The sequence below is a fragment of the Anomaloglossus baeobatrachus genome, chromosome 12 (genome assembly GCF_048569485.1).
Source record: "Anomaloglossus baeobatrachus isolate aAnoBae1 chromosome 12, aAnoBae1.hap1, whole genome shotgun sequence".
NCBI lineage: Eukaryota > Metazoa > Chordata > Amphibia > Anura > Aromobatidae > Anomaloglossus > Anomaloglossus baeobatrachus.
In genome coordinates, this window is record NC_134364.1 from 34,184,319 (window position 1) to 34,639,318 (window position 455,000).

Below are 455,000 nucleotides of genomic sequence, written 5' to 3' on the forward strand. Positions count from 1 at the left end.
TCGGGTGAGACTGATTGGAAGGACTTTGCACCATAACAGGTTAAGTGCTGCTCCTATTTTTTTGCATTATATATATATCTATATCTATCTATCTATCTATCTATCTATCTATCTATCTATCTATATATATATATATATATATATATATATATATATATATATATATATATGCAGCAGTTAAATAAAATAGTAAAATAGATCAGCAGCTCAATATATCACTTCGATTAATCGAAATATTGCTGATAAAATATGTTACAACCTGTGTGTTTCATTTGCCTGGTCACCTAAGTGCTCATCATCATATGTGATTGACATAATTTACATCGGTTTTTATAAATTAATTTGTTAATGACAACATCCACACGAATGTTAGGATTTTAATAAGTACAATTCAAATTGTCTTTGCATGTTTTGAAATGATAAAACAAACATAAAAAGTGTTACTACCAATAATGAAATATGCTCTTCTTATGATATTGCATATGAACTAGTATTCTATTTGCTTTCATAAAGAAACTTCCCATGGGAATAAGGGTGATCTAAATTTGGTAGGAAAAAAAAAAAGGTTTAACACTTGATTGTTTGTTGACTCAGGTGAAATAAAGAGTTGACACAAAGGCTGACGTTTCAGACACATCCACAATAGCAGTATCATGCAGCACAGGACAGTGTGTCCTCTGTGTAGTATTAACACTTTGTGCACCTTTAATTAGTGTTCAACCTGCAAAACTCTGGCATGGATAATAGAATTGTGCCTGCCCTGTAATATACCTTTCTCTCCGGGGAGACAATGCACCACAGAGGAGAAGAATCTGATGGTGATCTTAAGAATAAGCATTTTAAATCAGAAAAGCCTGCAGAAGCCCTAGTTAAATGTTAACTGGATAACATCATAAATCCCTTAACCCATTCTCTCCTTACTTTCTCAAGGAGTAAGAATAATTTTTGTTTAGATAAATATCCCATGCTGCCTATTTATAAGCACATGCTACATATGATAATGTATTGGTCAATGGTGTATATTGGGCTGGATTAATAATAATCTGACATACTGGGTAACCCAGGGGCCTGCAAGACATGGTGGAGCCTTCTGTGCTCATCTGTCAGCACAGAAGTTCTGAACAAAAAGGTGGCAAGTGAAGAGGAGCAGCCCTGACAGCTAATGGGTTAATGCAAGCAGATCTTGGAAATACTTAAGTATTTTTATGAGAACTAGGGGTTATAAGACAAACAGAGCTTCTGTGGCGGATCTCTGAGCTAAAGTCATACACGGCCAGAACAGTGGAAAGAAGAGCGTGTATATACATATATGTATGTATATATATATATATATATATATATATATCACACACACACACACTCACACACGCACACATATATGTATACTGTGTGTGTATATATATGTATATATATATACACATATATACACAGTATATATATATATATATATAAAATACATATACAGTATATATATTATATATATATATATATATATATATATATATATATATATATATATAGACACACAAACGTTACATATACACACATATATTCATTAAATATACACATCAATATATATATATACATGCACACATACACAAACACATAAATATTATATATATGCACACACACACACACACATATATATTAATTAAATACACACATCAGATACACAATATACATTACACAGAATACACACATTATATACACAAACACACACATTGCCAATGTATGTAAAGCGCTGTGGAATTAATAGCGCTATATAAATGAATAAAATGATTATTATTATTATTAAACATACACACACACACACACGTATATACATCCATATATATATATATATATACAGACCCACACATTATATACATATATATATATATATATATATTCACGCCAAAATATATATTTACACACACACATTATTTATATTATATATATATATATATATATATATACACACACACACATATATTTATTTATATATTTATAACATGCATATTTGTTATATATCATATGTTAATATATATTTATGAATCATAATGAAAATATAATAATAACTAATAATATAGCGATATAGAGACAAGAGAACTGATATTGTCTCTAAATCAAGTATATTGCCTGGAAATAGCACCATTGCTATTTTATTTTATAATGCAACTGAATCTGATCATATTTGATGACGTCACTGATGCAAAAAATAATAAATGAACCAAGCATTTTTACAATTCTAGTGATGGGCGAATAGTAACTATTTGTCTTCGGATTATTTGTAACAAATCCCAAAGTGCTATTCTGGTATTCAACATGAATAATGAACCTAATGCATGTCAATGGGGAAATTGAGCATTTTTCTTGCCGTGACAAATACCGTAATAGTACTCGGTATTCGGTAAGCATTATCCGAACACGAATAGTTACCATTCACCATCACTACATAATTTTACTTCCAAATTTTGTTCTGAGACTGGATCACAATGTTACATAAAATCAGTACCTGTGCCTGTCTGGTGCGAAAACTGTTGGTTGGACAGGTGGAACAATTTCATTGCAAACAATGGGATCAGTTGCTCCATTCGTTTCCATCCGGCGTTGTAGCTAAGCGCCGGATGGAAACGATGACATAGCACTGGACATATGTACAAGGGGCCTTAGATGCAATAACTTCTTACTACCTACTTACAGATCTGCTGACAATAATTCAATTGTAAATATTTATCCTTAAGGGTAAGTTCACACACAAGGGGAAGTGAACACGTTCCGCAGCAAATTGTGTTGATCTTGCTGAAGATTACATCGCGGATAGGCTCGCCTTCACTGGTGATTCTGGCATACCGCAGCGTTTTGTGGTCCCATGTTACAGGGCAGCCTCTGATTGGCTGGAGCTTGGCTAGGAGAAATCCCCAGAGGAGCAGAATATCATTATTTATCTTATTTATTTATTTTTCACAATTCTTTACCTGTTGTTGTTGCAGGGGTTCAGCAGCAGATCCGCAGAAACACATCACAGTAATGTTTGTTTGTTTTTTTTTTATTCTGGATTTAAGTTGAAAATCCACTAAAATATCACTAAATATGCAAGAAAAATTGCCGGGATTAAAAAAAAAATAAAAATATATATATATATATATATATATATATATATATAAAAAATAATAAAAAAATAAAATAAATAGATCTGCAAATCAGGTCAATTTATATCCTGAAAATAAAACCAATGATTTTCTAACGGTTGCACTTTCCTAGAACTGTATTCTGCTATGGATTTTCTATCCCAAAATCCAGATGGAAAAGCCACAATTCTTTTTATTATGTGTGAACAACTCATCCCATTCTAAAAATAATCAGATTTTAATAAATATTTTCCCCTTTACAACAGGGAAGGGGTGATGGGGAGGATCAATAAAAAACATCTTAGTGCAGATATTTAATTGTGTGGCTTTGTCTGCATAGATTTGTCTTTATTAGATGCCTCCAGTGTGAGGACGATCATATTGGCAGCTCCTGGTTTTATTCATATACATGGAAGCATAGATATAAAAATGTTTTCTAAAAGTTTCGATCATTGAATATTTTCAGTATTTAGGCCAACATAGTTGTCTTCAATATGTGCAGTATTATCAAACAAATCCAGTTCACTGTGGGATTTTATAATGGATAATGCAGGTTTTGTATTGAATTCCCCATGTAGCATTCCCTGCTGAAGTGTCCATGTGTTAGCAGCTGGACAGCCATAGATACGGTCATACCAATCTGTAATAAGTCAAAAGAAATAAACACAAACACCTAAAAAATCCTTTATTTGAAATTAAAAAACAAAAAGCCCCCTCTTTCACCACTTTATTTACCCCATAATCACACCCCTGCAGGTCCGACGTAATCCACACAAGGTCCCACGATGATTCAACTCTGCTACATCTGAAGATTACAGCGAACGGCCATAGAACACGACTGCCCGCTGTGAGCTCCAGGGAATGAGTGAGCCGCGTGATCAGCGGTCACTTCACTAGGGTGATTTCCGGTCACAGTTGTGACTGTAAATAGCCTGAATGAGATCACTACTGAACGTGCGGCTCATTCATTCTCTGTAAAATGGACCCACAGACCAGGTCTGTGATTGGTTGCAGTCAGATGCGACACAGGGTGGGGGTGCGTCTGACTGCAACCCATTACAGATGAAAGCAGTGAATATGGAATGAAGGTAATGAGCAGCCTGGGAAGTGAAGGAGCCGTGGGAGTGTACAGCCGCACCGGTGATTCGGTAAATATAGTGCGCCTGGTCCAATCCCTCTATCCTGTCCACCATTTTTAAGTGCCGGCCAGATACCCTGGATCAATTCCGGGCTGGAACCGAGTTTTTTATTAACCCAGTTAGACCTGACAATTCAGGGTATCTGCGATTTCACCTGTCACTAGGTTGAAAACCATAGCAAAACCGCTGAAAAGAATTGACATGTTCATTCTTTGCATAACGCACAGGAGGTGATTCACAAAACCGTCAGGAAAAAATCCTGGAGGTGTTTGTGTGTGTGCATGAGATTTCAGAAATGTCAGACTGTAAAAAGCAGCGTTTTATTAGCATGGATATACATAAAACCAAGGCAAATCTGCAGCTAAAATACACTGCAAAAACGCCCAGTGTGAACATAGCCTAAGTGTAACATCCTTTCAGGATCTTATTTACACACTCGTTTCCATTCTAAACTCCCAGTTCTTTCCAGCCAATGAAGATGAAATTAGTTTGGATTTGCACAATATTAATATGAATGATACTATACATACAGTATGTGTGTGTGTGTGTGTGTGTGATGTGATACATTTTGACTAGTGACGTACAGTACAGACCAAAAGTTTGGACACACCTTCTCATTCAAAGAGTTTTCTTTATTTTCAGGACTCTGAAAATTGTAGATTCACATTGAAGGCATCAAAACTATGAACTAAAACATATGGAATGAAATACTTAAAGTGTGAAACAACTGAAAATATGTCTTATATTCTAGGTTCTTCACAGTAGCCACCTTTTGCTTTGATTACTGCTTTGCACACTCTTGGCATTCTCTTGATGAGCTTCAAGAGGTAGTCACCGGAAATGGTTTTCCAACAGTCTTGAAGGAGTTCCCAGAGATGCTTAGCACTTGTTGGCCCTTTTGCCTTCACTCTGCGGTCCAGCTCACCCCAAACCATCTCGATTGGGTTCAGGTCTGGTGACTGTGGAGGCCAGGTCATCTGGCGTAGCACCCCATCACTCTCCTTCTTAGTCAAATAGCCCTTACACAGCCTGGAGGTGTGTTTGGGGTCATTGTCCTGTTGAAAAATAAATGATAGTCCAACTAAACACAAACCGGATGGAATAGCACACCGCTGCAAGATGCTGTGGTAGCCATGCTGGTTCAGTATGCCTTCAATTTTGAATAAATCCCCAACAGTGTCACCAGCAAAGCCCCCCCACACCATCACACCTCCTCCTCCATGCTTCACGGTGAGAACCAGCCATGTAGAGTCCATCCGTTCACCTTTTCTACAAAGACACGGTGGTTGGATCTAAAGATCTCAAATTTGGACTCATCAGACCAAAGCACAGATTTCCACTGGTCTAATGTCTATTCCTTGTGTTCTTTAGCCCAAACAAGTCTCTTCTGCTTGTTGCCTGTCCTTAGCAGTGGTTTCCTAGCAGCTATTTTACCATGAAGGCCTGCTGCACAAAGTCTCCTCTTAATGGTTGTTCTAGAGATGAGATGGTGTGTCCAAACTTTTGGTCTGTACTGTAACTTGATGCTCATGTGCACCAATGCAAAGACTCTAACCGGACCCCACTTATTACATATCTTTAATAATATGGTTTAGTTGTTTTTTTTTTCATATAGGCCAAAAGGACCTTTAGGCCCCCTAGTCTCCAGGGCCCAGATGCATTTGCAACCCCTGCACGTATGATAGTTACATCCCTGACTGTGATGTGTATTGGCAGCATTAGGGTACCTTCACACTTAGCGATGCAGCAGCGATCCGACCAGCGATCTGACCTGGTCAGGATCGCTGCTGCATCGCTACATGGTCGCTGGTGAGCTGTCAAACAGGCAGATCTCACCAGCGACCAGTGAACAGCCCCCAGCCAGCAGCGACGTGCAAGCGACGTTGCGCTTGCACGGAGCCGCCGTCTGGAAGCTGCGGAGACTGGTAACTAAGGTAAACATCGGGTATGGTTACCCGATGTTTACATTAGTTACCAGTGTGAGCAGGGAGCAGGGAGCCGCGCACACTAAGCGCTGGCTCCTTGCTCTCCTAGCTACAGTACACATCGGGTTAATTAACCCGATGTGTAATGCAGCTACATGTGCAGAGAGCAGGGAGCCACGCACACTGAGCGCTGGCTCCTTGCTCTCCTAGCTGCTGTACACATCGGGTTAATTAACCCGATGTGTACAGCAGCTACATGTGCAGAGAGCCGGAGCCGGCAGCACAGGCAGCGTGAGAGCTGCGGAGGCTGGTAACTAAGGTAAATATCGGGTAACCACCTTGGTTACCCGATGTTTATCTTGGATACAGCTTACCTCAGCTGTCAGACGCCGGCTCCTGCTCCCTGCTCGCTTCATTTGTCGCTCTCTTGCTGTCACACACAGCGATCTGTGTGTCACAGCAGGAGAGCGGCTTTGAAGAAAACGAACCAGGGCTGTGTGTAACGAGCAGCGATCTCGCAGCAGGGGCCAGATCGCTGCTCAGTGTCACACACAGCGAGATCGCTAATGATGTCACTGCTGCGTCACAAAAAGCGTGACTCAGCAGCGATCTCGGCAGCGAGCTCGCTGTGTGTGAAGCACCCCTTAGTATAGTATGGTATATGTGTTTTTTTTTGGGATAGATTTATTAGATTCCTTTGAGATGGTCCAATCGCATGTGTCTGAGATAAGATAAGACTATGTGGAACCTCACTATGGAGAGGGACCTTGGAGAATAGAGGTAATCTTAAGTTTAGCTCTGTGGTAAATGCTAGTGCCATATAAGTGTCGCGGGCGGAGGAGGGGACGCCGCGCTCTCCCACTGCTCGGAGTCGGCTGCTGCGGCCTGCTGCTGCCGTTGCTCGGTGGCTCGAGTGATGGGCCGGATCCCGGGAACTCGAGCGGCGCTCCTCGCCCGTGAGTGAAAAGGGGAATTGGTGTTTTGGGATAGTTTATTGTCCGTGACGCCACCCACGGTTGTGGTGATTTGTTAACACCACCGCTGCTCTGTATGGGAAGCCCGGGAGTGATGGTACGGAGCAGCCAGTTGTTGTGTTGCCCCTCCGTGGGTAGGGGTTAGTGATCCCGGGGCCCAGTGATGGGGTGTTGGATGGTGGACAGGCGGGCTATGGGGCCTGTGGAGGTGCAGGGGCACGGGGACAGCGCTGTGCCGCACGGCACGGTGGTACTCACTCAGCCCAATGAAGCACACAGAGTCTCTGCTGAAACAAACGGCTGGTCCCACAGGCGGCTGCGGTGTTTTTCCCCTGACCCCAGGTTGTTAGTGAAAGTCCTTTCCTTCGCCTCCGTGCACACTCTTCCTGCTCTCCGGTTTCCAGCTGGCTCCCCGATTCAGTACCGGGGGGCCACCGCCCAGCCCCGGCTACCTGCGGTTCCACCAACTGGCTCCCCGGCTCCCTGCAGACGGCCACTACCGTCTGCCTGACTTTCTGCACAGGGGCCCTAGGCTCCAACCTAGGCCCCAATCTGCGTCTGCCTCTCTGCAGACTTCCTCTCTCCTTCACTCCTGAACTTCTCTGGACTTGTTTCCTGCCTAAGGCCAGCTCACTCCAGGGTGGGCGTCTCCATTTCCTGACTCCGCCCACCTGGTGTGTCAGTCTGAGCCCGAGGCAGAAAGCAGGTCACTTTGGGGATGTCTGCTGTGAACTGCTGGGGGTGGGGGTGTGTGTGGTGTTGTGACCTGTGACCCCTGGCTTGCCCAGGGCGTCACATTCCCCCTTAGCAAAATGCAGACCGTCCTCGGGCTGCCCGTCCATCACCGGTTTTATTTTTTCTTTTAAACTGCAGAAGATAAGGAAAAAAAAAACAATACAAGGAGACTAACATCATCCCACAACGGGGGGCATATCAAACATTAAACACTTTTAATAACGGCAACGGGTCCTTCAGTCACCCACCCAAATAACCTAGCCTTGGTGATGCCCCTAGGAAGTGGGCAGCACCCCTTGACCCTAGTCCAGGAACGGCTCTAGATTGGTCAACGGGACCGGTACTTCGCTGCCGTTGCGGCCGGGCGGACTGCCGGAGCCGTCTTCATCTCCGTTGCGGCCGTCGGACTGCCGGGGCCGGTGGCAGGGCGCTGACAAACGTGAGGCCTGGGGACCCCAGGTCTGGGTCCTCCCCCACAGACGCTGCGGGCTCCGCTACCGGTAACAGGGGTAACGGGTCGGTGCATCACTGCGACGGCCTCTTCCAGGAACCAAATGCTGGCAGAGTCCTGGCGTCCCTGCTTCCACAGCCGCGGTTCACATGCGGCCGGACGCCATCCCGTCCCCCTTAGCCTCTTTTTAGCACTTCTTTCTTCAGGGGGCGGGGCTCCACTTTCGCGCCTTTCCTGCTCGGGGAAGACGCTCGAGCGGGAAATTTTCGCGCCCAAGATGGCGGTTTTACAAAATTTTCGGCCGAACACCTCCGGCGGTCACAAGGCGCACCTCTACCCAACGGCAGAGCGGTAAGATCCTGTTCGTGACGCCAAGTTGTCGCGGGCGGAGGAGGGGACGCCGCGCTCTCCCACTGCTCGGGTCCGGCTGCCGCTGCGGCTGCTGCTGCCGCTGCTCGGTGGCTCAAGCGATGGGCCGGATCCCGGGGACTCGAGCGGCGCTCCTCGCCCGTGAGTGAAAAGGGGAATTGGTGTTTTCGGATAGTTTATTGTCCGTGACGCCACCCACGGTTGTGGTGATTTGTTAACACCACCGCTGCTCTGTATGGGAAGCCCGGGAGTGATGGTATGGAGCAGCCAGTTGTTGTGTTGCCCCTCCGTGGGTAGGGGTTGGTGATCCCGGGGCCCAGTGATGGGGTGTTGGATGGTGGACAGGCGGGCTATGGGGCCTGTGGAGCTGCAGGGGCGCGGGGACAGCGCTGTGCTGCACGGCATGGTGGTACTCACTCAGCCCAATGAAGCACACAGAGTCTCTGCTGAAACAAACGGCTGGATGGACGGGTCCCACAGGCGGCTGCGGTGTTTTTCCCCTGACCCCAGGTTGTTAGTGAAAGTCCTTTCCTTCGCCTCCGTGCACACTCTTCCTGCTCTCCGGTTTCCAGCTGGCTCCCCGATTCAGTACCGGGGGGCCACCGCCCAGCCCCGGCTACCTGTGGTTCCACCAACTGGCTCCTCGGCTCCCTGCAGACGGCCACTACCGTCTGCCTGACTTTCTGCACAGGGGCCCTAGGCTCCAACCTAGGCCCCAATCTGCGTCTGCCTCTCTGCAGACTTCCTCTCTCCTTCACTCCTGAACTTCTCTCTGGGCTTGTTTCCTGCCTCAGGCCAGCTCACTCCAGGGTGGGCGTCCCCATCTCCTCACTCCGCCCACCTGGTGTGTCAGTCTGAGGCAGAAAGCAGGTCACTTTGGGGATGTCTGCTGTGAACTGCTGGGGGTGGGGGTGTGTGTGTGTTGTTACCTGTGTCCCCTGGCTTGTCCAGGGCGACACATAAGCAATGGGGAAAGAAAAGCAAATAAACTATATTGTATATATACATTATCATGCTGCATACATATATTATTAGCTTTTTTTAGAGCCTCCTAGGATACATCTTAAGGCCCGTTACACGCAACGACGAATGTAACAATATATCGCCGGGGTCACAGATTCTGTGACGCACATCCAGCATCGTTAGCGACGTCGTTGCGTGTAACAGCTCCGAGCGAGTGTTAACGATGGAAAATACTCACCTTATCGTCCATCGTTGACACGTCGTTCCTTTTCAAAAAATCGTTGATTGTTGCAGGTTATTCATCGTTCCCGAGGCAGCACACATCGCTACGTGTGACACCGCAGGAACGACAAATAACAGCTTACCTGCGGCCGCCGGGAATGCGGAAGGAAGGAGGTGGGCGGGATTTAATGTCCCGCTCATCTCCGCCCCTCCGCTTCTATTGGGCGGCCGCTTAGTGACGCCAAACGAACCGCCCCCGGCAACAGCGACGTCACTAGGCAGGTAAATCCCGTGTGATGGGTCCTAACGATGTTGTGCACCACGGGCAGCGATTTGCCCGTGGCGCTCATCCGACAGGGGCGTGTACGCTCGCAAGCGATATCGCTGCGTGTAATGGGGCCTTTAGGCTGAATTCACATGTCCACTAATCATCCTTAGAACAGATCCAGCAGCGATCCGTTGGCAACAAAAGTTCTGCATACACAACTTTCTTGTCCGTTTTGAAAAAAATGATTTTTGAAAGATCTGTTTTTTTAACATCGGACTTTATGGAAAATGGATCAGTGGATTAACCATCAGCATTTCTTTCATTTGTAAAGGATCCGTTTTTTGCTTACTGGATCAGTTATAAATGTAAGCCTGTGTTCACATGTCATGTAGTCATCCGTTAGAATGAATCCTGCAGAGATCCGTTGGGAAATCAATTTCTGCCAAATGCGTTATTTTAATATGGGAGTCTATGGAGAACAAATCAGTTAAAGGATTGCTATTTATCTAACATTTGTATCGGATCCGGTAAGAAAATAACAGATTCTTTACAAATGCAAGTGTAATGAATGGTTAAATAGACATCCATTAATGGATCCGTTGTCCATAGACTCCAATGTTAAAAATGGATCTGGCTGACATCTGTTATTTAACAAAGAACACAAAAAGTTAGGTTTGCAGAAATGTTTTGCCTATGGATTGCTGCTGGATGCGTTCTAATGGATGACTACAGGACATGTGAACTCAGTCTTACAAGTAGTGATGAGCGGGCACTACCATGCTTGGGTGCTTGTAACAAGCAGGTTGGACACTCAGATGGGCATGATTTGAGTACCGAGAATAATGGAAGTCAATGGGGAACTCCTGCATTTTTCCAGGAAGTAACCTAAGCATGGTAGTGCCCGCTCATTACTAATTACGAGTACCCAGCACCTGAGCATGGTAGTGCTCGCTCACCACTAGTTACGAGTACAGAGCACCCGAGCATGGTAGTGCTCGCTCATCACTAGTTACGAGTACTGAGCACCTGAGCATGGTAGTGCCCGCTCATTACTAATTACGAGTACCCAGCACCTGAGCATGGTAGTGCCAGCCCACCACTAGTTACGAGTACCGAGCACCTGAGCATGGTAGTGCTCGCTCACCACTAGTTACGAGTACAGAGCACCCGAGCATGGTAGTGCTCGCTCATCACTAGTTACGAGTACTGAGCACCTGAGCATAGTAGTGTTCGCTCATCACTAGTTACGAGTACTGAGCACCCGAGCATGGTAGTGCCCACTCATCACTAGTTACGAGTACAGAGCACCCGAGCATGGTAATGCCCGCTCATCACTAGTTACGAGTACTGAGCACCCGAGCATGGTAGTGCCCGCTCATCACTAGTTACGAGTACTGAGCACCTGAGCATAGTAGTGTTCGCTCATCACTAGTTACGAGTACTGAGCACTCGAGCATGGTAGTGCCCGCTCATCGCTAGTTACCAGTATCGAGCACCCGAGCATGGTAGTGCCCGCTCATCACTAGTTACGAGTACTGAGCACCTGAGCATAGTAGTGTTCGCTCATCACTAGTTACGAGTACTGAGCACTCGAGCATGGTAGTGCCCGCTCATCGCTAGTTACCAGTATCGAGCACCCGAGCATGGTAGTGCCCGCTCATCACTAGTTACAAGTACTGAGCACCTGAGCATGGTAGTGCCCGCTCATCACTAGTTACGAGTACTGAGCCCCCGAGCATGGTAGTGCTCACTCATCACTAGTTACCAATACCGAGCACCCGAGCATGGTAGTGCCCGCTCATCACTAGTTACCAATACCGAGCACCCGAGTATGGTAGTGCCCGCTCATCACTAGTTACGAGTACTGAGCACCCGAGCATGGTAGTGCCCGCTCATCACTAGTTACGAGTACTGAACACCTGAGCATGGTAGTGCCCCGCTCATCACTAGATACAAGTACAGAGCACCTGAGCATGGTAGTGCCCGCTCATCACTAGTTACGAGTACTGAGCACCCGAGCATGGTAGTGCTCGCTCATCACTAGTTACGAGTACTGAGCACCTGAGCATGGTAGTGCCCGCTCATCACTAGTTACGAGTACTGAGCACCTGAGCATGGTAGTGCCCGCTCATCACTAGATACAAGTACAGAGCACCTGAGCATGGTAGTGCCCGCTCATCACTAGTTACGAGTACTGAGCACCTGAGCATGGTAGTGTCCGCTCATCACTAGTTACGAGTACTGAGCACCTGAGCATGGTAGTGTCCGCTCATCACTAGTTACGAGTACTGAGCACCTGAGCATGGTAGTGCCCGCTCATCACTAGATACAAGTACAGAGCACCTGAGCATGGTAGTGCCCGCTCATCACTAGTTACGAGTACTGAGCACCTGAGCATGGTAGTGCCCGCTCATCACTAGTTACAAGCTTTATACGCTATGTGCGTTTTAGACTTAATGTTCAATTTATTCTGTCAATGTTATTCCCTGACATACTGAGTGTTGCATATTGTACGCAGTGCTTTAACCCTTTTAATTCCAGGTATTATTGGCAGCAGGTTCTTGTCCCCAGCAAGTTCTTGTTTCCAGTGCATCCATTATTGGGTGGAAAGTTCACAATTCTGGACATTCCAATACTTTACTACCACCGCCACCGTCACGTATCGAAAAGGTCACTCTGTTCCACACAGGAGAGCAAACAAAATGGAAGTGGGCATTAGAATAGAACAGGGTTAAATACTCCAGATAAATGCAGCCAAAAGAAACGCAGAATGTAAATAATGGGAAGTAATTGGGGGGGCTGGAATGTGAGCAAACCAGTGTCCCCAAGGCTAGAGTAAACTGCAATGCAAAACAATGCAAACAAGCCCCTCAAACAATGCTGACAGTTATCGAACTGCTGGCTCAGAGGTTACAAGATCCTGAGGTTATTTCCCCCCTTCAGCTGTAATATAATTGAAGAACTGTTGACTCTTGGAGAAATCTTTGTGTGAGCATAAAATATCTGCAAAGTCCCAGCGCCTCCTGCTGATCAGCATCCAGTGCTTTTCTTTATTTTGCTTTTTTTTTTTTTTAAATAATCTATAATGGACTAAATCTATCTGTGAATCATATTTACTTCCAAAGGATTGAATCTGATGTTAAAATGGATTATTCTGCATGTTTTCCATCTTTTCCAGTATTCATGTGCACTCTATGATGAAGCCTATAGTCTGAAAGTTTTGCATGTACATTATACCTTTTGACTCGTGCATGGAACAGTGTTCTTCTTGACGTAAAAAAAATGTTTAAAAGAACGGAGAGTCCTCAGTGGTTGATACCTTTTAATGGGTAACTGAAAAGATGGTAATAATTGCAAGCTTTCCAGACTACTCAGGTGTCTTCATCAGGCATGGTATAACACAAAATCTGAAGTCACATATTTATACACAACAGGACATAGAATAGTGCAGTAAAAAAACAAAAAACAAAAAAAAAACAAGTTATATAAAACAGAACTCTCTCTATGGCAGGGGGCAAACTGTTGTGGCCATAAATATTGCTGCAGTTCAGTGTGAAAGTTTTATTGTCCTCTGATAAGGGTCTGGTCCAGGGCTGTGACACGCTCGGATGGTCAGAGGAGCACATCTTTTAACTGATGTAAAAAGACATGAATCCATGAGACACATTCATTCCTGCTCTGAATGTATCAAAGGTCATCATAAGTTTGTACTCCCATAGTCTCCTATCTCTCTGGGACTTGAAGTTTCCTTTCAATACCAGCAATTTCATGTCCATCATGCTGTGGTCTGGGTTACAAAAATGTTTGGCCACAGGTAGATCCATCCTTTCTTCTCTAATTGTGTGGCGGTGAGAATTCATCCTTGTCCTGAGCTGTTGTCCGGTCTCCCCTACATACAGATCCCCAGTTGGACATTTGGTACATATAATTAAGTACACCCCATTGGTTGTGGTGCAGCTGAAGGCACCTGGGATCTTGTAGTCCTGATGTGATCTGGGAATCTTTATCTTGTCCGTTGTCAATATTAATGGACAGGTCTTACATTTTTTCTGGTTGCAGGGAAATGTTCCTGGTGTTGGAGAGGACAGGGAGCTTCTGACAATGATGCTTCTTAGATTTGGGGGCTGTCTAAAACACAGAAATGGGGGGTCTGGAAAAATAGATTTTAACTGGGCATCTTTTTGCAGTAATGGTTGTAGTTTCCGTGCAGCTCCTCTTAACACCTCCAGATGTGGATTGTAGGCGACTACAAGAGGGACGCGATTGTTCTCTTCTTTAGTGTTATAATGTAGAAGATGGTTTCTTGATATTCTGGTGGCTCTTGTAATCTGGTTTTCAATTGTTCTTGGGTGGTAGCCTTGATTCAGAAAGGTCTTTCTGAGGCCCTCAAGGTGATTGTCTCTATCTGTACTGTTGGAACATCTCCAATTGTACCTGATAGCCTGGCTGTAGAGTTTTTTATGTGTTTTGGATGAAAACTGTCCCATTTCAGGTATGTTGGACGGTCAATTGGCTTCTTGTACAGGGATGTCTCTAGTTCATTGTTCCGTAGTTTAATGATGGTGTCCAAGAAGTTGATTTCCGTGCAGGAGTAGTTGCGTGTTAGGTTGATGGTGGGATGAAACTGATTAAATTGTTCATGGAAGGTCTTCAGCTGCTCCTCAGACTCTGTCCAGATGATTAAAATGTCGTCAATGTAACGGTAGTAGGCCAGAGGCCTGATAGGACAAGAGGATAAAAAGTCACTCTCAAGCTTGGCCATGAAAAGATTTGCATATTGTGGTGCCATTTTGCTTCCCATTGCAGTCCCAGTCTCCTGTAGATATATGTCATTGTCAAATGCAAAGTAATTATGGGTGAGGATGAATTTTGTAAGCTTCACCACAGAATTGGCATCAGTTCCTGTATTTTCCAGGAAAATTTTGCAAGCATTTAATCCATCCTGAAGTGGAATATTCCCTTATCAAAGGACAATAAAACTTTCACACTAAACTGCAGCAAAATTTATGGCCACAACAGTTTGCCCCCCTGCCATAGAGATAGTTCTGTTTTATATAACTTGTTTTTTTTTTTTGACTGCACTATTCTAAGTCCTGTTGTGTATAAATATGTGACTCTTCAGATTTTGTGTTATACCATGCCTGATGAAGAGACCTGAGTAGTCTGGAAAGCTGCTGTTATTACCATCTTTTCAGTTAGCCATTAAAAGGTATCAACCACTGAGGACTCTCAGTTCTTTTAAACAATTTTTTTATCTCTACTGGCTAACACGGTACAAAGATATATTCTTCTTGACGTAGACATACTGTATGGCAGCACTGTCCCCCTCGCCCTTCCCAACCACATCTTTCCCATGCTTGGTGATGGGCTCTGCAGCCTTGCCATGTGTGCCATGCAATGATGCAGTCCTCATCCCTCCAGCCAAGTCCTAGTTTTACCCTCGAAAGGTGGCGATTGTTGCACCTCTTACCACATTTAATCCTAATTTACATCCATAGCAATGTAATTTAGGAGTTGTATAGCATAATTTATATTTTATGTTTTGAAAGGAATTAGACACCAGATTTTTGCTATGTAATCCAGATTTTTGCTATGTAATCTAAGAGCAGAGACCCTGATTCCAGCTATATGTCACTTGCTGTCATTTTGTTACAATCACTCTTTTCTCGGTTGCAGATCTCTAAATGCTGAGCCCTGTATAACCTATCCCCACCACTGATTGGCAGCTTTCTGTGTACACTGTGCATTGACAAAAAGCTGCTAATCAGTTGTAGGGGCAGGGTTAGACACAACAGCTGAATAGGAGGAACATGACACTTAGGGTACCGTCTCACTAAACGACGTACCAGCGATTCCGACCACGATACGACCTGTCAGGATCGCTGGTGCGTTGCTACATGGTCGCTGGTGAGCTGTCAATCAGGCAGATCTCACCAGTAACCAGCCACCAGCGACTCTTGTAACGATGCTGCGCTTGGTAACCAGGGTAAATATCGGGTAACTAAGCAAAGCGCTTTGCTTGGTTACTCGATATTTACCCTGGTTACCAGCGTACACCGCTAGCACTGGCTCCCTGCACACGTAACCAGGGTACACATCGGGTTACTAAGCAAAGCGCTTTGCTTAGTTACCCGATATTTACCCTGGCTACGTGTGCAGGGAGCCAGCTCTAAGCGGTGTTCGCTGGTAACCAGGGTAAATATCGGGTAACTAAGCAAAGGTAACTTTGCTTAGTTACCCGATATTTACCCTGGTTACCAGCGTACGCTGCTTACACAGAGTCAGTGCTCGTTGGTCTCCTGCAGTCAAACACGCCGATGTGTGCTGCACAGCGGGAGACCAACGAGCAAAAAATGAACCAGAACAGTGTGTAACGATCAGCGATTTCACAGCAGGGGCCAGGTCGCTGCTCAGTGTCACACACAGCGAGATCGCTGATGAGGTCACTGGTACGTCACAAAAACCGTGACTCAGCAGCGATCTCGCTATGTTAGAAGTACCCCTTAGTCCTGTAGTGATAGTCTACTGCTAGTAATCTAAGAGCAGATACCCTGATTCCAGCGATATGTCACTTGCTGTCATTTTAATACAGTCACTCTTTCCTCTGTTGCAGATCTCAAAATGCTAAGACCTGTATAACCAGCCTCCACCACTGATTGGCAGCTTTCTGTGTACGCTGTGCATCGACAGAAAGCTGCTAATCAGTAGTAGGGGCAGGGATAGACACAACAGTTGAATAGAAGGCACAAGACGCCTAGTGCTGCAGTGATAATCTCATCCTAATAAAACACACTGCTGGAATCAGGCTCTCAGCCCCTACATCATGCTGCTCTCAGATAACATAACAAAAAAGGAACAAAAAGAGGAATATAATTTCCTCCAAAAATTCAGCAATTCTTAGCATACTATTAGTTACATCTATACTATTGGACTAGGTGGGCTGCCCAGCACTATATAAGTGCACTAAACAGGAACGGAGACCCCAGTTTACAAGGCTGCAATTAAAGGGCCTGGCTGCATCCTGTATAAAAATAAAATGTGCAGAATAATATGAGGTATTAGATGATATTTTGGCCAGAATATAGATGCCCACAACCGACGTCAAGGGTCCTCATGTTTGTGGGTCCCTACACTGATTATATAACAACAAAAGAGGAATATAATTTTCTCCAAAAATTCAGCAATTACTTACAGCAACAAGAGGGCAGCAGCTTTAACCTGCCCAGGCCAAAGGATCTACTGCACTGACAAGATGCAGAAAAGCCTCCAATATAGATGGAGGCATCACAGATTATTCTGCACATTATATTTTTATACAGAATGCAGGCAGGCCCTTTAATGTAGGCCTTGCAAACTGGGGTCTCCATTCTTGTGTGGTGCACATATATAGTGCTCGGCAGCCCGCCTAGTCTAATAGTATACTGTATGGGGGTAATTAATAGGCTGCTAGCCAGATACTGTGCACCTACATGTGCGAATGGCGCCCTATACAATTCATCTGTGTGCAATTTTATCATCCAGCAATGGCCCCCTCCATGAATTGGAAGTGTGTGAGTGATTGGCTACTTTTGCACCTGTGATGCCTCCACCTTATTGGGGGTCTTGCTGCATCCTGTTAGTGCATTAGATCCTTTGGCCTGTGCAGGTTAAAACTGGTGCCCTTTTGTTGCTGTAATTAATCTCAGATTACATAGCAAAAACCTGCTAACAAATTCCTTTAGGCCCTGTGCGCACGCTGCGGATTTACCGCAGATTTTGCAGCGGATTTGCCGCAGAATTGCTGCAGAAAATGTGTCTAACATTGCTGCAGTCATTCCACCAGCAAAACCTATGGGTTTTAAAAAATGCTGTGCGCACACTGCATTCTTTTATACCCGCTGATTTACCGCTGCGGAATTAATGAGCATGTCACTTTTTTTCCGCAGGTACCTGCGGTTTTTGCATAGATAATGGTAAAAATCCGCAGGGACCAACCTGTGGAAAATCCGCAGCAAACCGCGGTAAAACTGCATGCGGATTTCGCTGCGTTTTTTTACCGCGGGTGTGGGATTCTTTAAGAGGGTCCGAATTTTTCTTAAGAAAAAGGCACTTTCTAGTGCGCACATGTACCGCCCCCATGCCAGCGGCCGAGCAGCTCGGATCCGGAGCCGTGGTGGCTCGAGGGGTCTCCGGACTCGGGGGGTTCGCGCGGACACTCAAATTAAAAGAAGAGGGGGAGTATGTACAAGGGGATTAGGAAGTTCGTGATGCCACCCACGGTGCGTGGTAATGTGAGGGACCACCGCTGCTGTTGGGGAGCCCGGTGACGATGGTGTAGCAGCAGGATCTTTAACCCCTCCGTGGGTAGGGGGTTTGTGTCCCAGGGCTCGTTGGATGATTGTTGTTTGGGGTGCCATTGGGGATAGGAAAAGGGTTTTTCAGTGTACTCAGTCCTGGAATAACAACACTGACAGCTTGTAAACCATAATTCTGAGCACCACTGCAGCTTTGAGGGAGCACGCTTACGTCCGTGCCCTTGGTGTTGCTGTTAGCCTGTGGCCCTTTTCTTGGCACTTTTGTCTCTATTTGGACCCTTAAGTGTAAAACTCTTCGGGTCCCACTCACCAGTATGGCTAACGGAGTGAGCTTGCTCTCAGGGTTCACGCGTAGGATTTCTTTGCACTGTAGTGGGAAAGTCCTATCCCATCGGTGCGCTAGTACCCTGATTTTGGAGCAGGTTGGGGATGAATCTTGAAGCTTCACCCCCATCGGGAAAAATTACCAGAACGCGTGAAGCTACTTTCCGGCCTAGGGTCCACGTACCCCGTCGTGCCCTCGCCCCTGCCCGGTGATAGCTCAAGGCCGCCGGCTGCCCTCCTTGGCAGTCCGTGCCCCTTGATACAATCCCCTGCGACCGGGGTTCCAGCTCCTACCGGACCTAGACCAACGTCTGCCACCTAGTAACTACAGGAGCCCTGCTCCAGGCCGGTGACCTCTCCCTCTTAGAGAGTCACCTCTGCCTCCTTTCTCCTTCCTCTGCTGGTTCACTTCTCCTCCTTACTTGCTCCACTGTCACTTTCTCACTCTCCCCTACCAACCCCCCAAGTGGGCGGCCATATTCCCTTCAGGCCCCCAAATGGTGTGTCTGGTGGGTACAGTGTAAAGTGTTCCTAGGATTTTGATTGGCTCAGCTGTTAGCAACACCAAAGGACCAGGATCCGTAACTAAGGAGGAGTGGATACTGTGCAGATGGGCAGATTTCACAATACCCTGTGACGACCTGATAGGCCAGGGCGTCACACACATAGTCTAAAGCAGTTATTTAGTCCATTTGTGACCTCTTCTCTTCAATAGGAGCTGATCTTCAGTATCCAGCAGTGCCACTAGTTGTGCTCTTCAGTATCCAGAAGTGCCACTAGTTGTGCTCTTCAATATCCAGCAGTGCCACTAGTTGTGCTCTTCAGTATCCAGCAGTGCCACTAGTTGTGCTCTTCAGTATCCAGCAGTGTCACTAGTTGTGCTCTTCAGTATCCAGCAGTGCCACTAGTTGTGCACACAGACCTGTGGCTTTCCTCTCTGTACAGTTCTTATAACCGGCTGTATTGGGGGTGCTGAGTGTTGGTCCACCAACGTTTATATATTGATGGACATCTCCTTTAAGGCACAACACTTTGTAATTCTTTTATTTAGGCATTGTTAGTTGTACACTGCACTACAGCACATCCTATGGCAAAAGTGGTGCCAAAAGAGGATACCAAACAGTACCTTTCCCCAACATAAAGCCAACCTTGGATTGGGTAAACAGACCAGAATATTTCCAATAGAAAGCAGGGTTTACACACTGCGATCTCGCTAGCGAGATCGCAAGCGATCGTACCCGCCCCTGTCGGATGTGCGATACGGGCAAATAGCTGCCCGTTGCGCACAACCTCGCTTACCCCGTCACACGGACTTACCTGCCCTGCGACGTTGCTCTGGCCCGCGAACCGCCTCCTTTCTAAGGGGGCGGATCGTGCGGCGTCACAGCGACGTCACACGGCAGGCGTCCAATAGAAGCGGAGGGGCGGAGATGAGCGGGACGTAACATCCCGCCCCCCTCCTTCCTTCCGCATTGCCGGTGGAGGCAGATAAGGAGATGTTCCTCGCTTCTGCGGTGTCACACATAGTGATGTGTGCTGCTGTAGGAACGAGGAACAACATCGCTAATAAGCAGAAAACGATTTTTTGTTTCAGGACGACCTCTCAAAAGCAAACGATTTTGACCGCTTTTGTGATCGTTTAAGGTCACTCATAAGTGTCACACACTGCGATATCGTTAATGAAGCCGGGTATGCGTCACTAACAGCGTGACCCCGACGATAAATCATTAACGATATCACAGCGTGTAAAGCACCCTTAAGTCTTCGCTTTTTTTTTATTTAACAAAATTTAGTTCTCACTTATCATAAACTTGTTACAAACAGTATTAAACGTTTTGCCGCATCTTCTTGAAAAGAGAAACGAAAAGTGTATCCGCACCGTCGCATTTACAATCGTGAAATTTTGCACAGACACCTCATGTGACCCAGGTAATGTCGTAGACTATGTTTTGACAGGAAAATTTAACCCCGCGCTTTACAGTTACTCTCCAAAAAACATGCCTCCATTAAAGTAAATGGAGCCTGGAACTACAGGTTATTAGTAGTAGCTGTGATTGGTTGCTATAGGAACAAAAGACATTCATAGTATAAAAAGCTTATATGTGAGGTAATAAGATGTCGGTGGGGAGGACGGATAGAGAGACAGACAGGGAAAGAGACAGACAGAGGCAGACGTGGAAAGAGGCAGACGTGGAAAAAGGCAGACGTGGAAAGAGGCAGACGTGGAAAGAGGCAGACGTGGAAAGAGGCAGACAGACATGCAGATAGAGACAGAGACAGGCAGACAGGGAAGGAGGAGACAGCCAGAGAGACAGACAAAGATAGATGGGGAAAGACACAGACCTTGATGGAGACAGCCGGGGAAAGAGGCAGAGCAATAGAGACAGACAGGAAAAGCCACAGACAAAGAGATGGGGAGACAGACTGGGAAAGAGACAGACCTGGGAAAGAGACAGACCTAGAAAGAGACAGATGGGGAAAGAAACAGAGAGATAGAGACAGACAAAAAAAGAGACAGACAGAGACAGGCAGACGGGGAAAGAGACAGACGGGGAAAGAGACAGACGGGGAAAGAGACAGACGGGGAAAAAGTCTTCGCTTTTATCAATGATCATGATCCATACTTTACCATTATTTTTAAGTAATTGCAAAAAAAAGTGAAAACGTGCTATTATTTAAACTCTATTAAAGCTTTCCCATAAGTAATGTTAATGGTAGCATGAATTCATCAGTGCTTGTATTTATAATGTCTATATAAACATATGAATTTTTATAACATTTTTGTTTGTGACCCGGTGTCTAGTCAAGAGGCTAATGATCTCCAGAAACAGCATCAATGTTCTTGTACGGCTATACCAGTCTACATCTGCAAAAGTGCACATAGTTACACATGAAAGGCCATTGATTAGTAGCCAGCGTGGTAATATTTGCAGTGGCTTACATTGGGAAAGGGGAGCATTTTTTGCAAAGTGTAATTTGGATATGCTTACAAATACAAAGTCCAGAAGTAAAATTTCAAATTTCAGGGTCAGAATATTCTAATGAAATGATGGATTAAGAAGCAGAATTTATATCGGTATTTATTGTTTTTAAAAAGGGCATATAAACTAACTTTTACCCAAATATGCTAGTAAGGAAATATGTACTGCAAGAGTAGCCAATGCAAATGCTATTGGGCCCGAGAAGAAAGTAGTTCGTTTTTGTTTTGGCCCGGGCCGTTCTGCAATTTGAGGATGGAACTGACACTATACAGAATTCACATTAGTGAAGGATGAGGGAATCAGACCACTGAGGATAGAGCATCCTTCTCCCTGAAGAGATCACAGGGTGAATAGATACATAGATTTCAGATATTACGGGTGCAAAAAAAATTAATTAAATATTTTTTTACTGATACAGTCATATGAAAAAGTTTGGGCACCCCTAGTTTAGAAAATGCTCCTTTAATTACAAAAATATACATTATGGTGAATCTTGGAGGGTAAGCGATTTGTACAGTCGTATGAAAAAGTTTGGGCACCCCTATTAATGTTAACCTTTTTTCTTTATAACAATTTGGGTTTTTGCAACAGCTATTTCAGTTTCATATATCTAATAACTGATGGACTGAGTAATATTTCTGGATTGAAATGAGGTTTATTGTACTTACAGAACATGTGCACTCCGCATTTAAACAAAATTTGATCCGTGCAAAAGTATGGGCACCTCAACATAAAAGTGACATTAATATTTTGTTGATCCTCCTTTTGCAAAAATTACAGCCTCTAGTCGCTTCCTGTAGCTCTTAATGAGTTCCTGGATCCTGGATGAAGGTACATTTGACCATTCCTGTTTACAAAACAATTCCAGTGCAGTTAAGTTTGATGGTCGCCGAGCATGGACAGCACGCTTCAAATCATCCCACAGATTTTCAATGATATTCAGGTCTGGGAACTGGGATGGCCAATCCAAAACATTGTAATTGTTCCTCTGCATGAATGCCTGAGTAGATTTGGAGCGGTGTTTTGGATCATTGTCTTGCTGAAATATCCATCCCCTGTGTAACTTCAACTTCGTCATTGATTCTTGCACATTATTATCAAGAATCTGCTGATACTGAGACGAATCCATGCGACCCTCAACTTTAACAAGGTTCCCGGTGCCGGCATTGGCCACACAGCCCCAATGCATGATGGAACCTCCACCAAATTTTACTGTGGGTAGCAAGTGCTTTTCTTGGAATGCCGTGTTTTTTTGCCTCCATGCATAACGCCTTTTTGTATGACCAAACAACTCAATCTTTGTTTCATCAGTCCACGGGACCTTCTTCCAAAATGTAACTGGCTTGTCCAAATGTGCTTTTGCATACCTCAGGCGACTCTGTTTGTGGCGTGCTTGCAGAAACGGCTTCTTTCGCATCACTCTCCCATACAGCTTCTCCTTGTGCAACGTGCGCTGTATTGTTGACCGATGCACAGTGACACCATCTGCAGCAAGATGATGCTGCAGGTCTTTGGAGGTGGTCTGTGGATTGTCCTTGACTGTTCTCACCATTCTTCTTCTCTGCCTTTCTGATATTTTTCTTGGCCTGCCACTACTGGGCTTAACAAGAACTGTACCTGTGTTCTTCCATTTCCTTACTATGTTCCTCACAGTGGAAACTGACAGTTTAAATCTCTGAGACAACTTTTTGTATCCTTCCCCTGAACAACTATGTTGAATAATCTTTGTTTTCAGATCATTTGAGAATTGTTTTGAGGAGCCCATGATGCCACTCTTCATAGGAGATTCAAACAGGAGAACAACTTGCAAGTGGCCACCTTAAATACCTTTTCTCATGATTGGATACACCTGCCTATGAAGTTCAAAGCTCAATGAGGTTACAAAACCAATTTAGTGCTTTAGTAAGTCAGTAAAAAGAAGTTAGGAGTGTTCAAATCAAGAAATTGATAAGGGTGCCCATACTTTTGCACCGGTCAAATTTGAGTTTAAATGCAAATTGCACATTTTCTGTTAGTACAATAAACCTCATTTCAATCCAGAAATATTACTCAGTCCATCAGTTATTAGATATATGAAACTGAAATAGCTGTTGCAAAAACCCAAATTGTTATAAAGAAAAAAGGTTAACATTAATAGGGGTGCCCAAACTTTTTCATATGACTGTATCTAATTGGAATGTTGCATTTTGCAATAATCTGATCAGAGGGGGTCTCACTCCTGTGACCCCCAGTAATCAGCTGTAATTTACCCAGATCTGACAGACGTTCCCCAATGTGTTATGTAAGAACTTCATTTTCAGGAATGACCATGTTGTGGGCGAGGGACAGACCATGGCAGGGGGGCTGTTCGAGACGCTCGGATCCGGGGTCGTGGCGGTGGCTCAAGTGGCAGCCGGACCAGAGCTCGTGCAGCCGTCCGTCGCCCACAAGTAAAAAAGGGGGTTATTTACAGGGGAGAGTTTTTGTCAGTGACGCCACCCATGGGTTGCGGTGATTGTTGGTGACACCGCCGCTGCCAGGTAGGGGAGGTTTTGAATAAAATCACACAGAGTCCAGATAGTAAACCAACTGCCAGTAACCGGTAGCCTCCGGAGGGGTGTGCTCGGGTCCCGCATACCGGTGGACAGAACAGGGGCCCTTCCTCCTGCACTTTAGGTTGGTGTCTTGTGTGTTGACTAGTCTGCATGAAATGGGGAAGTCCACTCCCGGTGACTTTTCTGTGGGAGCTGTGGCCCGCGAGAACTGACCCATGCGATTTTAACAGGCACTTGCAAATGCCCTATCCCCACGTTGGGCTTCCATCTCGCTCTATCTGGGCTGTTAGTGGGACAAGACTTGGAATCTTGTTCCCTGCTGGTTAATTGGAAAGGTGTTTGCAGCTGTCCTTGCCCTAGGGTCGCCCTAGGGTCCAGGCACCCCGACTGTGCACGGCCTCCGGACCGGATTCCCGCTGTCGGCACCTGCAGGCTACAACCCTGCCCCGGTCCACTTAAGGTCTCCCGCGACCGGATTTGCGTCGCCTGTGGCCCTGCTCTGCCGTCTGCCACCTAGTCAGCTTAGGTAGCCCAGGAGCTACAACCCCCGACTACCACTTCACTCCTCTCCTTTCCACTGTCCAAACTAGACTGTCGTGTTCCCTCCCCTTTACACCTCAGAACCCCTAGGTGGGGGTCACCATCTGCCTGGCCCCGCCCACTGGTGTGTCCCTATTGTCCTTGGGGGGGTGACTAGGCTTTGTGGCTGGTGTATGTACCTGTGTGGGGTTGTGTTGGAAGGCCAAGGAGGAGAGAGTCCTGCATCTGGAAGATGGATGCAGTCTCCTGTGACAACCTGATTTTGTCAGGGCGTCACAACCAGATAAAAGCAGATTCTAGAGATGGCATATCTGCCTGACATTTACACTTTTTTATCTCAAGAATATCCAGAATCTTCTAAAGTTCCAGTTCTTCAGAGGATGTAGCAAGGTGAATTCAGAAGTGAGTTGAGCGGTTCTTATGCAGCACAGACAGGTGGCGCTGGGGCAGCAGGGCGATCAAGTTGGGACCGTGGTGGCAGAAGTGGAACAATGGTAACTGGAGTAGCAGAGAAATTTCAATGCCGTGGAACTGATGTGGCATAGGTGAGTTGTAGTGGTGGTTCAAAGCAGTGTCATAATGTCTATGGGATAGCGGAGAACTGGGGCTCTTGAGCTGTCCCTCAAGTTATGGGACCCTATGCTATTCCTAATCTCAGGGATACTCCTGATGGTGGAGAGGTCTGAGTCTCATTCCTGGTCCTGCTCTTCCCCAAGGGTGAGACAGGTCAGAAGTGTGATAAAACTCACAGATAAAGACTAACAAGGGAAAACAAAAACTGTGTCACACAGCACGCACACACAAAGGTAAAGACAATAAGAGATTCAGGAGGAACTATAAGAGCAAGAAAAGAAGATACAAAACAACAGGAGTAAACTACACAAGCACACCAAGCAAAAACCACAACATTCGCCAGCAAATTTGGAACACCACACCTCACAGACCAACAAAGACAAACTGTAGCTGGCATGGGTGGGAGGATTCCACCAGCATAAATGGGAGGGGAGTAGATGTGATAGGCCTCCCCACAACATGTGATCAAACTATCAAGCAAAATAGCAGAGATTAACTCTTGGAAGCCTGCCTATCAGCACACAGCAAGTTGACGCCCGAGTCTGCTTATGTTGATCACAGAAACCAGAGAAATCATCGGATGAAGTGTTAGAATCTGCAATCTGAATAGAGGCCAACGCCGCCATGACAGTCAGCACAGTTTGTGCAGAACTCCCTGTGACATGAAGGGAGGCTAGCAAAATGATGTGCTGTAGTATAGCAGAGGCTTGTCAACAAAATGAGTACATTGTAGTATAACTGGTGCAATTATGTAGCAGAGTTGAATAAGTGGTGTAATAGAGCTGAGCAAGCAACTGAGTTAAATGTGGCAGAGCAGCACAGTGATGTAGCAGAGATGAGTTTGTACAGAGTCCAATGTGGCAGAACATCACAAATATGTTGCAGGGCGCAGAGTAGCAGCATGAACGACTACTACTCTGGAAGAGAGATGTCACAGAAGAGCATTGGGATGCTGCAGAGAAGTAGGAGGACTAGACAGCAGAAGATGAAGGATGCTGCACCCAGTACTGGATCAAGAAAAATTAACATCGGGTTTTTGCATTATGCTTCATGGATTGTCATCAGAGTCCCAACAAAACATGGTATTTAGAAAACAGATCTAGGGGGTAAACTTGCAGAGGATCTGTCACTAGTTAAAGGGAACTTGTCACCAGTTTTTCAGCCTATAAACTGCGGCCACCACCACTAGGCTCTTATATACAGCATTCTAACATGCTGTATATAAGAGCTCAGGCCACTGTGACAGCATAAAAAACACTTTATAATACTTACCTAGAAAGTCGCTCCTGTGCACAACAGTCAGATGGGTGGCGCTGTTCTCCGGGACCGACGCCTCCTTTTTCGGCCATCTTGGTCTTCCTCCTTCTGAAGCCTGTGTGCATGACGCGTCCTACTTTATATACACAGGCCGGTATTGAGGTTCTGCGCAGGCGCACTTTGATATGCCCCGAGCAAGGCAGATCAAAGTATTGTAGTGTGCCTGCGCGGGAACGGCGAGTGTGTATGACATATGATGCTTCATGCACACAGGCTTCAGAAGGAGGAAGAACAAGATGGTCCAAAGAGGAAGCGCCGGCACCAGAGAACGAAGACGCCCATCTGACCCAAATCCACCACAGCGCGACCGTTAGATGAGTATTATAAAGTGTTTTTTATACTCTACATAGCGGCCTGGGCTCTTATATACAGCATGTTAGAATGCTGTATATAAGAGCCCGATGGGGGTGGCTGCAGCTTATAGGCCGAAAAACTGGTGACAGGTTCCCTTTAAATACCTTTCAAAAATCCCTGATCTCCCCTTATTTTTGTTGAAATGTATTGCTTTGGAGTGCAGACTGTGATATCTCTGCTTATAGAGACCCACCAAATGTATGGAGGAAGGTGTTGTGGTCAGATGAGACCAAAATTTAACTTTGTAGCCACCAAGGTAAACAATATATCTGGCGCCAAACACCACAACTCATCACCCCAAGAACAACTAGGCGTTTGTTCATAACCTTCTTTTGGGGCATGCACTTTGGCAACTCCTTCCTAGACACTGCCAATCATTGCCCCGCAGCTGATCTAACAGTCTCACACATTGGCGACCTGTGATTGGCAGCGTCTGGAAGGAAGGGGTAAAAGCGCATGCCACCAAGGAGACTGAAGAAACTCCCAGTTGCACTACAAGCAGAGATATCACATACTGTGCTCCAAAAGCAACAAACAAATATCTTTACAAAGGGTATTAGGTCTCCCAACAAAATACTGTAATGCTACCACCAGGGGGCGCAGGTGTGACACCTTGGCCTATCAGGTCTTCACAGGGTATTGTGCAATCTGCCCTTCAGCACAGTATCCACCCTCCTTGGTTATGGGTCCTGGTCCTTTGGTGTTGCAAACAGTTAAAGTCAATCAAAACCCTAGGAACACTTTGCACTGAACCTACCAGACACACCATTGGGGGGCCTGAAGGGAATAGGGCCGCCCACATGGGGGGTTGGTAAGGGGAGAGTGGAAAAGTGACAGTTGAGCTGTGGAGCTGTGAAGTGTTGGAGGGAGGAGAATGGAGTCGAGAGGAGCAGGGCTCCTGTGTACTAGGTGGCAGACGTTGGTCTGGGCCTGGTAGGAGCTGGAACCCCGGTCGCAGGGGATAGGGTCAAGGGGCACGGACTGCCGAGGAGGGCGGCCGGCAGCCTTGAGCTATCACCGGGCAGGGGTCAGGGTACGACGGGGTATGTGGACCCCAGGCTGGGAAGTAGCTTCACGCAGCCCGGCAATTTACTTCAAGTGTCATCCCCAACCCGCTTCAAAATCGGGGTACTATCGCACCGATGGGATAGGACTTTCCCAAAACAGTCCAAAGAAATCCTACGCGTGAACTCTGAGAGAAAGCTCACTCCGTTAGTCACACGGGTGAGCGGGACCCGACAAGTTTTAGGCTTTACGATCCAACAGAGAAAACACAAGTGCCATGCCAGGAGAGGGCTATGGACCAACAGCAACACCAAGGGCACGGACCCAAGCGTGCTCCCTCCCAGCTGCAGTGGTGCTCGGAACGTTGGTTTACAAGCTGTCGGGGTGGTTATTTCAGGACTGCGTGAGTACACTGCAAATCCCTCTCCTACATCCCAATGGCACCCCTACATCACCATCACCAGGCTCTAGGGGCAAACACCCCCTACCCACGGAGGGGTTAAAACACCGAGCTGCCATCCCATTGCCACTGGGCCCCCATCAACAGCAGCGGTGGTACCTCAACTTACCACGCACCTTGGGTGGTGACACGAACTTTCCTAATCCCGTGTATATACTCCCTTACCCTCCCTTTTTAATTTGAGTGTCTGCGCGGGACCCCCGGGTCCGGAGACCCCTCGAGCCACCGCGGCTCTGGATCCAAGCGGCTCGGCTGCTGCTACGGGGGCGGTACACAGGAGAGATGTAGAGCTCCTAGATGTCATGTGGCGTCTGCCCACTAGATGTCACCTGTACCTAGACAGGGAGGTATCAGAATGGTTGTACAAGCTGAGAGTCAGAGTCGGGAGGTCACGTCAGTGCAAAGGAGGAAGAGAAGCCAAAGTTACATGGAAGCCTAAAGTCGGTGGGAGGTAACGTCAGGTATAGATGGGGAGCAAAACCATAGTCATAGAGCAAGCCGAGGTCAGAAGCCAAAGGGGAACGTAATTATAAAAGGGGGGAAAGCAGGACTGAGGAAACCAGACAAATGGAGGGTCAGAAAGTCAGGGAGCAGAGACAAAACTGACGGAGCGGTAGACAGGGAGAGGAGTTGGGGTAGTGGGACGAGGATCAGAACAAACTCACGGGAACCAGAAGCCGCATTGCAGAGCAGGAACCATCACTGGCGAACTTCCGGTGGAAACCGCCCAAAGATAAAGCAAGGCGATTACCAGAACGAGGCACCAAACAAGCCCCGTCCACCGGAAAAGGCCCATGGAATACAAACAACCGAGCAATGGATAAAACCAAATGGCTCTGAAAGGAGCAGAGCCAAAGGTGAATCGTGACAAATACATTAAACAGTAAATTTACTCAGGGCAGCTAATTGTAAGATACTAAATTGCTGGCTGTGCTTCGGTTCATCAGAGCAAAAAGAAATGACTAAGCTGTACTTATTATAGGGTGGTCGTAGATCTATTTATCTGATGGCACTAAAAATCCTTTATACTTTTCCTACACATCCAATCCATATACATTGGGGGAGGTTACAAGGTTAAAAGTCAGAAGAGCCATATATAAAACTTACAGTAGTTTAGAAAATGCTCCTTTAATTACAAAAATATACATTTTGGTGAATCTTGGAGGGTAAGTGATTTGTACAGTCATATGAAAAAGTTTGGTCACCCCTATTAATGTTAACCTTTTTTCTTTATAACAATTTGGGTTTTTGCAGCAGCTATTTCAGTGTCATATATCTAATAACTGATGGACGAAGTAATATTTCTGGATTGAAATGAGGTTTATTGTACTAACAGAAAATGTGCAATCCGCATTTAAACTAAATTTGACAGGTGCAGAAGTATGGGTACCTCAACATAAAAGTGACATTAATATTTTGTAGATCCTCCTTTTGCAAAAATAACAGCCTCTAGTCGCTTTCTGTAGCTTTTAATGAGTTTCTGGATGAAGGTATATTTGATCATTCCTGTTTACAAAACAATTCCAGTTCAGTTAAGTTTGATGGTCGCCGAGCATGGACAGCCGCTTCAAATCATCCCACAGATTTTCAATGATATTCAGGTCTGGGGACTGGGATGATCATTCTAGAACATTGTAATTGTTCCTCTGCATGAATGCCTGAGTAGATTTGAAGCGGTGTTTTGGATCATTGTCTTGCTGAATATCCATCCCCTGCGTAACTTCAACTTCGTTACTGATTCTTGCACATTATTGTCAAGAGTCTGCTGATACTGAGTTGAATCCATGCGACCTTCAGCTTTAACAAGATTCCCGGTGCCGGCATTGGCCACACAGCCCCAATGCATGATGGAACCTCCACCAAATTTTACTGTGGGTAGCAAGTGCTTTTCTTGGAATGCCGTGTTTTTTTGCCTCCATGCATAATGCCTTTTTGTATGACAAAACAACTCAATCTTTGTTTCATCAGTCCACAGGACCTTCTTCCAAAATGTAACTGGCTTGTACAAATGTGCTTTTGCATACCTCAGGCGACTCTGTTTGTGGCGTGCTTGCAGAAACGGCTTCTTTCGCATCACTCTCCTATACAGCTTCTCCTTGTGCAAAGTGTGCTGTATTGTTGACCGATGCACAGTGACACCATCTGCAGCAAGATGATGCTGCAGGTCTTTGGAGGTGGTCTGTGGATTGTCCTTGACTGTTCTCACCATTCTTCTTCTCTGCCTTTCTGATATTTTTCTTGGCCTGCCACTTCTGGGCTTAACAAGAACTGTACCTGTGTTCTTCCATTTCCTTACTATGTTCCTCACAGTGGAAACTGACAGTTTAAATCTCTGAGACAACTTTTTGTATCCTTCCCCTGAACAACTATGTTGAATAATCTTTGTTTTGAGATCATTTGAGAGTTGTTTTGAGGAGCCCATGATGCCACTCTTCATAGGAGATTCAAATAGGAGAACAACTTGCAAGTGGCCACCTTAAATACCTCTTCTCATGATTGGATACACCTGCCTATGAAGTTCAAAGCTCAATGAGGTTACAAAACCAATTTAGTGCTTCAGTAAGTCAGTATAAAGTAGTTAGGAGTGTTTAAGACAAGAAATTGATAAGGGTGCCCATACTTATGCACCTGTCACATTTAGTTTAAATGCAGATTGCACATTTTCTGTTAGTACAATAAACCTCATTTCAATCCAGAAATATTACTCAGTCCATCAGTTATTAGATATATGAAACTGAAATAGCTGTTGCAAAAACCCAAATTGTTATAAAGATAAAAGGTTGTAATAGGGGTGCCCAAACTTTTTCATATGACTGTATACTTGCTGTCACGTGCTGACTAGACTCGGCTGGTTTCTCTCAATACGAGAATTTACCAATTATTATATTGGTTTATTACTATTTCTGGCTTCTATTTTGTTGGCTATATAGTTCTCATTGTGCGCAATGTTGTGTAAAGGAACATTGCCACCACCGATGCTGATGTAGTACCTGGTAATCCAAATAGAAGTCAATGGGAAATGCAAGCATTTTTGGGGAAAATCTTCCAAAAAAAATGCTTGTTTCCCACTGACTTCCATTATAATCGGTACACGAGTAGAGCCCATCTGAGCGTCCGACTGTTTGTAACAAGTACGAGGCACCGTAGCACGGTAGCGGTCGTTCATCACTAATCACCCCTAAATAGTCTAAGTTGGGAAGTGAAATGAGAAAAATATATGTAAAAATGAAATTTATGGGGTAAAATAAATAAAATTGCTATGTGCATATGTATTCACCCTTTGGCTATTAGGCTGCAAGCAATTACCTTCACAAGTCACATGCTTAGTGAAAGGAAGTCTACGTGTGTAATCTAAGTATACCAAGGTCTGAGTATATACACACACCATTTCTGAAATTTCACAGAGGCTGCAACACCATTAAGCAAGTGGCCCCATTAATCAAACACCATGAAGACCAAGGAGGTCTCCAAACTAGTCAGAGATAAAGTTTTTGAGAAGAACAAGACAGCGCTGGATTCTAAAAAATATCCCGATCTCTGATGATTAACTGGAGCATCATCAAAACCGTTATCATCAAATGGAAAAAACATAATACCACAACAAACCCAACAAGGGAGGGCCGCCCAACAAAACTCTCAGCCCAGGCAAGGAGGTCATAAATGAGAGAAGCAGCACAGAGACCAAAAGTAACCCTGAAAGAGTGTACCGCAATAAGCCGTACACTCTATAGAGCCGTCCTTTATGGAAGAGTGGCCATAAGAAAGCCTTTACTTACAGCCAAAAATTGGAAGGCTTATTTTGCATTTGCCAAAAAATATGTGGGAGACTCTCCAAATGTATGGAGGAAGGTACTACGGTCAAATGAGACCAAAGTTTAACTTTTTGTCCACCAAGGTAAATGCTATATCTGGCATCAAACCAACACAGCTCATCTCCCCAAGAACGCCATCCCCACAGTGAAACACGGTGCTGGCAGCATCAGGCTGTGAGGAAGTTTTTCCACAGCAGGGACAGGGAAAATGGTTCAAGTCGAGAGAAACATGAACTGGTGCAAAATGCTGGGATAGTCTGAGCAAACCCTGTTTGTCAGTGATTTGAGACTGGGACGTATATTCCCCTTCCAAAAAGACAATGACCCAAAGCTACTGCTAAAGCAACACTCAAGTGGTTTAAGAAGAAATGTCTAAATGTATTGGAGCGACCGAGTCACAGCCCTGACCTTAATCCAATTGAGAATATGTGGTCCGACTTTGTTGTTCACCAGAGGAAACCATCTAACTTGAAGGAACTGGAGCAGTTTTGTCTTGAGGAATGGGAAAAAATCCCAGTGGCAAAATGTGGAAAGCTCACAGAGACGTAGGGGTACTTTACACGTTGCAACATCGTTACCGATATATCGTCAGGGTCACGTCGTTAGTGACGCACATCCGGCGCCGGTAACGACATCGATGCGATGGGGCGGGTGATATCGCGCTCGACATCGCTAGCCGATGCTAGCGATGTCGCAACGTGTAAAGTATCCCTAAAAACGACTTGTAGCTGTAATTGTCACAAAAGGAGGCTTTACAAAGTAACAACTTTAGGGGAGTGAATAGATATGCACACTGAAGTCTTCAGTTACTTTGTCCTATTTGTTGTTTGCTTTACAATAAAAATAACAAATATTCACAGTTGTAGGCATAATCTGTACATGAACTGATACAAACCCTAAAAAAATAACAAAAAAAACAAGAAGAAACAGTGAAATTCCAGCTAGTGAGGTAGCAAAACACGAATAATGCCAAGGGCGTGAATACTTTTGCAAGGCACTGTATATATTACACGGTAGTTTATATGTACCCTAAAGCAGTTTTAAAAAATACGATACAATTTGTAGCATATAACATACAGCTTCTTTCAGCCACGTTAAGTGAGAAAAAAAAGTTATGTCTGCTGAAAAGCAGAAAGGCAAAAACAAAAAAAAGAAAATTGTCCGGTCAAAAAGGCGCTTTCAGGCCTGGTCATTAAGGGGTTAAAGGCAATGTATACCTTTGCACATATTTTTTAATAGTTCATTTGTTTCCTAAATGCATTGTTAAGCAATTTTGTAGAATATTCTAAAATGTTGCTGCTGCATAGTGCCTATAGTCCTTTATCTAGATGAGTGCTGTTCAAAAATATTGCAAATCTATCAGAGCTCCAGCTCCTGGTTCAGACAAAAAAAAAAAAAAAGGACTGTACATGGATGACAAGTGAGAAAATAATCATACAAGTTTTGTAGATGAAATTTTAATAATTTTTTTATACGCTCGTGAACTTTGTCTAAAGCTGGCGGCACACGCGTCGATATGTCGTGCGATCGCATCCGCCCCCATCGTTTGTGCGTCACGGGCAATTTGTTGCCCGTGTCGCACAAAGTTGTTACCCCCTGTCACACGTACTTACCTCCCGAACGACCTCGCTGTGGACGGCGAAAATCTTCTTCCTGAAGGGGGAGGGACGTTCAGCGTCACAGCGACGTCACACAGCGTCCGCCCAATAGAAGCGGAGGGGCGGAGATGAGCGGGACGTAACATCCCGCCCACCTCCTTCCTTCCGCATTGCCGGCCGCCGCAGGTAAGCTGCAGTTCGTCGTTCCCGAGGTGTCACACGGAGCGATGTGTGCTGTCTCGGGAACGATGAACAACCGGCGCGCAGAAGGAGGAACGAGTTTATGAAAATGAGCGACATGTCAACGAGCAATGATAAGGTATTTTTGCTTGTCAACAGTCGCTCGTAGTTGTCACACGCTACAATATGTCAGATGATGCCGGATGTGCGTCACGGAATCCGTGACCCCGACGACATATCGCCCGATATATCGTAGCGTGTGACGGGGCCTTTAGGCCTCTTTCACACATCAGTTTTTTGCTGTCAGGAACAATCCGGTTTGTGAATGATGCAACGCATCCGTCGCAGATTGTGACAAAACTGGTGCGACAGATCCGGTTGTACCACTTTTTTTCTGACCAGAAATGAATTTACATCTCATCTGAGCATGCTCAGTTAAAAAAAACGGATCCGTCGGTGGAATGCGTTTTTTGCCACATTACGACAGATCTGGCGTCCATAGGCTTTCATTATACAATTCGCCGCACGGGGCTGGATCCGACACGGTGCGTTTTTTTTGCCGGTTACAAAAGCATTCCATTGTGCGTCCTTTCCGGCAGCTGGACAAGTAAATTTCGCCAGATCCGGCGCATGCCGGATGAAATGCGAGGCCATGTGGTATAATCCGGCGCTAATACAGGTCTATGAGAAAAAAAACGGATCCGGCGGCAACAGACACCGGATCTGTTTTTTCTACAAATTGCAGAATTGTGCCTGATAGCAAAAAACTGATGTGTGAAAGAAGCCTTAAGTCCACTTTATACGCTGCGGCATCGCCAGCGATGTCGCTAACGATCACACCCGCCCCCGTAGTTTGTGCGTCACGGGCAAATCGCTGCCCGTGGCGAACAATATCGCTAGTACGTGTCACACGCACATACCTTCCTAACGACGTTGCTGTGGCCGGCGTACAAACTTTTTTTTAAGGGGCCGGTTCGTGCAGCGTCACAGCGACGTCACACAGCAGGCAACCAATAGAAGTGGAGGGGCGGAGAGCAGCCGCATTAACGTCACTCCCACCTCGTTGTCGGAGGACGCAGGAACGCTGTTGTTCGTCGTTCCCGGGGTGTCACAAGTAGCAATGTGTGCTGCCTCAGGAACGACGAACAACCTGCGTCCAGAACAAGGAACGACATTTGGGAAATGAACGACGTGTCAACGATCAACAATTAGGTGAGTATTTCTGATCGTTAACACTCGCTCATAGGTGTCACACGCAACAACGTCGCTAACGACGCCGGATGTGCGTCTCGAATTCCGTGACCCCAACGACATATTTTTAGCGATATCGTTGCGTGTAAAGCCCCCTTTAGATGTAGTATAAGGAAGGAGAAGGGGAATGTATACAGATTTCAATAATATGGAGAGGGGGTAAAGCATCTATAATCCCAGGGAGGACAGAAGAAAATAAAGTCATAGGAAAAGAGAAAAGCAGATTCAGAGCAAACAAGTTCAGAAGAAGACATGCTTATTGGAGCTAATGAAAGCAGCATCCTGGATTTAAACAGGGCTCATACTCAGCCTATATTACTGGGAGGGATACTCCGACAACAGAAAAATCTGAAATTTGGATGAGGCTGCAAACATCATATCTGCAGGTCTGAAAATTAAAGGAGAAATAAAGATTGGAGACTGAAACTTAGTGCTATTTTCATTCAAGTTGCTTTGTTGGCTGTGCAACATGCAGCAGTCCATGGTGTGGTTATTGTGCTGTGCAGAAATTTCCTGATTGTCTGTTTACTTCCTCCCTCTTACGTTATTTTCCCCAGTGCATGTTTAGCGGCTTCTTTATGTTTGATTGCTGTGTGCGAGTTTTAGTTTTTTCCCCTGTCCGTGTTTAGTTGTGGGGGTTTGTGACTACGGTCTCGGCTCACCCCTTGGGTGGAGGAGGGGGAGGTAAGTTACATCAGGGCTTGGCCAGGAGTTAGGATCGAGCTGGTGACTCAGCCCTTGCAACCATCAAGTGTATCTCTGAGTGAGCTAAGGGACAGCGTAGGGTCCCCAGTCTGAGGGTCAGCCTAGGTGTCCCAGTCCTGTCAATAGTTCCCCGTGACAGGGAAATTTCGACAACAGTCACAAACTTGGAGGTGTCAGCAGGATGGAGAGCTTGTTTAGGTTGGGAATAGATGGGAATGGTGCTGGAAATGCGAGAAGTGAAATATGTCTGTTGTAAATTCTATGGACGAGTTGTGGATGGAACAATACATTTTCATGATAGTCTTTCATGATGGTCTGGAATACGTGGAAAAAAACAAAGTGTGAATGACTCTAATCAGAAAGGATGTTACCTATGAGTTATTATGTCTAATATATAAAGCTGAATGTGTGTATGTATGTGTGTGTGTATGTCCGGGATTGGCATCTGCACCGTCGCAGCTACAGCCACAAAATTTTGCACACTCACACGTCTGGACCCCGAGCGCATCATAGGCTATGTTTTGAGGGGAAATTTTAACCCCGCGCTTTACAGTTATTCGCCAAAAAGCCTGCCTCAATTAAAGCGAATGAAGCTGGGAGCCACAGTACAGCCATAACTTCAGAAGAATGCGCAGCCACGCCCTTATATGGAATGTTGGCGTGTCACAATGCAGCCAGGGAAAGAGACAGGGTAAAAAACAGACATAGACAGGGCAAGAGATAGACACAAAGAGACAGACACAGACAAAGAGACAGACTGACAGGGAAAGAGACAGACAGGGAAAGAGAGAGAAAGGTTAAGAGACAGACACAGACAGGTAAAGAGACAGACACAGACAAAGAGACAGAGACAGACACAGGGAAACAGACAGGTGGAAAGAGAGGGAAAGAGACAGACAGGGTAAGAGACAGACAAAGAGACAGACACAGGGAAAGCCACAGAGGGAAAGAGACAGACAGGGAAAGAGAGGGAAAGAGACAGAAAGGGAAAGAGACAGAGATAGACAAAGAGGGAAAGAGATTGAGACAGACGGAGAAAGAGACAGACAGTCAGAGACAGACAGGGAAAGAGACAGACAGACAAAGAGATAGAGAGAGAGAGACAGAGAGATATATACAGAGGGGGAGACAGACAGAGAATGGGAGAGAAACAGAGAGACAGTTACTATCCCGGGAATGTTAATACATTCTATTTTGTTAACAACAGTTATTTACCCGGGCGAAGCCGGGTAGTACAGCTAGTACTGTATATAACTGTACTGCTCTGTGATGAATCCCCAACTATGCCACTGCTCCCAAAAATAGGTGTGAACCTGTAACGTCTGTCTGAGGCCACAGACTTAAAAAGGCTACCTCAGACAGACTTGGCACAAGTCACTGCGTTTATTAGAATCCAGAAAAACCCTGACACTCTTTAACCCCTATACAAGGATCTGGATTTACAACAGGGTCCAGTGGATTGATAAATGCGGAAGGGCTGCCCTTCGGAGGTGCGAACCAACCAGAGGCAGGAATAATCGCCAGGGTCTAACCTGGGAGGTCACATAAAGGACAAAATCAGGATCTGTAGGAGTAGTCAGGTCAAAACCAAGAGAGCAATAAGGTATAAAATAATCAGGCAGGAGAAGCGTCAATAAACAAGCCAAAGTCAAATCAGGAAAACACCAATACTGGACAGGAGAAACAAACACATACCAAACCAGGGAAGCACAAGCTATATCTGGCATCTTTCAGCAGTACACTGGAAGCTTTAGGAGGGTGTGGTGTCTTCTAATAGTCTGAAGCCAGAAGCTGATGACTACAGCTGGACAGCACACACACCCATTTTGTTAGACTGGAGAGTACTGCAGGTCCCAGCAACTCTAACCTTAGTGCATGGACCGAGCTAGCGTTGTCTAAAAATTCTGGCCTGACTTATCTATCACCAGCACTACCTACAGAGTGAATATGGCAACGCCTGACGGCAGGAGCAGGCAAGTACAGAAACCGCACAAGGACAGAAACCAACAGCAAGGACTCCAGCAGCTCCTTCCACCTCCAGGCCAAGCATCAAAATGAGATTTGAGAATAACCGACACCCTCTGCTGGGAGCAGAGGGTATATAAAAGGGACTGGCCCCAAACCGTAAACACCTGACCAGGAGTCAGAAGATGCCTGCAAGAAAAACTTATATTAACTCTTGCCACACCCAAAGAAAGGAAACACGTTAATACAGTTAGGTCCAGAAATATTTGGACAGTGACACAAGTTTTGTTATTTTAGCTGTTTACAAAAACATGTTCAGAAATACAATTATATATATAATATGGGCTGAAAGTGCACACTCCCAGCTGCAATATGAGAGTTTTCACATCCAAATCGGAGAAAGGGTTTAGGAATCATAGCTCTGTAATGCATAGCCTCCTCTTTTTCAAGGGACCAAAAGTAATTGGACAAGGGACTATAAGGGCTGCAATTAACTCTGAAGGCGTCTCCCTCGTTAACCTGTAATCAATGAAGTAGTTAAAAGGTCTGGGGTTGATTACAGGTGTGTGGTTTTGCATTTGGAAGCTGTTGCTGTGACCAGACATGCGGTCTATGGAAATCTCAATTGAGGTAAAGCAGAACATCCTGAGGCTGAAAAAAAAAGAAAAAAATCCATCAGAGAGATAGCAGACATGCTTGCAGTGGCAAAATCAACAGTCGGGTACATTCTGAGAAAAAAGGAATTGACTGGTGAGCTTGGGAACTCAAAAAGGCCTGGGCGTCCACGGATGACAACAGTGGTGGATGATCGCCGCATACTTTCTTTGGTAAAGAAGAACCCGTTCACAACATCAACTGAAGTCCAGAACACTCTCAGTGAAGTAGGTGTATCTGTCTCTAAGTCAACAGTAAAGAGAAGACTCCATGAAAGTAAATACAAAGGGTTCACATCTAGATGCAAACCATTCATCAATTCCAAAAATAGACAGGCCAGAGTTAAATTTGCTGAAAAACACCTCATGAAGCCAGCTCAGTTCTGGAAAAGTATTCTATGGACAGATGAGACCAAGATCAACCTGTACCAGAATGATGGGAAGAAAAAAGTTTGGAGAAGAAAGGGAACGGCACATGATCCAAGGCACACCACATCCTCTGTAAAACATGGTGGAGGCAACGTGATGGCATGGGCATGCATGGCTTTCAATGGCACTGGGTCACTTGTGTTTATTGATGACATAACAGCAGACAAGAGTAGCCGGATGAATTCTGAAGTGTACCGGGATATACTTTCAGCCCAGATTCAGCCAAATGCCGCAAAGTTGATTGGACGGCGCTTCATAGTACAGATGGACAATGACCCCAAGCATACAGCCAAAGCTACCCAGGAGTTCATGAGTGCAAAAAAGTGGAACATTCTGCAATGGCCAAGTCAATCACCAGATCTTAACCCAATTGAGCATGCATTTCACTTGCTCAAATCCAGACTTAAGACGGAAAGACCCACAAACAAGCAAGACCTGAAGGCTGCGGCTGTAAAGGCCTGGCAAAGCATTAAGAAGGAGGAAACCCAGCGTTTGGTGATGTCCATGGGTTCCAGACTTAAGGCAGTGATTACCTCCAAAGGATTCGCAACAAAATATTGAAAATAAAAATATTTTGTTTGGGTTTGGTTTATTTGTCCAATTACTTTTGACCTCCTAAAATGTGGAGTGTTTGTAAAGAAATGTGTACAATTCCTACAATTTCTATCAGATATTTTTGTTCAAACCTTCAAATTAAACGTTACAATCTGCACTTGAATTCTGTTGTAGAGGTTTCATTTCAAATCCAATGTGGAGGCATGCAGAGCCCAACTCGCGAAAATTGTGTCACTGTCCAAATATTTCTGGACCTAACTGTATGTAGTCTAGTAGACTCTACTCCTTATCTTGTCAAGAGTCAGCCATGACAGGCCCCGAACGATCATCTATTCTGTTCTTCTTTTCCGGATAAAGAGTTATCCAGGATTTTGGTTATTTTTTTCTTATGGGGTTAAGCACTTACAGGCAGGTCGTTCCTAACTACTTGCTTGTTGACCTCTCTGAGCCAGTAAAGATCATCTCTCGGTAGAACAGGTAGGTAGTTAGCAACTACCTGCCTGTAAGTTCTTAGCCACCTAGGAAAAAAAATAACCGAAGTCCCTTTAAGGATCAAATAAGAAAAAACTCAATAATTATAATTTTCAGCTAAGGATAAAACGATCTCTGAGTGTTCCTTTTGTCATATACTGACATCATTGACGGATGAAGTATACCAATAAACATTTTTATTCCAGGGCCCTAAAGAAAGTTTTTTGAGCTGAAACTTGCTGACTTCTAAAAATCCCATGTGACCTTACCCTTTATGTGACTTCGGCCCACGTCCCCTCTAATTCCACCAAAAAGTAACAGATATGGAGTTGAATGAGGTGGAGGGTCTACTTCAGCAATAAGTAAGGGCTGCCTTTCTACAAAAGGGTTCATGGCCAGGTCTCCACCAGGTGAGATCAGATAAGACTCAAATGGCTTTTAGTCTCTCTGAACATCTGTTTAATTGCTGACAGGAGACACATTTTATTGAGCCCAGAGATTTACTAGAAACCTGTTCAATGTGTAATAAAGTAACAAACAAGGGAATTTTCATGTTGTTCTCTTTTCAGACGTTTTATGGGAGATTGACATAATTGCTGTTTCGAGTGACCTCCTACAATTGAGAATGTGATTGGTATCACTGCCATGACATCATTTTGGATAAAATTGCATCCGTATCCATGCTCCATGATAAAATTCACATTGTGTGAGTCATTCAACTTTGTTATCACCTTTGCTTTCCCGCTTACTATAAAGTCCCCATTACTGTATGTGAAAACACGACATTATAAAAGCTTTCTAGCTTTTGTCCAAAGTCTATTGACTGCATTCATCATAGAGTTGAGGAGCCGATAGCTCGGAAAATGGACAGTAACCAATGACCAAGTTGTACAATTACCCATCCAGATGACAGAGATTCAATCTTTGTATAGATACTATATGTTACACAGACTTTTGCATGAATTTCGCCAACTGTCATTGTGGCGTTAAGGCCGCTTTACACACTACGATTTATCTGACGATATGTCGTCGAGGTCACGGTTTCGTGACGCACTTCCGTCATCGTTAGCGGCGTCGTTGCGTGTGACACCTACGTGCGACTCCGAACGATCGCAAATAGGGTGAAAATCGTTGATCGTTGACACGTCGTTCAGTTTCAAAATATTGTTCGTCGTTTGGAACTCAGCAGACATATTGCTACGTTTGACACCCTGCCAACGACGAACAACATCCACACGACCGCCTTGGTCAAACAATATATATCGCTGAACGATGTAGCGTCATTTGTGAGATGTGTACGTGTGACCGCTACAAAACGACCTATGAGCGATCTCGGCAAATTGTAACAACAATCTGGGCGTGTCACATCACTAACGAGATCGCTAGCGATATCGTTGTGTGTAAAGCAGCCTTTAAGCCTGCTTTACATGTTGCAATTTCGCATACAATATCGCATACGATTTGCAACGCCCCCATCGTATGTGTGGCACGTTCAATTTGTTGAACGTGCCGCACAAACGATTAACCCCCGTCACATGTACTTACCTTCCATACGACCTCGATGTGGGCGGCGAACGTCCACTTCCTGGAGTGGGAGGGACGTTCGGCACGTCACGGGGCAGCCGGCCAATAGAAGCGGAGGGGCGGAGCTGAGCGGGACGTAAACATCCCGCCCACCTCCTTCCTTCCGCATTGTTTGCTGGGAGCCGCAGGACGTAGGTAAGCTCTGTTCATCGTTCCTGGGGTGTCACACACTACGATGTGCGCTACCCCGGGTACGATGAACAACCTAACGTAAGTTCTAAAGGTACGATTTTATGCGATGAACGTTTTAATGTTCAATCGCAATCGCACGTACCTGTCACACACTGCAATGTACTTACAATGCCAGATGTGCGTCACTTACGACGTGACCCCGCCGAGACATTGTAAGATACATTGCAGCGTATAAAGCAGGCTTAAGGCTCTATTCATTGCAGATTCTGATGTGGGCTGATTCATAGGTAGGCTAGCAAGAGTTAACTTCTACAAGCCTGCTTAATAGGCTCTTTTGATCACGTGATTAACCCAATCACATCTGCATGTCAACTATTTAAAGTGAACCTGTCAGGTGCAATATGCACCGAGCACCATGAGCAGTTCTGGGTGCATATGGCTAATCCTTGCCTAACTGTCCCTGTATCTAGTAGCATAGATAGAGAAATCTTTAAAAAAGGTATTTCTAAAGATCCCATATGATATGCTAATGAGTGCGGGGACTAGTTACAAGGGAGTTATTTCCCTTGGCTAATCGGCCCCCTTAGCATGTTAGTACGCCCCTGTGTGAGTGCTAACATGTTAATGAAAGGACAGCGTCAGAGGATGGTTACGCTCACCTCTCTGCTGCCATCACATCCGAGTCCTGGATTTCGGCTCAGTGTGCATGATCCCGGACTTTCGGTCATGGGCAGCCCGAAGCTGGGTGTACACGTCATGGCTTCAAACCCATGTAGTGCGCATGACCGAAAGTCCGAGATCATGTGCACTGAGCTGAAATCCAGGATTCGGACACGATGGCAGCAGAGAGGTGAGCGCGACCATGCCTGTGATGATGTGCATTCATTAGCATGTTAGCACACTCACAGGAGCATACTAACATACTAAGGGGGCCGACTAGCCAAGGGAAATAACGCCAGTAGGGCAGCAAAGGGGGGGGCGCGGAGGGGGTGGTGCGCCCCGTGCAGCACGTGTCAGGGGGGCAGCATTTTGGGAGTAAAAAATAAAAAGCTTATAGAAAAGGGCCATCCACAGCTGCATTCCTGAACATCTTTAATGACCCATGACGTGCTGGGTACGTCATGGTGACATGGTACTTAACGACCCATGACGTCATGGCGAAATCGCGGCCCCGGTGGCTGCGATCGGTGTGAAAAAACCTTAGATTCGGGGAGGAGGGGACCTCTGCCTGACCTCAGGAGGGGTGGTGTCTGCCCCCCGGACCTACGGAGGCTGTGATTGGCTGACGAACGCCGCTCAGCCAATCACAGCCACTGTGATGTTTCAGCCATTGAAAATGGCTGAAACATTGAAATCCAGCCATAATCAGTGCAGCTATAGCACTGATCACTTGCTGAAGCTGGGTGAACTTTGTTTTACCCGCCCCCAGCTCTGATTGGAGAGAAAGGTCACAAGGCCGATCTCTCAAATCAGAGCTGGGGGCGGGTAAAACAAAGTTCACCCAGCTCCAGCCAGTGATCAGTGCTATAGCTGCACTGATCATGGCTGGATTTCAATCACTTTGGATCTGGGGATGGTGACCTGTAGGTGACCACTCCCCTCAGCTTCACTCCATGCGTGAAAGCTGAGGAGAGTGATCCCTGCAAGTGCCATTTGGTAAGTGCCCCCGATTTACCGCTGCGCCTGATCAGCCTCCGCAGCAGCGGCAGCAGCAGTAGTAGTCACCACCCCCGATCCACCGCCGCTGCTGCCTCCGATCTGCCACCGCCCTCCTCCATCTGCTGCCCCCCCTCCATCCGCCACCGCTCTCCCCATCAGCCGCTGCCCACCTTCATCCGCCAACACTCTCCCCATCAGCCGCTGCCCGCCTTCATCCGCCACCGCTCTGCCCATCAGCCGCTGCCCCCCTTCATCCGCCACCAATCTCCCCATCAGCCGCTGCCCCCTCCATATGCCAGTGCTCTCCCCATCAGCTGCTGCCCCCTCCCCAACTTGCTGCCCACTCTTTCCCACCCTCCTGCATATGCTGCCCCCTCCCACACCTCTCACCCTTCTCCATCTGCTGTGATCCTGCTGTCTAGATCCATCCTGTAAGGTAGCTATCCCCAATCTCACCTACCACCCTCCCTCCCCCCCCCCTCGCCAACGGGGGGGGCAAATTTGCGGACCGCCCCGGGCGGCAAAAGCATTTGCTATGCCACTGAATAACGCCCTTGCGTCTAGTCCCTGCGCTCATTAACATATACGGGATCTTTAGAAATACTTTTTCTAAAGATCTCTTTATGTATGCTACTATAGGCTGAGACTGCTAGGCATGGATTAGCAATATGCACCCAGAACTGCTCGTGGTTCTGGGTACATATTGTACCTGACAGGTTCCCTTTTAAGCAAGATGAAATCTTCTACCCAAAGGTTATACTGTGTTAGTCTGTGTGGTTTGGTGTCCTAGACGATCTGGAAAATGTTGCTTTTTGCCGGGCATGGTTGTAGAGTTTACCCGTTGTCTTGTTGTCTCCTCCCTACCCTTGTTTTACTCATCTTTTATTGTCTTATACCTCTGTGAGCGGGTGCTGTGTGACAGAGTTTAGGTTTCCCCTATTTATCTATTTTTGTGGGTTTAATCTCACTCCTGTCCAGTCCCCCCTGTGGGAGGGGGAGGAGGTATCAGATCAGGGCTGCTCAGGAGCAGGGGCAGGAAGGATACTGAGGTATCCCTATCTTTAGGGTTATCCCTGAGACTGTGTGACAGAGTTTTGGTTTCCCCTGTCTGTCCATTTTTGTGGGTTCAATCTCACTCTTATCCCAAGTCGCCCCTGGGGGAGGAGGTATTAGATTAGGGCTGCTCAGGAGCAGGGCCAGGAAGAAGACTCAGGCATCCCCACCTTTAGGGGTTTACCTGAGACTAGGGATAGCATAGGGCCTCTAGCCCGAGGGTCAGTGTGCTGCCCCCGTGCTCAGCAGCCTGCCGCTACTCGGGTCCGGGCTCTCCGATGGGTGGTTCAAGGGTCTCCGAACCCGGGGGTCTCTGCGGACACTCCGAATGAAAAGGGGGTTTTGGATTTGGGGACGTATATGTACGGGCTGAGCCGTAGTAAGTTTGTGATGCCACTCACGGTGTGTGGTGAGGTTGGACACCACCGCTGCAGTTACGGGGCACCCGGGGGAGATGTTGTGCTGCAAGTTGTTAACCCCTCCGTGGGCAGGGATGGTAGCCCCGGGACCCATTGGGTTGTTGGTGCAGGGGGATGGGCGACCGCAGGGTGCTGGTGTACTCACTATGAAAGAACACACGAGTCTCTGGTAAACCAAGGTTATGGTGGTCGGTGCCCGCAGCCGGCTGCGTTCTGGTCCCCCACCCGGCTGGTGGTCTCTGTCTTTTTCCTGCACCTTTTTAGTACTGGACTACCTGTGCTTGCAACTCCAGGAGTCCGCTCCCGGCTGGATGTGTCCTAAGGAGCCTTTGCCCGCAGACAGTGGCCCGTGGGATTTCTGAGCCTTGGCGGTGGCCTGTTATCCCCCTCGGTGGGCTGTTGTCTTCTATTAGGGACTTTGGGTGGGACAGGACCTCTAGTCCTGGCCTCAATCGGTTAATTAGCTGATTCTAGTTGCATCTGTTCTCAGCTTCAGAAAGTTTTGGGTTGGCCTGCAAGTTCTCGGCCGTGTCTTTGTTTTAAAAATATGAACATTTTCAAACTGGAACATAAAAGGCATACTGTTCCAACGGGGAACTGAACTGTTGGTAGCCGGGAACCACTACCTCAATCTTCTCATAAATGCGGGCATGCACATCCACAACTCCTGCTCAGGAGCCAGGCCCACTTGGGTGCCCTCGGCTACGACCGGCCTCTCATACTGCCGTGGGCCCCACCGATCAGTGGCCTGCTCCGCCTCTCTGCAGGTGTAAACCGGCTGCTCCACAGCCGGGATGGGGTACTTGGGAGCGGCCGGCACCGTGGCCAGGGTAGTCATCGTGACAATATATTGAGATAATATGTTATAAAAATCATGTTACTAATTTTATGTAAAAAGTAAAAAAAAAGGATAATCCTTGAAAATTAACAATCTGATACATTAAGAAGACTATATCTCAACCAGCTGTAGAAGGGTTTGTGCACATAATTTTTTTTTTTTACGTGGGCAAAAATGTCTGTTTTTCAAACGGAAGATGCTCCTTTTCTCTGTAGTTTTGTAAACCTGAAACTTGTTAGGGTTTCTCAGTTGTCTCCTGAGCGTTTTTTGACGTTTTTGTCTGACAGCAATATTTTTTTTTTAGCATTTCTCCTCATTTTTTTGATGCTATTTGTACTGCTGTTTTACGAACTTTTTTTTTTTATAAACGACATTTAACAATGAAGAAACTGCTGGCGGATTTTAGAACCAAAATGTGGAGAAAATGCTCAAAAATGCCTGAGCATCTCTTGACCCTTCCAAAAGATTTGTTGGGTCAGTTCTTTTTTTAAACCAATGGGTCAGTTCTTTTTAAAAACCTTTGTAAATTTGAAGACAGTTAAAAGATGCTGAAAAGCCTGAATCTATCAACAGCAAGTGTTTTTTTTTCACATAGAAATGAATATGCTCATTTTTAGAATAGTTTGGTATCGCTTTTTCAGGCAGTATTCAGAGCTCGAACAGTTGCACTGCAAATGTAAAAATAAGTTGCTGTGCATTTTGGTGTCACTTCATATAACTGCTTCAGACCTCAAAAATGCTGTGAATTGGCGATCAGAAGTGACCATTCCGTTTTTCTGGCAGCTTCTGCTTTGAAGTTGCCACTATGTTACATATGGAATTAAAAAAAAACAAATGCCAACAGCAAAGCCAACTTAAAAAAGATGTCCAGAAAACATCAGAAAAGAACCTTAAAGCGCAACAATCACCAGGATTTTCCTATATAAACTAAAGCCAGTGCTATACTGGCGCTATCATGCTGATTCTATACATACCTTTAGTTGTCAGATTGGATGTATAGTTTTTCAAATATAGGCAAGTAAAGTTACAGAAATGTACAGCTTTTTGATTGGCAGCAGCTGCCGAATAGCTAATATGTGGGCCGGGTTTTGCTATCTATTCCTGCCCCTGTCTGTAGCCTTGTGTATTGGCCAATGCATATGAGGTTACTGGGTTCACATGCATTGGCCAATAGTTATAAATATCTCTTGTTTTCAAATATTCCTATAGCAGTAGTGCAATGCCAGAGTTCCCTTATTCATTGTTAGCATTCTAGAGTGCAGCTGTATGTGTTTTGTAGTTATATTGTGTTTTCAGTTAGCACCTGTTCACACCTGTTGGATGTGCAGGTCAGTCTTTTTTGATATATTTGTTGTGCAAATATTCCTAAAGGTCTTTTGCAGTCACAAGGGGGTTCTGATTTGCCTCTCTTGCAATCCTACGAGTAGCTCTCACAGAAATTTTTCTTGGTCTTCCATACCTTCTCTTGATCTCCACTGTTTCTGATAACTGACATTTCTTACTTACATTTCGAACTGAGGAAAGGGCAACTTGAAAATGCTTTGCTATCTTCTTATAGCTTTTTCCACCATTTTTATTTTCAGAGTGCTAGGCAGCTGCTTAAAAGCACCAATGGCTGTTGTTTTTTGGCACAAGATTAGAGGAGGCTGGGTTTTTATAAAGCTGTGAAATCTGCATCACCTGGTCTTTGCTAACAATGATTGTGAACAAGACATAACCCTAACAGGATAATTAAGGTGTGAAACCTTGGTCAAAGTTATCTGAGCACACAAGTCTCCAAGGGTGCCTAAACTTTTGCATCTGCCCATTTTTGTTTTCATAATTTTTTCAAATGTAAAAGATATAAGAATATATATGTTTTTTGCCTAAAATACAAAGGAAATGTGTTATCTTTAACTCTCTGCTTTTAATAGATCATTTCATCTTTAACTTACTTAACTGTTCACAATAACAGTAATTTTGACCAAGAGTGCCCAAACGTTTGCATGCCACTGTACATATAAATCTCACATTAATGTAATGTCACACACGGACCTGTGGAAGGTCCGGCTCACGGCAAAACACACAACAAACAAGGGGTTCACCACAATAAACAACGACTACACCGAAGACACTATAACCATGTTGGACCCTGGTGCTGGGGAAGGGAATGATGGGATACCTCCTGCACTCACCTGTGGCTGTGCCCTAATCTCCCAACCAGTGCCTATACAGGTTCTGCACCTGTCGCCAAGCAGGATACTTGAAGCCCTGAAAGACACTGTAATGACCCTGGCTAGTGAGCTGGCAGGTAAGGATCGCTAGTCCAAAAACTGCACACTTACAACAAGAGGGGAAGGTACGACAGACAGGGGAAACTACAAAGGATAAAGGCCAACTTCATGGCTGAAGTCAGACACTAGGACTGCAGCCTATATCACTTAACACAACAAAGGCTCCAGCAGCCCCTTCCACCTCGAGGCCTAGCTTTAGAATGCATCAGAATAACTGGCGCCCTCTACTGGGAGATGAGACCATATATAGGGAAAGGGAGTGGTCACCAATGGGAAGCACCTGAGGCCTGAAGCCAGAAGTTGTTGAGAAGTAAAACTAACATTAATCCTTCCAGCACCAAAGGAAAGGGAAATACGTTTAATGTGAGGAGTCTCAGATGGCAAAGAGTGACTCTGGCCCAGATCCTGTCACAGGTTTCTATAAGCAGAGAGACGGCCGTGACTTGTAATCCCCATGCAATGCTTGGGCATTACAAGTTAGCGGAGCATGTGGTCACTGGGTCTTATATTGACCCGATGACGTTATGCGGCCAGCCATTCTCAGTGATGCCAATAGCCAAAATGGCTGTGGCATTACCATTATTGGCAAGCAATTGTTGCATGTTTAGTGGCTGAATATCAGTAGGGAGGGCAATCAACCATAGAGCCCAAATAACCAGATATTCGAATAAGTACCGAGCATCTTGGGCACACGGATACTCTATTGAATATCGACCAGTGCCGAGCATGCTCGCCCATCAATACTAATCACATCTGGTTTACAGTGCCTCAGTAGGATCAAAAGTCCTATAAGACATAGAAAACACAATAGAAAACAGCAATATGAAAGGGTTTTCCAGTTTTCAGAAAAAGAGATCCCTAATTATTCCAGTCATCAAATAACAAAGCCAGATAGTATACACCCTTCCTTGTTCTAGCACAAACTCCCCATGGCAGCTCCAGTCTCTGTGTTTTGGCTGCAGTGATGAAGATATATGAGCTCAGTGATTGGGTGCAGTGGTGATAGGAGCTGTCAATGTGATGTCACTGCTGCAGCCAAATCATAGCGACCAGAGCAGTGGTAGGGAGCGTGGGGGGTGGGGTAATTCCTCTTGTCATGACTCACTCATGGTTCTGGTCCTGCAGAGCCACTGTGTTTGTTTTCCTGCTGTCGGTATCCTCCGGGGGTTAGGTCTTTTATGTTCTACGTCATTTCAGTGGTCACGCTGGTTTATCTTGGAGTTGTTTCTCTCGAAACGCTGCCCGTAATAGTTCTTGCTTTACACTTTGCACTTCTGAGTGTGACACCCTGGCAAAACCAGGAAGTCACACATCAGGCCCCCGCATAACACCTTCCCTCACCTAGGTCACATACAGGCACACCAGTGGGCGGGACCAGGCGGTTAGGAAACGTCCACCTAGGGGTCTAGACAGCCCGGGGCGGGAAAACAAACATATGAAGTTGTAGTTCAAGTTGAGAGGAGTGGAGGCTGGAGCTAGGTGTAGCTCCAGCGGAGAAGTTCAAGTTGAACGGTGCCAGGGTTGGAGCCCTGGTACCTTGGCTAGGTGGCAGATGGTGGTCTCCGTCAGCAGGAGACGGGAAGATGGCTCGGCAGATCCGAGGTGGACCGGGATAGGGTTGGAGCCCGCCAGTACCGACACTGGAGACCCGACCGGAAACCGTGCACAGAGGGGGTACTCGGACCCTGAAGCCAGGACCGGAACCACCCACAGAGAGGGATAGGGCAACCGCTAGGGCCCATACATCCCACGGGTCAGCGTCAGCGGGCACGGCTCCTCAGGCACACAGAAAGCCGGGAGTGGACTCCCTTGTTCCAAACCGGGAAGTCTAAACACACAACTAGTGCAGAGGAAAAGACGGAGACCACCAGCCCGGGTGGGGGACCAGAGTACAACTGGCCGCGGCGGCCGCCACCAGCACCTTGGTTTACCAAAAGACTCGTGTGATTTTTTTGATTGTGAGTAACCAAGCATCCCCTGGTCCATCCGGGCGCACAAGTCCCTGCCATCGCCATACCCTGCACAGAGACCCTGGGCCCCGGGGCATCCATCCCTACCCACGGAGGGGTTAACATCCGGCTGCCTCTACATCTTCCCCGGGTATCCCACAACAGCAGCGGTGGTGTCCCACTTCACCACACACCGTGGGTGGCGTCACGAACCGAATACGGCCAAGGCCGTACAACTACGTCCACCTTTTCATTCGGCATGTCCGCGTGACCCCAGGGTCCGGAGGATTCCTCGAGCCACACAGCGGGTCCGGATCCGAGCAGCACGGCTGTTGCGGGCGTGGGGGCGGCACATGAGTTTGTTCTGATCTTGTCCCGCTACTCAGTACTCCTTCCTCTGACCTCCGTCCGTCTCGTCTGACTTCCCTGTCTACCTACCTGCTCTCCGCTTGATATTCCCTCTCCGCTCCCTCCTCTGTACTTACTTATTCTTTCGGCTTCTAACCCTGGTTTGTGCTCTGACTTCGGCTCTGCTTTCCTTTGGCCCAGTGCCCACGCTGCGTATTTTGACGCGCATTTTGACGCAGATTTTCAGAAATCTGCATGTCCATTGTGAACCCAGCAAAGTCTATGAGAATTCAGAAGTGCTGTGCCCACGTTGAGTATTTTTCCCTTGCGTATTTGTTGCAGATTTCTTTTTTTCTGCACCAAATATGCAAGGGAAAAATAAGCAATGTGGGCACAGTGCTCCTGAATTCTCATAGACTTTGCTGGCTTCAAAACGGACATGCAGATTTTTGAAAATACGCATAAAAACTACACAGTGTGGGCACTGGGCCTTAGGCTCTTGACGTGACCTCTTGGCTTTACGACCCTCGGCTCTCACCTGACTCCGGCTTCGCTTGCTTCTCTGTACAGATGTGACATCCCGGCACCGACTTTCGGCTTACCAACCATTCTATTACATCCCCGCACTGGTGCTAGTGACCTCTACTGGGCTAACGCTAAACTGCACTCAGGACCACCCCTTCCTCCCTGAGTTCCTGCATTCCCTAGCGGTAGCATCACACCTCTCTTGTTAGTTTACATTGCTAGAGAAGTTTGCGGTTAATTTTTTTAAAAAGTGGAAAACCCCTTTTATAGCACCTCTTTTGCATTAGGGTCCAGGAATTTGAAATTATGCCTCCGATACTCTTTTACAAATGACATGAATATTAACTTCTTTCATTAAGTAAAGGATACATTGTAGCTTCTCCAAAATAAGATATTGATTTAAGTCTGATGATGCCAGCAGCCTGCAGATTTCTGAAAAATGACAGACTTTTACCTTCTCGGACCTCTCCTTATACTATAAATGGTACTTCAAGGAGAGGCTCAGTCTGTTTATAATTTTAAATCTTGCTACCCAATTTTAAAAGCCCGGCTTGGCTGAAGTAGTTCTGTTTATTTGCAGCCAGGTGGAAACACTAAACCTGATCCTGTCATTTCATAATGTTTCCCTGTGCCTACTGCATATAAGAATACAATGATCCTATTCAATATCTAAAGAGCCAGAAATCATAAAAATAATATTTCTCATCAGTCTGCAAATTCCTCTTCTACGTAGTGACTCTAATCATCCTACAAGTCGTCCAGGTGGGGAGATCTTCCTAACGCAAACGTCTTATTTTTTTTCCTGCATCTGTAATAGAGGACTTTCTTTAGAGGATTCCTTCAGATACTCCGATGAAAGCGGAGCCAAATAAAATCGTGAAAACTGAATGTCCCCTGAAGAAATATTCTGCTACCTGAACGTATTTTTGGCTGCGCCTGATTATAGGTTAGTTCTGATGAATTAGGGCCACTGCAGATACTGAACCCGACATTACTTAGAGCTGTCCGAGGAGGGGAGGGGAAGGGGGAACCAATTCAGGAACGGATTGAACATTGCTAACTGATGATAATCAGGCTCAATTTCTAAAATTATATTGCAAGTAAGGAGGTCTTCGGAGAACACAAGTAGTCTCTTGTCCATAGGATAGGTGACGACTTGTTGATCAGTTGAGGTCTGACCACTTGACTCCACACGATCATGCTGAATGGGGGAATTTTATTTCACCGTAAGTCCAGATTCAGAAGACAGTATGCAAAAAAAATCTATTTTTCATCCAAAAAAAAGAAGTTTTTGCATCTCTATTGCGTTCCGGATGTCCATTTTTCAAATCTGTCTTGCATTCGTAAGTCCATTTTTTAACATCCGTGTGTATCTGTATTTCTGTTTTGTACACACGCTTGGCTGTGTAATGTTCGGTGCAAAGGAGGATCCACGGGACCGCGCACCAGACTCCCTAGGGAGACTACCAGGAGTGAACCCCTATACAGGGGCTGTCTGGCGGCCACCCAAGAGGGCCTAGATGCACAGCAGCTGGGACAAGACAGGAATATGGGTTAGCGTCCTTAAGATGTCCGTGCAGGATAGGGAGGCTGGTCCAATGGTAGGTGTAGGCTGAAGAAAATTAGGATGGATGAGTGGAACCGGGTACAGGTGCCGACTGGTGGTAACCGATGGAGTTCGGGATCAGCGAGGGTGCAGACTGATGATACCGGGTGGAGTCAAGGACCGGCGACGGGTACAGGCTGGTGGAAGATGATGGGATCCACTGCAGATTGTCACCGGGGAATCTCCTGGAAAACCGGAGGCCTGGACACACTCAAGCTGGCAGTTGGGATCTGTAGGCAGAGACAGGGTTAACCTGGGAATGAGACACAGAGTGACCTGAACACCTAGCGTAAGAGATAAGGCTACTAGTATATATTGAACAGGCAGTGCCCATATGGAAAAGGAAGTCTTATACAGTTAAGTCCAGAAATATTTGGACAGTGACACAAGTTTTGTTATTTTAGCTGTTTACAAAAACATGTTCAGAAATACAATTATATATATAATATGGGCTGAAAGTGCACACTCCCAGCTGCAATATGAGATTTTTCACATCCAAATCGGAGAAAGGGTTTAGGAATCATAGCTCTGTAATGCATAGCCTCCTCTTTTTCAAGGGACCAAAAGTAATTGGACAAGGGACTCTAAAGGCTGCAATTAACTCTGAAGGCGTCTCCCTCGTTAACCTGTAATCAATGAAGTAGTTAAAAGGTCTGGGTTTGATTACAGGTGTGTGGTTTTGCATTTGGAAGCTGTTGCTGTGACCAGACAACATGCGGTCTAAGGAACTCTCAATTGAGGTGAAGCAGAACATCCTGAGGCTGAAAAAAAAAGAAAAAATCCATCAGAGAGATAGCAGACATGCTTGGAGTAGCAAAATCAACAGTCGGGTACATTCTGAGAAAAAAGGAATTGACTGGTGAGCTTGGGAACTTAAAAAGGCCTGGGCGTCCACAGATGACAACAGTGGTGGATGATCGCCGCATACTTTCTTTGGTGAAGAAGAACCCGTTCACAACATCAACTGAAGTCCAGAACACTCTCAGTGAAGTAGGTGTATCTGTCTTTAAGTCAACTGTAAAGAGAAGACTCCATGAAAGTAAATACAAAGGGTTCACATCTAGATGCAAACCATTCATCAATTCCAAAAATAGACAGGCCAGAGTTAAATTTGCTGAAAAACACCTCATGAAGCCAGCTCAGTTCTGGAAAAGTATTCTATGGACAGATGAGACAAAGATCAACCTGTACCAGACTGATGGGAAGAAAAAAGTTTGGAGAAGAAAGGGAAGGGCACATGATCCAAGGCACACCACATCCTCTGTAAAACATGGTGGAGGCAAAATGATGGCATGGGCATGAATGGCTTTCAATGGCACTGGGTCACTTGTGTTTATTGATGACATAACAGCAGACAAGAGTAGCCGGATGAATTCTGAAGTGTACCGAGATATACTTTCAGCCCAGATTCAGCCAAATGACACAAAGTTGATCGGACGGCGCTTCATAGTACAGATGGACAATGACCCCAAGCATACAGCCAAAGCTACCCAGGAGTTCATGAGTGCAAAAAAGTGGAACATTCTGCAATGGCCAAGTCAATCACCAGATCTCAACAAATAGGAATAACGTTTGGAACACCATTCTAAGTCCGAACTGGGTGCAAAAACCTAAAAAAACATCACTATGGGGAGATAAGGTATGCACACCAGTGACTATGTAAGGGGAATACATGAAATAGCAGAAACTGCTGTGTGAATACTGACTTGAAAAATCCAATAGCTATATGCAAGAGTGAATATGTGAAAAATGGAATCTGCATTACTGCCATGAACATATGAATCAAGAGAAATTTAGCTACTGAATTGATCAATGCAATAGAGCCCCAACACTACGCCAAAGTATTTCTCTACGTTGGGGTCCCTAGCTTGTGTGTGTCCTCTCATGCAGTTAAAAAACCTACCGTGTATGGGAAGCTGAGACCCAGGCTATTTATGCGTATGATATGGATTGGCAATAGGTGTGGTTGGGGAGGGTTCACAAACGAAAAAATACTAACAAATAGAATGGTGTTCCAAACGTTATTCCTATTTGTTAGTATTTTTTCGCATAAATAGCCTGGGTCTCAGCTTCCCATACACGGTAGGTTTTTTAACTGCATGAGAGGACACACACAAGCTAGGTGTAACGCCTGGTCCCACCAGACCCCGGGGGGGAGCTCTCCCTCACATCTGCCCAGTCCCAGCATGGCTCCCACATGCACTCCTGCCCCCACTCCCAGGCAGAGAAGGCCTTCCACTTACCGGCCCCAGGGCTCTGCAGACGTTGCTCCCACCCACTCCAAGGCCTGCTGCAATTTCCTCCTCACACAGAATTGCTGTAGGTGATTCTAGGCTGCGTGCGAGGCCACGCCCCCTTTCTTAAAGTGGCATGCCCCAAATCCTGGAAGTGATCTCAGAGGTCACCTGCTGCCTAATAGGTATTTAAGTTCACTTCCCCCGGCAGCAGGCGCCCGAGCAACGCCTCTATTAGTGCATTGCCAGTGTCCTAATCTGTCTATGCTATTGTTTATGATCCGTACGTTTGTTACCCGATTCTAATCCTGTGTCTCACCGTAGTGCCATCTATACCATTCCGGCTGTGGACGTCACCACCTATTCCTACCGTGGACGTCACCGTGCCATACCTGCCGTGGACACTATCTGTACCGTACCGGCTGTGGACGTCACCACCCATTCCTACCGTGGACGTCACCGTGCCATACCTGCCGTGGACACTATCTGTACCGTACCGGCTGTGGACGTCACCACCCATTCCTACCGTGGACGTCACCGTGCCATACCTGCCGTGGACACTATCTGTACCGTACCGGCTGTGGACGTCACCTGCTGTGAAACATCTCCGGTGCCACTTCCGTGTTCCGCCTGCCGCGGACATCGTACCCGAGCCACGCCTGGCCGTACAGAGACTCCTACCTCCGGTCCCTGGCTGCCGTGCATTTAGGCCTTCTGGGGAGGCGCCGCACAGTCCCTGTATAGGGGTTCGCTGCTGGCCGTCTTCTCAGGGGAGTCCGGTGCACGGTCCAGTGGGTCCACCTCCGGACGTTCGCCGCTCCTCGGTGAGCGTAACAGTTTGCTCGGGCCATGGACTCCGCTGGGATCACGGTTAACCCGCTGAATGACCTGCAACAGGAGCTCTCCCGCCAACGTGAGACCCAAGCAAGGTTCGTGGCTTACATAAAGTCTGTGGAATCCCGTCTGGCATCCATGCAAACCTCCGTATCCTCCGACAGCTCCCAGTTGAGTGAACTACTGCAGGAACTGTCCCGCCAGCATGAGGCCCAGAGACGCATGGCTGAAGATATGGCGGCCGTGGATTCTCGTCTAAATGCCCTGCAGAATCCGGCCTCCTCTACAACTCCCGACTCTGCAGGATTATCGACATACATGTCTCCTTCTCGCCTGGCCTCCCCACCCATGTATGGAGGGGATCCCCGTTTGTGTCGCGGTTTCTTAAACCAGTGCTCCCTGCACTTTGAGCTGTCGCCGCTGCAGCAAGCGACCGATCGCTCGAAAATCGCATTTATCATGTCTCATCTGACTGGTCAGGCTCTGGCTTGGATGAATCCGCTCTGGGAAAAGAATGACCCGACCGTCCAAGTCCTGTCCGTCTTTCTGACCACCTTTCGTAAGGTGTTCGATGAGCCAGGCCGTCTCTCATCTACTGCCTCTTCACTCATGAGAATCCACCAGGGGAATCTCACTGTGGGACAGTATGCAATCGAGTTCCGCACTCTGTCCTCCGAGCTCAAGTGGAACAATGACGCCTTGGTAGCTGCCTTTTGGGAAGGGTTATCCGGAAAAATCAAGGATGAACTGACCGGCCGGGATGTACCTACCACCCTGGAAGAGCTGATCTCTCTGGCTACCCGTATTGATCTCCGCTTCCAAGAGCGTGCCAGAGAGGTCACCCGGACAAGAAGAACCCCGCGCCTTGCGCCCACCTTCCAAAGGCCGATGTCACTTCCCTCCACCAGGCCTACTGCTCCGCACAAGCCCATGGAGGTCGACCGCGTCACTGAGTCCAGACTGCGACAGAGGAATCGGAGAATGGCAGGAGAGTGCTTTTACTGCGGAAGTGCCAAACATCTGATTCAGGACTGTCCAGTAAAGCCGGGAAACTACAGAGCCTAGGGTCCATCGGAGAGGCCACCCTAGGTCACGCCAAGTCCTCTCCTTTTCTCCAGGTGCCCGTATCCCTGTCCTGCGGCTCCATCCGGTTGTCAGTACATGCGTTCCTGGATTCTGGCTCCGCCGGGAACTTTATCCAGCAGTCCGTGGTGGATCTACACCAGATTCCCGTCCGATGTCTTGCTACCCCCATCAGTCTGTCTTCCGTGGATGGAAAACCGCTTTCCGAACCCATCCGGTTCATCACAGAGAACTGTACAATGCAAGTGGGGTTGCTACACTCTGAGACAATCGCCTTCCATGTGCTCCCTGGCATGGCACATGCTCTTCTTCTGGGAATACCCTGGCTTCGGTCACACAAGCCTGTGCTCGACTGGGATTCCGGAGACATCCTGCAATGGGGTGCTTCTTGCCACAATCACTGCCTGACACCAGTGCATCCTCCGCACCCACCAGTCAAACCGGTCAACCTTCCCGGGTTACCTCCCGCCTACTGGTCCTTTTCCGATGTCTTTGACAAAAAGGAAGCTGAGACGTTGCCGCCACACAGACCCTACGATTGTCCCATCGACCTGCTCCCAGGTACAACCCCTCCTCGTGGGCGCATCTACCCACTGTCGCGAGAAGAGACCCAAGCCATGTCTGACTATATAAAGGAGAATTTAGCACGAGGCTTCATCCGAAAATCCTCCTCTCCCGCCGGAGCGGGATTCTTCTTTGTGGGAAAAAAGGATGGGGGTCTACGGCCCTGCATTGACTACCGCGGATTGAATAAGATCACGGTGAAAAACAGGTATCCGCTACCCCTTATACCGGAACTGTTTGACCGTTTCCGAGGTGCCAAGATCTTTTCCAAACTAGATCTCCGGGGTGCGTACAATCTGGTTCGCATTCGGTCGGGAGACGAATGGAAGACCGCGTTCAACACTCGTGATGGGCACTATGAATACCGAGTGATGCCCTTCGGGCTCAGTAACGCACCGGCGGTCTTCCAGGAATTTGTGAACGACGTCTTCCGTGATCTTCTCTACACCTGCGTAGTTGTGTATTTAGATGACATCCTTATCTTCTCTCCGGACTTGCATACCCATCGAAGACATGTCCGTCTTGTCCTGCGGAGATTGAGAGAGAATCGCCTTTACGCCAAACTCGAGAAATGCCTGTTTGAGCAGACCTCGTTACCCTTCCTTGGCCATATAGTCTCGGATACCGGCCTGAAGATGGATCCTGACAAGGTTTCAGCCGTACTGAAATGGCCCCGTCCGGAAGGGTTGAAGGCTATCCAGCGATTCCTGGGATTCGCCAACTATTACCGGCAATTCATTCCACATTTCTCATCTCTGGTGCGCCCCATATCCTCTCTCACTCGCAAAGGGGAGAACCCGAAGAAATGGACACCGGAAGCTGAAGAATCGTTCCTGTCCCTTAAACGTGCCTTTGCTTCTGCTCCAGCCTTACACAGACCCGACATTAACCAGCCGTTTATCCTTGAGGTAGATGCCTCCTCATCCGGAGCCGGTGCGGTCCTTACACAGAAAACGTCAGAGGGTAAGACAGTAACCTGCGGCTTCTTTTCTAAGGCTTTCTCCCCAGCAGAACGAAACTACTCAATCGGAGACCGTGAGTTGCTGGCAGTCAAGCTGGCTCTGGAGGAATGGCGATACCTGCTGGAAGGGTCATTGCATCCAGTTACCATCTATACTGACCACAAGAATCTGGCATATCTTCAGACAGCCCGCAGGCTAAACCCCCGACAGGCCCGATGGTCATTATTCTTTGCCCGCTTTGATTTCGTTCTGCATTTCCGTCCAGCCGAGAAGAACCTGAAAGCCGATGCGCTGTCTCGATCATTCCTGTCAGAGGATCAGGAGGATGAACCTCGACACATCATTGAACCTTCCAAACTAATGGCGGCTCCAGTCGGCATGCATCACCTTCCTCCCGGTAAGACGTTTGTTGCTGAGGTCGATAGAGAACGTGTACTCCGGTGGGGACACTCTTCCAGAATAGCAGGTCACGTGGGTCAAAAGAAATCTCTGCAATTGATATCCCGATATTACTGGTGGCCAGGGGTACGTCAAGACGTCCAGGACTTTTGTTCATCCTGTTCCTCCTGTGCCCGGAACAAGGTCCCGAAGACCCTTCCGGCGGGCCCTTTGCTTCCTTTACCTGTACCATCCGCTCCATGGCAACATATCGGCATGGATTTCATCACGGACCTGCCAAAATCGTCTGGCTGCACTGTCATCTGGGTGGTAGTGGACCGGTTCTCCAAGATGGCCCACTTCACACCACTCTCCGGGCTACCATTCGCTCCGGTTCTTGCTGACTTCTTCATCCAACACATATTCCGGCTTCATGGCTTGCCTCTCCATATCGTGTCCGACAGAGGGGTCCAGTTCACCGCTCGGTTCTGGAGAGCAGTCTGCAAGATGATTGATGTGGAATTGGACTTTTCCTCTGCCTACCACCCTCAGTCCAATGGGCAAGTGGAGCGCATTAACCAAATCCTGACTAACTATCTCCGCCACTTCGTGGACGAACACCACAGCGACTGGGTCAAACTGCTTCCGTGGGCCGAGTTCTCCTATAACAACCATGACAGTGAGTCCTCTGCTAAATCTCCGTTCCAGGTGGTGTATGGACAGCGACCCAAAGTGCCGTGTCCTGTGACAAGTTCCTCAGGCAACCCTGCAGCTGATGACCTCGTGAGGTCCTTCTCCGCCGTCTGGGCTGAGACCAAGTCAGCTCTGGAACGGTCCTCTGTCCGCATGAAGAAACACGCTGACAAGAAACGTCTGGATGTTCCTTTCTTCCGACCCGGAGATAAAGTCTGGCTCTCGTCCAAGTATGTCCGCCTGAAACAGCCGTCTTACAAGCTGGGTCCCCGCTTCATTGGTCCCTTTGAAGTGCTCCGACGGATCAATGAGGTGTCCTACAAGTTGAAGCTGCCGTCGACACTTCGCATCCCGAACTCCTTCCATGTGTCCCTCCTCAAGCCGGTGGTCCTGAGTCGTTTCCATGGTGATCCTGGGGTCTCGCCTCCTCCTGTTGGTGATGATGACATCTATGAGGTAAAAGCCATCCTTGCGGCTAAGGAGGTCCGAGGTAAAACCTATTATCTGGTGGACTGGAAGGGGTTCGGTCCTGAGGAGAGGACGTGGGTACCTGCGGAGGACGTGGATGCTCCTCGTCTCCTCCGGAGCTTCCTGAGGAGGAGGGGGCTTCAGGGGGGGGTACTGTAACGCCTGGTCCCACCAGACCCCGGGGGGGGAGCTCTCCCTCACATCTGCCCAGTCCCAGCATGGCTCCCACATGCACTCCTGCCCCCACTCCCAGGCAGAGAAGGCCTTCCACTTACCGGCCCCAGGGCTCTACAGACGTTGCTCCCACTCCAAGGCCTGCTGCAATTTCCTCCTCACACAGAATTACTGTAGGTGATTCTAGGCTGCGTGCGAGGCCACGCCCCCTTTCTTAAAGTGGCATGCCCCAAATCCTGGAAGTGATCTCAGAGGTCACCTGCTACCTAATAGGTATTTAAGTTCACTTCCCCCGGCAGCAGGCGCCCGAGCAACGCCTCTATTAGTGCATTGCCAGTGTCCTAATCTGTCTATGCTATTGTTTATGATCCGTACGTTTGTTACCTGATTCTAATCCTGTGTCTCACCGTAGTGCCATCTATACCATTCCGGCTGTGGACGTCACCACCTATTCCTACCGTGGACGTCACCGTGCCATACCTGCCGTGGACACTATCTGTACCGTACCGGCTGTGGACGTCACCACCCATTCCTACCGTGGACGTCACCGTGCCATACCTGCCGTGGACACTATCTGTACCGTACCGGCTGTGGACGTCACCACCCATTCCTACCGTGGACGTCACCGTGCCATACCTGCCGTGGACACTATCTGTACCGTACCGGCTGTGGACGTCACCTGCTGTGAAACATCTCCGGTGCCACTTCCGTGTTCCGCCTGCCGCGGACATCGTACCCGAGCCACGCCTGGCCGTACAGAGACTCCTACCTCCGGTCCCTGGCTGCCGTGCATTTAGGCCTTCTGGGGAGGCGCCGCACAGTCCCTGTATAGGGGTTCGCTGCTGGCCGTCTTCTCAGGGGAGTCCGGTGCACGGTCCAGTGGGTCCACCTCCGGACGTTCGCCGCTCCTCGGTGAGCGTAACACTAGGGACCCCAACGTAGAGAAATACTTTGGCGTAGTGTTGGGGCTCTATTGCATTGATCAATTCAGTAGCTAAATTTCTCTTGATTCATATGTTCATGGCAGTAATGCAGATTCCATTTTTCACATATTCACTCTTGCATATAGCTATTGGATTTTTCAAGTCAGTATTCACACAGCAGTTTCTGCTATTTCATGTATTCCCCTTACATAGTCACTGGTGTGCATACCTTATCTCCCCATAATCACCAGATCTTAACCCAATTGAGCATGCATTTCACTTGCTCAAATCCAGACTTAAGACGGAAAGACCCACAAACAAGCAAGACCTGAAGGCTGCGGCTGTAAAGGCCTGGCAAAGCATTAAGAAGGAGGACACCCAGCGTTTGGTGATGTCCATGGGTTCCAGACTTAAGGCAGTGATTGCCTCCAAAGGATTTGCAACAAAATATTGAAAATAAAAATATTTTGTTTGGGTTTGGTTTATTTGTCCAATTACTTTTGACCTCCTAAAATGTGGAGTGTTTGTAAAGAAATGTGTACAATTCCTACAATTTCTATCAGATATTTTTGTTCAAACCTTCAAATTAAACGTTACAATCTGCACTTGAATTCTGTTGTAGAGGTTTCATTTCAAATCCAATGTGGTGGCATGCAGAGGCCAACTCGCGAAAATTGTGTCACTGTCCAAATATTTCTGGACCTAACTGTATACCCAGTACCTGTTATCAGCCATATCCTGTTTCAGAGATGCTGGCCCTTTAAAAGGTGAGAGAGCGCGCCCTGGTGCGCATGTGCGAGGCTCGGGAGCCGGAGATCAGTACAGGATGCAAAGGAGGAGACGCAGGAGAGCCGGAGGCAGAGTCCCGGGTTTCAGCGGGACCGAGGAGCAGTAAGCATGGAGGAGGCTGAGGAGGGGGAGCGGGAGCAGCGGCCGCGGTCAGAGCGCATGGGGACTGGGTGGGTGAGTGAGGAGCGGCGCTGTGAAGAGCGGCGCCGTGGCCCCGAGAGCGTGACAGGCTGTCACGAGGAATCAGAAGAGGGACCTCTAAGCTGACTCTGAAACTACTCAATGCTATCCCTTATCCCAGAGGTAGGCTTGATGGTAGCTAGGTCTGGGCCACCAGCGTGACCCTAACTCCTATTTTAGCCCTGATCTTTCACCCCCTCTCCCACACCCCAGGAGAGGGCCCAGACCAGCGAAGAACACCCCAAAGATAAACACAAATGGGAAAGTACCAAAACTCATGCACACTGCAATCACACACGAGGGAGAGACAATACAAACCCAGGAAGAAATAAAACACAGGGAGGAAATAAACTAACAACGTAGGATAACCCACACTTTTCACCTGTGCCTCTGTGCCCACTGCACAGTCTGCATGTTTTTATTCTGCTACAATAAAATCAAGTTTTATTTCTACAAAATCTCTATGATGCTGGATTTTTTCCTTTGCTGATAAACTAACATATATAATATATAATATATCCACACCACTCAGGCACACAACAGCTCACCTGGCTCTGGAGCACTACAATAAGGACAGATATCGCAGGAGCAGTGCTGAGCTATATTCGGCGACAAGCAACTGGATGCACAATCTTATAAAGAGTGATGGTGGCTGTGAATGGTCATTAGCAGCCTGAGCTCCTAGCAGAAGTTCACAAGCCAGCAGGAATTAACTCCTGCTGGACTGAAGAGCAGTGACGCAAAATAGACCCGATGCTCAAGTCAGGCTGTACAACTAAGATATATCAGGCTGCTTATCAGACTCTGTGGTGTGATCAGAATCAGACGCTGCCATGATACCCAGAGAGTGCAAAGCAGAACACCGCATGATAATGGCATACAATTTTACATAACCAATATAGTAAATATTAAAGGGGTGGTTCACCCATATTCATTATTGACCACAACGATATGTTGAGAAACAAGGTTTCTCTCAAATACCATCTTTGGCTGCATCCCTCCTGCTTGCGCGCTGCTCTGCAGTGAAGGAGAGGCCAGGGAGATGCTGGGCTGTAACGATTGGTGAAACTGCATCCACAGTCCAGTGACTCACGGAGACTGGGGCCGGCCGTGGAGATGTCAGGTGAGCAGGAAGTTGACGTGACCTCACCGGATCCCTGAGGTCACAGAGCCTGGTGGGTCAGGCGATGGGAAAGAGCAGACCTCAATAGCGCCGATCACAAGCACTATTGGCAACACAAGGTATTGAGAGAAACCCTGTTTCTCAACATAAGATCGTTTATAGTTTACTATGTTAAAGGGCTTTTCCAAGAATGTAATAAAATGGTCCCCATCATATAATTCAAGGGGCAGCCCATCATACTCATGTCACGATGTGCTGCAGTCTGAAAAAACACAGCTCCTAAGACCTGTGTCTCAACTAACAGAGGAGCTGTATTGTAAGCACATATAGCAGTGAGCTGCTGGAGGAGGCCTGTGACAGGAGAAGAAATAAATATTTTTGGCTGACTGACCACAAATGATTTTTTTCTCCAGCCTCAGTCCCCTATGTCCAGTCAGCCAGTAGAAGATTAATTTCTTCTCCTCTCACATCTCTTTTCTGGCATATGCACTTTCAGCTTACCGTATGATACAGCTCCTCTGTCAGTTGAGATAGGTTGTTTTTTTTTTCTCTATGACCTGTCTTGCATCTTTTTAGCTCAAAAGGTTGCACTTTTCACAAAATGGTGCATAGGGCGGCACGGTGGCTCAGTGGTTAGCACTGTACGGTGGCTCAGTGGTTAGCACTGCAGTCTTGCAGCGCTGGGGTCCTGGGTTCAAATCCCAAAAAGGACACCATCTGCAAGGACAAGGAGTTTGTATGTTCTCCCCGTGTTTGCGTGGGTTTCCTCCTGCACTCCAAAAACATACTGATAGAGAACTTAGATTGTAAGCCCCAATGGGGACAGTGCTGCAAATGTATGTAAAGCACTGTGGAATTAATAGCGCTATATAAATGAATACAATTATTATTATTATAGCTTGCACCAAAATACCTGGCGCACATAAAGTCATTCCTTGGGGGATTGGAGTACACTTGTGCCAAGTTTTGTGGCTTTTAAAAATTTGCAATTAATGAATTAGCTGAAAAGATCAGGTTATAAAGCCCTGGCCCTAATATCAAATATAAAAAAGTGAACACACAAAAAATAGACTTTAAAAAATGCACAAAATAGAAAGAATTACGAACAAATTAGAAACAGGCAAAACAGGTCAAAAATACACAAAAAATAGGTGGAAGTGCAGGAATGAATCTGGTCCAAGGAGCAAACAAAATACATGAAAAACGTGGGCGGTTTGAAGGATTTGGGTGAAAAAAATGTCAACGAATATCACAAGACTAAAAAAAAAGAAAAGTGACTTGAAAAATAAAAACAGAAATGATGAACTGAGCCTTTGATGGCTTCACATGAAGTGATGTCATGATTTCCATGAGCCAATGTGGCGTCTGCCCGGGACCACATACTCAGGATGGCTGTCCACTCAGCAGGATCCTGAAGGCCCCGAAACCCTTTAACCCCTGTACAGGGATCTGGAATTACTACAGGGCCCCGGAGATCACTACCTGTGAAAGGCTGCAATCCAGAGAAGAATGGTCATTAGGCAGGGTCAAAACCAGGGGGTACAAAATTGACAGGCAAGGGAGTAGTCAGCAAAGGTCAAACCAGAGATGGCAGCGAAGTATAAAAACAGCAGCAGGAGAGTAGTCAGGGAGCAGGTAGAGGTCAAAACACAGGGATCGATAATACAGGACAGGGTACGAACTAGGGCCGCAGCAGTAATACTACAAAGGCTATATCTGGTAGCGACCAGCAGACTGGAGGAATAAGGCCGGCTTCACACATCCGGCTTTTCTCCAGTTTGTCGGATACGGCGCACTCCCATACAGTGTATACAGTACAATGGCCGCGCGACAAGCTCCAGTCACGTGCTGTCATGTGACCAGAGCATGTGACCCGGACGTTGCACTGCGGCCATTGTACTGTATACACTGTACGGGAGCGCGCCTGATCCGACAAAGTAAAGAAAATCCGAATGTGTGAAACCGGCTTAAGAAGGGTGTGATGCCTTTCCATTGGCCGTGGCTGAAAGGTAGTAACTTCAGGTGGAAGATACACGACACTACAGTCAGCCAGTGGTACTGCAGGTCCTAGTGAAACCAGCTTAGTGGATGGACGGAGCCTGCACCCACCACTGGTACTGACTCCTCTCCTATCACCAGCACGGTCCACAGCAGAAATACGGTGGCTCCTGGTGATCGAAGCAGAAGTCACAGGAGCGGACTCCGGTGGAGACATGACAGCTGGCATCATAGCCATATTCATGAAATATTGCGCATGCGCGCGGGCCTTATCAGCAGCGTCAGTGTGCCTCTCAAGCTGGGGGTGTGCAAATGCGTAAGATTTCCAGGCACTGCAATGACCCTGGCTCCTGGAAATGATGTCATCACTACCACAAGGGCATGATAACATTGAAAGAAGGTCGATTAGACTGGGGAAACTTCGCTCCTTTGACCAATTTAAGGCCCTAATTTTCAAATGAAAAATAGAGGTAATAAATGCTTTTTTACACATTGTCTTTAGAGAATGGTGTTATACACGGATGGTTAGAAAGAGAATTTTGATGTGCAAATGTGAATGCTGCTGGCTTGGAGGGCACAGGGGACGGGATAGGTTCCCTTTACGACCAAGGACGTATCAGTTCGTCCTTGGTTGTGTCGCGGTAATCCCCGCACATGTCTGCTGATTTGAACAGCAGATATGTGCTGCTAACAGGCGCGGGTGGATCTGTGATCCACCCGCGCCGGCTTGCCACTTAGATCGCGCTGTCAAAATTTAAATAGCTGTGGCGGGGATTGCACTGTTCCCCGCCGCCATCTGAGGCCCTGTGACGTGATGACAGGAAGCAGATGGTTGCCATGGTAGCAACAGGTCAAGTGATGACCCCTGTCATTATCAGGACGTAGTTCCTGTAAGAGCCGACAGTGCTGGCTCACACAGGAATACTGCATTTCTGCTGATCAGAGCTGTGCAGCTCTGATCAACAGAAATACACAAGCGATTGGAGTGCTGATCCATAAATTCCCTAGGGGGACTAGTAAAATAAATAAAAAATGTAAAAAAAAAAAAACCATTTAAAATATATGAAAAAAATTAAAAAACCCCTAAAAGTTCAAATCACCCGCCATTGAAAATAAAAATTAAAAAAACTAAAAAATATACACATATTTGGTATTGCCGTGTTCAGACATGCCTGATCTATAAAAATATAAAACCAATTCATCTGATCAATACACGGCGTGGCGAGAAAAAAATTACAAAAGATAAAAATGATGGTTTTTGGTTGCTGCAATTTTTTTTAAAAATGCAACAACAGAAGATCAAAATGTCGCATCCGCACAAAAATGGTAAAATTAAAGATGTCACCTCAAGATGCAAAAAACAAGCCGTCACTGAGCCCCAGATCCCGAAAAGTGAGAAGCTATGGGTCGAAATGGCAGAAAACAAGCAATTTTTTGGGGGGCAAACTTCTGAATTTTTTTAACCCCTTATATAACAGTAAACCTATACATGTTTGGTGTCTACGAACTCGCACCGACCTCAGGCATCACACCCACACATCAGGTTTAGCATATGGTGAACACGGTGAATAAAATATCTCAAAAACTATAATGTGATCGCATTTTTTTTTGTAATTTCACCGCACTTGGAATTTTTTTGCTGTTTTCCAGTACACTGTATGGTAAAACTCATGGTTTCATTCAAAAGTACAAGTCGTGCCGCAAAAAACAAGCCCTGATATGGCAAGATTGATGGAAAAATAAAAAAGGTACGGCTCTCGGAAGAAGGGGAGAAACAAAGCGAAAACGAAAAACGGACAATCGCTTGTGGGTGAAGGGGTTAAAAAAAATGGCGACAAATTCCTCACACAAACAGCTCAGTGGATTTCTCGTAGATCTTAATATGGCAGCTGCAGCCTGTGGCGGGGCATCACCGGCCAGGACACGCAGCTCGGCTTTCGGTTTGTTCCCCCAGTCCCCGGTTCTTCCCGCCGCTAGTTCCCAGCATGCTCTCCGTCCTCCCGTGTGATCCGGCAATCTGCAGTTCCACTGTCAGCCGCGGGGCGGAGCAGTGAGCACGGGCAGGACTTGTGGGCGGGGCTCTGGAAAGTTCCTTCTCGTTGCTATGCGGAGAAGTTTGGGGCCGGACTATCGGGCGTTGCTAGGTAACGGCTCCGCTTTTTTTCCCGGCAGCGTGTGACCCGCAATACCGGAACCGGAGAGACAGGTGGGTGCGGGAGCGAACTGAACCGCATGTGAACCGTGCCATATATGTGCACGGAGGCGAGCGTGCGAACGGCAAGCTGTCTGTACAGTAACGTGCCGGCCGCGACCCGTCCCCTCCTCTCTGTGCGGATGTCACCGGCAACATGAGGGTTCAGCAATACCAAATATTGGGGTGCAGTAAGGAGAGTGTCATGATGTTATTGGGGTGCACTATGGACGGAGACACAGTGGTGTGATATTGGGGTGCACTATGGACAGGGACACAGTGGTGTGATATTGGGGTGCACTATGGACAGGGACACAGTGGTGTGATATTGGGGTGCACTATGGACGGAGACACAGTGGTGTGATATTGGGGTGCACTATAGATGGGGACACAGTGGTGTGATATTGGGGTGCACTATAGATGGGGACACAGTGGTGTGATATTGGGGTGCACTATAGATGGGGACACAGTGGTGTGATAGTGGGGGTGCACTATGGACAGGGACACAGTGGTGTGATAGTGGGGGTGCACTATGGACAGGGACACAGTGGTATGATATTGGGGTGCCCGATGGATAGGGACACAGTGGTGTGATATTGGGGTGCACTATGGACGGGGACACAGTGGTGTGATATTGGGGTGCACTATGGACGGGGACACAGTGGTGGGATATTGGGGTGCATTATGGAAGGGGACACAGTGGTGTGATATGAGGGTGCACTATGGAAGGGGACACAGTGGTGTGATATGGGGGTGCACTATGGACGAGGACACAGTGGTGTGATAGTGGGGGTGCACTATGGACAAGGACACAGTGGTGTGATATTGGGGTGCCCGATGGATAGGGACACAGTGGTGTGATATTGGGGTGCACTATAGATGGGGACACAGTGGTGTGATAGTGGGGGTGCACTATGGACAGGGACACAGTGGTGTGATAGTGGGGGTGCACTATGGACAGGGACACAGTGGTGTGATATTGGGGTGCACTATGGACAGGGACACAGTGGTGTGATAGTGGGGGTGCACTATGGACAGGGACACAGTGGTGTGATATTGGGGTGCACTATGGACAGGGACACAGTGGTGTGATAGTGGGGGTGCACTATGGATAGGGACACAGTGGTGTGATATTGGGGTGCACTATGGATAGGGACACAGTGGTGTGATATTGGGGTGCACTATGGACAGGGACACAGTGGTGTGATAGTGGGGGTGCACTATGGACGGGGACACAGTGGTGTGATATTGGGGTGCACTATGGACGGGGACACAGTGGTGTGATATTGGGGTGCACTATGGACAGGGACACAGTCGTGTGATAGTGGGGGTGTACTATGGATAGGGACACAGTGGTGTGATATTGGGGTGCACTATGGATAGGGACACAGTGGTGTCATATTGGGGTGCACTAACGGATGGGGACATAGTGGTGTGATATTGGGGTGCACTATGGACGGGGACACAGTGGTGGGATATTGGGGTGCATTATGGACGGGGACACAGTGGTGTGATATTGGGGTGCACTATGGATAGGGACACAGTGGTGTGATATTGGGGTGCACTAACGGATGGGGACATAGTGGTGTGATATTGGGGTGCACTATGGACGGGGACACAGTGGTGGGATATTGGGGTGCATTATGGACGGGGACACAGTGGTGTGATATTGGGGTGCACTATGGATAGGGACACAGTGGTGGGATATTGGGGTGCACTATGGATAGGGACACAGTGGTGGGATATTGGGGTGCACTAAGGATGGGGAGTGTCATGATGTGATATTGGGGTGCACTATGGACAGGGGCACAGTGGTATGATATGGTGGTGCACTATGGACGGGGACACAGTGGTGTGATATTGGGGTGCACTATGGACGGGAACACTGGTGTGATATGGGGGTGCACTATGGAAGGGGACACAGTGGCGTGATATAGGGGTGCACTTTGGACGGGGACACAGTGGTGTGATATTGGGGTGCACGATGGATAGGGACACAGTGGTGTGATATTGGGGTGCACTATAGATAGGGACACAGTGGTGTGATATTGGGGTGCTCTATGGACGGGGACACAGTGGTGTGATATGGGGGTGCACTATGGACGAGGACACAGTGGTGTGATATGGGGGTGCACTATGGACGAGGACACAGTGGTGTGATATGGGGGTGCACTATGGACGGGGACACAGTGGTGTGATATGGGGGTGCACTATGGACGGGGACACAGTGGTATGATATTGGAGTGCACTATGTATAGGGACACAGTGGTGTGATATTGGGGTGCACTAACGGATGGGGACATAGTGGTGTGATATGGGGGTGCACTATGGACAGGGACACAGTGGTGTGATATGGTGGTGCACTATGGACGGGGACACAGTGGTATGATATTGGGGTGCACTATGAACGAGGACACAGAAGGTATGATATTGGGGTGCACTATGGATAGGGACACAGTGGTGTGATATTGGGGTGCACTAACGGATGGGGACATAGTGGTGTGATATTGGGGTGCACTATGGACAGGGACACAGTGGTGTGATATTGGGGTGCTCTATGGACAGGGGCACAGTGGTGTGATATTGGGGTGCACTAACGGATGGGGACATAGTGGTGTGATATTGGGGTGCATTATGGACGGGGACACAGTGGTGTGATATTGGGGTGCACTATGGATAGGGACACAGTGGTGTGATATTGGGGTGCACTAACGGATGGGGACATAGTGGTGTGATATTGGGGTGCACTATGGACGGGGACACAGTGGTGGGATATTGGGGTGCATTATGGACGGGGACACAGTGGTGGGATATTGGGGTGCACTAAGGATGGGGAGTGTCATGATGTGATATTGGGGTGCACTATGGACAGGGACACAGTGGTATGATATGGTGGTGCACTATGGACGGGGACACAGTGGTGTGATATTGGGGTGCACTATGGATAGGGACACAGTGGTGTGATATTGGGGTGCACTATGGATAGGGACACAGTGGTGTGATATTGGGGTGCACTATGGACGGGGACACAGTGGTGTGATATTGGGGTGCACTATGGACAGGGACATAGTGGTGTGATATTGGGGTGCACTATGGATAGGGACACAGTGGTGGGATATTGGGGTGCACCAAGGATGGGGACATAGTGGTGTGATATTGGGGTGCACTATGGACGGGGACACTGGTGGGATATTGGGTTACACTATGGACGGGGACACAGTGGTGTGATATTGGGGTGCACTATGGACAGGGACACAGTGGTGTGATATAGGGGTGCACTAAGGATGGGGACACAGTGGTATGATATTGGGGTGCACTATGGACGAGGACACAGTGGTATGATATTGGGGTGCACTAAGGATGGGGACACTAGTATGATATTGAGATGCACTATGGACGGGAACACTGGTGTGATATGGGGGTGCACTATGGAAGGGGACACAGTGGTGTGATATTGGGGGTGCACTATGGAAGGGGACACAGTGGTGTGATATAGGGGTGCACTTTGGACGGGGACACATTGATGTGATATTGTGGTGCACTATGGACGAGGACACAGTGGTGTGATATGGGGGTGCACTATGGACATGGATACTTTGGTGTGATATGGGGGTGCTCTATGGACAGGGACACAGTGGTGTGATATTGAGGGTGCACTATGGAAGGGGATAGTGGTGTGATATTGAGGGTGCACTATGGACGGGGACACAGTGGTGTGATATTGAGGGTGCACTATGGAAGGGGATAGTGGTGTGATATTGGAGTTCACTATGGACGGGGACAGAGTGGTATGATATGGGGGTGCACTATGGACGGGGACACAGTGGTGTGATATTGGGGTGCACTATGGACGGGGACACAGTGGTGTGATATTGGGGTGCACTATGGACGGGGACACAGTGGTGTGATATTGGGGTGCACTATGGACGGGGACACAGTGGTGTGATATTGGGGTGTACTATGGACAGGGACACAGTGGTGTGATATTGGGGTGCACTATGGACGGGGACACAGTGGTGTGATATTGGGGTGCACTATGGACGGGGACACAGTGGTGTGATATTGGGGTGCACTATGGACGGGGACACAGTGGTGTGATATTGGGGTGCACTATGGACGGGGACACAGTGGTGTGATATTGGGGTGCACTATGGACAGGGACACAGTGGTGTGATATTGGGGTGCACTATGGACGGGGACATAGTGGTGTGATATTGGGGTGCACTATGGACGGGGACACAGTGGTGTGCTGCCATCCCTGTGTGCTGCATGTTTATCATTACCCTATAGACTTGTACTGACCCATGTCCCTGTGTGTTTTACATGGTCACACAGTCCACGAGACACACAATCCTGTGAATCGCACCTTGGCGTTTGTATCCATTATTTTCACAATGCATATGGCGTGTGAATGAGGCCTAACACGGCGATGTACAAAGACGATTATACCGAGAATTGCTGCATTTAATAATTTTCCTTTTGAAACTGGATTTTTACGAGACGTGTCTATTAGTGTTTTCGGCTTCTACATATGCAGTGCGCCCCATTCTGCAATCTGTTCTCCCTCACCGGTGAAGCATAACATTGCTAGAGGGAAACTGATGACCCCCCACATAGTTTCCTATGGGATCCGTCCTGAGTCTGGAGTCTGGTGGTACTGGACAAACAAATGAGAAAAAAAAATTTGGCACCACGTAAGGCCGAGTTCACATGTCCAGTAATGATTCGTTAGAACGGATCCAGCAGCAATCCGCTGGAAAAAAAACGTGCAGACGCAATGCTAAAAAAAACTATTTCAACTGGATCCGTTTTTTTTTAAATGTTGAAGTCTATGACAATTTGATCCATTATTCAGCCTTCTATTTTTCCTCCATTTGTAAAGGATCCGTTTTGTGCTTCCTGGATCAGTTTCAAATGGAACAAAACGGATGGCTTAAGGCCGCTTTACACGCAGCGATATCGCTAGCGAGCGTACCCGCCCCCGTCGGTTGTGCGTCACGGGCAAATTGCTGCCCGTGGTGCACAAAATCGCTCGGACCCGTCACACATACTTACCTGCCTAGCGACATCGCTGTGACCGGCGTACCGCCTTCTTTCTAAGGGGGCGGTTCGTTCGGCGTCACAGCAACATCACTAAGCGGCCGCCCAATCAAAGCGGAGGGGCAGAGATGAGTGGGTCGTAACATCCCGCCCACCTCCTTCCTTCCTCATTGCGGCCGGGAGGCAGGTAAGGTGAGGTTCCTCGTGCCTGTGGTGTCACATGGAGCGATATGTTCTGCCGCAAGAGCGACGAACGACATCGTTACTGCAGCAGCAACGATAATCGAGATTAGGGGGGCATGTCACCGTTTAGAGATTTCGCACATTTTTGCGACAATTCAAAATCGCTCATAGGTGTCACACGCAGCGACATCGCTAACGCGGCCGGATGTGCAGCACAAATTCCGTGACCCCAACAACATCGCTTTAGTGATGTCGTAGCGTGTAAAGTGGCCTTTAGGCGGCTTTCACACTGCGTTTTTTTTTAACAGGCCTCATGAACGTTTTTTTGCTGCAAAAGCGGATCCTGTTTTTGCAAAGAGAAACGCATGTGTTATTTTACAGGATCCTGTCACTTGAAGTTTATGGGCGGTCATTGGAGTCATGTGATCGGGAGCGAGGGGAACTGAACGTGACAGACTGGGAATTCAGACGCAGCTGGGGCAAAAGAGTGGAGAGAGGAGGGAGAGAAGAGAGGAAAGAGGCGAAAAGAGGAGAGAGGAGAGGAGAGAGAAGAGAGAGAAAAGAGGAGAGAGGGGAGAGCGGAGATGCGACAGGAGGAGAGAGAGAGGAGAGAGGAGAAGAGAGCGGAGAGGCGAGAGGAGGAGAGAGAAAAGAGGAGGAGAGAGAGGAGGAGACAGGAGAGAGGAGAAGATAGGCAAGAGAGGAGATGAGAGAGCAGAAAGAAGAGAGGAGAAAGCAGAGAGGAGAGGGGAGAGGGGAGAGAGGAGAAGAGAGCGGAGAGGCGAGAGGAGGAGAGAGAAAAGAGGAGAGAGTGGAGGAGACAGGAGAGAGGAGAAGATAGACAAGAGAGGAGAGGAGAGAGCAGAAAGGAGAGAGGAGAGAAGAAAGGAGAGTGGGAGAGGAGAGAGAGGAGGAAAGAGCGAAAGAGAGGAGAGAGAAAAGAGGAGAGAGACTGATCACGCCAGGCTGGTTTCTGGCCAAGCAGGATCCTGTCTATCAGCATGCCAGCGTTCACATGCGTTTGCGTGCAGTATAGTCAGGATCCAGCAATTTGCAATATTTGGACGCAGTTTTGAAAAAAGTTAAAAAACTGCAAGTCGCTGGATCCTGACTACACCGCACGCTAACGCATGTGAACGCATGTTGACGCGATTCCATTGCAAATGCATTGAAATGAAAACGCATTTACACTGGATCCATTTTTGCGTTACAAAAATGTTCAGGACGCATGTTAAAAAAACATAGTGTGAAAGCCGCCTAAAAAGTTGTCTGCATATTGCATATGGATTGCTGCTGGATCTGCTCTTACGGATGATTACTGGACATGTGAACTAAATTGACAGAAGATTAGTTGCTCTCAATCAAGGCCAGGGTCACACCACATTATAGATTGGACGAGTGCTATCCGATTTTTTTTATTTTTTTTTATCGGGCAGTGCTGATAAATGTTTTTTTTTCTCATACCCATTCGGCATGCTGTGATTCTACACGTAAATTGGACGAGACTTGTCCATTCAATTCTACGGGTGCATGGAAGTCACCGGGTGACAGCTGAGTGCAGTCCGATTTTCGCAGACTCAGAATGGAGAAGATGGAGAAATTTTGTTTCCGTTCTTCTCTTCACTGTGCGCTACAACTCTATCCTCCGAGAGAATGGGATCACACTACACTGATCGGAGTGTCATTCTTTCTAATGAGACAATGTAACCTGAGGCCGGGTTCAGACAGATGTATATTACAGTTTCTATACGCAACAGCCTCCTACAGTGCCTTGCGAAAGTATTTGCCCCCCTTGATTTTTTTTCCAACCTTTTCCCACATTTCAGGCTTCAAACATAAAGATAAAAAATGTTAATGTTCTAGTGAAGAATCAACAACAAGTGGGACACAATTGTGAAGTTGAATGAAATTTATTGCTTATTTTAAACTTTTATAAAAAACTAATAAACTGAAAATTGGGGCGTGCAATATTATTCAGCCCCTTTAAGTTAATGCTTTGTAGCGCCACCTTTTGCTGCGATTACAGCTGCAGGCGCTTGGGGCATGTGTCTATCAGTTTTGCACATCGAGAGACTGAAATTCTCGCCCATTCTTCCTTTGCAAACAGCCGGAGCTGAGTGAGGTTGGATGGAGGCGTTTGTGAACAGCAGTTTTCAGCTCTTTCCACAGATTCTCGATTGGGTTCAGGTCTGGACTGTGACTTGGCCATTCTAACACCTGGATACGTTTATTTGTGAACCATTCCATTGTAGATTTTCTTTATGTTTTGGACCATCGTCTTGTTGGAAGACAAATCTCCGTCCCAGTCTCAGGTCTTTTGCAGACTCCAACAGGTTTTCTTCAAGAATGGTCCTGTATTTGGCTCCATCCATCATCACATCAATTTTAACCATCCTCCTTGTCCCTGCTGTAGAAAAGCAGGCCCAAACCATGATGCTAACAAAAAACAAAAAGGACCTAGCGTCACCTTCACAGGTGCTCAGGAAAAAATATATGTAGAGTTAAAGTAGCCCTGGCACACCGTTTATTTCCCAATAATAATGAAGGAAATGAAAGTCTCTTTTGTATTTTTATTGAAGAAGATGATACAGATGCAGAAAGTCCGCCTATGACAACGTTTCGGCCTTCATTATGGCCTTCATCTGGTCGGACAGACTGACTGGACAAGTTAGGGTTCCCAGAGGGACGAAGAAAAATTACAATACTGGTAGGGATGGTAGGTAAAGGGAATGCGTGAATCATCTATTTGTGGATAGACTTGTAAACCTTATAGGATGATTGCGGAGTCCCGTCAATATTTCAGTTTATACTTTATGAGCATATTCTATGATGCAGAAATCACACTTCGCTCTATACGAGCGTATGACAAATCCGTGCATGTGTGGCCGGATGTATACACATTCTTTAGACAGGGCTGCTGTGTTGCAGATGGCTATCCAAGGAAATATGTGTATATAAGAGCTTGGTTTTAGTTCTTAGTTCATCTCTATGTAGTAGGGACGAAGGGTAATGGTGCCACAAGTTACATATTGCATAAGATCCGGGGTACTATGTCTAAGACTTAGTTCATATGCACAGGGCAGAAAGAATGAAAAAATGGAGTCCACAGGTGCCTGGTAGCAGGGGCTCTATGCCTCAGAAATCCGGTTTGTCTAGTTACCAGTAGGGCTTGGGGATACAGCGGAGGCAGGTAAGGAAATCAATGGGTGTGAGGACCGCTTGCGTGCCCTGTGCGTCCGGTGAGGTGGGAAGCCCCACCTCACCGGACGCACAGGGCACGCAAGCGGTCCTCACACCCATTGATTTCCTTACCTGCCTCTCCGCTGTATCCCCAAGTCCTACTGGTAACTAGACAAACCGGATTTCTGAGGCATAGAGCCCCTGCTACCAGGCACCTGTGGACTCCATTTTTTCATTCTTTCTGCCCTGTGCATATGAACTAAGTCTTAGACATAGTACCCCGGATCTTATGCAATATGTAACTTGTGGCACCATTACCCTTCGTCCCTACTACATAGAGATGAACTAAGAACTAAAACCAAGCTCTTATATACACATATTTCCTTGGATAGCCATCTGCAACACAGCAGCCCTGTCTAAAGAATGTGTATACATCCGGCCACACATGCACGGATTTGTCATACGCTCGTATAGAGCGAAGTGTGATTTCTGCATCATAGAATATGCTCATAAAGTATAAACTGAAATATTGACGGGACTCCGCAATCATCCTATAAGGTTTACAAGTCTATCCACAAATAGATGATTCACGCATTCCCTTTACCTACCATCCCTACCAGTATTGTAATTTTTCTTCGTCCCTCTGGGAACCCTAACTTGTCCAGTCAGTCTGTCCGACCAGATGAAGGCCATAATGAAGGCCGAAACGTTGTCATAGGCGGACTTTCTGCATCTGTATCATCTTCTTCAATAAAAATACAAAAGAGACTTTCATTTCCTTCATTATTATTGGGAAATAAACGGTGTGCCAGGGCTACTTTAACTCTCCAAACCATGATGCTGCCACCACCATGTTTGACAGTGGGGATGGTGTGTTCAGGGTGAGGAGCTGTGTTGCTTTTACGCCAAACATATCGTTTGGCATTGTGCCCAAAAAGTTTGATTTTGGTTTCATCTGACCAGAGCACCTTCTTCCACATGTTTGGTGTCTCCCAGGTGGCTTGTGGCAAACGGTAAACAACACTTTTTATGGATATCTTTGAGAAATGGCTTTCTTCTTGCCGCTCTTCCATAAAGGCCAGATTTGTGCAGTGTACGACTGATTGTTGTCCTATGGACAGACTCTCCCACCTCAGCTGTAGATCTCTGCAGTTCATCCAGAGTGATCATGGGCCTCTTGGCTGCATCTCTGATCAGTCTTCTCCTTGTTTGAGATGAAAGTTTGGATGGACGGCCGGGTCTTGATAGATTTGCAGTGGTATGATACTCCTTCCATTTCAATATGATTGCTTGCACAGTGCTACTTGGGATGTGTAAAGTTGTGGAAATTGTTTTGTAACCAAATCCGGCTTTAAACTTCTCCTCAACAGTATCACGGACCTGGCTGTTGTGTTCCTTGGTCTTCATGATGCTCTCTGCGCTTTACACAGAACACTGAGACTATCACAGAGCAGGGGCATTTATAGGGAGACTTGATTACACACAGGGGCTTATATTTATCATCATCAGTTATTTAGGACAACATTGGATCATTCAGAGATCCTCAATGAACTTCTGGAGTGAGTTTGCTGCACTGAAAGTAAAGGGGATGAATAATATTGCACGCCCCAATTTTCAGTTTATTAATTTTTACAAAAGTTTAAAATAAGCAATAAATTTCATTCAACTTCACAATTGTGTCCACTTGTTGATTCTTCACCATTAAATGTAATTTTTTTATCTTTATGCTTGAAGCCTGAAATGTGGGAAAAGGTTGATAAATTCAAGGGGGCCGAATACTTTCGCAAGGCACTGTATGTACCTACAACCTGTACATTTGGGTTACGAGACCTGTGAAATGCGCCTGACAGAACCCGGCTGAAGGGAAACTAAATAACTCCTAACTGCACGATTTGTTTGTTTGTTTCTTTCACTTGACAAATAAAGACTGCATATAACGTTTACATGGATTCCTGACATAGAAATCTGATATATATGAACACAGCAAAAATTGCTGCTGTCAGGGCAAGCAAAGGTTTGTATATTTTTTTTCTTTTTATTTAGGCTGTGTGCTCATGCTGCGTTTTTGCTGCTTTTTTTCATGTGTGTTTTTTTTTTTCTTGCAGATTTTGATTAAAACCCGAAGGAAAAACACATCCCAGCAAAGTCTATGAGAATCGTGACTTGCTGTGCACATTTTTTCCTTGCAGATTTTGGTGCAGAAAAAAGTCTGCCTTAGGCCCTGTGCGCACTAGAAAATGGAATTTTCTTAAGAAAATTCCGCAGGGTCTGAAAGATTACCGCACCCGCGGTAAAAAAAACCGCGGCAAACCGCATGCGGTTTACCGCGGTTTTAGCGCGGGTTGGTACATGTGTTTTAATGCATTCAATGAAATAAAGCACATAGAAGTAAATGACTTTTTTTTTTTTTTCAGAGATAGATAGCAGATAGATAGATAGAGGGAGGACAGACCACTGCAGTTCTCCCGAGCAGTAGTGTGTTCACATTACCGGCCGTGAGAAATGACCCGTGGTTACCTCTGCTGTCTCGTTGCGAGGCTGCATTCAGTAGTGTGTCAGTCACGGCTGGATGCAAGCATCGTGGGACCTCCGTGGATTACGCCGGAGCTGTGTGTTTGGGAGGGGTTAATAAAGGGGGGAAAGAGGGGCTTTTTTGTGTTTTATTTAAAATAAAGGATTTTTCGGTGTGTGTTTTATTCACTTTACTTATGGGTTAATCATGTTGCGAGGCTGCATTCAGTAGTGTGTCAGTCACGGCTGGATGCAAGCATCGTGGGACCTCCGTGGATTACGCCGGAGCTGTGTGTTTGGGAGGGGTTAATAAAGGGGGGAAAGAGGGGCTTTTTTGTGTTTTATTTAAAATAAAGGATTTTTCGGTGTGTGTTTTATTCACTTTACTTATGGGTTAATCATGTAAGCTGTCTCATAGACGCTGCCATGATCAAGCCTGGACTTAGTGGCGGCGATCCGCTGTCATTAACTCGTTATTACCACAAATTGCCACCGCATCACGGCAATCGGGAAGAGCCGGGGACACTCCGGGACTGCCGCATAATGGATGCCACAGTCCCGGGGCAGCTGCGGGCTGATATTCTCGGCTGCGGGAGGGGGGGGGCATTAACCCTGTCCCTCGCCCTCTCCAGCCTGAGAATACCGGGCCGCCGCTGTGTTTACCGCGGCTGGACGGTAAAAATACAGCGGAGCACACGTTTTTTTTTTTTGTAATATGTACGTTTGAGTTCTATGTGCATTCTATATGTCTGTGATGTGTGTGAGTGTGATCTGTGTGTGTGTATTCTATATGTGTGTGATGTGTGTGTGATGTGTGTATTTTGTCTGTGTCTGATGTGTGAGTGTGATGTGTGTATTCTATGTCTGTGATGTGTGTTCTATGTCTGTGTCTGTGTGTGAGTGTGATGTGTGTGTGTGTTCTATGTCTGTGTCTGTGATGTGAGTGTGATGTGTCTGTGATGTGTGTTCTGTGTCTGTGTGTGAGTGTGAGGTGTGTGTGTTCTGTGTCTGTGATGTGAGTGTGATGTGTGTGTATTCTATATGTCTAACACACTATGAAGAAAAAGACATGGATCGCACATCCCAAAAATACAATGATCTAAAGCCGCTAGGCAAATAATTAAATAGAACATGAGGTTCTTTTGTTACCATTCTGATCAGATTGTATTAAGCCCACTGCCACGTCACGGCAAACCTCTTGAGTGGGTCCCTAACCTGAACCTTTTTGTGCGGCACTGTGCACTGACCACCGCCGCAGCGACAAAGCGCCAGCAGGGCGGGTGACCTGGTGCCTCACAGCACCCATGCTGCAAGGCGAAGCCCCCAAGGCTCCAGGCCGCGCCGCCCCACCGACACCACACCACCACAACAGCAGCCACCACACAGCACCAGCACACAGTGAGAGGAGCTGTACACTCACCTCCCACTGGCTCCCATATGTGGACTGGGAGCAAAAAGAAGGCTGACTCCTCAGCCTAGCGGCTTTAGATCATTGCATTTTTGGGATGTGCGATCCATGTCTTTTTCTTCATAGTGTGTTATTCTATATGTCTGATACAAGTAAAATATATCTTTGGACCGTGTTAGCCAGTAGAGATAAAAAAAATTGTTTAAAAGAACAGAAAGTCCTCAGTGGTATCAGGTAAAAAGTATCAACCACTGAGGACTTTCTTTTCTATATGTCTGTGATGTGAGTGTGATGTGTGTGTTCTATGTCTATGTCTGTGATGTGAGTGTGATGTGTGTGTGTTCTATGTCTGTGATGTGAGTGTGATGTGTGTGTGTTCTATGTCTATGTCTGTGATGTGAGTGTGATGTGTGTGTGTTCTATGTCTATGTCTGTGATGTGAGTGTGATGTGTGTGTGTTCTATATGTCTGTGATGTGAGTGTGATGTGTGTGTATTCTATATGTCTGTGATGTGATGTGATGTGTGTGTGTTCTATGTCGGTGTCCGTGATGTGATGTGTGTGTGTTCTATGTCTGTGTCCGTGATGTGAGTGTGGTGTGTGTGTTCTATGTCTGTGTCCGTGATGTGATGTGTGTGTGTTCTATGTCTGTGAGTGTGATGTGTGTGTATTCTATATGTCTGTGATGTGAGTGTGATGTGTATGTGTTCTATGTCTGTCTGTGATGTGAGTGTGATGTGAGTGTGATGTGTGTTTATTCTATATGTCTGTGATGTGAGTGTGATGTGTGTGTGTTCTATGTCTGTGTCTATGATGTGAGTGTGATGTGTGTGTGTTCTATGTCTGTGTCTATGATGTGAGTGTGATGTGTGTGTGTTCTATGTCTGTGTCTATGATGTGAGTGTGATGTGTGTGTGTTCTATGTCTGTGTCTATGATGTGAGTGTGATGTGTGTGTGTTCTATGTCTGTGTCCGTGATGTGAGTGTGATGTGTGTGTGTGTTCTATGTCTGTGTCTGTGTGTGAGTGTGATGTGTGTGTATTCTATGTCTGTATCCGTGATGTGAGTGTGATGTGTGTGTTTTCTATGTCTGTGTGTGAGTGTGATGTGTGTGTATTCTATATGTCTGTCTGTGATGAGAGTGTAATGTGTGTGTATTCTATATGTCTGTGATGTGAGTGTGATGTGTGTGTTCTATGTCTGTATCCGTGATGTGAGTGTGATGTGTGTGTTCTATGTCTGTGTCTGTGATGTGTGTGTGTATTCTATATGTCTGTGATGTGTGTGTATTCTATATGTCTGTGATGTGAGTGTGATGTGTGTGTATTCTATATGTCTGTGATGTGAGTGTGATGTGTGTGTGTTCTATGTCTGTGTCCGTGATGTGAGTGTGATGTGTGTGTGTGTGTGTGTTCTATGTCTGTGTCCGTGATGTGAGTGTGATGTGTGTGTATTCTATATGTCTGTGATGTGAGTGTGATGTGAGTGTGTTCTATGTCTGTATCCGTGATGTGAGTGTGATGTGTGTGTATTCTATATGTCTGTCTGTGATGAGAGTGTAATGTGTGTGTATTCTATATGTCTGTGATGTGAGTGTGATGTGTGTGTTCTATGTCTGTGATGTGAGTGTGATGTGTGTGTTCTATGTCTGTGTCTGATGTGAGTGTGATGTGTGTGTATTCTATATGTCTGTGATGTGAGTGTAATGTGTGTGTATTCTATATGTCTGTCTGTGATGTGAGTGTGATGTGTGTTTATTCTATATGTCTGTCTGTGATGTGAGTGTGATGTGTGTGTGTTCTATGTCTGTCTGTGATGTGAGTGTGATGTGTGTTTATTCTATATGTCTGTCTGTGATGTGAGTGTGATGTGTGTGTGTTCTATGTCTGTCTGTGATGAGAGTGTGATGTGTGTGTATTCTATATGTCTGTGATGTGAGTGTGATGTGAGTGTGTTCTATGTCTGTATCCGTGATGTGAGTGTGATGTGAGTGTGATGTGTGTGTATTCTATATGTCTGTGATGTGAGTGTGATGTGAGTGTGTTCTATGTCTGTATCCGTGATGTGAGTGTGATGTGAGTGTGATGTGTGTGTATTCTATATGTCTGTGTGTGTGTGATCTGTGTGTGTTTACTCTCTGCTCCGCTTCCTCTTCCTGTTATAATGACATCACTTCCCTGCAAAACCGCAGGGCAGCGATGAACATTATGTCCCGAAACCGGCGAAATACCGCAGGGAATAACGCAGGAAAACGCAGTGAACCGCACAGAACTTGCTACCTGCTTATTCCCTGGGGGATTTCACGATTACATTACAGTCAATGGAGTGAAATCCCGCAGCTACCTGCGGAAAAGAAGTGACATGCAATTGATTTTGCTGTGGGAATCCCGCAGCAAAACATGCAGCTGTCAAAATCCGCATCGTGCGCACAGCATTTTTTTCCCCCATAGATTTTGCTGGTGAATCACTGCAGAGATGTTATGAACATTTTCTGCAGCAAAACATGCAGGAAATCCGCGGGAAAAAACGGCAAGTGCGCACAGGGCCTTATGTCAGTTCTTTCTGTGATTTTTCATGTATGTGTCTGATATACTGTAATCCACTACGGTGCTCAAGCTCGATCACTCGCACTCCGAGCTCTGCCACTTCGCCTCACACACCATGCATCTGGCATGCATCAAATGACAGCAAACAGCTCAGTAAGTGACACATCGCTGGAATCAAGGTCTCTGTCTCTACATTATGCTGCTCTCAGATGGGGAAGCAAAAACCGGGTGACAGATTCCCTTTCAGAAGACATGAACATTTAAGGAGTTCAAATAGTGGACAATCCCTTTTAATGAGTTATTATTCCATGAAAGCATTTTTTCTAGGGCTGGGAGAAGGCACTTAAATCGCATGGGATCTGCACATCTCTGTATCAATAAAGTTTTGTCAAAACCAAATACCATTAAGTATCAAAAACAAAGCAGTTTGTTTTAAAGGGAACCTGTCACCTGAAAAATGATATTAACCTGCAGATATAGGGTTAATCTGCAAGTTAAAGGGAACCTGTCACCAGATTTGGGGCCTATAAGCTGCGGCCACCACCAGTGGTCTCTTATATACAGTATGTTAGAATGCTGTATAGAAGAGCCCAGACCGCTGTGTAGAACATAAAAATCATACTCATCTAAACGGTCGCTGCGGTGCAGACTGGTCTGATGGGTGTCTCCTTTCTCCGGGTGCGGCACCTCCTCTTTCGGCCATCTTTGTCTCCTTCTTCTCAAGCCTGGGTGCATGATGCGTCCTACGTCATCCACACTCGCCGGCATTGAGATCCTGCGCAGACACACTTTGATCTGCCTGAGCATGGCAGATCAAAGTACTGTAGTGTGCCTGCACAGGACCTCAATGCTGGCTAGTGTGGATGATTTAGGACGCGTCTTGCACCCCGGCTTCAGAAGAAGGAGACAAAGATGGCCGAAACAGGAGGCACTGCACCCGGAGAACGGAGACACCCATCCAACCCAACTCCACTGCAGTGATCATTTAGGTGAGTATTTTAAAGTCATTTTACTGTTCTACATAGCAGCCTGGCCTCTTATATACAGTATGTTAGAATGCTGTATATAAGAGCCCGGTGGCGGCCGCAGTGTATAGGCACCAAATCTGGTGACAGGTTCCCTTTAATTAATGGTGTATGTAACTTGCCCTGTGCCTGCACATTGAACCCTGGTGCCGGGAAGAAATTAACTTTACTCCTCCCAGCAGCATTGTGCTCCCCGCAAATGGAGCGGCGCAGGTTCAGTCACCGCTCTCAGCAGCTGTAACCGCTCCCCGCACTGACTGACAGCTGGCACAGCATTACAGGAGGCTTTCAGTCAGTGTGGGGTACGCTGTTACAGTCGCGCTCTCCATACTCAGAGCAGCGACTGAACTCGGGCCAGCGCCTCCCCTGTTGTTAGAAGCTGAATGCTGCTGGGGGGAATAAAGTTTTTTTTCCTCCCAGCACCGGCACTAGGCAGGTTCCTAATGCTGTTAACCTGCAGATTAACCCCATATAATAGTGATTTTCATGTGACAGGATCCATTCAAGGTATATGCACACGCTGCAGAAAATTTCTGCACCTAAAAACTGCACCTTGTGGCAGGAAAACGCATCTTGTGGCCGAGAAACGCAAAAAAACGCATGTGGTTTTTGGTGCGTTTTGTGTGCCATGCAGTTTTTTTTAGCGTATTCAATGGCTGCAAGGGTTAAAAAATGCAGAACAAAAGCAGACAAGGAATTGACACGCTGCTTCTTTATACTGCATCCAAAACTGCAAGGAAAAAAGAAGCAACATGTGCACAGCATTTCTGAATTTCCATAGACTTTGCTGGGAGAATGAGAGACATGTTTTAGGCAACAACTGCACCAACAAAATACAGCAAAAAATGCAGCGTACGTACACAGCCCCAAAACCACAGCATCAAAAATATGATAAAAAAGCATGTAAAAAAACGCACTGAAAAACCCAATGAAAAAAATGCAGGTTACCTAATTTACCAAATGGGTGCAGAAATTATGTAACATCAACAACTCCCCTAAAACTCATCATGAAATTGTGTTTTAGGTTTACCCGCCCTATAATCTAATATATAAAGCTAAGTGTATGTATTGTGTATGTGTATGTCCGCTAAAGGAATCCGCACCGTCGCATTTACAATCATGAAATTTTGCACAGACACCCCATGTGACTCAGGAAACGTCATAGACTATGTTTTGATGGGAAAATTTAACCCTGCGCTTTACAGTTAAGGCTACTTTACACACTGCGATATCGGTCCCGATATCGCTAGTGTGGGTACCCGCCCCCATCTGTTGCGCGACACGGGCATATCGCTGCCCGTGCCGCACAACATCGCCCACAGCCGTCACACATACTTACCTGTCCGGCGACGTCGCTGTGACCGGCGAACCGCCTCCTTTCTAAGGGGGCGGTCCGTGCGGCGTCACAGCGACGTCACTGAAACGTCACTGAACCGCCGCCCAATAGCAGCGGAGGGGCGGAGATGAGCGGGACGTAACATCCCGCCCACCTCCTTCCTTCCGCATAGCGGCCGGGCGGCAGGTAAGGGGAGCTTCCTCGTTCCTGCGGCGTCACACGCAGCGATGTGTGCTGCCGCAGGAACGAGGAACAACCTCGTTACTGCTGCAGTAACGAGATTTGAGAATGGACCCCCGTGTCGCCGATTAGCGATTTTGCACGTTTTTGCAACGATGCAAAATTGCTTATCGGTGTCACACGCAACGGCATCGCTAATGCGGCCGGATGTGCGTCACGAATTCCGTGCTCCCAACGACTCCGCATTAGCGATGTCGTAGCGTGTAAAGCCCGCTTTACTCTCCAAAAAACCTGCCTACATTAAAGTCAATGGAGCTGGAAGCCACAGGTTATTAATAGCAGCTGTGAGTGGTTGCTATAGGAACGAAAGACATTCATAGTATAAGACGCTTATGTGTGAGGTACTATGATATTGGTGGAGAGACGGATAAAGACGGATAAAGAGACAGACACAGACGGAAAGAGACAGGCACAGACATACAGGGAAAGGGAGAGAAAGAGCCTGGGAAAGAGACAGACAAGGAAAGAGACCCAGATAAAGACAGGCAGACAGGGAAAGAGACAGACAGGCAGCAAAAGAGATAGAGAGACACATGGGGAACGAGACAGACAGACAGACAGGGAAAGACGGGGAAAGAGACATACGGGGACAGGGAAAAATGGGGAAAGAGACAGACGAGGAAAGAGACAGATTGAGACAGGGAAAGACTGGGAAAGAGACAGACGGGGACAGGGAAAAATGGGGGAAAGAGACAGACAAGGAAAGAGACACAGATAAAGACAGACTGGCAGACAGGGAAAGGGACAGACAGCAAAAGAGACAGACAGAGAGACAGACAAAGACAGCTTGGGAACGAGACATCCGGGGAACGAGACTGACAGACACAGAGATAGAGGAAAGACTGGCAGAGAGACAGACACCCAGAGACAGACACCCAGAGACAGACACCCAGAGACTGGGAGAGAGACAGTTCCTATCCCGGGCAACGCCGGGTACTACAGCTAGTACATAGTATATATATATATATATCATTGTAGCAGGTAATTAGTTATTTTTTTATAGGATACTATTCTGGGCTTGAAATTCACAGTTCTTGGGCTATTGTGCAGAGAAGATATCCACAGATATACGCAGCAATGCTTTATATCCTCCATAAATCATATTTCCAAAGCCAGCCCACATAAGGGATAAGGCAGGTAAAATAATTCACAAACAGTGAAATAAGATTGACCTGCTAAATTGAGAAATCTGTGACTGGAATTAATGTGTGATGAATAGGATTATCCCATCAGGGCAAGTTTCTTGGAGATGATCAGCAGTAACTGCAAGGAAAATTAGATTTAACAGTGCATTAAATTGCGTATTTAGGAAGCATCGACCACTAGATTATTTCCAAATACCGAGTCATGCTTCTGAAAATGAAAAGCGGTGCCGGTGGAAAAAAAAGCTAATGCTCTTGTTAATTTATTATACAGGCAACCACAGAAGAGATGTCAGACAGAAGGGGCCATTTGCATTTTAGACTCAATTATGCAGAGGAGCTGAGAATCAAGAAAGAGCTGGAAAGATTGCTTAAGCCCCCTCATAGGCCTATCAGACATGATATAGTGGAACTCAGGCCCAAAAGCGCCTCACCCCTATCTCTGACGCAGGACCCTTCTATCCCCCAGTCAAATCCATTTAATTCTCCCTCACGTCCAAGATCTGGGGTTGGAAAGAAGTCATCTTCAGCTGCCTGTCAATCTGCACCAACGTCGGCTGTATCAAAAAGAGAGGCTGTTTCTAAAACCACAGAGACACAGCTCGATGATGATAAAGTCTATGTGTTACCAAAAGATACCACTTGTACGTCTAGGGATATTACCCAAGTACCAAAAGATCAGGCACAGCATGTACGTAAAGAGGTCCTGGGGCCTGACCACGATGTGCCGAGGCCTGCCATTGCGTCTTTGGTTGGGACAACCAAACCTATTATGGTTTTCACACGACCAGAACCACCATCAAAGCCAAGATCTTACATGCCCCAGGAGTCGATCAAGCTCCATGTAGCTAAGAAACCTAGAGTCATCGAGAAAAAGGTGACAAAAAGACAAAAAGTCACACCAACATCTTCTTGCAATATGAAGAAAGTTGTTGGAAGGTCACCTAAAGACAATGATGATGATGATGATGATAGCACCTCTTCAAGTTCTGATTCGCAGGATAGCAGTGACTCCGAGAAAAGAATCAAACCGAATAAGAAAAAAAAGAAAAGGCATTTAAAGAAATACCAGATCTTGGCTACATCTGAGAAAGTTCAAGGTGGTAGTGATGACCCTACAAGGTCTTCATCTCCTATCGCTGATGAGTTATCCCACGTGGTGGAACCGTCTTCCACTGACTCAATCGTTGACCAAAACAACACAAAAGAGGTGATAGAAAAGACAAATATAAGTGTGCTGTCTCCTACTAAGACTACAGCAAGGTCGGTAGATGAAATAATAGCCTCGCTGAGGTCACCTCAGACTTTCACAGCAACAGACATGATGATAAAACAGTTAATGGAGAGTGTGTTAGGACTGGACTATAACGTAGCATGTGTGGTAAGTCTTCCATTCTTAGATCTTGTTAACTCATGTAGTTCTTTGTGTAATCTTAAAAATCCCATGGTCATTAAAGGGATCATTCATGACTTTTATTTTGTTTTAGAAATGGGTTAAAGGGGTGGTTCACTACTCTGCAATAGTGGCCACATCCCTTTAAAACTGATAGGGAAGGCTTTTTCTAAATACTTTGTTCAGCCAATTCTGCCTCTGACGGCGCTATTGCGGTCCACTCATCCACATGAAGTGACCCCCTGGCCTTTGTGACCGCTGAGATCCGGTGATGTCATGTCAACTTCCAGTTGGCCTGTGGGCGGCATTTGACCGCTCGTCGCAGCCCAGCGTCACAGCGCAGAATGTCTCCTTCACTGCAGAGCGCCACAAGCAAGAGCGATGCTGGGCTGTGACGAGCAGTGAAACTCCGCCCACAGCCCAGTCACTCAGGGAGACTGGGTCCACCGCGGTGATGTCAAGTCAACTGGAAGTTGACCTGACATCACTGAATCCCGGGGGTCACTTCATGGGGATGAGTGGACTGCAATAGCACCACTCACAGGCAGCATTGGCTGAACAAAGTATTTAGAAAAAGCCTACACTATTAGTTTTACAGAAATGTGGCCATTATTGCAGAGTAGTGAACCACCCCTTTAAGAACTTACCGGCTAACTACCTGCCTGTTCTGCCTTTCATTGATCTGTTCCAGTTCAGAACAGTCACGGACCCCTTGTGCCAGCAGTTCTTCTGCTTCTGGTAACATCACTCTCCTGTCGTCGGGGCGTCACTGTCAATGCTATGCTAATGGACAGCTTGCTCACCGGTGCCTAACTATGGGGAACCGGCTGTCAATCAGCATGATGTCTCAGCAATGACGCCCTGTCGACAGAGCAGCTTGGAAGAGAAAGAGCTGCTCTGTTGACGTGACGTCAAATTAAGTGTTTCTAGCTCCATTGCAAAAAGCCAAAAGTCCACGATAACTTGTTAAGCACATAACTTGTAATACAATAAAAAAAAAAACACAACAAAAAAAGCACATACTAAAAATACGACACAACAAAACTATAGAAAATAGGGCATGACAGATACATGTAAAACTAAGAGGACAACTCATTCTCATTTAATTTTGGCCCCATTAAAATAAAAAAAAGCTTATACTCACTTCCGGTGCCAGTCCCATTCCAGCGGTGTCGGCGCTCGCGGTCCCAGGGTCACGTGAGGTTTTGACATCACATGAACCCCGTACCCAATCACCGCTGACATCCCTCTACCCGCCTTCAGATGGTTGAGTATTTAGCAGGAGCGAGAGATGTGGCTCACTTCCTGTTGATTGGTGTCACATCCAAAGGTGAAGCCGCTGACGCCGGAAGTGAGTATAAGCTTTTTTTTTTATTTTAATGAAGCCAAACATAGGAAATGAGAATGGGTTGTCCTAAAGGCCCATTTACACACAGCGACATCGCTATCGATATCGCTGCCGATCGCACCCGCCCCCGTAGTTTGTGAGTCACCTGCAAATCGCTGCCCGTGGCACACAAAATTGTTAGTCCCCGTCACACATACCTGCCTAGCGACGTCGCCGTGGCCGGCGAACCACCTCTTTTCTAAGGGGGTGGTTCATGCGACGTCACATGGCAGGTGCCCAATAGAAGCGGAGGGGCGGAGAGCAGCCGAAGGAAAGACACGCCCGCCTCATTGCCGGAGGACACAGGTACGATGTTGTTCCTCGTTCCTGGGGTGTCACATGTAGCGATGTGTGCTGCCTCAGGAACGACAAACAACCTGCGTCCTGCAACAGCAATGATATTATGAAAATGAACGACGTGTCAATGATCAACAATTAGGTGAGTATTTTTGATCGTTAGCGGTCGCTCGTACGTTTCACATGCAACAACGTCGCTAACAAGGCCGGATGTGCATCACGAATTCCGTGACCCCATGACATCTCGTTAGCGATGTCGTTGCGTGTAAATGGGCCTTTATAGTAGAAACCCCTTTACAGGTTAATTTATATGCACTAATTTTAGCTCTTTGATGAACTGTGGTTGACTTTGTGTAAAGTAATTGGCTCTCGTTTTACTGTTCATACAGTTAAAACTGCCAATAACTGATGAGAACAGAGCAATCATTAATCTGATCCTTCTGTCTCTATTCTGCAATATGTTATTGGCAGCACAGTGTCATGCCTCTTGGGACTCAATCCGGTGACCTTTTGCTGTGTGGTCAGTTTCCTTGCTTGCTGAGATCGGTTTCTGTTCTGCTGATTGTTCTTTTATCCTTGCTTCTTCTTTGGTTTGCTGTTAGTCAGGTGTTCTCACTTTTCTATCTTGTCTCTGTCCTATCACATCCCGAGTAAAGGGGGCTTTACACGCTGAGACATCGCTAATGCGGAGTCGTTGTGGTCACGGAATTTGTGACGCACATCCGGCCGCATTAGCGATGTTACAATGTGTGTGACATTGATGAGCGATTTTGGATCGTTGCAAAAACGTGCAAAATCGCTCATCGGTGACATGGGGGTCCATTCTCGATTATCGTTACTGCAGCAGTAACGATGTAGTTCGCCGCTCCTGCGGCAGCACACATCGCTATGTGTGACGCCGCAGGAACGAGGAACCTCTCCTTACCTGCCTCCCGGCCGCTATGAGGAAGGAAGGAGGTGGGCGGGATGTTCCGGCCACTCATCTCCGCCCCTCCGCTTCTATTGGGCGGCCGCTCAGTGACGTTGCTGTGACGTCGCACGGACCGCCATCTTAGAAAGGAGGCGGTTCGCCGGTCACAGCGACGTCGCCGGGCAGGTAAGTATGTGTGACGGGTCTGCGCGATGTTGTGCGGCACGGGCAGCGATTTGCCCGTGTCGCACAACAGATGGGGGCAGGTACCCACGCTAGCGATATCGGGACCAATATCGCAGCGTGTAAAGTAGCCTTAAGGCTGCTCATACTCTTTTCACCAGCCTTCTCTGCTGGTTAGGGGGATGGTTGTTTGGATTCCTAGCTCTTCAGTTAAGTGTTTCTTGCTGAATTATCTTTATTGCTTTACGCGGCGGTTTGTTTGTGAGTTTCCCTTCCCAGTGTTCTTTCCATTCTTTTACATGTTGCATTGGGGGGGGGTGTCACATATTCCGTAGTCTTTTGGGTTTCTTCCGTTTTCCTCTATCTTCCCTCTATCACTGTGTGAACACGTTCTAAGCCCTGTGTCTCACCCTCTGCTTGTGTGCACTTCCATTATGGTTATTGTTTTATGTTACACTTTGTTTATAGCTTAGGGGTACTTCACACACAGCGAGATCGCTACTGAGATCGCTGCTGAGTCACGTTTTTTGTGACCTCATTAGCGATCTCGCTGTGTGTGACACTGAGCAGCGATCTGGCCCCTGCTGTGAGATCGCTGCTCGTTACACACAGCCCTGGTTCGTTTTTTTATTGTTGCTCTCCCGCTGATAAGCACACATCGCTGTGTGTGACAGCGAGAGAGCAACAATCCTGAATGTGCAAGGAGCAGGAGCCGGCGTCTGACAGCCTGCGGTAAGCTGTAACTAAGGTAAACATCGGGTAACCAAGGTGGTTACCCGATATTTACCTTTGTTACCAGCCTCCGCAGCTCTCACGCTGCCAGTGCCGGCTCCTGCTCCCTGCACACGCTAAGCGGTGTGCGCTGGTAACTAAGGTAAACATCGGGTAACCATACCCGATGTTAGCCTTAGTTACCAGTGTCCGCAGCTTCCAGACGCCGGCTCCGTGCAAGCGCAGCGTCGCTTGCATGTCGCTGCTGGCTGGGGGCTGGTCACTGGTCGCTGGTGAGATCTGCCTGTTTGACAGCTCACCAGCGACCATGTAGCGATGCAGCAGCGATCCTGACCAGGTCAGATCGCTGGTCGGATCGCTGCTGCATCGCTAAAGTGTAAAGGTACCCTTAGGGTGCAGTTAAAGACACTCAGGGTCAGCCATCGATGAGTGGGGGTGCCATTGTGTGATGTCAGAGTGCCAGGTGAACACATATTTAAGATTATAGTAATGCCGACAAAACCCCCACCTACCCTCGGCTAAACCCCGCCCACTTACAAGTGACCAATTAGATTGTTGAGTAGGCGGAGTTTAGCCACTAGTGGGTGGAGTTTTAGTGGCGAAAAGCGCAGTTTAGATATATTAGTGTGTCTCATTGGTGATCCGGCTCCTGTCAGTCACAGAAAGGAGCCGGATCTTTGTGTCGGATCGTTCACGACCGACACATTTCTAGTGGATTGCAGTGTTCACACCTGTCTTGTTTGTCCATCCCCATGTGAGTGATAGGGTTCAGTCACAACACACATCTATTTATACCTTGTGGATGTGCTGCCGTTAATAAACATTTTTTTTTATATCCGACACTCCCCACCCAGCTGCTGATCATCAGTATTCTCTTGGTGCTTATATACCCCTTCCTTTCTTGGACTGGTGCTGGTGATATTATTCAGTTTAGTCAAGCTGAGGTTGCAAGCAGGTCTAAAAAAATTTGCTGAACCTCTAACAGACTCATCTGTGGATACGTAGTTCATGCATTTTCCCCTGTGTGTCCTCCTTGTGTCTTCTATAGTGGTTAGTGGGGTTGATGCAGAGCTCATCCCATCTGTTCCCCATTTAGGCTCCAGCACTAGGAATAACAAGGGTCAGGTATCCGGCTCGGCGCATAGGTGCGGAACCTATCTAGGGTGATGAGGAATCACAGGGACCAGCGGTAGGTTTGGTCAGGGGTAACCATCTTCCCCATCCCTAGACACAGGGTTTCCCTTCCCTTAGTACTACCCTGTACCTAGTGTGACACCATCTTCATTTAGTTAATTCAGATATCAGTATGTTTATGGAGTGTGATGAGAAATACTAGCACCCATACTCTACTTTTAGGGTATGGCCCCCACAATGTGGGCAAAGACTACGTCTGCAAGAACTGGCAAATGATCGCTCAAGTTTGTAGGCCACAGAAGTGGGCCATATCGCATAAGCGGATGGACTGTAGATGAAGAAACCACACAGACCATTAACATTGTAATCAGTAGCTTATTGTTTCAGGAAAGTACAGAAGAAAAAACTGACGAAGAAGAGACAGAGACACCGCAGCCACAGCTGGGAAGTACAGAAGCATCACTTGTGGAAGGTCAACATCCCGAACAGGTACAGAAGACAGTAGCACGTACATTTGAGTGGCACTCAGCAATAATAAGTAGAGCGGTCAAAGGATTATTGCAAAACACAATAGATGAATGGTGGCACTCGCCAATGCGAAAAGGTTCAGCAAACCTGATCCCAAAAGCATTAAAATACGCCGAGAAGGCATCTTCAGTGCTAGGAATATTGGCTTTAATCCTACAATCAACTCATAGTATTTTCAAAAAAATTCCAAGAAAATGATTCTCCAAGTGGATTCAATATCAATTTTATTATATTTGTATTTTTTATTTTTATATTTTTTGGATACACAAAGTGCAAAAAGTGCAGCATAAAAACACCATACAATCGGGTAAACAGAAAAACAGGACAGTGCGACCCAAGTAACAGGCTATAATCAAAGATTCGTATACTGAGCTTATATGCAGCATACACAGGGCAATAAGTATACATATGGCGGTACCCAAGGATATGTAACCACGGATTAAAGTGCTTATTTATAGTGCTATTAGTCAAATGACATATTTCATATTATTGCACCTCAGTCATATAGTACATATCATACTCTGTGCAATATAACATACAAAAGGGCATCAGTCTGAATACAGCAAATATGCATGTAGCTAGTATAAAGATATTGCACAGTTCCCATGTAAATATAAATACATATAACGGCACCCAGGGGCATATGAACATGGATAAAAGTGCTTATTTACAGTGCTGTTAGTCCAAGGACATATTTCATATTATTGCACTTCCATCATAATGCACATACCCCACCATATGCAACATAACACATGTACAAAGAGTTACTTAAGGTATGATGAAAAAATATTAATGATAACACACGTAATTGCTCATAATTAAAGTGTGGGGAATTTAACCCCTCGAACCACCACCTTAAATCAAAGAGCCAGGCCTCAGGTCGCACTGCCCCGCACCCCAACGCGTTTCGCCGGAGCTTCGTCCGGAGGTGCAGGGGCAGTGAAGACCGGTTCCATAAATACCTTGTCCCTAATGTGCTAATTGATGCAGAGTTGAAGCAGAAATTGAGTAAAGAAGCATGGAATGCATTTGACAAGGATCTTGCAACTGAACTTGATCTGTGGGAAACGGATATTAAACAAAAAAAGATGAGTAAGTACCAACGTGATCTGGCAGATTATCAAAATGGCACGGTCTTTAAATGGTACCACCAAAAACGTAATTTTACAAGATCAACATCCAGGTCAACGATACCCTCTACATCCGGATCGGTTTCCTCCAATGAAGGAAATTCAGCCCCCAAGATGAGTGAACGGAGGATTGATGAAGAATATCCAACTAGGGGAGGAGTGACCACTCGGAATTCTGCCAGGAGGCGACAGAAACAGAATAATTGGAGAAGGGAGGATTACCATCAGAAAGACAAATTGAAGGTAATCAATTTAACGGATAAAATACTAACACATGAACAGACGCAGGTTTTGGAGCTGGGTTTGTCCTTTGCTCCAGTGGCAAACTTTGATTTGTTCACTGGAATCAAGGACATACAACTTTTTGGCAGGAAATTAATGTTTAAGAAGTACTTTGCCAGGAAGAATACTGACATGCTGTCTGAATTTTCTAGGGAAGAACGGGAGGCCATAGAGATCCTTGAGTCACTGTTAGCTGAACAGGAATCTGGCCAGATAGAGAATTTCCCCTCATTCATCAAGAAAAAATCGGATGCCTTTCCCCCTTTGTCCGCTTGTCCGGCAATTGACATGTTTGTTAAAATGGTGGTCCAGGAATTTAGGAGGTTGCCGTCTAGGCGTTCACATGACAACTTGAACAAAAAACAGAGAATTGCACTAAGGGAACTGAGACAGATGAAGGACGTTGTCATAAAGCAGGCGGACAAAGGGGGAAATATAGTGATCTGGTCCACTGAGGCCTATGAGAAGGAAGCTTTTAAACAGCTTAATAATAAATTGTGTTACAGTCGAATGGATACAAATCCTACCTATAAATTTCAGAAGGAATTAGAGGAGATTATATTAACAGCTGTTGATAATAATGTCATTCCTAAATCTGTGGCAGAAGGCCTTTTACTAGAACTACCGGTCACTCCCACTATCTATTTCCTTCCCAAAATTCACAAAGACCCCCTACAACCACCTGGGAGACCGATAGTGTCAGGCAATAGGAGCTTATGTGAGCCTGTGTGCCAGTTCCTGGACCATTACCTTAAGCCCTTTGTCTGCACGTTGCCTTCGCATATCCGGGACTCAACTGAGTTTCTTAACAGGATATATGACATCAGGATGGGTGAAAATATGCTGATGGTAACGGCTGACGTACAGTCATTATATACATCAATAGCACATGAGGCAGGTATCTCGGCAGTTGAATTCTATTTGAGATCCTCTAACATGGACAACCAAATGGTGGACCTCCTTTTGCAATTACTCAGATTTGTTTTAACACACAACTATTTTTTGTTCAAGGACCGCTACTACCTCCAGGAGAGGGGTACTGCAATGGGGGCGTCTTGTGCGCCCTCTTTCTTTTTCGCTCCTAATTGGGAGACCCAGACAGTGGGTGTATAGCTACTGCCTCTGGAGGCCGCACAAAGAACTACACTTAAAAGTGTAAGGCCCCTCCCCTTCTGGCTATACACCCTCCCGTAGGAGTACAGATTCCTCAGTTTTAGCTTTGTGCGCAAGGAGGTCAGACACGCACGCATAGCTCCATTGTTTTTAGTCAGCAGCAGCTGCTGACTATGTCGGATGGAAGAAAAGAGGGTCTATATAGACTCCCAGCATGCTCCCTTCTCACCCCACTTATGTCGGAGGTGTTTGTAAGGTTGAGGTACCCATTGCGGGTACGGCGGCAGGAGCCCACATGCTGATTCCTTCCCCATCCCTTTTTACAGGGCTCTGGGTGAAGTGGGATTTACCGGTCTCCAGGCACAGAGACCGTGCTCCATCTACAGCCCCTGGAGAAGATGCTGGATGGAGCGGAGTACATCAGGGACATGGCCCTGCTTCCTCAAGGTACTCTGTGTCCCCGTGTATCTGGCGCTCACACCGCAGCATGCTGGGTGTTGTAGTGCGCCGGGGGACATCAGCGCTGCGGCGCCTGTGCCATGGCCTCATTCAGCTCTGCTGAAGCAGGCACATTTATGGGAATAGGCCGCGCCGGCCGCTGGGACTGCGGCGCGGCTGGCACTTGTAGTGCGCCGGGGACTTCAGCGCGGCCTGCGCTTTTACGGCGGCCGCGCTGATAACTACAGTCCCCGGCTTTTGCGGCCTGCTTCCTTTCGTTCCCGCCCCCAGACCTGCCAGTCAGGAGAGGGGCGGGACGCTGCCCACGTCTAGAACTCGGGCGCCGGCCGCTCGAACAGCGGCGCGGCTGGCACTTGCGGTGCGCCGGGGACTTCAGCGCGGCCCGCGCTTTTACGGCGGCCGCGCTGATAACTCGAGTCCCCGGCTTTTGCGGCCTGCTTTCGTTCGTTCCCGCCCACAGACCTGCCAGTCAGGAGAGGGGCGGGACGCTGGCCAGTGCATCAGCGCTGAGGGCTGGAGTCGTTTTTACATACTCCAGCCCTCACAGTCAGCACAGAGGGGACACTGTTCCCGCACTTTTGTTTGGGAACTCCCACGGACCGCCCCTCTCCACAGAAGCCGGCAGCCATTCTTGCTGACACGCTGAGCTGCAGAGGGGAGCCGGGGAGACCCAGACAAGGCATTCTGCAGCCTCTTACCCGCTGTTCAGCGGGCGGTAAGCAGCCCTCAGGGCTCACCCCCTCTTGTGCTCGTAGTATTCTTAGTATTTTGTTTCTACAAATACTTTGTACTGCATAGCGCTGGTCGCCCTTTGGCTATAGACTCTCTCACATGCAGAGAGCCAGCAGCATGTCGCCTGTAAAACGCAAGGGTGCCAAGGCACAGACATTGTATGCTTCCTGCACCGCATGTGGGACTTTTCTACCGGCAGGCTCCACGGACCCCCATTGTGTGCAGTGCTCGGCCCCTGCGGCGCTTGCACAGTCGGGACCTCTGCTGGACGTGTCCCAGGGTGTACCACCTGTGAATGCTGTCCAGGTGACAGGAACTGAGTTTGCAGCTTTTGCTGACAGAATGTCTCTCACTATGTCACAAATTCTTGACACATTGCGAGCTAGGCCTGTACTTCAGACCACGGACACTGTGCATGTATTGCCCCCTGGTCCCCCTCAGCTCCTAGCTCCGGGACGGGCATCTACACCTCAGGGTGAAGACTCTGACTCGGACGATGGCCCCGGGCAGCCTAAGCGGGCTCGTTATGACGGGCCCTCACATTCATCTCAATGGTCTGGATCCCAGCGGGATGAATCTATGGGTGATGAGGCGGACTTAACTGATCAGGATTCTGATCCAGGGACCGCTCTCAATCTAGATACACCAGATGGTGACGCAATAGTTAATGATCTTATATTTAACATCAATAAGATGTTGAATATTTCCCCACCAGCTCCTCCTGTAGAGGAGTCAGCTTCGCAGCACGAGAGAATCCATTTCAGATACCCTAAGCGTACATTAAGCACTTTTCTGGACCACGCTGACTTCAGAGACGCAATCCAGAAACCCCACGCTTATCCTGAAAGGCGTTTTCCTAAACGACTTAAAGATACACGCTACCCTTTTCCCTCTGAAGTGGTCAAGGGTTGGACCCAGTGTCCAAAAGTGGATCCTCCAATTTCCAGGCTTGCAGCCAGATCCTTGGTTGCTGTTGAAGATGGAGCGGCACTTAAAGATGCCACTGACAGGCAGATGGAGCTCTGGCTGAAATCCATCTATGAAGCGATTGGAGCGTCATTAGCGCCTTCTTTTGCGGCCGTATGGGCACTCCAAGCTATCACGGCCGGGCTTGCGCGAGTCGACTCAGTCACACGTGCATTTGCCCCGCAGGTAGCACCATTGACCTCGCAAATGGCGGCATTCGCGTCGTACGCGATTAATGCTGTTCTTGACGCTACAAGCCGCACGGCAGTGGCGTCAGCCAACTCAGTTGTTTTGCGTAGGGCTCTGTGGTTGAGACATTGGAAGGCAGATTCTCATTCCAAGAAGTGCTTAACCAATTTGCCTTTTTCTCGTGACCGATTGTTTGGAGAGCGTTTGGATGAAATCATCAAACACTCCAAGGGTAAGGACTCTTCCTTACCGCAACACAGACAAAACAAGCCCCAACAGAGGAGGGGTCAGTCTGGTTATCGGTCCTTTCGAGGACAGGGCAGGTCCCAATTCGCCTCGTCAAAAAAGACTCAAAAGGACCAGAGACGTTCAAATTCTTGGAGGTCTCAGTCACGCCCAAAAAGACCAGCCGGAGGAACCGTTGCCAAAACGACGTCCTCCTGACTTGCGGTCTCCGATGCCCACACCCGCGGTCGGTGGGAGGCTGTCCCACTTTGGCGACATTTGGCTAGCAAATGTCAAAGACCGTTGGGTGAGAGATATTCTATCTCACGGGTACAGGATAGAGTTCAGTTCTCGTCCGCCAACTCGTTTCTTCAGAACTTCTCCACCACCAGACCGAGCCGATGCTCTGTTGCAGGCGGTGGCCGCTCTAAAGGCGGAAGGAGTGGTGACCTCCGTCCCTCTTCAGGAACAGGGTCACGGTTTTTACTCCAATCTGTTTGTGGTCCCAAAAAAGGACGGATCGTATCGTCCCGTCCTGGATCTGAAGTTGCTCAACAGACACGTAAAAGTCAGGAGGTTCCGGATGGAATCCCTACGCTCCGTCATAGCCTCAATGTCTCAGGGAGATTTTCTAGCATCAATAGACATCAAAGATGCGTATCTCCACGTGCCGATTGCACCAGAGCATCAGCGTTTCCTACGTTTCATCATACACGACGAGCACCTACAGTTCGTAGCGTTACCCTTCGGTCTGGCAACAGCCCCCCGGGTCTTCACCAAAGTCATGGCAGCAGTAGTAGCTGTTCTGCACTCGCAGGGTCACTCGGTCATCCCGTACCTAGACGACCTGCTTATAAAGGCATCCTCTCAAGAAGCATGCCAACACAGTCTGAAGGTGGCGCTAGACACTCTCCAGACTTTCGGGTGGATTATCAACTTTCCAAAGTCTCATCTAACCCCGACCCAATCTCTGACTTATCTTGGCATGGAGTTTCATACTCTATCAGCGATAGTGAGGCTTCCACTGGACAAGCAGTGCTCGCTACGGACTGGAGTGCAATCTCTCCTTCAGAGCCAGTCGCACTCACTGAGGCGCCTCATGCATTTCCTAGGAAAGATGGTAGCAGCAATGGAGGCAGTCCCGTTCGCGCAGTTTCATCTGCGCCCTCTCCAATGGGACATTCTGCGCCAATGGGATGGGAAATCGACGTCCCTCGACAGGACTGTCTCCCTCTCTCAGACTGCCAAGGACTCTCTACGTTGGTGGCTTCTCCCCAACTCATTGTCACAGGGAAAGTCGTTCCTTCCCCCGTCCTGGGCAGTGGTCACGACAGATGCGAGCCTATCAGGGTGGGGAGCGGTGTTTCTCCACCACAGGGCTCAGGGGACGTGGACTCAGGAAGAGTCCACCTTGCAGATCAATGTTCTGGAAATCAGAGCAATCTATCTTGCCCTGCGAGCCTTCCAACAATGGCTGGAAGGCAAGCAGATTCGGATTCAGTCGGACAATTCCACGGCGGTGGCGTACATCAACCACCAAGGGGGAACACGCAGTCGCCAAGCTTTTCAAGAAGTCCAGCGGATTTTGACGTGGGTGGAAAGCAGAGCGTCCACCATATCTGCAGTTCACATCCCAGGCGTGGAAAACTGGGAAGCAGACTTTCTCAGTCGCCAGGGCATGGACGCAGGAGAATGGTCCCTTCACCCGGACGTGTTTCAACAGATCTGTTGCCGCTGGGGGTCGCCGGACGTCGATCTGATGGCGTCACGGCACAACAACAAGGTCCCAGTTTTCATGGCACGGTCTCACGATCACCGAGCGCTGGCGGCAGACGCCTTGGTTCAGGATTGGTCGCAATTCCGACTCCCCTATGTGTTCCCACCTCTAGCATTGTTACCCAGAGTTCTCCGGAAAATCAAGTCCGACTGCCAGCGAGCCATACTCGTCGCTCCAAATTGGCCAAGAAGGTCGTGGTACCCGGATCTGTGGCATCTCACGGTAGGCCAACCGTGGGCACTACCAGACCGTCCAGATCTGCTGTCTCAAGGGCCGTTTTTCCATCTGAATTCTGCGGCCCTGAACCTGACTGTGTGGCCATTGAGTCCTGGATCCTAGCGGCCTCAGGTTTATCTCAGGGAGTTGTTGCCACAATGAGACAGGCTAGAAAACCATCCTCAGCTAAGATCTATCACAGGACGTGGAAGATATTCTTAGCGTGGTGCTTGGCTCAAGGGTTTTCTCCCTGGCCATTTGCATTGCCAATTTTTCTTTCCTTCCTGCAGTCTGGGTTGGAAAAAGGTTTGTCCCTTAGCTCGCTTAAGGGTCAAGTCTCCGCGTTATCCGTATTCTTTCAGAAGCGCTTGGCACAGCTTTCTAAAGTACGCACGTTTCTCCAAGGAGTTTGTCATATCGTTCCTCCTTACAGACGGCCATTGGAACCCTGGGATCTGAACAAGGTTCTCCTTGCTCTTCAAAAGCCGCCTTTCGAGCCTTTGAAAGAGGTTCCCCTTTCTCGGCTTTCACAAAAGGTAGTTTTTCTTGTAGCGGTCACGTCTCTTCGAAGAGTGTCCGAGCTGGCGGCGTTATCTTGCAAATCTCCCTTCCTGGTATTTCACCAAGACAAGGTAGTACTGCGTCCAATTCCAGAGTTTTCTCCCAAGGTGGTTTCTTCCTTTCATCTCAATCAGGATATCACTTTGCCATCTTTGTGTCCGCATCCAGTTCACCAATTTGAAAAGGGTTTACATCTGTTGGACCTGGTGAGAGCACTCAGGATTTACATTTCTCGCACGGCGCCTCTACGCCGTTCGGATGCGCTCTTTGTCCTAGTCGCTGGTCAGCATAAGGGATCGCAAGCTTCCAAATCCACCCTGGCGCGGTGGATCAAGGAACCAATTCTTCACACATACCGTTCTGCTGGGCTTCAGATTCCATCTGGACTGAAGGCCCATTCTACCAGAGCCGTTGGTGCGTCCTGGGCGTTGAGGCATCAGGCTACGGCTCAGCAAGTGTGCCAGGCGGCTACCTGGTCGAGTCTGCACACGTTTACCAAACACTATCAAGTGCATACCTATGCTTCGGCAGACGCCAGCCTAGGTAGACAGGTCCTTCAGGCGGCGGTGGCCCACCTGTAGGAAGAGGCTGTATGACAGCCCGTTCATGTGGTATCTTTTTACCCACCCAGGGACTGCTTTTGAACGTCCCACTGTCTGGGTCTCCCAATTAGGAGCGAAAAAGAAGAAGGGAATTTTGTTTACTTACCGTAAATTCCTTTTCTTCTAGCTCCAATTGGGAGACCCAGCACCCGCCCTATCTGTTTTTAGGGTTTCGTTTTTTCGGGTGCACATGTTGTTCACGTTGTTTCTTAAGTTCTCCGATCTAGTTATCGGATTGAATTTGTTTTTGAAACTGTTATTGGCTTTCCTCCTTCTTGCTTTGGTACTAAAACTGAGGAATCTGTACTCCTACGGGAGGGTGTATAGCCAGAAGGGGAGGGGCCTTACACTTTTAAGTGTAGTTCTTTGTGCGGCCTCCAGAGGCAGTAGCTATACACCCACTGTCTGGGTCTCCCAATTGGAGCTAGAAGAAAAGGAATTTACGGTAAGTAAACAAAATTCCCTTCTTTGCAAACCTTTTCCTGGGTTGGTGGGAGCGGTCCATCCAATTTTCATCTGAATTTTCTGGTACAGTCCATCTATGGTTAAGGTTTATAGATGATGTATTTTTTATTTGGGAGAGGGGGGTCCACCATTTGGAGAGGTTCATGGAGAATTTAAATAACAATGAGGATAACATAAAATTTACTTATGTTTTCAGTAACACAAGTATCGACTATCTTGATGTCAGGATCTCCAAGGATGATAATGGGAATTTAACAACTGATATTCACCGTAAAGAAACCGCTGTAAATGCACTGTTGAGCGCGAAGTCTTCTCACCCAGCACAAACGATTAGGGCCATTCCAACAGGTCAGTTTATGAGGGCTAAACGTATATGCTCCTCTAATGAACTGTTTGAAGTGCAAGCATCTGATCTAAAAAAACGTTTTCACTCTCGTCACTATAGAACGGAAGTGATAGAGGATGGATACCTACGGGCACAAAAAAGCACGAGAGAACAACTTTTGAGACCAACGCAAAGAGGGCAGGACAACAAGGTGAGATATATAACTCCTTACCATGCTCAATGGCGGGAAATGTCAACCATCTTGGAGAAGTACTGGCCTATTTTGTTGTCCGATGGTGATTTGGCTACAGTACTGACCCCCAGACCAGCTATTACCCCGAAGCGCTCTAAAACGATTAGGGACCTAATAGTGCGAAGCCACTACATACCATCTCCTCAGAAATATTTTCTTGGTGTTGATAGAGGCCCCAGATGGGGGTGTTATTCATGTGGGGACTGTAGTGCTTGTACGCAGGTGGAGAGGAGTTTTGAATTTTATGATTCTTCAAGAACAAAGACATATAAAATTCTACATTTCATAAATTGTCGGTCCTCGGGCATTGTTTATTGGGCAGTTTGCCCCTGTGGCCTGATATACGTCGGTTTGACGTCAAGGGAATTCAGGACTAGGATCTTGGAGCACATTCGGGATATTAAGGGCGCTGCCAAGCTTAAGAAAGATGAAGATATTGACATGTTGAAGAATATCCCTAAACATTTTAGAGAAAAGCATAACTGCAACTGGAGATTGTTAAAATTTAGGGGAATTGATAAAGTTCATCTTGGAGCAAGAGGGGGTGATCTTAAAAATAACTTGGCTCAGAAGGAAATCCGCTGGATCACCATCTTAGATACGATTAAACCTAAAGGGCTCAATGATACGGTGAGCTTTAGGCCCTTTTTGAAATACAGGTAGTTCACGACTTTTGTGGATGTTAGGCCAATACTGTACTGCATACCTCAGCCCGAGTGTTTTTAATCTCTGTTTTTAACTGGTTTTAATTTTGTATTTTTGTAGAATTGAATTACTGGTTCCCAACCTACAATAATCCGAATTTGCTGTTGTGGATCAAATCTGGAGGGCCTGGAGAGCGAATAATATACTGAGATTTACAGTAATGAAGTATATTTATGTTAAACATAACTTACGTTATGGCTGCTATGTATTATATCCGTCAAACATTACTTGTGGTGTGGTTGTCATGCATTAAGTGCTGGTTAAAACATAGCAAGATCCTGTATATATTAATCTACACTACGAGCGCCTGCCCTGTTGCTTGCCCATACTTAAAATGGCATCCGGATCCTCTGTGCTCAGCGAACGCGCGCGCGGTGTCCAGGTTACGGCCCCCTTCTGTTTCGTGCCCGGCGTCCAATGGTTGCCCGGTCCCATGCGCATGCGTGGGATGGACTTCCGGGACGCCGGCCGCGTCACTGAATGCGGAAGTGACTGGACGGCGTGCGCCATCACTGCTGAAGGCACATTAGGGACAAGGTATTTATGGAACCGGTCTTCACTGCCCCTGCACCTCCGGACGAAGCTCCGGCGAAACGCGTTGGGGTGCGGGGCAGTGCGACCTGAGGCCTGGCTCTTTGATTTAAGGTGGTGGTTCGAGGGGTTAAATTCCCCACACTTTAATTATGAGCAATTACGTGTGTTATCATTAATATTTTTTCATCATACCTTAAGTAACTCTTTGTACATGTGTTATGTTGCATATGGTGGGGTATGTGCATTATGATGGAAGTGCAATAATATGAAATATGTCCTTGGACTAACAGCACTGTAAATAAGCACTTTTATCCATGTTCATATGCCCCTGGGTGCCGTTATATGTATTTATGTTTACATGGGAACTGTGCAATATCTTTATACTAGCTACATGCATATTTGCTGTATTCAGACTGATGCCCTTTTGTATGTTATATTGCACAGAGTATGATATGTACTATATGACTGAGGTGCAATAATATGAAATATGTCATTTGACTAATAGCACTATAAATAAGCACTTTAATCCGTGGTTACATATCCTTGGGTACCGCCATATGTATACTTATTGCCCTGTGTATGCTGCATATAAGCTCAGTATACGAATCTTTGATTATAGCCTGTTACTTGGGTCGCACTGTCCTGTTTTTCTGTTTACCCGATTGTATGGTGTTTTTATGCTGCACTTTTTGCACTTTGTGTATCCAAAAAATATAAAAATAAAAAATACAAATATAATAAAATTGATATTTAATCCACTTGGAGAATAATTTTCTTGGAATTTTTTTGAAAATACTATGAGTTGATTGTAGGATTAATGTAAGGTTTGGGAACCATAGTATAGAAATAATAATGCTATAAAGACAGTATGGATCTACTAATTCTAATTCTGAGGTCTAGGAATATTGGCTGTATACTAATGCTTTTGGAATAAAGTTTGCCGAATTCTAACTTATTGGTGAGTGCCGCAATTCATCTCTTTTTACTTTATTTTCCCAATCACAATCTTCTATTAAATCTAATATATAAAGCTGAGTGTGTGTGTGTGTGTGTGTGTGTGTGTGTGTGTCCGCTAAAGGAATCCGCACCGTCGCATTTACAATCACGAAATTTTGCACAGACACTCCATGTGACTCAGGGAATGTCATAGACTATGTTTGGGCGAGAAAATTTAACCCCGCGCTTTACAGTTACTCTCCAAAAATCCTGCCTCCATTAAACTGAATGGAGGTGGGAGCTATAGGTTATTAATAGCAACTGTCAGTGGTTGCTATAGGAACAAAATAAACAGTTAGTATAAGAAGCTTATGTGTGAGGTAATAAGATGTCGGTGGGGAGACGGATAGAGAGACAGACAGAAAGAGACAGACAGATATAGACACAGACAGAGACAGACGGGGAAAGAGACAGAGAGATAGAAACAGACAGAGAGATGGGGAAAGAGACAGACCTGGAAAGAGACAGACCTGGAAAGAGACAGACCTGGAAAGAGACAGACCTGGAAAGAGACAGACCTGGAAAGAGACAGACCGGGAAAGAGACAGACCGGGAAAGAGACAGACCGGGAAAGAGACAGACAGCTAGAGAAACAGACTGACAGCGACACACAGACAGAGACTGGGAGAGAGACAGATGCTATCCCGGGCAACGCCTGGATACTACAGCTAGTATAAAATAGAAAGCTTGCCAACTTCACAGTATCCACTTTTTTAGTCTAATTTCCTAAAGTGTCAGGAAACAATACGTGTACATGGCCACAATGAGTAGAGTCCAGACATGTTTTTTTTTTTATATTGAAGCATCTAATGAGCGTGTGCAAAAGTTATTGTGAAAGGAGAGGGAGCTGTGACATTGGCTATTGGGATTTGTGGTAAGGTGTATTATTAGTCATTGTAATCCTGTCTCTGATGATAAGGAGCCTGCTGAAAACTGTTCCTGAAAGGACCGTAAGTATAAACGTAAGATTTACACAAAAAAAATTTGTCTCCTTTGTCTGACTTGGCAAATAGTTGCGTTCCGCAAAACATAAGAAGTCTGAAGCATCTTTTCTTAGAGCTCTGTGTTCCTCTGTCTTTCCTCCTAGAAATTGATGGGTAAATTGACAACCGGGTGTTACCTTAATCTATCAGATATTTATAAGCTATGCTATGAATATGGCATAGATGTCTAAAACTGGAATAACCTTGAAAAAATAAGGTTTTTTTTTTACTCAAAAACATATAGTTGGATTAGAATTTTATTTCAGGTTGCATTCCAACTTCAAAAGTATGGCTGCTCTGTGATTTTGGCCATGATCTTACATTTTAGGAAAGTTTCTTTCTGTCTTATAAACTTGACAACATGCAGTAATACATACTAAATATGTTCCTCCTTCCGTCACACCTTACTCATGATGGCCCATATCTTCTATATTACATTCAGCCGAATCTCCAGGGTCCTGAGGCACATGTCTCCCTGACTGATGACGACAAGCTTTCCACTCCTTCTCTGGGTAAAGATGAGGAAGCACCAAGTCACCAAGGACTCATGTCAGCTAAGGAGGAATCCGTAACATCAATGAAGGTGGACGAAATGACAGAAGACGCCAAAGAAATCCTCACATCCTCTGCTCAGGTACACATAGCTCCTCGCTCATACAGATTACATCTAAAGACAACAGTCAACATATTGGATCAATGTGGGGGCAGCCCAGGATCATTTAAATTGTCTATCAACCAGCAGATCAGGAGAAAAGCTGCTGCCAGAGGAGTCTGACTCAGGATTGTCCATGTGAGGCCATTATTCTGTATGGAGGGCTATGTGGGGCACATTATTCTGTTTGGAGGGCTATGTGGAGCACATTATTCTGTATGGAGGGCTATGTGGGGCCATTATTCTGTATGGAGGGCTATGTGGGGTCCATTATTCTGTATGGAGAGCTATGTGGAGCACATTATTCTGTATGGAGGGCTATGTGGGGCCCATTATTCTGTATGGAGGGCTATGTGGAGCACATTATTCTGTATGGAGGGCTATGTGGGACCCATTATTCTGTATGGAGGACTATGTGGGGCACATTATTCTGTTTGGAGGGCTATGTGGAGCACATTATTCTGTATGGAGGGCTATGTGGGGTCCATTATTCTGTATGGAGGGCTATGTGGGGCCCATTATTCTGTATGGAAGACTGTGTGGGGTCCATTATTCTGTATGGAGGGCTATGTGAGGCCCATTATTCTGTATGGAGGGCTATGTGAGGCCATTATTCTGTATGGAGGGCTATGTGGGGTCCATTATTCTGTATGGAGGGCTATGTGAGGCCATTATTCTGTATGGAGGGCTATGTGAGGCCCATTATTCTGTATGGAGGGCTATGTGAGGCCATTATTCTGTATGGAGGGCTATGTGGGGTCCATTATTCTGTATGGAGGGCTATGTGAGGCCCATTATTCTGTATGGAGGGCTATGTGAGGCCATTATTCTGTATGGAGAACTGTGTGGGGTCCATTATTCTGTATGGAGGGCTATGTGGGGTCCATTATTCTGTATGGAGGGCTATGTGAGGCCATTATTCTGTATGGAGGGCTATGTGGGGTCCATTATTCTGTATGGAGGGCTATGTGAGGCCCATTATTCTGTATGGAGGGCTATGTGGGGCCATTATTCTGTATGGAGGGCTATGTGGGGCCCATTATTCTGTATGGAGGGCTATGTGAGGCCCATTATTCTGTATGGAGGGCTATGTGGGGCCATTATTCTGTATGGAGGGCTATGTGGGGTCCATTATTCTGTATGGAGGGCTATGTGAGGCCCATTATTCTGTATGGAGGGCTATGTGGGGCCATTATTCTGTATGGAGGGCTATGTGGGGCCCATTACTCTGTATGGAGGGCTATGTGGGGCCCATTATTCTGTATGAAGGGCTATGTGGGGTCCATTATTCTGTATGGAGGGCTATGTGGGGCACATTATTCTGTATGGAGGGCTATGTGGGGCCATTATTCTGTATGGAGGGCTATGTGGGGTCCATTATTCTGTATGGAGGGCTATGTGGGCCCATTATTCTGTATGGAGGGCTATATGGGGCCCATTATTCTGTATGGAGGGCTATGTGGGCCCATTATTCTGTATGGAGGGCTATGTGGGGCCCATTATTCTGTATGGAGGGCTATGTGGGGCCCATTATTCTGTATGGAGGGCTATGTGGGGCCCATTATTCTGTATGGAGGGCTATGTGGGGCTCATTATTCTGTATGGAGGGCTATATAGGGCCAATTATTCTGTATGGAGGGCTATGTGGGGCCATTATTCTGTATTGAGGGCTATGTGGAGCCATTATTCTGTATGGAGGGCTATGTGGAGCCCATTATTCTGTATGGAGGGCTATGTGGGGTCCATTATTCTGTATGGAGGACTATGTGGGGCCATTATTCTGTATGGAGGGCTATGTGGAGCCCATTATTCTGTATGGAGGGCTATGTGGGGCCTATTATTCTGTATGGAGGGCTATGTGGGCCCATTATTCTGTATGGAGGGCTATGTGGGGCCCATTATTCTGTATGGAGGGCTATGTGGGCCCATTATTCTGTATGGAGGGCTATGTGGGGCCCATTATTCTGTATGGAGGGCTATGTGGGGCCCATTATTCTGTATGGAGGGCTATGTGGGGTCCATTATTCTGTATGGAGGACTATGTGGGGCCATTATTCTGTATGGAGGGCTATGTGGAGCCCATTATTCTGTATGGAGGGCTATGTGGGGCCCATTATTCTGTATGGAGGGCTATGTGGAGCCCATTATTCTGTATGGAGGGCTATGTGGGGCCCATTAGTCTGTATGGAGGACTATGTGGGGCCCATTATTCTGTATGGAGGGCTATGTGGGGCCATTATTCTGTATGGAGGGCTATGTGAGGCCCATTATTCTGTATGGAAGGCTATGTGAGGCCCATTATTCTGTATGGAAGGCTATGTGGGGCCATTATTCTGTATGGAGGGTTATGTTGAGCCCATTATTCTGTATGGAGGGCTATGTGGGGCCCATTATTCTGTATGGAGGGCTATGTGGAGCCCATTATTCTGTATGGAGGGCTATGTGGGGCCCATTTTTCTGTATGGAGGACTATGTGGGGCCCATTATTCTGTATGGAGGGCTATGTGGGGTCCATTATTCTGTATGGAGGGCTATGGGGGCCCATTATTCTGTATGGAGGACTATGTGGGGCTCATTATTCTGTATGGAGGACTATGTGGGGCCCATTATTCTGTATGGAGGGCTATGTGGGGTCCATTATTCTGTATGGAGGGCTATGTGGGGCCCATTATTCTGTATGGAGGACTATGTGGGGCTCATTATTCTGTATGGAGGGCTATGTGGGGCCCATTAGTCTGTATGGAGGGCTGTGTGGGGCTCATTATTCTGTATGGAGGGCTATGTGGGGCCATTATTCTGTATGGAGGGCTATGTGGGGCCATTATTCTGTATGGAGGGCTATGTGGAGCCCATTATTCTGTATGGAGGGCTATGTGGGGCCCATTATTCTGTATGGAGGGCTATGTGGAGCCCATTATTCTGTATGGAGGGCTATGTGGGGCCCATTATTCTGTATGGAGGACTATGTGGGGCCCATTATTCTGTATGGAGGGCTATGTGGGATCCATTATTCTGTATGGAGGGCTATGGGGGCCCATTATTCTGTATGGAGGACTATGTGGGGCTCATTATTCTGTATGGAGGGCTATGTGGGGCCCATTATTCTGTATGGAGGGCTATGTGGGGCCCATTATTCTGTATGGAGGGCTATGTGGGGAGCATTATTCTGTATGGAGGACGTCGATATTCTTATCTACTTGTTTAACAGACTGCTAACTAGTGTAGGTGTAAATCTTTAGTATGGAGCATAGATGTGCTTGAAGCAGAGCTACAGATGGCATGGTTAGGGCACTGAGCTTCCGCAGATTTCAGATCAGATGATGCCAGTGCTGGTTTTGTAATGCATGAGTAATATGTATAGGTAGTCCCCATGCGTGTGATTTTTGTAAGTCTTCTTGTGCAGACTATGAACCTTACCGGTTCCATTGTATCCCAGATAAGTGCAGTATTTGCAATGCTGGAACTGAGGGTCTGTTGCTTTTGTGAGCGGTGGCGACTCCCTGGCTGTGCTCGGAGGGAGGGGCAGCGGTGACAAATCACCAGGCGTTGACAGGACAACTGTTTGTATTTTTGCTGATTGGAAAAATTCTTGTTTTCCCTTTTTTTTAAACCCCTGAAACGTTTATCTTTTTCTTGTTTTTCTTCAGATCTCTTTCTCCGACATCATTCACCCAACAGAAGATGCAGCGCCGCTGACGAGACCCGAGACAGCAAAGACTTGCCCTAATGCAACTCTTCTTGCCACCTGGAAGCCGAGAACAAAGTAATTTTTTGGAGTCTGTGTTAAGGACTAAGGGATACATACTAAGGCTACCGCATATGCGCACATATTCTTTTAATCTAATATATAAAGCTGAATGTGTGTATGTATGTGTGTGTATGTGTGTGTATGTGTGTGTATATCCGGGATTGGCATCTGCACCGTCGCAGCTACAGCCACAAAATTTTGCACACTCACACATCTGGACCCCGAGAGCGTCATAGGCTATGTTGTGAGGCGAAATTTTAACCCCGCGCGTTCCAATTTACCAATCAATTTTGCCCCTATATACATAATGAGGGAAAAAGTGAAACGAAAAGTGTATCCGCACCGTCACATTTACAATCACAAAATTTTGCACAGACACCTCATGTGACCCAGGGAATGTCGTAGACTATGTTTTGACAGGAAAATTTAACCGCTTTACAGTTACTCTCCAAAAAACATGCCTCCGTTAAAGTAAATGGAGCCTGGAACAACTGGTTATTAGTAGGAGCTGTGATTGGTTGCTATTGGAACAAAAGACATTCATAGTATAAGAAGCTGACAGACAGAGAGACATAGAGACAGACAGACAGAGAGACGGGGAAAGAGACAGACGGGGAAAGAGACAGACGGGGAAAGAGACAGACGGGGAAAGAGACAGACTGAGCACATTACATGGCCAATTTAGTTAAATCTGTGTGGAATATCTGTGGTGTTGAAATATATGTTGTGAAATGCTTCTATTAGCTTAGTTTTTGCCTTTTAATAATTACATTTCTATCTATTTGTTTTGTGTTTTTTGTGTGCAGAATAAATTTTTGTTAATACATTCTATTTTGTTAACAGCAGTTATTAACCCGGGCAAAGCCGGGTAGTACAGCTAGTCTAATATATAAAACTCAGTGTATGTATGTGTGTATGTCCGCTAAAGGAATTCGCACCGTCGCATTTACAATCACGAAATTTTGCACAGACGCCTCATGTGACCCAGGGAACGTCATAGACTATGTTTTGACGGGAAAATTTTATCCCGCGCTTTACAGTTACTCTACAAAATCCTTAATTTAAACTGAATGGAGGTGGGAGCTACTGGCTATTAATAGCAACTGTCAGTGGTTGCTATAGGAACAAAATAAACTGTTAGTATAAGAAGCTTATGTGTGAGGTAATATGATGTCGGTGGTGAGACGGATAGAGAGAGACAGACGAGGCAAGGAGACAGACGGGGCAAGGAGACAGACGGGGCAAGGAGACAGACGGGGCAAGGAGACAGACGGGGCAAGGAGACAGACGGGGCAAGGAGACAGACGGGGCAGGGAGACAGACGGGGCAGGGAGACAGACGGGGCAGGCAGACAGACGGGGCAGGGAGACAGACGGGGCAGGGAGACAGACGGGGCAGGGAGACAGACGGGGCAGGGAGACAGACGGGGCAAGGAGACAGACGGGGCAAGGAGACAGACGGGGCAAGGAGACAGACGGGGCAAGGAGACAGACGGGGCAAGGAGACAGACGGGGCAAGGAGACAGACGGGGCAAGGAGACAGACGGGGCAAGGAGACAGACAAAGACAGACGGGGCAAGGAGACAGACAAAGACAGATAGGGAAAGAGACAGACAAAGACAGATAGGGAAAGAGACAGACAAAGACAGATAGGGAAAGAGACAGACAAAGACAGATAGGGAAAGAGATAGACAAAGACAGATAGGGAAAGAGACAGACAAAGACAGATAGGGAAAGAGACAGACAAAGACAGATAGGGAAAGAGACAGACAAAGACAGATAGGGAAAGAGACAGACAAAGACAGATAGGGAAAGAGACAGACGGGGAAAGAGAGAGACGGGGAAAGAGAGAGACAGACAGACACACATATAGAGACAGACACAGAGATGGAGACAGACTGATACAAATACAGACAGAGACATAAGGGTGCTTTACACGCTGCGACATCGCTAGCGATCTCGTTAGCGATGTGACACGCCAGATCGCAGATAAGATTTGCCGAGATCGCACATAGGTCATTTTTGTAGCGCCGGTCACATGTATGATCTCGGCAAATCGTATGTGCGATCTGGCGTGTTACATTGCTAATGAGATCGCTAGCGATGTCGCAGCGTGTAAAGCACCCTATAGACACAGACAGACAAAGAAAGACACAGACAGAGAGACAGACAGACAGCGACACACAGACAGAGACTGGGAGAGAGACAGTTACTATCCCGGGCAACGCCGGGTACTACAGCTAGTTCCCTATAAAAGCAACATGGCCCGGAATTTTGTTAAGTTTTAGATCTCATTCCTACTAGAATAAATGCTAAAAGAATTGGAGAAAATGCTACGCAAATTTTGAGCACTTTATTGTATTTTGTATACATATGTCATACCTGGAAATGCACATGCCTTAAAAGGTTTATAAGATGACAGAAGCTAAAACACCTGAGCCGGGAAATTATAGGCCGGTAAGTTTAACCTCTACGGTTGGTAAAATCCTTGAGGGTTTCTTGAGAGATGCTATACTGCAGTATCTCAAGAAAAATAACCTTATGACAGAGTATCAACATGGGTTTATGAGGGATCGATCCTGTCAAACTAATTTGATCAGCTTCTATGAAGAGGTAAGTTCAAGCCTGGACCAGGGAAATGCAGTGGATGTTGTGTATATGGACTTTTCAAAAGCTTTTGATACGGTGCCACACAAAAGGTTGGTACATAAAATGAGAATAATGGGGATAGGGGAAAATATGTGTAACTGGGTTAAAAACTGGCTCAGTGATAGGAAACAAAGGGTGGTTATTAATGGTACGTACTCGGACTGGGTCTCAGTTCATAGTGGGGTACCACAGGGGTCAGTATTGGGCCCGCTTCTTTTCAACATATTTATAAATGACCTTGTTGGGGGCATGCGGAGTAGAATTTCAATATTTGCAGATGATACTAAACTCTGCAGGGTAATCAATACAGAGGAGGATAATTTTATATTACAGGGAGATTTATGTAAATTGGAGGATTGGGCTGAGAAGTGGCAATTGAAGTTTAATGTAGATAAATGTAAGGTCATGCACTTGGGTAGAGGAAATAACATTTATGATTATGTACTTAATTGTAGAACACTGGGTAAAACAGACACAGAAAAAGACTTGGGTGTATGGGTGGATGGTAAACTTCACTTTAGTGGACAGTGTCAGGCAGCTGCTGCCAGGGCTAATAAAATAATGGGATGTATTAAAAGAGGTATAAGTGTTCATGAAAAAAATATAGTTCTACCTCTGTACAAGTCACTAGTGCGACCGCACGTAGAATACTGTGTACAATTCTGGTCACCGATATATAAGAAGGACATAGCTGAACTGGAGAGGGTGCAAAGAAGAGCGACCAAGATTATTAGAGGAATGGGTGGGCTGCAATACCAAGACAGGTTATTAAACTTGGGGTTATTTAGTCTGGAAAAACGAAGGCTTAGGGGAGATCTAATCACAATGTATAAATATATGAGGGGACAGTACAGAGACCTTTCCAAAGATCTTTTTACACCTAGGCCTGCGACTGGAACACGTGGGCATCCGCTACGTCTTGAGGAAAGAAGGTTTAATCATAATCACAGACGAGGATTCTTTACTGTACGAGCAGTGAGACTATGGAATTCTCTGCCGCATGATGTTGTAATGAGTGATTCACTACTAACATTTAAGCAGAGCCTGGATGCCTTTCTTGAAAAATTTAATATAACCAGTTATGTATATTAGATTTTATGACAGGGTATTGATCCAGGGAACTAGTCTGATTGCCGGATGTGGAGTCAGGAAGGAAATTTTTTCCCCATTGGAACTTGTTTGCCACATTGGGGTTTTTTGCCTTCCTCTGGATCAACATGTTAGGCTACGGGTTGAACTAGATGGACTTAGAGTCTCCCTTCAACCTTAAAACTATGATGATACCTTGGGGCAGATTTACTTTTGTGAGTTTGCCTTGAGTTTGATGGATTTTTGCTCGGATCTGCACATTTTTAGACTGTCTAATCTAGGTTTATGCTGTCTAAATATTAGACCGGATTAATACATCTGTAGCATTTAATCAATAGAAAATCACATTTTCTCATTCACTTTCAGCTAACATCTGGATAATGGGTTATTGTACTGAAGAAAAGCACCGACTGTGTGTAAGCAGCTTACGCTGGTAACCAGGGTAAATATCGGGTAACTAAGCAAAGCGCTTTGCTTAGTAACCCGATGTGTACCCTAGCTACGTATACAGGGAGCCATCATGGGCAGCCTGTGAGCGCTGTACGCTGGTAACTAAGGTAAGTATCGGGTAACCAAGCAAAGCGCTTTGCTTAGTTACCCGATATTTACCCTGGTTACCAAGCGCAGCATCGTTACACGAGTTGCTGGTGGCTGGTCGCTGGTGAATTCTGCCTGATTGACAGCTCACCAGCGACCATGTAGCGATGCACCAACGATCCCTCCAAGGTCAGATCGCTGGTGGGATCGTTGGTACGTTGCTACATGTGACCCCAGCCTTATTCGTATTTGTTTTAAGTTAGCTTTTTTGCCAGGAACAACACTGAGACTTATATTCTATGTCGAACTCATAAATACAGGCACTTGGCAAAAAATGAAAATAAAAAAACTTACCGTATATTTACATTTTTCTCACCCCCATCAACCCTAATGTTCTCATGTGATTATTTGCCCGGTCACCTCTACTCTTTTCAAAAGTGAAGAAGAAGAATATACCGAATCCGTATTTTTTGACCTTTTATAAATTCATGCACTTCTTCCACCATTTCATTTCAAGACGGCTTCATAAGAAGAGGCATGATTTTCTAAAGCAATCACCTTGGCATTTTGGTGACCCCATACATGCCCTTACTTATCTACAGCGTCTTCACCTAGGCCAGATTATGTATGAGAAAAGATAGCAGTGCAAGACAAAAAAACCTCCTACCCTTCAATAAATACTGTCGGATTATCAATGGCTCAGAAATGCACTGACGTTCTCTCCCTCTCCAGTCCTCACAAAGCAGAAAAATATTTTTTTTTCGCCGTGCATTAGGCAGAAATTGGCCACACACAGAGCTCCCGACACTCCTCTGTCTCCCGAAATAAAGAATGATAAATAGCTGGGCTAAAGAGACACGAGGCTAGAAAAACACGCACCTTTTTACCTGCAACACTCCAAAAACAACTCATTTCTGCTGATAGACTTTTGGAAATGTTTGCCGATGAGGAAAGTTCCTGGGGCGGCTGTCAGGACGGTGGTGCCAAACATTGGCTTTCTTGAGTTTTCATTGAGAGAAAGGGCTGAGGTGACAGAGTGACATCATGTAGAGGTCAGCTACATGTTTTGTAGGGTTGTAAAAGCTCTAGACAATAGTGAAATGCTTTAGGAGCTGTAGAGTTTTAGTATTGTGTTTATTTTTGTGCAAAGGACCTAGTGTTTTACTGCTCAGCTTTCTACGTAAAGTGGTGGACTAAGAGATAATGAGCTTGTGAAATCCCCCCCCCCCCCAAAAAAAATAAAAAAAAATAACAATTGCATGTCCTAAAGAGTACAGCGCGAAAGTTTAGTTTTATAACTGAGCATTAACTTTGCTGCTGTTATGAGAAAGGGTTTGGAACCATTTTCCAGGGGTGTAAAGGCCGCTTTACACGCAGCAACATCGCTAGCGATCGCACCCGCCCCCTCGTGCGTGCGTCACGGGCAAATCGCTGCCCGTGGCGAACAATATCACTAGTGCGCGTCACATGCACATACCTTCCTAACGACGTCGCTGTGGCCGGCGAACAACCTCTTTATTAAGAGGGAGGTTCGTGCGGCGTCACAGCGACGCCACACACCGGGCCACCAATAAAAGCGGAGGGGGCGAGAGAGCGGCCGCATTAACGTCACTCCCACTTCATTGCTGGAGGACGCAGGAACGCTGTTGTTCGTCGTTCCCGGGGTGTCACACATAGCGATGTGTGCTGCCTCAGGAATGACGAACAACCAGCGTCCTAAAAGATCAACGATAGTTGGGAAATGAACGACGTGTCAACGATCAACGATTTTTGCTTTTTTTTAAATCGTTAGTGGTCGTTCGTAGGTGTCACACGCAACGATGTCGCTAACGACGCCGGATGTGCGTCACGAATTCCGTGATCCCAACGATATCTCGTTAGCGATGTCCTTGCGTGTAATGGGGCCTTAACATTTGTAGCTGCAGAAGGTACGACTGTGATCATGCCCCTGACACCAGCGTCTTTTTCAATTGGATGTGCGTTCGATGACACACATTCAGCTGAAATGTATTGTGGTGCAAAATAGTTAGCTTCCTGCATCACAATACACCCTGCCGGCTAATCAGAGGCCGGCAGCTGACATTGGCACTGCTGTCACCGTCACAAACGGCGCATGAGAGTGATGTACTGCACTGTGGAAGGCAAGTCAAAGTCAGGATGGGGGATAGTATACCAGGAAGTGGCACATTATTATATGATGGAGGACATTATATCAGGAAGGGGCCCAGGGTAAGAAACATTATATCAGGAAGGGGGCAAGATGGCAACATTATTATACAATGGGGCCCAGAATGGTGGACATTATTATATGATGTGGTCCAAGATGGGGGACAATATATCAGGAAGGGGCCAAGGGTAAGGAACATTATATCAGGAAGGGGGCAAGATGGCAACATTATTATACAATGGGGCCCAGAATGGTGGACATTATTATATGATGTGGTCCAAGATGGGGGACATTATTTCAGGAAGGGGCCCAGGGTAAGGAACATTATATCAGGAAGGGGGCAAGATGGCAATATTATTATACAATGGGACCCAGAATGGTGGACATTATTATATGATGTGGTCCAAGATGGGGGACAATATATCAGGAAGGGGCCAAGGGTAAGGAACATTATATCATGAAGGGAGCAAGATGGGGACATTATTATCTAATGGGGTCCAGGATAGGGGACATGTATATCAGGAAGGGGCCCAGAATGAGGAACATTATATCAGGTAGGGGCAGGTTGGGAGACATTTCGCCCGTGCCACCCCCATACTCTGGAATGCTCTGCCACAACACATCAGACTCTCGCCTACCTTGACAAGCTTCAGAAGGAACCTGAAGACCCATCTCTTCCGACAAGCCTACAACCTGCCGTAACCCTCAGTGTGATACAACGCCACACAATTAGCTCTACCCTCACTTACTGTATCCTCACCTATCCCTTGTAGACTGTGAGCCCTCGCGGGCAGGGACCTCTGTCCTCCTATACCTGTCTGTGTCTTGTACTGTTTATGATTATTGTACTTGTCCCTATTATGTATACCCCTTTCACATGTAAAGCGCCATGGAATTGATGGCGCTATAATAATAATAAATAATAATAAAAATAATAATAATAATATTGTACAATGGGTCCAGGATGGGGACATTATAACAGGAAGGGGCCCAGGATGAGGAACATTATATCAGGTAGGGGCAGGATGGGGGACATTATTATTCAATAGGTCCAGGATAGGGGACATTATATCAGGAAGGTGCCCACGATAAGGAACATTATATCAGGAAGGAGGCAGGATGGAGGATATTATTATAGGAATGGTCATCACTACATGGGGGGTGAACACCTATGTCTTTATAGGATGTATACTGTTACAAAGGCCCATAAATTTTGCATCCATCTCTAGTTATGCCACTGCTATCCTCAATAATCCTGCGGCACCAGTGGGTGCTCCAAGGTATGACTACAATTTTATTTTATGCATTCTTTTGAACGGTCTCTCCTAGCTTTTCTGTACATGATGGTATATGACATATGTATTGTAGGTTAGCTTGATTTATTACTGAACTGGCCATCTGGTGGCAAAGATCACAGTTTTACAGAATATGGTTCTTAACACAAAATATGTGATGACATTTATAACTGTACTTGATTTTCATGTGCAAAAAAACTATTAAGCAGACAGTTATGTTATGGGTCTTTCCAGTTTGAGATGTGTTGTAACCAATCTGTCATTTTTACATCTCATGTTCGAATTTGAGAGCAATCATTTAATTCGAATTCTCTTTACTCTCCAGATTTGGTGACCATCAGACTATCCATCACCTCTGCACAATGTCGCCCAGCCATGTCTTACCAGGCTACCTACAAATGTCATCACGGGTGCAGCACACAGTGGACAGAAAAGGCCATAATATTCAGTCCAATATAATTGATGCCAAACATGACTCCTTGCCAAGAGGCTGGGAAGAAGATTTGGGGTAATGTCTTCAATATCTTAATGTTAGTAATAAGTTATATTTGTCATGCGGTCTTCTTCTTCTTTCCTGCTGGCTTGTGAATTGCTGGTAGGAGCTCAGGCTGCTAATGACCATTCACAGCCGCCTTCACTCTTTATAAGGTACTGGATCTAGTTTCTTGTCGCCGAATATAGCTCAGCTTCGCTGTAGCGATACCGGTCCTTTCGTGGTGATCCAGAGCCTGGTGATCTGTTGTGCGTTTTCCTGTGCGATGCGGAAATGTTTCTTTTGGTAGTTTATTTCCTCCCTGTGTTTTTTATTTCTTCCTGGGCACATATTGTATCCCCTGTGACTGACCACTATGTGTATGAGTTTGGGTTTTTTCCGCTTTCTGTAGTATTTGTGGGGTTTGCTACTCTGGTCCCGGCCCTATCCTAGGGTGGGTGAGAGGGGGTGTTTGATCAGGGTTCGGACAGTAGTTAGGGTTATGCTGGTGGTCCAGACCTTGCTACCATTAAGCGTACCTCTGAGATGAAGGATAGCGCAGGGTCCTTAGTCTGAGGGCCAACTTAGAGTTGCTTGCTTCAATTACCTTGACACTCCCGTGACAATATCTGATTTTACTATGCTTTTGTTAACATCATTTTTTTAATTCTAAAGGAGAATGTAAAGCACCACTACAGCGTTTTTTAATTACATCACTATAGTGGCGCTTTAAACCTAAGCCCCCTTAGCTCTGTCTTATACTCACCTTCCACCACCTTCATGCTTTCTCTGTCGTTTCATTGGGGGACACAGGACCATGGGTTATGCTGCTGTCACTAGGAGGCTGACACTAAGTAAACAGAAAAAGTTAGCTCCTCCCCAGCAGTATAACCCCTGAGCCGGAGGCGGGCTCAATCAGTTTTTTGCTTAGTGTCGTAGGAGGCTGATGTGGGCCGTCTGGGCCCCCTTCAGCCACTTGATTTTTTGCGTTATTTTTTTTTTCATTTTTTCTCGGCGACGCTCGTCGCTCTCATCTGTGGTAATTTTCTTTTTCTGCAGGTATCTTTTCTCTACCTCAGCTCTCGCAGCCCGTGTGGGTACCGCTCCCCTAGGTCGCAGAGGCTTGAGTTGTCGGGCCCTCTCCCCCGTCCAATTCCACGGTACCACTCCCCGGTTGGCACGCGGGGCTGAATTTTTCTGGGCACCCCTATTCACCCTGCGGTACCACCCCAAAGGGTCGCAAGGGGCATACAGCAGGGACTGGACCTCCGCAGCGCATCTGGAGTTTTTGGATGGGGCCCGCAACGCTGCTACATTTAGGGGCTTCCACCCCAATGGCGTCCAACTCCCTGCCTTCTTCAGCCTGCTTCCAGGTGCCCGCAGCCATTCCTTCGCTGAGCGGAGCACACAGGAGCATGTGCAGAGTCTCAGCCTGCACACTGGACAGCGCGCCGCGGATCAGGTAGGACCCCTACCTTCCCCCCCCCTCGGACGGCTGCAGAAATTGAGGCCCCGGTCTGGGCCTACTCGCCGGACTCCCCCGCTGCGTCCGTGGAGCTCCCTGCCGGCTCCGAGGTCGGGCGGCCCCGCATCGCTGCTGCGCCGCCGCCGCTTGCGGCCGGGTCCGCCGGCGCTGCCCCTGTACCTTTTAACAGCGCCTCCTGAGGTTGGCTCCGCCGGCGCTGCATCTGTCCGCAATGGCACCTCCGCTCGGCCACTGTCCTCGGTCCCCCAGGCCCCGTCCTCGGCGTGCCCAGGCCGCATCCCGCACGGCGCGCCGAGGATCCTCTCCGCCGCCGCCTGCGGTCGGGTCCGCCGGCGCGGCCTCTGCCCGCGACGGTCCCTCTGCTTGGGCCCCGTCCTCGGCGTGCCCAGGCCGCATCCCGCACGGCGCGCCGAGGATCCTCCCCGCCACCGCCTGCGGCCGGGTCCGCCGGCGCGGCCTCTGCCCGCGACGGTGCCTCTGCTTGGGCCCCGTCCTCGGCGTGCCCAGGCCGCATCCCGCACAGCGCGCCGAGGATCCTCTCCGCCGCCGCTGCGGCCGGGTCCGCCGGCGCGGCCTCTGTCCGCCCCGGCACCTCCAAAATTTAGTCCCCGGCTTCGGCCCTGTCCTCGGCGTCCCCAGGCCCGCCTCCCGCACGGCGCTATTGGACGCCGGCCTCTCCGTTCCCGCCCTCGGCCGTGCTCCAGGCATCACTTGGGGGGTGGGGGATATTTTTTTCCCGCTCACAGCGTCCATTTTAAATAAAGAGAGAAAGAAAAAAAAAAAGAGAATGGGAATTTATTCCAGACTACTAGTCTGGGTTTACTGAGGCCTCAGCGTCACCTTATTTTTCCGGGGGAGAGACTAAAACACACTTTTCTTAGTGGATATTTTTTATTTTAGGTCGATTTTTATTAAAAATTTTACATACATGAGTTTTTTGCACCTTAACTCCTACAGTACTTTCGGGCACTTGTTTTGCTTCACCTTTTTTATATCGCGCTCCCAGCTCGAGTTTTTAGTTTAGTCCCCTCCGGCGGGTTAATGCCCTGTCTCAGGTCATAGATCCCCTCGCCGCCGGCCCTCGGCTTCGCGCGCATGCGCTGCGTCCCCGGCCAATACTCGGTTATACCTTCCATAGGTCTAGCGCAATCCCCTTGGGGAGGTGAGTCTCGTACCAGGGACCTTTCCTATGCTAGAAGCGGACCCGACAGGTCTCGTCTTTTGTGGCCCCCCTGTTTTTCCACCTTATTCCCCAGGTCCAGACTGCTTTTTCTCCGGCAGTCTTCCGACCTCTCGGGTGATGGCCCAGGCTTTCCACCTCTGCTGGACTCCGAGCAGGACCTGGATGTTTTGGCGCATGTCTAAAGGCCTGCTGGAATTGGTGAGTCAGGCCGTAAGGCTACGGACAGCCCCCTTATCTCCATGCACGCAGGTCCCCCTTAAGTCATTTGGAGCGGACCCTGCTCAGACGACATCCAGAGCTTGCTGAGTTACCGCGTGCTCACAGTCAACTGCCATACACGAAGTTTACCAGCGGTAAGTCTAGTCATCGTCTTTATTCCCTTCTACAAAAAGGGGTCTCGGTGAGAATGGGCAGGCCACACTGGAGTCGCTGAGTGATCACAGACAACAACCAGACACGGCGTTTACCTGCGGTAAGTCGTGTTATTGTCATTATCATTCCCCCAGAGGGCTCTTGAGAGAGGGGGCATGGCACCTTGCAGACAGGAAGGTGCGGGCCCCTGCGGGTTTTCAGTGGACATCCAGTTCGCCGTGTGACTGCGTGAGCACGGATATTCCTCGGACACAATTTTTACCAGCGGTAAGTCCCTTATATTGTCTTACCCCTTCTCGTAGAGGGCTCCGTGATGAAGGGGCACGCTACCCTGTACTTCACCCGCCTGGGTTCCTCCTGGCTTCTCGTCCCTATCGTGACGCTCCGCAGGGCCTCCACGGTCACTCTACGCAGAGGTCCGCGCTCCACCTATGCCGATCCAGGACTGGTTATCAGCTTCTGTGAGTACCCTCTCTTTACAAAATCTGGTGTCTCCCCGCTACACGGCCTGAGCCTCTAACATCAGGGTACCTACCCGTCGAGAGCTCTGACTCGGGATCAGGAACGCAGATTCGACGTCTAGGAAGTCGCTGACTTCCTTTCCGGCTCTCGGGATCGCCCTTTCGGAGATAGGCGAGTCCAGTTTATCCCCTAGGCTACGTCAGGGTAGACTGGCTACGTAAGGGAAGGGTACATCCTTTTCCCGGCATCGGCTCTGATGCACCAGGACTCGTTCCCTCACGTTAGGTTCGTCAGGAAACCTTTATCCCTACAACAGCCATCTCCGCTTTGCGTGGCTGCGGACCGTCCCAGCTTTCTAAGAGTGCTTGCAGGGATCACGATCCCTACGCATTCCCAGGCTCTCTCTGCCCAGGAACGACCGGGAGACCCAGAGTCTCCCTTCAAGTACCCTCGCCTTGAGGTTTAGACCATCATCATCACTTTTCGCTACTAGGGTAGCTGAGCTACAGGAAGGAGTCCTCCCAGACCCGGCCCGGTCCATCACTCCTCAGGCACGGTATTCGAGCCGTTCAAGGGTTGCTACTCCTCACGCAGGAGCAGTTTCCCTCCTGGCATAGGGTCCTGCGGCTCTTTGCCTCCCGCTCCCGTTTTTTCCCTTCGGTTTTTTGCTATGCGAGTCCTCGACAGCCTGTGGCGGTGTTAGCGATGGTGCACATACCAGATTTCATCCCGGACTCTCCAACGGAACACACTGAAGAGCGGGGACAGGAAGGCTCCGTCTTCGAGGGTGACCGGCCAATTTCCTCCTAGATGACCAATCTTCCCAATCATCCCTGGGAAGATTCCCTTTCCTCCTCTGGAGCTTGTTATCAACCGTCACCAGTCTCCCGTACTAGAGTATGCTACCACACCATTCCTCGGCACGGTCCCGAGGGACACCCCTGGAGTGTCGTCTCCCCTTCAGCTTCCGGACTCGGAGCCATTCGGTTAGCCCGGTTACAATTTCTTCTCTGGGTTGTATTGTCCAGTCAGGTTCCAGTCGGACCATGCCACAGCAGTGATGCGCATCTTCCACCAGGAAGACGCAAAGAGCTTCATGGCAAGTGAAGAGGCCAAGAGGTTCTTGCTCTGGGACGGGCTCTTTCATTCGCCAATCTCGGCAGCACATCCCGAGCGTGGACGTTTGGGCGGCCGATTTCCGCGGTACGATAGGTCTCGCGTAGGTAAAGGACTCCAACAGGGATATCAACAGCCAGATCTCTGGCGAAGGAAGACCTACAGTCGTGACTTTTTGGCCTTCCGATCCAACTCTCAAGTCCATGGTGCGTCGAGTACGCCACCTGCTCTGGACTAGAGGACGACGCCCAAGCCCGGTCGTGTTGCTTGTTCAGGCTCTCGTGCATCTTCCCGCTGCGTTCCATGTTCTCGAGGGTTCTCAAGAAGGACCTAGGCAGGCGATAGCTCGGGAGTGGCCCAGGCGAGCATAGCTTCGCATAACTTACTCATCTCCTCGCAGATGCCCCGTGGCTCCTTCCAGACCGCCAGATTCTTCCGTGTCGGGGCCCCTCTAGTCTACCAGGACTCAGGAGTCCCAGGTTCCATGGCCTCACCAGTGGATCCCGGGTGCTGGCTCGGTCAGGTCTGTGAACAAGATGATGGCAGACATTGAGGAGGGCATGGAATCCAGTTCCCTCGAAGATTTATTTCCACGTGGAAAGAGCTCCCCCGGTGGTGTGAGGACCGCATCTTCAGAGACTTTTCACTTTCCGTCAATCAGGGCCTTCGCTCAGAGAAACGTCCATCTGGCTCGGCGTTTTTCATCGTTCACTAGAAAAGTGGGACCATAATCCAGTGATGAGTTTGCTCAAGGTACCCCTTTTTTCCCTGCTCCCACCTGTTTTGATAGGTGGGTTCCTTGTGGCCATCTGTTTGTTATCGACGGCATCAGGGCGGACAGCCCTCTCGTAGTCTTTTCTCCCCCTTTTTCCGCTCCGCCAGCAGGATAAGGGGGGGGTTCCAGCCAGAACCCTTCGTTTCTGTCCGAGACACCTCGGCTTTCCTTCCAGAAGAGGTCTTTAGGTTTCGTTTTTGTCGGTTCTAGGCTCCCCTCTCAGCCTGAAAGAGGCATAGTTCGTTCTAGGGCTGGTACGAGCCCTCATTCTTTCGTGTCGGCAGGACACCATTTTTTTGTCGGTTACACCGACTGTCAGTCCATCCTTCCGCCCTTTCCCAAGAAGCATAGGCCGGCGCAAAGGGCCTGAATATCACATGGATCCTTTCCTCCATATGTGAAGACTATCGCATGAAGGTCGGACTTCCGCCGCGGTCTACCGAGCAAGGGGCACCCTTGCACGATTGGGCTCCGGACGTCGGTCAACCAGGTCCTCTGGTCCACCACCCGATCTAGTCGGCGTACCTTTGCTAGTTTCTAACAGGTTCTCACTCAAGCTTCGGCAGAGGCCAGTCTTGGTGCAAGGTTTGCGGGTGGCAGTGGCACACCTGTAACAACGTAGGCGCTTGTAGGTCCGGGTCAGCCCGGCAAGGGGAAGCGACTTCCTTCCTATCTCCGGTGATGGTTTTCTTCCCACCCAGGGACTGCTTTTGGACGTCCCATGGTCCTGTGTCCCCCAATGAAACGACAGAGAAAGTAGGATTTTTGTGTACTCACCGTAAAATCTCTTTCTCTTAGTCTTCATTGGGGGACACAGCACCCACCCTGCTTGTGTTTTTCGTTATATATGACATGCCTGTTTCCCCAGTGCCCACATTCCCAGGTCACTGGTCACACGACTGTTCGTCATAGTTTTTTACCTTGTTTTTATCCAGGATTGCTTGGCTCTCCTCCTACTGCTTGTGCACTAAACTGATTGAGCCCGCCTCCGGCTCAGGGGTTATACTGCTGGGGAGGAGCTAACTTTTTCTGTTTACTTAGTGTCAGCCTCCTAGTGACAGCAGCATAACCCATGGTCCTGTGTCCCCCAATGAAGACTAAGAGAAAGAGATTTTACGGTGAGTACACAAAAATCCTACTTTTGCAGCGGCACTCCGGTCACTGTACGCTGAAAAGTGACTAGCCGGCAGCTCCAGTCACTCTTCAAAACATTTGTATGAGAATCTTGTTCTGGGCTTATACAGATACATTGAGCGCCTGTGACGTAATTTGTGATTTTCGGCCAGTCAGAAGCTACAGGCACAAGATGGCGCTGCGGGACCTGAGCGGAGCCGAAAAAGTATGAAAATGCTGGAAGGTGACTATAAGACAGAGAGCATGGGGCTTACATTTAAAGCGCCACTACATCAGTGAATAAAAAAACAAAACGCTGTAATGGTGCTTTAAAGGTTAATCCCATATTTTTTAGAGGAACTCACCACTCCCTGTCTCCTGACCTCCTCTCATCAGGGAGATAAGTGATCCTGATTGATCGACATTTCACGTTAGTAGCATCAGAAGCACCGCTGGCCTAAACATGTAGGACTTGTTGCCCAGGCACTCCCTAAGGGGAGGAAGTACCTTAAATAGCTGCAGCCTCTCAGATGACCTGAGAGGCACTTCCGGGTAAAGGGCACACTGGCCCTTTAAGAAAGGGGGTGTGGCTGCTCGTGATCCCCTAGGGCAGAAACAGGAAGCCTACGATGAGCATGCAGCTGTTACGTCACCACCGGAGTCTGCTCCAGCGACTTCTGCTCCGATCGCCAGGCGACGCTGTGTTCCTGCCGTGGATGGTGCGGGTGATGGGAGAGGAGACGATGCCAGCGGCAACGTTGGGCGCAGGCTCCGATCATCCAATGGGCTGGGTTATCTTGGGATCTGCAGTACCACTGGCTGACTGTGGGTGGCGTGTGTCTTCCAGCTGAAGTTGCCAGCGTTCAGCTACAGCCAATGGGAAGACACCACACCCTTCTTAGTTCCCCTCCTGTCTGCTCACCTCTGCCAGAGATAGTTCTGATTTCCTGGCTCCTGATCCGCCCTATTCTGTTTTGTGATTTCTGTGTGCTGACTTCTGCGTGTTTTTGACTACCCATCTGCCTGCTGTTTTTGTACCTCGCTGCCTGATCCGGATTTGACCTCTGCTACGTTTTCTGATTACGTCCTTGTCTGCCGATTCTGTCCCTGTTCTGCTACTCCTGGTTTGACCCTGCCTGACGACTACTCTCATCGGACTGCAGCCTTCCACAGGTAGTGATCTCCAGGACTGTGTATAATTCCAAATCCGTGTATAGGGGTTCAAGAGTTTCAGGGTTCTGGGGGTCCTGCTTGGTGAGTGGCTTCCCTCTAGTCTGTCCATTGCATCCCACCTGAGTCTGTTAATCCAGGCAGGCGTTACAGCAGCCTCCGGGAGACAGCAGCATGGGACGTGAACAGAGCGCCCACCGCAGGAGAGACAGACTGGTGAGCGAGCTGACGTCCCCTCTCGGGGAGGGGGTCATGACCATGTGGGAATGCCGGTGTTGGTGTTACAATATGAACCTGTTGAGTTTAGCTCAGGAGACCTTCGACTCCTCCGTACACCGCAGTTCGTACACGTGTTTCACTTATTAAGATATTACATTATGATACGTGTTACCAGACAGTATCCTCCACTGGTGTGTGCAATGTCTGCCGGGATTTACTCTGCTCATCGAGTTGGGGCCCCGGAGGAGAGTAGATTTGTGAGTAATGCTGAAGACAGGTGTAATTGGTTGACCGTCATTATCTTTCCTGTAGGAATGTGGCCTCTCTTAAGAAATCACTTATCCATGACAGTCCCTCCCATTTACACAAAGAGCCCATTACGGGGAGCGCGTGGAGGGGATGCTTGATTCCCAGTATGTCAAGATCTGCCATCCATCGTCAGCGACCTGGCCCCACTTGTCGCCTGTCCAGTGAATGATATGTGTTTACTTTTGCCAGTCACTGTGTCCACCCTGGACCCCTCGGGAGCTCACACAACAAATGTAATGAGTTGAATGAATTTTAACTCCCCTTCTTGTCATCTGTACATTTTCATAGTTCTCCCTACAATGGGCTGATCACAAGGTACTGAAATGCCTGACACCTGAATTGTGTTTTGACCTTTGTCTTTCACTTTTCCAAAATATTAAAGTGGTGGTTTCATATAGGTCATTAATACAATACCCATGATGAGATGTGTCTGGTAAACATGGCCTGGTTTTGTGAAGCCACCAATGACGAGGTGGCCACACAGTCTAAGCATCTATTGTACGTTTATGGCATATCTCTTGGCTATATGTGGACCCCTTTTTTAATGTTCATTACAAAAAATTAGGACCCCCAAAATGTAGATATTGGGATTTTGCCTGCAAGGTCTGAATTTCATCGTCCATGTACGAACCGCAAATTCTGTACCAGCTGTGGGTCTCCTGACCCCAACTCAATAACCTCATATGTGGTGTTCTGTCCATCGGTCTGGACCATGAAACTTGGACTTGTGAAACCGGACTAAAGTGCACTTTACACGCAGCGATATCGCTATCGATATCGCTAGTGAGCGTACCCACCCCCGTCGGTTGTGCGTCACAGGCAAATCGCTGCCCGTGGCGCACAACATCGCTTACACCCGTCACGCATACTTACCTGCCTAGTGACGTCGCTGTGGCCGGCGAACCGCCTCTTTTCTAAGGGGCGGTTTGTGCGGCGTCACAGCGACGTCACTAAGCGGCCGCCCAATAGAAGCGGAGGGGCGGAGATGAGTGTGACGAACATCCATCCCACCCACCTCCTTCCTCATTGCGGCCGCAGGTACGGTGAGGTTCCTCGTTCCTGCGGTGTCACACATAGCGATGTGTGCTGCCGCAGGAACAACGAAAAACCTGCGTCTTGCAACAGCAACGATAATCTGGAAAGGAACGACGTGTCAATGATCAACGATTAGGTAAGTAATTTTGATCGTTAACGGTCGTTCCTGCGTTTCACACGCAACAACGTCGCTAACGAGGCCGGATGTGCGTCACAAATTCCGTGACCCCAACAACATCTCATTAGCGATGTTGTTGCGTGTAAAGCGGCCTTTAGTAGAAGCGTTATGATTTACCTCATCCCCTGTATCAAACATATTGCTTCCATCAGAAATCAAGGGTGAAGGAACCTTGCTATTGCTCCTGTTGTCCATTGATGGAGTCCTCAAGATCTCTATAACTTCTACCAGGGAAGATTTTGGAGCGACTGCACTAAAAATTTAGGGGAACCTTAATTATTTGGATTGAGTGACTTCACCAACATGGACAACCTGAAGAGACACCTTTTCGTCTGAGGGTCACAAGATGGCAGAAAGGGCAAGTTTTAACTCCACTTGTGCTTACAGATCAGCCATAGTGTCTGTGTCCACTGTGTAAACGGCATGAACAATGGTTTCCAATTACAATCCCCAGTGATCCTTGACCTCGCAGGGTTTATTGGTTTCACTATTCAAATAAGGAGCAATACAAATGGCCGACACTTGTTTTCTTATCTACAGGAATTATCTATTGGAATTATCCAAGCTGCCAGAACAACGGTTTCTAGTTACAAACCTCAGTAATCTAGTGATCAATAAAATACCAAGACTAAAAAAGATATTTGCAACAAAGTACTGGTATATACCTGCTGGACTAGGAGATATCTATGTTTTTAGTCTACAATCTGAGAGATATTGGTGGTGGCCATAGACGTACAATAAGGTAGAATTGTCCCACTGGTTATGGTCACCATGAATATGAGTATTTTGCTTGTCAAGGAGCTGATATTCACTAGGGCAGAAAGGATCTGTGGTCGATATCTTGGTTTATTTCATTAATAACAAAAGAAATCGACATTAAATATCCATCCATGACTTGTCCACCATGAACATGTGGGAAATCCACAATAGATTAGGGTATTATCACGGTGAATGGGGAGAGCGCATGGGACAAGGGCTCGTAGACTGGCCCTCAGGGTAGGGGGTCTCTAGCTGTCCCTTATTTCAGAGTTACCTCTGAAGGTGAGGATGTCTGAGCCGCCACCGTGGTCCTACTCCTGACCAGCACTGATTTCCCAGGGGAGGACCGGGACAGTAGTGTCATATCACCAACAGAGATAGACAAACAGGGTAAACCAAAACTCTATCTCACAGCATGCTCACACAAAGGTATAAGGGAATAGGATGAAAATAAGACCCAGGAAAACAGAAAACAAAAATTTCTCCACAAGAACAGCAAGCCGCAAAGCAACACAATCACCAGCAGGACTGGGACACAACAGCACACAGACCAACACAGCATAAGACTATAGTCTGCATGGGAAGACAGATCCAGCCAACTTAAAAAGAATGGGCGTAAATGTGAAAAGTTTCCAACAACATGTGATCCTAGAGGTTAACTTTTGCTAGCCTGACCATTAATGAACACACAGCAGGTTGATGCCCGAGCCTGCCTCTGTAACTCAGAAATACCAGAGAAAGCATACTGTGGAGTGTCAGAATCTGTAGTGACCCTCCATGTGACCGGTATGTGCACACGTTGAGAATTGCAGCAGATATTTCTTTGTGTTGGCAGGAAAAATTCTACAAAAAATGCAGGCTTTTTTGTGTGTGATTTACTTTTGTATATTTCCCATTTATTTGAAGGGGGGAGAAATGGTGAAAGAAATGACATGCTGCCGATATGGAAAAATGCTTTAATGGTTCAAATCTCCAAGGAATAAATAAGCAGCATATGTGTCATGCGGTGTTCAGCTTTGCAGACGCCGGGTGTCCTGGTGTTGTCGGACTGTATTCACACCTTAGAGTCTGACAAACACACTGAGGTCTCTTAGTTGCTTAGCCTGACTTGGGCGTCGGCTGTTTTAATTTCACTGCTCTCCAGTCCTGCAGGAGTTAATTCCTTCTGGCCTTGTGAACTGCTGCTAGGAGCTCAGGCTGCTTTGACCACTCGCAGCCGCCTTCACTCTTTATAAGGTACTGGATCGGATCTGGGTGCTCCTCGCTGAATACAGCTCAGCTTTGCTTCTGCGATATCGGTCACTTTTGTAGTGATCCAGAGCCTGGTGATAGAGTGTGTGCTTTCCTGTATGGTGTGGAAAAGTCCCTGTTGATAGTTTATTTCCTCCTTGTGTTTTATTTGTTCCTTGGCATGTATTGTCTCTCCCTTGTGTCTAATTTGCAGTGTGCATGTGTTTTGGTTCTTCCTCTGTCTGTGGTATTTGTGGGGTTTACTTCTTCAGTCCTGGCCCTCTCCTGGGGTGGGGGAGAGGGAGTGTTAGATCAGGGTGCGAACAGGAGTTAGGGTCATGCTGGCAGTCCAGACCTGGCTACCATCAAGCCTACCTCTGGGATAAGGGATAGCACAGGGACCCTAGTTTTAGGGCCATTTTAGGGGTCCCTGGTCCATTCACCCCATCACCTCTGTGACAATATGCAGGAGATTTTAGATATCCTTCACTTTGCAGGTACTGTAAATGCTGCAATTTTTTTTAAGGGGAAAAAAAACCATGAGAAAAATGCAACGTATGAACATGCACTAACATTATTTGCAGTAAGGCTTTGACAAGATCTCCTCTAAGTGCTGCAAAATATTTCCTACACATAAACAACAGACAACAAACTGTGCCGTTTTTTGGGCTTTCGGTGCTTTTATTTTTTGATCCTTATTTTCCAGACTAAAAGGGTACTTTACACGCTGCGATATTGGTACCAATATCGCTAGCGAGCGTACCCGCCCCCATCGGTTGTGCGTCACGGGCAAATCGCTGCCCGTGGCGCACAACATTGCTAACACCCGTCACACGGACTTACCTTCCCTGGGACGTCGCTCTGGCCGGCGATCCGCCTCCTTACTAAGCGGGCGGTTTGTGCGGCGTCACAGCGACGTCACACGGCAGCCGTCAAATAGCAGAGGAGGGGCGGAGATGAGCGGCTGGAATTTCCCGCCCACCTCCTTCCTTCCTCATTGCCGGTGGACGGAGGTAAGGATGTTCCTCGTTCCTGCGGTGTCACACATAGTGATGTGTGCTGCCGCAGGAGCGACGAACAACATTGTACCTGCAACAGCGGCGATATTTGGAAAAGGAGTGACGGGTTAACGAGCAACGGTTTTTGACGTTTTTGCACTCGTTGATCGTTGCTCCTTGGTGTCACACGCTGCGATGTTGCTACCAGCGCCGGATGTGCGTCACTAACGACGTGACCCCGACGATATATCAGTAGCGATGTCGCAGCGTGTAAAGCACCCTTAAGGCCTCATTCCGACAAATGTTTTTCATGTATGTTTTGTATTCATTATTTAGTACCCGTGAAAGTCTATAAGGCTTCCAACATATCCGTGCTTCCGTGTAAAAAAATAAAAAATACATGTTTGGTATTTACTAGCATCACAGATGAAAAATATAAACACAATTTATGGTTTTGTGAAAATCATATACAGCACATGGATGGCATCAGTGTACAATCCATGATGGGTCCGTGATTAACATTACAAAGGATAGGAGAAGCTTTGTAATTAATTCATATGTGGAGACCATTGATGCAACACCGGTGGTAAAAACTGACCAAATACAGATGGAAATCGGAACCAAAACACTGAGATGAGACCTTCTGTCTGAATGACGCCTTCTGTCGCTGTGACTTATTTTCTCTCTGTCTTATCTCCTACCGAGAAGCAGATGGGAAAATGCTTGAAAAATTGCATTTTTGTATAGAAAAAGGTACAAAAAAAAGAAAAAAGGGCATGTAAATTATGACATTGCTTACAAGGCCCAATAAAAGACACTGCTGCAAACCTACAACGACCTGACAGCCTGGGTCGCACAACAGCAAGTGTAAGTCCTATGAAGAAAATCTTTTTTGTACTTTGCGGTCACCTGGATATTTTATAGCTGCTTTTTGCTGTGAAAAACTGTTAAATCCAAGACTTGTCAAATGCAAGTCACAGTCAACTTACTAAGGGTACTTTCACACTTGCGTTGGACGGCTTCCGTAGCATTGCGCTGTGTGACGGATCCAACGGATGCGTTGCATATAGTGGCACAACGGATGCTACGGATCGTACAAAACAACGGAAAGCTTTTTTTTTTTTTCTTCTTTACAGTTTTACCGGCAGCCGACTATTGTGAACGATCAGCTGATCGCTCTCAATAGCCGGCGACCGGGCGCTCAGCTGAGAGCTCTCACATGCCAGCGGGCGGTCGCTCAGCTGAGCGCTCACATGCCGGCGGGCGGGCGCTCAGCTGAGCGCTCTCACATGCCGGGCATGCCAGCGGCCGCTCAGCTGAGCGCTCTCACATGCTGGGCATGCCGGCGGCCGGTCGCTCAGCTGAGCGATCTCACATGCCGGCGGGCGGGCGCTCAGCTGAACGTTCGGCCACCAAAAGACAAAATAAAGTTTGTGATTTCAAAAAAAAAAAGAGTATGCGCAGTGAGATCCTACGGATTGCGCTGCTCAAAAAAAGTTACATGCTGCGTTTCTTCCGCCCGACGCAGCGTCAAAATAACGACGCTGCGTCATCCAGCGGATGCAATGCTGACACTTGCGTTACAGTGCGTTGTCCATACAAGTTTATGGAGAATAGCGCAGTGCGTTAACGGACTGCGCTATTCTCCATAGTGACGGACTGCGCTGAACGCAAGTGTGAAAGTACCCTTACATTAAAATTCGTAGGGTAAAGTTGGGATTTGCAACCTAAATTCCAACATAATTGTTTTGATGGATGTGGCTCACGTTGCAGTCCTATTGATAGTCATTAGATGTCACATTGTAGTCTTCATGATGTCAGAGCTCTAGCCTAATGCTAGAATTGGTATAAATGCTACTTTTGCTTAAAGGGAATCTGTCAGCAGGTTTTTGCTATTTCAGTTAAGAGTAGCATGATGTAGGCAAAGAGATCCTGAGTTCAATGATGTATCACTTAGATTACTGGCTGCAGCCATTCTGACACAGTGAAAGATTTGAGATTTTGTATGCAGCAGAACTCTCATAGCTGCCCCTGCCCACAACAGGCTTTCGGTGCTCATTTCCGTACACGGAAGATGCTAATCACAGAGGAGACAGAGTCCAACTAGGGCCCCTGAGACCCACTAATGATAAAGATATGAAGCTTAGGGCCCAGTCACAAACAATGACTTACCAGTGATCCCGACAATGATATGACCTGATAAGGATCACTGGTAAGTCACTGGGAGGTCGCTGGTGAGATATCACACAGTCAGGCCTAACCAACGATGCAGTAATGATACAGGTCGCAGTAGCGACCTGTATAATGATCTCGGCGGTCATTGGGACCCTGTCACACAGTGTCAAACACAGCGATGTGTCCTGCCCAGCGGAAGCCCGACGACCAAAAAATGAACCAGAACAGTGTGTAATGATCAGCGATCTCACAGCAGGGGCCAGGTCGCTGCTTAGTGTCACACACAGCGAGATCGCTGATGAGGTCACTGGTAGGTCACAAAACCTGTGACTCAGCAGCGATCTCGCTATGTGAGTAGTACCCTTTAAACTGCTGAGACCCACTAATGATAAAGATAAGAAGCTTAAACTGCTGAGACCCACTAATGATAAAGATAAAGATAAGAGGCTTAAGCTAATATTGCAGGTAAACAAAAAAAAGACATTGTGAGAACAGACACAGGGCTGAAGTTTCTGTTTTAACTCTTGCAGCATGCTGTCTTCAGATACACCTGCTGACAGAGTCCCTTTTAATTTATTTTGTTCTGTTACGGTCACCCAGTGTGAATGAGGCTTTATATGTAAATTATTAGTCCGTATTCATGTCATTGCAGACTTCTTCATGATGGTATTCCAGCCTCTTCACTAAAGTCTCGGGACCAGAAGGACGGTGTTGTTACCCTGCCCCCTCGAAGTCCACAGAGCCTACAGCAGTGGCAGAAGATTGCTGAATATTATGTGGAAGGACCGCGAATGCAGCTTGTTGGAGAACAGGTAACATGGCTTCCAGAATTTAACGAAAAAACAAAGAATGCCAAGAAACCAAAGCATTGATAAGGGACGTTCCCATGTGTGCATTTTGTAACCCTATATTTCTGTTATAAATACATAGGCTTTTGTGAACCCAGGAACTATGAAGATGTTTTGGGCCTCAGCTCCCCCCAAATTCTCAGCTCCTCTGTCACTTTTGCAGGGAACCCTGTTCTCCAAGTATGAGGTAATGATGATAGCGGTATAAATGTATTCACTATAAGTGTACTCGCTTTATATGGCTGCGATCATGCAGACACAACTAGCTTCAAAGTGCAAAAATTGCTGCTACTCCTGCTGGAACCTTGGTCACATTGGACGCTCATTGTAAAATATACCCTCTGGGACACCAGGGAGATTCTGAAACGTGCGTTATTAGCAGGGTGCACAGAATTTTTACGATGATGGGCAACATAACTTCACACATTTATATATTACAGGTCACAAACCTAAACCTCGTTCGGCCGCCCGGCTACTCCTTCTCAGTGAAAGTCTGCTGTCCTGGTGATCAGGCAGAGTGATCCTGTATCGCTCTGCCTGATCCTAGAGGGGACTGTCTAGCTGTATAGTTATGTTCGCCTTGCGCTCATCAATATGATCAATTCTGGAAGAAACAAATAGCTGAACTCTCAGTTACAGACAGGCCATCGCTGGAGCCTGGAGAGCTCAGAATCTCAGCACACCTCGGGTATGCCACATTAACGCTTCTTCACCCTGCGCCAAAAACCTTTACATTAGAAATTTGACTGCTATCGTCCACCAGGTATACAGATATTAATCGCCTCACTGCTCTAGACCACCAGGGATTGTCACTATGCTAGATCTCTAGTGACACTGACATTAACCCTTTCACTGTCCTAGATTTCAATGGATGCTGGCACTAATACCTTACATGCCACAGACCAACAGCCATCCATACATTAGCCCTTTCGCTGCACTTGTCCAATTAGGATAAAAGCATCATTTACTTCACATTGACCCAGACCACATATTACCATTAACTCTTTCACAACCCTAGATCACTGGGGATGCGGATACATACAACGTTACTGTTGTAGTCCATCTGCCTGTATCATCATGCTGGAATACAGACCTTTACCCATACACCATCCTTGTCCATGAGGGATGCGGACTATAACCCACACTTTGTGCCTGTATGCTATGTGTCCCTTTGCTTTATGGGTGCTTACATATTGAGGTAGGGCCGTGTTGCCTTTTCGAGAGGTTGCTGTGCTCAGATCCCTAACGTCCCCACTTACGAGCTACAAAGAACATAACAAACATTGTGTATAGCTCTTGTAATCATATTTCAAAATAAATGAAGACCCCCAGACCTGACCCCCTAAACTAATACAGACTAGACCCTCTTAGCAAATAAAGACAAAATACAGTAAATTAATAGACTCCTCATACCGGTCTCATTAAATAATTACAAGCCCAGTCCTGACCCTATAGTAACACTGACCCCAGATTCCTAATGTGTATGTTCAGCAGCATTTCAATAAGGGCTCATGCAAACCTTTGTCGATTTCTGTCCAATCTCAAACTGTCCGGAGCGTGACCACCTCATACAAAAATATGAAGCTGGCACGCCCCAATCGAGAGAGCTATGGCCAGTCCATGCACTGTGGTCTGAGATTGGACAGAGATCCATGGGCGTCACTTTATCCTGTCCTCCTGATGAAGCTGCTCTACTCTAACTGAGCCGCGAAATGTGCATTGGGGCATCATCTTGAGCACCCTGGGAATGACTTTATAGTAACAGTTATTGTTGTAATTGTAGTGCCCCTGAGCCACTCAGTGCACTACTAGGAACTGCATCCTCACGGGGATGCAGGGCCTACCCCCAGGGACCTGGAACACCAGTGCCAGCAACACCTAGACATACCAAAATCCTATTTACCACTCCACACTAGGGGTAATTGGCTAGTCAGATACAAGGGGATGACCACCTAGAAGGTGGAGGCAGACCAGGGAACTAGACAACCTGGTGGGAGGGGACAGTAGGCAGAACAGAGTAGAGAGTGAAAGAGGAAAGAGGTGCCTCGAGCTGGGTCGTGTAATCGTGTAATCGTGTAGGTCGGGGGCATAGGAGAGTGGTCGCCAGGACAGGTACACCCGAGTACCGCTGGGACCAGAGCACCAACAGGGCACAGGGCCCTAGGTCAGACGACAGTGTCATACAGTCTGGCAAATACCTGCACAGTGAGGGGACCTCCACGGACCTCACTGACCTACAGATCCGGGGGCACCAGCAGTAAAGCAAGGATCAGGGTTTGGAACACAGACCAGCCCTACAGGGTCCACACTGCCCGCCGTATGGACTAGGAGACTGCCACCAAAAAGGGACAGTCAGGCCCCAAACGCTCCATGCTACGGGGACCCAACCAAACTGAGGGTACCAGGGACAGAGCAACCAAGTCATCAACTGGCACTGGAATTACAGGGACCTGAACCAGCCGTCCAAGGGTCAAGAGTGAGTAGAGACTGTTAACTACAACCCCAGTGTGGTCTCCCTTATTACTCCATCATACATCTCCCAGGCTCAGCCCTACCTGTGGAGGTCCTACCACCACAGCTGCCATTACCACCAGCCCTGGGGATAATGTACTCAGCAGCGGCGGTTCCACCATCCTAACCGCAACCCGCAGGTGGCATCACACAAATGATTTTAATCTCCCCTGTAAATACTCCCCTTTAAAAAAGCACCCAGGGCACGGGACCGGGCAACGGCCACGAAAGTGACATTCCCCAATTGTACACTGCCCGGGACCGAGTACCCCATAACCCTGGGCGACACATAATAACTTATTGCTTATTGCTTCCAACAAGCCTACAACCTACAATAGCCCTCAGTCCAGTACACCACTGCGCAACCAGCTCTGTCCTCACCTATTGTACCATCACCCATTCCCTGTAGACTGTGAGCCCTCGTGGGCAGGGTCCTCTCTCCTCCTGTAGACTGTGAGCCCTCGCGGGCAGGGTCCTCTCTCCTCCTGTAGACTGTGAGCCCTCGCGGGCAGGGTCCTCTCTCCTCCTGTATAGACAGTGAGCCCTCGCGGGCAGGGTCCTCTCTCCTCCTGTAGACTGTGAGCCCTCGCGGGCAGGGTCCTCTCTCCTCCTGTAGACTGTGAGCCCTCGCGGGCAGGGTCCTCTCTCCTCCTGTAGACTGTGAGCCCTCGCGGGCAGGGTCCTCTCTCCTCCTGTATAGACAGTGAGCCCTCGCGGGCAGGGTCCTCTCTCCTCCTGTAGACTGTGAGCCCTCGCGGGCAGGGTCCTCTCTCCTCCTGTAGACTGTGAGCCCTCGCGGGCAGGGTCCTCTCTCCTCCTGTATAGACAGTGAGCCCTCGCGGGCAGGGTCCTCTCTCCTGTAGACTGTGAGCCCTCGCGGGCAGGGTCCTCTCTCCTCCTGTAGACTGTGAGCCCTCGCGGGCAGGGTCCTCTCTCCTCCTGTAGACTGTGAGCCCTCGCGGGCAGGGTCCTCTCTCCTCCTATACCAGTCTGTCTTGTACTGTTAATGAGTGTTGTACGTATACCCTCTCTCACTTGTAAAGCGCCATGGAATAAATGGCGCTATAATAATAAATAATAATAATAATATTGTGGGTACGTCTTTCCTTTATTAATATAGTGACATATTGTCCATATTATTTGTTCTTTACGCTACTAATGATTAATGTAGAACACACTGTTGTATTGATGCTATATTGATTGGGAGATTTCATTGCTGTTATTTTTTAAGGACAATCTACCTTTTTAGGCGTACCCATATCCCAGTTCCTCAGTTACACTTACCACCATCCTTATCCTCTGGTTGTTATTGTTTTTTGTTTTTAATAATTGCACTCAGCACTTTGTTTTGTAGAGAGTCACAATAAAATTTATTGATTAAGTATTAACTATCGTCCCTCCAGTCTTTGTTTTAGAAATCCATTAGCGTCTGCATGAGCCCTTAGTGAAATCACTTTTCGATTAGTATTTCACTTTTGTTGCAGTACCATTAATGTCCAGATGATGGCATGACAAGATTAATATTTACCGTAGTTTGCTGGAACCTGGACATGAGAACTTAGCATGATATACTGCAATGTGCTAAATCTCCGAGGTGAAGGTGACGTTTGGCTTCTTAGGCTTTATTCACAACTGCATCCTTATGAAGCCTATGCTCCAGATTCCGTTGTACATGTCTGATAAATGTGCAACATTGTTTTCCATAAAGTGATAAAAACCTGCCGGACCCTATCAAAGGCAATGGGGTCTGTCATTTAATGCATCTGTCTTGAACCAAGCTTAGATGTGGACATATCCATACTGGTTTTTATATACACTTGACATGATCAAAACACATATTATGAGTCCAGTTGTAGGTCTAATCCTTATTTTAATAGAATGGATTTTATAATCCCCATTAACATCAATTTTCAAAATGAGTACACCAGCCCCAACTGGTGTAAGAGATCTATTTAATAATGTACATAGAATACATTGTGAAATCCAGGGAAAGATGGTAACGTTATCTGACATGCCTGCAACTATGTCTGAATATACACCGTGTGCAGAATTATTAGGCAAGTTGTATTTTGGAGGATTTTTTTTTATTATTGATCAACAACTATGTTCTCAATCAACCCAAAAGACTCATAAATATCAAAGCTTATTATTTTTGGAAGTTGGAGTGGTTTTTTTTTAGATTTGGGTATCTTAGGAGGATATCTGTTTTTGCAGGTCACTATTACTGTGCAGAATTATTAGGCAACTAAATAAAAACCTAATATATTCCCCAGTGGTTGATACCTTTTAATGGCTAACTGAAAAGATGGTAATAATTGCAAGCTTTCGAGACTACTCAGGTCTCTTCATCAGGCATGGTATAACACAAAATCATTTTTTTTTTTTTTTTTTTTTTTTTTTTACTGCACTATTCTAAGTCCTGTTGTGTATAAATACGTGACTCTTCAGATTTTGTGTTATACCATGCCTGATGAAGAGACCTGAGTAGTCTCGAAAGCTTGCAATTATTACCATCTTTTCAGTTAGCCATTAAAAGGTATCAACCACTGAGGACTCTCTGTTCTTTTAAACAATTTTTTTATCTCTACTGGCTAACACGGTACAAAGATATATTTTACTTGTAATATATTCCCATCTCACTTGTTTATTTTCACCAGGTAAACCAATATAGCTGCACAAAATTTAGAAATAAACATTTCTGACATGCAAAAACATAACCCCCAAAAAATTAGTGCCCAATATAGCCACCTTTCTTTATGATGACACTCAGCAGCCGACCATCCATAGATTCTGTCATTGCTTGATCTGTTTACGATGAACATTGCGTGCAGCAGCCACCACAGCCTCCAGACACTGCTCCGAGAGGTGCACTGTTTTCCCTCCGTGTAGATCTCCTATTTTATGAGGGACCACAGGTTCTCTATGGGGTTCAGATCAGGTAAACAAGGGGGCCATGTCATTATTTTTTCATCTTTTAGACGCTCCACACTGTGGAGTAGTTGGATGCATGTGATGCAGCATTGTCCTGCATGAAAATCATGTTTTTCTTGAATGATACCGACTTCTTCCTGTACCACTGCTTGAAGAAGTTGTCTTCCAGAAACTAGCAGTAGGTCTGGGAGTTGAGCTTCACTCCATCCTCAACCCAAAAAAGTCCCACAAGTTCCTCTTTGATGATACCATCCTATACCAGTCCCCACCTCCACCTTGCTGGCGTCTGAGTCGGAGTGGAGCTCTCTGCCGTTTACTGATCCAGCCTCTGGCCCATCCATCTGGCCCATCAAGAGTCATTCATTTCATCAGTCCATAAAACCTTTGAAAAATCAGTCTTAAGATATTTCTTGGCCCAGTCTTGACGTTTTATCTTATGTTTCTTGTTCAGATGTGGTGGTTTTTCAGCCTTAATTACCTTGGCCATGTCCCTGAGTATGGCACAACTTGTGCTTTTTGATACTCCAATAACGTTGCAGCTCTGAAATATGGCCAAACTGGTGGCAAATGGCATCTTGGCAGCTTCACGCTTGATATCCCTCAATTCATGGGCAGTGATTTTGCGCCTTTTTTGCCCAACATGCTTCTTGCGACCCTGTTGGCTATTTGCCATGAAACGCTTGATTGTTCGGTGATCACGCTTCAAAAGTTTGGAAATTTCAAGACTGCTGCTTCCCTCTGCAAGACATCTCACAATTTTGGACTTTTCAGAGCCCGTCAAACCTCTCTTCTGACCCATTTTGCCAACGGAAAGGAAGTTGCCTAATAATTAAGCACCCCTTATATAGGGTGTTGATGTCATTACACCGCACCCCTAATCATTACAGATACGCACATCACCTGATTTACTTATTGGTAGTTGGCTCTCAGCCTATACAGCTTGGAGTAGGACAACATGTATAAAAAGTATCATGTGATCAAAATACTCATTTGCCTAATAATTCTGCACACATTGTATTTCACCATTTTCCAGAGCTGCTTGGGTGATCAGGATGGAGGAGAAGATTTTGCGTCAATGCAGGCAGACAGCGAGTCATCGGATGAGGAGGATGTAGATCCTGAAGACCTGGCGAAACTGGTAAAGTCCTGATACTTAGTGGTGTAATCTCATTGCTGAAGGACATGTATGTTTAACCCCTTACTGACATATGACGTACAATTATGTCATATGTTGGCTCCCGACTTTGATGCAGGCTCAGGAACTGAGACAACATCTTTGCGGGCAGATGATGGCTGTATTATTCAGCCATCCTCTACCTCTAATGGGTGGAGTGGAGTTTTGCCCTCGGCTCTTAAACTGTTAAATGCCGCTATCAATCTGTTTACATTGCGCACCCTAGGGGCTCGCTATTCGAACTACCCATCGGCACAATCACTGAACGCCAATGGGTTGCCATTAGAGGCAAGAGTGTACAGAAGATTAATGACCGTACTCCTGAGAAAGCCATTCTGTGACAGGCACTCATAGGAGTCTGATTTTTTGCTATATACAGCAATGCTGGGGTATTGCTGTATATAGCACAAGTGCTCAGATGATCGCAGGTTCAAGCCCCTTAAGGGGACTAAGAAATGCAATAGAAAATTAAAAAATGTTTTAAAGAAAAAAAGATATCTAAAAGTTTGAATCGCCTCTCTTTTCCCCCATAAAAAATGAAGAAATAATTATAATAATAATATATACATTGGTGGTGGTATTGCCAAATTTGTTAAAGTCCGATCTGTCAAAATATAAAATGAATTAACCCAATCTATAAATTCTGTAATGAGAATATTGTCTCTGGGAGCAAAAAATCAAGCCCTCACACAGTTCCATCGAATGAAAATTAAAAACGGAAAATGATGATGCAAGCCTGTGTTTTATTTTTAAAATATCCCATTTTTTTTTCAGCACTTACAAACCCCCCCCCAAAACCTAGTGTCATACTAGATGTGGGGAAGTATCAGGGAAGGGAAACCCTGTGTTTACGGAGAGGAAAGATGGTGACCCCTGACCAAACCTACCGCTGGTCCCTGGGGTCCCTCACCACCCTAGATAGGTTCCGCTCCTATGCGCCGAGCCGGATACCTGACCCTAGGTATCCCTAGTGTTGGGCCCTAAATAGGGAATGGGTGGGATGAGCTCTTCGTCAACCTCATTTACTATAGACAACACAAGGGGGACACACAGGGGGAAAATGCATGAACTACTTATCCACAGATGACTCGAGTAGAAGTTCAGCAAAGTTTTCAGCAATAAGGGAACAGATGGGATGAACTCTTCAGCAACCCCACTAAATACTATAGAAGACATGGGGAGGAAATGCATGAACTACTTATCTACAGGTGACTCAGGTAGGAGTTCAGCAACGTTTTCAGCTATAATACCTTAGAGAAGCACAAGCCACCTGCTTGCACCCAGAGCTTAAAAGAACTGAAAAATATCACCAGCACCAGCCCAAGGAAGGAAGGGGTATATAAGCACCAAGAGAATACTGATGATCAGCAACCGGGTGGAAGTCGAGCTCCTGCTGGGTCCAAAAGGGGGAGAGATGAATCCAGCAGGAAAGCTGCCTATACCAATGAATACTGACAGCAGGAACAATGGAAGGTCAGGAAGCATTCTGTGCAGCCAAACGCTGTGACCTTCTATGGCCAGAAACCATAAAGAAACCAAAATAAGAAAAAAAAACCCCAAAAGACAATTACCGAATTGCACTGTTTTTCTACTATTTCTTTGGAATTTTTTCCAGTAAATCATATTATAAGATGGACGGTGTTGTTCAGTCGTCCGTTCACTTGTAGAACCTCATATGTTTATGTTGTAATATCATATAACATCCAGAACTAGGGCCCAGTCCTCCATTTTTATAAGAATTTTTTTTTACTGCTTTTGTCTTTTATAGGACAAAATTTTATCCCAGAGATACAAGTCGTTGCCCGATATCCACGAATCATCTTCTGGATCTTTGAAAGTAAGTGCATGTGTTCATAGCCAATGGCTTCTGGTACCGTTCACATTTGTCTTTGTTTATATAAAAGGCAACAATAAGGTACTTGTATATATGGATGGCGGGATAGATCGGTATTTTTTATCACTGTGTCACCCAGTTGCATGAACTTGCAACTTACAGATCTTACTCCAGCTGGGATTGGAGTAGGATTAATGTTAGGGTGCACACAGAGGTGCACACCATTCATCCGCACTCCTGATTCATGAAGAAGTGTGCGCCTCTGCATCAATCAGGAGTGTCTAACTCCACCATGACCCCTCATCAAGACCGGACTCATCACCCTTGGTGTTGGCGTATACTTGGCTTGAGCAGCAGCGCCGTTTCTGCCATGTCGGTGCCGCTATTACTGTAGGTAACATCACATTGTTGCCTCCTGTGATGGTTGCAGCAGTCAGGTGACACAACAAAATCACGTAGCCCACCGGAAATAGTGGTATTGACACCACAGGAATAGAAGGTGAGGCAGTATAGTTTTTTATTTTCTATAGAGCCCTGAAGTGATGAATCAGTTGTTTTTCAGTAGTGGACATCCCCTTTAAGAACACCCATACACGTAACCAAGAGCTCACTTTAATTTATTTTTGCCTATTGTAATTTAACAGAAATGTGTGTGAAGATGCATCGTAGGTCCGTGTATGGCTCCTGACTGTTAGCCAGGTGTGTTGTGAATGTCAGTAATGCTTTTTCTGCTGTGAGGCTCCTTCTTGTGGCCAGGAATGGTTTGGACAGAGACCAGGTGTGTTGAGCAATGGGCGTTTCCACTGCTAACTCTCTGTCTATTTAAACCCTGGTCTGCTAGCAGGCTATGCCGGATGTCCGTTGTTCTTTGTTCACCGGCCTGCTTCATCCTGCTCCACACCACATCTACCCCAGATAAGTGCTTGGCTCTTTATTTGTTGTTTGGTTCTTTTTGCACTTATCTGGGCTTGTCACTTACTGTGGTTATTGTTAGTTTATTTGCATGCAGGGATCTTCCCTCTCAGTTGCTTAGCTGGGAAGCTCCCTGCAGCTATGTTTGGAGTATTGTTCCTATAAGTCCATGTGTTTGTTGCTTCTTGAATTTGTAATGGTTCCTGTTTTCTGTTCATTGGTATGACAAGAGCGCCTGGTATAGGACGGAGTGCAGATCGTGCGATCTGAGGGCTTTTTGTACTATCAGGTTTTTGGATTTTTGCAGGGTTTTTCTCTGGCCACCATCAGTCCCTTTCCTATCCTGTCCTATTTAGTCAGTAGGGCCTCACCTTTTGCTAATCCTATCATCCATCTGTGTATTGTATTTTCCTATGTCACCGTAGTCTTTGAATGTGGGTGGCTTGCTACTCTTTATTTTCTGAGGCAGAGAGTTATTCATCCTTCCTTCCTTTAGGATAGCTAGTTCTCCGGCTGGGTTCGCGGTGCATAGGATTTTAGTTCACCCCTCAGCTACTTCCAGTGTTGATGGTTAGTAAGGGGATGGAAGCCAGATTAGTTGCCAATGCTCTTGTCACCTTTTTTGCCAATGATCTATTGTGATCTTCCATGGTTCCGGATCATAACAGACGTCGCTAACGAGGCCAGATGTGCGTCACGAATTTCGTGACCCCAACGACATCTCGTTAGCTATGTCGTTGCGTGTAAAGCCTCCTTAAGGCCACAAACAGGAAATTCTGCCCATCACCATGTAAAATGGATAGGGCCTCTAACCTTGTCCTCTACTTTTTTACCTCTTCTCAGTTTATTTTTAAAAAAATCTAAACTTTGTGGTCAGAAATTAGCTGAGTGGAGCCCAGAAAAAGAAAGATTAAGAATTGCAAAACTTTCCCAGCAAAACAAGCTGCCCATGGCTATGTCCACATGGCATATTTTTGCTGAGTTTTCGAAGCAGAAATTGAACGGAAATTCAAAGTTTTTGAGGAGTTTTGAGATTTGGAGGAGCATTTGGTGAGTTCTGCTCAGTTTCCTGCAAAAACATAGCGTAACAATGCTCAGTTATCTCATTCTCAGTTAACTTATTCTTCAGCCAACATGTCACCATGGTTTCTCAGTATAGGAGACTTGTGTCAGATTTTGGGACCTGAGTCTCATTTTGCCATGCGAGACTCTTAATATTATGCATGGTATTTTTTTACTTTGGTGTATTGGGGGTTAATGTCAGTTTTGCTGTTAGCGGCTCTTTTGCAGTTCTGTTCTTGTGCAGCCGCTCTGTGACAAGCCTATCTGCTTCAAATAATCACATGATCCATAAGCTTTCACTGGTGACAGGATTCCATTGTGTTCAGCCGCCTGGTTGGAAGGAGCTGCTGGTGTACTGACTGCTGCCAAGCTGCCTGCAGCCTAGGAGTCTGGCTGCGACCGTTATGTTGCTTTTGTTATCCTTTTCCCACTGTCTGTCTTTCCTTCCCTTTTTTGTTTATTATTAGTGCAGTGATGAGACTACCTCTCTTGCTGGCCAACTCACTAGTAAGAATGAGTTTAGCGAAAGCAAGGGCCTAGGTATGTGATCGGCGAGAGGTTGAAAGAACCAGTATAGGGAACGCTAGGGAGCGCACGGTATAGCTGCAGGAGATTACTGGAGGTGTCCCATTACCCCTCACATTAGCGCCAGTACCCTCTGTTGTTAAAGTATCCCCGGTGTACCCATGTTGTTTTATGTGTGCTGAACATCCATCCGTCCATGCGCAACTGCTACGCAGGTGTCACGGTTCCGATATGCGGAGCATGTTGTGCTTTGTTATGTTCCGCCATGCTCTCCTGCAGAGCCGGTATTTGCCTGTTTCGTCGCGCAGAGCATTTTGCAGGTTTAATATTCTGCTGTTTGTCTTGAGCTCCTGTGGACGAGTTGTTTCTCAGCACTGGGTCTTACGCTGGTGCTGGGATAGGGCTTACACAGATGCTCCTCATTCTGGGTGATTGCTCTGCTTCATTAGGGAGCATGCTCACAAGGAACGTCGCCAGTTGTATTTCCTGGTTCTGCAGTAAGTGCTCTTGGCTCCCGTTAGTGTACAGTTATCTGATCTTGGCTTCTCGACCGTGGACTGTTGTTGACTCTTCTCTGCCTGTCCCCCTGACTTTGTCATTACCTCCTAGCTTCTGAACCTTGGACCATCTCCTGACCACGTCTCCGCCTGCTCTCTGCATCCTATGAATTCTGATCCCCGGTCTGTATCTTGATCTCGTTTCTGCCTGCTCCCTGTGTCCTGTTGTGTCCTCTAGGTTTCTGATCCCGGCTTGTCTGACTACCTCTCCGTTCACATTGCACGCAAGTAGTATCTAGCGCCACCTTGTGGCTAGCGTCACACTACTCCATATAGTGTTGAGCATCACAGCAGGTGTATCGGGACACATGGCAGTCCACACGTGACACAACAGTAGAAAGTGCAGCACACAGGCAATTTTTAATGAATATCAATTGCAAAACTGATTTTTACCCTAAAATACATGCATTTAAAGCGGTTGTCCCACAAATAATAGATCTTTGAATAATAATTTCTATATTTGGATGTAGAATGCCTGTATACTCTTTTGCATCCTCCCTTGCCCAGGAGATGTGGTATGATCAGACCATGTCCCTGTATGGTCAGACACAGCCATTACACAGTACACAGCAGGAACACATATATACTGTAAGATTATCTCAGCACAGGAACATTTTATATAAACACATCCAATTGTAGAAATTATTATTATTCCAAGATCTATTGATTAAAATTAACTTTTTTTGTGGGAAAACCCCCTTTAAGAAAAAAAAAATGCCTTTGAATTATAATTGTCTGAGCCCTTAAGAGCGGTGTCACTTATACTCTTTGATTATCCTCCCATTTATGATGATTAATTACTACTTAAAGCCTGGTGTTTTCTAATTGTAATGTGTATATTTTATAAAAGGATTTTTGTGTACTCACCGTAAAATCGTTTTCTCTTAGCCATCATTAGCGGACACAGGACCATGGGTGTTATGCTGCCTATCCATAGGAGGACACTAAGTAGATGCAAAAGCATAGCTCCTCCTCTGCAGTATACACCCCCTGGCCGGGCCAGGCAAGCTCAGTTTTAGTACACAAGCAGTAGGAGAAAAAAACAGTAAAAACTTACCCCAACAGAGGAACATGAGAAAAAAAGAGTCATAACCAAATAAGGTACTGAGAGAACCAAGGCCCAACAGGGCAACAGGGTGGGTGCTGTGTCCCCCAATGATGGCTAAGAGAAAACGATTTTACAGTGAGTACACAAAAATCCGTTTTTCTCTGACGCCTCACTGGGGGACACAGGACCATGGGACGTCCTAAAGCAGTCCATGGGTGGGAAACATAAAAGAAGACAACACAACCCAAGGACTAGGAACCAGTCCCGGACAGCCTGGAGCGCCTACTGAGAGAGGTGCTCTACTGCCGTTTGCAGAATTTTCCTACCCAGATTTGCCTCAGCTGAAGCCTGGGTATGGACTCTGTAATGCTTTGAAAACGTGTGTAGGCTAGACCAGGTCGCAGCCTTACACACCTGTTCCACTGAAGCCTGATGCCGAATGGCCCACGAAGCGCCAACTGCTCGCGTGGAATGAGCCCGCAGCCCACTAGGAATGGGTTTGAGTTGCAAGCGGTAGACTTCCTGGATCGCAGAATGACGAACAAGGAGTCCGTTTTCCTAAAGGGGGCTGTCCTGGATATGTAATATCTGAGAGCTCTGACGAGGTCTAACGAATGCAGAGACCTTTCCACCCTATGAACTGGGTGTGGACAAAAGGAAGGCAGGACAATGTCTTCGTTCAAATGAAACTGGGTAAGAACCTTTGGAAGGAAATCCGGGAGAGGGCGCAGAACCACCTTGTCCTGGTGAAAGATCAGAAAAAACTTGCGTCAAGAGAGTGCTGCCAGCTCCGAAACCCGTTTGATGGACGTAATTGCCACTAAGAATGCTACCTTCCAGGACGGAAGAGCAAGGGAGGATTCCTTGAGAGGTTCAAAGGGAGACCTCTGGAGACCGTCCAGAATGAGGTTGAGGTCCCATGGTTCCAGCGGCCGTTTGTACGGGGGAACTAGATGGGAAACGCCCTGGAGGAAGGTCTTGACTTGCGGTTTTTGAGCCAGGCGGCATTGGTAGAAGATTGAGAGCGCTGAGACCTGCCCTTTAAGGGAACTGAGAGCCAACCCCGCTTGCAAGCCAGACTGTAAAAAATCGAGAATTCTGGGGATGGCCAGAGGCATAGGCTGGACGTTAGTTTCCCTCAACCATGAAAGCAAGATTTTCCACGTACGGTGGTAAATGCGGGATGAAGCAGGCTTTCGGGCGCTGATCATGGTGGCAATAACCGCGGGGGAGAATCCCGCTCTTGTTAATATCCAGGTCTCAATGGCTATGCCGTCCGCTTCAGGGCTCTTGAGTTCTGATGGGAAATGGGCCCTTGGGTCAGCAAGTCTGGGATGTCTGGAAGGCGCCACGGTGCATCTGTGAGGATTTGTACTTATTCGGCGTACCAGGCGCGCCTGGGCCAGTCCGGTGCTATCAGTATCACCGGGACTCCCTCTGCCTTGATCTTCCTGATTACCCGCGGCAGCAGGGGTAGAGGTGGAAATATTTAAGGCAGGCGGAAGTGGTGCCAGGAGCAGACTTGAGCATCCGCGTCGATGGACTGCGGGTCGCGTGACCTGGCTATGAACGCGGGTACCTTTGCATTCAACCTTGAGGCCATTAGATCCACGTCTGGTGTGCCCCAGCGAGTGCAGATGTGTAGAAACACATCTGGGTGGAGGGACCTTGGCGACTCAGAAAGTCTGCTGCCCAGTTCTCTACCCCCGGTATGTGTACCGCTAATATCACTGATCCCGTCGATTCGGCCCAGCTGAGGATCTTGTGGGCCTCGAGATAAGCTGCTTTGCTGCAGGTGCCCCCCTGCCGATTGATATAGGCTACAGCTGTCGCATTGTCCGATTGGACTCGAATCTGACGACCCGCTAGCAGAGGGCTGAACGCTCTGAGTGCGAGGAAGATCGCGCGGAGTTCCAGGATGTTGATGGGAAGGAAAGACTCCTGGGGCATCCAACGTCCTTGAGCAGTGTGGTGCCGGTACACTGCTTCCCAGCCTAGGAGGCTGGCGTCCGTGGTCAGGACCAGCCAGTTCACTTGGAGACAAGATCTCCCCTTCGATAGGGATGAGGACCGAAGCCAGCAGCGGAGTGCGTACCTGACTGAAGACGTCAGGTGAAGATGTCTGTCCAGGGAGAAGGGGCTCTTGTCCCAGGCCGCTAGAAGGGCTAGCTGCAGTGGGCGGAGGTGCAGTTGAGCAAAGGGTACTGCTTCCATAGCCGCCACCATCCTGCCGAGCACTTTCATGCTGAATCGAATGGCGCGAGACGGAGGACGTAGAAGGCAGCGCACCGCTCGTTGAAGAGCGAACGCCTTGTCCTGAGGGAGAAGGATCAAGCCCCGACGGGTGCCCAGGGACATGCCCAGGAAGGTGATAGATCGTGATGGGATCGGGGATGATTTGTCCAGATTCACTAGCCACGCTAAGCGGGATAGGGTGTCCACAGTGATCTGTACGCTGGTTGAGCAGTCGCGGAAGGAGGGGGCCTTGATGAGGAGGTCGTCCAAGTAAGGGAGAACGACTACTTCCCTGGCGTGAAGGACGCTCATGGCGGCCGCCATGACTTTGGTGAAGACCCTTGGTGCGGTGGCAAGGCCGAAGGGTAGAGCTACGAATTGAAAGTGGGAGTCCTGAATTGCGAAGCGGAGGAACTTTTGGTGATCTGGGGCGATGGGTATGTGCAGGTATGCGTCCTTGATGTCTATGGAGGCGAGGAATTCCCCTTCGACCATGGATGCAATAATGGACCTTAGGGACTCCATTCTGAATCTCCGTACGTGCACATGTTTGTTTAGGTGTTTGAGGTCCAGGATGGGTCGAAGGTACCCATCCTTTTTAAGGGACCACAAAGACTTTGGAATAAAAAACCCCGAACTTCTCGTCGTCTGGGACAGGTATTATCACTCCTGCTGTTTGGAGCGAGTGGATTGCTGAGAAAAAAGCTTCGCGTTGTTTTCGAGTCTTTAGGGGGTTTGAGAGAAAGAACCGACTCGGGGGTCGGGTCCGAAATTCTATGTGGTAACCGGAAGACACAAGGTCTCGCACCCATTTGTCGTCTGAGCCGGCAGCCCAGATGTGTTGAAAGAGCCGCAGTCGACCTCCTACAATGAGTGTGTCTTCCAGGGCGCCAAAGGAGTCATGAGGGGAGAAAACGTCGTGGCCGAGTCTCCCTAGTCCTGGACTGTTTCGGTCTAGGCTGCCATGACGAAGTGGGTTTCGGGGAGAGCTGGGAAGGTCGGTCCCTGCATAGTCCGCGGCTGGTGGCGGGGACAGCACGGGATGTCGACCAACCAAATGAGTTCCGAAAGGATCGGAACGAGGACTGTGGACGTCTGGTGAAGGACGTCCTGGACTTCAGCTGGGGGAGGGAGGTACTCTTTCCTCCCGTGGCGTCAGAAATGAGCTTGTCCAGACGTTCGCCAAACAATCGGTCTGGAAAAAAAGGAAGGCCCGTGAGAGACTTCTTGGAGGCAGAGTCCGCTCGCCATTGTCGGAGCCAGAGAGCTCTACGGATGGCTATGGTATTTGAGGCGGCAAACGCTGCGCAGGTAGCAGCGTCCATGGAGGCCTGGATGAGGTACTCCGCCGCAGCGGCAATTTGAGCTGTTACCTCTGTGAAGGTCTGAGTGAACTGGGATTCCTCAAGCGAAGTGTTAAGGGATTCTGCCCAGACCGAGATCGCTTTTGCGACCCACACAGAGGCAAAGGAGGGCGAGAGGGAGAAACTCGCAGCCTCAAAAGCAGAGCGGGCGAGGTGCTCCACCTGTCTGTCGGGTCCTTGATGGAAGAACCATCGGGTAAAGACAGGAGCGTCTTTGTGGTAAGGCGGGAGACCGGGGGGTCGACCGAGGGCGGATCGGCCCAGCCTTTAGGGGCAGGTGAGGCAAAAGGGTACCGGGACTCCATGAGTTTTCGGTTACCGAAGCGCCTGTCAGGCTTCTCCCTTTGCTTTGTGAGGATATCCTGAAACTCTGGGTGATCAGCGAAAACCTTTTGGGGTTTCCTTGCCCTCTTAAAGGAGACCGCATGGTCAGTGGTAGTGGATGGGGAATCCTCCACATGCAGAGTTTGGTTGATTGCTGCTATAAGGGAGTCTATTGCAGTTTGATCATCTGGGGGTGATGAAACCAAGGAATCCTCCTGGTACAAACAGCATTTTCCTGCAACTGGTGAAGCATGTGCCCGGATTACCTCAGAAGGATCCTCCATAGGGGTATCCTCAGGCTGCGTTCCATCCAGGGACCCAGAAGGGTGTGGAGGACGACATTGCATAGCCAGAACCAGCTCTACGAAGATCTCGCACGCTTCCCTAGGGGGGTGGGGGGGGCTTATTGTGGCCGTGGGGGGCGGGGCTTAGCGCTAAAAGAGCGGGAAGATGAGTCAGTGTGCCCCCCCCTACTGTGGGTAGTAAAAAACGGCGGGAAGGGAGCTTCTGAGTTTTACTCCCTCTCCCTACAGTCAGCACACAGCTCTTCAGCGGTGGTTATCAGGTGGTTATCAGCCGGCTTTTGCTGGAGCAAATAAACAAAGCAGATAATACACAGGTGAGTCCCTGAGCCCTGGGTCCTCCCCCTGCCACCAGGAAATTATCTGCAAGACTTTCTGCAAACAGCAGAACTTCCCCCTCCTCCAGCCAGCAAGCTAGAGAAAGTTAACACTGTGTGTGCAGGATCCTTGCTCCTTGCACATAATAAATACTGTAAATGGCCTGGAAGCCTTCCCTGCAGCGTCTTTTCTCCCTTTGTCTGGGAAACCAGTCAGGGGGGATCTCACCTTAAAACACTGCTTTCCAGGCAGTGAAAATAGCAGAGCCAGCTTGCTGTGTCGGTGTCATTTTCAACTCAGAGCCTGCAGAGAGGGGCTGAGGAATCAGTGCCATCTTCATCTCAGAGCCTGCGGAGAGGGGCTGAGGAATTATTGCCATCTTCATCTCAGAGCCTGCAGAGAGGGGCTGAGGAATTGGGCTATAGGGCACAGGCCTCTACCCTGGGCTTTGGAAAATCGGTGTCTGTGGAACCCGCCATCCAGGATCCAGCGTCGTGGGAGGGGGTACGTGTAGGCAACACTTCACGTTCCCGCCCGTTGATGGTAGTGGGAGATCGGTCCCAAAAGGAAACCGTCGCCCTCAAAAAATAACAAACCTTGAAAGGAAGTGCCTCCTACAGACACTAAGCTAAAACTGGGCTTGCCTGGCCCGGCCAGGGGGTGTATACTGCAGAGGAGGAGCTATGCTTTTGCATCTACTTAGTGTCCTCCTATGGATAGGCAGCATAACACCCATGGTCCTGTGTCCCCCAATGAGGCGTCAGAGAAATATCCTTTTTATGTGTTTTCATGATATTGGTTTATGTAATATTACTTTATATTAATGTTTCTTTAATTGAAGCTGAATATTCTGTGGGCTTTTTTTGTCTAGAAGTCAACCTCTGCTCCGGATCTATCAATCCATAGGGAATGTATGTTTCATCTATCGGCTGATTTTCAGACCAGTATGAAAGAGCTTGACATATGGAAACAGCAGAATGATAAGTCCGCTAAACTTCCTGTAGTTAGTCCTGATGTGCATGGTGAAGTTCGTGAAGAACCAGCGGAATGTGCGGAGCCTTCACCAGACGACACCATAAAGCCGGTCTTAGTTGTGGAGAAGGGTAATGAATTTTTGCCTTCTGGCGCTGGCGTTGTCTGTGCTCACGTTGGAAAACGTGCCATTGCCTTCAAGAAGAAGCCAAAGCAAAAGAAAAGACTCATGGATCCATCAAAGTTAGAAGAAGTTTTACGGAAGCTGAGTCAACCTCCCCGCATTATACAGAGGTAAACCCGAAAATATTACCAGAATCCTGTCACCAGATTTGGCGACTATAAGCTGCAGCCACCACCACTGAGCTCTTATATAGAGCATTCCAGAATACTGTATATAAGTGTCCAGGCTGCTCTGTATAATATAAAAAACACTTATAATACTCACCTAAGGGGCGGTCCGGTCCGATGGAGGTCACTGCTCTCGCGTCCTGCGCCTCCTTTCTCCTGCGATTGCCGTCCTCCTTCTACCCAGCCCAGTATGGATGACGTGTCTTATGTCATTCACAAACGCAGGCATTGCGGTCCTGCAGAGGCACATTTTTATCTGCCCTGCTGAGGGCAGATCAAAGTACTTTAATGTGCAGGTGCGAGGAAAGGTCAAAGACCGCTCATACATGCGCACTACAATATTTGAGCAGGGCAGAGAGAAGTGTGACTGTGCAGGAACTCAATGCTGGCCATTGTGGATGACATAGGACACGTCATGCACACGGGCCTAAGAAGAAGGAGGACGGCAATCGCCGCAGTGATGTTGCGCCGGACCGGATAGCAGCGACACCCATCAGACCAAACAGCCCCTTAGGTGAGTATTATACAAGTTTTTTTTATGTTCTACAGAGCGGCCTGGGCCCTCATATACAGTATTCTGTAATGCTATATATAAAAGATCAGTGGTGGTGGCCACAGCTTATAGTCACCAAAAATGGTGACAGGTTCCCTTTAACCCCTTAACGACCGCGGGCAGTAATATTATGTCCCTGCAGTCATAGTGTTAATCCCCACCAGCTGCCGCGGGCAGCCGGGAAGGATCCGCGCACATGTCAGCTGATTTGTACAGCTGACATGTGCGCCTTGTAGGCACAAGTGGAATCGCTATCCACCCTCACCTGTTAACCCTTAAATGGCGCTGTCAAAATGGCGATAGCGGTAGATCTTTACTCACCGCCTCCACCGGACGTCACGTGACCTGATCACATGGATCCGATGGTTGTCATGGTAGCACAGGGTCATGTGATGACTCCTGTAGCTCACATGCCTCAGGTCCTGTAACAAGCAGCCAAGTACTGCAGGTTACAGGAGATGAGTATTTCTCCCGATCTGAGCGATGCTGCTCTGATTGGGAAAAATGAATGAGAAATCAGACTGCTGATCCTTATAGCCCTTTAGGTGGACTAGTAAAATAAAAAAAAACCTAAAAGTTCAAATCACCCCCTTTCTCCCCATTAAAAATTAAAAAGTTAAAAAAAATAATATATATATATATATATATATATATATATATATATATATATATATTATATTATATATATATATATATATATATATATATATATATATATATATATATATTATACATACACACACACACACTTGGTATTGCCGCGTTCAGAAATGCCCAATCTATCAAAATATAAAATCAATTAATATGATCGGTAAACGGAATTATGGCAAAAAATTCCAAACGCCACAATTACGTTTTTTGGCTGCCGCAAATTTTGTGCAAAATGCAGTAACAGGCGATAAAAACGTTACATCTGCGTAAAAATGGTACCATTAAAAACGTCAACTTGAGACACAAAAAATAAGCCATCACTGAGCCCCATAACCCTGAAAAATGAGAACGCTACGGGTTGGGGAAAATGGCGCAAAAAATTCCCACTTTTTTTAAACGAACTCCAGATTTTATTTTTTAACGCCTTAGATAAAAGTAATCCTATAGATGTTTGGTGTCTACAAACTCGCACCGACCTGAGGCATCACAACAACGCATCAGTTTTACCATATAGTGAACACGGTGAATAAAATATCTCAAAAACAATCTTGCAAACATATGGGTTTTTTTTGCAGTTTTTCCGCATTTGGAATTTCTTTGCCGTTTTCCAGCATACTATATGGCAAAACTTATAGTTCATTTAAAAGTATAACCTGTCCTGCAAAAAACAAGCTCTCATATAGCAAGATTGACAGAAAAATAAAAAAGTTACGGTTCTCGAAAGAGGGGAGCAAAACAAACCCTAGAAAAGCGGAAAACCAGCCGGGGGTGAAGTGGATAAAGAGCTGCTGACGGCTTCACAGTTTATAGCTAGACATGCACTGCATGGTCACTGCTATAATGCATATTATTAAACCTATCAATCTCGTCTTCTATAGATCAATCTCCCATGTAAGAACATCAGTCAGACCGAGCCCAGCGAAGCCGCAGAGAAGCAGGAGCCTTCCCCAACTGCTAGACTTTCCTTACTTCTTGAAGTCACAAGGTGGCATCCGGTCTGGTCAAGATGTTCGTGAGTGGGTGAGAGACATCTGGAATCACTGGTTCGATGAGGTGTTTCCACCAAGTCTGGCGTCCATTGAGGATGAGCATAAGCACGTTGATATGACCGGTGTCATTCCCACTGATCAAGATGCCAAGGAGGAAATATTATGGGCTGTAGACCTGGAGTCAATACCCCCTCTTCTGGTGGAAGATCCAACTGCATCAGTACAAGACGTAATGGGAGAGATTTCCGATTTGACTGATCTAATAGAACAACAGAGGAAACCTTCTGTATTTCACTACTGTAGAAGAGGGGCACTCAGCAGAAAGATTGGGAATTTAACACTGGCACTTCAAGATTTAGACTTGGTAAGAATATAGAAAAAGACGGAAGATGGGCCCAAGGAACGCCAGTCCGACGTCTCATATTGAATTATTTGTTTTTTGTATTACAGTAGCAATCTCATCTGAGACATTTATGGCATGTTCATAGGATGTCCCTTAGGTGTGGTCTCCTCTTCAGGGACTCTGCACAGTGAGGAATGGATATGTAACAAAAAGAAGACTCTGTAGTGCTAAGATACAGTATGTGGAACAATGAATATGGGAATATAGACATGCAGTACTGCTATGAAAAAACATGGAAAAAATTGAGATACTTCGCACACAAAAATGGCCAGATTTTATGTGAGCCCAACAGCCAGCGGCAAGGCGACCTCATTTTTGTTGGGTCCCTATCAAACTAATACCTCTTTGGGTTAAAAAAAAATCCCTACAATTAATGGGCGGAGAGGAACCTGCACATGGAGAATTAAAAATGCCTGAGGCTGAAGAGCAGGAGTGCTCAAACAGAAGGCATAACCCTGTAATATAAGATTAATTCTCAATTTGCAGGTTCCTGTCCGCCCATAAATTGTAGGGTTTTTTTTAACCCAAAGAGCGGCATTACTTTGACAGGGACCCAACAAAAATGAGGGCACCTTGCCGCTGGCTGTTGGGCTCACATAAAACTGGCCATTTTTGTGTGCTAAATATCTCAAGTTTTACATGTTTTTCATAGCAGTAATGCATGTCTGTATTCCCATATTCATTGTTCCACATATCTTGGCACTACAGAGTGCAGCTGTCTCCTTTTTGTTATTATGTTTCATATTCAGTTTTCTCCTGTTCACATTAGAAAGGCAGGATGTGCCATCAGTCTTTTTCTTAGATTACAGGAATGGATATGTAGCTATGCACGGGTGACTTTTGCCATTCATTTCTAAGGGAGTTGAGAAAACTGCCGAGCCAGCATGGCGTTACCCTAGCATTAGTCGTTGACTTACTTTCATTCTTCCTTTTTAATTTTATTAAGAACCACTATAGTCTCAGAAGATTATCCATTTCTTTCCGCCTCCAACTGGTCTTTGGCTGTAAGGCAGCTTGCTGTAGCAGGAGCCCTGCCCCATTATATTGCAGACCCCATTTCCTTAGCCAGACCCACCTGCCCATCTTTCTGCTAAAAATGTATGGACAAAGTCAACATCCAGGTTCTCTGCAAAGGTTTTTACAAGACTTTTAGTTTAAAGGGAACCTGTCACTAGAATTTTCGCTATGAAACTAAAAGAATCCCCTTCTGCAGCTCGTGGGCTGCATTCTAGAAAGGTTCATCTGGACCCCTTTCACACCTAAATAGCAACTTTATAAAATACTACCTTTTGGTATGTTAATGAGCTTTGCTGGCCCTGTGGGTGGGCTGTATTTCGTCCGTTATTCCCCCTCCTGCCACTGTTCGCCGTCCCCCAGTTTCGATTGACATAGATGAGGCCGCCGCCCTCATGTTACTCAGTGCTCCTGAAGTCTCGCGCATGCGCAGTGGCACTATCGCGGGACTGAGCACTGTTTTCAAATCGCGAGCGCTGGTGATGTTATTGCGCAGGCGCGAGATTATGGGCGGGTACTTGGATGACGCTGATGATGACATTCAGAGCGTCGCCCCTAATCTCGCGCCTGCGCAATAACATCACCGGCGCTCGCGATTTGAACTGTGCTCAGTCCCGCAATAGTGCCAATGCGCATGCGCAAGACTTCAGGAGTACTGAGTAACATGAGGGCGGCGGCCTCATCTATGTCAATCAACACTGGGGGACGGCGAACAGCGGCAGAAGGGGGATAACAGGCGCAATACAGCCCGACCCTGTGGCCAGCAAACCTCATTACCATAGCAAAAGGTAAGTTTTTATAAAGTTATTTAGGTGTGAAAGGGGAGCCAGTAGCAAGATGAGCCTTTCTAGAATGCAGCTCAGGAGCTGCAGAAGGGGAGTCTTTTAGTTTCATAGCGAAAATTCTAGTGACAGGTTCCCTTCAAGGATCTTGTAGAAAATCTTTATTTTTTAAGTTTGGTGCCCCTTTAAATGAGACTTCATTGTTTGTGTGTGTATATATATATATATATATATATATATATATATATATATATATATATATATATATATATATATATATATATATATATATATATATATATATATATATATATATATATATATATATATATATAATTTTTTTTTTTTCTCCACAGGTTATAAATCATGAACCACAACTGCTAGATGCATATTGGCACAGACATTTAATTTACCTTCTGCAAGGCAAGACCAGTGAAGCCTTGGATGACCTAAACTTTATTATTAAATATAATAAAACTCATGCAGGTAGGAAATAATAAACCTGCTAAAGAAAACCCCTAGCCCCACAGGTCAGCGTTTAATACCTCGAGGCTCGGGCTGGATAGCACATGGCTGCACCACAATCTGTATTGAACATTGGCTGTTAGTAGGCACCGGGTTTGAACTTCAGAGTGATAATGAATAGTGTATTTTTTGACGTCCTTAAGGTAGGTCTTTATTGTGCGTTGAATGTGTTTCCAAACACTCACAATATTGATGACCTGGTATAGGTGATTAATATGAGATTATGGAGAACGGACACCCAGCACCTTCTCTGATCAGCTTTTTGAAATGCTCCCTTTTACTTCAATAGGAGTAGCCGAGAACATTACACAGTGTGCGGCGCTGTGCCTTGCAGGCTCTGTAACTGTGTACATGTGACGATTGCAGAAGCTGCTGATCAGATGTGGTGATGTCACGCCTCCACCAGAGTCTGCTCCTGCGACTTCTGCCCAAGTCACCAGGCGCCGCAATGCTGGTGATAGGGGAAGAGTCATACCAGTAGCGCTGGTGGGCGCAGTTGCCGCCCATCCGCCAAGCTTGGTCTGGCTTGGACTTGCAGTACCACTGGCTGACTGTAGGGTTGTGTACCTTCCAGCTGAAGTTATCAACTCCCACTCCAGCCAATTGACACCACACCTTTTTTATATTTTCAGTAGTCTGCTGTTCTTTGCCACATATAGCCCTGTGTTTTGCTAGAGCTACACCCTTTACTGTTACTGTGCACACCTTGCTGTTTTGTCCCCTGTTTGACCTCGGCCTGTTTTCCTGACATTCCTCCTGCCTGCTGATTCTGTACCTCGCCTGACAACTCGGTTTTGACCTTGGTTTGTTTTTCCTGATGTTCCTCCTGCCTGCCGATTCTGTACCTCGCCTGACAACTCGGTTTTGACCTTGGTCTGTTTTTCCTGACGTTCCCCCTGTCTGCTGATTCTGTACCTCTGCTGACATCTTGGTTTTGACCTTGGTCTGTTTTCGTGACGTTCCTCCTGCCTGCCAATTCTGTACCTTGCCTGACATCTAAAGGGTGCTTTACACACAACGATATCGCTAACGATATATCGTCGGGGTCACGGTGTTTGTGACGCACATCCTGTGCCGTTAGTGACATCGCAGCGTGTGACACCAAGGAGCGACGATCAACGATCGCAAAAACGTCAAAAATCGTTGATCGTTGACATGTCGCTCCTTTTCATAATATCGTTGCTGTTGCATGCCGCTGGTTGTTCGTCGTTCTTGCGGCACCACACATCGCTGTGTGTGACACCGCAGGAACGATGAACATCTCCTTACCTGCGTCCACCGGCAATGAGGAAGGAAGGAGGTGGGCGGCATGTTCCGGCCGCTCATCTCCGCCCCTTCTCTGCAATTGGGCGCCCGCTTAGTGACGCCACATGAACCGCCCCCTTAGAAAGGAGGCGGTTCGCCGGCAACAGCGACGTCGCTAGACAGGTAAATGTGTGTGACGGGTGTAAGCGCTGTTGTGCGCCACGGGCAGCGATTTTCCCGTGACGCACAACCGACGGAGGCAGGTACGCTCGCTAGCGATATCGATATCGCAACGTGTAAAGTGCCCTTTAGTTTTGACCTCTGTCTGTTTTCCTAACGTTCCTCCTGCCTGCTGATTTGGTACCTTCCTGACATTCTGGTTTTGACCCTGCCTGGCGACTATCCCAGTTTTTGGACTGCTGCCTTTCCATAGGCAGCAAACTCCTGGACCCACAGGGATTAAAGGGTTTCAGGGTACCTCTGGATCTTGCTTAGTGGGCAGATTGCCCTAGTCAGTTTGGGTTAACCATTTTGTGTCTATGGTTCCGGACTGCCGTGACAGGTGTTGAAATCTGACTGTTCTGATATTGATAAACTATATTGGGGTTGAGGCATTAATATCTAAGTCCTACGAAAACCCCTTTAAAGGAAAGTTACAATCAGAAAGACACCTATTGTTTTAAATGTATAAAAAAAAATAATTGTATAGTACATTTCACAATCTGTAATGAAAATAAAAAATAGAAATCTTCCAAATTTCATACTGGCCACTGGGGATTTTTTAGCCTCTAACTTCCTGTAGTTTCAGGAAACAACACATGTATATAGCAACAATGGTCAGACCCTAACACTAGCTTATGGTATTGAAGTGTCAAATCAGTGTGTGCAAAGGTCATTGGAGGACAGCATCTACTGTGATTGGTGGATCCTGCGTTATCAGCTGTGTATAGAGATGTTACCTCTCATTGTAACCCTGTCTCTGATGATAAAGAGACTGCTGAAAACTGTTGCTGAAAAGACAAGAATTATCAGTCTAAAAAAAGCCCCAGTGGCCAATAAGAAAATTGCAAGATTACATTTTTTTTCACATATACAGTCATGGCCGAAAGTGTTGCTACCCTTGAAATTGTTCCAGAAAATGAAGTATTTCTCTCAGAAAATTATTGCAATTACACGTTCAATTCCTTTGTGTGTATTGGAACAACACAAAAGCAGAGAAAAAAAGGCAAATTGGACATAATTTCACACAAATCCCCCCAGACAAAATTGGTCGCACTCAGCTCCACACTCCTGTCTGTGCCGGCAGCAGTGCCACTGGAGTGTGGAGCTGTCACCGTTGTCTGCAGCAACGCTCGTCCTCCTGTCTGCCTGTCAGCTGACCTGTTTGGAGACTAGCGGCACACACAGGGATGACGTCATCGCTGTGCTCACCGCTCTCTACACAGATCAGCCGTCTGGCAGACAGGAGGAGATTGCGGTGCTGCAGGGAAGTGACCGGTGAGTATACCCTAATATTCACTGCACCCCGCGCTGAAGATGATGCGCGGGGGGCAGTGACTATAGCCGCACATGATCCCTCTAGGTTGTAGTTGCCAGGGGTGATCATGCGGGCCGGCTGTTAATTATGCGCACATCCCCCCGCTCATCATCCTGCCCACCTGTCAGCGCTGGCTTCAGCGCTGAGGGATGATGGGCGGGAGGACAGGCGTGCATATGTAATGAGCGGGCCCACGTGTTCACTGCACACGCTGCTACAGCCTGCTCGTGCCCCCGATGACCCGCTCCACCGCAGCACCCTCATTCCCCGCAGCCACATTCAAACTATAAGACGCACCCCCCACTTTCCCCCAACATTTGGGGGAAAAAAAGTGCGCCTTATAGTCCGAAAAATACGGTAAACATGTGTAAGTATAATTTTCCAGGAGAAATACTTCATTTTCTTGAGCAATTTCTATAAAGTTGTGCCATGAGAACCAAAAACATTGCCAAAGTTGGAAAAAGTAAAACCTATTTAAAACAATAGGTGATTTTCTGATGACCGGTTCCTAACGGAGTTGAGATAAGATCCCTGCGTCGCTATATATCAAGTCCGTTGATCTGAGCGGGGCGCATTGTCATACTTTTGTAATGTAGGTTTTCCAGTAATGTATTCCTGAGGTCAGATCTGTTAAAGGAAGAAAAAAAAGTAATGGATTATCAATAAAGCAAGAAAGTCAACCTGGACGGTTTTATGTAAATCAAATGTCTTCATTTCTTCTATATAACTCAGACGCCTACTTGTCTAAAGCCGAGATCTACAAGCAGAAGAAGGACTATACCATGTCTATTGTGAATTACACACAAGCTCTTAAATGTCGACCTGCTGACGATGACATATATTACCGGCGAGCGCAGATGTACGAGGCTCAGGATGAGCCTATAATAGCCATGGATGACTATGCTCAGGTATTAACAACCACTAAAAGCCAAATTCTAGCCAGCTGTGTAATGTTACAGGTTACTGTGGAAAGTATTCTCTACAAGTTTAAAGAGACTACCAAGTTATTGCTCTCCCATCTAAGAGCAGTACACTGTGTGCAGAATTATTAGGCAAATGAGTGTTTTGCTCACATGATACTTTTTATACATGTCGTCCTACTCCAAGCTGTATAGGCTGAGAGCCAACTACCAATTAAGTAAATCAGGTGATGTGCATCTCTGTAATGAGGAGGGGTGCAGTGTAATGACATCAACACCCTATATAAGGTGTGCTTAATTATTAGGCAACTTCCTTTCCTTTGGCAAAATGGGTCAGAAGAGAGATTTAACGGGCTCTGAAAAGTCCAAAATTGTGAGATGTCTTGCAGAGGGATGCAGCAGTCTTGAAATTGCCAAACTTTTGAAGCGTGATCACCGAACAATCAAGTGTTTCATGGCAGATAGCCAACAGGGTCACAAGAAGCGTCTTGGGCAAAAAAGGCGCAAAATAACTGCCCATGAATTGAGGAAAATCAAGCATGAAGCTGCCGAGATGCCATTTGCCACCAGTTTGGCCATATTTCAGAGCTGCAACGTTACTTGAGTATCAAAAAGCACAAGGTGTGCCATACTCAGGGACATGGCCAAGGTCAGGAAGGCTGAAAAACCACCACCTCTGAACAAGAAAAATAAGATAAAACGTCAAGACTGGGCCAAGAAATATCTTAAGACTGATTTTCCAAAGGTTTTATGGACGGATGAAATCAGAGTGACTCTTGATGGGCCAGATGGATGGGCCAGAGGCTGGGTCAGTAAAGGACAGAGAGCTCCACTCCGCCTCAGACGCCAGCAAGGTGGAGGTGGGAACTGGTATGGGCTGGTATCATCAAAGATGAACTTGTGGGACCTTTTCGTGTTGAGGATGGAGTGAAGCTCAACTCCCAGATCTACTGCCAGTTTCTGGAAGACATCTTCTTCAAGCAGTGGTACAGGAAGAAGTCGGTATCGTTCAAGAAAAACATGATTTTCATGCAGGACAATGCTCCATCACATGCATCCAACTACTCCACAGCGTGGCTTGCCAGTAAAGGTCTAAAAGATGAAAAAATAATGACATGGCCCCCTTGTTCACCTGATCTGAACCCCATAGAGAACCTGTGGTCCCTCATAAAATGTGAGATCTACAGGGAGGGAAAACTGCACCTCTGGGAGCAGTGTCTGGAGGCTGTGGTGGCTGCTGCACGCAATGTTCATCGTAAACAGATCAAGCAATGACAGAATCTATGGATGGTCGGCTGCTGAGTGTCATCAGAAAGAAAGGTGGCTATATTGGTCACTAATTTTTTGGGGTTTTGTTTTTGCATGTCAGAAATGTTTATTTCTAAATTTTGTGCAGTTAAATTGGTTTACCTGGTGAAAATAAACAAGTGAGATGGGAATATATTTGGTTTTATTAAGTAGCCTAATAATTCTGCACAGTAATAGTTACCTGCACAAACAGATATCCTCCTAAAACCCGCTTTACACGCTGCAATATATCTTACGATGTGTCGGCGGGGTCACGTCGTAAGTGATGCACATCCGGCATCGTAAGGTATATTGCAGTGTGTGACAGGTACGTGCGATTGCGATTGAACGTTTTCATCGCATACACATCGTACCTTTCTCTAGAATTGAACGTCAGATTGTTTATCGTACCCGAGGCAGCACACATTGCAGTGTGTGACACCCCGGGAACGATGAACAGATCTTACCTGCGTCCTGCGGCTCCCGGACGGTAATGCGGAAGGAAGGAGGTGGGCGGGATGTTTACGTCCAGCTCAGCTCCGCCCCTCCGCTTCTATTGGCCGGCTGACGCGTGACGTCGTTGTGACGCCGAACGTCCCTCCCACTCCAGGAAGTGGACATTCGCCGCCCACATCGAGGTCGTATGGACGGGTAAGTACGTGTGACGGGGGTTACTCGTATGTGCGGCACGTTCAACAAATTGAACGTGCCACACATACGATGGGGGCGTTGCAAATCACATACGATATCGTATGCGAAATTGCAACGTGTAAAGCAGGCTTAAGATAGCCAAATCTAAAAAATATTAAGCTTTGATATTTATGAGTCTTTTGGGTTGATTGAGAACATAGTTGTTGATCAATAATAAAAAAATCCTCTAAAATACAACTTGCCTAATAATTCTGCACACAGTGTATAACAGGGGCTGAGGCACTGATTCCAGCAATGTTTCCCTTACTGGGTTGCTTTATATGATTCTGATACAATCCCTGTTTTATCTGCTGCAGGTCTACCAGTTCACTGCATATTGAGCTCTGTATAAACCTGCCCACACCCCTGATTAGCAAACACACAAAGCTGTCAATAAGTGGTGGTGGTTGGGGTTGGGGGTGGGTTATACAGAGCTCATGAATATGGAGAACTACATGGCAGTAGTGATATTCTGCTGCTGATTAAGACTGTGATCTTTATCAAATCTAAACTAAGCAGCCCAATAAGTGACACATCGCTTGAATCAGGATCTCTGCCGCTACATTATGCTGCTCTCAGATTAGGTGGCAAAATCCTGGTGACAGATTCCCTTTAAGGCAAGGGCTAAACCCTTAACAGTGAGAGAACATGCATTTGGTGCATACCTTACAGATCAGTTTCTTACATATTTTTGTGTGATACAGGTACTAAAGACCTTTTGCCTCCATGCTATGTACAGTGCCTACAAGTAGTATTCAACCCCCTGCAGATTTAGCAGGTTTACACATTCGGAATTAACTTGGCATTGTGACATTTGGACTGTAGATCAGCCTGGAAGTGTGAAATGCAGCAAAAAAGAATGTTATTTCTTTTTTTTTTTTTTAAATTGAGAAACGTTTATTCAGAGGGTCATTTATTATTCAACCCCTCAAACCACCAGAATTCTGTTTGGTTCCCCTAAAGTATTAAGAAGTATTTCAGGCACAAAGAACAATGAGCTTCACATGTTTTGGATTAATTATCTCTTTTTCCAGCCTTTTCTGACTAATTAAGACCCTCCCCAAACTTGTAAACAGCACTCATACATGGTCAACATGGGAAAGACAAAGGAGCATTCCAAGGCCATCAGAGACAAGATCGTGGAGGGTCACAAGGCTGGCAAGGGGTACAAAACCCTTTCCAAGGAGTTGGGCCTACCTGTCTCCAGTGTTGGGAGCATCATCCGGAAGTGGAAGGCTTATGGAACTACTGTTAGCCTTCCACGGCCTGGACAGCCTTTGAAAGTTTCCTCCCGTGCCAAGGCCAGGCTTGTCCGAAGAATCAAGGCTAACCCAAGGACAACAAGGAAGGAGCTCCGGGAAGATCTCATGGCAGTGGGGACATTGGTTTCAGTCAATACCATAAGTAACGTACTCCACCGCAATGGTCTCCGTTCCAGATGAGCCCGTAAGGTACCTTTACTTTCAAAGCGTCATGTCAAGGCTCGTCTACAGTTTGCTCATGATCACTTGGAGGACTCTGAGACAGACTGGTTCAAGGTTCTCTGGTCTGATGAGACCAAGATCGAGATCTTTGGTGCCAACCACACACGTGACGTTTGGAGACTGGATGGCACTGCATACGACCCCAAGAATACCATCCCTACAGTCAAGCATGGTGGTGGCAGCATCATGCTGTGGGGCTGTTTCTCAGCCAAGGGGCCAGGCCATCTGGTCCGCATCCATGGGAAGATGGATAGCACGGCCTACCTGGAGATTTTGGCCAAGAACCTCCGCTCCTCCATCAAGGATCTTAAGATGGGTCGTCATTTCATCTTCCAACAAGACAACGACCCAAAGCATACAGCCAAGAAAACCAAGGCCTGGTTCAAGAGGGAAAAAATCAAGGTGTTGCAGTGGCCTAGTCAGTCTCCTGACCTTAACCCAACTGAAAACTTGTGGAAGGAGCTCAAGATTAAAGTCCACATGAGACACCCATAGAACCTAGATAACTTGGAGAGGATCTGCATGAAGGAGTGGGCCAAGATAACTCCAGAGACCTGTGCCGGCCTGATCAGGTCTTATAAAAGACGATTATTAGCTGTAATTGCAAACAAGGGTTATTCCACAAAATATTAAACCTAGGGGTTGAATAATAATTGACCCACACTTTTATGTTGAAAATGTATTAAAATTTAACTGAGCAACATAACTTGTTGGTTTGTAAGATTTATGCATCTGTTAATAAATCCTGCTCTTGTTTGAAGTTTGCAGGCTCTAACTTATTTGCATCTTATCAAACCTGCTAAATCTGCAGGGGGTTGAAGACTACTTGTAGGCACTGTATATGTCATTTTCATCTCTGTTATGCTTTTCTTTCTATCCTTGCAGAGCTTCCACCATAACCCCAGCCGTACTGACGCTCTCATGAAGCACGGATTGTACTATTTCGAGAACGGCAACTGGAACGTCGCTGTGCAGGATTTCACTGCCATCATCAAACAGGACTTTGACAACGTAGAGGCCAGGTCTGAAACAATCAGTGCTGCCCCCTATATCATTATACAGTTACAATACACAACAAATTACTCTAAATTGTATTAGTCTATACTTATTATCAGAGAGAAGTATTATTTATCGTATTTTTCGTTTTATAAGACGCACTGGATTATAAGACGCACCCCAAATTTAGAGGAGGAAAATAGGAAAAAATAATTTGTAATGCTAACATAAGGGTCCGTCTTATAATCCTAGTGCGTCTTATAATATCTCATCAGGGGGAAGTTGCGGTGGTGGAGGGGCTCAGGAAGGTCACAAGAGGCTGGATTGGCGATGTTGCTGGGTGTGGCGGTTCAGGAGGGTCAGTGGATGGAAGGATGGTGATACTGCGGGCTTGGGGGTGTCACAACGGCAGGCGCCATTGATCTGCCGGCGGACTGCGGGCTCCATTGAATTGTTCGCAGTTGATGAGATTGACTTCAAGAAAAGGGCCACGTGTGCGCAAATGGACCTCCGCAGCCATTTTCTTGAAGCCAATCTTGTCAGTTTGCGCACATGCGCCGCCTCCGCAGCCATTTTCTTAAAGCCAATCTTGTCAGTCTGCGCACACGCGCCGCCTCCGTGGCTAATTTCTTGAGGTCTATCGCGTTAACTGCGGGTGATTCAATGGAGCCCACTGTCAGATCAGTGGCATCTGCCGCATCACCGACCCTCCTGAGCTACTCCCCTGCAGTGACACCCCCTCCACCGAGCCCTCCGTATCGCCAACCCTGCCTCCTGTGACTCCGCTCCACCACCGCCGCCGCTCCAGTAAGCCATATCTGGATTATAAGACGCACCCCCATTTTACCCCCAGTTTTGTTTACACATCTAGCATAAAACCATTATTTCCAATCATTTTTGATGGTGCAGTTGCATTCTTTTGGGTCCTATTATGTCATGTTGCATCTCCTACAGTTTTCTCATCCTTTTGAATAGTAAATGGTTGCCTCATAGCTAGTTATCTAGTCATAATTTGTTTCAGGAATTATATGGCAAAAGTCAAACTCTGCACCCCATTATGTTACTACTTCCCAATACAGACTGCTTGATGTTTTTTTCTCTCATTTGACATTAGGAGTCTTATGTAAATGTCTTCCTATAGGAAAGTACTGTGCAGGGACCCATCACCCAGTAGCAAACTTAGCACTAGAGTTGATGTGAATTGATTTGCAGTCCCTGGTGTATCGGTCACATCAGTAATCGGTCACCTCTAGACTGGAACCTTATGAACCGCCTCTTACCTGACAACATCCGTGACTCTTCTTTGGTCTATGTGACATCATATGCAACAATAACCATGTGCCAGGCCGGCTAATCAAAAGAAGAGCCTCGGGTGCTGTCAGGTAAGAGGCTGCTCATAGGCTCCCATCCAGCGGCCACCGATTTCTGACATGGCTGATGGACCCGATCCGGCAAATCGATTCCCACCAATTCTAGTTAGGACCCATGAGTGTAAAGGCCGCTTTACACGCAACGACATCGCTAACGAGATGTCATTGGGGTCATGGAATTTATGACGCACATCCGGCCTCGTTAGCGACGTCATTGCGTGTGACATGTACGAGCGACCGCTAACGATGTAAAATACTCACCAAATCGTTGACACGTTGTCCATTTCCCAAATATCGTCCCTTGTTCTGGACGCAGGTTGTTAGTCGTTCCTGAGGCAGCACACATCGCTACGTGTGACACCCCGGGAACGACGAACAACACCGTACCAGCGTCCTCCGGCAATGAGGTGGGCGTCACTTCCATGCGGCTGCTCTCCGCCCCTCTGCTTCTATTGGACGCCTGCCGTGTGACGTCGCTGTGACACTGCACGAACCACCCCCTTAGAAAAGAGGCTGTTCGCCGGCCACAGTGACGTCGTTAGGAAGGTAAGTATGTGTGACGGGGACTAACGATATTGTCCGCCACGGGCAGTGATTTGCCCATGACATACAAACAAAGGGGGCGGGTGCAAACGCTAGCGATGTTGCAGCGTGTAAAGCCCCCTTTAGGATGTCTATCTCAGTTAACCCTATAGCAGCAGAGCTGTCTAAAGAGAGAAATATGCATCAGTTCAACCAACTCCAGAAAAGCCATAATGAAAAGCAGTGCACGGAACCTCCATTTTTTTAATTAAATTATTCAATAAACATTGACATTTTTATATCTTATATTTTCCTCATTGCGAGGGCTGTATAGGTTGACCCCATATTCTCAAGCAGAGCTGTCTGCCTCTGAACAAAATACCTTCTGGATAATAAAAAATCTGTAGGACTAAGTAACCTGGTTGTATCCCTTCACTTGATGTCATGCAGAATGTACCGGGGAAGAGCTTACACTAAAATTACCCGCTACAGTGAGGCGGCAGAAGATTTTTCAGCTGTTGTTCATTTGGATCCGAAAAACTGGATGGCTTTTTATTATCGAGGATGCCTGTTGCGTAAATGCTATCCAAAACACGCACTTCAAGACTTGAGCATCTCTGGTAATGAGCTTTTTGTTAACACAAGTTTTTGTTACACAGAGTTTTGCACAAAATTCGCTAACTGTCATGGCATCATTGGGCTCTGTTCACATTGCAGATTCTGACCCTCCGCTTGATGGTCTGGGATCAACACAGGCAGACTTGGATGTCGACCTGATGTGTGTTGATTCATGGGCAGGCTAGCAAGAGTTAATCTCTGCTGGTCTGCTTCCTCCTTTGATCACATGTTGTGGGGAGGCCTATCACATCTGCTCCCCTCCTACTTATGCTGGTTGGATCCTTCCACCCATGCCAGCCATAATTTGTCTATGTTTTTTGGAGCTGGATTTTTCTCTTTTTTTTTTTTTTTCTCTTCGCTGTACGTTGGTCTGTGATGGATGGTGTCCCAGACATTGTGAAGAAAGTTGTGCTTATTGCTTGGTGTGATTGTGGAGTTTACCCTTGTTGTATTGTAGCGTCCTTCGTGCTCTTGCTTTTCCTTCTAAATATCTTTTTGTCTTATCCTGTATGTGTGCACGATGTGAAATAGAGAGTTGGTTTTTCCCTTATCTGTCTTTATTTGTGGATTTCATCTCACTCCTGTCCTGTCCCTCCCTGGGGAGAGGAGAAATTAGATCAGGTGTGGTTAGGAGCAGGGTCAGGAAGGAGACTCAGACGTCTCCACCATCAGGAGTATCCCTGAGATTAAAGATAAGCTAGGGAGGCCCCCATACTAAGGGACAGATTAGGAGCCCTGTAGACACCCCACTATCTACTATATACTAACTATGGAGTCATCATTATAGTTTTTATTAAAAATCTTTCATTTTTACAACATCACGTATCATTAAATGTTACCTAAAAGTGCATCCATCAAATATTTACTTAACATTGTGCATTTGACTTAAAGGAAACCTGTCACCAGATTTGGGGCCTATAAGCTGCGGCCACCACCAGTGAGCTCTTATTCACAGCATTCTAACATGCTGTATATAAGCGCCCAGGCCTCTGTGTAGAACGTAAAAATTACTTTATAATACTTACCTAAACGGTCGCTGCATTGGAGTTGGGTCATATGGGCATCTCCGTTGTTCGGTGCCGACGCCTTCTCTTTTGGCCATCTTTGTCCTCCATCTGAAGCCTGTGTGCATGATGTGTAATACGTCATACACACTCGTTGGTTTCTGCTCAGGGCAGATCAAAGTGCGCCTGCACAGGACCTCAATGCCGGTGTGTGTGAATGACGTAGGATGCGTCATGCACCCCGGCTTCAGAAGAAGGACGACAAAGTTGGCACTGGCACCGGAGAACGGAGACGCCCATCTGACCCAACTCCACCGCAGCGCGACCATTTAGGTGAGTATTATATAGTGATTTTTACGTTCTACACAGCGGTCTGCGCTCTTATATACAGCATGTTAGAATGCTGTATATAAGAGCTCAGTGGTGGTGACCGCAGCTTATAGTCACCAAATCTGGTGACATGTTCCCTTTAATGGCAGGTTGAAAAGGATTAATCAATTAGCTCTTAATTATTTCAGGCTTCCACCACTGTCCACCTTGTTTCTAGACATCAACTCTGCCTCCAACTTAGAAATTATACATTCAAACTATTGACTAATGGCCGGTCAGGTCTTACCTCCATGTTGTTCCTTGTATTTATTTTCCTTAATTTACCCTGTATTCTTTTTCTGTTCTGGCGATGACGTCCACTCTGATCAACACCACCGTCACTATAACTCTCGCGCTACCAATCTTTCTTGATACCATAATGTAGGTTGATAACATTCCTTGATGTTTATTTGTATTCGTGGCAATAATTATTAAAATTGCCTTTTAAGCAAGAGATATTAAAAGAAATGAAAATTACGATATTCCTCCTTGTAATCTGGAAACAGACCGTGATCCCGTCAACATGAGGATAAAATAGCGCAAAGCCATGTCATTTTTATTTTGTAGTCACTCTACTGATCACGCACCTTTGCCCATCACCTGTCTGGTCCGTTGTTTCCTACCAGCCTTTGCAGTCAGAGACAGGTTAGGGAAGGTGAAAAAATTGTAAGGATATTTATGCATAATGATGCTAGTACAGAGTAATGGTGTTGATGTTTAGTTGTTGCACACAATTATTTTTTGAGTGTATAGAGAATATATTGGTCTCTAATTACGTCCTTTCATTATGTCATAGTGCTTCTTCATGATGGATTTGAGAACCTCAGTGCTTTTCTTCACCGTGGAGTTCTCTATACAGACCTGGGCCTGTGGTCGGAGGCGGCATTTGATTTTGAGCACGTCCTTCTCTTGGATAAGTATGTTTCACATGTTACTGTCAGGTTATGTTCACATTTCCGTTGTTTAGGATCAGTCACAATCCGCCACTCTGATAAACAACGCAATCCGTTTAGCGGATTCCGTTGTTCCCATAGACTTGTATGAGTGGAACGACTGACCGTCAGGAATGCAGCATGTAACGTTTTTTTGAGCAGTGAAATCCTTTTGTTTTCACTGCGCATGCTCAGATCTTGTGTTTAATCATTCAAATCAATGTCTCTGTCTCGGCGGCCGAACGATCAGCTGATCGCTCAGCGGCCAGCTTCTGTGAGCGATCAGCTAATCGCCCGGCGGCCGGCTTCTGTGAGCGATCAGGTGATCGCCTGGCGGCCGGCTTCTGTGAGCGATGAGCTGATCAGCCGGCTTCTGTTAGCGATCAGCTGATCGCCCGGCGGCCGGCTTCTGTGAATGATCAGTTGATCGCCCCGGCGGCCGGCTTCTGTGAGCGATCAGCTGATCGCCCGGTGTCCGGCTTCTGTGAGCGATCAGCTGACCGCCTGGCGGCCAGCTTCTGTGAACGATCAGCTGATCGCCCAGCGGCCGGCTTCTGTGAGTGATCAGCTCATCGCCCGGTGGCCGGCTTCTGTGAGCAATCAGCTGATCGCCCGGCGTCTGGCTTCTGTGAGCTTTCAGCTGACTGCCTGGCGGCCAGCTTCTGTGAGCGATCAGCTGATTGCTTGGCGGACGGCTTCTGTAAGCGATCAGCTGATCTCCTGGCGGCCGGCTTCTGTGAATGATCAGCTGATTGCCCGGCGGCTGGCTTCTATGAGCGATCAGCTGATCGCCTGGCGGCCGGCTTCTGTGAGTGATCAGCTGATCGGCCGGCTTCTGTGAGTGATCAGCTGATCGCCCGGCGGCCGGCTATTGTGAACGATTGTTCTCATAACAGCCGGCTGCCGGGAGATCAGCTGATCGCTCTCAAAAGCCGGCCGCCGGGCGATCAGCTGATCGTTCACAATAGCCGGCCACCAACGTTTGAGAGCGATCAGCTGATCTCCCGGCGGTTGGCTCTCTCGTTTTTATACTGAAAGCATTTCACCAACGGAATCCGCTTTCTCCTGACAATTCTTTTCACTCGTTGTACAACGCATCAGTCACAAGCGTCAAGCAACACAGGTGACTGATGCAAAAAAGCGGAAATGTGAACATAGCCTAAGACTGAAGAATACTGTAATAACTTCCAGAGCAGTTATACATAGAAGGTCCAATTCACATAAATGTTCACAACTTACTGATAGAATCTGAGTATAGATCCACACAATATCTTATGGCAAAACTGAACTCCCAAAGGATATGAAGTATTGTCATGGCGCCACAGAGGTAATAGTAGTGGTGGGCAAAGTGAGGGAGGAAGTTTAGGGAGGAAGGAGACAAACTCTGGTGCCATCTATTGGAAGTAGCAATCCTAAAAGTTAAAAGTGACTCTCCAATGAGCTTTATCATATGACTTAGGATTTATGCCAGATCAGAACCTCAATTTGCAGACACGGTGTTTCGGGGTGATTGCCCCTCGTCAATGCAAAGTATGAGATCTGATCTGGCTACATGAGAAGCTATAGTGGGGTCTAAGTGGAAATCTTTTCTCCTTGTTTTTTCTTGTGGAGACCTGACAAACCAGTCTTATAGCTGCAATGTTCCTCTGGGAAATAAATAGTGATGGGGACACAGTGGAGTCACAGACATCGGTAATTAATCTCAAACACTGATACACAATAAAGGTATATCTCTGCAGCACTTCTGGATGTTATGCTGTAACAAAGCAAATGTCAGAAGCTGGGTCTCTAATGCCAACTATTGTAAGTTATACGTTATTGAGGACATATTTCCATAAGACGGCAGCGATGCTGGCTCATTGAAATCATGGTATTACACTCAGAGGGGTGTGATACCACAGAGAGAGAGGGCAGAGTAGTTGGGGCGAAACAACGTCCTTGTGACTAGTCCCAGTGCTTATTAGCATAGGGAAAATGTAAGGTTTAAACCCTTTTTTTATACTTTCACATGTGCACAATATTATAAGACAGGGATGGTTAGGCAGGGATTTTTAGCCCACACATGTTCTTCTTGCTGCTAGGTAAAAATTCATATGGAACCTGACAGGTTCACTTTAATGCACTGCGGATGGTTTTCCAGATCATCAGCTTTAGCAGTCAGTGCTGCGACCGTTCACGTATGGGTCTGTATATCTCTGCGGACTGGCAGGAGACTCTGCGGACTGGCGGGAGACTCTGCGGACTGGCGGGAGGCTCTGCGGACTGGCGGGAGGCTCTGCGGACTGGCGGGAGGCTCTGCGGACTGGCGGGAGACTCTGCGGACTGGCGGGAGACTCTGCAGACTGATGGCAGGCTCTGCAGACTGGCGGGAGACTCTGCAGACTGGCGGGAGACTCTGCAGACTGGCGGGAGACTCTGCAGACTGGCGGGAGACTGCGGACTGGCGGGAGGCTCTGCGGACTGGCGGGAAACTCTGCGGACTGGCGGGAGGCTCTGCGGTCTGGCGGGAAACTCTGCGGACTGGCGGGAGGCTCTGCGGACTGGCGGGAGGCTCTGCGGACTGGCGGGAGACTCTGCGGACTGGCGGGAGACTCTGCGGACTGGCGGGAACTCTGCGGACTGGCGGGAGACTCTGCGGACTGGCGGGAGACTCTGCGGACTGGCGGGAGACTCTGCGGACTGGCGGGAGACTCTGCGGACTGGCGGGAGACTCTGCGGACTGGCGGGAGACTCTGCGGACTGGCGAGAGACTCTGCGGACTGGCGGGAGGCTCTGCGGACTGGCGGGAGATTCTGCGGACTGCTGGGAGACTCTGCGGACTGGCCGGAGAGCCTCTTCCAGCTCACATTGTCTTGCTTTTCTACAGAGCTGTGCCCGTGGCACATTTGAATCTGGGTCTGATTTGCCTACTTCACCAAGGCCAATGTTCTCAAGCAGTGCGCCACTTCTCTGCCGCTATAAAAGTTGACCCCCTCTGGATTCGGGCATATATCTGCAGGGCTCAGGCCTACAGACAGGTATATTTCCATGGGTAGAAATGGTAGAATACACAATAGTTCTTATTACCTAGTGGATCAAAACTAACTTTGCATTTATTCTCGGTCCCACTTCTAACAGATGAAAGATTTGCTCAGTGCCTTGAAGGATATTACACGTGCCATTCACCTGCGCCCCGATTCTCCCGAGCCCTATATAATCAGGTAAGTGGTTTCCAAATAATTTGAGCACATTACACTTTTTCTTTTCTTTCAAGTAGTTCAAAACTCTTTTTACCAGTTTCTTATGCCCCAATGACCTCCCAGTGGTTGTCAGAGGCTTTAATCTGGAGCACCATAAAGAGTTACCATTATTATATATGACACAGTTGCCAATTATGATATACTATATTTCTCCTGTTACGTTGCGAAAGAAAAAAAAATGTAAATGCTAGCAACTTAAAGATGACCTATTGGGTATGAAAAAAATCTAAGAATTTACAGTAGATGAAATTTTAATTGTTTTCTAAAATATATGTATTTAGCAAATCAGAGGATTTCCTTCAGTATTAAGATGATGCAGGTTTTACTTGCATTTCTCCTAAATTCACGAAAAGAGAATCACAAAGGTTTCATCAATCTATTCCAATGGTCAATGAGTCTTCGAAAAGCAAATGTCACACGATGTTTGCTTCTGAGTTAAGGCCCCGTAACATGCAACGACATCGCTAACGAGATGTCGTTGGGGGTCACAGAATTCGTGACGCACATCCGGCCTCGTTAGCGACGTTGTTGCATGTGACACGTACGAACGACCGCTAACGATCCTAAATACTCACCTAATCGTTGATCGTTGACACGTTGTTCAAATCTCAAATATCGTTGCTGGTGCTGGACGCAGGTTGTTCATCGTTCCTAAGGCAGCACACATCACTACATGGAACGACGAACGACACCGTACCTGCGTCCTCCGGCATCGAGGTGGGCGTGACTTTCTGCGGCTGCTCTCCGCCCCTCCGCTTCAATTGGACGGCTGCCATGTGACGTCGCTGTGACTTTTGGATCAAATGTTGTGGGAGACCTATCAAAGTCACTCTATGCCTTTTAAAGATGGAGCCTGTCTTTCCCTGCCGACTATAGCTTTTACTAAACCGGTACGTGTGCTGGTGTATTCCAGTCCTGCTGGTGATTGTATTACTTGGGCTTGGAGTTGTTGTGAAGTACTCCCATGGTCTTGTTTGCTCCCTACTCTTATTTTTCTCCTAAACTCTTTTTGTCTTATACCTCTGTGTGTGTGCCATGAGATAGAGATTTGGTTTCCCCTGTTTGTCTATGCCATGAGATAGAGATTTGGTTTCCCCTGTTTGTCTATGCCATGAGATAAAGATTTGGTTTTCCCTGTTTGTCTATTTGTGTTGGCTTTATCACTCTTGTCCTGGTCTTCTCCATGGGTTGGGGCAAAGAAGGCGGCCCAGATATCTTCACCATCAGAGGTAACTCTGGGAGTAGGAAAGTTAGTCACCTAGCCTGAGGGCCAGTGTACACCCACACCATTACAGCAAATCAGGCAGAAATGTACCTCATCACCGACCAGGAACCTGAACGTTAATACATTTAGAATTATTATTTTTTCTAGGCTATTAATGCATTCATTTGTCTCTGTGTATTATGCAGCAAATATAAAGGTGGACACAGCTGCTTCTAAAGGGTGAATCTGTGTGAAAAGGACATAGCTGATTGTAAAGGATTAATCTGAGTCTCTGACTACACATGGATGTACCCCAGTTGTTGTTTCTAGCCTCCACCTTCTTTTTCGGCTGCTTTCTAATACACCGGAATCTATCTTACATCTCTTCTTACATACATCCAGTGTAAAGATACCAGCACAGATCTGCCCAGTGACATTTCACACCTGTCAAAATAATGACAGAAGAGTGCCTGACATCATTCCCCTTTTTATAGGACCACAGATATTATCACTAAGTTAGACAGTAATTTTTAGCTTTTCGAATTGTATGCACTCCTCAATATTGAAATTGTAACACAAAGAAAGAAGGAAAAAAATCATCACAGGGTTAATTTTATGTAAATGATGTAAACAAATTTTTCAAAACATCACACTTTATTCAGTCTCGAGTATGAGTGCCACGTACAGAAATTTTGTGAGACCTGAAAAAGAGCCAGTAGAGAGCAGAGCAAACCACAACCCAAAATCAAATAGAAACAATGTTTATTAAACAACACACAATAAAAACACCTAAAATAATAGTGTGCAATGCCAACATGAATGCCTCACCTGCATCGTACACAAAAACACATATATACAGTCTACATAGATGCAATATAGCACATACAAGATGTCAGTGGTACATGTGTGTATCCAAGCAGAGGTACTTTAAAGATCTCTCAGGCGCTCCATCGTGGTGAGTTGTACAAATGAGCCCAAAACTGACAAATGGTGCTGGATCCTGTGTAGAAGAGCTCACATACTTTTCCCAGACCGGAGCTGTGATGAGAAAAACAATGTTAGTGAATCACGATAGAGTTGTGGTGGTGGGGACTGACCCCATGCGTATCGCTGCTAAGGGAAGCTTCATCAGGGGAGGCGAAAAGTCAGAAATCTCCACACTTAAGACCTTGTCTGATATCAATGAGATTATCAATGGTTGTCTGAGAACTGTCCTGCCAAACTGCGAGCAAGTCGGGTCAATGTGCAGACGGTAGTAGGACATATAAGACATGCAGGCTGCTCACAGTAGCCCCACTAACATGCAGCCTGGTATTGTCGTGTTGATAAATGATACTTGGGACACTTTGGAGAAATGGCCGTACCTCTAATTCCATGATTAATCCATTGTGTGCTGAAAAAAAATGTATATTATTTCCCAAAAAAACCCCTATGCCTAAAGGCTGCTTTACACCAGACAATCTATCGTGCGATAGATCGTCGGGGTCACGGTTTTTGTGACGCACATCCGGCATCGCTGGCGATGCCGGCCTGTGTGACACCTTCTAGCGACGCAGTATCGCTCACATATCATGAGTCGTGTACTGCTCGCTAGGTTCCATAATATCGTTTAATTTAGTTGACCATCGTTTCCGTGGTAGCACACGCCGCTCCGTGTGACACCACGGGAACGATGAGCAGCTCACCTGCCTCCCGCGGCCGCCGCCGGCTCTATGTGGAAGGAAGGAGGTGGGCGGGATGTTTACGTCCCGCTCATCTCCGCCCCTCCGCTTCTATTGGCCGGCGGCCGTGTGACGTCGCTGTGACGCCGAATGTCCCTCCCACTCCAGGAAGTGGACGTTCGCCGCCCACAGCGAGGTCGCACGAGAGGTAAGTATGTGTGACGGGGGTTACTAACTTTGTGCGACACGGGCAGCGATTTGCCCGTGACGCAAAAAGGACGGGGGCGGGTACGATCGATTGTGAAATCGCACAATCGGTTGTACCGTGTAAAGCAGCCTTAAAACAGAGTTAAACCAAACCATCTTCCTGTCTGAGTATGTGGGAGAGGAGCAGAGAAGGTCACACGGGAGGATGGATATTTTCTAGACCTGCAATTCAAAATAACTACTCAGTGCAGGAATAATGCAGGTGTAACAGCACTTGCAGCATAGATTTTCGGAGAGAAGCAAGTGTGGCGCCCCTGAAGCTTCAGTTGCCACAGGGTATTGCATCTGACTTAAGGTGCAATGCTCATCCCGGGTAAGGAAGAGGTAATCCACTGATTTTCACTTGCACAACACAGCCGGGAAGGGAGTCAGCAGTTACACAACACACACACAGCCAGGTGCTCCCCTGTTGTAACTGGGCTAAAGGTGGTCACCAGTGAGTCATCAGGAAGGTGGGGGCAGAACAGGGGAAGTGAGAGAACACACACACATTCACCTCAGAATAGTCTGAGACTCAGAAGAACACCGTCGCTATAGAGAGTGCTTAAGAGCTTCTATAGCTAGGACCAGGCAGACTGGAAGGAGTAGGAGACGACAGTGGAGGAGCTGACTGACCGGTAGCTTCTGTGGGATGAAGGAGAAACACGGTTGCTGAGGAGACAGCTTCATTGCTCCCTTGAAACCGGCGCTATTCAGGGTGCAGAGCCCTAGGGTGGCACAGACTTCACGTTAGGTCACCACAATCTGCAGGACAGGGGGATTGCATGTCCCTCTGGCCACCACAGTTCCCAGAATACAGTGCCACATAGGGTCCGGGGTCGTGATCTAAGTCAGACCCCAGTACGGACCCGCAGCACCTGCATACGTGACAGGAACTTTAAGGCTATGTGCGCACGTGTGCGTAATTCATGCAGTTACACTGCGCTTTGTAGCGCAGCGTAACTGCATGCGTCCTGCGTCCCCTGCACAATCTATGGAGATTATGCAGGAGATGTGCGCACGTGGCGTCTTAGAGCGCAGCGCTTCGGCTGCTGCCCGAATCGCTGCGTTCTAAGAAGTGACATGTCACTTCTTCCGTGCGCTTTGCCGGCAGCCCCTGCTCTGTCTATGGCAGGAGCTGCAGGCAGAGCGCACGTTCTCGCTGGAACCATGCGCTTCAGAACGCAGCTTTTCAGCTGCGCTCTGCAGAGCGCACACGTGCGCACATAGCCTAACACTACATTGGGGTCTCCAAGCACTTCAGGTCACGGGGATTCACACTAAAAAGCGCAAGGAGTAAGGGCCCACAAACTACCGCACCGGTTCTAACCTCTGAGTTTCCCGGGATTGGCTGGAGTCCTTCGCAGTGGAGACCGGTGCCTCCGGGCAGCCTACGAACTGTAAGTAAAGAGACCTAGAACCGCAGCAGCTGACTCTGCCTCTTAATGCTGGCACCGTCGCCCCCGTGCTTCGGCGCTAATGGCCACAGTCTCCTCCATCACCTCCCCGGGGCCCGCTCCACCTGTGGGGAGCAGAACCACCCTTGCTGCGACACCATCAGCCTTGGAGAACATCACCCGCAGCGGCGGCTAATCCCTGGCCGCGTACCACAGGTGGTGTCACTAGACAAATCCTCCACCATCATCATCCTATACCTGTCCTTCCCTTTTATTGTACGCCTTGGGGCCACGAACCTGGGCAGGCCCATCTGTGACATCCCCAGACCCGACATCACCGGCCCGGCGACGAGTAAAAAGTTAACCCCTTGCCCCGTGGGTGCTACATAAGCAATATAAGCACATTGCAAAGATTTTTAACTTTAAAACTGATCATTATTTAAATATAACAAAAAGTTTAGTTACTCTTTAAGAAAAGTGTTCGATTCTGGTCTCCTTTTACTTTATGACATATTTGGAAGGTGATGAGTCCTCCTTATTCCTACAGCCACTTGCTGGAAAAATTTTTATACTCACCATTACTGGTCAAAATGGATTTCTCAATTCCGTAGGAAATTTATCATATTTAACTGTAATTTAAATGAGAATAATACTGTGAAAAATCCATGTCTCCATGTGCTGAACTATACACCTGAGCTTTATTTTTAATATTATATTATATTTTTTTTCGCAAACAAACTGTTAGTTGTATATGTACGGCTAATATGAAAGGTTTTGCCTGTAGTGTTATGAAAAAATCACTAGGTGGTGACAAAAAACTATTTTTTTTGCATACAGTGGTGTAAAAAGTGTATGCCCCTTCCTGATTTCTTATTCTTTTGCATGTTTGTCACACTTAAATGTTTCAGATCACCAAACAAATTTAAATATCGGACAAAGATAACACAAGTAACACAAAATAGAAGAAATATTGCTCTCCAGTTTAACCTCAAAAGACACATCATATGCCGACTCTTATAAACCAAATACACATATAGAGAAAATTAGAGTCTTTGACGCAACGACTTTTTTTAACCAAAATTACCAAAACATTTTTTATTTCAATATTACACATGTAAAAAAGACACATGCATACACTGTGTGTAGAATTATTAGGCAAATGAGTATTTTGGTCACATGATACTTTTTATACATGTCGTCCTACTCCAGGCTGTATAGGCTGAGAGCCAACTACCAATTAAGTAAATCAGGTAATGTGCATCTCTGTAATAAGTAGGGGTGCGGTGTAATGGCATCAACACCCTATATAAGGTGTGCTTAATTATTAGGCAACTTCCTTTCCTTTGGCAAAATGGGTCAGAAGAGAGACTTGACGGGCTCTGAAAAGTCCAAAATTGTGAGATGTCTTGCAGAGGGATGCAGCAGTCTTGAAATTGCCAAACTTTTGAAGCGTGATCACTGAACAATCAAGTGTTTCATGGCAAATAGCCAACAGGGTCGCAAGAAGCTTATTGGGCAAAAAAGGCGCAAAATAACTGCCCATGAATTGTGGAAAATCAAGCGTGAAGCTGCCAAGATGCCATTTGCCACCAGTTTGGCCATATTTCAGAGCTGCAACGTTACTGGAGTATCAAAAAGCACAAGGTGTGCCACACTCAGGGACATGGCCAAGGTAAGGAAGGCTGAAAACCACCACCTGAACAAGAAACATAAGATAAAACCTCAAGACTGGGCCAAGAAATATCTTAAGACTGATTTTTCAAAGGTTTTATGGACTGATGAAATGAGAGTGACTCTTGATGGGCCAGAGAATGGATCAGTAAAGGGCAGAGAGCTCTACTCCGACTCAGACGCCAGCAAGGTGGAGGTGGGGTACTGGTATGGGCTGTTATCATCAAAGATGAACTTGTGGGACCTTTTCAGGTTGAGGATGGAGTGAAGCTCAACTCCCAGACCTACTGCCAGTTTCTGGAAGACAACTTCTTCAAGCAGTAGTACAGGAAAAAGTCGGTATCATTCAAGAAAAACATGATTTTCATGCAGGACAATGCTCCATCACATGCATCCAACTACTCCACAGCGTGGCTTACCAGTAAAGGTATAAATGATGAAAAAATAATGACATGGCCCCTTTGTTCACCTGATCTGAACCCAATAGAGATCCTGTGGTCCCTCATAATATGTGTGATCTACAGGGAGGGAGAACAGTCCACCTCTCGGAACAGTGTCTGGAGGCTGTGGTGGCTGCTGCACGCAATGTTCATCGTAAACAGATCAAGCAACTGACAGAATCTATGGATGGTCGGCTGCCGAGTGTCATCATAAAGAAAGGTGGCTATATTGGTCACTAATTTTTTGGGGTTTTGTTTTTTGCATGTCAGAAATGTTTATTTCTAAATTTTGTGCAGTTATATTGGTTTACCTGGTGAAAATAAACAAGTGAGATGGGAATATATTTGTTTTTTATTAAGTTGCCTAATAATTCTGCACAGTAATAGTTACCTGCACAAACAGATATCCTCATAAGATAGCCAAATCTAAAAAAAATAACACTCCAACTTCCAAAAATATTAAGCTTTGATATTTATGAGTCTTTTGGGCTGATTGAGAACATCGTTGTTGATCAATAAAAAAAAAAATCCTCTAAAATATAATGTGCCTAATAATTCTGCACACGGTGTATAACATTGTGATCAAATAGACACAGAATAAGGGGAGCCCCGACCCTAGAGACATGCACCACACTGTGTGGTACGGATCTTAATCCTAACAAGGTATATACACTCTTTAAGAATTTAAAGAAGATGGTAAGTAATAGTTTAATCCTCAAGGATTCATAGTTAGCAGGGCCCCAGATGTATAAATAAAGAGTTCACATAATGTAATATATTTAATTGTACCATCTAAATACAACTATTCGTTCAAAAATGCCCAAGTGAGGATCTGATCAATCTCTATTTCACAGTATATAAACGGTACACCCGCAGATATTAATTATCTCCCTGTGCTCATGTATAAAGAAAAAGGCATGAAATGTATAGTGAGGTTTCACTCCACAAGGTTATAACAAAAATTTTTATATAGTAACAGGAATTTAATATATGTGTTCATATGAATCACAATAAGTTATAATCAAATGAGGTTTCGAAGTACTATGCACATGCAGTGTTAGTTATCCGACAATCCCTTATATGTACAGTTTAAATGTCTATGTTCACATATGACAGCAAAACAATACATAAGTAACAAACAGTAACTTCATTAAATAATGGTAATTTGCTGACATAAATTGCTTTACATACACCATGTACACTACTCTCAATCGGATCAACCACCTACATGGAGCAGCAAGCTCAAAGTGTCACTTAGTCGTCCACCTCATACGTGCTCAACAAACAGAGCCACATGTGGTAAGAGAGAGGAACAATGGATATGCATGTCCTAACATAGTAACATTTACCCATAATGAGATAATGTAATACTCCAGCTAGGGCACCCCATGCCCCCGATGCGCATTTCGCACAGCGTCTTCTTCAGGGAAAGGCATAGTATCTGGTTATGCTGCAGCCATTTAAATAGACCGCCCTTAAATTAATGAGCCAATAGGGATGAGACGCCAGCGCATGCTCCATGCTGTCCCGAGCCGCCATGGTCCGCCATTCCTCTCCTGACCGCGCATGTGCACCCGGATTTAACAAAGAAACCAGTAGGCATACGCGGTCGCCAGACAACGGAGACAACCAGGGACACAAGGGAGAACACCGAGCACGCACACATCATCTCCACTGACTCATAGTAATTAACCCCTCTTGTCGGTGTCTAGATGCCTTAACTATTACATCTTCATATGATAAAATGTTACTCCATTTAATGAAAAACAATATTTATGCCAGGATACTGTATCTCTCAAAAATATATCCCATAATCCAAATTAGTCTCAAACTGCCATACAGCACAATTTAACACTATTAACACCTCCTCAACGACACCATTATACACAAAACTTGACAATGCCATTATTATAGTATTACAGTATATATAAATATGCATGAAAGTATACAGGTCAAATTAATTAGCAATATATATACATCTATAAAGTGCATGTGTGCTTTAGGCATATACAGTTATCATAAGGAGGGAGGGGAAAAGTGAAAACATGGGAAGGAGAGAAATATCCTATAATAAATAAATAAAAGAGACATCATAGCATATACAGACCAAATACAGTTCATAATACTTCATGTGGGCACCACAGATGGAGAAAGGAACCTCACAATAATATTTTTATAAGGAAGGTCTTTTTTGAAGGCCATTCTTCGATTTCTTATACGTCTAAATCGATTCATTTATATTTGATTCCACCAATGCATCAGAAGGGTATAAGAGTTTGTACTATGGTGCGGCAAATAAGACGATATGGTAGAATTGAAGATCACTGAATAATACAATTAAAAACTTAAAAACCCAGAACACAAAATGCAGTTTATAAATGACGGTCTTTATTATTAAGGGAAAAAAAATCCAAACCTACAGGGCCTTGTGTAAAAAAGTGATTGCCCCGCTTAAAACATAAATTAACTGTGGTTTATCACATCTTTGGGAAGCGGAGTTCAATTTCCCTAGCCACACCCAGGCCTGATTACTGCCATAACTGTTCTCAATCAAGAAGTCACTTAAATAGGACCTACCTGACAAAGTGAAGTAGACCAAAAGGTCCTCAAAAGCTATACATCATGCCGTGATCTAAAGAAATTGAGGAGCATATGAGAAACAGAGTTATTGAGATCTATCAGTCTGGAAAAGGTTATAAAGCCATTTCTAAAGCTCTTGGGACTCTAGTGAACCACAGTGAAAGCCATTATCCACAAATGGTGAAAACATGGAACAATGTTGAACCTTCCCAGGAGTGGCTGGCGGACCAAAATTGCCCAAAGAGTGAAAGAGGATTCATCAAAGAGGTCATAAAAGACCACATAACAACAACATCCAAAAGAACTTCAGGCCTCACTTGCCTCAGTTAAGCTCAGAGTTCATGACTCCACCATAAGGCGGCTTTCACACTACGTTTTTGTAATATGCGTCCTGAACGTTTTTTTAACGCAAAAACGGATCCAGTGCAAATGTGTTTTCATTTCAATGCATTTGCAATGGACTCGCGTCAACATGCGTTCACATGCGTTTGCGTGCGGTTTAGTCAGGATCCAGCGAGTTGCAGTTTTTAACATTTTTCAAAAACGCTACTTGTAGTGTTTTTGAGCTGCGTCGAAATACTGCAAGTCACTGGATCCTGACTAAACAGCACACAACCGCATGTGAACCGTGGCATGCTGATAAACAGGATCCTGTTTGGCCAGAAACCAGCCTGGCGTGATCACAGTCTCTCTCTCCCCTCTTCTCTTTCCTCTCTTCTCTCTTCTCTCTCCTCTCTTCTCTCTCCTCACTTCTCTCTCCTCTCTCCACTTTTCTCTCTCCTCTCTCCTCTTTTCTCTCCCCTCTCCCTCTCTCCCCTCTCCTCTCCTCTCTTCTCTCTCTCCTCTCTTTGCGTCTCTCCTCTCTTCTCTCTCCTTTCCTCTCATCTCTTTTCTCCTCTCTTCTCTCTGCGCTCTCCTCTCTCCTATTCTCTCTCCTCTCTTCTCCTCTCTCCTCTCTTCTCTCTCCTCTTTCCTCTCTGCTCTCTCCTCTCTCCTCTCCTCTCTTCTCCTCTCTCCTCTCTGCTCTCTCCTCTCCTCTCTCTTCTCCTCCCTCCCCTCTTCTCTCTCCTCTCTTCTCTGTCCTCTCTTCTATCTCCTCTCTTCTCTGTCCTCTCCTCTCTTCTCCTTTCTGCTCTCTTCTCTCTCCTCTCTTCTCCTCTTTCCTCTCTGCTCTCTCCTCTCTGCTCTTTCCTCTCCTCTCTTATCCTCTCTGCTCTCTCCTCTTCTCTCTCCTCTCTTCTCCCTCCCTCCCCTCTTCTCTCTCCTCTCTTCTGTCTCCTCTCTTCTCTCTCCTCTCTTCTCCTCTGTCCTCTCTCTTCTCCTTTCTGCTCTCTTCTCCTCGCTTCTCTTCTCCTCTCTTCACCTCTCTTCTCTCTCTTCTCTTCTCTCCTGTCATCTCTCTCCTCTCTCCTCCTCTCCCCTCTCCTCTCTTTTCCTCTCTCTCCTCTCTCTGCTCTCTCCTCTCTTTTCCTCTCTCTTCTCTCTCCTCTCTTCTCTCTCTCCTCCTCTCCCCTCTCTTTTCCTCTCTCTCCTCTCTCCTCTCTTTTCCTTTTTCTTCTCTCTCCTCTCTTCTCTCTCTCCTCTCTCCTCCTCTCCCCTCTCTTTTCCTCTCTCTCCTCTCTCTGCTCTCTCCTCTCTTTTCCTCTCTCTTCTCTCTCCTCTCTTCTCTCTCTCTCCTCTCTCTTTTGCCCCCAGCTGCGTCTGAATTTCCAGTCTGTCACGTTCAGTTCCCCTCACTCCCGATCACATGATTCCAATGCCCGCCCATAAACCTCAAGTGACAGGGTCCTGTAAAATAACACATGCGTTTCTCTTTGCAAAAACAGGATCCGCTTTTGCAGCGAAAAAACGTTCATGAGGCCTGTTAAAAAAAACGTAGTGTGAAAGCCGCCTAAGAAAGAGACTGAGCAAAAAATGGCCTGCATGGTAGAGCTCAAGACGACAACAACTGATGAGCAAAAAAAACATAAAGGCTTTTCTTAGTTGTGCCAGAAAACATCTTGATGGTCTCCAAGACTTTTGGGAGAATACTCTGTAGACTCACGAGACAAAATTTTAAATTTTTGGAAGGTGTATGCCCCATTACATCTGGCATAGAAGTAACACAGCATTTCAGAAAAGGAACATCATACCAATTGTAAAATATGGTGGTGGGAGTGTGATAATCTGGGGCTGTTTTGCTGCTTCAGGACCTGGAAGACTTGTTGTGGTAAATGGAACAATGAATTCAGCTGTCTACCAAAAAATCCTGTTTGTGACCTTAATCTGAAGCACACTTCAGTTATGTAGCAGGACGATGATCCAAAACACACAAGAAAGTCCACCTATGAATGGCTTAAGAAAAAACAACATTGTAACTTTGGACTGGCCTAGTCATAGTCCGGACCTTAATCCGATTGAGATGCTGTGGACTGACCTTAAAAAGGAGGTTCATGCTCGGCAACCCTCCAATGTGCCTGAATTACAACAAGAATTCTGCAAAGATGAGTAGCAAAAATTCCTCGAGCGTTGTAAAAGAGTCATTTCCAGTTATCCCAAACATTGATTTCAGTTGTTGCTGCTGATGGTGGCCCAACCATCCTGTCCCACTGGATTCAGGATGGTTGTGAGCTATGCGTACACTGATAAAAGCACATATTCCTTGATGAGTGCTTCCATAGTGAGCGGTGGGGTGCTCTCATTGAATATTTTCATAGTAAATTGTATTTTCTTTTTTTTTTTATAACTCCAGCGTTCTCTGCACTAATCGGCAGGGCCACTAACTTTCTCTCCGCATGTGTCGCTGGCGTTACCTGCACTAATCGGCAGAGACGCCAACATACCCTCTACTCTGTTCCTATGTCACCAGCTTCCCTGCCCGCCACTGTTCCCGGCATCCAGGACCTACCCTCTCCACGTTGGTTTCATGGCTGCGCACTCCTCGGTCGTGTGTGCGTACTCCTCGCTTTCTTAAAGGGGCAGTGCACACACGCCTGATGTGTTCTAAGCCTAGTGCTTGGAAGTACCAGATACGACACCTCATGTCTTCTCAGCCTATTACTGGGGAGATCCTGATAATTAAGGCACCCTCCCCTATTGGGAGGGGCCTTTGCAACGTTGTTCTTCAGTAGCCTATGTGCCTTGTTGTTTGATGCCTGTATCCTGTTCGAGAACTGGTGCTCTCTGATTCTGTACCTGAGCATGTTTCAACTGCGTGAACCTGCTACAGTATCCTGGTCCCATCCTTAGCTCCTGTTCTGTTCCTGTTTACTGATTCCAGATCGATGCTCGAGTTTTATTCCGTTCCTATTTTGTTCCTGGTTCCAGCCTGATGCCTGAGTTGTGATTCCTTTCCTGATTCCAGCCCAATGCCTGAGTTCCGATTCCATTCATGTTCCGGTCCGAGTACTTTGTGCCAGCCTGTGTTCCTTAACCTGTGTCCATGTCCTGGTGCCAGCCTGTGATCCTGAATCCGTGTCCGTGCACTGGTGTCAGCCTGTGATCCTGAATCCGTGTCCATGCACTGGTGTCACCCTGTGATCCTGAATCCGTGTCCGTGCACTGGTGTCAGCCTGTGATCCTGAATCAGTGTCCGTATCCTGGTGACAGCATGCGATCCTGAATCAGTGTCCATGCACTGGTGCCAGCCTGTGATCCTGAATCAGTGTCCGTATCCTGGTGTCAGCCTGTATTCCTGATTCAGAATCTGTGTCCTGTACCCGCCTGTGTTCCTGAATCTGTTTCTTTGTCCACGTATACCACCCTGACTGTTATCCTTATTCTGTCCAGGCAGCTGCTCTACTCCATCCAGCCTGTTCCATTCAATGTCCGCTTCTGCGGATCTGGGCACTGCCTGGGAGTGGTACCTAGTGTCTGTCGTCAGCAAAGTCCAACTTCACCTTCAGAGGCTCTAGTGAATACCTGGCAGGCACTTAGTCATGCCCTCCAGGGTAAGCCCGTGTGTCACAGCCGTCTCTCTGCAGTATGAGACTAGTGACAGGTTCTGGATTAGAGTCTCTCATTGCCATGTAAGACTCTCTATATTAAAGTAGTTTATTTTCCTTTGGCGAGCTAAGGGTTAATGTTAGTTTCTCCTTTCCAGTAGCATTCTCATTACCTCTCCTCAGATGCTTCCGGTTTGGGACCATTCCCAGTCCCTATATATACACCCTCTTCTCCCAGTAGAGGGTGCCAGTTATTATGTTGCCTAGTGATTAATGGAAGTCTGGCATACGCTGCAACGCACAACAAACTGAGGGGTACACAGAGGGCTCTAAGGGGTACTTTGCACGCTGCGACATCGCTAGCCGATGCTAGCGATGCCGAGCGCGATAGCCCCCGCCCCCGTTGCACATGCGATATGTAGTGCGAGTTGCCGTAGCGAACATTATCGCTACGGTAGCTTCACACGGACTTACCTGGTGGGTGACGTCGCGGTGACTGCCGAAGAATCCCTCCTTCAAGGGGGAGGTGCGTTCGGCATCACTGCGACGTCACCGCAACGTCACTAAGCGGCCGGCCAATGGCAGCAGAGGTGCGGAGATGAGCGGGATGTAAACATCCCGCCCACCTTCTCCCTTCCGCATAGCCGGTGGACACCGGGTACAGGTAAGGAGATGTTTGTCGCTCCTGCAGCTTCACACACAGCGATGTGTGGAGCTACAGGAACGACAAACAACATCGTACCTGCGGACGCACCGACATTATGAAAATGAACGACGTGACACAGATCACCGATTTTGGACTGTTTCACGCTTGTTCATCTTCTCTCCTAGGCTTTACACGTTGCAACATCGTTACCGGCGCCGGATGTACGTCACTTTCGATGTGACCCCGACGATATCGCAGGTGCGATGTCGCAACGTGCAAATTACCCCTAAGGATGGTGGGCACTAGTGAGGGGAAATATTAGACACCTCCTGCTCTCACCTGCAGCTGTACTCTGCACTCCTAGCCAGTTCCTATACAGGCTCCGCACCTGTCACCGAACAGGATACCTGAGACTATGGCAGACCATGTAACAACCCTGGTTAGTGAGCTGGCAGGTGAGGGATGCTAGTCCCACGGCTGCTCTAATACAACACCAGGGAACGGAAAGACAGACAGTGGATATCAACAAATGACAATCGTCCAACACATGGCTGCAGTCAGAACCAGGACTGCAACCTACTCAGCAACTTGCGATAAGGGCTCCACCAGCTCCTTCCACCTTAAGACACAGCTTCCAAATGGATCAGAATAATCGGCACCCTCTACTGGGATAAGAGAGGGATTGGAGTGACCCCAAATCAGGAGAGGTAATGAGAATGCTGCTGGCAAGGAGAAACTGACATTAGCCCTTAGCTTGCCAAAGGAAAGAAAACCTCATTTAATATAGAGAGGCTTACATGGCAATGAAAGACTAACCTAGAAGCTCACTAGTCTCATACTGAAGAGAGGTCCGCCGTGACACCATGATCCCTGGTCTAGTGGATCCACATCCCAGTCCTGGCTGGATTGATCACTGCCTTAACGCCCTTACTTTTTTTAATATGTTGCTCCCCCACTTCTGGAGCGAGGTGGCACCCTCGGTAGGCTCCTATCCTTCGTCTTGGGCCCTGCATGCACTTTATACCAGTGCTGCTCGGTAACAGTCCCTAAGGCCGTTGCTTCTGTAGGTGTGAGAAAATAGGTCGAAAGAGCAGGAAGCCTTCCCTGTGTATAGATAACAGGAAATGAAGGGTTAAAATCCACACTGCCAATTGGACGAGATGCACAGGTTGTAAAGAAGACAAGTCTAAGTAGTTTATTAGGTCTACGCATTTCGGAGTATAAACTTGTTCTTCAGGATAGAAACTACTATAACTGTAGTAGAATTACAATAGTTTTTATCCTGAAGAAGTTGCTTATTCTTTGAAATGCATAGACCTAATAAACTGCTTGCATTATACTCTATTATGATTCAGGGACCGAGGAGGATCAAAAAATGCAGAATCCCAAATAGTAAGAGTGGCTGGAACCTTAACGGGTTGCAGACCTAATCCTGACACATAATTAGAAGTAGCCGTGGGACGAGCCTACGATAACCTAGTCGTCTCGACACAGCCGGAGAACTAAATATTCTCACAGATATAAATATAAGAAAGCTAATCTGCCTCGGAGCAGCCCCCAAAGATAGATAGATAGCCCCCCCACATGTAAAGGCTATGGTGATATAGAAAAGCACAATACAAAGCCAGAAAAGACAGATTCAGCAAAGGTGAGGCCCAAACTATCTTAATAGAAAAGGATAGGAAGGAGCACTGCTTGCAACTGTAAAAGCCCTAATATATACCAGCACTTCTGTTATGGAAAAATCCTGAGGTCACACAACCTCTCCCCCACTACATCAGCACTCAAATGTTACTGGGATCCAAAAACATACAGATGAGGGACTGAATTAATACCAAGCATGACAAACACAATACCTTGCAGAATCATGGAGCTAAGTATACAGACACTCCCAGCAGGGAATGATCCCATTCCACCAAGAACTCCACACAGACAAAATAGGAATCAAGCATTAGTATTAAGCAGAAAAAAAACAACAAGAAAGTGGAAAACAAACAGCAGAGGTACAAAGACCACTTATCTGAGAGGAGTTCTGACTGTGAGCAGGGCTGGTTACAGAATGTCCTTAACACACATGAGACCATTGTGCACCGGCAAGTAACAAGAGAAAACTACTCAGTTACAGTATATAGTCCCAGTCTGACCCTGATTGCCAGTCTTCTACACAACTGTACCGCCAACACTGACCACAAGTGGGAGCCCCAAACTGGAAAACGTATTCACAACAATACTCACCTGGCTTGTCTTCTTCACATCCTGTGCATCTTGTCCATCGGCAGCACGGATTTTAACCCTTCATCTCCTGTTATCTATTTCCGCAATATGAGGCGCCGCAGCAGCCACATCTTTGAGCGTATTCATGTGAGCACTCAGCAGTTCAGTTGTACTTGAACTTATTGTGCGTCTTTGCCTTAGTGTCTTCCTGTGCTGTGTATGGCAGAGACCATAGAAGCCAGCTTAGATTGTCTCCATCCACCAGCTCAGAGTGGATTGCAAATTAATTAGTGAATCTGCAGAGGGGAAAACTGGTGAAAATGCCTAATATAAGTCTTATAAAGGCCAGAAATAGTGTTAGTCCTCATGTATTTTGAAATGTTACTTGGAAGTATGGTTAACCTTAAAGTGTCTGCAGCAGGAAAATATGCAGTGTACAAGTGATAAAATTGATAGAAATAGGGTTGTTCCTGAATCTGAAAAGTCACCTGACGGGTACGTTTTGAATTGCTGTAACTGTACTTCCCTGTTATCTACTCCACCTTTATCGCCTCTTCGCCAGGCTGACTTTCTACTATTAAAAGGGGGTTATCCTATTGAAACAACCCATTAAAGGGGTTGTCCACTACTCAGACTACACCTTCTCAATCTGAGTGTTTGCCCCTATTAAAATAATAACACTTACACCCACCTCCTGCCTCGGCGGCATTCCAACGGTGTTGGCATTTGCTCTCCCAGGGATCATGGGTGGTTGTTACGTCAAGCGAGCCCTGCACCCAGGTAATCAGTGCTGGCTTTACTGTCCCTGCCTTTGGACATATCAAGCATCAATAGGAAATTAGCGGCCAACTGCAGCTTAATGTATCATCCTTGGGATAGTGCGTGTGTCACATCTGCCCTTGACCACAGACTCAGGATGACTGTCACGGACAGAGTAGGGCTAGCCATCAAGTCAGCAGGATCTGAAGAACCCTGAAACCCTTTAACTCCTGGAGAGGGATCTGGAATTACACAAGGTCCAGGAGATCGCAGCCTATGGATGGCTGCAATCCAGGAAAGAGTGGTCATCAGGCAGGATCCATACCAGAAGGCACAAAATGGGACAAAATCGAGCGTAGTCAGGAAATTAGGCAGTGGTCAAAACCGGAGATGGCAGCGAGGTACAAAAGCGGCAGGCAGGAGAGTAGTCAATGAGCAGGAAGAGGTCAAAACACAGGGATCAATAGTCAGAACAGGAACCAGACAGATGCAGGAATACAAAACGATCTCTGGCAGTGACCAGCAGACAGGAGGGGGAATTAGAAGGGTGTGGTGTCTTCCCATTGTCTGTAGCTGAATGGTGGTAACTTCAGCTGGAAGACACACGCCACCACAGTCAGCCAGTGGTACTGCAGGTCCCAGGGAAGCCCAGCTTAGTGGATGAGCGGAGCCTGCGCCCACCAGCGCCACTGGCACCAAATCCTCTTCTATCACCAGCACAGTCCATGGCGGTAATATAGCGGTGCCTGGTGACCAAAGCAGAAGTCGCAGGAGCGGACTCCGGTGAGGACGTGACAGCGTGCCAACACCGCTGGAACGGCACCGGCACCAGAGGTGAGTAGAAGTGTTATTATTTTACTGGGGGCAAACATACTGATTGAGAAGTGGTTATTCTAGTAGTGAACGACCCCTTTAAAATATTGACTTATTAGGTTAATGGAAGCATTACAAGATGGCAGTGGTATCAGTGGACCCTCCACTTAATGTATGAATATGCCTGTCCCCCTGAGACTCTGCGCAGTCTCCATAACTGTCTTGATATACAATATGCTCTTCAATATTGCTTCAAGGATGAATTATTCTGCTGGACATTAGGTGCAAGTACTGTTCAAGGACAGATATGCTGATATTAAGCAGAATAATAGTCTGATTCGTACATTTTTTGCTTATAATGAGAACCATAGAGTTCTTAAAGGTCACGCTTCATAATGACTCGGCGCTCACGGATAAAGGTCATGTTGGTCATTAGTGATTTACATTGTCTGTCTCCTGCAGGGGACAGTATCTGTATGAGATGAAGAGATATGACCTTGCCAGCTTCTGTATTCATCATACAGCGGAGATGACTCAAGGTAAGGACCCGTCTGTCCTAAATAGCAAAGATTGGTACTGCGGCACATTTCAATAACTTCAGAACTCCAAAAGTAAAAGTCACAGAATGGCTTAAAATTAATTTCATGTCCTCGTATGTCTCCTTGCTCATTTGAAGTACCTCTTATATTGCAATGAGCCTGTATGGGCTCAGGTGCAATTGTAAACTTGGCAGTCCACATTGCCATTACATTGATATGACTGGTATTATAACGAAAGCTCCAGAGACCTCAGTGATCCCACAATCCATAGTTCTGTTCTTTTTTCTTTTTGGTTGTTTAAACTGAGAATTGGCTACAGAATATTGAACATTGATGTAATGCTCACGGCCGGTGTAGGGGCTTCGAGCAGGATTAGCGGATTCACTGGACCACAGGGGGGACCCAGGCTTACCCCTTAGTGGGAGGGGCTTAATTAAGTGCCCGCCACAAGGCAGATGCCAGGTACCGCTCCCAGGGCTGTGACCGGGTCTGTGGCAGCCTTACCCCGAGGACAGGAGATGGACTGGGGTATGGACATAGATGCAGTCAGGTAGAAGTGGAATGACTGAGGCAGACAAGCAGGCGGGTACGTATAGGTATGGTGGATACGGCAGGGACAGATGGGTATGGGAAGGCAGACTCCGGTACAGGTGATGAACACATGGATAATGGGACCTGACAACTAGCTAGACAGACAGGACACTGACTAAAGGCGGCGTCACACGGTACGATATATTGTGCGATCGCATGAGCAATCGCAGCCGCCCCCGTCGGTTGTGCGTCACAGGCAATTAGTTGCCCGTCGCGCACAATGTCGTTAAACCTTGTCACACGTACTTGCCTCTCTAACGACGTCGCTGTGGTCGGCAAACATCCTCTTCCTGAAGGGGGAGCGACGTTTGCTGTCACAGCGACGTCACACAGCGGCCGCCCAATAGAAGTGGAAGGGCGGAGATGAGCAGGACGTAACATCCCGCCCACCTCCTTCTTTCCGCATTGCCGGCGGCCGTAGGTAAGCTTTGTTCGTCGTTCCCGGGGTGTCACACGTAGCGATGTGTGCTGCCTCGGGAACTATGAACAACCTGCGCACAGAAGGCGGAACGACATTATGAAAATGAACGACGTGTCAACGAGCAACGATAAGGTGAGTATTTTTACTCGTTAACAGTCGTTCGGAGGTGTCACACGCTATGACATCTCTAACGATGCCAGATGTGCGTCACAAACTCTGTGACCCTGGCGATATATCGTTAGATATATCGTAGCTTGTAACGGGGCCTTTACTCAAGTTGTTTCGCAGGCACCTCCTCAAATGGGAGGGTACCATAAAAACATGGTGCATCTTGGCCATAGGTTGAGAGAGGCATTGCCTGGAAATAATGCACCGACCTTTTAAGAGGAGGGCTGATGCGCATGTGTAAGCACACTCCCAGGAGACCTGGTCTGCGTGCACAGGCCCCCTGAGGAGAAGGAGGCAGCAGTACACGTGGACAATCGGGGTAGTTTTGGGGAGGACATGACCCGGCCGGCATGGTGAGTAAGTCACCGTCACTCCAGGGATGCCGGCACTACAGTTGTTACCCAGGATGGTAGTTTTTGGGGCTGCAACCTTGCAGCAATCTGTTACTGACAAGGGGAATCAATGCCTATATGCATAGGGATTTTCTTCTCTTACTCAGGTTTTGCTCTATACTCAAAAAAATCTGAAAATGAATCCATGTCTGTGTATATATGTACAAGAAAAACACTACATTACTGAATACATTATTGCTGTATATAGGATCAGAAGATCATTTGATTTCTATAAGCCAAATAGTGGTAAAGTGGAAGGGGGCCATGTCCTTATTGTGTCATCTTTAGGTGTTTGCTGGCAGCCGAGCAGTGGAGTCTTCAGTGCTACGATGTAGCATTGCCTTGCATACAAATCATGGTTTTGTGAAAGATGCAAAACTTTTCCTGTGCGAATGCTTGACAAAGTGTCTTCTAAAAACTGGAAGTAGGTTTCAGAGATGATCCATCTTCAACCCAAAAAGGTCCAACTAACTCATACTTAATAATACTAGCCCAAACCAGGACCCACCTCCATCTTGATGGTGTAGTCGTAGTGAGGCTCTCTGCCCTTTACTGATCCAGCCAGGGTCCATCCATCTGCTCCGTCAGGAGTCTATCATCTCATTAGTCCATAAAACCTGTGAAAAATATGTCTTCTGATATTTCTTGGCCCAGTCTTAACATTTCCCCTTCTGTTTCTTGATCAGTGGTGGTCAGTTTCATGCTCCTCACCTCTAAGCACTGAACACCGTGTACTTCTGGCCTCCAGGCACGTTGCAGTTCTGGAATATGACAGCTCGGGAGGATAATGGCTTCCTGGTCGTTTCACTTTTGATTCTTCTCAAATCTTTGACCGTTAATAAGTGGGTTTATTTCTCACCACATTTTTTCAACCCTGTTGACTATTTGCAAAAAATCTTTTGATGGTTCCGTGATCAATATCTTGGCTGCATTCCTCTGTTAGTCCTGTAACAAATTTTGACTTTAAAGAGTCGGTTAAATCTTTCTTTGGCTTATTTTGCGTGAGGAAAACAAGCTGCCTAATAATTCTGCACACCTTGATAACGGATGTTGTATCCTTAGGCTATGTGCGCACACTGCTTTTTTTTTTGACGCTGGGTTTTTGTGCGTTTTTTGCCGCAAAAGACGCACCCGCGGCAAAAACGCATCTGTAAAAATAAATGTGTTTTTGCCGCGTTTCAGTGCGTTTTTGGTTGCGTTTTGCTGCTTTTTTGATCTCTGCGGCTTTCTGCGTTTTCCAATGCATTGCATGGGTGGAAAACGCAGTAAAATGCAGAAAAGAATTGACATGACCATATTTTTTTTCCAGCTCAAAAACGCAGCAAAAAAAAAAAAAAGTTGTGTGCGGACAGCAAAAATGAAAACTCGTAGGCTTTGCTGGGGAAGCAAAGTCATGCAGTTTTGAGCCCAAAAAACGCACCCGAAAAACGCGCAAAAACGCAGTGTGCGCAGATAGCCTTAAGCTGTACCTCCTTCATTACACAAATACACATCACCTGGTCTGCTTCCTGCATTAAGCATTCAAGTTTATACTGCGCAGAGTTGGAAAATATGCATAAAAAATCATGATCTGCACAAATACTCACTTGCCAACTAATTGGGGATACAGTGTATTATGAATGTTGCCCCACAGACTTCATGTCACATGGCGTTTTGCACAAACTTCGCCGACTGTCATGGTGGCGTCTGTATCACTAATTACGAGGATGTACCAAGCAAACGACAAAAGGGAAACCCTGTGTCTAGGGAAGGGGAAGATAGTGACCCCCTGACGAAACCTACCACTGGTCCCTGGGTCCCTCACCACCCTAGATAGTTTCCGCACCTATGGGCTGAGTCAGATACCTGACCCTAGGTATCCCTAGTGCTGGACCCTAAATAGGGAATGGGTGGGATGAGCTCTTTGTCACCTCACTAAACACTAAAGAAGACACAAGGAGGACACATGGGGAAAATATATTAACTACTTATCCACAGATGATTCACTCAGGAGTTCAGCAGAGTTTTTAGCAACGATACTACAGATGAGTACAGCCACCTGCTTGCAACCAGAGCCAGAATGAACTGAATACTATCACCAGCACCAGTCCAGGGAAGATGGCAGTAATTAAGCACAAGTAGAATGCTAACAATTAGCAGCTGGGTGGAAGGAGGGCTTTGCTGAATCCTAAAGGGTTAGAGATGAAAACCCAGCAGGAAACTACCTAAAGGGGGCTTTACACCCAACGACATCGCTAACGAGATGTCGTTGGGGTCACGGAATTCGTGACGCACATCCGGCCTCGTTAGCGACGTCATTGCCTGTGAAACGCATGAACGACCGTTAACGATCAAAAATACTCCCCTAATCGTTGATAGTTGACGCGTCGTTCTAATCCCAAATATCGTTGCTGTTGCAGGACGCAGGTTGTTCGTCGTTCCTGCGGCAGCACACATCGCTATGTGTGACACCCCAGGAATGACGAACAACACCTTACCTGCGGCCGCCGGCAATGAGGAAGGAAGGAGGTGAGCGGGATGTTATGGCCGCTCATCTCCGCCCTTCCCCTTCTATTGGGCGGCCGCTGAGTGACGCCACTGTGACGCGGCACAAACCCCCCCCCCTTGGAAAGGAGACGATTTGCCGGCCACAGCGACGTCGGTAGGCAGGTAAGTCCGTGTGACGGGTGTTAGCGATGTTGTGCGCCACAAGCAGCGATTTGCCCGTGACGCGCAACCGTCAGGGACGAGTGCTTTCACCAGCGACATCGCTAGTGATGTCGCTGCGTGTAAAGCAGCCTTTATACAATGAATACTAACAGCAGGAACAATGGAACGTCAGGGAGCATTTTGCGCAGCCAGGCGCTGTGACCTTCTATTTCCAGAAACCAGATGACTGTCTGTCACCCATGACAGTCTGGTTCTGTTCACATTGCAGATTCTGACACTCCACCCGATGGTTTCTCAGGTTTCTGGGATCAACACAGGCAGGCCTGGTCATTGACCTGCTGTGTACTGATTCATAGGCAGGATAGCAAGAGTTAATCTGTGCTAGACTGCTTGTTAGGTTCCTTTGATCACATGTGGTGGGGAGGCCAATCACATTTGCTCCCCTTCTTTTTAAGCTGGATGAAATCTTCTACCCCTGCCAGCTATATTTTCTATGTTGGTCTGTGAGGTATGGTGTCCCAAATTCTTTGGCGAAAATTGTGCTATTTGCTTGTTGAGGAAGTTTACCCTTGTTGTTTTGTAGCTTCCTTCCTTCTCTTGCGTTTCCTCCTGAATCTCTTAATGTCTTTACCTTTGTGTGTGCATGCTGTGTGACAGAGTTTTGTTTTTTCCCTTGTCTGTCTGTACCTGTGACTTTCATTACACTCCTGTCCTGTCCCTCCCTGGGGCACGGCTGCTCTAGGAATTTCAGGGCCCCTGACTGGCATAATTTTGGGGCCCCCTTGAGACCACCCCAGCTCCACCTCCATCCCTGCTCCGCCTCCACACCTCACACAAGCTAATAAATGAAGCGTGAAGGGGCCCCCCTTCTGTTGGGGCCCCGGACTAGAGTCCTGTTTGTCCCCCCTGGTGGCGGCCCTGCCTGGGGGAAGGGGGAATCAGATCAGGACTGGTCAGGAGCATGGCCAGGAAGGAGACTCAAGCATCTCCACCATTAGGAGTATCCCTGAGATTAGGGATAACATAACGCCCCCTAGTTTGAGGGACAGATTAGGGGCCCCGTTTCCTTGGTATCCCAGCGTCATCGTGAATCGTGACACTTCAGATACACAACGAGCTACTGAATTCCCGTTTCACTAAGAACATGCAATTTCTTCATCGTTCCTTATGGGAGACCCAGACCATGGGTGTATAGCTTCTGCCTCCGGAGGACACACAAAGTACTACACTCAAACGTGTAGCTTCTCCCTCTTAGCATATACACCCCCTGGTAGCCAGTCCTAGCCTGTTTCAATGCTTTGTGTTCAGGAGGTCACACACACAATGCATTCTCTGATTTTTGATTTTTGATTTTTTGGATTTCAAAGATTTGGAAGAAAAGCGGGTCCAATCTGGACTCCCGTATGTCCCTTCTCACCCCACTGTGTCGGCGGTGCTGTTAAGGTTGACTTTACAAGGCTGGAGCCTTCACATGCCGCGCTCCTTCACCATCCCCTGGGGCTCTGGCTTGAAGTGGGAGCCATCTCGGTTCTCACTGCTTTGCAGGAGACCGGTCTCCATCCGCAGCCCTGTTCAGGATCCTGCCGGACGGAGCGTTTAACCCCCCCCCCAGGGACCTGGCACCTGCGTCTCAAAAGCTAAGTATTGAGACGTTTTTACCACAGAAAGTGGTCGTTCCAGGGGCCCCTTGTACTTTATTTATTGGGGGGAGTGTGTTATGTAACTGTGGTAACATTTCCGGCCAGTTCTGCAGTTTTCACTGGAGAACCGCGCCGATGGTGCCTGCACGCTGGCCGCATGTTTAAATCTAGGCCCCGGCTTCGCCTGAGGCCTAGTTTCGGTTTCACTCCCTCTGCATGTCAGTCATGCAGAGGGACAGTGCGGCTCCGCCCAGCGGCTGTTCAGCACAGGGAGCGGACACTCCTCACTGAGGACAGATTCCCTCCCCTGTATACCTCATTTGCCCGCTCTCAGAGTAGGCCCCGCCCCCTCTCCTCGCTCCGGTCGCCATTTTCTCAGCGTTCTCAATGTGTGCATAGGCACAGAGATACCACATTGTGACAAATGGGGGCCTGGGCTGGGGGACTGGAGGGCACAGAAATGTATGTTAAACGGTCTGGCAAGCCACAACCTCCAGTTGTGCAGCTGCTTATATTCTCTGTTTATATACTCTGCTGGGGGTCATTCTGGAGATGCATTCCCTCACAGAGCCCCCACTTCTGCAGCATGTCTCACATCAGAGCAAGGCTGCAAGGCTGTTCTTAGTACGCACTGCATGTAGACTCGTACTGCCTGTACTGAGCACATAAACACAGTGGTCCCTCAGCCTGGAGGCTCGTCAGTGGCCCCTCCAGCTGCTCCGGTGGTGCTGAGCATGCATTAGCCCCCTTCTTAGGGCGCTTCGGCTGCTACGGCTCGCTCAGCAAAGCTCTCAGAGGACTCTTCATCTCAGACCCCGTCCTCCTAAAATGGAGACGCAGGGTCCCCTGTCCTTCCCCGTCCCGCAGCTCTGATTCACGAGCTGACTCGCTGGACGAGGAGGATGTCTTTACTGGGGGCTCGGACGCTACTTAATGTACCATTGATCGGTCCGAAGGTGATGCAGATGCTAATGATTTGATTGCGTCCATTATATTTGTACTGGACCTCAATCCGCCTGTATCAGGGGAGTATCCCCCTCTGGCAGAAAGGCATCAGTATACCTTAAGAGAACAAGGAGTGTGTTCCTTAACCACTCCAGTTTTCAGCCCACTGTGACAAGCCCAGAGCCTGTCCTGACAGACGCTCCCAAAGCGTGGTTCTGATGACTGTTTCCCCCTTCCACCAGAGGTGGTCAAGGAGTGGGCTTATTCACCAAGGTTGGTCCCTCCGGTGTCTAGTATTTCAGCCCTGATAGTTGTATCAGTGGCTGACGGCACCTCTCTAAGGTTGCCACTGTACATTAATTCTGTACTGGACCTCAATCCGCCAGTATCAGAGGAGCAACCCTCTCTGGCAAAAAGGCACCAGTTTACCTTGCCTAAGAGAACAAGGAGTGTGTTCCTTAACCGCTCCAGTTTTCAGGCCACTGTGACCAAGCCCAGGGTCTGCTCTGGCAAACGCTTCCCAAAGCATGGTTCTGATGACAGTTTTCCCCTTCCACCAGAGGTGGTCAAGGAGTGGGCTCATTCACCAAAGGTGGTCCCTCTGGTGTTTAGACTCTCAGCCCGGACGTTGTATCAGTGGCTGATGGCTCCTCACTTACGGTTTTGCTGTCCGCCAGGTTGTCCTTCTGGCCAAATCTGTATGGAGGCGGCAGGGGCCTCGTTCTCCCCAGCTTTTGCAGCAGTGCGGCTTTCAAAGCCATCTCTGCTTTCTCTTGAGGAGATGCATTCCCTCACAGGGACCCTTTGCCCGAAATGGTTGCCTTAACTTCCAGACTTCAGTCTTTTCATCCTATGCCATGTCCGCCATGCTGGAGACTCTCACCGCACTGCGGTGGCCTCGGCTAATTTCCTCGCTATCCGCAGGCTCCGGTGGCTTCGGAAGCGGAAGGTGGATGCTTCTAAAGAAGTTCCTTGCTGGGCTCCCTTGTGCTGGGACCAGACTATTCGGGAACAACTGGATGAAATTATTAAGGAAGCTCTTGGCGGGAAGAGTTTCTTCCATGCCACAAACCTAAACCAGGAAACCTGTCCAGGGCAGGAATCAGTCGAGGTTTCGTTCTTTTTGTTCCTCCATCTGATCGTTCGCTAAGCCCTCGGCCTCGTCCACTGACTCAGCCAAGGATCGTAAACCCAAATGGCGCACGAGAAGACCGCAGGAGATGCTGCCACTAAGTCAGCCTCCTCCTGGCTATCTAGCCACGCCAGCAACGTCCTTGGTCGGTGGCAGGCTCTCCCACTTTGGCGACGTATGGTTTTAACACGTCTCCGATCAGTGGGTGCGAGATACCATCTCCCAAGGCTACAGGATAGAACTCTATCCAGCCCGCCAAACAGATTTTTTCTGTCAACTCCCCCCTGCTCCAAGGCCGCCGCCTTCTCACAGGCTGTGGCATTCTTGCAGGCCACTGGAGTGATTGTACCGGTTCCCGACTGGGAACGGTTCTGAGATTTCTGCTTAAATCTATTCCTAGTACCCGAGGAGGGCGGTGCCTTCCGACCTGGATCTCAAGCTTCTCAAGCATGTTCAGGTGCGGCAGTTTCGCATAGAGTCTCTGCGATCAATCAATGACCCAAGGAGATTCCCTAGCCTCCATCGACATCAGAGATGCCTATCTGCATGTGCCAATCGCAGTTTCACACCAGCGTTGGCTACGTTTTGCAATCAGAGTGGTCCAATTCGTGGCTCTTCCCTTAGGGTTAGCCACGGCCCCTCGAGTATTCTCAAGGTCGGGGCAGCTGTGATTGCGGTCCTGCACCTCTAGGGGTTGGCAGTGATCCTTTTGTCCTGGACAGCCTTCTGGTCTGGGCTTCATCCAGTGCAGACTGTTAGCGGAGTGCCTCGCTCACTCTCGCCACTCTAACCAATTCGGGTGGTTTGTCATTCTGTCCAAGTCCACTCTGACTTCGACCCAGAAGTTTACATACTCAGGGACGCAATTCGGGACTCTGTCGGCACTTGTGAAGCTGCCCTTAGTCAAACAGCAGTCCCTCCGCTGGCGGTCGACGTCGTTCCATCAGGCACCTAATACAGGTGCTGGATCAGATGGTGGTGTCAATGGAAGCGATTCCTTTGTCCAGTTCCATCTGCGTCCTCTGCGGCTGGATATTTTCCGCTGTTGGAACAAGCGGACTTCCTCCTTCCACGGGGCGGTGGCTTCGCCACAGACCAGGGGCTCGTTTCAGTGGTGGCTTCGTCCCCTCTGTCTCAGGGACGCTACTTCCTGGCTCCGTCCCGGGTGATCCTCACCAAGATGCTAGTCTATCCGGCTGGGGAGCAGTATATCTCCACCATGGAGCGCAGGGCACTTGGACTCTGTCCGAATCAGCCCTCTGGATCAATGTGCTGGAAATCAGAGCTGTGTTTCTAGCTCTCTAAGCCTTTCACCATCTGTTGGCGGCCAGGCACATTCGAGTCCAGTCAGACAACGCTACAGCGTTTGCCTACATCAACCTCCAGGGCGGGACACTCAGCCGCCTGGCAATGTTGGAGGTTCATCGCATTCTTCAGTGGACGGAGGACTTCTAGTCCACCATATCCACAGCCCACATCCCAGACGTGGAAAACTGGGAGGCTGATGGTCTCAGCCGTCAAACCGTGGCTCCACGATCCTCAGGTTTTTGCGGCAGACGCACTAGTTCAAGTTTGGTCCCAGCTTCGTCTGTCTAACGTGTTTCACCCTCTAGTTCTTGCCCAGAGTCCTGCGCAAGATCAGAAAGGAGGGCCGTCGGGTCATTCTCATTACTCCAGACTGACCCAGGCAAGTTTGGTACCCTGACCTGCTCCGTCTGTCCGTAGAGGTGCCATAGCATCTCCCGGACTGTCCAGACCTTCTCTCACGAGGTCCGTTCTTCCCCCAGAACCTGCGGCTCTCAGATTGACGGCGTGGCGTTTGAGTCATGGATCTTGTCGACTTCTGGTATCCCTCCTGAAGTCATCTCCACTCTGACTCGAGCTCGGAAGTATCCTTTGGCCTTTTGGCCTTGCCGACCCTCCTGTCCCTTCTACAGTCCGGTCTGCAGCTAGGACTATCCCTCAATTCCCTTAAGGGACAGGTCTCGGCTCTATCAGTGTTGTGCCAGCGGCGTATCGCCCGGCTGGCCCAGGTGCGCTCCTTCATGCAGGGCGTATCTCACATCATTCCGCCTTACCGGCGGCCCTTGGAGCCCTGGGACCTTGATTCGGTCCTCACGGCTTCCGGAAACCCCCCTTTGAGCCTCTTAGGGAGGTTTCTTAGTTTAGTCTTTCACAGAAGGTGGTCTTTCTAGTGGCCATAACTTCCCTCAAGAGAGTCTCTGTTTTGGCTGCACTCTCTTCGGAGTCCTCCCTTCATCAAGACAAGGTGGTTCTCCGTCCGACTCCGGACTTTCTCCCTAAGGTGGTTGCTTCCACCTTAACCGGGGCATTTTCCCTGCCTTCCTTTTGTCCGGCTCCTGTTCATCCCTTTGAAAGGGCGTTGCATACTCTGGATCTGGTGCGGGCGCTCCGGATCTATGTGTCTCGCACCGCTGTTCTTAGGCGGTGCACCTCTTTTTTGTGCTGACTGCTGGTCAGCGTAAGGGCCTTTTGGCTTTTAAGCCGACCCTGGCTCGTTGGTTTAGGTCGGCCATTTCCGATACCTACCAGGGTACTCAAGTGCCTCTCCCGCCGGGGATCAAGGCACACTTGACCAGGGCTGTCGGTGCCTCTTAGGCTTTCAGGCCCAGGCTACGGCTCAGCAGGTCTGTCAGACTGCCACTTGGACTAGTCTGCATACCTTTTCGAAGCACTACCAAGTGCATGCTCTTGCTTCGGCAGATGCGAGCTTGGGCAGACGCATCCTTTAGGCGGCTGTCGCCCATTTGTGAAGTTAGGTTTCGCCTACTTCTCAGTTTTTCTATTTATTCCCACCCATGGACTGCTTTAGAACGTCCCATGGTCTGGGTCTCCCATAAGGAACGATGAAGAAAAAGAGAATTTTGTTACTTACCGTAAATTCTTTTTCTTATAGTTCCAACATGGGAGACCCAGCACCCTCCCTGTTGCCTGTTGGCAGGTTTCTTGTTCCGTGTGTTATCACGGGCTGTTGTTGTAGACAGAGGTTCCGGTTGTTCCGGGTTTTGCTCTGTCTCTACTTGTGGGTGGATGTCCTCCTTCAGCTTTTGCACTAAACTGGCTAGGACTGGCTACCAGGGGGTGTATATGCTAGGAGGGAGGAGCTACACGTTTGAGTGTAGTACTTTGTGTGTCCTCCGGAGGCAGAAGCTATACACCCATGGTCTGGGTCTCCCATGTCGGAACTATAAGAAAAAGAATTTACGGTAAGTAACAAAATTCTCTTTTTTTTTCTTAACTTGGTGCTGACTGAGTTATATTTTATCAGTAGGACGTGTATTGGTCGGACTGACCCTAAAGGCCCCGTTACACGCAACGACGTATCTAACGATATATCGCCGGGGTCACGGATTCTATGACGCAAATCCGGCAGCGTTAGGGACACCAACGAACGTCCATTAACGATGGAAAATACTCACCAAATCATCCATCGTTGACTCGTCGTTCATTTTCATAAAATCATTGATTGTTGAGGACGCAGGTTGTTTGTCGTTCCCGAGGCAGCACACATCGCTACGTGTGACACCTCGGGAAAGACGAACTACAGCTTACCTGCGGCCGCCGGCAATGAGGAAGGAAGGAGGTGGGCGGGATGTTACGTTACGTCCCGCTCATCTCCGCCCCTCCGCTTCTATTGGGCGGCCGCTTAGTGATGCCGCTGTGACGCCGCACGAACCGCCCCCTTAGAAAGGAGGCGGTTCACCGGCCACAGCGACGTCACTAGGCAGGTAAGTATGTGTGACGGCTCCTAACAATATTGTGCGCCATGGGCAGCGATTTGCCCGTGGTGCACAAACGACGGGGGTGGGTGCTTTCATTGCTGCGTGTAACACCCCCTTAACTGTACTATATATACATCAGTGAACAAAAGCTAATGCTTATAATGAGGGGCGAGTCAGATGTGATTATAGGGCATGTTTTGCGGTGACACCATCAAATATACTTCATGCAGTGTGAAATAATCCCTAGGGACAGGTTACTGCTCCACTAGTCTTTCTAATCATTCCACACGCCATAATGTATCAGATGGCATTGGATTGTTACAGTCCTCATTATGTCACTGTGTGACTGTATTGTGCATTTACGTGCTTCTTTCTAATGATTAATAATAATATCGTCAGTGAGGGACATTTCCAGAGCCAATGTTTCTAGAGTTTATACAGGAACTGAAGTATTTAGGAGAAAATGTGCTAAAACCAAAGCAGAACTCTCCTGTTTTAACCAGCGCCTCTGCTCTGGTGGTCCCCACTGGTCTCCTTCACTTCCCTGCTGCGATGACGTACTTTTATATTTACTGTCCGTATAGGAAAGCATCTCCACTGAGCCCAATGATTGGCTGCAGCAGTCTGGTGATTGTACGTGATGTCATTATTGCCACTAAGTAAACAAAGACCGACACTGACCAGTAATTTAGGAGGAGGACCTAGAACAGGTGAATAAACAGTTCATGTTTTTAGCTGCTAGCAAATTCATTTCAGTTCCCTTGACAGTCCCTCTAATTTAGGCTGGGTTCACATGTCCTGTAAAACGACAAAAAAAGGAGACAGTTGCACTCTGAAATGCCAAAGCATGAAAACCATGTATGTAAGAATATAGACATGCAATACTGCTAAAGGTAATCTAAAAAAAGAAATTAAGATACAGTATTTAGCATAAAAAATGGCCATTTTTGTATACTAAGTGTCTCAATTTTTTTAGATTTCCTATAGCAATAACGCATATCTATATTCTTAGGTGGGCTTTACTCGTTGCTACATCGCTAGCATCGGCTAGCGATGTCGAGCGTGATAGTACCCGCTCCCGTCGTACATGCAATATTGTGTGAGCGCTGCCGTAGCGAACATTATCGCTACGGCAGCTTCACACGCACATTCCTGGTCGGTGACGTTGCGATGACTGCCGAACAATCCCTCCCTCAAGGGGGAAGTGCGTTCGGCGTCACCGAGACGTCACAGCGATGTCACTAAGCGTCTGGCCAATAGAAGCGGAGGGGCGGAGATTAGCGGGACATAACATCCCGCCCACCTCCTTCCTTCCATTCCTGCATTGCCGGTGGACGCAGGTAAGGAAATGTTTGTCGTTCCTGCGGTGTCACATACAACGATGTGTGGTGCTGCAGGAACGACAAACAACATCGGACCGGCAGCAGTAACGATATTATGGAAAGGAGCGACGTGTCACCGATCAACGATTTTTGACGTTTTTGCGATCTGTGATTGTCGCTCCTAGGGTTTACACGCTGCGATGTCGCTACCGGCGCCGGATGTGCGTCACTAACGACGTGACCCCGACGATAGGTAACGATATATGTCGCAACGTGTAAAGCCTGCCTTACATTCATGGTTTTCATGCTTTGGCATTTCAGAATTCAAGCTGTCTCTTTTTTTGCAATTTTATGTCATGTTCAGTTATGCACCTGTTCACACTGCAGTTTTCGGAGTGCCGTCAGTCTTTTTGTCTTCCCATGTCCTGTAGTGATCCATTATCACAAATCAATTAGAGATCCGTTTGCAAAATAAAAAAGTTGTGCAAATACAACTTTTTTGTTCGTTGTTAAATAAAGTATGTCGGCTGCATCCGTTTTTAACATGTGGAGTCTATGGACAACAGACCTGTTAAAGTATTGCTATTTATCGTCCATTTGTAACGGATCCGTTAAGGAAATAACGGATCTGTTACAAATGCAACTACAACGGAGGGCTAAATAGCAATCCATGTCCATAGACTCCCATCAGATTCAGATTACACAGAAAAAAAAACCTGCTGACCGATTCACTTTCTACGAATATTTTTCACACTTGGGCTAAGTTCACATGACTATATAAAAAAAAATTGTCCAAGTTTCATCCAGAAAAAAACATTTTTTTTCTCATCTGTCACCCGGAATGTACTTTTGTTTTTATGAAGCAGCAGATACAATTTTTTTTTTATAAGACCAAATACAGTTATCTGTGTTTCATTACATTTACATTCTAAGGCGGGAAGAGAAGCCGGTGCCGATTGGGCACAACAGGGCTCTTGTAACGTAACAACCTCACGTGAGCCCCGGGAGAGCAAGTGCTGACCCTGCTGGAATGGCATCGGCATCAGAGATAAGTATAATGGTTGTTATTTTACCAGGAGCAAATATAGGGGTTGAGAAGGGGTTTTCTTCTAAAGAGGTTTTCCCATGAACAAAGTGCATTGTAATCAATAGATCTTGGAATATAAAGAAGTTCCAAAATTGGATTTCTTAAAAAAAAAAGTTCCTGTGCGAATTGTGAGATAATCATATAAATGTGCACCTACTAGGTACTGTGTAATGGCTGTGTCTGACCGTACAGGGATATGGTCTGATCATACCACATCTCCTGCGCCAAGGAGGAAGCAAAAGAGTATATAGACAGGACAGCATAGGATTGCAGATACTGCTTTCTGTGAGGTAAAACATTTAACAAAAACAGGCAGTAAATGTTTACCTCACAACATGCAGCTATGAATCTGTGCTATAATGTCCATATACTGTTTTGCTTCCTCCCCGGCCCAGGAGATATGGTATGATCAGACCATGTTCCTGTACAGCCATTACACAGTACATAGCAGGGACTCATTTATAAGATTATATCAGCACAGGAACATTTTTTTTTTTAACACATTCAATTGTGGAACTTATTTTTATTTCAAGATTTATTGATTAAATTGAACTTTGTTTATGAGACAATTGCTATGACCTCCAATACGGTTTTAAAACGAAGTGTTTTAAGGGTACTTTATTCCTTACTGTCATTTAGAATGGCGGTACAGAATAAATGTATAGCGCCCCACCTGAATTGGAAAATATCCTGTGTTTCAGCTACCAAGAGTAGTAGAGACCCTGGAGAACATGATCCAACCCAACAAGGGTAGCAGAGACCCTAGAGAACACGATTCAACACACCGAGGGCAGCATAGACCCTGAAGAACACGATCCAACCCACCGAGGTTAGCAGAGACCCTAGCGAACACGATCCAACCCACTGAGGGTAGCAAAGACCCTGGAGAACATGATCCAACCCACCGAGGTTAGCAGACACCCTGGAGAACACGATCCAACCCACCGAGGATAGCAAAGACCCTAGAGAACACGATCCAACCCACCGAGGTTAGCAAAGACCCTGGAGAACACGATCCAACCACCGAGGTTAGCAGAAACCCTGGAGAATATGGTTCAACCCACCAAGGGTATCAAAGACCCTGGAGAACACGATCCAACCCACCGAGGGTAGCAGACACCCTGGAGAACACGATTCAAACCACTGAGGGTAGCAGAGACCCTGGAGAACACGATCCAACCCACCGATGGTAGCAGAGACCCTGGAGAACACGATCCAAACCACTGAGGGTAGCAGAGACCCTGGAGAACACGATCCAACCCACCGAGGGTAGCAGACACCCTGGAGAACACGATCCAACCCACCGAGGGTAGCAGACACCCTGGAGAACACGATCCATCCCACCAAGGGTAGCAGACACCCTGGAGAACACGATCCATCCCACCGAGGGTAGCAGAGACCCTGGGGAACACGATCCAACCCACCGAGGGTAGCAGAGACCTTGGCAAACATGATCCAACCCACCGAGGGTAGCAGAGACCCTGGAGAACATGATCCAAGCCACCGAGGGTAGCAGAAACCTTGGAGAACACAATCCAGGCCGTTTTTTTTTTTTGGTTCCCAATCATGTTGAAAAAAAAAAGTGACATTGCCTATAAAAATCTTATCTCTCTCATTTGTCATGCTCTAACATGTCAGATGACAGAGAAATGGTGTCTCCAGGTCCCCCTTTACCTTAATCCCATAAAACTCTTTCCCCTGCCCCCTCCTCTTCTTCCCGGTAAAAAATGGTGGGAGCATGCACTGTGCGCCCACCAAAATCTGCTTCCGGCACCCAGCAGCAACTATCAGGAACCGGTCGGTTTTGTAAATTTAGTTTGAAAAATGAGAAATTGCTAATAAACTTTTAACCCTTCTAACTTCTCCCCCAAAACAAAAATTATAAAAAATTATAAAAAATAGTGCCAATGTAAAGTAGAATCACGGATCCGATGATGCGTTCCAGAGTTATTAATTCATTAAGTGACAGTGGGCGGATTTTTAAATTAAGGTCAAATTAGGCTCCGTTGTTATGGACTGTGCTTTATCTGCAAATTTCCATCTAAAATTAAGAATGGAGCCAGCGTGCTTGCCTGGCATTTTACAATTGACTTCTAATAAACAATGTCTGCTAAATAGTATCTCCCACAAAGAATGTGATTGGCACATTTGGCGTCATTTATGTCAGCCCTTCAGATGAGCACAGTTTAGAGAATAAACTATAATTAAGCTGAAGAGACACGGGGCTGTATTTGGTTTAGCTGAGTCATTATATAGTCAGCAACTCCTTAAAGACATGAATCTGTAAGGCGTGCGCTCGCTGTGTTTGTATCCACTGCATCCTGCTATCTAATTTATCAGCGTAATGATTGTGCCGCACTTTTCTTGTGTTACGACACCGCTCATGCCGGGCGATACAATTAGAGCTGACGGATGATGTGTGACCCCAATTGATCCTCTTTGTTGGATCACAGTGGTGAACTTTTTATACAATGGTGCAACGTATGCTACCTTTGTATAAGATTATAATGTCCAACCACTCTTTATAAATGAGATGTCACAACACTAATGGAATTAATGGGATGAAAGTATATAGAAAAGTAACTACAGAGCGGCCATCCTCAGCCGACCTGCAGCACTTGAGTACAACTCATGGCTAAAAAAAATATAATATGCTTTTAACTATAATTGACAGAAAGAGGCAAAACATAGTTTTGGGTTATGTGCTCTTAAAAAGAAATTGTATAAGAACAGGGCTAGTTCACAGGGGTCATAGAAGAACAGTGTCATGGCACAGTAGATCATTTTCAACCAACGTCTGTATGGTCTGCCAATAATCTAAGGCATATGGAGCAGTCCAAGAAACGCCAAATGTCTGCTATGTGGCACAAGGATTGGGCAGGCTGTGTTTTAGCATGCCCAATCCTTTGTAAGTAAGCGGATCTGAAGGTGTCATTATGTCCATAACTATTTATACAAAAAGCTGTACTAGTAGCAAAGTCTATCTTTTTCTTAAAGCCACATATTCAAACCCGTCTGCTGACTCCAACTCAAAAATATTTCAGAAATCCGTACATTCCTTGCCCAAGAATCTGCAAAAACACTAGTCGTGCCCTCATTCTCTCCCACCTGGACTACTGTAACCTCCTGCTCTATGGCCTCCCTTCTAACACTCTTACTCCCCTCTAATCTATCCTAAACTATGCTGCCTGGCTAATTCCCCAGCCTCTCCTCTCTACCAATATCTTTACTGGCTTCCCATTGCCCAAAGACTTTGTTTCAAAACACTAGCCATGACCTACAAACCCATCAACAACCTGTCTCCTTCATACATCTGTGACCTAGTCTCCCGGTACTTATCTGTATGCAGCCTCCGATCCTCACAAGATCTCCTTCTCTACTCCCCACTTATTTCCTCTTCCCACAACCGCATACAAGATTTCTCCCGTGCCTCCCCCATGCTCTGGAACTCTCTACTTCAACATATCAGACTCACCTGAAGACCCACCTATTCAGACAAGCCTACAACCTGCAGTAACCCTCTGTCCACCATAGCGTCGTACGACCCGCTCTCCCCTCACCTGCTGTATCCTTACCCTTCCCTGTAGATTGTGAGCCTTCGCAGGCAGAGTCCTCCCTCCTCCTATACCCTCACCAATCCCCTGTAGATTGAGCCCTCGCAGGCAGGGTCCTCCCTCCTCCTGTACCCTCACCAATCCCCTGTAGATTGAGCCCTCGCAGGCAGGGTCCTCCCTCCTCCAGTACCCTCACCCATCCCCTGTAGACTGTGAGCCCTCGCAGGCAGGGTCCTCCCTCCTCTTGTACCCTCACCCATCCCCTGTAGACTGTGAGCCCTCGCAGGCAGGGTCCTCTCTCCTCTTGTACCCTCACCCCATCCCCTGTAGACTGTGAGCCCTCGCGGGCAGGGTCCTCTCTCCTCTTGTACCCTCACCCCATCCCCTGTAGACTGTGAGCCCTCGCGGGCAGGGTCCTCTCTCCTCTTGTACCCTCACCCCATCCCCTGTAGACTGTGAGCCCTCGCGGGCAGAGTCCTCTCTTCTCTTGTACCCTCACCCCATCCCCTGTAGACTGTGAGCCCTCGTGGGCAGGGTCCTCTCTCCTCTTGTACCCTCACCCCATCCCCTGTAGACTGTGAGCCCTCGCGGGCAGGTTCCTCTTTCCTTCTGTACCAGTCTGTGCCTTGAAATGTTCATGATTATTGTACTTGTCTATGTATACCCCTTCACATGTAAAGCGCCATGGAAATAAATGGTGCTATAATAATAATAAAAGGAAAATTTATTTAGAATTAAACTTACAATTAAAAGCAACTATAAAGAGGTATATATAGATAAGTGATAAAAGAAATACATGCACGTTGACCAAAGTGATAAGTGTTTTACCCAAGTGAGCGTCTTACCCAAGATAGGGAGCAGTATTTATGTCAAAATTCTGGCCCTCAGCCGTGGAGTTATTGTACATGCCCAAACCAAAGAATGTTACACACCAGTATTAATTAAACAATGTATAAACTAGGTATAAACCTCATTACATTTCATGGATAATTATTATGTCTTAAAGGTCTGAGAGGTGTCTAGTTTTTAAGTAAATAGATGTTATCTAGACAACATCCTCTACAGAACATGCTAACAATATCTTCAGGTTTAAGGCCCCTAATATCGAAGGGTTGGACCAACAGTCTAATGTGTATGAAGACGCCAATTGACTGATGTGTGGAAGAGAAGTCGATTGGACATGTCTGATTTCAGACTGCTGATCACATTGTTCTCCTTGAGATAAGACCATGGCTGACGTGTCAAGTCGGCGGCTTTTCCATAGCGCTCCAGGAGTGCTTGACGGAGAGAGTGCTCCTTTCCGTGGATGCAGCGGCGGAGTGGAGTACCTGGGGCCCACCAGGAAAAATCAATCTTGGGGCCCACCAGCACCATGCAGTTACCGTACTATATATAGCAGGGGTGGGATTCAAATTTTTAACAGGTTATCTGTAAACCCCACCCATTTGAAAACCACACCCATTTTGTAACCACACCCATTCTGTTAGCCACACCCATTTTCACGCAATTTCCTCAACCAAAAAATACAAGTAATTTAAAGTAAAATCTCCTTCCCCTTCCTCTCCTGTCCAGCATCAGTTGTTCCAGTCACTGTCAGTCTTATTGTATTAATGATTTTTCTACAGTTTTTAAAAATTATTACTAAAGGAGCCCTGCTAAAATTGGAATGGACGACCTTCCCCATACAGATCCCATCCCATTATGGCCTCTTTCCCCTGCAGATCCCATCCCATTATGGCCTCTTTTCACCTGCAGATCTCATCCCATTATGGCCTCTTTCCCTTGCAGATCCCTTCCCATTATGGCCTCTTTACCCTGCAGATCCCATCCCATTATGGCCTCTTTCCCCTGCAGATCCCATCCCATTATGGCCTCTATCCCCAGCAGGTCCCATCCCATTATGGCCTCTTTCCCCAGCAGATCACATCCCATGTGCTCCTTTTCCCATATAGCTCCTATCTTATGTGGCCCCTCTCCCCATATAGCTGTCATCTTAATGCGGCTCCTCTCCCCATATAGCCACATATAGCTGCCATCTTAATGTGGCCCCTCTCCCCATATAGCCACATATAGCTGCCATCTTATTGTGGCCCCTCTCCCCATATAGCCACATATAGCTCCCATCTTATATGGCCTCTCCCCATATAGCCACATATAGCTCCCATCTTATGTGGCCTCTCCCCATATAGCCACATATAGCTTCCATCTTAATGTGGCCCCTCTCCCCATATAGCCACATATAGCTGCCATCTTATGTGGCCCCTCTCTCTGCATCTTCGGGTCACTGAGCGCTTATCTGCTCCAAGCACCGGTGGCCTCTCCTCTGTCCTCCGTCCTCCTCCGCAGCTCTCTGCACACTAATGGTATGTGCGCACTAAGTGTTTTTTGTGCGTTTTTGGCCGCAGAAAAACGCACAAAAATGCACCCGCGGTAAAAACGCGATGCGTTTTTACGTTTTTGGCTGCGTTTTTGCTCACTGCTTTTTTATGCGTTTTTTATCAGTGAACAATGCCATTAAAGATTGTTGAAAAAAAAGATCTGATGTAATTTCCTTCTTCAATATGTTCTTCATTCTCCACTAGTGTATGCAGGAGAGCAGACAGCTGCAGAACTACAAGGCTCAGCATGCTCCATCCAGGACTGTATGCAGGAGTTTTTTTCCCTCCAAAAAAATGACGTGGGCTTCGCCATATTTTTGTATTCTAGCCAGGTACAGCAGGAGGCAGCTATGGGCTGCACCCAACCCCTAGCTGCCTATTTGTACCCAACTGTGAACCAAAAATATAGGGAAGCCCTTTTTTTTTATTTCATGAATTTCATTAAATAATTAAAAAAAAAATGACGTGGGCTTCGCCATATTTTTGAGTCCAGCCAGGTACAACTAGGCAGCTGGGGATTGGAATCCGCAGTGCAGGGTGCCCAAGCTTTCTGGGCACCCCCTCTGCGAATTGCAGTCCGCAGCCACCCCAGAAAATGGCGCTTTCTTAGAAGTGCCATCTTCTGGCGCTGTATCCAACTCTTCCAGCTGCCCTGATGTCGGGTGGCTCGCTGCGTAATAATGGGGTTAGAGCTAGCTGTATATTATCAGCTGGCCCTAAGCCTGAAATTCATGGTGTCATGCCAATATTAGACATGGCCACCATGAATTTCTAGTAAAGATAAAAAAAAAACACAACACACAGAAAAATATTTTTATTAGAAATAAAACACAACACAATTAGTGACTCCATCTTTATTGAAATAAAGAACCCCCCTCCGCAGTAATCCTGGGTCAGGGTCCCGCGCCGTCCAATCCAGATCCAATATCATCTGATCGTTTGCTGGAAGGCAGAGCGATCAGATGATGTGTCAGGATCAAGGATGTGAATTCCATGACACAGCAGCTGATTGTATAAAGGCCGTTTATACAATCAGCAGATGCATCAATGCAAAAAAAAAAAGAAAAAAACCCCACACACTTCTGTGCAGACTCCTGTCAGACCGATCAATGTAGGACCCGGCGGTAATCAGCTGATAAAGTCTCCTGACGGCATCAGCTAATAGTTTAGCCGTCCGGGTAGTAAAAAGCCGGCGTCACCGCTGTCACTATCACTGTCAGCTGATTCCGTCAAGTGACCGCATCAGGTGATCAGCGCCAGGTCCTCCAGCTATTGGAGGTGTCCCGGCCGTCTGCACACAGCCGGAGCCGCGGTACCGGGAGCGGACATGGCACCGGGAGGCTGCAGACAGGTGAGTATGAGGGGCCCCTGCTCACTCCCCGGGACCCCGCACCCCCCCTCCGGGGCTCCCGTACACCCTTCCCCTGGGCCCCTGCACTCCCACCCCGGGGCCCCTGCTCGCTCTCCAGGCCCCCGCACCCCCCCCCCCGGGGCCCCTGCTCGCTCCCCGGGCCCCCGCACCCACCCTCCGGGGCCCCTGCTTGCTCTCCGGTACCCCGCACCACGCCCCCCCCCGGGGCCCCTTCTCGCTCCCCGGGCCCCCGCACCCTCCCCCGGGGCCCCCGCCTTCTATACTCACGTGCTGCTGCAGCCAGTGGGGTGACGCCGGGTCCGTTCTCCGCAGCGCGCAGCTGCCAGCACCTGCACAGGAAGGAAGCAGTCATCACTCTGAGACTGCTTCCTCCTGCAGTGTCGCTGCGCAGATGAGTCAGAGCCGCGCGGCACTGACAGTGACAGCAGGGAGAGTGGGGAGATCGCTCTCCCTGCTTGCCGCTCCAGAGGAAATGGGATTGTCACTAATCATATCAGCAATGTGCCGATATGATTAGTGAAATTACCGGCCGGGGGGGGGCCTCTCACACACATCCATAAGGGCCCAGGGGGGGTAGGGGGGCGGGGAATAGAGGGCGTGGCCATCAATAGCAGGGGCCCACCGGGGGTTCTCCCGACCTCCTGGTGGGCCAGTCCGCCCTTGCATGGATGTATCGGATGAGATGGCTGCCCGTTGAATGTTTGGACAAAGCCGGTTGCCATCTGATCATTATGGCCACCTTAGCCTTATTTTTTTTACAGCGGAAGCAAAACATGATTTTATAAAACTGGTATATACCAAGTAATATATTGTCACTCCCGTGTTCTTGTACACCTTCTCAGCGCCATCCTTCCTATTCATTGCGTTCACAGCTCTGCTCCCCCTAGTGGCATGTCTTCTTACACTCCAAGCATCCACCTGGCTACAGGGAGGCACAACCAGTCTCTAGAGGATATAGTGGACTTTATATCCACTGTATCCAGCAGAGGTCTGCTTTCTTGACCTATCTCCTGCCAGCAGATGCTATATTAGTCTATTTTTCCCTGCACACTCTGTGTGATCTTAGATCTTGTCAGTTCACTTTCCAATGCTTTGTCAATTTGTGCCTCTCACGTTATTAACCCAGCTTGTTTTCAGTTTATCCCGTCTGACCTTTCCGCTCCTATTCCCAGTTTATAATCTGAAACTGTGCGGCCTGCCCTGACCTCGGATTGCCTTACTATATCTCAGTCTGTGCCCTCTGTGCCTCGTACTCCTGCCTTGACTTGTCAGTCAGCTGCTGCAGGCTCTGGGACTGCCCTGAGAGTGGCACCTGGTGACTACCTGCGGCCCAACCTATCCTCTCCATTCGTGGCCCTAGTGAAGACCAGGTTGTCACTTATTTTCGTCACTCCAGGGCATGGCAGCTTAGGTTACAACCTCTCATTACGACCAATAATCCATGGCTACGAGCACTCATATAGTGACAGTTAGTTGCTAGTGGTTATAACCATGGATACCTAAGCTACTGTAATGCCCTGCACATGAGGTAAGAGGCATAGCTAATCAGGAGAACTAGACTACATTTCTAATTAGAGTTGCATTTTGGGATAGGATCTTGGAGATTGGAATACCCCTTGAAATGTTCTAATGCCTTCTAATGATTGTTATCTCCAGGTTCTTCTCCAGTGCAGCAAGCCCTGGTCCAGTCTTTCCTCCATCAAAACAGCGCTGCCATAGACTGCTTGCTATCTGCTATAAAGGAGAAGCCAATGCCAGCTCTGATAATACTTTTAGGAAAAATTCAGATGAAAGCCAAAAAAAACAAGGTATCCTGCTACATTAAATTTTCCAATGTACAAAAAATACATGATGAACAATACAAAATGATATTGTAGTACCGTGCTATAAAAATACATGATGAACAATACAAAATGATATTGTAGTACCGTGTTATAAAAATACATGATGAACAATACAAAATGATATTGTAGTACCGTGCTATAAAGATACATGAAAAATCCATCTTCCAGAACATCGTGCCTTGGATACATGCGATGTTGTGTCAACATTTTTGAAAGAAAATACAAAATAGATAAGCACAAGTCAAGTCACTAAATCATTGCTCTCCGCATCTTTTACTGTTCAGACACATTTGCATTAAAGGGAACCTGTCACGTCCCTAAATACTATTAACCTGCAGATATAGGATTCATCTGTAGGTTAACAGCATTCTAAACATTGTACCTCTATTAACCTGCAGATTAATCCGATATCGGAAGGTTAATAGCTTTTGGGAACATGACAGATTCCCGTTAAACAATATGAAGCAAGTTTGTGAATCTTGTTGGTTAAAAAGTATTCTACAGCTCCTGTCGTATTTTGTATCTGTCTTCTCCCAGAAAACGAAAGGCCGCTTTACACACTGCGATATCGTGACCGATATCGCTAGCGTGGGTACCCGCCCACATCGGTTGTGCGACACGGGCAAATTGCTGCCCGTGTCGCACAACATCGCCCGGACTTGTCACACGGACTTACCTGACTAGCGACGTCGCTGTGACCGGCGAACCGCCTTCTTTCTAAGGGGGGCTGTCCGTGCAGCGTCACAGCGACGTCACTAAGCGGCCGCCCAATCAAAGCGGAGGGGCGGAGATGAGCGGGCCGAACATCCCGCCCACCTCCTTCCTTCTGCATTGCGGACGGGACGCAGGTATGGTGAGGTTCCTCGTTCCAGCGGTGTCACACGTAGTGATGTGTGCTGCCGCAGGAACGATGAACTACATTGTGCCTTAAGCATTAAGCAGCAACGATATTCGAGAAGGGACCCCCATGTCACCGATGAGCTATTTTGCACGTTTTTCCGACGATGCAAAATCACTCATAGGTGTCACATGCAACAACATCGCTAATGCGGCCGGATGTGCATCACCAATTCCGTGACCCCAACGACATTGCATTAGCGTGGCGTAGCGGGTAAAGCGGCCTTAATGCAAGCATCAACAATAATCATGATAGAAATGACGGTCAGGAGGAGTCCAAGTTGACAATAAACAAATAATTGATATTAGCACACTTAGCCAAGTAAAAGGAAACCAGGTCCAGATGATTTACACCCTAGAGTCCTGAAAGAGATAGCGGAGGAAATAATAGTACGTTTGCCATAATAAGTCATAAGTCATGGGAAACAGGTGAGGTCCCTCTAGATTAGAAAGGGGCAAATGTGCTTCCTATCTACAAAAAGGGGGAAAAGGAAGATCCAGGGAATTACAGGCCAGTAAGGCTATGTTCACACAGGGCATTTTTGGCAAGTATTTTTCCTAACCAAAACCTGATCTTGTGGCAGGAAATCTCCTTTGAGTCATCTGCGTTTTTGGTGCGTTTTTCATGCATTTTTAATGGCGTTTTTGCTGCAGATTTGGTGCAGATTTGCTGCTTTTTTTCTACAAAATGGGTTGTATCAATGAAAAAACGCAGCAAATCTGCAGCAAAGAAGTGACATGCTCATTCTTTAAAAACCTGACCAAAAATGCAGGTATTTGACAAAACAGTCAGGAAAAAAACCTGATGTATGTGTGTGCATGAGATTTCAGAAATCTCATGGACTTTGCTGGGACTGTAAAAAAATCAGCTTTTTATTAGCATGGATTTGTATAAAACCAAGGAAAATCTGCAGCTAAAAAATGCAGCAAAAACTTACCAAAAAAGCCCTGTGTGAACATAGCCTAAGCCTGACCTCTATTGCAGGATAAATATTTGAGCAAATTGTCAAACAACATTTACTAAGATACTTGGATGGGAAGGCAGAGCCAGCATGGCTTTATGACCAATAAATCTTATCAGACCAACCGGTCTTCCTTCTACAACAAAGTCACTGAATGGTTGGACCAGGGGAATGCTGTGGATATAGTATATACCTGGACTTCAGTACGTCATTCGATAAAGTATCACATGACATCCTCCTTGAAAAAATGATCAAAAATATCTCTTAGATGGATTCACAACTGGCTTAATGATCGTGCACCACGAGTGATACTAAATGGATACACATCAACCTGGAGGAAAGTCAAAAGCGGGGCCGCAAGGCTCTGTCCTGGAGCCAGGGCTGTTTAATAGCTTTATAAATGATCTGGATAATGGAATTACTGGGGAATTTATAAAATCCACAGATGATACTAAAATAGGAGGAGTAGCCAACACTAGAGAGGAAAGAGAGCGGATTGAAAAGGATCTAGATACACTCGAACAATGGGCCGAGGAGAACAGAATGGTGTTTAAAGGGAACCAGTCACCACTTTATCAGCCTATAAGCTGCGGCCACCACCGGGCTCTTATATACAGCATTCTAACATGCTGTATATAAGAGCCCGGGCCGGGAGTATAGCATAAAAAACACTTTATAATACTTACCCAACGGTCACACGGTGGGCCTTATGGGCGTCTCCGTGGTCCGGTGCTGGCGCCGCCTCTTTATGCCATCTTTGTCCTCTTTCTGAAGCCTGGGTACATGACGCGGCTACATCATACACTCTCGCCGGTCCTGCGCAGGCGCACTACAATACTTTGATCTGCCCTGCTCAGGACGTGAATGCCGGCAAGTGTGTATGACGTTGGACCCGTCATGCTCCGCGGCTAGAGAAAAAAGAGCACAAAGATGGCCAAAAGAGGCGGCGCCGGCACTGGACAACAGACGCCTATAAGGTCCACCGTGCGACCGTTAGGTAGGTATTATAAAGTGTTTATTATGTTATACCCCCGGCCTGGGCTCTTATATACAGCATGTTAGAATGTTGTATATAAGAGCCCGGTGGTGGTGGCCGCAGCTTATAGCCAAAAAAAGTGGTGACAGGTTCCCTTTAACAGGGGCAAATGCAAAGTCCTACATCTGGTTAAAAGAAATGTAAAAAGCATATATAATATGGGAGGAATAGTACTAGGTGATAGCACCGGGGAAAAAGACTTGGGCATAATAGTAGATCCCAGATTCAATATGAGCCAACAGTGCGGAGCTGCAGCTAAAAAGGCCAACAAAATTCTGGGATGTATAAAGACAAGCATTGAATCTAGATCAAGAAGGGTCATTATTCCCCTATACTCTGCCCTGGTCAGACCCCACCTGGAATACTGTGTACAGTTCTGGGCTCCTCAATTCAAGAAAGACCGATATATTGGAGCAAGTCCAGAGAAGAACAACCAAGATGGTAAGAGGTCTGCAAACCATGTCATATGAAGCCCGGCTAAAAGAACTAGGCATGTTTAGTTTGAAAAATAAAAAGCTGAGAGGAGACTTAATAGCGGTCTACAAATACCTGTAAGGCCTCTTTCACACGTACGTCCCTCCGGTATGTGTTTGGCAGTTTTCTCACGTACCGGAGACACATACACACGTAGACCTATGTCTTCCTATGATTTTGGACACGCGTAAGTATTTTTGAACGGAACGTGTGTCTGTTCTGTACTTACGTGTGTTTCTCACGCCGACATGTCCGTTTTCTCTCTGGCATCACGGGTGTCACACGGAAAGCAAACGTGACACACTTAATGCAAACGGACCACACGGATATGTTCCGTGTGACACGCACCGGAGAAAACACATGTGTCTGTGAGAAGAAAAAAACAAACTTTACTCACCTTCTCCAGCCCCGCTGTCTCTGCCGCTGCTGTCACTTGCTGCCGGCCACTCATTATGCTCATTGAATATTCACTTCACTGCGGCCGGAAGCGGCAGCAGCAGGAAGTCTGCAGGACCGGAGACCGAAGATCAGCACCATGGACAGCGAAGCCAGGGACAGGTGAGTAGAAAGTTCCCGTTCCCCGTATGTTATCACGGATAACACACAGAGAACACACGTAGCCCATAAACACGGGTCACGGAGGGCAAAACGCATCTCTGACACGTTTGTGAAAAACGTGCGTGGTTTTTCACGAACGTGTGAAAGAGGCCTAAGGTAGTCACAGTGCAGAAGGAACTACTGTATTCTCATTAGCACAAGGAAATACAAGAAGTAATCGGAGGAAACTTTAAGGAAGGAGATTCAGATTAGACAGTAGGAAATACGTTCTGACAGTGAGGGCAGTCAGGGAGTGGAACAGGCAACCACGAGAGGTAGTGAGGGCAGTCAGAGAGTGGAACAGGCGACCACAGGAGGTGGTGAGGGCAGTCAGAGAGTGGAACAGGCGACCACAGGATGTGGTGAGGGCAGTCAGAGAGTGGAACAGGCGACCACAGGAGGTGGTGAGGGCAGTCAGAGAGTGGAACAGGCGACCACAGGAGGTGGTGAGGGCAGTCAGAGAGTGGAACAGGCGACCACAGGAGGTGGTGAGGGCAGTCAGAGAGTGGAACAGGCGACCACAGGAGGTGGTGAGGGCAGTCAGAGAGTGGAACAGGCGACCACAGGAGGTAGTGAGGGCAGTCAGAGAGTGGAACAGGCGACCACAGGAGGTGGTGAGCTCTCTATTAATGGAAATCTTCAAGCGGAAACTGGATAAACATAGCTGGGATGATTTAGGAAAACCTCCACTCGCAGGGGGTTGGACCCGATGGCCCTTGAGATCCCTCCCAACTCTATGATTCTAGGGCTGGCTCCAGGATTTCGTGGGTCCTGGGTGCAACAGTCTAAGTGGGCTCCCTTAACACATAACACGATTCATAATTATACTATAGAGGTTGTTGGCTGTTTATATATGTGTGTGTGTGTGTGTATATGTGTGTGTGTGTGTGTGTGTGTATATGTGTGTGTGTGTGTGTGTGTATGTGTGTGTGTGTGTATATATATATATATATATATATATATATGTATATATGTATGTATATATATATATATATATATACAGTTAGGTCCAGAAATATTTGGACAGTGACACAAGTTTTGTTATTTTAGCTGTTTACAAAAACATGTTCAGAAATACAATTATATATATAATATGGGCTGAAAGTGCACACTCCCAGCTGCAATATGAGAGTTTTCACATCCAAATCGGAGAAAGGGTTTAGGAATCATAGCTCTGTAATGCATAGCCTCCTCTTTTTAAAGGGACCAAAAGTAATTGGACAAGGGACTCTAAGGGCTGCAATTAACTCTGAAGGCGTCTCCCTCGTTAACCTGTAATCAATGAAGTAGTTAAATGGTCTGGGGTTGATTACAGGTGTGTGGTTTTGCATTTGGAAGCTGTTGCTGTGACCAGACAACATGCGGCCTAAGGAACTCTCAATTGAGGTGAAGCAGAACATCCTGAGGCTGAAAAAAAGAAAAAATCCATCAGAGAGATAGCAGACATGCTTGGAGTAGCAAAATCAACAGTCGGGTACATTCTGAGAAAAAAGGAATTGACTGGTGAGCTTGGGAACTCAAAAAGGCCTGGGCGTCCACGGATGACAACAGTGGTGGATGATCGCCGCATACTTTCTATTGGTGAAGAAAAACCCATTCACAACATCAACTGAAGTCCAGAACACTCTCAGTGAAGTAGGTGTATCTGTCTCTAAGTCAACAGTAAAGAGAAGACTCCATGAAAGTAAATACAAAGGGTTCACATCTAGATGCAAACCATTCATCAATTCCAAAAATAGACAGGCCAGAGTTAAATTTGCTGAAAAACACCTCATGAAGCCAGCTCAGTTCTGGAAAAGTATTCTATGGACAGATGAGACCAAGATCAACCTGTACCAGAATGATGGGAAGAAAAAAGTTTGGAGAAGAAAGGGAACGGCACATGATCCAAGGCACACCACATCCTCTGTAAAACATGGTGGAGGCAACGTGATGGCATGGGCATGCATGGCTTTCAATGGCACTGGGTCACTTGTGTTTATTGATGACATAACAGCAGACAAGAGTGGCCGGATGAATTCTGAAGTGAACCGGGATATACTTTCAGCCCAGATTCAGCCAAATGCCGCAAAGTTGATCGGACGGCGCTTCATAGTACAGATGGACAATGACCCCAAGCATACAGCCAAAGCTACCCAGGAGTTCATGAGTGCAAAAAAGTGGAACATTCTGCAATGGCCAAGTCAATCACCAGATCTTAACCCAATTGAGCATGCATTTCACTTGCTCAAATCCAGACTTAAGACGGAAAGACCCACAAACAAGCAAGACCTGAAGGCTGCGGCTGTAAAGGCCTGGCAAAGCATTAAGAAGGAGGAAACCCAGTGTTTGGTGATGTCCATGGGTTCCAGACTTAAGGCAGTGATTGCCTCCAAAGGATTCGCAACAAAATATTGAAAATAAAAATATTTGGTTTGGGTTTGGTTTATTTGTCCAATTACTTTTGACCTCCTAAAATGTGGAGTGTTTGTAAAGAAATGTGTACAATTCCTACAATTTCTATCAGATATTTTTGTTCAAACCTTCAAATTAAACGTTACAATCTGCACTTGAATTCTGTTGTAGAGGTTTCATTTCAAATTCAATGTGGTGGCATGCAGAGCCCAACTCGCGAAAATTGTGTCACTGTCCAAATATTTCTGGACCTAACTGTATATATATATATATATATATACACGTATATATATATAATGTCTAATACGATCCCTGTAACTATAATCCCCCTCATGCGCGGTTCCTTCCCCCTGTGCACTCTTCTCTCCTTATGCGCTCTCTCCCCCTCTCCCCTGTGCTTTCTTCTCCCCCTGTCTCCTCTGTGTGCTTTCTCTCCTCTCTGCTCTCTGCTTTCTTATCCCCAAGTGTGATGTTTCCTCCGTGTGCTCTCCCTCTCCTCTGTGCTCTCTTTTCTCCCTCTGTGCGTTGTCTCCCCTGTGCTTTTTCTCCCCCCCCCATGCGGTCTCTCCCCCTGTGCTCTCTCTTCTCCCCCTGTTCGGTCTGTCTCCCTGTGCTCTCTCTTCTCCCCCTGTACGGTCTCTCCCCCATGCTCTCACTTTTCCCCCTGTGTGGTCTCTCGCTTGTGCTGTCTCTTCTACCTCCCCCCTCCCCGCGCTGTGTGATGAGCGCAGTTTACTTACTGCTGAGCGATGTCCTAGTGATGCAGTAGATGAGTGCTGACTGCAGGTGTCAGGTAATGTCGCTGGTCTCTGCTCCTGGCTCATTACTATTCATAAGCCAGGAGCAGTCAGGACGATGTGCAATCACTACATAGTGCAGAGAGAGTGCAGCGCATGGGGGAGGGGCCTGACAAGGGCTGGGGACACTGTCACGCAAGCAGCGCTGATGGTATCCCCAACAGCGAGTGGGCCCCCCGTTTGTCCAGGGCCCCGACACTTGCCTAGATGTGCCGGGTGGTGACGCTGGTCCTGGCTCCTGTGCAGATCTATATATCTCCATAAAGCAAATAAACCCTCCGCTGTGTTATCCTGCATGTCCCCACTACATATAATGTACTAAATGTAGTTTATCAAGTGGTAGGGGAAAAATATCGGGGAAGATCAGACCACAGGGTTGTGTGTAGTCTGTACTTTGTAAATACTGCATAGAAGCTGCAAAGTTTATTGTAGTAGAAGATTTTTAGTGAAATCCATTTGCAGATACTTTAGTTTTTATTCTGAGTTTTGCATACTTGTTAGGTATTGTTATATTATTAGTTTGTTTGTTTTTTGGGGGGTTTATGATTGGTTATGTTACCAACAATGACAGCGAGACTAAAATTCTGCACCTTATTGTAGAAAATCAGAATCTCATCCAATAAACACTATTTTAACTCAAACTCATTGTATAATAAAACCATATTTGTATTTCTTTTTCGCTCTATTGGGAGACCCAGACAATTGGGTGTATAGGCTATGCCTCCGGAGGCCGCACAAAGTACTACACTTAAAAGTGTTAGGCCCCTCCCCTTCTGCCTATACACCCCCCGTGCTCCCACGGGCTCCTCAGTTTTTTGCTTTGTGCGAAGGAGGTCAGACACACACAGCATCAACAGGGCCACGGTTTTTACTCCAACTTGTTTGTGGTCCCAAAGAAGGACGGGTCTTTCCGTCCTGTCCTAGACCTGAAACTTCTCAACAAACACGTAAAGACCAGGCGGTTCCGGATGGAATCCCTTCGCTCCGTCATCGCCTCAATGTCCCAAGGAGATTTCCTTGCATCGATCGATATCAAAGATGCTTATCTCCACGTTCCGATTGCCCCAGAGCACCAGCGCTTCTTGCGCTTCGCCATAGGAAACGAACACCTGCAGTTCGTGGCACTGCCATTCGGCCTGGCAACAGCCCCACGGGTTTTCACCAAGGTTATGGCTACTGTAGTAGCGGTCCTCCATTCTCAAGGTCACTCGGTGATCCCGTACTTGGACGATCTGTTGATCAAGGCACCCTCTCAAGAGGCATGCCAACACAGCCTCGACGCTACCCTGGAGACTCTCCAGAGTTTCGGGTGGATCATCAATTTTCCAAAGTCAAATCTGACACCGGCCCAATCGCTCACATACCTTGGCATGGAGTTTCATACCCTCTCAGCGATAGTGAAGCTTCCGCTGATCAAGCAGCGGTCACTACAGACAGGGGTACAATCTCTCCTTCAAGGCCAGTCACACCCCTTGAGGCGCCTCATGCACTTCCTGGGGAAGATGGTGGCAGCAATGGAAGCAGTCCCTTTCGCGCAGTTTCACCTACGTCCTCTTCAATGGGACATCCTACGCAAATGGGACAGGAAGCCGACGTCCCTCGACAGGACCGTCTCCCTCTCTCAGGCGACCAAAGCTTCCCTTCGGTGGTGGCTTCTTCCCACTTCATTATCGAAGGGGAAATCCTTCCTACCCCCATCCTGGGAAGTAGTCACGACGGACGCAAGTCTGTCAGGGTGGGGAGCGGTTTTTCTCCACCACAGGACTCAGGGTATGTGGTCCCGGCAAGAGTCCTCGCTTCAGATCAATGTTCTGGAAATTCGGGCAGTGTATCTTGCCCTGAAAGCGTTCCAGCAGTGGCTGGAAGGCAAGCAGATCCGAATTCAGTCGGACAATTCCACAGCGGTGGCATACATCAACCACCAAGGCGGCACACGCAGTCGACAAGCCTTCCAGGAAGTCCGGCGGATTTTGATGTGGGTGGAAGCCACGGCCTCCACCATATCCGCAGTTCACATCCCAGGCGTGGAAAACTGGGAAGCAGATTATCTCAGTCGCCAGGGCATGGACGCAGGGGAATGGTCCCTTCACCCGGACGTGTTTCAGGAGATCTGTTGCCGCTGGGGGGTGCCGGACGTCGACCTCATGGCGTCCCGGCACAACAACAAGGTACCAACGTTCATGGCACGGTCTCAAGATCCCAGAGCTCTGGCGGCAGACGCCTTAGTTCAGGATTGGTCGCAGTTTCAGCTCCCTTATGTGTTTCCTCCGCTGGCACTGTTGCCCAGAGTGTTACGCAAGATCAGGGCCGACTGCCGCCGCGCCATTCTCGTCGCTCCAGACTGGCCGAGGAGGTCGTGGTACCCGGATCTGTGGCATCTCACGGTCGGCCAACCGTGGGCACTACCAGACCGACCAGACTTGCTGTCTCAAGGGCCGTTTTTCCATCTGAATTCTGCGGCCCTCAACCTGACTGTGTGGCCATTGAGTCCTGGATCCTAGCGTCTTCAGGGTTATCTCAAGAAGTCATTGCCACTATGAGACAGGCTAGGAAACCAACGTCCGCCAAGATTTATCACAGGACGTGGAAAATTTTCCTGTCGTGGTGCTCTGCTCAGGGTTTTTCTCCCTGGCCATTTGCATTACCTACTTTTCTGTCCTTCCTTCAATCTGGACTGGAAAAGGGCTTGTCGCTCGGTTCCCTTAAGGGACAAGTTTCAGCGCTCTCTGTGTTTTTCCAGAAGCGCCTAGCTAGACTTCCACAGGTACGCACGTTCCTGCAGGGAGTTTGTCACATCGTTCCACCTTACAAGCGGCCGTTAGAACCCTGGGATCTAAACAGGGTGCTGATGGTTCTTCAGAAACCACCATTCGAGCCAATGAGAGATATCTCCCTCTCACGACTTTCGCAGAAAGTGGTTTTTCTAGTAGCAGTCACTTCTCTTCGGAGAGTGTCTGAGCTAGCAGCGTTGTCGTGCAAAGCCCCTTTTCTGGTTTTTCACCAGGACAAGGTGGTTCTACGTCCGGTTCCGGAATTTCTCCCTAAGGTGGTATCCCCCTTTCATCTCAATCAGGATATTTCCTTACCCTCTTTTTATCCTCATCCAGTTCACCAATGTGAAAAGGATTTGCACTTGTTAGATCTGGTGAGAGCACTCAGACTCTACATTTCTCGTACGGCGCCCCTGCGCCGCTCGGATGCACTCTTTGTCCTTGTCGCTGGCCAGCGTAAAGGGTCACAGGCTTCCAAATCAACCCTGGCTCGGTGGATCAAGGAGCCAATTATCGAAGCTTACCGTTCGGCTGGGCTTCCGGTTCCCTCAGGGCTGAAGGCCCATTCTACCAGAGCCGTGGGAGCGTCCTGGGCTTTGAGGCACCAGGCTACGGCTCAACAGGTGTGTCAGGCGGCTACCTGGTCGAGCCTGCACACTTTCACGAAGCACTATCAGGTGCATACCTATGCTGCGGCGGATGCCAGCCTAGGTAGACGAGTCCTTCAGGCGGCGGTTGCCCACCTGTAGGAAAGGGCCGTTTTACGGCTCTCTTACGAGGTATTATTTTACCCACCCAGGGACTGCTTTTGGACGTCCCAATTGTCTGGGTCTCCCAATAGAGCGAAACAGAAGAAGGGAATTTTGTTTACTTACCGTAAATTCCTTTTCTTCTAGCTCTAATTGGGAGACCCAGCACCCGCCCCTGTTTTTTTGTGTACACATGTTGTTCATGTTGAATGGTTTCAGTTCTCCGAGTTTCCTTCGGATTGAAGTTACTTTAAACCAGTTTATAATTATTTTTCCTCCTTCTTGCTTTTGCACCAAAACTGAGGAGCCCGTGGGAGCACGGGGGGTGTATAGGCAGAAGGGGAGGGGCCTAACACTTTTAAGTGTAGTACTTTGTGCGGCCTCCGGAGGCATAGCCTATACACCCAATTGTCTGGGTCTCCCAATTAGAGCTAGAAGAAAAGGAATTTACGGTAAGTAAACAAAATTCCCTTCTTTCTAATAGGACGCAAGTGAGAGCTTCAGACAGGCACTGGATCTACTGGACCCGGCACCCCCCTCTGATAAGGCTGACGTTTTCTACCTGCTGGGCCTGTGCTACATGGAGCAGTTTAAGTTTCTCCAGGTGAGTGGGTGATAAAGCACTTGCTGTGTGTATTTTCTTTCCCTGAAGCCCACCCATACACTTCATAAAGTTGAATGAATACAATGCTCCGTAACACCATACAATAAAGATTGTGGGTATGGATTCTGCCGAATCCAGACTTATAGCACAAACTCAACACCATAGTATTGCAAATAAAGAGGAAAGAGTTTTTATAGTGCAAAATGGTTCAGAATTTTTATTAAGACATGAGGTGAACATCCATAAAAGCACTTAAAAGGTACCCGGACCAGATATCAAATGCAATTCATTAGGAATCCCTGGGTAAATGGGCCATTTACATAATGTAATAGATAAAAATGTTATTAGTCATAGCATATACACCATGTTAGGCAATATCACAAATGGCCTATAACACCAGAGTACCATATACATCAGTATTTAAACCCGGTATACTGGGGGACGCAACTAAGAATCCTCTCCCCTGATGAAGATTTGAATACCTCATAAAGAAACATCGAAACGTACGTTGGGTGTTTTCCTGAGGCTCCTCCCCATGACTGGTTGTTGGTAATGTTTTTTTTCTACCATTTGGGCACTTTGCCTACAACTTTAAATTGTATGTATACTAATATATATATGGGACTCTGGTGTTATAGGCCATTTGTGATATTGCCTAACATGGTGTATATGCTATGACTAATAACATTTTTATCTATTACATTATGTAAATGGCCTATTTACCCAGGGATTCCTAATGAATTGCATTTGATATCCGGTCCGGGTACCTTTTAAGTGCTTTTATGGATGTTCACCTCATGTCTTAATAACAATTCTGAACCATTTTGCACTATAAAAACTCTTTCCTCTTTATTTGCAATACTTCATAAAGTTGACAGCTGGGGCGCAGTTCTCTCGGCTAACTCTCCCCCCATACACAGGAGTGCTCGCTGTGCCCTGCTCTCCTGTTATCTCTGTTTCAGAGCTGCTGTCAGAGACTTTTAACAAAACGGGAGAACAGGAGTATAAAGTACAATAATAGTAATACGTTATTGGCAAATACAGATCACAAACAAACAACACGATAAAACCACCGTGTAGTAAAATCAAGCATTGTGGGGAATGTGACACAAATCAATCAGTACGAAAATCAGTAGAACTAAAAGTGCAGGATGGTTAGGGAGAAGGAAGGTAAATATAGGTGAAATGGAGTACATGTTATAATCCCATAGCACTATCCTTCACCCATATAAGACATGGCACTAATAATTGATTAAAGGAAATAAATATATCAATTAACTAAAATGCCAATTGCATAGCAGCATCCAGGGAAAGTTCCAAGTGGTCACAGTGATTCCCACAAAATGGACTTGTGGACCCCCAACGCACGTTTCGCTAGGGTTTTTTTATGGCTTCATCAGGGAGGAAGAGACTTAGTATAAAAGAAAAAAAGTGGATAGGGAGTCCGATATCGGACATACCAGATCCTTATCTTTCCCGCCATCATCTGTGTATGGAGACTGAGGTTGGATAGCTGCTTATGTCCCACTTTCACTGTGTAACATAATAATAATAGTTATTCACTGTTATAGCTCCATTAATTCCACAGCGCTTTACATACATCAGCAACACTGTCCCCATCGGGGGCTCACAATCAAGTCCCTATCTGTATGTCCTTGTCTGACATCATCTTGGCCTGTCCAAGCATGATGGCAGTCATAGTTTCGCAACAGCTGCATTACCACATTGACGGGTAGCCCTGCAGTGGAATTTGTCTATCTTTTCCAGTATCCGTGCGTTAAGCTCTAGTAAGTTCAGGTGGAACGCCAGCTTGTCAAGTGGATGTTAAACCAAAATGAATATTCACTGCTTCCCTCTCCCATAATCCCTCTTAGCGCCAACATCAGGGGTAGTAATAATTTTCACAGTCATTTACTATTACTGACCTCATGACGAGATATGAGATTATGAGCTTAGGGAGCAGTGAATATTCATTTTGGTTTTCCTATGACTCACTCTGGCGCCGCACTGCCTGGACACCCCCTCCTCCCAGTGCAGGGCATCTGAGAATTAGCTTTTATGTAAAGTTCATTCTTTCATAGTATATGTAAAAATAAAAGTTTACACGTGGTCACTTGTGCCTGCTCAGTTGGCAGATACTTCCCTTTTAGTGCAGTTCACTCGTCAGCTTTACTGTGTAGCCTGGGTCAGTATAAATGAAGCTGCATTGAACTGCTGGTTGCCTAGTAAATACTGCAGGATAAAATGCTAAATATACAAATTTGCTAAATAATGTTGCCAGTGACAAGAGTTTTTCCATATGGTCGTTTTGGGGGTACGTTGGGAACACTATTTCAAGCAGAGTGCTTTCAAGCACATAATGCTGTCACAATGCCCTCATAAATAGTGTAAAGGGTGCTTTACACGCTGCGACATCGCTAACGATATATCGTCGGGGTCACGTCATTAGTGACGCACATCCGGCGCCGGTAGCGACATCGCAGCGTGTGGCACCAAGGAGCGACGATCAACGATCGCAAAAACGTCAAAAATCGTTGATCGTTGACACGTCGCTCCTTTTCATAATATCGTTGGTGGTGCATGCCGCTTGTTGGTCGTTGTTCCTGCGCATTACACATCGCTATGTGTGACACCACAGGAACGACGGACATCTCCTTACCTGCGTCCACTGGCAATGAGGAAGGAAGGAGGTGGGCGGCACGTTCCGGACGCTCATCTCCGCCCCTCCTCTGCTATTGGGCGGCCGCTTAGTGACGTCGCTATGATGCCGAACGACCCGCCCCCTTAAAGGAGAGATTGTTCAATGTCTCCAGCGACGTTGCTAAGCAGGTATGTGCGTGTGACGCTGCCGTAGCGATATTTTTCGCTACGGCAGCGATCACCACAAATCACAGGAAGACGGGGGCGGGTGCTATCGCTCGCGACATCGCTAGCAATCGCTAGCGATGTCGCAGCGTGTAAAGCACCCTTTAGAGAATAGGGATCAATTTTGGCATTACTGATTTTTATTCAATGTACCCCAGGCAGGCCCGTCACTAGACCAACCATGACCATCATCAAATGCCACCACATTGGCAAGTTCACTAATGGGACTCTGGTAGCACAGAATGACTGTTCAAACCCAGCGCAGGCGCTTGTAGCATAATGGTACTGCCAATCATGTAAGTGCACCTCCCCACCTGCTTGTGTTCCTCCTATCTCTACCCCACCCCTCTTCTTTGATTGACAGCTCTGGCTTCATAGAGACAGAGAAGGGCGGAAATAGATGGAGAACAAGCAGGTGGCAAGGTGCATTGAACTGCTTGGCTGCACCATGATGCACCGAGCGCCTGTGCTTGGTTTGAACAGTCCTTTCAACATTACTCGGTGGTGAATGTTTCCACAATCTTCTCCTTTAAAAAAAAATGTTTATTCTTCTAATTTGTGGATCATGTTAATGTGGGTGGATCTGCCAGCTTGTGCTTCATCAGTATTCTGTTCCTTCCATCCTTCAGCACTATGACTGACAGCCCAAACCTTCCTGAAATCTGGATACATCTGCCATGGTCTCCCATATGTATAATGTTTAAAAATGCAATGTTACCCTTAGTGAACGTGATTCTTACAGCAGATGGTGTTATAAACGCTCATTACACCCTTAAAATGCAGCTCGATGACCGGCTCTAGGCTAATGTAGAGCTATGCAGACTACGGCAGCTACTGGGCATGTACAAGAGTTCAGCGGGGAGGAGGACAGGGAAAAGAGCTTTTCGAGCTAGCTAGGTGGGCAGAGATGGCGTTTACACCTTGATTACACTTGGACTCATAAAATCTGACCATATAGAGCTGGACTCATCAAATGCTGAGTGCTTGGAAAAAAATATACCGTAGTTATGCTCAATTTGTAAAGTAAGTACACCAGCCTCATCAGGACTAGGTGCTTTGTTTCATAGGCCTACTCAACAGTCACTGTGTCTCATGTGGCCCCTTGGGAAAATTTGTCAATTAACGCAGCCCTCCAGCATTGTGGGGGGTTTTCAGCACTCTAGTGGCACTTTAAATAAAACACCCTTGTCAATATATACTCACATTCCAATGGCTTCACCTTTTACCGACACCAGGCTGATCTCGCGGTGCCTTCTTGTAACCGTAACGCCTGACTGGAAGCTCCCAATGCATCTCTATGTGAGCCTGAACAAGGCTCTCATAGATTTTTTTTTTAGTTATTTAACTCCGATGCACTCCATGAAACACTGGAGCTGTCAACAGGTCACAAATTCTTCTTCAGTATATGTTTGATAAAGGTCTCTGACCGAAACATCACGTTTACACATCTTTCCATTAGAACCACAATTAAGAACTCACCATTGGCAACATACTCTGAATGCCGGATTCTCTTTTATATGTGTATACGCAGTCGATACTATCAGAGCACTTAGAAACTCCAGGAGTGCCGTATTTCCTTCCTTCGTAAATCACCAGATCAACGGAGATAGAAGGTGAAGCCACTGGAAGGGGAGTATAAGACAGCGGTCAGAGGACTTAAGGGTACTTTACACGCTGTGAGATCGCTAGCGAGCGTACCCGCCCCAGTCGGTTGTGCGACACGGGCAAATTGCTGCCCGTGGCACACAACATCGTCACACAGACTTACCTTCCCTGTGACGTCGCTCTGGCCGGTAAACCGCCTCCTTTCTAAGGGGGAGGTTTGTTCGACGTCACACGGCAGCCGTCCAATAGAAGCAGAGGGGTGGAGATGAGCGGGACGTAACATCCCGCCCACCTCCTTCCTTCCTCATTGCCAGCGGCCGCAGGTAAGGTGATGTTCCTCGTTCCTGCGGTGTCACACATAGCGATGTGTGGTGCCGCAGAAACGACGAACAACATCGTACCTGCAGCAGCAACAACATTAAGGAAAGGAGCAACGTGTCAACAATCATCCATTTTGGACAATTTTGCGATCGTTGATCGTCGCTCCTTGGTGTCACATGCTGCGCTGTCGCTAACGACGCCGGATGTGCGCCACTAACGACGTGACCCCAGCGATATATCGGTAGCGATGTCGCAGCGTGTAAAGCACCCTTTAGATTTAAAGCGCCACTCCAACCATGAAAAAACACTGGAGTGGTGCTTTAATACCCCACTCCTGCATTATATTATTAGATCTTTTAACCATCAGGTTTTGTACAGAACTGCAGGCGATATCCTACGGCTTAAGACGGAAGTGTTTACATTTTTGTGATTTGTGCATGTGTTTTATTCTAGACAATGTGGTCCTAATTCATATTCTAACATATCTCCTATTATCACTGATCTGTACTGCTGGATGTTCATAATATATAATACGGTCTTTTACAAATCCATTCTCTCTGCTGTAATGAAAGCTGCTTATTATTCCAGGCTCTTGAGGCTTTGACCAGTGCCGTGAAGAATCGCTCTGGTTATTGTGATGCCTATTATCAACGAGGACTCTGCCGGATGCGTCTCCAGCAATCAAAGTGTGTACAGGATTTCAATAAAACCCTGGAGATAAACCCAGAACATTTTCAGGTACAGGTCTTGTTCCAAGCTAAAAATCTAACATATTCTCCCGATATAATACATAATGGAAGGGGGAGTTGTTACATTGATTTGTAGGGTTGTTAGTTGGGTTCATGATCCTCAGGAGTGTAATTATAGAAGGTGCAGAGGATGTGGTCACTTCTTGGCCCAGAAGTCTGAAGAGGTCCAAATGATCTCTACCCCATATAATGAGGCTAGTGGCATAAATGAAATTTAAGGATGAGGATCCTATTATTATTATTATTATTATTATTATTTATTATTATTATTATTATTATAGCGCCATTTATTCCATGGCGCTTTACAAGTGAAAGAGGGTATACATACAACAATCATTAACAGTACAAAACAGACTGGTACAGGAGGAGAGAGGACCCTGCCCGCGAGGGCTCACAGTCTACAGGAGGAGAGAGGACCCTGCCCGCGAGGGCTCACAGTCTACAGGAGGAGAGAGGACCCTGCCCGCGAGGGCTCACAGTCTACAGGAGGAGAGAGGACCCTGCCCGCGAGGGCTCACAGTCTACAGGAGGAGAGAGGACCCTGCCCGCGAGGGCTCACAGTCTACAGGAGGAGAGAGAAACCTGCCCGCGAGGGCTCACAGTCTACAGGGAATGGGTGATGGTACAATAGGTGAGGACAGAGCTGGTTGCGCAGTGGTGTACTGGACTGAGGGCTATTGTAGGTTGTAGGCTTGTTGGAAGAGGTGGGTCTTGAGGTTCCTCTTGAAGCTTTCCATGGTAGGGGAGAGTCTGATATGCTGAGGTAGAGCGTTCCAGAGTATGGGGGATGCAAGGGAGAAATCTTGTACGCGATTGTGGGAAGAGCAGATAAGAGAGGAGATTAAATATTAAAGAGTTTGCGACGGGGGCTCAGGAGCATCAAGAAATTAATTTGTGAAGAGCTTAGTTTACTATCTAGTAATATGAATGGAGCACATCCTTAGGAATTGGGAATGTTGTTGTATTTATTTTGTATCCATATGTTGTGCCATGACGTATGTATATGGGTACGGCATGTTTATCCTGTGTTAAGTGCCTGGCTCAGCTGTTCATTCACCCTGCACTCCCTACCATAATAATTTGCTTTTTAATGCAGGCCTATTTGTGCCGAGCAGCTTTTTATGGATTTAGAAAGAGATATTCCAAAGCCATCATGAATTGCAATTCTGCAATCAAAGTACAGCCACGCAGCGTAAGAGCTTATCTCTACAGAGGAGCGTTAAAGTACTACATTAAGGTGAGGCGCGCTATCTCAGGAACATCCTTTTAACTGCTCTAAAAGGCTCTGTAAGTAATTGTTACTCAAGGGGTTCTTATTTCGTCTCTGCAGTTTGCTTGCATGTGTACTATGGGCTTTGTTCTTTAAGAAAATTTGAGCTTTGTTGATCATTGTCAATCAATAGTCTTTTTTTTCTAAAGAACTAAAATTTACATAGTTTCGGTACTGTTATACAAGTATCCCAGGCTGTAGATGCACTGACGAGGGACAAATCACCCCGAAACACCGTGTCTGCAAATTGGGATTCTGATCTGGCATTAAATCCTAAAGGGGGCTTTACACGGTAGCGATATTGCTAGCAATTTCTAGCGATATAGAGCGAGTAAGTTCCCGCCCCTGTCGTGCATGCGATTGTTTGTGATCGCTGCCGCAGCGTCACACGCACTTACCTGGTCAGCGGCGTCGCTGTGACTGCCGAACAATCCCTCCCTCAACGGGGAGGTGCGTTCGGCATCACAGCGACGTCAATCAAAGCGGAGGCGCGGAGCTTAGCGTGATGTAAACATCTCGCCCACCTCTTCCTTCCGCATTGTGGCCGGCAGCAGGTAAGGAGACGTTCCTCGCTCCTGCGGTGTTACACATAGCGATGTGTGCTGCCGCAGGAGCTACGAACCACAACAAAAAACAACCCTTACCGATTTTTGAGTTTGGGACGACCTCTCCATGGTGAACGATTTTCACCATTTTTGGGGTCGCTTAAGGTCGCAGGTACCTGTCACACGCTGCGATATCGTTATTGACGCCGGATGTGTGTCACTAACAACGTGACCCCGACGATAAAAAATTAACGATATCGTAGCGTGTAAAGCCCCCTTAAGTCTTATAAAAAGGCTTGTCTAAAAAGCCACTTTTGACTTTGAGGATTGCTACTCCCAATAGGTGGCGCTAGAGTTAGTCTCCTTCCTCACTGCAGGGACAAATTGAATAATTCCCAGAGGGGCATTGCAGCTAGAAGTCCCTTCACTGTTAGCCAGACTGGTTTGTCAGGTCTCTGTAAGGAGAATAGTCTTCCCCGTGGTCCCCACATAGCTTCTCATAAGCCAGATCATATACCCACACTTTGCACTGACGAAGGGCAATCAACCCGAAACACCGTGTCTGCAAATTGGCATTCTGATCTGGCATTAAGTCCTGAGTCTTATGAAAAGGCTTGTCTATAAAGCCACTTTTGACTTTTAGGATTGCTACTTCCAATAGGTGGCGCTAGAGTTTGTCTCCTTCCTCACTGGAGGGACAATTTGAATAATTCCCAGAGGGGCATTGCACTTATAGAAGTCCCTTCACTGTTAGCTAGACTGGTTTGTCAGGTCTCAATAAGGAGAATAGTCCTCCCCGTGGTCCCCACATAGCTTCTCATAAGCCACATCAGATACCCACACTTTGCTCTGACGAAGGGCAATCACCCCGAAACACCATGTCTGCAAATTGGGATTCTGATCTGGCATTAAATCCTGAAGGACCATTTACACGCCGCGACATTGCTAACGATATATCGTCGGGGTCATGGTGTTTGTGACGCACATCCGGCGTCGTTAGCGACATCGCAGCGTGTGACAGGCAGAAGCGACCTTAAACGATCACAAAAGAGACAAAAAAATCGTTGGTATATGAGAGGTCATTCATTTACCAAAAATCGTTGTCTGGTAAGTAGCGATGTTGTTCCTCATTCCTGCGGCAGCACACATCGCTATGTGTGACACCGCAGGAGCGACAAACATCTCCTTACCTGCGTCCACAGGCAATGAGGAAGGAAGGAGGTGGGCGGCATGTTCCGGCCACTCATCTCCACCCCTCCTCTGCTATTGGACGGCTGCCGTGTGACGTTGCTGTGATGCCGCACGAACCGCCCCCTTAGAAAGAAGGCGGATCGCCGGCCAGAGCGATGTCGCAGGGAAGGTAAGTACGTGTGACGGGTGTTAGCGATCTTGTGCGCCACGGTCAGCGATTTGCCCGTGACGCACAACCGACGGGGGCGTGTATGCTCGCTAGCGATATCGGTACCGTTATCGCAGCGTGTAAAGTACCCTTAAGTCTTATGAAAAGGCTTGTCTAAAAGCCACTTTTGACTTTTAGGATTGCTACTTCCGATAGGTGGCGCTAGAGTTTGTCTCTTTCCTCACTGGAGGCACAATTTGGCTGTAGATGCAAATTCAAAAATCATGCAATCAATGGTACTATTTATTTTGAAAACACATTTCTCTCAAGCGCACTGGTATTAGACATACATATTTTGGGGCTGATTCATTAAAGCTTTGAAAAGTTGCAAAATGTGGAGTTCAGCAGAACGTTGGCGACTATTGATGTTTTCATACCAGTTTTAATCAGCTCCACCAAGACGGATGGAGAGGAGCAAAGCCGGGATGGGGCTTAGCCTTGACCGCTTGTCTAATTTATTATAAGTGAAGGAGGCGCACGCTATCCAGAAGATGTGCCAAATTCATTAAGTGTCATGTGCCCCTTAATGAATTTGATGCGTTATACTCTATCAAGACTAGCTTAGCTTGAGAGTGCAATACTCCAGTCTTGATGAATCCAAACCTTCGTGTTTTTATTTTTACTGTCTTCCGCATTCAATAAAGCCCAAACTATAGGTAGTTGTCATGTCCCCACTGGAGTCCGCTCCTGCAACGACGTCTGCTTCGATCACAAGGTGCCGCCGTATTCCCACCGTGGCCAGTGATAGGAGAGGAGTCAGTATCAGTGGCTATGGTGGGCACAGGTCCACCCATCCACTTAAAAAAAACACCAAAAAGGAGCCAAGACAAATGATATGTGCACACACAGAATGTGGTGAGCCTTCCTCATAAAGATGGCTGCAGCCGAGGTGCAAGATGCTGATGTCACAGCCACTCAACCTCCACACTAGGGGGGAGGGGCGGCTGCTTAGCATAGGACATGCACACTAATAAGGCTTGCACTGGGAGCCCATCATATAATGAGTGAAATGCACAGTGTCTGAACTGTGACCTATAAATGACGCCAGAAACCCAGGTCAGGCGGGCTAAACAGCACTATATAGGTGCATCTCGCACGGATACACGAGACGCACAGTGTCTGAATAGTGGCCTATAAATGACGTACAACACCAGGTCAGGCAGGTCAGTTAGCACTATGAGTACATAACACATGACAGGCTCACCATTTAACCACCTGAATTCAAAAGGTCCACACACATCCTGCAAAAATGGATAAAATGTGCCATACCTCAAATAGTGAGATATTAGTTTATATTTTGGCCCAAAATATGTAAGCTCGCAATCCGTTCGTCAAGGATTCTCACACTTGCGAGTCCCTACTAGAGATGAGCGAACCGGTCGCGGTTCGGCTCGAGGTCGGTTCGCCGAACGGGGGTCCCGTTCGAGTTCGGTTCGTCGAACGTTCGACGAACCGAACTCGAGCCAATAGGCTATAATGGGAGGCAAACACAAACACATAAAAATGCATTATAAATGTACACAAACAGTTAATAAACATTGCCATAACACTTACCGGTCCTCGCGATCCCTTCTGCACTCTGTCTCCTGCCGCTATTCCATCCGATGATCGCTGAATCCTCCCGGTGACGGCACTGCCAGCAGAGAAGCAGGACCTATCGAGACGTCAAAATAGCCATGTGACCAGTCACGTGGCTATTATCTCATTGGCTACAGACTGGTCACATGACTATGACGCGTCATGTAGGACCTGCGAGTGCATCTCTCCGGTACACGGTGCACATATGTGTATCGCCGTGTACCGGCGACATGCTCTAGCACACGGTCGACTCCCTGTTCCGTTAGGGACCGGCTGACACAGCCGGTCATTAACGGAGATCACCGTTGCCATAGCAACGCAGTTAGCGGTGACGTCACCGCTAACCGCAGCTCCGAGAGCACCTTTGCTATGGCAACGCGTCTGTCAGCGTTACCGCTGTTACCGCTGACAGCCAGCACTGATCACTCACGGAGTGAAGGCTGCACGCTGCTTCCCGATTGTAGTGAGGATTGTACTGAGGATGAGGTTCCCCAGCCCCAAGTGATGGGCTGGTGAACCTTATCCTCACTACAATCGTCACTACTACTACACTAGTGAGTATTGTACTGAGGATGAGGTTCCCCAGCCCCAAGTGATGGGCTGGTGAACCTCATCCTCACTACAATCGTCACTACTACTACACTAGAAAGAAAGAAGACAGAAGACCATGGATCGTGGAGGGCTGACAGGGGGTAATAAAGATGGAGTCTCTAATGTGTCTGTGTATTTATTTCTATTAAAGTATTTTTTCTCTGTGTGGTGTCTTTTTTTTAACCCTTTATTGGAGATTCTTAATGGCCGGGTCAAACGTGCCTGACATTAAGAATCTCTGGCTTAATACTGGCTAGTAAAACAAAGCCAGTATTAACTCATGATTACCCAACAAGCCACCCGGCTCCAGGGCTGTTGGAAGAGTTGGATACAGCGCCAGATGATGGCGCTTCTATGAGAGCGCCATTTTCTGGGACGGCTGCGGACTGAAATCCGCAGCAGAGGCGCCCAGAAACCTCGGGCTAACCTGTGCTGCGGATTCCAATCCCCAGCTGCCTAGTTGTACTCGGCTGGACACAAAAATGGGGCGAAGCCCACGTCATTTGTTTTTTAATTATTTCATGAAATAAGTGAAATAATTAAAAAAAAATGGGCTTCCCTATATTTTTGGTTCCCAGCCGGCTACAAATAGGCAACTGGGGGTTGGAGGCAGCCCGTGGCTGCCTGCTGTACCTGGCTAGCATACAAAAATATGGCGAAGCCCACGTCATTTTTTTGGTGGGCAAAAAACTTCTGCATACAGTCCTGGATGGAGTATGCTGAGCCTTGTACTTCTGCAGCTGCTGTCTGCTCTTCTCCATACAGACAGACAGCAGCTGCAGAACTACAAGGCTCAGCATACTCCATCCAGGACTGTATGCAGAAGTTTTTTGCCCCCTGAAAAAATTATGTGGGCTTCGCCATATTTTTGTATGCTAGCCAGGTACAGCAGGCAGGTACGGCTGCCCCCAACCCCCAGTTGTCTATTTGTACCCGGCTGGGAACCAAAAATAAAGGGAAGCCCTTTTTTTATTATTTCATGAATTTCATGAAATAATTAGAAAACAAATGACGTAGGCTTCGACCCATTTTTGTGTCCAGCCAGGTACAACTAGGCAGCTGGGGATTGGAATCCGCAGCACAGGTTGGCCTGAACTTTCTGGGCCCCACTGCTGCGAATTGCAGTCTGCAGCCGCCTCAGAAAATGGCACTTTCATAGAAGCGCCATCTTCTGGCGCTATATCCAACTCTTCAAGCACCTGCCTGCTATACCTGGCTAGCATACAAAAATATGGCGAAGCTCACGTCCTTTTTTTTGTAGTTTTTTGGCAAAAAAAATAAAAAATGCTTCCCTGGATTTTCCATTGCCAGTGAAGGTAACACCAAGCAGTGGGGGTTAGCAGCCAGTAGCTGCTTGGATTACCCTTAGCTAGCAATACAAAAAATGCAGCGGGAGCCCATATATATTTTTTTTAATTATTTATTTAAATAACTAAAAATAAAATGGGCTTCCCTGTATTTTGATTGCTGGACATCACAGTGCTGTAAAAATAAATCTTTAAAAAAATGACGTAGCGCTCCGCGGTATTTTTGATTCTCAGCAGATAAAGCAGACAGCTATGGGTTGCCACCCCCATCTGCCTGCCGTTACCTTGGTTGGCAATCAAAATACAGGGAAGCCCATTAATTTTTTCTATTTAAAAAATAGTTAAAAAAAAAATGACGTTGGGTCCCCCCATTTTTGATAGCCAGCTAGGGTAAAGCAGACGGCTGTAGCCTGAAAACCACAGCTGGCAGCTTTACCGTGGTTGGGGATCCAATGTGGAGGTCCCCTCAGGCTCTTTTTTATAATTATTTTATAAATATTAATAATTACACAATAAAAGTAGGGTCCCCCCCAAATTAGATCACCAGCCAAGGTAAAGCGGACAGCTGTGGTCTGGTATTCTCAGGGTGGGAAGGTCCATAGTTATTGGGCCTTCACAGCCTAAAAATAGCAGGCCGCAGGCACCCCAGACGTGGCGCATCCACTAGATGCGCCAATCCTGGCGCTTCACCCCAGCTCATCCCGTGCCCTGGTGCAGTGGCAAACGGGGTAATAAATCGGGTTGATACTAGCTGTAAAGTCACCTGAGATCAAGCCCAGCAGTTTGTGATGTCATGGCGTCTATTAGATACCCAACATCATAAACTGTCAGTACTAACAAAAAAAAAATCGACAAAAGAAATTTATTTGAAAAAACAGTCCCCAAAACATTTCCACTTTCACCAATTTATTGTAAGAAAAAAAATAAAGGGGTCCCACGATGACTCTGGACCGTCTAGAATATCGGGGGGGGGGGGGGGAGACACTCAGGGAACGTATCCCCCATTTTCTAGGAGTGCGGACCCTTCATGTGAGGAGTGTGGGTGCAATGAATCTGCACTCACTCTCCCCGGGTCCACAGCAGCAGAGTCCATGTCGTAATGGTTGCTACCAAAGCTGCAATGCCCTGCTCATGAGGTAAGGGCATGCCTAATCAGGAGAACTACTGTAGAGGAAGCTCTGCTCACTGGTATATAGGTGCTCAGAGGTAATAATAGATAAAATTAGTGAGTAACCTCGGCACAAAAGTCACAACGGATAGTAATGCAAAATCACTCTTTATTGGTCCGTATTAAGAAAAAATTTTTTTCATAAGCATATATGTTTTTGTCCAAAACAAGTTACAAATGACGTTTCGGCCTCAGCCTTCGTCAGATTGCACTTATCTGCTTGTAATCATGAAAAATGACAATAATCAGTATCACATAAGAGTGAGAGAACAATAACATAAACTCGAACAATGTAGAGGTACAATTGGGATGCAGCAAAAAAATTGCAACACAGCAAGAAATGAAACACATGATACAAATGTCATAATACAGTACAAGGACAATATAGTAATGACAAATATGGGGTCAGAGTAGGCTTAGACAGCTCTGGTACGAAAGAGATGTCAATCATAAAGTAACATGTGCAGTAGGTGTAGAGCTACAGTATGCATGGCAGAGCTAATGGGTAGACTGACTATAGAAAAAGAACGGAGAAAAAGTGGAGAAAAAAGTGGAGTAAAAATGGAGAAAAAGTGGAGAAAAAATGGAGAAAAAAATGGAGAAAAAAATGGAGAAAAAGTGGAGAAAAAGTGGAGGAAAAAGTGGAGAAAAAAATGGAGAAAAAAGTGGAGGAAAAAGTGGAGGAAAAAGTGGAGAAAAAGTGGAGAAAAAGTGGAGAAAAAGTGGAGAAAAAGTGGAGAAAAAGTGGAGAAAAAGTGGAGAAAAAAATGGAGAAAAAGTGGAGATTAAATGGAGAAAAAGTGGAGATTAAATGGAGAAAAAGTGGAGAAAAAGTGGAGAAAAAGTGGAGAAAAAGTGGAGAAAAAAATGGAGAAAAAGTGGAGAAAAAGTGGAGAAAAAGTGGAGAAAAAGTGGAGAAAAAGTGGAGAAAAAGTGGAGAAAAAAAATGGAGAAAAAGTGGAGAAAAAGTGGAGAAAAAGTGGAGCACCCTTTGGTGCTTTTCATGTGGCACTAAGGGGTGCTTAGCTTTGTATTTAGCCAAAAAAATGAAAAAAAAAATGACGTAGGGTTCCCCCTAGTTTTGTAGCCAGCTAGGGTAAAGCAGACGGCTGCAGCCTGCAGACCACAGCTGGCAACCTCACCTTGGCTGGTAATCCAAAACTGAGGGCACCCCACGCTGTTATTTTAAATTAAATAAATAATTAAAAAAAACACGTAGGGGTCCCCCAAAATTGGATCACCAGCCAAGGTAAAGCAGACAGCTGGGGCCTGATATTCTCAGACTAGGGAGGTCCATGGTTATTGGACTCTCCCCAGCCTAAAAATAGCAGGACGCAGCCGCCCCAGAAGTGGCGCATCCATTAGATGCGCCAATCCTGGTGCTTCGTCCCAGCTCATCCTGCGCCCTGGTGCGGTGGCAAACGGGGTAATATATGGGGTTAATACCAGATGTGTAATGTCACCTGGCATCAAGCCCTGGGGTTGGTGAGGTCAGGCGTCTATCAGATACCCGACATCACCAACCCAGTCAGTAATAAAAAAAAAATAGACGACAAACACATTTTTATTTGAAAAAACACTCCCCAAAACATTCCCTCTTTAACCAATTTATTAGAATGAAAAACAAATCCAGGTCTGCTGTAATCCAAGGGGTTCCCATGACGATCCACACTGTCCCAGTCAATGAAGAGCAGGATGTTCCCCATTGGCTGGGAGAGCAATGCAGTGACCTGAGCTAACATCAATGGGTCAGCCCAGGTCACTGCAGGGGATGACAAGTGCTGCTGTCAGCGAGGCACATTACCTGCGCTGATCTCCAGCACACTGACAGCCCCTGTCACTGAGTTCAATGACCGGCGCCTTCACACCAAGTATCGCGAGAGGCCCGTGACGTCACCGCTAGTCAGTCTCGGGTCGGAAGCGAGAGGTGATGTGACAAGCGGCGGCCATGGAGGACAGTGACAGCGCTGAGGTCGGGATGGCGGGACTTCATCACCGCAGGTAAGCCGAGCGGGACCATGTGTGTGTGTGTGTGTGTGTGTGTGTGTGTGTGTGTGTGTGTGTGTGTGTGTGTGTGTGTGTGTGTGTGTGTGTATGTGTACATGCCGCGGGCAGGAGGGGGCGGAGCGAGCTGAGCGGGGAAGTGTGGGCTTCCTGCACGTAACTAGGATAAACATCGGGTTACTAACCAAAGCGCTTTGCTTGGATACCCGATGTGTATCTTGGTTACCAGCTTCTGGCAGGCTGCCAGCGATGGCTCCTGCACACTGTAGCTGTAAAAAGCCCTGCTTTTTGCTGCTAGAACTGTTCTCGAACGTATCTAGAACTATCGAGCTTTTAGCAAAAAGCTCGAGTTCTAGTTCGATCTCGAACAGCCCCAAAATCACTCGAGCCTAGAACTGGAGAACCTCGAACCGCGAACCGCGCTCAACTCTAGTCCCTACACTGAATTAGTTAGAAAAACCACAATGAACTATATCAAAATTCAGGTGGTTAAAGTTTATGTAACAAGACTCTAACAAGAATTCAACCACACGTACAGTACGGACCAAAAGTTTGGACACACCTCATTCAATGAGTTTTCTTTATTTTCATGAATCGTAGATTCACATTGAAGGCATCAAAACTATGAATTAAAACATGTGGAATGAAATACTTAAAGTGTGAAACAACTGAAAATGTGTCTTATATTCTAGGTTCTTCAAAGTAGCCACCTTTTGCTTTGATCACTGCTTTGCACACTCTTGGCATTTTCTTAATGAGCCTCAAGAGGTAGTCACCGGAAATGGTCTTCCAACAGTCTTGAAGGAGTTCCCAGAGATGCTTAGCACTTGTTGATCCTTTTGCCTTCACTCTGCGGTCCAGCTCACCCCAAAACATCTCGATTGGGTTCAGGTCTGGTGACTGTGGAAGCCAGGTCATCTGGCGTAGCACCCCATCACTCTCCTCCTTAGTCAAATAGCCCTTACACAGCCTGGAGATCTGTTTGGGGTCATTGGGGTTGTAAAATAAATGATGGTCCAACTAAACGCAAACCGGATGGAATAGCACACCACTGCAAGATGCTGTGGTAGGCATGCTGGTTCAGTATGCCTTCAATTTTGAATAAATCCCCAACAGTGTCAGCAGCAAAGCACCCCCACACCGTCACACCTCCTCCTCCATGGCTACTTTGAAGAACCTAGAATATAAGGCATATTTTCAGTTGTTTCACACTTTTTTGTTAAGTATTTCATTCCACATGTGTTAATTCATAGTTTTGATACCTTCAATGTGAATCTACAATTTTCAGAGTCATGAAAATAAAGAAAACTCTTTGAATGAGCAGGTGTGTCCAAACTTTTGCTCTGTACTGTACATTTAATGCAAAGACTCAATATTTATAGTGTTATCCCTTATATTTCAAGACATCTGAACTTCACCCTGGCAGCTGGATATCAGTTTCTAGACCAAATCTTGATTGATGACCCATTCTTACCTAATCCGTACTCAGAGTTGACCACAATTCCTGTGTTTTTGTTTGTCCTCCTGCTTTTTGAGGATTGACTTCAGGTTCTGAATGGTATGAGATCTGGGGAGTTTCCTGGCCATGGACCCAAAATGTCAAGTGTTGCTCGCCAAGAGCCACTTAGTTATCACTTTTCCTTTGTGACATGGTCTCCATTATGCTGCAAAAATCATGTTTCATTATTTAATTGTTCATGGAAGGTTGAGGGAAGTTCTTCTTGGAGGATGTTTAGATCCTATTCTTTAATGACAACTTTTTTTTTACTGCCATGAATAGTCACCTCCCAAAAAATAGTAAAGGTGAACAGAAAGTAATATGTGTCTCAAAACTGTACCAGTACAGGCTACAGCTCACTGCAAAAGACAAGCACTTTGTCCCCCAAAAAATGATGGTTCTCTGAAAATGGCAGCACAAAAACAAATTTTATTATTATTGTTTTATTTTACAAAAGCAATAAAAAAAAATCAACACAATCAAAGTGACCACCAGAATAGTTATTTATGCCGCATGATGAATGGTGCACAATTCGAAAAGTAGCAGACTGTCACACAGAGTTTTGCACAAACTTCGCTGACTGTCATGGTGATGTTGGCCACTGTTCAGATTGCAGATTCTGACACTCCACCCGATGGTTTCTCCGGTGTCTGCGATCAACACAGGTAGACTCCAGTGTCGACCTGCTGTGTGCTGATTCATAGGCAGGCTATCAAGAGTTAATCTCTGCTGGTCTGCTTGCTCCTTTGGTTATATGTTGTGTGGAGGCCTATCCCATCTGCAACCCTCCCATTTAAGCTGGTAGAAACCTTCCACCCATGCCAGCTATAGTTTATTTTATGTTGGTCTGTGAGGTGTGGTGTCCCAGACTAATTCGGGCGTCACACGAGACGATCTATCGTGCGATGCATCGTCGGGGTCACGGTTTTCGTGACGCACATCTGGCATCGCTTGTGACGTCGTCCCGTGTGACACCTATGAGCGTCTGTAAACGATCGCAAATCGGTTACGAATTGCGAATCGTGTACAGGTCGCTCATTTTTAAAAAATCGTTTATTCTACTTTGCGCCGATTGTTAATCGTACCCGGGGTAGCACACAGCACACCGGGGACGATGAACACAGCTTACCTGCGTCCCGCGGCTCCCGCCGGTTATGCGAAAGGAAGGAGGTGGGCGGGATGTTTACGTCCCGCTCATCTCCGCCCCTCCGCTTCTATTGGCTGGCCGCTGTGTGACGTCGCTGTGATGCCGAACGTCCCTCCCCCTTCAGGAAGTGGATGTTCGCCGCCCACAGCGAGGTCACTCAGCAGGTAAGTACATGTGACATCGGTTTAACGACTTTGTGCGCCACGGGCAACTAATTGCCCTTGTCGCACAAATGACGGGAGCGGGTGTGATCGCTCGTTCAATCGCACGATAGATTGTACCGTGTGAAGCCCGCATTACTGGTGAACGTTGTGCTCATCGCTTGGTGCGGTTGTGGAGTTTACCTCTGTTTTGTAGCTTCATTCCTGCTCTTTTTTTTTTTTTTATCTGAACCTCTTATTGTCTTTACCTTTGTGTGTACATGTTGTGTGATATAGTATAGGTTTTCCTTTGTCTGTCTTTATCTGTGGGTTTCATCACACTCCTGTCCCGTCCCTCCCGAAGGGGAGAGGGAATCAGCTCAGGACTGGTGAGGAGCAGGACCAGGAAGGAGACTCAGACCTCTCCACCATCAGGAGTATCCTTAAGATTAGGGATAGCATAGGGCAACTAGCTTGAGGGACAGCTTAGTCTTCGTTATCCCATAATCATCATGACACAGAATTGCTGTTTTTTCCATTCCCTACTGGAAAAAAAAAATACATTTTATTTTAATAAATGAAAATTAATAAAAATTAAATTTATCTCAAATGATAGCAATGAAAATTATAACTCATCCTGCAAAAAAACAAGCAATCGTAGCTGTTTGGGCGGGGATTATTGTTACACGCATGGGAACTTTGTGTTCGTTGTGGACAGGCTTCCATTACACCACACATAATCAATGCTTTGTCCATTCCAGGCATATAAATTGGCAATTCAAGACTTAACAAAGGCAGCAGAGTTGGATCCATCTTGCTCCCTTGTGTATTACAACAGAGGCGTTTGCTATCATCAGATCAAGATGTATGAAGAGGTAGGATGATGAGAGCCTGGATTACAGGACCGTTAAGACACATGTTTATTGATAAAAAGCAGCAACCTTAACCCTAAACCCTAACCCTAAACCTTCACATGATATGGCTTTAGATTATCAAGTGATCTTAAAATTAAAGTTTTTGTCTCATGACGGAGAGTTAAGGGTGCTTTATACGCTGCGACCTCGCTAACGAACTCGTTATCGATGCAACACGCCAGATCGCACATACAATTTTTCCGAGATCGCACATGTGACCGGCGCTACAAAAATGACCGATGTGCGATCTCGGCAAATCTTATCTGCGATCTGGCGTGTCACATCGCTAACGAGATCGCTAGCGAGGTCGTAGCATGTAAAGCACCCTTTTTGATAAATCCATAGGATATGCAAAGTACGTCACACATATTGTTGTGTTTTTTTGTATATACACCAGAACATTACTAATATTAATGCCAATGTGCTCATCAACTACTACTACTACTAGTCAGATGCATGGCAATTGAATTTTCTTTTAGTATGCCATAACTGTTAAGGCCCCATTACACGCAACGACATTGCTAACAAGATGTCGCTGGGGTCACGGAATTCGTGACGCACATCCGGCCTCGTTAGCGACGTCGTTGCGTGCGACACCTACGAGCGACCGCTAACGATCCAAAATACTCACCACATCGTTGATCATTGACACGTCATTCATTTTCAATATGTCATTGATTTTCTGGGACGCAGGTTGTTCGTCGTTCCTGAGGCAGCACACATCGCTACGTGTGACACCCCGGGAACGACGAACAACAGCGTACCTGCGTCCTCCAGCAACGAGGTGGGAGTGACGTTTATGCGGCTGCTCTCCGCCCCTCCGCTTCTATTGGGCGGTCGCTGTGTAACGTCGCTGTGACGCCGCACGAACCACCCCCTTAGAAAAGAGGTTTGCTTGCCGGCCACAGCGACGTCTTTAGGCAGGTAAGTATGTGTGACGGGGACTAATGATATTGTGCGCCATGGGCAGCGATTTGCCCATGACGCACAAACGACGGGGGCGATCGTTAGCGATGTCGCAGCGTGTAAAGCAGCCTTAAGTCATTGGAATAATTATTTAAAGTAGCTCTTGCAGGCACCTTTTCATCACCACATCTGGAATGTGATTGGTTGGCAATTGCAAATAGAGCTGCCAGCAGAGGATCTTGATGATTTGCCCAAGTTCTTTTAGCGTGGGAGAACATTGCTTCGACAGCCATTAGTAACCTCATTGATAGCTGTCAAAGAGTATAAAGGGTACTTTACACGCTGCGATATCAGTACCGATATCGCTAGCGAGCGTACCCGCCCCCGTCGGTTGTGCACAACATCGCTAACACCCGTCACATGGACGTACCTTCCCTGCGACGTTACATTTGGCCGGCGATCCGCCTCCTTTCTAAGGGGGTGGTTCGTGCGGCGTCACAGCGATGTCACACGCCAGCCGTCCAATAGAAGAGGAGGGGTGGAGATGAGCGGGATGTAACATCCCGCCCACCTCCTTCCTTCGGCATTGCCGTTGGACGCAGGTAAGGAGATGTCCGTTGTTCCTAAGGTATCACACATAGCGATGTGTGCTGCCGCCGGAACGACGAACAACATCGTACCTGCAGCAGCAGCGATATTAAGGAAAGGAACAACGTGTCAACGATCATCGTTTTTGCGCTCCTTGATCGTCGCTCCTTGGTGTCACACGCTGCGATGTCGCAATCACAGCGCCGCCCATATTCTCGTGCTTGTGACACACGTCACCAGCGATCCTGGCGTGGGCGGCACCTCGTGCGCAGTGGGCGGCGTCCTGATGGATGAAATGGAGCGTGGGGGGGCGGCGTAAATCTGCTGGAGGAACAGCAACGGTCAGCAGAGAGCCCGCCCCCATGGACGATTTACAAAATTTACATAGCAAAAGGTACAAGTTTATAAAGTATTTAATTTGGTTTAAAAGGGGCCACAAAAAGTATAGAAACCTGCTAGAATGCCGCCCACGAGCTGCAGAGGGGGAAACTTTTAGGTTTCAAGCTAAATTTCTGATGACAGGTTCCCTTTAAATTTATTTAGTTGGAAAAAGCAAGTCAATTGTAAACTTGTTTCATGCCATATATCTGCTGTCCTTCTCGTGCTGTTAAAGCTTTTATCTTTCACAATGTACAGCTGCTTTTATTAATCTTACCAGTTACTTATTTAGTGAATTTTCCTCTCTTGTTGTCCTTTTTTCTCCCACAAGACTCTGAATTCTCCATGGTTTAATGTGAGGACCAAAGCCTCGATTTGACACTGAAATATTGCAGATATGAATTCTGCTGCGCAATGAAGACGCTGCAGGATTATAGGAGTCAGAGTGCAGATCATATGGGAATTACCCGAATGGAGTGGATAATTATTAGTGATGAGCGAGCACAGCCATGTTCGCTACTCAAAACAAACATTTTGATCATCGGATGAGCTCAACTCATTTACTGAGTATGATGTAACTCTACCAGGAACTCGAGCATTTTTCTGAAAAATATTCCAGAAAATGCTCAAGTTGCACATTGACTTCCATTATACTCAGTACATGAGTCGCGCCCATGCAAGCGTCCAACTGCTCATTACGAGTACCGAGCACCCGAGCATAGTAGTGCCCGTTCATCACTAGTTAATGTATGGGTATCAAGCACCCGAGCATGGTAGTGCCTGCTCATCACTAGTTAAAGTTACTAGTTAATGGTAGTGCTCACTCATCAATAGTTACGAGACCAAGCACCCGAGCATGGTAGTGCCCGCTCATCACTAGTACCAAGTACCTGAGCATGGTAGTGCCCGCTCATCACTAGTACCAAGTACCTGAGCATGGTAGTGCCCGCTCATTACTAGTACCAAGTACCTGAGCATGGTAGTGCCCGCTCATCACTAGTACCAAGTACCTGAGCATGGTAGTGCCCGCTCATCACTAGTACCAAGTACCTGAGCATGGTAGTGCCCGCTCATCACTAGTACCAAGTACCTGAGCATGGTAGTGCCCGCTCATCACTAGTACCAAGTACCTGAGCATGGTAGTGTCCGCTCATCACTAGTACCAAGTACCTGAGCATGGTAGTGCCCGCTCATCACTAGTACCAAGTACCTGAGCATGGTAGTGTCCGCTCATCACTAGTTAAGAGTACCCGAGCATGGTAGTGCTCGCTCATCACTAGTCAAGAGTACCGAACATGGTAGTGCTCACTCATCACTACTTCCAAGTGCTGAGTATGATAATGCTCACTAATCACTAGTTGCGAGTACCAAGCACCCAAGTATTGTAATGATCAATCATCACTAGTACAGAGCACCTGAGCATGGTAGTGCCCGCTCATCACTAGTTACAAGTATCAAGCACCTGAGCATGGTAGTGCTCGCTCATCACTAGTTACGAGTACAGAGCAGCCGAGCATGGTAGTGCCCGCTCATCACTAGTTACGAGTACAGAGCAGCCGAGCATGGTAGTGCCCGCTCATCACTAGTTACGAGTACAGAGCAGCCGAGCATGGTAGTGCCCGCTCATCACTAGTTACAAGTATCAAGCACCTGAGCATGGTAGTGCTCGCTCATCACTAGTTACGAGTACAGAGCACCCGAGCATGGTAGTGCCCACTCATCACTAGTTACCAGTACAGAGCACCCGAGCATGGTAGTGCCCGCTCATCACTAGTTACAAGTATCAAGCACCTTAGCATGGTAGTGCCCGCTCATCACTAGTTACGAGTACCGAGCACCCGAGCATGGTAGCGCCCGCTCATCACTAGTTACAAGTATCGAGCACCTGAGCATGGTAGTGCTCGCTCATCACTAGTTACGAGTACTGAGCCCCCGAGCATGGTAGTGCCCGCTCATCACTAGTTATGAGTACTGAGCACCCGAGCATGGTAGTGCCTGCTCATCACTAGTTACGAGTAATGAGCCCCCGAGCATGGTAGTGCCCACTCATCACTAGTTACAAGTATCGAGCACCTGAGCATGGTAGCGCCCGCTCATCACTAGTTACAAGTATCGAGCACCCGAGCATGGTAGTGCCCGCTCATCACTAGTTACAAGTATCAAGCACCTGAGCATGGTAGTGCCCGCTCATCACTAGTTACGAGTACCGAGCACCCGAGCATGGTAGCGCCCGCTCATCACTAGTTACAAGTATCGAGCACCTGAGCATGGTAGTGCTCGCTCATCACTAGTTACGAGTACTGAGCCCCCGAGCATGGTAGTGCCCGCTCATCACTAGTTATGAGTACTGAGCACCCGAGCATGGTAGTGCCCGCTCATCACTAGTTACGAGTACTGAGCCCCCGAGCATGGTAGTGCCCACTCATCACTAGTTATGAGTACTGAGCACCCGAGCATGGTAGCGCCCGCTCATCACTAGTTACAAGTATCGAGCACCTGAGCATGGTAGTGCTCGCTCATCACTAGTTACGAGTACTGAGCCCCCGAGCATGGTAGTGCCCGCTCATCACTAGTTACAAGTATCGAGCACCTGATCATGGTAGTGCCCGCTCATCACTAGTTACAAGTATCGAGCACCTGATCATGGTAGTGCTCATTCATCACTAGTTACGAGTACTGAGCATCCGAGCATGGTAGTGCCAACTCATCACTAGTTACCAGTACAGAGCACCCGAGCATGGTAGTGCCCGCTCATCACTAGTTACAAGTATCGAGCACCTGAGCATGGTAGTGCTCGCTCATCACTAGTTACGAGTACTGAGCCCCCGAGCATGGTAGTGCCCGCTCATCACTAGTTACAAGTATCGAGCACCTGATCATGGTAGTGCTCATTCATCACTAGTTACGAGTACTGAGCACCCGAGCATGGTAGTGCCCGCTCATCACTAGTTACGAGTACTGAGCACCTGAGCATGGTAGTGCCCGCTCATCACTAGTTACAAGTATCGAGCACCTGAGCATGGTAGTGCTCGCTCATCACTAGTTACAAGTACTGAGCCCCCGAGCATGGTAGTGCCCGCTCATCACTAGTTACAAGTATCGAGCACCTGAGCATGGTAGTGCCCGCTCATCACTAGTTACAAGTACTGAGCACCTGAGCAAGGTAGTGCCCGCTCATCACTAGTTACAAGTATCGAGCACCTGAGCATGGTAGTGCCCGCTCATCACTAGTTACAAGTATCGAGCACCTGAGCATGGTAGTGCCCGCTCATCACTAGTTACGAGTACAGAGCACCCGAGCATGGTAGTGCCCGCTCATCACTAGTTACGAGTACAGAGCACCCGAGCATGGTAGTGCCCGCTCATCACTAGTTACGAGTACAGAGCACCCGAGCATGGTAGTGCCCGCTCATCACTAGTTACGAGTACAGAGCACCCGAGCATGGTAGTGCCCGCTCATCACTAGTTACGAGTACAGAGCACCCGAGCATGGTAGTGCCCGCTCATCACTAGTTACGAGTACAGAGCACCCGAGCATGGTAGTGCCCGCTCATCACTAGTTATGAGTACTGAGCACCTGAGCATGGTAATGCTCGCTCATCACTAGTTACGAGTACAGAGCACCCGAGCATGGTAGTGTCCGCTCATCACTAGTTACGAGTACAGAGCACCCGAGCATGGTAGTGCTCGCTCATCACTAGTTACGAGTACAGAGCACCCGAGCATGGTAGTGCCCGCTCATCACTAGTTTACTTAACAATATGTACATTACTATTAAATAATTGGCTAACCTTTTTTCTGAGGGTGCCAATTTAAAATGTAACAGATGGCATTGTTTTAGCGATTTTGGGTACAATCTACTCAATCAAAATGACCTCACTTTATGATGCTGGCACAATATGCTGTGAAATATTGTGGCGTCTGTTTCACCTTTACGGTATAATTTTGCAGGCGCTGAAGGATTACAGTATTGTTCTTCTTCTTGGAGGGTGGAAGGAAGTAGATGTGAAGGTTCTCGTGAATCGTGGATTACTGTACCTAGAACTGCATGACTATGCCAATGCACTGGAGGTACTGTATGAAGTCATACATTATTCATGAAGCATACAAAAAAACTCATTGGTGTACCTAATGCACCTAGTTTAGTGACATTTATTGGGATTTTTGGATCAAATATAATGAGTAGATATGGATCAATGCACAACTATTGGCAAGAGTCATTTCTGCTTTCTTTGGTTCTGAATAACTTATGCAAAAATTGTGGAAAAACTACATTATATACTGTCAAAATAGAGAACCATAATGAACAATAAAAATCCCATGTATTTGTTATCTATAGTTCAGTATACTCATATGAGCGCATTACCAGCAGATAACTGCGAGCAGTAAAATGCTAATAAATACAGATAATGACCTTCTCAATGGCCACCAGACTCCGTAAAATAAGACACATCTACATTTTCTTTGTTTCAGACACTGAATGATTGTCAGAATATCTTTAAGTTGTTTTTTGCTTGTTTACACGATTTTTTAAGAAATATTTTTGGCTATGTTTTTTTCCATATAATGATCTTTATTAAAAAAGATTAGTAATCTTGCAGTTTTCACACTGGCCACTGGGGCTTTTGTAGACTCACACTTCTTGTTTTTTTTCTGGAGAAGTTTTCAGCAGGCTCATTATCATCAGAGGCAGGATTACAATGATAGTAACATCTCTATACACAGCTGATAACCCAGAATCCACTGATCACAATATGTGATGTTGCCGCTGACTCTTTGCCTTGACCTTTGTACACACACATTAGATGCTTCAATACAAAACATCGGGTTGGGGTTTGACCAATGTAGCTAATGTACATGTGCTGTTTCCTGAAACAAGGGGAAGATAGAGTTTAAAATGTCCCCAGCAACCAATGGGAAAATTGCAAGTATTCTTTTTAAAGTACCACTCCAGCATATTTTTCTTATTTCCCCTGTGGAGTGGTGCTTTAAATCTAAGTGCCAAGTCTTATACTCACTTACTGCCATCTTTATCTTTTTCAAGCCCCTCTCTCGTTGGTCTCCGGTGATTTGTGACATGCCGGCAGCTCCAGTGTTTCATGGAGCGCGCCATGGGTCACAACCCTCTACATTTCTATGAGAGCCTAAGGCAGGCTTTGCACACTACGACATCACAGCTGCGATGTCGGTGGGGTCAAATCAAAAGTGACGCACATCCGGCGCCGCTGTCGATATCGTAGTGTGTAAATTTTTTTTTATACGATTAAAGAGCGCAAAAGCGTCTAAATCGTACCATCGGTGTAGTGTCCGACATTTCCATAATTTGGGAAGGACCGATGGTACGATGTTGTTCCTCGTTCCTGCGGCAGCACACATCGCTGTGTGAGAAGCCGCAGGAGTGAGGAACATCTCCTACCTGCGTCCTGCGGCTCACGCCGGCTATGCGGAAGAAAAGAGGTGGGCGGGATGTTTACATCCCGCTCATCTCCACCCCTCCGCCGCTATTGGCCGCCTGCCGTGTGACGTTGCTATGACGCCGCCCGACCCGCCCCTTAATAAGGAGGCGGGACGCCGGCCAGAGCGACGGTCGTAGGGCAGGTGAGTGCATGTGAAGCTGCCGTAGCAATAATGTTCGCTACGGCAGCTATCACAAGATATCGCAGCTGCGACGGGGGCGGGGACTATCGCGCTCGGCATCGGAGCATTGGCTTGCGATGTCATAGTGTGCAAAGTGCCCCTTAGTCTGGCTCTCATAGAGATGCACTGAGGTTACGGTCACAAGATGGCGCTGCGAGATCAGAGTGGCGGTAGTAAAAGGTGAAAGTACAGGAAGGTGAGTATATGAGAGGGGGCAGTGGACTTTGTTTTTTCAGTGCTGGAGTGGTGCTTTATATCTACCTGTTTGGAGTAGTGCTTTAATACAGATTGTGATATGTACAAAACCATTGCCAAAAATATTTAAAAATACATTTAACACAGAAACGTGATTTAAACAATGGGTAATTTTCTGATGACAGCTTCCCTTTATAAGATACAGCTGAAGTACCCGGGCGTGTTGCCCGGGATAGTAACTGTCTCTCTTCGAGTTTCTGTCTGTCTCTGTGTGTCTGTCTGTCTGTATCAGTTTCTCTGTATCAGTCTCTCTGTCTGTCTCTCTCTTTCTCTGTCTGTCTCTCTCTGTCTGTCAGTCTCGTTCCCCATCTGTCTCTTTCCAGGTCTGTCTCTTTCCAGGTCTGTCTCTTTCCAGGTCTGTCTCTTTGCCCGGGCTGTCTCTTTGCCCGGGCTGTCTCTTTGCCCGGGCTGTCTCTTTGCCCGGGCTGTCTCTTTGCCCGGGCTGTCTCTTTGCCCGGGCTGTCTCTTTGCCTGGGCTGTCTGTCTCTCTCTCTCTATCCGTCTCTCCACCGACATCTTATTACCTCACACATAAGCTTCTTATACCGACACTTTATTTTGTTCCTATAGCAACCACTGACAGTTGCTATTAATAGCCTGTAGCTCCCACCTCCATTCAGTTTAATGGAGACATGTTTTTTGGAGAATAACGGTAAAGCGCGGGGTTAAATTTTCCTGTGAAAACATAGTCTATGACGTTCCCTGAGTCACATGGGGAGTCTGTGCAAAATTTCGTGATTGTAAATGTGACGCTGCGGATTCCTTTAGTGGACACACACATACACACACACACACACACACAGACACACACACACACACACGTACACTCAGCTTTATATATTAGATATGCCTCAAAGTTTTTTTGCGCATTTTACTCCAGCGGACCCTGGATGAAGACTGGCATCAAAAGTGCTACTGTGGATTTACATCTTAATCTCTTTATATCCTGACACATTACATGCTCTTGCAATACATCTTATCAGTAATTTTTTTCATAGAGCTGCTGTTCTTTGTGGTCAGTCGCCCCTTTTATCGACGTGGCACCTGCCTTGCTCTCCTCCAATGCATGTATTGTGATTTGTGCCATCACTCACATGGGCGGCTGGAGTGCTGTTACTCACAGATCATGCATGGTGCAAACAGCGCTCATCAGGAATAAGCATCAGATGACCTGTAGAGGGAAGAGCAGGTCCATGAGGATCATTGATGAGCGGGCACTACCATATTCAGTACTCGTAACGAGCAGTCGTATGCTCAGATGTGCTCATCTCATGTACCGAGTATAATGGAAGTCAGTAAGGAACTCGAGCATGTTTGAGTTCGCCATTGACTTCCATTATATTCAGGTACTTGAGTCGCGCCCATCTGAGCATCTGACTACTCATTATGAGTACCGAGCATGGTATTGCCCGCTCATCACTAGTTACGAGTACAGAGCACCCGAGCATGGTAGTGCCCGCTCATCACTAGTTACGAGTACTGAGCACCTGAGCATGGTAGTGCCCGCTCATCACTAGTTACGAGTACTGAGCACCTGAGCATGGTAGTGCCCGCTCATCACTAGTTACGAGTACAGAGCACCCGAGCATGGTAGTGCCCGCTCATCACTAGTTAAGAGTACTGAGCACCTGAGCATGGTAGTGCCTGCTCATCATTAGTTACGAGTACTGAGCACCTGAGCATGGTAGTGCCCGCTCATCACTAGTTAAGAGTACTGAGCACCCGAGCATGGTAGTGCCCGCTCATCACTAGTTACGAGTACTGAGCACCCGAGCATGGTAGTGCCCGCTCATCACTAGTTACGAGTACTGAGCACCCGAGCATGGTAGTGCCCGCTCATCACTAGTTAAGAGTACTGAGCACCTGAGCATGGTAGTGCCTGCTCATCATTAGTTACGAGTACTGAGCACCTGAGCATGGTAGTGCCCGCTCATCACTAGTTAAGAGTACTGAGCACCTGAGCATGGTAGTGCCCGCTCATCACTAGTTAAGAGTACTGAGCACCCGAGCATGGTAGTGCCCGCTCATCACTAGTTAAGAGTACTGAGCACCCGAGCATGGTAGTGCCCGCTCATCACTAGTTACAAGTACTGAGCACCCGAGCATGGTAGTGCTCGCTCATCACTAGTTACAAGTACTGAGCACCCGAGCATGGTATTGCCCGCTCATCACTAGTTACAAGTACTGAGCACCCGAGCATGGTAGTGTCCGCTCATCACTAGTTACGAGTACTGAGCACCCGAGCATGGTAGTGCCCGCTCATCACTAGTTACGAGTACAGAGCACCCGAGCATGGTAGTGCCTGCTCATCACTAGTTACGAGTACAGAGCACCCGAGCATGGTAGTGCCCGCTCATCACTAGTTACGAGTACTGAGCACCTGAGCATGGTAGTGCCCGCTCATCACTAGTTACAAGTACTGAGCACCCGAGCATGGTAGTACCCGCTCATCACTAGTTACGAGTACTGAGCACCTGAGCATGGTAGTGCCCGCTCATCACTAGTTACGAGTACTGAGCACCCGAGCATGGTAGTGCCCACTCATCACTAGTTACAAGTACTGAGCACCCGAGCATGGTAGTGCCCGCTCATCACTAGTTACCAGTACAGAGCACCTGAGCATGGTAGTACCCGCTCATCACTAGTTACGAGTACTGAGCACCTGAGCATGGTAGTACCCGCTCATCACTAGTTACGAGTACTGAGCACCTGAGCATGGTAGTGCCCGCTCATCACTAGTTACGAGTACTGAGCACCCGAGCATGGTAGTGCCCGCTCATCACTAGTTACGAGTACTGAGTACCTGAGCATGGTAGTGCCCGCTCATCACTAGTTACGAGTACTGAGTACCTGAGCATGGTAGTGCTCACTCATCACTAGTTACGAGTACAGAGCACCTGAGCATGGTAGTGCCCGCTCATCACTAGTTACGGGTACAGAGCACCAGAGCATGGTAGTGCCCGCTCATCACTAGTTACGAGTACAGAGCACCCAAGCATGGTAGTGCCCACTCATCACTAGTTACGGGTACAGAGCACCCGAGCATGGTAGTGCCCGCTCATCACTAGTTACGAGTACAGAGCACCCAAGCATGGTAGTGCTCACTCATCACTAGTTACGAGTACTGAGCACCTGAGCATGGTAGTGCCCGCTCATCACTAGTTACGAGTATTAAGCACCCGAACATGGTAGTGCCCGCTCATCACTAGTGACTAGTACCAGAGCATGGTAGTGCTCGCTCATCACTAGTTACGAGTATCATGCACCCGAGCATGGCCGTACCCGATCATCACTAGTTACGAGTATCAAGCACCCGAGCATGGTAGTGCCCACTCATCACAAGTTACGAGTACTGAGCACCCGAGCATGGTAGTGCCCGCTCATCACTAGTTACGAGTACTGAGTACCTGAGCATGGTAGTGCTCACTCATCACTAGTTACGAGTACAGAGCACCTGAGCATGGTAGTGCCCGCTCATCACTAGTTACGGGTACAGAGCACCAGAGCATGGTAGTGCCCGCTCATCACTAGTTACGAGTACAGAGCACCCAAGCATGGTAGTGCCCACTCATCACTAGTTACGGGTACAGAGCACCCGAGCATGGTAGTGCCCGCTCATCACTAGTTACGAGTACAGAGCACCCAAGCATGGTAGTGCTCACTCATCACTAGTTACGAGTACTGAGCACCTGAGCATGGTAGTGCCCGCTCATCACTAGTTACGAGTATTAAGCACCCGAACATGGTAGTGCCCGCTCATCACTAGTGACTAGTACCAGAGCATGGTAGTGCTCGCTCATCACTAGTTACGAGTATCATGCACCCGAGCATGGCCGTACCCGATCATCACTAGTTACGAGTATCAAGCACCCGAGCATGGTAGTGCCCACTCATCACAAGTTACGAGTACTGAGCACCCGAGCATGGTAGTGCCCGCTCATCACTAGTTACGAGTACTGAGCACCCGAGCATGGTAGTGCCCGCTCATCACTAGTTACGAGTACTGAGCACCCGAGCATGGTAGTGCCCGCTTATCACTAGTTACGAGTACTGAGCACCCGAGCATGGTAGTGCCTGCTCATCACTAGTTACGAGTACCGACCACCCGAGCATGGTAGTGCCCACTCATCACTAGTTACGATTACTGAGCACCCGAGCATGGTAGTGCCCGCTCATCTCTAGTTACGAGTACTGAGCACCCGAGCATGGTAGTGCCTGCTCATCACTAGTTACAAGTACTGAGCACCCGAGCATGGTAGTGCCCACTCATCACTAGTTACGAGTACTGAGCACCCAAGCATGGTAGTGCCCACTCATCACTAGTTACGAGTACTGAGCCCCCGAGCATGGTAGTGCCCGCTCATCACTAGTTACGAGTACTGAGCACCCGAGCATGGTAGTGCCCGCTCATCACTAGTTACGAGTACTGAGCACCTGAGCATGGTAGTGCCCGCTCATCACTAGTTACGAGTACTGAGCACCCGAGCATGGTAGTGCTCACTCATCACTAGTTACAAGTACTGAGCACCCGAGCATGGTAGTGCCCGCTCATCACTAGTTACGAGTACTGAGCACCTGAGCATGGTAGTGCTCGCTCATCACTAGTTACGAGTACTGAGCACCCGAGCATGGTAGTGCTCACTCATCACTAGTTACAAGTACTGAGCACCCGAGCATGGTAGTGCCCACTCATCACTAGTTACGAGTACTGAGCACCTGAGCATGGTAGTGCTCGCTCATCACTAGTTACGAGTACTGAGCACCTGAGCATGGTAGTGCCCGCTCATCACTAGTTATGAGTACTGAGCACCCGAGCATGGTAGTGCCCGCTCATCACTAGTTACGAGTACTGAGCACCCGAGCATGGTAGTGCCCACTCAACACTAATGAGGATGTGATTAGTTAGACTACAAATATACACAATTCTAAACACACAATCACAAAAACATTAAGAAATAGCGATACAAAAAAAACCCAAAACTTCCTTACAACAGATGACAGCACTATTTTGTCATTGTAAACACTTAGCCTAACATCTACTTTTGTATTGTAACAGGATTTTAAAGCTGTGGTTATAAAGACTCCTGCTGATGAGAAGATCCACCAGGTTGTCGGGAATTGTCATCACAGGTATTTCCCTCCAAACCAAAACGTAGAAGATGAGGAGTAGACAAGTTGGTGCATCACAAATTATTTTTTCGCATTACTGTCCTTTGCTCCTATAGATCCATTTATTTAAGTATCTACAGTTACATGTTGCTGCCTGTGTAGGAAAATACTCCCTGTTCCCCGACTCGCCCCTGAGATTTTTGCTCAGACATTGATTTTTGTGAGATCATCTTGAGGAACCGTGGGATCAGGTCCTAGAATATTATTCAGTGCTGACGTGATTTTTTCTTTAAGGAGTTTCTTGTGTGAAGAACTGAGCTTCTTGACGTAACTTAAGGGTAGAAATGTATAAATAATCTACCGTGCACTAGATACCTATTGATTGATGGTGTCCACGAGAGCTCATGGGATTCATGTGATACGGACGTGGCAAATTACATCTCCGCTCCTGTCACCATTGTTACATTGCTATATTATGGACATAGATCAATTAATTGCTAGCCACCAGCCTTGAAGATTGCAGCAAAACCAGTCTTTTGTCTGTTCAGACCCTCAAAGAGGGCCAGTCATTAAATCAAGATTGGGTAGTTGTACTCTTTTTGTATTCCTGCTGCTCTCTTGAGTATACCCATTTTTTTTCTCTAAAGGGGGTTTTACACGCAGCGACATTGCTAGCGATGGCACCCGCCCCCGTCGTTTGTGCGTCACGGGCAAATAGTGGCACACAATATCGTTAGTCCCCGTCACACACACATACCTTCCTAGCGATGTCGCTGTGGCCGGCGAACAACCTCTTTTCTAAGGGGGCGGTTCATGCAGCATCACAGTGACATCACACGGCAGGCGTCCAATAGAAGCGGAGGGGCGGAGAGCAGCCGCATGAAAGTCATGCCCACCTCGTTGCCGGAGGACGCAGGTACGGTGTTGTTAATCATTCCTGGGGTGTCACACGTAGCGATGTGTGCTGCCTCAGGAACGACGAACAACCTGCGTCCAAAAGCAGCAACGATATTTTGGAAATGGACGACGTGTCAACAATCAATGATTTGGTAAGTATTTTGCATCGTTAGCGGACGCTCGTACATGCCACACGCAACGACGTCGCTAACGAGGCCGGATGTGCGTCACGAATTCCGTGACCCCAACGACATCTCGTTAGTGATGTCGTTGCATGTAACGGGGCCTTAAGGCTACCATACATTCCATGCCATCTGCTGCTAATGTTTCAACTCAAGAGCAAGTGATTCTTTGTCCAGCTTGGGAGCCAAAATGTTTCCATCTGTTAATATGGGCCAATAAACACACCTGTGATGACTGTCACAAGGTGGCGCTAGACACTACTTGTATGCAGTAAATGTAGAAGTAGTCAGACAGGCAGAGATCAAACCAGGAGGGCAGACTGAGACGAGATCAAAATACAAGCCGAAGGTCAGGGTTCCAGGAGAGTACATACAGAATATAGGGAGCAGACGAGGATGTGGTCAGGAGGAAGTCCCAGGTTAAAAGCCAGGAAGTCACAACAGACACAAGGGAGGAGAGGCAGAGACGGGTAAGCAGCAGTCTGGAGTCGAGAGACCAAGATCTGAACACAGAGCACCATGGGAGCCATCAGCACCCTAATGAAGCAGAGCAATCACCGGGAATGAGAAGCATCTGCGAGACCACCTCCCAGGACCAGTGTGAAACCCAGTGCTTGTGAAACAACCAGCAGAGCATTCATCCTGCAAAATGCTCTGCACCATAAGCAGGAGAGCATAGCAGAACGGCACAGAATGTTCTGCACGTCGGAATCGTGACAACACCACTTTTTGCATGGAATTTGCTATTGAGTGCTGAATACTTTTTTGTTTTGTTTTACTTAGGCTGTCGTGTCACACTTTGATAACTGTGCCCATAGATCTTATATAGGAGATAGCTTACTGTCTCTTCTGACCTTCCCTATAAACATGCACTCTTAGCTTGACTGAGCGCGCATGTATTTTTCAATGGCAAAAGTCACGAAAGAAACTTATTTCCCAGAGGAATTACATTGGGTGTTGTAATTAAGCATGCATGATTCATCTCTCACGTAATATTACATGCAGGGGAGGTTTAGGATGCCCCTATACACATTAGGTGTGGGGTACACAACTATTTTTGGCCCATAAGTCACACTTTTACATTGAACCACTCTCTAGGGTTGCATTAAAACTTAAATGTGTATTCCAAACTAACAGCATAAATATAAGATAAGTGATGGGCTCCACTGATCAGATATTTAAGGCTGCTTTACACTCTGCGACATTGCTAGCGATGTCGCTGGTGAAAGCACCCGCCCCCGTCGTTTGTGTGTCACGGGCAAATCGCTGCCCGTGGCGCACGATATCGTTAGTCCCCGTCACACAGACTTACCTGCCTAGCGACGTCGCTGTGGGCGGCAAACGACTTATTTTCTAAGGGGGTGGTTCGTGCGGCGTCACAGCAACGTCACACGGCAGCCGGCCAATAGAAGCGGAGGGGTGGAGAGCAGCCGCATGAATGTGACGCCCACCTCGTTGCTGGAGAATGCAGGTACGATGTTGTTCCTCGTTCCCGGGGTGTCACATGTAGCGATGTGTGCTGCCTCAGGAACGACGAACAACCTGCGTCCAGCACCAGCAACGATATTTGGGATTAGAACGATGTGTCAACGATCAACGATTAGGTGAGTAATTTAGATCGTTAGCGGTCATTCGTACGTTTCACACGCAACTACGTCGCTAACTAGGCCTGATGTGCGTCACGAATTCCGTGTAAATTGCGTGTAAAGCCCGCTTTATGCTGTCAGGTTGGAATATTTTCACTTATACATAGAATATGAGTCTTGTGTTTTTTTGACACTGCAGAGAAAAGTAATGAACCATACATAAGCCCAGCTATCTTCATTGCAGTGCATGAGCGTTACATAAATGGCCATGTGTTTTATATCCCGCATAAACTACAATGGAGAGAGCCACATTCATGCACAGACATGGTTTCCTCTCTTTACTACTAAACATAGAGATGACCCTCCCAAATAGAGGGTTGCCAAAGATATCTGGGTGTTTGCAAAGAATGATGTGTTGTGCATCCATGAATTAGGTTATCTGCAGGCCCACGGGTTCATTAAACATTAATCATTTTTGTAGCCTTTAATAATTAAAGGATTGTTTTCAAAATCTTGTTACTTTTTTCAAGCACACTAAATGCATATATACAGTATTGTTTATATATCAACTAAGCCCAACATAAAGCTTCTTTCTTGTACCCTTGTGTCTTTGTATATCTCTATTTGCCACTATATGGGTGTTGCTATTCTTCTCAATGCTCCGCCCCTGACTCTCCTCTTTGCTCCTGATGAGCCACACTTCTCTAAGTTATCATCAAGCTAATATGAATCTTGAATTCACATGATACCCCTGGGCACTGTCTGCTCTTGTCCAGTATCCTGCTTGACCGATCATATCTTCTGCCATCTACATCAGTATAGCTGCCTGTGTGATTTTGTATCATTGGTAGCTGGTTTCCCCTCAAAGCTCAACTCTTCTGCACTCCTCCACTACGGAGCATGTGATAAGCATAGCTGAGCTACGTTGTGTCTGCTGCTGATAGATTATTGATATGAAACAGTAAATGCTAGTCTGTTGATGCATATAGCAAAGGCTTATCTTCTGCCATATGTTTTTACAGAGTAGCATTTGCAGTTTTCACATGACTGCCTTCCCGGCTGCAGGTAACAAACATAGCTCAATTCTGCCCTAGTTGGAGGGGCATCATTTGTTGAATAATAGGTGTAAAACTGGTCAGATTTACATGTGAGCTATATTGTCACAAATTAATAAATTTGTATGTACTGTATTTTTCAGATTATAAAATGCACGTCTTATAATCCGAACGTTACTTACCTGGGATGGTGAAGAGGGGTCGCAGGAGCTGAGCAGAGCATAATAATGACAATAATAATAGTGCCCAGAGTGGGTGCATGCGCAGATGGTGCTCTTGTCTCAAGATCTCATCTGCGCATGCGCTGCCTCCGGCCCATTGATATCCCAGCAGTGGACTAACGGAAAATTGCAACCGGTGGTGACATGTGCGCGGATGAGATCCTGAGCTGAGAGCTCCATCTGCGCACTCACCGACTCCGGTCGCCATTTCTTTGAAACCCGCACCGCCGACTGTTTCTGGAAGTTGCCTGCCTTCCTGCCCCACAGTGAGCATCTGGGTCACCTGCCGCACTGCCTGCAGCATTGCCCTATTCCACCACTGCCTCCTGTAACCCCGCTTCATTACCGCTACCGCCCGCTTCCAGTAAGACACCACCGGATTGTAAGATGGACTCCATTTTTTTGCCTCTAAATTTGAGGTGCGTCTTATAATCTGGTGCGTCTTTTAAACCAAACAATACTGTACATTATTATAAGATCACATTGTAATTTTGGGAATAAGCCTTTAATTTCACAAATTCTAAATGAGGAACATGCTGTATAAATTTCAACAACTGAAATGTCAGTATCAAGGGAACTCGAGAAGCTGTGTACAGCCCTTTCCTTTTAGAAGTCAGCAGTCTTCTACAATCAGTTGTTTTAGCGTGTGGCCTTCTCAGATTTTTTTTATTTCTTTATCGTTCCTTATGGGAGACCTAAACCATGGGTGTATAGCTACTGCCTCCGGAGGACACACAAAGTACTACACTAAAAGTGTAGCTCCTCCCTCCGAGCATATACACTCCCCGGATGACAAATCCAACCAGTTTCATGCTTTGTGTTCAGGAGGTCACACACACACATGCATCCTCTTTTGATTTTTCTTTTTTTCTAAAGATTTGGAAGAAAAGCGGGTCCACTGGACTCCCGGCATGTCCCTTCTCACCCCCCTGTGCGGCGGTGCTGTTAAGGTTGACTTCAGGGCAGGAGCCCTTCATGCCGCGCTCCTTCACCATCCCTTAGGGGCTCTGGCTTGAAGTTAGAGCCAACACGGTTCTCACTGCCTTGCAGGAGACCGGCCTCCATCCGCAGCCCTTTTGCAGGACCCTGCTGGACGGAGCACTGAACCCCCACCCCACCCAGGGACTGGGCCCTGCGTCTCAAAGCTAAGTATAGAGACGTTATTCAGAGGGTCCTTCTGCAATGTGGGGCACTTTTATTGGGGGGGACAGTGATTTACTTTAATAATGCTGCTTTTTACTGTGTTTCCGGCCGGTTCGACGGTTTTTACTGAGAACCGCGCCGATGATGCCTGATTGTCGGCCGCATGCATAACTCTAGGCCCCGGCTTCAGCCGCGGCCTAGTTTCGTTTCGTTCCCCTGCATGTCAGTCATGCAGGGGGACACTGCAGCGCCGCCCACCGGCCGCTCTGCACAGGGGAGGACACTCCTCTCTGAGGAGATGATTCCCTCCCCTGTACATCTCCTTAGCCCTCCGATTCCCGCTCCTGGCTTAACCCCCCCCCCCCTCACTCTGGCGCCATTTTCTCAGCGTTCTTAGTACACTGGTCGGCGCTGGCTGCACTGCAGAAGGAGTGACTATCTGGCTGGGGGTCCAGGCTTGGAATCCGGAGGGCACACATAATAGCGGTATGGTAAGTCACAACCTCTGGTTGTGCACTTTTATACACTTTCAGGGCATTCTGAAGGAGTTAATTCTTTATTATAGAACCTCCTCCTCAGCAGCATGTCTCACAATAGGAGCAAGGCTCCAAGGCTGTACGCTATATGCACTGCATGCAAGCTCAATTGCTGAACCGAGCACAGACCCACACTGTAATGCCTGTTCTAATGTGGTGGTGCCTCAGCCTGGAGTCCCCCCAGGCTGAACCCCCGGCTTGGGTAGCATCTTTTTCCAATGCTATTTCCCAGTCCTTTGCAGACTCCATTGGACAGTTGTCTCGGACGCTGCTAAGCATGCATCAGCCCCCTTCTCAGGGTGCCTCTGCTGCTCCAGCTCGCTCTGCAGAGCTAACAGAGTCTGTTTCATCTAATCCCAGACCCCGTCCTCCTAAACGGAGACGCAGGGACTCCTCTCCTTCCTCGTCCCACGGCTCTGCCTCACGGGCCGAGTCACAAGGCGAGGAAGATGCCCTTATTGGGGGCTCAGACGCTTCGTCTATGTACCCCATTGATACCGATGGTGATGCAGATGTTAGCGATTTGATAGCGTCCATTAACTCCGTTCTGGACCTTAACCCTCCAGTGTCAGAAGAACAGGCCTCTTTGGTAGAAAAACACCAGTTTATCTCACCTAAGAGAGCAAGGAGTACGTTTTTTTTTAACCACTCCAGCTTTCAGGCCACTGTGACTAAACCCAGGGCCTGTCCTGACAAACGCTTTCTTAAGCGTACTTCTGACTTACTGGGGGCTCGGACGCTCTCCATGTACCCTATTGATCTGTCCGAAAGTGACGCAGATGCTAATGATTTGATTGCGTCCATTATATTTGTACTGGACCTCAGTCCGCCTGTATCAGGGGAGCACCCCTCTTTGGCAGAAAAGCATCAGTATACCTTGCCTAAGAGATCAAGGAGTGTGTTCCTTATCCACTCCAGCATTCAGGTCACTGTGACCAAGCCCAGAGCCTGTCCTGACAGACGCTTCCCAGAGCGTGGTTCTGATGACTGTTTCCCCCTTCCACCAATGGTGGTCAAGGAGTGGGCTCACTCACCAAGGGTGGACCCTCCGGGGTCTAGACTTTCAGCCTGGACAGTTGTATCAGTGGCTGACGGCACCTCTCTGAGGATCCCACTGTCCGCCAGGTTGTCCTTCTGGCCAAATCTATATATGAGGCGGCAGGGGCCTCGTTCTCCCCATCTTTTGCAGCAGTGCGGGCTCTCAAAGCCATCTCTGCTTCTCGGGAGGAGATGCATTCCCTCACCAGGGCCTTTATGCCCGAATTGGTTGCCTTAACTTCCAGGCTTCAGTCTTTTCATCCTATAGCTGGAGACTGTCACCGCACTGCGGTGGCCTCGGCTACTTCCCTTGCTATCCGCAGGTTCCTGTGGCTTCGAGAGTGGAAGGCAGATGCTTCTTAAGAAGTTCCTTGCTGGACTCCCTTTTGCTGGGACCAGTCTATTCGGTGAACAACTGGATGAAATTATTAAGGAAGCTTTTGGCAGGAAGAGTACTTCCATGCCACAACCCAGGAAACCTTCCAGGGCAGGAACCAGTCGAGGTTTCGTTCCTTTCGTTTCCTCTAACTGGTCGTCCTCTAAGCCCTCGGCCTCGTCCACTAACTCAGCCAAGGTCCGTAAACCAACTGGCGCATGAAGCCGCGTCCTAAGTCGGCAGGAGCTGCTGCCACCAGGGCAGCCTCCTCTTGATTATCTGGCCGCGCCAGTAACGTCCTTGGTCGGTGGCAGGCTCTCCCTCTTGGGCGACGTGTGGTTGCAACACGTCTTCGATCAGTGGGTGTGGGTTACCCTCTCCCACGGCTACAGAACAGAATTCTATCCAGCCGCCAAACAGATTTTTTTCTGACAACTCCCCCCTGCTCCAAGGCCGCCGCCTTCTCACAGGCCGTGGCATTCTTGCAGGCCAATGGAGTAATTGTACCAGTTCCCGACTGGGAACGGTTCTGAGATTTCTACACAAATCTCTTCCTAGTCCCCGAAAAGGACGGTGCTTTCCGACCTGGATCTCAAGCTTCTCAACAAGCATGTTCAGGTGCGGCAATTTTGCATGAAATCTCTGCGATCAGTCAATGACCCAAGGAGATTTCTTAGCATCCATCGACATCAGAGATGTCTCTCTGCATGTGCCATTCGCAGTTTCACACCAGCGTTGGCTACGTTTTGTAATCGGAGAGGAACATTTCCAATCGTGGCTCTCCCCTTGGGTTAGCCACGGCCCCTCGTGTATTCACCAGTTGCGGTTCTGCTCCTCCAGGGGTTGGTAGTGATTCCTTACCTGGACGCCCTTCTAGTCAGGGCTTCATCCAGTGCAGACTGTCAGCGGAGTGTCTCGCTCACTCTCGCCACGCTTGCAAGTCCACTCTGACCCCGACCCAGGAACTTACGTACCTAGGGATGCAATTCGGGACTCTGCTGGCACTTGTGAAGCTGCCCTTAGTCAAACAGCAGTCTCTTCATCTGGCGGTTCGCTCTCTGCTGAGGCTCCACCGTCATTCCATCAGGCACCTCATGCAGGTGCTGGGTCAGATGGTGGCGTCAATAGAAGCGGTTCCCCTTGCCAGTTCCATCTGCGTCCCCTGCAGCTGGACATTTTCCGCTGTTGGGACAAGGGACTTCTTCCTTGCACGGGCTGGTGGCTCTGTCGCCACAGACCAGGAGCTCTCTTTAAGTGGTGGCTTCGGCCCCTCTCTCTGTACCAGGGACGCTCCTTTCTGGCCCCGTCATGGGTGATTCTCACCACGGATGCCGGTCTATCCGGCTGGGGAGCAGTGTTTCTCCACCACCGAGCACAGGGCACTTGGACTCCGTCCGAATCAGCCCTCTCGATCAATGTGCTGGAAATCAGGGCTGTAGTCCTAGGACTCGCAGCCGCCTAGCAATGTTGGAAGTTCAACATATCCTTCAGTGGACGGAGGACTCCAAGTCCACCATATCCGCAGTCCACATCCCAGGCGCAGAAAACTGGGAGGCAGATTATCTCAGCCGTCAAACCGTGGACAGCGGCGGGTGAGCCCTGCATCCGGCAGTGTTCCGGTCAATTTAGCAGGCGGGGCACTCCGGAAGTGGATCTAATGGCATCCCGGCACAACAACAAGGTCCCGGTTTACGTGGCTCGCTCCCACGATCCTCAGGCCTTGGCAGCGGACGCGCTGGTTCCAGATTGGTCCCAGTTCCGTCTGGCCTACGTGTTTCCCCCTCTAGCTCTCTTGCCCAGAGTCCTGCGCAAGATCAAAATGGAGGGCCGTCGGGTCGTACTCATCGCCCCAGGCCCAGGCGAGCTTGGTTCCCAAACCTGCTCCGTCTGTTCGTAGAGGTGCTGTGGCATCTCCCGGACCGGCCAGACGTTCTCTCAGAGGGTCCGTTTTCCACAACAATTCTGCGGCTCTCAGATTGACGGCGTGGCTCTTGAGCCCTGAATCCTTACGGCTTCAGGCATTCCTTCCGAGGTCATCTTCACTATGACTCAGGCTCGGAAGTCTTCCTCGGCCAGGATTTACCTCAGGACTTGGAGAATTTTCCTGTCCTGGTGTCGTTCTTCCGGCCATGCTCCTTGGCCGTTTTTTCCTTGCCGACCATCCTGTCCTTTCTACAGTCCGGCCTGCAGCTAGGTCTGTCCCTCATTCCCTCAAGGGACAGGTCTCGGCTCTGTCAGCGTTGTTCCAGCGGCATATCGCCCGACTGGCCCAGGTGCGCACCTTCATGCAGGGCGCATCTCACATCATTCCGCCTTACCGGCGGTCTCTGGATCCCTGAGACCTTACTCTGGTCCTCATGGCCTTACAGAAACCCCCCTTTGAGCCTCTTAGGGAGGTTTCGTTGTTTAGTCTTTCACAGAAAGTGGTCTTTCTGGTGGCCATAATTTCTTTCAGGAGAGTCTCTTATTTGACTGTGCTCTCTTCGGAGTCACCCTTTTTGGTTTTTTTTTCACCAAGACAAGGTGGTTCTCCGTCCAACTCCGGGCCTTCTCCCTAAGGTGGTGTCTCCTTTCCACCTTAACCAGGACATTTCATTGTCTTCCCTTTGTTCGGCCCCTGTGCATCGCTTTGAGAAAGCGTTGCATGCTTTAGATTTGGTGCGGACGCTCCGGATCTATGTGTCACGCACCGCTGTTTCTTAGGCGGTGCACCTCTCTTTGTGTGCTGACCACACGTCAGCGCAAGGGTCTCTCGGCTTCTAAACCGACCCTAGCTCATTGGATAGGTCGGCCATATCCGATGCCTACCAATGTTCTCAGATGCCTCCCCCGCCGGGGATTAAGGCGCACTCGACCAGAGCTGTCGGTGCCTCTTGGGCTACGGCTCAGCAGGTCTGTCAGGCTGCCACTTGGTCTAGTCTGCACACCCTTTCGAAGCACTACCAAGTGCATGCTCATGCTTCGGCAGATGCGAGCTTGGGCAGACGCATCCTTCGGACGGCTGTCGCCCATTTGTGAAGTTAGGTTTCGCCTACTTCTCAGTTTCTGTTTATTTCCCACCCATGGACTGCTTTGAGACGTCCCATGGTTTGGGTCTCCCATAAGGAACGATAAAGAAAAAGAGAATTTTGTTTACTTACCGTAAATTCTTTTTCTTATAGTTCCGACATGGGAGACCCAGCACCCTCCCTGTTGCCTGTTGGCAGCTTTCTTGTTCCGTGTGTTTTCACCGGCTGTTGTAGACAGAAGTTCCGGTTATTCCGGGTTTTACTCTATCTCTACTTATGGGTGGATGTCCTCCTTCAGCTTTGGCACTAAACTGGTTGGATTTGTCATCCGGGGAGTGTATATGCTCGGAGGGAGGAGCTACACTTTTAGTGTAATACTTTGTGTGTCCTCCGGAGGCAGTAGCTATACACCCATGGTTTGGGTCTCCCATGTCGGAACTATAAGAAAAAGAATTTACGGTAAGTAAACAAAATTCTCTTTTTTTTTTTTATTTTACTGTGTGATAAATTGTAATGACTCGTACACTTGTCTTTTACCAGGTTACGGCAGTACGAAGAGGCTGTGCAAGCATTTACTCGAGTGTTACAAATAAACCCTTTGAGTCCGGAGGGCTACGTTGGCCGTGGAAATGCATACATGGAGTATGGGCACAAAGAGGGCACCAGGCGCGCTCGGGCAGACTTTGTGAAGGCTCTTCACCTGAGACCCGCATGTATTGCAGCAAGGATCTGTTTGGGATATAATTTGCAGGTGAGAACTAAATTTCTGTCTATTATGGACCATCATGGATTTCTATAGATGTGGTTCACCTGCAGCTACATATGATATAATACCGTGTTTTTCCGAAAATGAGACAGCTCATCCTTTGTTGCTCCAAAAGATCGACTAGGGCTTCTTTTATGGGATGTCTCTTTTTTTTTTTTTTCCATGAAAAATAATCCACATTTATTCTTGAACAAAAAAAAAATCAACATTTATGCAAATATCATGTCATCACATTCTAGAACATCAACATAACTTTCCAAACCCCGTGAAACATGTTTATCCATCCATCTTTTTATCTACCTATCACAAAAGAGCGGCACAGTGGCTCAGTGGTTAGCACTGCAGTCTTGAAGCGCTGGGATCCTGGGTACAAATCCCACCAAGGACAACATCTGCAAGGAGTTTGTATGTTCTCCCCGTGTTTGCGTGGGTTTCCTCCGGGTTCTCCGGTTTCCTCCCACACGCCAAAAACATACCGTTAGGGAATTTAGATTGTGAGCCCCAATGGGGACAGTGTTCCCAATGTATGTAAAGCGCTATGGAATTAATAGCGCTATATAAATGAATAAATATTATTATTGTTATTATTATTATTATTATTAATAATTATAATAATAATAATAAACAATCTTATTCTCGGAATAGAAATGCTGGGGTCCCTAAGAGGGTGGGAACCCTGAGAAATTACGCAGTTTGACTCCCCCCTAACGCCGACCCTGATTGTAACTAGGGCTTCTTTTTGGAGTAGGGTTTATACTTCAAGCATACTGCAAAAATCCTGTAAAAATCATGCTAGGGCTTATTTTCGGGGTAGGTCTTATTTTTGGGGAAACTGGGTACTAATAGATAAATTCATTACCTAACTCTAATCACTTAATATAGATGTCATTTTTAAATGCTTACTGATCAGGGAAAGAGACAGACAGACGGGGAAAGAGACAGACGGGGAAAGAGACAGACGGGGAAAGAGACAGACGGGGAAAGAGACAGACAAAGAGAGAAAGACAGAAAGTTACTATCCCGCGCAACGCTGGGTACTACAGCTAGTGTGTATATATATATACATATATATATAAATAATCTATATCTATACCTATCTATATATCTATCTATATCTTTAATCTCATATACATATATATCTATATACTGTATAGATAAAATATTTTCTTTCACAAATAGTTTTAAAGGGAACTTCATAAAGCCTCATAATATATTTGTTACACCTCTTGGGCTGAAAACAAAATCATTTGACACTAGAAATGTTCACGATGTTTCTGGTGTAAGTTGCAGTAAATTTACGGATCTTTCCTTGCCCACGGTAATTTGATAAACCCAATTCACTTTTTAGGAAAGGGGCCAGCACAGAATGTAAAATGTCTTTGAATTTTGTACAAATAAGTCTTGTGCTGTTTTAACTACCCTTTTAAAATGTAGTGCCTGATTGATTTGTGTAATCAGAGAGACGATTCACCAAAAAATAGTTCGCGCAGACATTAATTTCTTCAAAATATTGTTATTGAATTTTTGTGGAGGGAGGGAATAACAATACACACGAGTACGGTAATTTAGGCTACTTTCACACATCCGGTTTTTGCTCTGCGGCACAATACGGCGCTCTGCAGAAAAACCGCAACCGTTTTTTGCCGCTGGTTGCGGGTTTTTTTGCATAGAATTACATTAGTGCCGTATTGTGCCGCATGGGCTTGCGTTCGGTCCGGTTTTTGACGCATGCGGCAGATTTAGCCGATGCCGCGGCCGGATGGAACGTTGCCTGCAACGTTTTTTGCTCCGACAAAGAAAAACGCATCGCGCCGCATCCGGCCGCTGCGGCACATTTTTCAATGCATGCCTATGGACGCCGGATGCGGCAAAAAACGCATCCGGCCGCCGCATGCGGTTTCTTACACTGCGCATGCTCAGTAGAGTGCCGCAACCGGGAAAAAAAATCAGACGGGCCGCATGTAAAAACTTATGCAAAGGATGCGGTGTTTTCGCCGCATCCGTTGCATAGGTTTCACAGCCGGATTGAGCCGCACTGCTCAAACCGGATGTGTGAAAGTAGCCTAAGATATAAAGACATTCATTTCAAAACGATAATTGGATGAGTGATGGTGATCTAGGAAAGACTGTTGAAAGGTTTGCAAAGTGGGACATTTAGGCTATGTGCGCACTTACCGGATTTTGCCGCGGATTTTTCGCGGATTTGCTGCATGTTTCGCTGCAGAAAATGTTCATAACATCTCTGCAGTGAATCACCAGCAAATCCTATGGAGAAAAAAAATCCTGTGCGCACTGGGCGGAATTTGACAGCTGCATGTTTTGCTGCGGGAATCCCGCAGCAAAAACAAGTGCATGTCACTTCTTTTCCGCACATCGCTGCGGGATTTCACTCCATTGACTCCAATGTTAATCATGAAATCCCGCAGGGAATAACGCAGGCAGCAAATTCTGTGCGGTTCACTGCGTTTTCCTGCGTTATTCCCTGCGGTATTTCGCGGTTTACCTCCGGTAATGTACATCACTTGCTTGCGGTTTTGCAGGGAAGTGATGTCATTACAGGAAGAGGAAGCCGTGCAGAGTAAACACACACACAGATCACACACACACACATCACAGACACAGAACACATCACAGACATAGAACACATCACAGACATAGAACACATCACAGACATAGAACACATAGACACAGACACATAGAAAGAAAACGGAAATATAGGAAAAAAAAGGAACGTGGGCTCCGCTGCATATTTACCGTCCAGCCGAGGTAAGCACACAGCGGCGGCCCGGTATTCTCAGGCTGGGGAGGGAGAGGGGCAGGGTTAATGTCCCCCGCCTCACTCCCCCTCCCGCAGCCGAGAATATCAGCCGCAGCTGCCCCGGCACTGTCGCATGCATTATGCGGCAATACCGGCGTGTCCTCGGCTCTTCCTGCCGCCGTGTAGCAGTGGCGGCAAGGTAATACAAGGGGTTAATGGTGATGGGGGACCACCGCCATTAACCCCAGGCTTGATCATGGCAGCGTCTATGTGACAGCTGACATGATCAACCCGTAAGTAAAGTGAAAAAACACAGACACCAAAAATCCTTTATTTTAAATAAAACAAACAAGCCTCGTTCACCATTTTATTAACCCCTCCCAAACAAAGCTCCGGCGTAATCCACAGCTCCGGCGTAATCCACAGGTCCTGCACTGCTGACATCCAGCCGCGACTGTCACAGACACAGGCTGAATGCAGCAGACAGCAGAGGTAATTACCGGTCATTTCCCACGGCTGGTAATGTGAACTCACTGCCGACCGTGGGAAATGCAGCGATCTGTCATCTATCTATCCCTCTATCTATTCTTCTGTCTCTTTATCTATCTATCTATCTATCTACTATCTCAGAATTAAATGACTTTTTTTTTTTTCAATGTGCTTTATTGCATTGAATGCAATAAAGCACATCCCAACCCGCACGCGGCAATACCGCGAATAATACCGCGGTAAAACCGCAGCAAACCGCGGCAAACCGCATGCGGTTTTCGGGTGCGGTTTCCCGCGGTTTTTTACCGCGGGTGCGGTAATCTTTGAGAGCATGCGGAATTTTCTCAAGGAAATTTCATTTCCCAGTGCGCACAGAGCCTTAAGTTTTTGTTTTTAGTTTTTGTTTGTTTGTGTGTTTTTGCTTTTTTTTGTTAGTATAGACTTTTCCCTCCAGGTTGTGTATATGCATTTTTTTTAATTATATTTTTCCCTTATCTGTAGCTGCTATGACAACTACAATTACTGGGATAAATCACTCACTATTAGCGCAGCAATCCAGCAGCATAGCGGTGGCTTCAGCAGGAGCCTTATTATCATCAGGGGTATTCTAATGTTGTCAGACACACACAATATCAGGCGTTTGCCTATAAGCCCCTCAATAGTGCAGAAAAATAACATGACCACAGCACTCCATCAAAGTAAAAACAAGGTGTTGATTTTGTCTACCAAATTTTGCATCAACATGATACCTTTTCAAGCAATCAATAGTGGCATGTAATGTGATTTATATTGGATAATAACATCCTGTGATCAATTAAAAGAGGACTGTACTGTCACCAAACTTTGCATAAATACAGAAGAAGAAACTTTGCTTATCCAAAATAACAATGGGCACTCAAAGGGAAGGGGGAAAAAACTGAAGGATATAAATAGTTAACACTGAAATGTGAATATGCATTACTGCCCAGAAAACATGAAACATTTTGGGGAAAAATTCATTTACTTTGCAAATATAAATGGCCAAATTTACTTGAGCCCAGTTACCACGTCAAGGCGTAACTCTCAACTGAGTCCTAATCTAATTTATGCCTCTCTTCATGTCCGAACTGACTTTTTAGATGGGGTAGAAATGAACCTGCAAAAGAAAAGTTCTTCTATTTTGTATTATGGAGTAAAGTCCTTTGTCTATAATATAATAATATTTATTCATTTATATAGTGCTATTAATTCCACAGCGCTTTACATACTTTGGCAACACTGTCCCCATTGGGGATCACAATCTAAATTCCCTATCCGTATGTCTTTGGAGTGTGGGAGGAAACCGGAGAACCTGGAGGAAACCCACGCAAAACGGGGAGAACATACAAACTCCTTGCAGATGGTGTCCTTGGTGGGACTAGAACCCAGGACCCCAGCGCTGCAAGGCTGCAGTGCTAACCACTGAGCCACCGCAAGACTGCAGTGCTAACCACTGAGCCACCGTGCCGCCCGTCTGCGCACTCCTCCCAGTTGCTTCTGGTGTTTTAATTTTTCTTTTGCAGGTTCTTTTCTAGCCCATATGAGAGGTCAGTTTGGACACGAAGAGAGGCAGAAATTAGATTAGGACCCAGTTGAGAGTTATATCTTGGCATGGTAACTGGGCTCAAATAAATTTGGCCATTTATATTTGCAGAGTAACTCACTTTTTCCAAATTTTTTTTTCATGTTTGCTGGGCAGTAATGCATATTCACATTTCGATGTTCACTATTTACATTCTTCTGTTTTTTCCCCTTCCCCTTACTTGAGTGCAACTGTTAGTTTGGATAATATATGTTATGTTCAGTTTGCACCAGTGCAGACTAAAAGTTTGGGAAGAGCCGGCAATTCTTCTATTTTATAATGTAGCTTGTCAGAGAATTATTTTTTTCTCCACTTAGACACTTTTTACTCACTTTTGCCTCCCAAACTTGTCATCTACTCTGAAAGAAACAGTTTAATTCAGTCTTGCTCAAGACCAGGTAACCTCCTAGCACAGTGAGGGGTCAGGTTATGCAGCCAAAGTACATGGCTTGAGCCGCTGAGCTCAGTGATCGGCTGCAGCGGTGATGTGAGCTGTCGATATAACATCACGGTTGCAGCCAAAACACTGGGCAGACAGTTAGGGGTACTTTGCACGTTGCAACATCGCTACTGCGATCTCGTCGAGGTCAAATCAAAAGTGACGCACATCCGGCGCCAGTAACGTGTAAAGCCTAGATGCACCGATAAACGATCGCAAAAGCGTCGTAAATAGGTGATCTGTGTAGTGTCGGTCATTTCCATAATTTCGCTGCAGCGACAGGTACGATGTTGTTCCTCGTTCCTGCAGCAGCACACATCGCTGTGTATGAAGCCGCAGGAGCGAGGAACATCACCTTACCTGCGTCCCGCCTACAATGAGGAAAGAAGCAGGTGGGCGGGATGTTTACGTCCCGCTAATCTCCGCCCCTCCGCTTCTATTGGCCGCCTGCCTTGTGATGTCGCTGTGACATCGCACGACACGCCCCCTTAGAAAGGAGGCGGGTCGCCAGGCAGAGCGACGTCGCAGGGCAGGTAAGTGCGTGTGAAGCTGCCGTAGCGATAATGTTCGCTACGGCAGCTATCACAAGATATCGCATCTGCGACGGAGGCGGGGAGTATCGCGCTCGGCATCGCTACAATCGGCTAGCGATGTCGCAGCGTGCAAAGTACCCCTTAGGCTGGACCTAGGAGAGGGTGTTCATCATCTGATTTTGCTAATTTACATGACTGTAAAACGTTTGGATTCCACCTTTTGAAAAGTGGAAAACCCATTTAAGGGTATGTGCCAAAGATCATGGTGAAGAAGCTTTCTTCATGCAACGTATTTTCGCTGTGTTCTCCCACACAGGAGACTCAAATGTCTCTGCCTGAGAAATTGACATGCTGCAGATATGAAACCCACACTGCATTTAGTTTATGCAACATTAAAAAGCACAGTGGGCAGGAGATTTCTATAAATCCCATTCATTGTGCTTGTACTGTACAACGCAGCATTGTGGACTCAACGAAAACGCACTGTGTCCAGAACGCTAGTAACGCTGATCGTGGGCTTTACTACAAACAGTTCCCTGTATATGCGTCCCTCGTTGTGAGGCACATTGTTTTTTTTTTAAATGGTATTTTGTATGAGCAAGAAAATGTTAAAGTCTTTTGTAAACATGCTATATTTGAGTATATTGACTTTGTACATCTGGCCACAGATAGTACTTGGGCTTTGCCATTTTGATTCATAGTATTCTGACTTGATAAATAAAGCTTTGCTATTCGTCCTGTAGCCTTCACCTTTTTTGTATGAAAAAAAAATATTTGCTTTTCTTAGTTCTTGTGACATTCTCTTCCATGTGGTGCCATTGCTTGACAGCATGACATGAAAAGGGGTTTTCCTGTAGCCTTCACTTTTTTGTATAAAAAGAAAATATTTTCTCTCAGGTCTGCAGACCTTTATTTTCCATGTGGTGGCATTACTGACAGCATGAAATGAAAAGGGGTTTTCCTGTAGCCTTCACTTTTTTTGTGTGAAAAAAATAATTTTTTAGGTCTTGTGACATTTCTCTTCTATGTGGTGCCATTGTAGACAGCATGAGATGAAAATGGGTTTCCTTTGTTAACTAATCCCCTTTTACAGTCACCTGTTTAGGGAATAATTATACATACAGTACAGACCAATCATTTGGACACACCTTCTCATCTCTAGAACAACTGTTAAGAGGAGACTTTGTGCAGCAGGCCTTCATGGTAAAATAGCTGCTAGGAAACCACTGCTAAGGACAGGCAACAAGCAGAAGAGACTTGTGTGGGCTAAAGAACACAAGGAATGGACATTAGACCAGTGGAAATCTGTGCTTTGGTCTGATGAGTCCAAATTTGAGATCTTTGGATCCAACCACCATGTCTTTGTAGATTTGTAGAAAAGGTGAACGGATGGACTCTACATGGCTGGTTCCCGCCGTGAAGCATGGAGGAGGAGGTGTGATGGTGTGGGGGGTGCTTTGCTGGTGACACTGTTGGGATTTATTCAAAATTGAAGGCATACAGAACCAGCATGGGTACCACAGTATCTTGCAGTGGCATGCTATTCCATCCGGTTTGCGTTTAGTTGGACCATCATTTATTTTTCAACCGGACAATGACCCCAAACACACCTCCAGGCTGTGTAAGGGCTATTTGACTAAGAAGGAGAGTGACGGGGTGCTACGCCAGATGACCTGGTCTCCACAGTCACCAGACCTGAACCCAATCGAGATGTTTTGGAGTGAGCTGGACCGCAGAGTGAAGGCAAAAGGGCCAACAAGTGCTAAGCATCTCTGGGAACTCCTTCAAGACTGTTGGAAAACCATTTCCGGTGACTACCTCTTGAAGCTCATGAAGAGAATGCCAAGAGTGTGCAAAGCAGTAATCAAAGCAAAAGGTGGCTACTTTGAAGAACCTAGAATATGACATTTTCAGTTGTTTCACACTTTTTTAAGTATTTCATTCCACATGTTTTAATTCATAGTTTTGATGCCTTCAATGTGAATCTACGATTCGTGAAAATAAAGAAAACTCATTGAATGAGAAGGTGTGTCCAAACTTTTGGTCAGTACTGTACGTGTGGTTGAATTCTTGTTAGAGTCTTGTTCTGTAAACTTTATCTTTGCTAAAGTGTATTTATTTTTGCAACATGGTTTTGAATGACTTGAGTAGGAAAATTACTTTTTGGCTGGAAACATATCTATGCGAGTAAAATCGATCCGACTGGGCTGAAAAAAACTCGGCTAATTTTAGTTCACGTGAGGTGCGAGAGCAACGCAAGTGCAATGCTTTTTCTGAATAAATTATTGATTTTGCTCGCATGTGCGACACGTGTGTGTTGCGTTTGCGATGCTAGTTTCCTGCAACATATTAACTAGATAAAAGTGATTACACATGTGTCAGTTAATTTACCTTTGGGAATGTGATGTCACATTCATCTGTTGAATATTTAATGAGCATAGTTCCTGCCACACTCGCAAATGTGAACGCTGGTTCGTGTGTGTGATCCTTCTTTTAATCCGCTTCCATAGGGAATCATTGAGAAAAATGGTTCGAGAAACTTGCAAAAAAGCAGCATGCTGCGATTTTTTTTCTCAGTCCGATTTGGACTGAGAAAAAAAATCGCAGATGAGAGCTGAATCATTCACTAACATGTGTCCGATTCCAATGCGAGATTTTCTCGCATTGCTCTACTGCGAGAAACTCGCAAGTGAGAATCAGCCCTTATTGGGTGTGTAAAATAACAAATCTGGTTTGCAATCAATGGCCCACATTTTTGGGAGTATTTTGTGTCCTGTTGGGTGTGGGGTGTACTCATTTATACGGAGCACTATATACGGTTCCTAGCATGCTGTGTTTGTGAAAAGAGGCATATGAGGAGAAGGCGTGTGAGGTCTATAGAGTTAAGGCTGTTTTACACGCAGCGACATCGCTAGCGATGTCGCTGGTGAAAGCACCCGCCCCCGTTGTTTGTGCGTCATGGGCAAATCGCTGCCTGTGGCGAACAATATCGCTAGTACCCGTCACACATACTTACCTGCCGAGCGACGTCACTGTGGCCGGCGAACCACCTCCTTTCTAAGGGGGAAGTTCGTGTGGCGTCACAGCGGCGTCACACGGCAGGCATCCAATAGAAGTGGAGGGGCGGAGAGCAGCCGAAGGCAAGACACGCCCACCTCGTTGCCGGAGGATTCAGGTACGTTGTTGTTCGTCATCCATGGGGTGTCACATGTAGCGATGTGTGCTGCCTCAGGAACGACGAACAACCGGCGTTCAAAACCATCGATCAAAACGATCAATGATTAGGTGAGTATTTTTGATCGTTAACACTCGCTCGTAGGTGTCATACGCAACGACGTCACTAACAAGGCCGGATGTGCGTCATGAATTCCGTGACCCCAACAAGATCTCGCAGAGTTTCCACCTCTGTAACAGAGAGTATGGGGTACTTTACACGCTGCGACATCTAGGGATGTCGAGCGTGATAGCACCCGCCCCCGTCGTACGGCCGATATGTGGTGATCGCTGCCGTAGCGAACATTATCGCTACGGCAGCGTCACACGCACATACCTGTTCAGCGACGTCGCTGTGTCCGCTGAACAATCCCTCCCTCAAGGGGGAGGTGCGTTCGGCGTCATAGCGACGTCACCACGACGTCACTAAGCGGCCGCCCAATAGAAGCGGAGGGGCGGAGATGAGCGGGACGTAACATCCCGCGCCCACCTGCTTCCTTCCGCATAGCCGGTGGCGGCAGGTAAGGAGATGTTCGTTGCTCCTGCGGCTTCATACACAGCGACGTGTGCTGCTGCAGGAACGAGGAACAACATCGCTACTCACCAGACAACGATTTTTTGTTATTAAACGACCTCTTCAAAACAAACGATTTTTGTCTTTTTTGCGATCGTTTTAGGTCGCTCCAGCCTGTCACATGCTTCGATGTCGCTAACGGCGCCGGATGTGCGTCACAAACACAGTGACCCCAACGACATCGCTTGAGCGGTGTCGCAGCGTGTAAAGTACCCCTATCACTGACGCTTTCCTCATACGTCAGTGAGGTTTTCCTAATCTGGTCTTTATAGTCTCGCCAACCGGAATAATGTAAGTTATCTCAAAAAGTTGCTGACTTGTTTTTTTTCTTTTCTTCCTGCACCAGGATAGGTCCATACACGCAGAGGTAAATACGGTGCATTCATTATAATCCATTGTAGCAATGTATAATTTAAACCACAGTATGAAGAATAGTACAAGGCAGACTCCTGTTGTTTGCGGCGTGATTAGCTCCAGGGTATCATTTAGATTTAGATTTCCACATCCTATAAACCAGACTTTGCTGCAGAGATTTCATTACACCACATAACAATTGTTGTCAAGCTTTTGTATAGAATCCACGAAGGACGATGGATAAGGGCCATTTGTCTCCTTCTCTGCATAGTATACAATATTACAGATGGCAATGTCTCATAAATTGACTATGAATGCTTGTAGACGCCATTCACTGGCGGGGTAATGTATTTCCTACATTACATGTATAGCCTTGTATTATAAAATATCCCACACTTTTTTTTTTTTCCATTACAATCCATTTTATACTGATGCTAATGGTACAGTTCTCTGTGTTTTCGGTCAGTACCCCAAGTGAAAAAGACTAAAGGGGGCTTTACACGCTGCGACATCGCTAATGCGGAGTCGTTGGGGTCACGGAATTGGTGACGCACATCCGGCCGCATTAGCGATGTTGCTGCGTGTGACACCGATGAGCGATTTTGCATCGTTGCAAAAACGTGCAAAATCGCTAATCGGCGACATGAGGGTCCATTCTCAAAAATCGTTACTGCAGCAGTAACGAGGTTGTTCCTCGTTCCTGCAGCAGCACACATCGCTGCGTGTGACGCCGCAGTAACGAGGAAGCTCTCCTTACCTGCCTCCCAGCCGCTATAAGGAAGGAAGGAGGTGGGCGGGATGTTCCGGCCACTCATCTCCGCCCCTCCGCTTCTATTGGGCGGCCGCTCAGTGACGTCGCTGTGACGCTGCATGGACCGCCCCCCTTTGAAAGGAGGCGGTTCGCCGGTCACAGCGACGTCGCCGGGCAGGTAAGTATGTGTGACGGGTCTGCGCGATGTTGTGCGGCACGGGCAGCGATTTGCCCGTGTCGCACAACAGATGGGGGCGGGTACCCACACTAGCGACATCGGGACCGATATCGCAGCGTGTAAAGTAGCCTTAAAGCAATCTCCTCTTCATCCAGGAATAGCTGACAGTAGGGAACAGTGTATTATATTCAACGGTAAGGTAAATGTAGAAAAGCCTTTCCGACCATCGGATCAATATGATGTGGAAAGCTAGAGGTCTGTTCCTCATATTTATGCCATCCGCGTATGGATATTTATAGGTATCTCAATACCTAGGTATAGATTTTTACTAAAGGGCTTATCTTTTCCTCATGTTTAAAAAAAAATCTATAAGTGGGTCTTCTTCACCTACGAGCGATGATATTTAAAAGAAATATACATTTAACCTATGTGCACACTTTGCATTATTTTTTCGCGTTTTTTCATGCTTTTTTTCCTTGCAGATTTTAATCAATAGTCTATGAGAATCCTGACTTGCTGTGCACACGCTGCTTTTTTTTTTTTCTTGCAGATTTTTTTGCTAAAAAAAAAAGAAGCAGCTTGTCAATTGTTTCTGCGTTTTTTTTCTGCGTTTCTATTATCCTCTGCAATACTTTATCACTACAGGGGATTATAGTGCAACACTTCACACGCCGTACATACAGCATGGTGTGTGAGGCTCTCCGTAGATCAGTAACCTGGGGTCGTCATGGTGACAACTTGGGGTTACCATAGCAGCAATCGGGTCCCTGAGACCGCATTACAGGGACCAGATTGCCAGGGAGAGGTAAGGCTGCTTTCACACTTGCGTTGAATGGCATCCGTTGCTATCCGCCGCCTTGAGGAATTACGGTAACCATTGCAGGAATCAGTTTTCTTCCTCATAGACTTCTATTAGCTACGGATAGCAACGGATGGCCTTGCGTTGCATCCGTCAGGCAACGCTGCGTTGCATCCGCCTGGCGGAAGGAATGCTGCATGTAGCGTTTTTCTGCGCATGGTGGAGTCTCAAAAAACCGCAACCTGCAGGATTCCGTCGGCGTCCGTTGTTTTTATAATGGACGCCTATGGTGGCGGATTCCTTTAGAATCCGTCATTTGACGGATTCCATTAACGCAACCATCTTTACACAACTGCACATGCCCAGATGTGTAAAGTCAAGGAAAAAAACTATAATGGATTGCGTTATTTTTTACGATCCGTAGCATCCGTTGTGTCACTATATGCAACGCATCCGTTGCATCCATCATACAACGCAATGCAACGGATGCCGTTCAACGCAAGTGTGAAAGCACCCTAAGCGATTCCTCTCCCTGCCTCCTGAATGCTGCAATCACTTTGATCGCAGCATTCAGGGGGTTATACTAAGGGAGCGGCACAGGCACTGTTCCGGGCAGTGAGAGCCGGGTCACGGCTGTAATATCAGCCGGAGACCCGGCGGCGTTTGCGGGGGTATAGTGCCTGAACCCCCGCAATTGCCATGGCTAAAACACATAAAAGCCAGAAAAACACGTATGAAAAAACACGTAAATGCAATAAAAAAATTGGCATTTTTTAGCTGCTTTTTTTCCTGCCAAAACATGCGTTTATGTGCAGAATAGAAGCACACAAAAAAGCAACATGGACACATAGCCTTATTAGTATTAAAACCACCTGCCTATCTTTATGTAGGTCCACCATAACAGCTCCGACCAACCTATAGAGGCATGAACACCTCTGAAGGTGTCCTGCTATCAGACCTAAGCAGCAGGTACTTGGGGTTTCTTTGTCGCTCCATTGGGAGACCCAGACAATTGGGTGTATAGCTACTGCCTCCGGAGGCCACACAAAGTATTACACTCAAAAGTGTAAGGCCCCTCCCCTTCTGGCCATACACCCCCAGTGGGATCACTGGCTCACCAGTTTTGTGCTTTGTGCGAAGGAGGTCAGACATCCACGCATAGCTCCACTGTTTAGTCAGCAGCAGCTGCTGACTATGTCGGATGGAAGAAAAGAGGACCCATACTAGGGTCCCCAGCATGCTCCCTTCTCACCTCACTTTCTGTCGGCGGTGTTTGTAAGGTTGAGGTACCCATTGCGGGTACGGAGGCTGGAGCCCACATGCTGCTTTCCTTCCCCATCCCCTCAGGGCTCTGGGTGAAGTGGGATCATATCGGTCTCCAGGCACTGAGACCGTGCTCCATCCACAGCTCCTGGGAATCTGCTGGACATGGAGCGGAGTATCCTCAGGGACATGGCCCTGCTACGTTGAGGTACTCTGTGTCCCTGTGGGGACCGCGCACGGACACACGGCAGCATTGCTGGGTGTGTTAGTGCGCCAGGGACGGCGGCGCTGCCCGCACTAGTGCCATCGCACACTACAGCTTGCTGGGAGTGTTAGTGTATTAGGGGACTACCGCGCTAACCGCCGTTGCCATTTTTATTTCGGGCGCGGCTGGGACTTGTGGTGCGCCGGGGACTTCCGCGCCGACCAAGGCTTATATGCCGGCCGCGCTTATCACTCGAGTCCCCGGCTTGCGCGGCCTAGTCTCACTTCGTTTCCGCCCACAGACCTGCCAGTCAGGGTAGGGGCGTGACGCTGCACAGCACGGCAGCGCTGAGAGCTGGAGTATGCTTTGCATACTCCACCCCTCTCACTGTGTGCACTGTGAAACCGGCAGCGCTGAGAGCTGGAGTATGCTTTGCATACTCCACCCCTCTCACTGTGTACACTGTGAAGCCGGATTCCCGCATTTTCTCAGGCACGCCCACGGCTTCCTCCTCTACAGGACGCCGGCAGCCATTCTTGTCAGTGTTTTCTGTAGCGACAGAAGAGACAAGTTTGGGAATCCCTGGCAGGGATTCGGATAGTCACACAACCGCTGTGACCAGGCGTTAAGCAGCACCTGTGGGGCTGACTCCACTAGTGCCGAAGTGCACATATACATATATGCTTATTCACTATGCATTGCACTGTTTAGCTGCATTTTTGTATATACCCTCCTTGATTGTGCAGAGGACATAACATCATATTGTCTGTGTAAAACAGAGGTGCAGAAGCACATGTTTTCTATGCAGCCGGTACAGCATGTACGGCTATATGGCCGGCAGTGTACATAGACCCCCATTGTATACTACGGAGTCTCTGCTAATCGTCAGGACATGGGGACGGAGCCTGCAGTATTTACTGACAGATCTTCTGAGACTATGGCAATGATACTAGAAGCCTTGCAGTCCAGACAAGTCTCTCAAATCCATGGCCACTGTTCATTCATTATCCATGGTCCCCTTCAGTGGGAACAGCTTTGAGCTCCGAGGGTGTCATGTGCTTCCCAGAGTGACGGCTCTGACACGGACGACAGTCCCAGACAGCCTGAGAGGCTCACTATGAGCGGCCCGCGACTTCATCACACTAGTCAGGGTCCCAGCAAGCGGACTCTCTGTGTGATGTGGCGGAGGTAGCTGCTCAAGATCTAATCCTGAGACCGATCTCAATCTGGATACACCTGATGGTGACGCCATAGTCAATAATCTCATAGCGTCCATCAATAGAATGTTAGTTATTTCTCCCCCAGCTCCTCCGGTGGAAGAGTCAGCTACATAGCAGGAGAAATTCCATTCACGTATCCCAAGCGTAAATTAAATACTTTCCTTGGCCACCCTGACTTTACACAGGCAGTCCAGGAACACCACGCTTATCCAGTTAAGCGCTTCTCCAAACGGCTGAGGATACACGTTATCCCTACCCCCTGACGTGGGCAATGGCTGGACCCAGTGTCCCAAGGGGCATCCTCCAATCTCCAGCTTGCAGCTAGATCCATAGTTGCAGTGGAAGATGGGGCTGCACTTAAAGATGCCACTGACAGACAGAGGGATCTCTGGTCGAAATCCATCTATGAGGCTATCGGCGCGCTGTTAGCTCCAGCATTCGCAGCCGTAGAGGCACTCCAAGCTACTTCAGCTTGTCTTACACAGATGCACACGGTCACACGTACATCTGTTCCGCAAGTGTCATCCTTAACCGCTCAAATGTCTGCATTTGCGTCTTATGCGATTAATGCTGTCCTAGACTCTACGACCCGTACGGCAGTGGCGTCCGCTAACTCCGTGGTTTTTACACAGGGCCTGGGTGTTAACTGAATGGAAGGCAGATTCTGCTTCCAAAAAAGGGCTTAACCAGTGTGCCTTGTTCTGCTGACCGACTGTTTAGTGTGCGTGAGATGTAATCATTAAACAGTTCAAGAGTAAGGATTCTTCCTTGCCTCAGCCCAGACAAAACAAATCCCAACATACCAAGGGACAGTCGGGGTTTTCGGTCTTTTCAAGGCTCGGGCAGGTCCCATTTTCTCCTCGTCCAAAGAGGACTCAAAAGGATCAGAGGAGCTCAGTTTCTTGGCGGGCTCAGTCACGCCCAAAAAAGACAGCCTGAAAACCCGCTTCCAAGAGGCTTCCTCATGACTTGCGGCCTCCTCTCTCCGCATCCTTGGTCGGTAGCAGGCTCTCCCGCCTTGGCGACATTTAGCTGTCACAGGTCAAAGACCGTTGGGTGAGAGACATTCTGTCTCACGGGTACAGGATAGAGTTCAGTTCTCGTCCTCCAACTCAATTCTTCAGAACTTCTCCACCTCCCGACCGAGCCGATGCTCTTCTGCAGGCGGTGGGCACTCTAAAGGCACAACGAGTGGTGACCCCCGTTCCTCTTCAGGAACAAGGTCACGGTTTTTACTCCGAATTATTTGCGGTGCCAAGAAAGGACGAGTATTTTCGTCCGGTTCTGGATCTAACACGGCTCAACCAGCTCGTGAACACCAGGCGGTTCCGGATGTAATCCCCCCGCTCCGTCATCGCCTCAATGTTTCAAGGAAATTTCCTAACATCGATACACGTCAAGGATGCTTATCCCCACGTGCCGATTGATCCAGAGCTCCAGCGTTTCTACGCTTTGTTATAGGACGCGAACACCTTCAGTTCGTAACTCTGCCTTCCGGCTGGCGATAGCCCCACGGGTCTTCGCTAAGGTCATGGCAGCAGTAGTACCAGTCCTGCAATCTCAAGGTCACTCTGTGATCCCGTATTTGGGAGATCTACTTGTCAAGGCACCCTCTTAAGGAACATGCCAACACAGCCGAACGTTGCGCTGGAGACTCTCCAGAGTTCGGGTGGATCATCAACTTTTCAAAGTCAGATCCGACCCCGGGCCAATCACTAACATATCTAGGCATGGAGTTTCATACTCTCTCAGCGATAGTGAAGCTTCCGCTAGACAAACAGCGTTCACTACAGACAAGGCTGCAATCTCTCCTTAGGATCAGTCGCACACATTGAGACGCCGCATGCACTTCTCACGTAAGATGGTAGCAATGGCGGCAGTCCCTTTCGAGCAGTTTCATCTGCGTCCACTACAATGGGACATTCTCCGCCAATGAGACGGGAGGTCGACGCCCATCGACAGAGACGTCTCCCTTTCTCAGGCGGCCAAAGAATCTCTACGGTGGTGGCTTCTTCCCACCTCAGGGTCAGAAAAAAGGTCCTTACTACCCCCATCCTGGGCGGTAGTTACGACAGGCACGAGTCTATCAGAGTGGAGAGCAGTTTTTCTCTACCACAGGGCTCAAGGTACGTGGATTCAGCAAGAGTCCACCCTTCAGATCAATGTTCTGGAAATCAGAGCAGTGTATCTTGTCCTACAAGCCTTCCAGCAGTGGCTGAAAAGCAAGCACATCCGAATTCAGTCGGATATCTCCACAGCGGTGGCATACATCAACCACCACGGAAGAACACGCAGCCGGCAAGCCTTCCAGGAAGCCGGCGGATTCTGACGTGGGTGGAAGACACGGCATCCACCATATCCGCAGTTCACATCCCAGGCGTGGTAAACTAGGAAGCAGACTTCCTCAGTCGCCAGGGTATGGACGCAGGGGAATGATTTCTTCACCCGGACGGGTTTCAGGAGATCTGTCGCCGCTGCGGGATGCCGGACGTCGACATAATGGCGTCACGGCACAACAACATTGTTCCGGCTTCATAGCACAGTCTCACGATCATCGAGCTCTGGCGGCGGACGCCTCAGTTCAACATTGGTCGCAGTCCCGGCTACCTTATGTGTCCCACCTCTGGCATTGTTGTCCAGAGTGCTGCGCAAGATCAAGTCCGACTGTCGCCGCGCCATCCTCGTCGCTCCAGATTGGCCGAGGAGGTCGGGGTTCCCGGATCTGTGGTACCTCACGGCAGGCCAACCGTGGGCACTACCAGACCGACCAGACTTGCTGTTTCAAGGGCCCTTTTTTCCATCTGAACTCTGCGGCCCTGAACATGACGGTGTAGCCATTGAGTCCTGGATCCTAGCGTCTTCAGGATTATCCCAGGAGTGGTTGTCACCATGACGCAGGCCAAGAAGCCAACGTCCGCCAAGATCTACCACAGCTCGTGGAAGATATTCTTATCTTGGTGCTCTGCTCAAGGAGTTTCACCCTGGCCATTTGCATCGCATATTTTTCCTTCCTTCCTACAATCTCGGTTGGAAAATGGTTGGTCGCTCAGCTCCCTTAAAGGACAAGTGTCAGCGCTATCTGTATTTTTTCAGAAACGCCTAGCCGACTTCCGCAGGTACGCACGTTCCTGCAGGGAGTTTGTCTTCTCATCACTCCGTACAAGCGGCCGTTAGAGATCTGGAGTCTGAACAAGGTTCTAATGACTCTCTTGAAGCCGCCTTTCGAGCCTTTGAAAGTTGTTTCCCTTTTCCGTCTTTCACAGAAAGTGGCCTTTCTAGTAGCGGTCACGTCTCTTCAGAGAGTGTCCGAGCTAGCAGCGCTGTCATGCAAATCTCCATTCCTGGTCTTTACCAGGACAAGGGGGTTCGGCGTCCGATTCCGGACTTTCTCCCTAAGGTGGTATCCCACTTTCATCTCAATCAAGATATCACCTTACCTTCTTTGAGTCCTCATCCAGTCCATCAATTTGAAAAGGATTTGCATCTGTTGGATCTGGTGAGAGCACTCAGGATCTACATTCCCGCACGGCGCTCCTGTGCCGCCCGGATGGACCCTTTGTCCTTGTCGCTGGTCAGCGTAAAGGGTCGCAAGCTTCCAAATCCACCCTGACTCGGTGGATCAAGGAACCAATTCTTGAAACCTACCGTTCTGCTAGGCTCCCGGTTCCCTCAGGGCTGAATGCCCATTCTACCAGAGCCGTGGGTGCGTCCTGGGCATTACGGCACCAGGCTACGGCTCAGCAGGTGTGCCAGGCACCTATCTGGTCGAGTCTGCACACTTTTACCAAGCATTATCAGGTGCATACCTACGCTTCGGCAGACGCCAGCCTAGGTAGACAAGTCCTTCAGGCGGCGGTTGCCCACCTGTAGGACAGGGCTGTTTGACGGCCCTATCACGAGGTATTCTTTTACCCACCCAGGGACTGCTTTTGGACATCCCAATTGTCTGGGTCTCCCAATGGAGCGACAAAGAAGAAGGGAATTTTGTTTACTTACCGTAAATTCCTTTTCTTCTAGCTCCAATTGGGAGACCCAGCACCCGCCCTGTTTTCTTAGGGTTTTTTTCGGTACACATGTTGTTCATGTGAATGGTGGCAGTTCTCCGATGTTTCTTCGGATTGAATTGGTCTTTAAACCAGTTATTGGCTTTCCTCCTTCTTGCTTTTGCACTAAACTGGTGAGCCAGTGATCCCACTGGGGGTGTATGGCCAGAAGGGGAGGGGCCTTACACTTTTGAGTGTAATACTTTGTGTGGCCTCCGGAGGCAGTAGCTATACACCCAATTGTCTGGGTCTCCCAATTGGAGCTAGAAGAAAAGGAATTTACGGTAAGTAAACAAAATTCCCTTCTTTATCATCATCATCATAAAGGTAAAATTGCAAAGAGCTTTGAAAAACAACTTTAAAATGTACTTGTTATTAAACATCCTGTCTGTTCTCAACAATGGAGTAATTTTTAATTTTTAGTTCACCTCTTGTTGCCCAGGTTATCGGCCACTGCTACAGGCTACCAGCAGTGGTCGGTCTCTTAGGGAAGGAGCAGAACACATGCAAGCTTTCCTGTAGAGGTTGTAAGCGCTAGATCTGGGTCTGGCAGTCTTTATAGAATCAGACTGTTAAAGCCCCGTTACACGTAACGACATCGATAACGAGATGTCGTTGGGGTCACGAAATTCGTGACGCACATCCGGCCTAATTAGCGACGTCATTGCGTGTGACACCTATGAGCGACCGCTAACGATCCCAAATACTCACCAAATCGTTGATTGTTGACACGTCGTTCATTTTCAAAATATCGTTGCTCGTTCTTGATGCAAGTTGTTCGGCGTTCCTGAGGCAGCACACATCGCTACGTGTGACACCTCGGGAACGAGGAACAGCACCGTACCTGCGTCCTCCGGCAACGAGGTGGGCGTGACTTTCATGCGATTGCTTTCCGCCCCTCCGCTTCTATTGGTGGCCCGCTGTGTGATGTCGCTGTGAATCCGCACGAACCGCCCCCTTAAAAAAGAGGTTGATCGCCAGCCACAGCGACGTCGTTAGGAAGGTAAGTTTGTGTGACGCGTACCTGCGATATTGTTCGCCACTGGCAGCGATTTTGCCCGAGACGCACGAACAACGGGGGTGGGTGCGATCGCTAGCGATGTTGCAGCGTGTAAAGCGGCCTTTAGAGTTGGAATGGATCTCCTGGATCATCTGGTCCAACCCCTTGTTCAAAGAAGGATTCATTAAATTTTCCCGCATAGAATAGAATCCTAGGATGGTAGAGTTGTAAGGGACCTCCCGAGTCATCTGGTCCAACCCACTGCTCAATTCTGCATTCACTAAATCGTCCCACACAGAATAGAATCATAGGATGGTAGAGTTGGAAAGGACTACCTGGGTCATCTGGTCCAACCCCCTGCTTATAGTAGGTTTCACTAATTCGTCCCACACAGAATAGAATCCTAGGATGGTAGAGCTAGAAGGGACCTCCTAGGTTATCTGGTCTTTGGTGTCCCTGTGCTCCTCTGATGCTACAAAGGCAAAGCTGCCTTTGCTTGCCGCACTGGAGAATGCTCAGTTTTAGCTAGTAGGCATGACAATACCACTGGTTTGAACAGTTAGTCAAGCAGGAGTGCAACACCCCTCTGTAAGCAGAAAGATAGGAGCAGAGGAGCAGTGCGTTCCTGGTGAGGAGAATGTTGCAACCCCTTAAGTCCTGTAAATGGTGAGATGAGGCTTCAATGGATCTGGCTTCTTTTTTTCAGCACCTCCTACAGATAGAAGATTGGATTGTGAGCTGGGAAATTTGGATGTCAAATTAAAGGGAATCTGTCAGCAGGTTTTTGGTACCTCATTTGACAGAAACATAATGTAGGCAAATCGATCCTGAATACAAAGGTGTATCACATAGATTATTGGGTGCAGCTGTTCTCACACAATCAAAGAATTGAGTTTTAAGCATGTAGCTGAGCCCAGGGAGCTGTCCCGCCTAAACCAGGCTTTCAATAGAGATTGAGGTGTTAATCACAGCTGGGGGCATGCCACACTGCTCTGCACTTCAGTTTCCAATCCTGCAATGTTAATCACAGGGTAATAAAACCAATAGTTTAAGTAAACATTTGCACACACAAATAAGAGAGGCATAGTTGCTTTTTGGTTTTTTTTTTTACCCCCTAAATCATGTTGTCCGCAGCTTACATAGTAAAAACCTGCTGCCAGATTCCCTTTAACACTTTGAACTCTGTCATGTTGCTCAAACCATTCCTGAACAATGCAGTTTGGTAAGATAAATATTCCAGCTGATAAAGAGGCCAATGCCATTAAAGAATACGACCACCAAAGGGATATAGGTGGAGATATGTGTGAAAGTGTTACAGTATTGCTTCTGTGGTACTGAACTTACATGCTTCCCACTAAGCGTATCCATAAGCTGCTCAACAGTTAATCAGTCCACCACTTTATATCGGCACTGCTGTTTTCTAGTCATCACAAGCCGTTTTTTATTAAAGTTGCTCTGATCCTAAAGGCTCTGTTACACGCAACGACATATCTAACGATATGTCGTCGGGGTCACGGAATTCGTGACATACATCCAGCGATATCGTTGCGTGTAACAGCTAGGAGCAAGTGTTAACGATCAAAAATACTCACCTAATCGTTGATCGTTGACACATCGTTCATTTTCAAAATCTCATTGGTCGTTGTGGCCGTAGGCAGCACACAACGCTACGTGTGACACCCCGGGAATGACGAACAACAGCTTACCTGCGTCCTCCGGCAACGAGGTGGGCGTGTCGATAATGCGGCTGGTCTCCGCCCCTCCGCTTCTATTGGTCGGTTGCTGTGTTACGTCGCTGTGACGGCGCATGAACCTCCCCCTTAACAAAGAGGTTGTTCGCCACCCACAGCGATGTCGCTAGGAAGGTAAGTTGGTGTGACGCATGTTAGCGATATTGTGCGCCACGGGCAGCGATTTGCCCATGACGCACAAACGACGGGGGCGGGTGCGCTCACTAGCGACATCGCTTGTGATATCGTAGCGTGTAAAGTTCCCTTTACACTTAATAATTGTGTCCCTATCAATATAGCATCATCACACAAGCGCCTGGGAATATGTATGATATTTAGCAGCTCTTTCTTCTTCTTCAGGCCCAGGGTCTTCTTCAGAGAGCCTGGAACCAGTTTACCGTGGCCTTGGACATTGATGCAAGAAGTATGCTGGGATTTGAGGGCCGCTCTATTGTAAATTTGCAGATAGGAGACACGTTTGCCGCTCTGCAGGACATGAATGCTGCATTAAAGGTGATCCTGACACACCACAATTTTAATATTGTGTAATATTAACAGAAATGTATCAGTCTTGTGTAATGTTTTTTTTTTTCCGGTGACTGCTTAACTGTTACCACGCTATATTGTGCATATGAGGAGTCAGGAGATTCATAAATATAATCTAAATAACATTAATGATGTAATTCTGTAACTAATTGTCAGAAATCTTCTGCTTTTTAAGGCTCTTCTGTAGCAGATAAATGTTTCTGGAAGAGATAAGTGACGTGCCTCATCTTGCTTCCAGCTATAACTAATGATTGAACATGCTACTTCTTTTAATCATTTCAAGGTTTCCGAACCCTGAAGCAGTTCAGAGAACGCTGCACATGTGCACAGCAATTTCAGGCAGGCACATACCCATAGAAACATTTTTTTACACAGGCAAATTAAACATGGGTGGTTATCACCTATGGATTTATAGTTTTTTGTATGCATTATTTAATGCCATCTAGCCACTCAAATAATAGGTTGACGGAACAGGAGAACATTTGAAGTTTTCATATTGGTGTTTTTGATGATGGCGGAAAATGCCTTAGAACGACAACAAATGCCATGATGAAGTTAGTTTGTGTAGCGCTGGTGTCCCTGCACTACTCTGCCTGCCAACTCACTTCCATGGCCAGGCTGCGCCCTGCCTCGCCTCCTCGCGGTCCTCCACACGGGTCTCTCCTCTTCCCTCCTGCTCCTGGGGCATGTTCATGCTGCACAGATTTCCCGGCAGTGCACTTAGGGCGTTCACGTTCACTCTCTTAAAGAGCCAGTGCATCTATTTCCGAGAGGCACTAGGTACTTAAGGCATACTCCCACTAGGGGAGAGGCCTGAGCAACATGGTCAGTTAGTGCCAATGCCAACAGAGCTGATGCCGGTCTTACTAGCTAGTGTTCAGGTCCAGTTTGTACACTGCTCACTTCCCGTACCTGTGTCTCATAGATGGCAGTATCTGCTGTGCCATCCATACCGGCTGGTATCTGCCATGCCATCTGTACTTGTCCTCGTCTATTGTCCTGTTTTTACCCACAATCCCAGCTGCACCTGTCAGCACTAGAGACTCTGCCGGTCCGTACCTGACCCTAAGGGGCCCTTTGCACACTACGACATTGCAGGTGCGTTGTCGGTGGGGTCAAATCGAAACTGACGCACTTCCGGCGTCGCTCTCCACATCGTAGTGTGTAAATCATTTTAACTACGATTACCGAGCGCAAAAGCGTCGGTATCATATGATCGGTGTAGCGTCGCTCATTTTCATTATTTTGGCTGCTGCGACGGTACGATGTTGTTCCTCGTTCCTGCGGCAGCACACATCGCTGTGTATGAAGTCGCAGGAGCGAGGAACATCTGCTACCTGCGTCCCGTCTGCAATGCGGAAGGAAAGAGTTGGGCGGGATGTTTACGTCCCGCTCATCTCCGCCCCTCAGCTTCTATTGGCCGCCTGCCGTGTGACGTCGCTGTGACGCCAGACGACCCGCCCCCTTAGGAAGGAGGCGGGTCGCCGGCCAAAGAGCGACGTCGCAGGGCAGGTGAGTGCATGTGAAGCTGCCGTAGTGATAATGTTCGCTACGGCAGCTATCACCATGATATCGCAAATGCAACGGGGGCGGGGACTATCGCGCTCGGCATCGCAGCATCGGCTTAGTAGTCGTAGCGTGCAAAGGGCCCCTAAGGGTCAGCTGCCACAGTCCTGAACACTGCCCTGGGTTTGACACCAGTAGGCACTTAGTCAAGCGTCTCCCATGTTAGGGTAAGCCCGGGTTCCCTCTGTGATCCAGTGGGTCCACTCCCACTCGCCGCCTCATCACCTACACTATGCATACCAAACTACTTGACCTGATTTGGCCTGTATCGGATAGCTTCTTTAGGCAGCTTATGTACAAATTTGTGGCATCCATGTGGTCTAACATACACCATCACAATTTATCATGCAGTTAAAGCAAGGATTTGTATACTTTATTAAATTTTAAGGGGTTTACAATAACAGGGGAGGGGGTAATTGAAGTATTTAAAATGCATTCTTAAAAATATTGTTGAAATAACAAAGAAAGGGAAGAGGAAGGGAAGAAAGGGTAGGCTAAAAGTGGATGGCAAGGGGTATTCGAGGGGAAGTGGGAATGGAAGGAGTTAGGGAATATAAAGGGGGAGGAGAAAGGGAAGGAGGAAGACGTTGAGGCAATTTGTTAAGTTTCAAAGTCAAGCAAGATTATAAACTCATATTCATTTAGCACAGTATATAAACACATTCGGAAATAACATATTACATTTATATTATTTAGATAATGTCAAGGAACTAATTCAAAACAAGGTTTGGCATGTATTTCTGGGACCAAAGACACCATCCTATTTTATATCTTTGATAGTTTTTTTCTTTTAACGCAATATTATACTCATATAAATTATGAGCTGAAACCCTGTCCGTAACTTCTGAAATAGATGGGATTCTTTCTTCTCTCCAGTTGGCTGCTAATAAATTCTTAATAACTAAGAAAATGTGACAGACAATGTATCTATACTTTTTCTCATATTCTTCTAACCCTATGGAAAGAATAACCAATTCTGGAGTAAGATTTATATCTTTTGTAGTCAATTGCTTTAAGAGGTCTCTGACTTTCTTCCATAAGGGTTTAAGTAAAGGACATCCCCAGAAAATGTGGATAAAGGATCCATTTTTCCCGCAACCTCTCCAACATAGTGGTGAGTTTTCAGCAGAAAACTTGCACAACTTTAGAGGGGTATAGTACCATCTGGAATACACTTTATAATATGTCTCCTGAAGAGAAGCACAGGTTGCAGTTGCATAAGTTGTTTCCAGAGCTTGTTTCCATGTACTTATAGGGAATTCCTTGTGCAAATCTTTCTCCCAATTATTTAGGTTTAGCTTTTTCTCAAATTCATAATCTTCATTTAGCAAGGAATATATATTACTGGTTTTCCAAATAATTTGGTTTAATGGATTATTCAATAAATTTATTAGGGGTTTAGGAAGCTGAAATCTAGGTTTTTTGTTTGTAAGAAAATTTTCTATACGGTACCAAATTTTTTTCTCTTTATTTGGGATGTTGAATTTAATTTGTATGTTTTTGAAGGGCAAGATTTTGTTATTTTCTATTAGGTCGAGAAAATTGTTTATGTTGTATTGTTTCCATTTTATTATGTTCATTTTGGGAGTCAGAATTTGTATTGTTTCAATTGGGCAAGATTTAATATCCTCCAAAGGCACATTATCTTTCATCAATGTTTTTAATAGGGATTTCCATGCCCATAGTTCTGCTTTACTTGTTTGAAATTTAGTTAATGTTTTTTGTGTGTTTAAAAGTTGGGCCAAAATGATATCTGATTTGGGAATGTTTCGATTATAATGTTTTTCTATATGTACCCAACTATTTTTAAATTCGGTAATTAGACTATTTTGGGTCTGTTTAATGAGACTAGTTAAATAATAAGCGTAAATATTCGGTAAACCTAGGCCTCCATTCCTCTTATGTTTACATAAAATGTTTTGGGAAATTCTAGGTTTCTTATTTTGCCAGATGAATAGTGATAACTGAGATTGTAGTTTCTGGATCCAGTGCTTAGGAATTGTTGTTGTTAAACATCGGAATAGGTATAGAATTTTCCGCAAAATAATAGATTTATATGATATGACCTTTCCCATCCATGAAACTTCAGTCATCTTTAAATTTTTCAATTCATTTTGGATGTTGTTTAATAATGGGGTAATGTTCATAGATACAATTTTTTGGTTGGGTTTGTAATGTATATCCCTAAATATTTCAATTTTTCAGTTTCCCACTTGAAGGCAAATTCCTTCTGAATACAATCTTTTAAATCAGGGTCTATGTTATAACCCAAAATTTGGGACTTAGAATAATTGATTTTATGATGATTTTTGATGAGAAATCATCCAGAATATTAATTGTATTTCTAAGTGACTCTAGTGGGTCGGTCATACTAAGAATTACATCGTCAGCATATAGTGTGATTTTATACTGTTTGTGATTTGTGGAAATACCTTTTATATTTTCTCTTACTCTAATGTTTTCAGCTAGGGGTTCCATCATTAAGGCAAATAATAAAGGAGAGAGTGGGCAGCCCTGTCTGGTTCCATTGCTTATAGAAAAATTACTAGAGAGGAAGTTATTGACGTAGATTTTTGCAGTGGGTTGGGAATAAATTTCTAATATTAATTTTAATATCTGACCATTAAATCCAAATTTTTTCAAGGTTGCTATCATGTAACCCCAAACGGCCAAAGAGCTACGTCGCAGGGCAGGTGAGTGCATGTGAAGCTGCCGTAGCGATAATGTTCGCTACGGCAGCTATCACCATGATATTGCAAATGCGACGGGGGCGGGGACTATCGCGCTCGGCATCGCAGCATCGGCTTAGTAGTCGTAGTGTGCAAAGGGCCCCTAAGGGTCAGCTGCCACAGTCCTGAACACTGCCCTGGGTTTGACACCAGTAGGCACGTAGTCAAGCGTCTCCCATGTTAGGGTAAGCCCGGGTTCCCTCTGTGATCCAGTGGGTCCACTCCCACTCGCCGCCTCATCACCTACACTATGCATACCAAACTACTTGACCTGATTTGGCCTGTATCGGATAGCTTCTTTAGTCAGCTTATGTACAAATTTGTGGCATCCATGTGGTCTAACATACACCATCACAATTTATCATGCAGTTAGAGCAAGGATTTGGGTGGTGGGATTATTGTAGAAATCTAAGGAGCTATATGATAGATTTACTGTTTAATGTTTTGCACCACACAGTGTGAGCTCCGGCTTTCACAAATGTTAGGTGCTTGTAAACTTATTTTACATAAGACATCCAGCTGCCATGATCTGCACAACCACGATATGGAAGATTCAATTAAAAATTGGGACAAACAAAATGAGAGGTCATACAGTGCAGATTAGATAGGAACTACATGCACATAAACTATAACAGATAGAAAAGTGCCATCTGCTTAACATAGCCCCCACTGTGCCTGCAACTATTAGATTCCCCGACACCGCTTCAGTCGAGGCTCAGGACATTAGGCCCAGTCGCTTCATCAACCTGAAATGTCTCAATCTGTGGTTTTGCTAGTAATATTGTCCATCCTCAGTTTGGCAGTATGGAAAGTCCAAACGTCCCTGCCCTTCAACATCCCTCAGAACATGGAACTTCACGTCAATAATCCTGGCACTCTGGACAAACCTTGACCAACAGTGCAAGTGCAGGACATCATTAGGTCTCATGAATAGATTTAATTCCTTCTTTTGCAACTATTAAATGCTTTCGGTTGGGAAGACAAATCTCAGCACACACAAGATTCGTTTATATTGACTATCCTTGCCTTATTATGACAGACATACAGTGTGTCCACCCATATCCTGTCCACCGCCATTAACTTGAGAACGGCGGCAGCTATAGGCATAGAAGTAGTGTCTAGGTGTAGTAAAGTATTCATGCGCTACGCAGTGAAACCACCTATAGCGCCACCTGGTGGAAAACAACGGAGTTAGCATTTTTATCTCGAAAACGGAACGAGATAGAGAAAAAAAGTGAATTAAAAAATTGTAGGGCATCATCAATTCAATACGAATCGACACCTTGCATACAGAAATGCTATGATATGAAACCCATAACCCCCCCAAAACATTGAATGCTGGTCACGCATATGGCGCTCATTTAACTTTGATGCACAAAGTGGCCACCGTCAGCTGCAATGCACATCTGGACTCTGGACAGCAAACTGTATCTTGCTGCACGTTGTGCAATATGGTAGTGACACGTTTGCACAAGCATCTGTGATACGTCGTCGTAGGTCCTGCAATGTTGGTGGAGGGGTCGCATACACCTGCTGTTTGATGTGACCTCACAGAAAGAAGTCCAATGTGATCAGGTCAGGTGAGTGGAGGCCACTCCATGCAGCCACCATACCCAATGACTTGTAGGAAGGTCTCCATGAGGTATCGCTTCACGTCCGCAGCCTTGTGAGTTTTACACGTTCTAATCATAGCATTTCTGTATGGAAGGTGTCGATTCGTCTTGAATTGATGATGCCCTACAATTTTGTAATTCACTTTTTTTCTCTATCTCGTCTTGTTTTCGAGATAAAAATGCTAACTCCGTTGTTTTCCACCAGGTGGCACTATAGGTGGTTTCATTGCGTAGCGCATGGCTACTTTACTATACCTAGACACTACTTCTATGCCTATAGCTGCCGCCGTTCTCAAGTTAATGGCGGCGGACAGGATATGGGTGGACATACTGTATAGGTGGTTTGTCTCCTATTGAGCGTCCTAGTTCTGTATCTGGGTTCAGTTGTATCTGCTCAATAGTGTTTGGGCTTGTGCTGACTTCAACCATTTGCCGAGAAGCAGTCGGATGCCTCCGGTTTCTTTCCTTTTCTCATTTCGAGTGATATCACTTCGTTCTGATTCATTTTAGGTCTTTGCAGTTCCTTTATATTTTTGGGTGACATCTGTGCCATGAGTGGATATAGTCACTGTGCGAATGTTTGCAGGGTCTCACCTGTTACTTTGCCATTATGAGAAGATATGAATACTGATTCATTTTGGCAATGGTTATCATCCGTTTTCCACCAAGGCTAAAGGCCCTGTTATACGCAACGATGTATCTAACGATATATCGCCGGGGTCACGGATCCCGTGACGCACATCCGGCATAGTTAGCGACGTTGTTGCGTGTGACAGCAAGGAACGACCGTTAATGATGGAAAATACTCACCTTATCGTCCATCGTTGACACGTCGTTCCTTTTTAAAAAATCGTTGATTGTTGAGCACGCAGGTTGTTTGTGTGACACCTCGGGAACGACGAACTGCAGCTTACCTGCAGCCGTCGGCAATACGTAAGGAAGGAGGTGGGCGGGATGTTACGTCCCGCTCATCTCCGCCCCTCCGCTTCTATTGGGCGGCCGCTTAGTGACGCCGCAGGACGCCGCATGAACAGCCCCCCCTTAGAAAGGATGCGGTTTGCCGGCAACAGAGACGTTGCTAGGCAGGTAAGTACATGTGACGGCTCCAAACGATTTTGTGCGCCACAGGCAGCGATTTGCCCTTGACGCACAAATGACGGGGGCGGGTGCTTTCACCAGCGATATTGCTAGCGATATTGTTGCGTGTAACACCCCCTTTACACTTTGGGATTGTTGTTACGTCACCACCGGAATCCGCTCCAGCGACTTCTGCTCCGATCACCAGACGACGACGTGTTCCTGCCGTGTATGGTGCTGGTGATGGGAGTGGAGTCGATGCCAGCGGCATCAGTGGGCGCGGGCTCCGATCATCCACTGAGCTGGGTTATCTTGGGATCTGCATTACCACTGGCTGACTGTGGGTGGCGTGTGTCTTCCAGCTGAAGTTGCCAGCGTTCAGCTACAGCCAATGGGAAGACACCACACCCTTCTTAGTTCCCCTCCTGTCTGCTGACCTCTGCCAGAGATAGTTCTGATTTCCTGGCTCCTGATCTACCCTCTTCTGTTGTGTGATTCCTGTGTGCTGACTTCTGCGTGTTTTCTGACTACCCTTCTGCCTACTGTTTTGTACCTCACTGCCCGATCCGGATTTGACCTCTGCTACGTTTTCTGATTACGTACTTGCCTGCCGATTCTGTCCCTGTTCTGCTCTTCCTGGTTTGACCCTGCCTGACGACTACTCTCATCGGACTGCAGCCTTCCACAGGTAGTGATCTCCAGGGCCCTGTGTAATTCCAAATCCCTGTATAGGGGTTAAAGGGTTTCAGGTTTCTGGGGGTCCTGCTGGGTGAGTGGCTTCCCTCTAGTCTGTCCATTACATCCCATTACATCCCATCCCAGCATGAAGAACAGAGCCTGGGGCCGGGACACAATCTATTTATATACAACAAACTTTGCATATAGACCCTTTAATGGTGAAAAATACACATTTACGACTTTTATTATGGTATGCCATAAAACTACTTTATCATGTATGCGGAACTCCTGAACATCCTTTATAATGACCTAAATCTGAAAAAATCGTCAACCATCGTACGCTGCTATATCTCCATCTTTTCCACCACAAATGTGTACCCTATAAAGTGTTCACCTTTACATCTCAGTGCCTTTGCAGCGAGACGTGTGACAAGCGTGTTATGGGCTTGAATTGTAATGCCCTCTTGGTAATGTAATTTGTAAGTGGAAATATTTTCATTCAAGGTGAACTGCCTTGGGGGAAAGCCAAGAGGCGCACAAATGAAAAAAATAATTCTCTAAACCCAGTTTAAGATTTATACAGGACAAACTGTAAGGAAAATTACTTTTCCTGTCACATAAGCCGTAAAATGGTCAAGCTGCATAAATTACCACTTCTGCTGAATATAAACTACAAGGGTCAAATATGCAGAGTCTTTACTAAATACACTTATTAGAATTGCTAAATTCACTCAAGTGAAATGAATGGAGCATAACATTTATTTTACCATCCCAGTATATTAATAGTAGGACAACTATAGATTTTAAAGGGGATCTGCCAGTAGGAACAACCCTCCAAGGACGTCTTTATAGTCTTGTAGGTCATGGAAAGGTGAATACAATGGTAGCTTGATATCTGCAATCTGATTTCGTGTTCCAGAGAAATCAATATTTTTCTTAATATGTAACTGAGATGTTAAGGTCTATGGGGCGGATATAGATGTCCCCGAAAATCTGCCTCCAGAGATTATTTTTAATGAAAGAAGGAGTTACCAGCGTGAGACATGTAGATCAGGAAAGCAGACTGTCGGTCATTACATGTCTCACACTGGTAATGCCTGTCACAGGGTATTTGGCTCTAAACTCGCCGTGTGTCATGGTGGCATCTGACGCGGTTTACACTGCAGAGTCTGACACTATGCCTCCTTTGGTGCTTCTGAGTTAGGCTGGATTCACATTAGCGTATGACATCCGATGCAAGAGCATTAGAGGAGATTTGCTAATAACCCTTGGCTCCCACTTATGGTCGTATCACAGCTGTGGAGAAGAGGGAGAGAGTGATCTTTCCATCTCCTCCACTGTCAGCCTGTGCGTATATTGCACTCGGATGTCATCCGCGTGCAGTCTTCTGTTTCACTCCCACCTATAGACTTGTATGGGTGCGAGTGATGAGAGACTCGCAGACAATCTCAGCATGCTACGATTTTTATCTTGGTCCAATTAGAGCTGAGGAAAAACTCGCAGATCTGAGCTGCAGCATTGTCTTACATGGGGCCGAGTGCAATACGAGATTTTCTCACTGCACTCGTGCGAGTCATACGTCACTGTGATTCTGCTCTTACTCAGACAAGTATGGGTTTTCGAGCAGCTGTGTTCTCATTAGTGATCGGGCTTTCAGGAGTTAATTTCTGCTAGCCTGCTGGTTACCTCTTGGATCACTTGTTGTGGGAGACCCATCACAGTCACTCTCCACCTTTTTAAGATGCAGGAGCCTGTCTTTCCATGCCGACTATAGCTTTAGCTACATCGGTCCGTGTGCTGTTGTATCCCAGGCCTGCTGGTGGTTGTATTGCTTGGTGCTTTGAGTTGTAGTGGAGTAGTTGTAGTAGAGTTCTCTCATCTCATTGTTTCCTCACTGCTCTTATTTTCCTCCTTATCATTTGTTGTCTAATATCTCTGTGTGAGGGTGCTGTGGGATCGAGGTTTGGTTCCCCTCTTTGTCCTTACCTGTGGGTTCTATCACTCCTGTCCCGGCTCTCCCCTGGGGTCAAGTTAGAGGTGGTATTAGATCAGAGCTGTACAGGGGCAGGGCAAGGAAGGCAGCCCAGACATAGTCACCATCAGACGTATCTCTGGGATCAGGGACAGCTAGTGCCCACCTATCCTGAGGGCCAGTTTAGGAGCCCCAGTCCACAGTTATCCCATCACACCCCATGATAATGCCCCTTTTATCTAAAATAAACTCTAGAGGCAGATTCTCAGGAAGATCTATTTAAAGCTCAGAGCTCTTAACAACTCATTTGCATATTAATAAAAATGTGGGTATCCCTGGAATAAAATATTGGATTGCAGATATCAAGGTATCATTTTATTCAGCATCCTGTGACCTGCATGCAAATATAGATGGGTTAGGACGGTTGGTCCTACTGACAGATTCCCTTTAAGGTATTGTACATGAATAAAAAAAACATGGACGCACATGGGTTTTGCTTCACACTAAAGGTCAGCTCAGTTAAAGTTAATAGCGCTGAGCTGCAATACCAAAGCCAACCTTTGGACAGGTGTGGAGCCGTTTATGGAGGAAAGCAGTTATGTTTTTCTAACCCTATAAAACCCCTTCAAGCAGAAATGTCTTATGTTAGTATGGTAAAAAGGTTTTCCATTCACAGTCATGAGATCTGATATTATGATAAGCTATCACTGATCTGCATGGACCCAATAGATGGGACTGCCATCTATCCCATGGAGGGCACTTTTTTGTAGACAGGTAGGGCTCTTTGCAGTCAGCTTTGACTGACCGGTATGTTTCTTTGCATATGTCTGTCTTTTTTTTTAATTTTGCCCATGCTACTGACTCTTTCCTCTATTTTATGTTGCTGTCCCTTATATCTCTACAGCTTGGTGTGACGGCTGAGCTGCTGACAAATCGAGGAGTCATCCACCAGTTCATGGGGAAGTTACCCAATGCAATGCGGGATTACCAGTCAGCGATTGCAGCAAACCCGAAATATTCACTGGCTTACTTCAATGCCGCCAACCTGTTTCTCCATAACCGGCAATTCTCACAAGTAAATCACTCCGTCTGTAGATTACTTATTTTTATTCTTTATTTATTTTAGAACACATAAAAAAAATATTACAGTTAAAGAGATCAATAATATCAGTTCAAGGAAATAAAAGTGAGAAAAATTAGTGCAGTAACGAAGATAAAGGGGAGAAAAAAGGGTGATATGTCGAAGTAATGGAGAGGGGAAGGAGAAATACAAAGGGAGGTGTTACGGGGGGCTGTCTGATAATAACCTAAAGGAGTATCAGACAGTTAGGGTCCACCGTGCAAAGACTCTGCTGCAGACTATGGCAGAGTGCAATACCTCTGTTAACTCACAGAAGGATATAATAAGTAAGTAAAGCAATTCCTCCCTTACTTGGAGGGTGTGTGGAATGATCTCTGTTAATAATCACAGAGAAAAAGGCAATGTGTGCGAAATGGCACCTACCTAGGTCCGCTCTTCTAGTGGTGCAAAAGAGACGAACAGCAGCGTAAGCCGCACAAAGCTCCTACCTCTGTTCGCTCCCCTAGTGTGCGAGGATACGAACAACTGCCAGACGCAGTATAAGGAACGTTACCCTAGCGGCAACGTCCACCTACGAGTCGAACCACAAGGCCCAGCCAGACCATGTGCCTCAGGCACCTGCCTATGTCCGCTCCCCTAAGAGGTAAGGATACGGACAGCAACCGAAGCTGTAAGGTATAAGAACGCTACCCTGCCGGTAGCGCTCACCTAGCATAGACAGAGGAATGCCTAGAGGAACGCGCAGAGAGCGTCTACTCTTATGCATGAACCAAGAGGACTGAGCGCCATGCGGCGTGTGTCAGGGTCTTATATAGACTCTGTGCCTCATCCAAGATGGAGGACACCAGAGCCAATCCGCTGCCAGAACGACAGAAGTGACGTCATGCTGGCCTATCACCGAGCAAGGCATCACAAGCACATGACCAGCGACCAATCGGCATAGAAGGTGTCAGAGACATGTGACCTCGTGTCAGCGATGATGTCACCCGCACATGTGCAATGGCTCCAAGATAGGACTTAGTCTCCGGCGCTCGCACATGTGCAGTAGCAAGAAATCTGGACATAGTCTCCAGTGTTCGCAGCAACCGTAACAGTAGGTCCTTTTTATGGTCTTTTTTTAAAAATCATATATATGCATTAAATTAGTGGATTTGAACTTGTTTAGGCATCAAAACTTTTCCCAAAGAGAATAATGATTAAAGTGGTTGAAAGAAAAGATCATATTTGGAATTTTTGTAGTAATTATCTATTTTGTAATGTAATACTGAAATTTGTTCATTTTCTTTTTTCTTTATTCGAGAAGTTTATCACGTAGCTGACGTTTTTCTGATAAAAGTTATAACTACTCGGCATAGGACTAAAGATGATCATAGTTACAGTCACGCTCGCCACCGGGTGATGGTACAGCGGCAAGCTAGAAAGAGGACCCACTGGACCACAGGGCGACCCTGGGCCTACCCTAACATGGGGTGGAGGACCGGGACTCTGACGGCTGATCCCCAAGACAGGGACAGACACAGGAGCAGGCAAGACACAGTCTCAATTGCAGATGGGGACCACCAGGTAGCTCAAGGCAGACAACACAAGCAGGATGGACAGGAAGGTCTCTAGCACCAACAGGGCATGACAGATAGGCAAAGTCACTAACAAGGTAGAAGACACGGCCAGGGCAGGATGGGTCTCTAGTACCAACAGGGCAGGCAGAGTCCAGGTACAGGCAGGGCAGGACTGGAACAAGGTGCCAACAGGCAGGACAGGCTGGTAGCCAAGTACAGGCAGGACAGGACTGGAACCATGTGCCAAGAGGTAGGACAGGTTGGTAGCCAGGTATGGGCAGGACAGGCTGGACTCAGGTGCCAACAGGCAGGATGGGCTGGGAGCCAGGTATGAGCAGGACAGGCTGAACGCAGGTGCCTACAGGCAGCATGGGTTGGGAACCAGGTACGGGCAGGACTGGCTGGACCCATGTTCTAACAGGCAGGACGAGTTGGAACCTAGGTTCGAGCAGGACATGACTGGAACCAGGTGCCCAACAGGGTGGAACGGGCTGGTAGCTCTTGACGAGTTTAAAGATATGACATATATCAGTGTGGAGTAGGATTCTGGCTAGGTGGGAGCAATGCCTAGTAGACCAGCGATACAAAACAATCACTGATATCCACACTGATGAGGTTAAATCCCCCGAAACAGCTGTCTGTGGATGGATACCTGGCCTTGGTATTTCCCTTGTCATATCTTTAAACTCGTCAAAGAGTTGGATATTGACTAAAAGGGCCACTTAATATGGTGGTTATGGTGGTCTCCTAAAAAGAGCCACTCCTTGGCTAGGTCCTTCCCAGAGGGATATCTGGCTATTTTCTGTGTCGAGACTCCTAACAGAGGTTCCACAGACCTTTTTTGATTTGCTTCTTCCCTAAATAGTTCATGCATAATTTGGAGGTGTGCTTTGGGTCATTGTCCTGTTCTAGGATGAAATTGGCTCCAACCAAGCACTGTCCACAGGGTATGGCATGGCCTTGTCAAATGAAGTGATAGCTTTCCTTATTCAAAATCCCTTTTACCTTGTACAAATCTCCCACTTTACTAGCACCAAAGCAACCCCAGACCGCCACATTACCCCCACCATGCTTGACAGATGGCGTCAGGCACTCTTCCAGCATGTTTTCAGTAGTTTTGCGTCTCAAAAATGTTCTTCTGTGTGATCCAAACACCTCAAACTTTGATTCATCTGTCCATAACACTTTTTTACAAACGTCCTCTGTCCAATGTCTGTGTTCTTTTGCCCATATTAATCTTTTCCTTTTATTAGCCAGTCTCAGATATGGCTTTTTCTTTGCCACTCTGCCCTGAAGGCCAGCATCCTGGAGTCACCTCTTCACTGTAGATGTTGACACTGGCGTTTTGCGGGTACTATTTAATGAAGCTGCCAGTTGAGGACCTGTAAGGCGTTGATTTCTCAAACTAGAGACTCTAATGTACTTGTCTTGTTGCTCAGTTGTGCAGCGCGGCCTCCCACTTCTCTTTCTACTCTGGTTAGAGCCTGTTTGTTCTCTCCTCTGAAGGGAGTAGTGCACACTGTTGTAGGAAATATTCAGCTTCTTGGCAATTTCTTGCATGGAATATCCTTCATTTCTAAGAACAAGAATAGACTGTCGAGTTTCACATGACAGTTTTCTTTTTCTGGACATTTTGAGAGTTTAATGGAACCAACAAATGTAATATTCCAGATTATCAACTAGCTCAAAGGAAGGTCAGTTTTATATCTTCTCTAATCAGCAAAACTGTTTTCAGCTGTGCTAACATACTTGCACAAGGGTTTTCAAGGGATTTCTAAACATCCATTAGCCTTCTAACACCGTTAGCAAACACAATGTACATTTGAACACTGGAGTGGTGGTTGTTGGAAATAGGCCTCTATATACCAATGTAGATATTGCATTAAAAAACAGACATTGGAAGCTAGAATAGTCATTTACAACAATGATTACAGTGTATTTCTGTTTAATTTAATTTAATGTTAGCTTCATTGAAAAAATATGCTTTCCTTTCAAAAATAAGGAAATATCTAAGTGACCCCAAACTTTTGAACTGTAGTGTACTAAACTGAAGCCGTTCTCTGGGTTACAAACCTCCATGTGTATGGGCATGTAAGAACCTGCTACTGAAGAATAAAATCACCTGTGGCTAATGGAGGAGGGGAGCACAGTCAGAGGGCACGACTCCATAAGGCTGCTTTCACATATCCGGTTTATGCCGTCAGGCACAATTCAGCGAAAAAACTGATGCGACGGATCCGGCGAAAAAACTGGTTCCATCGCATACATTTTTTCCATGCGTTCCTTCTGTTTTTTGACGGATCCATTGTGATACTGAGCATGCGCAGTTCAAAAAACGGATCCGGCGCCCCTAGCCTTCCATTATACAACATGCTGGACGGCACCTGATCTGGCGTGGTCCGTTTTTTTGCCGGAAACAAAATAAGTTGCATGCTGCGTCCTTTCCGGCAGCCGAAGAAATTTCGCCGGATCCGGCGGACGCCACATGCAACGCAAGGCCATCCAGCGCTAATAAAAGTCTATGGGGAATTAAGCGGATCTGACGCCGTATCCGTTTTATCCGCAATTCGCCAGATTGTGCCTGACGGCGAAAAACGGATGTGTGAAACTAGCCTAATCTAGACAAAAAAGACTGACGGCACTCCCAAAATGACAGATGACCATAAACATTGTGCCTTAATCTGGGTTACAAACCTCCATGTGTATGGGCAGGTAAGAACCTACTACTGAAGAATTACATCACCTGTGGCTAATGGTGGAGGGGAGCACAGTCAGAGGGCATGACTCCATAAGGCTGCTTTCACATATCCGGTTTATGCCGTCAGGCACAATTCGGCCAAAAAACTGATGCGACGGATCCGGCGAAATAACTGATCCATCGCATCAGTTTTTTTCCATGCGTTCCTTCCATTTTTTGACGGATCCATTGTGATACTGAGCATGCGCAGTTCAAAAAAAACGGATTTGTTGTTGTATTCCGTCATATACCAGATGACGACGAATCCGGCGCCCATAGGCTTCCATTATAAAACATGCCGGACGGCGCTGGATCCTGTGTGGTCCGGTTTTTTGCCGGAGACAAAAAACGTTGCATGCTGCGTCCTTTCCGGCAGCCGGACAAAGAAATTTTGCCGGATCCGGCGGACGCCGCATGCAACGCAAGGCCATCCGGCGCTAATACAAGTCTATGGGGAATAAAACGGATCTGACACCATATCAGTTTTATCCACAATTCGCCGGATTGTGCCTGACGGCGAAAAACGGATGTGTGAAACTAGCCTAATCTAGACAAAAAAGACTGACGGCACTCCCAAAATGACAGATGACCATAAACATTGTGCCAGAGCTACAATGGATGGTTTAGATCAAAACATATTCATGTGTATGAACGGCATAGTTACAGTCCAGACCTAAATCCCATTAAGAATCTGTGACAAGACTTGAAAATTGCTGTTCACAGACGTCTCCATCCAATCTCACTGCTATTTTGCAAAGATGAATGAGCTAACAACTTCAGCCTCTAGATATCCTAAGCTGGTAGAGACATAAGCGAGCATACCTGCCACCGTCGGTTGTGAGTCACGGGCAAATCACTGCCCGTGGCGCACAACATCGCTTACACCCGTCACACTGACTTACCTTCACTGCGACGTCGCTCTGGCCGGCGAACCGCCTCCTTTCTAAGGGGGCGTTTCGTGCGGCGTCACAGCGACGTTACACGGCAGCCGTCCAATAGAAGCTGAGGGGCGGAGATGAGCGGCCGGAACATCCCGCCCACCTCCTTCCTACCTCATTGCTGGTGGACGCAGGTAAGGAGATATTCGTTGTTCCTGTGGTGTCACACACAGCGATGTGTGCTGCCGCAGGAACGACGAACAACCAGCGGCATGCACCACCAACGATATTATAAAAAGGAGCGACGTGTCAATGATCAACGATTTTTGACATTTTTTGCGATAGTTGATCGTCGCTCCTAGGTGTCACACGCTGCGATGTCACTAACGACGCCGGATGTGCGTCACTAACGACGTGACCCCGACGATATATCGTTAGCGATGTCGCAGCGTGTAAAGCACCCTATAGCCCAAAAGACTTGCAGCAGTAATCGCAGAGAAAGATGGTCCTATGAAGTGTTGACTCAGGGGGACTGAATACAAATGTACATCATAATTTTCTTTTCAGATTTATATTTTTAAAATATTTATAAAATACATTTTAACTTTCTGGGTGTAACCAGAAAAAATGTGTAAAAGTTCACAGGGTATGAATATTTTTTCAAGTCACTATACTTTCTGTATAAAGTCATTGCTATTGATATCACTTGAAGTTTTGATGTCTGACGTATAGACCGATCTTCCTTATAATACACCTCTGTTGTTGCATTACAAGGTTACAAAAACCTCTTTCATATGTTATCATACATTTCAGATTTAATTGTGACTTTGCCCACACACATCTGTTTTGTTCAACTTCATTGAGTTATTTGAATAATTTTGTTGCTCATTGTTATTCCCTCTTTTCTCTGCATACTTTACAGGCTAAAGAATACTACTCCCGAGCTATAGAATTCGATCCTGACAATGAATCAGCCGTTCTGAACCGTGGGATCACAAATATGCTCCTACAAGACGTACAAGAAGCACTGGAGGATTTCCATAGGGTCATAGACCTGTGTCCAGTATCTTCTGCGGCATACTTCAATCGGGCTACTCTACATAACACATTGCATGAATACCAACAAGCTGAACGTGACATAACGCAAGGTGCCGTACTCCTCTCCTCTAGCCTTATTAACAAAGCACATTTTATCAGGTTTCAGATAGTGGCTTGATTTCTGACAAGGTCATCATGAGATAAGGAGCCTATTTTGAGACCATACATTATACTATGGTATTGACTCCTTTGTTCCTGGCTTAAGGCCCCGTCACACTAAGCAACATCGCTAGCAACATCGCTGCTAACGAACAACTTTTGTGACGTAGCAGCGATGTTGCTAGCGATGTTGCTAGCGATGTTGCTGTGTGTGACATCCAGCAACAACCTGGCCCCTGCTGTGAGGTCGTTGGTTGTTGCTGAATGTCCTGGGCCATTTTTTAGTTGTTGCTGTCCCGCTGTGAAGCACACATCGCTGTGTGTGACAGCGACAGAGCAACAACTAAATGTGCAGGCAGCAGGAGCCGGCTTCTGCGGAGGCTGGTAACCAATGTAAACATCGGGTAACCAAGAAGCCCTGTCCTTGGTTACCCGATATTTACCTTTGATACCAGCCTCCACCGCTCTCACTGTCAGTGCCGGCTCCTGCTCTGTGCACATGTAGCTGCAGGACACATCGGGTTAATTAACCCCATGTGTGCTGTAGCTAGGAGAGCAGGGAGCCAGCGCTAAGCATTGTGCGCTGCTCCCTGCTCTGTGCAGCTGCACCCTGTACTCTATACCCTATATACAGTCAGGGCCAGAAATATTTGGACAGTGACACAAGTTTTGTTATTTTAGCTGTTTACAAAAACATGTTCAGAAATACAATTCTATATATAATATGGGCTGAAAGTGCACACTCCCAGCTGCAATATGAGAGTTTTCACATCCAAATCGGAGAAAGGGTTTAGGAATCATAGCTCTGTAATGCATAGCCTCCTCTTTTTCAAGGGACCAAAAGTAATTGGACAAGGGACTCTAAGGGCTGCAATTAACTCTGAAGGCGTCTCCCTTGTTAACCTGTAATCAATGAAGTAGTTAAAAGGTCTGGGGTTGATTACAGGTGTGTGGTTTTGCATTTGGAAGCTGTTGCTGTGACCAGACAACATGCGGTCTAAGGAACTCTCAATTGAGGTGAAGCAGAACATCCTGAGGCTGAAAAAAAAGAAAAAATCCATCAGAGAGATAGCAGACATGCTTGGAGTAGCAAAATCAACAGTCGGGTACATTCTGAGAAAAAAGGAATTACAAAGGGTTCACATCTAGATGCAAACTATTCATCAATTCCAAAAATAGACAGGCCAGAGTTAAATTTGCTGAAAAACACCTCATGAAGCCAGCTCAGTTCTGGAAAAGTATTCTATGGACAGATGAGACCAAGATCAACCTGTACCAGAATGATGGGAAGAAAAAAGTTTGGAGAAGAAAGGGAAACGGCACATGATCCAAGGCACACCACATCCTCTGTAAAACATGGTGGAGGCAACGTGATGGCATGGGCATGCATGGCTTTCAATGGCACTGGGTCACTTGTGTTTATTGATGACATAACAGCAGACAAGAGTAGCCGGATGAATTCTGAAGTGTACCGGGATATACTTTCAGCCCAGATTCAGCCAAATGACGCAAAGTTGATTGGACGGCGCTTCATAGTACAGATGGACAATGACCCCAAGCATACAGCCAAAGCTACCCAGGAGTTCATGAGTGCAAAAAAGTGGACCATTCTGCAATGGCCAAGTCAATCACCAGATCTTAACCCAATTGAGCATGCTTTTCACTTGCTCAAATCCAGACTTAAGACGGAAAGACCCACAAACAAGCAAGACCTGAAGGCTGTGGCTGTAAAGGCCTGGCAAAGCATTAAGAAGGAGGAAACCCAGCGTTTGGTGATGTCCATGGGTTCCAGACTTAAGGCAGTGATTGCCTCCAAAGGATTCGCAACAAAATATTGAAAATAAAAAATTTTTTTTTGGGTTTGGTTTATTTGTCCAATTACTTTTGACCTCCTAAAATGTGGAGTGTTTGTAAAGAAATGTGTACAGAGGATAAACTGTGGAAAAGAGAAGCGCAATAGGGTCTTACCCCGGTAGCAACGGGGGAGAGAGAGAGAGAGATATGGTACTACTCACCTATAGGGGTTGTGACAGTCACAACTCCTATAACAGCATGTATGTAGATAATTCCAAGCCACGGCAGTGGTCCCTCGGTTGGCAGATAACAGAGAGTAGTAGATTAGGGTTTTTCAAGCCGCGCCAATGACCAGCCGATATTAGGATAGTAGATTAATGTTGTTATTAATTTTTATTTTTCATTTTTAAAGTTCACCTTCCATTCCTTGGGATAGAAAAAAATGGTTATAAGTGTTTTATCCGGGAAACTTGATGAATACAACATACTACGTCATTGTATTTTTTTAATGTATAGATTCCCGCCGATTTTTTCTAAAAGTGGGTGGATCATGACGTCATCAGTGGGGTATATAGTGCTGTAAGGATTCCCTGTACAGCAGATTTGATGTTTTCTTACCAGTTGGTCCTGAAGAAGGAAGGGGTGCCTTCTGAAACGCGTTGACCTGTATATGGAATAAAAGCAACATTAATCTACTATCCTAATATCGGCTGGTCATTGGCGCGGCTTGAAAAACCCTAATCTACTACTCTCTGTTCTCTGTAAAGAAATGTGTACAATTCCTACAATTTCTATCAGATATTTTTGTTCAAACCTTCAAATTAAACGTTACAATCTGCACTTGAATTCTGTTGTAGAGGTTTCATTTCAAATCCAATGTGGAGGCATGCAGAGCCCAACTCGCGAAAATTGTGTCACTGTCCAAATATTTGTGGACCTAACTGTATGTACCCTGTGCAGCTGCACCCGGTGTGCGCTGCTCCCTGCACATTTAGCTGCAGCACACATCAGGTAATTAACCCGATGTGTGCTGTAACTTGGAGAGCAAGGAGCCAGCGCTAAGCATTGTCCGCTGCTCCCTGCTCTGTGCACATTTAGCTGCAGCACACATCAGGTAATTAACCCGATGTGTGCTGTAACTAGGAGAGCAGGGAGCCAGCGCTCAGTGTGCGCTGCTCCCTGCTCTCTGCACGTGTAGCTGTGTGCGCTGGTAACCAAGGTAAATATCGGGTTGGTTACCCGATATTTACCTTAGTTACCAAGCAAGCGCAGCATCTTCCACGCGGCGCTGGGGGCTGGTCACTGGTTGCTGGTGAGCTCACCAGCAACTCGTGTAGCGACGCTCCAGCAATCCCTGCCAGGTCAGGTTGCTGGTGGGATCGCTGGAGCGTCGCAGTGTGACATCTCACCAGCAACCTCCTAGCAACTTACCAGCGATCCCTATCGTTGTTGGGATCGCTGGTAAGTTGTTTAGTGTGACTGGACCTTTAGACTAAACTACAAGTGTATCTCAAATTAGAACATCAAAAAGTTAATTTCAGTAATTCAATACAAAATGGGAGACGCATATATTATATACGGTCATTACAAACAGAGGGATCTATTCCTATATATTATATAGAGTCATTACACACAGAGGGATCTATTCCTATATATTATATAGAGTCATTACACACAGAGGGATCTATTCCTATATATTATATAGAGTCATTACACACAGAGGGATCTATTCCTATATATTATATATAGTCATTACACACAGAGGGATCTATTTCTATATATTATAGAGTCATTACACACAGAGGGATCTATTCCTATATATTATATATAGTCATGACACACAGAGGAATCTATTCCTATATATTATATAGAGTCATTACACACAGAAGGATCTATTCCTATATATTGTATAAAGTCATTACACACAGAAGGATCTATTCCTATATATTATATAAAGTCATTACACACAGAGGGATCTATTCCTATATATTATATAGAGTCATTACACACAGAGGGTCTATTTCAAGTTTGTGTCTGTTAATGTTGATGATTATGGCTTACAGCCAATGAAAACTCAAAAGTCATTATCTCAGAAAATTAGAATGATTTCCACAAAACACCTGCAAAGCGTTTAAAATGGTCCCTTAGTCTGGTTCAGTAGGCTACACAATCATGGGGAAGACTGCTGACTCTACAGATGTCTAGAAGGCAGTCATTGACACACTCCACAAGGAGGGTAAGCCACAAAAGGTCATTGCTAAAGAAGATGGCTGTTCCCAGAGTGCTATATCCAAGCATATTAATGGAAAGTTGAGTGGAAGGAAAAGTGTGGTAGAAAAAGGTGCCCAAGTAACCAGGATAACCGCAGCCTTGATAGGATTGTTATGAAAACGCTGATCAAAATTTTTGGGCAGATTCACAAGCAGTGGACGTCTGCTGTAGTCAGTGCTTCAAGAGCCACCACACACAGACGTATCCAGGACATGGGCTACAAGTGTCCCATTCCTTGGGTCAAGCCACTCATGACCAATAGACAACACCGGAAGCGTCTTACCTGGGCCAAGGAGAAAAAGAACTGGACTTTTCTCAGTGGTCCAAGGTGTTGTTTTCAGATTAAAGTAAATTTTGCATTTCATTTGGAAATCGCGGTCCCACAGTCTGGAGGAAGAGTGGAGAGGCCACAATCCAAGCTGCTGAGGTCTAGTGTGAAGTCTCCACAATCAGTGATGGTTTGGGAGCCATGTCATCTGCTGGTGTAGCTCCACTGTGTTTTATCAAGACCAAAGTCAGCGCAGCCGTCTACCAGGAAATTTTAGAGCACTTCATGCTTCACTCTGCCGACAAGCTTTTTGGAAACTTCCTTTTCCAGCATGACTTGGCCCCTGTCCACACTGCCAAAAGTACCAATACCTGGTTTACTAACCACAGTATCACTGTGCTTGATTGGCCAGCAAACTCGCCTGACCTAAACCCCATAGAGAATCTATAGGGTATTGTCAAGAGGAAGACGAGAGACACCAGACCCAACAATGCAGACGAGCTGAAGGCTGCTATCAAAGCCACCTGGGCTTCCATAACACCTCAGCAGTGCCACAGGCTGATCGCCTCCATGCCCCGCCACGCCACATTGGCTGTAAGCCATAATCATCAACATTAACAGAAATAAACACTTGAAATAGATCAATGTGTGTGTGTGTATTGACTCTATATAATGTGTTTCCCTTTTTGTATTGAATTACTGAAATACATTTAACTTTTTGATATTTAATTTATTGAGATGCACTTTTATGTAAGAAAGAAAGGAAGAACGATTCCACCATCTTTCCCTTATCTATACTGGGGATTATTCCCATTAGCGGCTGGGACATTAGAAATGGAAAGCAGCTTGGAGTTACATTCCACATATCCTCACTGTCAGGATGCATAGGGCAATTTCTATAGTCTTGTTTTCTGCTCCATAGAAATAATACATGCTGCTATAGGCAATCAGATAGGTAGAACAGTATGTTGTGGAATTGATTCACTTTAAGATATCAAAACTACACTCCAACATTGAAATTGCGGCACCAAGAAAGAGAAGTCATGGAATTATGGAAATCATAGGATGGATAGATAGGTTAATATTATGCAAATTCTGAAAAGGGGAAACAAAATTTTCGAAACATCCCAATTTATTCAGTATTAAGTAGGAGTGCCACACACACAAATGCATGCAATTATAGGATGTTTAGGCCACATATGTTATTTAGAGTAGCATAAAGGCCGTTTTACACACAACAACATCGCTAACGATATATCGCTTGTGTCACGGAATTCGTGATGCACATCTGGCCTCGTTAGCGACGTCGTTGCGTGTAACACCTACGAGCGACCGCTAACGATCCGAAAAATAGTTGATTGTTGACACGTCGTTCCTCATTTTGGATGCAGGTTGTTCATCGTTCCTGAGGCAGTACACATCACTACGTGTAACACCCTGGGAACGATGAACAACAACGTGCCTGCATCCTCCGGCAACAAGGTAGGAATGACGTGAATGCGGCTGCTCTCCGCCCCTCCGCTGGTTGCCTGCTGTGTGACCTTGCTGTGACGCCGCAAAAACCACCCCCTTAAAAAAAGAGGTTGTTCGCCGGCCACAGCGACGTCGCTAGGAAGGTATATGTGACGTGTCCTAGCGATATTGTTCACCATGGGCAGCGATTTGCTCGTGACACACGCACGACGGGGGTGAGTGCGACTGCTAGTGATATCACTAGCGATGTCGCAGCGTGTAAAGCGGCCTTTAGTGTTGGCATATTGAAAAATGGCTCCTGGGTCACGGAGAAATGTCCATACCACTGGTTCCACAATCAAATTAATGTAACACTGTTCCTGGAATGAAGGCTAGAAGGGTTCACCTACATTATGCCACTCCACAATACCCAGGATCATGCTACCATGGCTTGCAGCATTTCCGGACTTGTCTCCCACCGAACACATCTGGGACGTCATTGGCCGACAATTGGAAAGGGAGCTGCCAGCAGAGGATCTTGATGATTTTCCTAAGTGCAGAACATTCATCAGGCAAACCATGAATAAAGCCTGCTTTACACGGTACGATCTATCGTGCAATTTCACAATCGATCGTACCCGCCCCCATCGTTTGTGTGTCACGGGCAATTAGTTGCCCGTGGCGCACAAAGTCGTTAACCCCTGTCACACACACTTACCTGCTGTGCGACCTCGCTGTGGGCGGCGAACATCCTCTTCCTGAAGGGGGAGGGACGTTCGGCATCACGACAACGTCATACAGTGGCCGGCCAATAGAAGCAGAGGGGCAGAGATGAGTGGGACGTAAACATCCCGCCCACCTCCTTTCTTGCGCATAGCCGGCGGGTGCCGCGGGACGGAGGTAAGCTGCTGTTCATCGTTCCCGGGGTGTCACACGGAGCGGCGTGTGCTACCCCGGGAACGATGAGCAACCGGCGTCATTTTAATTAAACGAGATTATGAAACCGAGCGACGAGTACACGACTCACGATTTGTGAGCGATACTGCGTCGCTCGGAGGTGTCACAGAGCTCGACGTCGCAAGCGATGCCGGATGTGCGTCACGAAAACCGTGACCCCGATGATCTATCGCACGATAGCTCGTCTCGTGTAAAGCAGCCTTTAACCCATTTATAGCAGACAAGGTGTGTAGGTTTGTGGATTCCTTCACGGGGCCCTCTTATACCCAATACTGAAGAAATTGAGATGTTTTGAAAAATCTTTTCCCATCATTTGCAGATCATTACCAGGTCTATCCAGCCCCTGTTTTCCATCATTCCACAAGTTTTCCTTCTTGGTGTTGAAATTTCATTAATTAGTAGTGCATTTTAAAAGCAATCTAAAAATGTTTTTGCAGCACAATAGGCCATATTGTAGCTATAGTTCTGGCCATGCAAGTCTGCAGAGATAGGGCTCAACCCTACAGTGTGCGGTATATCTTCACAGCATGCACTTATGTAGCTATGTAGCATACGTCTAATGTTTCTTTGTATATGCTTATGGAATGAGGCTATTTTTTTTACACTTTCTTCTGAAATGTATAACTTGACTTTTCCGCAATGCAATCAAGAGGATCTCACCATGCATTGTTTTTTTACAGCTTTGATTCTTCAACCTGGAGATCCCTTGATGTATAAGTTAAGAGCGGACATAAGAGGAAAGATGGGCCTGGCTACGGAAGCCATTGAGGATTATGAGCAGGCTATCACAATTCTGCAAGAGTCTTCCCAGAGCCAGTGATTCATCAAAGTGGGAAGGCAATGGTGACCTGATCTGCTTATTGTGGAGGCGTTATGTCAGGGCACAGGGGTGGAACGCTACACTTTGGCAAAAGGTTTACTTACAGATTATTATTAATGTTTGGGTTCAGGTCACGTACAGGACCAGAAACAAACTTTATTTAAAATCCGGCTGAACCCACCGAACCGACCTTCCATGGGTTTGCTCATCTCTAGCCCTGAGCCATTAGACCCTGCAGTCATGCCTCATAGCACAAGTATGGACACAGCCTAACCAATGCACTGGCATGGGGGGCTAAATAATTTTGTGAGGGTTTTTTTTATGTTGTTTGTTTTTTTTTTTTTAAATCTTGATAAGTCCCGGAAACCTTGTTTAATGCCTTTTTATCAAAAGTTATTAAAATGTATTTAGTACCATAAAATCCTGTACAGAAAACGTCCACTTTTGTGTATCGAGTCCCCTTTGAAATGTCCATGTAATTACATTTCAGTGCTCTTTTCTATTAAGTAAGTAAAACTTCTGTGGCTCTGTAACTGTTTATGTATGTATCGTTTCTCATGTAAATGCCTGTACTGGTTTATCTTTTCAATTTTTCTGTGTCTACCCAATTTATAGAATTTTCTATTAAAGCCGTTATCCAGCTTATTTTGCTTTTTTTTTATTATTTCACTATTGGGCTACATAGGGGCAGGTAAACAGATAGTGACCACTTACCCACCCTGCTGTCAGCGCCTCTACCCAGGCTCAGAGTGGTCATGTGACCGCTCCTGCTGTGATTTTGCTACTTCCGGTCATTTCATGTCAACAAGGGCTGGACATTGTTGACATGCAAATCAGCCACTGCATGTTGCCACCCTGCTGGGCGGGTACAGTGTGATGAGCCCCGCCCCCTCCCTGTGCGCTGCTATATGTGCCCTGTATGTGCTGCGTAAACTGATCTGCTGTGTGTGTTTCAAATCTGCAGCATGTCAATATCTCTTGTGGGAATGCTGAGTTTTCTGTGCAGATTTTCCCCATAGACATGCATATCGTTGCTGCGTCGTTGGGAAGATCTGACTGTTTGACAGCTCACTAGCGACCCTGTAGTGACGTTCCAGCGATCCTGACCAGGTCGTATCGTGGTCGGAATCGCTGGTACGTCGTTTAGTGTGACGGTACCCTTAATTGTCTTCTGAATGTGGGGCTGAGTCATGTGGGGGATACTTAACCATCCTTTTGTCCTATTGCAGATAAAGCAGAGAGGGGGAGGCTCCTGCTGCAGCCAGTTGTCTTATAGACAGACAGAATAGTAAAGAGAAGACTAGGGACATAGTTGAGTTTCTGGGACAAAGAAAATATTTATTTGTTTATCTGTAATATTAGACAAAATATGGGATGTTGGGAAGAAAAAGATGAGCTTTTACTTTTTTTGTGCATATTCTATATTTGGGTGTCAGTATAGCGTTTCGTCTGTTGAATATTTAGGTGAATTTTCTGTAAGTGGAGTGTTCCTGCATACATCGTGGTAAGCGACGTTATCAACATAGAACAAAATGTTCGATTAGGTATATGGCCACGTCAGAAAATGACGACATAGAAGGAAATTGCAGCTGGGACCATATCTTTCTGTGCCACCTGGAGACATGTAAATCAGGCACTGATCACCTAATGACTTAATTTAGGATGCATAGAAAAAAAATAGTTAAAGCCTGTTTAATTGCAAACTACATGGCATCTCCTAAGAAACTGAACCAAATAAAGGGCACTTTAATATAAAGCTGACTAATTTGCCTGAGTCATTTTTTCCGTTAAACAGTCTGTTTCCAATTCCAGAGGATAATTACAAGAAGCAAATTAGTTTTAAGAACCTCATGGAGAAATGCAGTGGGTTTAAAATAAAATGAGACAGGGACTTAAATACCAGGATATCAGGAGAAGGTAGCCAGATGTTACTGATAATTTATATATCTTATTAGCATTTCCTCTGTAGTCCGGATCCAAGAGAGAAAAACAGTCGGGTATGGATAGGCTTTTAACATAATGAAAGTCTTTGCATAAATCTAACAGTAAGCAAATATAATAATTGATGTTTATAGAGAAATCTATATCTTTATGGCATAATAACTTTTATGATATGTCTAATTGACTTCCTCTTGAAATCCCTAGCCATGGAGTCCCATGCCATAGCCTATAGCACTAATCCCCAACCAATGGCCCAGGAGCCTGAGGTTTCTTGCTCCCCATAGGAGCATTGATCTGTGACCATAAGCACTGGCTACAATAGGAAATCTATACTTATACCATCAATACTGGCACTGTATCTACAGGTCATGCTGCCTTGCTCACTTAAGGGCCCGTCATACGCTACGATATATCTAACGATATGTCGTCGGGGTCACGTCGATAGTGACGCACATCCGGCATCATTTGACATATCGTAGCATGTGACAGCTACGAGCAACTAATCGAACAAAAATACTCACCTTATCGTTGCTCGTTGACACGTCGTTCATTTTCAAAAAAAAAAAAAAAAAATCGATCAATTTCCAGGATGCCGGTTGTTCGCCATTCCCGAGGCAGCACACACCGGGAACGGCGAACACCGCTTACCTGAGTCCCGCCGGCAATGCGGAAGGAAGGAGGTGGGCGGGATGTTACATCCCGCTCATCTCCGCCCCTCCGCTTCTATTGGGCGGTCGCTGTGTGACGTCGTGGGGACTCCGAACGTCCCTCCCCCTTCAGGAAGAGGATGTGCGCCGCCACAGCGAGGTTGTTCGGGAGGTAAGTACGTGTGGTTATCGACTTTGTGCAACAAATTGCCCATGTCGCACAAACGATGGGGGCGGGTGCGATCGCACATGCGATCGCACGACAAATCGTAGCATGTAAAGCGGCCTTTAGCCTAAATACACCCACTATTAAAAGCAGCTATGTACTTGCCAGTTCTTATGCTACACCAATTTCTTCACCTCCGCATATATCACAGCATCTAGCGCTGCCCTGTTCTCTATAAGGATACTGTTGATAAAGGTGTTGTCCCATCTGCCTCAAAGTAAGATATAGATAAATAGGAGAAAAGAAAAAAACTATGTCTCTCACCTCGTGGCTTAGATGTTATTCCTTTATTGCATACCAGACAGAGGATACAGACAAACAAAAAAAAAAAAAAGAAATAGAGCAATGGCCGTTTCATGCTGCCAAAACTTTTGCCCATTTTCTTATACACTGTCTGGTATTGTCATGGTCGTCTCTCTGTTGTAGAGACTAGAGACAGGTTCTGGGCAAGAGTTTCTTTACTTTGAGACTCTGCAGATTAAATGTATTCACTTTCCTTTGGAGAGGAGATATTTAATGTCTGTATTACTTGCCAGCAAGCATTCCATTAGCTTCCCAGGTGTTTCTGGTTTTGACCACTTCCAGTCCCTATATATATCCTCTGCTCCCTGTAGAAGGTGCCGGATATTCTCTGATTCATTTGGATGCTTGGCCTGGAAGTGCAAGGAGCTGGTGGAGCCCTCTCTGCAAGTTGCTGTGTAGGCTGCAGTCTGTTGATATGTTTCCCCGTCTGTCTTTCCTTCCTTTGGTGTGTTATTAGTGCATCGGTGGGACTAGCGTCCCTCTCCTGCCATCTCACTAGCCAGGGCTATTACAGGGTCTGCCAGGAAATCTGGTATCCTGTTCGGCGACAGGTGCAGAACTTGCATATGGACTGGCTAGGAGTGTAGTGTTCAGCTGCAGGTGAGTTAAGGAGGTATCCCATCTCTCCCCTCACTCACTAGCGCTAGGGCCCACCATTGTTAAAGTGTGACCGGTTTACCCCTTGTGTTGTAGGATGTCAAGTCATACGGCATATTTCTGTGTCACTCCACGTGCGCGTGACAGGTATGCAATAAAGGAATAACTGTTTAGCCATAGGATGCGAGCCACAGGTTTTTTATTTCCTCCTATTCACACCTGCATATTTTTTGTTGAGCGCCACTTGTGGCTATGATATAACTTACTCAGGACTTAAACAATGATACCATCTCCATATACTAGGCCAATAATTTAGTTGCAAATATTAGTACTGCCAACTGATAAAAAGAAAAAGAAACCATGCTGTATATTGTAGTTTCTATCCTTGATGTGGGAAAAAGGATGTCAGATCCTTCACCAGAAAGCTAAAAATCAAGGAAGAAGAAAAAATAAAACTGCCTCATCCATGGAGAGATGAATAAAAATTTAATAACTTTATTTAAGGCATATTAAAAACACAAAATAAACTGCAGTATACTCTACTTAAAACCCGACGCGTTTCTGGCGTACTACAACACCCCCCCACCCCCCAAAAACAAAACAAAAAACGCACTTAGTCATTCCTATGACATGCATATTTTTATTTTTAGATAGTGTATGTAAACTTCTAGTTTCAACTGTATATGAATCCTCTTCTTAATAAAGCAGAAGTTGAACATATTACTAATATCTTCCAAGCAGCCAGTCGATAACCTTTAATGTCCTCCCCTGCCTCACACAGCTTATATTTGCTCCTCTGGATTTCATCGTTACTTCCAGTCGGCATTTCAGTATTTAAAGTAATAACCTACTGAAGTGCTCAGTGTCGCAGCTGATTTATTTGTTCAAGATATTACCAGTTCTGCCGGAAATTTCCGATGAGCTACTGTCTAGGAAGGCGGCTTGTAAATTTGATCTTTTAAGGACACAGCTAATTTTGGCATGTTTGCATTCTGACATTTATGGATAATGCATATTACATATTAGTTAGCATATAGATAACATTTTACTTTAATTTTACTGGTAGAGTTGAATGTTTGCAAGACGCTGGTCCAGAGGTCACATCAGTAGTCCATGGCTCATGGACCAGAGCCCTGCAAATCTCCTCCTACCTGCCAGCATCCCATGCCTCTTTTCATTTCATTAGCAAGGGAGGATTGCGATGTCATCCGGTCACTGCCATAATGGCGTAATTGTACTACAGGTTTCAGATATGGTCCCCTTCATTAGGATTATTGCAACCTCCTGCTCTGCGGCCTCCCTTCTAACAGTCTCGCACACCTACAATCTATTCTAAACTATGCTGCCCGGCTCATCCACCTGTCCCCCCGCTACTCCCTGACCTCTCCTCTTGCCAATCCCTTCACTGGCTTCCCATTGCCCAACGACTCCAGTTCAAAACCGTAACCATGACCTACAAAGCCATCCACAATCTGTCTCCTCTCTACATCTGTGACCTACTCTCTTGATACTTACCTGCACGTAACCTTTGATCCTCACAAGATCTCCTTCTCTACTCTCCGCTCATCTCCTCTTCCCACCATCGCATTCAAGATTTCTCGCGTGCCTCCCCCTTACTCTTTAATGCTCTGCCACAACACATCAGACTCTCGCCTACTTTGACAAGCTTCAAAAAGAACCTGAAGACCCATCTCTTCCGACATGCCTACAACCTGCCATAACCCTCAGTCTGATACAGCACCGCACGACCAGCTCTACACTCACCTACTGTATCCTCACCTATCCCTTGTAGACTGTGAGCCCTCGCGGACAGGGACCTCCGTCCTCCTGTACCAGTCTGTGCCTTGTATTGTTTATGATTATTGTACTTGTCTCTATTTTGTATACCCCTTTCACATGTAAAAGCGCCATGGAATAAATGGCGCTATAATAATAAATAAAAATAATAATGGTTGGTTGGAAGATGCTGAGCATTTTTCATAGAGGAATTCCTGAACACAGGTAATGGTCTATTCTAAATCGAAAGTACTCTTCAACGAACTACAGCTGCATAGAGAACCTTTAGGGCTTGGTGGGAGATTAAAGCCCTTGAAAACTACATAAAAACTGAATAGTGTACCTAGGGCCTACGCATGAATATTTCTCACCCAGACTACACAGCTTTCAGCTATTTTCTTGGGAGAAAGAATCTGTAGCCTCCTCGGTGAGGTTTATAAATCTCCTTTTCGAAGAGGAAAAAAAAGAACTTCAGTGACTCCAATAAGAGATTGGATAAATTTAGAACCAGGGAGCTTTAACCCAAATCTGAGCCAGACTTTAGGAGAAGAGACTAAAGTACAATAAAAACCAGGAAGTACAATCAAGTTCTATAGGACTTTAATGAATTTAGGGACCAGAAGGCCTATAATTTAAATACGGTAAATCAGTCTGCATATTATACTAACATTTCTTCTTCAGATCTTTATTGGACACTGAGAAATGGGATACAAGGGGCGGGGTAATTCTAGAGAAAGAATGTGTCCAAAGAGGTGATTCATAAAGCCAAAATGGCAATCTTAGATGGGGAGGTCAATTATTGGGTATGGCATTGGGCAGCACCAGAGAGATGGGTGGAACATCAAACACCCCTACATCATCTATACATTCACAATCATTCTCCTCTTTTTTAGAGAAGAAAACATTGAACATCTACAAACGTAGGAAACACAAATAATGGTATTAGGTAACTCCAGAACTAGTCAGAACATCAACCTCTCCCCTTTTCTCCTAAAGAAGGATATGTTGACAGTACTCCATAGAGGTCTCTCATTTGTGCCTACTATCTCCTTCAATACGTTCAACTGGGTGAAAGACGTCTACCTATTTGGAAGGAAAGTGAAATGTCATGGATTTTTCGACTAACATCCACACTAATTCGAACCTCCCACTACCGGATCCAAGACTTCTTTCGAGCTGCACCAATCTTCTCGAACGCTCTAGCCCAAGAAGTTAGGACGAATCACAACTTACTCATCGTCAGATGCTTCCTAAAAACGCATGTTTTTAGGACGGACTATCACACTCCCTAGCCGAACTAACTTCACATAGTCCCTCCACAACTTCTCAGAACATAACCCCACGTCAAATTCCATGGCACCCAAATGCATCTCAAGGTTCTGGCCAACTGGTCCAGGAAGCCATTATCTATCCCCCATTTCTTTGAGATGGCTGGATTGTTATTGTAAATAAGCACTTGTACCTTGCCCCCCCATCTCATTGTAGATTGTAAGCTCTCACGAGCAAGGTTTCCTTTTCTCCCTCTAAATATTGTATTTTATATAACTGTTACTTGTTTGTATATGATCCTCCTGAATTGTTAAGCGCTGCGGAATATGTTGGCGCTATAGAAATAAAGATTATTATTATTATTATTATTATTATTATTATAAATAATCAAAAAGAACAATGCAAACAATTGGGGAATGATATGGATGATTTTGAGGGGATGGATCTAATAGAGAAGGGTGAATGGAACAGGGGCTTAGACCCTTTTACAGACCTTAAATTGAGCGGTTAAAAATTCTGCCGACTGGGGTCTTGTGTAGTGTAGATATCTTTGTTAAGGTGATAGAGGAATAAAGACAGGTACAAGGTATGAATTCATGGGGAGAGATGGCTGCTCTGGGGGACCTTAAGAAAAACCAAGAAGTAATAATAAATCCCTCAGATATGGGGGCAATTTAGTCATCCTGGATCATGAACAATACAGATCAATGTGCTACGCATTTTTGAAAGGCAGAGGTATGTATGAAATTTTGGTTGGTGAATTTGATTTTATGGTAACCAATAACTCTATGGTGTCTACCTTTTACGCCTTACCTTAGGTCCATAATGGTCTTCACTCCCTGAAAGGCCGATGTGAAGTCAAAATGTGAGCATCTGTCTTGATAAAATATTTTGTTTTGATACTTCCATCCTAGATCAGGGACATGCCTGAGCTAATCATGAAACAGAGGGTATAACTTTGGATGAGAATACATTCTTAGCATCCGTAGATGTGAAATCCTTGTACAATAACATCCCACATGACAAGGCGATTGAGGCGGTACAACATTATTTAAGATCAAGAGCACTATATCTAAACCAGCATAATCCTCTGGTCCTCAGAATTCTCACCTTTATTTTGACTCCCAATTATTTTCTGTTTGATAAGTACTTCCACCAACTCAGGGGCACTGCCGTTTGGAGCTCTTGTGCTCTGGCGCATGCAAATATGTTCCTGGGCTGGTGGGAGGAAACTATTATATTTCGAGATGATGCTCCATGGTGCTTGTCTTTCTCTATTGAGGAAGATTTATAGACAATATGTTCATCTCGTGATCTAAGACTTTGGAGGAATTCATAGATAGTATTATCATCAACGACTTAGGCTTCAGATTTAAGCGTGAAATACACAGCTCACATCTGACTTTTTCAGATATCCTATTTATGGAGGACTATAAAGAGTCTCTTTCCACCAATACCTATAGAAAATCCACCTCTACCAAAAGTCTGTTGAGGTGAGAGTTTACATCCGGTGATCCCCACCACTGAGTCCCTAGTGGTTCCTGCAGGACTTGAAATAGCCCTGACCACAGACTAAACAATGGCAACCCTGGGCTTATGCTGCACCTCATGGTCCTAAAGACCCACAGGATAAAGCAGAGTGCAAATTACCTACTGAAGGGAAGGTATGCTGAAGTAGAAAGTGCTTCGAGTGAGTAAAACAAACAACAAAATACCAGAGAGGGTGAATATTGCCAAAGAATATGCCTACTTACTGACAACAAACATAAGATAGGTGCAGAGTGGAGACTATAAACATCAGAGAGGTATCCTAGCTGGTATTCCACAGAAACTAACAGCAATATGGCTGGACTTAAAAATGAGAATATCACCAGTGGAGATGTGCAAACCCGAGGTTTGGTTTTCAAACCGAACACAGTCTTAAAATAAAAAAAAACAAAAACAAAAAAACAGTTTGGGTTCGGAGTTCAGATAGTTTATGTGAGAACTTCACTCGCGCAAGCAGCATTGTGCTCAGGTACGCTTGGTGCGCAGCCCTGTGCGAGCCACTTGCAGTGTTTGAATGGCTCGCACTGGGGTAACAACAGCGTCATTAGTTTTAGTGTGCAAAAAAATAAATAAATTAAAAAAAATTGTAAAAGCTGCCAACTTTCTCCCAGAACTGATCTGCTTATGGCTGGCTGTATGTGGGCAGAGATTTTGATGGTTATGTGTCTATAAATGTAGTGATTGTGAAGGAAGGCATGGACGCCAAGGCCATACAGGCGCCGTGCTTCTTTGCCAAGGTGACTCCGTGAACGGGTGTGACTTTGGGTGGGGTACGCAACACTTATTGGTGTCTTCAGGTTGGAGCCCATCACCCCGCTCTGATCTTAGTTGTAGACAAAATAGTGACCCACACAACAACAGAGTTCGCTTGGCAACTAAACTTGTTCAGTTTATGCACACAGTTATGACAGACATGGCCTCACTCCTCACAGTTTTGATTCTTCTGTTTCTGGGGTACTCTCTCTTGACCTGTCCCCCGCTATCTTGGAACTCTTCCTCAAGCTGCCAAGTCTGAGTCTCCATTCCTGCTTTCCTTACACCATCTTCTGTTTCTTGGCCCCAACGGCTTCTCTGGTTGCATGACTCTCTAAGCTCGCCAGGGTGAGCCATAGGCTTCAGACCTGACGAGGTTACCTCAGGGTTCCCTCACTGGCCGTGACACTGCAGCCACATCTTCTCTTACTCAAACCCTATTCAGAGCTGGCACCCCGCCAGGCACGCACAACCAGCCAACTCACTTGCCATCTGTCACTCCTCCTCTACCTCGACTTACCCCTGTCCTATATGATATTATTTATATAATCTATTACTGCTCAACATGCTGAATAGATCAAATCAATTTCTGGTGCAACAAGCACAACTGGTAGCAGTTCAGTTTCTGGGTTTACCACACAAACTTCTTGGCCATCTTCACAGTCAGATGGCTTTGGATTTGGTCACCTTAACAGAGATGGCCGAGTGAGCCTCCTGACCAACGCTCACCATGGCTAAGGGGCTCGCTGTCTCCGGGGATCTGGCATGGGACTCTATTGCAGATATGGGGAAACAAGCATCCATCTTCCCGCTAGGGTGGCAGGTTTTTAAAATTAGCATTGCTAGGGCATCAATGGCAGGGAACCCATCGGGCTGCAGCACCTCTCGGAAGGCCCCCTCTACCATCGCGTGTACCAGCACCGTGTACCAAAAAACAGGGGAAACCAAAACTATCACACAGCACGCTCACACAGAGTAATCAGACAAGCGATAAGAGGAAAACTAAATAGGGAGGAAAAAAAGCAGACAACAGAAATAATTCCACTGCATACTAAGCAACACGCAGTAGATCACCAGAGTGGATAACAACAGCACACGGACCAGTTTAGCAAAAAAGCTATAAATCGGCACAGAAAGACAGATTCCACCATCTTAAAAAGGTGGGGAGTACCTGTGATAAATCTCCTGTATCGTGATTCAAAAAGGTGACCAGCAGGCTAGCAGAAATGAACTCCTGCTAGTCCAATGACCAATGAGCACACAGCCGGTCGACATAGAGCCTGCCTGTTCAACTCAGAAGCACCAGAGAAAGTATAGTGTGTAGTGTCAGAGTCTGTACTCTGAACAGCGGCTGATGCAGCCATGACACTCAGCAAGTTTAGAGCAAAATGCGGTGTGACAGCACCACTGAACATGGGGCATTTCTTACTCCCCAGCTTCCAAGTACACAGGGTCCAGCTTTTCATACCGCCTATGATGGGTGGGACTCGCTTCCGTTCTCAGGCCATGTCCTGCCATCTTTGTTTTGACGATCATTTTAGTCCTTTAGTCTTATGCTTCTTCCCTGCATCCTTGTCATGTGAGCTGCTCTATATACCAGTTTTGTGCATGCTGATGATCGGTCTGGCAGGAGGTAATTCCTGCTAGCCTGTGAATTGCTGCTGGGATCACAGGTTACTGAAGATGAATCACAGCCACCTTCGCCCTTTAAAAGATGGTGGATCCTGCTTCTCCATGCCGAATATAGCGAAAGCGATACCGGTCTTGGTGCATGGTTATTCAGCTGCTAGAGCTCTGCTTTATGCTATTGTGGTGTGTAGTGGTGATACCTTTGTCATTGTGTATTTCTTTCCTTTTCTTTATTTCCCACTGTGCACATATTGTCTTTACCTCACTGACTGACTGCTGTGAGTGTGAGTTTTAGTTCCTCCCTGTCTGTCTATTTGGGTGGGGATTTATCACTCCAGTCCAGAGCTGGGGATGGGGGGGATAAGATCAGGGCTTCTCAGGAGTTGGGGTTATGCTGGGAGTCCAGACCTCGTCACCATCAGGCGTACCTCTGGAATGAGGGACAGTTAGGGGCTCCCCTAGCCAGAAAGTCAGTTTAGGAGTCCTGATTCCCAGTCATTTTGTTACTACCATGACAATCCCTTCTTGGAGGGTTGTGTGTTGTGAATGTCAGTTATGCTTTTGCTACTGTGAGGCTTCCTCTTGTGGCCAGGAATGGTTTGGACAGAGACCAGGTGTGTTGAGCAATGGGCGTTTCCATTGCTAACTCTCTGCCTATTTAAACCCTGGTCTGCTAGCAGGCTATGCCGGATGTCAGTTGTTCTTTGTTCACCAGCCTGCTTCATCCTGCTCCAGACCACATTGATGTTAGTTCACCCCTCGGCTACTTCTAGTGTTGATGGTTAGTAAGGAGATGGCGGCCAGATTAGTTGCCAATGCTCTTGTGATCTCTTACCAATGATTTATGGTGGTCTTCCATGGTTCCGGATCATAACAGTACATCCGGCCAACAAATTTAAAGGGTACTCTTAAGAAGGAAATTAAAAAAAAAAAGAAAAGGTCTGCTGAAAGATTTATTTTTATTTTTTTTTTTTTTGTGTTTTTCCTCTTTTTCTTCGGGTTCCGTGGAAGATTTATTTTTTCTAGCATGGATGAATTGGGTGAGCGTGTTGCTCATCTTGATGCTAAGGTTCGTCGTATAGAGTCTTATCTTGCACAGACTCCCCTTGCAGAGCCTAAGATTCCTCTTCTTGAATTTTTTTCGGGAGATAGGTCGAGATTTTTGAGCTTCAAAAATAATTGTAAATTATTTTTTGACCTGTGCCCGAAGTCTTCAGGGAATCCCGTACAGCAGGTCAAGATTGTCATCTCCCTGCTGCGTGGTGACCCTCAGGACTGGGCCTTCTCTTTGGCGTCTGATGATCCGATTCTCAGTGATGTGGACTCCTTTTTTCGGGCCTTGGGTTTATTATATGACAAACCCAATATTGTGGACCAAGCAGAAAAGGCCTTGTCCTTAACTCAGGGTCTGGATTCTGCAGAAGCTATTTGTCAAAAATTTCGAAAGTGGGCGGTCCTTACCAAATGGAATGATGACGCGCTTGCGGCTGTTTTTTGGAAGGGTATTGCTGATACTGTGAAGGATGTAATGATGGGATTCCCCGTCCCTTCTGGTCTTGATGCCTCTATGACCTTAGCCATTCAGATTGATAGGCAGTTACGTGAGCGCAGGAAGATACCTGCTGGTTTTGTGCCTGTGGAACAGCCTTTGGAGCCTATGGAGTGTGATAGGGTCCTTTCTAATGCTAGTCGGCAGGGGTTCAAATTGAAGAATAGACTGTGCTTCTATTGTGGAGACGCTTCTCATAATATCTCTGTCTGCCCTAAACGTGAAAGGAGATTGGCTACTTCTGTTACTGTGGGTTCTTTGCAACCAAAGTTTCTTTTGTCTGTCACATTGATTTGCTCATTGTCTTCATTTTTTGCATTGGCCTTTGTGGACTCAGGGGCAGCGCTCAATTTGATGGATTTTGGGTTTGCTAGGGATTGTGGTTTCCCCATGGTTCCTTTGCAAACTCTTATTCCTTTAAGGGGCATTGATGCTACCCCTTTGGCAGAAAATAAACCCCAATTTTTGACCCAGGTAGCTATGAGAGTTGCACCAGCGCATCAGGAAACTTGTAAATTTTTAGTATTGCATAATCTACAGGATACCTTGGTACTGGGATTTCCGTGGTTGCAGACCCATAATCCAATTCTTGACTGGAGATCCTTGTCGGTAGCTAGTTGGGGTTGTCAAGGTGTGAATCAGGACCTTTCCGTGTCGTCCACGTCTGCTCAGGCAGTTGATGTTCCGGCCTTCTTGTCTGATTTCCGTGATGTGTTTAATGACCAGGAATCTGATTCTCTGCCCCCACACTGGGACTGGGACTGTGCCATTGAGTTGGTGCCGGGTTGTAAATTTCATGAGGGGCGGATTTTCAACTTGTCTGTGCCCGAACATGATGCCATGCGGTCATACATCAGGGAATCATTGGCGAAGGGGACCATTCGGCCCTCTTCTTCTCCTTTGGGTGCTGGCTTTTTCTTTGTTGCCAAGAAAGATGGGTCATTGAGACCTTGTATTGATTACCGTCTTCTTAATAAAATTACGATCAAATATCAGTACCCTTTGCCTCTGATGTCTGATCTTTTTTCTAGAGTGATTTACGAAACTGGATCTTAAGGGTGCGTATAATCTCATCCGTATTAAAGAGGGTGATGAATGGAAGACGGCTTTTAATACTCCTGAGGGGCATTTTGCATACCTAGTGATGCCTTTTGGGCTCACTAATGCCCCCTCCGTCTTGCAGGCCTTCATGAATGATATTTTTCGGGACCTTATTGGTACATTTTTCATTGTCTATTTGGATGACATCTTGATTTTTTCTGATGATTGGGACTCATGTTGGGCAAGTACGGGCTGTTTTTCAGATACTTAAGGATAATGCACTGTACGTTAAGGGGTCTAAGTGCCTCTTTGAGGTGCAAAGGATTTCCTTTTTGGGCTTCATCTTGTCTCCCTCCGCTATCAAAATGGACCCGGTTAAGGTTCAGGCTATTTACGACTGGGTGCAACCGACTTCTCTAAAATCCCTGCAGCAGTTTTTGGGGTTTGCTAATTTTTACCGTAAATTTTTCTGCCATTGTCAAACCTCTGACAGATTTGACCAAGAAGGGAGCTGATGCTGAGCATTGGACCCCAGAGGCGATTGTGGCCTTCCAGGACCTTAAAAGGCGATTCACTTCTGCCCCAGTCCTGCAGCAACCTGATGTGTCTCGCCCATTTCAGGTTGAGATCAATGTCTCAGAGATCGGAGCTGGAGCTGTTCTGTCTCAACGAGACGCTACTTCGGGTAAACTTAAGCCCTGTGCCTTTTTCTCTCGGAAGTTTGCTCCTTCTGAATGGAATTATGATGTGGGAAACCGGGAATTATTGGCTATGAAGTGGGCATTTGAAGAGTGGAGACATTGGTTGGAGCGGGCTAGACATCAAGTTGTGGTGCTTACGGACCACAAGAATCTTACCTATTTGGAATCTGCCAAGAGGTTGAATCCTTGGCAGGCCAGGTGGGCTTTGTTTTTTACCCGGTTTAATTTTGTGGTCTCTTTTTTGCCAGGCACCAAGAATGTTAAGGCTGATGCCCTTTCCAGGAGATTCTGTGCTGACTCTTTGGAGGTTGTCGTGCAGTCTACTATCCTGAATAATGGTGTAGTTCTCTCGGCCATTTCTCCTGATCTGCGGTTGGCACTGGCGGAATTTCAGGGGGATAAACCTGAGAGATGTCCTACGGGGAAACTGTTTGTCCCGGACCAATGGAGAGACCGGGTTGTCTCTGAGGTTCATTGCTCTGTTTTGGCGGGTCATCCTGGCATTTTTGGTACTCGGGATCTTGTGATCCGCTCTTTTTGGTGGCCTTCCCTGTCCCGGGATGTCCGTAGTTTTGTGCAGTCGTGTGGAGTTTGTTCTAGGTCCAAACCCTGTTGTTCACGTTCTAGTGGGCTATTATTGCCTTTGCGGTACCTAAGAGACCTTGGACGCACATGTCTATGGATTTTATTTCAGAGCTTCCCGTCTCTCAGAAAATGACTGTGATTTGGGTGATCTGTGATAGATTCTCCAAGATGGTCCACTTGGTTTCCCTATCTAAGTTGCCATCTTCATCGGAGTTGGTGCCTTTGTTTTTCCAACATGTTGTTCGTTTGCATGGTATTCCCGAAAACATTGTTTCTGACAGAGGGGTGCAGTTTGTATCCAGATTTTGGAGGATTTTTTGTTCCAAATTGGGTGTTCAGCTGTCTTTCTCCTTGGCGTTTCATCCTCAGACCAACGGTCAGACTGAGGGGGCTAACCAGACCCTGGAGACCTATTTACGGTGTTTTGTTTCTGCGGATCAGGATGACTGAGTTTCGTTTTTGCCTTTGGCTGAATTTGACCTTAACAATAGAGCTAGCTCTACCACATTGGTGTCCCCCTTTTTCTGCAATTTTGGGTATCACCTCAGGTTCCTCTCGGGGCAGCTTGAGGCATCTGATTGTCCAGGGGTGGATTTGGTGGTAAATAGAATGCAGCAGATTTGGGGGCAGGTAGTGGATAAATTGTTTCAATCCCAAGAATCTGCCCAGAAATTTGCCAACCGGCGTCGGACTGTTGGTCCCCGGTTTAAAGTGGTGGACATGGTGTGGTTGTCCTCTAAAAATATTCCTATAAGAGTTCCATCTCCTAAATTTAGGCCCAGATTTATTGGACCTTATAAGATTTCAGAGATTATCAACCCTGTATCTTTTCATTTCAATCTTAAATGACACAGGCAGAGTCAATGTCTTCCATAAGTCCTTGTTGAAGAGACATGTGGAGCCAACAGTTCCTGCAGCAGCGCCTCCTGACCCTGTTTTGGTACAAGGGGATCTGGAGTATGAGGTTGAAAAAATTCTGGATTTCTGTCGCAGTAGGCCACAGCTTCAGTGCCTTGTGAAATGGAAGGGTTATGGGCAGGAGGATAACTCTTGGGTTGTGGCTTCTGACATTCATGCGGACAGGTTGGTTCGCGCCTTCCATCATGCTCATCCTGAGCGATCCGTTGGCGTTGGTGAGGGTTCGGTGACCCCTCCTCAAGGTGGGGGTACTGTTGTGAATGTCAGTTATGCTTTTGCTGCTGTGAGTCTCCCTCATGTGGCCAGGAATGGTTTGGACAGAGACCAGGTGTGTTGAGCAATGGGCGTTTCCATTGCTAACTCTCTGCCTATTTAATCCCTGGTCTGCTAGCAGGCTATGCCGGATGTCAGTTCTTTGTTCACCAGCCTGCTTCATCCTGCTCCAGACCACATCTACCCCAAATAAATGCTTGGCTCTTTATTTGTTGTTTGGTTCTTTTTGCTCTTATCTGAGTTTGTCATTTACTGTGGTTGTTTACAGTTTATTTGCATGCAGGGATCTTCCCTCTCAGTTTCTTAGCTGGGAAGCTCCCTGCAGCTATGTTTGGAGTATTGCTCCTTATAGTCCATGTGTTTGTTGCTTCTTGAATTTGTAATGGTTCCTGCTTTCTGTTCATTGGTATGACAAGAGCGCCTGGTATAGGACGGAGTTCAGATCTAGTGATCTGAGGGCCTTTTGTACTATCAGGTTTTTGGATTTTTGCAGGGTTTTTCTCTGACCACCATCAGTCCCTTTCCTATCCTCTCCTATTAAGTCAGTAGGGCCTCACCTTTTGCTAATCCTATCAACTATCTGTGTATTGTGTTTTCCTATATCACCGCAGTCTTTGAATGTGGGGGGCTTGCTATTCTTGTCTATTTTCTGAGGCAGAAAGTTATTCATCTTTCCTTCCTTTAGGATAGCTAGTTCTCCGGCTGGGTTCGCGGTGCACAGGATGTTAGTTCACCCCTCGGCTACTTCTAGTGTTGATGGTTAGTAAGGGGATGGCGGCCAGATTAGTTGCCAATGCTCTTGTCACCTCTTACCAATGATTTATGGTGGTCTTCCATGGTTCCGGATCATAACAGTTGTGCCAGGAACAACCCTGCTCACAGTGTCACTTTAAGGAAGGCATGGACGCTGGGCCGTATGGGCATTGAGCTCATACGTCAAGGAGACTGTGTATGGGTATGCATTAGGGCGGGGTGTCCAACACTTACTGGTTTCATCAAGCTTGTGTCTATCACCCCGCTTCGGTACCCGTCATAGACATAGTAGTAACTCGCGCAACAACAGAGTTCACTTGGCAACCACACTTATTCCGTTTATTATTCACACAGTTTTGACAGACATGGCATCACTCCTCACGATTCTGTTTCTACTTTTTCTAGGGTACTCTCGTGACTTGTCCCCGGCTATGTTGGATCTCTTCCTCAAGCTGCTGGGTCTATGTCACCGTTCCCCCTTTCCTTACTCTGTTGTCTGCTTCTTGGCCTTGACAGATTCTTTGGTCACATGACTCTTTAAGCCCGCTGGGGTGAGCTGTAGGCTCCGAACCTCACGATGTTACCTCAGAACTGGCACACCACGAGGCTCGCACTATCAGCCAACCCACTTGCCATCGGTCATTCCTCCTCTACCTCGACTTAACACTGTCCTATCTGTAATCTAATCCATCACTGCTCCAGCCCGCCTGCTAGGTTGCGCCTGGTGACAAACAGCCCCGATTCTGCTACATTGAGAACCTACCGAGTTAGCGACATTTACATGTAAACATATTTATAACAAGACAATATAATACATTTAATATAAAAACCATCTTTTGCAGTACAGGTAGACAACATATAGCACAAAACAGTGTAGGGACTCGACCACCTCTACACTTGTCTATTTACAAGTACGCTATATGGGTATGGGAATATTGTGTTACTTCCAAAGGGTTACAAGGGCAGCCACTATGGTATTTAATGAGTGATGGACTTCTCACACATCAGTGAATACTGTTACACTGGATATAAGATGAGAGAACTTCTCTGGCTAATAAGGGGTATCGGAACAGTAATTATATTTGCATAATGAACAGACTGAATAGATCAAATCAATTTCTGGCTGACATATATTTCAGCTTAATTCAATCATAATGTTATGTAAATTGTGATCAAAAGGGCATCATCAGTATGTGGAAGAAAGTATGTGGATAAAATAAAAGTATTACTAAAGTTAAAAAAGGAGGTTTTCAGCTGTTTTGATCCCTTAAAACTGCTAACAGCCATAGATCGGTGAGGGGAGAAGCAATTTGAAAATTCCTAGATGGATGTCATTCTATTTGCATGACAGATGAATGTAGCCTTTAATTCCTGCTTGCAAGCATCTTCTGGTCGTTCTCCTTATGTGCAGTGTCCTGGGTTCTTTTTAATTGACTGGTCCTCAACCCCTTCCAATTCAAACCTCAAAACACCAAAAAAAGCTTGTTAAAAATTAACTTTTACTAGATAACATTAAAAGAGAGCACAAAAAAGAAAAAAGACATTAATTGATTAAAAAATTGTATACACACACCATAGAGTACCTAAATAGGTCAGGGGGCAGTAAAGATTAATAGGGAGAATAATAATATTCAATCACACACTAATTATATATATATATATATATATATATACACATATACACACACACACACACACACACACACACACATATACATATACATATATATATATATACACACACACACACACACACACACATATACACACACACACACACACACACTACATGTGTACTGTATATCTCTACATAAGAAAGCTGTTACCAATAGAGCAGGTCAGGAGGCTGGCCAAATTGTCACAGATACAAATATTAACATATAATATAATAATTATTATCAGGCCATCATTATAGCACCAATATGCATAATAAAGATACTTGACATGTTTAACAGCTTTTGAAAAGATATACAGTGAGTATAGACCAATTGCAATTGCTAGGCAGATTTTATATAGATAACCTCAACAACTGGCCCTAATGAGCCCTATAAATCCCTAACTAGCAATGGAGGGAATAACACTGTAAATGTTTCGGGCGCCCTCATTCCCTGTCGGGAAGCCCTAGAGCAGGGGTCTCAAACTCAGCTGGGTGTATGGGCCGCATATAGAAAAAATGAGGGGGGGCCGCATTATTTGCAGGACAAAGTGAACATTTTTAATGAATCCATGTTTTTTTTTCTATACATCTTGGATCACTTTTGTAAACATTTTTCGCTTGTTTATTATAACAAACGTGCACTTTTTTTGTTAAGTTTATATACAGAAAAGCATTTTTAATGTAAATAAAAAAAGTCATGCTTTAGGATTTTTTTTTTTTTTTTTTACATTTTATCACCTTCTTGTAATTGTTTTACAATTAGCAGCATCATATAGTAATCTTAGCCAAAATCTTGTAGTAATGTGCCCATCCGTGTGCCCTGTAGTAAGGTGCTCATCCTTGTGGTATTGTGCCCAGTAATATTGTTCCAATCCTTGTAGTATTGTGCTCATCCTTGTAGTATTGTGCTCTGTAGTATTCTGCCAATTCCCGTAGTATTGTGGCCATCCCTGTAGTATTCAGCCCATCCCTGTAGTTTTGTGGCCATCCCTGTAGTATTCTGGCCATCCCTGTAGTATTTTGCCCATCCCTGTAGTATTCTACCCATCCCTGTAGTATTCTGCCCATCCCTGTAGTATTCTGCCCATCCCTGTAGTATTGTGGCCATCCCTGTAGTATTGTGGCCATCCCTGTAGTATTCTGCCCACCCTTGTAATATTCTGCCCATCCTTGTAGTATTGTGGCCATCCTTGTAGTATTCTGCCCATCCCTGTAGTATTCTGCCCATCCCTGTAGTATTCTGCCCATCCCTGTAGTATTGTGGCCATCCCTGTAGCATTCTGCCCATCCCTGTAGTATTCTGCCCATCCCTGTAGTATTGTGGCCATCCCTGTAGTATTGTGGCCATCCCTGTCGTATTGTGGCCATCCCTGTAGTATTCTGCCCACCCTTGTAGTATTGTGGCCATCCCTGTAATATTCTGCCCATCCTTGTAGTATTGTGGCCATCCCTGTAGTATTGTGGCCATCCCTGTAGTATTGTGGCCATCCCTGTAGTATTGTGGCCATCCCTGTAGTATTGTGGCCATCCCTGTAGTATTCTGCCCATCCCTGTAGTATTGTGGCCATCCCTGTAGTATTCTGCCCACCCTTGTAGTATTGTGGCCATCCCTGTAGTATTCTGCCCACCCTTGTAGTATTGTGGCCATCCCTGTAGTATTCTGCCCACCCTTGTAGTATTGTGGCCATCCCTGTAGTATTCTGCCCATCCTTTAGTAATACGCAAACAAAAAAAAAAAAAAATCTCCTCACCTTTCCTCCGTTCCCTGTGTGCCCACGATCAGTACTTGCAGAGTTTTGGATGCAGCATGCTTCAGCTGCGTCCAAAACCCTGCTATGTATGGTAAAAGCACAGTGGGCATGGGATTTCTAAAAATCCCATGCCCACTGTGCGTGTATGGCCCGCAATGAAAACGGAACTGCGGTGTGGCTTCCAGAGGCCGCAGCATGTGAATTTATGCTGCGGCGTCTGAAGCGTCCTCCCTAGGCAGAGCACAGCGAGGAGACCGCAGCGGCCCGAACCCCTGATCGCAGGCACGGGCAGCTGCGGTCTCCTAAGGAGTAGACTTGAGGCCCCGCTGATCAGGACGCGCTGTGTCCAGCACGCAGCGGGTCCTGAACTTGAGCACGTACCTTACCTGCTTGTCGCGGCCCGTGATAATCGCGGCTCTGTGCTGAGGGTCGGCGCCGGCAGGAACTTCACTGCATTTGAATCCATTTGCGGTGCAGCGCAGAGGAGCTGTGTCTGGACCAATGGCTGCTGCCTGCCAATCAGATGCAAGGAAGTGACGTCGCTGTATGACATCACCTCCTTGCATCTGATTGGCAGACAGCAGCAGCAACTGGGATAGAACTGACAGCTCCTTGCGCGGCACCGCAGATGGATTCAAATGCAGTAAAGTTCCTGCCGGCGCCGACCCTCAGCATAGAGCCGCGATTTGTCACGGGGTCTGCGGGCCGCAACAAACAGCCTCAGGGGCCGCATGCGGCCCGCGGGCCGCGTGTTTGAGACCCCTGCCCTAGAGCAACCTTAAAATGACCCTATCACCAGAAATATTAAAAATACCAGGTACTTTATCTGCACATTTATCTGTCGTATTCAGTGATGTAGCAAGACAACAATCCCATAGCGTCTGTCTAGCAATTGATAATCTGGCCAGCCTCCTGACCTGTTTTATTGGTAACGGCTCTCTTATGTAGGGATATACAGTACATATATACTGTGTATATTATATATGCATGTACTATGTCTTTTTTTGGGCTCTATCTTTTAATCTGATCTATCAAAGGTTAATTTTTAATTTTTTTTTCAGTGTTTTGGAGGTTTAATTTGTTCTATATGCCCTGCTGTAATCTTGCTGCAGCTCTGGTTTTTGTATCCTCAACCCCTTCCCTCTGCCATTTTAGCGTCCATCTGGAAGACCACTAAATCTGACACTTGACAATTCTTGCTCTACATAAAGATGACCTAGGCTATAAGAAGATTACCAACACCCTGAAACTGAGCTGTAGCACGGTGGCCAAGGCCATACAGTGGTTTAACAAGGCAGGGTCTACTCAGAGCAGGCTTCACCATGGTTGACCAAAGAAGTTGCGTTCACATGCTCAGTGCCGTGTCCAGAGGTTGTCTTTTGAAAATATACATATTACATTTTAGAGTTAAAAAAAAGAAGTACAGTGCTTAAAAAGTTAGAAAAGACAGAATAATAAAAACACAAACAGAGGGCAAAATAGTTTTAAAATAAAAGTGATAAAATACAGCTAAATCTTTGGATCCATGAGAGCTTTTGGCGGAGGATAACACCTTGTGAAATATGGACAGAATTGCAGTACTTGTTGCTTCTCTTAGATATTGACAATGATATTCAGTAGATGAGATGTTATAAAGGGGTCTACCAGACCCCTCACCTCTCCCTGTACTGAGGTCAGAGGAGAATGGTTGATTGGATGCGATTACAACTCTGCTTTCTACCTACATTTCCATTCTGGGTCATATTATTTCACAAGAATCTCCTATAAAAACAATATAGCTGTCAATTGGGTTAACTTGATGGGTTAACAAACCACTTGAATCCAGAATTGAATACTTTGAGGATGCAGTTTTATAAAATAAGCACCACAAGTTACTCTGCAAGTTCCTTTGAAGACTATTTTGTGTTGCGTGTGGATGAGATTAAATAAAATGTCATCCACTTTGCTTCCACTGTAATACACTACAGATATTTTTATTCACTTTGATGCTTACACAGATGCAGGATACATTAAAGGGAATGGTAAGTAGTTGTCTAACCACGTTCCCTCCTGTGATAAGCAGCTCACTGTCAGTAGACTATGTATATAGAGATAACAACAAGGTCCTTCATTTTAGACCTCGGTCTGTTGGTTCTCTATTGTATATAGAGAGCCTGGTGAGGTTGGGGCAGCTTACTGAGCTTTGCTTCATGCTATGTCTAAAAATTCTGTGTTACAATTGCTGCACAGAGTGAACTAAGTGATACATCATTGGATTCAGCATCTCTTTTCCTACATTATGCTGCTCTCAGTAACAGATTCCCTTTAAGCCACATAAACTGTTTCTCTCTGGTGGTGATAATACCCAAGGTACATGCCCTGTCCAGAAGGACTTTGAGCTTTTTGGAGAAGATCGGGGTCGGATCAGAGGGGATCTTAAGATAAAATCTGGTGTTATAGAGTTGCCTCTTGGCCTCCCTCAAATACATGCTCACTGGCCACAAAACAACGTTACCCTCTTTGTCGGCTTCCTTAATAATAAAATCGGTGTTACTACGGAGTTGTTGTACAGCCTTTCTCTCAAGGGGGTTAAGATTCTGGCCAGTGCCCGAGTCAGCGGGTAGTCTAGAGATATCAAACTTAACCACCTCAAAAAATGTCTTAATGGCGGGAGCCAAGGACAGCAGTGGCGTGGCTGTGGACTTACGTTTAAGTGGAAAGGGATTCCTGCCCGTAGGATTCTCGTTCTCATGGAGAAGGTCAAATAGATCATAGAAGGTCTGACGGTCTGTTTCGGAAAGATGATCGATGATATCAGGTTTTTTGTACATAGTTTTAAAAACCAGTTCCTACAAAATAAGTACAAATCCTTAGTGAAGGTGAATTTGTCAAGGGTACTCATCGGCACGAAGGTTAAACCCCTCTGTAAAACCGAAATTTCACAGGGGGACAAATTGTAGTCAGACAAATTAATGATTTGTAATGAATCATCTGGAGTGGTATTACCTGTGTCAGGGGTAGAGGAGACATCCATACTAGTACTTGAAGTAGTCGTGATCATAGACGTCTGCGGCTCCTGCTCGGCCGATAGGAGTTCTGGGTTCGAGGTTTGATATTTTTCTTTCTGAGATTTCTTGTGCTTCCTGCCCCTTCTGATCCGGTATCTACGTCGCTGCTCGTATTGGATAAAAAATCCTCGCTGGTTGTAGGATCATTTGTAAGGTTATCACGGGGTACAAAGTTCTTAGAACTGGATGGTGCCCCCCATCTCGAGTTGCCGTGATGTTTCCATTTATAGGCAACCCCTTTCTCAAAATCACTGCGGTCTCTATTAAGTTTGTGTTTCTTCCTTTGTATAACATCATCTTCGTATTTATCTAGGGAATCCTTCATTTGTAGCAAAAAAGGTTGCAACTGTGAAACTTTATCAAATTTATTCAGATCACTTTCCTTATTCTTGATCTCCATTTTGGTATTGGAGAATAGTTCACGATCATGTTCAAGCAACATATTGATTATTATGTGAGAGCATTTGAGAAGACCCTGTTCCCATGTGCTTTTGAAAGGTGCCGTGGGTTCCCAGGCTGGGAAAATTTGGACCCTTAACCCTCGGGGGCAGATGTTCGCACCCAGGTACTCTTCTAAACTCCGAATGTTCCAGTATAGGCCAATCCCTCTTTTATGTAAGGCCAAAAGTTCCTGGGAACATTTCGAAAAATCGGGATCAGATGCAGAATTGGTGCTAATAGAAAATGGGTTATCAACCCCTTGTGCTCGCCAAGAGGCCTCTCTAGCCTCCCACGCCATAGTGGCGCTCAACCAACAAAACAACAATGGCAAGAATAGAAATAACAATCACGCATGAAAATCGTATAAAAACTCAATACTGGCTCATAATTCAGTTAAATAGCCACATGCGGATAAATATCGGGCGTGCTATCCCAAGAACCTGGCATGCCAGAAAAACGACAATAGTAATAAGAAAGTAGGGATGCACAGCCAAGATTAGGACATTGGAGTGCAGCCCTATGTGTGAAGGTACATAATGAATGAAAAGAATAAAAAAGCACACATAATGTGGGCGCACATCAAAACAATCAGAAACTAATGTGCAATGTATTTTTATTGGGTATAACTACACGGTTCTACATTCGGAACCCCTTGGATCTTCTTACCAATTTCTGATGGATTCAAAAGGGATGTTATTTGCATGGACTCATTTTATGGCTCTCATTGCCGTGACTGTTCAATCTTGGATTATTTTCTTCGTGAGGTTACCCACCTCCATATATGGACTCCTCCTTCTAGAATATCTCTGTTGGGTGTAGGATATGTGCTTTTTACTCTGTACTGGAACACCATACTAAGCATTATCTATTTTGGTTGTGTTTACATACCATGACCTCTGCTTTTTCACTTGGAATTTTGCAGTTATACTTGTTTAGTACTGTACAAACCTATTTACGCTGGAATCTCATTTTGTATCTTCTTTTCTAATCCATGGTTATTATGCGCGAGCAATGGACCATTTAATGTGATCTGTATTGATACAAATATCTTATATTATGGTTTACCATCAATTTTCAAATGTGAGTAACTAGCGTTATGTGTATGTATAGGGACGGATTAGAATTGCACGATCTTACATTTGGAACCCCCTAGATCCTCCTATCAATTTTTGATTGATTCAAAAAGGGATTTCATTCGTATGGATTCATTTTACGACTCTCGTCGTCGCAATTGTTTTTTCTTGGATCATATTTTTCGAGGTGATCCACTTCCATATATGGACTTCTTTCTTTAGAATATTTTTTGTGGTTTTAGGATATGTGCCTCTTAGGCTACTTTCACACATCCGGTTTGAGCCGTGCGGCTCAATCCGGCTGTGAAACCTATGCAATAGATGCGGCGAAAACACTGCATTCTTTGCATAAGTTTTTACATGCGGCCGGTCCGTTTTTTTCTGGTTGCGGCACGCTACTGAGCATGCGCAGTGGAAAAAACCGCATGTGGCGTCCGGATGCGTTTTTTTCCGCATCGCGCCGCATCCGGCATCCAAAGGCATGCATTGAAAATGCGCCGCAGTGGCTGGATGCGGCGCGATGCGTTTTTTTTTTGCCGGAGCAAAAAACGTTGCAGGGAACGTTCTATCCGGCCGCCGCATCGGCTAAATCTGCCGCATGCGGCAAAAACCGGACCGAACGCAAGCCCCTGCAGCACAATACAGCACTAATGTAAGTCTATGCAAAAAAACCCCGCAACCGGCGTTACAAAAGCCGGTTGCGGTTTTTCTGCAGAATGCCGTATTGTGCCGCAGAGCAAAATTCGGATGTATGAAAGTAGCCTTAGTCTAATGCAGTCTAATGTTTGAATTTATCCTGGATTCCTTTTCTAAATTCACATCTACTATGTACGAGTATTGGACCATTTAATATTATCCGTATCGGCATAAATACTGTACATTATGGTTTAGCATCAATTTCCAAATGTGCGTAACTAGCATTTGGTGTATGCATAGGGACTATACTGTATTGTAAATGCGTTCGTTTGACCTGTACCTTATAAATCTATTTTCATCTAAGGACAGTGGCAGCGCTCTATTTTGAGTGTCTGCATAATTTGCGGACCCGTCGCCTCTTTGTATATGCACTGCTGTTGCCACATGTGGACCTACTGTCTATATATACATTAGTGTTTTCACACTCAAACTATGTTTGCGTTGCCTGCCTTCCATATTTATTATTATGGCATCAGCATACTACTGTACCCTTTTTCGTCACTAGACATTTAATAGATTATATACTCTCATACATCTGATGTGTGCTTCCATGCTCTCCTTATTGCATGCTTCCAGGCTGCTGTATCGCTCCATTCACGCGATTGTTTGTTATTTGAAGTTGGGAGTGTCTTCCCTTTTGCAGTATCTGCGCATGCGTGATTTTGCATGTTGGTCCTTTACATGCCTTTACTCTACACACGTGATTACTTGCGCTGTTGCGTGGGACGCCTCCTTCTATGCACGGTTCGCGCACGCACTGTGCTGTTTGTTGATGCTCCGCACTTCCTGGTTCTGCACACGTGATCATCGGCATCGTCACGTGGATCTGGAACATACTTACCAACCATCCTTTCCGTCTGCGCATGCGCTACTACGCACATTGAGATTTTACATCTCCTTACAAGGTAAATGCCATGGCTTTCAGCGTGATTGGGGCGGTTGCTACTACTAACGTTCATTGGCAAGTAATCATCTAATTGTTATGTGTATATATATACACGTGTTTTGGGTCATTTTCCTCACCTCCCCTGACGAAGCTGCTAGTCAGCGCAACACATTGGGCTTCCTTTTGGCCTCATCTTACTCCTATATACTTTTTTGCATGCAATTCTTCTGACCACACCGGGCCCGGCTGGTAACTATACTCACACTTGACCCCCACAGTGTTGGAGTGGTCTGTGAGCACATTTTTTGATTCATCCCTACTGCAGCAGCATCTCTTCTTATGTGCTTAGGTATAGGTGCCTTGCATGGGGATTTTCTATTGTCTTGACCCTACAATATTATGATACTACTCATGACCCTTCTGTCTCTCCTTTAACATGCAATTGGGATCTGTATATTGTTGTCCTTTATGGCGACTCTCTTGAGACACGATTGTCATCCTTTAGGGGCTGCTTTTGATATATAGTGTCATCCTATACCATTGTTAGTTTCACCTTGGTTGCTATCTGCCGCACAGCACCATGTGGGTACAATGACGGGCTGGCTTTGCATATTTTTGCTTTAGGCACAGTTCTTGTTCAGGACACATCATTTGCATTATTGTGGTATTTATACCTTTAAGTACTTACTAATACTTTGATGTAATCCACCTGACATTTTGTCTGGCTCTAATTATTATTAATAACCCTCATTTGCATGCACAATATTTTGTTATTTGTTATTTTTTAGATTTCATTGATATAGTCATTACATGTCTATTGGAATCTTTGTCATTTGTCACAATTGGAGTATTTTATATCTTGAGGTCATTCTGTCATCTGTGTATTTTAAAGGTTTTTATATTGTGTGTGCTTTTTCTTTTTTGACCCAATAAAAATACATTGCACATTAGTTTGATTGTTTTGATGTGCGCCCACATTATGTGTGCTTTTTTCTTCTTTTCATTCATAACATTTTTATTTGACACTAGCTGTAGCACCCGGCGTTGCCCGGGATAGTAACTGTTTCTCCTCTGCCAGTCTCTCTCCCTTTCTGTCTGTCTCTCTGATGCCTGTCCATCGCTTTCCCTGTCTCTTTGTCTGTCTTCGTCTGTCTGTCTCTTTCCCCGTGTCTGTCTCTTTCCCTGTGTCTGTCTCTGTCTTTCCCTGTCTCTTTCCCTGTCTGTCTATTTTCCTGTCTCTTTGTCTGTCTCTGTCTGCCTCTTTGTCTGGCTGCATTGTGACACGCCAACATTCCATTTAAGGGCGTGGCTGCGCATTCTTCTGAAGTTCTGGCTGCACTGTGGCTCCCAGCTCCATTGACTTCAATGGAGGCAGGTTTTTTGGCGAATAACTGTAAAGCGCAGGGTTAAACTTTCCCCTCAAAACATAGTCTATGATGCTCCCTGAGTCAAATGGAGTGTCTGTGCAAATTTCGTGATTGTACATGCGACGGTGCGAATTCCTTTAGCGGACATGCACACATACATACATACACACACTCAGCTTTATATATTAGATTAAGTTTGATAAACTTCCACCAATGTACTTTTGGTCAGAATATATAAAATGGAGAACAATTATACATGAATTAATCCACTTGTGTCCTATTAACTCCCAAAATCTTTTACAGTGATACGGAAATTACATTCCCAGAATCGGTCATCTACACCGTTATCTTCCTAGTAAACTCCATTATTGGTAAGTAAACGCTGAATCCTATAGGGAGATGCACTCTTAAGGTTAGGTTTTCTATAGCAGTGACCAGGAATATCCGGTTGATAACTTGCTTTTCTATTTCAGGAGCCGGCATCGTGTACATCCAGTATAGGTTCATGATTATTCAATCTGAGCCATCGGAGAAGCGGTTTATCATCTGCCAGAAAATCCTTCTCATCGCTGGCTGGATAGTGTGCATTGGGAACACGGTTAATGCTGTATATTCGGTTAGTTATCAGGTTTTTTTTTTATAAGGTCTCCAGTAATACTCAGGACTCCAGGTTTGGTGACTGCCTGGAGCCCAGTATATTACATTAGTGGGATCCTGTCGTTATCTATTATCAGATCTCCATGATGACCCTCTTGATGACCGTCATATATTTCTTCTCTTTCTAGGTGAAAACCCATCCTACACCGCACAGGATCGGAGCAGGGCTGGCATTTTTTCTTCTTGCCATTTACAACTTATGCCAGTCTGTATACCTCTACAAGAGATCCTTCAGCAGTTGCTGTATGTGCCACTTTAGACTGGCAGCAGCGTTGGTAACGATTGCATTACTCCTGATATGTATCCTTTTATAGATGAGTCAGTGTGTTTAGGGGTGTAAGGTGCGCTCCCTTGTGCCATGTTTTATCGCACAGTCATGGCAGTATAGGAAGCAATATAATAATAACATTCAGGTACTTTTCTTAACACGTCCTTCCACTTGTTTCAGGTATGTGCACCACCTTCTTCCAGATGTGTAGTGGCCTCTGTTGGACGGTAAGTTTATTCCATGTTTCATTATCTTGTGTAATTCACTTGTGTCCTGTGTAAAGTAAAGTATAACCTCTCGGTGGAAAAGTCATCTTACCGTCTCATCCCATACCAGACAGGTAATAACATCCTCTATCCTCTACCTTCTGCAGATCTTCTTCATGGCAGGCATGATAGGCGAGTGGACGAGATTCGTCGGCCTGATAATGCACCAGCTTACTAATTATACCGATTTCAAGGTGAGTAAATATGCGAGGGCCTTATTTGAGCCCAAAATGTTTCACTTAAAATTCTGTTGCATTAAAAAAATCCAATTTAAAAAAAATAGATGACAGAAATGCCGAAGTTCAATAACGTCTGGTGAGAATTGTCTTTTCTCCTTTTTCTCAGAGTTTGTCTTTAAAGTTCTCCCGAGAAGCTGTCACCATCTGCCTAAGGGAAAAGAGCCAGGCCACCAAACTCCCCGTGTAAAATCGAGGGGAAAGACTTGGGGCTGGAGGAACATAAAGACAACTGGAATCATCTGTGCTGGATCCTAACATCTTCCCGACTTCCAATGAGAAGAAATTTGGAGAATGGCAGGTACCGAAGCGTAATGACTGAATCATCCATCATGGAGAAGATGGACGTCATAACGACCATGTTCCTGGACACAGAGCAGCAGAATGCCACAGCCACTTTAACCGCTGGTGGATGTAAGAACATTTAGAAAATCTGAAGCCGTCTCCACTGGGAAGATAAACATGGCCTTGATGCCACATAACTATGATTCTTTGCTGTAAGAGCAGTGAAGACTATGGAACTCTATGTCACATAATATTGTAATGGTTGAGTCACTACTAAAATTTAAGAGAGGCCTGCATGCCTTTCTTAAAAAATACAACATTACAGGCTATGTGCACTAGATTCTGTGATGGGGCGTTGATCCAGGGAACTATTCTGATTGCCGTATGTGGAGTCGGGAAGGAATTTTTTTCCCTAATGTGGCGCTTACTGTTTGGCCCACGGGGTTTTCACCTTCCTCTGGATCAACATGTTTGGTTACGTTATGGATTGAACTAGATGGACCTAGGTCTTTTTTCAATCTTTGTAACTGTAACTGAATATGGCCAATATTACCAAAGCCCCAGTGCAAAGGACTTGTCTGCATTATATGGTGAACTCTTTACAATGTATTAACCTTGAGAACTAGGAGTTCTTTCCAATAAATATATTTAACCTGATAACTAATGGTTTCTTGATGATTTGCAATTACCATATAAAACAAAAATGTGTTTTACATATAAAAACCATGCTGTAAAAAGCAGTATCACAAAAAGTTCATGGTAAAAACACATAGGGGTTTGCACTTTTTATTCAATGAACAAATAAAAAAGTGTTTAAATATGTAAAGACAAAATAAAAAGGCGTTGCTCCGGTGGGCCTATGGTGATATGTGACCTGCTGGCAGCTCTAGGGTTTCATGGAGCCAGAGGTCACATCTCAACGTAACTCATTGACAGTATCAGTACCAAAAAGGATGAAAACACCTGAGGGTAAGTATAAGACAGCGGAGGGTAAGTAAAAGACTTGGAGCCGAGGAATTAAATTGAAAGCACCACTCCAGGGCTGGAAAAAAAAATGGTGGAGTGCTGCTTTAACACCATCTCTGTATTTGCGGTCGCTGGCCGAGTGGCAAGTGCTTTATCAGATGTACAGTTCATGTCAGAACATTTAACGGTCTGTCGAGTCAAAAAGTTCAGATTCAACAGAGTTATTTTTGTCACATACTGTAACTTGTCAGAGCCGTTTCACCTTGCTGAAAAAAGATAACAGGGTGCCCCAATGTTAAAAAATTAAAAAGTGCCTGGATCATCGCCTCCGCTGTCTTTCTGCAGTAATCGCTCTAGAGTCCTTTTCTCTGTGTCAAGGTTGATTGCTGACACAACCTGATACAAAGTGTTCCCCACAATCACCACTTCTCCCAGTGCCCAGTGATCAAACGTCACAGTCCCAGTGACAGGATCATAAAAAAAAAACATTTGGTGGATGTGGCCTGATATTTATTATACCTCACCTTCCGCACAGGAGATGTATGATCAGACCATGTCCCTCTACGGTCAGACACGGCCATTACACAGTACACAGCAGGGGCACATATACAAGTGCATCTCAATAAATTAGAATATCAAAAAGTTAATTTATTTCAATAATTCAATACAAAAAGGGAAATACATTATGTAGTGTCAGGGTGATCTATTTCAAGTGTTTACTTCTGTTAATGTTGATGATTATGGCTTACAGCCAATGAAAACCCAAAAGTCATTATCTCAAAAATTAGAATAATTAACACAAAACAACTGTAAAGTCTTCCTAAAGGTCCAGTCACACTAAGCAACTTACCAGCGATCCCAACAACGATAGGGATCGCTGGTAAGTTGCTAGGAGGTTGCTGGTGAGATGTCACACTGCGACGCTCCAGCGATCCCACCAGCAACCTGACCTGGCAGGGATCGCTGGAGCGTGGCTACACAAGTTGCTGGTGAGCTCACCAGCAACCAGTGACAAGCCCCCAGCACGCGCGTGGAAGATGCTGCGCTTGGTAACTAAGGTAAATATCGGGTAACCAACCCGATATTTACCTTGGTTACCACCGCACGGAGCTACACGTGCAGAGAGCAGGGAGCAGCGCACACTGAGCGCTGGCTCCTTGCTCTCGTAGTTACAGCACACATCAGGTTAATTACACGATGTGTGCTGCAGCTAAATGTGCACAGAGCAGGGAGCAGCGCACACTGCTTAGCGCTGGCTCCTTGCTCTCCTAGTTACAGCACACATTCGGTTAATTTCCCGATGTGTGCTGCAGCTACATGTGCATACCTCCCAACTTTTAAAGAAGGAAAAGAGGGACAAAGTTTGCGGCGCGCGTAGCGCGCCGCGGCAAATTTTTAGGCCACGCCCCCTAACCACACCCATTTCACAGTCACGCCCATATCCACTCCCCATCCACACCCATTCAGCACAAACACGCAGGCAGCCGGCGGGCCTCCAGCACGGACACGCAGGCAGCCGGCGGGCCTCCAGCACGGACACGCAGGCAGCCGGCGGGCCTCCAGCACGGACACGCAGGCAGCCGGCGGGCCTCCAGCACGGACACGCAGGCAGCCGGCGGGCCTCCAGCACGGACACGCAGGCAGCCACAGTGAGGCGGCCGGTCGCCCGCACAGTGAGGCGGCCGGTCGCCTTCACAGACAGGCGGCCGGCCGCCTTCACAGACAGGCGGCGGGCCGCCCGCACAGAGAGGCGGCCAGCCGCCCGCACAGAGAGGCGGCCGGCTGCCCGCACAATGAGGCGGCGGGCCGCCCGCACAGACAGGCGGCGGGGGGCGCCCGCACAGACAGGCGGCAGGGGGGCGCCCGCACAGACAGGCGGCAGGGGGGCGCCCGCACAGACAGGCGGCAGGGGGGCGCCCGCACAGACAGGCGGCAGGGGGGCGCCCGCACAGACAGGCGGCGGGGGGCGCCCGCACAGACAGGCGGCGGGTGGCGCCCGCACAGACAGGCGGCAGGGGGGCGCCCGCACAGACAGGTGGCGGGCTGACCGCACAGACAGGCGGCCGGCCGACCGCACAGACAGGCGGCCGGCCGACCGCACAGACAGGCTCCGGCCGGGGGTGAGGGGGGAGGGAGGGAAATCAGCGCTGGGGAGATTAGTTTACTGTACCAGCAGCAGCACAGGCAGCGCTCCTCTCTATGCCACGTCTACTAGGATGGTAGGAGGGAAAAGCAGGGAGGCGGAGAGAGAGTGGGTGGGCGGAGCCCGGGAGCCGGCCGTCCCGCCCGTGGCAACGGGACAAACAACGTAAAGCGTGAAAGTCCCGCTGTATCCGGGACGGTTGGGAGGTATGCAGCATGTTAGAATGTGTACATAAGATCCCGCTGGTGGTGGCCGCAGCTTATAGGCCCCAAATCTGGTGACAGGTTCCCTTTAAAGTGAACCTGTCAGGTGCAATATGCACTCAGAGCCAGGAGCAGTTCTGGGCACATATTGCTAATCCCTGCCTAACCGTCCCTGTATACACTAGCATAGATAAAGAGATCAAGAACAAATATTTTTAAAGATCTTATATCTTATGCTAATGAGCGCGGGGACTAGTCCGAAGGGCGTTACTTCACTTGGCTAGTCGGCTCGCATAGCATGTTAGCATGTTATTACGCCCCTGTGTGAGTACTAATACGCTATGTGAGCCGACTAGCCAAGTGAAGTAACGCCCTCGGGACTAGTCCCCGCGCTAATTAGCATAAGATATAAGCTCTTTAAAAATACTTTTTCTATAGATGCCTTTATCTATGCTAGTGTATACAGGGACGGTTAGGCAGGGATTAGCAATATACACCCAGAACTGCTCCTGGCTCTGAGTGCAGATTGCACCTGATAGGTTCCCTTTAAAGGGAAACTGTCACCAGAAATTTAGCAAAAAAAATAAAAGATTCCCCTCTGCAGCTCCTGGGCTGCATTCTGGAAAGGTTCCTGTTGCTATTGTGCCCACTTTGAGACCTAAAAAAATACTTTATGAAGTCTTACCTTTTTGTATGCAAATCTGTTTTTATGGTCACGGGGGCGGGCTGCCTGGCGTCCGTTATTCCCCCTCCTGCCGCTGTACGCCGTCCCCCATTGCTCATTTCCATACATGAGGACGCCTTCCTCATGTAACTGTCCTCCTGAAGTTTTGTGCATGCCCAGTGCCACTCTCGCGGGACTGAGCACTGTGCAAAGTGTGAACGCTTTTGAGGTGATTGCGCAGGCGCGAGATTATGGGCGGCGCTGTGATTGTCATCAGCAGCGTCATCCAAGTACCTGCCCATAATCTTGTGCCCGCGCTTCTCACTCTGCCTCCACCGTTATGCGCAAGCACTGGCCATATGAACCACGTTACCTATTACCATGGGCGCGAGATTATGGGCGGCGCTGTGATTGTCATCAGCAGCGTCATCCAAGTACCCGCCCATAATCTCGTGCAAGCAGTAATAGGTAACATGGTTCATATGGCCAGCGCTTGCGCATAACGGTGGAGTCAGAGGGAAAAGTGCGGGCACGAGATTATGGGCGGGTACTTGGTTAACGCTGTTGATGACAATCACAGCGCCGCCCATAATCTCGTGCCTGCGCAATCACCTGAAAAAGCGTTCACATGCGCAAATCTTCGGGAGGACAGTTACATGAGGAAGGCGTTCTTGTGTATGTAAATGAGCAATGGGGGACTGCGTAAAGCGGCAGGAGGGGGAATAACGGACGCCAGACAGCCCGCCCCCGTGACCATAAAAACACATTTGCATACAAAAAGGTAAGACTTCATAAAGTATTTTTGTAGGTCTCAAAGGGGGCACAATAACAACAGGAACCTTTCTAGAAGCAGCCCAGGAGCTGGAGAGGGGAATCTATTACTTTCATTGTGAAATTTCTGCTGACATGTTCCCTTTAACTGGTAGGGCAGCCAGGATAAAGCAGAGCTGAACCTGTTGGGAAGCTAGGACCCAGCAGCTCCACAGGCAGGAGACCACTGATCGGTAAGCTAATAGAAGCCTGCAGATGTCACTCTGCATAGGTTATTACTGGCCAGTGCTATCTGCAGGAGAGAGAAGTGCTGATTGCACGGTCTCCTCAGCGTCCTGACTCCCCGTGTATCTGCAGCAGTGAGAAGCCGCACAGGGGGAGTCAGAGAACAGCTGCAGAGAAACGCAGGCTCCAGGACTGGGGGGGTCGGCTCTGGGGGAGGGGGGATCGCTCTGCTGCAGGGAGGGGTCGCTCTGCTGCAGGGGGTGATTCATACCTCAACAGCAGTCACAGGAGTAGGTGCGCGGTCGGCTCTGTAATGAATAGAAGGGAGAAACAGCGAGGCGGGGCTACAGTGGGTGGGTGGAGCCCGGGATAAACAGCCTCACGGGCGGGACCCGGGATCAAAGGCTCAGAAGAGGGACTGTCCCGCTGTATCCGGGACGGTTGGGAGGTATGCATGTGCACAGAGCAGGGAGCAGCGCACAATGCTTAGCGCTGGCTCCCTGCTCTCCTAGTTACAGCACACATCGGGTTAATTAACCCGATGTGTCCTGCAGCTACATGTGCACAGAGCAGGAGCCGGCAGCACAGGCAGTGAGAGCGGCGGAGGCTGGTATCAAAGGTAAACATCGGGTAACCAAGGACAGGGCTTCTTGGTTACCCGATGTTTACATTGGATACCAGCCTCCGCAGAAGCCGGCTCCTGCTGCCTGCACATTTAGTTGTTGCTGTCTCGCTGTCACACACAGCGATCTATGCTTCACAGCGGGACAGCAACAACTAAAAAATGGCCCAGGACATTCAGCAACAACCAACGACCTCACAGCAGGGGCCAGGTTGTTGCTGGATGTCACACACAGCAACATCGCTAGCAACGTCACAAAAGTTGTTCGTTAGCAGCGATGTTGCTAGCGATGTTGCTTAGTGTGACGGGGCCTTAAGTGTTCAAAATGGTTCCTTAAGCCCGCTTTACACGCTGCAATATATCTTACAATGTGTCGGCGGGGTCACGTCGTAAGTGACGCACATCCAGCATTGTAAGGTACATTGCAGTGTGTGACAGGTACGTGCGATTGCGATTGAACGGTAAAACGTTCATCGCATACACATCGTACCTTTCTCTAGAATTGCACGTCAGATTGTTCATCGTACCTGGGGTAGCACACATCGCAGCGTGTGACAACCCGGGAATGATGAACAGATCTCACCTGCCTCCTGCGGCTCCCGACCCACAATGCGGAAGGAAGGAGGTGGGCGGGATGTTTACGTACCACTCTGCTCCGCCCCTCTGCTTCTATTGGCCGGCTGCCGCGTGACGTCGATGTGACGCCGAACGTCCCTCCCACTCCAGGAAGTGGATGTTCACCGCCCACATCGAGGTCGTATGGATGGTAAGTACGTGTGACGGGGGTTAATCGCTTGTGCGGCACGTTCAACAAATTGAACGTGCCTCACATACGATGGGGGCGTTGCAAATCGCATACGAAATCGGATGCGAAATTGCAACATGTAAAGCAGGCTTTAGTTTGGTTCAGTAGGCTACACAATCATGGGGAAGACTGCTGACTTGAGAGATGTCCAGTAGGCAGTCATTGACACACTCCACAAGAAGAGTAAGTCACAAAAGGTCATTGATAAAGAAGCTGGCTGTTCACAGAGCGCTGTATCCAAGCATATTAATGGAAAGTTGAGTGGAAGGAAAAAGTGTGGTAGAAAAAAGGTGCACAAGCAACCCAAATAATTGCAGCCTTGATAGAATTGTTAAGAATTGTTAAGAAAAGACCATTCAAAAATTTGGGGGAGATTCACAAGGAGTGGACTGCTGCTGGAGTCAGTGCTTCAAGAGCCACACCACACACAGACACATCCAGGACATGGGCTACAAGTGTCCCATTCCTTGTGTCAGGCCACTCATGACCAATAGACAACGCCAGAAGCGTCTTACCTGGGCCAAGGAGAAAAACAACTGGACTGTTGCTCAGTGTCCAAGGTGTTGTTTTCAGGTGAAAGTAAATTTTGCATTTCATTTGGAAATCGCGGTCCCAGAGTCTGGAGGAAGAGTGGAGAGGCCACAATCCAAGCTGCTTGAGGTCTAGTGTGAAGTCGCCACAATCAGTGATGGTTTGGGGAGCCATGTCAGGTCCACTGTGATTTATAAAGACCAAAGTCAACGCAGCAGTCTACCAGGAAATTTTACAGCATTTCATGCTTCCCTCTGCCAACAAGCTTTTTACAGATAGAAATTTCATTTTCCAGCAGCACTTGGGCACCTGTCCACACTGCCACAAGTTCCAGTACCTGGTTTAATAAAAAACAGTAACACTGTGCTTGATTGGCCAGCAAACTCACCTGACCTGAACCCCATAGAGAATCTATTGGGTATGAAGATGAGAGACAACCAGACCCAATAAAGCTTAAGAGCCGAAGGCGGCTATCAAAGCAACCTGGGCTTCCATAACATACTGTATATATAAGAAGAGATGAAGGCACTCACCGGTTAAAGAAATTCCTACACAGCAAGAATCGGTGAGTGCCTTCATCTCTTCTTATATATATTTACTTGGATATAGCTCTTCTTTGAATGAGCACCTTGGAGCGGCATGGAAGCTTGCCTGGTTACTGGAGCAAACTAGACACCGTTTGTATGGTATCAGTGCAGCAGTATTTTGGAGCAGTGCCCCAGGTTCTTCCTTTTTTGTGGGCTTCCATAACACCTCAGCAGTGCCACAGGCTGTTCGCCTCCATGCCAGACCCCATTGATGCAGTAATTCAATCAAAAAGGAGCCCCGACCAAGTATTGAGGCATTTACTGTACAGACTTTTCAGTAGGCGACAACATTTCTGAGTTTGAAATCATTTTTTTAGTTGGTCTTATATAATATTCTAATTTTCTGAGATAATGACTTTTGGGTTTTCATTGGCTGTAATCCATAATCATCAACATTAACAGAAATACACACTTGAAATAGGTCGCTCTGTGTGTAAAGACTATATAATATATTTGTTTCCCTTTTTGTATTGAATTACTGAAATAAACTTTTTGATGATATTGTAATGTATTGAGAAGTATCTGTGTGTAATATATATATATATATATATATATATATATATGTACCTGTATCTATGTACACAGTATTGTACACAGGGGTTATTGGTGTCCATTATGCTAGTATTTAAATTTCTATCACATCATGTTTTATATGCTTATATCTATTTACAAGACCGAAACGTCTTTGTTACTTGCAGTCTACTGGACTTGCTGCACACGTAAATGTATCTTATTTACGTCAATCTTGGGAGTGCCCAGTTTTGTTTTCTACTATACACAGGTTTGGACCCTACGTGAACACCCCACTTATGTCAGAAGTGCCACGATATTCCATATTGTACTTACGAGTACAGAGCACCCGAGCATGGCAGTGCCCGGTCATCACTAGTTACCAGTACCAAGCACCTGAGCATGGTAGTGCCTGCTCATCACTAGTTACAAGTACTGAGCACCCGAGCATGGTAGTGCCCGCTCATCACTAGTTACAAGTACTGAGCACCCGAGCATGGTAGTGCTCGCTCATCACTAGTTACAAGTACTGAGCACCCGAGCATGGTAGTGCTCGCTCATCACTAGTTACAAGTACTGAGCACCCGAGCATGGTAGTGCCCGCTCATCACTAGTTACGAGTACTGAGCACCCGAGCATGGTAGTGCTCGCTCATCACTAGTTACAAGTACTGAGCACCCGAGCATGGTAGTGCTCGCTCATCACTAGTTACAAGTACTGAGCACCCGAGCATGGTAGTGCTCGCTCATCACTAGTTACAAGTACTGAGCACCCGAGCATGGTAGTGCTCGCTCATCACTAGTTACAAGTACTGAGCACCCGAGCATGGTAGTGCCCGCTCATCACTAGTTACGAGTACTGAGCACCCGAGCATGGTAGTGCTCGCTCATCACTAGTTACAAGTACCGAGCACCCGAGCATGGTAGTGCTCGCTCATCACTAGTTACAAGTACTGAGCACCCGAGCATGGTAGTGCTCGCTCATCACTAGTTACAAGTACTGAGCACCCGAGCATGGTAGTGCCCACTCATTGCTACATTGCTACTGCTCACTATACTAAGAGCATCGGCTGTAATGATACTCCGGCACTGTGACTGTTGGGGTCTGCACTGATGCACTACAGAGCCAGCTGTCAATCACTATCAGGATATGTATTTTTCCTAAACATTCCCTATTTTTATCCAATCCCAGCTAACCCCTTTGAGGTCGCCTATTGCCTGATGCCGTTGTAAGCTGTGTGTAATTCCGGGTCGGCTGTATCATTTTTCTCGGTATGTGGCGGAAAAGCTGCAGGTTGTCACTAAGGATTTTTCCTATCTGTCATTTAGAATGTGAAAATTATCAAACCCCACAGGGATGTTTGCTGGGGAATTTACAATGGCTTCCTCAGAGAGGACTGCTCCTCACCTGTGAACTTTAATATTTTTTCTTCAATTTGAACAAATCTTCACTCACAACTCTTCCATAATAAAAAAAACAACAAAAACATGGATTGAGCATGGTCACCATGAGGCAGTGCCCGGAGTCACCAGTGGGTGCAGGTCACGTGTCCGCCCCGCTGCCGTTGGAGCTGAGGTAATATTTTTTAGCTCTCCATTATTGTGGTGTCGTTGAGAGCAGCAACTCCTGAGCAGGTTATTACGAGAAGCATCCTGCAAAACGGTATAGATGCTGCTAAAAAGAGCGGCTTTATTTATTTTCACCACTATGGTAAACCCGCCTGCTCACACCACACGTCACGTAACCCGCCCGCCAACAGTGACTGGGTGGGACTGGGAACCGGAACACCGCTTTTATGGAGCGACACTACGTCACGTGCCATAACAAGGCCAATCAGGTGCTTCTGTGTGAAGACTGCCCTGTTCCGGCTGCCACGGGAGGACTAGTCTGGACACCAGACCAGGCAATGTGAATCTTTTTACTCAATTCCAATTCTAATCAATAATGAAAAATATATGCGACAGGTAATATCCATGACCTCCATTTTTAGATAAAAATCCTACTGAGTTTATAGTGGAAAAAGAAAAATCACAAACTTATGGCAGAAAAAAAATCAATTACAAAATCCATTTAAAAATATAATTTAGTTGCAGAAGATTGATAGAAAAACACCAAGAAATAGGAGAAATTCAGAAATCTTCATGAGTGATCATTCCCACTACTAAAATCCTATGGTTTAAGATATTTTACTTTAGATTTAAGTAGGTTCAATAACATGTAATGTGGTTAGGAATAATTTAATTTCTATAGCACCACTTTATTCCAGAGCACTTTACAATTCAGATGTAATATGTATAAACTATATAAGACATTAGAAAGCAATACATTATTCAACAATTCAAACAAGAGGAGCCAGGGCTCCACCCACAAGGAAATCCGGTAACACGAAATGTAAAAAAAAGTGCTTTTCGTATTTGGTAATTTGGTCCATCCATCAATATAAAATAGATAGGGGCATCCATATAACACTGCATGAACCAGTCATGAGTCAGTATCTGTTGATGTCCAGATATAAAGTGCTAATAGGTGCATAAAGAGTGAGGAAACATAATTGGAGGGACCAGATTCGAAGGAAAAGTGTCACAATGACTATGAGATAGTGGGGAACCTGGGCTCCTAATCTGTCCCTTAAGCTAGGGAGGGGGTCCTATGCCATCTCTAATCTCAGGGATACTCCTGATGGTGGAGATGCCAGAATCTCCTTGTTGTGTCCCATGAATGGGAACAACGTGTTGTATATAATTCTTGCATTGCATATTTTTCCTCCTATCAGGAAATTCCTTTATTGTTACTAGGTAGATTAGACTGTATGAAGTTTGTCCCTATGTTCCTCCCTTAGTTGGCTTCTGTATAGAATACTCCTCCCTTTCTTCCTCAGTTTAGTCTAGAGAGGAACCATTGCTGAAGACATGTCTACAACCCTGTACAGATTATTGCTTTTCCCCTGCCTTTACTTTGTACTTAATACAAGATTCTAGAAGAAAACTACAGCGTTTCTCCTTGTCTTCCTACAAGTCATCGTTGGGCTGAGTTAAAACTGTTGATGCTTTGAGGAGTGAGTACAATCATACAGTTATCTAAGGGACTGATAATTAGAGCGGTTGGGATTCACAGCTTCTAGGAAGAGACAGAATAGTGAAAAGGACTAGCTGTGACCGGGATTAGTATTCATATATCAGTAAAGAACCTGTTTCCAAGAGTGCTATACTGCATACAATCCAGAGAAAGGATAACCCCAAGGGGCTGACAACAAGCCACTGCATAAAACTTTATAGCAGCTTCATACAGAATGTGTCCTGTAAAGTATTAACCGGTTATCAGCTATAGACCTAGAATCACCCATAAGCTAATTGTAAGTTGGCAAGAGACTCTGCAAATACATTCTGCAAACACAGGCTGCTCCCTAATCAGATTGCAACATTGTATAGGTTTCCCTGACAACCAGTGCAGAGCAGCATTCACCCTTCCTGATGGAGGCAAAGAGAACCCTTTCACTACCTGCTCTAAAAGGAACAAGAGAAAGACATGGACTCACACTTAAATTACAGTGAAAGATCTAAGCGGTTGACCAAACCAACATGGAAGGTTAAAGAGAACCTAGAAACAGCCAGAAGTGAACGGCTTACCCACACAACATTATTGTGGCAAAGAGTGCAAAAACAAGTGACTGTTTTATCTGCGCCCGGTGCTCATGAGCTACCACCAGAGGGAGCCCTTGAACAACTGTACTCAGCATACCGGTCTTACAAAGAGATTTGTAAAAAATATTCCTCTACCCTGCTGAGATCAAATACATCTGAGTCTCAAAAAGAACTACAGGACTTCCAACAGCTTAATGCTGAACGAGACTGCACGGTGCACGACATTGTGAGCGAGACTGAAGCAAAAATGGCGCAAATGTCAGGAGCGGCATCTTACAAATCCAGGTCCGTTAAGAGCTCAAGGTACTTACTTAACTCAGGCTCATCAAGGTACTCAACCCTCAACGAGCAGCTCATAAAAGGCGTGCGCTGAAGCAAAAACAACGAAAGTACAAGCCATCTTTGCCCAGAGAGAAGCAGAAATGAAAGCAGAATCTGCACGCAAGGAAGCAGAGATGAAAGCAGAATCTGCACGCAAGGAAGCAGAGATGAAAGCAGAATCTGCACGCAGAGAAGCAGAGATGAAAACAGAATCTGCACACAGAGAAGCAGAGATGAAAGCAGAATCTGCACGCAGAGAAGCAGAGATTAAAGCAGAATCTGCACGCCGAGAAGCAGAGACAATTGCAGAATCTGCACGCAAGGCAGCAGAAATTGAAGCCCTTCAGAAGGAATGTGAACATGTGGCGGCCATGGCAAGGCTAAAGGTCTTTGAGCAAGCTCTGGGTGGGAGCCAAGAAGGCAGCGCCAGTTTGTGTGATCTCGACACAGAAGACTCACTTAAGCGTACAAGAGATTACGTGCTGAGCCAAGCCGACGAACTACCAACTACCATCAACATTCCCGTCAGCGCTAACTCTTCTCCAGAGCTTCAAGACACTGATCCACCTACAACTTCCAGCCTTCCAGGTCAGTCCAATGCACCTCAGACTTTCAAGCCTGAACCTGCTTCATATTCCAATGCACAGCCACACCCTGCGCATCAGCAACCTCTGTATGCCCATGTCTACATGCAACCTAACATGCCGGCAAGGCGCTACACTCCCAACAACTGTGTAGCTCCGGCCCCGCATACAACAGAGACTGTACACAGCAAACCGGCGGTCGCTGGACTAAACGCCTACACCACTCCGTACTTTCCCATGTTCCCGAACCAAGAAGCTACGAACCATGCAACCAGCACCATACAGTCAGCAAATGTGCCCCCAATGTCGGAAAGATCAGACATATCCGACTTTGCGAGGTACATGATCCGCCGAGAACTCACCAACACCGGTCTCACAAAGTATGATGACCAGCCCGAAAACTACAGAGGGTGGAAGTGTGCCTTCAAAACCGCAACGCGTGACCTCGGCATTACGGCTGCTGAAAAGCTGTACTTGCTAATCAGTTGGCTAGGGCTTCGGTCTACTGAGAGAATCAAGAGACTCAGATCCCTCTACATCAGCGACCCAACAACTGGTCTCGCAACCGCATGGGACAGACTAGAGAAAGGCTTGGCAGTCCTGAAGCAATTGAAGATGCATTGCTGAAACAACTATATGACCATCCCAAAATATCTGGCAAGGATGCTTCAAAGTACCAGGAACTCAGCGACCTGCTGTCCGAGCTCCAACTGGCTAAAACAGACACACACCTACCTGGCCTCAGCTACCTGGACACCACTCGTGGGGTGAAACCCATAGTTGCCAAGTTACCTTACAACGTGCAGGAAAGGTGGACCACGGTAGGAACAAACTATAAAAAAGAGCACCAAGTCTCCTTCCCTCCATTCTCCTAGTTCTGCGAGTTCATCAACGGCATCGCGGAACGTAAGGCAGACCCCAGCTTCACCTGTGAAGAACCCACCGACTCCACTTTACCAGCTCCCAGGAATGAGAGCACTCTTCAAAATGACAGAAAACGTAGGGGCCCAGTATCAGTCAAGAAGACCGATGTTTTACCACCTACACCAACGTCAGCACCAGACAAGGGCAATGAAGGCAGGAAGGCGGAAAATCCGAACTGCCAGTGTCCTATTCACAAACTGCCACGTCCTCTGAAAAATTGCATTGGCTTCAGGAAGAAACCCCTCCAAGAATGAAAGGAACTCTTGAAAAGGTTTGGGGTATGTTTCATGTGTTGTGCCTCTACAGAACACCTTCCCAAGGACTGTAAGGTTACAATAGTGCATGGAGTGTGACAGCACGGATCACGTACAAGCGCTCCACCCATCTCAGCCTGATCCTGCACCTACACCTTCTCCTACCACAAGTCATGGCGGGGAGAGTACAGGCCAAGCTGCAAACCACCTCACAGTATCCTCCTCGTGCACCGAAGTCTGCGGAGAAGATCTCTGGGACAAGTCTGGTGCGAAAATATGCCTAGTAAGGGTATATCCGAAAGGTCACCCAGAAAGGGCCGTGATGGTGTACAGCATCCTGGACAACCAGAGCAACAGGTCACTCGCCAGGTCTGAACTCTTCGACTTGTTCGGCTTAAAAGGAAATGCCTAACCTTACACACTAGGTACTTGCAGCGGCATCTCAGAAGCTTGCGGAAGAAGAGCCAGTGGTCTCGTGGTAACATCTCTTGAAAATTCCGTAGAGATACCTCTACCAACACTCATCGAGTGCAACCAGATACCTGCTAACCAGGAAGAGATTCCGACACCTGAGGCAGCTCTTCACCATCCTCACCTGAGAACTATCGCCAGCAAGATCCCAGCTCTCGATCATAGTGCAAACATCCTGACTCTGCTTGGAAGGGACATCCTCCCGCTACACAAAGTACGCCAACAAATCAACGGGCCACACGACGCGCCATTCGCTCAGCACTACGTCTTAGGCTGGGTGATCATAGGAAACGTCTGCGTAGTCAGAATGAAGAGTCCCAACGTGATCTCGCCCTACAAGACGCACATCCTCCCAAACGGTCGCGGCACTCACTTTCAACCACGTCCGCATCTCTACTGGGTGAAAGAGAGGCTGAGCGACACCAGGTGGCGACAGCAGCCGCCCGACTGTGCGGACGCACATCATCTCTGGGATGACAACTTTGGGTCAACAGTGTTTGAGTCTACAAACGTAGACAACAAGTTGACACCGATGAGAGAAGACAAGGGATTCATAAAGATTATGGATAAAGAGTTCTCTCAAAACGACTCTAACAGTTGGGTAGCCCCATTACCCTTTCGGTCTCCATGGCCAAGGTTGCCAAACAACTCCCAGCAAGCAACCGCAAGGTTCTCCTCTCTAAAACCCATATTGAAAAGACAACCAGAGATGGAGAAACACTTTGTCGAGTTTACGCAAAATATCCTCGACAGAGATCATGCCGAACAGTGGCACCACATTCCCACCGAACAAAACCCAGCTGACCGAGGAACGAGACTCACTGCTACGCCCAAACTCGGCGACAACATGTGGCTGACACCTCCAAGTATCTTATACGAGGAGACCTGCGATAACTACGTCGGCAACATGTACGAGCTGGTGGAACCAGAATCCGACAAGGAAATTAGACCAGTCGTCTCCGCTCGCTACACTTCAGTGACATCAAAACAGAAGTTGAGACCTCATCGCTTCGAGCGCTTCTCAAGTTGGTCATCTGAGGTACGAGCCGTAGCTTGTCATATTCACATCGCTCACTGTTTCTACAAGTCTTCAATGTGCCACAGCTGGCACATGTGCGTGAATCATCCTGGTGTCATCGACAAAGAACATGCCAAACAATTCCGGTCCGACTGTGGAACTAATTTCACAGGGTCTTGTAAGGAACTGCAGCTAAACAACTTCTTGGCTGACAACGGCTGTACCTGGGTGTTCAATCCCCCACACTCCTCACACATGGGTGGATCCTGGGAACGCATGATCGGAATCGCACGAAGAATCCTTGATTCCATGCTACTAAATCACAAACTTCCTCTCACCTAAGAAGTGCTGGTGACCTTCCTCGCAGAGGTATCCGCTATAATAAACGCCAGACCTCTGGTTCCTGTATCATCTGACCCCGTCGCCCCAATGATTCTCACTCCAGCCACACTCCTCACACAGAAAAATTGAGCTGTTTCAGTCCCTCCTGGGGACCTCAACCAAAAGGACATATTCAGACGTCAATGGAAGCAAGTACAACATTTGTCCAATGTGTTCTGGCATCAGTGGAAGACCGAGTATTTGCATCTGCTTTAAAGCCGTCACAAATGGCAGAAGTCATCTCCTAACCTGCAAGTAGGAGACGTTGTCTTGCTGAAAGACAGAGAGGCTCATCGCAATGAGTGGCCAATGGGACTCATCACCAAGGGTGTACTCAGCGACGATAGAAAGACCCGGAAGGTAGAAGTGAAGGTGACAAAGGGCGGTTCAACCTGAATCTTCTTTCGTCCAGTCACCGAACTCGTGCTACTTTTACCGAAGGAGGACGTTACATGAACTAACTTTGTTGTTGGACACTGCCATGGCGGGGAGCGTACCTTTCCTTACCCCTGCTGTACTGAGACACAACTGTCCGTATCCAATTGAACCTTGAACTTTTCCTTTGGACTTAAACTTACCGTTGGATTATTGGGTTGGAGGAAGAGTTGGCATGTTTGCGGCTTCCCCAATCTGAAGATGGGTTTTTTGAACTTGAATTCATTTTCCATTTTTTCTACCCTTACATTGTTACGCAAGGACTATGCGTCATCGACCAAGCATGGACTTCAATTCAGTGCATTACCGTTGCATTTTTTGTGTTTATCTCTTTCTCGTTACAGGTTTCGTGACATCGAGGGACAGGATCGACTCCTTACGTCGTACAAGGACTTGTGAAATCAGATGATTTCAGACGGGGAGTGTTGTGTCCCAATGAATGGGAACAACGTGTTGTATATAATTCTTGCATTGCATATTTTTCCTCCTATCAGGAAATTCCTTTTTTGGTACTAGGTAGATTTAGACTGTATGAAGTTTTTTCCTATGTTCCTCCCTTAGTTGGCTTCTGTATAGAATGCTCCTCCCTTTCTTCCTCAGTTTAGTCTAGAGAAAAACCATTGCTGAAGACATGTCTACAACCCTGCACAGATTATTCCTTTTCACCTGCCTTTACTTTGTACTTAATACAAGATTCTAGAAGAAAACTACAGCGTTTCTCCTTGTCTTCCTACAAGTCATCGTTGGGCTGAGTTAAAACTATCTATTGATGCTTTGAAGAGTGAGTACAATCATACAGTTATCTAAGGGACTGATAATTAGAGCGGTTGGGATTCACAGCTGCTAGGAAGAGACAGAATACTCCTTCCTGGCCCTACTCCTGACCAGTGCTGATCTGATTCACTCTCCAACTCCCCCTAGGGAGGGACAGGAAAGGAGTGTGTTGAAACCCACAGATAAAGACTGCAAGGGGAAACCAAAACTCTGTCAAACAGCACGCACACGCAAAAGGTAAAGACTATAAGATTCAAGAGGAAACACAAGAGAGGTAAACTCTACAACTGCACCAAGCAATGAGCACAACTTTCACCAGACAGTCTGGGACACCACACCTCACAGACCAACATAGAACAAACTGTAGCTGGAATGGGTGGAAGGATTCAACCAGTATAAATATGAGGGAAGCAGATGTGATTGGCCTCCTCACAACATGTGCTCAAAGGAGCAAGCAGACAAGCAAGGGTTAACTATTACTAGACTGCCTATGAATCAGCAAACAGCAGGTCGATGCACGAGTCTGCCTGTGTTGATCCCAGACACCAGAGAAACTAGCGGGTAGTGCATTAGAATCTGCAATCTGACCAGAGACCAATGCCGCCATGACAGTCAGGGAAGTTTGTGCAAAACTCTCTGACAAAACGTTAGGGAAGCAGAACAGGGTTTTGTCATATTAACAAAGTGCTGTAATAAACCAGTCTAAAGAAATGCATTTTTAGAGCACACTTAAAATTGTATATACTGGGATTAAATCGGATTATTTGGGGTAGTGCATCCCAGAGAACTTGTGCAGCACATGAAAAGTCTTGGAGATGACAATGGGTGGTGCAGATTAAGAGGATGTTAATCTTAAATCATTAGCAGAACAGAGGAGAAAGGTAGGGTGATAGACAGATGAGGGAGGAGATGTAGGGTGGTTCAGAACTGTGGAAAGTTTTGTGGGTGTGAGTGAAATGTTTATATTGTATTCTGCAGCTGATGTGTAACCAGTGCAATGACTGGCACAGGGTAGAGGCATTTGTGTAGCGGCTGGACAGAAATATGACTGGCTTCCCCATTCAGGGCGGAAAGGAGAGGGGAGAGTTTAGTAAGCAGGAGACTGATTAGTAGAGTTTCAGTATTCCAGGCAAGAATGAAACTGAGCAACAGTAAGTATTTACAGAGTCAAAGATAAGAAAATGACAGATTCTCAAGATGTTTTACATAAGAAAAAAGGTTGTCCAGTAATGGAGTAATCTATCCGCACACATGCACATCATGCATATACTGGCTGAAGCAAGAAAGCTTTTTAATATATACTATTGACCTGATAAGAGTTGTAATTTTAATGTAAATAGAGAAATGCCTTTTTATGAAGTCCTTGTTATAGATCCCATATCTTACATGAAAGAAAGAAAAAAGATTAAATGTATCAGTACAGTAGCTGTACTGGGGTTACTGAAAATAAAAGCAGAGCTAAATAAATACATAATGGGTATTAGCACAATAAAGCCGTACATTTAATTTATATTTTGTTTGGTTTGCGGGCTGGAGCACCCAAGGCGATGTCAGCACCTAATGTCCAATTGTCATGGCAGCCAGATATTTATGACTTGTGGATTATAAGCCTTTACAGCTTGTGCAAACACAGCCAGGAGTGAGAGGGTTAATCATTGAGCCAGATGGCTAACAACTGAGATAAACCAACTTAGCAACAGGTTCAGTATAACCTTTTACATAACAGCCCGGATAAAACATCTGATGGGGAAAGAAAATGGCTGCAATTGGCAAGTTAAAAAGGGGTATTCCCATATCCCCGTTCTTATCCCAATATGTAGTAGGCATAAGAATAATAATAACTATATTAGTAAATACCTACGATTAAAAATGTAGTATAATTCTTCTGATTCACTATGTCTCTTACCTCATGTGCAGGGCATTGCAGGATCATGGTTACGACCACTAGCAACTAACTATATACGTGGTCCTAATCATGGATTCCTAAGGTCCTGCAATGCCCTGCACAGAAGATAAGTGAATCAGAAGAACTACAGTCATGGCCAAAAGTTTTGAGAATGACACCAAAATTATATTTTCACATGATCTGTTGCCCTCTGGTTTTTAATTGTGTTTGTCTGATGTTTACATCACATACAGAAATATAATTGCAATCATATTATGAGACCAAAAGGTTCTATTGACAGTTAGAATGAGTTAATGCAGCAAGTCAATATTTGCAGTTTGACCCTTCTTCAGGACCTCTGCAATTCTCCCTGGCATGCTCTCAATCAACTTCTGGACCAAATCCTGACTGATAGCTGTCCATTCTTGCATAAGCAATGCTTGTATTTTGCCAGAATTTGTTGGTTTTTGTTTGTCCACCCTTCTCTTGATGATTGCCCACAAGTTCTCAATGGGATTAAGATCTGGGGAGTTTCCAGGCCATGGACTCAAAATCTCTATGTTTTGTTCCATGAGCCATTTAGTAATCACCTTTGCTTTATGGCAAGGTGCTCCATCATGCTGGAAAAGGCATTGTTGGGCGCCAAACTGCTCTTGGACAGTTGGGAGAAGTTGCTCTTGGAAGACATTCTGGTACCATTCTTTATTCATGGCTGTGTTTTTAGGCAAGACTGTGAGTGAGCCGATTCCCTTGGCTGAGAAGCAACCCCACACATGAATCGTTTCAGGATGCTTAACAGTTGGCATGAGACAAGACTGGTGGTAGCACTCACCTCTTCTTCTCCTAATAAGCTGTTTTCCAGATGTCCCAAACAATCGAAAAGGGGATTCATCTGAGAAAATGACTTTACCCCAGTCCTCAGCAGTCCACTCCCTGTACCTTTTGCAGAACATCAGTCGGTCCCTGATGTTTTTTCTGGAGAGAAGTGGCTTCTTTGTTGCCCTCCTTGAAACCAGGCCTTGCTCAAAGAGTCTCCGCCTCACAGTGCGTGCAGAAGCACTCACACCAGCATGCTGCCATTGCTGAGCTAGCTCGCCACTGCTGGTAGTCCGATCCCGCAGCTGAAACAGTTTTAAGATACGGTCCTGGCGTTTGCTGGTCCTTCTTGTGTGCCCTGGAGCCTTTTTGGCAACAATGGAAGCTCTCTCCTTGAAGTTCTTGATGATGCGATAGATTGTTGACTGAGGTGCAATCTTTGTGGCTGCGATACTCTTCCCTGTTAGGCCATTTTTGTGTAGAGCAATGATGGCTGCACGTGTTTCTTTAGAGATAACCATGGTTAACTGAAGAGAAACAATGATACCAAGCACCAGCCTCCTTTTAAACTGTCCAGTGGTGTCATTCTTACTTAATCATGACTGATCGCCAGCCCTGTCCTCATCAACACCCACACCTGTGTTAATGGAACAATCACTAAAACAATGTTAGCTGCTCCTTTTAAGGCAGGAATGCAATGATGTTGAAATGTGTTTTGGGGGTTAAAGTTCATTTTCTTAGCCAATATTGACTTTGCAAGTAATTGCTGTTAAGCTGATCACTCTTTATGACATTCTGGAGTATATGCAAATTGCCATTAGAAAAACTTAAGCAGTAGACTTTGTAAAAATTAATATTTGTAGCATTCTCAAAACTTTTGGCCATGACTGTATACTACGTTTCTAATTAGAGACATTTGCTAATATAATTATTATTACTACATCTACTGCATATTGGGATAGGATCTTGGAGATGGGAATAATCCTTTAATGTAATTTAGTGTCAGATGGCAGAGATGGCTGCCACATAAGTGGTCTTGGGCAATATGCTGTGTTAGAACACATGGAAGTTGTAAGTAGCAGGTGAGCAGCTACACTCTGATAGGCTGAGCCTATCCATGTATCAGATAGTCGGCGACTTATTTGAATAGCTGACCTGTAATACAGTTCTCCTGCATACATATTTGACGCCCCTGCGGTAACCATGGCCCCTGGACAGCACTTGCCGGTGAATTACCAATGGGTGAGCACTATTGACTTTTTTGTACTTTAATGATTTGGTGGCCGTAGTGTTTCCCTGGTATGTGTGGGCTCATTACTCTGCTTACGCTGGGCTGTGGATGTACGGGTCTGCCTATATTAGGTAAACCCTATTACCCTCCCAGTGATTGGGGATCTTTGCCTCCACCCGTGTCTTAACACAGGGACATGTGATTTCAATTTATGTAATCATATAGGACATACCCTATACTCACTTATGCCATCCCTTACGTGGGTCTTGTGGTGTATATACACGAGTGCAGCATTTTGACTCCTATGCTGGTTGACTGTCATCTCATTTTGAACCCATGGGTCTGACCCAAACATCCACAGCATATGTGTGATTGCCCTTACACCTACAGAAATATATTTTATGCCCTAAATCTGCATGCTAGGTATACCCTGCCTTTTGTGCCACTTTTACCATTGTGCTCCGGAACTGTCATATCCGTGGCAATTGCTGCCCTATCTTTTTGCACATTACCTCCCCCTTCTATACTCTGTGTCTATTTTATGAATTATATATATTTAATAAAGTTGTATATTTTATATCTAAAAAATTGGAACATGGCTCAGTTTTTTCTGATTTTCTATATTGCTTGGAGTTTCCATATGTAAGTCTCTATGATGTATCGGATGTATTTGATTACATCACAAAAACAAGGTAACAGCTCGGGTCCGACATGACTGTGCCAGTCATCACACACACACACACACACACACACACACACACACACCAGGACATTCACACTCACTGTACCCGGCTGTGAGACTCACTTAGGCTAGTTTCACACTTGCGTTGAACGGGATCCGTAGCATTGCGTTGTGTGACGCATGCAACGGATGCGTTGCATATAGTGGCACAACGCAATGCTACGGATCGTACAAAATAACGCAATCCGTTGTAGTTTTTTTTCCTTGTCTTTACACATCTGAGCATGCGCAGTTGTGTAAAGACAGCTGCGTTAACGGAATCCGCCACCATAGGCGTCCATTATAAAAATAACGGACGCCTAACGGATTCCTGCAGGTTGCGTTTTTTTGACACTCCGCCAAGCGCAGAAAAACGTTACATGCTGCGTTCCATCCGTCCGACGCAGCGTCAAAATAACGGTGCTGCGTCGTCCAGCGGATGCAACGCAGACACTTGCCTTACAGTGCGTCGTCCATACAACTCTATGGAGAATAGCGCAGCCCGTTAACGGACTGCGCTATTCTCCATAGTGACGGAATGCGCTGAACGCAAGTGTGAAACTAGCCTTAGCCAGATGACAGGCCTGGGCACTGTTAGATGACAGGCAGCCAACTGGGGAGGAAGAGACCAAACCTGGGGGAGGAGAAAGTGACCTGAGGAATGTGGCTAGTTAGTCAAAGAAAGGAAGTGAAGGAGGAAGGATTTGTGAGTTGAGGAGAGGAGTAAAAAGGAAAGGTGTCAAGACAGACTAGAGACTCTTGAGACACATTGCGGATTCTTTGCTACTTGCAAAGACCTGAGTAGAAAGATCAGCCACTCAGAGGAGAAAAGTAGCTGAAGAGTGAGAGAGCAAGCTCCAAGGACAGAGGGACCCTGTGGGGTGGACATCCAGTGCTCACAGTACTTTGCACGCACGGGGTGCAGATTCCAGAACAGACCAGTACTTCAAGCCGTCTGTTAACTCTGCCAGGCGGGTGGGTTTCCAGGACTCATCTGCCACCACTAGCGTCCGAGGCATCAGCAGCAAAGAGGGGACCGGGACATATTCCCTTAAACAGTCCAAGCTGCCTGCGGCAGGACCCAGACACCAGGAAGGCCTCCAAGTGCTCCACGCCAGGGAGGACCCACATACACCAGAGTGCAAAGGTGGAGAGTGGCACCAGGTTGGCAGGCACAGCCATCAGGGACACGGGCGCACCTGGGATCCAGTTCGTCCCCAGGGTGTGAAGCTAGTAAGTAAAGACAATCAAACTGCACTCTGTCTGGACTGCTTCATTGCACTGCGCCTCCACATTAACACTTCACCTACCCCTGTAGAAAAGCCCTGCTAGCGGAGGGCTCCACCATCCATGCTGCCCCCATCCATCATCCCCAGTGGGAACCCGCAGCGGCGGCCCTACTATCCCTGGGCGCAAACCGTGAGTGGCGTAGTCGGACTTCATTTTAATTGTTATTTTCATTTAAAACTGTTTGATGGTGCCCCCGGATCTGGGACTCCTCGAGCCATGGACCGCCCGGATCTGAGCAGCTCGGCTGCCTCAGGGCGCAAAACATACATATCCCGTGGCTACTGTGAGGGAAATTAAAACCTTCTGCAACTCCTACAGTAATTCCAGTGGTTCCAGCAACCGGACCAATCACACCAAGGCATGCATAGTTAAAAGGGAATCTGTTACCAGGTTTTTGATATACTATGAGTATGTAGGCACAGGGATTCTGATTCCAGCGATATATCACTCAATCATTCTTGCTGCAGTTTTGCTAAGAATTAGTTTTATCTGTTGCAGGTCTACCAGTTGTCTGAATCCTGAGCTCTGTATAACCCCACCCACACCACTGATTGACAGCTTTCTGGCACAGTCAAAGGCTAGGATAAAAACAATGAGCAAATCCCCTGCAGTAAGTAAATGGATACGAATAGTACATTTAAATAATAAAGAGTACTTAGTTAACCCTATTTTGTATGGAGAAAAAGTGTTAAAATCTTCCCACCTCAACAAAATGTATCTCTAATGATTCCCCTTCTCCAAATGCCAGCAGGCCTCAATAGATGAGGCAGAGCAAGACCCAGGCCTGACTGTTTTGTACCAGACAGTGGAAAGTTATATAGACGAAATGCAGAGCCCAAAAAGAGGGGCCATGCCACTATATGTATAATCTACAAGTAACAAAAAGTAAACCCCCCCCAAAACGGGATGGCACACCTGTTGGTAAAAGTGTAATATGTAGGTGCATATTCACACTGTGGCCATTAGCAGATAAATGGCACTTAGAGAAGATGAATCACTATAGACATGACCTGCCAGATTGGATACAACTTGACATGGTTGGATGGCTTTGACGCTTTTTTGATCAAAATAGGGTCAACTAAATACACTAGGTTATTTACATGTATTATTAAAATTTACAGTATTTATAGACTATTCTTCAGAGTATTTGCTTATTTGTTTTGATCCTAGATTTTGTTTGTTACTTACCTAGAAGGAACCTTTGGTCTCACTTAGGCATCAGGGCCTTGAGTCAACTACTATACTTGTGTACCGCCCCGCGCTCGGCTGCAGCCGAGCCGCTCGGGTCCGGGCTCATTTGGTGGGTGGCTCGAGCGCCTCCGGACCCGGGGGTCATGTCGCTCTGCAAGGGGTTGTTGGCCATCTCGATGGGGGTGGTTAAGTAGGTGTACGGCCGGAGCAGTGTTTGAGTTTGTGACGCCACCCACGGGACGTGGTGAAGGTGTAGACACCACCGCTGAAGTTACGGGGCGCCCGGGGGAGATGGTCGTGCAGCAAGATGTTAACCCCATCGTGGGCAGGGATGGTGGCCCCGGGACCCGCTTGGGGAGAGTAATGGCTGGGCAGTGCAGGGTGGCGCGCGGCCGGATGGCACTGTTGTACTCACGATTACTGACACACACAAGTCTCTGATGAACAAAGTTGATGGTGGTCGGTGCCCACAGCCAGCTGCATCTTGTCCCCCCACCCAGATTGGTGGTCTTGGCATTTCTCCTGCACCTTGTTATGTTCGTGTAGACTGCCTGTGCCTCAGCAACGGGAGTCCGCTCCCCGGCTGTGTGTCGGTGGAGACCGTTTGCCCACAGGCGCTGGCCTGTGGGATCTCTCTGCCTGTGCGGTGGCTTTCTATCCTCCTCGGTGGGCTGTTGCCTTATTTTGGGTCTTGGGATGGGAAAGGACCTAAAGTCCAGACCTAAATCAGTAAATTCGACGTGGTCCAGTGGCTTCTGGGCCTCGTTCTGGGTCTGAGTACCCCCCTGGTGCTCCGGTTTCCAGTCGGTTCCCCGGTTCGGTACCGGCGGGCCACTACCCTGACCTGGTCCCTTACGGTTCCACCTGGCCGTCTTCCCGGCTCCTGCAGGCCAGGCCACCGCCTGCCTCCTAGCCAAGGTACCAGGGCTATGACCCTGGCACCTGTCAGTTTCTGCTGCAGACCTGTCACCACAGGCCTGCTGAACTCTACTCCTCTTAACTCCACTTCACTTCCCTCACTACTGACTACTCACAACTGACTGACTACTGTTTCTCCTGTCTTAGGCCCTCTGGACTCCTCGGTGGGCGTGGCCAACCACCTGGCTCTGCCCCCTGGTGTGACCATTAAGCCTTGAGGGAGGTGACTAGGTTTTAATGTGGTTGGCTGCTGTTATCTTTTTAGGGGGACAGGTGTTATGCGGGGCCTATCTGTGACTACCTGGCTAGTCCAGGGCGTCACACTTGCATACCGTAAAGTTATTTTTTGTAAAAATTTATGTTGGGGTATGTGCGCATGCTGCAGATTAGGTGCAGAAATTTTCTGCACCAAATAAAACAAAAAAACGCACCTTGTGGCAAAAAAACGCACCAAAAATGCATGCATTTTTGGTGTGTTTTTTTGTGAAATCAATGCCTGGAAGGACTTAACAAAAAAAAACCCAAAAGAACCACACCAACAATTGACATGCTGTAGATTTTTCTGCACACAAAACTTCAAGGAAAAAAAGAAGCAACTTGTGCACAGTACTTCAGGATTCTCATGGTCTTTGCTGGCATAAGGCCCTGTGCGCACGCTGCGGATTTACCGCGGATTTGCCGTGGAACTGCTGCAGAAAATGTGTCTAACATTGCTGCAGTCATTCCCCAGCAAATCCTAGGGGCTTTAAAAAAATGCTGTGCTCACACTGTGGGTTTTTTTATACCTGCGGATTTACCCACGGATTTTCCGCTTCGGAATTAATGTGCATGTCACTTCTTTTCCGCAGGTATCTGCGGTTTTTGCCATAGATAATGGTAAAAATCCGTAGGGACCAACTTGTGGAAAATCCGCAGTAAATCAGTGGTAAATCTGAGGCAAACCGCGGTAAAACTGCATGCGGTAAGTCTAGACATGCAGATTTGGGCAAGAAACTACATGACGACCTGCAGCAAAAAAAGTGCTAATTTGACGCTGAGTCACTTGTCATGAACAAACCATGAGATAGGGGATGTCAAAGAGTTCAAAGTCAAAAGCCAGTAAAGACAAACTGATAAGACAATTGTGGCGCCCTGGACAAGCCAGGTCGTCACAGGTACTGCAACAACACACCCCACACCCCGGCTAGGCACATCAAAGTCAGACAAAAATCCTTGTTGCCTCCCTCCAGGGGCTGATGTCCACACCAGGGGGTGGAGCAAGGTGGTTGGCCACACCCACCGAGGAGTTCACAGTCCTGGAGGCGGGAAAAGGAAGAGAAGAACAGTTTGAGAACAGTTTGAGAGTGGAGAGAGTGAAGTAGTAGTGGAGCAGACTGACCGTGTCCGGGTACGTTGGCCGGGCACATACAGCAAGGTTGGCAGATGGTGGTGACCGTCTGCAGGAGAGGCCGATTGACGTAAACCGTAAGGACCGGGGACGGGCGGTGGCCCGCCGGTACCGGACCGGGGAGCGAAGAGAAGCCAGCACCATTCGGCAGGGCTTACGGACCCCGACCAGGCTTGGAGTCGCCGTAAAACCGGTAAAATCCGTTAGCGAAGGGAACCTCCTGGGTTTCCCAGCAGCAAAGACCCGATTGAAGGCAACCGCTCAAACCGTGAGGGGAAATACAGTCACCGCCAAGGCTACAGTTCCCAGGGCCAGAGCCTGTGGGCAAAAGGGGCTCCCTCAGCATCCATCCAAGCTGGGGAGCGGGTTACCGGTGGGAAGCCATCAGAACCAGAAACATCCTACAGGTGCAGGGAAAGGCAGTCACCACCAACCTACCGGGAGGAAAAGCCACCGCAGCCGTCTGTGGGACCCGTCCATCCAGCCATTTGTTTTACCGGAGACTTTGCATTCATCATTGCCTGAGTGAGTACTACCGTGCCGTGCGGCACCGCGCTGCCCCCGCGACCCTGCACCTCACATTCACCCTCACCGGGCCCCGGGACAACCAACCCCTACCCACGGAGGGGGAAAACAACATCCAAGCTGCTCCCTGTCATCGCTCCCGGGATCCCCGTCCAGAGCAGCGGTGGTGTCACAACCTCACCACAACCGTGGGTGGCGTCACGGACAATACCCTCCAAAACCCCAAAACCTTCCCCCTTTTCACTCACGGGCGAGGAGCGCCGCTCGAGTCCCCGGATCCGGCCCACCGCTCGAACCACCGAGCAGCAAGCAAAGCAGCCCCGAGCCGGACCCTAGCGTGGTGAGCGCAGCATCCCCTCCCCACCCGCGACACAATCGTATAGTCGGAGGCAAAGTCTCGGTCAGGTAACTAAGGTCAGAGTGCATCAAGGCAAAAAGGGATAATCCAAGCAAGTAGTTAAAAAGGTAAATCCAAAGTTGTGCAACAAGGTCAGAATATGAGGATACAGGACAAACACCACTGAGCAAAGCTACAACTGGCAGTGATCTGACCACTGCCAGCCAACTAATCACACTGAATGGGTTACACCGGGAGGAAACCCTGCAGGCCCGGCTGGATAGGGCAGCTGGGTTGTCAATCAGAATACCGACAATCAAGCATCCCTTTACCTTAGATTGGATGACTCAGCTGTCACTCAAAATACTGACAGCTCAGCATGCCCTTGATCCTATAGAGCAGCAATGTTGTCACTCACCGTGAGTGGTGGGATTATGATAGCTAAGGCTTTGCTGATATGTCCTGATCTAATCTGGCAAAGTTTTGAAAGTTCACAAAATACAAGTCTTCTGCAGAACTGGAACAAAAAAAAAAAAGTGCTTGAAAAACATGTATGCTCTCAGTCAGCAGCTTACAGAATTGTGATTGCAGCTGTGGATGCACATAGGCTACAGCAATGGATTTGCATACAATTGTGATCTATCAAACTAACTTTTGTTAATCAATGTCCTCTGCTTCTCCAGTAGGGGAAATGGGATAGTTATAACAATCACAAAATCATAAATGAAGCAAATGGGAAGCAAAAGGTGGTTGTTGCCAACCTAAAAAAAAATAATCTGCATTGCCCTAGGCACATTCCTGTTTGTGAATCTGTTGAGCACAGCTCTGGTGTAATTAATTTCTTACACTGATGTTTAATATGAATGTCTGCATTTTATTAATGTGTCACAGAGAATAAACCGAGATGGCAGCAGGATGCTATGATGAGAAATTATTTATTAATAAGCAACAGATGATTACGGCAAATTCATTTACCAAGGTGATTCACAGCTATGAAGCCATTTCCATCCACCATAATGTTCCTGTAGGCTATTATTCATATAATATGCTGTATCTCAAAGCTACATTGGAGGCAGTCAGCTGTAATATTATAATCCAAAAATGTTTTACAGGAGTCTTGTTATACGTGGGGTCAGTTCAAGTCAGCTTACGGTAAAAGGCAAGAAATGAAAAAAAAAAAAAATAAAAAAAAAAAAATGGTGCACTTTTATCCATGTGTATTGCCATGGTGACGAATATCTGTGTTATGCACATTCAAGTGCACATGTGGTAAATAATGAAAAATACGTTTTTGACCCACCCGGCTCCTTTACAGACTAGAGGTCCCAGCTGTGCAGTCCCTAATGGCCCCTGCACAGACCGAAACCACCCTAACTGGATATCTCAGATGACCACTCGGATCAATTGCTCATTAAGCGGCCATCAAGGCTTCGAAGTACCTCCTTAAGAAATCGCGGGGGAACATGCAGAGTAAAACAAGGTAAACCAAAAATAATAATAAACAAGGAAAAACCACAAATCCAACAGGTTCTAGTTCCCGACAGGGTCCACTTTAATAATATCAAAAGCGGAGAATGGAAAACTGGGGAGGTTTTAATTAGTTATACTAACCGTATGATAGGTGAGACCATATTACATAATACGAGGACACCTATTGGCAGAAAGGCAATGAGCACAACACATGTAAACACAAAGACAAATTGTTCAGAACCCAGACAGCAACCAAACCTAAAGGGGGCTTTACACGCTGCGACATCGCTAATGCGGAGTCGTTGGGGTCACGGAATTTGTGACGCACATCCGGCCGCATTAGCGATGTTGCTGCGTGGGACACCGATGAGCGATTTTGCATTGTTGCAAAAACGTGCAAAATCGCTCATCGGTGACATGGGGGTCCATTCTCGATTATCGTTACTGCAGCAGTAACGATGTAGTTTGTCGCTCCTGCAGCAGCACACCTCGCTCCGTGTGACACCGCAGGAACGAGGAAGCTCTCCTTACCTGCCTCCCGGCCGCTATGAGGAAGGAGGGAGGTGGGCGGGATGTTACGTCCCGCTCATCTCCGCCCCTACGCTGCTATTGGGCGGCCGCTCAGTGACGTCGCTGTGACGCCGCATGGACTGCCCCCTTAGAAAGGAGGCGGTTCGCCGGTCACAGCGACGTCGCCGGGCAGGTAAGTATGTGTGACGGGTCTGGGCGATGTTGTGCGGCACGGGCAACGATTTGCCCGTGTCGCGCAACAGATGGTGGCGGGTACCCACACTAGCAATATCGGGACCGATATCGCAGTGTGTAAAGTAGCCTTTAGGGTGGCTTTACACGCTACGATATCGGTCCCGATATCGCTAGCATGAGACCTGCCCCCATCGTTTGTGCAAGAGGGGCATATCGCTGCCCGTCGCGCACAAAATCGCGCACCCCCGTCACACGTACTACCTGCCCTGCAACGTCGCTGTGACCGGCGTACCGCCTCCTTTCTAAGGGGGGCGGTCCGTTTGGCGTCACAGCGACGTCACTAAGCGGCCGCCCAATGAAAGCGGAGGGGCGGAGATGACCAAAACAAACATCCCGCCCACCTCCTTCCTTCAGCATTCTGGCCGGCGGCAGGTAAGGAAATGTTCCTCGTTTCTGCGCATCACACGTAGCGGTGTGCTGCCGCAGGAATGAGGATCAACTTCGCCCCAGCGACAGCAGCGATAATTGGGAGAGGACCCCCATGTCAACGAGGAGCGATTTTGGACGTGTTTGCAACGATCCAAAATCGCTCCTAGAAGTCACACACAACGAGATCGTTACAGCGGCCGGATGTGCGTCACAAATTCCGTGACCCCAACGAGATCGCTGTAGCGAAATCGTAGCGTGTAAAGCCCGCTTAACTGTGGTCCAGTGGAGAGGGAAATGGACCACAGCACAGGAGGCAGCTGGATCAAATCCAAAGCATGACAATCTGTCACTCTTTTCTTATTCTAGACAACCCCTTTAGGAAACTGCAATATTAAAGGGAACCTGTCAAGTGCAATATGCACCCAGAATCAAAAGTGGTTCTGGGTGCATATTGCCAATCCCTGTCTAGCAGTACCAGCCTATAGTAGCATACATAAAGAGATCTTTAGAAAAAGTATTTCTAAAGGTACTTTATGATATGCTAATGAGGCCAGCGACTAGTTGCAAGGGCGTTACTTCCCTTGGCTAGTTGGCCCCCTTAGCATGTAAGCATGCCCCTGTGGGCGTGCCAATATGCTATGCTAATGAATGCGCAGCGTCACAGGCATGGTCGCACACCTCTGTACTGTCACCAAAGCCGACGCTAGTTTTCATCTCAGTCTGCATGATCAGAAATTCCTTGACTTCCGATCATGCACACTATGAAGCTGGGTGTACGCGTCCTAAGTTCACACTAGTGTAACTGAAAGTCCGGGGACATCTGATCATGCGCATTGACTCTAACCCAGCTTTTTGAGGCGGTGCAACAGACACAGATATTTGTCACTGCCGCTGGGCAGTGGGTATTGAATAGCATGGTAGCACTCCCCTTCTAAGAGGGTGGAATGAGCGCAGGAACTAACTGACTAGTAGTCATGCCGCTGAGGCGTGGAGATATACTGTGGACTTGCCGGACAACCGGGGGACCGGTGGCAGAAGATTATCCGATACAGTAAGAGACCGGAGAGTACATGGGGAAAACAGAACATGGTTCTCTACCCTAAAATTAGAAGTGTTGCAGCTACTAAAAAACAATCTAGCACTCAAATCTACATTACTTGCCTTGGCACCTCCTGTGTGTGTAGCGCCCCTGAAGCCATCAGGGAGCTACAAGGTTCTACATCCTCACCAGGATGCAGGGCCTACCCCCTAGGGCCCCGGAAGACCAATGCCAGTCACACACAAACACTCCAGGTAATCCCAGTTTACCCCAACAATCCCCCATACAATGGTGCAAGGCTAAGGTCGGACCAATGGATGGCCGCCTAGAGATGGAGCCAGTCCAGTCCCCTAGTTGACCAGGTGGGAGGGGCAGACAGGGACAGAGAGTCAGACAGTCGATCAGAGAAGTCAGAGGAGTGAAGGTGGACGTGAGGAGATGCACTGTCAAGAAGTTGACAGTTACCTGGTACCTAGGAGGGTAGTTGCTGTTGGAGTACTCCCGGAACTAGGCACCGACAGGGTACAGGACCCTAGGACAGGCAGAAGCTCCAAGCCGGCCTGTTGACACCTTGCACAGTGAGGGGGACTATCAAGGACCTTGCTGACCCTAAAAATCCAAGACTCAGTAGCAAAGAGAGTCGGGGACAGGACCAGAGACTCCAACATCACAGGGTTCACGCTACCGTCATACGGACAGCAGTGGAAAGAAACACCACCGGATAGGGACCCCCAGTTGCTCTATGCCACAGGGACCCACTAACCAGAGACAGGTGCAGGGGAAGAAGGTACCAGATTACTACACTGGCACTTGGACAAAGGGGACCTGAAGGTGAAACCAGCCGACCTCGGGTGACCAGTTATTACCAGCAAAAGTGAGTAAAACCCCAGTTGCACTGAACAAAACCACAAAGAACTATATAAAAAAAAAATAAAAATAATAGCACTGAACCCTTGTTTGGACTACCTTTTTCCAGCACCCATCATTACACCTACCCTGTGAGGCCCAGCCCTGCATGCGGAGGGCCCAACATCCAGGCTGTCATTAATACCAGCCCCAGTAGTGGACATTGTGCAGTGGCGGTTCCCTCTACATAGCCTCAAACACCGCAAGTGGCGTCACGTGTGAACACTATTCTATTCCCCTGTAAATATTTCCCCTTTACAAAAAAGGCCCATGGCACGGAACCGGGCAACGGCCACTAAAGTGACATTCCCCAGATATACACCGCCGGGGACCGAGTACCCCATAACCCTGGGCGCGACATGTGCGATTCCAAACAGCCAGACACGCTGTCAGACAGGGTGGGGGCGCGATCTGACTACAACCAATCACAGATGCTGGGACTGCCGGTGGGCGGGGAAACCATGCATATGCATGAGCTTAATGAACAGCCCTGGAAGGAGTGTTACAGACGCCTGAAGACTGGTAAGTATTACGCACTTGCTTTATTCTTATTTTCTTTTTTTTTTTTTTTAAATTACCCGGGTGACCATGTCTGGATACTTACCCAGAGTTCTCTGAGAACTCCGGACCCCGGATCTGTGCACGGGTACTAGGTTACCCATGCGGATTCGGACTTTTACAGTCCGGGTTCATCCATCACTATTTTTGACTTTGGCTTAAAATAAAAAAAAATGCATTAAAAACCGCAGGAAGATTAAAATTAAAAAAACAAAACAAAAAAAAAAAAAGTCTGTATGTGAAACTACGCATATAGAGTTTTTGGCGGAGGAAGGGTCTCAATATCTACACCGTGAGGATAACACTCTGTACCCAATGAACCTGTTGATGCAGATAGAAACGGAACAAAGTGTTTTGCACTGGTTCAGAATATAAATAAGGAAATCAGTGATGAAACTGTCTTTCTGATGTGTGCTGGAGGAAGTGAACCGTCCCTGCAGTTACAGGTGTTATGTGAGAGACCAAAACGTACCAGAACCTAGAATGGGAAGTCATTAGCCTAACGGCACAGCGCTGATCTCAACAAACCCGATAAGGTGTACTGTGCCCTGTGTTTACTCATCTCGCCGCTGCCCTTGCACGCACTGCTCTGCAAAGGAAATCATCCAAGAGAGACAGATTACAGAATAAAAAAATGAAAATCTGACCAGCCTGACAATAAAAACAGTAGGAAAGAAGTCAGAAGAGACAGAATAGTGACAGTGACAGCAGTAACAATTATCAGATGATAAGGAGATTAATGGCATTTCACACTGCTGCTGTGCACAACCAGTGCTCTACCATGATGCAGAAAAATCATACTATCAATTTTACATATATAATATTTTAGACATATAAGTTTTAGCCATATATTTCTGGCCTTCTACATTACATTGGAGGATGAGGACAGCCTTGCTGAGGGCAAAATATATCCACAGAAACTCCTTGTTACACAGGGACAAGCGGGGCTCTGCCAGGTATGAGATAACTCCGATAGCACCGTAACACACAGGGTACACAGGGAACATAATTAAACGGTGATCCCTGCACTCCCTACAGTCCCTATATGAGTTCTTCCCTAAACCCCCCCGTCGCTGATCACATGCCTAGGCCCTTGCTTGCCCTGAACTCACCATGGCTAGTGAGAAGGCTGGCAATAGCACTGGTTTAACCACTGCAATAATACTACACAAGGGAAGGCAGAAAAACAGGGGGATAGACACAAAAGGAAAACACTCCAAGTTCGTCCAATGCAGCTAAACACCACATATGCAACAGTCACGATTCGTCAGCTTATTCCATAGACTAGCTCCTTCCAAAGTGGGCGCATAAGAATGACGATTCTATCACCGGCGTCAGATGGTAAGATAAGTGACTCTTTATAGCGAAGGGGAATGATCATAAAAGAGCTGCACCTGGGATTAAAGGCCCAGTCACACACAACGACTTACCAGCGATCCCGAAAACGATGCGACCTGATAGGGATCGCAGGTAAGTCGCTGGGAGGTCGCAGGTGAGATGTCACAGAGTCAGATCTTACCAGCGATGCAGGAACAATACAGGTGGCAGTAGCGACCTGTATAAGGATCTCAGCAGTCACTGTGACCCTGTCACACAGTGTCAAACACAGCGATGTGTCCTGCACAGCAGGACATCACCTTTGAAGAAAATGGCCTGGACCATTCTGCAACGATTAGCGATCTCACAGTAGGGGCCTGATCGCTGGTAAGTGTCACACATAACGAGATCGCTAACGGGATCGCTACTGCGTCACCAAACGGTGACTCAGCTGCGATCTCGCTAGCGATCTCGTTATGTGTGACAGTACCTTTAGGCTACAAAGGACAACCAGATTGGAAACAGTCCTAAACCCCCATAGCACTAAAAGTAGATTTCACTCAAATACAAGAAGTGGATCTGCGAACAATAAGGTGTTATGATGACCTTCTGATCAAAGACTCGCCAGAGGTCTCCCCAGAGCCGGACACACTCATGGCACGCTTGTATTTTGTTTATCTGATTTATTGACTTTTTTTTAACACTTAAAATGATCACTGTAAAAATATCTGTTTTTAAGAAGTTACACAGAGGGATCAAAAGATTTGCTGCCCATAGAAAACTCTGGACTGCAGGATGGTGAAGAGGAAGGGAAAACAGCTGCAGAAAGCGACACACAGATGCTGCATTCTAGAAAGTGTTCTGTATTCACAGCTACTCTGCTCAGTACTGCTGTATCATGTCCTCCATGCTGCTGCTTATGAGGGTATGCTGCACAGAGACGGGGGAACAAGACCTCTTTTCTCTGTATGCCGTGTATGCGAAAACATCATAGATCGCTTTTACCATTTGGTTCCTGGAAAACTGAAATTAGATGTGGAGCAAAAAGGAGAAAATTGGCAACAAATCTCTTTTACAAGTCATATAATAGCAGGATATAGTGGTCTTCATGTATATGCATACAATGGCTTATTCTTAAAGTGCAGGTAGACATGCCACATGTCAACCCTCTGCTCACTTTACATCCCTGCGACTTATAACGCTCAATACGGAGGCTGCTCATAGTTCATAGTGATTTTACAGTAATTATAGTCATCCCAGTATAAAAACAATAATTTTACCAAATAGTTTATTTTTCAGCCAGTTACGGTAGATCTGTGTCTATGATTAATAAAGCTGGAAATTGATGTAATTGGTAGGTCTCATTAGGGTTTACATATTATTGGTTGTTTAAATATGAAAAAGGAGTATAATGGTGATTGTGGGGTGAATAAGACCCTTTACAAATCAAAGGTGTTTGCAGCATCAGGTACTGTATTTATGAAAATAAATTACAATGGACTTGGTATCATATTTTTAGTAAACATGCATAGATGCATGAGTCAATAGCAAATTGGGTTCATTCTTTGAAAAGTCGTGGGGTATGAATCCGTGCACTTATGGTTTAATCTGCATGTGGCTTCAAAATTCAATTTGTCAGCAATGCCACAACTGATTACCAGTATTGAGTGGGCACTACCATGCTTGCGTGCTCGGCACTCGTAATGAGTTGTTGGACGCTCGCAACTCAAGTACCTGGGTATAATGAAAGTCAGTGGGGAACTCAAGCATTTTTCCCGAAGATCTTCCCCATGCTCGAGTTATCCATTGACTTCCAATATACTTCCAATTATTGTCTTTCCTTTACAGATTCCTTGCAACTGGAGAGTCGCTTTCGTCCCTTCACTACCAGTTTCGACTAGGAATTTCCACCATCTCGGGAATCATTAGAGACACTTGCCAAGCCTTGTGGGATTGCCTCCATGAGGATTTCATCCCCCAGCCCACCAGGGACAGATGGCTTGCAGTTGCCGAACAATACTACAACATTTGTCAGTTTCCAAATTGCCTTGGCTCAGTGGACGGCAAACATATAAGAATTGTGAAACCTGCAGCTTCGGGGTCTGAATACTACAATTATAAAAAGTATTTCTCAATTGTCCTAATGGCAATAACGGATGCGGACTACAAATTTATCTCAGTGGACATTGGCGCATATGGGAGATCAAATGACTCTCAGGTCTTTAAAATGTCCCCAATGGGGCGGCGAATCTATGGGAATACTTTTGATTTCCCTCCTGCAAGACCTCTTCCTGGCACATGTGAGCCCCCAATGCCCTTTGTTTTTGTGGCCGACGAAGCCTTTCAACTCTCCCAACATCTATTAAAGCCATATGCAAGCCGTGGATTGACGCAAACACAAAAAATATATAATTACCGATTATCCAGGGCCAGAAGAATGGTGGAATGCTCCTTTGGGATACTAACCAGCAAATGGCGAGTGTTGTTAATGTGGAGCCCCTCCAGTGTTGTGTCGGTGCATTACCTTCAGGGACTCCACGCAGCAGGATCCTGTCACAGGTAGGAAATCTTCTATCTAGGATTGTCGTGACGCCACTCTCAGAATTGCGGTCAGTGGAGACCGCCACTGCAGATTAAGGGATGCCTGGGGCTGATGGTGGGTGCAGTCAGTTGTAATAGCCTCCTGAGAGTGAGGCAAGCCCCAGGGCCCTGTGTAGGTGTGTAGAACCACAAGGCGCAGAATAACTCCACACAAGCAGAATGTCTTTCAGGGGTTTTACTCACAGAAGGTGGCAGAGTGAGTAACCCGGGCGTAGCTGGGATGAACCAGGCTGGAACCAGGTGTCCTTCAGGCTGACTGATGAGGGTGACTACCGACTCGCCTTCCTTAGCCCTTTGCGTTTTGGGGTAACCCCGACTTTTAGTCCCTATGGGGGTCACCCAGGGAAGTTGCTGAAGCCTCTCTCCCCTTCGTTTTGGCCCGTTTGCTTGTAGCCTGGACCAGGACACTCCGGCTGCTTGCCTCCTGTGAACTATGGGCCCTAACTGTGGCGACGTGGCTGCGGACGCTGTAGTGTGGTCTTGGGGGTATGAAGTGCCCCCTCATGCAGGTTTGGCAAGGAAAGGTGGATCTATCCCTGCACTGGGACCTGCTACCCGTTTGGGCCTGGTAACTCCCTAGCAGTCTCCTTACTTCCCACTCCGTTGCTCTCTCTTTAGCTGAAGATGGATTTCGGGTAGCACTACTAGGTGACCGTTCTCCCCCGTCGGTAGTCACTGCGCGGACGCTGTTAGACTGTCACAGCCCCAGGGGTCTGCTCCTGACGTCTGCTCTCCCTGGACTGCAAACTAAACCGGCTCACTCGTGGGACCTGCACTGCTGCTCCTGTCTGAGCTCCACTTCCATGCTCCTCACTCCTCCACACTCTGCTTCAGACTGCTCTTCTCCTCCTCCTTCCTCTTTTCCCTTTTGTGCCTGCCTACGCCACCTAGCAACCAGGCTCTCTACCACACCCCTTGAGTGGAGATGGAGGCTTCACCCCCTCCACTCCTCAAGTGGAGGTGAAGGCTTTGCCCCCTCCTGGGATCCCCAGGGGTCCTCTCAAAGGTACATGTGTGAGACCTGATCACTATGCGCCTGTGTAGTCACACCTCGGTCAGCCTTCTGGATTACCTGTATTGTACTGTCCCCAGCATGGGTGCAGTACTCAGTGGTGCCTGACCAGGTCAGGGGCGCCACATTAACAGCAATTAATTTAAACATTGAAACTGTTGATGAAATAGTGAAAGCATGTGTGGTACTACACAATTTTGTTTTAACAAAGGAACCTTTGTCCTTGGATGACCAGAGTTTGGAATCAACCTCTTTGACTGACTACACCAGTCCTGGATTTAGGAGTAGTGTTGCCTGTTCAACAATCCGTGACAAATATGCTGACTATTTTGTGTCCCCAGAAGGTAGAGTAGATTGGCAAGATCAAATGGTATAAGATTTATCTTTAGTTTTATAAGAAATAAAAATAGTTAAAAATAAATAGTTCCGGTTCCTGTCCTGGCTGAGGTGGAAGCTTAGAGGAGAAGCTCCTGCCACCCCTCACAGAAACCGACTAAAAACAGACCCCCCCGGACGAGCCACCAAACAGAGAGCAGCACAGGAGGTTACCTAAAGCAGACAGCTATGGAACGGTACCTCCTGAGAAGTGCTGGGAGCGGTGAGGCAGCCTGGAGAAGCTTTGATATGGACAGGGGAGAAGATAAGATAATGGCGCCGAGCCTGATGGGGGAGGAGCCTGAACGCATGGTGAGAGACACAGAAAAGCAAACACAGAGCTGGAAGGGGAGAGATAAGGGAGATATGAGCGAGGAGACAGGAGATAAGGAAGATATGAGCAAGGAGTCACAGGAGGACACAGTAGAAGAGAAAACTGTGGAAAAAGAAAGCGCAATAGGGTCTTACCCCAATATATACAGGGTAAAGCAAGGAGTAATACTACTCACCAATTCGGGTTGTGACAGTCACAACACCTATAACAGCATGTAACATAAAGTCCCGGCAGCGGTCCCCACAAGGCAGATAACAGAGAGTAATAGTAGAGATGGGTTTCACAGCTGCGCCAAAGGACTCCCAGATTCTTCTCAGATTAATGTTTCTTTATTACATGCACAGGTCAAGTCTACGCGTTTCAGGAGAACACAACTCCCTTCTTCAGGACAAACCAGCAAAGAATCATCAAATCTGCTGCATGCAGAGTCTATACAGCATTATATACCTCATGGGATGACGTCAGAGCACACCCACAAAAAAAAAAAAAAAAAAAAAAAAAGGCGGGAAAGACATACTTCACAGGTCACAATGATGTAATATGGTATAAACAAATCATAATGCAATAAAATATCAAGGCTCTCTAATAAAACCTAAAACCTATTGAAATTAATTAATTACAAACAAAATAAATAAATTATGTTGGTGTGAAAATGTTTCTAAGTGATTTATTTATGTATAAAACGTATATACATGTATAATGGGGGAAATTGTCAGGGAAGTGTATAGTGTATAGCCAAGAACCCTGTATTAGCGTGAATTTTCCAGTCACAAGTGGACTGGAAACCAAGTGTGGGAGCGTCCAGCAGACCGTGCCACCTGTGATTATATAGATCATATCCATACAGACAATTGTTTGAGGGAATAAAACCTTCCTTAAGAAAAAGCGGGTAGAACAACACAAGTATAGCTAGAAAAACTATTTTATATATAATAAACGGTCTATCTAAGCGGTCCCGTAATGACCGCCCAGAAATCAAAAAAAAAAAAAAAAAAAAGGGGGGGAAAAAACAATGTGTGCCCGTTATGGTGTGAATAATTGTCTATATTCCAATAGAACCGCAAACTAATCTCAACGTGTGTGTGCCACTAAGGGAATAATACACCTTGTAATCTAGGAACAAGGATTGATATGATTATGTGCAGTGCGGGAGGTTATACTAATAAAGGTAAAACCCAAGATAGGGCAGAACATGTAACAGTTCAAATGTACATGTATTCTAAACCATAAAAGAGTCCAACTACGGCTCACGGGTCTTAGATTCATAGATTCAAACAGGTCAGATAGGTTCACTGGGTGAATGGAGTTCAGGACCGTGGGAAAAAACGGGAGTGCGCATGCTTAAGAGAAAGATACAGAGCCAGTGCTCCATCAGACTATAGAAGTAAAGACGGGGTCAATGAAGTTTAAGAGCGTGGGAAAGAAAAACAGTGCGCATGTCCTCGAGGAAGGAATACATAGAAATAACTAAAAAAGGAGACAGAACCGTGAGGATAAAGATGGAGGAGAGGAAGAAATATCTCCCCACTCGTTAGAAAAAAAGGGGGGGAAAACGGGAGCATTACAAAAGCCGGTTCAAACACCTGTGATAATGCGATGGGTGAAAAAGAATAAATTATTCATAGTGACAAATGAGCCGTAATAACATGTATAAGTTTACATATGCATGAAACATGTAAAGGATTATAAATATAAGTGATAGTGTACAGTGTGTAATAACGGGCAAAAAGGTTTGATCCATGACAGGACCATGCACCCATGTAAAATAGGACATGTATGTAAAACAATAATTAAATATAAATATAATAATAATATAATATATAATGCATTTAAGCCAATATCCATATCCTACTATCTTAAAACAATCCAATAAAAAATTCATATATATAATAAAAACAGAATACATTAACACATATAAACGATTAAGAGCCACCAATAATAAATATACGAGACCTGGCATAAATTTATAAAAATTAATATAAAATATATATATAAGGACCTATATTTAAAACCATATATGGGAATTAAATAAAACCACCGGAAACTTATATATATACAAAAAAATAATATATAAAAAAATATATATATATATATATAAATGGGACTGAGACCACACCTTGGTATTAAACCAATAGATATAAGATATGTACAGGAAAATGTCTTTAATAAAATAAATCTGTCACCTCATTAAGCCCAAGGGGTTTTAGAGTATTTAATTTATATATCCAGTATGTCTCTTTTCTTTTCAACAAATCCATACGGTTATGTGCAGATAGGGGTATCTGTTCGATGGGAGTAATCATAAGATTGGATTTCCCACCGTGATATAAAGTGATGTGTCTAGAGAGGCCATGTAACATAAACCCTATTTTCACATTGTGTCTATGAGAGTTTGTGAAGCCCCACAAGTGCAGTGTCGGTGCATTACCTTCAGTGACTCCACGCAGCTGGATCCTGTCACAGGTAGGAGATCTTCTTCTAGGATTGTCGTGACGCCACTCTCAGAATTGCGGTCAGTGGGGACCGCCACTGCAGGTTGAGGGACGCCTGGGGCTGATGGTGGGTGCAGTCAGTTGTAATAGCCTCCTGAGAGTGAGGCAAGCCCCAGGGCCCTGTGTAGGTGTGTAGAACCACAAGGCGCAGAATAACTCCACACAAGCAGAATGTCTTTCAGGGGTTTTACTCACAGAAGGTGGCAGAGTGAGTAACCCGGGCGTAGCTGGGATGAACCAGGCTGGAACCAGGTGTCCTTCAGGCTGACTGATGAGGGTGGCTACCGACTCGCCTTCCTTAGCCCTTCTGTGGTTTGTGGTAACCCCGACTTTTAGTCCCTATGTGGGTCACCCAGGGAAGTAACTGCTCCCCTCGTTTGTTTGCCGTTTGCTTGTCGCCTGGACCAGATCACTCCAGCTGCTTGCCTCCTGTGAACTATGGGCCCTAACTGTGGCTACGTGGCTGCGGTCTTTGGGGTGTTGTGGCGTGGGCTTTGAGGGCCCCACACCGGCAGGTTTAGCAAGGAAAGGTGGATCTATCCCCGCACCGGGATCTGCCGCCCGTTTGGGCCTGGTACTCCCTGACAGTCTCCGTACTTTCCACTACGCGGCTCTCTCTCCAGCTGTGTGTGGGGTTCGGGCAGCACTACCAGGTGACCGTTCTCCCCCGTCGGTAGTCACTGCGCGGACGCTGTTAGACTGCAACAGCTCCAGGGTCTGCTCCTCACGTCTGCTTTCCCTGAGCTGCACACTAAACTGGCTCACTTGAGGGACCTGCACTGCTGCTCCTGTCTCAGCTCCACTTCATGCTCCTCACTCCTCCCCACTCTGCTTCAGACTGTTCTCCTCCTTCTCCCTCTTGTGCCTGCCTACGCCACCTAGCAACCAGGCTCTCTACCACACCCCTCGAGTGGAGATGGAGGCTTCGCCCCTTCCACCCCTCGGGTGGAGGTGGAGGCTTCGCCCCCTCCTGGGATCCCCAGGGGTCCTCTCAAAGGTACATGTGTGAGACCTGATCACTATGCGCCTGTGTAGTCACACCTCGGTCAGCCTTCTGGATTACCTGTGTTGTACTGTCCCCAGCATGGGTGCAGTACTCAGTGGTGCCTGACCAGGTCAGGGGCGCCACAAGTTCAATCTCTTGTGTAATGCCTGTGTCGTTCTCCCAATATATTGTTTTTGACATTCACAATCAATCAGATAAATCACAAAATCTGACTGACAAGTGATACGGGTTCCAATGGAAAAAACCTCCCCTCCCCTAGAGGAACAGAAATCCACCCTTTTGTGCTGTATGGATTTACAACACAAACAGTTACTTGTGAAACATTTGAAAATAATATATGTAGTGTGGGCTTTCAAATGTTTCACAAGAAACTGTTTGTGTTGTAAATCCATACAGCACAAAAGGGTGGATTTCTGTTCCTCTAGGGGAGGGGAGTTTTTTTCCATTGGAACCCGTATCACTTGTCAGTCAGATTTTGTGATTTATCTGATTGATTGTGAATGTCAAAAACAATATATTGGGAGAACGACACAGGCATTACACAAGAGATTGAACTCTCATAGACACAATGTGAAAATAGGGTTTATGTTACATGGCCTCTCTAGACACATCACTTTATATCACGGTGGGAAATCCAATCTTATGATTACTCCCATCGAACAGATACCCCTATCTGCACATAACCGTATGGATTTGTTGAAAAGAAAAGAGACATACTGGATATATAAATTAAATACTCTAAAACCCCTTGGGCTTAATGAGGTGACAGATTTATTTTATTAAAGACATTTTCCTGTACATATCTTATATCTATTGGTTTAATACCAAGGTGTGGTCTCAGTCCCATTTATATATATATATATATTTTTTTATATATTATTTTTTTGTATATATATAAGTTTCCGGTGGTTTTATTTAATTCCCATATATGGTTTTAAATATAGGTCCTTATATATATATTTTATATTAATTTTTATAAATTTATGCCAGGTCTCGTATATTTATTATTGGTGGCTCTTAATCGTTTATATGTGTTAATGTATTCTGTTTTTATTATATATATGAATTTTTTATTGGATTGTTTTAAGATAGTAGGATATGGATATTGGCTTAAATGCATTATATATTATATTATTATTATATTTATATTTAATTATTGTTTTACATACATGTCCTATTTTACATGGGTGCATGGTCCTGTCATGGATCAAACCTTTTTGCCCGTTATTACACACTGTACACTATCACTTATATTTATAATCCTTCACATGTTTCATGCATATGTAAACTTATACATGTTATTACGGCTCATTTGTCACTATGAATAATTTATTCTTTTTCACCCATCGCATTATCACAGGTGTTTGAACCGGCTTTTGTAATGCTCCCGTTTTCCCCCCCTTTTTTTCTAACGAGTGGGGAGATATTTCTTCCTCTCCTCCATCTTTATCCTCACGGTTCTGTCTCCTTTTTTAGTTATTTCTATGTATTCCTTCCTCGAGGACATGCGCACTGTTTTTCTTTCCCACGCTCTTAAACTTCATTGACCCCGTCTTTACTTCTATAGTCTGATGGAGCACTGGCTCTGTATCGTTCTCTTAAGCATGCGCACTCCCGTTTTTTCCCACGGTCCTGAACTCCATTCACCCAGTGAACCTATCTGACCTGTTTGAATCTATGAATCTAAGACCCGTGAGCCGTAGTTGGACTCTTTTATGGTTTAGAATACATGTACATTTGAACTGTTACATGTTCTGCCCTATCTTGGGTTTTACCTTTATTAGTATAACCTCCCGCACTGCACATAATCATATCAATCCTTGTTCCTAGATTACAAGGTGTATTATTCCCTTAGTGGCACACACACGTTGAGATTAGTTTGCGGTTCTATTGGAATATAGACAATTATTCACACCATAACGGGCACACATTGTTTTTTCCACCCCTTTTTTTTTTTTTGATTTCTGGGCGGTCATTACGGGACCGCTTAGATAGACCGTTTATTATATATAAAATAGTTTTTCTAGCTATACTTGTGTTGTTCTACCCGCTTTTTCTTAAGGAAGGTTTTATTCCCTCAAACAATTGTCTGTATGGATATGATCTATATAATCACAGGTGGCACGGTCTGCTGGACGCTCCCACACTTGGTTTCCAGTCCACTTGTGACTGGAAAATTCACGCTAATACAGGGTTCTTGGCTATACACTATACACTTCCCTGACAATTTCCCCCATTATACATGTATATACGTTTTATACATAAATAAATCACTTAGAAACATTTTCACACCAACATAATTTATTTATTTTGTTTGTAATTAATTAATTTCAATAGGTTTTAGGTTTTATTAGAGAGCCTTGATATTTTATTGCATTATGATTTGTTTATACCATATTACATCATTGTGACCTGTGAAGTATGTCTTTCCCGCCTTTTTTTTTTTTTTTTTGTGGGTGTGCTCTGACGTCATCCCATGAGGTATATAATGCTGTATAGACTCTGCATGCAGCAGATTTGATGATTCTTTGCTGGTTTGTCCTGAAGAAGGGAGCTGTGTTCTCCTGAAACGCGTAGACTTGACCTGTGCATGTAATAAAGAAACATTAATCTGAGAAGAATCTGGGAGTCCTTTGGCGCGGCTGTGAAACCCATCTCTACTATTACTCTCTGTTAGGAGGACACAGTAGGAGAGAGGTGGATGCAGGGGACTGATGACAGTGGATCGCAATGGGAGGATGAAGGGGATATGGAGGCAGAGGGGAGAGAGGATGCAGACAAAGCAGGGCAGCTCAGAGACACAGCAGTGTTGGAGGATGAAACTGACAAACAGCACAGGGAGATTAATCCCACTCAGACTCACAGGAAGTCAAATGCAAGAATTCATAGTACCCCTTCCAAAGGAAACAAAAAGCAGCCTACTACACCAACATCACAAGCCTGCAAGTTATTGGGGGATGGAGGTGGTGGCCCAGTCCAGACAAAGAGAACTAAGAAAACAGCACCACCTGCAGGCCAAGACAAGTACACACAAAAGCTTAATGTGGACTATAAAAAACTGGCTGAAGAAGTGACATCACACTTGTCAAAAGAGGTTAAAGTGGCTATTGAGGCAGCCATACAAACATCATTAGCTAATATGCAAAAACAGATAAATGCCCATGCCTCTAGACTGGCAGAATCAGAGCAGAGAATATCTGACTCCGAGGAGACAATACTGGCTATGCAAGCACAAATAGCAGCTCTAGCAAAATCTAATGAATACTTGAAGGATAAAGCGGACGATTTGGAAAACAGATCGAGACGAAACAACCTACGTATAGTCGGGTTGCCAGAGTCTGTGTCGATTGGACAGTTGGATAATATATGCGAGTTGGAGCTACCGCAGGCCCTGGGCATAAAGGCGAAATTCAGAGTTGAAAGAGCCCACAGAGTGGGTCCACTGAGACACCAGGAGGCGAATAAGGGAGAGGGCCAAAACTCAAACAAGAATACCCCGATAAGAGCCAGGCAGGTGATTGTCAAGTACCTTGACTATAAGCATAAGGAGGAAATATTGAGGGCCTTTAGAGAATGAAAGCGTCCACTACAATATCAAGGCAACAGACTGCTAATTTTTGGGGATTATTCAGCGGAAGTATCCAGAAGGAGAAAAGAATTTACCAAAATTTGCTCATTTCTGTACAACAAAAAAGTAAAGTGCCAGCTATTATACCCTGCTACACTGAAAGTTAGAAACCCCAATGGCTCGTTTGTATACTACAAGGACTACAAAGAAGCAGAAAACATTCTCATGGCAGAGCTCAACAAGACTAGGTCAGAAAGGCAAGAAAAAGGAGCTAGTGGAGAAGGGAATAATAGAAGAGGATCCCCCACAAGCTCAGGAAGAGATGTGGGACGTCTTGGGGGACAAAAGCAAGTCGAGACCAGGGAGGAAAGGAGGCCAAGCCCGGGTCGACAGCATAATTCTCGCCTGGAACACAGGAACCAACCCTTGGAGAGAAACCATGATACCTGAACTGGAACTCGCTCATTGTTTTTCCTTTTTTTTTGCCTGTTTTTTTTTTTTTTTCTCTTCCCAAACAGGGAGAGGCGTTGAGGAGGATGCATTACGGAGAGAGGGTTGGGGAGGTGAGAGGAGGAGGGGGAAGGGAGAAAAGAGAGGAAAACATCCCAAAGTCTGGGTCCTCTCCCCCCCCCCTCTCTTTTTTTTTTTTTTTTGTTCTTCTTCTTTCTTTCTCCATCTTCTCTCCCCTTGGTCTTTTTTTCTTTTTCTCCTTTGTCCAGGAACATCATCCAAATTCAAATGAAGTGGGCCTGTTCTGGGCGGACTGATGGCTACCTGGAGTCAGAGATAAGTAGGACTGGAGAATCTTGCTGAGGTTTTGACATACTGTGCTAATTTTTGCATAATTTTCAAAGGCTTATTCAAGTTAGTCCGGGGATAGAACATATATTTTTTGGGGGGAGATTAGGGAGCTACATATTTTGGCTAGGAATAGGGGAGCTCACCAACGTGGCGGGAAGCGCCGTGGATTTCTCGGAAGGGAAAATATGTTTTACAGTTACATGCTTTTTGTTGTATTTGTTATATTTGCAAGGTGGGGAAAGGGAGTGTCGATTTTGTGGTACCAACTGTGATTCTAGTGTCGAACATCTCGTCTTCCTTGATGCAGGGGCCCATAGGGGAGGGAGTAGTAAAAGCAGAATACACAGGTAAACATGATACAGATAACTACGTGGAATGTTAAAGGGCTGAGATCACCTAACAAACGAGCAATGATATTGAGACATCTGAAAAGACTAAAGACAGACATTGCCTTATTACAGGAAACCCACTTGGGGGGGAGGACTTTTTCCGCATGAAGAAACATTGGGTGGGCACCGTTTACGGGGCAGCGGCACAAGGTAGAAAAGCGGGCACTATGATCCTAATAAATAAACAATTCAGTCATGAGGTAGTGGCACATGAGGCAGACGACCATGGAAGGTGGCAGCACTTAACAATCGTTAGTCCAGCGGGTAAACTCAGTATTTATAATGTCTATGGCCCAAATTCACAACAAATCACATTCCATGATGACATAAAGGCCACCATATTAGCAGATGGGGAGGCTAACATTATAGTGGGAGGCGATTTTAACACCGTCCCAGACTCAGCTGAAGATAGGAGGAGGGGCGAGGAGGGGACAGCTAATGTGGGCAGGAGTTTAGACAATAGGGATGTAACATTAGAAGACGTAGGACTGAAAGACATCTGGAGACTAACTCACCCACATGACAGAGAGTATACACACTTCTCTCACCCTCATGATAGCTGGTCACGTATTGATCAGTTCTGGATCTCGCAAGACTTACTGAGTGGAACGCAAGATTGTGTGATAGAGAATATGGTGATCTCTGATCATAGTCCGGTGAGATTGGGCATTAGAGAGAAATTCAGGAGAGGTACAGATATCATATGGAGATTCCCATCGTTCCTTCTCAGGCAAGATAATTTCCATAAGGTGCTACAGGAGTGGTGGGGAGAATTCGCAGAGGACAATAAGGAACATAGAGAGTCCCCAGTGATATTTTGGGAAACGGCAAAAGCGGTCCTAAGGGGCCGCCTGGTGGGGTACGCAGCCATGATCAAACGGAAAACCAATGAGAATTATAATTTCCATAGTGAAGCAGTACGGGTAGCATATACAAATTATGTGACAAATAGATCTCCCATGACAAAAGGCAGATGGCTGGAGGCAAAAGAGGGATTTGACGAATGGGCCAAAAAAAAGGAACAACTATTCTGGTCGCACAAGGAGGTTGACTTACATAGGTTTGGCAACAAGGCGGGAAGGATGTTGGCCAATCTGGCAAGGGGCAGCAGAAAGATGACAGTGATCTCTAAACTGAAAACAAAGGGGGGAGAGGTGACTACGGATCCTAAGGACATTAATAAACTGTTGGGAGATTACTATAGAAAACTATATGGGTCAGGGAATAACGACATGACTGATGAGGCAGAGTGGCTAAGACAAGCCCAAATGCCTAGCTTGACGGAGGAAGATTTGAGTGCCTTAAACGCAGATATCACAGTAGAGGAGGTAACGAGAACAATTGGGGAGCTTAACACCAACAAGGCACCGGGACCTGACGGTTTCAATAGTGAATTCTATAAGGCTCTGAAGGATCTGATCTCGCCGGATCTAACCTCAGTCTTTAATGCTTTCCTGGGAGGGGCGGAAATACCCAAAAATTCCAACATAGCATATATTAAATTACTCCCCAAGGGAACCAAGGACCTGGATGATCCCTCTAGTTATAGACCTATATCGCTCATAAATCAGGATTTAAAAATTATGTCCAAGATCATGGCTAATAGACTGGCCGAGATCTTACCTAGGATCATTACGAATCACCAGGTGGGGTTTATTAAGGGGAGAAATGCCGTTACCAATATCTGAAAGACAATTCTAGTGGTAGACGCGGTTAGACTGGGTCTCACTGAGGGAGGGGCTAGACCTGCCCTAGTTACACTTGACGCAGAAAAAGCGTTTGATAATGTAAATTGGGGGTGGTTAGACAGGGTAATGGAGGCCATAGGGATTGTAGGCAAGATGAGACTTTACATTAGAAACCTTTATGCCAACTCGGGAGCTAGGGTACACACTCCGGGCTTTCTATCAGACGTGTTCCCTTTGATGAAGGGAACAAGACAGGGCTGCCCATTATCTCCTCTTTTATTCAACCTGGCAATCGAGCCGTTGTCAAGAATACTACAGGGACAAAATAGCTTTAAAGGAATCAAGATAAGGGGTTCAGAAGTAAAGACAGCGCTTTTTGCTGATGACATCATACTTTATATGGGGGACCCCGGTGCGGATTTGCCACAGACTCTTGCCTTGATTGAAAAATTTGGCTCATTCTCCGGTTTCAAACTGAACAAAAAAAAATGCGAGATCATGTTCCTAAAGGGGCATCATGGGACAATGGGGGGACAAATAAGGGATGGCTGTCTATGTGGAATTCCTATAGCACAATCTTCAATTAAATACCTGGGAGTGCATATAGGAAGATCGGTGGAAACAATCTATAACTTGAATTATGGACCGCTAATCAGGAAAATTATAGTTCAATTAAAGGGATGGAAAGGTCTGCCACTTCCATTACTGGCAAGATGTCACCTGATAAAAATGATGAGCTTTCCTAGGCTGCTGTATCCCTTCCAGACAATCCCGCTATTGCTAAAACTAAAGGATGTGAATAAGCTCAACTCCGCGTATACAGAATTTCTGTGGAGGGGAAGGAAACCCAGAATAAAGCTGCGTACGCTGATGAAGTCAGCAGAGGAGGGAGGTCTAAACTTTCCAGATGTCCAAGGGTATAATCTTGTATGTATCATGAGGCATGTAATTGATTGGGTGAGAGGAACGAGTAGGCACTCAGATCATGCGATGGAAACTAAATATGCGTCACCGTGGGATCTGACGTCCATTCTGCACTCCCCACTATCCAGGGTTGAAGGGCACATAAGGAACTCTATTATATTCCGAGACACCATGCTAACATGGAAGTCGGTAAGGAAAAAACTGGGGCTCTCATGGAAAGTGTCCAAGTACTTGAACCCCTGGGCATTCCCAAATTTTCCCCTGGGACGAGAAAACAAGCTATTTACTAGATGGAAAGAGAGGGGAGTCAGGAGAATGATAGATGTTATGAATGTGGAGGACAGGAGGTGGATGACAGGTCGGGAAGTGTTGGATAAGTACAACCTTAATAGCTCACATGTCATCCAGTATGAACAATTGAAACATGGAATAATAGGAGACCTTGGTGTGGTTGGAAGAGAGCTGAACAGAAGTTCGATTGATGAGTTACTGGAATGTGATGTAACAAGTATAAATGTCTCTAAAATTTATCGATCGCTAAGGGGGGTGCTTATCTCACGGGAGGATAGTCGGACTTTAAAAGCGTGGGGGAAACAATTGGGAAGGGAAGAAGTGGTGGATGATATACTGAGAGGATGGGTACAAGTGCGGAAACATATTACCAATGAGAGATGGAGAGACACTCAATTCAGAATTCTACATAGGGCCATTATAGGTTTCAACATACCAGGTAGGGATAGGTGGTGTCCTAAGTGTCAAAAAGAAAAAACGGATATGCTGCATGGGCTATGGGAATGTGAGACAATCGCTAGGTTCTGGAACCAAGTCAGACTATTTTCCCAGTCAACATGGGGAATTTTCAGCAAACTAGACTTAATGGTGTGGATTTTCCACTCCTTTGAGGGAGGAGTAGGAGGAGGACCGAGCACGCAGGAAAAGAGGAAATACGCAATAACGCATGACATAGCCATGATAGCTAAGCGTTGCATCTTAAAACACTGGATTCAAAGGGAGGGCCCATCCATAAAGGAGGTTGTGGGCGAACTACACAACCTTCTGAAGTGGGAAAAACTAGAAGCAGAGAGGGATAAAGATGGGTTGACAGCCAAGTTTTTTGTGAGATGGAGACATTTTATTGAAAGCCAATTCACACAGGGAGAAATAATTAACCTGATGGCACCTTTTGTTCACTCGGAGTGGTATATCCTGAGCGATATCCAGGACAGCCTGGGTAAACTGAGAATCACCTAGGAGGGGGCTCTGGCGGGAGGGGGAGACGAGACGGTTGGGAATACCAAGACACGCTAGCAAAATTGAAATCATTCAGGGACGACACAGAGATTTAACGAATTGTATTGCATATGTTATATTATATTTCATTACCTCTGTTTTGGTTTAATGTTACTGTATACTATCTTAAATCGAACAGCAACATGGAACTCCAAATTGGGGTATCACCCACCTCTATGTCACATTTTGTCAGACGAATGTTCTTCTTTTGCAATGATACTTGTTATGTTTTTACAAATTGGAAAAATCAATAAAAAACGTTTTGGAAAAAAAAAATAAATAAAAAAATATCTTGTTTACCTTGGTAATTTTAATCTTTGAATATCTTTAAAAATTTGTAATTTTTACACCGTCAAATTATAACATGTTATGTTTTTGTATTACCTTATTATTAACTGAACTTGCAAAATAATATTCCCCCCAAAAAAAAACAAGAACAAATAAATACATTTCAAATAAAATGTTTTATTTTTTATTACATACATAAATTATAAATTAGTATATCTTGGGCTTGGGGTGGAGATAGTACTGGAGGGGCTGTCAGATGGGAACACATGCACAGTGGGAGTATGGAGGGTGGAAAGTGGTGTTGGTGGTGGTGGTGGGGAAGTAACAGAAGGTGAAGGTGTGGTTGAGAAACCAAGAGGGAAAACAGGAGATGGGATGGGATGTGTTTAGGATTGTGGGGTTGAGTGGAGGGATTGGGAGACAGAAGAGGTGGCGGGTGAATTAGAGGCTTGTGTTGGGGTCATGATGGGTGTGGAAGGCGAGAGGTGGTAGTGGGTAGGAAGTGTAGGGGCAGATGTGGTTGGGAGCTGGTACTGGGCAGCAGGCTGGTACTGGGCAGCAGGCTGGTACTGGGCAGCAGGGGGAGTAGGGACAATGGCTGGAAGGGGGGCAGGTGCTGGACGAGGGGTGGGTGGAGGTGGTTGGGAGGAAACCTGCGCCAGAGCCTGCTGTGTGGCTTGCATTACATGCATCTGCTGGTCAGGAGATAGCTTTTCCATGCGCTCGAGTACGGCTTGAAAAAAACAATGATTGGGTGATTTACTTGCATCTAAATGCAGCCTGTCCAGACGCGTGCACAATTCGTGTGTATTTTTATCCATAGAGGCCTTCATGAAGCTAAAACCAGAACTAGATTGTTCTGCTAATAATTTAATGGCGTTCTGGAAGGCTGCATTTAGATGCAAGAACTCGGGCGCATAGCTCCTATCCTGACCCCTATGACGCTGACGCCCAGAACCCAAAGGTGTTCTACTGAGGGCAGCAGTGTCAGAGGGGTGGGGTAGGGGAAAAGCTATCTCGTCACCAGCAGCTTCAGGTAATGAAGTCTCACCGGAAGCTCCAGCGCAGGTGATGGGACAGATGTAGATGAAAGGGAAGGTTCAGATGGATGGGGTCTGTGCCTGTGTTCCCCAGTGGCGGACTGTTCAGGGATCGCTCCTGACGGGTTCGATGCAGGCTCCCGAGTGCTGCAGACAGTGCTGTTAAAAAGAGGAAAAACAAAACAATAATTAATTTAATTGCTATACATTGGCACTGACTAAAAAAAAAGGCAAAAAAGATCAGACATAAACTATTATACTTTGTACATATTGTGGGGAATATTTACCTTCTGCACACCATAGTTGTCCGGAGGAACGACAACGCTCTAAAGTAACGGTATTTCGATCTGCGTCCTCCGGATCCACTCGGGGCCTGCATCTCTTGATTCAACTCCTTTTTGAAGCGATCCCTGATAGACCGCCACCGCTTCTGAAGTTTGTCACCTGAAAGTGGAAAGCACAAAGTGGTTAGTATACAACACATTACATCCTGCAGCATAACCTACTGAACTGTGAATACTTACGCGCTTTCTTCTGGGCCCGAGAATTGAGCTCCTCCCAACCTTCTATCGCTGCGTGGCATACCTCGTCCCAGAGTCGACGGGTTACGATAGTATCAGCGTGGCGGCGGTCAGCCATGTTCCACAGCGGCTCCCTCTCTCTAACTTCATCGATGAGGAGGTCGATGTTGATACATCCGGCCTCCTCACCGTCAGAATCGGGAGCACGCTGTGATGCCTGTTCAAAGAAAGAAAAAAGAAAAAAAAAAAAAAATTAGACAGCAATTCACACAGACATGAACCAAAAAAAAAAAAAAAAAAAATTTTCGTACACTATGACCACCGCCACCTCGACGACGACCCTGGGACGGTCTTGGAGGAGCTCTATCGTGAGCCCTAGAAGTCGAAGCCTTTAGTGAAGAAAAAAAAAACCCATTATTTACTTATGTGTTTGGTGTGCTGTGGTAAACAATTCCTGTATGAAACTTACACTATGACCGCCCGCTCCGTGTATTTCTCCACCCCTTTCGTCCACTTCTGGCAGCACCTCCTGTGATGTTTCTGCAACCTGTGTAAATTTAGTTTTTTTAAAACTTTTTTTTTTTCTTTTAAAAAAAAAAAACACAAAAAAAAAAAAAAAACATACCTCAGTTTGTGAACAGGAGGGAGGGCTACCAGAAGACGACATCTTTTTTTTTTTACAGGCCTCGCTTCCACAGCAACTGGCTGGACCAGAAGATTCGCTGCCCGCAACACTGCACCTGTAAAAAAAAAATAAAAAATGTACATGTACGCAGCTCAGAACAGTGATCTGTGGACAGTACTGTGGACATTACCTCAGGAACACTGTACTCCCCCAAACGCACACAGGGACAGGACAGAATGCGATGAAACAGCAACTGGCAACTGGCTGGACCACAACAAGATTCGCTGCCCGCAACACTGCACCTGTAAAAAAAAAAAAAATGTCTAAGTACATGTACGCAGCTCAGAAAAGTGATCTGTGGACATTACCTCTTCCCTGGAGCACTGGACTGGAGGACAGCAGAACTTGAAGGCAGGAACGAACAGCAGGAAGTGTGTAGAATGTGCAGAAGACTTTTATATGTTTTGTGATGAAAAAAAAAAAAAAAATTTGCGCATGCTCTGTTTACCAAACCGGATGCGGTGACCGCATCCGGTTTAAACCGCATCGCGCCGGATCCGGCATGCATAGACAATCATTGTATACAATGCCGCATTGTGCCGGATCCGGCAGAATGCGGTTTTTTTAAGGGGCAAAAAAACGTTACATGGAACGTTCTATCCGGCCGCCGCATTTAATTATTTTGCCGCATCCGGAAAAAACCGGATGCACCGCAAAGCCATCAGGTACAATCCGGTTACAATGCAAGTCTATGGGGATAAATCGGATGCGATACCGGATCCGGTTTACCCTTTTTTTTCCGGATTGTTCCTGATGGGAAAAAACTGATGTGTGAAAGTAGCCTAACACTAGTTTGTCCTTTTTTCACGGTTTATCGCTTTCCTTGTATGAACAATTTTTAATTTCAGAATTTTTCTCTCACACACACACAGTCTTGCAAACACATTTACTAACGTGCTAATTACTTTTTACATGCTTTGATTCTTGTTTCACTTCCTTGATAGTCACTATCTCTACCCTGTTTTATTTATTCTTCTTATTATTATATTATTCTCATACTGGTCATCTTAAATCTGTATTATCCAGTGGGGGGTACTATTACCACTATTTCTAAGTATATAGCAGGTGGTACTATTACTGATCTATTTTAAGGGATGCTCATGCGCAGTTGCTTTCGGTAAGACTAATGACCAAATCTGTACCTTTTCTGAAGAAGCTGTAGAGTGAAACGTGCGTCAGGGGGCCTGGTGGTAACTATTTGTGCTCATTTTACTTTAGGCTTCCTTTTTTGTATCTTCACTGTTGTTTCATTAACTCGGCCTCATGTTTGCTGGGTTGATTGGGCATATGATGACAATCATACTTTAAAACTGTATATTACATACAACCAATGCCTGTTGAACTGTTGAACCTCACATCATTGTATTGACCATGTACATTTAACTTACACCCCATTAGGGGGAGACCTTGCTTATTTGCATAGATTTCGTTGGTCTGTCAAATTAATCCCAGGTTTTTACTACTATGGATGAGCTACTTTAGTCTTTTCTCCCACCAGATTTTGTCTCCCAACAGACTGTTTTATATATATTTTTATATATGTGTGTTACCGTTCGTGTGATCTTTTTTTCTGCAGGAATTCTTTTTTTTTTTTTAACCTCATATGTTATATATCTGATAAAGATTTAATGTTTTATATATTCTCTGAAAAGGAGTTTTTTTGTTTGTTTTTTTTTATAATATTTGCTTTGGGTAACCTACTACTGATGCCTATTAATGTGCGTAATGCTTTAGGCCCTGTGCGCACTAGAAAAAGGATTTTTCTCAAGAAATTTCTTGAGTCTGAAAGATTAGCGCAGTTGCATAAAAAAAAAAAAAAATGCACCAATAACACATGTATTTTTACCGCGTTTTTGATGCACTTTTTCCGCAGGTTGGTCCCTGCGGTTTTCCTGCGGGTGGTCCCTGCGTTTTTTTTATTAATTATCTATGGCATAAAACATTCTTTTTCTCAAGAAATTCTGCAGAAAGAATGTTCTTGAGAAAAAAAACGCAGTGTGCGCACAGCTATTTTTCCCCCCCTAGGTTTTGCTGGGGAATGTCTGCAGAAAGGTTACAGCCATTTTCTCAAGAAATTTCTGCAGCAAAAACGCAAAAAAAAACCCCAAAAAAAACCGTGGGTAAAAATGCCGTGTGCGCACAGGACTTTGGTTATCACTAATTTGGGTAGTAAAATGTTTCTGTACCCTTTATATAGTTTAACAATTTTAATAAAGATTCTCATGGAGATACTATGGTGGTCCAAAAAGCAAAATGGCTAGCATGGTTACTGACAAGCGTAATTCAATACTACACCTGTGTCAAGTCATTAAGCAATAAGATATTTTTCGGAAACAATCATAGTATTACCGTAACAGGTCTAGTAGAGAGAGATGAAAATATTATAGTAATGCACCTTAACTCCTAAAATAAGAAAAATTAATTGTTCAGGCAGTGGAGGATCCTGAGATATAAGCTGGTTATACACTTTCAATGGCTATTGACCAAATGTTTCACAATAAAAACTATAATTGCTCCCAAACTCCCCATGTTATGAAGTTAATGAAGAGAAAAAGGATCATGTAGGTTGAAATTTTATATAGTTATTTTATATATATATATATATATATATATATATATATATATATATATATATATATATATATATATATATATATATATATATATAATCTATTTATTATATTATATATCTCCCTTGATATAGGATGACTTTTTGCTGTCTTTGTTTCCCTACATTGTACATTTGGAGCCTGATTTATCATTTGGGAGGGGTGTGGGGGGTTTAAAGTTACTTTTCTTTTTTTCCTTATGGCATTTGTTGTTTATTATGCTAAATTTTTCAAAAATGCGCACATGGTTTACAAATTTAGAGCAAAATAAAAAAAGTCCTCTTTATTTTTGACTTTCTCATTTCTTGCAACCTTTCATTGCAAAAAGTCACATTTAATTAAAAATGTTACAAAATGTTTGCAATATTTCAGGTGTACATAAAATCACTCCAGGGAGGAGATAACTGAAGTTCATTTACGCAAAAAAGTGTAGCAACTTTCTTAAAAAATAGCAATCAGCCAATATCTGGAAACCATAAGCCCAGCCCACAATGGTAAACAAAACCAGCCACCAAGTCACAAGTAGCCAGTTTTTGCACTTTCATTCCTGCTGCTTCCCTGAATATTCTGTTTTGTCTTCTTTTCTTTTTTAAATTCACCATACAGTTCCAGAGATATGGGCCTTAGTAATCAAAAATTTGTATGATCTTTATCAAATGGGCGTGGCTTGCGAGATAATAATGTAGAGCAACCTAAATACACATCCCAAAGAACCCTGTGAGCATCGCCCTCTTAATAATAAACATATCAAGTAGAACTAAATAAAAAGACCCAAATCTTGAGAACCGTATTGTCACACTAGGAATGGGAAAGTACCAAGCGCACGGCGAAAGGGAAGGGAAGCACTGTGTCTAGTGAAAGGGAAGATGGCGACACCTGACCAAACCTACTGCTGGTCCCTGTGGTCCCTCACCACCCTAGATAGGTTCCTCACCTATGCGCCGAGCTGAATACCTGACCCTAGGTATCCCTAGTGCTGGACGATAAATAATGAACGGATGGGATGAGCTCTTCATCAACCCCACTAACCACTATAGACGACACAAGGAGGACACACAGGGGGAAAATGCATGAACTACTTATCATTAGATGACTCAGGAAATTGGTCTCCCAAACCTTAAGCTTTACTACATTGCGTGGCACTTGTCATGGATCGTTGACTGGTGTAGAAACAAATACAATAAGGCCTGCGTTCAGATAGAACAGAGCTTTTCAGATTCCTCATTGTGCACCCCCTCCCTTCGGTTGCCTCGGTTGCCCCTAAAACTCTGAAAACACACCCTACGATTGGGCCCACACTGAAAATGTGCTTGGACCCTTTAGTGTGTAGGGTGCCAATTCCCCCACTTTCTAACTTCACTCCGATTATTAGCCACCCGGGTTTTCGCCCAGGCTTTACTGATCTCGTTTTTAGGCCTTGGAGCAGGGCGGGTTTTGACAGGGTAGCTGGCTGGGATGCAGACACGGTCTGATCTTCACTAGCCGAGCTGAACACGGTTATAGACCCAGTCACATTGGGGAGGTGGAGGTGCGTGCAGCTGAAACATATCCTAAACACTCTCCCCCCTAAGACGCAGTTCGTGTCGGATAGGACCCTTTTTGAATCTATGTGTTGTTAGGTTGACCCAACGGTCACAGCTATTGCCAGCGATGCCCGAATGCAGAGAGGGTACCAGTGACCCCCCTCTGCCCTCCCTTTAGCCTTCAATGAAAACAGGCAGACACCGTTATACACGTAAAGGCTAGGAGACGTGCGGCTCCCAAAAAGAAAACTGTATTATTTTGTTTACATTACAAGGTTATACAGATTTGATTAGGGCGTAACTATGCAGCATACATATTCATTAAAGGCGTGAATTACATATTCCCAGCAAAAGAAATTAACATAATGACTTATACTCCCATAACAAACTGTTGCGTTCTTATTCCCATGACAAGATGTTTGTCAGTCATTTCTAAGTCAAAACATTCTGTGTCCTTGAAGTTGGTCTCACAGTTTATTACGCAAATAAGTCTGGTTCGGTCTTGCCAGGGAGAATGAATTTCTATTATTTTTCTAAGACAGTGAAAAAGGTTAAACTCTTTCCTCACAATCCCCCCTATTGGCGTGATTGATGGACAGGGGGCCATCAAGAAGCTGTGGACTATAGAGCGAGCAGGCTAGTCTCCAGATACTTTCTGAGTCGCGGGTTGCTCAGGGAGTGTCGTCTCACATCCGTCACCCAGGACTGCCTGCATGCCTCTCGATAGGAGTCTCATCATGATACGCCAAGGTGATTTCTAGAGGAAAGAGTAGAGAAGAGAAAAAGGCATATTAGTGATTTCATACGGGTGCTGAATAATCATTGTATCTACATTGCTTCAAGCAGCGGGAAAACAAAGCCATTAGCAACTTGAAGACTACATAAGCAACTACCAAACAGAGTAACACTTGGAACACTGATAGTCTGTTGTAACAGCCTCCCCATTAAAACACTTTGTTTATTGGGACTGGTATGGCTAAGTATGGAATGGAAGAGGCTGTCACAGGTGCGTGTGTACATATCCAGCAGTCTGTGATCTCAAGTTTTTCAGCTAACACTTCATGATGGGTCTCAAATGAATTCTGCCGTGGTGTAGAAGGCCCCAAAAAGGGAGTACACATAGAAATACTTATCAGCGGTATTAGGCCTTCTTGCAGTGGCTGGCATGGACCCATATCGATCTCCCCTCAAGTTTGACGGAGGTTGGAGTGGTCAGCTGGACAGTCAAAGGCCCTTCGAATCGTGGCTCAAGGGTCTTTCTCACGTGCTTCTTTAGGTAGACCCGGTCACCAGGCTTTAGAGAGTGGGTTCCTGGAATGGCATCAGGATCAGGTAGAGAAGAGTAGACCCTTTGGTGGGTTTCAGTTAGTCTCTTCTGCAGGGAAATAACATAAGACGTTAGGCTATCACATTGCAGGTGTAACTCCTGCGGGAAGTAGCATCCTAATCTGGGTGCACTACCAAAGAGTATTTCAAAGGGTGAGAGCCTGTGCTTTCCCTGCGGGGTAGTCCTTATAGAGTAAAGAGCTATGGGGAGACATTCTGTCCATGGTCTACCAGTCTCCTCCACTGCCTTGGCTAGTTTGAGCTTTAGAGTGCCATTTAACCTTTCCACTTTCCCTGATGACTGTGGGTGGTAAGGCGTGTGTAAGGCTGACTGAATGCCTAACAGGGCACAGGTGTTCTGGAAAACTTGTCCAGTGAAATGAGTACCTCGGTCTGACTCTATGACTTCAGGGAGTCCAAACCGAGGCACCAGCTCACAGGCCAATTTCTTTGCTGTAATTCGGGCCGTGGCTGAGCTTACAGGATAGGCCTCTGGCCATCCTGAGAAGAGGTCTACACAGACAAGTACAAACTCGTAGATGCCATGTTTTGGCAACTGTATATAGTGTGGCGCCCCTGACCTGGTCAGGCACCACTGAGTACTGCACCCATGCTGGGGACAGTACAACACAGGTAATCCAGAAGGCTGACCGGGGTGTGGTACACAGGCGCATAGTAATCAGCTCTCACACATGTACCTATGAGAGGACCCCTGGGGATCCCAGGAGGGGGTGAAGCATGAGCATGGCCTCCATCTCCTCTCAAGGGGTGTGGTAAGAGAGTCTGGTTGCTAGGTGGCGTAGGCAAGAACAGGAGAGGAGGGGCAGTGAGTCAGTTAGAGCAGAACTCCATAGGGCTCAGTGAGGAGCAGACCTGTGGGGCTGTTGCTGTCTAACAGCGCCCGCGCAGTGGCTACCGACGGGGGAGAACGGTCAACTAGGAGTGCTACCCGAAATCCATCTTCAGCTAGAGAGAGGGCAACGGAGTGGGAAGTAAGGAGACTGCTAGAGAGTACCAGGCCCAAACGGGCGGCAGATCCCGAAGCGGAGATAGATCCAGCTTTCTTTTGCTAAACCTGCCGGTGTGGGGCTCTCAAAGCCCACGCCACAACACCACAAAAGCCGCAGCCACGTAGCCACAGTTAGGGCCCATAGGTCACAGGAGGCAAGCAGCTGGAGTGGCCTGGTCCAGGCGACAAGCAAACGGCAAACGAAGGGGAGAGAGGCTGCAGCATCTTCCCTGGGTGACCCCCATAGGGACTCAAAGTCGGGGTTACCCCAAACCACCAAGGGCTAAGGAAGGCGAGTTAGTAGTCACCCTCACAAGTCAGCCTGAAGGACACCTGGTTCCCACTTGGTTCATCTCAGCTACGCCCGGGTTACTCACCCTGCCATCAAATGTGAGTAAAGCCCTTGAAAGACAGTTCTGCCTGTGTGAGTCATTCTGCGACTTGTAGTACTATGCATCTACACCGGGCCCTGGGGCTTGCCTCACTCTCAGGAGGCTATTCCAACTAACTGCACACACCATCAGCCCCAGGCGACCCTCAACCTGCAGTGGCGGTCCCTACTGGCCGCAATACTGAGAGTGGCGTCACGACAAGAAGAAGATCTCCTACCTGTGACCAGATCCAGCTACGTGGAGTCCCTGAAGGTAATGCACCGACACAGCGTTTGCGGGGCTTCACATCTGGCGTCACGAACAGGATAAGGACTAGACCTGTTCAGACAGGTGACCATGTGCCTGGGCGGTCCGCTTGAAAAATTGGAAGCGCCGCCATATTGCCACCATGAAAAGCGCGCTGAAAAACAACAGCAGCCCGCGCTGGGAGAAGTTACCGCCCACGAAGAGGTGTGGCTACCCAGAGAGCCCCTGCAGAGTTCTGACCTCGCTTGTGAAGAGAGCGGAAGCGTCCAGAGACGGCGGAGCAGGAGAGAAGCCAGCAGCTTGCTAGAAGAAATGGAGTCCAGACACGGATACCCAGAGCCAGGCTCTGCTGCCTGGTGGTGCCGGGAGCTCGCTATCTTCTGCGACCAGCTGGAGGCCAGGATTGTGCGACGGCTCAGAGAAGAACGCACGGAGCTTCTGGAGATGGCGGCGGCGGTTCGGACCTACGAGGAGGGAGCCGCGCGACGCATGCCAGACCGAGCGGCGACGACTCAGACCCCGATGGTGCCACCGATGGGTGAGTCCAGAGATGCCCCGGCCAGCGCAAGTGCCCCGACCCCTGCTGCCACGCCCGCGGTCCCAGAAGAGGCGCCCGGCGCGGCGCCACCGAACCAGGCCGCAGCCACGCTAGATGCGGCCCGCCAAATCCAGGCCGCCGCAGCCATGCCCCGCCTGGCCCGCAAAGGTCCGACTACCACTGCGATACTGATCCGTGCCGCAGGTGTGACGCTGACCCAGGCTGCCACCCTGCTGAGCCCAGTCCGCCAAGACCCCACCGCAGCAGCGACGCTCGTCCGCGCCGCAAGTGAGATGCTGAACCAGGCCGCAGCCCCGCCAGGTGCGGCCCGTCAAGCCCCGATCACCGCAGCGACGTCCAGCTCAGCCTGCACAGAGCCCTCTGCAACAGCGACGCTGATCCAGGCCGCCGCCATGCCAGGCGCGGCCCGCCAAGACCAGGCCGCCGCAGCGATGCCCTGCCCGGCCCGCCAAGACCAGGCCGCCGCCATGACAGGCGCGGCCCGCCAAGAAAAGCTTACCTCATCATTTTCCCCGGCCTGCAAGGCCAGAGCAGATACCGCTCCCCGGTCTGAGGAAGTCCCTACTAGGAAATCCCTGATAGGTGAAGACTCCGCATACTGGCAGCTGAAGGCTGACCTGGAGGCCAAGTTCCCACAGGAGATGGTGGACAGATACATGCTCCCTCCGCACACCCCTAAGGCAACCCCTGCAGCAACCACGCTGAAGAGTCCACCGCCTGGGCCAGCTGAGGAACACTCATCCCCAGCGCTGCCACAACCAGAGTGCAGCGAAGAACTAAGGGGGAGAGGAGGCCAGGAAGCTGAGGAGCTGACTCCGGAGCCACCAGCAGTGGATCTATACTCAGAGCCGGAGATGCTGCCATATTCCCGCTGGGATGAGGAAGACCTGACACCGTCCGCTGACGAAGATCTGCCCAAAAGTCACACCTGGGAGCTTGCAAGCTGTACCACGCAGAGTTCAGGCCGCAAGACAAGGCGTCGCAACAGAACAACGCTGTCCCCTGCACCGCCATCCCCAGAGCAGAGAGAAGTCACGGCCAGAGACCTACAAGAAAAGAGGTTCCTGAGAAGAGCCCAAGCACAGGTCAGAGGACCCCTTTGTAGAGGAGTTGTGGAGGACTTTAACTTGAAAAGCGGGTACGGCTTTATTGTGGCACCGGGTATGAAAGAGGGCATTTTCGTTAATAGGAGGGATGTGAGAGCCAACTTGCCCAGAGGACACCCTGGCAGAAACTTAAAGATGGGAGACACAGTGCAGTTCACCATGCACCAAGGAGAAAGAGGCTGGTATGCCTTAGATGTAGCACCATGTCCCAAAGAAGAAAGAAAAGACAAGGAACCTACAGATGAGACTACCTCAGACGACGACAAAGAGCAAGAAAGCAGCAGGTGCCGCAGCCCAACAGGCCAAAGCCCTGGTAAAGAGGAGTAGAGAAAAGTAAAGTAAGAAGAGAAGTTACTGTTTTGACCAGTTTTGAAAAGTTTGTTTTGCAACGTTCACGTTTAAGCATGTGCCTGTGGCGCCCCTGACCTGGTCAGGCACCACTGAGTACTGCACCCATGCTGGGGACAGTACAACACAGGTAATCCAGAAGGCTGACCGGGGTGTGGTACACAGGCGCATAGTAATCAGCTCTCACACATGTACCTATGAGAGGACCCCTGGGGATCCCAGGAGGGGGTGAAGCATGAGCATGGCCTCCATCTCCTCTCAAGGGGTGTGGTAAGAGAGTCTGGTTGCTAGGTGGCGTAGGCAAGAACAGGAGAGGAGGGGCAGTGAGTCAGTTAGAGCAGAACTCCATAGGGCTCAGTGAGGAGCAGACCTGTGGGGCTGTTGCGGTCTAACAGCGCCCGCGCAGTGGCTACCGACGGGGGAGAACGGTCAACTAGGAGTGCTACCCGAAATCCATCTTCAGCTAGAGAGAGGGCAACGGAGTGGGAAGTAAGGAGACTGCTAGAGAGTACCAGGCCCAAACGGGCGGCAGATCCCGAAGCGGAGATAGATCCAGCTTTCTTTTGCTAAACCTGCCGGTGTGGGGCTCTCAAAGCCCACGCCACAACACCACAAAAGCCGCAGCCACGTAGCCACAGTTAGGGCCCATAGGTCACAGGAGGCAAGCAGCTGGAGTGGCCTGGTCCAGGCGACAAGCAAACGGCAAACGAAGGGGAGAGAGGCTGCAGCATCTTCCCTGGGTGACCCCCATAGGGACTCAAAGTCGGGGTTACCCCAAACCACCAAGGGCTAAGGAAGGCGAGTTAGTAGTCACCCTCACAAGTCAGCCTGAAGGACACCTGGTTCCCACTTGGTTCATCTCAGCTACGCCCGGGTTACTCACCCTGCCATCAAATGTGAGTAAAGCCCTTGAAAGACAGTTCTGCCTGTGTGAGTCATTCTGCGACTTGTAGTACTATGCATCTACACCGGGCCCTGGGGCTTGCCTCACTCTCAGGAGGCTATTCCAACTAACTGCACACACCATCAGCCCCAGGCGACCCTCAACCTGCAGTGGCGGTCCCTACTGGCCGCAATACTGAGAGTGGCGTCACGACAAGAAGAAGATCTCCTACCTGTGACCAGATCCAGCTACGTGGAGTCCCTGAAGGTAATGCACCGACACAGCGTTTGCGGGGCTTCACAATAGTCTATTTGTACTCTTTGAAATGGGGCAAACGTCTTTGGCATGTGTCTTTGCGGGGTTTTAGTTAGCTGGCCTGGATTGTGTTGTTGACAGATGTGACAAGCTTTTATTCTCTGGGAGGCGTATTGTCTGAAGCCGGGGGCTACCCAATATGGTTGCATCTGGTTCATGATTGAGTTTGTGCTACCCTGTGTGGGGTAGTGGAGTACTTGGAAAATGGCAGGGAACCAACTGCGTGGCAGGACGGGAAGTCCGTTTAGGCGCCAAATCCCCTCCACCTTTTCTGCCCCCTTGGCCAGCCATCCGGCCTTTTCTTCCTCAGAGGTGTTTTCTTGTGTCTCAAAGAGGTTCTGCATTTCTTCCTCCGTCGTTGACACTGTTTCCGTCTCCTTCAAAGGGAGTAAGGCTGCTTGTTTTGCTGTTTGGTCGGCCAAGCGATTTCCCCTTGCCTCGGGTGTTTGAGCCTTGGTGTGGGCAGCAACCTTTATGATTGCTAGCTGTTTTGGTATCAAGGCTACTTCCATTAGTTTCTTCACTGAGGCTCCATGCCTGATGGGATTTCCTGTTGCTGTGAGGAATCCTCTAGTCTGCCAGAGAGTGCCAAAATCGTGCACAATGTCGTGTGCATAGGCTGAGTCCGTGTAGATGTTCGCTGTTCGTTCTTCCAGAAACTCAATTGCCCAAATGAGGGCAAGAAGTTCTGCTTCTTGAGCAGATATGCGTGGAGGTAGCGGTTGTTTGGCTAGGACTGCATATAGAGTCACTACTGCAAATCCGGTGTGGAACTTGCCTGCTTCATCAGCGTATCTGCTACCATCCACAAAAAGTTGAAAGTCTGGATTTGTAAGCGGTGTTGCCTGAATATTGTGCAGGGGCTTTGCCTCATGTTCAATGAGTTCCTGACAATCATGATCAAATAGTGCGCTGGTACGTTTGTCACTCTCTTCTGTCCTATCTTCTGTCCCCCCTTCTAAACTTGTAAAGATCAGCAGATCAGCAAGGTTTAGACTTGTAACTCGAGCAAATGAGATGTTTGGGGGTAGTAACAGCGTGCACTGGAGTCTGACTTGTCTTGCCATGGAGAGATGTTTCAACTGCACTTGATTGAGAACAGCATAAATGTCATGGCTGGTAAGGATGGTAGTCGGGAAATCGAGTGAGATTTCAGATGCTTTCTGCAGTATATTTGAAACTGCTGTAATGGCACGGACACAGGTTGGTGCTGCTCTGGTGACGTTGTCGAGTTGAGAGGAGTAGTACCCGATTATATGATGTTTGTCCGTCTTCTGGGTGAGTACTCCTACGGCAAATCCTTGAAGCTCTGCTACGAACAGATTGAAGGTGAGATCATAGTTTGGTAGTGCCAGAGCAGGTGCATCAATCACTAGTTCCTTGAGCTTTTGAAAGTTTTGTCGAGCTTCTTCTGTGAGGGAGAAAGGAACATTCTTTGTGCAATCATACAGCGGTTGCATGAGTAGCGATGCATTGGGAATCCACTGTCTGCAAAATGATATTAGCCCTAAAAATCCTCTGAATTGTTTGAGATTTCTAGGAATGCTTGCTTTCCTGATAACTTCTTGTCTGTCCGGGCTGAGGTGTTTTTGTCCCGCAGAAAGGCAATGACCCAGGAAAGTGACTCTTGTTTTGCAGAACTGCAATTTATCTCTGCTTGCTTTGCATCCTACTTCTGCCAGAAAGGTAAGAAAACTTATTGAAGCCGTTTTAAATTTTTCTTCACTAGGGCAACACAGTAGTAAATCATCCACGTACTGAAGAAGGACACAGTGCTCAGGGGGTTCCCAGCCCCGAAGTACATTGCTCATTGCCTGAGTATATAGCGTAGGAGAATGTTGCATACCTTGGGGCAGGCGTGTCCATGTATATTGATTTTGCTTGTGCGTGAATGCAAAGAAATCTTGGCATGCTGGGTCCAGTGGTACTGAGAAAAAAGCATTAGCAAGGTCTATGACTGTGTAATGGGTGGATGTAGCCGGCACCTGTGTAAGCAGCGTATGTGGATTTGGTACAACAGGGGTGAGGGGCTCCAGTATTGCGTTCACTGCCCTCAGATCGTGTACCATCCGGTACGTAACTGGATCACCTTTTTTTACTTGTCTCTTCTTAACAGGAAACAGCGGAGTGTTGTAAGGAGACTTAGTAATTCTGAGGGCTCCAGACTTCAACAATTCTTTTATCTGGTAATCTAGGGCAGCTTCCTGTTGAACATTAAGAGGGTATTGTCTCAGCTGCGGTGGTGTAATTCCAGGCTTGACTGAAACCTTTACGGGGGGCACGGGTAGTGTGCCGAGGTCAGTTTTTGATGTGGACCAGAGTTTTGCAGGAACTTGTAGAAGTATTGGATCCGTGTTTACTTCATGTGTAACTTCAGATTCTGGTTGGTCTTCTATCATCTGAAGAGTGCACAGGACTTCTTCTGGGATATCTTCTGGAATTTGCAGGATAGCAGATCCATCTTCATTGTAGACAATCTGAGCTTGCAGTCTTGATAGTAGATCTGCTCCCACTAGGGCATCTCCACCCAGGGGGGACACTAAAAATTTAGACACGAACATGTGTGGTCCCAGTTTCACCTTCAGTGGATGTGTTATTGGGATTATCTGGGCTTGTCCATCAAATCCGGATACTACAGTAGCTTCAGAGGAGATGGATCCTTCAGGCACCAGATTCTTGGGGAGTACGGAGCGAGAGGCTCCCGAGTCCACTAAAGCTCTTATTTCCTTGTTGCCAATGTGAAGGGGGACATGTATAAATGGACCTCTGGCATCCCTATCCCGTGCTGCCGCAAGTCAGGCAGTCTTCTCCTCCTGACTCTCGGGTCGGTTTTGAGTGTCCCTCTTCTTCTTTCTACAGTCTCTGATCACATGTCCTCTGACTCCACAATAGTAGCAGGTCGGTGCCTTCTTTCTTGTACCTTCTGGCTGGCCGTCCACTGCTGCTATGACAACTTTCTTGTTGCTCCTTTTATCCTTTGCGTCGGTTTCTAAGCCACTTGCTTTGTTGACTAGAAGATCTATGTCTTCCATGTTCCTCCATTCTGGGCAGCACGCTTTCAATCTTTCTGCCAGAGGTGCATGTATTCCATCCATGAAGGATCTTACCATCAGGCGACGTATTGCACCCGCTTGTAAGTCCAGCCCTTCATCTGCGAATGACTGCATCAATCTGTAGTAAAATGAGCTGACATTCTCCACAGGACCTTGATGCACTGGTCCCATTGTGCCCTTAGTTCTTTGCTCCTGGGCGCAGAAGAGATTGAGTCTTATCATGAAGTCTTGGCCCGATTCCACATTACGGGTATCGTCCGGAGCATGTCCTGTCAGGTGGGCAGTGAGTTTGGCATACAGTTCGGGAGACATTTTAACTCTACACAAACCTTCCATGTCCAACCAAGTGCTTCTGTAGGAGACCTGTATTTGGTTCAGGTAACGTGAAAAACTGACTGGGTTTCTAGTCGGATCTGGAGCATTTTGCAGAAAAGCCATCTGCTTGGCTGGAGTCCAGGGTACATAGTCTTCATACGTACGGGGAACTGCATCTCTGGGAGCATCTGGGTTCTGTGGATTAACAGGTGGTCTTATCAGGACTCTTCTTTCCACTACGGGATAAAGAGGCACTGGTGCTGTGGCTTGTAGCTTGTGCTGTGGGGCTCCACAGGCTAGGCATTTTTCACTCCAGTCCGGATTTTGTTGGTCACAGTTTGTGCAGGTCCATTCCGGGGATCCTGCTATTTTTGGAGTCGTTCCAGGAGTAGCTGACAGGTACGGAGGAGGCTGCGGATCCTTATTAGCCTTCTTCCCAGTTTCTTCCCATGTGTCTGATTCTTCATGGTATATCCAACCTTGATCGTGGGCTGTTTTTGCCATGTCAGGAAGAGTTCTGATCAGTTTAGTCCATGATTTATCTGCTATCACTCCTGCTCTAGTAGCGGTTATTGTATCCCATTTGTTGGGGTCCAATTGATCCTTCCCCTTCAATCCAAATGTCTTAAAAAAACTTCCTTGGACTGACTGGCTGTTCTTTTGCCATGATAACACGTAATGAGATGTTGCAGGGTGCATCCAGCTCTTCTGTCTTTTGATATTCCTTGCACCATTCTTCTTCTTCTTCTATCTTCTTCAGCTTTTAGACCCTTGAACGTCCTTTGGACTAAACCTACCTATCCTGGAGATACTCAGAGACTGATTCCTTTTGTATTCCTACCTAAGGTGAGGTCTAGAACCACCTTTCCTGGAGATACTCAGAGACTAACTCCTTTTGTATTCCTACTGAAAGGTGGTGTCCTAACTTCAGAGGGGGCTGAGAATGTTGAATGGCGCTGGGTTGCCCTTCTTGTAACAGAGATACACTCTATATCCGATAGCAATGGCAAACAGGGCTATTCCCACTAACACTAGGGCAGTGAATATCACATCCATTGAACAGAGCAGGTACACTATTCCCTTTCAACACTCACTGATGTATGGGATCTATGACAACCAACAAGGACAACAGCACAGAAGTAAAGCGCAGGAGAGCAGACACGCGACACACGGAGAGGCAGAGAAACACAGAGAAACAAGCAAACAACCAAACAAGGCACAGAAAACATCAGCTGGCAAGGCTCTCTCAGAGTTCAGCAGAAACCCGCCAATAACCCAGTATCTACTCACAGTGTACCATTTTGCGCGTTGAGGAGAGGGGAGATCAGATGTGGGGAGCATAAAGAGAAGAATAAGGTTCAACTCTTACCTGGCCAGGTGTTTCTGGTCCCCACGTCTGGTCACCTCCTCCTCGGCTTGGCAAGACAATCCACTGCGTCCTGGGATTACAAACATGGGTCCCTGCTTTTCGGGCGCCAGATAATGTTAGGTTGACCTAACGGTCACAGCTATTGCCAGCGATGCCCGAATGCAGAGAGGGTACCGGTGACCCCCCTCTGCCCTCCCTTTAGCCTTCAATGAAAACAGGCAGACACCGTTATACACGTAAAGGCTAGGAGACGTGCGGCTCCCAAAAAGAAAACTGTATTATTTTGTTTACATTACAAGGTTATACAGATTTGATTAGGGCGTAACTATGCAGCATACATATTCATTAAAGGCGTGACTTACATATTCCCAGCAAAAGAAATTAACATAATGACTTATACTCCCATAACAAACTGTTGCGTTCTTATTCCCATGACAAGATGTTTGTCAGTCATTTCTAAGTCAAAACATTCTGTGTCCTTGAAGTTGGTCTCACAGTTTATTACGCAAATAAGTCTGGTTCGGTCTTGCCAGGGAGAATGAATTTCTATTATTTTTCTAAGACAGTGAAAAAGGTTAAACTCTTTCCTCACAGTGTCTGGCATCGGGACCTATGCGGCATACACTTCCTAGGTCCTACGCTTTGTTGATTTCACTTCCGGACCAGTTGCCTCCACCCTTCATCCTGCAATGGGAAAGTGACTTAGGTGCAAGTTTCACCTCAGAGCAACGAACTAGGATATATGGTTTGGCCCATAAGACGTCTTTTAGCTCGAGACTGCAGGAGGCCAATTGCAAAATCCTAGCATGCTGGTACAGAGTTCTCTCGTTTACACACCGTTTCCCACAGTTGACCCGGTATGTTGGCGGTACAGCGGGACAAAGGGCATTTTCTTACATATTTTCTGGGACTGTAGGGTGTTACAACCCTTCTGGACCAGGGTAAGTCAAATTATTCGCACAGTGATGGAGTATGCGGGAGAAATGGGGCCAGCATTGTACTTACTACAGCACAGTGAGATACTGTTGTCCACGTACAAATGCTTCCTCTTAAGATTTATGATTATGGCGGTGCGCTCATGTGTCCCCCTAAACTGGAGGAGTGTCACCTGCCCATCGGTTGCTCTGTGGATGTCGAGAGACCTTATGCACATGGAGGACTTTACTTCTTTGATTCATGACACCTATGAAAAGTTCTGGGCCACCTGGTATTACTGGATGGACTTTCAACAGGTAGACGAGTATAAGGAGGCACTAAGGTAATTCGGGAGAAGTAATAGTGTGTTGACATCTGGGTGAATTGACGCCCTCACTACACCCTCACCGGACTCCCCTACACCCTTTTTTTTTCTCTCCTTCCCCTTTCTATATCTCCCCATTTCTGATGTCTTCCTCTCTTTTTCTTCTCTTGACTTCTCCTCGCCTCTAATATTGGGCAGGGGTTTCCTTTCTCTTGTAAATGTTTTTTGGTTTATCACTACTTGACTTTCCTATGATGTTTTGCAATTTGTAAGTGATCTTTTTCTTGAACTGTGATTTCCTGTTGTACAAACAATCGTTGTCAAGTTAAATAAAGAATTATAAAAAAAAAAAAAGATGACTCTGGTAGACGTTCAGCAGAGCTTTCTGCAACAATATCACAGAGGAGTACAAGCCACCTGCTTTACACCCATAGCTTGAATAAACTGAAGAATATCACCAGCACCAGTCCAAAGGAAGGAAGGGGTAAATAAGCACAGAGAGAATACTGATGATCAGCAGCTGGGTGGAAGGCGAGCTCCTGTTGGGTCCAAAAGGGAGAGAGATGAATCCAGCAGGAAAGCTGCCCATACCAATGAATACTGACAGCAGGAACAATGGAAAGTCAGGGAGCATATTGTGCAGCCAAACACTGTGACCTTCTATGGCCGAAAGCACATGACTGTCACCCGTGACACAGCCGTAAAACGTATGGCGGGGGAAAAAAAAAAAAAGGAGCAAATTAAAAGAAGAATAAAGCTTAAATGAAAAACAGGTAGAAAAATATACCCATAAAAAAAAAAAAAACAACCAACAGATAGACCTTAAAAATATGCAATAATTGATAGGGTCCTTGGGTGTAAGGGATTGCCATCATCTTGTGCTACTCAATTTTTCCAAGGTTTTTAATTTGAGCATCACATAGTTGAATCCTAAATGCCCTTCGTTCATTTTATGGGGTAAGGTCTAACAGAGATGAACCTGTTGAGTGTAGGTCTCCATCTGAGAAAGTCACCATGTCTGGGCAAAAAGGCTCATGCAATTTGATCACAACGTGCACGATGAACTTCACATTTATACTTATAGCAATAACAATAATTGAATGAAAGGTTTGTAAAAATTTGGGTAAATTTCTTAGCGTTTAATTACACATCTACTGATTGTATGTGTAATTATGAATATGGCACGCACATTAGGTGGTCACCTGGTCCTGTGGTTTCGGGAAGTTTAAATCTAATGTGCATTTACACCCTTTAGATAAATGCCCAGTGTCAGAGGTGGCTAAAGAGAACAAAAGCACTGACTAATAGCACTTCCATGCTCCAGAGGCCGATGTCCTTGCTCCCTACTCTTCTTACCCCTTCTGTCAAATCTCATCCACACAATATCAATAGAAGCTAAACAAATATGTGTTGCTGAAATGTGTAACCAAGCAATAGAGTAATGCAAAATGAAACATCTATTTTGATGGGAGAAATTTGCTGCTTGTGTGTCAGGAAATGAATATCTCAAATAGAGGATAACAAAAGAATAAAATCAGATTTTTCATGAATGAAAAGGTCAGGGAGATGCAGTTTCAGATAGGAATACAGTTCACGCCGGAAATCTATCGCGTGCACTGTTTTAGTAGGGCTTGAGGCTCAAAGTATCATTTTGTATTCTGTGCAAAGACCCAATTCTTCCACTATGCTTCTGTATATGAGGGACCTGTGATTAATGCCACCCGATGTCTGTCAAATATTTCCCGTCTTATGACACTTATCCACATAACTTTTGTAGTATGAACAGTAATATTGTAACATCAGAGCACGTAGAGGGATTTCATTTTTGATCCTTTGACGAATCTAGTACCACTCTAAGGGGTACTTTACACGCTGTGACATTGCTGCTGATATATCGTCGGGGTCACGTCGTTAGTGACGCACATCCGGCGCCAGTAGCGGCATCGCAGTGTGTAACACTAATGAGCGACGATCAACGATCGCAAAATCGTTCCAAAACGGTGATCGTTGACACGTCGTTTATTTTCTTAATATCGCTGCTGCCACCGGTACGATCTTGTTCCTCGTTCCTGCAGCAGCACACATCGCTGTGTGTGACACCGCGGGAGCGACGAACATCTCCTTACCTGCGGCCACCGGAAAAGGAGGAAGGAAGAGGTGGGCGGGATGTTCCAGCCTCTCATCTCCTCCCCTCCTTTTCTATTGGGCGGCGGTTCAGTGACGCTGCTGTGACGCTGAACGAACCGCCACCTTAGAAAGAAGGCGGTTTGCCGGCCAGAGCGTTGTCGCAGAGCAGGTATGTGCGTGTGACGCTGCCGTAGCGATAATGTTCGCTACGGCAGCGATCACCACATATCGGCCGTACGATGGGGGCGGGTGCTATCGCGCTCGACATCTCTAGCCGATGCTAGCGATGTTGCAGCGTGTAAAGCCCGCTTAAGGCTATGCTCACACAGGGCTTTTTTGGCAAGTTTGTGCTGCGTTTTTTTAGCTGCAGATTTGCCTTGGTTTTATGCAAATCCATGCTAATAAAAAGCTGATTTTTACAGTCCCAGCAAAGTCTATGAGATTTCTAAAATCTCATGCACACACACACATAAACACATCAGGTTTTTTTCCTGACTGTTTTGTCAAATACCTGCGTTTTTGGTCAGGTTTTCAAAGAATGAGCATGTCGATTCTTTGCTGCAGATTTGCTGCGTTTTTTTCATTGATACAACCCATTTTGTAGAAAAAAAAAGCAGCAAATCCGCACCAAATCTGCAGGAAAACCGCCACTAAAAAACGAATGAAAAACGCACCAAAAACGCAGGTGACTCAAAAGGAGATTTCCTGCCACAGGATTAGGCTTTGGTTATGGGAAAAAAAAAAAGGACTTACCAAAAAAAGCCCTGTGTGAACATAGCCTAAGAGAACCATCAGCAGGTGGACAAAGACCGCCTAGTTGGTCTTTGTCCACCTGCTGATGTGGCTCAGCAGAGAAGAAAACAGACCACGCGGCAAGAGGTCACTGGATCGAGTTCCGAAACAAAAACATGACAAGTCCTATGCCTTAAATTTATCACATCATATCCTCAGATGCAGCTTGTGCAGAACATGGGTATCTTACCAAGTTATTGTACAATCCACTGAATACATAGATCAGTGTGGCGCCCTGGACTAGCCAGGTCGTCACAAGTAACACACACCCCCACTAGACAGTAACATTAGCCAAACACAAAATCCTTGTTGCCTCCCTCCAGGGTCTGATGTCCACACCGGGTAGGGCGGAGCCAAGCGGTTGGCCCCACCCACTGAGGAGTTCACAGGCCTGGAGACGGGAAAAGCTGACAGTTTAGTCCAGGAGGTGGAAGTGAGAGGAGTAAAGTGGAGAGTGTCTGGGTTTGTGGCCCAGGCACTGACAACAAGGTTGGCAGACGGTGGTGGCCGTCTGCAGGAGTGGTGAATCAACACGGAACCGTAGGACCGGGGACGGGCGGTGGCCCGCCGGTACTGACCGGGGACCGAAGTGAAGCCAGCACACACAGGCAGGGCCATCGGACCCCGACTAAACTTGGAGTCGCCGTCAACAGTCAAATCCAAGTGTGACAGGAACCCCAGGGGTTTCCTAACAGCCAAAGACCCGTTAGAAGGCAACCGTCCGCACCGTGAGGGTATACAGCTACCGCCTAAGGCTAGAGACCCAAGGGCCAGCGCCTGCGGGCAAACGGGCTCCTCCGGCATCCATACACCGGGGAGCGGACTACCGTTGGGGACCCATCGTAGTCAAACAGTACACAAAGGTGCAGGGAAAGACAGCCGCCATCACCTGTCCGGGGAGAGACACTGCAGCCGGCTGCGGGACCCGTCCATTCAGCAGTTTGGTTTACCGAGGACTTTGAGCATCTCTTACTGAGTGAGTGCACCTGTGCCATCCGGCACTGCGCCGCGCTGTCCCTGCAACCCTGCACCTCACCAACCCTGCCTCCCCGTCACACCACCGGGCCTCGGGACCACCGACCCCTACCCACGGAAGGGAAAACAACATCCCAGCTGCTCCCTACCATCGCTCCCGGGATCCCCATCACCAGCAGCGGTGGTGCCCATCTTCACCACAACCCATGGGTGGCGTCACGGACTAAATCCCTCAAACCAACCACCCTTTTCACTCACGGGCGAGGAGCGCTGCTCGAGTCCCCGGATCCGGCCCACCGCTCGAGCCACCGAGCAGCAGTCGCAGCAGCGCCGGACCCGAGCGTTAGCGAGCGCAGCGGCGGCGTCCTCCCTGCCCGCGACATCAGCATCTTGGATTTTCTGTTCAACCTACAAGTCTTTACCATACAGGATTAAAAGCATTGGAAGCCTAGTTTGAATGGAGGGTATCCGATTTTCTCAACGCATGCTGATAATTAGAATGGAAAGCTAGTCTTTAATACTAATTATGACTACTCCACTCAATGAATTAGGTGAATCTTATTAGTTGAGTGCACCTTGCCAGAATTATTACTCCAGTCGGACTCTGGCATAAGGAATGTTGCCATTTTAATTTGTCCGGGTGGGCATTGCCAATCCCCATCCTGCACCAGCTACTACCCAACTTTGGCAGAGCTTCCCGAAACTAGCGCAAAAATGACAAAAGTCGTAATATCATATTGTGCAAACATTTTGCAGCATTTGAGGTTGTTTACTGGTGTAAACCCATGGTGATAATTAGAATGAAAAACAGGTCCAATGGAGTCTATTAAGTCCTGGGATAAAGCATGAATTTCTCATGATCATTCAAATTAAACACTGTAGTCACCTTTGGCAAGAAAAGCATTTTTACCTGCGTTAGGCCGGTTACACACATCAGTTTTTTGGCATCAGGCATGATCCGGTAAAAAAAGTGATGCGACGGATCTGGCGAAAAAAACGGATTGTATCAGTTTTTTCCATCCATTTCTTCAGTTTTTTTGATGGATCCGTTTTGCTACTGAGCATGCTCAGTTAAAAGAAAAGGATCCGGCGGCTGTAATCCGTTTTTTTGCCGTATTACGCCGAATCCGGCGTCCATAGTCTTCCATTATAAAACACGTTGTACGGCGCAGGATCCGGCGCAATACGGTTTTTCGCCGGAGACAAAAAAAGTTCACCTCAACGTTCCATCCGGCCACCGGACAAGCAAATTTTGCCGGATCCAGCGAAAGCCGGATGGAACGCAAGACCATCCGGCGCAATCCAGCGCTAATAGAAGTCTATGGGGGAAAAAAAAAACAAAAAAAAAAAAAAACACATCCGGCGTCAGCCGGATGCCTTTTTTCATATTTCTGCCGGATTGTGCTTGATTACAAAAAACTGATATGTGAAAGCAGCCTTAGTGGTTACCTTTAGTTAATAAAATTGCATTTAGTTTCAGTCTGCAAACTTTTTTCCTTTATTCATTTTCAGACCCCATGCAATGTAGTTTGCAGCCTGATCGAAATATCAGATTTTTTTTTTTTTTTATGGGAGTGTTTTTCCTTTAAGTACATACTGGATGTGAAGTTTGTGTGTATCCAAGGCTCTGTTGTTCTCACTTCAGCACAGTTCCAGTCAGTGGCGTAACTAGAGTTTGATGGGCCCTGGTGCAAACTTTGGACCGGGGTCCCCCTCCATGTACACAACACTTAGGGTACGGGATAATGATGCTGACACTTGGCTTTTACCCTCAGCACCCAGGTTTCCCATGATCTAAAATCCCTCTATCAGCACCCTGCTTTCCCATGCTCTGTCATACATCTTTCCCTTAGCACCCAGCTTTCCCATATCAGAGCATGGGAAAGCTGGGTGCTGAGAGATGTATAGCAGAGCATGGGAAAGCTGGGTGCTGAGAGATGTATAGCAGATCATGGGAAAGCTGGGTGCTGAGAGATGTATAGCAGAGCATGGGAAAGCTGGGTGCTGAGAGATGTATAGCAGAGCATGGGAAAGAGCCCTTTTCCCTCAGCACAAAACATTCCCATCCCATACTTGTATCTTTTTCCTCCCTCATATATAGTTCTCCAAATACTATAATGGCCCCCACATAGCCTTCCATATAGTATAAAGGGTCCCACATAACCCTTTATATATTAGAATGCACCCCCATAGTCCTCCATGTATTATAATGCATTTCCCATAGTTCTCCATATTTTATACTGCACCACAGTCCCCCATGCTTTATAATGCACCCCCACAGACCATGTGTAAGGTAGCCTCCATAGTCCTCAATATATTATAATGTAGCCCCCATAGTCCTATATGTATTATAATGCAGCCCCATAGACCTCCATGTATAATGCGCTGCTATAGTCTATGTATAAGGTGTCCTTCATGTTTATTATGCAGTCCCATAGACCTCCATGTATCATGCAGCCGATGTGAAGCCCCTCCAGTGTTGTGTCGGTGCATTACCTTCAGGGACTCCACGTGGATGGAACAGTCTGGTCACAGGTAGGAAACCTTCTTTTAGGATTGTCGTGACGCCACTCTCAGAATTGCGGTCAGTGGGGACCGCCACTGCAGATTAAGGGATGCCTGGGGCTGATGGTGGGTGCAGTCAGTTGTAATAGCCTCCTGAGAGTGAGGCAAGCCCCAGGGCCCTGTGTAAGTGTGTGGAACCACAAGGCGCAGAATAACTCAACACAAGCAGAATGTCTTTCAGGGGTTTTACTCACTGTTGATGGCAGGGTGAGTAACCCGGGCGTAGCTGGGATGAACCAGGCTGGAACCAGGCGTCCTTCAGGCTGACTTGTGAGGGTGGCTACTGACTCGCCTTCCTTAGCCCTCTGTTGTTTGTGGTAACCCCGACTTGCAGTCCCTATGGGGGTCACCCAGGGAAGTTGCTGCTCCCCTCGTTTCGGCCCGTTTGCTTGTAGCCTGGACCAGGTCACTCCGGCTGCTTGCCTCCTGTGAACTATGGGCCCTCGCTTTGCTACGTGGCTGCGGACTCTGTGGTGTTGTCTTGGGGGTGTAAAGTGCCCCCTCAAGCAGGTTTGGCAAGGGAAAGGTGAATCTATCCCTGCACTGGGACCTGTTACCCCTGCGGGCCTGGTACCTCCCTAGCAGTCCTCTTACTCTCCACTCCGTTGCTCTCTCTGTAGCCTTGTGTGGATTTCGGACGGCACCACTAGGTGACCGTTCTCCCCCGTCAGTAGTCACTGCGCGGACGCTGTTAGACTGCAACAGCTCCAGGGTCTGCTCTTCACGTCTGCTTTCCCTGAGCTGCACACTAAACCGACTCACTGTTCCCTCCTCTCCTGTTCTTGCCTACGTCACCTAGCAACCAGGCTCTCTACCACACCCCTTGAGTGGAGATGGAGGCTTCGCACCGGCTTCGCCCCCTCCTGGGATCCCCAGGGGTCCTCCCAAAGGTACATGTGTGAGACCTGATCACTATGCGCCTGTGTAGTCACACCTCGGTCAGCCTTCTGGATTACCTGTTTTGTACTGTCCCCAGCATGGGTGCAGTACTCAGTGGTGCCTGACCAGGTCAGGGGCGCCACACCAGCACCCCCAGGCCTCCATGTATTATGCAGCCAGTCCCACCAGGGCCTCCATGTGTCATGCAGCCAGCCCCACCAGGTGTCATGCAGCCAGCCCCACCAGGGCCTCCATGTGTAATGCAGCCAGCTTCCCCCGGGCCTATATGTGTCATGCAGCCAGCCCCCCCAGGGCCTCTATGCGTCATGCAGCCAGCCCCCCCAGGGCCTCTATGTGTCATGCAGCCAGCCCCCCTAGGGCCTCCATGTGTCATGCAGCCAGCCCCCCCAGGGCCTCCATGTGTCATGCAGCCAGCCCCCCCAGGGCTTCTATGTGTAATGCAGCCAGCCCCCCCAGGGCCTCCATGTGTCATGCAGCCAGCCCCCAGGGCCTCCATGTGCCATGCAGCCAGCCCCCCCAGGGCCTCCATGTGTCATGCAGCCAGCCCCCCCAGGGCCTCCATGTGTCATGCAGCCAGCCCCCAGGGCTTATATGTGTAATGCAGCCTGCCAGCCAGCCCCACCAGGGCCTCCATGTATCATGCAGGCAGCTTCCCCGGGCCTATATGTGTCATGCAGCCAGCAAAATAAAAAAACAAGTACCTCTCAGCTCCTTCTGACCCCTGCGACTGCGGTAGTTATGCCCCTGCCCCCATATGTCACACACCCTGCTCCCTATACAGCCTGCACCCCCATATCACACACACACCCTGACCCACATATCTCACCCTGCCCATACCCCAACTTACCCCTCTCAAACACTCTGCACCCTTCACATGCTTCTGTCACAGTCTGCAGCCCTCATATCCCACTCACCCTGCAGCCCTTCCCCTCATGTCCCCTCTTTTCTCATTACCACTCATGTGTTCGAAGTATCTTCTCCTGCTTTCTCCCCGGCATCCTGTGTCTCCTCCCACACAGTCACATGGGCGTGACATCATCGCAGGTCCTGGTAGGGATGGTTTCCGTCTGCCGTGCAGGAGCACATCTCCTCTGCAGCAGGTCAGGAACGCCTGGTGGCCTCGCCAGGTCAGGGGCCCCTCTGCCCCCCTGCAGACACTGGGCCCCCCTGACTCACAGGCCGGCCCCCTAACGGTCGCGCAGTCGGCCACTACATAGCGGCACTACACATAGGGGCCCGGCAGCCGGCTCTGCAGAGCGGCTGCCGGGCCCCTATAACCCTGCGGGCCCGGTCGCAGTGGCGACCTCTGCGACCGCGATCGTTACGCCCCTTCCAGTACCAAAGCTCCCAACCATCCTAGATTCAGCGGGACTGTTCCAATATGAGGGCTGTGTCCCGCTGTCCCAGCAGTCAGGGCTTTTGTCCCGGCTACCTCATTGTTGCTCCTCCTCAGGTGGTATGGCCGGCAACTATCTGCAGTGCATAAATTAAATTAACAATTCTCCTTGCCGCTAGTCTCCCCAGAACTTGAACTCATGAACTCTTTGTCCCTAGAAAAGCCACTGCCTACACTGAGAAAGTTGGGAGAATTTGGTAACCTTGACCTGTAGTGCAGGCAAGGAAACCAGAAGTAAGCTATTCAGGCACATAATATCAAGGGTCAAGTTCAAGTACCAAACTGAACTTCTAACTTAAGTTTGGCTGAGCCAACATCTACAGGTCAGTTTATCCCCATTTGTAAGTTTTTTCCCCAAAATCACTCAGCTAGATAAAACAACTTAGTTACTCTGCAACAGAAAAATGTTACCAATAAAAACATCAGTTTGCAATGCAAAAAACAGGAAAACACAGCTCCATCGATGGTAAAAATAAAGAGGTTATGGGTCTCAAATTCGTGACAAAATATGAATTGTTTTCTACAAACTTATGATTTTTTTAACCACTAAAATAAAAGAAATTGTACACAGCTTTGATATAGTCGTATTTATACTGACTTGAAGAATCATAGTGTCAGGTCATTTTTACAGCACAAAGAACATTACAAAATTGTCACGATGACTTTGAGATAATGGTGAACCGGGGGAATACTGATGATCAGGAGATGGGTGGAAGGCAAGCTCCCCTGGGTCCAAAAGGGGAATAGATGAAAATCTTAATTAACTTACCGGTAATGGGATTTTCAGGAGCCCATGACAGCACCACCTGAGAGAGAGGTTCCGCCCACCTCAGGACAGGAAACCCACTGAAATAAAAAGGCGGTACCTCTCCTTCGCTTCAGTAGGTTTACAGAGCCAGAGAGGACCACCAATAAACGAAAAAAGGTTAATCATACCACCACCAAAAACACCATTAACTCTAACACTCCCCACAGGGTGCCCATAACCAGTGAATAGGGGGGAGGAATTAAGGGTGCTGTCATGGGCTCCTGAAAATCCCATTACCGGTAAGTAATTAAGATTTTTCCCTTACGACCATGACAGCACCACTTGACAGATTCTATAGACCATCACCTTAGGGAGGGACCACCGCCTGTAAAACTCGTCTACCAAAAGAGAGGTCGGCTGTGGAGGACAAGTCAAGTATATAGTGACGGAAAAAGGTAGAAGAAGAGGACCAAGTGGCGGCCCATCAGATTTGCTCAATTGAAACCTCCGTCTTTTCTGCCCAGGAGGTGGAAACTGACCAAGTAGAATGTACTTTAATCTGCAAGGGGGCAGGGGCCCCCTTAGATGAGTAGGCCAGAGATATAGCATTTTTTATCCATCTAGCTAGGGTACTCTTAGAAACCTTGCAACCCTTGGACACCCCCTGAAAGACAACAAACAGGTTCTGCGATTTCTGCCACTCCTGGGTCCTATCTAAGTAGGTAAGAAGGGCCCTTCTCACATCTAACGTATGGAGACGGGCGTCCTTGTCATTGGAAGGAGGGTCACAAAAGGATGGTAATATTATTTCCTGGGACCTATAGAAAGGCTTAACTACTTTTGGAAGGTAGGAGGGGGTCGGTGCGAAGCAACACCCTATCTACCAGAATCTGCGTGTATGGTTGGGCGATAGAGAGAGACTGTAGATCACCCACCCGTCTAGCTGATATTAAACACAATAAGCAGTGCTATCTTCAGAGACAGGTTTTTGAGGGAAACCTCCAAAAGTGGCTCAAATGGGGCATCTACCAAGGCATCCAGGACCAGATTCAAATCCCATGAAGGTACACGAGGAGAAGCAACAGGAGCAGCTCTAGCACAGGATCGAGTGAACCTATTAATCCAGCTATTCTCCGACAGGTTGTAGTTATATAGTGCCCCCAGGGCCGAAACCTGTACTTTCAACGTACCAGTGGACAGGCCTAATTCCAACCCCTTTTGAAGAAACTCTAGTATAGTGTATACCCGCTACCTTTCCACTCACTCTCTTCTAGATCCTTTACAGTCTGGCTTCCGCCCTTTACACTCAACAGAAACTGCCCTTGTCAAAGTGACCAATGACCTATTGACAGCAAAACGTAACGGTGACCACTCTCTGCTTATTCTTCTTGACCTTTCTGCTGCCTTTGACACTGTTGACCACAGTCTCCTTCTTTCTATGCTCCATTCTATCGGCCTAAAGGATACGGTGTTCTCCTGGTTCTCTTCCTATCTTTCTGGCCGTTCATTCAGTGTATCATTTGCTGGCTCCACATCTTCTCCTCTCCCTCTCACTGTTGGGGTCCCTCAAGGTTCAGTCCTTGGCCCTCTTCTTTTCTCCCTCTACACTGCCCCAATTGGACAGACCATCAGCAGTTTTAGCTTTCAGTACCATCTTTATGCTGATGACACACAGCTATACACCTCATCCCCTGAGCTCACCCCCGCTGTACTACAGAACACAAGTGACTGCCTGACTGCAGTTTGCAATGTCATGTCTGCTATCTATCTGAAACTTAACCTTTCAAAAACTGAACTTCTGCTTTTTCCTCCATCCTCCAACCTTCCTAAACCTGACATCTCCCTCTCTGTGTGTGGCACAACGATAAGTCCTAGGCAGCAGGCCCGCTGTCTGGGTGTTATACTTGACACTGATCTCTCGTTCACCTCCCACATACAATTTCTTGCCCGCTCCTCCCGCTTGCACCTCAAGAACATCTCTAGAATCCGCCCCTTTCTCACTATGGAAACGTCAAAAAACCCTCACCGTGGCCCTGATCCACTCTCGCCTTGACTACTGTAACTCTCTATTAATTGGTCTCCCCCTAACTAGACTCTCTCCTCTACAGTCCATACTTAATGCAGCAGCCAGGGTCACCTATCTGGTCAACCGCTACTCGGATGCCTCTGCTCTGTGCCAGTCATTGCACTGGCTGCCCATATATCACAGGATCCAATTCAAACTGCTTGTTCTCACCCATAAAGCTCTCCACAGTGCGGCACCCCCCTACATCTCCACCCTCCTCTCTGTCTATCACCCCACCCGTTCTCTACGCTCTGCAAGCGATTTTCGACTAACATCCACACTAATTCGAACCTCCCACTCCCGGATCCAAGACTTCTTCCGAGCTGCACCAACCCTCCGGAACGCTCTAGCCCAAGAAGTTAGGACAAATCACAACTTACTCAGCTTCAGACGCACCCTAAAGACGCATCTTTTTAGGGCGGCCTATCACACTCCCTAATCAGATTCGATTCACATAGTCCCTCTACAACTTCTCACAACATAACTCCACATCAAACTCCATAGCACCCAAAGGCATCTCAAGGCTCGGGCCCACTGGTCGAGGAAACCACTATCTAGCCCCCATTTCAGTGAGATGGCTGGATTGTCATTGTAAATAAACACTTGTACCTTGCCCCTCCCCCCCCATCTCATTATAGATTGTAAGCTCTCACGAGCAGGTTAGTGGTTTTTTTTTTGTTTTTGTTTTTTCCCCTCTAAATATTGTATTTCTATAACTGTTACTTGTTTGTAAATGATCCTCCTGAATTGTAAAGGGCTATGTGTGTAGAATATGTTGGCGCTATAGAAATAAATATTATTATTCTTCTTACTATTATAGTGGGGAAGGGAGGAGGACTCCCGACCTGATTTCCTGAAATCTGTAAGAATTTTCTCCAGACCCTCCCATAAATACCGGTGGTGATTGACTTTCTACTCTTCAAGACAGTATCCACCAGGTTCCAAGAAAATCCCTCTGCTGAGAGAAGTTGCCGCTCAAATGCCATGCTGTCAAGTGCAAGGCTGGATCTCTGGGATGACGCACTGGTCCCTGGACTAGGAGGTCTTCTTCGTCTGGAAGTGTCCAGCGTTCTGAGATAGTCAGTTTCTGGAGCCAGAAAAACCAGGCCCACTTTGGCCAAAAGGGAGCAACCAGGATGATGTGAGCTGTGTCTAACTGGATCTTCCAAAGGACTGCTGGAAGAAGAATCAAGGGCGGGAAGGAATACAGGAGACCCTGGGACCAGGAGATCCGCATCGCATCTACTGCCAAGAGACAGTCTCTGGGATTGAGAGAGCAAATGTTCTGCACCTGCCTGTTGGCCCTGGTTGCAAATAGATCTACAACCGGAGTCCCCCAGAGTTCTGAGATTAAACTGAACACCCGAGGGCTCAGAGCCCATTCCCCTTGGTCCAGATGATGTCTGCTGAGAAAATCGGCCTCCTCATTGTCCCGTCCCTGAATATGAAGGGAAGTCAGGGAAAGAAGATTAGGTTCTACCATCTGAAAGATATCTGTTGAGGGAGAGGAGCAAGCTGGATCTGGTTCCCCCTTGATGATTGAGGTAGGTTACTGTGCCACCCTGGCAAAAACAGGGTGTCACAAAGGTCTGCATCCATGTTTTTGGTGCAGATCTCACATTCCCTTGGGAAGTTTCCCACACACAGAAACACACCATCCAATCAGGTCCCACTCAACCCCTCCCCAGGAAACGGGAGGGGCGGGAGGAGCTTAGAAAGAGCAGAGCAGGGTTGAGTTTAGAGTCAGTCTGCAGGAGGAGAGAGTTCTGGAAGCAGCTCCGTTGGGAGCAGAGGAGAAGTGGTAGCAAGGGCCTCAGGAGCAGGCCAGCCACTTGTGGGGACCCGGAGTGGACTGGGCGAGGGTAGTGGCCCCCCCACGGTGCCAGCTGTCGGGACCCAGTCCGGACCAGTGTGCAGAGCAGACACAGACCTCGGGCAGGAAAAGAACACCTGAATCACACACACGGGTGTGGGACCCGTCCTCACAGCAACTGGCCGTGAGCACCAGTTACCAGCAACTTGGTTCAATTCTGGACTCGTGTCAGTTATTGCTTATACTGTGAGTACTCCTGCACCACCTGGTCCAAGCCGTGGACTGCACCAGTTATTCCCCAAACCACCACTCCAAATTGGGCCCCGGGACTACAACTCCCCTACCCGTGGAGGGGATCCCACCTTGCTAACCCCACACCATCAGTCCCGGGCACGGTCCCCAGAGGCAGCAGCGGTGCCACCACCTTATCGCTGCAACCCACGAGTGGCATCACGGACAATTTCCCCTACTTAATCCCCCTTTTATTGTGGAGCCTGGGGTCACAGACCGGGTCGCGCCACCGTGATTCTTACTGAAGTGACCCTTGGCCCGGATCTGAGTACCCCTATCCCCCGGGCGACACATTACCATCACTTTGTTGTCAGAAAGGATCTGAACATGCCGGCCTACTAGATAAGGGAGGAAGCCTTTGAGTGCTGACTTCACCGCCGTCAACTCTCGGAAATTTGAGGACTGATACCTCAGATGGGAGTCCCATCAACCCTGTAAGAAGCGATCTTTCACATGAGCCCCCCAGCCTAGATGGCTTGCATCGGTCGTGATAGAATCTGTGATGTGAGGACTCCACAGCACCCCAGCGGATAGGTGAGTTAAATCCTGCCACCACGAAAGGGAACGCAATGTCTCTGGGCTTAGATGGAGTTTGTGGTCTAAACAGCTGCCTACCTGTGCCCAAAGAACCGTGGGGATACAGGAGGAGAGAGATCCCACCAGCAACATGGCTTGTCTGAGGGTCACGACCGGATTCTTTATTACTGCAGCAATCAGCCTCTGTATTTTGATCTTTTTGTCTTCCGGAAGGAAAGTCATTTGGGTGACCGAATCCAGCAGAAGACCCAGAAAGGATTGGCATTGCTGGGGCTGTAGTCTGGATTTGTTTTGATTTATTATCCACCCCAAGTTCTTTAAAACTGAAATTACCGTGTCCACGTTGTCTGCAAAGGTCCTCCGACTGACTCACTATCAGGAGATCGTCCAAGTAAGGGATAACCAGAATTTGGTGGATTCTGACATATGCCATCATTTCTGCCATGAGTTTCGTGAAAACCCTGGGTGCCATGGAAATCTTCGAAGGGGAGTGCTCTGAACTGGTAATGAAGAATAGCGTTGCCCTTCTGGAAGGCAAACCTCAGGTATCCCTGGTAAGCAGCATGGATAGGAACATGATAATCTATCACTGCCATGAAAAACCCTAGATATACCTAACAGCTTTATTGTGGACCGGGTTGTTTCCATCTTGAAGGATTGCTGAAGTAGATGACGGCTGAGTCGCTACACGTTGATGATAGTCCTGAAGGACAAATCTGGTTTTCTCATTTGGAACAGTGGAGAATAGAGCCCTTGCCCCACTTCTCCTTCGGGACCTCCTGTATCATTTCCATGAGAAGGAGGGTATGGATTTCTAATTCCAAACACCCGTCTCTTTTCTCCTTGTCTTAGGGATGTTACAATGAAATACCCCCGAGGGGGCGATGTCATCTGCAGCCTCAATCCTTCGAGATGATTTTGAGGATCCACTGGCTGGAGGAAATCTTCCATGCAGAGAGGAAAAATGAAAGTCTCCCCCCCACCTGAACCATGAAGTCATTGGGGGCCTTTTGGTTTGGTAGAGGAGGGTGGACTGAATAGGAATCCTGAGGACTTCTTCCTTCTGTCCCTCCAGGAGTCCTGGCCTCTAGGGGGCTTCTTGTGGAAAAATTGCTTTCTCCAAAAATGACGGTTGTGAGGCAATGGGGTCTGGACAACTGGAAACCCGTTTCTTATCCACCGCCTTGGACAGCAGGTCATTCAGTTGTGCGCCAAACAAGAAGCTACCCTTGCAAGGTATTCAGCAAAGCCTCCCTTTGGACTGGACATCTCCCTTCCAGGTTTTTAACCAGAGGGCCCTCCTGGCTGAATTGGAAAGGGCCGCCGATTTTGCAGAGAGTCTCAGGGAGTCTATAGAGGTGTCTGGCAAAAAAGCCGCTGCCCCCTGAATACGGGGTATAGAGAAGATAACATCCTTGTTAGAAATAACCCCCTTAAGCTGGTCTTCTAATTGCTGGATCCAGACCATGAGAGATCTTACCTCACACGTGCTTACCACTGCAGGGCTCCAGCTGCTGTCTCCCATGTGTCGGGGAGAAACCCATTCCCCTTTTGGTCCAGCTGATCTCGCAGGGACCCAATATCCTCAAAGGGTGGAGCAGTGGACCTGGAAGCTTTGGAGATAGCCACATCCATCCTTGGCGACTAATCCCAAGACATGGTAGCTTCCTCTTCAAAGGGATATTTCTGTTTCATAGAAGAGGAAATAGATATTTTATTTTCTTGTCTGGCTTCTTCCATTGCTCCGTTATCAGGTCCTGGATCTTCTGATGAATAGGGAATACCTTCTTCCACCTGCCCTCCAGGCCACCAAACTTTAGGTCCTGTGCAGACTCGGGATCCTTAGTATCCACCAGCCCCATGGTGGTGCAGACCGCTTTCACAAGGGAAGTTAGCTCGGAGGAAGGAAAGCAAGGTCTGCCGCCTTCCTAGGAGGAAGATGAGGACTCTGAGGGAGAGGACGACCTAGAGCCCAGGTTGGAGTTCACTGAACTGTCAGAGACATTAACAGTTTTTTTAGCAGACTTCTTATGCTTCTTCAGAACAGTGTGAGAGAGGGAGCTAATGGAATCCCTGACTTCTGCCCGAATAATCTCCTTCAGTTCGGCTGCATATCCCAGCCCTTCTATACAGAGAACTTTTTTAACACAGAGATCCTTCTTGTAATCTGAGGCCAGGAGGTCCTTGCATACCCCACAAGCTCCACGATTCCTCTTGAAAGTATGCTTCTTGGATAGCTCCTGGAAAAAATAAGGGAACATAGAAGGGGGAACATTTTAGGAGGTTGCAAGAGAACAACACTTACCCCCCAAGATGGTGGATCAGGTACTGGTTTAGGAGGTGACTTATGGCTTCCAGGCTTGGACCTCTTAGATCCCCTGGAATGATGCCCTGCCAGACTAGAGGGACTGATCCTAGCGGTGGAGCAGTCCCTTCGCTGCTGGTGCTGCAAGGACTCTGCATCCTCCTGCTGACCGAGCACATCCTGTGCTGGGAGAGCGCTGTCTTCCATCCTGGTAGGGGAAAACTATACTCACCAGCACGAAGTCCAGCCGATCTTTTTATCCTCCGGTATACAAATCTCCTGCCCAGGAATCACTTACTGGGCGCTGCCAACTTGGTGTTCCTGCGCATGCGCCGGTGACGTACTTCCTGCCGTCGTGCACTTCCGGATCCACCGCGCTGTACACTCCACTTCACTCCAGGGAAACCAGCAGCAGGGAACCTGTCTCGCAGGTTCCGTGAGCGGTCACAGCCTGGGGAGACGCAGAGCCGGGCTCCTGCTCCAGGCTTGCGCCCACCACCACAGAAGGCTAAAGCCCCCGGGGAAGTGCTTCCAGGCCCGAATGCCAGCTTCTGGTAAGACCAGACTTCCACACCGGGTCAGACCTGGGACAACCGTGGGACGTTCATCAGGACAGGAAACCGAAACTGAAGCAGTGGAGAGGTACCGCCTTTTTATTTCAGTGGATTTCCTGTCCTGAGGTTGCCGGAATCTCTCTCTCAGATGGTGCTGTCATGGGCGTAAGGGTAAAAGCTACCTTACAATGAATACTAACAGCAGGAACAGAAAGTCAGGGAGCATTTTCCACAGCCAAACGCTGTGACCTTTTACTGCCAGAAACCACATGACTGTCACTCGTGACAATGGCATCAAGAGATGAATGCGGTCTCATTAGAAGCTAAACATTGATGGGTTCCATCCCCACCTACATTATTTTTGGGATTTTTCTATACTGTTATTTCACATACAACATATTACACTAGGAGGTACAACATATTTTAACAAGCAGAGCTGTTATTTTATCATCCAATTGTAGCAGAGAGATTGTTGTGTAGAATGGTCAGCCTTCATAGATGTGAAGAAAACGGTAGTTTTCTGCCCTGCTTGTTTGTGCAATACATCATCATTGGATACTTAATGCTGACATTGCTCTCACATTCTTACAGATATATTACATTCTTGCTTGTTTAATTACTGAGAGTTTCCAACCCTCACCAGTAAAGGTGAAAGCAGATAAAGTGTATTATCTATAATAATTTCATGGAATAAAAGAGCTTTACTAGAGTAGAACAATCTCCCCATTGTTCATTGCTGTGCGCTACATTTTATTGCATTGCACTGACAGGAAATTGGTTTAACTGCAGGACAAATCATTGCGGAGTAGATATAATCAAAATCCATCAAATGCAACAGGAACCTGCAATGTTTGCCAGAAAAGGTTTTGCTCGCCCTGGAAAATGGATCAAATAGTGAGTTTTAAACACAGTAATTGACAGGTTATGAGTGAAGAAACTTAGGTTTAGCACTCACAGAAGTGTAGCTCTTTGTACGAAACTGTTGTGATGATACTTATTATGAGAAAAGTGAATTTTATCAATACGCCTTTCCAAGAATTGCACTCTTTTTCCAGGAACACTTTCATTAAAAACGTCCACCAGGTTTACTTAACACATCATAAACCAGCAGAGGATAAAGAAAAATTATATTATCATATATATATATATATATATATATATATATATATATATATATATATATATATATATATATATATATATATATATATATATATATATATATATATATATATATATAATAATTCCAGAAAAATCACATTGCATGTGACTTGCCCACCCCAGGGCTATGGGACACCCGGTGCCGGGCCGGACTAGTCCGGTGGTAGTCAGTGGTCTGCGGCTATTAAGCCGCCGCTGCTGTGTGAGGCCTCCGGGGTGATGTTATAGCAGCAATGGTGGTACTGCTCCCCACAGGTGGAGCGGAGCCCCGGGGACCCTGTTAGTGCTCGTGGAAGTCTATGGGGTTGTGTGGCTAACACGGTGCAGGGCCGACAGGCAATGAAAGAACCAGGCACAAACAACAGTCTCTTTACCTTTTCCTCTTTTACTTTGGGAACAGTCCAGTCCTGGGAGACCGTTACAGGTGGTGATGAGGATCCGGTCGGCCTGGAAGTACTTGGGGGGATCTTTCTGGCCAGCTGAGTATGAGGCCTACTCCTGTGCTTTTCTTTGTTATCATAGGACCCTGCTTCTCTGAATCCAGCAATGGCCCTCTTGCTGCTGGGACTGATGGTACGTCCCTTTCCCTCTGTAGCAGGCTGCGCAGGCCCTCTCTCTGGTGCTTCTCTGCTGGAGTCCACACCGGGCCTTGATGCTGCAGCTGTGCTTTTGGGATGTTTTTGGGCCAGGTGCTTGCAGCTCTCCTGCCCTTCAGATTCGGCTACCAGGGAGTATGTTTAAGCCCTGGTGGCCACAGACTCCGATGTCCGAGTCTCTCCGTTGCCTCTCAGCTACTCCTGCTTCTCTGGGCCAAGCTACTCTAGCTCTAGGCCCCAGATTCACAGGACAGCTCACTCTGCGTCTGTTCACTTCTACTGCTCTCTACAGACTGACCACTACTTCCTCCCCCAGATCAGACTTAAGGGGATACTCCCTGGAATCCCAGGTTCAGAGCTCCCCCTGCTGGCCGGAGGGAGAACTGCGTTGGATGTTAAACTTGCTGGCCAATGGACCTCCCAATTACCTCCAGGCTCAGCATTAACCCTTTGGGAGGGCAATGCTGTTGTGGCGACCAGGTCCTGGGGCGCCACACATGAATTGTAAATAATGTGCATTTTATTGCATGAAATAAGTATTTGATCAACTGCCAACCAGCAAGAATTCTTGCTCTCACAGACCTGTTATTTTTTTTTTTAAGAAGCCTCCTATTCTGCACTCATTACGTATATTAATTGCACCTGTTTGAACTTCTATAAAAGACATCTGTCCACACAATCAATCACGATCCAACCTCTCAATCATAGCCAAGACAAAAAAGTTGTCTAAAGGGCACCAGGGACAAAACTGTATACCTGTACAAGGCTGGGATGGGCTACTGGAAAATAGGCAAGCAGCTTGGTGAGAAGAGAACAACTGTTGGTACAATTATTAGAAAATGGAAGAAACACAAGAGGACTGTCAATCTTTTTCAGTGTGGGGCTACATGCAAAATCTCACCTCGTGGGGTAAGGATGATTGGCCAACAACCTCCTTCTCTCAGTAAGTGTGATGACTGTCACAAGGTGGTGCTAGACTTGTATGCAGTAAATGTACAGGTAGACAGGCCAAGATCAAACCAGGAGGACACAACTGTACACGGGGGGCAGACAGATGAGGTCAAGATACAAGTCAAAGGTCAGGGTTCCAGGAGACTACGTATAGAATACAGGGAGCAGGCGGAGACGTGGTCAGGAGGAAGTCTGAGGTCAGAAGTCGGGAAGTCACAACAGAAACAGGGGAGGACAGGCAGAGACGGGTAAACAGCAGTCCGGAGTCAAGAGACCAAGATGCACCACGGGAGCCAACAGCCCATCTGTAAACAGGAAGTACGACTGGTGACATCCTGATCTAACACGCTCCCTAATGAAGCAGAGCAATCACCAGGAACAAAAGGCATCTGCGAGAGCGCCTCCCAGGACCAGTGTGAAACCCAGTGCTTGTGAAACAACCATCAGAGCATTCATCCTGCAAAACACTCTGCACCATAAGCAACATATACTGGCTCTGCAGGAGAGCATAGCAGAATGATACAGAATGTTCTGCACATCGGAATCGTGACAGTAAGAGCATTGAAGATGAGTTGTGGCTGGGAATATAGGTGGAGGTTTTGTTTAACCCAAAGAGAGGCATTAAAGCAGGCAGGGACCCAACAAAAAAAGACGTCACCTTGCTCTTGGGCTCACATAAAACTGGACATTTTTGTGTGCTAAGTATATCAATTTTTCCATAGCATGAATGCATGTCTATATTTCCACATTCATTGTTGTACGTATCTTAGCACTACAGATTACAACTGACTGCTTTTTCTTACTGCTGAATATCATTGTCAGAACCCAGGAAAAGAAACGAATATTGCAGATCTATCCATGTTTCAAGCGGCGCTCTCCTCTGCCAGAAGCGCTCACGTATCTAATTCGTAAGATGTATCTGTATTTTATCTCTTTTGTTTTATACTATTTTGCCTGTGTTTTAAATTATTCCATCTTTTGTAACTTTAAGCACTGTAGGTGTTCAGGAAAACTGGGTAGCATGTATGCTAATGTGTGACTGGCCTATCAAAACGGTGAGTGCTGGCAACGAAAGTTTTGGTGTGGAAGTGTAAGGTCATGTGTGCACTAGAAATTGACTTTTTCTTAAGGAAAAAAACGGACCCTCTGAAAGAATCCCGTATCTGCAGTAAAAAACTGCACCAAAACTGCACCGAAATCCGCATGCGGTGTTGCCGCGGTTTGGTGCAGATTTGCCACGGTTTTTCTGCAGGTTGGTCCCTGCGCGTTTTTTACCATTATCTATGGCAAAAAACGCAGGTACCTGCGGAAAAGAAGTGACATGCACATTAATTCCGCAGCGGAAATTCCGCGGGTATAATTAAAAAAAAAAAAAGCAGTGTGCGAACAGCATTTTTTTTTATACCCCTAGGTTTTGCTGGGGAATAACTGCAGAAATGTTAGACACATTTTCTGCGGCAAATCCACAGCAAATCCGTGGTAAAATCCGAGGTAAATCCACAGCGTGCGCACACAGCTTAAGAAGTTGTCAACATGAGAGAACTCTTCCCTGAAGACACGAACCGAAAAGTCTATTAGTATAAGGGTCAGTGCGCACTGGGAAAATATGTTTCCTAAGTAAAATACACACCCTCTGGCAGACTTCCACACCTGCGGCAAAAAAACGCAGCCAAAATCCGCATGCAGTTTTACCGCGGTTTGTTGCGGTTTTACTGCAGTTTTTAACCATTATATAATGGCAGTTTTTAACCATTATTTAATGGCAAAACCGCAGGTACCTGCAGAAAAGAGGTGACATGCTACTTCTTTTTGCTGCAGAAATTCTGCAGTAAAACCTGTAGGGAAAAAAAAAGCAATGTCAGCACAGCATTTTGGATTTCTCAGATTTTGCTGGGGAAGGACTGCAGGAAGGTTATGAACAAAATCTGCACCTTTTCTGCAGCAAAAACCGCGGCAAACACGCGGCAAAAAACTCAGTGTGTGCACAGGGCCTAACAAGGTTTAATCCTGTTATCTTTTATGTAGGGTGTGTGCCGAGGCCATCTAGCGCCCGGTGTAGATTATGACATGTTAATGTAATATAATGTACGGTTATACAGTATGTGTTCGGTATACAGTGCAATGTTAACAGAGTTTACAGATGTAGCAGAACCTGGAATGTTACTTGCAAGATAGGGCTAGTGAATTACAGTAGGGCAAAATAGTAAGGCCACATTGTTAGAATAGGTACACAAGGTGCTAAATAGAGGTTTCACCCCTGGGAGGAGTTGTGGGCACTAGAACTCTGGGAAGTGGGAAGTGGTCAGGGAGTTGGAGCTAGACTGCCTTAAGGGCAGGGTGCAAGCTGCTGCCAGTGGCCTGGGTCCCCTACGAGCAGGTCCGTTGTCGGCGGCCTGCTGGGCGACGTAGGGGATTTGTGGGACCCATTGGCCACTAAGGAAGCGTTGGCTGGTACTGAGTGCAGCTGAACGACAGAACAGCCAGAAGTACCAAAAGAGAAACCAGAGTGAGGGTCCCAGACGAGATTCGGGGTGAACCACAGTCGGCTGCGGGTGGATGAAACCCATACGTCTACTAGTGACAGAGCGCAGAGGCAGTCAGGGGAACTGCAGAATAGTGTCAGAGGGCACTGGAAGAGAAAGGAAGAGATCGAAAGCTGAAAGCAAGAGAGATAAAAGAATATGAAACTGACAATTTAAAAGGGTGGTTCACGCATATTTTTTTATTTTCAAGATCAATATTATATTGAGAAACAATATCTTTCTCAAACACCTTATGTTGGCAATAGTGCCTGTGAGAGGCGCTATTTCAGACCTCGGTTCCCCACTCCGTGACCCCCGGGCTTCGTGACCTCAGGGATCCGGTGACGTCACGTCAAGTTCCTGACACCGCGGCCGGCTGCAGTGTCCGTGAGTGATGGGCTGTGTTTCACAGCTCGTCATAGCTCATCAGCTCCCTCCTCCCTCACAGCAGAGCGCTGCAAGCAGGAGACACCCTGGGCTGTTGACGAGCGGTGAAACACCGCCCATAGCCCAGTGACGCAGGAAGACTGGGGCCGGCCGCAATGAGGAGATGTGAGCAGGAACTTGACGTGACGCCACCGGATCCCCAAGGTCACGGAGCCCGGGGGTCAGGCGAGGGGAACAGCTGTCTGCAATAGCGCCTCTCACAGTCACTATTGCCAACATAAGGTATTTGAGAGAAACATTGTTTCTCAATATTATATCGATTTAGAAAATAAAAATTATGGGTGAACCACCTCTTTAAGTGTCTGCATTTCCATGTATTTGAACTCTTCCATTTGAGAAGTTGAGTAAAAGTTGTTTCAAAAGAAAGCAGTCTCCTTGCCTGATTGAAGTGATATACAGAAAAAAACAGAGTTCCCAAGATGCAAGTAAGTGAGTGGAGCCCAAACGGTCATGGGCCTAATTGTCTGCCTGTAGCAGGGGTCAGGGTGGGAGTGGAGGGGGGGGGGGTGTTTCGCATGACACACACGACCACGACTACAGCGCCCCGTTTATAGATGTGACAACTGACTGTTAAGGCCACTTTACACGCTGCGATATCGGTACCAATATCGCTAGCATGGGTACCCGCCTCCATCGGTTGTGCGATACGGGCAAATCGCTGCCTGTGGCGCACAACATCGCCCAGACCTGTCACACTACTTACCCGCTCTGCGATGTCGCTGTGACCGGCGACCAGCCTCCTTTCTAAAGGGGCGGTCCGTGCGGCGTCACAGCGACGTCACTACGCGGCCGCCCAATCAAAGCGGAGATGAGCGGGACGTAACATCCCGCCCACCTCCTTCCTTCCGCATTGCGGGCGGCGGCAGGTAAGGAGAGGTTCCTCGTTCCAGCGGCGTCACACGGAGCGATGTGTGCTGCCGCAGCAACGAGGAACTGCATCGTACACGCTGCAGCAGCGATAATGGAGAAGGGACCCCCATGTCACCGATGAGCGATTTTGAATGTTTATGCGACGATTCAAAAATCGCTCATAGGTGTCACACGCAACGACATCGCTAATTCTGCCGGATGTGCGTCACAAATTCCGTGACCCCAATGACATCGCATTAGTGACGTCGTAGCGTGTAAAGTGGCCTTTAGGCTGCTTTCACACATCAGTTTTTTGCCATCAGGCACAATCCGGCAAAAACATGAAAAAACGGATCCGGCATAGACTTTCATTAGCGCCGGATTGTGCCAGATGGCCTTGCGTTTCATCCGTTTTTTTGCCGGAAATTTACTTGGCCGCCGGCGGGATGAAACATTGAAGTGAACGTTTTTGTGTCCGGCAAAAAAAGACGGATCGGCGCCATACGGCATGTTTTATAATGGAAGCCTATGGGCTCCGGATCCGGCGTAATGCGCAAAAAATGGATCTGGCCGCCGGATCCGTCTTTTTGAACTGAGCATGCTCAGTATCACACCGGATCTGTCACAAAAAACTGAAGGAACTGATGGAAAAAAACTGATGCAACTGATCCGTTTTTTCGCCGGATCCGTCGCATCAGTTTTTTCGCCGGATCGTGCCTGATGCCAAAAAACTGATGTGTGAAAGCAGCCTTAGGTACTCTCAGCTCATTGTGATAGGCGAGTGGATGAGCGATTGTGGGAAGCAGAGTCCTCTTTGCAGTAGCATTCGAGGCATGTATGTCACGAGTGAGTGGTGTTCGTGATGATTCAGCGACAGCAGAGTGACGTTCCTGGCAAGGTGGTGTCAGAGTGTTTTGTGACAACTGGTGAAAGCACTGGGATATCTATGTGATCTCCTCCTGGCTGTTTTGTGACTATTGGTGGTAAAGGTGGGATATCTACATGATGTCCCCTGCTGTTTCTTTACACAACAACACAACACAGATTTGAAGCCATTAGTTCCAAAAACATTTATATTGGCCACATTATTCCGGAGTATAGAGTAGTGTAATCACAGTATTAGGTCGCTGTAACTATGAGAAAGTCCCTTTAGCCATATAACACTTTCTTCTGGCAGAGAAACCTATAGCCTCAATGCTCTTACCGTAAAGAATGCCATCTATAATCATGTGGAGACCTTCTTTCATGAAGACACAGAGAGCTTCCCGTGTTGCCCCTAGTTATAGAGGTATAAATACATCATTAGACACATCTTTATAGTATCCAAAACTATAATATTATTTTGTTTTAGTTCATAAATTGACAATCTATTTTCAAACTAACGCCCTTCCATACATTGATAAAATGGGTGGTCTGCATGAAAATTATCTATTCCGGAGGTTCCAATCGTATCACATTCTATGGATCCAAATGTCACGCTAGGTACGGGGAAGTAACCAGCAAATGGTGAAAGGGAAGGGAAACCCTAGAAAGGGGGAGGGGGGGGGGGGGGGGAGATGGTGACCCCCTAACCAAACGTACTGCTGGGACTTGGGTTCCCTCACTGCCCTAGAAAGGTTATGCGCCAAGCATGGTTACCTGGCCTTATGCGGACCCTGATCTGGGCGCTAGGTAGGGAGCAGATGGGATGAGCTCTTCGTCAACCCCACTAAAAGCTAAAGGATACACAAGGGAAGGTAAACAACTTATCTCGAAGAAGATTCCGTGAGAGGGACTGCAACACACAATGAAGTGACTCCAGATCAATGCAAGCCGACTGCATGCACTCAGGATATTTGGGAAAATAGAGCTATCACCAGCACAGATCAAAGGGAAATGAGAGAATTTAAAAAAGGACACCAAGGGAAGTGCTGATGAAACAGCCGAAATGTTGGAGAGGAAATCCGCAGAGTCCTAAAGGGAAAGGGATAAACCACCAATACAGGAGATACATAGGATACCATATACACCAAACAGAAATAATAGAATGTCAGGGAGCAGTTTGCACAGCCAAGCGCTGCGACCTTCTACAGCTGGACACCACAGTGCAGTGTCACCCGTGACACCAAGGTGATAAAAAAAACACCCATTCCGCTGCCCGATTCTCTTGATGTGATCAGACGTTCTAATGTTGGATTTGTGGTCATCCTCTATGCTCTATATTCAAAGTATTATTTGCAGCAAATGCCCTTGTGTAAGAAGATCGCTTAGGGATTGGGTTGGAGGCAGATTTGAGCTATATATGCAAGGTTTGGTACGGTAGTCTCCATCTCATGTTCCTGTTAATAGCTTTGGCTACACTGTTTCTTCAGATACTGGAACATAAGTGGTTTTGTGATACATTAAATCACAGACTTCTTAGGTTGTAGACAAACGTTAGCAGGATTAATTAATCCATCACATACCCAGCACAGCGCGTTTCATTTCCAGATGACTTGTTGTATCAACACCTTTAACTTTCATCTCTCCAGACAATTCCTCTCTAATCTATTTTGACAGGACTGCAAATTCAATGTATTCCAATCGCTGGTGGCTCTGATAAGTATAGAACTGGTGTCTGGGCTAGCTATGCTTTTCATCCAAATAACCTTCCTATCTGATAAACATCAGTGATAGGATTTTTTATTTTTCGATTTGGCATCAGAAATATTATATTAAGTTCTGTACATGTTCGGTGTCAGAGTTTAGATTAAGTGGTACATTTTTTGGGGATATTACACTTAAACTAGATAGCTTGACAGTGAAGTATCCATTTACTCACAAGATCCGGACCCATAAATGTTTACAGTAATCTATTGGTTCTAGGTGTAATTTTTACAGAATTAACATGAATTTCTTAAACACAACAGTAAGAGCTTTGTTAAAGGGAACCTGTCACTACTTTTTTGGCTTATAAGCTGCGGCCACCACCACTGGGCTCTTATATACAGCATTCTAACATGCTGTATATAAGAGCCCAGGCCGGGGGTATAACATAAAAAACACTTTATAATACTTACCTAACAGTCGCTGCGGTGGGCCTTATGGGCGTCTCCGTTGTCCGGTGCCGGCGCCGCCTCTTTCGGCCATCTTTGTTTTCTTTCTGAAGCCTGGGTGCATGACGCGGCTGCGTCATACACACTCCCCGGTCCTGCGCGGGCGCACTACAATACTTTGATCTGCTCTGCTCAGGACCTGAATGCCAGCGAGTGTGTATGACATCGGACCCGTCATGCACCACGGCTAGAGAAGGAGCACAAAGATGGCCAAAAGAGGCGGCGCCGGCACCGGACAACGGAGACGCCCACAAGGCCCACCGTGCGACCGTTATTTAAGTATTATAAAGTGTTTATTATGTTATACCCCCAGCCTGGGCTCTTATACAATACTGTATATAAGAGCCCAGTGGTGGTGGCCGCAGCTTATAGGCCAAAAAGGGGTGACAGGGTCCCTTTAAGGGCTGATCTGATGAGGTGGTTTCTCTAAATCTGAGGTCAGAATGAACAGCAAGGACCAGAGGAGTGGATGCAGAAAACATTGACTTGCTGGTTGGCACATAGAATAGCAAAAACCAGTACATCTGGGCATACAGGATGGCAGTTAATAAGCAAATCAGGAAACACTAGATGCAGCAGAGCCAAATGCAAAGCTATCACTGGAATCTGAGAGTAGTAGACGCTGCAGTAACAGGGCAGCTGCACTGAAATGGTTATCAGAAGTAGACAGCAGAATTGTCAATGCGGCAGCACTTGGATAGCTAAGACGAGATGGTTATTAAGTACGGTATTTAGATACAACAGAGTTCTAGATGCGGCGGCACCTGGAAGGCAGAAATGAGGTCATCATCAGGTACCTTGTTGCAGCAGATTAGAAGGTGTTAACAACATCACAAGTAGCAAAGGATGTACATTTTTGCAGGAGAGTTGAAGGTGTGAACAACACCAAAAGTGGCAGAATTGTTCATTATGAGGTACCTTGTTGCAGCAAAGTAAAAGGGTTGAAAAACACTAAGTACAGGACTTGGTAATAATAGCAAATTGCAAGATAGGTTCCCTTTAAGCTGCTCCAGTCTATCACCAGAATTGTCATATATAACCTAAAGCCACTTCTATACTGGCACTATCAGGCTGATTCTATACATACCTGTAGTGGTCAGCTTTGATGTTCAGGTTTTGAAATCCAAGAAAGTAAAGTTTATAAAAATCGGCAGCTTCTTGAGTGACAGCAGCTGAGGAGCAGATAATATCTGGGGAGGTATGCATAGTTATTCCCTCCCCCTGTTAGAATTAGCATAAGTATTATACAATCGATGTAACTTTTCACTTCCAGGACCTGTGGTGAGGTCATACCCATGTGACCAGAAGGAGCGGGTCCTCAGCCAATAGGAAAATATTGCTTCCCAATATCAGCTTTGTTGCCTTAAAGCAATGAAAAAAGAAAAAAAAAAAAAAGCGCACATATACTGTAAGTTTGGCGTTGGGAGGAAAATGTGGAGTGCGTCTTATAATCCAAATTTTGCTTACCTGGAGGTGGTGTGTGCTGCAGGCATCGCTGATGTGTGCGGCGGGCAGTGAGGCAAGGGCCATCCTGAAGACATCGGCGGTGCGGGCCTCAAATAATGGCGCCCGGAGTAGGAGCATGTGCAAATGGAGCTTTCAGCTCAAGATCTCATCTGTGCATGGGCTGCCTAAAGGCCCTGTTACACGCAACGTCGTATCTAACGATATATCACCGGGGTCACGGATTCTGTGACGCAAATCCGGCGTCATTAGCGACGTCGTTGTGTGTAACAGCTCCGAGCGACTGCTAACAATGGAAAATACTTACCTTATCGTCCATCATTGACACGTCGTTCCTTTTCAAAAAATCGTTGATTGTTGAGGTTGCAGGTTGTTCCTGAGGCAGCACACATCGCTACGTGTGACACCCCGGGAACGACAAACAACAGCTTACCTGCGGCCGTCGGGAATGCGGAAGGAAGGAGGTGGGCGGAATGTTACGGCCGCTCATCTCCGCCCCTCAGCTTCTATTGGGCGGCCGCTTAGTGACGCCACACGAACCGCCCCCTTAAAAAGGAGGCGGTTCGCCGGCCACAGCGAAGTTGCTAGGCAGGTAAGTCCTGTGTGACGGCTCCTAGCGATGTTGTGCGCCACGAGCAGCGATTTGCCCGTGACGCAAAACCGACGGGGGCGGGTACGCTCGCTAGCGATATCGCTGCATGTAACGGGGCCTTAAGGCTCATTGATGTCCCAGCAACGGACTTAAGGAAAATGGTGTCTGGAAGAGGCACGTGTGCAGATGAAATCTTGGCTGGTTATTGAGTTGATAACTCAATCCGGGCGCCATTTCTTTGAAGCCCGCACTGCCGACAGTTCTTGGATGTTTTCTCTACCTCACAGCGCCGCCGAGCACCTGGGACACGTGCTGCTGAGCATCTGGGACACGCACCGCACCACGACAGCCTCTCCCTCCTGTGATCCCCGCTCCACCACCGCTGCCACACCGCCCTGCTCCATGACAGCTGCTCCCTCCTGTGACCCCCCCCTCCACCACCATCGCACCACCCCTGCCTCCTGTGATCCCCGCTCCATCACTGCTGCCGCACAGCCCTGCTCCATGACAGCCCCTGCCTCCTGTGATCTCTGCTCCACTACCGCTGTCGCACTGCCCTGCTCCATGACCGCCCCTGCCTCCTGTGATCCCTGCTCCACCACCACTGCTGCCCCCCACCCCCATAATATACCATCAGATTAGAAGACTGACCACATTTTTTTTCTCTAAATTTGGGGGGTGGGGGGTGGGGTCTTAAAATCTGGGGCGTCTTATAAAATGAAAAATACAGTATATTTTTACAATTCATGCATTTCTCCTTTTTTCTCTGGTATAACTATGTAATTGTATATAGGTATGATGAAGTTATAGGTATATTGAGTTAAAGTTAATTTGTCATCAGGTTTTTGCTCCCCCATCTGAGAGCAGCATAATGTAGAGCTAGAGACCCTGATTCCAGCGATGTGTCACTTACTGAGCTGTTTGCTGTCATTTTGATAAAAATCAATGTTTTCTCTACTGCAGATCTAGCAGTTAGGCCAGAGTCACACTTGTGTATGACTCGCGCTAGTTCAATGCGAGAAACTCTTGCATTGGCCTTGAACCAATGTCAATCAATGAGGCAGCTCCGATCTGCGAGTTTTTCCTCAGCCCTAAACAGACTGACGGAAAAAAAAAAAAAATGCTGCTGCAATTGTCTGTGAGAGCTGTGTCACTCACACCCATACAAGTGTATGGGTGCGAGAGAAACATCGGACTGCAATCGGTTGTTATTCAAGTACAGTGCAATATATGCACAGGCTGACAATGGAGGAGATGGCGGGGGGGGATTAATCCCTCCCTCTCCTCAGCAGCTGTGATCCGATTGCTGAACTACCTGCAGCACACCAAATAGGTAATGCCGCTTAGCTATAGTTACACTATATCCCTATACTGTAATACATTAAGGCTATGTGCACACAATGCGTTTTTCGCGGCGTTTTTCGGGTGCGTTTGTAACGGGGTGCCAGGGGCGCCTCTGGGCTTGTAGTCGTGGCCCCTTCTGTCAGGCTTACCCCTGGCTCCGCCGTCACTATCGGGACGGGAGATGTCTTGGTGGGGCAGAGTGTGGTGGTGCAGATGTCGTCTGGCGCACAAATACTCTTCAGGCATGGTTCAATGCAAATAACAAACATGTTTTATTCTTCGCAATTCTCCACACTTGGCAGTAACAAAACACAGTGCTGTGGCGCTTCCTTTAGCTGAGGGAAAGCCTGCCCTAGCGTCCCCTCAAGTGGGTGACTTGCCTGACTACTCCTCTTCGCCCGGCTCCCACTTCTGGCTACCCACAGCCCGGACCCACACCGGGACTGCTTCGCACTATGAGGTTCCGCCCGCTCCTTTTCTCTCCGGCTTCCCTGTTCTTCCAGCTCCCTTCTTTCTTTCTTTCTTTCTTTCTGCCCACTCAGCTCCACACTCTGCCCCTGCCTGTTTCTTCTCTCCCGTCCCGGACACAACTGCCTTCAGCACACACTTCCTTTCCCCCTAAGCTGCCGGCTCCTACTCCCTCCTGTACAGTTTCTATGGGGACAGCATTAACCACTTCAGAGAAAACCTGTGCTTCCTTGTAAGGGGTCTGCCCACCCCTTACATACCTCCCCTCTTGAAGCCTAAGCCTCCCGGCAAGGCACAAATCTAAAATCACATTTTAAAACTAAACAAAGTCATTTTAATGAAACTGCGACATGTTCACCTGAGGGCACCCGCAAGGGCACACCAGTTCAGCGCCCGGAGTTCCTCCTGGAAGCTCCCGGTCTTAGTCGTGCCCGGAGGCCGTCGGCAGGCACTCCCGGTCTTAGTGGAGTTTCTGCCCGGAGGCTTTTGCAGCACTCCCGGTCTTAGACGTTAGCTGGCAGGAACACAACTCGGCAAAAATCTTCTTAACGACACGGAGGGAGCCCCTGGCTCAGTCCAGCATCAGGCTCTCTTCCGGGCTCAGCAACTTGAACGGTTACAAACAACACACCTTCTTCCGGCTCAAAACAACGCCGGTGTTGAACAAAAACAGGCCCGCCATCTTCCGGTCTTGAAAAGTCACTCCGGATGATATGCACGTTGCCATTCGGCTCGTTGGGCCTGCACGTACTCCGACAGGGACTGTCCGGGCAACCGGCGCAGCCTCCGGAAGGGCTCGTAGTTGGCGGGTTGCTCCAACGTCTCGGGTGGGAGAGTTCAGCTAGCACCGGTCTTTGCTGCGACCGCCGCCGGTATTGGCATTCCTCCCACTCGATTTCCTGTTGCCACTGTGCGGCCTCTTGTGTAGTGGGCCGCTCCGGTCCTCCTGGCACAGCCGGTAGGTTAAGGGTGGGTCCTTCCGCAGCCGCAGTCTGCTTCGGGCGTCCTCTGCCCAGGCTAGTCGCTACTAGTGCGGCTACCGCAGCTTGCTGTCTTCCTGGAGTCTCCATCTTGCTCGGAGTCAGCGTTTCTGGTAATGGCGTCGGGGTCAGTGGAGATGCTGGAGGAAGTGGAGGCGGGCTTACTTTTCCCGCTCTTGGGTATACTCCACCCCCAGTCTCACACATCAGGTCGACCCCTACGCGGCGGTTCTTCTTTTTCCTTGGAACACCGCCCACTTCACATATCTTCATCCGTGCCCTGGGATCGGCACCTCCCCTCTTTGGGCAGAGTACTCCGAACTTCTTTTTCGGCACCGGCCAGCCCCAGGCTCTTCTTTTGGCGCCAATTCTGCGCACGCTTTCTGTGTCTTCATAGACAACGGCCATCTTGCCGCCATCTTGTGCCCGGTCCAACGCCTTAGGCACTTCTTCCTCTTCCCACCATGGGATCGGGACTCTTTTCCAATAATCTGGATCCAGTGTTCTCGGCATCACTTGATCTCCTTCTTCTTGGAGCGGGACCCCTTGCATATGATCCGGATCCTGCCGACTACGCCACATGTAACGGGGTGCCAGGGGCGCCTCTGGGCTTGTAGTCGTGGCCCCTTCTGTCAGGCTTACCCCTGGCTCCGCCGTCACTATCGGGACGGGAGATGTCTTGGTGGGGCAGAGTGTGGTGGTGCAGATGTCGTCCGGCGCACAAATACTCTTCAGGCATGGTTCAATGCAAATAACAAACATGTTTTATTCTTCGCAATTCTCCACACTTGGCAGTAACAAAACACAGTGCTGTGGCGCTTCCTTTAGCTGAGGGAAAGCCTGCCCTAGCGTCCCCTCAAGTGGGTGACTTGCCTGACTACTCCTCTTCGCCCGGCTCCCACTTCTGGCTACCCACAGCCCGGACCCACACCGGACTGCTTCACACTATGAGGTTCCGCCCGCTCCTTTTCTCTCCGGCTTCCCTGTTCTTCCAGCTCCCTTCTTTCTTTCTTTCTGCCCACTCAGCTCCACACTCTGCCCCTGGCTGTTTCTTCTCTCCCGTCCCGGACACAACTGCCTTCAGCACACACTTCCTTTCCCCCTAAGCTGCCGGCTCCTCCTCCCTCCTGTACAGTTTCTATGGGGACAGCATTAACCACTTCAGAGAAAACCTGTGCTTCCTTGTAAGGGGTCTGCCCACCCCTTACACGTTTTTGGCCTCAAAACTGCATGACTTTGCTTCCCCAGCAAAGTCCATGAGTTTTCATTTTTGCTGTCCGCACACAACTATTTTTAAGCTGCGTTTTTTAGCTTAAGAAAAAAAAATGTACATGTCAATTCTTTCCTGCGTTTTTCTGCATTTTCCCCCCATACAATGCATTGGAAAACCGCAGAGATCAAAAATGCAGCAAAACACAGCCAAAAACGCACCAAATCGCGGTAAAAACGCATGCGTTTATTTCCACAGGTGCGTTTTCGTGCATTTTTAGCGTCCAAAAATGTACAAAAACGCAGCGTCATAAAAACGCATCGTGTGCACATAGCCTAATAAGACATGTCATATATAAAGAAAGCCCCCACCGTGCAATGTTTACCTGAGGCTCGACACCTTCGTCACTTCCTCCTCATATTGAAGTGTGGACTTCAATGTATGTCTGACTGCAGGGAAAATGCAGAAATAACGCAGGAAAATAAGATTCACATCTCATTTATCAAAACCGTCCACCATGAAAACTGTTCAGAACTCGGCCTTCATTTTTTCACCTGCTGAGGTAAAGTGAAAGCTGTGCTGTGATTGGTTGCTATGGGAAACAAGGACCTTTTTTGAAAATTTGCTCAATCTGAGGCAGGAGACACACAGGCAGGTTTTAGGCCATAAATGGAGAAACAACAAAAATATCAACACTCAGGGAAACAAACCTGACTTTTAGTCCCCCATGAGGTGACTGTATTCTATCTGTTACTGAGAGGTGGCCAGCAGTAGCCATTATTCACCCCGGCTAATTACATGCACCTGGTCAAATGGGGGGAGCAGCTGCACCCAAGGGAGAAAAAAAAAAAAAAAAAAGGAACAGACTGGTAATGCTACTTTCACACATCCGGCTGTAGCAGTGCGGCACAATCCGGTTTAGTTTTTTCCAGCATTGACTTGCATTGGTGCCGCATTGTGCCGCATGGGCTTGCGTTCGTCCGTTTTTTGCCGCATGCGGCAGATGTAGCCGATGCGGCGGCCGGATGGAACGTTCCCTGGCACGTTTTTTGCTCCGGCAAAAAAAAAACGCATTGCGCCGCATCCGGTTGCTGTGGCACATTTTTCAATGCATGCCTATGTACGCCGGATGCGGCAAACACCGCCGCCGCATGCGGTTTCTTCCACTGCGCATGCTCAGTAGCGTGCCGCAACCGGAAAAAACGGACGGGCCGCATGTAAAAACGTATGCAAAGGATGCAGTGTTTTCGCCGCATCCGTTGCATAGGTTTCACAGCCAGATTGAGCCGCAGTGCTCAAACCGGATGTGTGAAAGCAGCCTTAGGCACGCTCACACATCCGGCTTTTCGTCGGTTTGTCGGATGTGGCTCACGCCAGTAGAGTGTATACAGTACAGTGGTAGCGCAACTAGCGCCGGTCACATGCTGTCATGTGACCCGGAAGTTGCGGCGCTGCCACTGTACTGTATACACTCTACTGGTGTGCGCCGCATCCGTCAAATCGGCGAAAAGCCGAATGAGTGAGCGCGCCCTAAGGCCGGTTTCACACTTGCATTGTTTTGACGGGAACGGGTTCCGTCACAAATGTAGTACAGTTCATTTATTTCCAGTGGAAATAAACACCATGGGCGACACCATGTGGACACATGCGGGTAGTGTATGAAGCACACAATAGCATGGTGTCGCGCTTCCACTGTAAATAAATGAACTGTACTACATTTGTGACGGAACCCGTTCCCGTCAAAACAACGCAAGTGTAAAACCGGCCTTAGGTCCCATTCACAGAAAACCAATAATGTGAAAGACATGCTGCACATATTCATGGTGACTGATGAAGACAGGGGTCAGAAGTTGCACCTTAGGGGGGTCCCCAATTTCAAAGTTTTTCAAAAGGAAACAACTTCAGGAAAATCCTTTTTGGGGAACAGTTTTGAAGGAGTTTTCTTTTTCCTGGAGAGTTTTTATACTGCCTAATTGAAGACATTTCTTACTAAGCCCACTTGAAAGAAATGACATGCACTTTCATCCCTCCCCCCCATGAGAAAAACCTCTTCAGAAAAAAATAAAAACCCACAAAAAAAACTCCTTTATATGAAAAGCAAAGTGGATTTACCATAGAAATGAACTGAAAAACTTTTCCAAAATCATGAAGCAGGTTTCCAGAAGGATTTCGGAGAGGATCTGCTCTAAAAACTTCTATAAAAAAAATCAGTGCAAGTAGAGACTCTGGGGAGTTTTTTGAGGAGTTATTACTTTTTTGAAGCAGGTTTTTTTGTGGAAAGTATTTTGCAGCCTCTTGATTTGTCAAATTTGGAACAGATTCCAGGAGTGACTTACCTCCTAGAAGGGACAGGCACTTTAAAAAAAAAAAACAAAAAAAAAAAAAACCTTGTGAAGTGGGAAAAAATTGCTGAAAAACCCTCCTGAACATTTGAACAGCAAAGTGAAATAACATTGAAATTAATGAGACTTTGTCAATTTTTTTATTTTTTTTTTGTAATGGTATATTTTGGAGCAAATACACTGAAAAAGTTCCATCTGAAGATCAAGTAACTGGAATTGGCAAGGTGCACCTTTTAGACAAACCTGGGCCTGCTGATGTCTCTGACACAGGTGATTCTTTATGTCTAATGGTTGCTGAACACACAAGCCAGGACTTACCAGCCCCATGGCCGAGGACTCAGCGCTCTACAAGGAGAAGACCCTGATTATATATAGTAAGTAACCTGGGACAGAATTACACGCAGATCTTCAGTAATGTATAGTATTGTATTATATCATCAGCGCAGGGCGCGTCGTTAGTTTTTATTAGTCTGTCCTATGTGCTCTGTATATTGGCATTGCATAGTCAAAACCATTGATTTTATTATACAGTATATTATTGGGCTTATACTATAAAGTTGGGGTCCTTGCTTGTGTATACTAATATCTGTGGTGTAGCATGTTTTTTTTTTTTTTGGGAAACCGCTCCTTATTATTTGCATCTCGGACGCATACTACACTCGCCGAACAGTACATGATGCCCCATCATAAGGATTTTTTCATACATTGCTCCTTAAAAATCTTGGGAAAAACACAGCAAGACTTAAAGGGGTGGTTCACTAGTTATAATTACTGGCCACATCGATATAATGTTGAGAAGCAAGACTTCTCTCAAATACCTTGTGTTGGTAATAGAGCCTGTGAGCAGCGCTATTGTGGTCCACTCATACCCATCACATAACCCCTGGGCTCCGTGACCTCTGACCCGATATCATCAAGGCCAGCCCCAGTCTTCCTGAGTGACTGGGCTGTGGTCAGAGTTTCAATGTTCGTCACAGCCCAGCATCTCACTACTCTCACCTTCAGTGCAGAGCGCTGCAAGCAGGAGTGATGCTGGGCTCTGACGAGCGGTGAAACGTTTACAGCTGAAAATGATGTCTGTGGGGGCGGTGCCAGTGACACACCCACCAGGGCCGTGGGGCACTCGTTACTGGGCTGGTTCCGTCCTGGGTGGATGCCCCGGTGGTGTCGTTTAAATGACATGATGGGGGGGAAGTTATTTACAAGGGGATATGAATTTGTGACGCCACCCTTTGTATGCGGCAAGATAGGTGCCGCCGCTACTATTCAGTTCCCTCGATATCGTAGCAGACGTCTGCTGCAGATAATTGGTAAGATCAGCTGTTCTCCAGTCGTGTTGTGACCGCGGGAGCACGCGCTGTCACAACAAGATCTGAAGAAGCGAGGGCGCATGTGCCGCCCTCTCAGGCACAAGTCTAGGTAATGCGGGCTTCAGAAACCTGGCGCTGGAGATAAGCGCTATGCACAGGCGCCAACTCCGACTCAATGTTATTGAATAGAAAAATTTGCATAGAGCCAGAGAGAAGGAGGAACAGGCGGCGGGGAGGCGCGAATCCATGTACATAACCCGCCCGGATATTATCCTCCGAGCTGCCCACTAATGGTATGTACAGACTGTGCCTGATAGTGCCAGTACTGCACTGGCTTTACCTTATGTACAACAATCCTGATGTTTGGTTTCCTTTAAATATGCAGATTTGCCTTGTGGAAATGTAATCTAGAGCAAAGTAGAAATCTTTCTGTGCCGCCCCCGTGGCAGCAGCTGAGCTGCTCGGATCCGGGTTCTCAGTGGCTCGAGGGTTTCCGGAGCCGGAGGTCGTGCGGCTACTCAAATGAAGGGGGTATCTACAAGGGATTATAGAGTTCGTGACGCCACCTGTGGTGCGTGGTAATTAGGAGTATGTCGCGGGCGGGGAGGAGGCCGCTGCGCTCTCGCTGGCGCTCCGGTCCGGCGCTGCTGCTGCTGCTGCTCGGTGGCTCGAGCGGTGGGCTGGATCCGGGGACTCGAGCGGCGCTCCTCGCCCGTGCAGTGAAAGGGGTGATTTTGGGGTTTGGGGAGATGGTCCGTGAAGCCACCCACTGTTTGTGGTGAGGTTGGGGCACCACCGCTGCTCTGGACGGGGATCCCGCGAGCGATGACAGGGAGCAGCCGAGATGTTTCTCTCCCCTCCGTGGGTAGGGCGTTGGTGGTCCCGGGGATCGGTGAGGTGGGACGGGGAGGCAGTGTTGGCCAGGTGCAGGGTCGCGGGGGCAGCGCGGTGCCAGACGGCACGGTAGTACTCACTCAGCCAATGATGGATACAGAGTCTCCGGTAAAACAAACGGCTGGATGGACGGGTCCCGCAGCCGGCTGCTGTGGTTGCCCCGGAAGGTTGGTGGTGGCTGCCTTTCCCTGCACCTTTTGTGTATCTTCGGTCCCGATGGCTTCCCACCGGTAACCCGCTCCCCAGCTTGGATATGGGCCGGAGGAGCCCCTTTTGCCCGCAGGCTCTGGCCCTGGGAATTCTAACTGTGGCGGTAGTTGTATTTCCCTTTCTCGGTTTGGATGGTTGCCTTCAGTCGGGTCTTTGTTGCTAGGAAACCCCAGAGGTTCCGGTCGCTAATGGATTTGACCAGTTTAACGGCAACTCCAAGCCTGGTCGGAGTCCGTAGGCCCTGCCTGTTTGTGCTGGCTTCTCTTCGCTCCCCGGTTTGGTACCGGCGGGCCACTGCCTGTCCCCGGGCCTACCGTTCCGCGTCGATCGGCCTCTCCTGCAGACAGCCACCACCGTCTGCCAACCTTGCTCTCGGTGCCACGTACCCGGACACGGTCAGTCTGCTCCTCTACTACTCTGTCTTACTCCTTCTCTTTCACTCTCCCTCACTGTACTGTACACTTCACTCGAGCTCTGCCCGAGCTTAACTGCCTTCCTTTCCCGCCACTAGGACTGTGAACTCCTCAGTGGGTGGGGCCAACCACCTGGCTCCACCCCACCTGGTGTGGACATCAGCCCCTGGAGGGAGGCAACAAGGATTTGTGTGTGACTGGTGTGCCTATCTCGGTGTGTGGGGTGTGTTGTTGCAGTACCTGTGACGACCTGGCTAGTCCAGGGTGCCACAAGTACCACCGCTGCAGTTGGGAGTACCCGGGGATGATGGAATGGGGCAGCAAGGTGTTAGAACCCTCCACGATGGGGAGATAAGGTATGCACACCAGTGACTATGTAAGGGGAATACATGGAATAGCAGAAACTGCTGTGTGAATACTGACTTGAAAAATCCAATAGCTATATGTAGAGTGAAAATGTGAAAAATGGAATCTGCATTACTGCCATGAACATATGAATCAAGAGAAATTTAGCTACTGAATTGATCAATGCAATAGAGCCCCAACACTACGCCAAAGTATTTCTCTACGTTGGGGTCCCTAGCTTGTGTGTGTCCTCTCATGCAGTTAAAAAACTTACCGTGTATGGGAAGCTGAGACCCAGGCTATATATGCGTATGATATGGATTGGCAATTTGTTTTTTGTTTGTGAACCCTCCCCAACCACACCTATTGCCAATCCATATCATACGCATATATAGCCTGGGTCTCAGCTTCCCATACACGGTAAGTTTTTTAACTGCATGAGAGGACACACACAAGCTAGGGACCCCAACGTAGAGAAATACTTTGGCGTAGTGTTGGGGCTCTATTGCATTGATCAATTCAGTAGCTAAATTTCTCTTGATTCATATGTTAATGGCAGTAATGCAGATTCCATTTTTCACATTTTCACTTTATATATAGCTATTGGATTTTTCAAGTCAGTATTCACACAGCAGTTTCTGCTATTCCATGTATTCCCCTTACATAGTCACTGGTGTGCATACCTTATCTCCCCATAGTGATGTTTTTTTAGGTTTTTGCACCCAGTTCAGACTTAGAATGGTGTTCCAAACGTTATTCCTTATTTGTTAGAACCCTCCACGGGTAGGGGGGAGAATACCCCGGGACTCGGTGTGTGGGGATAAGGCCATGGGATGCAGGGATCACTCTTGTACTCACTCAGTCCATTAAGCAGACACCAACAACTGAGTAAACCAAATCTCTGGACACTGCTGCCGCTGAGGGGAGCTAGTTCGGGTCCCGTACCCAATGGTGCTGCCTGGTGATCCGTGACCTGCCTCCTGGCACTAAGTTTACTTCTCTGGTGGTCCCGGTAGTATGGAACTTGCCGGGTCCCGCTCCCCACTGTGGCTAAGTATGGGAGCTTGCTGTCAGGGCTCACGCTTGGGATTTTCTGGACCATTTTGAATGGAAAGTCCTATCCCCCTCGCTGCGCTAGTGCCCCAATTTTGGAGCGGTTGGGAACGAATCTTGAAGGCTCCGTTCTCTACAGGTAAATTATCGGGTTGCATGCAGCTACTCCCCGACCTAGAGTCCACGTACTCCGTCGTGCCAAGGTCCCAGCCTGCTGATGGTGCAAGGCCGCCGGCTGTCCTACTCGACAGACCCGAGCCCCTTGCCACAATCCCCTGCGACCGGGGGTCCAACTCCTCTATGCCCAGACCACAGTCTGCCACCTAGACAGTTTTCTTATGGGAGTGCCTGCTCCCGTCCTCGTCAGAGCTCCTCACAGCTCGAGGGTCTCTCTCTACTCTCTCCTGACCAACTGACTAAACTCCTCACCTCCCTCCCTGACTCCCCAGGTGGGCGACTCTATTCCACTCAAGCCGTCCACTGGTGTGTCTGGTGCAGGTTGTGGTGCAGGGTGTATCTAGGATTTGATTAGCTGATGTAGGCAACATCATTTGGTTAGGGACCCATAACCAAGAGGGAGGTGGATACTGCACGGGAGGACAGATTGTGTAATACCCTGTGACGGCCTGATAGTCCAGGGGCGTCACATTTCCATTTATGATTTTCTTCCACAGGCTCTCTCCTGGTCATGGCTGAGAAATACAGATATAAAATACATGTCTGAGACATTTAAGTGTATAATCTGTGATGAGCTAACATTCACAGGAGTGCTGTATGTGAAATCACTGCAATTGCGTCCCAGTGATAAGTCCCAAGCTTCACTGTTAATTATTAAATTACAGGCTGCAACCTCATTAGTCCTGCTCCAATTCACAGATCACACTCGCCAACATTAGTCACAAATCCTTTCACAGAGGACTTTACAATCTTCAGATTCCCTTTCGATGATAGTCTATGAATTTATGGACCAGGTTACCTACCCTATGATATTTTGTCATTACCAGGACTGCCACCAATGACTTATGCCCCTGGCACTGTTTGTATGCAGTTTTATGGCGCCTCTAGAGTACCTGTCAATAAGAAAATATTACATGTACATGTGTAAGGGGGTGGACTAGGGCCGTGTGCTCCTGGCCTGAAGATAGCTTCTGTGATGTATTATAGAAATATGAGCTGTGTTTATGCATGTAATGTGTCCATTCATAGAGTATGGGTGGCCATTTAGTGGCCAGTAGTGGTCCTGGGTGTAAAGAGTAGAATCTGCCTAGTGACAGGAGGACTATAGGCAGGTAGCCCACAAGAGGAGCCAGCTCTAGGACACAGGCTGACTCCATCTTGGTGTAGTTAGTAGAAAGCTGTACTGGTGGGTAGTATAGTGAGTAGGAACGTGTGAAAACTGGATAGCTACCTTGGGCCATAGTAAATGAGTGTTTGTGGCGCCTGTCAACTAACCTTCTGGGTCACAACGGGAACAGAACACCCAAGAAGGACTCCGGGGAAAAATAGAGGGTCACCCCCGTCCCATAATCATGAGTTTCAGGCTGAGCTCTACCAAAGTTCCTCTGTCAGTCGACTGACTCCCAGCGGAAAAAGTCCTCAACTGGATACTTAGTATAGACCTGGGCAAACAGGTCAGCACAGAAACCTACATTAGACAAGGCAAGTCCGACATCAGTCAACATCGTTATAGAATATGGGTTCTTTTGGGTGGGATGAGACCCTGGCCAGGGGGGACTTTATTTTGCGGGACCATGGTGCCAAACAGTAGGAAAACATTACACTTGCATCCTGTCCAATATTGATTGTATATTGATTCATCTCTAGATAAGCATCTGTACTGTTCTACTGTCCTTTTACACCACTAACTCTTGTAACAAATAAATATCTGATGTTGAGTTGCCTTTACTACGCTGTTGCATCCAGTAACCTCTTCACTCTCGTGTCCTTCTGTTGCATCTTGTCTCAGCAGTTTAGTAAGGACAGACAGATGATACCAGTCAGAGAAGACATTAATGTCCGAGTACTCTCAGTAGTTTTAGACCATTACATATCTGCTGATGATGAAATGGTGCTAGGATTAAATTACCGTAAAACTCCATCTTGGGGACAATGAAAAGAAGACAATTGGGAATTGCATGAATTGCTCACTAATGTTTTGGAAAAGCTCATGACAAGCCTAGACCCAATTTCTTACTGCATTTGTGCGTCTTTTTAATGTTTTGAACCTTCCCTGTTTTTGTTTTTTTTTGTTTTACATTTAGGGCGGTGTTTTAAGATTTTGCAATGTTTTCGCCTACCTCATAATTTATGACTTTTTGATAAAAAGTCACAAATGTATTCCAGTATACCGGCATTGGTTTTGTTTTTTGTTTTTTTTTTTATGTATGCCAGATATTTTGGGGCCATTTTTGGAAAAATTAACTTTTTTATCCTAAAAAGTTACAAAAAAAGGTTGGACTGGAAAAAAGAGCAATTTTGATTTTGCTCAGAATTCATGAACCTATCATATCTGTCTGCCTGACATGTCAGACGGTGTTCAAAGGGCAGTCTTCTCTGTAAATGACTATTCCTTAGTTTTTAAGGCCTCCTTCACACATACATATCTCTGGTACGTGTGACGTCCGTTTTCACATGTACTGGAGAAAAGGACACACGTAGACGCGTTAAAATCAATGTGCTTGGTTACACTTATGTGTCTTCGCACGGACCGTGTGTCCGCTTGGAGCACACGCATGTCCGTGTGCTCCACATTGCGACATATCCGTTTTCTGCCAGAAACACAGGTGTTACACGGACTGCACACTTATGTGACATCAGTGTGACTCATACTGGAGAAAACACAGGTCACATAAAAATAAAGAATTTTTAAACTTGCCTGTCTCTGCTGTTGCTTCCCGGCCAGCTCATTATGCTCATAAATATTCACTACACTCACCACGGACCCAGAAGTAACAGCAGGAAGGGAGACAGCAGCGCCAGGGACAGGTAAGTATAGCAGCTCATGCTGTCTGTGTGCTGTCTGGAAGTCACACAAATAGCACGGGGACAGCACACGTACAAGAAACACACCCACACATATGCACCTTCACCACGGACCGTGCAAAACGTTAGCGTTTTGCACAGATGTGTGAAAGAGAACTAAAAGTGTTAACACAACTTTTATAAAGAACACTATTTTATATATATATATATATATATAATAATATAATTTATTTTTTATCTTTTTTCATTTTTTTTTAACAAGTAAAATTGTATTTTTATATTTCCCATTCCTTTTAAATATAAAAAAGCCACTGAACTACGCGGTGTGTGAATCCACCCTACCTGATTCATCATACACCTGTATGGGGATGTCCAAACAGTATTTTGGAAGTCTTTGGAGCAGATCAACTTGGAAAAATTGAGAAAACATGTAGACACTTCCTATTCATTTTAAAAACAACAATTTGCTGTTCATACGTTCAGGCTTTTAATAGATGTTTATTTTTTAATTTTTATATATTTATTTTTTCTTCTAGCTCCAGGTTTCTAAAAACGACAAGCGTTTAAAAGAAGTGAAC

The 455,000-nt window shown here is 46.8% G+C and overlaps 2 protein-coding genes across 2 annotated transcripts; both read left to right on the forward strand.

The window, feature by feature from the left end:
- Positions 1-67,118: 67,118 nt before the first annotated feature.
- On the forward strand, positions 67,119-144,553 carry LOC142257544 (uncharacterized). The gene is made up of 12 exons (XM_075329694.1): positions 67,119-67,152; positions 86,023-87,129; positions 92,172-92,273; positions 105,268-105,459; positions 109,125-109,240; positions 117,287-117,469; positions 132,666-132,825; positions 132,944-133,048; positions 139,337-139,441; positions 141,246-141,314; positions 143,753-143,825; positions 144,546-144,553. The coding sequence occupies exons 2-12, from the start codon at positions 86,038-86,040 to the stop codon at positions 144,551-144,553; spliced, it is 2,205 nt and encodes a 734-aa protein (XP_075185809.1). The 5' UTR covers positions 67,119-67,152; positions 86,023-86,037.
- Positions 144,554-150,835: 6,282 nt separating this feature from the next.
- On the forward strand, positions 150,836-314,771 carry LOC142258517 (uncharacterized). Its single transcript, XM_075331139.1, has 22 exons — positions 150,836-151,224; positions 153,364-153,838; positions 156,030-156,159; positions 159,713-159,888; positions 164,247-164,383; positions 166,700-166,869; positions 169,037-169,157; positions 172,039-172,189; positions 172,290-172,372; positions 190,428-190,504; positions 213,555-213,706; positions 224,904-225,023; positions 230,403-230,552; positions 231,660-231,800; positions 243,972-244,085; positions 249,948-250,067; positions 256,945-257,018; positions 267,580-267,790; positions 289,315-289,467; positions 300,040-300,210; positions 306,310-306,535; positions 314,007-314,771. Exons 1-22 carry the CDS (start codon positions 150,872-150,874, stop codon positions 314,144-314,146), a joined length of 3,645 nt encoding a protein of 1,214 aa, XP_075187254.1. The 5' UTR covers positions 150,836-150,871; the 3' UTR covers positions 314,147-314,771.
- The last annotated feature ends 140,229 nt before the right edge of the window (positions 314,772-455,000 follow it).

Bases quoted from the DNA above. Each gene is read 5' to 3' on its own strand.
- LOC142257544 (XM_075329694.1), top strand. From the start codon at position 86,038: ATGTCAGACAGAAGGGGCCATTTGCATTTTAGACTCAATTATGCAGAG. The intron at 117,470-132,665 runs GTAATGTCTTCA...ATGTCATTGCAG, and splicing joins GGCTGGGAAGAAGATTTGGG to ACTTCTTCATGATGGTATTC. The intron at 132,826-132,943 runs GTAACATGGCTT...ATAAATACATAG, and splicing joins TGCAGCTTGTTGGAGAACAG to GCTTTTGTGAACCCAGGAAC.
- LOC142258517 (XM_075331139.1), top strand. From the start codon at position 150,872: ATGTTTCATCTATCGGCTGATTTTCAGACCAGTATGAAAGAGCTTGAC. The intron at 213,707-224,903 runs GTATCCTGCTAC...TCTTTCTAATAG, and splicing joins TGAAAGCCAAAAAAAACAAG to GACGCAAGTGAGAGCTTCAG. The intron at 257,019-267,579 runs GTATTTCCCTCC...GTCTTTTACCAG, and splicing joins GTCGGGAATTGTCATCACAG to GTTACGGCAGTACGAAGAGG.